This window comes from Metopolophium dirhodum, chromosome 3, assembly GCF_019925205.1.
Source record: "Metopolophium dirhodum isolate CAU chromosome 3, ASM1992520v1, whole genome shotgun sequence".
Taxonomy (NCBI): Eukaryota; Metazoa; Arthropoda; class Insecta; order Hemiptera; family Aphididae; genus Metopolophium; species Metopolophium dirhodum.
In genome coordinates, this window is record NC_083562.1 from 17,136,830 (window position 1) to 17,712,498 (window position 575,669).

Genomic DNA, 575,669 nt, shown 5'->3' on the forward strand with positions numbered 1-575,669 from the left:
AGTAATTAAATAAAAATAGTTTTATTGATCCCAATACTTAAAAATAATGTTTCAAATAAAATAATAAAAAGAATTTAAGAAATACCTATTAATTAATATGTATTATACCTAAATAACAAAATAACTAAATAAATTCGTGTTTCTTTTTAAACATTTTCACGCCTCCTCTAGTCCTCTCTTACGAAATTGTGTCACTTCTCCTTAGAGTAGCATAGGAGGTTATGAACACTTGAAATTGTGCATGTTAAAAAATCAGCCATATCCTCCTCCCCCCTTGGCCCTTGCATTAAAAACAAGAAAAATGCCTTAAAATATTTAACTTCAACCCATATAAATATTCTAATTTCATTTTTCAATTCGTTGATAATATATGAAACGAATTCTTTGCTTGGAAAGCAATGTCATAGAAAATTCTGAAAATGCAGTTTATATTTAAATCCGTAGCCTAATTATAAATAATAATTTCTGATGCATTGATGCTGAAGAGTGAGGGCGGTGGACAATCAGCCGTACCGAAATCTAACATCTTAAACACTTAATATAAACAATTGTTCACACACGCGTCATGGTATGAAAATAAAAAATATTTATAATTCATATTTATACCGATTTTCTACCGATTTATGCCGATCTTCTATATTAATAATAATTATAAATATATAGCAATAACAAATCATTTTTGAATAGCGGCCCACCAGGAAAGTTACCAGTATCCCGCCGGCTCAGTCCGCCCCTGGTTCATATTGTTACCAAAAAATCTATTATAAACACAGTTACTTTTTACCGATATTATAAGTTAAAATTTGGACGAAATTACATATTAAAACCAAGAAGAACGATTATAGTTATTTTGTTGTAATTTAAAAATAGTAGGTATTCGCGGATTTATGAAACTTTTAGAGTATATTATTATAATTTATATACACGATGACACTTTCAAATGTAATTTTTTGGCAAAAATGACTTTAACCTACTATATTGTAGGTACTAATGGTAAAATAAATTACTTTAATCTCAATATTATTTATTAGTTAACGATGTCCTTGCTCAGAATCGTTTTTCGTTTGTTCGTTTTGTATTTTAATAATTTATCCATGGATATATTATTATTACTAATAATTATAGTAGGTGTGTTTGTTCTATTTCATTAATTAATTTAATAGTATACCAATAAATTATATATTAATTAATAATTTTTGAAACATTGTGTTCGAAAAAATTAAAATAAATGTGATTTTAATTAGAGTTTTGTAATGTAACCTACCTATATGTAAAAAATAAATAAATTTAATAATAACTGTTGAACTTTTAGGGACATAAAAGGTAACACATTCGTGTATGTAGTATTACACTATTTATATATAGGTATATTTATATACCTATACGAGTATATGAGTAGATACATTATTCATTAGTGCGCACACGGCAGGATAGGCTGCAGTTGACCATTCCGTGAATATTACTTTTATGTGTACTTGGTTATACGTCCCTAATCCCTATGATATAGAATATAGATATTAGGTGAACAATAGAAGTTAAGTATGTGACACTAAATTAATAGTTACCTATAACTTATAATAACGTTGTATTTGGGAAAAAAAATTACCAGTTATTAATTCAAATTGTATCTTATGACTATTATCAGTTATAAGCTATAACATATATTTCTATAAATTAAACCAGAACATATATATATTAAGTACCTTATATAGGTAAGCTCCTATTAATTATAATTATTCTACGAACAAGGATTGGAAAAACGACGACGACGTTTATATCTCGCGTATTTTATACATTTCTGGTTCGGAACTAAAATATGCGCATACAACACTTGGATAGCACATTTTTCGTGACATTAAATATTTATTTTAAGTCTTAAAAGTAAATTTAAGCCCCAAAAGAATATGAAAACAAACTTACTTTAATTATCGACTCTTTCGTCGGAATCCGTGACGTGTGTGAACTGCGACGCCCATGAGGAAACGCTCCAGATTACAGAACTTAGAATATTGTAATTTATGAAAAATAAAATTATACGAAATGCAGTAAGATTTTTGCTCATATTTTCTTTGCCTATTGAAATTTTAGAATTTTTAATCGACTGTGTCTTCTGCAACGACTTTGAGATTTGCCATAGATAAATAAATAAATGATATAGATATTATACTAGGTACGTCAATATGATGAATCCACGGATATAATATAATGCTACTTTTTATATCAAAGACTTCCGTGTTAAGGACCAATTTGTTTATTGAAATTTGATATGACAATAAACCAAAATAGTTTATAATTTTGAATTTGAATTATAATAATATGATATAGGTATTATTTAAATTATTATTTTAGTTTATCAATTTAATTATTGATTAAGGTGGTGAATAGATATCAGAAGCACAAGAATTTTTTTATAAGAGTATATTGTATTTTATGAATTATTAAATAAAAATGTGATTACTGGATTTTAGAATTAACATAGAGCCATAAACGTATACAGCAAATTCATCAAATACCATAATACCAACAAGATTTCTAAAACTTTAAGTCTATAATTTTAGATTCTGAGCGGATCGATGACTGTATTAATTTTATAACGATGTGTTCTTTATTTTTTTAATATTTTCAATTATTTTTTCTTGTGGTCTGTGTAAATATATTTTTGGTGTTTTAAGGCTGCTGTCAGATCAATTTATGAGAATCCTTGCATTAAATTGTTAGGATTATTTGATATGAATAATTATTTTATAGAAGGTACTTATTTATAGGTAAGTCGATCAGAAACTATATTTACACTGAATATGTTAATAGTAAAAAGCTATTAAAATATCTATTATTTGTATTTATTTGTTAATAATAATTAAAACTTAAATATTAGCAGTAATCTTGTTCCTTTCACAAAATGTTTTTTAATTATTTTTAATTTACATTTACATTTATACGTTTGGCATTTATCCCAAAGTGATCTCTGAATTCAATGATGAATTTAATAGTTACATTCTCGGTTACATTAATTGGATTATAAATTAGAATAAACTACAGTTTCCAGCTTCTACTACAACATTATTTTATATTTTATTTTATGTTTTTAATTTTTTAAATGCAGTCTGCACCTTGTGTTGGTGATTTTACACGTAATATAAAAAAATGTACTAGTGATGAGTAGGTTAGGTTACCTACCTGATTGTTTAATCAAATTATTTACACGATTTCAATAAAAAAATATCTATGAAGTAAAACATCCGCATTTCTATAAACTATAAATTCATAATTGTATGAACTATACATGGCACATATATTTTTCGAAAAAATTATTTAAAAAAACAAGAATAATTCCTATTTTATGTCACGCGGCTACACGGGTTAAGTTTTATACATTTTATACATTGCGCTTTTGGGATTAAACTTATAAATGCTTCTACGTAACCCAGTTAACAGATTGTCCGTGGCAATAAATATTTAATTTAAGCCTAAAAAGTAAATGTAAAATAGTAATAATATGAAAACAAACTTACGCGTAAGCATCGACTCTTCCGGTGAAACCTAGCTAGAGTGCCGCCGTCGCCGAAGAAACTATCTTTATCCATCTTCATCTCGCTCTGAACTGAAACTTGAAAGTATCAAAATATATTATGAAAATAACCTGAATACCTGATCATAACGAAATGTGTGAGTTTGTGTTAAAACTTACATTATAATGTATACGGCTCATAACTGTCGGTCTATATCGATGGCTTATTACTTATTTGTTCACTGAAATTATTAAAATTGTTTATCGTCGCCGACGAATGTAGACAATTGACGATTGCCATAGATATTATAAAATATATTATTTACTATGATAAATCCATAGAACTTTATATTATACTAAGTATCTATACAGTCTATTGATAAATATTAAATCGTATGTACTTTTGCAGAAAGTACTTTGTGATCAGCAATGTACCTATTCTGGTTATCTATTTCAGTTATAGTTCGCATGCAAAATTTAACTGTGCGAAACTGGTCCGCATTTTATTATTCGAATGCATTATCCCACCAGTTCCTCTAGACACAGTGTTTGAGAAGTCATATTTTTTTGGTACCTAATTAAATTACAATATGAATTATTATAAGTTACCTATGTAGGTACTTGTCCAAAACTCGACTACCGGGATTTAAATAAAAAAATGTGATTTATAGGTAATCTATTAGCCCCCTTTAGACGTAAGCGATTTCGAGCGCGCTTGGAACGGACGCGCCTGGAGCGCGTTATTTATCACGTTCTTCGCGTGTGACGCGCCAAAACTGTGTTCCCAACAACTAGCACACGCCAATCATGTGTGCTTTACCTGTACTCTAGCACCTACGTACCATGCGCGTCCGTGTAAAGGCCAAAACTCAGCGTTTTCGCGCGTATTTAGAACGGCGCGTGGCGTGTGTGTATTTCACACAGTTTTAGCGGGAAGTATCTTACCAAACCATGTGATTTTCTTTTAGTCCTAGTTGTGTCGTTGTGTCGTTGTGTCGTTGAGTTTTGATTTAGGTGTTCTTTAGTGAAGTATTTTTAAATAAAAAATTATTTAAAATATATGTTAATTAATATAATATATTATATAAAAATAAATACCCGTTTTTAAAATTTTTTTTTTTATACATTCACTTATTTTAATAAAATTGTAGGTACTTAATCACTATGTTAAATGTAAAGCAAAAAAAAATTGCCATTGCGTCTATGGGTGTAGTTTCATATTTAAATTCATTGAATAAAAAAAAACGTTCCAAGTGGGTTAAGACTTGGAAACTAAACCGAAAAAAATCTAGTGATATTGTTTTATTACGTGAGCTCCGCCAAAATTATCCGGACGATTTTAAAAACTACCTAAGAATGGACGGTGAAGATTTTGATTTCCTGTTGAAGATAGTGGGCCCTATGATAAAAAAGCAAGACACAATTATGCGTGAGTCTATTAGTCCAGAAGAACGTTTGGTAGCAACACTGCGATTTTTGGCAACGGGGAGATCTTACGAAGATCTGAAGTTCAGTATGAGAATATCTGCTCCTAGTCTATCACACATTATTCCAGAGACATGTCTAGCAATTTACGAAAGTCTAAGAGCAGAATATATGAAGGTAAAACAAAATATATTTTAATAACAATTTAAAATAAAAAACTTGTTCAACTCAACTTAGTTGTATTTAAAAAAAAAATGCAATACCTTTCCACAAGATATCATTATAAAAAATAGTCCAAATTATTAAAGAACAAAATAATAAAATATTTAAAAATGAGTCACTTATATCAAATTAAAAAAAAATAATTGAAATACTGTTTTACAAGTTATAATAAAAAAAGTAAATAATGTAATAAAATTATAAAAATATAATTATAATAGAATTGTTACTCTTGAGGAGAACTGTTTAAAGATGAGCCACTAACATTTGACAATTGAGAATATACTGGAGCTGAACTATTATAAGATTGCATCGATAAAATATGGTGGTTTAAAGGAAGTGTAGGCCTTTGAAGATCATAATTTATATGTGGGACTATCGTTTCAGGTGTATTGTTTTGCTGCAAGTTGGAGAAATACAATTCATCATTTCGAATGTTTGTTCCTTCTGGTTCATAAACATCAGTTTCTGGAGTTAATGATCCCAATAATCCCTTAGATAAGACATTGTTAATCAAAAGATCAGCATAAATACTCTGTTTATTTTCCATCTTTTTTAATTTCGCCGCTACGTTAATTCCAATCGCATCATACTCATTTATTTCTGCACTTTGACTTAGTGCCTGGGTACACGCCTTCATAAATTCCACTTGGCGATCTGCAACGGTGCGTTTTTTTTAGTGGAACACAGTGTCTGTGCTGGCTGAGGAGCAGAGAAAAACTTCGAAGTTGTTGGCTGATCTATAATACTAGCTGTATCTATATTTGTAAGCTCCAACACTGATCCCTAAATAAATTATCAATTTAAAGAACCTGTCATATGTAAATACAGAGTATATAAAAAAATTTTAAGGTTTATTTGCAAATGAAATAACTTTTTGTTCACTTTTTTAATTTTTCTATTTTTAAATAAAAAAAAAACCAGAGCCGTCCCGAACAACAATCATGGGGGGTAGACCTACCAAACTTTTACGAAATTACGTAAAACAACGATTTGACCTCAAACGAATTTTGATATTTGTTTTTATTCAAAAGTTATAAGTCGTAAAAACTTGAAACATATATTCCAGTAGTTTTTTAAAGTGACATTGTCTTCATATAATTTTTTTTTTCAAAATATTTCAGCTATTTATAGGCATCTAAAATACTCGATATTTTTAATTTTTTTTTTTATAAATGACAGTAAAATTGTATTCGTTGGGTAAAAAGCTTCAAAATTAAATTTTTAAAACAAGACTCCTAATACATTGTCACAATAGTAGTTAAAAAATATTAAAAATACATAGTCACAATTTTTTTTAATAAGCATTGAAAGTTCGAATTTTGACAAAATACGTAAAAATCACGAAAATTTGCAATTTATTTTGAGTTAGATATTCATAAAAATTTTTCTTTTTAAATCTAAGGTTTAAAAATTCTATACAAGATTATTCATGACAAAAAAATTTCTACAGGAAAGTCAAATTAAATTTTTATGAGCATTTGAATTACAATATTAGATATTCACTCAATTTCTGTTGTACCGATATTCTTATTTTGTTGTTATATAAAACCGAATAATAGTAGACTTGAAATTTACACCAAATATTTATTTCATCAATTCCTAATATAATAGAAGTTTGAAAATATTAAAAATACATAGGCACGTTTTTATTTTTATAACCATTTAAAGTTCAAATTTTGACGAAATTTGTTTAATTGAAAATTTACAAATTTCTTGGTTATTAAAAATGTATAAAATGTTTAACTTTTATAGCTAAGGATTGAAAATTTGAAACAAGGTTCCACGTAAATAGTTAATTCTGCTGCAAAAAAATCTAAAAAAATATTCAAAGAAAGTTTATTTTAATAGTTATTTTAAGTTCAAATTTGGATGAAATTACTAATTAAATAACCAAAAAATAATAAAAAAAACTATATAAAAAATCACACAATAATATATTCATCGCTCCACTCAGAATCTAAAATACATTAAATAGAAAACATGAATTTAAAATATTTTATTACAAATTAAATTTTTTTCTCCTATAGTTTCCATCTAACACAGATGACTGGAGAAATATCGGCACCGGTTTTTAAAATCAGTGGCAATTCATAAACTGTGACGGCTCGATCGACGGAAAACATATTCGAATTGTACAACCCCCCATTACAGGAGCTAAATATTATAACTATAAAGGTTTTTATAGTATCGTATTGATGGCTATTGTTAACAGTAATTATGAATTTACGTACGTTGATGTCGTTAAAAATGGAAGAATATCGGATGGTGGCGTGATTGAAAGTACTTTATTTTTTGAATTATTAAATCAGGACAAATTACATCTCCCCAAAAACGAAGTTACTGTAAAAAATATGAATTTCGTATTTCTCGCTGATGAAGCTTTTTCGTTGAGTGAAAATATTCTAAAACCATACTCTCAAAGAGAATTTAACTATGAAAAACGGATCTTTAACTACCGATTTTTAAGAGCCAGGAATTGTGTGGAAAATGCATTTGGTTTGATTGCCGCAAGGTTTAGAGTATTGCAAAGCGCTATACATTTAGCCCCAGAAAAAGCCACTTACATAGTATTAGCCATATGCATTTTGCATAATTTTTTAAGAAAACGTGGGGGCTCCTACATTTCAAGTTCTACATTTGATAGGGAAGATAACAATCATATTTTACAAGACGGTGAATGGAGAGATACCAATAGTGAACTTGAAGGTTTACAACCTCCTCGTAATGCCTCCATTTCTAGGCTTGCCAAAATGAACCGTGAACAATATAAGGATTTTTTTAATAATGAGGGTTCAGTGGAATGGCAAGACAATATCCTGAAATCGGGAAGAGCCTAATTCTACGAAAGAAAATATTTTTTTGGTTTAAAATTATATTCATATGATATAGCAAGTTATTGATATCATTATTAATAATATTTGATACATGTAAATATGTATAATTTTTTTTTTAGTACCTACTTATAAAGATGTTTTCGTAAATATACAATTTTTTTATTATTATTATTAGCTTCTATATAGTGTACATATGATAGCTCAACAACTATAAAAATATAATTAGGTAATTAAGATATACATTACAATCTACAATTTATAAGGTATTAAAATTATTAAGTATAAATTTAAATAATGGCATTAGTATTTATTTTAATTTGGAAATATTAAATTTTTTTTTTAATTTAACTATTAAAATAGGAAGGAATCCATTAAATGAGAAAAAATTATAATATTATGTAAGTAAATAACATTTTTATTTTTTTGTTATAATACCTATGCTGTAAGGATAAATTTATCATTTTTTTAAGAATAATTTAAAAAATAAAATATTTCAAATACTTACTCCATCATCGTCGTCATTATTCTGTTCAAAATTTGTTTCCTCATTTGTTTCATCGTTACAACTATCAGAAACATTGATACATATGTTACCAATATTACATATGCTGTTTGATGGAGTTTCTTGGTCTATGGTGAATTTTAATAAATCATAATACCAGAGAGTCGGCTTATAAATTTGATCAGCTCCATTGCCAGAACGTTTTGAATTTAAAACTTTTTTCAGTTCTTTCCTGTAGGAACCTCGAAGTCCTTGGATTTTTTTCACCACGAAGTCACGGTTTGCTGCAGGATGGATTGTTTTGCATAAATCGACGAGCTCATCATACGCGGCACTTTTTAAGTTTTTGTTTAAGTATTCTTTGGATTTTATTTTCCAAAGACATGGGAATTCACGATACTTTTCTAAAAAAGTAGTCGTAAATTCTTTAGACCAATATCGCGTATCACTCATATTCAAAATTTTATAATTTTATATTTTAGTAACAAACTAATAGTTTTATATTCTAATAAAAATATTAATTAGAATATTAAAATATGGCTAGTCGTTAACAGAACTTTTAGTTGAAACAAAAATCGACAACATACGAAATGAAAGTGAGTGCTAGTTAAACACGCGCGTTCAAGCTAGTGTGTGTGTTCGATCTTGGTAGGTACAAGCTTCGACAAGTCTGTACAGGCAAGCGACAAGTCTGTACAGTATGTACGTCATGAAGTATTATGACCAAACTAATATTAATAAGTCCATAATAATAAGGTGCGTCGTCCTGGCACCCGTAAATCGTCAAAACCCTCCCTAACATATCTCATTTTTTTGTACCCGATTTGTACCCATTTGAACCCTCCATAAAAAAATTTGTACCCCTCTCCCTTTTACGCAAAATCAAATCTCCCTTCCGGGTGCTGTAACGACGTCGTCCTGGCACCCGGAACCACCAAATGTTAACCGATCGATTTCGGACCTATCTCATTTTTTTGTACCCGATTTGTACCCATTTGAACCCTCCATAAAAAAATTTGTACCCCTCTCCCTTTTACGAAAAATCAAATCTCCCGTCCGGGTGCTGTAACGACGTCGTCCTGGCACCCGGAACCACCAGAAGTCAACCGATCGATTTCGGACCTATCTCATTTTTTTGTACCCGATTTGTACCCATTTGAACCCTCCATAAAAAAATTTGTACCCCTCTCCCTTTTACGAAAAATCAAATCTCCCGTCCGGGTGCTGTAAAACGGTCATACTGGCACAATAAAGACTATTGGATGCGCAGTGCTTGGTGTTTTTAAAAATCTTTGTTTTTCGGTTTACCTAAATGTTCCTCCTTACACATGGATGGTAGTAGCTAGGTAATTACATTATATTACCATTGTATACGAGTATATAAGTATGTATATTGTTATTTGACAAAATCACTTTGTTGTATTTTACTGAAAGAAATGTTTAATTCTTAAGTTTAAAACAATATCACGTTTTGCTACAGCAATAATGGCTTAAAAAATAAATTACAATTTTTTAGTGATACCTATAAGTTATTTGGATCTATATAACTATTCTTAAAAACCTCTACTTAGTATTCTCTATTCTTAACGAATATTAATTAAAAATGTATATAATATATATTATTTTCATCATGGCAAAACGAGTGAATAACATAGTGTTTTTTTAAATCGCTGTAAAAACATAACTGATTATATTTACTGATATATATATTAACTGATATATTTTAAAAATATATTTTATATAGCAGTTTTGGTGGCGATAAGAATAACTGATAACTGATAAGGTGACACAAAAAAATTTTTACGATGTGTTGAAAAAACCGAATTTATGGTAACGGTAAGTAAAATTAAAAAAATACGGCCATCTCAGGGAGATTACCAGAATAAGTATTTTTTTTTACGAAAAATTATTGTATTGTAAGGACCAACATTTATAAAATCTTTTGCGATAAACTGGACCAATAATTTATTTATCACAAATAATTTAAATGATTTTAACTTAAAAAATAAAACATTTTAAATTTTAAACTATTCAAGTAATAGTTTTAGATGCACTTCTTAATGATGTATTTAAAACTAAAATCTGTGGTCAATATTTCTAAGTTTCAGGTTTAGAATAAATAATATATTGTTAATAATAACATGTATGAATTATTTATTTACAAATCTAAATTAGGTTAGAACAAGTGTAAAAGAACAATATTTAATTTACAATATACTAAAACTACCTAACATTATTATACAATTTTAATTTTTAATATTTGTTACAATCAAAACTTAATATCATGTACGGGGTACTAGGTTCGGAAAAAATACAATGGATCAAATGTGATAATGTACTGAAAATTCAAAATTGTAATATAATGATTATAAAATGATAAAGAAATTTACTTTATCATAGATTTTAACTTATGGATTAAATGTATAATATACTAAAATATCTACATTTTACATTCTACATTTTATAAATTTCCAAAATAATAAGAACCCGGTTGTTTATTTGATATCTTGAACTATAAAAATAAATTATATAAAAAAAACAGTTTGTAATAAAAAAACCTAACCAAATAGAATATAAATTTCTTTTTAAATTATTTTAATATGATATTATGTAAAACATAATTTTCAATTTGACTTGGGCTACTTATCAATAGGATAGGTTTTAGATTCTGAGTGAAACGATGAATTTATTGATTTTACAATGATGTGTTGTTTTTTTATTGTTTTTTTGTGTCTGTTATGTCATCACCTTTTAGGTCAAAAAAAAACGTACTGTGAACATACAAATGTATACTACTCACAAGGGCCGGATCTAGGGGGGGGGGAAGTCAGGGATTTATCCCCGGGCGTATAATTTTCGTGGGCGTATTTTTCAAGTCTTAAATTTGTAAATTGAAAATTAAACATGGACATTAAAACAAAAGTCAAAACCAGGTACAAAATAATAAAAGTAAAAACTAATAACATTGTTTTAATAATTAAAAAGGACAAAATAAATATGAAAATATAGGTACGCAATGCCGTGGAAATAGGAAATACCCGTCCGTAACTGTCAGCGGGAGTGTACGCGCCTTAGTCCATCATAGATTAATGTACTCTCTGATTAGTGACATAATAAAGTCTGGTAAAGATACTGTTGAAGAAAATCCAAGCACTTTTACTGACCTAAAAGGTGATGACATAACAGACACAAAAAAACAATAAAAAAACAACACATCATTGTAAAATCAATAAATTCATCGTTTCACTCAGAATCTAAAACCTATCCTATTGATAAGTAGCCCAAGTCAAATTGAAAATTATGTTTTACATAATATCATATTAAAATAATTTAAAAAGAAATTTATATTCTATTTGGTTAGGTTTTTTTATTACAAACTGTTTTTTTTTATATAATTTATTTTTATAGTTCAAGATATCAAATAAACAACCGGGTTCTTATTATTTTGGAAATTTATAAAATGTAGAATGTAAAATGTAGATATTTTAGTATATTATACATTTAATCCATAAGTTAAAATCTATGATAAAGTAAATTTCTTTATCATTTTATAATCATTATATTACAATTTTGAATTTTCAGTACATTATCACATTTGATCCATTGTATTTTTTCCGAACCTAGTACCCCGTACATGATATTAAGTTTTGATTGTAACAAATATTAAAAATTAAAATTGTATAATAATGTTAGGTAGTTTTAGTATATTGTAAATTAAATATTGTTCTTTTACACTTGTTCTAACCTAATTTAGATTTGTAAATAAATAATTCATACATGTTATTATTAACAATATATTATTTATTCTAAACCTGAAACTTAGAAATATTGACCACAGATTTTAGTTTTAAATACATCATTATGAAGTGCATCTAAAACTATTACTTGAATAGTTTAAAATTTAAAATGTTTTATTTTTTAAGTTAAAATCATTTAAATTATTTGTGATAAATAAATTATTGGTCCAGTTTATCGCAAAAGATTTTATAAATGTTGGTCCTTACAATACAATAATTTTTCGTAAAAAAAAATACTTATTCTGGTAATCTCCCTGAGATGGCCGTATTTTTTTAATTTTACTTACCGTTACCATAAATTCGGTTTTTTCAACACATCGTAAAAATTTTTTTGTGTCACCTTATCAGTTATCAGTTATTCTTATCGCCACCAAAACTGCTATATAAAATATATTTTTAAAATATATCAGTTAATATATATATCAGTAAATATAATCAGTTATGTTTTTACAGCGATTTAAAAAAACACTATGTTATTCACTCGTTTTGCCATGATGAAAATAATATATATTATATACATTTTTAATTAATATTCGTTAAGAATAGAGAATACTAAGTAGAGGTTTTTAAGAATAGTTATATAGATCCAAATAACTTATAGGTATCACTAAAAAATTGTAATTTATTTTTTAAGCCATTATTGCTGTAGCAAAACGTGATATTGTTTTAAACTTAAGAATTAAACATTTCTTTCAGTAAAATACAACAAAGTGATTTTGTCAAATAACAATATACATACTTATATACTCGTATACAATGGTAATATAATGTAATTACCTAGCTACTACCATCCATGTGTAAGGAGGAACATTTAGGTAAACCGAAAAACAAAGATTTTTAAAAACACCAAGCACTGCGCATCCAATAGTCTTTATTGTGCCAGTATGACCGTTTTACAGCACCCGGACGGGAGATTTGATTTTTCGTAAAAGGGAGAGGGGTACAAATTTTTTTATGGAGGGTTCAAATGGGTACAAATCGGGTACAAAAAAATGAGATAGGTCCGAAATCGATCGGTTGACTTCTGGTGGTTCCGGGTGCCAGGACGACGTCGTTACAGCACCCGGACGGGAGATTTGATTTTTCGTAAAAGGGAGAGGGGTACAAATTTTTTTATGGAGGGTTCAAATGGGTACAAATCGGGTACAAAAAAATGAGATAGGTCCGAAATCGATCGGTTAACATTTGGTGGTTCCGGGTGCCAGGACGACGTCGTTACAGCACCCGGAAGGGAGATTTGATTTTGCGTAAAAGGGAGAGGGGTACAAATTTTTTTATGGAGGGTTCAAATGGGTACAAATCGGGTACAAAAAAATGAGATATGTTAGGGAGGGTTTTGAAGATTTACGGGTGCCAGGACGACGCACCTATAATAATAAAACTCCTAAATAAATCACGTATCCATAATTTATACTCAGAATCGCAGGCATAATAACTTCCATACTCATTTTCTACCTAATGAAATTTATATATATTTTTTTCATCCTTGATTGACAATAGAACATTAAAGATATCTACCAGGCACTCAGAAAAAAAAATCCCAAAATATTAAAAAAATAATTTCTGAAAAAATTTCTAACACTATAAGAACAAATAAATGTGGAATTGTGAAAATACAAAAACAAAAATTATTATATATACTTACTCGTTATTAGTTATTACTCACATAGCATCGTAATATTAATTTAATACTAATTCGATATTGAAAACTCAGTTTTAAAGTTTAAATTAATGTTAACATATGACCAATTGTAGTATAATTTAATATTTATTAAAGATCGGATAAAGATGAAATGCCGTGTGAAAATCCAATGAAAAATTGAAATAAGCATTCAATCAGCATTAAGAATTTTTTCTTAATTGAATGCTATTTAAATACTCAATAAACATAAGTCAAATTGTATTTGAACATTAATTTAATGATAGTTAAAAGTTTATCCCAAATAATTCAACCTGTATAGAATGTTATCTTAATTTAAATGATCAAACTTTAAAAGTAGAGCGCGGATTTACGTGCATTAAAAACCAACCAAATATGCGCTAAAAAATCCTAATTATGCATAAATATATGCACTAAAAACTCCCGTTTAACAAAATATTTTTATGGACCAAACCTAATTAGAACTAAATTCATTTAATTATATATTTAATTGAATTCTTTATAATACAAATTGTATTTATGTTGACCATCAGACAACTTTGTAATATGGAAGTTTCACTGCATTAATATTTTACAATTTAAATTATTAAATTACTCAAAAAATTGTATGATTGTGTAATTGCATATGTATTTTTATTATTTTAATTAGGTATAATATATGAATTACATTGATATATTAGTTTCTTTTCTTTTTATATTAAATGGTGCTTGAATGAGTGCATATTTTATAAATTGTTCGATCTCTTCATTAATGGTTTCACTTTGAAATTTTTTCAAACACTTGACTGAATCTGTATAATATCAAATAAAACATTTTTTATTACTAAATAGACACATGATTCATAACAAATTGTACTTAAATATATAACAATCATTATATATAAAAAATAATCAACATCGGAAAAAATTTAGGATATAATATACACATATATTATAAAAATAAAATGTAATGATAACAATGCTAAAAAATAATTTTTAAAAATTACTAAATATTTTGTGTAATAAATTGGAAGTTTAAATATAAATTTTAAAATATAGGTTATATGTATACTTATACAGTGGAACCTTGATAATAATCATCAATAGTTTTTATTTTTTTATAATAGTCTATTATGTTCAAGAGAAACGTAATTTATCTTGACTTACTTAGGTTTTCAAATTATTAAGGTTTTAGAAAATAAAATTCAAATTAAAAGAAGCTTTTAAATAGTACTTATATTTTTTTGTTATTGATGTTCATTACTATATTATTATAAAAATATATGTGTAATACAAATGTTCAAATATGTCAAATATATATAAATGTATTATAATAATATGTAGACAAAACAAAAATTTATAGTAAATAGTATAATAGTTTATTTTAATAACAAGTATTTTTTGCAAAGATAATGTGGGATAAAATATTTTAAGAAACACAATCAGTGATAAAATTATCAACCCATATAACAGCCTCTCGGTGTGGCTATCTGATCATTGATAAACTTTGGATTTTCTTTAGTTTTTTATTTAATTTATCAAGGTTTTTGGAAGAACTGAACATCAAATATTTTGAATTTCCAATGGTTCTATATAGTATTTATATTATGTTATTCGTATACTTAACGAGTCTCGCACAATACAAAATGGTGTTTATAAAAAACAAATGGTCACATATATTATATTGATGCACAGCGATAAAATATACTTCACATACGAATATTATTATAAATATAATATAATATGTGTATAGGATTAAATCATTTTTTTTAATACCGAAGATATTACTATTAAGATATCTTGAGTACCTACTTATAATATTTGATTACCTTAATCATGTTTAGTGAAAATATGATTATAATATTATGATATTTAAATTAAATTAATACATTTAATGATATAAAACTATATAAATATATTCATGAAACTTACTAAATATGACTTTCGATATTGCAAGATTGGAAAAACATTTCTTTTTATTTCCTCTGCCATGGAAAGAGTACAACTTTAAAAGGCTGTCCGTAAATAGAAATTGCATTATTCGTTTGACAAAAATCTTTACCGTTTTTCCACCAAGTCCTATCAGCTTCTTTTTCTAGATCAAATCAAGAAAAATATAAACACATTTATAAGGGTACACTCAGTGCCGCAACTACCGGGGGTGTAGGGGGTGCATTGCACCCCCAGCAGAGAATTTAGAGGGCCCCAAAGGGGCCCTCTTTAAATAATTGAAAAAGACTTAAAATTATTACATAGTAAATTAGAAAATAATATAGATAATAATATGTGTCTAATATCTATACTCTATAAATAAAATATATATTATGTTCTGTTGCAACAATCATGTTACCAGTTAAAGCAGAATCAGTAATAATTTATTTTTAATAAACCACCTTTGACTATCGAATATCGATTAGGAAATATAGTTGCTTTTGAAAACTATACTATTAAATAACAATCTAATAAATTAATAGACCCATATACGGGCCGTCATCTGTCAAAATATGTGCTGCCCAATAAATAATTAATAACTATTATTAATATTATTTATTATTCATTACTATTATAATAAAAGTATAAAACCTCAACTTGGCCGAAACCCTCGACTCAACTCTCGGACCACAACCGGATCAGAAAATAAAAACGCTTAACTTTCTTAAGCTAACTAATTTAATTAACAAAATATAATTGTATCTATGAACCCTATGTATATTATCTAAATTGTTATTAAGAATTGTGAACTAATGGCCTTTGCTGCCGAGTTGTTTTTAAGATCAATAAAAAAAAAAAAAAAAAAGGTATAAAACAACTATAATAATTTTTCAAATAATGAAATGGTTATCAACATTTTAATCATAATCCCATGGGTGTATCAATGCAATTTACGTATTTACGTACATTTTAAAATAATTTACGTTAATTAAAAAAAAAAGCATTATTTAAAATATTAAAATTAAAATATTGAGTTATAAGTTATAACAACGGTTTCCAATTTTTTCCGATTTCGGTTTTGAATTTAATACCAGTATCCAATTTTTTGCGGTTTCGGTTTTAAATTATAATACCGGTATCCAATTTTTTCCGATTTCGGTTTTGACTTTAATACCGGTATCCAATTTTTTTCGGTATCGGTTTTAGATTATAATACCGGTATCCAATTTTTTTCGGTTTCGTTTTCGATTTTGATTTCGGTTTCGGTTTTTTAACGGTTTATACCAATTTCTGAAACCGGTTTTGAAATCAGTTTCAAGCCCTGTATTGTATCACCAATTGTCAACATTCGTCGGCAACGATTAACGATTTTAATAATTTCAGTGAACAAAAAAATTAAAATGAGCCACCAATAGACGGACAGTCTGTTAAGCAGTATATAATATTATAATGTAGGTACCAAAGTTATAACACAAACTCGCACATTTCGTTGCGTTCAGCCGTTCGAACTGATCAGGTTAATTTCATAAGATATTTCGATACTTCAAGTTTCAGTTCGGAGCGAGATGAAGACGGATGAAGATAGCTGATTCTTCGGTGGCGTTACGTACTGCACGTCTGTATTCTTGGTGCACTCTAGCTAGGTTTCACCGAAAGAGTCGATGTTTACACGTGAGTTTGTTTTGTAAGGCCATTTTCGTTTCACTACGCCAAGCTTAATACGTATCTTTTTTTTGTATATTATACTATAGGTACACTCCGAGTACACCTTACCTACTAGGTACCTTAGATTTGCTCAATAAGTAATAATAACTATTGCATTCATCATTGAATGATTATTCAGAAGCCAGTTGAGGATAAATGCCAAAAGTATAAATGTAATTACTAATTAAGAATAATTAAAAAATAATTTGTGAAAGGAACACGATTACTGCTATTATTAAAGTCTTAATTATTATTTTCGAATAAATACAAATAATGAATATTTTAATAGCTTTTAACTATTAACATTCAATGTAAATAGTTTTTGATCGACTAATATGTAAGTACCTACAACCTACTATAAAAGAGTATTACAACTACTAAATATTACCTACTATAAAACAGTATTCGTAGAAAATTTTAGACTTGGAAATTTACAAATCTAGTTGGTACTATAGTAGGTTCTGTAAATTTGATGTTCTTAGGTACCTTTTAGGTACCTCTTTATGATAACTCTAAAAACCGGTAATCCCCTTTTTATTTACCTGATGATTCATAAAAAAAAATATTTTTTTTATAAAATATGTTTGTACTTTTAATATCTTATAATATTATAATTTAAATTCAAAATTATAAACTATTTTGGTTATCGTCATATTATCACATTTCAATAAACAAATTGTTCGTAAACACGTAACTCTTTGATATACAATGTTGTATTATATTATATCTATGGATTCATCATATTGACGTAATAATAATATAATAACTATCGTAACAATATTAATTAAGTGTAACATACTTAACTTCTACTATTCAACTAATATCTATATCATATAGGGACGTATAACCAGTGGCGTTGTCAAGGGGGGGGGGGGTGTTTACCCCTCTTCCCACTATTGACATTTTCCACCCTAATAAATGTATTATGTATACGAAAAATGTAAAAACTTGGTTATTTTATAATTAACCCCCTTACCCCCATTTAAAAATCCCGGTTACGTACTACGCCACTGGTATAATCTTGTACACCTAATAAAAATGTTCACGTAATGGTCAACTTTCTATGATCCTGATTCCTGACTCGTATAGGTACCTATATCATTTATAAATAGTGTAATACATATTAATATATTATATACCTACATATATTATGCGTTACCTATATTATGTCCCTAAAAATTCAACAATTATTATTATTTTTATTTATTTTTTACATAAAGGTTACATTACAAAACTCTAATTGTATACACATTTATTTTTATTTTCTTGAACACAATATTTCAAAAAAATATTAATTAATATATAATTAATTGCTATAGTATTTATAAATTATTTAAATAAAATAAACACACCTATCATAATTAGAAATAGGTATAAACCCATGTATATGTATAACCTATTAAAATACAAACTAACAAACATTAAAGAGTACCTACAATATTGTTTTCGGTAGTCGAGTTATAGTAGACAACTGACTTGTGAAGAAATGTTATTTTCGTTAGTTGGGTATAATTGTAAATTTTTTTTAAAAGCTAATTGATGTAATTACCACATAATTAATATTTAATTACTAATAATATATACTTATAACAGTATAAGTATAAATATATATCGTTAAAAAAAAATTAAAAATCAAGTAGGTTAATTAAATTAAAAAAACCAATCTATGTGCAAAGTTTAAAATATATAGGTACCATTTATCTTATTAAACTTATTTTTTAATATTTATACTATCATTTTTTCAAACGTTGTATACACCAAGTTCTGTACATACAAAAAATACATTTTTTCACAAACTTCCTAACATACCTACTGTATCATTTATCACGCCTCTGTAATTGTATACGTAGTACTGAGCACGGGCCAACTAGAATTTATTATTACGATTGGATATAATGTTTCTAGAAAAAAATATAGACTCATCGATCCTAGAGGATAGTATTGGAAAATTCTATAGTATTTATTGATGATGCCAAATTTAAAATTGGCCCAATGTATTTATTGCACTTGTGAAGACATTAAATTAAACGGATTACTGTAGAAACTGGAAACCATCTTTCAATTACGACCTATTGTTGAAAATAAATAACAGTAAATTGTATAATAAACTAAAACGACTATGGAAATTGTATCGAGAAAATTGATTCAGCTATAAATATAAATATTTTTATGTTAAAATTTATACTATAAGAAATCAAAATATATTTTTTCCTTTATCACTCACATTTTTGTCCACGGGGCACGGACACACCTAGTAAAATATTGTTTGTACAGTCAGGTTTAATTCAACCTCTGTGTCCTATAAACCAGTGAGTGTATAGTTATTTTCTTCTTGGAGAGAACCAGAAAACAATTGGTACGTTAAACCTCAGACTTAAAAAAACGCAGTTCCTCCTTATTTGATATTATCTCACATTTAAGCCAGGTCTACTTATATGAGCCAATGGAAAATGAGCTATGTTTGTACTGTAATCGTGGTTTGAATTTATTGATTTTTCAAACGCAAGTTGCTGCCCATTTTTCAAAAGGTGTCATCAAATCATTTTCATTTTAGAAAAAACAAAATTTTATTTTATTTTATTTGTTATATTTTTAAAAGTATTAAGTAGGTATTTAAGTTATAAATTAAATGCATTTTAAACTATAAAACAATTTGCAGATTTTTGTGAGTTTATCAAAATAAATCGAAAAAAATAAATGTTTAAAAAGTAGAAAATGTCAAATATCTATAAGACGTTCAAATATATAATGTATAAAAATCATTGTCAAGCTATACTGCAGAGGTCATATTATTATATTACAAGACGCAACCATAGGTGCATTATTTGAAAATATGGTTAAATAGTGAAATAGTAGGACAGTAGGTATGTAGGTGTAGGTACAGAACATTTATACAGTAGGCATGTACACAACGCATTTATATGATTAATTGATATTTACAAAGACAAATAGTTTCATTTTATGTTCTATGTCGCAATTAATCCAAAATAGAATAACATATTTATGTAATTTGTAGCTGTATACACTCACGACCCAAAAAATTGTCGCAAGGTAATATTATGTATAATTATTTTGAAATTTATTATCAGTGAATTAATATCAAACTAAAGTCTAAGGTAACAATCCAGTGTTTTTAGAATTTTAAATACAGTATGAAGTTGTTAATATTATACACGTTAATTTCTTTGGGTTATAGTAGCATATCAGAGACCAATAAGACAGATATGATTATCAAAATTAAAAAGATTTCTAATCAACATTTTTGGATCGAGAATTTTATGACTCAAAAGATACTAATTGAAAATGAAGTTGTGACTTTAAAAGAAGCTCTAAAAGTAATAACTGATTCTAGTATTGAGTATTTTACTGAATTAGACATAAATGTTGTGTTAAAAGCGGCAAAAGCTCTTTCCACAGCTCAGAAATGTAAATATTCAGACTTAATTATCCATACATTTCGTATTTTTTTTAAAATATTTTCATCATGTCTAAAACTGTCCATTGATAATTTAAAAAATGATGATGTACCGTTGTCAAATACAATAAAAACCTCTTTATATAATATTATAAAACTCACAATTGAACTCAAAACATATACCACAAGATTTATATTTAATATATACCATTTGATGAATTTAATTCCGACTTTAAAGTCTACTGATCACACATTAACAAAATCTTTATTATCCATTAATTTAAATTTAGATCGCATTAAAAGCTATATAGATCAACATCAAGATGAAGCAAATGAATTGGATTTATTACATTTTGTCCAGAAAGTAATTGCTCAAATGATAAATTTAGTTGAACGTTTTAGGTGTAAACATTGTTATATTGAAAATTATTATGATGATTTAATTTCATTAATAAATAATAAAATGACTTGTGAAAAACTAAACGATACAGATAATGGCAGAGTTGGTCATTCAATTGAAGAATCAATCGATAATTTAAAAAAGTTTTTTAACGATCCAAGTTATTTGATTAATGATATTCTGTTTTCTGTGTATATGTACGATCAAAAATACATGTTATTAGAAGATATACTCGAAATTGATATAGACACATCGTTCATTATTCCCGATTTAATTGTTGAATGGAAGAATGCTACCAAATGGCCAACATTAAACAATGTATTAAAGGAAGTTAAATGTACTTACAGTCTTCAAAATATATTTGAATATCAAGTATTATTAATTGAAGTAATAAAAAGTATTTTTTACATAAAATATATGAAAAAAGAGCTAATAACCTCAACTGTAGACATTGAAAAATCATTAAATGAATTTGATGCATTCATTGATAAAATTATACCCAAAAATTATCCAACAGACCTGTATGGTTCAATTAAAAAATTAAGAAATTCACTATATAACTACCTAGAGTTGTCCAAAACTACTTCAGTGTTACCTTTTTCCATTTTTTCCGTCCAACAATTACGTAAAATTTTGATTAACACAGCATGGGTCCACAATGAAAATTGTGAAAAATCTAACATAAATACAACTATAGAAAGTCTACCGATGAATGAACTAGTGTCAAGAATTGTTAAACTGGATAACTTCAAAGTATTTATTCAAATTTTTGAAGAGCTCTCCTATGAATCAAACACTCTAAGTGATTATGATATACAAACAGTAAGTAATTTAAAACCTATTGAAGAGAGTGATAATATACCAGCATATTGCAAACATTTTTCATTGCTCCGAGAAAAATTACTGTTATTTCAAATATTAATTGTTGGATTTCAGCAAGCTTGTGATAGTCAAGAAGAAGTTGATGATTCAGATGTCAAAAGAGCAAAGACGTTTATTTTTGAAATTCTAATGCATTTATTCCAAACCTATACAAATGACGAGAAATTTAAAAAGATTATTTTACCTTTAACGATTTATTTTAAATATAATGATGAAACAAACGTGAATTTAAAAATATTGCTTCAAGTTTTATTTTTGAATATTAATATTATAGAACATTTTGAATTAAATCATTGTGACGTAGTAGAGTACAGTATTGATGTGTATTATAATAAAATAAAGTTGGTTTTTGGACATTTTACTTATGTTTTTTTAGAACAAGAGAGATGTAAATTGGATAAGTTATTTTGGGATAATAAAAATGAAATAATGAAAAATATGATAAAACCAAATACAAATTATTATCATATAAAGGATGAACGAAGAGATATTCATTTAATGGCCGTTGATCAATTTATACCAACTGTAGATTTTATTAGTAATAGTATCAGTGATAATCCCGATCAAGATGTTTCCGATCGCGTTTTTCTCTGGGACGGGTCAATGGAAAGTGTTGAATCTGTTTATTCAACTATAACACGATGTGTAATTGATTATCAGTATTTAGTCAGACATCAGTGTTCCATAATTAAATGGTTTGTGTCACTAGTTGTCAAATATTTTTTTGAAATTAATCAAATATATATTAATTTAATAATGCAAAATATATATACACCGGCAATTGAATTTGAAAATAAAAAAACTAAAAAATATCTAACAGAATTTGAAGAAATTCCTTTTTCCAAGTCCATAAACATTTATCCAAACTATATTTTGAATTTTTTAGAAAAACCATTCGACGATTTCATGAACAAAAATACTGAAAGGTCAATGTTAGTCGGGGATATTGATCGGTTAACATTAAGTCAACCATCAAACGAAGAAAATTCAATCTCGTTAGAAGAGTTGAAAAATATGAATAAAATAATTAACAATAACATCCTTTTTTTACAAAATGTATTACAAAACTTAAATGATACTAAATATATTTCTACAGACATGCAATTTTCAACATGTATATATGTATGAAATTGTTCGTTACTGATGAGATATATTATGTAATTTATTGTCATAATAGTAAGCTATAACTACTATTCAAACATGAATAGTTTTCATTATTTTTAAGCTTTTAAATAAAGAATTGTTTGTACATATACATTTTTAATTTAATAACATATTATAGTCATTGATAAATCAAAATAATCTGTACTTTTTATTCTTTGTTTTTCTTATTTGTTATTGTTACTATATGATTTAAATATATAAATGTGAAAATGAGATCTTTGATGCTAATGATCTAGAGAACCACTCATCTGAAAGTCATGCGGTGTTCAATGATAGAGTACCTATATCGCAGGGCAGGTTTTAATCTTTGTTTTATGGACCCAACTCCACGAAATATTGAGAGATAAAATAGAAAAAACCGGTAACACTATCTGTCCAGTAAATGTACTGAATGTATTAATTTTACAATGATGGGTGTTTTTTAATTTTTTTTTTTTGTTTTTGTTTACACAATAAGTACTCGAAATAATGCTTAGATTTTCAACTTCATTTTCTAGACTTGACAACATTCTCAAAATATTTTGACTCGTTTTGAGTTGTTTTACGGGCATTATCAATTTTCAATTTTTTTAGTTTTTTCTTTAAATATCAATAAAATTGTATTCGTTGAATCAAAAAATTTAATACAATATTACACATTGTTACAATATCAGTTTTAAAATATTTATATAAACAAGATTGTAATTTTATAAGCATTTAAGATTTAAATTTCGACAAGATTTATCATACCTAATATTAAAAATTTACAAATTATTTTGCAGTTAAAAAAATATAAAATATTCATCACACCGTTTTTTTATTTAAGAATTTAAAATTTAAAACAAGGTTCTACGTAAGTAGTTCATACTGTAACCAAAAGATCTAAAAAAAAATATAAACACAGTTTTTTTATAATTATTTAAAGTACTAGTCTGGACGAAATAAGATATTTAATAAAAGAAGATAACAGTTTTAGTTTTGTGTAATATTGTTATAACTTAAAAATATTATTCGTGGGAACTTGAAACTTTGAAACTTTCAAAGTAAATTATTATTATATACGAATAAAATTAATTCAACTTATCGTCTAGGTACCGTATTAATAATAATATAATATAAATTAAGTATAATAATCCTTGGCTGACAAATCGTCTCCGCTCAGAATCGTTTTTCATATACAATGATATTATTATATCATTGAATTCAAATTCAAATTTAACACCATCCATTACGGTGACCTACTTGTAACCTACTGTACAGCAGAGCGACATCCACTTACCTGGTTGTTTCTTTTTTGTATTTCCCAAGCTTATGTACTACTATTTTCCATTTTGACCTTTCAAAGTACCAACTAGATTCACGTCCCCACCAGAAAAGATACTGAAGTTGAAAATCGAAGCATTATTTCAACAAATTATAGTTTATACATCAACAAAAAAATCACACACAACCACACACCATTGTAAAATTAATACATTTATCGCTCCGCTCAAAGTATAAAATGTATAAATAATGTATGTATTATACTATACAATTGTAATATGGTTGTGACTTATTTCAGTATTTAATTTGTTTTCTGGATAAATGAAAACAATAATAAAACATTATTTGTAGATAATAAAAGTTCTATTTTTAAAAATGAACATTTAAATTATTATAACAATGAGAAAGTGTATTCATATTTTTTAATAATATTTTATTTTTATTTTATTATTAAGATAAAATATATTATAATTTAGGTAGTAAGTAATTACTAATAACTAACGTGTAATAAGTTATATACTAAAATATATCTTGTAATTTATCAATTAAATTATTATCATTAATGACTTTTAAAATATCTTTTATATTTTGAATGGTTTTATGCAACAAATTTAAAAGCGTATTTATTGAATATGGAGTACTTTTTGTTTTATAATATTCTTCAGGATACTCTTTTGTTGACATACTAAGTATTTTAAGCTGTTGACGAATTCTAACATTACATTCTTTCTTAATTTGTGCACCTTGGTTTTTTAATGCCATCAAGTATGGATATAAAGAAATCTGTATATATGATTTTATAAACTCTGGGAACGGAAGATTTTCAAATAGTCTTACTTCATTTAAGATGGTTTTTAAATTACCATTATCATTATGAAAACCGATTTCATTCATTTTTAAAATAATCACATATAATTGTTTAAAAACACTTGTAATAATCCATTTAATTTCAAACATTTGAAACCTAACTAATTGCTGATAATCTACCATTGCATTAGATTTCATAGAAATGTTATTATATACTTCATTAATAGACTTTTTGAAACCATCCCATATGACATAATTTATAATATCATCACTACCATATATTATAGTGATGGTACTACAAATAGATTTGGTCTCGTGAATGAATTCTTTAACACTTGTTGAATAAACTGCTTTTTGGTTCTCATTAACCTGATGTGTACTTATTCTCTCACTTAAATTCTTCGATAGTTCATTTTTGTATCCAAGCAATAAGAATGAATAATATGGTCGACTTTCCTTGCCATGATGAATATGTTTACTCTTAACTTCACGTAATATTCCCCGATTAAATTTCAACAACAAACAGTTATTTAATTCATAATATTCAAGTAAGTTTGAAGCTAAAATCATATTTTGTCTTAAATTAAAAATATTAACATTAGTTACATTATCATTCTCCAATTTGGCAAAATTGATTATTAATGGAAATAAAATTTGATTGAGTCGATCATTATATAAAAACGTCTTATAAAACCACAATATATTTTTGTGCATACTCTCAATTATGAGTAGATCACTTGGTTTTATAACATTTAACACTAAGTCAACATTAAGTTGCAGAATATTATCAAGCCATTCTTGAAATGTGACAAAATTATAACGAAGTTGTTCAAAGCTCTTATTACATACTATTCCATTACTGCTATATTCAGTTTTTTCAACGGAAATTCCATGGTATAAATAATAATCTCCGAGACTATATGATTCATTTGAGAACAGTTCAAAAATCTGAACGAAATGGGCAAAAAATTGAAGTTTTGTAATATCTTCTAAAAATTCCGACATCACTACATTATCTATTTTTTCAACTATATCACTTGATTCACCCCATGATTTGATAACCGGGGTTTTAACTAATTGTATCACAGTATTATCCAAAAAAACTTTGCCTTTAGTATGCTTACCTTGGTGAATATCATTATAAATTGAATTTCTTACTCTTATAATGGAACTATATAGATTTGTTGGATAATTATTTGGTATTATTTTATCTATGAATTTATCAAACTCTTGAAGTAATAATTTAACTTCTTCAGAATTATTACCATTGTAATTTTTTATATGGATATTGATAAATTGTATATAATAAATATATTTAATTACCTCAATTAGTAATATTTGATAATCGAATATTATTTTAATATCATCGGTATTTCTAACTTTATTATAAATATTTATTAGTTGATCCCAATCATCAGAGTCTTGCCATTTTACTTGAAGAGTAGGAAAAAATGAATATTTTCCTTTGATGCTGAATATAATATCTTTGAACAATAAATAGTTCAGATCATAAATATTATATTTTTCTTCAATAGGAATAATGTTAGTATCATCTTCATAATTTATGGATACATACCTAAAAAAATTTCGGAAATTGTGATTCGTAGAGGTATTTATTAAAAAATTGTAGACTTCCTCATATACATTATAATTTTTTGAATTCAATAAATCTTTTATGTTTCTATCTAAATGTTCATAAAACGTATATACATTCTGAGTATAACAATGTTTACTGCTATATCGTTCAACCAAATTTATCATTTGAGCAAGTACTATTTTTATATTAATTTCGGAGTTTGTATCTGATTTATCATATTTTTCATCGTCTTTTTCTTTTAAGAACGCATCTGGTTTATATTTTGTTACATATGTTATCGTATGATATAAAAATAAATTTATGGAAATTAAGGATTTTAATAAAGTGTCATCGGTAGATCTTAAGTTTGGATGTATCTTCTTAAATTGCATTAAATCAATTATCATTTTTACAATATAAATTTTTAATGTAGAGACAATTCTAATAATACTTGCTACACATTGCAGTCTATTTTTAGTAAAATTTGAATGTTCGTCTTTGTATTTATTAACATCAGTTAGGTTATAACATACAGTTACACAGTCCAAAAAATGAGTAAATGTACTAATAATTAAATCAGAATACTTACACTTTAAATCCATATATATAGACGTAATAATTTGAATCTTAATACTGTTCAATTTATCGACCTTATCTAAGTTATTACCATCATCAGATAATGTGGATAATATAGTGTTATATAGTTCATATAGTTCATCGTAATTCACAGTTTTTAATTCATTATCTATAATAATTTGTCCGGATAATATATTTTTCTTCCAGAAAGGACTAGTACAAAAATGTTTTATTGCAGATATATTTTTTTTATTAATAAAAATTGATTTAAATTCTTTAGTCTCACTGTAAACACCCCAAAAAATAAAATAAATTAAAAACTTCATCTTGTACGTTAAATATTTTTTTATAACTATCTGAATAATATTATATATTGCCGATTTTAATTAATATAACGTTTTATAATGATGAATCCTCAATATTAAGTTGTGTATTAAACTTGTCAATAATAAAAAATATAAAATATGGTTGACTCATTCTCTCTCTCATTCGTTGTCTCGTTATCTCTTTATTATAACCTACTTATAACCATTTGGTTTATTTAGTACAATACTTCGAATACACCTGTTGTCAGATATTTACAGTACCTATATATTATATAACAGTTGTTTTAGGTTAAATATTTGACAAATACCGAATACTATACCTGTTTTAACTTTTAGTTAACTCGATCTTAATGTTCAACTATTAACGTTCAAAAACATATTCGACGTAAAATGATTTTAATTTAAATGAGAGCGGAACTCAACTTAATTTAAATAGAACTATCTTTCTTTAATAATAAAATAAATTTCTTATTCGATAGCTTATACCTATTCAAATCAATGTAAAAAAAAAACTTTTGCGGTTACAATTTTTAAATAAGTAGGTACTTTTACAGTCTCTCTAAAATGAAAAAAAAAACTTAACTTAAACCTCGATTTCTTGTGTTAAATTAACAAAATTGTTTTAATACTATAACTTTTTTTTATATATTAATTTAACAAACAAATCTGAATTCTTTCAGTACACACTATACCAGTGGTCGGCAACCGGCGGCCCGCTTTAAATTCTACGACAACGACATTTAATCGAATATTATATCAAAAAAATCATATTGTATAAAATATTATAATTGAACGTTTCTATCAGTCATATTATATAATGGTAGATATACCTTGACAGTTACCGATAAGATACCTAGAGTAGATACGACGAGTGTATTTGGATTATAATATTAATTTTCTATTCTGTTCAGTATAGTAAAACGTTGCGTTTTTCAACTAGGTACTCGCCAATCCATTTAATATTGATTATGAAGATGTTGATGTTGAGCTTCAAATGGAAATAATAGATTTGCAGTCACAAGATATCTTAAAAGACTCATTCAAAGCATCTCCTTTACTTTTTTTCGTTGAACTTCCGGCATCATTTTCAAAAATTAAAAATATAGCTGCAAAATACTTCAGTATGTTTGGATCCACTTACGTGTGTGCGCATTTTGTGCCTTTTTTCATATGAAAAAAATTAAAAATCTATACCGTTCACGTTTAATTAATGACCATCTCCACCATGTACTTCGAGCCAGCACAAGAAACTTTAATGTGGAAATTTAAAAAATAATAAACAATATCCAACAACAAAAATCAAATTAAGCCTAAAGAAGTTGCAATTTCCATACTTTTATATTATAATTATTATTATATTATTAAAAATTGTAATTTTTATGCTCTATTATTTTAAAGTTTTAAACAGTTATTATTTTCTTTTTACCTTCTTCAAAAGGTTGCTGACCACTGCACTATACTATATTAATAACTATCAGGCACATCATTAGAATTTTTTTTCAGGGTGTTCTGAGTGGTTCAGATACATTTTGTACATGAACAATGCCACAACAGACTGTTTTTTTCATAAGCTACAGTGATTACTTAGATAAATAATTTAATTTATTTTAACACAACATAGGTAGAGTAGCACTGCACGTACTATGGTTTTAAATTTATATTCTAAGTTATAAATGGATATTATATAATATGAACTTTTGATTAATTAACAATGTTTAAATAATACTACCTATATGGCTATATAATGTTTTTTTCATATAAATAAGGAAATATTTTAACACAGACGTTTAACAACTACATTCACAATGAAGTACAATTTTGACAATTTTATTTTAAATATTACTACCGTTAATGTAAATTTTGAAAACAGTTAACAAATAAGTAATAACATGATTTATTAACATAATTTCAAATTAACTCTGTGAATACCTAATTTATCCAAAAGGTATTAATTGTTGACTTTAATAAACAAAAAATCAAATAAATAAATATAAGTCTTGTAAATATATTATAACTTATAAGTGTAACATAAGTCGTAAATGTATCCATATATAATACACAATATATTATATTCTGTATTCTGGAACACAGTTGTTAAATTATTATTTAAATCTATAATCTATTAGAATGTTAGTTTAACAATTAATATAATACTTACTAGAAAAAATACTTTTTAAGAGAATTCAAATAAAGATACCTGTTTTGAAAAGTATGTAAAATACGCGTATTCAAGTGATTTAAAAGTATTTGAATACTTTTGCTCAAGTAGGTACTTAAAGAGAATTTATCATAGCTGATCTGAGTTCCAAAAATTGAACTTTAGATTTATAGTTTTTTTTAAAAATACTTGAAATCCTAACTTCATCAATATTAGTCTTATCGACTTGAAGTCTTCAAGATTCAACGCAGCCAAGCCTTGAAATCAAATTTATATTCTCAAAAAAGTATCGACATTAAGATTGACAAAAGAAAATTTCCCGCCAAATTAATTTTTGAATAATTTAAATTTTGAACACATTTTTGAATTTATCATGTATTAAAAAACTAAAAACCCAACCGACTGTACCAACATTCCCTACTAATTATACGAATGGCAATACCAATATAAAAATTAATTTATGTAGGTATTCTATAAAAAATATCTTTTTCCATATTCAAATATTATTGAAATATTCAAAAAAACTTCAAAATCAATATTTAATATTCAATATTTATAGAGGCAACTGCCTTTTAAGAAACCAAAAAAAATTTTTTAAAAAATTTAACTTTAGGAATACAAATTACAAAGTACAAACTAAAATGCCCAGAATATTAAATAGAAAAAACTATTTAAAATATTTATTTCATTAAACAAGGATTATTCAAGAGGTACCAGATTGTCAATGTTTAAAATATTTGGCTAGAGGTTAAATCCTAAAAAAAAAATTTAAGAGGGTGTTGGCGCCCGCAGGCAAATGCATTTTAGGAAACCAAAAAAAAATTTTTAATAAATTTAACTTTATGATTACACATTACAAAATACAAACTAAAATGCCCAGATTCATAAACAAAAAAAACTATTTAAAATATTTATTTCATTAAACAAGGATTATTCAAGAGGTACCAGATTGTCAATGTTTAAAATATTTGGCTAGAGGTTAAATCCTAAAAAAAAAATTGAAGAAGGGGGTTGGTGCCTGCAGGCAAAAGCATTTTAGGAAATCAAAAAAAAATTTTGAAAAAAATTAACTGTATGATTACACCTTACAGAGTACAAACTAAAATGCCCAGATTCTTAAACAAAAAAAAACTATTTAAAATATTTAGTTCATTAAAGATGAGGATTATTCAAAGGTACCAAGTTATCGATTTTCAAGTCAATCCAAAATATTCAAGTAGAGTAACATACACAAAAAAAAAAAAATTGAAGGAAGGTGTTGGCACCCGCAAGCAAATGCATTTTAGAAAACAAAAAAAAAAAATTTGGAAAAAAATTAACAGGAGAAAAATACATTTCAAAGTTCAATTTAAAATGCCCAGAATCTTAAACAGAAAAAACTATTTAAAGTATTTAGTTCTTTCGGGATTATTCAAAGGTACCAGATTTTCAATGTTTAAAAAATTTGGCTAGAGGTTAAATCGTAAAAAAAAATTGAAGGAGGGTGTTGGCGCCCGCAGGCAAATGCATTTTAGGAAACCAAAAAAAAATTTTTGAAAAAATTTAACAGATGAAAAATACAGTTTATTAAAGAATGATTATTCATAGGGCACCAACTTATCAATTTTCAAGTCAATACAAAATAATCAACCAGAGTTACATTACTAAAAAGAAAAATTTGAAAGAGGGTATGGGGGCAAATGCATTTTAAAAAAGAAAAAAAAATTAAATAAATTATATTGTGGGAATACACATTACAAACTTCAAACTAAAATGCCCAGAATCGTAAACAGAAAAAAATATTCAAAATATTTAGTTCATTAAATAATGATTATTCAAGTTTACCAGATAGTCAATGTTTAAAAAATTTGGCTAGAGGTTAAATCATAAAAAAAAAATTGAAAAGGGTGTTGGTGGCCGCAGGCAAATGCATTTTAGGAAACTAAAAAAAATTTTTAATAAATTTAACTTTATGATGACACATTACAAAATACAAACTAAAATGCCCAGATTCATAAACAAAAAAACTATTTAAAATATTTATTTCATTAAACGAGGATTATTCAAGAGGTACCAGATTGTCAATGTTTAAAATATTTGGCTAGAGGTTAAATCCTAAAAAGAAATTGAAGGAGGGTGCTGGCGCCCGCAGGCAAATGCATTTTAGGAAACCAAAAATAAATTTTTAATAAATTTAATTTTATGATTACACATTACAAAATACAAACTAAAATGCCAAGAATCATAAACAGAAAAAATTATTCAAAATATTTAGTTCATTAAAGAATGATTATTCATAGGGCACCAAGTTATCAATTTTTAAGTCAATACAAAATATTCAACTAGAGTTACAAAACTAAAAAAAAATTGAAGTAGGGTGTTGGCGCCGGCTTGTCAGTGTTTAAAATATGTATATAGAAAGATCTAGATAGGAATTAAATAACAGAAAAACTTCTCTGAAGACTTACAAATTTGAAAATATCCATACTAAAAATCAATTGAATTAAATTTATGAAAAAAAATTGAAAGGGGAACGTGGGCTACCACAGGCAAACGCATTTTAAGAAGCAGATAAAAAATTTAAAAAAGTATTGTATGGCACCAAGTTGTTAATGTTTTAAAAAAAGATGTATATAAAAGAATCAAAAAAGTTAAATAGATAAAAAAATAAATTGAATGGGGAACGTGAGAGAACCTAGCCTGTCTCTTTTCAAATTATATATTATGTACACAGGTACTCAGCGTACTCCCAGGTATAGTCGGTTAATCTTGAAAAATATTTATACAAAAAAATCTACTACAGTTCAATGTAGTGAAAAAAAAATTGTTTAAGAAATCTGGGTGAAATAACACTAAAAGAATACGCTGGAAACTAAATACTGCAATACACATTAACTACAATCCAAAAACTAGTTGTTGTTTACATTATAATAATGCGAACAGTTATTATGATCAGAGGTGTATCACGGTAATATATGTATTAGAAAATGTATAAAAATGAATGTAAATTATAAAGGATGCAAAGAAATTAAATGAGAAAAGGTCCTGCACGGACTCTACTATATGATTGTCATTTATCATTTAAAATATTTAGTTGATTATTCATGGGGCACCAGATTGTCAATGTTTAAAAAATTTGGCTAGAGTAAAAATCATAAAAAAAAAAAAAATTGAAGGGAGGTGTTGGCGCCCGCAGGCAAATAGATTTTAGAAAACAAAAAAAAAATTTGGAAAAAATTTGACTATGAATACACATTACAAAGTTCAAATTAAAATGTCCCGAAACTTAAACAGAAAAAACTATTTAAAATATTTAGTTCATTAAAGAATGATCATTCATGGGGCACCAGATTGTCAATGTTTAAAAAATTTGGCTAGAGTAAAAATCATAAAAAAAAAAAAATTGAAGGGAGGTGTTGGCGCCCGCAGGCAAATAGATTTTAGAAAACAAAAAAAAAATTTGGAAAAAAATTTAGAAAAAAACTATTCAAAATATTTAGTTCATTAAAGAATGATTATTCATGGGGCACCAAGTTATCACTTTTCAAGTCACTACAAAATATTCAACTAGAGTAACAGTACTAAAAAAAAAAAATTGAAGGGAGGTGTTGGCACCCGCAGGCAAATAGATTTTAGAAAACAAAAAAAAAATTGGAAAAGATTTGACTATGAATACATATTACAAAGTTCAAATTAAAATGTCCCGAAACTTAAACAGAAAAAACCTATTTAAAATATTTAGTTCATTAAAGAATGATCATTCATGGGGCACCAGATTGTCAATGTTTAAAAAATTTGGCTAGAGTAAAAATCATAAAAAAAAAAAAATTGAAGGGAGGTGTTGGCGCCCGCAGGCAAATAGATTTGAAAAAACAAAAAGAAATTTGAAAAAAAATTTAGAAAAAAATTATTCAAAATATTTAGTTCATTAAAGAATGATTATTCATGGGGCACCAAGTTATCAATTTTCAAGTCAATACAAAATATTCAACTAGAGTAACAGTACTAAAAAAAAAAAATTGAAGGGAGGTGTTGGCACCCGCAGGCAAATAAATTTTAAAAAACAAAAAAAAAAATTTGAAAAAATATTTAGAAAAAAACTATTCAAAATATTTAGTTCATTAAAGAATGATTATACATGGGGCACCAAGTTATCAATTTTCAAGTCAATACAAAATATTCAACTAGAGTAACAGTACTAAAAACAAAAAATTGAAGGGAGGTGTTGGCGCCCGCAGGCAAATAGATTTTAGAAAACAAAAAAAAAAATTTGGAAAAAAATTGACTATGAATACACATTACAAAGTTCAAATTAAAATGTCCCGAAACTTAAACAGAAAAAACTATTTAAAATATTTAGTTCATTAAAGAATGATTATTCATGGGGCACCAGATTGTCAATGTTTAAAAAATTTGGCTAGAGTAAAAATCATAAAAAAAAAAAATTGAAGGTAGGTGTTGGCGCCCGCAGGCAAATAGATTTTAGAAAACAAAAAAAAATTTGAAAAAAAATTTAGAAAAAAATTATTCAAAATATTTAGTTCATTAAAGAATGATTATTCATGGGGCACCAAGTTATCACTTTTCAAGTCACTACAAAATATTCAACTAGAGTAACAGTACTAAAAAAAAAAAATTGAAGGGAGGTGTTGGCACCCGCAGGCAAATAGATTTTAGAAAACAAAAAAAAAATTGGAAAAGATTTGACTATGAATACATATTACAAAGTTCAAATTAAAATGTCCCGAAACTTAAATAGTTAAATAGATAAAAAAATAAATTGAATGGGGAACGTGACAGAACCTAGCCTGTCTCTTTTCAAATTATATATTATGTACACAGGTACTCAGCGTACTCCCAGGTATAGTCGGTTAATCTTGAAAAATATTTATACAAAAAAACTCTACTACAGTTCAATGTAGTGAAAAAAAAATTGTTTGAGAAATCTGGGTGAAATAACACTAAAAGAATACACTGGAAACTAAATACTGCAATACACATTAACTACAATCCAAAAACTAGTTGTTGTTTACATTATAATAATGCGAACAGTTATTATGATCAGTGGTGTATCACGGTAATATATGTATTAGAAAATGTATAAAAATGAATGTAAATTATAAAGGATGCAAAGAAATTAAATGAGAAAAGGTCCTGCACGGACTCTACTATATGATTGTCATTTATCATTTAAAATATTTAGTTGATTATTCATGGGGCACCAAGTTATCACTTTTCAAGTCAATACAAAATATTCAACTAGAGTAACAGTACTAAAAAAAAAAAATTGAAGGGAGGTGTTGGCACCCGCAGGCAAATAAATTTTAAAAAACAAAAAAAAAAATTTGAAAAAATATTTAGAAAAAAACTATTCAAAATATTTAGTTCATTAAAGAATGATTATACATGGGGCACCAAGTTATAAATTTTCAAGTCAATACAAAATATTCAACTAGAGTAACAGTACTAAAAACAAAAAATTGAAGGGAGGTGTTGGCGCCCGCAGGCAAATAGATTTTAGAAAACAAAAAAAAAAATTTGGAAAAAAATTGACTATGAATACACATTACAAAGTTCAAATTAAAATGTCCCGAAACTTAAACAGAAAAAACTATTTAAAATATTTAGTTCATAAAAGAATGATTATTCATGGGGCACCAGATTGTCAATGTTTAAAAAATTTGGCTAGAGTAAAAATCATAAAAAAAAAAAATTGAAGGTAGGTGTTGGCGCCTGCAGGCAAATAGATTTTAGAAAACAAAAAAAAATTTGAAAAAAAATTTAGAAAAAAATTATTCAAAATATTTAGTTCATTAAAGAATGATTATTCATGGGGCACCAAGTTATCAATTTTCAAGTCAATACAAAATATTCAACTAGAGTAACAGTACTAAAAAAAAAAAATTGAAGGGATGTGTTGGCACCCGCAGGCAAATAGATTTTAGAAAACAAAAAAAAAATTTGGAAAAAAATTGACTATGAATACACATTACAAAGTTCAAATTAAAATGTCCCGAAACTTAAACAGAAAAAACCTATTTAAAATATTTAGTTCATTAAAGAATGATCATTCATGGGGCACCAGATTGTCAATGTTTAAAAAATTTGGCTAGAGTAAAAATCATAAAAAAAAAAAAATTGAAGGGAGGTGTTGGCGCCCGCAGGCAAATAGATTTGAAAAAACAAAAAGAAATTTGAAAAAAAATTTAGAAAAAAATTATTCAAAATATTTAGTTCATTAAAGAATGATTATTCATGGGGCACCAAGTTATCAATTTTCAAGTCAATACAAAATATTCAACTAGAGTAACAGTACTAAAAACAAAAAATTGAAGGGAGGTGTTGGCGCCCGCAGGCAAATAGATTTTAGAAAACAAAAAAAAAAATTTGGAAAAAAATTGACTATGAATACACATTACAAAGTTCAAATTAAAATGTCCCGAAACTTAAACAGAAAAAACTATTTAAAATATTTAGTTCATTAAAGAATGATTATTCATGGGGCACCAGATTGTCAATGTTTAAAAAATTTGGCTAGAGTAAAAATCATAAAAAAAAAAAATTGAAGGTAGGTGTTGGCGCCCGCAGGCAAATAGATTTTAGAAAACAAAAAAAAATTTGAAAAAAAATTTAGAAAAAAATTATTCAAAATATTTAGTTCATTAAAGAATGATTATTCATGGGGCACCAAGTTATCACTTTTCAAGTCACTACAAAATATTCAACTAGAGTAACAGTACTAAAAAAAAAAAAATTGAAGGGAGGTGTTGGCACCCGCAGGCAAATAGATTTTAGAAAACAAAAAAAAAATTGGAAAAGATTTGACTATGAATACATATTACAAAGTTCAAATTAAAATGTCCCGAAACTTAAATAGTTAAATAGATAAAAAAATAAATTGAATGGGGAACGTGACAGAACCTAGCCTGTCTCTTTTCAAATTATATATTATGTACACAGGTACTCAGCGTACTCCCAGGTATAGTCGGTTAATCTTGAAAAATATTTATACAAAAAAACTCTACTACAGTTCAATGTAGTGAAAAAAAAATTGTTTGAGAAATCTGGGTGAAATAACACTAAAAGAATACACTGGAAACTAAATACTGCAATACACATTAACTACAATCCAAAAACTAGTTGTTGTTTACATTATAATAATGCGAACAGTTATTATGATCAGTGGTGTATCACGGTAATATATGTATTAGAAAATGTATAAAAATGAATGTAAATTATAAAGGATGCAAAGAAATTAAATGAGAAAAGGTCCTGCACGGACTCTACTATATGATTGTCATTTATCATTTAAAATATTTAGTTGATTATTCATGGGGCACCAAGTTATCACTTTTCAAGTCAATACAAAATATTCAACTAGAGTAACAGTACTAAAAAAAAAAAATTGAAGGGAGGTGTTGGCACCCGCAGGCAAATAAATTTTAAAAAACAAAAAAAAAAATTTGAAAAAATATTTAGAAAAAAACTATTCAAAATATTTAGTTCATTAAAGAATGATTATACATGGGGCACCAAGTTATAAATTTTCAAGTCAATACAAAATATTCAACTAGAGTAACAGTACTAAAAACAAAAAATTGAAGGGAGGTGTTGGCGCCCGCAGGCAAATAGATTTTAGAAAACAAAAAAAAAAATTTGGAAAAAAATTGACTATGAATACACATTACAAAGTTCAAATTAAAATGTCCCGAAACTTAAACAGAAAAAACTATTTAAAATATTTAGTTCATAAAAGAATGATTATTCATGGGGCACCAGATTGTCAATGTTTAAAAAATTTGGCTAGAGTAAAAATCATAAAAAAAAAAAATTGAAGGTAGGTGTTGGCGCCTGCAGGCAAATAGATTTTAGAAAACAAAAAAAAATTTGAAAAAAAATTTAGAAAAAAATTATTCAAAATATTTAGTTCATTAAAGAATGATTATTCATGGGGCACCAAGTTATCAATTTTCAAGTCAATACAAAATATTCAACTAGAGTAACAGTACTAAAAAAAAAAAATTGAAGGGATGTGTTGGCACCCGCAGGCAAATAGATTTTAGAAAACAAAAAAAAAATTTGGAAAAAAATTGACTATGAATACACATTACAAAGTTCAAATTAAAATGTCCCGAAACTTAAACAGAAAAAACCTATTTAAAATATTTAGTTCATTAAAGAATGATCATTCATGGGGCACCAGATTGTCAATGTTTAAAAAATTTGGCTAGAGTAAAAATCATAAAAAAAAAAAAATTGAAGGGAGGTGTTGGCGCCCGCAGGCAAATAGATTTGAAAAAACAAAAAGAAATTTGAAAAAAAATTTAGAAAAAAATTATTCAAAATATTTAGTTCATTAAAGAATGATTATTCATGGGGCACCAAGTTATCAATTTTCAAGTCAATACAAAATATTCAACTAGAGTAACAGTACTAAAAAAAAAAAATTGAAGGGAGGTGTTGGCACCCGCAGGCAAATAAATTTTAAAAAACAAAAAAAAAAATTTGAAAAAATATTTAGAAAAAAACTATTCAAAATATTTAGTTCATTAAAGAATGATTATACATGGGGCACCAAGTTATCAATTTTCAAGTCAATACAAAATATTCAACTAGAGTAACAGTACTAAAAACAAAAAATTGAAGGGAGGTGTTGGCGCCCGCAGGCAAATAGATTTTAGAAAACAAAAAAAAAAATTTGGAAAAAAATTGACTATGAATACACATTACAAAGTTCAAATTAAAATGTCCCGAAACTTAAACAGAAAAAACTATTTAAAATATTTAGTTCATTAAAGAATGATTATTCATGGGGCACCAGATTGTCAATGTTTAAAAAATTTGGCTAGAGTAAAAATCATAAAAAAAAAAAATTGAAGGTAGGTGTTGGCGCCCGCAGGCAAATAGATTTTAGAAAACAAAAAAAAATTTGAAAAAAAATTTAGAAAAAAATTATTCAAAATATTTAGTTCATTAAAGAATGATTATTCATGGGGCACCAAGTTATCACTTTTCAAGTCACTACAAAATATTCAACTAGAGTAACAGTACTAAAAAAAAAAAATTGAAGGGAGGTGTTGGCACCCGCAGGCAAATAGATTTTAGAAAACAAAAAAAAAATTGGAAAAGATTTGACTATGAATACATATTACAAAGTTCAAATTAAAATGTCCCGAAACTTAAATAGTTAAATAGATAAAAAAATAAATTGAATGGGGAACGTGACAGAACCTAGCCTGTCTCTTTTCAAATTATATATTATGTACACAGGTACTCAGCGTACTCCCAGGTATAGTCGGTTAATCTTGAAAAATATTTATACAAAAAAACTCTACTACAGTTCAATGTAGTGAAAAAAAAATTGTTTGAGAAATCTGGGTGAAATAACACTAAAAGAATACACTGGAAACTAAATACTGCAATACACATTAACTACAATCCAAAAACTAGTTGTTGTTTACATTATAATAATGCGAACAGTTATTATGATCAGTGGTGTATCACGGTAATATATGTATTAGAAAATGTATAAAAATGAATGTAAATTATAAAGGATGCAAAGAAATTAAATGAGAAAAGGTCCTGCACGGACTCTACTATATGATTGTCATTTATCATTTAAAATATTTAGTTGATTATTCATGGGGCACCAAGTTATCACTTTTCAAGTCAATACAAAATATTCAACTAGAGTAACAGTACTAAAAAAAAAAAATTGAAGGGAGGTGTTGGCACCCGCAGGCAAATAAATTTTAAAAAACAAAAAAAAAAATTTGAAAAAATATTTAGAAAAAAACTATTCAAAATATTTAGTTCATTAAAGAATGATTATACATGGGGCACCAAGTTATAAATTTTCAAGTCAATACAAAATATTCAACTAGAGTAACAGTACTAAAAACAAAAAATTGAAGGGAGGTGTTGGCGCCCGCAGGCAAATAGATTTTAGAAAACAAAAAAAAAAATTTGGAAAAAAATTGACTATGAATACACATTACAAAGTTCAAATTAAAATGTCCCGAAACTTAAACAGAAAAAACTATTTAAAATATTTAGTTCATAAAAGAATGATTATTCATGGGGCACCAGATTGTCAATGTTTAAAAAATTTGGCTAGAGTAAAAATCATAAAAAAAAAAAATTGAAGGTAGGTGTTGGCGCCTGCAGGCAAATAGATTTTAGAAAACAAAAAAAAATTTGAAAAAAAATTTAGAAAAAAATTATTCAAAATATTTAGTTCATTAAAGAATGATTATTCATGGGGCACCAAGTTATCAATTTTCAAGTCAATACAAAATATTCAACTAGAGTAACAGTACTAAAAAAAAAAAATTGAAGGGATGTGTTGGCACCCGCAGGCAAATAGATTTTAGAAAACAAAAAAAAAATTTGGAAAAAAATTGACTATGAATACACATTACAAAGTTCAAATTAAAATGTCCCGAAACTTAAACAGAAAAAACCTATTTAAAATATTTAGTTCATTAAAGAATGATCATTCATGGGGCACCAGATTGTCAATGTTTAAAAAATTTGGCTAGAGTAAAAATCATAAAAAAAAAAAAATTGAAGGGAGGTGTTGGCGCCCGCAGGCAAATAGATTTGAAAAAACAAAAAGAAATTTGAAAAAAAATTTAGAAAAAAATTATTCAAAATATTTAGTTCATTAAAGAATGATTATTCATGGGGCACCAAGTTATCAATTTTCAAGTCAATACAAAATATTCAACTAGTTACAGTACTAAAAAAAAAAATTGAAGGGAGGTGTTGGCACCCGCAAGCAAATAGATTTTAGAAAACAAAAAAAAAATTTGAAAAAAAATTTAGAAAAAACTATTCAAAATATTAAGTTCATTAAAGAATGATTATTCATGGGGCACCAAGTTATCAATTTTCAAGTCAATACAAAATATTCAACTAGAGTTACAGTACTAAAAAAAAAAAATTGAAGGGAGGTGTTGGCGCCCGCAGGCAAATAGATTTGAAAAAACAAAAAAAAATTTGAAAAAAAATATAGAAAAAAATTATTCAAAATATTTAGTTCATTAAAGAATGATTATTCATGGGGCACCATGTTATCAATTTTCAAGTTAATACAAAATATTCAACTAGAGTTACAGTACTAAAAAAAAAAAATTGAAGGGAGGTGTTGGCACCCCCAGGCAAATAGATTTTAGAAAACAAAAAAAAAATTTGGAAAAAATTTGACTATGAATACACATTACAAAGTTCAAATTAAAACGTCCCGAAACTTAAACAGAAAAAACTATTTAAAATATTTAGTTCATTAAAGAATGATTATTCATGGGGCACCAGATTGTCAATGTTTAAAAAATTTGGCTAGAGTAAAAAACATAAAAAAAAAAAAATTGAAGGGAGGTGTTGGCAGTTGGCACCCGCAGGCAAATAGATTTTAGAAAACAAAAAAAAAATTGGAAAAGATTTGACTATGAATACATATTACAAAGTTCAAATTAAAATGTCCCGAAACTTAAATAGTTAAATAGATAAAAAAATGAATTGAATGGGGAACGTGACAGAACCTAGCCTGTCTCTTTTCAAATTATATATTATGTACACAGGTACTCAGCGTACTCCCAGGTATAGTCGGTTAATCTTGAAAAATATTTATACAAAAAAAACTCTACTACAGTTCAATGTAGTGAAAAAAAAATTGTTTGAGAAATCTGGGTGAAATAACACTAAAAGAATACACTGGAAACTAAATACTGCAATACACATTAACTACAATCCAAAAACTAGTTGTTGTTTACATTATAATAATGCGAACAGTTATTATGATCAGTGGTGTATCACGGTAATATATGTATTAGAAAATGTATAAAAATGAATGTAAATTATAAAGGATGCAAAGAAATTAAATGAGAAAAGGTCCTGCACGGACTCTACTATATGATTGTCATTTATCATTTAAAATATTTAGTTGATTATTCATGGGGCACCAAGTTATCACTTTTCAAGTCAATACAAAATATTCAACTAGAGTAACAGTACTAAAAAAAAAAAATTGAAGGGAGGTGTTGGCACCCGCAGGCAAATAAATTTTAAAAAACAAAAAAAAAAATTTGAAAAAATATTTAGAAAAAAACTATTCAAAATATTTAGTTCATTAAAGAATGATTATACATGGGGCACCAAGTTATCAATTTTCAAGTCAATACAAAATATTCAACTAGAGTAACAGTACTAAAAACAAAAAATTGAAGGGAGGTGTTGGCGCCCGCAGGCAAATAGATTTTAGAAAACAAAAAAAAAAATTTGGAAAAAAATTGACTATGAATACACATTACAAAGTTCAAATTAAAATGTCCCGAAACTTAAACAGAAAAAACTATTTAAAATATTTAGTTCATTAAAGAATGATTATTCATGGGGCACCAGATTGTCAATGTTTAAAAAATTTGGCTAGAGTAAAAATCATAAAAAAAAAAAATTGAAGGTAGGTGTTGGCGCCCGCAGGCAAATAGATTTTAGAAAACAAAAAAAAATTTGAAAAAAAATTTAGAAAAAAATTATTCAAAATATTTAGTTCATTAAAGAATGATTATTCATGGGGCACCAGATTGTCAATGTTTAAAAAATTTGGCTAGAGTAAAAATCATAAAAAAAAAAAAAATTGAAGGGAGGTGTTGGCGCCCGCAGGCAAATAGATTTTAAAAAACAAAAAAAAAAATTTGGAAAGAATTTGACTGTATGAATACACATTACAAAGTTCAAACTAAAATGTCCCGAAACTTAAACAGAAGAAACTATCAAAATATTTAGTTCATTAAAGAATTATTCAACGGGTACCAGATTGTCAATGTTTGAGAAATCTGTGTGAAATAACACTAAACAAAAGAATACGCTGGAAGCTAAATACTGCAATACATATTAACTACAATCCAAAAACTAGGTATTGTTTACATTATAATAATATGAACAGTTATTATGATCAGAGGTGTATCACCGTAATATATGTATTTGAAAATGTATAAAAACGAATGTAATGTATTTATAAAGGATGCAAAAAAATTAAATCAGAAAAAGGTCCTGCACGGACTCTATTATGTGATTGTAATTGATGAAGGACATAAAATAATGTTTAATTTAAAATAATATTGTGTTTGGTGGGTCTACAGTCAATATTAAATTACAAACTATAAAGTCTAATTGCCAATAAAAACATAGTCAGATATCTGTTTTAGTCTTTGTAAATATGTGCGGAAAAAAATTAGATTTAGTACAATGTAAAAAAATGTGGAAAGAAAACCCTGAGAATTCTTTGACAGTAGGATAATAAAACACAATAATATATTAAATTAAAACTATTGATTTTATACATTTTCTATTTACAAAAGCTCATAAGTATTGAAAACCTTATAAAATCCTAAAAAAATTATATTTTGTTTTATTTTAAAATACATTTTATAATTTGTTGTGTTAAAAAAATCATTATTTAATGTTGGCTGTATTTAAGTTTTTAATAACTATACTGGTACAACTCTAGCTGACAGTCTTTAAGACCGTGTTAAAAACTATAATAATTAGTTAACGTCTAATTTACTGTCCTATCCTAACCTAACCTAACATAACCAAATTAATAATATTTAAATATTTTCTTTCATTGTTATGTTTACAATATCGAATACCTTTATAGTTAGTAGGAAAAGATCATCGCAAAGCTCACGACCAGTGATTGTAGTCGTCTATCATTACCATAGCTTCAACTAACCTTAGGTTTACCAAACTAGCCTTCTTATGACTAATTACATTAGGACACTTTGAATAAAAAGTTCCTGAGTTGCAGGTTGCCGAACTTATAAGTGAGTGATTATCAAGTTGATCCTTAGATTGTTGACACCTTAGTTCCCCTCGAAGACCGCTGGTTAGACTATTACCATATACTATTATGTCCTATCCATTATGTTATATCTATATTATCTATGATGGAGCCATACCCAGCTCACTCGTGTAAACAATTTGAAGCACATAAAAGCGATTAATTAGAATAAAAGAAAAGGAAATACTATGGCATACCGTAAAAGTTAGAAGAGCTAAAATGATAGGACATCTACTACGCCATGAGAGTCTAACAAAAACCGTCATAGAAGGCGACGTTGAAGGCCATATAGGAAGAGGAAGACCAAGGATGGAGTATATGAAGCAATTAATGAGTGACATGGGGAAGAATAGTTATAAAAAACTAAAGGAATTGAGTAATGATAGGGAAGCATGGAGAACTGCAGCAAACCAATCTAAGGATTGAAGACTAAAAAAAAAAAAAAAAAGCGATTAACGAGTCTCTATTAATGATAATATGAAATCCCAGACCTGTCCCCCATACTCTGATATTAAGAGCCCAGCCCACCTTCATATTCTCTATGCAAAAAGTAAATTTAAGACAAATTTGTAAATCAATGCACAGTCTCTCTATTGTACTAATATTTGTGATTTCATTAATTTTCAGTATTTTGTATAATTAATAATAATTAGTAAACCTAACCTACTGAGGCAACCTTGAGGCATTTCATTTTAGGAAATTAATTAAATCCTCAAACATAACTCTTAATTCAAGAGTTTGTAACTAATACAATCATAATATAATATGAGTATAGTACATTTCGTAATATTTTTTTTCATAATATTTACTGTTAGTGAAATATTAAGTTTGTATTTCTAATATAATATATGTTATGATATTTATGGACGACACTTTCACCATGGCCCCTCGATATAGTAATGTGGCGACCCGGCACATCTCTTTTAGATAAATGATTAAATATTTAATCAAGTCTTCCAATTTACTAAACATTTATGTTTTGTAGATAATTTGAAGAAAAATTTAAAATTGAAGAGAGACTGTGTGAATTAACAAAATTTGTGGTATGAAATGTTTATTTGAACACCTGTTATAATGTATTATATTGAACTTAAGTTAATTTTTTTTAATGTACTATAGTAAACATTTGAACGTTTATTACAATATACGTATATTATACATAGATATCAAGTATGTTTTTTTTTAGTTTTTTTTTTGATAGTTACCTACCTACTACAATACAAGACACTTTATTTTTATATTTTGAAGCAATATTATATGTTTTGGATTATTTAGATCTATATAAACTAAATTTCAGACCCATAGTTTAGTATTTAAAGTTTGTATGATCAAAGTCGTGGAACCAAATTTTATCAGACTCTACTAGAATGTTGTAGTTAAATTAAACTATAATATAGGTATGTGGAATAACAGTACCCAACCTTCTATTATAATTTGTTATGAATATAATATTTTAAGTAATAACTCAAATTTAGCACTTTTACGGTACTTAATACATTTTCCTAATATTTTAACAGAAATTATGGAGCTAAAAATATAGAAATACCTATATTATGTCACGGTCCATAGTTGATAGTTTTGTTTCATTTATAATAATAAAGCGTTTTAATATATATAGGGGAGATCCCTATTATTACAACACCGTTACCAATATGCGTTTTTTTCTGGTTAGTTAATATTTTAATTGCATGTTTTCATGATTTCTTCGTATTTATGCTTATTTTCTTAAAATGTTTTTATATTTTCGGTTCATCTGTTACCTACCTACCTTTTTGTAAACCAATTTGAATTATTATTTATTAATTTAAAAAAAATTTAATAAAAACGTTTTCATTCAGTATTTTTTTGAATATTTTATTATTTTTAATATTTTTGAATATTTCAGTGCATATATTTGCCTGTTTTTAGTGCATACATGCAGGCAAATATTTAACACTTAAGAGAATGTCAGATTTTTAGCGCACCATTTATTTCTCTCTCCGACCCACGCACAATCATTTTAGTGTTTTCTTAATCGTACATTTGGTATGCTACGCGTGGGTCAAAGATGGAAAACAAATAGTGCGCTGACATCCCAACCAGCAACAAGTTTACACGAGTGAGCTGGGTATGGCTCCATCATAGATAATAAAGATATGGATAGGACATAATGGTCTTATCAGCGGTCTTCGTACTTCGAGGTGAACAATTGAGGCCAAATAAAGTATACTCATATCGAGTATCGACTATCAATATAAAGGAGCCTCAATTGCCTTCCCCTCCGGGAACGCCGCCTCAAATGTATTTAACATAGGCGTGGACTATCCATGGTGTCAAAAATCAGAGGATCAACTTGATAATCAAACACTTAAGTTCGGCAACCTAGCTGCAGCAACTCAGGATCTTTTTATTCAAAGTGTCCTAATGAGTCATAAGAAGGTTAGTTAGGTAAACCTATGGTTAGTTGAAGCTAGTGGCCTTTGCAATTCAAGATCTTTTCCTACGTATTCGGCATTGTTAACATAACTATTCTACCTTTACACTTTTTCTTCCCCCGTCTCTCACAGCTATATACAGATTCAGTCTTCTCGCCCCTCATTTCCCACCTAAATTAACTAACTTCTATAGCCACTCTCACTATCTCTTATCATACAGTGACCCAACCCCCTAAACCTATTCTCTCTTGTTTTCACTACAATATGTACACTAACCTACACTACCCTTAATTAATTAATTTCTTATTCTATCCTCTTTTGTACCTTAACACCTAACTTATTATTCTCATATCTGCTACCCTCACTCCACTTACCTACCCTAACCTTACATTTCTTTTTCATCTTTCCCTTTCATACACCAAACATTCTGAAATCCTGTGACCCATTTCCTTATCTTCGCCATATTACACACTACCTAATTCCTATTCACCCAGTCTCTAGTTACCTACAAGTAATCGTACTTGATTATCGGTGAAAATATTTAAATATCATTGAGCGAATTCCCTACTCGAAAGAATTACTTAAAAAAATATCATACCTCCCAATTTTCTAATTTTTAACACGACTTTATTGATAGCCGGAATAGTGTTATACCAGTATAATTACAATACAAATATTGAAAAATTTCGGGCAATACATCCTTTGATCAATTAACAATAATAAAAAAAAAACCTACTGAGATATAAGAAAATATATTCCCCGTGACGGAATCAAAATCTGCTACGAAACTTAGTCTTCGAAGCACTGAAACGTTCACACATTTCAATCTGCTTATGATATAATATTATTCCCAGTTTGAAAATTTTCACTGACGAATACCATTACTGAAATAACACGCATCTTATGCAGTAAAATGTTCTACAATATTCTAATGACCTATGCGTTACAGTCTACAGATATTATATAAACCTACCAATAAATACCTAATATTAATTTTTATTACACAGAGTTTGTATTTTTAAATGTTGTATTCAAGGATTTATTAGTTTTATTTTTATACCTAACAAAAATTACAATTATTCACAAGTCAGTTATCAACTAGAACTCGACTACGAGTAACACAGCGTTTGGATTGTTCGGACTAGGTACTTGTCCAATACTCGACTACCAGAATTTAAATTAATGAATGTGATATACCTAGGTAACCTATCAATCGATTCTAAAACAGAAACTTAACCTAGGTACAAATAATATCATAATATCAAATAGTGAAATGTGAAAATTTGAAGAAAATTTCCTATAGGTATATCCCGTAAAACCCCCAAAATAAAACGTACGTTTGAGGTGTTCTCTTAAAACCCAAATGTTTAATACCCGTATCCCGTATGCGTAGAAAATGTATGTTTCACATTTAACGAAAACTAAAACTATCGTGACGGAACGGAATTACAAAGAACGTATAAGACAAAAATAATCGTCACCAAGTGGTAGGTATAATCTGCTATGTACTTATAAATCATATTAAATAACATTAATCATTATGTACCTATTTTCTTATTTTATTAGGTAGGTATAAAAACCTACCTTATTCCTACTTATAAAAGCATTGCCTAATCATTGATTTCAAATTTTAAAAATTATTCTACTATAACAATAAATTAACAGTTGTAGGCAAAGTATTATAATTTAAGGTATTTTTCATAATATCCTTATTTTTGTACACCTATAACAACTGGATTTTAAAAACTACTCTACGCCTAGCGGGTATATAAGTTTGTCTGACATTGTCTGACAATAAATATTTATATTAGGTCTACCGCGTCAACAGAGTAGTAGGACAAAACTTACGTAATTATTTATTCTTCCGGCGAAACGCGTTCCCTTTGAGTGTATAATATTGGTAGTGTCAGAGCTGTGCGTCTCCGCCAAGCAAAATGCAGCGCGCGTCTTCATATCTCCGATCCAAAAGTTCAGTCTGGAAGTATTGAGATTAATGACATTTATAAAAATAGGCACCTAGCTTAATAACCAGAATGGAACGAAATATGTGAGTACGTATTGGAATCGCTGTTCGTCTCAAACGATTGTCATTTGCACTCCTTAGAGTGGTGCGCCCCTTAGGTTAAGAGCCCTTGAAATAGTGCATATTAAAAAATCAGCCATATCCTCCCCCCCCACCCCTTGACCAAATCATTTGATTCATTTAGCTACTTTTTGAATTAAGAACGATACATTGAACGTACAAAACTGTACCTACCTACATAATAGTTATCAACCTATAACCCATCAATAATATTATATTTTTTATTGTGTACACTAATCGATTGGTATATACAAAAAAACGTTAAGTTATAAATAGGACGTGGATTTAAATGCATTAAAAATAAGAAAAATGCCTTAAAAATACGATTTAATGCATTTATATTACAAAGCTTAATAAAATGGACAGAAAAATTAAGAGTCCAATTTAAACGAATATAAAATAGAATTTAGATAAGACGTGTATAGGTAGTGTATTCATTATATTTTGAGTTTCATTATAGCACATCAGTCAATCAGATGCTATTTAATATTTTAAAATAAAAATATTCGACAGTAATTCCATATTGGCAAGTGTTGTTTTCTATAACTGAAGACTGAAGTTATCGTATCGAACATAATGGGTACGTAAAAAAATAGAAATATAAGAAAAAAAATTACCTTTATCCTATAAAAATGTTCTAATTTCATTTTTCAATTCGTTGATAATATATGAAACAAATTCTTTGCTTGGAAAGCAATGTTTTAGAAAATTTAGAAAATGTAGTTTATATTTAAATATTATAAATAATAATTTCTGATGCATTGATGCTGAAGAGTAAGGGGGTGGACAATCAGCCGAACCGAAATCTAACATCTTAAACACTTAATATAAACAATTTTTCATACACGCGTCATGGTATGAAAATAAAAAAAATATTTATAATTCATATTTATACCGATTTTCTACCGAAAAAATAAATTACTTTAATCTCAATATTATTGATTAGTTAACGATATCTTTGCTCAGAATCGTTTTTCGTTTGTTCGTTTTGTATTTTAATAATTTATACGTGGATATATTATTATTACTAATAATTATAGTAGTTGTGTTTGTTTTATTTCATTAATTTATTTAGTACTATACCAATAAATTATATATTAATTAATAATTTTTAAAACATTGTGTTCAAAAAAATAAAAAAAAATGTGATTTTAATTAGAGTCTTGTAATGTACCTACCTATATTTAAAAAATAAATAAATATAATAATAACTGTTGAACTTTTAGGGACATAATAGGTAACACATTCGTGTATGTAGTATTACACTATTTATATACCTATACGAGTATATGAGTAGGTATATTATTCATAAGTGCGCACACGTCAGGATAGGCAGTTGACCATTCCGTGAATATACTTTTATGTCATTATGTGTACATGGTTATACATCCCTAATCCCTATGATATAGAATATAGATATTAGGTGAACAATAGAAGTTAAGTATGTGACACTAAATTAATAGTTACCTATAACTTATAACGTATTGTATTTGGAAAAAAAATTACCAGTTATTAATTAAAATTCTATCTTATGACTATTATCAGTTATAAGTCATAACATATATTTCTATAAATGAAACCAAAATATTTATACATTTATATTAAGTACCCTGTATAGAGGTATGCACCTATTAATTATAATTATTCTACAAACAGCTAGGGACTGGAAAAACGACGACGACGTTTATATCTCGCGTATTTTATACATTTCTAGTCCGGAACTAAAATATGCGCCTACAACACTTGGATAGCACATTTTTCGTGACATTAAATATTTGTTTTAAGTCTTAAAAGTAAAATTAAGCCCCAAAAGAATATAAAAACAAACTTACTTTAATTATCGATTCCTTCGGCGGAATCCGTGTCGTGTGTGAACTGCGACGCCCATGAGGAAACGCTCCAGAATACAGCCAGAACTTGGAATATTGTGATTTATGAAAAATAAAATTATACGAAACGCAGTAAGATTTTTGCTCATATCTTCTTTGCTTATTGAAATTTTAGAATTTTTAATAGACTGTGTCTTCTGCAACGACTTTGAGATTTGCCATAGATTAAATAAATGATAGATGTTATACTAGGTACGTCAATATGATGAATCCACGGATATAATATAATGCAACTTTTTATATCAAAGAGTTCTGTGTTAAGGAACAATTTGTTCATTGAAATTTGATATGACAATAAACCAAAATAGTTTATAATTTTGAATTTGAATTATAATAATATGATATAGGTATTATTTAAATTATTATTTTCGTTTATCAATTTAATTATTGTTTAAGGTGGTGAATAGATATCAGAAGCACAAGAATATTTTTATAAGAACATATTGTATTTTATAAATTATTAAATAAAAATGTAATTACTGGATTTTAGAGTGAACATAAAGCCATAAACGTATACAGTAAATTCATCAAATACTATAATACCAACTATATTTTTACTAATTTTAAACTATATTTAGGTATTTAGTAAATAATAATAGGTATACGAAATTGTGTTTTCGAAGAGCAATTTATTGTTTGTATTAATACCTACACCATAATAGGGAACTAAAATGTTGTAAATTATGTACTAATGTATTTTTAGTGTTTTAAGGCTGCTGTAAGATCAATTTATGAGAATCCTTGCATTAAATTGTTAGGATTATTTGATATGAATAATTATTTTATTACATATAGGTTTATTACATATAGGTAAGTGGATCAGAAACTATATTTACACTGAATGTTAATAGTAAAAAGCTAATAAAATAATATCTATTATTTGTATTTATTTGTTAATAATAATTAAGACTTAAATATTAGCAGTAATCTTGTTCCTTTCACAAAATGTTTTTTAATTATTTTTAATTTAATTTACATTTATCCCAAAGTGATCTCTGAATAATCATTCAATGATGAATTTAATAGTTACATTATCGGTTACATTAATTGGATTATAAATTAAAATAAACTACAGTTTCCAGCTTCTACTACAACATTATTTTATATTTTATTTTATGTTTTTAATTTTTTAAATGCAGTCTGCACCTTGAAATTAATAATTATAGTAAAATATATAATTGCAAGACATTTAATACCTATATCTATAGCCATCTAGGGTATAAACTACACTAAAAAAGGTGTAAGTATGCTAATAAAATATATGAGGTGTATAATGTATTTATGTATATAAAAATATAAAATATAAAGATTAATAATATTATATTGTTTTAAATACTTCGCGCAAACCTAAGGTGATACCCGGCGTATAGTATAACATGCAAAAAGGTGCGTATTAAACTTGGCGTGGTGAAACGAAGACGGTCTCGCGTATTTTATACATTGGGCTATTGGGATTAAACTATTTAAACTTATAAATGCTTCTACGTCATCTAGTTAACAGATTGTCCCTGGCAATAAATATTTAATTTAAGTCTAAAAAGTAAATGTAAAATAGTAGGTAATAATATGAAAACAAACTTACTCGTAAACATCTACTCTTCCGGTGAAACGTAGCTAGAGTGCCGCCATCGCCGAAGAAACAGCTATCTTCATCCATCTTTATCTAATCATCTCACTCCGATGAGCTGAAACTTGAAAGTATCGAAATATTTTATGAAAATAACCTGATCAAACGAAATTTGCGAATTTATAATAATTTATAATACAATAGTATTGCTGAAATTATTAGAATTGTTAACCGTCGCCGACGAATTTCGACAATTGACGATTGCCATAGATATCATAAAATATATTATTTACTATGATAAATCCAAAGAACTTATATATTATTATATAAGTACTCAGTAAACCTATACGGTATATTTATAAATCGTATGTTTTTTTACAGAAATCTTTGTGATCTGCAATGCACCTATTCTGGTTTTCTTTTTCAATTATAGTTCGCATGCCAAATTTAACTATACAAACTGGTCCGCAAGTTTATAGACATTCTAATACATTCTCCCGCCAGTGCCAATAGACAAAGTGTTTGAGAAGTTATATTTTTTTGGTACCTAATTAATTTACAATATGAATTATTATAAGTTACCTATGTAGGTACTTGTCCAAAACTCGACTACTTGCAAATCATTGGTTTTTATGGTATAGCATTACGAAGTTCACGATTTTCGGTGTTTTACACACCTGTACAACGCTTAAAGTTTACCAAGCTTAATTACATACTTATATTACAAATTAATTTTTTTTTTAATCTAGGTAAATCAACGTTTTAAAATTGATGATGCAAAAATAATTCTGACACCCACCCATGGTGGTTTTACATAACAAGTCGAGGGATGTTTTTGATTTTAATTGTTCGAGCAAGCGCAGTGTGGTACACCGGGTACATATGAAAATACCAAAAATTTCAATTAGTTATAATACATATAACTTAAAAATAAGACTGACCGCCAAGTTCAGACTTCCCTGTCGTTTTCAGTTAAAAACTAATGATTTCCGGCAATTATTTTTTGCAATATCGTTCTTAATTCGTTGTTAATTGTAATATATACATATGCCTATTTTAAAAATATTATTCGTGGGTAATTGAAACGTCTAAAATATATTATCATATACAAATACGATAATAAACAAATAATAATAATTCAACTACGGTAATAATAATATTTAATAATATCAATATAAATATAGAATACAATATCCTAGGCTGACAAATCGTCTCCACTTAAAATCGTTTTTCGTATACTATGATATTATATCATTGAATTCAAATTTAACACAATCCATAACAGTCACCCACTTGTAACCTACTGTTCAGCAGAGTCACTTCCAATTTTTTTTTTAGATTCTGAGGGAAGCGATGAATGTATTGATTTTACAATGATGTGTGTTTTTTTTTTTATTTTTTTTTGTGTCTGTCATCACCTTTTAGGACAGTAAAAGTGCTTGAATTTTCTTTAACAGTAACTTTTCTGATAGGAAAGTGAATCTAGTTGGTACTATGGGGGATCAAAAGTAAAATTTTCCCAGTAGTTTTCAAAAGCGACGTGAAAAACAAAGGAAAAACGGGAATTTTTTACGCAAAGTCCGTTTTCGAGAAAATCATTGGTTTTGGGTGCAACTCTAAAACAAATGACCGTAGGTACATTAAATTTTGACTGAATGCTTATATTAGCATTTTCTATACACCATGACATTTTCAAATATTTTGACTTATTTTGAGCTATTTACGGACATTTTCAGTTTCCATTTTATTTTAGTTTTTTTTTCTATAAATATCAATAAAATGTTATTTGTTGGTTAAAAAAGCTTGAAAATTTAAAAGAAGGTTCCTAGGTTATTGTTTCAAAGGCAGATGAAAAAAATTAAAAATCCTTAGTCACGGTTTTTATTTATAAGCATTTAAAGTTCAAATATTGACAAAATACTGAAAAATCACGAAAATTATCAAATTATTTTGAGTTCTAAGATTCGAAAATGTAATACAAGATTATCCATAAGTATAGGAATATTTAATATATGTATATATTTTAAGTTTAACGTAAAAAACTATTAATTATATAATTATAATTTATAATTCACATTTATCATTCATCTAATAATTATCAAATCACGTTCTAAAAAAGTGAATAATTATTTTTATAATGTAAGTATATTATTATTTGTATATTTTACTACATTACTTGTTTATAATAAAGCGTAGTTTTCTTTTAGGTGCATAACTTAATATTGGTAAATTAATTAATACATTTTGACCGCTTTTAAGTTTTAAACAAACAATAAAATTCTTCATAATCATATGGAAGATAATTGGTTTACTAAACTTTTGTTGTACAATGGAAACGGAATCTGGATTAATACATCGAGACATGAGCTCAACGTATAATTTATTTTTAGAAATGTTACGGATATTTGTATATTTAATTTGTAGTTATCATATGGTGTACAATATGGGAGAAAATTACATAATAATAAACTTCAATATACTTAAATATTGGTGTATCATCATACGTGCAAGAATGTCGGAGACACGGAGTATGAACGATTATCTTACTACTACCTAGTACCTACCTATTAGTTAAATAAATATACCACTATAATAGCCACTAGGTATTTATAAATGTATTATGTCAGTTAAGCATTAATAATAATATAAAAAGTATTCAAGTATTTGAAACCTTAAAATCTAATAAAAAAAAAAACAAATAATAATAATATTTGGTTTCAGATTAATCAACGGTATCATCGAGTTCGACCGGAAATTGTTTTTATTTCATTCATTACTGGTTGCTGAATTGCCTACATTGAGTAAAACTTTTTGGATTGCTTTTGTAGCCATATTTTCTATTTATTTTATAGTACGTCAATTATATTTAATACTTAATGATGGTATGTTCATTTTGCAAGTTTATTGTTTTATTCACCAGACATAATTATTTTTATAGTAATGGCCACATCATATTTTCATCTCATTAATTTGGGACGTAGGTTTTGTATTTTGAATAGACTGTGGAAACTCTTACCACCTGGAATAGTAGCTTTGCAAGGGGGATGGAGTAGCTCTGAAATAACAGTGTTAGTGGAATGTATACGATTATCGCATGTTGAACTTTTTGGACTGCTTAGGTTGTTGAGTTTGGGTTATGGTCCAGTGACCCGATTTCTCAAATTTTCGTGAATTTAACAAATTTCTTAAAAAATCTAAATTTAAACATTTTAAACGCTTATAATAAAAATTGTTATTATATATTTTCAAAATTTTTAATCTCTGTTAGACTAATTTGTGATAAACTTTATATTAAATTTTCAAGTTTTTTTTACTCACAAACAAAAATGTATCATACATTTGTCTTATAAAAACCAAAAAAAAATTGGAATCAAAAATTTGGATTGTTTAAAAATGGCTCAAAAAGAGACAAAATATCTTGAAAATGTCATCATGTTTTTAAAATGCATAATATTAAACATTTGTTGAAAATGTCAAGTCTCTATGGTTATTCGTTTTTTAATCACAAAAATATTCATATTTTGAGAATTGTTTCTACCATAATATAAGTGTTCAGACAAAACAACTCATTATAATACTGACATCACTTATAAGTTATACTTGTTGTAAAAATACATATTTACAGATCGTATAACAAATATTGGAATACAATAAAAAAAAAAATGACGATCATATTATAATAATATCATTGATTATAAATACTAGTATTTATAATCAATGATAATATGTATTACATTATTTTACTTTAAATGCACTAATAAATTATACTCCTATGTTTGTTAAATACCTATAATAATAGAATATATTATATTATAATGATAATACTTACAGAAAGGGGGCCAATATAGGCAATTATTTTATGTACGGTTCCGAAATATTCCTTCCTGCGAAGCAGTGGCGGATTAACCTTCTCAGCGCCCTGAGGCACGCTCAGTGTTTACCACCCCCCTTTTTCTAATACTATCCAAAGATCGTAATTTTAATGGGCTAACATCGAAGAGTGATGGGTAATTGGGTATAGCCGTCCCGGGAGTGAGAAATGGTTCAAAGGTATTATGGTTGAATAATTATTAATTAACACTTTAATTTAAATATTGTATTACATATAATCTTACAAGTTACAATATATAAATAAATAGTACGAATGATTTAATGCAGTTCTTTTCGAGCTTTTAATTGGGAAAAATCTTTTAGCAAGTGGTCAAAGTCTAGTTCGTTTGTGATGCGGTTCTTAATACACAGTATGGACAAAGCGTTGAGTTTTTCTTCCAATAAATTAATTTTTATTTTTTTAAGCGCGGAAAATTACCTTTCAGTGGTGCAGTTGGATACTGCCATGGAAAGAAACAGATAGGTATACCCTTTGGCCTTTAGTAATAAAAATTAAAAGTATACAGTAAGTTGAATCTCAATTTGACAAATATTATACTGAAATTAAATTATATTATATTATAAATGAGTTAATATTTTTAAAATTAATCGTTTTCCTGTTTATGAATCTTAACATCTTAAATGATTTTTTAACTAAAGTATTAATATGTAATTATATACTACAATTATCAATTTTATAATAAAAGTCATAACTAATAACATTATCTAGACGAAAAAAAGTAATAGGTAACACCGCAATTATTTATTTAGTGGGAGGTACAGGGGCGTAATTAAGGGGTGGATGAGGGGGATAGATCCCCCCCCCCAGAGCCTTCATAATATTATATATTATAATATACTCACCAATATACTTGAAAATTTAATATTTTGTGTGTAAAAAAATGTATATACCCCCCAGGACAAATTCCTAATATTACGCCATTGGGGAGGTAATTTCGACGACTATTATACAAGTAACAAATTTTTTTAGATTTTACTGTAAAATTAGAGTATCATTTAATAGTCAATCATATTATATAGCATTATAGCCCTCCCCAAAAATTATTTCTATATACGCCACTGGAGTGAATTGACTTATTATAAAATTTAAAGTTAAGATTATCATCTAAGCAATAGCATAAGGTTTTATATTCTATTTTAATTTTAAAGCGAGTTATGAGTATATTTATTATTTTATGATGTACAATTATATATAAGTATTTGCTTTGGAGATTTTGGATTTTATTCAACAGTAAAGTTGGATATAGCTTTGGGGATTTATTTCCGGGTAATTTTTTTTAGATTCTGAGCGAAGCGATGAATGTATTGATTCTACAATGATGTGTGTTTTTTTTTTTTATTTTTTTTATTTTTTATTTTTTTTTTTATTTTTGTGTCTGTCATCACCTTTTAGGACAGTAAAAGTGCTCGGATTTTCTTCAATAGTAACTTTTCTGATAGGAAAGTGAATCTAGTTGGTACTTTGGGGGGTCAAAAGTAAAAATTTCCCAGTAGTTTTCACAAGCGACGTGAAAAACAAAAGAAAAATTAAGGAAAAACGGGAATTTTTACGCAAAATCTGTTTTCGAGAAAATCGATTTTGTTTTTTGGTGTAACTCTAAAACAAATGACCGTAGGGACATGAAATTTTGAATGAATGTTTATATTAGCATTTTCTATGCACCATAAAATTTACAAAATATTTTGACTCTTTTTGAGCTGTTTACCATTGCCATTGTCAGTTTTCAATTTTTTTAGTTTTTTTTTCTATAAATATCAATAAAATTTTATCTGTTGAGTAAAAAAGCTTGAAAATTTAATAGAAGGCTCCTAGGTTATTGTTTCAAAGGCAGATGAAAAAAATTAAAAATCCTTAGTCACAGTTTTTAATTATAAGCATTTAAAGTTCAAATTTTGACAAAATACGGAAAAATCACGAAAAATAGCAAATTATTTTGATGAAAATTCATAAAAATTTTTCTTTTTAAATCTAAGATTTGAAAATGTAATACAAGATTATCCATAAGTTTGTCTACCTTTATCAAAAAAAAAATGTCTACAAGAAAGTCAAATTAAATTTTTATGAGCGTCTGAAATTTATATTTTTACAACATTTGATATTTACTCGATTTCTCATGTAACAATTTTCTTATTTTATTGTAATTAAAAAACGAATGACTGTAGATACTTGAAAATGTCACTGAATGTTTATATTAGCATTTTCTATACACCATAAAATGTTGAAAATATTTTGACTCTTTTTGAGCTGTTTACGGACATTGTCAGTTTTCAATTTTTTTAGTTTTTTTTTCTATAAATATCAATAGAATTTTATTTGTTGGGTAAAAAAGCGTGAAAATTTAATATAAGGCTCCTGATATATCGTTCTAATAGCAGTTGAAAAATATTAAAAATACATAGGCACAATTTTTTTTTATAAGCATTTAAAGTTCAAATTTTGACAACATTTATCAAATTTATAATTTATTAATTATTTTGTGGTTAAAAATGTATAAAATGTTTAACTTTTATGGCTAAAGATTGAAAATTTAAAACAAGGCTCCGAGTAAATAGGTTATATATAAATTACTTTATTCACAATAATATCATCAAATATACTTGGTAAAATCATAGGCTGACTGACCGTTTTCGCTCAGAATCGTTTTTCTTATACAATGATATTATATCATTGAATTCAAATTTAACACCATCTATTACAGTGACCCACTTGTAACCTACTGTACAGCAGATCGACATCCACTTATCCACTTTTTTTTTTTTGAGAATAAAAATAATATATCTTAAAAAAATTGCCGCCCTAGGCACGAGCCTCACGAGCCAAGTGGTTAATCCGCCACTGACTGCGAAGATCATAGATAATTTAAGAATATTCTTATATTATCTATGGCAAAGATCCATTATTATCTTAGTCCGTGGTGTGAAGAGACATTCGTTGAGTAACCAGCTGCATATACATTTATTTATTATCTATATCTGTATACACAGATATAGATTATAAATAAATTGGTAACTTGTGATATCAGCTGTCCCCAAAAATACGCCATGTTGGTTGAGGGCATCGTATAGTGTTATCACCTGATAAACCAAATTTATTATTGTATAATATATCTATATATGCGTATACTTAAAATTAAAATACCATAGCCCACGACTGCTCACAACTTCTATATTGAAAAAATGACGTCATCCGGCCCGCTCTTTAGTGTAGTATATAGTTAGCAATCTCACACACTTCACACCATTTTATGAACCTCTGTTGACCACTGTGAACCACCAGCTAACCTAACCACCACTATAATACTGATAATACCGGTGGTTTTTGAGGTTATGGTAGAAGTGATAATGAAAAATTATTCGTTCTCTTCGCAGACCACAGGACATTAGGATTTTAGGATTCAGAAGTTCAGATTTTCCATTTTCTGACAGTTTTTCACCAAACCTAACCTTTAGAAAGTAACTAATAAACTACAAGGCACTAAGTATGGATAACAAAGTGAACGACTTTGTCAACAAAATGGGAGCGGCTAAAGGTCTGGGTTTGGGCATGAAACTCGTCGCCGGTGTTGGACTTGTTGGCTACGGTCTGGCCAATTCCATGTTCACAGGTAACATAATAATATTACGTTTTTCATTTACTGGATTACCAGATATGATTTTTATTAAAAGATTAATTTACATTTATGCACGATTTCGATTGTTTGTAATAGTTTATAGGTGTGATGTCAGTATTTGTCGTTCAGCAATTATAACCATAGTTCTTGATTTCTGGCTATATAATACTATAAGTTCAAACTTATTATCTATACCAGAAACACCATATTATACTCATTAATCTTATAATAATAAATATTATTACTTAATTATAATTTATAACAATGTATACATTTATGACTTATGTACTTATTAGGTATTATACATTCTTTTTTCTCAATCTAAAGCTATTTTTTTTTAACATAAATATGTTTTTGTGGGGAATAAAACTTTATTTCCAACGTATTTTTATAACGCTTATATCATATATTATTGTTAGTATGTTAACCCTTCACATAAGACCTCAGCACGCTATTTTATATTAATTGCCTAATTTATATCGCCACACTATTAGAAACGTGTGCTACCTATGTTATACATATTTAATAGGGCACGTAACATAGGTATTATATGCATTTTTAAAAACCATTCAATCATTCATAAATAGTGTTTGAAGTATGAAATATTTCACTATATGGTGTAATATTTCACAAAAACGTGAAACATTGAAATTTTTTTAACACAATATTCAGTGTTCTAAATTCTAATGTAAGAATTCAGTAGGTATACAATGTACATGTATACTATTGTATACCTACTTGTATCGTTTAAACATTAAAATATTTAAAAATTTTGAATACTATTTTAAATGTATAATACCAAAGGTTAGGTATACATTTAGGTACCATACAATTATGAAGGTGATTTGTGACGGTTATATGTAAATAAAAAACTTATTTAAAAATAAAACAAATTTTTTTAAAATACTGAAATATTTCTTTTTTTTAAATTTCATGAAATTTTCAAACATTATTCATAAATAATAATAACAATATTATGTTTTAAAAATGAATAAATATTTATAAATATATAATACTCTCAATTGTACAAATTCAAGTTGCACTCTATATACAAAGTGTACGTTTTATGGTACCTCTACTACCATGATAATAAGTAAAAAATGTAGTAATTCACTTCTTATAGGTACATAGTATTTTTCATTTATTCTAACTTATGGGTTAAAATTAAAAATCTTTGATATTAGATTATCCAGGTATATATTATTATAATATTACTATTTACTATAGAATTGATATAATAATTAATATAATTAACCCCATAATTAACAAAACTTAATATACGTACTTAATTCATTTTTATAGATTAAGTTGGTCTTGTTTCTTGTGGATTATTTCTGTAGATCTGCTTGACATATACCTATTTGTTCTAGATATAAAAATTGATTTTTACCTATGGCTATATTATTTTTATAGTTGAAGGTGGTCATCGTGCCATTATGTTCAATCGTATTGGAGGCATACAAAGAGAAGTCTACCCTGAAGGATTACATTTTCGTCTCCCATGGTTCCAATACCCAGTCATCTTTGACATTAGGTCAAGACCAAGAAAAATCTCTTCACCTACAGGTTCCAAAGATTTACAAATGGTAACATTGTAATTATAATATACTGGTGATATTGTTTTATATTAATTAGGGTTTTAAATTTATTAGGTGAACATTTCACTTCGTGTATTATCCCGACCAGACGCCATTAAGCTACCAGATATGTACCAACATTTAGGTATTGATTATGATGAAAAAGTTCTTCCTTCGATTTGTAATGAAGTTTTAAAATCAGTGGTTGCCAAGTACAATGCATCACAACTAATTACACAAAGACAACAGGTATTAAATAGCTACAATGATATTTTTATTAGGTATATTATGTTAATTTTACTTCAGACTATATTCTGTCTAGCAAAAAAACACACTAGCCTGACCAAAATTAATCCAATCTACGCAACATCCAGCTATAACACTCTCACTGATACCAGCTGCTAGTCATGATCGTAACGCTGCCAATGGTGGTGATGATAAGTAGCTGGGTTGCTTTAGAGGGGGAATGGAGCCTTAGTGAGTGTGTGGCTGTCAGTCTTTAGGTTTACTCTTAGTGACATTTTCTTTTGCTGGACAGATTCTAGAAATATATTTTATTTTTATATTTAAAATTCTATTTGATTATTTTTTTAGTTATAATATTGTTTCCAAATTTAATCAAATATAATTTATTAATTTAATAATTTATAATGATACCTACAAATTACAATAATATAAATTTTTTATATAAAAATTCCTTTTAATATACCCTACGGCCTACCCTCACTATAAAAATGAAGGTTGTAACAAAATTTTGTGACTTGTGAACAATTTGAATAATAAATATATTTATTATTCAAACCCTAGACTTGTAATCAAAGCCATTTGTTATTTATAACATCCTACCTACCAGATTTCTATATAAACACTACAGCAAGTGTATTATTTTAGAATTTTTCATTTATATCCTTATAATTATTAATTTACAAATCAACACAATATTTTCTTGTCAGACTTTGTAAGATACATTTTAGAAAAATAGAAATATATTATCATTGATTATAAATACTACCTATAGATCACTCATTGGCTCGTATTTTGCGTCGCAAAAGTCTATAGTATTTATAATTAATGATATTATGTATATTTATTATTTACTATTAAATTAATAATTAAGTTACAAATAATTTTATTAAATGTTTAAATTAGATTTATTTGTCAATAAAACTAAGTAGATATTATTGTTATTTCAAATTATTGAATTATGAATTGTTTTTACATGGAATACATTTTTTATTTTAGCTCATAATATTTGGGCATTACAAGATTTTTAACTAATATTTTTTTTTATAGGTGTCTCTGCTCATTAGAAAACAACTTGTTGATCGGGCTCGTGATTTCAATATAATTTTAGATGATGTTTCTATTACTGAACTGAGTTTTGGTAAAGAGTATACTGCAGCTGTTGAGGCAAAACAAGTAGCACATCAAGAAGCGCAGCGTGCCGTGTTCTTTGTTGAAAGAGCCAAGCAAGAGCGTCAACAAAAGATTTTACAAGCTGAGGGAGAAGCAGAAGCAGCTAAAATGATATCCTTTTACTATTATACATTTATAGTACCGTCATGTTTATAATGTGGTTTTGCCTTAACTGAAATGTCTACTTAGGAGAAGCTGTTGGCAGAAATCCTGGTTACTTAAAACTTCGTAAGATCAGAGCAGCACAAAATATTTCCAGAACGGTATGATGAGACTACTAATTCTAAGAACATATTTAACTAATAATATTAACTTGTTATTTAGATTGCCACTTCACAAAACAAAGTTTTCCTCAGTGGAAACGGTCTTATGTTGAATATAAGCGATCCCTCATTTGATGAACAAAGCGACAAATTGAAAAGTAAGAAGTAGACTGGGTACATTTATATCTCCTGTAGTACGAAATTATTATGTTAACTGCTTTAATATATTCCATACACAATTTTGTATAGTTTCATCTATAATTCAGATATATGGTTTTGTTTAATTAATTTTTTTTATGTGTAACATGTACTTCGTTAGAAGTGTATAAATTTAAAACTTAAATAAAAATAGTATATTGAAGACATTTGTTGGGTGACGTTTTTTACTTTTTTGTGATTATTCTAGGCGGATCATATAACATAGTATCAAATTATGAGACCAAAATTAGAGTTCAATCCAATGAAACTGTTGGCAGTATTGCAAACAAAACTGTAACCAACTTCTTAAATTAAACCAAATAAATTATAAAAAAGATGAATTTTATTATCCCTCTATTATATTTTGTACTTTTAAATTTTAATATATCTCTATACAAAGACAAATAAGAAATTCAATATATTTTAACTACATGGTAATATATTATTTAGTTTGGACTTAATGTTATAGATGTATTATACCTAATTAGTCTTTACCACTCAAAATATTATATTAAAATTACCCGTACCAATTGAAATTGAAATTTAATCATGAATATTTTTGTAGTAATACAGTCTTATTTTAATTTAACTCATAAAAGTCTTTATTATTTTAAGATGAAGCTTAACAGTTCGACATTCTTAAGTTTTGTTACATTGACACATGTTTCATTCACACTGATACACTTGACTTTATACCAACTATGTTTAAATTGCAAATGAAAATTTCAAATAGATGTTTGATACAATGTGAAATAAATCAATACAAACTTTTAAAACAGTATTATCACAAGGTTTATTCTATTATTAAAAAAAAATATATATATAGCTCAAATCTGAAATGATAATATTATTACAGGCGAAAAATATACAAATTAATAATTATTATTATCCATCACAGTAAATAGTAATAATAGGTACAAACGTATATAACAATAATGCTAAAAAAAACAATTTGATGAGCTAAATATATAAAAGGACACGCGTTAAGTCTGCTGGTATATGTATAATATAAAAATGTGCTTAAATAATAATAATAGTAATAATAAAAATAAAAAAAAAAATGGTAAATTAAGTAGGAACCAATAAAAATCAACAATAAGTAGGTATATTTAGGTACAGCGTTTAAAAATCGCATGCTTAATTTACATTGGATGAGAATTTTGGTCCCCCAAATAAAATGGTAATTTGACTGTCCGTCCAAAAATGAGTTTTTGAATGTAAGTGTACAAATATATCATACATATTATTACAATTGTATTATAAAATATAAGTTTATTATTGTTTAAAAGCGAACGAGCGATAAACCGCACCGTTCCAGGTCCAATCATATTATTTATAACGCAGGATGCTGCGATATCGACCGATTAAGACCAATATAACATCAACGTAGTAATCGTAGACGACATCGGGAGCAAGCAGAGAGAGAGTGAGAGAGAATGAGTGAAACTCGCTAAATGCGAATAGGTACCTACTAAGTTGTCGTTCACACAAGATAATATACTTAATATTAATATATAGATAGATAGGTACGCGCAACAATAACTGCGCTGTGGCGATTTCCTTCTTTCGGAAAATTGTTGTCGCCCTGTTCAGTGTACACACTGTCGCAGACTATCGCGACGAGTAGATGCAATTAGCAAGGTTTCAACCGTCGTGCGCGCTCGCTAGTTTGGCAACGAGTGAGAACGTTCGGAATCGTTGTTGTTGTTGTTGTTGTTCGACCGCCAACCGCTGGTGGTCGACCACGGCAATCATACGGACGTGGCGGTGGACTTGTATGGCGAATTTGTGACGGACGCTGTTCCAGAACTGGCGGCCACCATCGCGACGCTTCCACTCATGACGGCGGCGGCATTTGTGGTCCCGGCGTTGGCGGCCGTCGTCAGCTTGCCATCCATGTTGAAGCAGTACAGAAGAGCGGCGCCCACCGAGCTCCGGCGCGTCGGCATCGGCGTCGACATTGTCCACCGGTTGATCCGGGGATCGTACCGCTCCGTCGAGTGCAGGCTCGAGTTGCTGTCGTTGCCGCCGAGCACTAGCAGCCCGCCGTCCAGTTCAACCATGTCATGGGTAGCCCTGTAATGTACGACAACCCCGCCGATTAATATACCTGTTGTTATTTGTTGCTGTTGCTATGCCGACACTTTATATAGGTGGTAGAAAAAACTGATCAAACGGTATAATTTACTGGTGTATTAGGTGCACATTATAATTATTCCATAATTCGTCAAATGTGAATGATTCAGTACCCTACGTCTTGTGCATTAGAAAAAATACATGGTAGCCACCTCAACCCGGAACACACAGCATCGGGTAGTAAAATTCTATGTTTTATGGCTAGCCATTTGTATGACATATTGACATCCCACGCGAGCGTTAAAAGAATAGGTTTAACCTATTTAGAATTAAAGATTTTAAATTTAAAACGGACGATATCGGTAGATACCTAGCATTCTATATTGACAAGGTTATTTTTCAAGAAAAAATGTCTCAGCACTGCGCTTTTCTGTTCATCGTTACTCTTACTCGACCGGTGCAATGGTAACAATATTAATATTAAAATAATTTTTAACTACAAATTAAATTTTTATCACGGTTTTGTTTGGATTTTATAAACCTAGGTATATAAAGTAATATAATAATATTGTAATATTATCTATCGCTCAGGGCCTCAAATACATAGGACACACTTATTAAACACCTACATTACAGGGGATTTCAGGGGACACACTTATTAATTTAACTGTTACTTTTGGGCTTTGATAGATTTCTATAGCAAAAAAAACCTGTGGGGGTTAAAACACCCAAAATCCCTTTTATATCACTACAGTGGCGGATCCAGGGGGAGGGCAAAGGGGACATCCTTTAGTTTTTCTTTGTTTTACACTGTATTTAGCCAATTTTGAAACTTTCTGTACTTTTACCCCCAACTTCCAAGACTGCATTTAAAAGAGCTAGAAACTGATGAATTGAGGAAATACTGTCTTGGATATTGAATTACCTGCGACACTGCATGGTGGCTATGGGCTCCCAAGCATTCCGCCTGACGTTCAATCTTTCGCCACTTGACATGCACATTGTCCCGTCGTTGCCCCCCACACAATAAAGCATATCGTCCAACGTGGCTACGGCACAGCTGCTACGCCTGCTGCTCATGGCTGGCACAGTCATCCACTTGCTCATTCTCGGATCGTACCTTTCAACGGTTGACTGGTAGTTGGTCGAGTCAAAGCCTCCCAAAGCGTACAGACAGTTGTCTAGATGGTAAACACAAAAGGTATAGGTATATATTAGACAAATATCTATTTGTTTAGATATTCCGATTGACCTAATTAAATAAAAAAAGTAGATATGGGAATCTTCGAGATGTTTGACAAAACCATTAACCAAGTGCCCAATAATGTCATACCTATTGAATTATAGAAGTTATAATACTTAAATATATAATGCTTAGACACTTTGTTGGGAATTTGAGAAAAGTAAATTTTGGGACTTTTACTTGTTCTAACAATAGTTAACTAATAGATTAATCAATTTGTATTATAACTATATGATATTATTGTCGAGATAATCGGGTGGTTGGTTTATCGGGTTAAAATTCGACGGGTTAGGTAAGACTGCACACTACCAGCCATTGGATCTTAGTCATCTTATGAAGTAAATACATAATGCGTATAAATGTTTCTTATATCCTTAACCTATTTGTCTTACCGACGACGGATACGCGGCAATATCGTCGACGGGTGGTCATACTAGGACATGACGACCAAACGCCGGTCAGTGGGTCGTATCGTTCCACACTGCTCAGGCAGGAGGCACCATCAAAACCACCGCACACGTACAGCAATCCGTGGTTGGCGCTAATGCCTAGACAGCTCCTCTTCGTGCCTAGTGACGTGACCGCCGACCACCTGTTGCAATTCGGGTCGTAGCACTCGGCAGAAGACAGGTCCACTATGCCATCGTATCTAAATATTATATACACATATTATTATGATTTTGAACTCAACCGAGGTTATTCGGAACTCCGAAGGCGGGAAGTACATAATCAAAATCGATTTCCCGTGGAAACCAGGCTGCAGAAACGGTTAAGTAAAATGTGCATAGGTGTAATAAAAACTATTGTCCTGCAGTATCCTTTATAATGTATAAGGATTATGGAGAAAAAATCTCAGTTAACAGAAAATTAAATATAATATAATTGTAATCGTATACCTAATTGTTTTAATAATATAATTTAGATTTTAGATAATGGATAGATTTTTTTAATTACATTTTTATTTTTATTATTATTGTCTATAATACATTATATGTAAATTATATGTACCTACCTAAACGTTAACATATTATATATTATATAGGTATACCGTATACAATAATATCCTAATATGAACTATGTACAATATCATAAATCATAATATATATTTTATTTATGTTAAATACATTTTTTATTTATTCTTCAAATCTCACTCAATGTATAATTATTAATTATAGTATACAATTAATATATATATAATATGATATAAATACATTTTTTTATATGGGAAAAGTGAAGAAACATACGCATAACATTATGTCCATCCAAAATATCTCAGACCCCATTATATTCATGCATATTATAAACCTGGTCACGCCATACGCATTTCAGCTTTTGTAACCGAATATAGCTTATAGTACCTACTACCTCAGTACCTGTATGGCTGTATACAAGCATTAGATATAGATAGATATAATAATAAATATACAATTATTGAGAGGTTATACCCTCCGATAGCGTAGATCAATTTTCCCAGCGATACGATACCCGCACGACTTCGACATTTGGACATGGGCGCAATCGGTAGCCAACGGTCGTGCCTAGGGTTGTAACACTCGCCAGCGCTGTGTATAGTGAACAAGCTACCGCCTCCTATTAACATTCAACAATAAAATATAATACTATTCGATTATAGAATAACGCATTGAACAAAAATAATTGGGTATATAAAATATTTTAAATATTTCTTCGTCGAATGCTCACCAATGGCGAATATGTATGGCATCAGGCCGTCCGGGCTCCGTTGTTCGGTCTGCTTGCTAGCAAAATCGGACCTCTGGTCCGGCAACAGATGGTACTTCATGGCACCCAACAACAGGTCCTTGCAACTAGGCTCGCTGCGCACCAGCGGTTCCGTTTCGACTACGTTCAACAGGAACATCTTTGACATTTGGGCTAGTCGCACGTGGCCCAAAAGCTGCAATACGAGGGACGTTATAGGCGTTTTATATTTTTATCACCAGCGACAATCCCCCTAATATAATATAGGTATAACATAAACTACTAAATGTCTAATGGTCAATTATAATAAATAATCATTTGTCTCTTTATTGCTGCAGCAGAACACCGCTGTGTCATCAAATTGCGTATAGATAGTCGTAGTGCATACGATTAGTTTAATACAATATAAATTATAGAGCGTGATTCACCTGCAAGCATACTGATACTAATAACCCCCATTTTACTCAAACATTAGTTCCCGAGTAAATATATAGGATGTATTTACCAAGGAATTGTAATTTGTAATTAATAGGCCTTAAAAATGGTTTTACAAAACTATTTAAATTGATGAAATATTTAATATAATAGGTAGGTAAGTACTTACTTCACTCAGACAATTTTTACAAAATATAAAATGTTGATCGATTAATATTAATAACTATAATTTTCAAATCATTATGGCACCCATATTTTTCATACCTATTACTGTGGGCCTATATTATCCTTGGTATACAAAATTAAATAATTCGAAAACTATTTGTTCAAATTTATAATTGGATACATCAAAATGTCCAATAAATGCATATACCCTAATAATTTAATGGAAAAAAGAAGATTCTCATTTGAAAAAAAGAAATTTTATATCGCTACAAACACTCTTTAAATAGTATACCAAATCTGAATATTTGAAAATAATACCATAAACTATACGAACAAATTTTAAAAAAAAATTGAAAAAATGGGGGTGAGCATGCTTGGCGAATAGCGTATATATTAAAACAGTTGTGTTTCTATCAAAGTCGTTTGAGTTTGTTATAGTACCTGAGCGATGTACTGTGATCGTTCGGAGGGATTGTGTTTGATCCAATCCATGACAGCCACAAAAACCTGCTCTTCGGAAACAACGTTCAATTTGTCGTTGGATACTAAATCTTCGACCTGAAAATTACACAAGTGGTAGGTACGTTTTATACCGCAGTTTTTTTCGTTCGATTTCCATGCGTCTAAATCTTTAACGTTTTATTTAGCCGGGTGACACTATATTATTATATTATTCATCCGAGCGATCGAGTTTTGCAAATACTTATTGCCATACTCCTGAAGTTAACCTTTTACTCTGATCTAATTTGTTTCACCACAGTCGTTCTCCTCATGCGTTGTTTTTAATCAATTTTCCAATCACGTGTTACACTTTTATATATACCTATCACATATAGACATAGGTATTAGTTATTACAATAAACACTATATAGTATATACTGCATATTATAAACTATTATACGCGTCCCCGGAGGCACCTGGCTGATTCTGTCTACTAATTCAATATAAGTTCGTGTACCTATAGTATTTTATTCAATCTCCTTCGCGGTGGAACTTTATCCTATATTTTATCTCTGCGTACTATTGATTTTCTATTATATGTACCAGGTACCTATACAATATTGTCTCGCTCTATGTGTATTACATTAATAAGATCTCTGCCTCGGGGAAAACAGCAACATACGCCGTATATAATAAACAGACGTGGAGAGAGTCTTGACGAATAAACGACATCATTTCGTTTCACGTGACGTCAGTGTCAAACGAATGATGTCATACAGAAAAATATTATTTATGCTACTTAAAATGTATATCTGTGCCGTAAGGAAATCCAACCAACATTTAACTCTTTTGCATACAGAATGTAGCCATTGTAGCCGTAATAAATTAGTATAATATTATACGAACTAATATTTTAAAAATAAACTAATGCCTAATTCCCTAATTATGATATTATTCTAACAACAAAGCATATACTTAGCATATATATAATATATATTTTATAATTGGCATATACTCGTATCTTGGTTAGGTAGGTATATTATAATTTTAATGATTTTCTTGATTAAAAATAATTTCACGCGGAGTGGGTACGATATAAATAATAGTTATAATAATAATAATATTCCGTGGAAGGGTAGTCACAAGTTAACGTTCGCACGGGGTGAAAATTCTCATTAGTCTATACCACGCGCTGTCAAGGACCTGCCGCCGACGGTCTGTGACGCCATACATAAACCCTCCTTCACCCAGGTCTGTGAGATTTCACCCGCTCACTACACGTTTCTACCCTTGTCCGTCTGGTGTGACAGACCGCCAGCCCACCCTGCAAAGGACGGCCGAGCGTCGACGACCTTTGGCGGCCCGCCGCAGCAGTCCTAGCAGGTTTTATTAATATCTTCGATACGTAAACAAGAGACGCTACTACTGTACAGCAGGTCAATTACCTCGGAAAACGATAGAAAAAGAAATTCTTCAGTTTTCACCACTTCTTCGAAATTCTGCAATGCATAGCGGTGTGACCGGGTCCTCAGCTCGTTGCACGAGTGCGTCTCTAAATCAAGCAAACAATGTATAATTTATGAATTAATTATTATTCCTTATGACAATATACGAGTTTTATTTATATTTATTCAAATCTACGATCTACCCTATCATAGACCCCCTCTTACTAACATTATATAATAATATATTAACTAACAGTGTACAGTGGCGCAGCCAGAAAATAATTTCAGAGGAGGGAGGTTATGTATTGTTACAATGTATAAGATAACACGCTTCAACGCTTGCTATATATTAGTCTATTATATTGCTTACCTATACAGTTATACTTTATGAAAAAACGTAAGTTATAAAATGTGTAACAATGATGTCATAGGAAGGATGATGTCATAAGAAATAAAAAAAATAAATGCTATATTATATAAAAAAAAAATTAACACATTTAAGGACCTATGTTGAGTCTTTAGTTTGAAGTTTTCACCTTTTCTATTCAATTACTACTAGCACTGGATTAATATTGATATCCCGGTGTACCTATATTGAGGATCGCCAAACCGTTTAGTCTTACTTGACCAATATTTCGGAAGATGAAGGTAAGTTTAAAGTCGACGCAAAGTGGAAAATACCTTTCTCCAGTAGCTCTTGTGACTAATATGAACTCAACTGATACTCAACGGCTGTCTATGGGAGAACTCAGAACAATAGTTTCGTGGTGGCTGAAAGGTTTTATCAAGTGACTGACGCATTTTACTGGTTGTTGTGAAAGCTGAAAATATGGGTATGAACCACGTGGTTATAAATACGGGGAACCTATTTTGATTTTCGATTTATTATTTACAAGCAGTGATAAATTATCACTAATTTAACTATTATTAACATTTTTCATTAGTCATATATATTAAATATTAAGCAGCTCTTGCAGGCGAGAAAAATAAAAGATTTCGAGGAGTAGATTTATGTACCCTAAACCCTCCCCCTGGTTGCACCACTGGCAGTGACTGTATACATCGAAAAAAGTTTACATTTTAATTTATAGCTTATACAGATCTATAGTAGGAATACTAAGGCACTATGGACTAAGGATATAGATAGGCCGCTCTATAAAGTTAATTTACCTTTCGGTCCGTAACTGGTTAATCTACTATAGGCTTCCAGATGGCTTAGAGCCAATCGTCTCTAGAAAATGGAAGTTCACTACGACGACGACTTATACGATGGGAGAAGACTTAGTGATAATAATTTATTATTGAAGAAGACATTATTTGAATCTTGTTAATAGCTTAACCTAACCTGCGATTAAGTCGCAAGGAATTTATGAGTTGTCTGCTCCGATCTGTATCACGAGACGAGTGCTCAACGCTCAGTTAATAGATCAATGATCATGACGTTCGACATTTTATATAATATATTATATTAACCACGAGTATACCTATAAATAATTTACGTTTTATACTTGTACAACGAACTGTCCAATACTCCTTCGTAATCGGTATTGATTATTGTAGTGAATAAATAAATATTTATTACGAGACATGACGGCCTTAGATTATACCAGCTATTTAGTCATATAAATGTATGTATAGTTATACTCGTGTTTAAACTTAAACATAGCTAGGCGAAACTACGGCCATGGTCTGACCTAATATTGACTGGATAATATAGTTATTGTAGTATTGACTATATTGACTTAATACAATTTAAAATGTATATTTTTTTATATTTTTATTTACAATTAAATTTTATTAAATAATACAATAAGTAAATTGGATAAATATTAGAGTTTTTGACATAGGGTTCACATGACGAGAGAAAATATTCATTGATATTACTCTACAGCTATATACAATAAGTAAAAATGACATTAACTAGGTTAACTTAGAGTTTATAGACCATTAAAGTTTTTAAATTTTTTGTTTATTTATTTACTTTTTTTTTAGGTTGGGATAAGAGATCTCTGGACCATTTCCTTTTCATTCTACCTGTTGTATCAGGTAGCTCGATAGAGGATGATGCAATGAGGGAGTTTGAATGATGTTGTAGTATTTTATGAAATCGTATGCATAGTTCGATTAAAAACTTATTTTGTTTTCATAATTATCATTTAGCCGGTCCTAATAACATTTTCTAGTTTCGCTTATGACTTTAAAGATTATTTAATTCGTATTTGTTTATACGTTTTAATTATATCAATATCACAGTATACGTGGTACTTAATTGCCTACATTTTAATCGGTATGTCGTGTGTGAGTACACTTACCGGCAAACTGCCTGATCCCCAAACAATTAGTCGGGTGTAACTGTTTCATCAGGAACGTGCAGCACGCGTCTCGGACAGAGTTTATCTGGAGCAATGACGACGCGGGTAACAGTACCTGTGGAAAAAAACGACACCGTATAATATAACATTGCCGTATACTGATATACCAATGAAAATCCCGTGTAGTGGAAAATTTGTCGATAATAAAACACGCGGCGTCAGTGGTGGTGTCCTTGAACGTACAGTCACACCACCACTATGCTGTGACATCACTACTAGGTATATATAATATATTTAAAATATAAATGTACACATAGTAGGTATGACGTTTAACGTCAGTCCTTAAGCACGTAACGTCTGACCTAGTTATGACCGTGGTTGTGTGTTAAGGGCAAACAAAAGTTCATAATCAAATGCCAACGACGACAGACTAAGCTACATGGTGTGTAATAGACCGAATAAGGTCAACATACTAATTTTGACTAATTTGGTATCCCGACGGGATTTTTTACGATCCATTCCACGAAAGTAACACTTTAAATGGACAACTATTTACATCGGTTAGATTGATTCGAAAATAAAATGCATTTAAAATCTCAAACTTTAAATAGACGTTAACTGCAAAATACGATAAGTCATATTAAAAATGTTTGGTTTTCATCGGTGTACACTGTACCTATATCTATATATAAATATAACTTATAAATAGGCTGATGTGAACCATTAAAAAAAAATAAGGTACCTACGAGAAAAGAGACAGAAATATTGGATTGTTTTGGGAGAAAAAGAAAACTTGCGTCGTCCTTTCTCGAGATTGATGATAGCATTAAGGTTGGCGTGTGCGAGTATTTATTTATTAACTTTCGGTTTTCTTTCTATTCTCGTTTTCTTTGTATTCCCGAGGGGTTGTTTCAAGTATATAGTATTTTGTATATGCCTTTCCGAATGCCATTTAATCTTATTTTTGAGATGATAATCTATACTCCTATGTAAGTACGAATACGTAGGATCATAACTGACTTATGTGTGTCGTTTCTAGTTAAAGGTTTGTTAGTAATATTTTTGATGTTGCAGGAAAGCCAGAGTGCGCGGCCTTTTAATTTAATATGACAGATTTCATATATTATTATGTTGTACTGATTTTTGATTGTTATTATTGTGATCAATTTATAAGTGTCTGCACTCATTATTTTGAAAAGTTAGAACTTAAAAATAATTTGTTTACGTAATTCGATATCACTGAAAAACAAAATGTTTGAAAATACAATATTTTGTGGGTTGTTAACATTTTGAGTGATAACGTCAGACATTTTTATTTTGTATTCAGAAACAGAATATTTTTTCAGTTATTTAGATTCTTAAAAATCGAATTTCGAACGAGTTCTAACCTAGTTAATTATTTATAGGTAACTATGTAAGTTTTTAAAATTTGACGAGAGGAGTAATCCTGTAAAATGGGGGTCCATTACTTCGCTTATCTAAAATGTAAATACTATAACCTAGCTTATAATTAATTAATTAGTTTTTTGAAATTTGATTTTTTATGTATCGAAGTACTCCTAAAAATATTCTGCGTTTTTGCAATGAAATTAAAAATTATAACGATAAAAAAATGTAAAACATAGTTTTATTTCTAAAATGTTCTTTTGCAATAACATCATATATTTTTGAAAAAATTCAAATTTTTGAAATAATGAATATGGTGATATGGTGTAGAACATCTTGTATAGTAAGTACCTATACATTTCAGCAACAACACTTACCCAAAATATCATTGTTGCTATTTTTAATAGATAATATTACAACACGATACACAAAAACACAATTCACTCTTTATGAAGTATTTAGCACCAAGAACAAATTACTAAGTCCGTTCCAAAATACAAAATAGGTAGATTTACAAAACATAATTTCTAAAACTATTCCGTATAGTTAAATTTCGCTTTTTTCTTTCACTTTTCATAATAATTAAAAGTACTTAGACAATAAAATTAATTCTTGAAATTATGTTAACTATTTAGGTACGGACTACCTATAATATATTTTTATTACGTATTTCTGGGAAAATAATTGCCATATATAAACTATAGTTTCCAACTAATTGTTAATCTTAAAATAGAATATTAAAATATAAATTTATTTGGTTTAACATTAAAAACAATTAAAACTCAATGTGCATTTTATATAAATTATTATTTTGAAATTATATATAATCAATTAGGTTAGGTAGGTATGCGTTTATTTTATAGTTTTACTTTTAAATATAAGTTTATAACTTAAGAGGACGCTACCCATACATTTGTTGTCTCCGTTTTACACATGCAATACATAGCAATTTGTCGTTCACTAGTTTCAATAGCGTGCTGTTAGTTTTGATACTAGAGCGAATTGACATATTATAAAACTTTTAGATAAGAACATTATCTGTGCTTAAGCGTTGGCGATTTTTAAAATTTTCTATTTTCAAGCGAGATATGGATATGTGAAATATCAAAAATTAAAAATGCTCATATCTCGCTTGAAAATTAAAATAGCGAATAAAATCCAACGCTTAAGAACAGATAATATTATTATCTAAAAATTTGATAATAGGTAAAATCACTCTAATATCAAAAATAAATGCACACTATTGAAACTAGTGAACGAAAATTTGCTAAGTCGTACGTGTGTAAGACGGAGACAACAAATGCATGGGTGGCATCCTCTTAAAGATTATAACTAATAGGGTTAAAATGGGGGGACGCAGGAGGACTCAGTTCCCCTACCTCTGATAGCGTTAAAGAGGAATGAGTATGCTTACACAATCATAATCACATTACACATAAAATTATATTATATGAAACGCTTAAAACTATATGGATACAGTAATCCCCCCCTGGCATTTTTCTCTACTTTAACCCTGGACTTATTAGTTAAATGTATGAAAAACATTAATTGGATAATGGACATATTAATTTATTTATCACAGCATATTACATATATTAATAAACATATTTTATAACTTTCAAAATTTACTCTATTTTGATTTTTGAATTTGAACTTGGACTTGGTAGTTGGTACACTATTACGATAAGAAAATAGTATTATGAATTTATGAACAAATTGGTTATCGTAATAACCGTTATTACTCGTTTGCTATTAGGTATGTATACCAACCTGAACATTTTCGTCTGTTATGTGTACTTGACCAGTATATGTATATTCGATTAGAAGTTGTAGAGCACCCAAGTCTACGTCATGTAGTTCGACTTCGGATTGTAATTTTTCAGCCATGTCGTCTATTAAAAAGAGAAAATGTTTTAATGAAAAAAAGAAAAACTTATCACACTCACCGTTGAACATTGCGTAAAAATAAGGACTGGAGGAGGCTAACACCAATCGGTGAGCTTTTGTCACGCTGTTACCGACTCGAAGAGAAACGTCGCAGAGCTGTGAATTATATTGAAAAAAATTACTACACCTGATAACATAATGTAATTCAAAACGATTATCGTATATTTTTGTACTAAGTTGTCGTACTTGGATGTTGACTCGCATCTTGTTGATAACGGAAAACGACGACATAGGATGGTCGGGATCGTGGTGCAGGTAACAGGACATCGGTTCCGGTGATTCACAAGTCAGAGGTTCCTCAATGACGGTATCTTCGTGTTCTGAAAAACGATTATTACGTAGATTAATAAAAATATTTTAATACGGTGAAAAGAGTAAATTTACATGGGCTATTATATACATTATAATAATAATCAATGTATAATCAATGCAATTGTAAATTTAACTTATTTAATTATTACTCTATCACGTAACCATTTAATATAATATACATACATACGGTTTTATTATATTTAACCACACATTATAAGCGTTTCTCAAATAAATAATATCCTAAAATATTGTTTTCGTATATAGTTAACACACCAGGCATGATGGCGGCATTGGCGCCACCACGACTATCACAGGCGCCGCCGAAAGAATTCTGTCAATAATTCGAGATTTTGGGGTAACGCATATCATGTGAACATTATAATGAAAACATTTTTACGTTGTAATCTATTTTATATAATGTTATACGCGTATTCCTGGCGTTTATTCGATGGGCGTAACTGATTTTTTTTTTATATAGATTCTGAGCGAAGCGATTGTATTTTTTAAAACTGTTTTTGTCTATAACCACTTTCATGGGCTTACTGAAGATATAAAAATAATATTCCACTCAATATAAATTAGTAGATGCATTGATTAAAAAAATAACCTAAGTAACTATTACATATGAATCCAGTGATGTGTTGTCAAAATCTAAATTATAATCTTAACCAACTGATCAACAACTTAACTAGATGTATATATTTATTTTTTGGCTCGTCTAATGTATGATAATAATAATAAAAATAACAATTTATTATTATGATCATAGAATTTTACAATACTCTCATCCGTATAGTTATAATAGTATAATACAAGTTCTGAATTGTAGTCGTCGCTAAAAGTTCAATCGAAAATTGGCTAATAACCGAAGTTAAATCTACGTTAAAATTTGCATAATTTAAAACTTTGTTCGAAGGAAATGCCTGACAAGGGATAACTATAGTCTATAGATGAGTCTGTGACGAGCTTAAGTCTATACAGTAACTGACAATGATAAATATTCATGGCTGATGACAGTAAATGCGCGTGCTTAAGTCAATAATAATATTTATATGCCGGATTATTTATTGTAATTGTAATTTACAAGAAACTAGGTATCTATATTATTATATAATGTTCAGCAACATTTTATCGAACACATAATTTCAGTTTAATGTTACGCCTTGAAATAACAAGGGTAATAGTTGTTATGATAGTGAATAGTAAATACGTCATTATAATTACAATACTAGACTTCATACTACAGTCGAAAAGCTTTTTATTTTATTATTACTGTAAGTATATAATAATATAATATTATATACTATTATTATGTATAGTATATAGTTACTAAATTATTATAAATATAATTTCATTTTTTGTATCTGCCGTATATGCTCGCATGTTAAGTCTACGAAATATTTAGTAATTCATGGTTTGGCAATTATTATGTAGGTACCTATATATTTCATGTAGGACTTAATTAAGACTTAACATATTATCATCTACTATGTCCGTAAACTCTATTAAGCAAACGGGCAACAGAAAAAAAAGAAAACTGTAGTATAACGTCTATATACTATATTGCATATTATACCTACTGCGATATATTATTATTACATTGTAAATGATGACTTTTCTAACGATTGGCATGTATACGCACAGCAGTCGCGTGTCTTGGGTCAATTGACGACGACCCGACCGACCGGTTTAATCAGACTTGACGAGCGCCCACAAACGCATGACTATTGGAGAGCCCCTGGCCGGCGGCAGTGGTTAGAGCTACGCGTACACGTCAAACTCTAAACGACAAGCTGATGGATTATGTGGATGGGTTTGACGGAGTTTCCCGTCAAACTCGATCGAATAATAACTGAACGCAATAGGCAACGAATTTTTTTTTATTTCCATCGTTATACAATATTCCCAAGGATTCGTCTTGCCAGTCTATCTATTTATAATAATATAAAAAAATATAAATGCGTACGTAATATTGTACACTGTGACTTATATTATTATATTATAAAAAAGTTCACCATGTATATAGGCTCGTTATATCGTGTGAGTACCTGTAAACAGGGTTGGTACTGCGGCAGGGAAGTGCACGATAAAGGTTCTTTTGAAAATAATGTTACATATTTACATTTATGCGAATCCCTACTTCGGAGTTATACAAGGTGATTTTTTATGCATGCTCGCCCTATTTGTATGCTTAAATTATATACATATATTCAAATTCTGACTTTTAACATTTTTAAATGAAAACCATATTTTCCAATACTTGAGATTCCTTGCACCACTTAAGTGAAAATACACATATCAAATAGGCACCCCCCTCCCTTTTTCACTTTTAATTATTCAGCAGATATTTTTTTGAGGATTTTGATATACCTAAATCAAAATTCAATCTAATAGTTTTTGAGTTATGTATAACTTTGTGTACTAAGGATAATATATTAATGGTCATGGGTTAAGTAGATTTGGGTACTTAGATAATTAGAAAATATTATTAATCACTATTGAGTATTGATAATTGATCTATCAATATTCAAGATATGTAAAATGTTATTTGTAAAAATTATCTGAGTGTAACGAATATTACATCTAATATTACATATAGCTTATATTTTTTTAAGACCATATTTAAGGACTATTGTCCTTAATATAACATTTTAATAACCTAGAAACTACTAATTAGAATTTGATTTAGATAGCCGAAGTGCCTTCGCTGGTTGGTTCTTCCCTCAAGATACTCAAGCTACTACGTATATTATAATTTTAACAAAAACATCACTTATGCTTATTGTACTTTTTTTTATGTACAGATTGTATAAACTCTAGATTAAAAAAAAAAAAGATATATACATCAACATTTTCAAGAAAACCACTATCTAAATAACTTGTAGTAAAAAAGAAGGGTTCAAATTAAAAAAAGCTTCTATCACCACAGGATACTCTTTAAGAAGTAGAAAAAATATCAAGAATTTGAAAATACGGTCTACAAGTAAATTTAAAAATTCTAAAAAACCAAAATTTGAATATATGTATTATGAAAGGATAAAATAGGGGTCAGCATGATTAAAAAATCACCCTGTATAAATAAGCTATACAATTGTTGTGTTCAGTGTTTGCTATTAAAGTTTTATCGAAATGTTTTTTGTCATATCCGACTTTTCCTTGTGAAATTTTCATCTATAAATTAAATACCTATATATATTTTTCTTGTAAGTTTTAACTATTTAACTGATGTCTGATAATATAAATTTATTTTTTGAATGCACTATTTATACATTCCGTGAATTAGTCAAATGACGCATGGACACTACCTACGTCATCTGAACTCTTTTACGGTAATGTCTTAATAAAAAATTATATTTTATTCATATGAATTGTTTGTTGGTGTACATTATTCGCCCGTTCCTTAATTATACAAGAACAACCTTTATTGACTTAGTATTTCCTAATAGAACATATATTATTGTTACCTAATACCTATTACCTATTATTATTACTAAATACTAATGATCCGAACAATTTCATCTTTTCGATGTACCTACACCACCCATACCTAATAATATGGTATAGTATAGGTACTAAACGGCGACGGTAAACAACTTTATCGATTGATTTCACTGGGCCAATATCAATTGCGCCGAAATGATCTTTTTACCTGTAAGAAATCTATCGATTGCGCCGCGTATTAACTTCGCCAAACTTTTTTACAAGTTGATTCCGGCTGCTATCGACACTTCCCCAATTTTTTACATGATGATTCCGCTGACTATAAATCCGCTGAATATTTGTAAATTATTTATTTTATTAATAATAAAACTAAATGTAAAGGCTTTAATTTACATTTATGTTAATGTTGTTCTATGGTTATATGCGTTATAAGTTTTAACATGTTTATTATATACTATAATAAATATTTTATTTCATTAGTTTAATGGGTACAAACTACACGCTATTACTGTAATTTGCTGTTAATTTATAACAGAATAAAGTTGTTGAAGTTGTTAAATGGATAATAGGTAGGTATCCATATATTTGAGTTGTATTATTTTGTTTTTATATTTTATTGTATTGTATTATGAATGACCAATTTATTAAATGTTGTAACACATTTTATATTGTATATTTTATTATTTTAAAATTTTTAGATACATCTGACATCGATAAATCAAATTATTACTATTCAAATAAATTTTGTAAAAATAATAATCACTATAGGTACCTATTTGCGTTATATTATTTTGTTATTTTTTAGAATTTTGCATTGTATTTCATTGTTTTTTATATTTATCCTATTTGCGTATTGTACAAAAGGTTGATTAATACAATCAATTGATGTAAAACACTTTTTTTTGTGTAAATATGTACAATAGTAGCTACTCATATAGGTTAGGTTAGGTTAGGTTAGGTTACTAACGATTACTTGTCTTTTGAAAATGAAAAAATATGGTTGTTATTATTGATTCTTTTAATAATAATATATTGATTATCTAATTATTATTTATTAATAAAACCGAACAGCTTTTCTACCTATATATTTTATTATTATACACCAACTATTACTTATTGCAGCTGTAGCAGCATATTATTATATACGACGGTAATAGGTAATTGGTAAGAAATAATAATAATAGGTAAATAGGTAGGTATAGGGCCTATTCAAATTAGCCGTATAACCGTTAATTTGTTTAATTTGATTTATTGTATTGAGCCAAACTTTATACTATATTCGTATATATAATATATATATCATAACAATATAATACGATGTGCATTTGATAACAGCGCTAGATATTATGAAACAAAAGTTAATTAATTTGAGAAATTATGACTGCAGTACGTCAGTACTTCACAGACGCCGCACAATAGTCGCGTGCGTCCGGATGCATCATTTGGATACAGGGTTTTTTTCCCAACCAAGCTATCACATTTAAGTGTTTTTTCAACTTTTAAGTTTTAATTACATATAGCACCTATTAATTTTATATTTTTTATAATTTTTATAGTTTTATGTCTCTCTCTTTTATTTAAAATAACTTAAATTATTGTTAAATTTTAATTATTGGACTTTGTGAATGATTAGAAACATAATTTTTTAGCATTTTAATACGCATTAATGATTAACCTACGATATAAGATCGTTTAATGTGTATTTATTTGATTATTTAAAGTTAAATCTGGCAAATGACGATATATATAAATTCTATTTGTATCGAACTATAAATATCTCACAATATGTATATTTTATAAATTAAATTGTAATTTTTCAAGTTCAAGTTGATTTATTTATTAAAATGTTCGGAAAAATATAATATGTGAATACTACAATACACATGCATAATAAATAATAATATATACAATATATAAAATATTAATATTCATACTATAATTATGTAAAATTAAAACCTATATAGAAAATAGAACATTAGGACTATGTTTTTAAGTTTGAAAAAAATACGAATATATTCCGAGAGGACAGAGATATTGAACCAGCAGTCAGCAAAAAAAAACACACTATATGTACAACGATCGTGTATTGTACACATTATTATAAAGAATAATTAATATTACTATTGCCGCGTTATTAATTTGTTTTATGCGAGATGAAACTAAAACATCGTCTATACTATTATTATTAATACCTGTCTGGGCGCCTAGCTGGCTATCATAAATTAAGATAGATTAATAGTGAAAGAGAATAACGATACCTATTGCAATAAGAATGCCGTATGGAAGTGATAACTATATTATAAATTAGTAATTACTAATTACACATGTAAAAATAACTAATTGTTATCTACTTATATAATAAATTGTAATGAAAAATAGATAGATAATAGTAGGTATAAAACGATCGGCAAAAAACATATTGCTTAATTTATTAAGTATACGAAATGTTGGCAATTATTATCATAAATCATAATAATACGATTTTATATTATAATATAACATAACATAATAATATGCGCATCGTAACTTGGAAGTACTAATGGTACCTCCGTACCGTCGATGTAAAAATAATCGATGAGAAATCAAATATTCTATTTTCTCCCTGCAAGGGCAACAACTGCATTATTTCGAATACTTTTCAGTTTCTAAATTAACCATATAATATTATTATCATCATATTAATATACGCTCTAGGCACATCAATCAAGGACGAGCTCACGTGGGGAAATGAGGGTGTAATTTTTTTATAACCAATATATGATAAAGCAATGAAAGTATTATTATCGCTATATAACATGGTCTGAGAATAGTCAAAAATGTATATTGCCTACCCCCATTTCAAAAATGCTGTACACGCCACTGATGCCAATCAAACGACTCGGCGTTGAAAATATATAATATATGCAACAGGTAATACACATTATAAAAAATAGTTAGGTTAGGTCTATCTTATAGTTCTATCTATACAGTTCAATATAACACAATTAATATTATAGGTACTATTATTATTATTACTATGTATTATTAGGACGTAAACATAATATTAAACGTCGGAATTCGATTTGTGTGGTCGCGTCTTTAATATGGTAATTAATTCTTCTTGAACGTAATATACTGATATACAGCTGTCTGTTTATATAAGTACATACTTGTCATAAAAGTATGGATAATTTACCGTTGACTGATATTACACTTATTTTACTACAATAAATAGGTATTGTGCAAAACGGGTGAGATAGGTCTCGTATTATATTTATCTCAGTCACGTAGGTACATATACTCATATAGTAACGCTGCGGTTTTAAGGAGAAAAGTACCTTTTTATTGGTATTAGGTATACTCGTCGATATAATGTATACTGTATATTAATATATTATACATAATATAAACGGTATTATATACGACATTTAAAATAATTATAATAATAAAATAAAACCGTCAAAGATATAATAATGGTGTTTTTTTCAACATCGTTTCAATCATTTGTATATTATGCGAAGGTCGTAAGTAATATGCCTCAGTAGCGCAACCAAGATTTTTTAAAGGGGTCCACAAAATTATATTTAATTACTGTTTTTCTGTTCCTTCCCTGAGTACATACATACAGTACATATTATATCAATTGTATTGCTTAATAAACACAATTATTTAATATAAAAGACATCAATAAGATTTATGACAATATGTTAGGGAATCTTTAAAAAATAAAAATAAATGCTATATGATATTAGACCCCCCCCTCATCCCTGTCCATTCCCCTGTGTACGCCATAGATATGCCTTTACGTATAATCACAATAATGTAGAGTTGAATTCTATTGGTCACGATGCCGAGGGTATTATCTTTAACAAAAAAAAAAATTCTATTAAATTAGTATATTATGTAGACCAAACGAAATAATCAGACATCTGTATATTGTAGTACCTACCTATGATAAAATGGTCTTGTATTGTTAGCTATAGAGTATAAAAATATATTTTTACGGTTTATAGTAGTTATTGTAATTACCTTCTAATGGTTTTTAAGTACGCCGCCGTCACAGGAACAATACGCAAATGTTTTTATCAGTGCATAATCGCATTCCGTGGATATTCCAAAAAATGTAATATTGTAATCACCCGCAATTCGGTCGTTTCAACCATGATTATATAGGTTATTTAATCCGCGTGGTTTCGACGAATTATATTGGCCGTGCTGCGTTCTACAAACGTAGTGTAGACGTGCCAAATTACGTACACATGAAGTGTTGGTGTAATGTACACAACATTATCACACGCCTTGCCGAAAATCAATCCGTCGACAAGTATAGGTTAGGTACCTCTCCCGGCAATTTTCTGCAAATCCATGAAACGCGCTAGTTACATACTATATATAGTGCCTACGCTATCTTTTATTATCGTCGTGTGATTTTTCTTCACCGTCAAAGTTCTCGTGATAGTTTTATTAATACACTACGCTCTTCAACTTCCGGGAAATTTCTGTGAACAATATAATAAATATATCGTCTCAACGCCATATTACGACATTGGCGTATTCCAACGAACAAAACAATTAAAAAAATTGTATTATATTTAAATCTGCCGCGGTGATGACGACTGCTGCAGCAGTATCAAACTAAAAACGACATATGGTGTTTAGTGAAACTCGCTGTTCGAATCGTCTCGTCAGTCGTCTCTATATAGTATGTAATGCAATGGCGGATCCAGGGGATGCAAATGGGTAGTTTTCCTTTGTTTTACACTGTGTTTAGCCAATTTTGGAATTTTTTGTACTTAAGCCCCCCCCCCCTCCCCCCAAATTATAAGCCCTGAATCCGCCACTGATGTAATGCACTTAAAAGTGTAAACGTGTTAAGTGCTTTGATAATTTGTTTTTTCATATTCTATACGTATCGGGTGATGGGCACGATGGTTAATTCCGTGTTTGGACTTGACACTAGGTACAGTTTGCGCAGCTATATTAGGTGTAGGTAAAATATAGGTACGCGAGATTTATTAAACATTCTTAAATAGAGAAACTTTGTATACACAACAGGTACACAAAGGCGTTACACAATAATAAACGAAACAATACAATTATATTATCAGGATTAGGCACGTGATATTTATCAAATCTACTATAATATAATCGGAATATGGCACTGCTCCAAAACTTGAAGGTACATACCACGGACTAAGATATCTTAGTCCGTGGTACATACACACTATTAGCGTTCACATAGATGAAACCGCGAATATTACAAAATAAAACAAAAACATAGAGCAATATAATTTTGACCTCGCCAGAGGTTATAGTATTATGATTAATTTTCATTTTGCATATTTTTTTAACGTTTGTTTTGTATTTCAAAAACATTTTTATTCCAGTCAACTTTTGCAGAAGAACGTAAAATGACGGCCACTTTTTTGAACTATTTTAAAATGAAGTAATTTATCTTCTACTTGTGCCATAAGCCGGGGTAACGCACAACGCACCGCGCGGTCCCGTCTATAATCAATCATATTATGTATACAATTAAAATATGAGTACTATGTACCTATACGCTATTTTAGATTGAAACGTATTTATTCGAAAATAAATATGTTTTTTTTTTTTTTTTGGGGGGGGGGGGGGGGGTTTGGTTAGGTCATATAACTCCTCGTTTGATTAAACGAAAAGAACAAGAAGATAATTTAATTTTTATGAAGTTCATACCAACAAAAAAAATATATTGATTATCTCAATCGTATTCGTAGCAAAAGATGTATGTTTAAAAGAAAATGTAAATATAAATATTATGCTAAACATATACATTCAGAGACATTCGGGCTGGTAAATATTGATTTAGTCAATTTTTTATTCAGGACTGTGGCACTTGAGTATAATCTAAAAAAGTGATTGAATAATATGAGGATTTAATTTAAATTATTCTTGCGGTAGAATTTTCTAGAAAATAAAAATTTTTCCAGGTTAATCCAGTTATGTGCTATTTATTACAATATTATTATTACCTATGTAGGTTTATACTTGATATAGGCATGGAAGTAATTAGTTTTATTTATGCAAAATATTATGATTTTATTTTATTGTTGGTTTAGATAGTGAGCATAATAAATTAATGTGTATGTAATATGTATGATGATCAAAGTAATGACTTAGGTAGGTAACTGAAGTAGGTAATGTGATGGTACTTTTAAATTACACTTATAGGTTTATGCACTGTAAAGGCGCAATATAAAAATTAATTTTCATCGACCAATGTTTTAAATGTGTGTACATTTTTAATAATAGACAATATCATTATCGTTGCTAACGACAAACAAACAAAATAAAAATGGTTTGAAGGGTTAAAGTTACAAGCGAGAAATGTTTACATGAATAATTTTTTACACGGTTTTTCATTTATAGTTTCAAAATTCAATTTAATTTAATTTAGGTAAATGTTACATGACATACACATTTTATGCCATTAGTTGATAGCGTTATATCTTTGTATCAATTAAAAGTTAAACCGCTAAAAACCTAATACCTATAGTACTGTAATATTTCGAGGGTAAATTATTTAATCTACATTGTATATATACGACTCTACGAAGGACTCTTCGATAGTAGTAACATTAAAATGTTTTCAATCCTAATAATTCAACCAATGCGGGAAGTTACGACCACCCCATCCCCACATAAATTTAAAGAAAACAAAATGAAAAAGAGAAAACATCAATTTACAACGATATAAAATATTATGACATTTTTTTCAAAAACCACCCTGAAACATTTACCAGCGTTGACTTCTCTTTAACCAGGGTTTTTCTCTCACGATACTGCGTTTTATAATGATTAATTATTATATAATTATTATTATTGTTTTCACGACATAATTCCGTCCATTGTCATGGATTATACAAAACAAGACGTCAAAATGTGTAATAATTCGAATGTATTTTTAAAAACCATATATTATGCACGTGCGTAGCTGTACTGCTGTAGTGTGGTGCAAATGTTCTTATTTTTATCTATTCGTACTACAATAAATTCAATGACACACACTGCGTAGATTTAAGTAGATATTTATAAAACAAATCAAGTGTTTCATATAAATTCTGTTTCATAACGCAGTTATATTCATTACAATGAATTATGTGAATAGGTATAATGTTAGGTATTATTGGAAATAGTTCAATTTCAAAGTATATATACGTTTTTTTCTTTTGGTACAGCTGCTAGGAAGATAGGAAGAAAGTCAATGATGCACATATTATATTAATGCTCACTATAAAATACAAAAACTTCATTGTTACTTTAGTTTAAAAATAACAATGAATAATACTAGTTATTAAATATTAGTTCTATGTGATGTTTACACACGTTATGTATAATATTATATTATGTCATTATAATAAATTTACCGTACGAAATCAAATTGTAACTATACATGCGTCTGGGGAGTTTACTATAATAAATAATAATACATGTTTATTGTTTATTGTGTCACGTTTATAATTTTAATATATTATGTAAATTTAAATTTTCGACAACAAATTATTTTTCTGAGAGTTAAAGTTTAACTTTAAATTGTGTTTTTTATACAGTGCGACAACTAAGAAAAAAACAACATAAGTTATATAACATAATTATTGAACACTATAATCAAATTAAACTATATAATAATACATTAATAATTTCCAAAATTCGATGATTTTCACACATTTTTCGAGTATTGATTTCTAGTTTTCATGATGAATTTCAACGAATATCAAATATATAATGGATATGCCCCACAAGTCGCAAACATATAAAAAGTAATATATTAATAAACTGCAGTTGCCCTTGCACATAGTATTCTCAAACGACAAACAGTTGTAGACCGTGTTTTTAAGTTCTTGAGATTTTTTTATTATCTCCTTAAGGAATATCTTGTGAGGATACAAGTTTCTGCAGTTTTTGAAATGAGAACCCGTTTTTTACTGTATTTTGTTAGCGGGTAATACCTATTGAAAATAGTAAAAATTTGAGCATTTGTAGGTTCTAAAATCAAATTTCGAAAGAGTAGTTTTTGATTTATTTGACCTTATACACTAATATGATAGTAAATAGGTGTATGATAATGGGTTTGGAAGATATGGAGGCATGGTGATTTAAAAACTACCAAAGTTTAATGAATACTAGATCTATAATATTACATATTTTTAAATTTGTGTAAGACCAAAGTATTATCCTAAGTATAAATATTTTAATAACTGAGAAACTACTCGTTCAAATTTTGAGTAAGGAACATCAAATTTCTTGAAAATAATTTACTAAATAACTTACAGAAAAAAGGGGAAAAAATATGGTCTCTAAGTATATTTAAAAATTCTAAAAATTAGAATTTTAATAAATTCACTGTAGAAACATGTGAGTGAGCATGCTTGGTGAATCACCCTGTATATCTATACAGTACGCCAATACATACATACTATTATATACAAATATACGATGTGTTACATTAATAATACCATCTCACATTAATTTTGTACACGGTATTTCAATTTCACAAAAAAAAAATTTCACACTATCATATAAATATACTTTTATTTGATGAGAAATTGGTGGTGACAAATTGCACGAGGACTTGGAACGAAAATACATTTGATCGCTATGTTATATTATATTATATTTATCATCATGCATTTCTACGCCCCATTGTTAATTAACTATATTTATTGATTATGTTTTGTAGATGGCGATATCAATTACTAAATAATATCATATAAAATATAAATCATACTTTATGATATACCTACGTTTATATTATGACGTGTACAACACGTGTATAGGTACGTATACCTGTTCAACTTCGAAATAATCCGTTTTTTTTTCCATACGATTACATATCACCAAGGTTTGTACACGTCGCCATGAGTTAATATACAGTATGGTGTCAGGTTATAAATTAATGGTAAATGGTAATACACTGCGACTACTGTCTTAATACGAAACAAACGTTTTTCTCACAAAACAATTCGTCTTTATCTAATACTCTTTTATGTAGACAACGATTCTACTTTTTTTATACCTATAGTCTATAGGTATATTTTGATAAACGATTCGTAAATTACTACTTCATTAAAAATATCTATATTCTACGATATTCTACAAATACATTAAATTCACGAAAACCAAGCCCGAATTAAGGGGGGGGGCAAGGGTGGCACGGTCCCGGGGCCCATTGATTTTGGGGGCCTATCTTTATCCCCAAAATATATTTTTTTAACGCGTCCAATAGTTTTCAAAAAAAAAAAATACATAAAGCTCTTGTAAATTAGGTATTTCAGTTAAAAGTATAAATGCAGATTACTATACTAAACTTTAGAGGACCATAGTTAATAACCTAGCGAACCAAAACTGATTATTTGACTATCAAAATGTTCAGAAAAGCTTTACCGGAATCCATCAAAAAACATAGTGGTTACCATTTGAAAAAATAAAGTCGATTTTATTATTGGTACAACTGTGTGTTGATTTTGAAAATGTTATAAAAAAATTGCCTGTTAAAAATAAAGAAACACGCGTCTTTTTTTATTTTAACGAAACTCTATATCATCGATCGATAATTGTTAAAAAAAGACCCACATACAATGACATAGGATACACTCTGTATGACTGTATATTTTTTGTATAGTAAAAAAAGTCGTTAATATGTAATGATACAATTATTTTGAAGTTAAAGTTGAAAGGGGGCCGACTAAGTGCATGGTGTCCCTGGGCCCAATTGATCCTTAATCCGGGCTTGACGAAAACCCCAGGCTTTGCACCCGATTTTTTCGGGTTTCGCCGTTTTGGGCGTCGGGTGCTGGTGCTTGGTGATCGGATGCTATATTCACAAAATGGAACTAATATTCACATGTAATTAGTAAAATTGTATAGATTATTTTTAGAACTTTTAATATATATTATCATTGATTATAAAATACTAGTATTTATAATCAATGATATTATGCATCAGCTCATATGGATATGTTTTTAACACGATAATATGGTAGAATATATTTTATATAATATGTTTGTATTAGCATCTATTCTATTTGATTTCATCTAAATCACCGTTAAGTATTTTACATTTTATGACAGGAAACGGATGAAAATGACACAGTTCATTTGCATATACATTACGGTTTACACAAGGAATTGGAGATAATTCACAATCATGGTGGCAAGCCAGCATTTACGATTTACTCTCACCGAATTTAAATCACTGTTACCTTTGAAATCTGCAGTAAATAGTAAGTGTGTAATATAATATGTAAACTTAGCATGTATTATTTGTAAATATATTTAAGAGAAACGACATTTTAACAAATATTTTACGATGTTTTAGATTCTGAGCGAAGCGATGAATGTATTGATTTTACAATGATGTGTTTTTTTTTTGTGTCTGTCATCACCGTTTGGGACAGTAACACAGTTTCGATTTTCTTCAACAGTATCTTGTTCGGTGGAAAGTGAATCTAGTTGGTGCATTCGGGAGGTCAAAATTTGAAATTCTCAATAGTTTTCAAAAGGGCCGGGAAAAACAAAACAAATATTAAGGAAAAACGGTAATTTTTACGCAAAGCCTCCTGATATATTGTTACAATAGCAGTTAAAAATATTTAAAATACATAGGCACAAATTTTTTTTTTAAGCATTTATGTTCAAACTTTGACAAAATTTATCAAATTAAAAATTAAAAAATGATTTTGTAGTTAATAATTTATAAAATGTTTAACTTTTATAGCTAAGGATTGAAAATTTAAAACAAGGTTTCACGTAAATAGGTAAATAAGGTACTTTATTCACAATAATTTCATAAAATATACTTGGTAATATATTATAGGCCGACTGATCGTTTTCGCTCGGAATCGTTTTTCTTATACAATAATATTATATCATTAAATTCAAATTTAACACTATCCATTCCAGTGACCCACTTGTAACCTACTGTTAGTACTGTACGGCAAAGCAACACCCACTTGTTCACCTTTTTTTTGTTGTTATGAGATTGTTATTAGATTAATCTGTATATTACTTTGGAAATAGGTATACGACATTTGACTTTTGAATATATTATGATAATATGTAATAACTAATACTGTAATGTATTTATGTATATAAAACCGAATATTTAGCCTACATATACCTAATATATCTACTCAATATCACACTCATTGTTAACAAAATTATAATATATTATGAATTCGATGACGTTGCAACACACTATACCTATATACGACCAGATATTAAATAAACGCTCGAAGATTATGTGACTAAATAATATAGACTGGAGCAGTGGAGCACTTCTAATATTATTAATATCGTATTTACTGCAATGGTGCATAGCATTTCAACTTCTGAAAGTACTTTTTACGTTCTCGAGTAAGCCAAATTAAATTTTTGACTGTATATTCAGCAAAAAAGTTATATCGCTCGGAATTAAAATGTGAAATATTAATGAAGATCGCCTTGTGTAATGACTTCCGAGAAATATAAACGTCCCAAAGAGACGTTGCTACCTACCGTGTAATTTAATAAACGCTCCCCTGTGATGGGGAATCAGGTAGATGTAAAATATTAAATAAGTAATAACGTCCGTAAAATATTATATCACTATTAAGTATTATGTTTTAAATATGTTGTTATGTTTTATTATAAATTATAATGTCTATGTAGGTATCGAGAACCCAATTTATAATTCAATTTATTTTTTCGTACATATTTGCTTGAGACTTCTTTAACAGGAATTCGATAAGGTACTACTTCTTCGGTTGAGTGCTGAGTTAACACGGCCTATAGTCAACACTCAACCGCATAATACTTAAATAGGATTCGGTCGGAGGCCTGTCTAGTGCAGCAGCCATTGTTTCTTAGACGTGGTAATGGCACACGTAGCACAGGGTGAAGCACTATAAAAGCGACGGTTTAGGATTTAAAAAAACTTTTCGGATTACAGTTTTCAAAACAGATATGATCTCAAAACTCAATATATACCATTATATTATATTGTACGACTGCAGTGGTCGAAACTATTTTCACAAATCGAATAAACTTGTTCCCCAAAAATAAAAATATTATTTACCATATATCTAATATATTAATACTGCACGAATGCGTTATTATACGATGCGAAATAAAATTTGGTATCCGACCCTGATATAGTGATATTAGTTTCTATTATACGATATTGAGTTCTCTTTCTTTTGCATTAAATTGTGTATTGTTTGCGGCTCGGCTTAGACTTTCGTTCAAAATCATGTTTTTTATAACCATAAATTTCACAAAACGGAGACGATACCCAAACATTTACATTGGCGACACGATTAAATGGTCTCCAACGAGTCGCTTTTATATTGTAGTACTTTTATTATTCGATCGATAACATACAAGAGCTTTATATTATATAGTTGTCGTTAATACGGCGAAACTAAAAACGCGTGGGGGGTTTAATACTGCTTAAACTTTAAATTATTTATTGATTATGATACTTATTATAATAAGTATATTCTTCGTTTAAATATCCAATTTCATCCGAATAATAACTCAAAACGAGTCAAAATATTTTATGATGTATAGAAAATGTTTATATAAATATTCGGAGAAAATCTAATATTTTTGATTTTCATAAAAAAAAAAATCAAACTTATTTTGCGTTAAAATTTCCGTTGTCCCTTAATTTTTTTTTTTTGCTTTTTCCTGACGCTTTTAAAAACTACTGTTAATTTTCAATTTTAATCCCTCAAAAGTACCAATTCTATATTCACTTTCCCACCAATAAAGATAATTAATTTGAAAATGAAAGAATTTTATCGATTAGGTATGTATCGTGTACACGGACAAAAAAACACACATCAATGTAAAAATAAAATCAATAGGTACAATCGTCACACCGCCCGGAATCTAAAACAAAATAACTAATTAGTAGGTATAAAAATGAATTTAGCTCAAAAAAATTTAGTTTTAAGCCCGGTTTGAGAAGCTTATAACGATATTAGGGTCGTAAAATATCGCCAAACGCGGGTTGTAGTATTCATGTCGGTAAAAAGTATAGGTAAATACCTATAGGTACCTAAATAGGTATCCTTCAAACCATTATAATAACCTATATAATATGCGTGATCGAACTTTAACAAAACTCTCTATCCAGCGTACCAAGAGTAATATACGTACCTAATATATATGTTATAATACCATTTATTATAGTGTTTAATAATGCGCTTCTATACAACATCATTATATTGTATAGGTACTGCACGCCTTGAAAGGTTGCGTGTATGTTGTGTATTTCCAACTGCCGTATTGGTATATTATACAATGATTTATTTTTCAATTATCGCCATTATATGCCTATCTCACGATTTAATAGGTAACGATTTATCGTTATGGTCCGCTGTATGTAATATTTTTTGTATGCATCTAATACATGATTATACATAATATAATTTAGAGAAACTCGTTGTATATTAAACCACCTAATCTATATTATGGCGATTATAAGTAAAAATATGAAATAAAAATAAAAATAAAAATATATATTATGCAGCCGTTGCCCGTTGATCATCATAATAATATAATTTATACTAAGCCATTTTGAATATGTTATAACGTGCACGACAACTTTGCGTGTATGCTTTTTCCAATCAGAATTGAAAAAAATGCTTTCTTTGACCTAACTTATAGTCGAAGAACAAGAGCGTATTGCGCATAACTTCCAACTAATAATACGTTAAGACGTTTAATCATCTTTAACATTTGGGAGTAAGTTCAAGTATCTACAGTCATTCGTTTTGAAGTTACACAAAAAAAAAAAACAAAATTATATTGGTTAAATACTGGTATTGCGTACAAATTATTGTTTTTCCTTAATTATGTTTTTGTTTTTTTCCGGTTATTTTGAAAAAGTAGAAGCAATTTTTTACTTTCCCGCCAAAGTACCAACTAAGTCCAATTTGTTATACCAGAAAACACCTTCAAAATTGAAAATCAAAGAATTTTTATTGCCCCAAAAGGTGATAACATCCAGACAGAAAAATAACTCTCATCACAATATCAATATATTTATCGGTCCACTCTGCAGGATCCAAAATATATAATATAAATATTAAACACTTAGGGATGAGAATATAATCCGGAATATGTATCTGATATTATTATTTATTGTCATATTTTTATCAAGCTGTATTCACTGAATCAGTAGTACCTAAAGTATAAAATAATTAACTATATAGTTAATGTACTTATATCAATGATTTTGATACAACATATTCAATATTGTAATGATTCATGATGTGAAATTAAAAATCCGGTATTAGAATGAAATTAGTAATTAAATAATTTATCCTTACACTTAATGGTAGGTACCTACCAAAAAAAAAATATTATTTTCATATAAACTTCATAATCATGTTGGCATTCTTAAAAAGTTGTTATATTCAAAAATGTGCTCTATCATAAATTTACTTACAGTTTTTATAATTATAATTTATATTAAAATCATTTGTTTAGAAATAAAAATAATTTTTAAATTCCAATAATCCGGATAATCCTCGAAATCTATGTTCAATAAATTATTCGGATTACAGATCCCTGAAGTAGTAATCCCCATAAAAAATAAAAACAAAAAATTATCGTTCATTGTTAATTGTTACAATAATTGCAATCGTAGTTGATTGCGTGTTATATTATAAGGATAGAATTCGACGTAATAATAAGCTTGTTATGACTGTCATGAATATTTAATATAAGTCACTTATACCTATTACCTACCTCGGGCTACCTACCTATGCTGCAGGTGTAGACAACTATCTGTTTACAAATATAAATACATAAATATAATTTTAATATATTATTATTAATTAGTTTTACTATAGCTGATGGAATTTCAATATTTTAGCACGTGCTGCAGAACTGAACAATTAATTTCGTTTCATAAAAACTTGGAGCTTAAAAGTACTATGTTGTGTCTTTCGTCGTTGTAAATTGTAATAATAATATACACGTTTTTAATCTTTAAATTGTTGTTAACGCACGTGACATTTACCAATATAATAATAAATATTGCTGCTCGGATTTCAAACCAAACAATAATATCTACTGCCTAATACCTATACATTATTATACATATCACGTACCAATACATGATTATAAAATGTATGTGCAGACTGCAGACAATGAGATTTTTATGCTGCAGATGTCAGATAACCATACGTATCGATCAAGTACCTATCTGGTAATAAATAAAAAAAAAATTAACTTATTCCAATTGGCGATCGACTATTTTATTTATTTTTTATTTTTACTACAACTTCTTATAATCGCAAATACGTCTATATTCGTACGTTAAACTACATTAAACGACGTAGGTATTATATTGATGTTCCCAGAGTAAAATATAATTCCTTCTCACTGTATCTTTTATCTCGATTCTACGAACATGTAACAATCTTGTTACCCATGGGCCACAGTAGTTTGATATATAGTAACTCGTATTATTGAGGTGCGTTCTATACCCTCTCAGACGTTCACAACATGCGCCATTATGACTTTTTCAATTCTATATTATTTCTGCATTCTGCTCATATACTAATGGTTTTTCGTTAAAAAATACTCGTGGGATACACTGATACAGCTATAAAAGTTAAACATCTAATATATAGCTCATATAAGTTACAATCCATGAATATTACCTCTGCAGTCTGCTCTCAAGCAAACATCCCAATTCTGAGAAAACGCCCATAAATATTATGTATCTGTATTGCGCCCAGCACTTTTGGGGATTTCCACTTTACCACCCGGCACTTTTAGGGATCCCCACTTTACCGCCCACTGGACAGAAAAAGGACGCTTTCCAACGTTTCAGCCGTTATTGAAAACCATACTTTCGGTGCAGGTGTGACAAAAAAGTATTTTATTCTCCTATACCTACCCTATTCAGCTTTAAAAACTATAATAATAATAATATATTGTATTATTTGTTTTTCGTGGTTACGAGTAATAAATAAAAATAGACCTGTTCAAAAGCAGAAAACAACACTTTCAATAAAACATGACAACTTCAACTTGAATCGTACGAACATTTATAGAAGATGTAAAAACACAATAAACAATAGCTTCAAAATAAATAAAAAAAAACTAAAATCGCACAAGACGTTTTTTTCAACTCTGTACATTCAACACCCACATAATACTTTGTTAACATAATATTATAAATTATAATATCTTTATTTGGTCTTAAACATTTATAAAAAAAATTACCCTTAGTAATTAGTACCTATGTATAGGTATATACATATTACATACTATATATACATACAGTCATTCAGGCAGTACGCATATAGGGATAACCCATATTATGTGTATATCATACAATAGCTACACTTACACATAATATAAAATATACCTAAACCCTGCGCAGTGTTTTTAAGTTAATACGGTTTAATCCTAAAAGTTGAACAACACATAATTTGCGAGCATATAAATTACTAATAAGTAATAAATATACCTAAACTATATACGGGTGTGTATTAAAAATATAAAAAATTAAAAATCATAAAACAACAAATTATATAAATCATCCATTCATCTTTGACCCGTAATAAGCCATAATAATTATGTTTCTATTATGAAATTCCATAGGTATATGTTATATTTAGTCTCATGATGTAAACTTATATATTATTACTGTTGTAAATACTGTAAGCCAATAATAACCTTGTGGTAATTGTTGAGGCTCTAATAAATTTAAAAAAAAAAATTATTTTATAATACATCCATATTATGATAACGGCATGTTTGGCTGTTAAATGCAAAACGGTGTTTGTGTACAAGCAATTATTTTGATAATATTCAAATGTTTCACGTTAAAACTTAAAATGCGTCGTATATTAAATTATCAACGCCTACGCGTCATATTAATTATTATTATTTAATAACAAAAAGTTGATTATATAGGTTCCATTATATTATTATACTATATTCTATTATATTACATCATAGTATATCATACTATATAATAATGAAAAATTATTATTCGTTTAAATATCATACGTATACCTAACCCAAGTCCAGCTATCCTGTTTCATGACTAGTAGTCTGTTTCATGCGCCCGATTGTGTTTAACTGTTTGAGATCCTCGATCTCGTTCACACAAACAGCGAAAACGGTACCTTTACAAAGATACAGCTTACCCAGTGTCTAGTTTAAATCATCGCCACCTATCATAGTGCACGCTGCAACAAGAAGCAGGTCAAATAATACTGGAAAATACGTCTTAGCATGTGTAGCTTTCAATAGATCCATCGTTTGGATTTCCTTCTTCAGCCGCCGCTGTGTAAGCGCATAATATTATATTGTGGGTTAGGTGGGTATGCCTATTTTTGATGGGAAAAACAAACTCAATAAAGGGGACTGTTGGTGTAGGTACCGTGTCAACGCCCTGCAGCGAGTGTGGTATATACTTCAGTATATACTACAGTCAAAACTTCCGGTCGGCGCAGGTCACGAAAATATTATATAGTATTTTTTTTCTCTTACAACATCGAGCATAAAATAATTTAATAATATATAGCTAGAATCAGTGCCATAGATAGAAGAGGACGCTAAGGGATGAACGTGCCCCCGAAATCGGTTTTTTTTGTTTTTAAATTTTTAAATTAGTGCAGGCATAAAAAAGTCGCTATTTACGTGAACCTGATTAAAATTAATTTGTTATAGGTAACGAACGTTAACAAGTAAAATATTATTGTGTCAACGGGTACAGTGATAGAGAGAGAGCGCGGAGGAAGGTCAGTGTCAAGGCCGGACACACGACGATCTATTATATTCGTATTTGTTTTTTGTTTTATCATTTATTTTAACTCTACCAGTCTACCGGTGATAATTTCTATGCATACAGTGTTTTTTTGTGTTGATTTACATCTCCAGTATATCACGTTTAAAGAAATAGTGTGGTAATGTGAAAATAGGATGTGTATGCAATATCATTGATTTTATAATATACTGTATATATGTATTTATTTCCTTTTTACTTATATATGATTTAGTATTTGAATATATTGCGTACACACAAATAAGTACATTTATATATAAGGATTAAATTATATAGTAAATTAACTTACCCTAATTCGACTGCAGACTTGCTAGGTATTCGATGAATGAAGGAAGACGAAATAGGTTTTAATATTGATTTACTTATAATTTAATGTTTATCAAGAACACAACTGATATATTAGAGGTATAGAAAAGAGCACATTTATTATTTAAGACACAAAAATATTATACCAAACATATATTATATATCTCATTACGTATGACTGTCACCAAGGGCGTACGCAGGGAGAGTGCTTTTGTGTGGATCGGACCGATGGTCGATGGGTGTCGTCCGAGCCGATAAATAAGTTTATTTAACAAAAGGGTATAATTATATATTGCCACATATTATAATATAAATATCCGGGTGACTGTGTATACAATATTATAATATATAATATGTCAAGGGTTATGACGATGAACTAGAGAATAGTCTATTTATGAAAAGTGGCTATCAATACAATAGTAATTGTGATTTATAATATAACACATAATATGGAGGTAGCAATCGGTCAGGGCTATCTTCATACTATTTTATACGAAAGGTAAATTGTGTCTACGTTTTTTTCACCCTCGATTTAGCGTTATGCCTACTTCTTGTAGGACTGTATATAATATATCATATATGAGTTGTATAATTATATTAAAAAGTTCTTTATTTATATAAAAAAAAAAACTTAACTTCATATATATTGCATTAAACATGTATTAATTACCTACCTAAATTAAATGTTAATAGTAAACAAAAATGTTGATAAACCGTAAACAAATAACAAGTAGGTAATAATTATTATTATATTTGTTTTTATGTATACTGAGTACTGACTACTGGCATACTGTATAGATGTAGGTATTCATGTATGGTTACGATTAAATGGGATACAAAAACGTTTAAATTTTAAAAAAGTACGATGTATTTATTTTAAAATAAGTACCTACCTAATAGCGTTACTTAAATATAATAAAAAAAAAATAGAAAACTCGGAAATGTTGACACTCTCATCAGTCACTTCGTCAGACGCAGGTGCTTTAATTATTATGGTATTACATTTTAAAACAATATGACACATTCAAAAAACAATTCTGAAAGCGCCGAATGCTTGCTTTGGTAATTCTAAGGCTTATAAAAGTTCTTTTTACCTTCACTTTAAGAAACACGAAAAATTACCTCTTCCAGGAATAGACTTACCTCATATTCCCAAAAAACATGTCCGTAATAGATAAAATTATTGAAAAAAACGCATAATATATTCCTCGCTTTATATAGGTATAGGTAGTTCATTTCACGTTGAAAAAAATCGCTTCTAAAATATTAAAAATAGTAGGTACCTATACAGAAGTGTGTAAAAAAAAAGTTTACTAAAATAGGTAACGCTGAGGGTGTACAAATGATACAAAATAAAAATAGCGATGAAACTTAAAAAAATTTAGTTGCGCTTTGACGATGTGCTTTTTTAGTATATTATATTCCTCGGTAAAAGAAAAAAATCGATAAAAAGTGAAAAAAAAACGAAAGTTTGAAAATATAGTATTTTATATAACTGTATACGACGGAAAACTAAATGTAGTATTTTATTATTATCTATACAACACCGTACGACACTATATACAACTACAAAATGAATTCCCCTGCATGTGCGTGTTAGTCCGGCGGTATCCAACCCTTATTATACAAGCCACTATAGGTGAAATAACTTAATATCCAATTGGAAGTATACTGACCGAAGTTAGTAGACACAAGACAGGACCCTGTTCTGCTGTCCAATATGTCTTCTACGTTGTTTAAAACTATTGTATTTTAATTTTATTTATTGTTTATTTAATAATGTTTTAATTATTACGAAATATTACGAATATTTCATTAAATTGGCAATAGTATCTAATTTATTAGTAATGTAGTTGAAGTGAAAGTAATTAATTTGATTATATTTGATCAAGCTAAAGTAAATTACAATTTTTTGTGTACAATATAATATTGGCAAAATATGACTAAAGAAAAAAAACTTTAAACTTAGATTTTATTGGTGGGTCATGGGTAAGTAGTAAGAACAATAATTTGATATGATGCATGATTTATTTGTTTCTTGCCATACCTGAAATAGTTTTAACTTCGTGATACCACAATAATAACATTATAATATAACTAAATAAAATTCGTCAGACACTCATCGGCCATCATGACCGACACATAATAGTTAAAAACATACCATTATACATGAATACGCCCTCAGTCTAAATGTCCAATCGATACCGCAAATACACAATATAATAATAATATTTATGGTTAAGCTGAAAGCATGATAGAGAACTGTCGTCTATCGAACGCGATAATGCGTACTTGCGACAATTCAGCACCGTATATAGTGTACCGTAGCCAGATTTATTTAATTATTTTTAAGTAAGCAATACAAATTTATTTTTGAACATTAAATAACAACCAAAATTGGTTTATTAGAGAAAACCCAAAAAATAGCTTTGCACCAGAAATTAGAATTCAATTTTGAAATCTAAACGCCTTTCTTTTTTAGCGTTAAATGAATCACTATTTTATCATTATTTATCTCAATGTCCCTAATTCCTACGGATAATATATTATTTAAGTAGTATATACCTACCAAACAATTTAATCAATTGAAGTCGATTTTAATGTAATTTCTCAAAAATGTCTTTATGCGCTATTCAGACTGGAGTAAGTAGCTTTTTTCAGCTTAAGCAGTATTTGTCACATGCAAAATTGTGTATAATATTTTCAATTATGTTATAAGGTTTTAACATTAGGAAATATATTTCCAGTGCAACATATTAATGTATCCAGTGGATTAGTTGGCGCTGTTTTTTCATCTTTCATTTTAATTGTATTTATAAAAAATCATAATCCAGCTTAACGTCGTCAAATGTAGTACTGTCTTTAAAATGTAACAAGCGAAGCAGTGAAGTTAAAAGTTTGAATATGGTTCAAACCTTTCATTAAAATAGAAATTAGTTCATATAAATTTGGATAAAATAAAAACATAACCCAGAAATGAGTGCAACAATAAATTATTATTATTAAGAATATTATAATATAATGAGGTTTGTTGATTTTGAGGTCCCAATATTCTTAGATCTGTAGGAAACGTACCATTTCTGTAATTTTACTGGAATAATAAAAAAATTGATTTAAGTTCAACTTAGTTTTTAACTTTTTAAGACAACTTACGTAAAAATGTTATCTATTAAGTATAATAATGGTCGATATGATAATGTAGATATCAAAATTGTACTATTAATAATGTAATTATAATGTAAATATAAATTTTAATTTAAATTTAAAAAAGGATTTCAGTTGAGGGTGGGGGGAGGGGCTCTGCGCTCGGCCCCTGGCTACTGGCACTGTTACAATTATATAACAAAATTAAATATCAAGCCACATAAGTTTTCCATTTTACTATTTTACTATTTCATATTTTTTTTCTTTTCTTATAAAGTTATAAAACATAATAGATTTGAAACTTGGCAACGAAAACGCCGTCTGCCCGTCTAATATGTTACACAGTCCAGGCACGTATACGACTGTATAATATTATATAGATATGTTGATTGTGTGTATTTATTAATGTAATAATGTATATCGTATATGTACGGAGTATAGGTATGTTACATTTTGCACGAATACCTATTACTCGTATATTCCGACTCATTGTTCAGTTTGTGTGAAATACTAAAAAGTCAATTGCGAAAGATAATGTATGTACCTATAATATTATGCGTATAGTATGTGGCTAATATAACTACCCCTGACAAAGTCCTAAACATTGATACACAATATCTGTTGGATTACCATATATGGCGGTTCAATAGACAAAAATAAAATTGTTTGTAAGTATATTTTATGTATCTACTATATGTGTACCTATATAATATGTATAATATAAAATTAGTATCAATAGTCATAAAGTGCGTGTAAAATGAAAAAGATACTGCCACCATCACGCCCAATAAACTTTGATCGCGTGATCGCTGCCTAATTTATACATTTATATTTTATATAGGTACCTTTATATAGTAGCAAAAATAATGTTCGCAATTATTATATAGAAAAATATACACCCCTGTGGTCTGCAGTCTGATTTTAACCATTTCAGAAACGATGTTTATTTAAGAAGGTGTTCTAAATATAAATTTACATTGATGAGTTAAATATTTTCAGAAAAAGAAGTTTTGCCAATAGTTCCAATGTGGTTGTACCTACCTAGTTTTCTAATATAAATGATCAGTGATCGCTATTCGAGATATTATTACGAATCTGAAATCAAGATGAATAATACGCACAACAATTTTTTATAAGACGTTGATATACCACAAACGGTATATATAGTATATAAATCAAACAAAAAAAAATTGCAAAAAAAATTATGGACATTATTAAAAGTTAGACGTGTTTCAGTGCTGTTTGTAAAACGAATCCTTAGCAATTTTTTAACCCGTAGTTTCGATAATTTGGCTAAGCTTGTTCAAAAGCCTGTGCACGTGTGATTTGGTGTTATTGAAAGATAGTGTAAGATATACAATATTACATAAATCTATCATACACGATTTCAATAAGAAGTAATTTATAATGACAAGATATTATTCTATTTAGTTGTTATATTGTATGTTTATGATTTATTTGTAATTAAATTGTACACAACTTACCTATTACCTATATAAGATTATATAATTATAATTATTAATGTGTCATTATTAGTCAATGTGATTTACGCGTTAAAATACGTAATGGAAAAACACACAGACCTTATAGGTATACTCATACTTATAGCCCAAGGAATACGAGGAAAATGTAATTTAAAAAAGATCCAACGAGGATTTCAAATCTAAGAGAGTGCTTTTAGCGGTGTTATATCTATTATATCATATACACCATGCCTGCTAGTGGCAAGGAGACAATATAAGGTATTTATGAATTCTCGTAGAGATGTAAACAACCATATTCGCAAGGTAGGAATGTACAATTGTACAATAATAATAAATAATCATAAATCCATGTTTATGAACTGGAAATCTTTTTAAGTTAATCCTATTAATAGATTCAAAGTGTTTTACGATTGCCTCAGAAACTTTTTAAAGCTCTTTGACAACCAAACTTGTATTTGTATTTGTTCCAGTCAAGTTAGAACGGAAAATAATGTTTTACAAAAATGTTACATAATACGTAGTTATCTATTAATTCTATACACGCGTAACAATCAAATTATTTCTATTATTAAATATCTTAATTAGATAAGACGTGTCAGTGTAAATGCGACAAAGAAAGTGCTAAGAAATTATATGCTGGTAAGTGTATAAAATATATAGGTCACGTAAAAAAGAAAATAAATATAAACATAATATTCACAGCAGTGATTTACGCGGATTTCTACGGGTTTTCAGACGACGAGAGAGATGCTCGAGGGATTCAACAATATCGCGATTCGCTGTCTAAAATTGAATACCTACCCACCTAGGGCTCTCATTATTGTTGTTGTTTAAATCATGCTGTCTCGACAATAATAATAATATGTTCTCGTGATGAGTGAGGCAAAGGCCATCCAATAATCGAGTGTCCGTCAACACAATATTATAATTTATAATAATCGAAAGACGACACTGTGCGTAGGTACTTCATCATGTATAACGAATAGTATAAACTATTATACACATCAGTGCCGCATTACCGCGCATCGAAATAGCTGCAAATAGTTTCCACCTATAGCTATGACCGACTTCCGACGATCACCTGTTGTCATCTCCGTTGTTTATCGTGGTTCCGTGTGATGTATAGTTCCATATATTATATATATATATATATAATATATATATCAATATAATAAGTTCAATGAAAAACAGAACCGTAAAATAACGTTTTTGCAGAAGCGGCGGATAGTATGAGAGACGCCGACAATTCGGCACGGACCACATTTTCGGCGATTCGTCATGTCCGCAATTTTTTTCTTGAAGAAGTGACTTAATAAAAACGCGCTTATAAAAGAATAAAAAAACTAAAAAGAAACTGTGAAAACCCGCAACTCGTAGCGTTTATAATAATTATTCTTCGCTATTATTTGACAATGTCATCGGAAAAGTAGATAACCCATTTACATATGTACAATTTTTTGTATACGGAATAACAGCACAAAAACGGCCAATACGGATAATGTTTGCATTATAGCCATACTAATCATAGCGTATTTTAATTAACCTTTATTAAGCAAGATAACTAAATTTATATTTGACAGGCATTATAAGGATTTTTAGTCACCGGGATGGGTTTTAGCTATACGAGTTTGGTATTTTAAATGTTGGAAGCTTATTTTATTTAACTACTTAAATATTTAATAGAGATAACATGAAGAAACCCAAAAATGAAAAGGAAGATAATAATTAAAATAACAATTTGAAATTAATTATATTATTTATGTATTGTCTTAAACATAAATAATATGTAGGTATTGTATATTTGTACATAAATGATGACTGGTTGCAATGAAAATATAATTAATTTCATTCAATTAATTATTATTTATTAATTATTATCGATCATTCATTTTTCCTTTTTTATATGAAATATTTTTTCAAGGTAAAATCAATTAATTAGGTTTTAATTGTCATTGCATAAAGGAATGAATAAACTCGTAAGGTATTAGTGTATTGTGTATTACTATAAAATTAAAAAGTCAGAATGAATGAATGATATTATTATTTAAAAAAAAAATAATAATATATCGAGTATCGACGACAGAAGTCAATGTCCGGAAGTATATATATACATTAATATACTTACCTACATCACTGTTTAAAGAATAGTAATTAAAATAAATAAATATATTTAAAAAAAAAATATTATCCAAGTGAAACATTGAATTCAAAATAACAGAACAAAGCCGCCCCCTTTTTACTTCTTATAACGATTGACAACAGATTTAAATTGTGACTTCTATACTGGAATTTATTGTTTCAGAATAAAAAAAAAGGGATAGAAAAGTTATACAGTGAACAATGGAACGTATACTTCTTATTTTACAACTGATCAATCTAAAAATATCTGCCTATCAAATTTTTATTTTAACGTTTAATCATTCTAATGTTATAAAAGAAAAATATTTTCAAAGTACTCAGAGTACTTAAATATATAATATACTGTATATCATACACGTATAGTACTGTATCCCCGTAATCCCGTTCCCTTACAGTAAAGTTCTCACTGGTGAAAAATGAAAAGGGGCACGTGCGTAAGTGTTCCTACATATAGTACCTATATATAAATGCGTAATACGATGAATGTATATTAATATATTATAGTATAAATAGTACGAATCCTGAAACATTAGTTTTGTCATCGAAACCAAATCAGAAAAATAAAACGTGTCCCGTGTTCGTGCTCGACGTGGTATCCGGTCATCTCGCAGAAACAATGATCCACATTGTTACACGCACGATAAATGAATAAAACCATGTGCACTCCAGAATGCAGTATACAATGTAAATTGCACATTAACTATAAAGTTGTATAACGGTCGATGCAGCTGTGCTCGTGCACGACAGTAATATATTTACGAGATAATATAATATCATGTAGGTATCTATATTCTATATTGTGCGATGGATTTATAAACATATGTTATATCATGTAGGTATCATTATTATATACCTAATTGGAATATTTCAAACGTCATATAATAGATATAGATACGTCATTGTCCCAAGTTAAGCAGTTCGTTTCTTTCTTAAATTTGGTTTTGGTTTTAATTAAAATACTATTGTATGAGATCAATAAATATTATATACATACGATGCAAGACAAACAACATTTAATCTGGCAATTCCGAATCGGAAATTACGAAGGTCATAAAATCCCACATTTCCGGCCGATTGGTCCTCGGGACTTTAATTTCCGACGTCCCGAATACAGCTAATACTTTATATGCTTTCCTCTAAATTATACTAATCAATGTTTCAGAAATATCTTTATAAATAAAAATCTGTGCACAGTATATTTTACAATTGCATAACCGACGACGGTGCTGAATTGTATCGGTAATGATAATAATTAATATTTCTACCTAATCTTATTATGTCACTATATTTAATATGGTGACAAATTAGTAGGTATATAGTATTTTTTCTATGGCGTTCAACATATATATGTATGAAACTATATTAGAATTTTATAATTATAAATACACTCAATTACGTGTCAATAGAAATAGAACAGCACCAATAAAAGTCGACCAGCTGCAGGAGTAAATTAAATTCGGAAAGGTATAATATTATATAGGTACATAATACCTATGCATTAAGAAATTACCCAAGCGAAAAATAAATGTTTGAATATGTAATACTCGAAGAATATAAAAATATAAAAATTCCTTCTGATTGTACATCTAGAGAATTGGAGGAACCACTATATTCAAAATGCCAAGTTTTGTCTTTTTAGGGAAATAGCTATTATAGTATTTGAATTTTATATACTTAACCTATATAATATTTAGGTAAACTATACTCAACAAATATATTAAAGCACCCGATACCAATGCAATTTTGTTCACAAAAATACGCTTCCCGGGAATAATTATCCTTCTCTGTAAAGTCCACCAAATGTGATAATTTTTTTTAAAACTAATTTAGGGTAATATTTCACAGGTCACATCGAACTCTGTTTTTAAATATTTTAATCCAAACATTATAATATGTCTTCAAAAATAATAACATTTTAAGTATTGTTTTACAAATTATATTATAGCCTACCATTTTTTGAAATAAAACAAAAAATTGGAGTTCGATGTAGGAAGTCTTGTTCTTTCAGATAAAAAAATAGTTATCAAAATCCGACACTTATACATACAAGGCCTGAGAATTATTCCCGCGAAGTAATTTTTTTTAAATATAATTTACCCTATCAACCACCCCCCTCCCCTTCCACATAAAAAGGTATCTTGAAGTAGATTAGTGAAAAAGTATTATAATTAAGGTGGCAATCAAAATATAAAATTTTATTTTCAAATTTTATAGAATTGCGTACAATTTGAAAATCTGGCATCGGGACGCTTAATATAGGTTGGTACATTATTACACATCAAATATCAATATTTATATTATTATACTGTACTGTAGTAGTATAGTCTAATATATAGGTAAAAAAAATAGATGCTAAGTTATTAAGAACACAAATTTGTTCTTAAGTGATTTAGGTGTCTTGCAAAAAAATTACCTAAGTACGATACTGCCAATAAAGTTATTGATAAGTATTAAAATCAATTAAATTTTCACAAATGTGAATAAAACCTTATTATATAGGTAGTTTCTGCTGTACATTATACGTAATAATAGTTAGTTTAACTTAATGAATATACAAGTTGTTATTCATAAATCATTTCCATGAGGTAATAACCATCAAATAATAACCTGTAGGTGAAGTCGTGTAGGTACCTACTATAATATCTCAAACAATAATAATATGACCGATAGGCACCGCCTGAAATCTAAAAATCGAGGCCAATAGTAAATGAACCGATAGAGTAATAATGTTGCAGTGAATAGTTACGTGTTTTACATGTATACTACAAAACCATATAATCATTACATTTTTTATAAGTACCTACCTAAACTTCAAATAATTAAATAGGTAGTCTACGTCTTTACAGAAAATTTAAGAAATAAAATGATCATCTCAGGGCCGGATTGGTATGTATCGGCCCATCGAGATTTTCACTTCTAAGCGGCCTATTTACATATTCAGAAGTTCAAAATTATGTCTATAATTATTACGAGCTTATAGGTGGCCCAATCGTATTTTAAACATGAATTTATTTTCACTCACACTCACACGACCGGCCCACCGAGATTTTCTCGGTAGCTCGCCTAACCAATCCGGCCCTGGATCATCTTTTAACTAAATTAAATACCGTAGGTGGTAGGTATATGTTTAAAATCATGATAGGTACTATTATTTAAAAATATATTCTATTTCGTTTTGATATTAATGATAGAAATGATTTGCTAATTATTTTCTTTAAATTTATTATAAGTACCCGTGTGAAGTAAAACCATTCTTATTTCTCCACAAGCCATTGAGCTTGGTGTCTTTTATTCTTTAGAAAGTAAAGAAGAAGTCAGATATGACATATTATTGTATTTTATTGATGATAAAATTACTGAATAAGAGTGAAATAAAATGTATTATTTTTTAAAACGTTATATTACAATAAAGAGTATCATTTACAAATAAGTGTATTTTAGCTTTCCAATCTTTTGAATTGACGAGGAAACCTTCACCAACCATGTGTAAGACGTAAGGTGCGGTTGGTACATCGTATAGGATATCTATCATGTAGCTATTTAATAATGGGAGCCGTTTGCAAAATGTTTTCTTTATGACTTTATTTACTGAGAACTCTCCTCCAAAAAATAACCATGTAAGGACTATGAAGTAAGTGCAATTTTTTTTAAATATTAGTGCGATTGCATTAAGCAGATTTGATGCGCCAAATGTAAGGTTATTATTTAACAATTTATTTCATTGAGCCAAGTCATAAATTAGAATCGTAACAAAAATTATGATAATTTAATAAATTATATCTTGGGTTTTCTTTAAATATAATTTCAATAGAAGACCATTTTGTGCATGTACACATGCCTCCACCGGCAGCACACTAATCGAGTCTCGAGACAGAAGAAAAGTATAATATAAATTATAATACATTTAATAATCGGAGCGGTAGCCAAGTTACAAGTCCGTATTACAAATAACGAAACGGGTAACGAGTTATTGCATTATATTATATTCCTTCCCCTGGTTTCTGTAGGAATTCACAATAGAATCAAAGCAATTTATTAACTGACACCTTATTTGAAAAAGTTTATGTCATAGGTGCGTCTACGTATATATTTTACCACTGCAGCGTACAAAGTATAAACCGAAAAAACGGTCAAAAATTAAAAACCAAAATAAATATTATGTATAATTCTAAACACAAATGATTATATTATTGTCTATTGACAGTTTAAAAAAACCTCTAAAGAAACCGAATAATTGTACTTACATACCTGTCACAATTAACGATTGAAATTAAACAATACAATTTCTATTTTCTTTTACCCACGTCTAATAATGAACATTAAAATTGAAATTTGTAATTAATTTCATTGATATTTTAATTACTATGCGTTGTAAATATTATATTATATATTATTGATTCGCGGCTTCGCTCGCATAATCGCATAACAGTAGTTTTGTTATGATGAGTGATGACGGGTAAGTAAGGTAGAAATAAAAGTAACGTGGGTATATAATATATTAATATATAATATACACTATATACTATATAGTGGATGTACATTGTACAATGTATATATGTGTATAGTTCATGTATAAATATAAGTAGTATAGCCAGTATAGGTACTTAGGCACAATGTACATATAATGTCAGAATGAATGTTTGTCTATTGCTTTTCTACATGTCAAACCTTAGTTAAAAAAAATTAAGAATTACAATTTTTCTTTTTTTTTTTTTTGATTATGTAATTATTGCAAGATCTTAACTCAACACAGCTCTATAAACAACGTTTTAGTATTTTCTTTCCTTTGCAAAAACAACCCCCACGAAGTAAATCTTTAGTTAAGTCTTATAATATTTATCTGATGAAGTAAAGAAAGTAGAGTTAATACTTAATTCTATGGTAAATTTGATCTAGTACCTATCGTAAAAGTATGTGAAAAATTACGTTGTGACTTCTGTATTCAAATTAAACGATGTCATCTGAAACCATGAAATTAGATTTTCTAAGTTTATTTAAAAAAATGTCTCGATTTATTACATTTGTACAGAAGTATAGTTTCTAGGAATTTCTCTGGATCATAACTCATAAGCAATGGAATGGACATTTTACCACCAGACCAACTATTTCTTCCTCCCACTTAAACCCATTCAACTAGATATACCTGTATAGTATACAATTCAAGATGACAAGATCTCAAAGAGCTACACGCTAAAACAGAAATAGCTTCACGAGGAATATCGTAAAATAAATAATAATAATTCTCAAACAGATAACACAACTTCAAAAAAATGATGAAAAAGTGGTTATAAAAACAAAGTAACAACTTTTCGTCAAATAACTACTCAATTTAACAGAATTTTTGTAAAATAAAAAAAAACAACTTTGTTAACTTAACATATTAATGGTTTGAAAAATAGCAAAATTTGATCTAAAAACTAAAACTAAGCCACCCTTTAGGGTTGGAATTTCAAAAAATGCGATGTCATAGATTGTGTCAAAGACTCAAAGAGTATTAATACCAAGTTTCAAGTAAATTCGACCATAAAAAAATTATTTCTTATACTGACTCTGCCACCCCCTTCCCCCTCTGAGATTGAATTTATAAAAGAACCTTTCTTAAACGACCCACACAATATTATTTTAAAAACAAAATGCGTGTCTTTTCTTATGGTTCCAGTTTTCTCCATACCAAATTTTATCATAATCGTTCATCCGTTTAGCCGAGAAAACGTAAGAGACAAGCAGAGTTACTTTCGCATTTATAGCGTTAATAATTAGGTAGTACCTATGTACCCAGTAACCATACATATGGATTTATAACGTATCTACTATGAAAAATTTATTACTATAACAGTATAATACGAATAAGAAATAAGAAATATTGAATAATTATATTATGTATATTATATATATTACATACATTATGTTTATGGTATAGTGTATACTGTATATTAATTTTATGTTATACACACAAAATTACACTAAATACCTACACAAATAATAAACTTAATAATTTATATAGAAAAACGTAAGAAAAGCTGTAGCACTCACTTTGGCCAGTTGAAGACGTCATCCACGCGGCGGATGAGGTGGCCATGTCAAATGAAAAATACGACGGAAGTGAACTGGAAAATCGCCACCAGCTGAAAATTCTCGAAAATGTGTGTGGAGGGTGTGTACGACGGTTGCTAGGCAGGTCTAGGCGCGTCCGAAAATCTCGTTCTGTCTGGACGACTACTCTCGGTGGTGGCACTTCTACCACAAAAATTACTAAAAAAATTAAAGAAATAACCCTTTTTCCGCTATGGCGCCTAACTATATACAAGAACGCTGTTACTTCAATGCACACATGTACTGAACCAACAGTCAAACGGTCCGGACGACGGCCACGCGCTCACAAGTCACAACAGGCCGCGCACACGAGCTCGGTGGCGGTAGACGTCGGCCGCCGCCGCGTCCCTTGACCCGTGTTCGATTGAGCGCCGAGCCGATCGCATCCGACCGAGGCCGAACACCGATATTTCCCCCTTCCGACGTCTCAAACCAACACAACGCAAAACTTTTACCCGTTCAATCGCGAATTTCCTGCACGGCCCGTGTTGACGTGTTGTTATTAGGTACCTATCCATTGTAATAACTTTCATTTTAAAGTGCTATAGCAGACCAGTTTGTCGCCTTCAAATGTTGCCGACCGAAGAAAATGTCTACTTGACAAACCCTCCAGCCCCCCGACATCAATGCGCATCTTTAGATTAATTAGATTAAGAAATTAAATCATTACAGTTTTGAAAGAAAATACAAATTTTGAGTTTCTTAAAGTGAAGACAGTGGCCAGTAGAACGGATAATTTTGTCATAATCTATGGATGAAATATACAGGGGCATATTTAGGATTTGTAAGCCCCTAGGCTCATCCTGTGGTGTGGGCGGCGTGTGCATGGCATGGAGGGGAGTTCCAAAAAGGAAAGCGTGTGATCTGTGAGTGCTGCAGCCTATGTAGCACGTGCGTAAATTCGGCCCTGGAAATATCTACTTAGTGTCGGCCTGGCCATAACCGCTAGGCCATGAACGCGTCCGGGGGTGCTATATTTTTGTTGAGGGGTCCCGATAGTACTATAGATATTGAATACTATGATATATTATATGATTAAAAATTATAATACTATTATAGTATTATCATTTTATCAAAAATTACTGATTTAAATAAAATCAATTACACAACTTAAATCGCATTAAAAAATATCAAGTTGTATAATATAAAAAGGTATTACAGAATAGTATATGTACTCAGAAATTAAAATATTTTGTACATTTTGGTTAAATTTATCATTAGGGCTAGGATAGTATAGGATTTAACATTTTTTTATGATATACAGGCTAAAGCTTTTTAAGCACAAAATGTGATTTGTCATCTACGAGTTCAAATAAATAGTTTTTATTTTGCATTTGTTGTACTTTTTTGAGTTTCAGGTCACTTTTATAGCATTTTGGGGTCATTTTTTAAATTTTAAAGTAATTTTTTATACTTTATTGAAATCTAGGTAATATTTTTATTTATTTTCATTTACACTCGTAACAGAAGTAATTTCGAAATTCAATATCATCACATTTAAAGGTAATCTGTAGAATGAAAAAAATTATAATTTTAATTTTAAAGTATTTTATTATTTTATTAATTTAAGACCATTTCAAACATTAAACAACAGTACCTATTAAAATCATCAAAATCATTTATTTAAAATAATGTATTTAATTTTTGGGTAATATAATTTTAAATAATTCTGTACGAAATAGTAATTAATAATTTATTGATATTTACTATACATTTTTATAATATTTTAAGATCATTTTTAGGTGTTTTTTTAGGTTTTTTAGGTCATTAAAATCCTAGCCCCATTCATAATTTTAAATAATACCAATGATGATACCCATTTACATTTTAGATTCTGAGCAAAGCGATGAATGTATTGATTCTACAATGATGTGTGTTTTTTTTTTTGTTTATTTTTTTATTTTTTTTATTTTTTTTTTTATTTTTGTGTCTGTCATCACCTTTTAGGACAGTAAAAGTGCTTGGATTTTCTTCAATAGTAACTTTTCTGATAGGAAAGTGAATCTAGTTGGTACTTTGGGGGGTCAAAAGTAAAAATTTCCCAGTAGTTTTCACAAGCGACGTGAAAAACAAAAGAAAAATTAAGGAAAAACGGGAATTTTTACGCAAAATCTGTTTTCGAGAAAATCGATTTTGGTTTTTGGTGTAACTCTAAAACAAATGACCGTAGGGACATGAAATTTCGACTGAATGTTTATATTAGCATTTCCTATATACCATAAAATTTACAAAATATTTTGACTCTTTTTGAGCTGTTTACGGCCATTGTCAGTTTTCAATTTTTTTAGTTTTTTTTTCTATAAATATCAATAAAATTTTATCTGTTGAGTAAAAAAGCTTGAAAATTTAATAGAAGGCTCCTAGGTTATTGTTTCAAAGGCAGATGAAAAAAATTAAAAATCCTTAGTCACAGTTTTTAATTATAAGCATTTAAAGTTCAAATTTTGACAAAATACGGAAAAATCACGAAAAATAGCAAATTATTTTGATGAAAATTCATACAAATTTTTCTTTTTAAATCTAAGATTTGAAAATGTAATACAAGATTATCCATAAGTTTGTCTACCTTTATCAAAAAAAAAATGTCTACAAGAAAGTCAAATTAAATTTTTATGAGCGTCTGAAATTTATATTTTTACAACATTTGATATTTACTCAATTTCTCATGTAACAATTTTCTTATTTTATTGTAATTAAAAAACGAATGACTGTAGATACTTGAAAATTTCACTGAATGTTTATATTAGCATTTTCTATACACCATAAAATGTTGAAAATATTTTGACTCTTTTTGAGCTGTTTACGGACATTGTCAGTTTTCAATATTTTTAGTTTTTTTTCTATAAATATCAATAAATTTTTATTTATTGGGTAAAAAAGCGTGAAAATTGAATATAAGGCTCCTGATATATCGTTCTAATAGCAGTTAAAAAATATTAAAAATACATAGGCACAATTTTTTTTTATAAGCATTTAAAGTTCAAATTTTGACAACATTTATCAAATTTATAATTTATTAATTATTTTGTAGTTAAAAATTTATAAATTTTTAACTTTTATGGCTAAGGATTGAAAATTTAAAACAAGGCTCCACGTAAATAGGTTATATACTTATATATAAATTACTTTATTCACAATAATATCATCAAATATACTTGGTAAAATCATAGGCTGACTGACCGTTTTCGCTCAGAATCGTTTTTCTTATACAATGATATTATATCATTGAATTCAAATTTAACACCATCCATTACAGTGACCCACTTGTAACCTACCGTACAGCAGAGCGACATCCACTTATCCACCTTTTTTCCATAAATATATAATATATTCAAATAATCATTGAATAATATATAAATTAACATAAAACACTATAGTTAATGACCAAAACATCAATATATTTATATAATTTAAACATTTATCCATTTGTGATGAGTAATTTGGAGTAGTCATAAATTCATAATAAATAATAATATATAAAAAAATAATTGACAACTATGCATAACATAACATAACTTAATAATAATTGGCACATATTTTATACTATTAATCAAAATATTTAATTTCATTAAAATGTTTATTTAAACAGTAACATAGATCCAAAATTTAAACAACATTTTTTTTATAGTACTTATAAGATTTTAATTTATAATTTATAAAATAATAAATTACTTTTTGAATCTGAAAATTAATTAAAAATATATGAGTTACATGAGTATTTTTCTGAGTGATAACAATATGGTGAACTTAACTGCCCAATGTGGCAATGTGTCTTTCAAGTTTCAATTTAAAAACACTGATATATCATCTCGTTCATTAAAACATTTGGTGGAGGAAACCAACCATGGATTATATGGAAGACATTAAATAGGTTAAGAACTGGAGTAGCTAAAACAAAAGCAATCGTGATGAAATGGGGATACCAGAAAAAACTGGACATACTATGCGAATGTGGCGAAGACCAATCAGATGACCACATATTACAATGTATCCTAGCCCCGCCAGGATGCACGACCGACGACTTAGCTTTAGCCAACGTAAAAGCAATATCAATTGCCACTCACTGGCTAAAACAAAATATTTATACATTTATTTTATATTTTAACCTACTTATTTTTAGAAAACTTTATGTTTTTATTTATTAATGTAATAGCATATAGCCACAGAACCGGACAAGATAAGAAGAAGAAACATTTGGTCAAGAGTGGCGAAGAACCTATGGGTTATGGCACTTGTTTTATAAATTTCAAAGGGATTCCACACTACCGTTTTTTGGAGCTAATGACCTATATGCGTTCCATTATACTGACTTGAATTGTACACTGGTAATCATTTTGAAAACATATTTATATTTATTATAAAGTCCATTTTCAATCCTTCAAGTTAAAACTATATAAAAAATTATTAAAACTGTATTTTTTTCCATTCAAATTTTTTAAACATATGATTTTTTTTTTAATTTTAATAAATTAAAAATGTGGCTTGTAAGATTCAACATTAACTAATTAGACAAATTAATTACGATTTTAACATGGCACATGCATGTGAGTGCAGAATACTGTAGCTTGTTGTCGAGGATTCAAGATAGACTTCATAATAAATTAAAATAATATGTTTTCAAAACTATTATTATCGGAGTAAAACTCAAGTTAGTACGCTGGAACGCGTACATGCATATTTTTCTCCAAAACACGATAGTGTGGAATCCCCTTAATGGCACACAAAAATATTTTTATTTGATTGTTAAATCTTGCATTTAATCAAAAACAATAGTTAAAACAATTCTTTATTATTTCTGAATAATATATAGTTGGGTAGGTACTTAATATAAAATGTTAAAAGTTTAGAACACACTTCTACATATTTTGTATGTAAAGGTACATTTTACATTCATTCAGTGTGAAAGCCTATTTTGTATGATAAATGCATCAAATCAAAATAGAGGAATACATTGATGAATGGATCTAGTGGCTAGTGATGCTTGTTTTTCATTAAAGCTAATAAAATACATGCCCGATATTAACAGAGTATGATAAATAGGAACACAGAATAAAAATAAATATGATGTAGTGGGTAGGGAAGTTCAGGTGTCTTTTAAAAATGTTGATGTCCTTTATGTTTGCAGCAGCGAATAGACAAGCCAAAAAAGTTAACGAGCTAATTTTCAGCTAATAATAATTATATTTATAATTTATTATTATTCATATTTCATTATTTAGAGTTTGGGGTATTCAAATTTTTTCAGTTGTTCCAATTTGTACGCATCCTACCAAGTTCTACTCGGTAGCTCGCCGGACAAATTCACGACAGTATGTTTGTAATCCTTGATCATCCTAACATATTTTTTATAGGTACCTTTCAACATAATATTACTGACAAGCACAATGTTCTTAAAACGTTCATTACATTTCCTAGCAAAAAAAGGTTTGCCACCCCTGCAATAGAACATAGTTTTAATATTTAAAATGAAAAATTCTAGTTTTCAATATTTTTGAATTTTGTTCTTTTATTTTTTTTTGTGTTTTGAAGAGTGAAGTTTTTATTATGAAAACCCGTTTTTGTTTTGGTTTTTGTTTTGGTTTTATTTTCAGTTTTTTCCTCGGTTGTCTAAAAAAACATAAAAATGGGAAATTAGTTAAACAATTATTAAGGAAAGTAAATTCCTGAAATGAGATTATCAGACAAATTGTTATTGTAAAATAACCCTTTTAAATAAAACTGTTATTGCCTGTTTATTGTGATTAACATTTTCTATAATATCCATATCTAATGTTTCTAATATAATACATTCTTTGGGATTAATAATTTCAAGTTTTTTTTCTTCAGAAGACAATTTAATTTTTTTCACATTATATATTTCTGGATTATGCTCAATGTTGTTGTTGGCTGCTTTACTGTTAGACTAAAAATATTTGTAATCAATAAATGATAAGGAAAATGTTAGAATAATTAAATTTTTCTATTTATTAACTTCATACAATAGTAATTATATTACCTTATTAGCAGATTTTTTTTTAACATAATTATTAATGTCCACATCAAATCTTTTTAATTTTACTACAGGATTCCAACATATCCTATTATTAGACAAATTGATTGTAGTATCTTCTGTGTTACATTCATGGTTAACCACTTTACTATCAATCTAAAAATTTTAAATAAGAATCATATTTTTGTAATTTGAAGACTAAATTTATGTGACTAAATCTTTTGTAAAAATACATTTAGTTACCTTATCTTTAGATGTCTGCCCAACACGGTGTTTTATAATTTGTTCATCAAATCTTACTAGTTGTACTGTACATTGTTTAAGGTCTTTTAGTGAAATTTGAGATACATAATTTGAATTTATAGGACATGTGGGATTTAAATTATTTTCCTGTTGATTGCTTCGTGTTTCAACTAACTCATTTTTAAAATTGAATGGATCTTTATAAGTATGTTTACTAATGGATTCATTATATTCCTGAAAAAATTAAAACTTCAATAAAATTTAAAATAATATCTAGTAAAAATAGTACATAAAAATAATCAATAATAATATAATAATACTAAAAATATTAAATCAATTTTTATCATCCTAAAAAAAACTCAATAATTATTGATATTTCAGACATAAGTTAAATTTTCAAATTCATATTTACCTTCTTTAAAAAATATTGGTTTTCAATATTTGTGTCCAGCTTTTCTAATGAAACACTGCATTTTTGTTGTAATTTATTTGTTGCGTGTTCAACTAAATTATCAGTATTATGGGAATCTTTAGAGAATATATTTGAATCATTTTCAGTTGTTTTAAACAATATACCATTAATCAATAATGATTTAATTGTATTATTTAATGATTCAATAATTTTATCATTGAACAAATATTGAGAATCTGATAAAAGTGAACAGGTGTTAACTAATATTTTTTCACATAATTCACTAAAGCTAATTAGGTGTTGTTCAATATTTTTTGTTTGTAATTTTTGATATCCATTTAACAATGCTCCAATTTTTGAATTTAATAAATCACTTAAATTGAAGATTCTAATTTGATTAATATCTTCTTGAGTAAAATTTTCATTACATATTGCTGAATTTATTACAAATTTCCGTATATGTTGTGTGTTTATAGATTCTTCACCATTTAACAAAAGCCTAGTACCGCTAAAATCATTATTAAATCATACATTTTATAATATTGAACAAAATAATCAATTTGAAAATTTTAATATTGGATATATTTTATTATTTTAAATCTTATATTATAAATATTTTTATATGCCATATAAATACATTAGATTATTGTTATTCAAAATGTACAAATATTTATAATTGAAGTTTGTATCAATACAACAAAATTATAAATAGAAAAGGTAAATGCATATAATATGACATAAATACTAACTATAAATGCACAAATATAACATTTAAAAAAATCAAAAATCAAAATTTTAAAACTGAAAAAAAATTAAAAATTAAAGTTTTTTCTGTGTGCTTTGAGGTTTTTTATTAAGTTTCTACATATTTTAATTAAGGTTTCAATGGATACCTTTGCAGGAAAGTATGGTTCAGCTGTTAACATATAATTCCAAGTACTTTAACTTTCCAAGTACTATTGGTAAGTCCTTGCCCCATATACAAATATGAAATAGGTATTTCTCTATATTATACACTTAGTATAGTGTTTAATATTAGATATAAAAAGTCTAAATTAATACCATATGTTAATTTAATTAATGAGTATGTTTAAAATAATATGTTAATATGTTTAAAAAAGACAAAAATATTTTTGGAATAGTTTAGGAAAAAAAAAAAGTAGGTCAGCGCATTTTGGTGGTGGATGTTTGTCCATCGTCCCTTCGGGCCTCGGACAGGAAAGCGTAATTTTACTGTATTCGATAAAAAACGAATCTGAGCGGACGAGGGAATCTTTTTTATTTAATTTTATTCGTTTCTATGGTGATAAACAAAGCGTTTTAAGAACAGCTTAAGAACGATTTATATAAATAGGTAATTTATGTAATTATAATTAGGAAATACCATAAAAATGAAAAAAAATATAAAAGAAAAGAAAAAGCTCATAAGTTGCTCAAATGTTTTGAACATTTTACCATGTCTAGGTAAGGCTAATATAAGTAAACAACCCAATTTTTAACCGAATTACAACAAAAAAATTCCCAAAATAAACAGAATAAAAAAGGTGGATAAGTGGATGTCGCTCTGCTGTACGGTAGGTTACAAGTGGGTCACTGTAATGGATGGTGTTAAATTTGAATTCAATGATAAAATATCATTATATAAGAAAAACGATTCTGAGCGAAAACGGTCAGTCAGCCTATGATTTTACCAAGTATATTTGATGATATTATTGTGAATAAAGTAATTTATAAATAACCTATTTACGTGGAGCCTTGTTTTAAATTTTCAATCCTTAGCCATAAAAGTTAAAAATAATTAATAAATTATAAATTTGATAAATGTTGTCAAAATTTGAACTTTAAATGCTTATAAAAAAAAATTGTGCCTATGTATTTTTAATATTTTTCAACTGCTATTAGAACGATATATCAGGAGCCTTATATTAAATTTTCACGCTTTTTTACCCAACAAATAAAAATTGATTGATATTTATAGAAAAAAAACTAAGAAAATTGAAAACTGACAATGTCCGTAAACAGCTCAAAAAGAGTCAAAATATTTTCAACATTTTATGGTGTATAGAAAATGCTAATATAAACATTCAGTGAAATTTTCAAGTATCTACAGTCATTCGTTTTTTAATTACAATAAAATAAGAAAATTGTTACATGAGAAATCGAGTAAATATCAAATGTTGTAAAAATATAAATTTCAGATGATCATAAAAATTTAATTTAAGTTTCTTCTAGACATTTTTTTTTTGATAATGGTAGACAAACTTATGAGTAATCTTATGCTACAATTTCAAATCTTAGATTTAAAAAGAAATTTTTTTATGAATTCTCAACTCAAAATAATTTGCTATTTTTCGTGATTTTTCCGTATTTTGTCAAAATTTGAACTTTAAATGCTTATAAATAAAAACTGTGACTAAGAATTTTTTTCATCTGCCTTTGAAACAATAACCTAGGAGCCTTCTATTAAATTTTCAAGCTTTTTTACTCAACAGATAAAATTTTATTGATGTTTATAGAAAAAAAAAACTAAAAAAACTGAAAACTGACAATGGCTGTAAACAACTCAAAAAGAGTCAAAATATTTTGTAAATTTTATGGTATATAGAAAATGCTAATATAAACATTCAGTCAAAATTTCATGTCCCTGCGGTCATTTGTTTTAGAGTTACACCAAAAACCAAAATCGATTTTCTCGAAAACAGATTTTGCGTAAAAATTCCCGTTTTTCCTTAATTTTTCGTTAGTTTTTCACGTCGCTTGTGAAAACTACTGGGAAATTTTTACCAACTAGATTCACTTTTCTATCAGAAAAGTTACTATTGAAGAAAATCCAAGCACTTTTACTGTCCTAAAAGGTGATGACAGACACAAAAATAAAAAAAATTTAAAAAAAAAACACACATCATTGTAAAATCAACATTCATCGCTTCGCTCAGAATCTAAAAGAAATAAACATCATTGTAAACCATTACATTCCTCGCTCCGCACAGAATGTAAAACAGAGACCTATTAAAATTTATTATTATAATAACTTATAATTGGTTTATAGATAATAGCATTGATTATTAATACTGTGAGCAATCTATAGTACAGGATGTAGAGAAGATATCTTCTCTACATTGTGCTATAGTATTTATAATCAATGATAATAGATCACTGTTCTGAAACAATATTATAAAATATTTAATTGATAAGATATAAATATTTTATCAACTTACAGTTCCAGTGAAAAACATTTTAAGACTGCAGCTGCTTGGGATCTAAGACTCCATAAGACACTTGAAGAACATCCTAAACAATGTTTTAATTTTTTTAAACGTTTTGGGTTTATGTAGTAATTGTCCACACATCTCTAGAAAATAAAATTGTTAATATTTTGTGCATACAAACATTTATAATAATAAAAATAAATTTTTTTGTTGATTGAGTCGGCTTAGTGTAGGGTTAGGAACCTTGAAAATCTAAGTATTAACTGGGAAAATTATCAGTATCTATTTGAATATCAAAAGAATTTTTTTTTGTTTGTGCATAATATTAAATTACCTTATTTTTATTAATATAAACAAATATCTATTTGTTGCTTTATGAATTATTATTTAAATTACTGTATAACCCACATAGCTGGGTTATAAATTATTATTATAAATTATTTCCATACTATATTTAACATAGAATATTGTGCCTATTGGGATATATTTTAATATACTTATAAGTTATAATACATAATATATTTTATCAAACATTTCAAGGAGTGTATCGATAGGTATTGTATTCATTTTGAACATTCAAGACGGTACATATGCAGTATACTAGTGATACATACAGACCTGTATCAGACTCAGACTTCTCATAAAAATAAATATCTATGTTTGTTATTCATTATTATTATATAATAAAATTAATTTATTTCATTTACTCTTTGACCTGTTTAGGTAGCTTTAGTTTTCCTTTAATGTGTATTCATGCAATTCTGATCAAGTCATTTTGAAATTGGGTGATACTTCCTACAGTTTCTACTTTAAAATTATGCACTGAGCAACTATCAGTCAAAATATATTATATATCCTTTTAACATTTACTTAGTCACAATGGCGAACAAGCAGTGGAACATGAATAATAAATTAAGTTTTCTTTCCAACACATAAGTTTCAATCAGTCCATACTCAGGAAAAAATTGATGATGAATTCTATGTAATGATAATCTATTGATTGTGGAATAGAATTTTTAGATATAAATAATTTTAAAATTAGAATTTTGAACTACAGTATTCTGTTCATTGACGCAACTACTTGGCTTAGCCTCCCCCCCCTGACTAAAATTTAGACCCCCATAAATATCTCTTATTGATTTAGATATAAGCCCCCTATGGATTATTCTAAATATATAGTTTTGTTAACCCCCCCCCCAGAATTTTAACTCTAGTTGCGCCTATGATTTTGTTTACACTAGGTCCGATGGAATTATCGGGACCAAAGTTATAAGCCCTAGTGTTAAAATGCATCATTCTTCTAAATTATAATTTATGTTGATTTTTATAATTTTAAAGGCTTATTAAATTTGTTTTTGATAGGTTAAAAAGTATAGCTAGTTGTTGGATTGAAAAAGAAAATAGAAAATTTATGACCTATTAAAATAATTTACCTTGCACATATTGCTGTTACATATTTTGCATGTTTTAAGTTTGGTTTTGAGCGAGCACAATATACATCCATTTTTTGAATCTGATAATTTTTCAAAACAATTCTGTAAAAATAAATATATTTTTAAATAGTTTTAATTAATTTACTCTGAATATTATTATTTCAAAAAACGTTCCAGAAATTTGCAACTTAAAAATACATTTTATAAAGTTCTATGTTTGTCGTTTGATGTGAACTTTTAAAATACTCAATCATGACAATAAACTTACTAAATAAATAATGATTGTTGATTTTTAAATGTGAACATATTTTAAATAACATACTTGTTATTAATGAACAATAATTATGGGTGGTTAATTCAATTCACTGAACAAACACTTACTTTACAACAAAGACATAAAAACTTTTTATGGAGCATAATTTTTTTATTCATGATGATGTTCTGTTTCAAGTCTGAATTACAAATAGAACACCAAATAATACTGTTTAATACATCTTGAGCATCTGATGGATAGGACAAAAATTATAAACCATATTATTCAATTACACAATACTCTAATTATTTGAATACTTACGTTTATAATGATTGCTTCTGTAATTTATTTCCAGGTTTTCGGGAAGAATAGCATTATTCATTTTGATTCACACTTCATAAACCTTTTTCTGAATTTGATATAATCTGGGACCAAAAAAAAAGTTATAATAAATGGCAGGTACCTATTCATTTTTATTTTAAATACATATTCTAGTATCGTAAACCAAAATTTTATTTCACAATGAAAATAAACCCTTATAACCACCATTTCAAACTAGCAAACAAAAAATATAGGTTCATATAGTGAGCCATTTTACAAGGATTTACAAGGCACATATAAAGACAATATTTAATATTCTCAACTATGGTGCTAATTTATAGATATTTCGACAGTCTTTGTCAAGAAAGAAGCCACATAATTACCGCATACTTAAAACATTACTAAAACACTGTACATTATAGTTTTGTATTTGTATTTACTTTTTTGGTATACTAATATAATTAGGTATACTGTTTATTAATATGAGATTAGAGTATCTATTAATGTTTTTTTTATTTTAGACAAACACAATCTATTGAATTTAAATCTATGGATGTCATGTAAGCTGTAAGCATAGACCTTGATATACCTTATGAGTATAAGCACAGAACAATAGTATAAGGTCTATGTATGTAAGGCTGAAATTAGGTATTTATAAGTACCTAGATATTATATGGTGCTAAATCTCGGCTAAGGAATTAGTTATAACAATGTTGCAGTTTTCTATGCGACTACTACTACTGAATACTGATTAAAATGTAACAATAAAAATTAAGAACAATAATGACTACTAATAAGTAATAGGTAATATTTTAAGAATAATATGAAAATAATAAAAAGTAACTTGACAACGAACAAATAATTAATGCCAGTGAAACTCTGTGAAAGTATAATAATATAATAATATATCTCGTAACTCGTACAATCCCGTCACCCGTCACCTGCCAGTTATCACTTCTGATAAGACAGTAAACACCAGATATATCTTGTAGTAGTAGTTCGTGTAGGAAACTATTCACAAAAACAACAACAGAGTTATCTCGATTCCACAATTCTTAATTTATATTTTACACAGTTTTTTAATATGTTAATATTAAATAATATCGTCAATAAAAATAAACAGTTAATAATTATTAACAATATCCATCTAATATCTATGCGTGCCACGTGAGCATAATGCATATTATTGCGTATTTTAAAATGCAAATTCCGATTTGCAGTCTTAATTTTGAGTAACACAATGTACCTAGGGCCTCTGACCTTAAGAGGTACTTACCTACTTGGGTAAAAATGTAAAGTTGGTTGTAGATACCTATTTTTACCGAAGAACTCTGAACGGCATGTAATGAACTTGTTGACAATATCTGTACACCGAGTATGGTCCTCGTGCAAAGGAAGGCGGGGACAGCCTGTAAGCTACCTAGGTAATGCGAATGATTGGAAACTAGCAACATACATAACTTACTTTCGTCGAAAGTAAAGCGACAATAGAAACTATGTGAACTTTTGTATTAGTGGTAAGCCAATGTTCCAAAGCTGGAAACAACTGCAAACTTGAATAAACTGTCATGTCAAACGTCCAGACCGTGACGGTCAGAAATATGGCCCGCCATAGATATTTAGTCTACTTGATCATATGGCTGTGCATTCTTTTTCCAGGTGACATTTTAACAGTACGTCTGTAGATGATTATGCATTTAATCTTAAAACTGTCTTAACTGTTTTAGTGTTGTATTTCAAGATTTCTGATCGCCCTGTACCTGATAATAAGACTGTGAACACATCTGAAAACTCTGCACAGAAGTATAAAAAAACAGTGTCCAGAATCGATTACAGTGAACTTACTAAAGTTTGCAATCCTCCCCACATGATCGAACCTGGTGATGAAGGAGATATTGGTATTTATATATAACCAAACAATGTTTATTACACATTACTTCATTTTACTATTCTACTATCTATTTTTAAAGGCTTTCTAAACAACAGTCTTACAATCCAAGGAGTAATAATACTGACTAGACATGGAGATCGTGGGCCAATGAATCATGTTCGAAACATGGCTGATATAGACTGCAGCATGGAACCTGATCAGGAGTATAATGATTATACCAAATTCTTGCAAAACATATTCTTCAACATGTCATTACAGTTTTTAGGTCCTTTTCATGGGTACCCATTATATCCACCACAAAACAATTGTTCCATAAGTCAACTAACTCCAATTGGTGTATCCCAAATGCTGAAGCTTGGACGAACGTTGCGTTCTGTATACCACCCTTTGCTTAGTGTTTCTAATTCTGATGACATAATAATATATAGCACTAAGTATAGACGTACATTCCAAAGTGCATTGGCGTTCATGTATGCAGTTCTGTCACCAGATGTATTGTCCAAAGTCACGTTCAAGGAGAGTGATAGTTATAGTTATTGTTTTGATCATTGTGCCTGTTTCAATGTTAATAGTTTACAAATGAAAATAAAACAGTCATCTGCAAGACGATTAAAGGGCCGTAGAGTAGTAGAAAAAATGCTCAAACGCATACATAATGTAGTACATCTGATGTCTAGTAGTGTACGGGTAGACCCTTACTTACTTAGGGATTCTATTATGACATATGTGTGCCATGGTGCACCACTTCCTTGCTTTCAGAATGATTGTATAACACGTGACAATGTAGAGCAGCTTTTCAACTACATTGACTGGGACTTGGAACGTTATGCTAAACATGGGCTGTTGCGAAAATATGGACTACTAAAGTCTTATGGTTTTGCACTGAATATTGCTATGAACTTGTTGAAGATGGTATCCGAAAGTAAACCTCGTCTGGTCCTATACTCAGGTCACGACTTGACTGCTCAATACCTTTTAGCGGCATTTGGAGTTCTTAATGCCCAAACTATGTCGCCGCACTATGCTTCCCGTCTAGTATTTGAGGTATATCGAAACAACACGGTTGATACTACATACCCCGGTAGAGACTTTTACTTTAGAGTAATTTTCAATGGCAAAGATGTGACCCGATCAGTGGCCTTTTGTAAAACCCGTGCTGGCAGCTGGACTAGTTCATCAATTTACCTCTGCCCAATTGAGTCTGCTATTAGGTTCATACATGATGATTATTTTACCATTTTCAATGCTTCCAACTACAAGGAAGCATGTGGCACCCGTTCTTGAATTGTAAGCCTTCTTTTTCTAGAGTCACTAAACCGAATTCATATAGGTAATTATTGTGACATAAAATTGTTTTTTTCTTGTTGATGTAAAACTATAAATATCACTTATATTATTTTCTGTTTTACTATTATACCACTGATCATTAATAATTTCACTACCTACATCTGATTTTACATAGGTAGAGTACCTATTTGAAAACATATATTATTAAACTGTAAAATTAATTATCAGGACATAATTATATAGTATATTGTATAGTGTTATAGTTATGGCAACAAATTACTAGGTGATTATAACATAATGAAATCTACCTACATTAAAATATTACATACATATATTATGTTAGAATTATAATTATTTCTAGTCAGTAGTTGCATATTGTCTTTCCGTTCATTTTTTGATAACAAAAATGTACCAAATTATTATTAATTATTCATACTTTTTGGTTGGTTATAAGATAATAAAATAGTTTTGAGATTTGTATCGAAAAAACATTAGTTTTTTCAGTTTATTTAACAGAAATGATAAGCAATACTAGTAAAAATATATGTATAATGTATACATACATATATATATATATTATTTAAATTATTTTTTTGTATAGATAGTAAATTAATAGTTTATTATACTGTACACTCATTACTCATTAGTCATAAATCATAATTATAATGATATATACATTTCAATATAATTGAATGTTATTGGTTAAATTTTGTTACTGAATGATTTTTATAAATATCATCAAGATTAGTTCTGTGCTTGAGGTCTTGAGGAGTTCATAAGTTCCAAACAGCCTAACATTCATTTTTATTGATTAAAATGCTATTAAAGTAATTTATGTTATTTTACAATCAGTAATACAGTAGGTTGAATTATTTTTGCCAAAAACATTGCGTTTTAAAATGTCATGTTTGTATAAAACATTGTAATATACTTTAAAAGTAATCATCTTTAATTTTACTCACGAATAATATTTTAAAATTACAATAAAATAACTAAAATCGTTATTCTTTGTTTAATTTCGTCCAAATATAAACTTATAATACTATAAAAAAAAAATTGTGTTAATATAATTTTTAGAATTTTTGCTTACAGTATGAGTGTATGACCTATTCATGAGATACCTTGTTTTACATTTTCAATTCTTAGCTATATAAAGGTGAATAAGTCGGTATCGCTCTGCTGTACAGTGGTTGTCGAGTAAATTATTGTAATGGATGTGTTGTATTTGAATTCAATGATTAACCATTGCATACGAAAAATTATTCTGAGTGAAGACGTTGTGTATCGTAGCTACTAGGACCTAGCATACATGTATAAATAATAAAATGTAATAATTAAAAAAAAATTAATAAAAATCGAAAATATCTCACGAGTCATGACTAGGTATAAATAACGTAAATTTCCGCTAAAATTATTTGTTTGTTAAAGGTAGAACAATTCGTGGGGAATCTTCTATTATAATTTTTATTCTTAGCTGGGTATAAAAAGAAAAACATTTATGAATTTCTGACTGAAAAATAACTTACAACATTTTAAAAATATCTCATGGTTATAAATAGCTTAGGAGAGTCCAAATTGTTTGACAAATTTACCATGGAAAATAGTTATTTTAATATTTGGTGAAAATTTCAAGTGTCTAGGATTATTTGTTTTTGAATTGCAACAAAATTCGTTAATTTACCGGTAAAAATCCAATATCGTAAAGATTTTAACTCACACTCGTAAAAAATTTAAGTTATTTTCCAGTTAACTTTTTTTTTGTTTAGTATAGACAAATTTGCGTGGAGTCTTCTACTAAAATGTCCAATGTTAAATGTAAAATGTTAGCAATGGAAAGATAAACTTTTATGAATTTCTAACTGAATATTATGAAAAATATATATTTTGAACTTTAAATGCATATAAAAAATAATTGTGCCTATGTACTTTTATAATAAATTTGAATTTCCATTAAAAAAAACTTATGAGGAATCTTGCATTAAATTTTCAAGATTTTTTTACTAAGAGAAAAAGTTTTTATAAAGAATAATATTAAAAAATTCTCAAAACTATAAATAGCTTCAAAAAGAGTAAAAAATATTTCGAAAATGTTACCATATATGGTAAATAATAATATAATTATTTGGTGAAAATTGCAAGTGTCTACGGTTATTAGTTTTTGAGTTTCACTAAAAATTTAACCAATTTTTTAAAAAATTGGTTTTGCAAAAATTTAGCATTCTTATCACTTTTTGTTTTTCCCAACGCTTTTTAAAACTACTTGGGATTTCAAACTCTTAAAAGTACAAATTAGATTCACTTCTCTGATAGAAAATATGCTTAAGTTGAAAATTAAAGCATTATTTCGATTATTTATCATGTATACGTAACCTAACCTAACCTAGGTGTACCGTATACAGTCACAAAAAAAAACATAATTGTAAAATAAATACATTCACTCCACTTGGAGTTTAAAATAAATTAGTGAACATAAATAATCGAGTATCATTACTACAGTTAATATGTTTTGCTAATGGCCATTGTTGTCGAAGCTGAAATAAAGAATTTCAAGACCAAAAAAAAAAAATATATATATAATCGTGCTTTCACATCTTAAAAATATGTTAGATATTGTAAGTACAAATATTATTTTATTAATTATACATTTATACCTAATTCTATACATAAACATGTTTTAAATATTTGTGTGGGTTCATGTAGGATATGCACGAGAACAAATACATCGTCAAACGCCTTATATTAGTTAAGAGGATGTCAGCGCACTATTTGTTTTCTCTCTCTGGCCCACGGGCAACATAGACAAAACCACAAAACACATTAACGGAGAATCATTTTTTCTAAGTTTTTATGTAATCCATTACAAAGGGACGGAGTGGCCGAGCAGTCGACCCGAGTTCGATTCCTAGGCCATGGGCGGCATTTTTCTTCGGACAAGTCACGGTGTCCGGAGAACAATTAGTGTCGCCATCCCCCACCCGGGCATGACAGATACCTATGGGTGCCCAATCAAAAATTCTGCCAAACTAAACACATACGTGTTCCTCCCCCTACCGACTTAATAACCTACGGTAAAAACTAAAAAATAGCTAATGGCCTCAGCTACCGGGCTCAAGATCAATAAAAAAAAAAAATAATATTATTAAAAAGAGAATAATATTTTTGAGGGAATGACATATCGATCTTATATTTCATTGTTATTAGACTTTGTATTCGACTTTCAAAATAAACAATAAAATGTTGTAAATTTAAATTATGTTTAAATTGTTTAAGATAATATTTAGACAAACCGATATGTCATTCCCTCAAAAATATTATTCTCTATCTTTTTTGCAATGGGTGATTTTACTCTAAGATTAGTTTAAAACATAGAAAAAATGATTCTGCGTAAATGTGTTTTGTCTATGTTGCACGTGGGCTAGAAAGAGAAAACTAATAGTGCGCTGACATCCTCTTAAGCAACGAGTTAATTTTCAGCTATTTGTAAAATAAGAAACGTCTGGCAACCGAGCAGTTACCCGTAGCCAAGTCCGGATTAAGGATCAATTGGGCCCCGGGAGGCCGGGACACCATACACTTAGCGGGCCCCCTTTCAACTTTAACTTCAAAATTAGTTACAATTTTATTTTTATTTTGTCCAATCTAATAAGTTCAGATGTTTATTTGAGGTATTTTAAAATGTTTGTAACTTCTCGACTTTTCTGGTATAAAAAATGCTCTGATCATAAACTTTGATGCCCGATGTATGTTATTGGAAGCAAATTGTACTTTTAGAGGTCAAAATTGAAAATGCTCAGTGTTTTAAAAATAATTAGAGAAAAAACAATTAAAATTTGTTACAATTGCTTAGTAACCAGCTTGGTTATACCGTCCTCGCTTGGATTGTATATTTGATTAATTAAAATTTTTTTTCTAAAAAATTATTTAGGTCAAAAGCTTAAAAAGGAAATACGTAAGTTTTTATTATAGCTAAAGTATTAACATAAGCATTATGGTTATTTTTTTTATAAGCATTTAAAGTTCAAATTACGTCAAAACCACAGTTAATTTGTAGTTCAAAACTTATAAAATATGTTTTATTTAAGACTAGATAATTTAATACAAGGTCCATCATGCAAGTAGTTCATACTTTTACCGAAAAATTACAGATAATTTTAGGAAAATTGGTATGCTAATACAATGTTTTTTTCAAAAATGAATTCATTCTGGTAAGACGTATATGCAATTTACGTCTTGCTTACTATAGTTGACAGTTGAAATTTGATAAATATTTATTTTTTTTAAGTAATAATAATACGGGCAATGGGGGGGGGGGAGGGTCAGCCCGTTAGCCAACCCTCCCCTGCGGACACCACTGGATGAGCGGGTAGACGCAGTAGTACCTACTTACTTTTACGTAAACACAATGGTCAATGACCAATGTGGGGTTCATAGAACAATAGTTATATTAACTATTAACAATAGTATGATTTTGTATTGATTATAAAATGTGTGCGTCTTTTTTTAATTCCCTTTTGGCCTTTTCCGAACCGACATTTTTGTGTTTTGGGGAACCGAACAGGAATAGGAATCGTAAAAATCATCAAGGTTTCAGTCCCTGGGGGGCTAAGTCTCACAAAAAATACCTATAAAAAATACAAATACAATATACAATATATTAATCATGATAAAATTCTAAGCTCAACACCAGTGCCACAACTAGGTTTTGTGGGGCCCTGATGCGAAATATTTATTATATAAATATTTTATAAGTAATAACAATGGTTATGATTTATTAACATAATTTCAAATTAACTCTGTGAATACCTAATTTATCCAAAAGGTATTATTTGTTGACTATAATTACCAAAAAATCAAATAAATAAATATAAGTCTTGTAAATATATTATAACTTATAAGTGTAACATAAGTCGTAAATGTATCCATATATAATACACTATATATTATATTCTGTATTCTGGAACACAGTTGTTAAATTATTATTTAAATCTATAATCTATTAGAATGTTAGTTTAACAATTAATATAATACTTACTAGAAAAAATACTTTTTAAGAGTATTCAAATACAGATACCAGTTTTGAAAAGTATGTAAAATACGCGTATTCAAGTGATTAAAAAGTATTTGAATACTTTTGCTCAAGTAGGTACTTATTGAGAATTTATCATAGCTGAACTCAAATGCATTTTAGGAAACCAAAAAAAAATTTCAATACATTTTACAGAAGAAAAATACATTTCAAAGTTCAAACTAAAATGCACAGAATATTAAACAGAAAAAACTATTTAAAATATTTAATTCATTAAACAAGGATTATTCAAGAGGTACCAAATTGTCAATGTTTAAAATATTTGGCTAGAGGTTAAATCCTAAAAAAAAAATTGAAGGAGGTTGTTGGCGCCCGCAGGCAAATGCATTTTAGGAAACCAAAAAAAAATTTCAATACATTTTACAGAAGAAAAATACATTTCAAAGTTCAAACTAAAATGCACAGAATATTAAACAGAAAAAACTATTTAAAATATTTAATTCATTAAACAAGGATTATTCAAGAGGTACCAAATTGTCAATGTTTAAATTATTTGGCTAGAGGTTAAATCCTAAAAAAAAAAATGAAAGAGGGTGTTGGCGCCCGCAGGCAAATGCATTTTAGGAAACCAAAAAAAAATTTTGAACAAATTAAGTGTATGATTACACATTAGAAAGTACAAACTAAAATGCCCAGAATCTTAAAGAAAAAAAACTATTCAAAATATTTAGTTCATTAAAGATAAGGATTATTCAAGAGGTACCAAATTGTCAATGTTTAAAAAATTTGGCTAGAGGTTAAATCATAAAAAAAAAATTGAAGGAGGTTGTTGGCGCCCGCAGGCAAATGCATTTTAGGAAACCAAAAAAAAATTTCAATACATTTTACAGAAGAAAAATACATTTCAAAGTTCAAACTAAAATGCACAGAATATTAAACAGAAAAAACTATTTAAAATATTTAATTCATTAAACAAGGATTATTCAAGAGGTACCAAATTGTCAATGTTTAAAATATTTGGCTAGAGGTTAAATCCTAAAAAAAAAAATGAAGGAGGGTGTTGGCGCCCGCAGGCAAATGCATTTTAGGAAACCAAAAAAAAATTTTGAAAAAATTTAACTGTAGGAATACACATTACAATGTACAAACTAAAATACCCAGAATCTTAAACAGAAAAAACTATTCAAAATATTTAGTTTATTAAAGATTGATTATTCATAGGGCACCAAGTTATCAATTTTCAAGTCAATACAAAATATTCAACTAGAGTGACATTACTAAAAAAAAAAAACAATTTAAAATATTTAGTTCATTGAAGATAAGGATTATTCAAGGGTACCCGATAGTCAATGTTTAAAATATTTGGCTAGAGGTTAAATCCTAAAAAAAAAAATGAAGGAGGGTGTTGGCGCCCGCAGGCAAATGCTTTTTAGGAAACCAAAAAAAAATTTTGAACAAATTAAGTGTATGATTACACATTAGAAAGTACAAACTAAAATGCCCAGAATCTTAAAGAAAAAAAACTATTCAAAATATTTAGTTCATTAAAGATAAGGATTATTCAAGGGTACTCTATAGTCAATGTTTAAAATATTTGGCTAGAGGTTAAATCCCAAAAAAAAAAAATGATGGAGAGTGTTGGCGCCCGCAGGCAAATGCATTTTAGGAATCCAAAAAAAAATTTTAATTACATTTAACTGTATGACTACACATTACAAAGTACAAACTAAAATTCCCAGATTCTTAAACAAAAAAAACAATTTAAAATATTTAGTTCATTAAAGATAAGGATTATTCAAGAGGTACCAAATTGTCAATGTTTAAAATATTTGGCTAGAGGTTAAATCCCAAAAAAAAAAAATGATGGAGGGTGTTGGCGCCTGCAGGCAAATGCATTTTAGGAAACCAAAAAAAAATTTTGAAAAAAACTTAATTGTAGGAATACACATTACAATGTACAAACTAAAATACCCAGAATCTTAAACAGAAAAAACTATTCAAAATATTTAGTTCATTAAAGATAAGGATTATTCAAGGGTATTCTATAGTCAATGTTTAAAATATTTGGCAAGAGGTTAAATCCCAAAAAAAAAAATGATGGAGGGTGTTGGCGCCCGCAGGCAAATGCATTTTAGGAAACCAAAAAAAAATGTCAATACATTTTACAGAAGAAAAATACATTTCAAAGTTCAAACTAAAATGCACAGAATATTAAACAGAAAAAACTATTTAAAATATTTAATTCATTAAACAAGGATTATTCAAGAGGTACCAAATTGTCAATGTTTAAAATATTTGGCTAGAGGTTAAATCCTAAAAAAAAAATTGAAGGAGGTTGTTGGCGCCCGCAGGCAAATGCATTTTAGGAAACCAAAAAAAAATTTCAATACATTTTACAGAAGAAAAATACATTTCAAAGTTCAAACTAAAATGCACAGAATATTAAACAGAAAAAACTATTTAAAATATTTAATTCATTAAACAAGGATTATTCAAGAGGTACCAAATTGTCAATGTTTAAATTATTTGGCTAGAGGTTAAATCCTAAAAAAAAAAATGAAAGAGGGTGTTGGCGCCCGCAGGCAAATGCATTTTAGGAAACCAAAAAAAAATTTTGAACAAATTAAGTGTATGATTACACATTAGAAAGTACAAACTAAAATGCCCAGAATCTTAAAGAAAAAAAACTATTCAAAATATTTAGTTCATTAAAGATAAGGATTATTCAAGGGTACTCTATAGTCAATGTTTAAAATATTTGGCAAGAGGTTAAATCCCAAAAAAAAAATGATGGAGGGTGTTGGCGCCCGCAGGCAAATGCATTTTAGGAAACCAAAAAAAAATTTTAATTACATTTAACTGTATGACTACACATTACAAAGTACAAACTAAAATGCCCAGATTCTTAAACAAAAAAAACAATTTAAAATATTTAGTTCATTAAAGATAAGGATTATTCAAGGGTACCCGATAGTCAATGTTTAAAAAATTTGGCTAGAGGTTAAATCATAAAAAAAAAATTGAAGGAGGTTGTTGGCGCCCGCAGGCAAATGCATTTTAGGAAACCAAAAAAAAATTTCAATACATTTTACAGAAGAAAAATACATTTCAAAGTTCAAACTAAAATGCACAGAATATTAAACAGAAAAAACTATTTAAAATATTTAATTCATTAAACAAGGATTATTCAAGAGGTACCAAATTGTCAATGTTTAAAATATTTGGCTAGAGGTTAAATCCTAAAAAAAAAAATGAAGGAGGGTGTTGGCGCCCGCAGGCAAATGCATTTTAGGAAACCAAAAAAAAATTTTGAAAAAATTTAACTGTAGGAATACACATTACAATGTACAAACTAAAATACCCAGAATCTTAAACAGAAAAAACTATTCAAAATATTTAGTTTATTAAAGATTGATTATTCATAGGGCACCAAGTTATCAATTTTCAAGTCAATACAAAATATTCAACTAGAGTGACATTACTAAAAAAAAAAAACAATTTAAAATATTTAGTTCATTGAAGATAAGGATTATTCAAGGGTACCCGATAGTCAATGTTTAAAATATTTGGCTAGAGGTTAAATCCTAAAAAAAAAAATGAAGGAGGGTGTTGGCGCCCGCAGGCAAATGCTTTTTAGGAAACCAAAAAAAAATTTTGAACAAATTAAGTGTATGATTACACATTAGAAAGTACAAACTAAAATGCCCAGAATCTTAAAGAAAAAAAACTATTCAAAATATTTAGTTCATTAAAGATAAGGATTATTCAAGGGTACTCTATAGTCAATGTTTAAAATATTTGGCTAGAGGTTAAATCCCAAAAAAAAAAATGATGGAGGGTGTTGGCGCCCGCAGGCAAATGCATTTTAGTAAACCAAAAAAAAATTTTAAAAAAATTTGACTGTAGGAATACACATTACAATGTACAAACTAAAATACCCAGAATCTTAAACAGAAAAAACTATTCAAAATATTTAGTTCATTAAAGATAAGGATTATTCAAGGGTACTCTATAGTCAATGTTTAAAATATTTGGCTAGAGGTTAAATCCCAAAAAAAAAAAAATGATGGAGAGTGTTGGCGCCCGCAGGCAAATGCATTTTAGGAATCCAAAAAAAAATTTTAATTACATTTAACTGTATGACTACACATTACAAAGTACAAACTAAAATTCCCAGATTCTTAAACAAAAAAAACAATTTAAAATATTTAGTTCATTAAAGATAAGGATTATTCAAGAGGTACCAAATTGTCAATGTTTAAAATATTTGGCTAGAGGTTAAATCCCAAAAAAAAAAAATGATGGAGGGTGTTGGCGCCTGCAGGCAAATGCAGTTTAGGAAACCAAAAAAAAATTTTGAAAAAAACTTAATTGTAGGAATACACATTACAATGTACAAACTAAAATACCCAGAATCTTAAACAGAAAAAACTATTCAAAATATTTAGTTCATTAAAGATAAGGATTATTCAAGGGTATTCTATAGTCAATGTTTAAAATATTTGGCAAGAGGTTAAATCCCAAAAAAAAAAATGATGGAGGGTGTTGGTGCCCGCAGGCAAATGCATTTTAGGAAACCAAAAAAAAATTTTAATTACATTTAACTGTGTGACTACACATTACAAAGTACAAACTAAAATGCCCAGAATCCTAAACAGAAAAAACTATTCAAAATATTTAGTTTATTAAAGATTGATAATTCATAGGGCACCAAGTTATCAATTTTCAAGTCAATACAAAATATTCAACTAGAGTGACATTACTAAAAAAAGAAAATTGAAGGAGGGTGTTGGCGCCCGCAGGCAAATGCTTTTTAGGAAACCAAAAAAAAATTTTGAACAAATTTAAGTGTATGATTACACATTTCAAAGTACAAACTAAAATGCCCAGATTCTTAAACAAAAAAAATAATTTAAAATATTTAGTTCATTAATGATAAGGGTTATTCAAGGGTACTCTTTAGTCAATGTTTAAAATATTTGGCTAGAGGTTAAATCCCAAAAAAAAAAAAATGATGGAGGGTGTTGGCGCCCGCAGGCAAATGCATTTTAGGAAACCAAAAAAAAATTTTAATTACATTTAACTGTATGACTACACATTACAAAGTACAAACTAAAATGCCCAGATTCTTAAACAAAAAAAACAATTTAAAATATTTAGTTCATTAAAGATAAGGATTATTCAAGGGTACCCGATAGTCAATGTTTAAAAAATTTGGCTAGAGGTTAAATCATAAAAAAAAAATTGAAGGAGGTTGTTGGCGCCCGCAGGCAAATGCATTTTAGGAAACCAAAAAAAAATTTCAATACATTTTACAGAAGAAAAATACATTTCAAAGTTCAAACTAAAATGCACAGAATATTAAACAGAAAAAACTATTTAAAATATTTAATTCATTAAACAAGGATTATTCAAGAGGTACCAAATTGTCAATGTTTAAAATATTTGGCTAGAGGTTAAATCCTAAAAAAAAAAATGAAGGAGGGTGTTGGCGCCCGCAAGCAAATGCATTTTAGGAAACCAAAAAAAAATTTTGAAAAAATTTAACTGTAGGAATACACATTACAATGTACAAACTAAAATACCCAGAATCTTAAACAGAAAAAACTATTCAAAATATTTAGTTTATTAAAGATTGATTATTCATAGGGCACCAAGTTATCAATTTTCAAGTCAATACAAAATATTCAACTAGAGTGACATTACTAAAAAAAAAAAACAATTTAAAATATTTAGTTCATTGAAGATAAGGATTATTCAAGGGTACCCGATAGTCAATGTTTAAAATATTTGGCTAGAGGTTAAATCCTAAAAAAAAAAATGAAGGAGGGTGTTGGCGCCCGCAGGCAAATGCTTTTTAGGAAACCAAAAAAAAATTTTGAACAAATTAAGTGTATGATTACACATTAGAAAGTACAAACTAAAATGCCCAGAATCTTAAAGAAAAAAAACTATTCAAAATATTTAGTTCATTAAAGATAAGGATTATTCAAGGGTACTCTATAGTCAATGTTTAAAATATTTGGCTAGAGGTTAAATCCCAAAAAAAAAAATGATGGAGGGTGTTGGCGCCCGCAGGCAAATGCATTTTAGTAAACCAAAAAAAAATTTTGAAAAAATTTGACTGTAGGAATACACATTACAATGTACAAACTAAAATACCCAGAATCTTAAACAGAAAAAACTATTCAAAATATTTAGTTCATTAAAGATAAGGATTATTCAAGGGTACTCTATAGTCAATGTTTAAAATATTTAGCTAGAGGTTAAATCCCAAAAAAAAAAAATGATGGAGAGTGTTGGCGCCCGCAGGCAAATGCATTTTAGGAATCCAAAAAAAAATTTTAATTACATTTAACTGTATGACTACACATTACAAAGTACAAACTAAAATTCCCAGATTCTTAAACAAAAAAAACAATTTAAAATATTTAGTTCATTAAAGATAAGGATTATTCAAGAGGTACCAAATTGTCAATGTTTAAAATATTTGGCTAGAGGTTAAATCCCAAAAAAAAAAAATGATGGAGGGTGTTGGCGCCTGCAGGCAAATGCATTTTAGGAAACCAAAAAAAAATTTTGAAAAAAACTTAATTGTAGGAATACACATTACAATGTACAAACTAAAATACCCAGAATCTTAAACAGAAAAAACTATTCAAAATATTTAGTTCATTAAAGATAAGGATTATTCAAGGGTACTCTATAGTCAATGTTTAAAATATTTGGCAAGAGGTTAAATCCCAAAAAAAAAATGATGGAGGGTGTTGGCGCCCGCAGGCAAATGCATTTTAGGAAACCAAAAAAAAATTTTAATTACATTTAACTGTGTGACTACACATTACAAAGTACAAACTAAAATGCCCAGAATCCTAAACAGAAAAAACTATTCAAAATATTTAGTTTATTAAAGATTGATAATTCATAGGGCACCAAGTTATCAATTTTCAAGTCAATACAAAATATTCAACTAGAGTGACATTACTAAAAAAAGAAAATTGAAGGAGGGTGTTGGCGCCCGCAGGCAAATGCTTTTTAGGAAACCAAAAAAAAATTTTGAACAAATTTAAGTGTATGATTACACATTTCAAAGTACAAACTAAAATGCCCAGATTCTTAAACAAAAAAAACAATTTAAAATATTTAGTTCATTAATGATAAGGGTTATTCAAGGGTACTCTTTAGTCAATGTTTAAAATATTTGGCTAGAGGTTAAATCCCAAAAAAAAAAAAATGATGGAGGGTGTTGGCGCTTGCAGGCAAATGCTTTTTAGGAAACCAAAAAAAAATTTTGAACAAATTTAAGTGTATGATTACACATTACAAAGTACAGACTAAAATGCCCAGGTTCTTAAACAAAAAAAACTATTTAAAATATTTAATTCATTAAACAAGGATTATTCAAGAGGTACCAAATTGTCAATGTTTAAAATATTTGGCTAGAGGTTAAATCCTAAAAAAAAAAAAATGAAGGAGGGTGTTGGCGCCCGCAGGCAAATGCATTTTAGGAAACCAAAAAAAAATTTAATTACATTTAACTGTGTGATTACACATTAGAAAGTACAAACTAAAATGCCCAGAATCTTAAAGAAAAAAAACTATTCAAAATATTTAGTTCATTAAAGATAAGGATTATTCAAGGGTACTCTATAGTCAATGTTTAAAATATTTGGCTAGAGGTTAAATCCCAAAAAAAAAAATGATGGAGGGTGTTGGCGCCCGCAGGCAAATGCATTTTAGTAAACCAAAAAAAAATTTTAATTACATTTAACTGTGTGACTACACATTACAAAGTACAAACTAAAATGCCCAGAATCCTAAACAGAAAAAACTATTCAAAATATTTAGTTTATTAAAGATTGATAATTCATAGGGCACCAAGTTATCAATTTTCAAGTCAATACAAAATATTCAACTAGAGTGACATTACTAAAAAAAGAAAATTGAAGGAGGGTGTTGGCGCCCGCAGGCAAATGCTTTTTAGGAAACCAAAAAAAAATTTTGAACAAATTTAAGTGTATGATTACACATTTCAAAGTACAAACTAAAATGCCCAGATTCTTAAACAAAAAAAACAATTTAAAATATTTAGTTCATTAATGATAAGGGTTATTCAAGGGTACTCTTTAGTCAATGTTTAAAATATTTGGCTAGAGGTTAAATCCCAAAAAAAAAAAAATGATGGAGGGTGTTGGCGCCCGCAGGCAAATGCATTTTAGGAAACCAAAAAAAAATTTTAATTACATTTAACTGTATGACTACACATTACAAAGTACAAACTAAAATGCCCAGATTCTTAAACAAAAAAAACAATTTAAAATATTTAGTTCATTAAAGATAAGGATTATTCAAGGGTACCCGATAGTCAATGTTTAAAAAATTTGGCTAGAGGTTAAATCATAAAAAAAAAATTGAAGGAGGTTGTTGGCGCCCGCAGGCAAATGCATTTTAGGAAACCAAAAAAAAATTTCAATACATTTTACAGAAGAAAAATACATTTCAAAGTTCAAACTAAAATGCACAGAATATTAAACAGAAAAAACTATTTAAAATATTTAATTCATTAAACAAGGATTATTCAAGAGGTACCAAATTGTCAATGTTTAAAATATTTGGCTAGAGGTTAAATCCTAAAAAAAAAAATGAAGGAGGGTGTTGGCGCCCGCAAGCAAATGCATTTTAGGAAACCAAAAAAAAATTTTGAAAAAATTTAACTGTAGGAATACACATTACAATGTACAAACTAAAATACCCAGAATCTTAAACAGAAAAAACTATTCAAAATATTTAGTTTATTAAAGATTGATTATTCATAGGGCACCAAGTTATCAATTTTCAAGTCAATACAAAATATTCAACTAGAGTGACATTACTAAAAAAAAAAAACAATTTAAAATATTTAGTTCATTGAAGATAAGGATTATTCAAGGGTACCCGATAGTCAATGTTTAAAATATTTGGCTAGAGGTTAAATCCTAAAAAAAAAAATGAAGGAGGGTGTTGGCGCCCGCAGGCAAATGCTTTTTAGGAAACCAAAAAAAAATTTTGAACAAATTAAGTGTATGATTACACATTAGAAAGTACAAACTAAAATGCCCAGAATCTTAAAGAAAAAAAACTATTCAAAATATTTAGTTCATTAAAGATAAGGATTATTCAAGGGTACTCTATAGTCAATGTTTAAAATATTTGGCTAGAGGTTAAATCCCAAAAAAAAAAATGATGGAGGGTGTTGGCGCCCGCAGGCAAATGCATTTTAGTAAACCAAAAAAAAATTTTGAAAAAATTTGACTGTAGGAATACACATTACAATGTACAAACTAAAATACCCAGAATCTTAAACAGAAAAAACTATTCAAAATATTTAGTTCATTAAAGATAAGGATTATTCAAGGGTACTCTATAGTCAATGTTTAAAATATTTGGCTAGAGGTTAAATCCCAAAAAAAAAAAATGATGGAGAGTGTTGGCGCCCGCAGGCAAATGCATTTTAGGAATCCAAAAAAAAATTTTAATTACATTTAACTGTATGACTACACATTACAAAGTACAAACTAAAATTCCCAGATTCTTAAACAAAAAAAACTATTTAAAATATTTAGTTCATTAAAGATAAGGATTATTCAAGAGGTACCAAATTGTCAATGTTTAAAATATTTGGCTAGAGGTTAAATCCCAAAAAAAAAAAATGATGGAGGGTGTTGGCGCCTGCAGGCAAATGCATTTTAGGAAACCAAAAAAAAATTTTGAAAAAAACTTAATTGTAGGAATACACATTACAATGTACAAACTAAAATACCCAGAATCTTAAACAGAAAAAACTATTCAAAATATTTAGTTCATTAAAGATAAGGATTATTCAAGGGTACTCTATAGTCAATGTTTAAAATATTTGGCAAGAGGTTAAATCCCAAAAAAAAAATGATGGAGGGTGTTGGCGCCCGCAGGCAAATGCATTTTAGGAAACCAAAAAAAAATTTTAATTACATTTAACTGTGTGACTACACATTACAAAGTACAAACTAAAATGCCCAGAATCCTAAACAGAAAAAACTATTCAAAATATTTAGTTTATTAAAGATTGATAATTCATAGGGCACCAAGTTATCAATTTTCAAGTCAATACAAAATATTCAACTAGAGTGACATTACTAAAAAAAGAAAATTGAAGGAGGGTGTTGGCGCCCGCAGGCAAATGCTTTTTAGGAAACCAAAAAAAAATTTTGAACAAATTTAAGTGTATGATTACACATTTCAAAGTACAAACTAAAATGCCCAGATTCTTAAACAAAAAAAACAATTTAAAATATTTAGTTCATTAATGATAAGGGTTATTCAAGGGTACTCTTTAGTCAATGTTTAAAATATTTGGCTAGAGGTTAAATCCCAAAAAAAAAAAAATGATGGAGGGTGTTGGCGCTTGCAGGCAAATGCTTTTTAGGAAACCAAAAAAAAATTTTGAACAAATTTAAGTGTATGATTACACATTACAAAGTACAGACTAAAATGCCCAGGTTCTTAAACAAAAAAAACTATTTAAAATATTTAATTCATTAAACAAGGATTATTCAAGAGGTACCAAATTGTCAATGTTTAAAATATTTGGCTAGAGGTTAAATCCTAAAAAAAAAAAAATGAAGGAGGGTGTTGGCGCCCGCAGGCAAATGCATTTTAGGAAACCAAAAAAAAATTTAATTACATTTAACTGTGTGATTACACATTAGAAAGTACAAACTAAAATGCCCAGAATCTTAAAGAAAAAAAACTATTCAAAATATTTAGTTCATTAAAGATAAGGATTATTCAAGGGTACTCTATAGTCAATGTTTAAAATATTTGGCTAGAGGTTAAATCCCAAAAAAAAAAATGATGGAGGGTGTTGGCGCCCGCAGGCAAATGCATTTTAGTAAACCAAAAAAAAATTTTAATTACATTTAACTGTGTGACTACACATTACAAAGTACAAACTAAAATGCCCAGAATCCTAAACAGAAAAAACTATTCAAAATATTTAGTATATTAAAGATTGATAATTCATAGGGCACCAAGTTATCAATTTTCAAGTCAATACAAAATATTCAACTAGAGTGACATTACTAAAAAAAGAAAATTGAAGGAGGGTGTTGGCGCCCGCAGGCAAATGCTTTTTAGGAAACCAAAAAAAAATTTTGAACAAATTTAAGTGTATGATTACACATTTCAAAGTACAAACTAAAATGCCCAGATTCTTAAACAAAAAAAACAATTTAAAATATTTAGTTCATTAATGATAAGGGTTATTCAAGGGTACTCTTTAGTCAATGTTTAAAATATTTGGCTAGAGGTTAAATCCCAAAAAAAAAAAAATGATGGAGGGTGTTGGCGCCCGCAGGCAAATGCATTTTAGGAAACCAAAAAAAAATTTTAATTACATTTAACTGTATGACTACACATTACAAAGTACAAACTAAAATGCCCAGATTCTTAAACAAAAAAAACAATTTAAAATATTTAGTTCATTAAAGATAAGGATTATTCAAGGGTACCCGATAGTCAATGTTTAAAAAATTTGGCTAGAGGTTAAATCATAAAAAAAAAATTGAAGGAGGTTGTTGGCGCCCGCAGGCAAATGCATTTTAGGAAACCAAAAAAAAATTTCAATACATTTTACAGAAGAAAAATACATTTCAAAGTTCAAACTAAAATGCACAGAATATTAAACAGAAAAAACTATTTAAAATATTTAATTCATTAAACAAGGATTATTCAAGAGGTACCAAATTGTCAATGTTTAAAATATTTGGCTAGAGGTTAAATCCTAAAAAAAAAAATGAAGGAGGGTGTTGGCGCCCGCAAGCAAATGCATTTTAGGAAACCAAAAAAAAATTTTGAAAAAATTTAACTGTAGGAATACACATTACAATGTACAAACTAAAATACCCAGAATCTTAAACAGAAAAAACTATTCAAAATATTTAGTTTATTAAAGATTGATTATTCATAGGGCACCAAGTTATCAATTTTCAAGTCAATACAAAATATTCAACTAGAGTGACATTACTAAAAAAAAAAAACAATTTAAAATATTTAGTTCATTGAAGATAAGGATTATTCAAGGGTACCCGATAGTCAATGTTTAAAATATTTGGCTAGAGGTTAAATCCTAAAAAAAAAAATGAAGGAGGGTGTTGGCGCCCGCAGGCAAATGCTTTTTAGGAAACCAAAAAAAAATTTTGAACAAATTAAGTGTATGATTACACATTAGAAAGTACAAACTAAAATGCCCAGAATCTTAAAGAAAAAAAACTATTCAAAATATTTAGTTCATTAAAGATAAGGATTATTCAAGGGTACTCTATAGTCAATGTTTAAAATATTTGGCTAGAGGTTAAATCCCAAAAAAAAAAATGATGGAGGGTGTTGGCGCCCGCAGGCAAATGCATTTTAGTAAACCAAAAAAAAATTTTGAAAAAATTTGACTGTAGGAATACACATTACAATGTACAAACTAAAATACCCAGAATCTTAAACAGAAAAAACTATTCAAAATATTTAGTTCATTAAAGATAAGGATTATTCAAGGGTACTCTATAGTCAATGTTTAAAATATTTGGCTAGAGGTTAAATCCCAAAAAAAAAAAATGATGGAGAGTGTTGGCGCCCGCAGGCAAATGCATTTTAGGAATCCAAAAAAAAATTTTAATTACATTTAACTGTATGACTACACATTACAAAGTACAAACTAAAATTCCCAGATTCTTAAACAAAAAAAACAATTTAAAATATTTAGTTCATTAAAGATAAGGATTATTCAAGAGGTACCAAATTGTCAATGTTTAAAATATTTGGCTAGAGGTTAAATCCCAAAAAAAAAAAATGATGGAGGGTGTTGGCGCCTGCAGGCAAATGCATTTTAGGAAACCAAAAAAAAATTTTGAAAAAAACTTAATTGTAGGAATACACATTACAATGTACAAACTAAAATACCCAGAATCTTAAACAGAAAAAACTATTCAAAATATTTAGTTCATTAAAGATAAGGATTATTCAAGGGTACTCTATAGTCAATGTTTAAAATATTTGGCAAGAGGTTAAATCCCAAAAAAAAAATGATGGAGGGTGTTGGCGCCCGCAGGCAAATGCATTTTAGGAAACCAAAAAAAAATTTTAATTACATTTAACTGTGTGACTACACATTACAAAGTACAAACTAAAATGCCCAGAATCCTAAACAGAAAAAACTATTCAAAATATTTAGTTTATTAAAGATTGATAATTCATAGGGCACCAAGTTATCAATTTTCAAGTCAATACAAAATATTCAACTAGAGTGACATTACTAAAAAAAGAAAATTGAAGGAGGGTGTTGGCGCCCGCAGGCAAATGCTTTTTAGGAAACCAAAAAAAAATTTTGAACAAATTTAAGTGTATGATTACACATTTCAAAGTACAAACTAAAATGCCCAGATTCTTAAACAAAAAAAACAATTTAAAATATTTAGTTCATTAATGATAAGGGTTATTCAAGGGTACTCTTTAGTCAATGTTTAAAATATTTGGCTAGAGGTTAAATCCCAAAAAAAAAAAAATGATGGAGGGTGTTGGCGCTTGCAGGCAAATGCTTTTTAGGAAACCAAAAAAAAATTTTGAACAAATTTAAGTGTATGATTACACATTACAAAGTACAGACTAAAATGCCCAGGTTCTTAAACAAAAAAAACTATTTAAAATATTTAATTCATTAAACAAGGATTATTCAAGAGGTACCAAATTGTCAATGTTTAAAATATTTGGCTAGAGGTTAAATCCTAAAAAAAAAAAAATGAAGGAGGGTGTTGGCGCCCGCAGGCAAATGCATTTTAGGAAACCAAAAAAAAATTTAATTACATTTAACTGTGTGATTACACATTAGAAAGTACAAACTAAAATGCCCAGAATCTTAAACAGAAAAAACTATTCAAAATATTTAGTTCATTAAAGATAAGGATTATTCAAGGGTACTCTATAGTCAATGTTTAAAATATTTGGCTAGAGGTTAAATCCCAAAAAAAAAAATGATGGAGGGTGTTGGCGCCCGCAGGCAAATACATTTTAGGAAACCAAAAAAAAATTTTAATTACATTTAACTGTGTGACTACACATTACAAAGTACAAACTAAAATGCCCAGAATCCTAAACAGAAAAAACTATTCAAAATATTTAGTTCATTAAAGAATGATTATTCATAGGGCACCAAGTTATCAATTTTCAAGTCAATACAAAATATTCAACTAGAGTGAGGTACATTTTACAGAAGAAAAATACATTTCAAAGTTCAAACTAAAATGCCCAGAATATTAAACAGAAAAAACTATTTAATATATTTAGTTCATTAAAGATAAGGATTATTCAAGGGTACCAGATTGTCAAAGTTTAAAATATTTCGCTAGAGGTTAAATCACCAAAATAAATATGAAGGAGGGTGTCGACGCCGGCTTATCAGTGTTTAAAAAATCTATATAGAAAGATCTAGATAGGAATTAAATAACAGAAAAAAATTCTCTGAAGACTCACAAATTTGACAATATTCATATTAAAAATCAATTTAATTAAATTTATGAAAAAAATTGAAAGGGAACGTGGGCTGCCGCAGGCAAACGCATTTTCAGAAGCAGATAAAAAATTTAAAAAAAATCATATGGTACCAGGTTGTTAATGTTTTAAAAAAAGATATATATAACAGAATCAAAAAAAGTTAAATATATAAAAAAATTAATTGAATGGGGAACGTGAGAGAATCTACTCTGTCTCTTTTCAAATTATATATTATGTACACAGGTACTCAGCGTACTCCCAGGTATAGCCGGTTAATCTTGAAAAATATTTATACAAAAAAATCTACTAGAGTTAAATGAATTGAAAAAAAAATTGTTTGAGAAATCTGTGTGAAATAACACTAAACAAAAGAATACGCTGGAAGCTAAATACTGCAATACATATTAACTACAATCCAAAAACTAGGTATTGTTTACATTATAATAATACGAACAGTTATTATGATCAGAGGTGTATCACCGTAATATATGTATTAGAAAATGTATAAAAACGAATGTAATGTATTTATAAAGGATGCAAAAAAATTAAATCAGAAAAAGGTCCTGCACGGACTCTATTATGTGATTGTAATTGATGAAGGACATAAAATAATGTTTAATTTAAAATAATATTGTGTTTGGTGGGTCTACAGTCAATATTAAATTACAAACTATAAAGTCTAATTGCCAATAAAAACATAGTCAGATATCTGTTTTAGTCTTTGTAAATATGTGCGGAAAAAAATTAGATTTAGTACAATGTAAAAAAATGTGGAAAGAAAACCCTGAGAATTCTTTGACAGTAGGATAATAAAACACAATAATATATTAAATTAAAACTATTGATTTTATACATTTTCTATTTACAAAAGCTCATAAGTATTGAAAACCTTATAAAATCCTAAAAAAATTATATTTTGTTTTATTTTAAAATACATTTTATAATTTGTTGTGTTAAAAAAATCATTATTTAATGTTGGCTGTATTTAAGTTTTTAATAACTATACTGGTACAACTCTAGCTGACAGTCTTTAAGACCATGTTAAACACTATAATAATTAGTTAACGTCTAATTTACTGTCCTATCCTAACCTAACCTAACATAACCAAATTAATAATATTTAAATATTTTCTTTCATTGTTATGTTTACAATATCGAATACCTTTATAGTTAGTAGGAAAAGATCATCGCAAAGCTCACGACCAGTGATTGTAGTCGTCTATCATTACCATAGCTTCAACTAACCTTAGGTTTACCAAACTAGCCTTCTTATGACTAATTACATTAGGACACTTTGAATAAAAAGTTCCTGAGTTGCAGGTTGCCGAACTTATAAGTGATTGATTATCAAGTTGATCCTTAGATTGTTGACACCTTAGTTCCCCTCGAAGACCGCTGGTAAGACTATTACCATATACTATTATGTCCTATCCATTATGTTATATCTATATTATCTATGATGGAGCCATACCCAGCTCACTCGTGTAAACAATTTGAAGCACATAAAAGCGATTAATTAGAATAAAAGAAAAGGAAATACTATGGCATACCGTAAAAGTTAGAAGAGCTAAAATGATAGGACATCTACTACGCCATGAGAGTCTAACAAAAACCGTCATAGAAGGCGACGTTGAAGGCCATATAGGAAGAGGAAGACCAAGGATGGAGTATATGAAGCAATTAATGAGTGACATGGGGAAGAATAGTAATAAAAAACTGCAGCAAACCAATCTAAGGATTGAAGACTAAAAAAAAAAAAAAAGCGATTAACGAGTCTCTATTAATGATAATATGAAATCCCAGACCTGTCCCCCATACTCTGATATTAAGAGCCCAGCCCACCTTCTTATTATCTATGCAAAAAGTAAATTTAAGACAAATTTGTAAATCAATGCACAGTCTCTCTATTGTACTAATATTTGTGATTTCATTAATTTTCAGTATTTTGTATAATTAGTAATAATTAGTAAACCTAACCTACTGAGGCAACCTTGAGGCATTTCCTTTTAGGAAATTAATTAAATCCTCAAACATAACTCTTAATTCAAGAGTTTGTAACTAATACAATCATAATATAATATGAGTATAGTACATTATGTAATATTTTTTTATAATATTTACTGTTAGTGAAATATTAAGTTTGTATTTCTAATATAATATATGTTATGATATTTATGGACGACACTTGCACCATGGCCCCTCGATATAGTAATGTGGCGACCCGGCACATCTCTTTTAGATAAATGATTAATAACTTAATCAAGTCTTCCAATTTACTAAACATTTATGTTTTGTAGATAATTTGAAGAAAAATTTAAAATTGAAGAGAGACTGTGTGAATTAACAAAATTTGTGGTATGAAATGTTTATTTGAACACCTGTTATAATGTATTATATTGAACTTAAGTTAATTTTTATAATGTACTATAGTAAACATTTGAACGTTTATTACAATATACGTATATTATACATAGATTTCAAGTATGATTTTTTTTAGTTTTTTTTTTGATAGTTACCTACTTACTACAATACTAGACACTTTATTTTTATATTTTGAAGCAATATTATATGTTTTGGATTATTTAGATCTATATAAACTAAATTTCAGACCCATAGTTTAGTATTTAAAGTTTGTATGATCAAAGTCGTGGAACCAAATTTTATCAGACTCTACTAGAATGTTGTAGTTAAATTAAACTATAATATAGGTATGTGGAATAACAGTACCTAACCTTCTATTATAATTTGTTATGAATATAATATTTTAAGTAATAACTCAAATTTAGCACTTTTACGGTACTTAATACATTTTCCTAATATTTTAACAGAAATTATGGAGCTAAAAATATAGAAATACCTATATTATGTCACGGTCCATAGTTGATAGTTTTGTTTCATTTATAATAATAATGCTTTTTAATATACTTTTTCATAAATTAATATTTATTACAGTTGGCTTTTATGATTTGTTTGAACTATTAGTACGTATTTTTTTGGGGAGATCCCTATTATTACAACACCGTTACCAATATGCGTTTTTTTCTGGTTAGTTAATATAATTGCATGTTTTCATGATTTCTTCGTATTTATGCTTATTTTCTTAAAATGTTTTTATATTTTCGGTTCATCTGTTACCTACCTACCTTTTTGTAAACCAATTTGAATTATTATTTATTAATTTAAAAAAATTTTAATAAAAACGTTTTCATTCAGTATTTTTTTGAATATTTTATTATTTTTAATATTTTTGAATATTTCAGTGCATATATTTGCCTGTTTTTAGTGCATACATGCAGGCAAATATTTAACACTTAAGAGGATGTCAGATTTTTAGCTCACCATTTATTTCTCTCTCCGACCCACGCACAATCATTTTAGTGTTTTCTTAATCGTACATTTGGTATGCTACGCGTGGGTCAAAGATGGAAAACAAATAGTGCGCTGACATCCCAACCAGCAACAAGTTTACACGAGTGAGCTGGGTATTGCTCCATCATAGATAATTAAGATATGGATAGGACATAATGGTCTTATCAGCGGTCTTCGTCCTTCGAGGGGAACAATTGAGGCCAAATAAAGTATACTCATATCGAGTATCGACTATCAATATAAAGGAGCCTCAATTGCCTTCCCCTCCGGGAACGCGGCCTCAAATGTATTTAACATAGGCGTGGACTATCCATGGTGTCAAAAATCAGAGGATCAACTTGATAATCAAACACTTAAGTTCGGCAACCTAGCTGCAGCAACTCAGGATCTTTTTATTCAAAGTGTCCTAATGAGTCATAAGAAGGTTAGTTAGGTAAACCTATGGTTAGTTGAAGCTAGTGGCCTTTGCAATTCAAGATCTTTTCCTACGTATTCGGCATTGTTAATATAACGATTCTACCTTTACACATTTTCTTCCCCCGTCTCTCAAAGCTATATACAGGTTCAGCCACTCTCATTCCACACCTCCATATGATCGGTATTCTGTCTATCCATCTCTTCTTCAGTCTTCTCGCCCATCATTTCTCCGTTAAATTAACTTCTATAGCCACTCTCACTATCTCTTATCATACAGTGACCGAACCACCTAAACCTATTATCTCTTGTTTTCACTACAATATGTACACTACCCTACACTACCCTTAATTAATTAATTTCTTATTCTATCCTCTTTTGTACCTTAACACCTAACTTATTATACTCATATCTTCTACTCTCACTCCACTTACCTACCCTAACCTTACATCTCTTTTTCATCTTTCCCTTTCATACACCAAACATTCTGAAATCCTGTTGACCCATTTCCTTATCTTCGCCATATCACACACTTCCTAATTCCTATTCACTCAGTCTCTAGTTACCTACAAGTCGTCGTACTTGATTATCGGTGAAAATATTTAAATATCATTGAGTGAATTCCCTACTCGAAAGAATTGCTTAAAAAAATATCATACCTCACCAATTTTCTAATTTTGAACACGACTTTATTGATAGCCCGAATAGTGTTATACCAGTATAGTTACAATACAAATATTGAACATTTTCAGGCAATACATCCCCTGATCAATTAACTATAATAAAAAAAAACCTACTGAGAAATAAGAAAATACATACCCCATGACGGAATCTAGAACTCGACTACGAGTAAGACAGCGTTTGGATTGTTCGGACTGCCATATAATGTATTATTATTATACATTGCGACTTAGGTAGGCAGTAGTAAACGTATATGCTTTTACGTTACTTAGTTAACAGATTTTCCGCGACAATACATATTTAATTCAAGTCTAAAAAGTAAATGTAAGCGATTCTAAAACAGAAACTTAACCTGGGTACAAATAATATCACAATATCAAATAGTGAAATGTGAAAATTTGAAGAAAATTTCCTATAGGTATATCCCGTAAAACCCCCAAAATAAAACGTACGTTTGAGGTGTTCTCTTAAAACCCAAATGTTTAATGCCCGTATCCCGTATGCATAGAAAATGTATGTTTCACATTTAACGAAAACTAAAACTATCGTGACGGAACTGAATTACGAAGAACGTATAAAACAAAAATAATCGTCACGAAGTGATAGGTATAATCTGCTATGTACTTACAAATCATATTAAATAACATTAATCATTATGTATTTTCTTATTTTGTTATGTAGGTATAAAAACCTACTTTCCTACTTATAAAAGCATTAGCTAATCATTGATTTCAAATTTTAAAAATTATTCTACTATATCAATAAATTAACAGTTGTAGGCAAAGTACTATAATTTAAGGTATTTTTCATAATATCCTAATTTTTGTACACCTATAACAACTGGATTTTAAAAACTAATCTACGTCTAGCGGGTATATAAGTTTGTCTGACAATAAATATTTACATTAGGTCTACCGCGTCAACAGAGTAGTCAAACAAAACTTACGTAATTATTCATTCTTCCGGCGAAACGCGTTCCCTTTGAGTGTATAATATTGTCTAGTGTCAAAGCTGTGCGTCTCCGCCAAGGAAAATGCAGCGCGCGTCTTCATATCTCCGATCCAAAAGTTCAGTCTGGAAGTATTGAGATTAATGACATTTATAAAAATAGGCACCTAGCTTAATAACCAGAATGGAACGAAATATGTGAGTACGTATTGGACTCGCTGTTCGTCTCAAGCGATTGTCATTTGCCATAGATTATTTATAATTATAACCTAACCGTCCCAATCATAGAAAATATATATATGGTCCTAACCGATGGATGATGGATATTTTTACATTATCTTCAAAAAAACATTTATTTGTTTCTACTAGACGCAAATGCGGTAAATTGAAATCAAATTTTTAATATAGATAACGGTTACCATTTATTTATTACTTGGTTTATAAACAAATTCTAATTGATATAAAATAGTAATTATATAAAAATAGTTTTATTGATCCCAATATTTAAAAATAATGTTTCAAATAAAATAATAAAAAAAATTTAAGAAATACCTATTAATTAATTTGTATTACCTAAATAACAAAATAACTAAATAAATTCGTGTTTTTTTTAAACATTTTCACGCCCTCCCCCCTTTTACGAAATTGTGTCACTCCTCCTTAGAGTGGTGCACCCATTAGGTTAAGAGCCCTTGAAATAGTGCATGTTAAAAAATCAGCCATATCATCCCCCCCCCCCAACCCTTGACAAAATCATTTGACTCATTTAGCTACTTTTTGAATTAAGAACGATACATTGAACGTACAAAACTGTACCTACCTACATAATAGTTATCAACCTATTAACCCATCAATAATATTATATTTTTTATTGTGTACGCTAATCGATTGGTATATACAAAATAACGTTAAGTTATAAATAGGATGTGGATTTAAATGCATTAAAAATAAGAAAAATGCCTTAAAAATACGATTTAATGCACTTATATTACAAAGCTTAATAAAATAGCCAGAAAAATTAAAAGTCCAATTTAAACGAGTCAATCAGATTCTATTTAATATTTTAAAATAAAAAAATTCGACAGTAATTCCATATTGGCAAGTGTTGTTTTCTATAACTGAAGACTGAAGTTATAGTATCGAACATAATGGGTACGTAAAAAAATAGAAATATAAGAAAAAAATTACCTTTATTTAATTGTATTTAATTTTTTTCTAATAAGTTTTTATAAAATTAACTTTATCCCATATAAATGTTCTAATTTCATTTTTAAATTCGTTGATAATATATGAAACGAATTCTTTGCTTGGAAAGCAATGTTTTAGAAAATTCAGAAAATGCAGTTTATATTTAAATATTAAAAATAATAATATCTGATGCATTGATGCTGAAGAGTGAGGGGTGGACAATCAGCCGAACCGAAATCTAACATCTTAAACACTTAACATAAACAATTTTTCACACACGCGTCATGGTATGAAAATAAAAAAATATTTATAATTCATATTTATACCGATTTTCTACCGAAAAAAAAATTACTTTAATCTCAATATTATTTATTAGTTAACGATATCTTTGCTTAGAATCGTTTTTCGTTTGTTCGTTTTGTATTTTAATAATTTATACGTGGATATATCATTATTACTAATAATTATAGTAGTTGTGTTTGTTTTATTTCATTAATTTATTTAGTACTATACCAATAAATTATATATTAATTAATAATTTTTAAAACATTGTGTTCAAAAAAATAAAAAATAAATGTGATTTTAATTAGAGTCTTGTAATGTACCTACCTATATTTAAAAAATAAATAAATATAATAATAACTGTTAAATTTTTAGGGACATAATAGGTAACACATTCGTGTATGTAGTACCTATTACACTATTTATATAGGTATATTTATATACCTATACGAGTATATGAGTAGGTATATTATTCATAAGTGCGCACACGTCAGGATAGGCCGTTGACCATTCCGTGAATATACTTTTATGTGTACATGGTTATACATCCCTAATTCCTATGATATAGAATATAGATATTAAGTGAACAATAGAAGTTAAGTATATGACACTAAATTAATAGTTACCTATAACTTATAACGTTGTATTTGGAAAAAAAAATTACCAGTTATTAATTAAAATTGTATCTTATGACTATTATCAGTTATAAGTCATAACTCATAACATATATTTCTATAAATTAAACCAAAATATTTATATATTTATATTAAGTACCTTGTATAGATATGCACCTATTAATTAAAATTATTCTACAAACAGGGACTGGAAAAACGACGACGACGTTTATTATATCTCGCGTATTTTATACATTTCTAGTCTGGAACTAAAATATGCGCCTACAACACTTGGATAGCACATTTTTTGTGACATTAAATATTTGTTTTAAGTCTTAAAAGTAAATTTAAGCCCCAAAAGAATATAAAAACAAACTTACTTTAATTATCGATTCCTTCGGTGGAATCCGTGACGTGTGTGAACTGCGACGCCCATGAGGAAACGCTCCAGAATACAGCCAGAACTTAGTATATTGTGATTTATGAAAAATAAAATTATACGAAACGCAGTAAGTTTTTTGCTCATATCTTCTTTGCTTATTGAAATTTTAGAATTTTTAATCGACTGTGTCTTCTGCAACGACTTTGAGATTTGCCATAGATTAAATAAATAAATGATAGATATTATACTAGGTACGTCAATATGATGAATCCACGGATATAATATAATGCAACTTTTTATATCAAAGAGTTCTGTGTTAAGGAACAATTTGTAAAGAGTTTGTGTTAAGACTGTCTATCTTGATCACAACTAATTTAATTTAGAGTGTATTGTTATATTATATTATAATGAAATTAATAATTATAGTAAAATATATAATTGCAAGACATTTAATACCTATATCTATAGCCATCTAGAGTATAAACTACACTAAAATAGGTGTAAAATAAAAATGCTAATAAAATATATGAGGTGTATTATGTATTTATGTATATAAAAATATAAAATATAAAGATTAATAACATTATATTGTTTTAAATACTTCGCGCAAACCTAAGGTGATACCCGGCGTATAGTATAACATGCAAAAAGGTGCGTATTAAACTTGGCGTGGTGAAACGAAGACGTCTCGCGTATTTTATACATTGCGCTATTGGGATTAAACTTATAAATGTTTCTACGTCACCTAGTTAACAGATTGTCCGTGGCAATAAATATTTAATTTAAGTCTAAAAAGTAAATGTAAAATAGTAGGTAATAATATGAAAACAAACTTACTCGTAAACATCTACTCTTCCGGTGAAATGTAGCTAGATGGCCGCCATCGCCGAAGAAACAGCTATCTTCATCCATCTTCATCTAATCATCTCACTCCGATGAGCTGAAACTTGAAAGTATCGAAATATTTTATGAAAATAACCTGATCAAACGAAATTTGCGAGTTTGTGTTACAACTTATCCGGTTTAACGAACTATCCGTTTATATTTGTGGCCTATTATTTTTTTATTCACTGAAATCAAAATATACAATATATTATATTTATAATACAATAGTATTGCTGAAATTATTAGAATTGTTAACCGTCGCCGACGAATTTCAACAATTGACGATTGCCATAGATATTATAAAATATATTATTTACTCAGATAAATCCAAAGAACTTATATATTATTATATAAGTACTCAGTATACCTATACGGTATATTTATAAATCGTATGTTTTTTTACAGAAATCTTTGTGATCTGCAATGCACCTATTCTGGTTTTCTTTTTCAATTATAGTTCGCATGCCAAATTTAACTATACAAACTGGTCCGCAAGTTTATAGACATTCTAATACATTCTCCCGCCAGTGCCAATAGACAAAGTGTTTGAGAAGTTATATTTTTTTGGTACCTAATTAATTTACAATATGAATTATTATAAGTTACCTATGTAGGTACTTGTCCAAAACTCGACTACTTGCAAATCATTGGTTTTTATGGTATAGCATTACGAAGTTCACGATTTTCGGTGTTTTACACACCTGTACAACGCTTAAAGTTTACCAAGCTTAATTACATACTTATATTACAAATTAATTTTTTTTTTAATCTAGGTAAATCAACGTTTTAAAATTGATGATGCAAAAATAATTCTGACACCCACCCATGGTGGTTTTACATAACAAGTCGAGGGATGTTTTTGATTTTAATTGTTCGAGCAAGCGCAGTGTGGTACACCGGGTACTTATGAAAATACCAAAAATTTCAATTAGTTATGATACATATAACTTAAAAATAAGACGGACCGCCAAGTTCAGACTTCCCTGTCGTTTTCAGTTAAAAACTAATGATTTCCGGCAATTATTTTTTGCAATATCGTTCTTAATTCGTTGTTACTTGTAATATATACATATTATGCCTATTTTAAAAATATTATTCGTGGGTAATTGAAACGTCTAAAATATATTATCATATACAAATACGATAATAAACAAATAATAATAATTCAACTTAACCGGCTACGGTATTAATAATATTTAATAATATCAATATAAATATAGAATACAATATCCTAGGCTGACAAATCGTCTCCACTTAAAATCGTTTTTCGTATACTATGATATTATATCATTGAATTCAAATTTAACACTATCCATAATAGTCACCCACTTGTAACCTACTGTTCAGCAGAGTCACTTCCAATTTTTTTTTTAGATTCTGAGGGAAGCGATGAATGTATTGATTTTACAATGTGTTTTATTTTTTTTTTGTGTCTTTCATCACCTTTTAGGACAGTAAAAGTGCTTGAATTTTCTTTAACAGTGACTTTTCTGATAGGAAAGTGAATCTAGTTGGTACTATGGGGGGTCAAAAGTTAAAATTTCCCAGTAGTTTTCAAAAGCGACGTGAAAATCAAAGGAAAAACGGGAATTTTTTACGCAAAGTCCGTTTTCGAGAAAATCAATTTTGGTTTTTGGTGCAACTCTAAAACAAATGACCGTATGTACATTACATTTTGACTGATTGCTTATATTAGCATTTTCTATACACCATAACATTTTCCAAATATTTTGACTTATTTTGAGCTGTTTACGGACATTTTCAGTTTCCATTTTATTTTAGTTTTTTTATCTATAAATATCAATAAAATGTTATTTGTTGGTTAAAAAAAGGCAGATAAAAAAAATTAAAAATCCTTAGTCACGGTTTTTATTTATAAGCATTTAAAGTTCAAATATTGACAAAATACTGAAAAATCACGAAAATTATCAAATTATTTTGAGTTGAGAATTCATAAAAATTTTTCTTTTTCAATCTAAGATTGTCCATAAGTTTACCTACCTATATCAAAAAAAAAATGTCTACAAGAAAGTCAAATTAAATTTTTATGAACGTTTGAAATTCATATTTTTACAACATTTGATATTCACTCGATTTCTCATGTAACGATTTTCTTATTTTGTTGTAATTAAAAAACGTATGACTGTAGATACTTGAAAATTTCACTGAATGTTTATATTAGCATTTTCTATACACGATAAAATTTTGAAAATAATTTGATTCTTTTTGAGCTGTTTTCGGACATAGTCAGTTTTTAATTATTTTAGTTTTTTTTTCTATAAATATCAATAAAATTTTATTTGTCGGGTAAAAAAGCGTGAAAATTTAATATGAGGCTGCTGATATATCGTTTTAATAGCAGTTAAAAAATATTAAAAATACATAGTCTCAATTTTTATTTATAAGCATTTAAAGTTCAAATTTTGACAACATTTATCAAATTTATAATTTGATAATTATTTTGTTGTTAAAAATTTATAAAATGTTCAACTTTTGTAGCTAGGTTATATATAAATTACTTTATTCACTATGATATCATCAAATATACTTGGTAATATCATAGGGTGACGGACCGTTTTCGCTCAGAATCGTTTTTCTTATACAAAGGTATTATATATTTATATCATTGAATTCAAATTTAACACCAGCCATTACAGTGACCCACTTGTAACCTACTGTACAGCAGAGCGACATTCACTTACCCACCTTTTTTTAATTGACCTCCCTTTTTATTTAATTCCTGATTAACGAGTTTTGGATAAGAGTTTTTAACACGACGTATTTACTTATTATTTTTGTCTTTTAGTTTATCTAATTTTGTATGATTAAAATATGTTTCCTTTATACCCAAATAATTTTTAAGTACCTACAAATAATATAGAACTCAATTTTATTTTAACAATAAATACTTTTATTAATACAGTGTTGACTTTGTAGATGGGTAGTAATAAATTAACTGTACATTCAGGATTACATGCATTCAGGTGAATAATTATAAGATTGCAATGATAGATGTAAGATGTAAGATGTTAGATGTAAGATGTAAGATGTATTGTTGATTCATCAATACGATGCTGGGTGGACTTGATGACTTCCCATGTTCAGCGACCGGCGTCGACCCGTCTTGTGGCACAGCGGAAACTTCGTACAGCTGACTGTTCGACAAAGACACTGTAATATTATTTGAAAAATATTATTTCTACTTAATCGTAATAACTGGGTATAATGAGTTTAATATTATATTATATTATAATAAATATTAAGTACCTATATTATTAGCTTCTAATAATTGGGACGTCATTTTTGTAGATATTGATCCGGACAAAATGATGCTGGCCCAGCGCTAGGCCACGGTTTATGGCGTACCTATCCGATGAAATTGTTGGAGACTCTTTCAAACTGGGCAATCTGATAAACGGTGACGTGATCGTTACTTCGCAGCCATCATAGGGTAGACCAGAATACACAAAAATGTAGGTCATCGGGCTGTCGGCTGTATGTATGATAAAGTCCTGGAAGTGGGAATTACAATAGCCCCTAAAATGCTGTTACACCTCAACCTTAATAAAAACAAAGAATGATTAAAAAATGGCAACGGAATTGGCCTACAAATCTGAAAATAAGTTTATGGACAGATAACTTTTCAACGTAATATTATGACCGATCCAATAATAACTTTCCATAGGTAGGTACATCAGACCTATGTGCGACGGCTGCTCACCAACGTATCGACATCCACCAGATAACTTTGGTAAGTTTTCAAACTATACCGCTCATTCTTGCGGAATGCTAAAGAAAATTAATTTATTAGATAAATATTATACTATAACAATTTTTAAATATAGACGTTTTCAACTCAGTTATGCAGATGGATGTCGACCGGTTTGGGAGCGACGTCTGATACGCCATTGTTCTAATGAATTCAAACATAAATAATATATTATTATAATATTTTTATATGTATATAGGTACGGTTAGGTATATTAAATTAATTAAGTAGATTAATATAGTCTATTAATTATTTTTTTACTATGCTTTTATTGTATTAAAATATACACAATGACTTATAACTTACATTATTGAACCGGACATACAGCAACGTCGAGTTGAGGTACCTGTCCATAAACACATTTTCATCAACAAAATATAATATAAAATATAAAGTAAAGAAATGCATAAAGAAAAAACTGTATTTATTCATACAATTTTGAAATCAAAATCAAAAACGTGCACAAACGTTTGGCACCTTAAAAATTTCAATTTTCCAAAAAGAGGGTGTCTCGTTTCAATAGCCCCCCACTTTGTTTTTTGGATAGCGCTGGGAGTTTTTGTGCACAAACGTTGGGACCTGGTGCACATTTCTGCACAAACGATGCACAAACGATGCACAAACATTTGGCACATTCAAAAATCCAAATATTCAATGTGGGGGGGGGCTACCGTTTCAATGGCCACCCCCATTTTGTTTTAGGGATAGAGCTTTCAGTTTTTGTGCACAAACGATTGGTTTTGGTGCACATTTCTGCACAAACGATGCACAAACGTTTGGCGTGGTCAGAAGTTAAATTTCGAAAGTGGGGGGGGGGGGGGGGCATTGAAATGGACCTACTCAAAATTATTTGCTAATTTTCGTGAGTTTTCAGTATTTTGTCAACATTTGAACTTTAAATGCTTATAAATAAAAACTGTGACTAAGGATTTTTAATTTTTTTCATCTGCCTTTGAAACAATAACTTACAACCAACAGATAAAATTTTATTGATATTTATAGAAAAAAAAACTAAAAAAATTGAAAATAACAATGTCCGTAAGCAGCTCAAAAAGAGTCAAAATTTTATGGTGTATAGAAAATGCTAATATAAACATTCAGTCAAAATTTAATGTACCTGGTCATTTGTTTTAGAGTTACACCAAAAACTAAAATCGATTTTCTCGAAAACAGATCTTGCGTAAAAATTCCCGTTTTTCCTTAATTTTTCTTTTGTTTTTCACATCGCTTTTGAAAACTACTGGGAAATTTTTACTTTTGACCCCCCAAAGTACCAACTAGATTCACTTTTCTATCAGAAAAGTTACTGTTGAAGAAAATCCAAGCACTTTTACTGTCCTAAAAGGTGATGACAGACACAAAAATAAAAAAAAAACACACATCATTGTAAAATCAATACATTCATCGCTTCGCTCAGAATCTAAAATAAATAAAAAATAAAAAATGAAAAAAAAAACACAAATCATTATAAAATCAATACATTTGCCGCTCCGCTAGAATCTAAAAATGTCAATTATTTAATTGTTTGATTTTTTGTTTTTCGAATAATATCAAAATAATAAAACATATCTAAAATAATATCAATATATTATAGAAGGTATATTTTCCATTTTTTTTCGAATAATAACTTATTTAATTTTTTTTTCTTGTTGATGGGCCCCTCATTTAAACATAAAATCTAGCAAGGGAATGCAATGCATACCTTGCTTACCCTATTGTTGCGGCACTGCTCAACACAATCAACAAAGCCCACTTAGCCCCCTGGCTACGCCACTGATAATACTGCAAGCTGGTAGGTATATCGAAAAAATCAATTAGGTACATACAACAGTAGAACAAAGGGGTTTTCGCAAATACCATTCGACAATGAACAATCTAACTCAAATTTTCCAAAATGCACAACGCAATTGAGGAAAAACAAACACATCCATTCGATATTTCAATATTTGACTGCAGTCAACAGAACGCATAGGTAGGTAGGTAGGTCATTTATCAAAGTAAACAATAAATAATAATAATAATGGTTACAATTTGGGATACAATATAATAATTATATAATTATCGAATTTAATGAAGTTGGTATAAAAGTATTAAAATTTAATTTTCGATTATGATTTATGGATATTGGATTCTACATATTAAACATATTACCTATTCATTTTTTATCATACATACAATATACACATGAATAATAAACTCTACTGTCTATACTCAAGTTATGATTCGTTCCAATTGTTAGTGCAATGGTGCAAAATGTCGTAATTTTTTGTCAAATCAGTGTTCCGATAATTTTATTAAATAATAAATAAGAATTTATTCTTAGTAAAACAAGAAGTTTCTTTCAGGTGGTTATTTGTATGTACAATTATTAACAAAATGACTAGCGTTTTTCAGGAAACACTAAATCTTTGCATGTCTGCTTCTAAATTAGTTGGATTAATTAATTATTGTTGTATCATGGAATCTGGATTATTTTATCGGAACACAAAATTAACGTATTATTTATTTCTAGAATTGATACGAATGTTTGTATATTTAATTTGTTCATATCATATAATATCCAACATGAGAAATATTAACATAATGGTTCAGTTCAATGTTATTAAATATTAGGCCATCGTCATAACAGCCAGAATATCGGAGAAATGGATAATAAAGTATGAATAATTAAAATTTATATATTAAAATATATGCAGGCACGTAGCTAGGATTACACAATTAAGGTGGCCTAATTAGTAATTGTCACCAACATTTTTCTTGAGTCAAAATGTACTTCCCCCCCTCCCATTTAATTAGGCACTAATGAATTTATAAGTATGTTTATACTGTTGTTAATATAATTTTAAATTCTGGATGCTCCGATGAATCTATTTTTCATTCATATTTGAGATTATGAAGTAACATAAGTCTTTCAATATTAAATATAATATTATAGTAACAAAAGTTCAATAGGTATAATCATAGCATTATTTGTTATACCTAGTTGGTTACAGTAGGAAATCGGCAATTGTATTTATATTTATGGATTATAATTTATAAATAGGTATCTACCTAGTACCTACTGCTGGACTTAGTATAGAAGCACTAATCATTTCTTGAGTTTCTTTAAATTTCAAAAAGTTTGGTTTTAAACTCGAGTTACTATACTGTTAGAGTTAAAGAACTGTCCATTTTGATTAATTAGGTAACTATTTCTTAAAGAACTGTATACACTGTTTGCTCTACCATCAGTGTTTCCATATGTGTAAAGGGGATTCCTTTTAATGTTTTTATTTTGTTCCACATTATGGTTGGAGAAATTTTGCTGTCTAAACTATAGATGTAAAATTTTCCCATGATTTTTTTTATTAAAATTTAATGAGATAACTGATGATTAGTGTTGTTTTTTGAATTGTATAGAATCTTGAGGGTTTAAGCAGTTTTTTTGCTTGTAGATTGTTTGATGGTTTAAATTATAATTATAATACTCTAAACTAGGATTATTAAGCAACATACCGAAAAACAGTGTATAAACTATAAATAGCTTTATAAAAAATGTACAGACTATACTAAATAATAAAATACTCAATACTAAATACTAAATACTCAATTCCTTGCAGAAAATAATATTTTATAATTGCAACAAAATAATTATGATGAACATTCAATTTATTTCATGTTTACAATACAGTATGTTATTTATCTAAGACCCACTAATCAAAACTAAATATTACTGAATAGTTATCAGCCGTAAACATTCAAATTTATTGTAGGTACAAACCTATAAATATATATATAAGATTAATTTTATTATATAATTTCAGGTTTATTAATGGAATCATCGAATTTGACTTCAAACTGTTTTTATTTAATTCATCGTTCTCTATTGAATTATATTCAATAAGTAAAAAAATTTAGAATATTATTTTTGCTTTATTTGTTTTGTTTTTATTTGTATTCAATATTGTTTTTTTTTTACGTAATAATAGTAAACAAATTAAAGAATTATCTCAATGTCTAACAATCTTGTTTCATTCACCAGATATTATTCTTTTTATAGTATTGGTTACATCACTTTATTATCTCAGTAACCTGGGATACCGATTTTGTGAATTGAATAGATTATGGGGTATTGTCCGAGTTGCGGTCGCAATAGACGAATTGCGGTCTTAATAATATTGAAGGTAAAATTAACGTCTTAATTGCGGTCAGTATCCGGTTATCAAGCTTCTGACCACTCCAAACGTTTGTGCATCGTTTGTGCATCGTTTGTGCAGAAATGTGCACCAAGTCCAATCGTTTGTGTATAAAAACTGAAAGCTCTATCCCTAAAACAAAATGGGGGGCCATTGAAACGGTAGCCCCCCCCCCCACATTGAATATTTGGATTTTTGAATGTGCCAAACGTTTGTGCATCGTTTGTGCAGAAATGTGCACCAGATCCCGACGTTTGTGCACAAAAACTCCCAGCGCTATCCAAAAAACAAAGTGAGGGGTATTAACACGAGGGTCCCCCTTTTTTGAAATTTTAAATATTTGTCATATTAATAAATGTTGTTTACGTACCTAATAGGTTTAATAGAATTTTACTATTGCCATGTAAACGTATGACAAATAAAATCTTCAAATATTTGTAATTTATCAAGAAAGCATTATCTTGTTCTAATGTTTTTGATTTCAAAATTGTATGAATAAATACAGTTTTTTCTTTATGCATTTCTTTACTTTATATTTTATATTCAAAATTTGTATTTTGACCGTTTTATTTTTGTATTTAGCATAATAATATGTAACTATGTCAATATTTAAAACATAATAATTATCAATCATATTTTTTTACCGCAACTAGGATTTTTACCTATTTTGATATTTAACCTGTTTTGATCCCGACCGCAACTCGGATTTTTTTTTTTACCTGTTATAATCTCGACCGCAACTCGGTATCAACCGATTATGGAAATGCTTACCTTTTGGGTTAATCGCTTTGCCTGGTGGATGATTGACCCATTCAGAGATAACAATATTAGTAGAACGTATACGATGTTGCATGCTGAACTTTCTGAGTTGCTTAAATTGTTTAGTCTGGGTTACGGACCGATTTTATTGGTATATTTTACATTTACATTCAGCAATGCTTTAATACTCGAAACATTTCTTCTTACAATCTATAACGATTCAAAAGAATATAGTATTCTTCCATATATATTCTGCCTACAGCACATTTTCCACATGATTTCAATCATCTACGTCACCTCGTGGGTCCCTGTAAAGGTTTGTAACTTTTTTCAAAGAACTTAACAATTAACTACAGAACTATCATTATATTATTATGTTTAACTTAAATTCAAATTAGATTTTAAAAATATTATTCGTTATCTATGTTTATTTATATTTAACATAAACAATATATTATATTATTTCAGAAAAAGAAAAATTATTTCATATTTGCGGTTGATCCGAATTTCTGAAATGACTGTCCTACCAAGTGAATACTAAAATAAAATTTAACTAAATTATAATTTATAATATTTATTTAGATTATATTAATTATACATGTTTATTCGATTACCTACCTAACTTGTATAACTGTTTGTTTTATAATTACCTACTATACGAACATTTTTGGATCAATCATTGTTCACTAAATAGATTAAAATGTTCATGCAACAGATATCAGTTTATGAACCAATTGAAATCACAGCCTTTGGATTCTTCAATTTCGATTTAAAATTAATGATGTCAGTAAGTACCTTTATGTGATAAATAGGTAGTTAAAAATTATTTGTATATAGGTATACAATTAAAACATAGTGGGCAAGTCGGTTACTGTACATTATAATTTATAGGTGTCGTGTGAGGGTCAGTGGCGTAGACAAGGGGGGGGGGACATGGGGGTCGGATTACCCCTATTGGCTTTTTATTACCTTAGTAAACAGTTTTGATAGGGTGGCCAGGTGGGGAATTTTCCAATTTTTCCCTCCCATTTAGCAATGTCGTTTTTTTTTTTTTTTGATCCCCCCTTTCAGAAATCATGTCTACGCCACTGCGGGGGTCACTGACCACTGTAATATAGGTACTCCGTACTTGTAAACTAAAAACAATTCTGAGCTTAGGTGGTCTGTCGGCCACGAATAATATTTTTAAATTATAACAAAATAACTTCAACTGTTAGTTTAATACCTACCTAATACCGTACAAATTTGAACTTAAAATATCTCTAAAATAAAACATCATTAGGTATGTAATTTTTTTAGATTTTTTGATTACAATATAAATTACAAATACTTATGAAAAACCTTGTTTTAAATTTTCAACCCTTAACTTCAAAATAATTTGCAAATTCTCATCAATTTTGCCAACATTTTAACTTTAAATGCTTAAAAAAATCTTACATACTATCATCTTTAATGTTTTTTAACTACTATTATTACCTTCATTTTATGAAGAAGTTTGTTTTAAATCTTGGAATTTTTTGACCAAAAAAATTATTTAACTACCAAAATACTTGTATAAAAAAAACTAAATACATCAAAAATGTATAAATTGCATCAAAAGTCAAAATATTCTGAAAATGTTATCATTATAACATTTATAAATACAACCTTATATATTTCTACCTATTATTAACTAAATTTGTATTTTGTACTTGATAAGATAAAAAATGTAGTTATCCTTGGTTTCTTATCTAATGCTAAAAATCGATTTTATCTTTTCCTACCTAGGTACTTATTACAAGTTTAGGTGATTAAGTCCTAAGTCAGGAAAACTGTATGGTAACAAAGTTAATATATCTGATTTATCTCACATGATTACATAATAAGTATACACATATATATTGTTACAGATTTTAGTATTATTGATTACTGGGGTTTCTACTATGCTGCAAATGAAAAACCACCCATTGATGTTGTACTTGAAGAACGCATTGCAATAGATACGATAGACTGGGATATCGGGATGGGTAGTATCGAAAATGCGTGTATCTTAAATACGTACCTATCTTGTACTACGATACTTTTCTGAAAAGTATCGAGTACCGATTTATTGACTTTATCGTGATTCTTCTTTAGTCTATCTATTTAAAAAAAAAATTTTTAATTTTTAACAGGCGATAGTTAGGCGTGTCCGCGAAGTTGGTCCTTCGACTATGTTCAAACATGTTGAAAATTATGCTCAGAGTTAGCAAGTAATTTGTAAGCATTTGTAAGGCTATTTTTAGAATTTTCAAGTGCCTATCGTGCCCATCCCTGACGACACTGGTTAATGTATTAAAAATCGATTTTGATCGGATTTTAAATCAGATTCAATATGTTAGCATGAACATAGTTTTAGTTGAAATATGCAAGAGGCAATAGCCTATGGCTTATAAGGACCTCGACCTGTACATTAATTTATCAAAATATTCAAAACATAAAATAAATGTCTTTTATTTAACAAAATCAAAGTCCAATATATTATTTAATGTATATATAATATAAATATAATACTTATATCACACCATGTAGCTAAAACAAATACATGTATAAATAAAATTATTACAATATTAATTTTGTATAGGATAACAATATTTAAATAATTAACATAACATTACATATAAATAGGTGCAGTAGTATACAGTTAACCACATTGTACTGATTACTGAGATGAGTGAATAAAAAAGATAACTAAAAACAACGGATAGGAGTTTTAAATTTATTAAATAATTAACTAGCAGTTCCTGTTATTCATTTATCATATTTCTTAATTTTAATGTATTCTTACGTCCTACCTACCTATTAGTTGTGTAATTTTTATAATATATTATCAAACAACGGTATGGACGTATGGCGGTGTGACACTGATAATTCAATTAAAATAGGTAAGTAAACATTGAAAAATATAATATAATGTGATTATGAGTATAGTAACTATATAATAATATATTTAAAGTTTGAGATCATGAACCCCAAACAGCCAAATATAAGATTTCCAGGGAGGGTATGGCCAACTCCACCTTGCTACTAATAATGGTGATGATTTTTATTATTTTAACACCTATAATTTAAATTTTATATTTTATAGACCAATACATTTTCTTTAAAATGGCAAAGTATCTATAAATATAAAAATAATTTTAAAAGTTGAAGCGAGGAGAGTTGTGCGCCACAATTCGTGAGGTTACTGGTAATTCTAAAGTACTTAATTAAGTATAAACAATTTTTAATATTTTTATTTTGTGAATTTATTCATGCTTATGAATAAAAATAACTACCTATTGTTCAGTGTTAAATATATTTTATTTTTAATGTTTTCGTAACAACTATTCTTCTTCAATTATTGGACTTGAACTTGATTTAAATAATTTTATTATGTATTAATGTACATGTCACTATAATAAAGTATTAATATATGTACTTAGAGTAGTGACATGAGTTATACATGGATAATCTAAAGCTCATTTAAGTAATTTGAGCATAATCTATAAATAAATTTATTAAATGAAATTTATACATAATATAAAGTCAACATTTATAATTTCCATCAAGACCACTAAACAAACAATTAACCTAAAATCAGTTTCATAACTAATAAGATAATGTAAACCAAAATGTTTTTATCCATTATGTATAAACATTAAATACCATTCCTGAAAAATCCTCAAACTGTGTTTTTGATTAATTAGAGGGAAATCAAATTTTTAAAACAAAAATATATTTTCAGAAATAACTTTATAGGTATATCATTGATCATAAAATTTATACTAATATAATACTATTTTATAATCAAGCACAATGCTTTAACAGAATACAGATGAACACAATTTGTGTAGTTTCTTTTATAAACAATTTTAATATACTAAAAGCAAAATATGTCAAAAGTACATAAATGATTACATTATCTCATACACAAAATACAATAATAAAAACAAATATAATCGTTTTAATAACATTGATAATAGTTGTTACACTATGAACAAGACTATATTTTACACGCACATAAGATACAGTATTTCTTACTCGACAATTTCATCTCCAAACAGTAATACTTAAATTTACTTTTAATTTCCTCTGCACCCATTACATTGGAACCTTTATTTTTGAATATTACATACAATATAGTATATACTAATAATAATCATTTTGGTATAATATAATGTTATACTACTCATACTATCGCAGTATGTGTTAAATGTGTATATTTTAGGATAGTCTTTGACTGACTTGCTTGTAGGCTTGTAGATGTAGATTACCTAGTTTTATAAATATTAACTAAGTGTCTAAGTATAATAATAATGACTTTAATTATATAATAAATAGAATTAACGCCAATAAATAATAATAATAATAATAATAATAATATTGGTTGAATTGTCTGACAGACAGCTTAAAAATTATGAACTAAAAAAACAAATGCTTAACTAATAAATTGTAATATAAGTATATAAAAAAGAAAATTAATAGGAAGGCAAACAAGAAGAGGGATGTGATGAGAGAATAGGCTTATGAAAAAAAAAAAATTGTTGGAATACAATAAATATATCACGTAATAAATAAATGTGGCTTATGCTCTTCAAAGACTTATGTGCGCAGATTGTTCAATAGTAAATGGAGCAAATTTTCGGGTAGTAGGCGACTATGTCAACATAACTAGAATTGCGATACGTTGAGATCTTCAACCTGAAAAAATAAATAAACAGCATGTAAAAATATTATATCACGTGCGGCAAACGAATTACGTTTGGCTGGTCGGTTGTCTATAGTATATAGAAAAACAATTTTATCAAATGTTTGACGTGCAACGGACGTCATTGAATAGTACCTATTAATAGATTTGCATTCAAGACATTTAAAATTGTTTTGTTACTTCTTTATATTACCGGACCATTGAAAGGTTATCAAAATGTCGTATTATAAAAGAAATCATTTTTATAAAGATATATTATCAGTGTGATAAACTAATAATAAATAACAAAATATATTATTTATTATTAAAATCGTATTATGACACCTAATTGATTTACTTTTTTTTTATATAAATATAAAGTTTTGATATTATTAGAATATTACTAAGTATTGTTTACTTTTGAAAAGGGATGTTTCAAATGGTAATTGTATATTTGTATGGTGTGTCATATTCTTCGAGTATTAGGTAGGCGTACATTTTTTTTCATGTATATGTATAATATTTTCCGGATAAAATGTCTTTGTAAAGCACTGTGATCATGCGAATAAACTAAACGGTAAGGCAGATATTGATTGAAAATACTTTACTATGAAGTAAAATTTCAGCTCTGCAGTAGTTATATAGTTATTTATAATTATTCATTTTTATAGAATTTGATATTACGTCAATTTGTATAGATACGTATTAAAATATTGAATAATACAGATTATGTAGGTACCTAGTTAAATTTTTACCAAAATATTTTGTTTGTACAATCAAATACTTTTGATTTTGTATAAAAACATGTATTAATAATAAACGAATTATATTAATAATAACAATAACTTTAAAGGAAGGATACACCATTTCACTGGAATTTTAATTGGATTTCGTGTAATCGTGTTATGTATAAACCGAAATTGCTTCAATTATTGTTTGTAATAAATATGCGTTTTTTTGATTATTGGGTTTCAGAATTTTTTTTTACTCCACTGTCAAATAACTATACATGGATAAGAAGTACCTGTACGTTCAATAAATTAAAACTCACCATATAATATAATATTGACAATAAATATCACTCGTAACGATCATCGGTATCTTCGTAGAACACAGCCTCGTTAGGACTATAATACGTAGTCATCACATAAACAGCAGCCTCGTATGTTGCCATCATAATGGCCGTGTTAGGTATTTGTCTGACCAGCTGTGTGGTCAGACCGCGGTATAGTCCCCTTAGGCCCTCCTCGCCGTAAACCGTTAATAGAGTCTGGAAGAAGCTTCGATACTTGGTACCTTCTTCCCGGAGCCTGGTCCTAGCGACCTCTGTATAAACACATGAAAAACAAAACCATTAATATCGAACACGGTAAACGATACGTAAGTACCAAATTTTTTGATTATTTTTTGTATTTATAGATAAACATGAAATTTATAACTTGTTATAAAGTTATAAAAAACAAAATTGAATTTGTAATATTAATAAATTATCTAATTGATATCATGCTTCTTGCTTTTAATAAAAGGAAATAAAAATATTTTCTTGTGTTCGTTGCATTTTGAGAAAGATTACATTAAACTATTTATGCTAACTAGATATACCGTATGGCGTATACCTAAAGTTAATGTATTACCGTGAGGATAGGCGATGGACGAAGCAACAGTCTTAGAAATGGCACCAGCCATCATGAATTCAAGGAAATCTTTGGAGGTTTTGGTATTATCTTCAGACTCATTAAGTCCAACACGGGCTGCTATCAGTCTCGCTTTGATTGCTTCGTAGATGACAAAGTGCACAACAGTTTCAGATATTCCAAAGTACGAAGCTGTAATACCTTTATAGAAACCTTTTATGCCCTGTGAACATACACAATAGCAATTTATTTTTATTAATATACATAATATTTTTTAATATTAACAGGGTGGATTACAGTCAATTAATATTTACCCCAGTCCTATATATTCGCCTGATACATTGACCAGCGGTGAGTCTTTTTCCATTTTTGTTCAAGTCCAACTGTAGTCTAGTTTTGACCAGCCAAATAGGATTAGTTGCTGAACAAGAAGCAAAACCTAAAAATTAAAATCATTTGTAAACCCCGAATTATATTTATAATTAATTAATTATTGTAATACATCATTAATAAACGATGTAAATAAGTACTTAAATATAATCCTATGACCTATAAACGACCAAACCACAATGATTGATGTTTCTCAATGTGTATAAAACTTTTAACTGAAATGATATAGATTATAGAACAATATTACTATGAATACTACGAAATATAAGGATCTCATAGCTGATGGAATGACAGATACTTTAATGTATAAAATAACCTTATTAACCTCGAATGTCTACGCAAAAACGGGATTTTGCATAGAAGCCAAGGTAATGCAATTTCTCAATAAGACTTATTTATCTATGGTCACGAGCCAGACAAACGTAAATAAAACTATATAACGTATTTACTCTCAAGCTTCTATTTTATAAATATAGTAGTATATTTTTACCATTATACTGTAGATAATAATATACATATATATATATTTATATCATATTATTATGATTAACCGATTACGTAGCTATTTTCACCAAAAGTTGAATTACACAGCGATTCTACACCTAACACCACGAAACACAATAACAACCAATATTCAACCATTGATTTTTCGAACGTAATAACAAATAACTATTATCACTACCTAGTACCCATTCCATAGTAATAATTAAAGTTAAATTTAAAATCAATATCTTATTGCAATATTGGATCGATTTTTGACTGTAGATTCGAGTATTTTTTGTATTTTTAATTATAGTTGTAAAACAACGTGGCTACATGTTTTATTATGTTCACAACATAGAGACCAGAGGGGGGTTTTATTTCAAATATGAACTATTGATATTGCAAAAAGATTAAAAAAAAAAATGACGCCAAAACATAAAACACTGCGTTTTGGCGGGACGTGAAAAATCAACTGTAACCGGTTAAACGCACTAACGTGAGTAACATGATCAACAATTAACACTAATGTAATTTGTTTTTAACGAGTTGTACCAGGAGCCACCAAAACACATAAACAAGACCATATTTAATTCAAACAAATTTAATCTTACATGTGAAAATAAAAACAAATAAATGCTATCATCAGGTACAATATGCATATTATCATTGCTATTGCATTTCGGTATAAACATAAAAAAACGCACGACACAAAATTATTATTAAGGTAGCCTGAAAATATCAACAAATATTTTAACGACATTTAATCAAGAATTTATCGAATATAGATAAAAAAATAATGCTAATACATTATTGTAATTAATAATGAAGTATTCAAACATTAATGGGTATAAAATAAATATTCTATACAACTCGTGGAAAAATAAAAAATAAAAATTGTTTTCCATTTACAAAATCTAAGAGTAATATTAAAAAGGTGGGTAAGAGGATGTCGCTCTGCTGTACAGTAGGTTACAAGTAGGTCACTGTAATGGATGGTGTTAAATTTGAATTCAATGATATAATATCATCGTATAAGAAAAAAGATTCTGAGCGAAAACGGTCAGTCAGCCTATGATATTACTAAGTATATTTGATGATATTATTTTGAATAAAGTAATTTATATATTTACTTATTTACGTGGAACCTTGTTTTAAATTTTCAATCCTTAGCTACAAAAGCAACATTTTATAAATTTTTAACTACAAAATAATTATTAAATTATAAATTTGATAAATGTTGTCAAAATTTGAACTTTAAATGCTTATAAATAAAAATTGAGGCTATGTATTTTTAATATTTTTTAACTGCTATTAGAACGATATATCAGCAACCGTATATTAAATTTTCACGCTTTTTTACCCAACAAATAAAATTTTATTGATATTTATATAAAAAAAAACTAAAATAATTGAAAACTGACTATGTCCGTAAACAGCTCAAAAAGAGTCAAAATATTTTCAAAATTTTATCGTGTATAGAAAATGCTAATATAAACATTCAGTGAAATTTTCAAGTATCTACAGTCATACGTTTTTTAATTACAACAAAATAAGAAAATCGTTACACGAGAATCGTTACAAGTGAATATCAAATGTTGTAAAAATATGAATTTCAATGCTCATAAAAATTTAATTTGACTTTTTTGTAGACATTTTTTTTTTGATAAAGGTAGATAAACGTATGGATAATCTTGTATTACATTTTCAAATCTTAGATTGAAAAAGAAAATTTTTTATGAATTCTCAACTCAAAATAATTTGCTAATTTTCGTGATTTTTTCGTATTTTGTCAATATTTGAACTTAAAATGCTTACAAACAAAAACTGTGACTAAGGATTTTTAATATTTTTCAAATGTCATTGTAATAATATAGTAGGAGCCTTCTATTAAATTTTCAAGCTTTTTTACCCAACAAATAAAATGTTATTGATATTTGTAGAAAAAAAAACTAAAAAAATGGAAACTGAAAATGTTCGTAAACAGCTCAAAATTAGTCAAAATATTTGGAAAATGTTATGGTGTGTAGAAAATGTTAATATAAACATTCAGTCAAAATGTCATGTACCTACGGTCATTTGTTTTAGAGTTACACCAAAAACCAAAAGCGATTTTCTCAAAAACAGATTTTGCGTAAAAATTCCCGTTTTCCCTTAATTTTCCACGTCGCGTTTGAAAACTACTGAGAAATTTTTACTTTAGACCCCCCAAAGTACCAACTTGATTCACTTTCCTATCAGAAAAAGTACCGTTGAAGAAAATCCAAGCACTTTTACTGTCCTAAAAGGTGATGACAGACACAAAAAAAAAATAAAACACATTGTAAAATCAATACATTCATCGCTTCGCTCAGAATCTAAAATAAAATATAATTTATTATATATTTTCATTACAATATAAAATATATATTAAGAAAACATACCCACATCATATTATTTTTTTTTTTTTTTTTTTTTTTTATTGGGTAACCCGCGGCAACATAGGCCATTGGGTGTGGGGAGGGCACTGTAGGTTTTTTATATTGGGTAGGTTTGGTAGGTTTTATATTGGGTAGGTTGGTACACGTGTGTGTTGTGTTTGGCAGAATTTCTAATGGGGCACCCGTAGGTTTCTGCCGTGCCCCGGGGTGGGGGGATGGCGGCACTTGTTCTCCGGACACCGTGACTTGCACGGAGAAAAATGCCGCCCAGTGGTCGAGGATCGAACTCGGACCGGCTGTGCCGAATCCGTCGCGTTAGACCACTCGGCCACCTCGTCCCCCATCATATTATTATTACCTCCGTTTTAACTAACACATAAATATTGAAAATGTTACGTTAAGAAGAATCCGTTTACTCTGTTATTTGAATTATTTGAGTAAAATGTCTATTATAAATTTTAAAGGTAATATATAGGGTACGTCGAAAGGTGTTTTTTGATACTTAAGTTTTTAGGCAAGTTATAAATACAATTTTAATTTTAAAATGCCCATACCCTGCTTTTAAAAAAAATAGTTAACTATTAATTTGTTTAATAATAATTATTTAAAATAATATAATTGAAATTAAATACAAGTTTTAATACCTAGTTTAGATACTAATTCAGTACAGTATATAATACTTCTTCAAATTATGCAATTGATTGTCATTGAAGAATTCTGTACCAACTATATATTTTATCATATTATAATATTGAGTATTGAGTATTTGCTGCGCAATAATATGCTATCATATTACATTATTACATAGTCATGTTTTGGTTTAATTTGTTTACTTGTAATTTATTTTTATAAAAAAACATCCAACCTGTTACGTTTATGTTCAATTTTTTAATATCTTGACCATTTAAAGAAAGATGTAATTTTTTTGCAATTGCATTCAAAATTTAGATGAACGCCAATTAGAATACTATTTATTATTATCCGAAGAGCAATAAATTAATAAACAATTAAATGCTATTTTAATTTAAATTATCTGACAATACATATAAATACATAATATGTAAAGAAAATTGCAAGTATAATATTACAATACATACATTTATTTATTTTTATTTATTATGTAAAAATTACAATCTTTATTCTTAAATGCATTATTTATGTATAATAATTTTTGAAAATCGGTAAGCACTAAGTACCTAGTATGCTACAGTCGTCTTATAAGAAGCAAGTAGTTGAACCTTCAAAATGTCCGATTTAACACTAAATGATTCCACAGAAAAGAAATAAAAACGTTTACAAAAATGTTTTTTAGTTTTAAATAAAAACTATCACAGTTGTCTCAACAACTTATGTAATACGCATACGGTATAAGTGTATAACAACCATTCACTTCTATCTGATTTGACAAAACTAGTAGTTTTTTATTATAAAAATGAACAGTCATACCAACACAATATGCACGGCGACAATTATAGAACGTGACTATAATTAATAATAAATTGTTAGTCGTCGAATTTGTTCATATTTTGATAATATTCATCAGTCATCTTTTACTATTAACGATATTATAATTAGGTTTTCCACAGATTGGCTACAAGTAATATTGTAATATTGTTATAATATTATTATTCTTAAATTATTTTAAACATAAGAATATGTTAGTATTTTACGCATAATGCAATAATGCCTATTAACTATAGTGTCGTTTTAGCCATTGCACACTTTAACTTGTAACTACTTAGTATAATAATATAATAATAAACTATTATACCTTATAAGAATCTATCAGTACTGTTCAGACTAAAAATGTATGTACCTATTCATGGAATGGGAGGAAGATATCCCAAATGTCCAATGTAGTTGTATTACAAATTCACGTTTTACAGACATTTATACTTGTACTTAAGGCAGAAGGTTATATAACGATTGAAAAAACGATCACAATATTAATATAGACAAATAACGTTTGAATATTTTAAACACACAACAGTTGTTCCAAGCCTGTTTGCTCTACAGTATTTTAATATTCCTTGAAACATGTAAATTGGATACACGTATTATAATATACTACTAAAACGGGTTTTAACTGTTTTTAAAATCTTTTTTTTCAAATACATATTTGTTACAAACCTACTCTCACAGGGTATCCATATTATCGTAAACGTAGTGATTTTGGCAGTCAGTCATTTACGGACATAAAATGCAAACGGTGACTACTGTCGGCACAAGCGAACGATTTTAAATATCCAATGAGTCTGAGCAGCGTGAAACAAAACAATCGTAAATAATTTTCTCAATAATATTATCCTCTCTACTCCGCGGGAGATTATACCAAAAACACGATAGACACGTGTAGTTGACGAGTCATGTTCCGCGGAACAACGTGAATAATTCTGTAAATAATAATAAATAATTAATTTTGTTACATGTTTACTGAGCGCGCTCGACCCACCCCGCGCGTCCACATCACGGCGTGTCGGTATTCATTGCGGGCTGCGGGAAAAAATTTCATACCGAAACACACTAGGCACACAGCCGTGATACTCAACTCGCACGCGGCCTACGTGATTAAAGTAACGTGTACGTTTTTATTTACGCGGAAAAAATGTATTATAAAAATACGATACTCTCACCGGTCGGCGGCGCGGGTTCGAGGACGATGCGAATCAGAAGCGGTGATGCGGTGGCGTGGGGGGGGGGATACGATCGCCGCCACCGCTACTAGAACCACCATACGATAAACGATGCGCGCGCACGCACCGTAATGCGCACACGACAATAACAACAACAACAACAACACACAAACGACGGCAGACGATGGAAACGAGGCCAAACGCCACAGTCGCGTTTGAAAAATAAACAAAACACTGAACATATGATTTTTTTTCATATCGTTCGCGCCGCCGCCATCGATCCGCTCGTGTACGGTATAAACGGATGACGCGATGGTCCTGCGACAATTTATAATGCCGATCGACTACCCCAACGGCGGCTGTTTTGTTTACAAATAGTCGAATCCCGTTCGCCGATATTATAACAATATTATGAAATCACGATTCATGACAATAGAATATACTATTGCAGTCGATAAAATAAACAAAAACACCTCCGTGGCCAGAAATCTGTGGGGATCAAAGAATTCACGAAACAGTAATACAAATGTACCGAAATAGATTGAAAATCGTTTTACCTACACGCTGCGAGCGAACGAGGTCCGTAAAATAAAAAGCAAACCGACTGGATTAACTTGTTTCACCGTCGAATCTAAACGCGTATTAACTCTACACGGTGTTTTTGTCCATTCGGTTGTTGACAAATTTTATGATAGTTCAACGTTCATAACAATTTATAATATGATATCAAATATTGAAATATGTAAACATGTAATATGTATCAACATTTATTCCAAAAGGTCTACAATAAAAACAAACAATGAAATGCATTGTAGCTATAAATATAATTTACAACGCAAATAAAATAAAATTATAATTTAATTTATAAAAAAAACTATATTAATTGTTAAATAAAAACAGGAAAGTAAAATATACTCTTTAAATGAATGTTTGTAATGATGTACTTCATATATTTCATTTTTTATCAGTAATAAGTAATAACTAACAACTAATAAGCTATAAATTCTCGTTATTTTTTTGATTAAACGAATTTAATTATAATTGTTCATAGGTTATATTTTATGCTTTATGGCGATATAGCTCAACAATTTAATAATTACAAAGTAAAAACTCTTGATTTTAAAAGATAATAATATAATTTATATAGATTGGAAACACAGTGAATACAGTAAATACAGTGAATATTGTATAGTGTATACGTATTAATAATATTTTGTTAAAATAATTCTACAGAGTATATAATTCAGTGTTCGGTAAAATACTGATGAAAAGTAATAAAATGACGTTATTCCTTACATTAAATATTTTTATTTAAATTATGTTGGTGTTACTCAACATTATTTTTATCACGTTACTTTAAAAACTTATTAAACTACTTTAAAAAATAATTACAAAATCCGTTCATACCGAATAATGAGTAATAGAAGCATTGTTAATGACTTAATGTTATACATGAACAAAATGTATAAGTATTAATTCCTGGAATCTTTAATAATATTATTGATTATTATTTATTATAAAAAATTTCAAAATCGCAAATAAATTTTATTGATTTTTAAATTTTCTCAAATATCTTAGCCCTTAGTTTTTATCATACATTCTAAATTCATAACTTATAATAATAACGTGGAAGATACCACGTTACTCCATAAAAATTACTTTTAAAAGTAATAAAATAATATAATGAAATTACTACAGCGTTACTGCAAAAGTTATTTCGTTTTAGTAATTTGTAATTTGTGTTACTAAGTTACTACCCAACACTGAACTATATATAATATTTAAAGTAAAACTAGGTCTACTATTATTAGTTGTTTAATAATTAGAACAAAAAAATCTTGCCAATTGTCGCATTGGGAATTCATACCGAGAAATTAAAGATTTTATTCCATTTTCAGGTAGGAGCAAAATATTCATAGGTATAAAGACAAACAGTGCGTGCATAGATGTTGTATAATATACTATTTAAAAATAAAAACAGTAAAAACTGAGTAATTCAAATTTATTTCTGCGTAAAAACGTATAATTCCATACAATGAACTAAGTAAACTTATATATACTATAGTTCAAATGGTATTTTTTTTAAATCCTAGTGGTTTACATTATTATCAATATATTTTTTCAGAACACGTTATAAATACATCACAAACAAAAAAGATTGTTACCTGCAAAAGACGCCGATAGTACATGTACTATCGGTGTGTCCGGGTTAAGTACGGTGTTGAAAAACTTTTTGGATTGTGCGTAGGCCCCGAAATATATGGCTCTGGACGGAGCGACGCCCACGATGTTGGGCACCAGTCCTTTGAACAGAGCCTTGGGGCCTTCGGTTTTTACTATGTGCCTAAAAAAGACAGAAAAATGCCAACTGGATAAATAAAGAAAGAAAATACGAATGTATTTTAATGACGAGTAAATAATTGTTTGTTTACCACTGGGCACTAAGTAAGTACCTAACTCCGAAACTTGTAAACAGGTCAATAACAAATATAAGAAAATTTTATTTTTACTATGTACATAGTACGTAGTAGGTACATGCTACACTTGGGAATAACACCAACAACTAAACACTTACAATATTTACGTTATATGCGCATTCAATTTATTCTTTAATAGTTTAATTCATTACTAGTCTATAGTACTCAATAGATATTTTAATACTATTGTATATTATATTATAATATAAGGTACACCGTATACAGTATTAAGTTTAATTGTAGTGTTCATGTTGCTGAAATGAAAGATCGAGGTTTGGATCGACAACCTAGCACTCTACAGTATCGATGTAAAATGGAAGGTACAATATTATAAATTATCGATATTTTATGTAACTAATTAATTACGCAAACATGATACGAGTTGGGATTAGATATTTATAACAAACGTGAACTGTAAAATTGTTTTTTTTTTTCAAATATATTAATCAATAATCATCAAACTATAATATTATCGAAATGATAATAATTTGAATCTAAATGTAAAATAGATTATCACTATTTTTGATATATTTAATGTTACGTTTAAATATAGGTATAATATTATATTATAAATGCATGTGTACTAATCGGGTTAATTTTAATAATATATTTAACACAATATAAAGATAAGAACATACAATATAATTTTAATTTAATTAAATGTACTAATGTAGGTATAGATAATCTTAACTATTATGAAGTTTATTTATTTTGATTATTATTTATTAGTATAAAATTAATTATACGAGTACATTCATATTTTTTACTAACATGTAATACGTAAATGAAAATATAATATTTTGTTATTCGCATTTTAAAACGATTTTAATAATTGATACTATTCAAATGTTCAAATTATGATCGAACACATGTAATTAAATAATAATTTTGTTTTATGAATTTAAGTAGACACAATTACACATATTATAACATAATATATTGTTAACATTGCTAAAAAATAAAAAAAACTTGAATAAATATATGTATTAACAGTTGTGCATAGTTCAATACAATTACATTCAATTATTACTAATCTTCAATAATTATGTATTTATGTTAATCAAATGTTAGACAATTTAATAATTAATAGTACTTGTAAGTTGTAAAACTAGTGGCTTATGTTTTTTTTTAATTCCACTGTTTCCGTCATCACAAACGTAATTCACACTCATACGCTAATATATTATGTATATTAAATAATAATATATAATCATAATTAGTTACCTAAATTAAAATAAATTATTTCTTTTACCTTACGAATAAATATTTAAATAGAGGCGAAAATATACTTAAAAATGGGAATTCGATTTTAACTACATGAATTAGATGTATCCCACGAGTAATTTTAAATAGAAAATAGAAAAATTAAAACCACATAAGATCATAGGGCCTAGGTGATAAAACTGTTAGTCTGTAGTGACCTATACAGCTGATGCACACCATACCGATCGAGCAATTATATTACATGGCTTAAAAAAAAATAGAACAGACATGGAGATGTCAATAACCTTCCAAAATCATAACAATTAACAACCGGTAAACCGGCTGAATATTATATAATTATTATATAAGTCCTTGTACGACAGGGGTCAGGGTAGAAGCGACAAGTGGGGCTTTCTCCACGGCGATTTTGGCTTACGTGCTATTCATTGCGTATCAACTCTTGTTTTTGTTTACACCGTTGTTTGTTGAGCAGAAACCAAAATCCCATTCCAAGTACAAAAATAGGCAGACAGTCAAAGATAAAAGAAAAATATAAATCTACCTACCTAATAAAGGTCACGACGAATATCCGAAGGACAACCGGTTGTTACTCGCGTTGGTATACATGTATAATAATATAGACAGTTGTAGACACAGGATAGCGTCGTCGTACTAGTGTACTACGCAGCAAACACATGCTGAACAGTGTACGATATTATTTATTGTTCCCTCACGTAGTCACGTCTGCCGCCTGCGCAGAAGTGAGAGACCCGACAGGCTATTTGGTATCTGGCGATTGGGAAGAGTTAAACCACTGGAAGTATTATATACATCAATATATTCTGTATTTCTTTATCGTGGTTATAAACTGTGTTGCTGTTTAAATTCAACGTTTGGCATGAAAAAAAATGCAGTCTTATTTCATAAGATGTTTTTATTATTTTATAATAATTATTGTGCTTAATTCAACTATAACCAAATATAATATTATATAAATATAACATTGTTATTTTTTCAAAATGTACGTTATTTAAAATCAAGAATATTTAATTACAGTATGACTGTATATTTAACACTATTCTAAGATAAAACATCCAACTAATAGAAACTTACTCACCAAAAAAGATAAAAAAAAAAACACAGTTCTTGGAAATCATTTTAATAAGTCATTTGATTTTATTAGTAATATATATAATTGTAATTGATATATAGACATTATATAGTCAAGACTCAAGGCTAATAATTAAAACATTAATATGTACCTTCAAGTTTTTTAAAAATATTTTATTGGTCATTGATATATTATAATATTATTAATTATAAAATAACCTCTTCTTCAAATATAATTATTGTATTTACCTACTTTCCTATTTTATCTATTAATCAATGGAAATAAAACCATGTTTGGTACGTAGAATCATAAAAAATTATAAGAAATACTGATTTTAGACTATAATCTTTTATATAATTTTCATGATTATTAAACTATTATTTTTATTTAGGTACATCATACTCGTACATATACATATCTATAGTAGAATATTATAAATGTATTATAAGGATTATATAGTTATAAGTAGTTTTTTTATCATTGACTAAACCAATAATAGTATAATTAATTTCAATATAAACATTGACTCTTTAAATTATTTATTATTAAGTATGATAAAAAATAAAAACCTATAGGTAATAAAGTACTAAACACTTAGATAGTATAGGTATTGTAGCTGAATAATATGTGTTATCTAATATTGGTATCTTTATGTACTAGGTATTTGTAAATATTTAAGTATTGTCAACCAAGAATGTAAATTGTTTTTTTTAGATTTGATAAGTTTGGCACTAATAATATGAAATCTATTGGCTCACAGAAGGTAATGCCATGTTGGTTGGACTTAGTCCATAGACAAACACCAAACAATATTGGAGCTTTTTTTTCTTCAAAATTTGAATGAACGATGACAAGCTTTTAAGTATACTCTGTGCAGGTGGTAACTGGCAATAGTTTGTACTGCTGTATGCATCTTATCTTGGAAATGTCACCAACAACATACTTGTTAAAATATCATCTAATATTATATGGTTGTTTAATTTAAAGGTTATCATATTTTTTGGTAATATTAATGTTATGACTTATGGACGATAATAATCATAATTGAAAATCAGACCGAGCATAATTGATGTATCAAATTATTTTGTTCCTTAACTAATAATTTTAAAACTTAATTTTAATATATTAATTATGGTTTATGTAGTTATATGGATAATATTAATATTGCGTTCATTAGTTATTGTTTATCAGCTTTCATACAACTTAAAAAAATATATTCAGATTGTAAATTTAACTATATACTTACTTAGCTACTTATCAGTTATATATTTTATTTCATTTTAGGTACATATCATTTTTAAATTGAATAGTAAATAAACTTAGTATGACAATTGTAAATCGATAAAATTATTCTTTGTTCAATGCTAATAAAAAGCACAACTCAGGAAAAACAAGTTTCAATAACATATGCTAGGCCTAGCCACAGGTATGTTTCTGATTTTGTAAACACAATAAAATTATAGTAAACAAGTTCTCTATTTAGAACTATACTATTAACCATAAGCTTGATTATTCAAATATTATCAATACTGGCAATACTCAATGATATAGACTAAAAGTGATATAAAATTACAACTTCCATTAAATGTACACAGGAATTTGTATAGGCTTAAGAACTAAAGTTCTTAGTTGACCTAATTTAAAATTATTTTAGCCTTCAGTGTATTGGACCTAAAAAAAATTTATTGCATTTTGATTGTAAACAAAACAATTTAAGTTCATTGTACTCCAATTTGTTCAGATTGTACATGCAATCAGTTTTGTCAATGACATTTTTCTTTTGCAAAATTATAAAAATGATGTGGAGCCCACTAAGTACCTATAACGTAGCCATAGATAACTGTATTTAAGCATTTCTTAATTATTAATTTCAATAAGTATATCTCAAAGTATACTGAATAGTAAATAGGTACCTACCTTAATTGAGATTAGTTATATTAGGGATTAATACATTATATACATCAATACTCCCCATGCCAACATTTTAAAAAACTTATAATAAACGCCATTGCTTGTCATAAGGTTTAAGTGAGATATATCATTTTTCAAAGACTTTGTATCATTTGATTTTATAAGAAAAAAAAATAGTGACGTCCTATCCAGTTTCTAAATTAAATTTGTACAGGAGGAATTTAATATTCATTAATTGGGTGATCAATTAAACTGGTAGCTACGATTAGGTAATTTAATAATGATTGTTTACTACAGAGCAAACAAATATATTCAACATTCTTACCTGAGACACTGTAAGAGTCCCATTGATTTGGTATTCTGGCTGCCTACACCACATTGAGAAAATGTTAGTATTTGTGTGCTGGAGTGTCGGCCACCAGCGCTGCTCAAGGTGTTATATCGTCGTCGCTGCAGCGACGAGATTGTCTTACATGTCATGCGACTACCGCCACTGTCTTCAGATGCAATTCTAGGCACATAATCATAGCGTGTAGCACCAAAGCTAGAAGATGACTGCAACCTAGTCTTGACCACTTCCAATGGACATGTAACCACAGCACCAGTCGTACCAGCCAACCTGGAATAAATATTGAAATAGTAAAAACCACATCATGCTCATCGCAAAAACGGTGACAACTTGTTGCAGGTGGTCTGAAAATATTTACCCTCCAGATACGAGATGGATGACCGTGTCACGAGAGTACTGCGACTGTGACATACTGACTTCCCTTTACGTCGACATGGAATCTAAACGCATCGGTCACCGAAGTTAAAGCTGATCAAAGAGAAGTTAAATTGGATTTAAAATTCACCGGGCCGTACGATATATTATGATGTTGACACACACACGGATTTGAACGAAAATAATTCAATGGACGCCGACAATTCGAACAACAAACGACACGGTTACAACGCGTAACAAACACGAGATCGTTGAACGGTCAGCAGACGACTGAAAACGGAGAGACGATCTACCGAGCAGGCGTACAGCATGTCAGCGTATAGTGCATTCGTTTTTAACATACATACTACATTATGAAATAATGTGCTCGTCCCGGCGGCGGCGCTATGGTTGCCCTATCAAGTGTCCGTAGTTCAAGACGTTGTCAGCTGTTACGCACAACCAGTGTGACCACGGAAAAATTTACAAATCTTTCTCCTCAGTTTCCCGTTTTGTATCTGTTTATTTCCTGTCCGAAAATTTTAACAAATGACATTCAACCACGGTCTAAGATATATATTTATAAGACACACGGGCATATACTAAATTTAGTATATTAGTACTTTAATATATTATCATTTTTATCAGTAATCCGTGTATAAGACGTATATCTTACTATTTTGGTCCGTAAATTTTGTCAACTGTTTACTCGTTTCCGAAAAATTATAGTACTTACTAGTTACTAGGTACCTACATTTTAGCACGTAAGACGTTACAGGACAGTCAACAGAACGTTAGTGTGAAATTATTTTATTTCAAATTTTACTCTTATCAGATAAACGTACTTATCATGGCTAAATCACGATTAACGATAGTATTTAAGCCGTGGACTAAATCATGAACTAAAACATGAAGAATATAATATAATATAATAGAATAGAATAGAATTTTGATTTTTTGATTTTAGCTTCTCCGAAAATTGAAATACAAAAATTTTTAAATACACTTTTTTAATATGACTTTTTCTGGAATTTGGGGGATAATATCAAAAATGTGGGAAAGTCGATTTTAAGTAGACTTGACGACGAATTCAAATCTGTTTTCAGAATTCTTATCGCTTCAATAGATCAATTGAAATGTTTGGCAAAAAACACGTCTAAAATACTATGTCGCGCGTGTGTTAGACAAAAACAGAAAATCACGGTATCGAATGGTAATACTCGGCCGGCCCTGCCCGATGGCCGCTGCTGGACAAAACAAGACGAGAAAAAAGCGCATGAATAAAATATGACCACTGGCTGCGCTGCAGTTGCATCATTAGTTTCTTATAGACATCTAACATAGGGACTTAAGATGTTTAATTGATTTTTGCAATAAATATGCAGTATTTTTAAAAGTGAACTATTATATATTTTGTAGGTTTTTGAGTTTCGCATTCATGCATAATGCATGTGTACACTTTAATGATTATTATTATTTAGGTTAAAATGTTTAATATAATTGATAGTAATAATAAAGCATTTTAATATGTAATTATGAATTATAATAACAATATTATATGTTTATGAACTAACTATATAACTATATTCATAGATTAGTTAAATAATATAAATTGTTAATTAATTAATAATAATTATACTCAAATTTTAAATAAATGCATATCTATGAATGCGTAATTTTAAAACCTACAACATTATTTATAATATGTCATACTTAAAAATATTGTAAATTTATTGCGAAATTCTATTAAAACATCATAAATCCCTAAGTTGAAATAGCTACGGGATAAATTATTATAAGTAGGTACTAAGCTACATTTAATTTAGTAGAGTTAAAATGTTATAATCATCAATCAAACTGCTTCTTATAATATAAAAAGGCAAATATGGATGATTTATGTACATCTATCAAAATAATTTCTTATAAATCTTAAAAATAAATAATTTACAATAGAACGATTATTACTCGTATTGAAATTAAAATATTAATAATTAATATCATTCGAATAGTTAAAAAAAGCAAATCCTAGAACAATATTTAATATTATGATATTTTTATTTTTATTTTCATAATATTATACATATACATAATATTATTATGTATAGATTAATTGTATTCAAACTTTTATTTATAAATGAATATATTATTATTATTTTGCTATTTTGTGCAATACGTTTTGCGCCCGAAACGCGTTGAAATGCAACTAAACATGCATAGTGTCTAATTACAAATCGTAAGAAAGTAAGATTTATAACTTGTACATACACTATGATTATACTATTATAGGTGTATTATACACTATAATTTATTATAATATTATAAAAAACATATTTTACACAAGTAAAAACTACTTAATTTTCTCAAGTTTTACTCTATTACAAATTATTTTTTCTTTTTCGTTCGCAGGTGCATATATTAATGTAAATTTGACATAAATTGAAATCTTTATCTGTGTATAGGTTATTTTTCTAATTTTATAAATATTTCACTGACATATATTTTATTTTATAGTAGTGGAGTCGAAAAAGTGCACTTTTATTCTTATAGTCTTATATTATTATTTCGATAGTAATGTTATCAATGAAATATAAGTTTAACATATTTACACTGGTGACTGGTCAATAACGATCAACAGTGTATCTAGATTCTGAAGGAGCGATAAATATATTGGTTTTACAATGATGAGTGTTTTTTATTTTCCTTTATATATCAATGCCTTTTGGAGCTAAAAGATTGCTTCAATCTTCAAATCTTCAACTTTGAGGGTAGTTTCTGATTGAAAATTGGATCTAGCTGTCAGTAGTTTGGGTATAGTTATATAATTATTAAATTCTCGTACTTTTCCTTGTAATCAGGAAAACTAAAAACCGTATCTGCAAGTAAAATCCTCAAAATTGAATACAAGGTTTTTCGGAAATTGTCTTACAGATTACAGTGACCTACGGTGGTGGTGCTAGGGGGAGTAATACTGGGCATGTGCCCAGGGCCTCGCTATAGTGAGGAGCCCCGCATTTAAAATTAGAGGCCTTAAATTAGGACTCCAAAAACTTTATTTGCCACCAGTAAATCTTCCACCGTTGTTGGTAATCTAAAAGTATTAAAAAATATATTCTGCTAAATAAATTTTAGTCAGAGTGTCAGACTCTCTTTCTCTTTCTCTCACGCACACACACAAACACACACACACACACACATATATATGATAAGTTCATATGCTTTATATTGTAGGTACTTACCTATAGTAATATTGAGTAACTAATATGAATGTGTTCAATTTTATTTTAATTATATTGTTTAAATTTTAAATGAGGAATACCTTCTTTTCAAGTTGCCTAGAATTTAAAATCTTAATAAATGCTATAGTAGCTAAAATTAATGATCATTGATATAGAAGTAAAAAGATGACATATCTTTAAGTTTATCAGAGCGAGATGAATAGTATATATATTCTGTATTAACGATGTTGTCTATTTGTGTGTATGAGTCAAGGAAGTTTTATTGTATTATATTTTATATTTATATATTATTATATATTTACTTTCCTTGAGTTAGATTCGACAATAAAACAAACGAGAAAGTAAATTTTATATATTTATTTCAATTACCGTGTATTGTATACTACTATTGTTAAATATTGTCGAAAATTCATATAATATGTGTGTCGGTATTATTGTTACGCAACTTGAAAACAAAACTTCAATTGTTTTGTTAATTTAATAATATTTTAAAATTAATCAAATTGTTATACATATTAAACATATAAAAATGTTTAAGTAGTAAGTACGTGTTATTACGTAGGTACCTACTGACACATAAAATGAATGACTTGAGGTTTTTTTAGAATATTTAATGCTATATATTTTGTAAAAATGAAACCTCTAATATTCTATATTATATTAAGAAAAACCATCAAAACTCAACATTTATTAGTTTATATTTTACCTAGTATTCACCTTCTCGTAATTATATAACCCTTTTTTCCAATATATCAGTATAATATAAAATATAAAAGTTAAATAAACTAAATTAATTTAACTATAAATATTAGTCTTATGATATAAACAAAATGTAAATCTATACAAATATTCGCATTTCATGTGGAAATATTATATAATATACTTGTACAACAATGTTGTATCTTGTATGGTTGTTATAATTTTATATAATATGTAGGTATATTACCATAAATTGTAATTTGTAACTAAAATCTATACAAAACTTGAACATCATCACAAATTAAATTTTTAAAGACGACATTTTTTAGCATAATTTATAGTTGACATTTCATTGACAAATAAGTAGGTATAACGCCAGTATAGGTACTGAAATAGTGGTGTGAACTGTAATTTTTGCGATTAACTATATACTATATAGTATTTAAAATTTTTACACATCAAGAAAGGCCAATTAGTTAGGATAATTATTATTTATTACTTATTAATTATTAGTATTTATACAATTTTTATTTTTTATAATATCTGTGGTTTTCAGTTTTGGTTTCGGCAGGGGTGTTATTTGGGAGTGAATAGGAATATGCATTCACCCAACCCTAGATTTTAAAGAAATTTTGATCTGGCTATAGCCGTGGTTGTCGAGTTTACATGGCGAGAATGATCACAGAGATGTAATATTCTATGGCTTTGTACGGAATTGGTAGTATTGGGAAGACAGATTAACACTGGGAGCGCTGTCGACGCCTATCGTACTGATGGTTAGGCGGGTTCCCCCCTACGCGGAGTCGGGAGATTGTATGTATTTTCCCGAAATTTTGCATATATTTCCTTTAAGTGAAGTGTATTTGAATGTATTTGATAATATTAGTAGAAATTGTACTTACCAACGTATACAGTTAACTATAAAAGCGTATAAAGTTTCGATACCAAAATTCATTTATTATAAAAAGTAAAATAATCAATATAAAACTATATTTATACACCCCGAATCGGAAGGTACAAATTGTTTCCACCAGAGCCTGTTCAACCTGTTTCCCCAATCTATAGGACAATAGGCAATAGTCAGGGACTCCTAACCCATCTTAATAATTTAACCGTATAGATCGGTTGACATTTTAGTACATCACCATACTTACGAGTTACGATCTATTAGTTGATAGGTATACGCAAAAGCCAACATATTTTAATATATATTATAAGTATATTATGAATTATTAATAATACCTGTATTCTAATAATAATCAATGTACCTTAAATTAAACTAAAAGTTAAAAAAAATACTAAAAATAAATTTTTTTAAATTTTTTCTAAACAAAAATTGTTTTTATTTAACTAATAGGTATATTGTCTATTGATTGATACGGTGGGACACGTATACCATAATTAGTCAGTAATCAGTAGTAGGTATTGCTATATAAATATTTAATTTGTATATAGGTACAGGTAAAATGTGTATCAATAATAGATAGAATCTATATAAAGATATTCAATGTATAAAAGTTTATATCTAATATTTGTAATAATTTAAAAAAAATACTGGTATAGGTATGATACCTAAAGTATGTGTTATTATAATAATAATACAATTATAGTTGTATTTTCTTTCTTCGGTTTGTCACTTAATCGAAATTAAACGGCAAACTCGGTAAGTGAAAAACGTTCATCCGTGCCTCCAATACAATATAATAATTTACTTAGAAGTAATTTACTTTTCAAAAACTTGCTTTGCTTTACCTACTCCAGAACAGTGTTAACATACATTTGTTTGATTTGGAGTACTAATAAGAATAAAAAAAATATTTAATAATATAACTTAACTAAGAATAAAAAACAAAATAATAATCAAAATTCTAGCGCGCACCGACAGCGACGGACCGGTCTCAGATGAACCTCAAACGGGGCGGCGCTACAGCGGCGGCGGCGGCGGCGAGTCATGTGCGTAGACTGCGGGCTGTCGACAGTCGTTCGCCGCGGGTCCACGCGAGTTCGTCTTTGTATCTCTCGTCGGTCGTTTGTGCCGTTTTTTATTTTCACGGGGTCACGTGCGTATTTCGTTTCCGAAGTTTGTTCGCAATCGTTATCACTCCATCGGGGATTAACGTTGTGCATGTGAGACCGCGTTAGTTTGTGCGGCATTCGCGTTAATTTCCCGCGCCGACGGGAACGAGCGCCTCCGCACCGGCAGCCATGGAGGACTCGTGTCCCGTGAACAACGTTGCGCAACAGGCCGAGGCGCAGCGTTTCCGGAAACAGTCAAAGAAAATCGGGCGGAAACTGTCCCGCCGGTTGTCGCTTATCACCAAAGTTCCCAACATATTTAACGTTAAGTTCGCTGGCTCCGAAAGTCCGTCTACGCCTCGCAAAATCGTCGATGGCGTCTCTACGGCCGCCGCCGACGGTACCATCCTGCAAGCGCACGAGATCACCGTTATCGCTCCCGATAAGACTCAACGATTGGTGAGTACTTGTCTGAGATACTACATGCCCTACACGTTTCGTCCCTGGATTTTCTTTTCAGCATATTTTATTTGGTGTGCGCAGATTTTAAAATATCTAATTAACAATTATTAATACTGTTGTCCAAAACCCACCCTTAGGCTTAGTTTCAGGTGCCATAAAATTCGTATTTCGTATGTATACCTAAGAATTAGTTTTTAACTGCCCAGAACTATCATTACAACGACGCCTACTTATTGTATCTTTTAAAATCTTACAATATCCCATTCAATAGGTATTCTAAATATTTTGTCATTCCTATATTCCTCATTTCTCATCCTTCAATATTATAGGTACAGGATTTATTATTTAGTTTCTGTATATATATATATTTTTCAATTTATAACCACTTAATTACTCATTGAGACTAATTTTAAGACTCAATCTTAGTATAAAAATATAAAATAAATTTATAATTTTTCAAAACTATATGACAGCGCTTCAAAAGCATTAGTAATGTTTTTTTTTTAAAATAGCATTGTTCAATTAATATTCAATAATTAAATCCTATTCGTAATAATTTATAGTTTTAATAATACATTAGTATGTCAAAATATTTCAAAATATTTTATATTGTATTCAATTTTATGAATAGGCTTACCATTTTTAATTTTTTAATATACATATAAGTACCTATTAATTTATTATTAATACCCATTTCATATTTTCGGAAATGTGTTTATGTAGCTACGACTTTTACCAATGCCCTTAATTGGTCAATCATCTCTCATCTACTATATACTTATATCCATACAATTATAGTGAAATATTTTGGGCCTTTGCAGTGATTTAGTAATCTCATATAATACAACATTGGAATGAATTCATAAACAATATAAATAATATTAAAGCGATGTATTTATATATATATACTATTATGTACAACCTATAATATTATGTACAGTCTATAATATTTTAAAATTCGAAAATGTATTGATATCGCAATAAAAAAACCTTCATCCTGCTTCTGTATAAAAATATGGCGATGATCTCTTTATTTTCTTCACGCAATAATAATTCTCCTTATCACCAAATACGGTTGTCCCGGTTTTGTATACACTAGAGGCGTGAAGCAATGATTACGCGACATGTGAAGTTTTTTTCAACAGTGAACAAACCACAATATTATACCATAGTCCTATATTATAATCATTTTTTTGTATTCAATCAATGTTATAATATATGTATCAAATACTTATACTTACAACAAACAATTAATTAGGGACGTTATAACAATATTTAATGTATTGTATATTTGTATATAGTACTATATACATTATACATATATAATATTACAAAATTGTTTTTGATTAATTAGTTACAAAACATTAATTCTAACGCAGCTATGGTAAACATGATGATTTTTTTCCTAAATAGTTAAATAGCTAGAATGGTATAAAACAGTGTGGTTGAAGATATGTATCTATGTGTAATAGTTTTATATTCTATTTTATACTTCTAAGTTTAGGTAATATCCATTACATATTCCCAACATATTAAATATCGTACATTTTTTTCGGTTCGTGTTTTTGGTGGGTGTTCAGAAAAAAACAATACAAACTGCATTTAAAATTACATGGTAAAATTATGCTAGAAATAAATAAATATTTATTTCAAAGATTTAATAATACGAAACAGTATAAAATATGTATAATGCAATATTACAATTCGTTACATTTAAATTTAAATTTAGGACTATATCCTTTAATATGTAATATGCCTTACATTTTATATATATATGTTTTAAATCCTTATACTTGATAGTTGGTACTTACTACTTATAGGTTTATGATTTATAGGCATTATAATAATAGTACGTATATTACAGTCTACCAAGTAATTTCTTATTCAAAAAAACTAGTATCAAAATCTAAACATTTCTAATATTTATTAATATTTTAACAGATTAAGTTTATTATGATACAACTGTAAAATATTAAAAAAAAAATGCCAGGTGATAAACTAACATGATATACAGGAATAAACTTTGGAATTATGTGCGCGATGTGCGTGTGTTATGATATGTAAAATCTACACGGAGTTAACGAACAGAAATAAGTAAACGTACCTACCTATATTTTAAATGCATTCATTACTATGCATGATTTGGGTTCGCTTTCTCCAAAAAAAAAGCAGATGCAACATTGACATCAGTTAAAGACCCGAGGTCTTTAAAATACCATTAGATACGAAGCGAAAGTTTTTGGTGCACTATTTATTTGCATTAGCTGATACTTTTAACAAATCTATAATAATTATAAATAAAAATAGAACGCATGCATAAACTTGAGAAAGATTTTGTTTATTTCATATTTTAAATATAATATAATATATACCTAAGTATATTATGTAATATTTTATTCAAATATATTACTTCTCAGATCTTAGTTTGATTATTTTCTTCAAATCAACTTTATAGAAAAATACTTGTACTATACTTAATAGTTAACAATATTATGTTAATATAGTTGTCCGCGTGAACGCGAGGTGTAGTTGTATAGAAACTACGAGATTAAGTTACGTAACATAAATTTAAAATGTTTGAATAATTATTTACAATATTTTCCAACTATGTCTGTACAGTGTACAAATTATCTAGTGAACACTTTTCTGTATTCAATTTCATAACAGATACTATTTATTTATTACTAAAATAATTTTTATTAGAATTCCAGTTCAAGGGGGTTTGATTGAAAAGAAAATTATATTTTATTATCTTTCTTTCTTTTGTTCTGTCATGACTCATCTCATCAGGTGTCAGTGACAAGCTTCTTTTTTATTGCTTACCAACGCAAAATTATTGTGCCAGAATAACTTTTTATTTGTGTTTTCATGCAAATTTTCTTCTAAAACAGATCGCCCACCATAAATGTCCTTATCTGAAATAAAATATAGATAGAAAAAACTGACACTACATTGTGAGTTTCATTTAAACTTAAATAGTGAGTGTGGGAGTTAGCTGTTACATTTTCGGGTTGGCGGATTTTCAATGATCATTGACTATTGAGCGTGGGTCTTAACTATGTCATTTCTCCAAACAGTGACCGTTTTTAATTTAATGCCCAACAATAAAATAATATATATAGGAAAATAATGAATTATAGGTTAGGTTTATAATAATTATATGAATTATATTGAACTTATTAAATCTTTTAAGTTGTGATACCTTTTAAAATGTTCACTTAATTTTCTTTAAAAAAAAATTAAAATGTTAAAATCAAGGCATTAAATTATGTGAATTAAAAAATATTTAATTTGTATAATAAATGAACACGTTTTTTCCAAAAATTCTTTTTGTCAAAAATTGAATATTACAATTTTATGAATTAGTCGAAATTAAATCCCTAATTTAATATAATGAAAATAACGCTCGAAAAATTTCACTGCCCAAGCGGAGAAAAAATCACACGAGTTTAAATTAAGTACATATAGATATAGACACTTCAACACTTTGTATGGTTTGCTTGTTAAGCTTAGTTGGTTCGACCGATGAAATAAAACAATAATCAAAGTACCTACCAAGTACCAACTATAGTACCGATATAATAAACTGCATATAATATAATGTATAAGTATAAATAATGTATAAATGTTTAATACTATTATAAAATGTATTTTAAATATGGAAAACAATACTTAGTTTCTTATTATTATTTTTTATTGAATGTTCGAATGTTACATATTAAATTATTTTATTTTTATTGTTTTTAAGAGGTTGTTTATTATGAATTTATTCTATCGTTATTTATTCTATTATATATTAATTTGTCGTTAATTTAACTTTTTAGACAAGGAATACTATAACTACATAAGCGCAACTAGGGTTAAAATTCTGGGGGGAGCTACAGCCCACCCAACAAAATTATTAGTTTGATATAACCCATAATGGGTTTATATCTCAATCAATAAGGGATATTTTGGAAGGCTGAATCCTGGTCAGGAGGGCTAAGCCCTCCTTAGTTGCGCCACTGCAGATACTATACGTATTGAATGTAAAATACAAAATATATACTTAATCACTTGATTTTAAATTCTATGAATAAAATTAAAATTGTTTAAATCTAGATTTCCAGACTTATTTATAGTAATAAAATATTATGTATGGATTAAAATTTGGTAAAAATGATCGAATATGGGAGCCACAAGGCAGGAAATATTTGGAGATGCTGATTTAACTGGTATAGTTGAATGTACTTTATTTATACTTACCTGTAGCCATACACAATATTACACACTTTTCATTATTAAATGTGAAGTACACATAGACATAAAAGATATAACCGTAAATCAAAAGACGCATGTATGTATAAAAGTAAATGTTGTAAAGTCGTATTGTTCTTGTTCTAGAATATGGTTTCACTGTTAACTTAAAAATTAATTTTAGAAATAATTTAAAATTACTAGAGAATCTATTGTTGTAATTCTAAGTATTTTAGGTTAGGTTATAGTATAAAGCTAACAATGATGTGTTGGTTTTTACATGTTCTTTATGGATTTGCTAGCCCGAAGACCAGGTTATAAGCTCTAACAATATGGTTTCTAGGCCGCATTTGTGTTTATAAGAGGAATAGATAAACTGGTCGGATCAATTGTACCTATACCTATATTAAAAACTAGTGTGCCACGACATAGAAAATTAGCTTGGAGAAGAGGTACTTTTGTCCATACTGTGTGTTTAATACATTAGTATGGAACGGAAGCTTAGATAACCCAACAGCATACGACTTGACATCTTAAACGATAGTTTATTTATAACATATACTTATAAATAGGTATTCTAATTTTATATTAATTAAACACCATATAATTTCTAAAGTAATCTCAACTAAAATTAATTTTCCGAATGCATCGGTTGGTGAATTATTGATTTAAAATGTATGCGGTATGTAGGTATACTATGTGTATGTAGCACTATAGTCAAGTGAAGATAGGCGACTAATACGCTGGTATCTCTTCTTTTTTCTTTTTTTATATATTACATCGAAATGAATAATTTTTGTAATTTTAGAAGAAACGGCAGTACACAATTCAATTGTCTTCTCATCGTTATATAATATAATATAATATTAAGTATACCTATTGGTACATTGTCGCAGTGAAATAATTTATACGTTATACTGTGTTGTAGTGGGTCAGTGGTGGAACACGAATATATTTTCAACCCAGCCACTGTGTAATGCACTAAGCACGCCGTAATGATTGTGGTGGTCGGTGGTGTCGTATAATGTTAAACCGGGTGTTAAACACTTGAAACGTTCATTGTGGTTCACATTATTATTATTGATATTTTTAGTTGATAAAACTCTTACATGACAATATGTGTAGTTAATATAGTTGTTTTCCCTAGCATTCTTAAAATTTTTGAAAATCATGTATTTATCTTGAGTAATTTTATAATTAATAAGAAATAATGTAGGGTGTAATATTTAAAAAGAAATATTTTAACACTACCTATATAATATGATGTATTAATATGTTTATATAAGTAATTATTAACTTAACCTTACCTAACCTATAGCATATTCAGGTAGGTAATGAAATAGTAAGGTACGATAATTGTCTTGAACTTCAAATTTTTAAAAATTAACCAAGACTAAGGCACCTAAATAGCAATAATACAAGTGACGTATACTATACAAATTTTAAATTCCTCAATAGGCATAAAAACCTGTGTTATTTTGTATTGTAAAAATATATAGGTCATTTCAAATAACTATTTTTTTTCCTTCCAAAATCAAGCCTTACATATTAATTGTGTTTAGAGCTAAATAAGGAAATAACGGACTCTATTTATTTATTTACGATATCACAATAGCTTATATATTCATTGTAGTTCAGCTATTGTTTAATCAACTTTAAGTTATTTGGATGTCAATGCGCACGTTTCGGGATAGTATGAAAGAATTGCCCGAGGGAACCGGTTGTGGTTTTTGTTTTTGTTTTGTATTTATTTTCGCGAAGAAAGTAAACTATAATTTTATTATTATAAGTCAAATATAATGTTATACGTTATATTGACTAAAAAAATGTCGTAAATAATGTGATAAGATTATAAAATAATATTTGTTAACCTTATATTTAATTTTTACATTTTCTAGTTGAACTTAATTTCACTTTATTTTGCAATATTATATAGGCAGTAAAACTAAACCTTAAACTACTTGATGTTTAATGACAGAAAAAACATGTTTATTTAATTTCGTTTTATATTAAACTCTGTATTAACAATTCTCACGGACTATATATTAATTAAATTACAAATATCCATGTAAGAACACAAATTATTAATATAATATTGTTGTTATTACAAAATTTAAACTCGTATTCACTACTGAATTTTTTTTATCGTGAAAGATTTAATAAATGTTTCTGAACTTTTTATCATAAAAGTTTAAGTATTATTTACTAACAATCATATAATGTAAGCACTATACACACGGTACACCATAATATGTTATAAATAAATAATAAACGTAAATAATATATTAAAAAAAGTCTTAAATTTGCATATAATTTAATTGCTTTTATATTTTTAAAATTAAAAATCAAGTTATCATCAACCTGTATACAATTAATTTTTCAATAATATTTACCTTAATATGTTTTTTTTTATGTCATAATATGTTTTATTTTGTTTCATTAAAATTTTGATTCAGAAAAATTATGTTTAACTGTTAACCGTTTGCACACTTTGGCTATTATACCTATAGCATTGGCTCATGCGTTACGCTTTCTGCAACTAGTTACTACTGTGTTTCACTAATCAGTAATCACTAGTAGACGTTAGTAACTTTATGCTAGTATAGGTTTAGTTCAAACAATAGTGCAAAATGTTCACTGTAAATCAATGATCAGCTAAAATTAAAATTGCTGATTCGTCAAAATCCATGCATTTATAGACAGGTCATGGGAACCAATAAGCATTTAAAATTTCACCAAAAGCCAATAACACGGTTAGTGCACTTGAGTGTTGATAACTAGTCTATACTTTTCAAATTCATGATAGCGATGTCCAGACTTACTACAAGTTTTAATAAAATATTTTCATTTTTTTTTTTAAATTAATCTATCAATGAACAATATCTATTTACTTTATTTTAATTTGTAAAATTATGTTTTCAATAATACTTTGTAACAGTTTTTTTAAACTTTAAACAATCCATAGTTACACAATAATGTATAAGTTTATGGTTGGCATATAACACATAATATCCAAACACTTAATCGGTAAGTTGTTCGTTAACGCGTTAATTAAAAGAGTATAATACCAGTTACAAAGTAAGAGTGTTATTTACTACAAGGATTGCCTGAGGTCTATTACTCATCTTGTTATAATAATTAATACACGTAACATCCAATTCAGATTAATTAATTTGAATTTTTTAATTCAAATTATTCTTACTTCCACTTCCAAATTTAAAAATACCACTAAAACCGTATAGTATACGTAGTTTATATTCTTAGATCTGACAAACAATTAAATTATTGTTTTATTTCTACGTAACACGATCAATTTTTCGAATCGATGACGTCATTGATATTTAATTTGGCAACCTACAAGAACAATTTAATTGTCTATTCATCTCTTTGGATTGGTCTAATTTACATCCGGCAATGACCTCCAAACCGGACTGGGAATACTTCCATCATGGCATATTATTTAGTACGCTCCATGTTCACATTGTTTAATAGGTAGTGAAATCGGACCCGTTGTAATGAGAACGGATAAAGAATGGGTAAAGGTAGAATATTTCTCCATCTACTATACGGATAGCTTTAAGTTCCATAAAATGATACAAATGCCAATTATGGTCATTACTCATTACGCCCGTGGTCGGCTTCTGTTTTACTGCAATTTATACAAATCGTTAAATTTCCTCACGCAAGTTTGTTTTTCCTAACATCTTAATGCATAGGTATTTATAATTAACAATAAATTAATGGATTTATGAAAATTTAAATATACATTTTACAGATACCGATACTGGTCTATTGTTGCCTTATAATATATTTATTTTTAATTAATTTTAAAATTACAAAAAATTAACTACTTTCCCGCGTATAATAATTTCAAATGCTGTGGTTTGTTATAAGACAAAATATTTTATAATATCTATACAATGTACATGTAGGTAGGGTACCTACTCAAAATTATTCATATAACAGCTGAACTACAGCTGTTCTATCAGCTATTCATTTCATGTGAAAAAACACGACGCGGTTCACATAAACATTAGAATATTTAGAACTTTTGAACTGCACGAAAACGACCACTAATGCGCGCGACGGTAGTTTCTTTCCCCTATTTTAAAACATCCCACATTTTCTCCATTTTTGGAGTGAGCTCCAGTGATAGGGTTCAAAAAGTTGTACTCATGGTTAACTTAACCACGATGATAACCTACCCCTTGAATATTACCATACGATTTCCGGCCTCCGAAAATATTATTCGTAGGTCGCGGCGGGGTGTTATTCGCAGTCCAGTATAATGGTTATAATACATTATTAGAAAAATAACTAAAATAGTGCAATGCATAAATTATGATTGTTTATTTAAATTAAAATTTAATTTTTAAAAAACTACGTATTCATCTATAAAAACCAAAAAATAATGCATATAATTGTATATGAATGCTCTCATATTATCGTACTCATCACTATTTATTCAATGACATTCGAAATATTTTATTAATAATTTATTTTTAATTAAAAATAACAATACAAGACTTGCTCACACATATTATGTGGCCGAAGGATAACACAAATAACATTAACACCTATACTATTTGAAGTTTGAACCCTGTCCGTACTTTATTTATAATTAATTGATTGCATACGTCTTTTAATTTTCAATACGTAGGTACCTATTAAGTAGGTAGTATATACCTATGTGGTTATGTACATTTAGTACATATATTTATAGCATCGCACATGTAGTGCGTATGAGTAAACTATAATTTCTTCCCTGCAATATTCTTGTGGTTGGAATTTAATTATGCGATTTTCGAATTAATTGCGTGGCATAAATAATTAGAAATGTACACTTTTGAACAATACAATTATAAAAGTGTGCGGTTTCCGTGAAACTCGAGTTGATGAAGTGTAAATAATATTTAAAGGTGTGTTTCAGAGAAAAGTTTATGTTATAAGTAGGTATACTAGGCAGGTACTTACAATATAATAATTTAAGAGGATATCAGCGTACTATTTGTATTTTCTCTCTGACCCATGAGCAACATACCTATAGCAAAACCAATCTTTTGTTGTTAGCTAATTTTGGAGTGAATTGACATTACATCAAACTTAAAATTAAAAGCATTATATGCGTTTGTACGGTTGTTTTTTTTACGATATTTCAATTTTCGTGCAAGTTATGAGTTACAATTAAAAAAAGTTCACATAATCGCAGAAAAATTTAAATACCGTAAAAAGTTAACGTACAAACGTCAAACATAGGCGTAGGTATAATTAAATTGTTATATTGGTTTGAAGTCATTTAAATCAAAGGTTTATTTTACTAATAGAGACATTGGTAAATAATTTTAATATAAAACATTAATAATTGTTTATATATTTCATTAAGGGGATTGAGCACACGTATTTTTCATACGTTTTAGACCAATAAGTGGAGGTAAATTACACATACTTCGGAATGTCCGATTTAAATTTTTATACATGTATGAACTCATTGACAAAATATCTGGGCTTCCTATTACCTACCTATATTTAATGATAAATTATAATATTAACATATATGATAATACTACATTATTGATATTAATTTAATTAAAATTAATTATTACAGTTATTAATTTTCTTGTACTTTTTACTAATAGCACATTTTGACTATTGTGTGGTATATGTATAGGTAGTTAAGTAATTAATTTGTATTAAGACTTATTTAAAAATTAAATGTTATTACTTATTAAATACATATATCTAGGTATGTAGATTGAAATCCCTTATTTTTGATTTAATGTGACTTATTTTAAACACTGTAAACGAAACCAAATAATATAATACTGTGAATAATAAACTAAATGTTAAATGTTAGAATTGTTTATATTTGTCATAGGTAAGATTTAGTGAAATATTTTTTATAGAATTACTCAATTAATATTCGTGGTAATTAATGTTTAATGATAAAATTTAGTCATACCATCCATATGTAAATAACTGCAGCATACATTAATCCTTACCTGAATCTATGCGATTATTACCGTACCTTATCATATTTTGAATGACATGCAATTTTTTTAATTAAAAGAAAAATGGGTGACCTACCGTATTTTAGGTGATTGACCTTAATGAAGAAGAACTCAATAATAAAATGATTCAAGGAGTGTCTATTAATACCTATTGCTCGTTATAAAAACAAACACAATATTATCCATGTGGGTTTTACACTTTTTGAAAGATTTACTTCATTAATATTAATAGACAACATCATTTTTGAAAACAATTTTACTAATTTCATGATTAAAATTGGTTCAAATTAATTTAATTATTGTCTATCTAATATATTATGCTATTCCAAATTTTGTTCAAAAGTTAGTTATTACCTAGTAAAATTAGCAATTATACGGTGCTAATATAATAGTATAGTATAATAAAATTATATAATAAATTATAGTGGAATAAACATTTTCAACAATCTGAATTTTCGTTTCAAATTTTATTGTGTGAACCTACTTCCGTAGTCGTTTACACTAAACATTTAGTTATTTTACTTCAAATATAAATATTTATTATAAAAAGAAGGTATTTCGTTTTTATTCGAATGGATTTAGGTGTTTGTTTTTTCCCCACAACATCCAGTTGACATTGACTCTGAGAGTTTTCACTTTGATCACTCTCCGCTGCCAAACCCGTTTGGGCTATATGCGCGACCACAGGTTTTAAAACCTACTATTGAACACCGGCGACGTGACAAAACGTTCATATAGGTTAACGATTTAATAATTTTAATTTATCTAGTTTTATCATAGGAAAAAATGTGCAAATTGTACACACATAGGTACAACCTAATTCGATGTTGGTTCAGGGGCGGATCTGAAGCTTGTTGAAAGGAGCGGGGGGGGGGTGAGTAGGAAAATGTATGAGTGATGTATAAAGTACAATAAATACTTGACCGCCACAATGCCCCCCTCCTCCCATAATTCCTCCATTGTGACGGTTGCAGTTGCAGTTGTGCAGTACAAATTGCGGTTGAAGAGATTTTATCCCAAAAATTATGTTGCATTTTGTGAGTCGTTTTTTCTTGACATGTGTAGATATTATATTTAATATATTTAGTAAATACACTAATACCTATATATTACATATAAGGCGCCCCGATCGTTGACACCACTGGGGGCATGCAAATTGCGCTTTATATATAGGTACACATGTATAGTATAATATATAAATATATGTATATTAAGCACAATATTGTATGCCGTTTATATGTACTATGTTTATACTTATATTGAACAGGCGTCATTGTGCTATGAAAATTAGGCAAAACGTATTGTTTGACCAGTAGCGACAAAAGAGCCGGCGTGCACAATGTCCATGAAGGCCGAATACGCGGACGTGCAATGTAGATACTGGTTTATGCGATAGCAAGGGGAGTTTGTGTGAGGGGGGGGGGGGAAGCGATAGGAGAAATTATCGACGGAAAAAAATTAAAAAAAATATATAAAAAATGAACACGTGTTATCACATGTCTACCTATATATTCTAAAGATAATGTTTATATTATTTATATCTACAACTGATATTAGAAAATAATTTCTGTGTATAAAACCGAGATGTTTATACTGCAAAACAGTAAATATTAATATTTATTGAGCAACTTTAAAACTATTAAAAATATTTTATTATATTTGTGGTCATTCATAAACTATTATAATATACTCATATAATATATCTAGGTATTATTTTTGTATTACATTTTAACATTGGTCAAAAACAGCCGTTTGCCATTTTCTATTATACTAAAATGCGGTTTGGTGTTACGGATGATTGAAATCATCCACAAAACGAAATGTTTCAGTAAATAATTTGTATGTTTTGGGATATGAGTGATATGACTATATGGGGTATTGCTAAAATTCCTATTGATAGTGTAAAACAACTACATAAAATGGTTATTATCATTATTGGGTATTTCTATTGATATCACATTAAACGTTCTGTTTAATTTTTAGTCCATTGTTCATTTTTGGTATTTGAATCTAATTAATCGTTACAATACTACCTACTGGTAATATAATCCACAATATTTCCATAACGATTATTAATATTTAAGAACCTGCCTTCTACTATTACTCTACTTCCTAAAACGAATGTATATATAATATACAAATATTTTAGTATTTATACAAATCATAATTCATAATGACTCCTATTTATTTTTTCATATTATACTAATTATATTTGATTCCTAGATAAATTCTTTAGTTTTTATAATGTAAGAACACATGGTAAGTAAATTATATATAATATATATGTAACAAATTTTCAAACATATTTCGGAAACATTTTAGCAGTATACAAAGTAATGTTTTGAATTTTAATATATTACTTGTATGTGAGTGTGTGTGATTTTTGAGGAAAACAATTCGATGGCGAAAATGTCAAAAAAGAGGTCTAAGGTAATGCTGTTATTAGTTGCATACGTAGTTTTCAAAATTATATCTACTGTTTGCCCACTTATACGTTTTTGTTAGTACCTAAGTATATTGAGTATTGACATAATATGTATTACTGTATTAGAGTAAATGTATACAAAGCCCATAGAAATTTCAACTGTTCTTATCGTCTATTTTTTTTATAGAATATTTAATTATATGTTAATTATTTACATGACCTCAATAATTTAGTATTATATTATAGTGTATATTGAAGATATCAATGTAGTAGCGATTATTTTATCCCCTTATTATAAAGTTTTACAAAAGCCATCATTAGTTAACTATATCAATACAATCTAGAAAATGACCTAGTTTTCTTTACTTACCCATTTTGATAATAGTACATATTAACTATTTTAATTCATATAAGTTACAAGTTAGATAAAAATAAAATATTTATATATTATTATTAATATTCATTGTTTAGTATCAATCTAACATATGTAGCATAAAAACTCAAAATAATGGTTTACATTTTTAAAAACTAAATTATTAAAAATATAATAGGTTTTTACTTTTCATAAAGCGGTTCTCTTAATGGTTATCAAACGTACAAACCATTAACAAAATGTATACAAAAAATATAAATGTCTCTGTGAATTAAAGTTGTTAAATACGTTTAAGTCTTTTAGCTTTAAGAAATTATTAATAGATAGCTTACATGCTTACAAGGTAAAATGTAATGTAATCATGTACCAATGACCAATTGTATCTACCATATTATTTTTCTTATTGATACTGATTATTAGTCTTGTCCCTTAGCCCTTAGGTATACTACGAACGTATTTTAAAATGATACAAATATAATTGTATCTATAATCATATATTAAAAAAAAATAAAAAAATATAGGTAAGTATATTATATTTTTATATTATTATTTCATGAAATTGATTAATTGTAGTATTGAACAACTATCCATTGAGGATAATATTGTAATGGTGTTTATACTTTAATATAATATTATGTATTTTCAATGATATCTACATAGATAATAATATTTTTGTTTTTAAAAACATATAACACTTATGTAAATAAAATACCCCAAAATTAAATTATTATTTAATTAAAATATTTATTCTAATACAAGTATGGATTATTCTTGGAAAAGTAGTGAAGATTACCTTATTTTATCTCCACGAATACAAAAAAAAAAACGTTTGCACTATTTGCATTTTAGTATTTTACTGAAAATTACGAATACAATATAATACGTTACTGTAGTGTTTAGAGTTTTTATACCAAACACGGAGTGCGCATAATTGTGTTACATTATTTGTTTGCAATCGTGTAAATATAATTTGTGGTTCCGGGGACACGGACCGTCCTTGTGCCACAACTAACGTCTCATAATAATCAAATACCGTATAATATGACACATTATACCCATATTTGAGCCCCCCTCCCCCTATCTCCACGGGTACGACCTCCGATCGCTGCATGGTAGTAGGACACCGGTTCATTGGATGTGCAAAACCGAAGATTCTGAGATCAAAGTTCACTGTGTGTTGATTATGTTGCTTAACGTATATATATTTTTGACTTGAACACGCGTCAATGCAACAACAACAAAAAACTTACTATTATATAGTATTACCATCATACACTGATACACGTGTGCGTGTATAGGTGGGCACACACGTGTTTTTTACCAGTTATTACGAAATTACATTTTTTTTCTTATTTTTATGTAACAAGTAATTTACGGGATCACCGACATATTCTTCAATTATAAGTTCCAAGCCGACGGGTTCACGCCCAACGACAACTTACTCCTCTCATAATATTATAGTTATACACACATATAACTATGTACGAGTAAGCCGGTCTCGTTTCTGCAGAAACTGTCAAGACTCGCGGGTTGTTGTTTTATTTCCATTGTTCTCACACTACCGGGTAACACAATATAAAAGGATGTGTCAATACGGTTCGGAAGAGGATCGGCTCTATTGTGGCGAGCTACATTATAATGTAGATAAAAATGCATTTTTGAAAAAAAATTTAAACCTAGTAATAATAATTGGTTGACCTCAAATAACCCATTTATGTTCATTAAACCCATCCCGTTTGTTCGCGCCTCTTGTTTGGATTGTATATAATTCTATATTGTATATTATATAGATACCTACCTACCTATACACGTTGGCGGTACCTCGGCCGCGTCACGCACGCCAAGAACTATATGTATGTTTTATAAATTATAAGACGTGTATTTATCCCAAATATTATATTATGTTAAAGCCTAAAGGAAAAAGATTTAGTTTGTAAGTATAATGTATATAATTCGTGTGAATTTAATCCTACACCATAATATTATGTTATCGATCTAAGTTAGTTTTTAATATACCAATTATATATCATTAAGTAAACACATATTATAATTTATAATGCTTTTATTATTTTAAATTAAACTTAAATAGATAATAGTGCTAATTTGATTTTCAATTTGTGTTTTTGGCAAGGAAATGAATTGAATTTAAAAGTCTAAACTAGATGCCCGTAATACACTGATTGGAGCAATCCGAGTTTAAAATGCGTGAATGACATAGCATAGATATTATATAAACATACTAAGTAGCTAAATAAATATTAGCATTCAATTAATAATACAGGACGGAAATCTTAGTTGATATAAATATTACTACATTTTTTTTTTACAAAAATTTTTTTCTTGAAGTTACAATTTTTTATATATTAATATATTATTGTGATATTATTTTTACAAACCAGTTAGACAACTATACGAAATATAATAATATGTATTGTTACATATTATTATGTTTTTTTTTTTTTACTGATCCTCAAGCCCGGCATCTATGGCCATTAGCTGTTTGTAGGGTTGTATTGTGGTGGTGGTAGGGTTTGGAACGGTGAGTTTTTACACGTGAGTGTTTGTGCTTAGCAGAATTAAGAGCCCTAGAAGGTCTTAATCCGGGCTTGAATTTATCACAAAATTAAAGATATATACTATATAAATATTATTTTAATTTAAAATAAGTTGTCCAACCAGAAATCTCCTTTTAAATTGAATATTTAGCATTATTTCTTCTAGAAAACGGTCACCACTCATCAGACACAAAAGTGGTAAATATTGTGGTAAATTCAAAAGGGTAATATATAAAGTAGAATATAAGCTTATGATAATAATTAATAATTTTAGTGACGCCACCCCCCCTCCCCAAAAAAAGCCTACAGTTCTCTACATAACAAATTATAATAATACAGATATATAATTTAACTGTTATTACCAAATTTAATGCAAAATATTATGACCATGATTATGACTGAACTGTACATATTTTAATTTAAACATTTACCTGTTTGGCTGTAAGTTGGTATAACAATTAATATTAAAACATTCAAATTGAATTCTATTTCATCATTAGTTAAATGGTTTTTAATTTAAATGATAAATACCTACTTAAGAATGTATTGGTGGTTTAATTACAATTAAAAATACATTCATTATAAGTAATTTATAACGAAAAATGTCTAATTTAATCCTTCAAGTATAAAACATTTAAATCTATAGTCACTAAACTAAGCCGGTTTTATAAATTTTTTAAATAAAACTAAAGTTATCTTAATATAAAAATAATACTTGATAATTTCTAAAGTGTTTTCATGTCTATGCATGTCGTGGTTAAGTTTACTAAAACCATCAAAAATAATAATTCGGTATCTTGTTTGATCTTACATTTTTATTTACAACACTATAGAAGTATTGAAATTAATAGGAATTTTATAAAACAATTTCTGACCAACTATAAAACGATAGAGGTCATAAATAAAGATGTGCGCGTGAAAATATCCAATCTTTATTTTCTATATTCATAGAGTATGCGTGACAAGACTAAAACATTTGCTTTCTGAAATGTATTTAGGTTTAGGCAGTCATATGCACTTACTTAATGGATGGTTTCCAACACACAACAATCGTACATAATAAAAACATTAAAAACTATAATTATTTTAGGTACAGGATCATAATGTATTGTAATGTGTAGTATAGTATTGTAATTTGTAATATAATGAAACATATTTTCTAGGAAATAACTAGGTAAATTAAACTTCTCTAATTTTATTTAATTTTTAAGTTGAACTATTAATCTTTATTTTAAATATTTTTTATGTACAAAAATAATTTATAATTTTTATTGAAATAAAATTATTTTTATTACCTATATAGAAAATTACCAACAAACTATTTTTGAAGAAAACGTATACTTACGTCAAATTAAAAATTAAAACTGTATAGATTCTGTCAATGTCTAACTATTAGGCTCTAAGCGCTCTTATATGAACTACAAAAATATACGACACTATATTTTTTTGGAACCACTAGCTTTTTATACTAAAAATTATTTACGTCGTATATTTTCTAATTTTCTACGACAGTCATATTTTCCAATGCTATTTTAAGATAATATTTAAATAGGGAGAAAAAAAATAAAGGTTTACTTTCTATTTGTAAGAATTGATGTTATTTTTCCGACTCCAAGGCTATGAATCTTATTGTATTATGTATTATCTACCCGCTAACCTTTGCCATACTACGATATTATTATTGTAACAAAAATATGATTTCATCATGATTTCAAGGACATATTTTGTAAAAAATCTTTGTTTGTCGTTTTTTGGTGCTGCATATTGTATGCATTGTTTGTTAGATAGATGTTTTCACATTAGAGTTTTCCGTTAAACACACGTGTTTCTGAAATAATCATCAAATTTAGATATGGAGTTAATTGATGAATATAAATTGGTTTTAATGCTTTTATAATAATTTAGATACCTATAGATAAACGATATGCCATACTGCATAATTGTAAGTTATATATTGTGATATCGTGTTTATATATTTTGTGGATAGTATATAAGTGCTATATGAATTTTTCAAATTTTAGACAAACTATTACTTGAACGATATTATATATTGATGTCAACATTTTTATAAATTTTTCAAAAACAATAAAATTGTAGTAAACCTAGAAATTAAACTCATAGGTTAGGTTAGGTTATTTTATAATATTATAATGTTATATATACCTATATAGCAAACATTTATGCGTGTTATGCGCTTATAGCTAGCCACCCCTGATATATATTATGTCCTGTATTCCTTTACGGCTGTATCCTGACCATGGTGAGGATTAAGGGATGTTAGATATGTACAGATTACAGTTCTCTTGCCTTCTATTCGATTTTCGTTAAGACTTTTGTCTGATATTGTTTGGTTTACTATAGGTATACCTACATGACAAGTATTATCGTAAATATTTTGTACTGTCAGCAGTTTTAAATATCTATAGGGAGTCTACCTTGCTGTATTGTATTGATACAAATATATATACAACGTACACCGTATACTTTACAGCGTCTTATACTAACAAAAATATAGGTAGGTTCTAAAAAAATTTAGTATGTGCATGTATTATGTACGTATTCTCCTTAATACTTGTTATTATTTAGTCACTGTAGGTACTTATGTATTATATATAGGTATTTATAAAATTAATCGTAATAAAATTTAATTTATTTAAAATGTATGTATTTTAATTCGTCTAAATAAAAAAACTTTATTTGTAACATCTCTTAATAAAATACTTTTTGATGAATCTTAGCTCATATAACATATAGAATAGAAAATGTTGAAAACGGCTTTACTGCGTTTTATAGCAAATTAACTTTTTATTTAATGTGAATAATGGTACCTATAGTAATATTGTAAGATATGACGTATGATATTATTTATATTCAATGCTAAAAACCTATGTCTCGTGCTGAGTCGTGCAGTATTCAAATAAAAAAAAAAGTGCTTCTCGAAAATAGTCAAACAGTATTAGGTTTTGAACACTTATAAATTATAATACAAAGGGATGTCTGCAAAATATTATTCTGGTTATAAAAGATTAATCATTTTGTTCTATATATATTATATACATATATCCATCCCCATTCTGAGTACACTTATATTTAATTTATCTTTTACTAATTACCTTTTGGCTTTTAAATTTTTCAGTATTTCCATTATTTTACAGTTTTTTAGCCTTATATGTACTGTTATGGTATTATGGTACCTATGGCTATTTATTTTCATTGCAATACATTTGTCCATGTACCGTGGTCTACGCTTGGCTAAGAAGAGGGATTTTGATGATAATATTATTGTCCTGGAAACCCGTTGAACTATAGTAGGTATAGTGAACTTCCCACTAATGATAGTAACTTCAGCGTGGGTATAGGAAACGATCATCATTACTTCAAAACTGGATGACTGTATCGTGGAACGAAATAAATGGGCGAACAATCTAATTACGGAGCTATAATATTTTGCTTGCAGATCGGCGTAAAACAAATTGTTTGCATTCGTTTTCCATTGCGTTTGTGTGACCTACACCGCTCGCAGTAACATCACAGTACGTCGCGTTCATTTTTTTCCACTACTTATTATAATATATGCTATTTCACTAGTACTATAATTATTGTTATACGTAGGTATTGTATCGTACTATGGTCTACCAGTCATCGTCTGTTCGTGTGCAAGCGAATAACGCGTGCGAGTTCGTCTGCTGCATTAATTCGTAGTTTTCATTTCCAAATGGTATAATACGTGCCCAACGTGCTAAATGTGATCCGTGAAATTGATTTTCTCTCTAATGTAAACTGACATTAGTGGACAGCTCGTATGTGTGTGTGTAATGAGATCGTTCATTATACTTTGATTAGATATTTAATAAACGTACAATTGTGCATATTATGCATTGTTCGATACGTGTAAGATTCATTTATCCATTAGTCATTACCGATGGTTGTCTTTATTTCTAATCTGTAATTTATAATACAGCGCTGATTATATTTTTAGCCAACATACGATAATAGAGAACTTTTCATTTGTTTCGCGTACTCTAGACAAGAGGTTCCCAAACTTTTTTGTCTCCTAGACCACGTGCTATTTTTTCTCTTTTTCGAAGACCCCTCAATATTGAATTTTTAAATTTCATCAACAAATCAATCGGTTCTTGACAGCTAACTTGGTGCCACTCACATGAATAGGATTTACTGTGGAGTGAAAAATTTACATAACAGTAACATTCTAAATAAATATACAAACAATCAATAATTTTAATCGGAGAGATGAGCCAGGTGCTTAAACAGTTAATTTTCAATATTTGACTTAAAATTGGCCAGGTTTAACATAATATCTCCTCTAGTGCTCTACCAACGATATCCAATCTGTTTCTTTTTTTGTAAAAGATTGGTGACCGTGCTAAAATCATTTTCCGTGAGGTATGACGTTGGACTAGAGTCTAGAGTCTAGACTGTCTAAGTGAAGACGACTCCATATACTATTATGTTTGATCTTCTGTCTCTTATAGAGTTTTAATGTACTTACCTATATCTTTATGTCTCTAAGACAATTAGTTATCAGTTTTATTTTCGGAACTAATTAATAACTTATATTGTTGGAGTGAAAACTAAACATGTGCATAATGTATTAACATAATATTCAGTGTTCATTCATGAAATAATTGATGACACATAATTTCGTAACCTCGTGTAATTAATTCATTGTACAAATTGATTTATATGAATTATATACCTACCCACTCGTTGATTTGATATGAATCAATTGCATATTTTATTACTTGTCAGATTTGCTTAACATCAGTATTGTTAAAAATGATTTCAAGTATTAATTATAAAGTTAAGACACGTGCAAATATATATTATCTTGGTATTCATTTAATAATAACCAAATGTCTATTGATTTCCAATGCCATTTATAAATCTCAAAATGTTCTCTCATAAAATAAAATTACTCAATTGGCCTATATTTGCATTATAACATAAGTTATAACAATAAATTTGTATAAGTTAATGGTTATTTTCAAATATTATAATGATTTCATCAATTGTACTTGGGTAAAATGACTAAATAATTATCAGTTAAAAAATTATTCATAGACATCACAAAAAGTGCTTCAAACTCACTAAAATTATTAAATAATTAAATCCTAATACTATTTAATATACTTTATATACATTGCAACTTAACGTTATTTCATTACATAAATTTAATACGTGATTTTCGTTTTAATTTAGTATTTGTCAGTTTATCACTACAACTTTTCTTTATGTACCTACAACGGAACGGAAAACACAATAAAGATAAATTAACAAAAAAGTATTAAATTTATCATTATTCATTATCAATTACTTATTTTACAAAAAATACAAGTGATGTTGCGGATTTATAAATAATATTAAAATAATAGAATAAAGTTCATTAAATTAAATTTATAACATTTCAGACAAGCTATGCATTTATAAAACTTCATAAGTTATAATTTAAAATGTAATAATCTCTAAATATTATCAAAATAACTTAATAATTTGACATTTTTTGAGAACTAATATACGTACGAATAATGTGATTTGAAGAGATATTCATTAATATTGCTCTAATATTGATAGCATTTCTTTTAAATTTGAGTAATTTATTACATATTATTTTAAAATGCCTGAATTATACAGTTTTAGCTATTTACATAAAATTGCTTGTTATAAACAAATTAAATTATTTTAATGCAAATTACTATTTCAAAAATAGTATTACTTAATAATAATATATTATTTAAATGTATAGTATTTAAAATATTTAATAAATATCTTGATACATAATACATTTTGAATAAATAATAATTAAAATTACCTAAATTAAAATAATTGCAGTATAGAAATATATAATTTGTTATTGAATATTGATACAATATATAGGTAGTAATTTGTTTTTTGATTATTCAAATACCATATTTTCATTATATTTCCACTTAAAAGTTAAAATTAATTGATTTTACAATTTTTACAAGTTTTTAATGTTGGTACTTAAAGTTTACCAATCGCACTAACTCGAGAAAATGTTATGCATTCACATTTTAAGCATGAACAACAATAGAAATGTACTAGCCATAAATACAATTGGCGAATAATTTAAACAAAAGAAATACAAAAGGTCATGAATCATGATGATTGTTAAATAGAAATGTACCTATTTAAAAAACATGAATGGTAGCAATTAAATACTCAGTTGATTGGCCTTTCGTTTATTTTGGACAATTTTAGTTTTGTTAACTTGTAGTTAACTTGAAAGATTGAAAGTGTGAGATTTGTAACGTATATATTTATGTAATTTACAGTTAACACCCTTTTTATAATTTACAAGGTATCTATAAATATTAAAAATACTGTCAGTATAAGTCTTATTTTGTGACTGGTAAAAATTGAACAATGGTTAAAAATTAGTAATGATCAAAACAAGACCAAAACTCAGTATTGGTCTTGGTCTTGGTCTTGTGCAAGACTCTTGCAAGACTCTTGCTATTTTTACAAAATATATATAAAAAAAAAACTAAATACTTGTTATAGCTGTGTGTAGGTTTTTTACTATGAATCTCTAAGATGAAACTTAAGTCCAATATATTATATAGTATAATATTAAAATTCAAACATTAACATAAAACAAGTCAAACAATTTAATTTTTATTATACTCGTTTTAAACTTTGCATTTTAAGTTATGCTTATTTTATTTTACTTGTATTTTTATTTGATGAATCAATTTACCAGCATAATTAACTTTGTAAGTTCCTAGTACATTTATAATAAATATCAATAGTGTCCAGTACAGTAGTACTAAATGTTTAAGCTTCTTTTAATATAATATATTGGCATTAAACCATCATATCGATTTTGGGAAAATAAAATCATTTTTCAGTAATTGCTAATTAGTATGAAACAACTATTTTGTAATATTAATTCCAATTATTTCTAATCTTTTTTCAATAATTCCGAATTTGCAATTTCCTCGAACGCTGGTTAAATTTAATAACAATAGGTACAAATAATTTTTTATTATTTTCGTTATAAATTTTAGTTAATGAAATCTAGATACATTAATGTGCTTTCGGTGGAAAAAAAATTTGCAAGACTGCAAGAGGCTTGTGATGGTCTCGTATTGGTCTTGGTCTTGTAGCTTCGATATTGGTTTGGTCTTGTTCTTGCAAGCCTAATCTTGGTCTTGGTCTTGGTCTTGCGGTCTCGCTGCATGACCAAGACCAATTTTGATCATCACTATTAAAAGTATACTTTATTAACGGTATCAACACATTTTAAGGAAATAAGCACCTTTTTAACATATCTATTTTATTAATATGGTCGTTTTTAGAAACTGGCACTTTTGATCTTAAAATTTAGCCTAAACTAAACGTAGGTGTACTATATGCAGTGCCTATATGTATATAATATAGCATAAGGTCAAACACATAATAATATAATATATTAATAAAAGTAATTTTTTCTATTTCTTTTTTTCACCTTATAGGGTAAATACTTAATACTGTGTTAAAGGACCCGCTGCCATAAATTGCTTTCTTTCTTCGTTGGTGTATAAATCACCCGAGTAAATTAACAGAAAAACGAAGTGAAAGCCTTGTGAGACTTGCCATCCGTGCGCACATATGCACATAACATTATAGTAACCTCCCCTCCTCTTTGTATAATATAATGTATCTCAACAACTGGTATAGGCATCATAATATAGCTGTTTAAACGCACACATATAAGTATATATAATATATTTATGTATGGTACACAAATACTTATAGTTATAACTATGCAGTATACGCATTATTCTACTAAGTGATGTGTTGTTATCATCTATACACCTATACTATCATTATTCATTACTATCAGTCATATATATAGTTCCTATATGGAACACTGGCAAATAAACATGTTGCTTATAAGTTATAAGTTATTATAGATTTGTAAAAGTACCCCCAATGCATATTTTATTCTCCTAAATATTGTACATTATACAACAAATATTCGGCCATATACCTACGTCCTACATAACCAAACACGATTGATATAAATATGTTGTATAATATCACAGAATAATTTATTAGAATATTTATTTAAATATTTTTTTGATTTCCAAGTATGTTTAATCTAGGTATTTGCTTAACATATAAACAGTACCTATTGTTTTCATCAAGAACATATTTTGCAGACCTCATATTATTATTATTATTATTGTGTCTAAAACCTTTGATAATGTATAATAGTTGTATTAATGACTAATGAGTAATGTTTATAATGACGTCGTCAGCATAATGTGTCGAAGCCAAATTCAATGATAATTTATGCATTTTTCGGTCAGTGGAATGGGCACCTTATACGAATCCGATAATCTAAAATGTATTAAATTCGATCGGACATGTAAAGTACCTACTCATTTCACAAAATAAACTTGGCAGTCGTACAGAGACAAGTTTTAACTATAAATTAGGTAGGTAACACAATACTTTTTTATGTTGACATTTGTACCAGTCGAAAGAAGTTTTCGTTAATGAAAGTGCTCGGAATGCAGACGTGCCCTACAACCACTTATGGGTTATACGCGCATGAGATAATATAATGAGTCACATTATATTGTGCATGTACATTTAATATTACATATTTCAGACCCCTCTAGTATATAGACAGCCTCAAAAACAAAATAAAAACCATAACATATGCTATAGCGTGTGCTGTTTTAAATACTAAATTATGATATTGCGCAGGTCGTAATACGAGTTGTGCATTATATCTATGCGACTTTAATACAACATAATAATACGCATCATGTACGATCTAACTAATATATTTTGTTCAAGAATTGCATACGAAATGTTACAGCATGATTCGTGTGTTTCGTGCCTTTTTTCCCGTAGATACATGTTTCCCACCGCCGCCGCTGTTGTATCAGGAAAACTGAAGACTTACGTAGGTAACCTAGACGTAACTACTTTATAGTTTATACAATAATACTACCTACTATACAGGGTGTAACGATTATTGGAACAATATACACACACATTATTTGGAAAAATATTAACTTTTTATTAACAAGTTACAGATTTTCGTGTTTAAAAAATTATCTTTATGAGGATCAAAAAATCTATAAAAGAGTTAATGCTTTTTGAGATGTTGACTGATGAGTGTTTACATCTGTTAAATGAATGGCCCAGTATATAAATATGTTCACACATATAGACATGTTACACCTGTGTATAGCGCTTGCCAGAGGCGCAAACTAATTTGAATTATGGGGGGGGGGGGAGGTGGGGCAAAAATATTCAATACCCATTCATCTATAAAGCCACCTCGCCTTATATACTGCACATTGTTACGAGGAAATATATTTTGTGGAAATGGTTTCCTTTTATTGGTCAAAGTGGTTGTCAAGTATAGAAGAATGCAACTCTCCTGCGCGTCGGTCATTGTCGTGTTTTTTGTGTGATAGAATGTATTGATAGAACAGTATTTATTTATTTACCATCTATCTTTTCATACTTAATCGTTGGATTTCAAAATATTGTACTCAAATAATTTACCGCATACAAATTAGACAAAAATGAAAAGCTTTCAAAATTAAAAAATTAACTTATGTCGACATAAACAATTAAATATTATTGATACTATTTGAAATCAATCAAACAACAAATAATTAATACAATAATACCTAAAGTTTGACATCATCTGTGACCTAAACTTCGATTTAAGATATTAGTCGTAACTTATGAATTATACCTTTCATAGATATGGAGGATTTGGTGGTAAATCTATCTTCCAAGGTATATCTTATCAGTTATCAAATAAGTACATAGATTCTTCCTGTTATCATAATATTATTATCATTTTCCGTCCAAGATATTACTGGCGGTTTCAAAACTTACTGTCAGGCGTAAAAATATGGGGCATTTAAAGTGCATATAGAAATATACAATATTTTCAAGATAGACAATCTAATCCCCGATACAATCTCGGGGGGGGGAGTTGTAACAGTTGTTCGCCACTTCTTTGTTAACAATGTCAGGAGTGGGGGTGTTACTACACTTATAATACCCCTCCTCTCCATACGCGTCTGTTCGTTATTACTTTATAATGATTTAATATACAACAGAATAATATGATATTTTTATATGCATATTATATTATCATTATATATAGGCGGATTATGCAACCGGCTTAGCTGCCTGGCGCCACCACGTCTCCGGGCAAAACGCTGCACATACTATAGTAAGGTACCAACTATATACCTTCTATACGCTCACACATGTCACAGTGTCACACACGAATCCGATCTGACAAGACGGTTCGTTATTGTAACACAAGCGACTGACAGTTGTAATAATAACAATAACAATATGACCTGCCATATTATAACATACCTACATTGGTATTGTTTGAAATAAAACGGTGGGACGATTGTCATCGCCACGGGTAATGGAGCGTTATAATTAATAATTATATATGTGATGTTACTGCGGTCAGCGGAAACAACATCTCTAATAACTTGTCTCAAAATCGATCTTAAAACACAACACTGTAAACTCGTCAATATGTCATATACTTGCATGATAAATTAGATTCAATAAGGCCGGCTCAAGCGATAAAGTGCTCTAGGCAAAATCATATTTTGCGGCCCCTAAAATAATAATATTATCAATGTTACGAAAATTCCGCCCCCTACTAAAGTGTCACTATAAGCTTAGGGTCTATGTCGTGTACCCCTTGAGCCGGGCATGGATCCAATATTTCAATAAACTACTATTTCACGAGAAAAAAATTTACTTATTTAAAAAAAAATTTACTATCATATTTTGTATATGTACGTTATAACTTATACGTATAAACTATAAAGTATAAACAGCGTAGGTTAGGTTAGGTACTTACAACTTGAAACTATCACAATTCGTGATACTAAAAAATGTATTCAATATATTTTTATTGATACTATTTATGAAGTCAATACAAGTTCCTAATGATAGGGTTCTTGTAATTATTAGTTTTACGAAATCAAAAAATAATATTTTCATCGATATTTTTTAGGATTCGGGATTAGAAAGAAAAACGTGTCATTATTTAAAGATATTGAAAATTAAATTAATATTTTTAATTTCAAAGTGACAATTGCCAACTGTATAGTACATAGTATGTGTTAATCAAGATAAAACAATAAACCAAGAAAACTATTAAAATAATTTCCACCAGAATATTCAGATATTTATTAAAATATAATTACATATTTCTAGTATTTTTTACCATCATTTGGTGTGATCATTTTTGTGATTAAATGTAAGTTCCAAAAATTACTTATCAAATAAGTAAGAATTATTTGTCATTAGCGTATAAACGTTCAATGTTGGTTGAATTATAATAGGTAGGTACATTATGTTAATATTTCATTAAAAAAAAAGTTATATTATATTTGTACTTAGTGAGTATTTAAATTAGACAATCACAGTTTAATTAACCTAAGCGTATATTATGAGTACCATTTATTAATATTATGTATTAAGTTTTTAGTTCAAAAGGCGTGTTTAATTTCTGACTGATTTATATATTATATATATTACATATATTATTATATTTTATATATTGTGTATTTTGTGACAGTACAGTGTGTCTTCGGTTTAGAAAAATTGAGAGATTTGATTTTATGATATTGTTCATTATAAAATTAGTTAAAATCCTACATTATTAATTATAACGTTTACATTATTATTATTCCATGGCTTTCGCAGACGACGTAAGAGCGTGTATGTAGAGTAGGTAGGTGATAATCACTATACTGTGGTTTCTACTTACCAATATATAACCATATACATTACCTATTTACATTCTACTTGTAATGTAAGCTAGGTCTCTACATCACTAGTCAGTAGTCACTACCACCACGCCATTGCAGTGGCAGGTCTACTAAAGACAGCCTAAACGCCCTAAACTACTTTAAGTTATAGAGACACTGCGACAAAGTTTACCCGAAGAACGCTCCGAAAATTACACCTATATGGCTATATGATTATAATTTATCGCATTCATTATTTAAAAAATACCACAATCGTACAATTCGTACTTTAAATTAAGTTCAATTGATTCATAATAAAAGCATGTACACAATGTAACATTTTAGTATATTATTTTGTAGAACAAAAAATAACTGCCCAAGGCAATATGCGGAGAGAGCCGTAGCCGTTTGGAATTATAAATGTTGGTAGGTAGTTTCCAGTTTTACTATAATATTATACCTACATTTCGCTGTCACTGGAAATATAACAGCAACCTACGCGGTATACCTAAGCTATACAGTTGACGATAATTTCTCTGTAGGAACTTAAACTATTACATCCATTACATTTTAAAGACTTTAAAATTGCTTTAAACATAGTTCATTTCCATCTTGTTCCAATACGATAATAATGTTAAATACTTGTTTTTACTCGCATAGGCGCATTGTCACGTATAATTGTCGGTCTTACGTGTTCAAACAATGTTTCTAATAAAAAATCTATTAAAATATTTATAAAATTCAATTAGTGAGACAAATTGTTATGTAAAACATATTCAGTTATAAATTAAAAATTTACCTTAATCATAAATCTTATATAAGATTAATAAATGCCTATACAGAGGGATTATTTTAACAGTTATACTTTTTATATCTCAAGTTTTTTTTGTCATGGAATGCCACTGCATACATTTTTAATTTTATGTTTCAGAGAAAAATGTTTTTTTGTAATTTTTAAGGTAAACAATTTCGAACGAATGGCTTTTAGTTATAAGTATTAAAGTTCTAATAAGCGGAGTAGTAGACAAAAATATTGCGTGGTATCCTTGTGTCATTCCATTTCGCTCATCTAAACTTTAAATACTTAATGTGTCCAACAGTACATAAAATCTACCTAGGTAAGTATTAATTTTACAATTTTATATCTAGGTTCAGCATAAATAGCGTATATAATTTTGATAATATATTTTATATTATTACTAAAGCATGACTTTGGAAAAGGATAAATTAGGTTATATAACTTATAATTAGTAAAATGTATTCTTTAATTTTTAATATATTTAGGGAAAATAAAAAGTTATGAATACACATAGGTACCTATTTTAAAATAATATAGTTATTTTATTGTAATTATTGTTTTTAACTATTTTGTCGTGAATCATGCATTATAATTTATGTTATATATGGGGGACGAAGTGGCCGAGCGGACTAACATTAAATTATTGATATATCTATAAAGAAATACCGATTGACTTCACATAATTACTACACATACCTAAATATAGTGATTTAGTTTTTTTTATATCGCATAAATGGATAATATATTATGTATTTGTAATAATATAGATTGTATATTATGTAATAGAAATTGTATCTTTGGTTTCGTAATAATTTATTTTAACCACGAAACTTGAAATATAACATGCATTATTACGAATGTTATATATTTAAATTTTTATATTAAATAAATATTTATGTTCCTAAATATGGTTTTTATTTTTATAATTAATGATGCCTCGTATAATCCATTCATTTTTGGGTATAATTTACCCAAAAACTTTCATTCGAATTTTTATTTAGTTGTTTAATGTTTTGAATGAAATCAATTTCTATATAAATTTACAGTAAAAAAAGTTCTGATCTTAAAAAAATTAGTTTGTATATGACTAAAGAACACTCCTTAAATGCCTTAAAAAAATCCAAATAAACCCATCATTAAATGATAAAAGGGGATGATTGTCCCTGGTGATATGTTTGTTTATGAGTTGTGAAGAAAATATAAGCAATAGCTTTTGGTACTTCGTTAGGGTGCTCCTGCCACTATATACACAGTATAGGTACAACGTACACAGGACCTGTATAATGTTCCATTCCTATAGAGTTTATCCGGCGGTGTATAATTATTATATTTATTATCATATTTTGTTTACGTGTTTTGAATATTCAAGTAGTTATCCGACAGATTTGTTTTTTTAGACTGTTGTTATTAAAAAAAATCATCAAAAAGCCGCCGACGCGCCTATACCTTCATAATAATGGATTCCATAATGTAACACAGGGTGGTCTCATTAACATTAGCCACGCAGTATCCCCACTTGACTGTTAACAGAATAAAATGTTGTTTAGTCGAACATATTAGATCCCATTTATTAAAATAACTTTATAAAGTTTATATTACATTATAAATCAAAGCTGTACGCAACATAATATACATTATAATTATACTTGAAATTTAATATCGTCGATCGGTCTTCAATCTTCATATGATATAATAATTAATTACTACTATCTGTGTAAAATAATGTAATGTAATGTTACATATATTACGAAACAATTAATTCGAACATCAAAATAATTACATTTTATATTACTCGTATTTATACTTAATGTAAGATATTATGTAAAGTTGAGTATTCAGAGCGATCGCCATCATAATATTATGATACAATTATGATAGCTATCGTAAGCTGCAGAACTGCAGAAGTATAACAAATAATACAAAAATATCGTTTTCAGGCTAATCCTTTGTAACAATAAAACCACCACCCTGTATACATACAAGTATTAACCTTGATAAAATACCATGATAATAGATACTATATTATACATCATATTATATTGTATATAGTCTATATAGGTATATTTTTTTGTTAAGTACGATTTGATGTTCGCACGACACCCGAAAAACACGACCAGATATTTTATTTAGTTGCACGTAATATTATAATAGGCGCCAGTCCGGCCGTCTAGTCAGTTGTAATCACTTCGCACGCCGACTCGCGACTATTGCCGCCGCCGCCTCCTCCATCACACGCATTATACGGCATACCTATGTAGGCTATATAGGTAGTATGCGAGTGTAATATTATTATCTTGAGAGAGTCTATCGGTGTTTATAACTTTTAATATTATTTTTACTACGACCTCTGCTCAACGATTTGTTTTCCATACTATTACGTAACACCGCGTTCGGGGCGCATCGAATGCACAGAGGGGCGGACACGGCGATCGCGGCTTTGGATGTACGAACTCGCACATCATTGTATACACGCCCAAATCTGTCACAAACGCGTGTTGTATTATTGTTATATAATACATTTATTATTATTACAATCGAAAGAATAGTGACGGTACTTACAGAAATACGGCATACCGTAGTTTCTGTATAGTCCCGTGCGGTGTACACCCCTGAGAATTTATTTTTATTTCCCACCTCGGGTATTCGACTTAATATGCATGTAGGTTCCAACATATATACATTACACACGGTCCCAATGGATTTCATTATACCTAGACTGTACAAGTGATTATTCTATATGCATTATAGCTGACAAGATGTTGTCGCAGTAATTTAGCAATAATAAACGTATTATTCGGTAACAGCTGTAATATATATTTTATTAAGATATGCTTTATATTTTTAACTGAACATTATTTACTGTACTTAAAATTCAAAATAGAATACTATAGTTTATATTATTGCTAGTAAATATTCTGTTGGTAAAAACGATGTATGTATTTTACGATAATATTATAGTTTTTTTATTTCGCCAACCGGTCAGTGACTTGGTAGGTTCAGAACAACCAACACGTAATTAATATCAGCATGTTTAATGGAAAGTTATACTATACATAAGATACTGATACTTATTTTATCCATATCTTTTATTTCAAACGTGTGATAAATGTCCGATCACCAAATTTCACCTTTATATTTTTATGTTCGTCAACAAAAAGTTAGCCTAAGTTTAGTTCTTAAAGTATGAACTCATTTGTTAATTTTTTTACTGACATTTTTACATGTTTAGTTTTATGCATTTCTCACTTTCTATAATAAATGTTGTATTTTACTAAAACTATTACATATCATTATATAATATATCTCTGCGTTGAAGTGAACAATATAAAAATATTAAGTACACTTGTGCCCTATAGGACATTAATTTTATGATTCATATATATTATTATTTTATTGCACATTAATTTGGTGAAATTTAAAACTGTTCGTTTAAAGGTATATAGCTACTAAGTTGTATACTTAAACGTATTTATAGTTAACTCAGTTAGGCGTCTTCTTGGAGGAACTAACATGGGCATGGCCCACCCCTGCAGAGTGTGAATTTAACATTTTAGTATTAAAAATAAGAATAGTCGTCCAACACATTAGTTGTTCCATACCTATACCTGCCTTTTACAAAATCTTTTCGTTATAATTTAGGTGGGCCCCAGAGCAAAATAAAGGTGGAACCCAGTTGGAATTTTTTGATTAAACGACGGTTAAATCTGCCACTGACCCACCCTGCGTGTAGGTTAGTCAGAGTGTGAAAATGTAGCCGGTGCTATATGGGATTTCAACTCACGACTCTATAATATTATTCAACGTTAAACACTAACGTAGTAATCACTAATCTACCATTAGATGATACAATCATCACAAGCTCTCCTGAGTCCTGTCCTAATCACCCAATAGATGTGTTCTCATTATGGACATATATATACATATATATACCAATAATATATCCAATTCGTTATATTCCAATAAAAATTGATTTTCCCTTGACTTAACGCAACGATTTCGTGATAGCACCATATACACATATATTATACACGGAAAATATTTAAAATATTTTTCTAGGGCTGTAATTAAAAAAAAGTCTGTATTATTGCATCCGTTTCCATGTTTACGATCTCCGTTTATTTTATCCACGTCGGGTCTTTAGATTTAATGTTTTATGTGTATGATATGAATGCCACGGCCATTGCGGAGAATTGTGTATGAATAGACCCCCCTCCCCCCGAACCGAAATTGAATATCCCGGATAACCTAACGACTTTAGATATATATGCTGCATCTACGGGGCGGCCCTTACAGATGATTGTATATAAAGGATCACATCACAGAACAACACTGCTTTTTGATTTTTTGTAGAATCAAAATATACTGCAAAGTGATTCATCATTCATCAAACATGCTCACCCCCATCTTTTCATTTAATCATGAATTTATTCATGAATTTATTCAAATTCTGACTTTAGATTCTGAGCAGAGCGATGTATGTATTGGTTTTACAATGTGATTTTTGTTGTCTGTCATCAGTCATTAGTAATGTCTCATTACCTTATGGAGCAGTAAAAATGCTTCGATTTTCGACTTTGTAGTTTTTGATGTAGTTGGTACTTGTAGAGAAGGGGAGGCAAAAAATTCAAAATAATCGCAAAAAAATATTAAAGGTGAACTATGTATATATAAAATACTTATAATCATAAACTATTTACTTAGTAGAACTCATGTTTTACTAATGGCTGACAGGGACTTTACTCATCATCGGTTTTTGGATGTAATTATTTATCATTGAATTCAAATTTAACACAGGTGCATTTTAGTCACGTACTCAATATTACGAGGCACAGCAAAGCGGTTACTTACTTGTCCTTTTTTAAAGTATTATATATGGGCCAATACTTAGGACACAAATTTAAATAACTCCAAACTACTCGTCCACGTTTCGATTTAGATACATCTATATTTTCAATAAAGTCTTCTGCTTAACAACTTACTGGAATACTGATAATCTTTGAAAAAAGAAGTAGGTTTTGTGACAGGATACTTATTATATGGTATAAAAATGTAAATTATAGAAATTATACTCCTTAAGTATGTGATATATTATGAAGTTTGGTGTTTGTAGTTATATTAATTATTATTAGTATGTATACCTACGTAGACTATTTTATTCGTACACTACTATACACTATAATAATAATCGTATATTTTACGTAAATTAAGAATCTATTTGCGGTAGTATTCTGTACCTAGAAATTAATTACCGATGCAAAATACATTTTATTTAAATTCATAATATACAAATCAATATTAAATTATTATACAAAGTGTAACAGAAAGACTTGACGATAAAAAAAAAATTATGCTACTTAATTGTATGACAAAAATTGTTAAAATTATATGATTAGTAAATAATTTGAGAAATATACTCATATCAGAAAATTCCCAAAAAAAATATTTTGAAAAAGTTATTACGTTTCAAATTCATTTAATCAAAAAATATTGATATTTTAAAAATTCCTAAAAATTAAACAATTTGACTTCGATCAATGTTTTTACTATCAACATTGTTCTTATGATCAGATTCATAAATTGGCGAATTTGAATATATCTAAAAAAAATTAAATCAAATTTTAAATTTTTATTTTCTGGTAAAAAATAAAAATAATTTTTTGTATAATATATGTGTAACGCAAGTGACTATGAATTATATATAAAAAAAAAAAATTTTAAATATCGATTGGAACAAACGTTATTCTAAAAGTCAGTTGTATCTGTTACACCCTGTATATAACGACTAATTCGCAATGATATTATATCATCATTGAACGAATTATTAAAAAAAAATAAGAAGTAAATAAATGCATGCTTGAGGCATAGAAGAGTTATGGGATACAGTTGTTGACAGATATATTATTTTTGTTATTATTTGTTAGATTTTTTTTTTTTTAGTTTTGTGTCAGAACAGTATAGGTACTTAAAAAGTATTTGTGGTAAAATTTTTAATTTAATTTTTCTTAAAATGGTAATATATTAAATAAATAAGGAGAAAAACATGAGGTTTAAGTTCGTGACGATAATATTATGTAGGCACTGATGAACAATTGCACTGTAAAATTGTTTATAAAATTAATCTCACAGGTGTGCAATAATCATGTGGATATTTATATTAGATATTGTTGGATGTGTAATGTACCTACCTATAACCTACCTACCGACGACTATTTATTATATGATCATAGTGCATTGTACGCATAACAGTTTATACGTTCATAGTGTGAATCGCGAGGTAATTGATTTTTAAAAATATATTGTGTACCTAACACAATATGATATTTTATGCAGTATGGGAGGTCGAAGAGGTCTCAGAGTTTCATGATGTAAATGGTTTTATGAATAATTCCCGTTATCTTCGATTCGATAATTTTTTAATACGTTTACTTAGATAATCTCCCTGTAGTCGCTGATAAAATGAGTAACTACGGATTACGGAGTTGATTAAATTCCGTGTCTATTCGAAATCGTCCATTATTACTACACTGAATTGCGGTATTCCGGAAGTACAAGTATTATATATTCTTTTACAGAAATAATTGCATGTTTCGTTGAATTATAAATGTTTAATGTATATGTAGCCGTGTAGGTATACATTAATTGGAAAGAAAGTTAAAAGATAGGCAATACCTATCCTGTCGAAAGCTTTTTTACTTTTATCTTTAAATTATTGTTTTATATTTTATTTTAGGAACCCTTGTTTTAAAAGATCATTTCAAAGAAAAATATTTTACGAAACGTTTATTTTATTTTAATAGAGTATAAATATATTTGAATTCATCAGATGTATAATATAATCTCTTCAAAACAATCTTCAATAACAATTAACAATAGACGTAACTGTAAACATATTCTTTTATCGACAACAATTTCAGAATATTATCTTTAAAAAATTGGTCGTTCTAAGAAGTATAAACCATAAACGCATAATAATGCTAAACCTGAAGCATAGAATTATATTATGTGCAAATTTACAATATAGGTTTCGTTATATTATTTAAAGTTATTTAAACCTGTACCTACATTAGTTTTGAATATTTTTTTAACTGTGTTTGAATAATCCTTGCTAAAATGCAAGTAAGCCCAAATGGAAATTAATTTTGTTGTTGTTGTGTATACATTAAATTCTGAAGCTGATACAATTTTACTATAGGTATTTTCGATTACATCATTCGATTTATTAAATTTTTTTTTATTATGTAGTACCTATATATTAGTACAAAAATTGATATTTACCTTCAAATCCTAAAAATGGAACAATGATAATGATATACATATTGTGCTGAACATCTATTAAATTAAATTTATCAAAATTGGTGTCTGGTAAACATAATATAATATTATAACGGTTACGATATTTATAATGAATCATTTTGGTTGCTACTTTCGATTAGTGTGTAATTTGCTATATAGGTGATAGACGATAGGCCATTATGATAATAACACCCAACAACTTAATGACACACATCTGTCCAAGTTGGAGGTATGGTGTAAGTTTTTTTTATTGTGCAATCGTAGCAATTGTTAAATAATTGCAAATCGAAATTCTGAATATATTGTTTACTGCAGTTAAAAGATTGAATATGATATGCAGAATCGATTGTAACAATTATTACATAACAAACTCTAATAAGCGTTTAAGTTTCCATTTGAGTATACCATACTACCAAATATTGAAATATCCATAAATTGGTATCGTTTATTGATATTCGACAGAGGCTTAATAATAGGTATCTTCAATGTTTTATTTGGTTCAACTCGAATATAGTTTTTTACCAACAGTAGTCAGTACTCAGTAGTAGGTAATATGCCATATTTCCACTGGCCAACAGTTTCCACACAATGTTTATAAAATAACTATACCTATTAATTGTTGCGATCATATATATTTTTTAAATCTCTATGAGCGGGTTTATAGGAAATGTGTTTGGTCGATCCAGTTTAAAATTTCACATTGGTGAACATCTCGGAGAAACTGTATTTTATACTCGTGTTTTATACATAAATCAGTTAACGTGCGATCGAAAAGAAACAAGTCATAGACAACAACGATACTATAATATTATGCCAATAGAGCATTTATTATTGTTAATTGGACTATATTCTATTGACTACCTGGATACGATTATAATTTATAATGGTATATACCGCACGGTTACAAGTTACCAGCTGCTACCAGTGCTACCTACTGGCTATACTACCTACCATTAAATGTATATTATATATATACGTGTTACACTTACGGATCCCGAGGAAATCTTTCTGGGAGAGCGCGTGGCGTACAGAAAAGTTTTTTGTTTACTCAACCGCAGGCCAACATAAATATTATATTATACTATTGACCGTATGGGTACCTCACATCTATAATATTCTACACTGCGTATTTTCATTTTTCGTACAATAACATACGCGCCAAGTTATCTTCCCGGTTTACGCGAAACGGGTTTGTAAAGTACATATATATATATAAATAATAAAATATATATAATACGTAAGAAATAAACGTCTCTACGCGTAACGGTTTACGGTCGGCGATCTGCTTCTGCCGCGGCCGTCGTCGTCGTCGTCGATGGTCATAGTTTGCGTGCGCCCGGAGGCTGCGATTACCTAGTGTACGCGATCTCTAGTTTACGACCTTAAATGCAGTAATACGATTTTTATTATTGACCGCGTGTGTGAAAATTTCACCCACGGCCTTACGCAAGGTCACAAATAACCGTTATACGGCGGGTGTAATTTTTTTTCGATTCCACGCGAACCGTTTATATATTATATTATTATTAGGCACACATGATGTAGGTACAGCGGTAGTTTATATACATACATACGGGAAACATCATTATATGATAATTCGATTAATAGTATACGATCGTTAGCGTTCCACGGTTAGTGTTTAATAATATATTATGAGTTATTATGACGCTATCAAGTGCGGCACACGCATTATGAAATGCGCGTGCTCGCAGACGAGTCAAACAGACGTGTTAAACGCAGCATATAACTGAAATACGGCCAGAATAAAAAAAAATTCCGAAACGGTGTATAAATGTCCGGCGAATTAATTGCAAATTAGTGCAAGACAGTTCTAAGCAATTTGAAAACAAATGAAATATATTATTTACGTTAGATTGTGGCTTATCCAACTACCGCACACTCGCCTACACACGTCAGCCTAGGCGCTATAGCTATGATGTTATTATACGCTTTATTATAGCATAATTATATATTATTTGCTATCAACTAGCTAAATTAGGGAGAGCTTTACGGATCATCCATGTGTGAGTATCTCACAAAATATCTTTTTTCACCTAAAATATGCATACCCAGTTATATAATATATTTACTATCACTATGCGTAATACCTGTGTATTTTATACGATGGATGCCGTCGCCGACTCGTTTCGTAAATGTTCACATTTGAATTTGGATTAAAAAAAACTTGTAAATTACATCTCTATGCCCTTGCATGTGATTTCCATAAAATAGTATTACTGCAGTGGTATCGTTTATTTTGTTTTTATATCGTGAGACTTGTATAATATTATGCTGTTTGTTGCTCTAACAATTAAATATTAAAATAATGTTTTGGCACTTCTATATATAGGCGTTACCTATCTGCCAACTTGCTGTCGTCCATCAATCGTATTTTAACAAACAAGACAATCACCATATGATATAACGGGCGTAGAGCTATGATTATTTCATGGTCAACGAGCACGCAATTACTAAAATTAATAGTAAACTATGTAATTAAATTTGACACTTTCATTTTCATATAAAATATCACTAAAAGAGTCAAAACAACACGTAACAGATTGTTTTGATAGTGCCTAAAAAATAACCATAATATAATAAACACCAGTAGATACAAATTATATTTCTGTACAAATTGACCATATACCTATAACGTTATAAAGACACAGAATATTAATGATCGTCATAGTAGGTGTGTATACTGTATAGGTACTCGTTTACTAAAATATGGGAAATAATACAAATTAAGCAAGTTTAGTAGTTTTTTAACATACACTTTTTAACTATAAACTTGGATAGGTAAATAGTATGAACGTTAAAAAACAATTTAAAATTATTTAAGGTCATTATAATATGGTATATCACTATATTATACAGTCATCTGGATATCTAGCTAACAACGTTTTTCAATTAAAAAGTTGAGTGGTTTTATATATTTTGTATTACTTATTAGATTTACAACCCTACAATAATACACATAGAAGTATAAGGATATTTCCTGAAAATTTAAAAATGCTAATTTAGACAATAACTTGTTCTAGTTTGTGTTCTCGCTTAACTATCCTAACTAAATATATAAAAATTATTTCTTTGAAAGTTGATCTATACAATTTAAATTTATCATATATATATACACTAAAAATAATAAATAAATATAATATTTTCGATAATTACTACAGTGACTCATCCCCTAATTTCAACATTTATGATATGTTTTATTTATGTTTAAGGGTACTGGCTCGTCTTATATTTGTTTTTATTGAACGTATTGACATTTGATATCCATAGCGCTGACCTTGGTTTTGATGATAACTAGAGTTGACGTACAATTTATTTAAAAGTTGGACCAGTTGTCGTATAATGTTTGCCATTTATTTCTACTTTTTAATACTATTAATAATTGATTTTTGATTTAAACTATTTCACGCAGGACTTAAATAAAATGTACAAAATTCTAAATAGATTATCTCTTTTGTGTTTCAGATGACGGGATCTAGTGATCAGACGATTAAGCAATTGCTGGCCGGTTTGGTATTCGAATTCAGCCTGGAACAGCCTGGTTATTATCTGGGCGGGTCACTAGCTGAAATTGACGAAAACTCCACTATTGATTTTCTAGTAGGAGACATTGTAATTGTTCAAGAAGACCAATTCCATTCAGACCAAAAGCACGGTAAATAATACAATATTGTTGTTTACGTATGTTCGCCCTTCATCGTTTGTACCATTTTACTTGTTTGACGGTTGTGTTGTATTAGTTGCCTATGCGAGTCGCCTGTCGTTTCATCGTGTGAAGAAAATATATAATTATATGATATTATGTGAATTATATACATACATATAATTTAAAATTAACGAATTTTATTAAGTAAACATTTATTGAATTGTTCACTATTTAAAGTGTGGGTCAGTAAAATGTAATAATAATTTTAAATAGATATATTTTATACTCGGACACTCGTATATACTATACCGTAGAGAAGTTACTTACTTGAAGGCTCTTTAGTTATGGAATAATATGATGCATTTCACTAATTAGTAATTTTCAAAGAAATTTTTTTTTTAAATCAGTATTATATCATATTAATCCTTAATTAATCGACAAATTCAATGAGTTTAAAATTATAAATATAATATTTATCAACTTTTATCAACGGTAAGTCATAGAATTTTTTTGTCTACGCAGTGTAAAGTTATAACTTATAAGCTATACTATATATTATATATATTACTCTAATTATTTTTATTTTTTTTTTATTGCAATCAATTGGTTTTATTTTAGTGTCATATATTTTTTTAAATGTAATCAATATAATATTATAGTTTCTACTATTTGTATGAGTGCCTAGAATACGGCTGTACTTACTTACTTACTAATTTAAAGTGGTGGATTTGTGGATTTAATATTATGTCTAAGCCCCACCGTCCACCACATAAAAATAATAAATCTTTGCAGGACACCACCCCTGTGAAAAGGCATGCCATGTAAGGTTAATAATAACAAATGGTAAAAATTTAAAAGCTTAGAGGTGAAGTGAATTAATGAGTAGATTTATATAATTATAAGTAGGTGTAATAATATATTATATAGTAGCCGAAAGAGAATGTATAAGAACCAATTTAGATGAGACGGGCCTGCATAAATGTATGGTTATATGAAGAACAAGTTAAAATTGATTATTAAGAATATTATTTCAAGGCTCTAAATTTAAATACCTACGTATTTTATTACCTTAGTAATGAATGAAATAGATCAAATATTGAATAGACAAGTGTTCTTATAAATGCACAATAACTATATTATATAATATTATTGAACAATTAAGTTTCAGCGTATGTATTTTATTTTTATTAGAAAACGATGGAAGATATTGTCTTACTGAAAAATTCATTTACGATGAGATGGCATATATTACATGCCTGAAATCCGCCAAAGAACTATATGGAGAGCCGTTGCGTAGAATGGACATCTTATCCATAGAAGAATATGATTTAATATTTGACAAATTGTTGAAAGTAGCTGATAAATGTAGCCAAGTTGTCAAAGAAGTAAGTCAATTTTCGTACAGTATTAATACATTAGTGTTTCGCAGTAACCAAAAATTAATTTATAATATGTCTTTCAAAAGTCAGTATTTGCAATTAATATTTTATTTTTATAATTCATTGAATAAACATAGTATTCATTTTACTATTAATTGTTTCAAATGTATAGTATCTACCTACCTACGTAATGTTCAGTCTTGATTGGGATTGTTTTTCAAATGTTATGAACTTATGAATGATTTCTCATTTCTTTCTCATTAATTTATCATGATAAATCACTATATTGTATATTTGTATTGTGTCTATGTTATGTGTAAAGATGAATGAAGTATGACGACTGACGAGTGCTCGACACTATTTTTTAAATATTGCTAGCAATTACTTTTTTCTCATTTAGTATTTGACTTGTTGGAATTTTTTATTTAAATATTTTATGCTTATACATATCACAACCTACGCTCATTTGCTTATTGTAGTATCATTATGTTTACTGCATGCCTCCATTCATTTACTATTTAATTTTATACTTCAATGAATTAAGGTTCATTATAAAATATTACATTCCACAATGGATACTCAGCATATTTTTTATGATCTCATTCATTAATAAATAATCACAAATACACAAAAGAAAATAATATTATAAACTTATATTTAATTCATAATATATAACAGAACCCTTCAAAAATGGAAAAAAATAGGTAGATCTTTACAATAATTATTATAATTCATTTTTATTTTTATTTTTATTTTATTTTTTTTTATTTGGATGAAGGCTTCGACTACTAGGTCATTAGCCTGTGGTTCTGTAGGGGAGGGTACTGTAGATTTGTTTACACGTGTGTGTTTGTTTTGGCAGAATTTTTAATTTGGGCACCCGTAGGTATCTGCCATGCCCGGGTGGGGGATGGCGGCACTTGCTCTCCGGACACCGTGACTTGCCCGAAGAAAAATGCCGTTTGCGACCGAGGTATCGAACTCGGGTCGGCTGCGTCGCAGCCTACGCCTTAGTCCGCTCGGCCACTCCGTCCCCCTCATTTTTATTATATTATAACATAAAACATGTCTCAAAAATTGATAAACACGGTTAAAAAGATATATATTATACATTATTTGATAGATTAAACTGATGATGTATACAAAAGAAAAGATTGTTATTTAATTTATATTTATGTATATTATAAAGCATGATTTGTAGCTATCCGACCGAGCCATTCATTCATGTTCAACACCGACATGTACATTTAGTAGCCTACACAATGCTCCTAGTGCTAGATGTCTCGTTAACGTTATTAGTAGATTTTAATTATTGGTACTAATAAAAAAGGCCAAAGTGAACCGGTGTTGATCAGCTTTTATTTTTAGTATGCCACATTTTAATGTTTCATATTGACAGAATTTTTTATTCAACCGATTGGTCATATATCGGTAGTAGGTATATGCTTATTAGTTAGTATGCTATTGATAAACAGGTCCTACTGTACCGATTTATGAAATCGGGAGGTGTTTATAATCCGAAATATTCCAATTAATATAAAATATATTACAATTCTATAAGTGCAACTAGAGCCCAAACTTTGAAAATCATATATTTAGAAACAGTAAAAATTAAAAAGATATCATTTGTTAATCATTCATGTTTTTAATGTACTAATAATCTTGATGGCTGTTAGGAAATTTAATTAAATATTGATGATAAATAAAACAAGAGAAAGACAAACACATCCTGGGGATTTCTATCCTGTATTTCTGTTTTCGTGAAAGAAAAAGAACCTTGCTTGCATACTTTTAAGTTATAACCAATTTAGGAGAAAGTATGCAGGTGTCGGATCACACACATAATACACGGATTATGCGTGTAATATTATATCAAGGAATACACCCCCTAGCCGTGTAGTGACGTTCATATTCTATCGTCATATAAAAATAAAAACTTAGGTATTCTCTAAAATAAATTAACTTGTGACACACCAGTTTTTAATTATAAAATTGTAATTCTTGTTTTTTAAAATGAAATACAATTATTATGTCCACTTACTTCTTATATTTTTTTTGAAAGCCTATTTTACGAATGTCTTGATGATTATTTAACACGAGGATAAAGATTTATTTTTAATTTCTTTCAGAATTTGTATTGTGTAAATTATTATTAAGGTACTACAATACATAGGTATTTTCTATTATTATAAATATTTAAATAATTAAAATTATTATTATAATTTTTTTATAATTTTTTAATGATAATTAATATGATATTATATTATGTACTTAACCGAAAGTGTTGTCATTTCTTTTTTAGATACAATCTGATATGGAAAATTGGGATCCAGTATTTGCACAAATAGGTAAGTGTAATAAATTATGAAAAAATTATATATATTATTATACTAACAATATAATTTTAAGTTGATATTATTGATATTCAAATATGTTTTGTTATTGTGTAGTCTACTAATAAGGATTAATTAAATGTAGAGTGAAATATTATTCTACATTTTATGGAGCCTCATAGTTGGATCCCTAACTGAGGTAATCACATGTATATAGCATACCAGTTAACTGTTAGTTAACTGCAGTTGGGTCCTGGATTATTTTAGCTTTTAGGTAATACACTAGTTGAACCCCAGATTATTTTATGTAAGTAACACAAATTACAAAAATACAATACACACGAAAAAAAATTGTAATTTTGACTTACCAAAAGTATCAACAATACACCACATTTCCTACCAGAAATGATAATATTGGAGTTAAAAATTAAAGCATTTATTCTCATTATAAAATCAATATAGATTCATCGTTTCGCTCAGAATCTAAAAAACTAAACATAGGTATTAAAATGTTATATAGGTACTCAAACGTCTCAAACACAAGTTAAACATAAAAGTTTAACTAAAAATCTTCGTTATTGAACTAAATATTATAAAGTTGGTAGACTGTATAAGTACTTTAAAAATGCAAGCTAATTTTACTTTTGATTGAATTCACTTTAAATTTTAAATTACAACAATAAATTGACTGCAATGCGTGGGTAAAACGGGATAATATATAAAAATTAAACTTTTAAAATAATTTTTAAATTACTATAAATAGCTCAAAAAGAGGCGAAATAATTAAATAAAATGTTGGTGTTTTTTAAAATGCAATATAAACATTCAATGAAAATTATTATTTTTCTTAATTTTTTTTTCTTGACGCGTTTGAAAACTACTGAAAATATTTAATTTTAACCTCATCTCGAATGAACCAACAAGATTCACTTTTCCACCTTCATTGCTCCGCTTAGAATCTAAAATACGATTAAAAAAATCACTTTGATGTAAATAAAAATTAATTTAACCGTTTCCTCCATTATTGTAGTATAATTAAAGCATTTCATTTTGTGTCACGTATAAATCTACTGAAAAAATAATTCTATTTGATTTCGTATAATTAATGTTTTATACAATTGTACAAAGAACACACTAAAGTGATTTTTTTAAATCATGTTTAATATTATATAATAAATATTTTTTATAATTTTTTCGCTTGTATTGTATATTTGTATCAACTACTTACATAACATTTTGTATAATAAATTCTAATAATTAAACATTTTATTGGCAAAAAACATTTTTACGCATATCTTCGGGCAAAAATAGATCATAGACAGTCCGAAGTCTGTTAAAATGGGAAGGAAAACATTAGTATTAAATACTATTAACCGAAAAATAATTACGGGACCCAACTAGTATAGGTAACTATGAATTTTAATTTCGGGACTCAACTCGGATGCTGCCTCATTTTCGTAAGTAAATGTCGATTTAAATCAGAAAAAATTGACAGTTACATAGAGATAATTTATTTTAAGTTCAAAATAAATTATTTAGTGGCAATTTTATGACCTCCTGTAGAGAGTTTAATTTTAGTGTAGGAAAAAACTAATTTAAATACACATATATTCTAACCATCACAAATACATAAATTCAAATACTTTATCTAAATATTATAAGAACTATAAAATATGAGTTACTTTTGATTTAAACTATTTAAAGAAATAAAAACTGAGACAAAAAAGAGTCAAGGTTAACTGTTGAGTGGAGAAACGTTAAATAGATATGTATAACAATATTATGTAAAATATAGGTACCTTCTATTATAATGAGTGTTATAACTTATAAGAATCAATGATAAGATAAGTATTACTCATAAAGTGTCACAGAGATGATTCATATAATTTAGTGTTTCATAACAATCATAACTTTCTTGAATAATCCAATACGGTGAAACGGAATTGCGGAACTGTAAGACTCAAACGTATTATTTTTTTTCGAAAGGGCCGGGCACGCGGGTGATTCTTAATATTTAAGTCATCGCAATGGAATGTTCTTCGTATATCCGATGTGATTGAGATTTAACCAGTGTTAGTAGAGGAAGACGTGTTTTTGAACATGGTGGTTGTAGTGAGTCACATCTATGTAATAGTTAACGAGTATTGCATTTGCACATTTGCACATTCGCGTACCAAACTTTGACTATCATTTTGTATTCCGCGTCATAAACTCCTACGTCTACAAAAACAATCATAAAATATATCAATGATGATCTGAAATTTTAATGGTATTTCTGAAAACACGTGATTATTATCACAGTAATATATATTATATACGAATGTAATATAATATATAATAGGCAATTGCTAATAGTTGTATATACTTGCATTTTATGATAACGATGACACGGTTAAACGTGTCAACACTGCAGGCACCTCCAAGGGTTATACTAAACAATAATAAAAAGTAATAATAGTTATGTTTCTATCGGATTACCGTAACGAACATCGCCACATACTCGCGGGCCCGTGAGACATGTGTATGTGTACACGATAATGATTATGCAATAATAATTGTGCTTGCAATCCACGCGACCCTTTAGAAAGGCAAACTATAGCTACAGGCCATTCGCACACCAACCCGCAAGTTTATTTCCAGTTATTCTGCTTCGATATTTTATTGATATTTATTACTTTTTTTTCTGATTTTTATTATTCGTTATCAGTTTTTTACGATATGTATAATAGCATTCATAATAATATGTATAAACATAATAACTAATAATATTACTATTATTACTGCGCCGTAATGTAATGGCACGGGGAAAAATATATGCACATTGTATTAACGATAAGGAACTTTCGCCGCCTTCCTCATTACCAGAAACAATGGCTTTCGGGAGCCCCAGGGCTGTGCGGCGGATGGAAAGTGAAATCATCGCGGTTGCGCGAGCGCAGGATTGGGCCAATATAATATAATATATATATGATAATAATATCGTGAACGGTAAAACCGGTTGTGCACTTTTGATATTATGCTTTTTTATTATTATTTTGTATAACGGGATGGAAACATCATCTGCCGCCGAAGTCCATACGTTATAATATTATATATCGTGTAGGTAGGTACATCACTATTATTGTTGACTACAACACGATTGTAAACTGATACGACTTAATGATAGTAATACAATATTTCCAAAAAAAAAATTATTCGTACCGACTACCGACCATTGTTAGTACATGGTCGCGAGTGAAAGCTCCGCGATATATCCATATAAAATATAATATGTATAGGTAGTATATACACGTGTACAGCATAATAATATATACAGTCGCCGGGGGTGGAGGAAGTACTTATTTGAAAATATAATAACATAATATATTTATTATTATTACATCGTTATAACACTATTTCCGATTAACGTTAGGCACCTATTATTTAATTTTCGAATATTTTTTGCTTCTTCGATTTTATTAACGCCATAAACACCGGCCGTCGAGCCTCTGCAAAATTACGTACTGCTACGTATGTACAAGTGCCGATACAGCTGCATACCCCGAGGACACGAAAACGCGTTTACCTGTAATTTTTTGGAACGCATTCGCTTTCTTTCTTTCTTTAAGGTGTCGTCGCTGCCATATAACTCCTTGCCTTACGATTAGCTTTATGTCGACCGCTATATAATAATAATTATTGACCACCGGCCGCAGCTTCATTATGATTATATTATAACCGTACAGTCATGTGCCTATGGTCCGGGCGAACGTGCGGAGAAAAGTGCTTTCCAACGAGAGTGTAAAAATTATTATACTGCTGCATCTATATAAGTATACATATTACCTATGTTTTAATGTAATTTCGCATAACGCACCTACCTAGGTGTACACGTGCAATAATATCACAGAAAACGACGCTCGTGACGGGTTCGGATTATTAATGCCCAGACAGTGATATATAGAATTTTGCACGAGTAATAATAACTTCACGTACATTTTCACTCGGTATACATTTATTCTGTACAATTATATACTTTGTTCATACGTCATACGTATTATTGATGTATTATATCAGACAACCGTTATAACATGGTTATAGGTAGGTTAGGTTACACACGTAAATATATACGTTCTAATGTGTCCACTGATCAACCTGTGCAGCAGTAGTTTCAACTTTAAACTTTAAAGAGTCAGTCGAGATTCAACGAGATGGACTTGTTCGATAAAAATTGTATTATACGCTTTCCATTTCGTATGGTACTTCAACTTTTTATAAGAGTTCACGTGAAATCTAGAAATGACCTCGATGACCACGGGGTAACGATTTCATTATAGGAAGTCGTGTGTGTGTGTTCTTGACATTGGACCGTTTATTACTATTATTTATTGCAAAATAAGGTTTTTAAACAAGTTCATTAGACCAATGAATAGTATTTTTCTAATTGTATACACGATACGTAATATTATTACCATACACTTAATTATTCTATTTTCAATGGCAATATCCAAGCTTTCGATTTTAATCATTATAGGACAGGTGAACTTACCTTTAAGAGTCATACAGTTTTTGAATATTTTTTTTTTACCCTTCTCGAATAAAATTGTTGTAATTCGACGAATCGGTGTTTATTTAAAAAATATAATAATATATTGTTTGAGCCTGGTGTTATTATAAATTATCAGTTCATTGTGATTTTCTTACAAAATATTAATTTTTAATGGTTGAGTTAGCATATATTATTTATTACATTATAAATATATATATATACACATATTTCTTTAATATTGTTATATATTCGTAAAACCATTTGTTACGTAAATATTTTCAATGAAATAATGCAATGTGCCGCAACTCGCAAATATTATTTAAAACGCCATATTTTCACCAAGAGCTTGCGAAAATATTTCCCAAGAAGTATCCACCGTTCACGTGACGTTAACTGTTATACATCAATCAAGCATAACACTACAAATTGTAACCAAATAAAGTACACAAACATTTTGTCAACTCGATCTATAAGCATGCCATACTTAAACGCACTATAATAAGTAAATAAGTAATATTTATGTTTGTTAATATTGCTATATGTTTAAACTATATTATAATACCTAATATTATAACATTTTAATAGATAGAAAATAGGGATTGTTGTATCGAGTTAATTTGAGTGTAATGTGGGTCTCATAAAAATAGTGTTCAAACAAGTTGAACGAAGTCTTGCTGTTTGTGAAATCTAAAGGAGTAGCCCGAGTACTTCAATAGTCTTACTGTAGCTGTGGTAGGGAATTGTCCGCAATATGCACTGTTGTATTCTCGTCGAAGGTATACGAATGTATTCGATAATACGCGAGTATATACCATTCGCGTTGAAGATTTCTTCGTGATCGTTTGAAAATAAGCTAGATGCAAATAAGAAATTATCAACGGTCGTTTCTGGGATCAGAATGAAATTCAACTTTTAAAAATATAAATCACAAAAATGTCTCTTGTGATCTATTGCGTTTCGTGATTCAATATCTTTTCTCACGTAATCACCCTCGCAGTAATTTATATATTGGTATAGTATTAAACTATAGTGTAATAGCATCTACCGACACAATAAAAGCAACAGTAATAATAATAATATCATGTTTAAAACATTGGCGCCAATCATTGGGGTCGGGCGGAATAATTGTCTCAATATCAATATATTATATACCTAATAATATATTATGTAGGTCTTTCGGCGGCTGTTTACCGATATCGCCGCGACGATGACACACGTCCATAGTATAATATATTAAGTATTATTATAATACACGCACGACCTATACGCGCGTATCATCACACAGACACATAATATGTATATATATATATTTATACGTATAATGCGTCTTTCACTTTTCTCTCGTGTCTAGCCATGCGTATCGGCTCCGAGTCCGAATGTGTGCGATCGGAAACCGACGTCGTGTCCAGTGTGTATTTATATACGTATATAAAGTGTAGGTATATACTTGTAGTATACGGCCGGAATTATATTTTCTTCAGACGCATCCGCGACATGTTATACCTATAGTATTATTATTTACCTACTCTAAAATATTATTCTAGCGCCTGCAGGTACGCGATATAAGCTCGTTGTATAATAGACATAATATGTATACGGTATACCGCCCATATAAGTGGGGAGGGGGTATCTATAGCTGGATTTTATAAGTTAGATTTAACAACTGAAAGTCTAAGACTTTAAGCTTTAGGGAACGTTATAGTGACATTTGTTGCATCCATCTTACAAGTGCGTAACATAGCAAATTGTACGCTCAGCAGATCACGTTTTTCTTCCTACTTATAAGTTTAAAAATTTGAGTGAATTGACCTCTTATACAATTTAAAGGTAAGATTATTATCTAGGCAATGGAATAGGTATATTTAAATTTTAAAGCTAGTTATGAGTGTTTTAAGATGTACAAACAATTTACAACACTCAACAAATGTTTACATCATATATTCTAAAAATGTGACTAAAAAAAAATTACGGAATGGGGAGCTAAGCAAAATTCCAAGGGGGATATAGCCCCCTTAGACCCCCCCCCCCCATTCTACGCATATGCGTCCCCTTAACGAGTCATACTTTTGATTTTTCATTTGCTCAGATTGACAACTGCGGTGCACGTAAAACAAAAATAATTTCGAATCGAATTCCACTCTAGTTTAATAGATAAATAATCGTGTGCGAAAAGATTTAAATTAAATTCAAATGAATATAATAACTTAATTTTTTGTTTACTATTAGCACGTTAAATGTATTCATTGACTTGCCAATAGACTCGAGAATAATATTTGACCAAGCGTAGTAGAGAGTGGAGTTTCCGTGCTGTAGATCGAACTGTATTAATTTATAGGTACGTATTATACACTTAAACGACTACTGCAGTTAGTGTCAGGGTTTGTTCAATAAATATACATGTAATATGTATATTGTATATATACTTTTTTAAACCTTTAACATAAATTACATTACCTATATATTGCCTATTGGCAAACCAATGCAGCTGATTATTATTATTATTATTATTATTATTATATTGTCATAGATATATATGCACATCCCCTCTCGCGGGCTCCGCGCAAGGTTAATGTCGCAGTCACCGCCGTCATATAATAATAATATAATGATATATAAAATGAATGGCTTTCACTGGGTGCGGTCGTTCAACTCGACGTATTAATTTTTTTTTTTTATCTTTAAAACGCACTTTACATTATTATAATAATAATATGGCCTATACGGACATACGGTACGGGTTATATTAATTACGCTAAACGTGTATTGCAGTTTTGCGCCAGAGTGTTATTGTGTCAACGAGTAGCCGTTTCGTAACACGCTTGTAGCATATAGCCACCTCGCGCGCCGACAGAAGTTTCGTCGCGCATCATAATAGTCATATAATCGCATAATATTAAATTAACATATTGTGCAGCTTTACGAGTGCACAGCCGCGTAGGTTACGCGCGGTGATTTTGTACTTTTCGTCTTTCACTCGTCGGTCGCCGGCCAAATCGCACGCTTTTTTTTTTTTGACCCACGAGATTTCTCAGTCGTCATTTCGACACACCTATTGGTCACCTAAATAGGTTATTATAATATATACCAACCTACCTGTCACCGACCACCACGAATTCAACAGTACGGAGGGTAAAAACTGTACTAGAGTAATGAACTCGAACAATATTATTAACAACATTTTGTGTGTTCATTTTTATAAATTTGCGAGTTGTGCACCATCTGAAATAATAAGCCTTATAAAAGTATAAATTATACCAGCTATCGCGTATGGGAATGCGAAAAATTACATCGTAGCTGCTAGTGTATTATGCATATTATATGTGGTTCTTTTGTAATAATAATTACCAATATATGATATAAAAAAAGTAAATATATTATATTATCAGGCCGGCCCACACACTACGCGTTGTGAATATTTTTTATATAGTTTATATTATTTTATAATATTTATTACGAGAAGTTAAAAATGTTATGGGAAATACTCGTAATAGTTAGATAATGGGCACCAATTAATTTACACTATGACCGCCATTGTTCAATTATGTATTTTGATATCGGTTAATATTATGATCGTATAATATTACAATCATAAGGAGATTGTGTATAATATTGTTTTTAAATATTTTATAGGTATTGAATTAATGTTATTTGAAAATATTTCATGTAAGACTACACGCTCGGAATCAAGTTTTAAAATAAGCCGAAATTATGGAAATTGTTAACCAGCGCCGCCTTATGTTAAACGGACAATGGCTAGGACGATTTGCAATGTTAATTTTTACGATTCGTAACCTGGCAAAAAACAAACCTATTAAACGTACTAACAAAATGTGTGTTTTACTTTAACTGAGAAGCAATAAACAGCGACTTAAAATTTAAAAACCAATTGCGATCTAATTGAAAAAAAAAACATGAGAGTAGATACTTATAATATAGTTTAAAAAAATCCTCCTCGTGTTATATTATCATGTAAAACACACGTATTGATTTTGCATGTCTAAATAATAAATATCATTGATGAATATACCTAGACAATACCTAGTATGAAAATATAAATTAATATTTTTAACCCATTAATTCCGCGATAATTTGTATTTCCATTAGGATTGATTTACGGATTCAGGTGGTCATTTTCCGCCTACCATTAATTTGTATACGATGTATTTTTTTATTTTTTGAGTACACGACAAATGCATTATTATACTATTATCATAATATTATTGTACACTATAATAATATAATGCAGTACTTTCACTCGATCGGAGACACTTAAAAAAAGGGTAGGTATATAATATAATTCAATCATCGATCATTATCGAGATATTTGTGTGACTATATCTATATGTGATCATTGTGTATGACTGCACTGACCTCCCCTCCACTTCGTCGCCAGGGGAGGGGATGTGTGTATATATGTAATATTGCATTTGTGTGGTGTGTCTCTTTCTCTACGAGCTGCATAAAAACGTTGTTAGGGCGGCTCGCGACCTCAAGGTAGCCACTGTGGTTCATGCTTTATTTATGATTAGAAATCACTTTTTATCGTGTAACACGGGATGCCAATCTCCATGCGTATCTGTGTGAGATTATGCGTACATATATTATATATTTATGTGTGTGTGTATGTGTGTGCTGTGTATGTGGCAGGCCCTAAACATGTTACGAAACACACTTGATAGATCGGTTCATTGATATTCGTTGTCGGCCCCTTATAATGTTTATGGAAGGAAATCAAGTACCTATGTATTGCTTTCTCGTTATATCAATCCATTACGGTAATGTACGATTTTTGATTGTAAAATTGTTTTTTGTCTTGCAATCGTCTTGGCATCTTCTAAAAAAATTTCAGTAAACGATTGATTTGTAATAATGTAAAGCTAATGGGCATAATATAAATGTTTAATATATTACATTATATTAAAATAAATTCGTTATAGAATTATGCTTAGTTACCTACTTATCTATTTGGTCGACACTCTGTACACTATCAAAATGTATAAATAATGAATAGGTACCTACGCTATTTAGGTTAATATTACTATACAATGTATGCTATTATAGGTATAGGATTGCTAAATGTTACCGAAGACCGAAAGACCTTAAATTATTTACATTTTCTTGCATCCTGTTTTATAAATAATTGAAACTTTAAAACGTTCTAAAACGGCTGATGATTATTGAGCCTTAGTTTTTTTTTCATCATTACATTTAACGATATTGTATGTGGGAAATTTATAAAATGTCCAACGAGAGTCAATTTGAAAGTACGTAAATAATTGGTTAAAATTGTATGATTTTTTACAATAATTTAGAATTTAGACTTCCTTTGAGCTGTTTACGGACATTTTCAGTTTCTAATTTTTTCTTTTTTTTTTCTATAAATATCAATAAAATGTTATTCATCGGTCAGAATGCTTGGAAATTTATTAAAATAGGCTCCTAATATATTTTTACAGTAGCAGTTGAAAAATATTAAAAATACAGTCACCATTTTTTTTTTAAGTATTTAAAGTTCGAGTTTTGATAAAATACATAAATATCACATTAATGTGCAAATTATTTAGCGTTAAAAATACATAAAAATTTTTCTTTTCAAATCAAAATATTGAAAATTTAATACAAGATTCTTTATCAAACAAAAAAATATCTACCAAAAAGTCAAATTAAATTTTTATGAGCGTTCTAAGTTTAAATTATTACGACATTGGATTTTCTTATTTTGTTGTATTTCAAAAACAATTAACTATAGATACTTGAAATGTAGTTTTTTAATTTCATATGCATCGCTAAAGATTTCTTTAAAATATCTTAGTTTTAAATTTCAAACCGCTTTTTCTCAAAATTATACATTTTGAGTTGTTTCTTGTTTCAGAAGTGCGATTTGATCTATTTTTAGAATGCATAAAATAATTTTATTTCTAGACCACTTTTTTTTTTTTAATCACAAAATCCACTAAAAACTTACTGCTCACCGCTGATTTATATAGTAATCTGATGGGCATTATTTTTTATTCTAAATACTGTTATGAACCTAGTTCTATTTTAATTATGAGGTGTTCAACGTAGTAGGTACCCATAATTTTGAAAATGTCTATGTAGGTGTACCTACCTAAATTAAATAAATGTTAAACAATAGCTATAAAATGTAATAGTTTTTTTATTTTTACTTTTAAACATTCATAATTAAAACTAATAAGCCAATGCAATAGTATAATAATTACAATAACAATAGTCGATTACCTATGTGATAATCACGTTGTGTCATTATCATTAAAATTATAGATACGCCTATTACGAATTGGATTGTCATAAAAAAAACCTCATCATATTGTATATTATATAATATAGTATACCTATACGGACACTTGTTGATTGTATACCCAGTTGATATCACGATAAGCTTGTACAATAATCATTTGACACATATATTATATAGGTTACTGCATATTATGTGCAGAAGCAGCGCGGCAGTTATGGGTGGGAACGTTCAGAAGGAAAAAAGTTTTCGAAGGTATCAAATGACATTAATGTTGAAATAATATTATATAGTTAATTTTAACAATATTATTATTATTTGAAAAGCATTAAAAGTATTAATAATTTAACAAAACATAATTTTAAATAACATAGCCACCAAATAAGTTGGCATTTTTACATGCATTTGTTAATCTTTCGCCTACATAATATAAGACATGTTTATAATCAAATAATCACTTATCACCAATCTGTTAGTTATTAAGTAAGCAATACTTGTGTGTGGAGACCAAATTAAAAAAGTAATTATTGAGTTGTGCACACTCCCTCCATTACAAATTCGTGGGTGAGCCACTGACGTAATTCCTTATAGTTTATAGGGTTGGTCGGATAATCACACAAAAATCCGTCCGATGTGGCGATATCGTTATATCATTACGGTTATATTACAGTGTTCCAGTCGTGTGTATACAATTATATCCGTACGATATGACTATAAGGTCTACAACACCGGTGCAATAACAATAAAAATAACAACAAATAACAATAATAATAACAACATTAATAAGTACCTAATAACTACAAAGATAATAGCATGGTGTTATTTCACGAGCCGATATCATATTGTACTCGTACAATAATGTAACATGCGCGCGTGTAAGCGTCGGCCGAGGGGTCCTATCCCAACCGGTGGCACTCATCGCGGAGAGTGAGAGCAAGAATCGCCGCCGCTTTTGAGATGATCGTAGGATAGAGCGGACGACCGACGAATGGACGGACAGGCGCACGCGAGTTACACGACGACCGCACATTTCAAATTTTTTTTTAGACACGTTTTGTTCGCCAGCGCACGTGGTCGTGTCTATTATTATTGTGTACGAGACGCCGGCCGCCGTCGCGTTCGCTTGTTTGCTTTTTGTTGTGTCAAGTTCGAAATTTCGCGTCGTATTCCGCGCGTATCGAAGTTCTTCCCACTGACAGTCGTACTATATATTATATCCAAAAGAATTATAGTACGCAATACAATCATATTTATTATACTATAAAATATAGCCAATATACATATGGCCAGAATCTTTTTTTTTGTATACATAACTATATATCGTAGTGTTGTGCGTCTTATCGTCTTATACGAGTGATAATGTCTTGCGATTGATTAAAAAATAAATTGTCTGTGTGAGTGTGTGTGTGTGTGTGCCGGTGTCTGTGTATGTGTGTATGTGCTGATCTTATTTTTTTACCGTATAAACCTTTTGAGTGACCGACTACTATATTGTCGATACTATTGACGAACAATGGATTGCATGCCGTTGGGATTAAAACAAAAATCGTTTCCAAAATGTTAGTATACGGTTTCACATTGTGGCATGATATTAATGTACCTTTTTATTTTACTAAATAATTGGAATAATTATCACCTATTTACATACTTTTAAATGATATAATATATCACCTACTACTTATATAAGTGTATATAACTACTAACTAGTACTGTATAAGTATAAGTATAAGTATAAGGCGTAGTAATAAGACAATTAAGACTAATAACGAACGTAAACAGTGGGATTAACCATATTCAGCGGCCAGTTTTGCCGGTTCAATACTCCTTAAAGTTTTTTTTTATTTTATCCATACACCATTTATTTGGCCATAGAACATTATCTCTATGCTATCCCCCTCCTCTCTTACACCCTCGCCCCTACAATTATGCTGATTACAGAGTAATTACAACGGATACATTGATAGATGTGGATTAAAAACTGGGAACGATAAGCTACTACAAAAGTATAAAGTTAACTCCTGCACTGACAGTGCAAAGTTCACGAAGATTGAATACTGAACAAATGTCAAATTCGTTTTTAAAATTTAAGTCGTAATTATCATGATAAACATATTAAAAACCGAATGACTTAAATAGGTAAAAAAAAACAAAAATTAGCACAATATTAAAAAAACATTTTATGCTGCAAATGCCAATATGGACACGATAAGTATTTTACCTTGTTGGCTGGTAGAAAGGAAAAGATTGTTATAGTTTCACGTTATGTTCGAGAATTATCGATACCCGCGTTGTCTTAATTCACAGCGCATAAACACGTTCTATTCAAGTTCAGGTATTTTATCTATAAAAATTATTTCTCAAATTACTATGTTTAGGTACCTATTTAATCACACTTATAATTTGTAAAATATCTTTGAAAATGAACATGTAATATACATTTTTTTTCCAATTATGATTATTTTTGATTATGTTGAGCTTTTTGAGACATTACAAAATTGTGTGCTCAAGTAAAAAGCTTAGTTTTTTTTTAATTTTTTGCCATAATGTGTTGACACTATAGGCAATGAACTATTTATTTTACTTCTAAATTATTATATTTATTATTGTTGTAATTTATTAAAATAAACAATTTCTTTTTTTCTTTTTATTAAATATTAAATTTTGGTGGCATTATACATTTATACCTAATATTGAAATAGTTTTATGTCTAAAAAGTATATTTTAGTTAAGACTAGGTTATTCGCATTCATTCATCTTTTATAGAATGTAAAGCCGAAGGGTGGTATATCGAACATTTGAACGGCCATATCATGGGCGGTACTATCTAAATCAACCCCTCCACTGATTCTTACACCCCAAAAAATGTTTGAAGTATATATTTGTACTTCAAACAAATATTAAAATAAAACTATATTTGAAGAATAAATAACTATTTTAATGTTTAGTAATACAATATCAATATAATTATAATGATAAATAAGTTATAACACTCAAAACAGATTTCAATAATAATAATATTACCTAATAGGTTAGTTAAATATATTATGTATTGCTATATGTTACAATTATTGAAGTAATACCTATTACAAGAATTGAAGAATGTGAAAATCAGTTATAATATTATTTATAAGTATAAAAATCACATTCACTATTCGCATGTAATAATTGTTATAGTTCATCAATTTTTTTATATTATTTTTGAACGTATAAACTATAAAGGTTCGGCGACAACATTACAATGGCTATTATCTTTGTGTAAGGTGTATACATTTTTTTTTATAAATAAGTAAATATACTTATAAGTATGTTAGATTATTGATTACATTGTTGATACACTGTATAACATTTCAAAAATTTGTTTGGTTATATTCATTATTAAATTAGTTTGTCTGAGTGAGATCGTCCGTTAGGTCTAATGGCTTCGTATAGGTTTGTAGAATTTTTTCCCTACTTCATAAAACGTAGTAGATTGACAAGTGAATATGTATTAGACAGTTGAAACCACTCAACAAAAAGTCCAATTTTGTAATTTGCTTCGATATTGGTATTTGGTATATTATACAAATAGTTACTTCTTATTGCTTAGTCAGGATTGATTTCCTGAAGTGGGGAAAGCACTCCTTTCCTTGTAGCTATAGATTGTAATCATAATAAAATATTAAATAATTTACATAATGGATAAAAAATAATTATTTGAACACTTTGAAATTGAATTGATATATAGAATTTGAGTTGTTGTTTATACTCATAATAAATAGTCGTGGTCATAGTTTTCAGTTAATTAAATGTAGTTGTATATCATTTAAAATAGAAAGCTTTTATAAACAATCAAATATGATTTACCGCTATCCTAATGTATCGATATTGGCAAATTTCTATTGTAGTATACATGGAAAGTCAATTTTGTCTCGTCAGAGTTCAAATCGTGTCAGCTGGAAAGGTAACAGGACCGCCGTCCAACCGAATTCACCCAGTGAACAACAGGATAAGGATAATGTTACCGGCATAGTAGAAAGGCGTGTGGACGGTGTGTTATAAAATTTGATGAAGAGAACAGGGTGCAATGTGAAATTATTTTAGTCTCTCCGATATTTTTAATAAAATATATCGTATTATCAAATATCAATACATATTCATGCATATACTATATGAGTACCCAGTAATATATAGTAGGTACCTAGGTATAATTGTATAAATAAGGCATATATTTTCCTAGACAATACTTTCGAATTGTCCTTGACCTTATGTATACGAACCTATTCCTTGTAATTGATGTACATACGTGTAGGATCTAAACTATATTTAATTTCATGGAATAACATCCGTTATGTTTTGTCGAAGTACAATAACCGATACAGATGAGTCACGTATCATAATTTCCAACACGATTAGTATATAACCTACCTACACGACTGCTCCTACTAGTGAGATCGTCAGTACTACCTATATACGACCCATTCGCGTGTAATCGGAATCAAAAAACACTATAACGTGCACCGCGTCCGTGTGTAATCATCGGTCAACTTAAAAATTTCAATACTCGATGCCCAAAGGTTCATTAGTCTTTCTCCGTGTCCTAGTTGAGAAGATAACATGACCGAATTAGGCTTACGAGGGTTATCGAACGTTATCCCTACATCGTCTCGTGACTCGTATTCCGTGTACAATGTACATGTTTCAATGCGTCTCGCTCTCAACTTTGTTGTTTATTTCTCGACTATTGTTTTTAGGTTCAGTTTGTTAATGAACTTCTCAGAGATGTTCGTTCCATATTGTGTAATTTAGGCCTGTAATATTGTAATATTTAATAGCATTTACCGTAGTTATATGAAATATGACATATTATTATTACACATCAGTACTTATAAAAACATAATATTTACATAAATAAGTAATAACTAATAAAAATGTATTGATAAATTATAATAATTTCTTAATGCTCACGTAATACGTCGTAGATAGTATCATTCTATTCGCTATATAGTCACTAGTCATATTATATTATTCAAATAAGTTAAATGTATAAGATTACTTCATGTTTGTTAAAACATTTTTATAAGGGCTACTGACTACTGCGAAATCACTATCTTCTCCGAGTACATTATACATCAATTATATACACATAAATACTAGGTATATAACATTTTAAACAGCATTTGTAGTGTTATTGTGAACATCACAACTTTGATTAGTTCGTCATAAAACAGAAATTATCTCCGTACATGATATTGTTTGAATATTCATATTACAAGTGACATGAAATCGGTCAAGAACGAATTATTCTTTTCTACTAATTTGAATAAACCAATAAATAATAACATACAATAAATATGAAATCCGCAAATGATAATGATTCAAATTCTCATAGTTATAACTTTTTTATTCTTATAATGTGATAATATATAGAAAACAACTGCCAACGGCCATAAAACGAAATATCAAATATAATATATATTATATTTAAGCAAAATCATCAGAATATTATAACTTATTATAAACTTATTGAAGTCGAAAACGCGAAATTTCCAGAGATTAGTCACAATTACAAACATAAATATTATGTTATAAACTTATAACTTATTAACGTATGTTATATGTACCAGGGATGAGAAGCTGGTAGACAGATTACCCTTCATAATTCATATCCGATCCATACTGAGTCTTAAGATTTATATTTTTAGAATTTTTATAAGATAATATTGGAAAAAAGAAAAAAAAGTTGTTCGACGGAAAATCCGGCTTGCGGAACTTTTAAACTTTAGTAAGTTTGAGTTACTCGTCGCTGATATATTTTATTGATGCAGTGTCCATCCGTTAATTTTAATGTTGTAAAGTATACTTTTCTAGTGTGTATATACTACCCATGTCGCATGTGAGTATGTGTGCGTCAATGACTGTACTATTTTCGGGCCCAAATCTCTATCAAAATAAATAATAATATACCCTGATTGTCATTATACCGTTGTCATGACGTGGTGATGGGACTGCGGCTGAGCATCATGACGTAGCTGGCGTATACTGTTTTTCGGGTCGCGCGCGCGAAAGAGAAAGTGCAGACTGCCGCCGCCGGGACGGTGAACGAGGAATAATATTATTACACCGCAAATACACGTCTCGCCAGGGGGAGGGGCGATGTGCAGTATGATAATAAAAGTATAATAATAAATAATAATATTATGTATAACATAATAATATCATGATCGTTGGAAATTCATGGGTCTGCGCGCAACAACGGTGCCGTTAAATAGCGAGAGGGGGACGACTCCGTGACTTGAACGGCGACTGACGCACGCGCGTGCAGCAGACGAATAGGCGTCACAGCGGCTGCGCTCGGCCTCACGAAATGCGCCCACGCCGTTGTCATCCCCTTGACGACCATACCACCGCGGCACCGCCCAATAGTCGCAAAAGTCTGTGAATATCGAGGGTGATACATAAGGTATATTACATTAACGCCTAGCGAAATGCGCAGATAGGAGGCAGCAAAAGGCTCGCTTCAAATGCTTATTATTTATTGATAGGTAGTTTATTTAATTGTTAATAATTGATATAATATTCGACATTTGTACAAAACAAAAAAAAAATAATAAAAATATTAGTCAGATTTTGAAAACAAAAACGCTTAAAAAAAATCAAAAATCGATAGTTCACTGACAAATATTAGGTTGAAAAATTAAATTTAAAATTAATGCTATTTAAAATGTCATAATTTGTAGGTATATATTATGTAATATTATATTAGGTATATTTTTAATTTTTCGAATATTAATTTCGAACAAAACTACAAAAGTTTATACTTTTTGAAATAAGTGTATTCATTGTTAAAGAAAACACCATGCATAGGTATATTGTAAATATTTCCAGGATAATACAAAAAAAATTCTACAATTATTTGCTATATTTTATACTCCGACATCATTTAATAATTTAATGTATATCATCTGTTCAAAAAGTACTTATAACATGATAATAAAAAGCTAAAATCAATGATAAAAAACGTTGAATGGTTTGGTCTTTGTTAATATATATAAAAGGAATCTGGAATATTACAACATGTATAAAATAAACGCTTTTACCAGTTGGTAGTTGCTATGCGGTGATATCATTCGTTCTATTGATGAACGAGTAAAAAAATATCAAACGCTTAGGAAAATTGTTTTTGGAATTTCTTGCAATTAAGAAGACATGTTCATGACCGCAATGTGTCATTCCTGCCGAAAGATAGGCCATCACATTTTTTTTTATTAGGTACCTATGTTTTATATTGGATACAATAATTAATTAACGACCACGTTTATCGGTGTTGATACTATAAACCCTGTGTTAAAACACACATAATATAGGTAGTAGGTACCTAAATAGTTTAGGTATATTATTATTCTTTGAATCCATTTGTTAAATTTGAGTACAACATTGTTTTATTTGATTATTTCAAGTATAAAACCATAAAGAGAAGTATTTGATTTTACGTAAAATTATCCAATTTAAAATATAAAAACCATCTCTAATACACACATTTAATATAAATGTAATTTTAATAATTTTTCTTATTGACCCTTCCCTTTCAGAAATCATGACTTTGATCTGCTAAGTGCAAATTATTATTATTACTATTTTTTTTATTGATATTTAAATGAATACATTATATACATTTCTTGCCCCCCTCCCAGTTTTATCCATAGCCCTACCCCATTTTTAGTCATATATTAATTATTAGGGTTTGTACTGCTGATAAAAAAAATTTAGCCCCTGCAGAAAAATGTCCCTAGTGTCATAAACCCTAATAGAACTTGACATTTACAAAAATTGAAAACAATTCTTTCTGAAATTCTAACATTTGTGCCCAACTGTTCTTCGAAGTCTATAATTTCTAAATCATAATTTATGCTGCGTAGTAGTCTCAAATAAAAAAGTATACAAAAGTATAATACTAATAAATTGCGTCCCATGTTTGCCTTGAGAACGTCCAAATTACGTCCTGACCACCTAGTGATCACAAACTTATATTTATATTAAACAACGTTAAGCACTCATTTAAACAACCGTACAACAACTCAATTGAATAAAGAACAGGCATTGACAAATTTTAAATGAGAACAAATTAGCACAATCGAATTTAGAAAAAAGTTATCTTTTAAATGTTTATCATAATTGTTTTTATTTTTAACAATTAAAAAACTACAAAATAAAATATCAAGCAAAATAATATTTTTAAATTTTATTGAAGTTGTGATAACATTAATTTCTTTTTGTAAAATACTTAAAAAAGTGCATATAAACTTTATTCATTTAAATGGTTCTATACTAATGATTCTAGTAAGTAATAAAATATAACTAATTAATATAACTACTAATGTTATGTAGACAATGCCGTGATTCGTAACTATTACAGCATGTATTATAATATATTTATTTCTGTGCTTGCAACAGGTTAATAAATTAATAACTAAACTATAAACAATATACGATATATCTATTATATATATATATATAATTATAAAAATAACTTTTATTTTCAATGAATAAGTTCAATGTGATCAAGTATCAGTAATCAGTATAGATATACTGTAATTTATATAGTATAAGTGTTTGCTACATACAATAAAATTCTAGATTTAGCCAATCGCTTACAAATTAAATTAAGCGTGTGTGTACTTGTTTGCTTTCCTGACAATTCCGCAGAATAATGGTGAATTACTAGGTATAATACATTTGAATGCTGATGGTGCAATTATAGGGTCGCTGGTGGTGATGACCCCAATGAGATTTTAGTCCCCCCCCCCCCCCAATTTACATTTAAAATGTATTTTTGATCCATTAGTATTTAAAAAAAAACACAATTGTATGGATTTTTATAAAGATACATGCTGCAGTTGTATTATTCTTAAGTTACCTTAAAAAAAATGTATGATTAAGCTGAGATACTAAGCTACATATATTGAATATATCATGCTACAATTAATCACTATATTATATATGTCTATATTTATGCTCAGTTATGCAAGACATTTTAGTCCGGAAATTATGTGTACCTATAGGCTATGGGTCGTTTATGAGCAAAATAAATATAGCTACAGCTAATATTAGGTACGAGTATGACGTGAAAAAATACTCTATGATTAAATTTTAAAAGGATTATATCTATATAATTTAAAACTCATAAATTTCAATAAATTTACATTCATTACATTTGTCGGTATTTATAATATTTGCCAATAAGAAACTTAATAGTATACTATAGTTAATGAATTAAAATGTATTTTATACGTTTATATAATGTGATTAATAAACATAAAGCTAAATAAAATGAATCATTTATAATGATTGTAATTTCAATCATGGTGAATTATAATATTTTCCGTAGTCAAATTGCATTTATTTTCACAATAATAACACAATTATCCTAATCTTTTAGTATCGACAAATTCAATAAATGTATAATTATTATCAACGTTTTTTTCGCTAACTCTGGGTATTGTATAGTTACTATAGTGTATCAGATATATCGTAGGAGGTACTTGTGTAAAAATATGTATATTGTATACACTATATAGAATATCAAATATCTACAAAACCAAAACCTTTCTAATAATTTTTAATCATATATAATATCAACAATTGCTTGTGAGTTGTGGTTTATCAGTAAACTGAAATATTATCTGTTTGATTTTAGGTAGTTTGTTCAGTACCAATTTCTGGGATAATTACAATGATTATCAAGACGTACACCGACACGCTAAGGAGTAAGTACATACAACGATCTCTAATATTTAAGTGCAAATTAGTGAATATATAAATGTGAAGTAGGTAACGAGGAATTTGCTTGACGAACATAGATAGTGGATATCTTAAAATTTGAAATTAAATTGTTACAATTTAAATGTATACTTTGCTAGATCTATTAAAGTAGTATGGAGTGTGGAAGAAGTTCATGCAGTGCAGTATTACCATTAGGTAGCACCCATTCTTTAGAAAAATGTAGAAAATGGATTTGATGGGGAAAAGTGACATACGCAATGTCGTAAATTCATCCTAATAACGCGCTATCATTTTATAAACAATTTCAAAGTTAATCAATAACATGGGTGTGCCAACTCCACGGTAAAAAAAATGGGTTTTGTGGGTAAAGGATGGACTCAAAAAGTCTCAAAAATCTTGGCGTATCATTTGGTAATTGGTATAAATATTGGTATTTTAGAATTTACAGCGGCATGGGGGGGGGGGGGGGTACGTTAAGATAGATACATATTTAAAAATGTATATGTATTAAATAAAAATATATCTATGCATGTATTAGAAAATATTGAACATAGATATAGGTATATAATATATATTAAATTGTTCGATTGTTAAATATTATTTATTTATTTGCAGGTTACTGCGCGAAAAGTCTGCGTTGGACGAGGACTTCGTGGCATTTTGCGTGCAGAGGAAAGGAGCGGCCAAAAACTCTTTGAGGCACATAATCGATCTTCCGGTAAGTGCTCCCTCATAAAAAATACCAAAGTACACATAACATTTAAGGGACCATACAAATATGACCACGCATTTTTACACGCATGGTTCAATATATTTATATACTGTCGACGAGATAATATGTTTTTTATCAAATAAATGGTATTATTGGTTACTATAACAAAATATCAAAATATGTTAATATAATATCGAAATACCTGATCAGCGTTATAAATTAATACATTCGTATATTACGTAATAACAATAGATTTACCTATAATATTATATGATACCGTTAAACCACATTCAAAAATGCAAAAATGATTTATCGTAAATACAATTGAAAATACATTCATCGTTCCGCTCAGAATCTAAAAAGTATATTATTATTACCTCAGTTTCAAAATATAGTAATAGCAATGAATGATGAGCGTGAGTATAAAATTAATTTACTTTAAAGTTTATACTTCAGCAAAAATGAGTTTGATTGCCGAAATACAATAATATTATCATAAAGTTACGAATATTGTTATTTATAAATTTATAATATTATTATGATTTTTACTCGTGATTTGCGTTTTTCGATTGTGTGAAAAATCGAATAAATCCGATGTCAGGAAGGTTTATAATATGAAAATATACCTTTTATGAATTACTTACAATAATTATATAATAGTATCATGTGCGTTTATTTAATGCGTGTGCATATTATATATTATTATTATTTATTATATTATACTTATAGCATATCATCTAACCATACATGCGATTGTAACGCCGGCATTCCACATTTCCACGCATAATATTATTGAGGACGATTTTGACGACTACGTCCGTCGGTTGGACAATATAATACCATGGTGGTAGCTGCGTATTACTTACTTATTGTTACGCAAACGGATTCTTTGCCGTAACGAGCGTGAAGTTCACCTCTCTTCCTTCCACTCCATGATTTCTGCACTAAACTTTTACACACAAACCGTCCGAGGACTCCTGGACAAACAAGTCCTTGCGGCGCCTCCTTGCGACAGGTCTGAAATAGCGCGTCAAACCGCTGTAGCTCGAATAGGTTATCCGTCGATTAATATTTATGTAATATTCAAAATAAATGTATTATTTAGGTATATTAATATTAATATTACCTATCATAATATTTATAGTAATAATAACATTTTAACACACGCATCAATTGGCCGACGATCTTAGGCGTATCTAGTGGTTTTACAATAATGTTTATTTTTTTTATCCCGTAAACATAATTTCTACCAAAAAACGTACTTCGATTTCAACATATAGTATCTTATTTTTTAGCAAATTGGATCAAGATGGTACTTTAAACAGGTCATTTTTCGATTTTCTCAATAATTTTTTAACTCAACGTAATAAAATAAGAAAGCAAATTTTTTTATGAAATATTTTTATTATTATTCTCTTGAATAAATAATTTGTTAATTCCTTATTCCAGTACATATATTATCATAAAACACAAGCTACTTATAGTCTAAAGAATTTATTAAAATTATTTTTTAACTATTAATATTACAGCATATTCAAAAAGATTAATAATTTGATTAATTATTATAAATTATAACTCTTTCACTTATGAGATATACAATTTTGGATTAGATAAAACTTACAAATTAAGCATTCCAAATTTAATAATTACATGGCATTGTATACCTACACTACATTACTACATACTTCCATTTTGCTGTGTGAGCTATCATTTAATATTTTACTTAGTTGGATGAGCTTGTATAAGATTAGGTATGTTATAATAATTATTAATGAAAACCTTTATTTGAACAATTTTCTATACATAAAATTGGTCGTTCATCGAAAAAATTATCAAATAATATGTTTTTTGTTATAAAATTAATAAAATTAATATATAAATATCTAATATTGTAATTGTTATTCATATTACTTTTTTTTATAAACTTTTTTTTGATGATCAAATATATATAACAAATGATTCGATTAAAATGGTTAATTAATAATTACTATACCATAATTCACGAAAAATATAAGATACTGTAGGTAACCAATATGAAGATATATACAAATAGCAAATACTGAATTCACGTTATATTATTTGCAAGTTATATCCAACTCAATAAAATTATAATTTTTTTTATACATAAAAGAGTAAACAACCAATTCAAAGAGTCAATATTTAATTGACTTTTTTCATGAACTTCCCGGTACAATCTGTACATTTAACATCTATCTTACTAATAGTAATAATAATCTCTAGTTTAATAGTAAATCGACATCAAACTCAAATATCTATTTATCAAGAGCGATCCATACATATATATCCCAGAAATCATAACATTCGTCACTTTCATCACTTTCGTCACTATCGTCACTTTCGTCACTTTCATCACTTTCATCACTTTCGTCACTTTCATCACTTTCGTCAGAATCATCAGTTGTGGAATCAGGTACAGTTGTTCTTTGAGGTTTATTTGTGATACGTATGGTGGTCGGAGATTTGGTAGAAACGTCTTTAGAACCATCGGTTGTAGAACTAGACACAGTTGTTGTTTGAGGCTTATTTTTGATACTAGTGGTAGTCGGAGATTTAGTAGAAACATCTTTAGAACCATGGGTTGTAGAAGTAGGCACAGTTGTTGTTTGAGGCTTGTTTGTGATACGTGTGGTGATCGGAGATTTGGTAGAAACGTCTTTAGAACCATGGGTTGTGGAAGCAGGTACAGTTGTTGTTTGAGGCTTATTTGTAATACGTGTGGTGGTTGGAGATTTGGTTGAAACGTCTTTAGAACCATCGGTTGTAGAAGTAGGCACAGTTGTTGTTTGAGGCTTGTTTGTGATACGTGTGGTGATCGGAGATTTGGTAGAAACGTCTTTAGAACCATGGGTTGTGGAAGCAGGTACAGTTGTTGTTTGAGGCTTATTTGTAATACGTGTGGTGGTTGGAGATTTGGTAGAAACGTCTTTAGAACCATCGGTTGTAGAAGTAGGCACAGTTGTTGTTTGAGGCTTGTTTGTGATACGTGTGGTGATCGGAGATTTGGTAGAAACGTCTTTAGAACCATGGGTTGTGGAAGCAGGTACAGTTGTTGTTTGAGGCTTATTTGTAATACGTGTGGTGGTTGGAGATTTGGTTGAAACGTCTTTAGAATCATCGGTTGTAGAAGTAGGCACAGTTGTTGTTTGAGGCTTGTTTGTGATACGTGTGGTGATCGGAGATTTGGTAGAAACGTCTTTAGAACCATGGGTTGTGGAAGCAGGTAGAGTTGTTGTTTGAGGCTTATTTGTAATACGTGTGGTGGTTGGAGATTTGGTAGAAACGTCTTTAGAACCATGGGTTGTGGAAGCAGGTACAGTTGTTGTTTGAGGCTTATTTGTAATACGTGTGGTGGTTGGAGATTTGGTTGAAACGTCTTTAGAACCATTGGTTGTAGAACTAGGCACAATTGTTGTTTGAGGCTTATTTGTGATACGTGTGGTGGTCGGAGATTTGGTAGAAACGTCTTTAGAACCATCGGTTGTAGAAGCAGGTAGAGTTGTTGTTTGAGGCTTGTTTGTGATACGTGTGGTGATCGGAGATTTGGTAGAAACGTCTTTAGAACCATGGGTTGTGGAAGCAGGTACAGTTGTTGTTTGAGGCTTATTTGTAATACGTATGGTGGTCGGAGATTTAGTAGAAACGTCTTTAGAACCATCGGTTGTAGAAGCAGGTAGAGTTGTTGTTTGAGCCTTGTTTGTGATACGTGTGGTGATCGGAGATTTGGTAGAAACGTCTTTAGAACCATCAGTTGTAGAAGCAGATACAGTTGTTGTTTGAGGCTTATTCGTAATACTTGTGGTAGTCGGAGATTTAGTAGAAACGTCTTTAGAACCATGGGTTGTGGAAGCAGGTACAGTTGTTGTTTGAGGCTTATTTGTGATACGTGTGGTGGTTGGAGATTTGGTAGAAACGTCTTTAGAACCATCGGTTGTAGAACTAGGCACAATTGTTGTTTGAGGCTTATTTGTGATACTTGTGGTAGTCGGAGATTTAGTAGAAACGTCTTTAGAACCATGGGTTGTAGAAGTAGGTATAGTTGTTGTTTGAGGCTTATTTGTGATACGTGTGGTGGTCGGAGATTTGGTAGAAACGTCTTTTGAACCATCGGTTGTAGAACTAGGCACAGTTGTTGGTTCAGTCTTACAATTGCAAGGGCCAAATAATGTAGTATATGCAACGCATATATAATAAGGAACTGTAGATGTAGGTACAGTTGTAAAAGACACATCTGTTACGCTTGGTGATTCCGTTGATAGTTTAGTTACTGATGTGAAATCATTGTTTCTTGAACGCTTAATGACATATCCTGACGTCAACGTAGTGATAGTCAATATAAATGTAACCAAATGGATAGTATTCATTTCTGTTAACAAAAATAATATTAATTTAACTACATTATAGTAACAGTTTGTTCAAAACTGATAAGTGATAAATCAAAATTTAAATTTTATTTTAAAAAATATCTTTAAATCAAGTTCCATAGGTAGTTAAAATTAATTGCTTGAATAAAATATAACGCGTTTGATCATACGTGTTTGATCATATCCCAACAAATATTAAATATTTAATAATTTTTTTAAAAAATTTTACTTACCTATTATTAAATGAAAATTGAAAAAATGTAGGTAGAAGTATTTGTTAGCTTAGATTTTTCCAACTAGTTCACGAACAGAAAAAGCACTACATCCACTACTGTAATGTACACTTCTTAAATAGCTACCAATGTTTTTTTTCCTTATCAATAGAAAATAAAATATTTTCTTAGTCAAAGTACCTGTATTGATTGTTCTTGGTATTGTTCAACGATATTTGTATAATTGTAAGTGTACAAAATAATAGGTATAAATATTGTATATAATAAATACTTTTACTATTCTAATTTAATTTGGCCTGTTGCTATAAAACTATAAACGTTATCGTAGATCTTGAATTTAATGTAATTTATGCAACTGTGTAAAATACCTATATTGCCTATACTTTATACATTAATAATGTATACTGTATAGATTTAATAACCAAACAATAGTCAATGATGCATACTTTAACACAGGCTGTACAACTTGTCATAATTGTACGAATAATTTGAATAAAAATGCCCTACAAACTTTCGTATATTTTTTAATGTCAAAAATAATAATGAAGTGTTTATCTTACTAATGGCATGGTCTCGTCGTCTCGAATATCTTAATATGTTATATAAACTATAAAGTGTATATATGTCACGTACGAAATAATCGGTTGCTAAATTCTAAATATCAGTGGTAGTCAAATTATTTTGTGGCCGATTATTTGACATACCTACCCTACATGGTACAGTTACCGATCTATATACATATATGGATATTTATAAGTAATTTAAAATATTGAAAAAAGGGGTTGAAATCTATTCCCCTCATCAACCCCACTATTTGACCACCACTGATAAGTATTATATAGTAACTAATGTGATGACTGTAACGCCAGAAATATATACATAGATAGTGTTCGTAAAATGGTAAAATGATCATTCTCTATCACCTATGTAGTAATCTTGAAACTTTTTAAAATTTTATGTATGACTAGACATATATTACATTGTTGCTGAATGCTGATACAGCCAATCATATAATATTGAAAATACTTTGATCTGTTAATAATTAATTTACACAAAAACAGTAAATTCGAATTAAAGTGTGTTTGCACATACGCTGTCCATATTTAATTTACCTACCTATAAATGAAGTATATTTAAATTAAATTAAAAAAATAATAGAATAAGAATAATATATTCATATATATAATACTTAGTGCATTAGTTAGATTATTTATTTTTTAATTATTGTGTAACTATTAGTATGGTAATATTATATACTTAATAGTAATATATAAAACATTGATTAAAATTTATAAAATTCGAGATAAAAATAAAAAACATAAATTTTTTTAAAAATATATTTAGTACTTTTACTATACGTATGCCCTTTTTAAAATAAATGAATTGTTTTCTTTATTTGATTTATATTTAGTATTTGTAATTTTCAATAAAAATGTTAATGTTATTTAACATCCAAAAAACACGTAAATATTTTATATGTTTATATATAAACGAGTATGTAAACTAATATTATCGTACATTTCTAGTTCATTATAGTAACAATAAAAATTGTATTATTATTGCGTACGTGGGAAAAAATATATATTTGCTACAACAACTCTTGAAACGTTTAACCAAACCATAATCCATCGCTAAGTGGATTGTTACAGTAAACAAAATCCGACCATAAAAAATGCTTTCATACTTCCAAATTCCAATAGTTCTCAGGCCTTATTGGGTTTAGGTCGGTCGATAATTTTTTTTATTGAAATTATCTATAACCTACCTATCATTCAAGTATTTAGTATAGTGGAATATTGAAATTTAATTATGATACATTTAAATTTGATATTCAAAAGTAATAGATAGTACATAGGTACATGCTGAACAAATTACCAATATACTGTTATACATTTTATGTGGATTTGTCTGTTTATTTTGTCTTCGCCGACTTTTTGGTACTTATAATATTTAAAAATCATGTACCATAATAAGGCTCTATTAACCGGTTGATTCCATGATATATTTTAGTTTTTTTTTAGTTTTTCTTGATTATACCTACATACAGGTTAAATTAAATTAAACACATTGTGCATATTATTTGTACATAATTATGTTATGTTCTGATTATAATTAGTTCTGACTTTGACTTAATAAGTCATACAAGTAATTAAATAGTTCGTAAAAGTGATTTAATAATTCAGTAGACAGTGTTTCTAATACACTGTGTACCTATTTGTAACATCACACAATTATTATAGTTGGTTTAAGTTTTATTTTTTGATTTCAATGATGGCAATCATGGTTGATGGTAATATAATTTATAAACCGTTGATCACATTAAGGGGAAGTCACTTTAATTATAAACAAGTAAAGCTAATATTATAGTTATGACTGCTATTCTGTGACAGGTCAAATTTTGTGCATCAACTTTTTGTAACATTGTTAGATTTAAGCTGTTAATGTATTTACCATCAAATACGTTTGGCTTATTATTTTTATATTACTAGTTTATTTTACAGCTGAAAACATAGATGAATTATATTTAAATAATTTGAAGCTCCAACTGAGAATATGGTAACTAATTAGTAATTATACTATTACCACAACTACATTTATTCCGTGCATAATCACGCGATGACCTATAATATTAATAATACAAAATATAAGTGCAAAAAATTCTTAAAAACGTCAAAGCTATAATACATATAATATTTTATATTCGTATGCTAATATTTGAATTCGCTGAATTTATTATCGTTAAAGTTAATAAATAATAGTTAATTATTCAATATGAAACCATGTTTCGTAGACTTTTGCGTATATCAGATTATCAGAAGTCAGAACTAATTACATGACGTATTATAGTTACACTATATGACGTGGTTTTTTTATATATATAGGTAATACATAAAAATACGGCTCAGCCTATTTTCATATAAGTCAAATTAAAATCTGCATGTACATGAAATAATAATTAAATGACTAAATGAGATGTCAAAAAGAAATACTAACACGAAAAAACCGGTGAACTATTGCTTTTTCTACATAGAAAGTTTTTGAGTGTACCTACCTCGTCATTGCATAAGTCAATGCAATGGAAGTAGGTAGTTAATACTATTATTTAGATTCACGGGTAAACTTAATAATATTTTTTAGTCTTAAGTCTTTTCTTTTTTACTTGAATGTAATTCGGTAGGTTTTAGAAATGTTATATAAGTAACTTTTTGTCTAATTATTCAATTTTGTCAAAATTAGAATAAAAAAAATGTTAGTTATGTATTTTCAATATCTTTAATTGTTCGTACAATAACTTAATAGCGATTTAAATAGAATATCATGCATATGTATAATATAATGTAACTTAAATAGTTTTTAATAATTTTAACAACAATTTATGTATTACATTTTCAAGCTTTTTGACCGACTGAAATTTGTTTTTATTGGTATTTATAGAAACAAAATTTAAAATTATAAATGTCTATATGAATAACTCAAAAAGATACAAAATATTTAAATATGTCTCAAATGATAATAAGTATAGATAATGCTGATATAAACATTTGTTGACATTTTTAATACAGTAAAATAAGAAAATCGTAAAACTTGTCAACATTTTATTTACAGACGCTTATAAAAATTATTTATGGAACACGGAATCACGCTCAACTTTTTTTCTAATTCCAATAATAACAATATTCTGTTTAGCTAATTTTTAACTACATAATCATTTGTATCCTGACTAAAATATCTGCCATATAATAATCCTAACAATCCTAATAATAATATAACAATCCTAACTCGTTCTTTTTTTGTATACCTACTGACATAATATTAATATAACGTAGTGAGATAGGGAAACTACACATACCCACATTTGATAGTTCACGTGAAATTTCTCGCCATGTAATAAAAAAATTAAAATGATGTGTCATTAAAACTAAACACTGCAGCTATTATTTAAACGAAAATTTAAAAAGTTGTATGACATAAAATATTAAAACCATTTCTTGTATATATTATATACAACCTTGTTATATTATATTATTAAAGTATACACATTACACCTATAGGTACACTATACTTATTATCGGATAAATAATATAATATAATATTATTAGATACTGTGACAGCAGCCGTATGTTTGAATTTATTTGAACCCAAATAAACAAAATAATATGTTCGAGTATATTAAACCGTCTGTATATAATATGTACAGGCTTACAGCCATATTGGTATAATATATTGAGTTTTTCAAGGTCTTTTGGTCGTATTCTCAAAAGTCATTTACCCGTTATCGGCATCGGCGCCATAAATAATGTATAATATATAAATGCGATTGATATTGGTGAGGCTAATACTATAGAAATTCGAGAACGCGTAACCGACACTTGGAAATAAATAACAAAACTCGGAACGATGTAAAACATAATAACGCTTCGTAGAGAAAATAAAACGAAAGAGTAAGAACACACATAAGGCACACACACACACACACACACACACACACACACACACACAAATCGTATTTAATAAGAGTCGACCTGTCCGATGAGCTAATATAATATATATATATTATTATGTATAGTACCTAAATACATACGCGTGTGCGGTGTGCCCTATAATTTTCTGATCGTAAAATACGTTGCCGACCGCACGACGAGAAGGAAACGCTATAGAAACACTGCATAGTGCATAGTTTAAGTGAAGAGACAGGCGGTGACGAAGGATATGTCTGTGGAAAATGATCCCGTCTTCTCGTTTGAGCTGTCCGAATATTTTGGTTATTTCTCTTTCAAACCATATAATCGTCTCGTAAATCGTACACGTAAATACGTAATACGCGATAAGGTTATCCAACGGCAATGCACTCTCCCGACATATGATATCCTTGATCATGTTGACTTTGTATGAATTTATTACGATGGCTTTTTTGACTAATTAGTAATTTTTATCTGGGTTTCCCACATCAATACATCTAACACTTTCCCTTCATACTTGCTCATATTATGTAGTACTAATATTACTATGGAATGCACTATCAGATACTTACAACATTTTTTTCTCAAACTCTTATCTTAAATCGGCGTGGTATTATACTATCATACCTATATTATACGTAACGATCCAATACGCGACCTACACGGCATGTAACCTTAGAAATATTTACGATTTTTAGAAAAACCATTTGAATCTGAAAATTGGACAATAATTACCGTAGAACATAATATTATTATGTTTAAAATTTAGGAACATAATAATTAATAATTACATGACATAAAATATACTATAAAATATGTAGCTATTATTTATAAAAGATTTAAAATAGTCATCATAATGATAATTAGGTATACCTAAATTATAATTAAAATTGACAAATTAAAAAATAACAAAAAATAACATTTTTTTTTTTTTTATTGAGTTAACACTTAAGGAATCAACATCTTTGGTAGTTACTCGTCAGCCTGAAGGTTATTTAGTAGGTTTATTTTTTAACTGTAGGGAAAGGTACGGTTGGCTAGAACACGTATATTATAATATGTGTGGCGAGGATTTGTCACTAAAGCCTGGGTGGTCAGTGGTCACCCATCCGGGAACTAGTGACAGCGCCTGATATACTTGACTTCAGAACACGCGTGTTACTGAAGCAAACCACTGCGCGACACCAGACCACTAAAAATTACAGTAATGTGCAAGAAATCCATTATTTTTCAATTTGATCAATATTTGATATACAAGTATATGAATAATTATGACCATGGTTTAAATATTACCTATTTAAAAAAGAAAAACTCGTAATAGGTTTGATGATAATAACACCCGTCGATGTACACGCATTGGTGAGGGAAAGACTACTTTCATCCCCCACACCCACCCTACCCTCTGTAAAAATAAAAAATTTCAAATCCCCTTAGTATTTTATGTATAAATTTAATAAAAGAAATAGTATTATTATTTATTTATGATAATATTATGATAAGGGACTGAAATAACATTTTGTATTAAAACTATTATGTATGATAAATAATTATACATGAAATATAGTTTTAACACCCCCTACCTCCTATAACATGAGTCATTACCCAAAAGACAAATCTGTAAACTATCTGGGGAATTTTCCTTCCTCTACAGTCTACACGGCGTATATAGGCAAAATTGAATTAAAAATATTGCAATGTCGTATTGTCGTCTATTCATTGTTGCATGTTTGGTTGCGTCTCGTAAACTCTGAGGCACTATGCTATTCCACGAAAATAAAATTTTAGATACTTATATAATGTTATTATAACCACATCAATCAACTATATAATACTTTATAGTAAATTTAGTATGTTTTACTACGAGTATAATAATAATATACAGACTGCAACGTTATTTTTGAATTTACCCTCGTTTCATAAATTATAAGCCATTCTGAAAATATTATGTAAGTACTAAAGCTGAGTAATTTGAGTTACTTGTAGGACTTATGCACAAATTGTTGAGCGTCAGTAATATTGTTATTATATTGTATTGTAGCCTCGCTAAAACAGAAAATATTTGGACAACGTCGTTCGCAAGGTCGTCCTCTACGACGAAAGACAAATCGGTTTATAACGCCTATTCTAATTCTCTCACTATATACATTTTATATATAATATGTATATGTTTATATGATAATAATATTATGATGTATATATAAAATATGATTTACACTTGCGAGCAAATGTTTAATTATCTTCAAGAACCTAGTTTTCCCTCCCCTTCGCGGCAGAAGTGCATTTCACCAGCATGTACAATGTGTGGTTAAGTGAAAACGTTCAATAACGTACATTACAAAAACGTTCACTTTTTAAAATTATTATAACATAAAATGCGGGCAAATGAATATATGTTGGTAATTGGCCATGCTCAAGTATCACCTATACATAAATAACAGTATAATAATATTATGTCCTTCACCGATTCGATAGCATTAGCAATATTATAATATTATGGATAACATTCTACAATTCTATGAGGTGCATAACGGCTGTACCAAAGGCATCCATAATAATGTCACACGTAGTACTTACGTGGAATAACATTTCGGCGATATAATAAATAGGACGTTCCAGGCGTGGACAGCAAAACAGTATATTATCGAAAATAAAATAAATTAAATATACAATCGAGACTCCATCTTTGCCGGAATGGTGTCAGGTTTACTTAAATTTTTCTACACGCGGTGTACCTTACAAACATATTCGCTCGTCGAAAATGGCAAACGGCATATATTACATACGTCATGTATGCCTATATGATGTATTATGTATATATTTACGTTTGATATAACATTATGTAGGTACTGTTTTGAGTATAGTATGTTATTGTTACAGTGTAGTATAGTGAAATATAACGCAACTTGCGACAGACGACCAGCAGGCAGTGTATGCTGCTCGTCCGCGGCGAAAAACATGTATCTATATAGGTATATAGGCACGCATGCGAGAGATACTTATCGTAAAACAATAACGCGTAAACGCTGCACGTCCTATATAGTATTATACACATAGGTATACATATAATCATTTATGATATAAGTAGGTAGGTACGCGATATTCATATGATAATATAATAATATATTGATGCAACGATGCATAAAAAGGCCCCACGCGCCGCGACGGGCGTGTGTTTTCGATATATTTAGGGCACGATTTAAATTTTTCCGCAAGTCTGCTGCGATATGCGAACCCATCATGAAGTAAACCGAATGCTTAATATTAATATAACGTATATACGATACATATTATATATTATATACGATATAATATATCAGATACCTATATAGCTTTAGATGCCGGTGGTGGGCGTCCTAGAGTTTTGAATCGTTTTGGGGATGCATTGTTGCGGCGACTGTGTCCAGTGTGAAACAATCGCGCATTATGTTCTATATTATAATATTTACATATTGTATGCGCTTCAGCATATTGTTACCAGTGTATTGTAAACATATATATATATCGTATTGCGTGCACCTATAATTCATTACCCAAAATATAACAGTCTCGACGTTATATTCACTGCATGTTATAATATAATATTATTATAATACTTATATATTTCATACCTCTTATTTATGGGTCATTTTGGTAAATTTTCGTTTAAACCGATAATTTTCAATAAAAGCCTATTGTAACAATATCGTGCGTATACAACATGGTGGTACAGTGGAGATAAGGAAGGTTGGATGAATTGGAAAACAGAAAGAAAATGTGTTGTCTTTTTGAAGGATACGCTATAGTATGCAGCCCTATTATTTGGGGCCGAACAGTATAATAACTATAGTGCATAATAATATTTCCATAGATTTTACCATTTATGGGTAGACTTACTAATCATACCTAGGTGGCTAGGTACGTATGTCTATTATTATAAAATTATATTATACTTATATGCATATTTATAAGCTTACGGAATTGTAAATATTTGTGTGTGCCAATAATAACAAAACCAAATCGGCGGCGGCCAAACGGGCCACCGTCCAGCGGAGCGGATAAAATATTATCGGACATTTACCGTTATAATAATACCTACGCCGTCGCCGCCACCGCCGTATGTCCACCTACACGCGACCTATCGGGGGCAAAACGGGATGTGCCTGTATAGACGGCGACGATGACGAGTTCGCCTCTCGGAAATCGCGTGACACCGCACCGCCGCGGTTCGAGTCCAAATAGATATTATATATACCTAGGTATAGTGATTGGTGTACATTATATTTTTTAGTTTTCTCACTTCTCGACCGCAGCTATAGCCGAGACCATTCTTCGGTTTCATTTACACCGTTATAGGTACTTGTTTAATTTCGAATTATATTTTTTCTACACACATTTTTCCCCTCTATAATTATTACATTACCATCATTATTATATGTCCGTGGTCGTCACGTGGTCGTTGTCGTGTTTTGTTTGCAGTCCACCCAAGAGACAGACGAAATCTCAAATATTTCTCCGTTCTTATAAGCTGTATAATATATTTTATGGGCACCGTGTAATTCGGAAAACGTTATGTGTGTATATATAGTAAAAAATAAAAATGTACATTCATATACGTGTAAGTGTGTGTGTGTGTGTGTGTGTGTGTGTGTGTGTGTGTGTCGTGTGTGTGTGTTGATGTAATTGAAAAGACGTGTGCCGTCCTCCGTATAAACCGACTGTGACTAAAAAAAATGTAAAAAATAATAAAATACAAACTATCTGCTTTGAAAAATACCGTTGAAACGTTATTATTTTGACACCCAGTCGTCGTCACTCGTCGTGGTCGTTGGTGTTTTTTACTTTCGTCTGCTCGCGTATTATAGATGTAATATAAACTGTACATGTTATTATATTTTGTAAAACGGTTTGGATTTTATAATATATACAATATACATATTACTCTGCGGTGGTACCAGTATTATACAACATATAAATATTATGAATCTAAAGAACGTCCAGCAAGTTGTTTTTTATCCAACTGACTACTGAAGACATTTTTTATACTAAATGTAACACGAACAATTTTTTTTCGATTCAACGAACTCTGCTCATCTGCATACGCACTTACTGCGGTCTGATATATATAGGAAATTAACCATTCGGATTAATTACAAAAAAAAATTACTACCTATTTGGATTAATCTTGGTTACCTACCAACTTGTACCAAATTAATTTTACGTGATAATTTCCACGTTATATAATTAAACTCGTAAGCATAATATCGACAAAACAAATTAATATTAATTCACGCTGAAATGCCTTCACTGGTTGATTCTTCCTTCAAGCCAATCAATCCACCACATTATATAGAAAGAACATCTCTTATGAAAATGTATCAACTTATATCTAAAGATCATTAGGTCAAAATTAATTATTAATTGGTAAACTGTAAACGTTGCATTTAGTCATTTAGCTATTATGTTTGTATGTTCCTATTATTAATAACTTTGCCATCTACCGGATCTACTATGATTTTACTTGTTTTAAAATGTATACAACTACAGTACCGTTTTACAGTAATAAATTCAAAATAGTAATATAATTATGTGTATGTAAGTACCTATATAATGTATTAATATATTGGCGATTACCTGTATTTATGTATAATGTATGAAGTTACTGAATATATATATTAACACGAGTTTTCACGTAAATCGAACCGATAAATCTCTCTACACGGCACACGAGTCGCTGACCGACTTTTGACACTTTTTTTTCTTCTTTTGCCAGAACATTATATAATATTATATTATAGTAATGAAAAAACTGTCGGTCAAACCGAAACGGCACTGCATTATAATACATATTAGATTATGTATGTGTGTGTGTTTGTGCAACACTCGCCGAGTTTTATAATAATGGAGTGAGACAGAGATATATTATGTATAACAGTACAAAGGTATTATAGTGACAACAACGACGAAAACTACGATAATCACATTATACACGCGTATACTTACATCAAGATCTTAACATATTAAAATTCTTTGTAGATTTTGTAATAATAGTAGGTTTATGTACTGCCTGCCCACCAACCTACAACCAGTGCAACCATACCGGACCTAAAAAAAGTAAAAACAGGACAGTGTTTGTTTATTTTCGGATCATTTTTTGTATTTGCGATGTACCAAACACGACAGAATACACGACATGAGTGTTGCGACCGATGGCGAGTTGGGCAAAGTTTCTTGGTTAGCACCCACTGCTTGATCCGACATTGATCAATTTGCTGCTATTTCTACTAGAAAAAGTATCTCCAGACAAAAAATAAATAAATTAAAAAACAAAGTTTTTGATTTTAAAATTAAAAACATTAACTTATACTTATACTTTTATTATACTTAAACACTTAACTAATTAATTTGAAAAAAGTTCCATCGCCAATAATATAGACCCTACACTCTATATAATTATAGTCTTCTAAGAGCGATCGTTTATCATATTATGTGTATTATTAATCGATATCTGCAGTTTGCGATCAAAATGGATTTTGTCTTTTTTAAAACTATCTAATGTATGTATCTGAAAGTATATTAAAGTTCATTAAAATTTGTAGGCTGATTACTTTGTTAATTTTTTTCTAATAGTATACGTGTATTAACTTATACGAGTATGTTATAGGCGTTCAGCCTATATAGGATATACTTGTAGATATTGTACATTTTTAAAGCACCATCTCCGCGTATTTTGTATACATACCAATTTCTAATACTGCAACTCAACATGCTCGAAGACGGAATCATAATATATTAAGCATTCTGGTTATTATTATTTGTGTATAAACGCGTATAGTGTTCTGTATTTATATTAATTTCATACTTAAGTAAATTTAGGGTTTGGCAATCAAACTACTATATAAGTTATATTTTTTCTCCATACAAACACCACGCTGCCAAAAAGTGTGGAGGAAGAAAAAAACGACACTTAAAGCCACCGCTCGTTCACAAATGTACCTTTAGGTATTTACATTTTTTTCACATTAAGTAGGTATAATATATTTGAATACAAACATTATAATAAACACATTAAATGGACACTTTCAAGAAGAATACACGAGATTGTATATATCTACTAATAGTTTAACCTAGGACAAGGAAAATTATTTTATCAAAACGAAAACACATAATATAATAATAATATATGTATAATGGGCTTGTAGCAAATGGAATAATATGATTTTGAAAGTAGAACGTTATGATAAGGATTTAATTTTATTCATACGCGTGAACCTTATACGGCTTAACTTAATTGGTAGGTAGATTTACTGTTTTGTCATCTTCTTGTTTTTTACACGATATAATTGAATTATTGAATATACATCATTGGGTTTACACGAAAGTAACATTAACTGTAGGACATAAACTGAGAATTTTCGAAAATCCGTTAAAAATGTGTTTATCGCTCCAAGTTCTTTAATAGTAGGTATAGGCAGGTATATAAATATTTTTTTTTCTTTAACGAACAAATTATTTCTCTCAATAAGCATAAAATATATTTTAGTTATATATAATATATGTATTTTTAAAGTCTTAAATTATAATATGATTAATTTAATTGTAATATATACAATTAAATAATAATCTATTATATAATAATATATATGAAGTTTATACGCGAATTAAAACATTTTAAAATTATTAATTATTATTAAAAATAAAGCTACCTATAAAATATATTTAAACTATACCTACTGGAATTACTGTATGGTATACGCATATATATATATATATGGTTACTGATAAATTATAATAGTATCTCGGTTTACCACGCAGTCACATTTGTAATTTTTTCAGGAATTTTTACAACACGCTTAATATGTAGACACTGTAATCTATATGAAATATGAAATGTTTTCAAACCTTTGCTATAGAAAACCATACCACAATACCGACAATATAATATTACATAAATGATAAATCTATATAGTGTAATGACTGTGAATTTAATAACAAATTACAACGGGTGTATCAAAAACAAAACTTTAACATTTTTTTTTTATATAAGTCGTTGTCGTACGATTAGCGTTAAGATCGTGAAATTTTTTAAAGAGTTTGGATATTATATTATTATGCACTACAGGGTTCTTAACAATATGTATTTACTTTTTATGTTTTATCAGTTATTTTTTTTATCACACGATCTATATGATAATTATTTACAATAGTTTATTAATAATATTATTTAATAATTTAACCTATAGGTGTAATCACATATGATTCTACAACGACTGGAATATTAACTATATTTTTAGTCTCGAGTTATATCACACACTATTGTATATACATTATACTTACAAGTTGCATAATTTATAATTAAATAAATATGATGCATAATTAAGCTTGAAACCATTATGCCAAATCAGAAACGCTAATCGTCAAACATTGTTCGCGTTAATGTTAAACACTAACGCGCAATAATAAAAATATTATTGTTATTATTACTACCTATTATGATTATTGATTATCATTATATGACGGCTAAGTACTTTCTCTGTAAATCCGTATGTGAATAAATTTAAACAAAAACCATTGTTAGGTACGTTTCAAAATCCATTACTATCGATGATTGATTATCTATTATTCACTTTTTATAATTTATTTGTATATGGTATTTTCACTTTTATTGACGAACTTCGGTGCAGAATTGTTGAATCGTTTTATTTAATGTTTTTATATTCTTATATATTTTAATAACGGATAAAATTAGAAATTGTCTCGGATAATTCAAATGTGCAAAATATATATATATTATTTTTATACGACATATTATTATTATGAAAATCTTTATATATTATTCTACTGTCTTTATAAAGTCGTTAGTCGTTACTATATAAGATGAATGTGGACACGTGGTAAGATGATTAGAACCATTTCCGTAGAGAACATTATTATGTGAGAACTTGTATAATTGAAAATTATTACTGTATGATTATATATTATTATCATTATTTTTATAAGACTTGTTAGAAAATATTAAATGTTTTCTATGTCACAAAAGTCTGGTCTCACTTAATTGTACACTAACAGAAAGTAAAACACAAATAAGATTTTTTGTACAATAATTATTATTGTGACATTAAATTTCCACCCTTTTTTTCTAAACCACAGTACCTACCTATAATTATTACTATTATATATATATTTTTTTTTTCAACCGCGGTACCTATATAATAATATGGTTATTTCAAGAATTAATTTTTTTTATACTATACTAACATTGTTTTAGTCGTTTTAAAATGAAATAGAGTGAAAAAAACGTAGGATAAAAAAAATAATTGAGGATTAGATTAATGAACGACTACTATCGCACACGACCACACTAATTCGAACATTGACGGTGATTGCAGACAACACACTCGTTGGTCAACGGGAACGAAAATTTACGAAAACTCGCGTACCCTGAACGTTAATCTAATTATTATTTATCACCGTACAATATTGTGTTGACTATTATATAAATTAGATAATTTGTGCGCGTTGGTACTTACATCGCGGGGTGAAAATAAAAACGCGCGTGTCGGGCTCACGTATGACGAATATTAATATCGAGTACACGGTAAATAGTTGCGCAAACAGAAAAAATTATGAATATATCGAAATATTTGTGTGTATATTCAAAATAATATTAATACTTACACGTACCGTAAATATATTATATTATTTTATGACACTATAATGTACAATGCACGCGTGTAAACAAAAGCATATCCATGGATCGTGTATAATATTATTATTGTACTTATTACATTTTCCTGGCGCGTGCAGCAATGGGCTCAGATCGCAACTCTGTTTTCTCGGGAAATATTTCCAACATCACGCGATTGCCAGCCGCCATCGCACGTACATATTATAACGTATATAATACTGACTATTCGATAGCACGTGCAGAAGTTCACTTTTCCGTGGCGCGCGCGTCCATTGTTGTCGGAAATAGCCTGTCGCCTTTATGAATTGGCAATATCTCTGACGGTCGACGGACTACATAATATATATAGGTACGCGTATGTGTGTAGTGTATTATATTATATAGGTATTGGCGTGTATATACACTTATAATATATATACATATACATATCCATATAAATATATAGACGATCGAGCAATCGCGCATGTGAACCAAAAGATGACAACTATATATGCAGCTAATATGTATAGTATACATACCTAAGGTAATACATATTATACATGAAATATAAAGTTCCGTATATATATGCTGACGAGTGTTACCCGTGTGACTCTGAAGAAGATATCGCTACGACCTATATATATATACACGATTTTAAAATATAATATGTTGCCATTAACTAGACAGAGAAAGAGAGATTATATAATTGGATAAAAAAACAACGCGTGAAGAACGCTAGGGAATGTTGAAAATTATCGTATTTCCAGCAAACACGTACCTACCTATACCTATAACCTAGAACCTACCTACTCTAAATCTAAACTTGTTTGGAAAATATTTTTATTTACAAGATTTCGAAATCACTCTATACACTTAATATGTTTTTTGAAAAAAAACCAAATACCTATACTAACTACATAACATAAATACTTCACTAGTCTCTGCGTTTAAATGAAATTTATAATTGTTTCAATTATGTACCTACTTAAAACATTTACGGACATCGCCTGTCTCAACTTACACTTAGTACACTTTCGATGTACAATATAAAATTATATTGTATTATGTGTAAAATGAATAAGTCATTTTTTTTTCACTAGCACGTTTAATAATTATACTATATGTATATCTATTCACGAATTGTAGTACCTATGCATATTATATAATTAAAATGATCTTCCGAGTTCTGGCCATAATACTATATTGTCTATTCAATATAATATAATATTGTGACTAGGTGAAATCAAAATACTTTTCTAATAACACAGTCCTTACAAATCAAAAATATTATAAATAATAAATATGTTGAAGATTTAATCGAATCGAAGTCCGCTGCAGCTCGAAATTAACTCAGAAGTCACGACCAATTCGTTTACGCTATCTTTAATAAGGAAAACTAGTAGATTAAATTCATAAAAAAAAATGGTTATAATATCATATACACATAAATACGTAATACACCAATTACCAGCAGTGTATAACGCATATAATATCAAGAGTATTTTTTTACCAATGATGCATGGATAATATATTGTATATACCATCGCAGTTCTTTTCACGGCTAACTGTTTTAAGTATATATATATATTTTTTTTTTAATTTAATGCGAATTAGTTGCATATTTAAATATTTATTATATATATTATATTCATATGGTTTCGAAACATTAAACAACCACAAAATTGGATGAAAACTAACATGTGAAAAATATGAGTATAAAATTAAAATTAAGTACTTATAAGTTATAATAATAATAATATTAATAGTAATAATTAGGTCAGGTTATACTCATTATAGTACATTATAATATTAATTGTCCATTATAATATGGTTTAGCCCGTGCGAAATCGCCGTTAAAGGTGTTAGAAGAAGAGTTACAAATCAAAAAGATTTTAAAACGGTGCATCTAGGGTTGGCTACTGGGTACGTTTAGTACGTACACCTCCCTTCAACTGCTATTAAGTATTTTGATAAAAAGTTTTATTTGTACATTACATTATTATTAAATCTTACTTTGATCATAATATATTTATCTGGAGCCAGAGAAATTTTTATTTTGCACATATAGGTAACTATTATTTAAACCAGATAAATATAAATTTTGTGTTAACATTATATTATACTATTTGAATCAAATTAAGCGTTAAAATATATCGTCATAATATACTCAATACTCATGTCGACATAATATTATTGTATACTGAGTGGAGTATAGACTATAGAAGTATAGACTATAGGTATAGGTTTTGTATGACTCGATAACACAATTACAATTTAATGATAACTATAAAAATTATCACTCACTGCTAGTGTGTATGGTGATTTTTTTGAACCGAAACGTTTCTCTTCACACAAATTCACAATACCTGTCATGTATTATGTACGATACGTATAATACATTCGACTCTCGTAAATTCAAAATTGGTGGGACTTATGAACAATTTTGAATTTTTTTTTTTGAACTTTTGAATTACTGAGTTAAAAAAAATGTCGTACTTACGATAATAATTCGATAGTTATCAGAAATAATAAGCTAAATTATTCACAATTGTAAGGTAAATTATTTACGATAAGATTAGAAGAAATACATTTTAGTGAATATACTTTGAATTGCCGAGCGTTGAACTTCAAATTGTCGCGTGTTTTGACGGCTTGTTTTCCCTAACATTTTACTACGTATTACTATGTGGCGAGTACACTTAACTCTTAAATGCATTGTTTTTATTCGAATCACTGCGATACTTTTAAGGGAACGAGCAATGACTTCGAATTATCGAAAGTTTCAAATTATCAAAGGTTTGGATTATCGAAAGTCGACTGTATAATATAAATTATATTATTGCCGCGGTGGCGTCGGCGATGATTTTCCGCGGGCACGCGCGCGCCGCCCATCACATGGACTGCAGTACGTGTGGCCGCGTCATCGACGAAGTATCCGATTTTTGTGTCCTATTGTGTGCGTCGTGTACTACCTATATAATATAAATATAAATTAATAATAATAATAATAATAATAATAATATAATAATGAAACATTTTCTCCTACGTGGAGCTGAAAAAGAAAAATAACCGCCAAGATGGTCTCTTCATATATTAACTACGTGAACACTTGTAACTGTATAAGATTATTGTATAATTATATGCATTGTTATTGTTGTTTTTATTATTATTATTATTATTATTATTGTTATACTGACGTATAACACGCGTTATATGCATAATATAATGAACAAAATCAAATTATCGCCAATCATAAATTTTGGATACTCTGTGCAGCATATTATTATGACCGCGGGCAATGTTCAAATAATACTATACAAAGCGAAAAACACACTGGTAAGCGACTGTGCTAATATTCATAATATTATAATTTATAATATAGTACAATGAAAACTTTTAGTCAAACCCAAACATAATCGTTAATTTGTTGAAAAGGATTGGTCATAAAGTATTGGCAACGGCGAATATTATGCTTCATAATATAATATAAGTAATAAGTATATATATTGTACATAATATATTTTAAACCCGTGCAGGATATCAAGTTTTTGTTGTGAAAGATATAATTACAATATTATATCTAGGTACACATTATTATAAAATATAATATGTTCCTTTTACCTATGTATGCCTATATAGGTATAATAATTTTTTTTTGTATTACAAAAACCTCTATCCACGTTACGCAATATTTTTAAATAAATTTCCACATAAAAATCGTACACCCAGGTACACTTCACAGTATTATTACGATAATATAAACACACGTCGCATCGAGTAAACATATACTTGATAAACTGCAATTATATGTATACGATTTACGACGCATATATTATAACTCGTATATAATCAGGCTATTATAATGTTCTATATAATATATTTATAAACCCTAAAGAGGCGTTCAGTGCCAGAACACTAACTGTAGGAAAAGTTCTACTTGAAGACCAGAGAAGATTTTTATCGTGTTAAATGTTTTAGTATGAAATATAATGCAGAAAAGAAACGAAATTGTACAGTGTATTTGCGGCCATATAATATGCGAGTCGTAAAAGTGTAAAACCGACAAATTGAAGCCCTACAAGCTGTAATGTGCATTGTATTTCGCATTCCGTATTGACGTTTTCAGAATATTCGTTGTCAGACACTTTTGTATTCACAAAACTTGTCAAAGGCATATTATTATAATATTATATTCTATCTTGGTCGCGACTCGCGGAAGCACATAATCAACTGGGAATAATATAAATATAAATATATTATGAAGATAGGTATAGAAACGTAGGGTAATAAGTTTAAGATAAACATTAAATAGGTAACTATATGGAAATATATGAGTATTCTATTTTTATGCCCACATTTTTATGGACTCAAAGTTCTGTTGTATACGACGAAGTTGATATTATATTATTATTTATTGTGAAACCATTGCATACTTTCATATCTTAATGACCCCTCCTGAATGTAAAAAAATAATTTATTGTATGTAGAGTAAAGTAGAGGGCAACTATGACCATTTATAGCTATTGTAGGGATTATGGTTGGTAGGGTTGAAACGGTTAGTTAGCAATACGTGTATATGTTCAGGCAAGGTTTTTGCCACTACGAACCAAGGTGGTCACCCATCCGGGAACTATACTCTTAGATCACGTTGCGTGACTGATAGCATCCACCGCGCCATGCCAAGCCACAATATATAATATATTTTGTTCTTTCCATAATGTACCTACCATACACACATATTACATACACACCATACACACCTCACATATTTGACAATATTGAAAAACTATGTTAATTTATTTCCTGATCGTTTACTAGTAAACGCGAGCATATGAATGATCAATAACAGTGCACTGCAGGGGTTGGTCTTCATACGTACATGTTACATAACCTACCCTATGAAGAAATTGTAAAATATTATTCATTAGCGTTTTTTAATGTTTTGCTCTTAATTTTGATTTATTTTTGACCCGTTTCATTCCCCCAAAATGTCACTTTATATCATTGGTATCATAAGATCAATAAAAAAAAAGTACTGCTGCCATTTTATTATTGGTGATTTAATGATTTTCTTTGTTTTTCAATTTTGATTTTATTTCCACACCCATTAACTTAATACGAACGTTATATTGAAATATATAATACACTATATCATATAAACACAAAAACATATATCTTAATAATATATACAGTTTATTAGTATATCTATACCAGAATACCTACATGCATAGCACACGTCGAACACGATGTTCAATGCCAAATCGATTTTAATACATCCAGTCACGGTGTGCGGTTATATACACGAAGAGTGCGCCAATATTTAAATGCAAAGTAAAACTCGCGCGCGTTATATTTACGCATACACACACACACACGCATTCTGTAATACCTCATACCCCTCATAATATATGCAATGACGGTCGTCGAGTTTATAGGCATATTACAGTTAGCACGTCTGTCGTGGTTTACGCAATCGCATTGGCGAAGAGACTAAAATTATTATTATTTTACGATGAGAGAACAATACATAGCACTATAATAATTGTGAACACATTATATAATACGCATATCCAATATGTTCTTAAAAAAAATTGTATCTGCAAGAACCGTATTATGATCATTGTTTAGGAATTATATTATGTACTCACCCGTTTGAGAAATGTTTATACGTGAATCGTTATTTCAGTGTATACACGCAAATATTTTTTCGGGAATAGATTTTATTGTAAATATTTTTTGGTATGACCTTAACACATTATACATATTTGGAACTAAAATGTGTAGTGTGTGTGTGTGCTGACGTGCAAGCGTGCAGCTGCAGTAAAGAATTGAATGAAAATGCATATGTGTATCGTGTATGTACCTATACTATAATCGTGTGCACTATCATTAAGTCATCATCCTGTCCAAACCGCTTAACGATGTACATTCTTAAACATATAGCTATAATATTATAATATTACCTACCTATTTTATACATACGCGTAATATTCTTGCTCTGATTTTAAACAGAACTCGTTTTCTTTGATAAAGGACATAATGTTATTTTGTATTGATTATACACCGTAAATATATACATAACACATTTTATTATATTTTATGCAATTTTTATAATACCTATTGCCTATTCCAAACAACGGGGAGATCGCCTTAAGACCGGAAAACCTGATACCTATATCATAATAGTTATTCAGGTACCTACTCGTGACTCGTCTATAAACGTTTAAAATTCGTCAACGTGTACCTATATAATAATTGCATCGAGGGCCAGTCATATTGTTACTATAGGTACATCGTATGTTAAACAATCATTGACAATAGCAGACAGAAATGAATTACAATGTCGGTAATATATACAAATCGTATACGGCACATAACTTAATCCATTACAATTTACAATTAAGATCTGATGAGACACAAACTAGGATTCTCGGATCGAATAGCAAATTATTAATGTTTGTAGGTAGTCATAGTCTGTCCATACGCGTTTAAGTTCACATTATTATACAGGATATTAGGATAATTTGCTAAGCCCCAATTTTCACTTTAACAATGAAATTGTTCAAATTCTGATTTTGTATAGGTACCATTATTAATGAGTGTCCTGTGGTGATACAAATTTCTTTGATTAAAGATAAAAACCAACTATTTTTACTGTTAATTATTGATTCTTGGTAAAGCTTCAAAAAATAGGTTATAACTTATTATAGCTTACAAAAATATTAAATACTAATACTACATATGAATAAATACATTGATTTTCCTAGATTGAGTTATACATATTAATATATTTGAGAAATAAGATGATTTTATTGATGTTGTCTTCAATCAATTATTAAGCTCAGAGCTTCAAAAATGTCTGGAATTCCTAGGTTACTTCTAATTTCCGTGTGTAATTCTGATAATACGCAAAGATATTAAATAAATAAAAAACTACTAGTTCAAAGTTCGATTTAGATGGGTACAACAACGATGAACATTTTCAAAACAATCATCTGATTCTGATTAATAATTAATTTACAAGAAAAAAGGGAGATTCTCATTTGATAAAACGAAATTAGTGTCGCCTCTTTCCCAGTGTTAGATTTAACAGTTATTTTATCAGAAAATGCCAACGGGACTCCCACATATTATAGTGTGGTTCTGTCGTTTCTGGTTTTGGTTCTGGGGCCCTCCTAAATTACAGTGAAAAGATTATATAAAAGGTGTATGTCACGACTCACTGATAAATTTTGCACGAAGCCCCTCTTTTCCGACGCTAATATCTATCTTAAGATCCTCTTAAGCGCACTGTTTATTTTCTCTCTCTGGCTCACGTGCATTGCGTTTTATCTATATTGTGCGTGGGTTTAAGAGAGAAAATAAATATTATTGCACTGATATCTTCTTAAATGATCATCTGCACTAGCCACTCCTTAAATGGTATAACCAATTTAAGCATTTGAATATACGATCCTTAAATATAGTTACCTGAAAATTCCAAAAATTAGAATTTGAATGTTTTTATTATTTAAGGAAAAATATTGGAGTGAGCACGTTTGGTAAATCTTTGTACATTATTACACGTTTGGTTGACTTGAAACTCGAAATGAGTGGTAAGCGTTATTAGCGTTATTAGCATTGGTAAATTTCAGTGGACGATTTCATTTCGTAGTGCACGCTATTTCACAGATTAGGTATACGAAGTAATAATAGTAATATTACTGTGTTCACTGTGGAAACCCACTGATCTCAGATTACTATATTATATATATTATATCGACGGTGTAATAATCGTTCCCTCAGGTGCATTATGTATCACACACACAAACTATTGCATGTATTATGTATAATTATTTATTATAATGTTACGCTTGACTTTCGGAATAGTATGACGAACGGATGAGGCGATAGCTGACTACCTCGCGCCATAGGATCTCGAGTCTCGACCACACCACAATACAGCGTCACAGCCTGCAATGTCGCGTTATAAGTAGTGTATAAAATAATAATAATAAAGTTGTAGGTAGTATAACAAAGACGTGACGTAAAACCGGTAACAAATAATAATAATAGTAATAATAATATTTAATATTTATAGCGTCCATAGTAATTTATCATTCCGTCGGACTCAACAGAGCTGCAGTGCACGCGGCGAGATTAGACTACAATACTCGATACGCAATCACAAAAATTAGGAATCATTTATGTATCGGTTATTCGAGTATGTGATACGGTTTATTCGTTTATGCCGCCGCCGTATATGTGCTGATGTTATGTGACATTATGTATTCACGAGCGATTACAGTATAGTATATAACACTATAACATTAGGTTTTTGTAGGTATACCTAGGTATTATACGAACACAAACTCACATATTTATTAATATATGCCGAAGGCAACAGGCGTTTTTAAACAGTTCTTTGCACGTCCCTTCTCTACCACGCCGTCAATATATATAAATATGGTATTTTGAGTGCTATATATTAAATAACGCGATATACAGTGTGGTTCATAAAACACGCTCACTTCCATATTTTCCTTTAATAATGACTTTATTCAAATTTTAATTATATTCAAAGACCTGGTTTTAAAATTCTTGAATCTTTTTGTACTAAGGAGTGTTATGTGGCGTTGCAAGCTTCTGTTTTTAAAATAAGAATCCCCTCTACCCCATTTTGTACTTTAAATTATTTAGTCGATAATTTTTTTGAAGATTTTAGTATACCTAATTCAAAATTCGAACGAGTAGTTGCTCAGTTTAAATGTTTATACTAAATATAATAGTCCTTACAAACGTTTTAAAAGTGCGTGTTTTAAAACTTAAATCAAGTGTTCTGTGATGGCGTAGCTCCTATGTAATATATTTATAAAATAGTATTATAAAATGTCTATCTACGAGACAAGTATCAAATATTGTATATTATTGTAGGTATTCGTAATTTACTAATGTATGCGGCTGTTCAACGATATATTATTGAAAAATCAACAACACTAAATGTAGAGGTAGGACCCGATATATACAATCATTTTTTTTTCTGTAGGTATAGTAAATAGGTCCATTTTCTCGAAGCAAACTACATGGGTATAATTCAGTTTAGTGGTGCACTGATGCTCAAACGCTGTATATAATGCACGCATATTCGTGATGTCGTTGAATATAGGTGTTGGGTGCTCGCAGGGAAGGGAAAAATCCTTTAAACAAAATATTATAAAACTCGACGGACCGTTGTTGGACAACGTTACAGAAATTAGCATAATTAATCGAATATGTCATAAAAATCATACGACCCGTTGGCGGCCACTGCACAGTGCACACCGGTGTTTAATATTATTACTTTCGCGTATCAAATTCGTTATTATATTATTTTTATATTTTTTCTAAACTCATTTTTATAGAACTGGAAACTACTAGTCTTAACTCTTAAGTCAAGGTCAGGTTTTTTCCAAAACTAGAATTTTGTATATATATATACAATATCTTAAATATATTCGATACAGTGCACCACAGGCTGATGTCGTGCATGCATGTCGTGGTACACGTAGAAGCATAGAAACAAACGACAGGTTTCGTATAAATTAGGCACTATAATTATAATATACTGATTGAAATGTCGTGAATATAATATTATAATATTAGTGTATTAAGTACCAAATGTATTTCCTTCATTTTTCTATAACCCATTACCAAAATGTTAGGATATTTTTTTTTATAGTTATATCATATCAACTTGAGTTTACTGTGACCAGTCATTGATAAAAACTAAAACCGTATTCGAAAAAAAAAATCTGCATACGTTTTATTACATAATATAATATGCTTCTCATATATGTTATATTATGTAGGTATATTATAAAATCTTTCGGTCAAGAGAACTTACGATGGCGACGACCATGTCATTGTGTATACACTGCTGCAGAACGATATAAAGACCATATATTATTGCGTATACACTATACGGATATTCATCTATATATGCATTTTATTTAACCATGGTTTTATTATAAATTAAAATATATTTTATTCTTTTGCCCTTCAAACCATCTCCTATGAGCATTTTAAATGTTTTATGGGTAACAATTTAAGCATATAATATAGTATCAAGTTCAGATTTTGAATATGTTTACATATTTTGTAAAATAGAAGCAATAATTAAAAAATCTGATATATTTTTTAGAGTTAATTTAGAGAAATCAGTATGCACTCAAAGTAAAACACCCCAAGCGCAGTATCTCAATAAATAATTTCAAAAACATTTCCATATTTTTTTCCTGTAAAAAAGTTTAGTTATTGACGACTGCAGACGTGGAAAAATAGTATGGGACACCCTGTACATATAAATATAAAATAATAAACGTACCACAGTGTATATTATGTATGTATGTGTATATATATTATATATATGTTACCGGAGCAGAAAACGAGGCTCATTATTACCAGAAAGGTAATAGGAAAAAAAACGAAAATAATAATATATAACAACATGGCCTGCGCTGGAGTGGGTGGATTTGAGCCTACTAAATTACGGGTTACCGCCGAGTAGGAATGTCTCGCGTGTTCCTCCACGACGTGTACATATATATATATATAAAATATATATTAATATATAGGCGTACAGTACTCTACAGTATACACGCGCGCGCGTAAACCAGCAGGAAGATATATAATAAAGTATACTTATAATATGTTATGTCGCTGTTGTTGAAGTCACCGTCGTTGTGGATATTGTACTTACGTATTATACAGAGACATTTCGAAAATTCGTGTACATTCGGTGCTGTATACCTAAATAGTGTAGTACACAATGTATATAAGTATGCAGTTATGTTTTTATACTTGTATGATTGTTGTAATTAAGCCTTGTGTTGAGCAGCCCTGCACACAGCAGCCGGGCAGTGTCTATAGAGAGAGAGTAATTTTTTTAGTAATCTTTTAGTGTATTATAATAGTAAAAAATATATTAAAATATAATAATATACTCTTTGAATAACATGAAAAATGTAATACAGTCACCGATGACCGATGTTCGATAACGACACATGAAGCCGCGGGCTGCGCGCCGTGATGTCTGTGAAAATGTATATTTTCGTTTTTTAACTTTTTTTTATATCATATAATACGCCACCGAAGTTTTTAAAAAAATATAGGTAATTATACTATATTTTCTTAGACATAAAGTAATTTTAATTGTGTAAGAATTTCTAGTTAAACAAAAACATAATATTCGACCGATGATTTAACAGAAATCGAAAGTTATAAACGTACATAATAATATAATATTTCGGAAACACGAAGAATTCTTAAACTCTGAAAACTAACGGGAGACTGATATTAAAGAGTAAAGATGAATGATGATGCATTGATGTGGCTTATAATATTTTAATAATCCATTACAAGCGTAGTCTGCAGTATAAATAGAATCGAATCTATTACCGCTGTAGGTAGGTATATTGTATTATTATATATTTATATGTAGGTATATGTATATGCATTGTATGTATAAAAGGAAAACAAGTAAATCAATTTGAAACGAAGTTATTATACCTACGTTCCCAACAAAAACTGTAATTTATTGTTGGTTGGTCATATTTTCCGTTTTTTAAAAGTCAAAACACACCAAGAAATGAAAAAAAAACATATTTCCATATTGTTAGAATGTGTTTTACTTTATTATTTTATACAGAAAAATTTTGTGATCAAAAATCAATTCAAATGATTTACCAGTATGGTTTTCAAAACTGATTTTATATAAAGTGAATACTTTTAACATTATTACATCGAGCATCTAAAATCTGGATTTAAAATAATAATAAAAAAACTTAATTATTGTGACAAATTTACAAATTACTAATAACTATATTGTAAATATACAACAGCGCATATTAAATGAACGTTTCCGCAGTCTTATCGTCGCTATATCGAAGCACAAGAATTAGACAAGTTGTTTACGTGTATAATTGTATTTATATTTTATTGTACTATACAATTTATATATATGTATTTGCAAAAAAGACGCGAATAATTTCGTAACACTCAACCGGTTTCGGCCAATGGTTTGGGCGGGTGGACAGGGAAAAGGGAAGAGAATTAAAAAAAATAAATAAAAGAAGAATAAACCACATTCCAACCGGTCACTTTGGATACTTCAGATCGTTAGTCAAACATTTTTTTTAATTTTTTTTTTTTAAGGGAGGGATATATTATGATAAATGTTAAATGAATTATTAAGCCCCGGGTAGAAGTTATAATATTATATACTTATATAATATGTACTTTATATTATTTAGGTAGAATATATATTGTTTGGTCACGATTAAAAAGTTATTAAAAACTACCTAAGACAATTCCAATTAATACTTTAAGTAACTGTAACTATTATACCTATATATTTAGCTAACCCCGTTGCGAGGATAATAATACTGAACATTTTAGTTCAGGTGATATAAACGCCGTACTATGTTGAGATTGGGGAGCTAGGCACGTGGATAATGTAATATAGGCGAAACTATAGGTGTAATAATAATAATCCTTATACTTTTGCCTACTGAAACGATGATGATAATAATATATACGCGTTATACAGTTTATAAAACGTTATACCTCAGGGCTCACACTTAACATTGTTACACAATTATGGATTATGAACACTGTTTTTCCTGTTTTCGATTAATTACCACGTACCTAACTAATATGACATGCAACAACATTTTGCGCGATTCCTTCAAGTAAAATGTGACATATATACAATTTGTTTAGTCGACTACTATAATAAATGTTACGAGTAGATTTGGGATGCAACATGTACCTACATCATAAACATAATGTACATTTATACCTATATGACTAAAAATATATGTTATATTATATTAAAATATATTAGCATCCTTTCCTATAGGTAAATGCGTGCAGGTCTGTACCAGGGTAACGGAATGCTGCGTATTGGCATAAGCGATTTTTAATTGTCCACCACCGTCGTCCACAAAGTCATAAGTAGTAATAATCATAATAGTATATATATATATATAAACACCAATACCTCGCCCATGTGATGCAGACCCATTGGAATGTCCCACGACGAGTGTTGAGTGTGAGTAGTATAAGTAGTATATATTATTATGGTGTATACAGACAGCCGCCACTGCAGCGGCCGCTCGGTGGTGAGTCATAACATAAGATATGTCGGCGGCAGCATCGGTGTACATTATATACAACTCGACTCGAAAGTAGGATGGTAAAGTGATGCAGTCGAAGAGGAGAGTATAATATTATAGAGGTAGTCAAAATTCTAAAAACCCAAACAATGGTTTCAAAACACTAAACTTGTATATTGTATACATAGCCATTAATTACGACGAGTTATAGAACTATACAGTTTACGTGGAAGACCCTCAAATGTACAAAATGGCTTATAGTGGTTTTTCCAAAAGTTTAGTTATGAGAAGAATTCTATCAGAGCGGAATAATAAATAACTGTGAGGCAGCCATGGTTGAAATATACAGGTTATTGCATATCGACTCGGATTGTTATCATCAGAAACAAAATGGCTGCGTAAAGGGATATCACAGTTATACATTTTTCGTATCATCAAAAATACGCTGACAATAGCTAACAAATTTAAAACCCCGCGCATATATTCTTGATCATTATTGGCTCCTTTTACGCTGCCATTTTTATTTTTATCATCAAATATTTGATTGAAAAGGGGTATATATGCGATAACCTTGCATATTTCAACCATGGAGGCAGCCACCATCATGAAAAGATTTGGTTGATTTGAATAAAAAAACCCTATACTTTAATTGCTTTTAGGCAGACCAACTCTATGTGAGTGGAGAAAAGAAGATTTGGATGGAAGGTTGTTACACCAAGGTCACGTATAATATCGAACTCAGATAAATATGTATCGTCGATGGAGTCATCAAAATGTTCTGTAAAACTAATCCTGTTAAAATGTTGAGACATTCCTACTAGGCTCTTAAAAGTAAATCATAATCATATTAACAATCTATTCAAATCTTCTTGTAATACAGTTATTTACGCTTGGAATTGAATAATAGTGTTTAAGATCATCAGCAAAGAGTTAAAAAGTACAACAATTAAAACAACTATCGATTATTGATATCAATTAAAAATAATAATTATATTTGCTGTAATAATGCTGTGGAAAGAACAGTGGTGTCACAATATTGTTGTCATATCTTCTCTTATCTGAAGAAAAAGATCCTGCATTCGCCACTGACCTACGCAAAATGCGCACACTGATTTTGTACAATAAAAAAAGACAATGAAAAAAGTAGTAATAATATAGCTGTATAATTGCAGCGCACGTCGTTTCCACTGGGAAACGTGTGTCAGTCGACCGAGAGAGAGTCATTAATAATAGAGCTCTAAACGTGTAATTCTGGTGCCGTGTATTATACATGTATATAATATAAAATAAATGGTATACGTCTTAATTAAATGTCAACGTTGGAAATAGGTTTACTTGGACCTCTTTTTAATCGGTTTCCACGACGCGTCGTTCCATATCGAGATATAATATTATTATTTTGCCTCATATTGAATATTCCCAGATATATTATTATAATATAACGCGGCATATTTTTAGAAACAGGGCTTTGTTCGACCCGAACGGTCGTTGAATATCTCACAGGACTACCAGTGTTTACCTAACGATGTAGCTACTCGTATATCTGGTGTGCATTGTCGCTTATATATATATATAAGTGTGCAGCAGCGTTGTTATAATGTTACGTGCTGCACCATCACTAGTGGCGGCAGAGACAATTAAAACGATCAAAAAACCGTTTCACCCCCCCCCCCCCCCCACGCCAACGCCTGGGCTAACCCATAGCCTATTACACTTAAGGATAGCCGTATAGGTTAGGTACAGCTGTATGTAGGTATTCGGTAGTAAATACGATTTTGGTTTGGTTTTATTATTATTATTTTATTTTTTAATTTACTCCCGAGAAACCGGTTGTTTATGCGGTGTATACGCGTATATACGTATATCCGACGGGGTTGTGCCGCGGATAACGACGACGTCGGCGATAATAAAATATTAGAATTATTATTAAACCCTCGTCGGGCGTCTTCCACCTGCAGAGGAGGAGATGTGACGCTCGGGCCGAGACAGGTGCTCCGTAGTAAATAGGTACATAATAATATTATTATGTATACATGTATATACGTAAATATATATATATACATAGAGAGAGTTCTTCTCCGGGACCACCACCAAACACGTGCCACCGCCCCCCTCACCATCACAACCCCGCACAGCGAACAGCCCAATCGACGGATCCTTCTCTGCGTGCCGCGGCTTCGTTTTACTGAACCGTATTAATTTATCCGTATATCTTAAGACACAGGCAAAGGTATACAGACAATAATACAGAAAAAAAAATATATATATACGTATAATAGTATATAATATTATGAATTATTATCGTGTAATATTTTACCCTTATTGTAGCCGGAGCGAATTCAGAATTTTACTGCAGACAACGAAACGCGTACAGATATAATATTATATGTTATAACTTATAACTTGTAATCAATAACACTATCAGACATTTATACATGCATACCTGTTATAACATAATATTATACATTATATTGGGTGTAATAATTGGAAGAATAATAATTGTTGTACGTTAATCTATTGAATACAGCATTACCTGAGGCGGCCATATTGCGGCGTGAACAGAAAAATGACGCGCTTCGGCGGTGGTGAAGAGGGAGTAGGTACATCGAATCATCGAATAATATTATTATATTATATTATTTATATAATATAATATATAATACAGTGTTAGCCACCGTGTTTATCCAGTTTTCTTGTGATGGCTTTATCGGAAAATACAGTGGATTTCCTTGTATGGTAATCAAATACCTAGCATAGTGTGCATGGCCCGTCATATTATTATAACCGCGTATTCGCGCGTGTAGATATACTATAATGATTGGTCACCCAACAAAAAACTGTTGGTAAATCGCCAAAGAATCCGCGAAACTTATAATGATTGCGAATTGGCAATGTGATCTGATGTTTATTATACGACGGCTATAATTGTACGCAGAACAGCTTAATTTGCATGAAGTGTTACGATCGTTTTTAAAGAAAAAAATACATATTTTAGGTTCTCCATAATGACGCATGTAATTTTATGATTAATTTATGGCAACATAATATAATGCAAATAATTTATAATTATATTTTATTATGACACGACTGATTATCCTGCTGCAGTTGGTGCAAATTTGCCGAGAGATAACTGTAATGGAAGCTCACATTCTATAGGTACGAATTGCATGAGAAACAAACGATCAAAAATATAAAAGGTTAATAATTAATACATTATACATTAGTATATAATATTATATTTTATAAATCAGCTAATTAAAAATACGTTATCGCGTGATGTACGAAGTACAGACAAGTATTATTATAATTATAAGTATAGACTATAGAGAAAAGGGTTTCTGCGGAATATGTAGGCAGGTAATAACCAATAAATACCTATACTACATAATGTTAACTATATTATTATAAGCTTGTGGTGTTGGTGGAAAACGTTAAAATTATTAGTTCTTAACCCCACAATAATGAACTGGCGTATTTATTAGATTTTGTTTTTGTAATCAAGTAAAAATCATAGTCATGTACACAGTTATTATAGATAAATCAAAATACATTTATTAATATAATAACATATTTATGAAAATTATGTATTTTTACGTCCATTATTGATTATTAAGCTGATAATATCACGAAAATCATACATTAAAAACTCCGTTGCTAACTCCTTGTTAATTGTTATATTATATTATATCTTACTAGTTATTTTATCCCACTTTAGTTATACTATTGTTTGCTATTCATAATTCATACGAACAGCCAATTATATACCTACTATAAGAAATGTTTACGTGTCATAATTCTAAATAAATATCTAATCACCATAATCGCATACTAAGATATTATAATGCTTCATGTCTCATGCGGTATTATGATATATTGATAAACGATATTACTAAACCTGCCTAAATATAATAAAAATTATAAAATTATTTAAGGTAAATCAATTTTGTCCAATCCGTATATGTGTTCAAAATAGAAATAATTCATACGTATTGTAAGACGTTATCAAATTATAAGCTTCAGCTTACAAGGCATAAAGTAGAATTATGAATCTGTATCATTATAATATTATACACAATACATAATATACGACATACTACATAGAACGTTATTTCATTGTGTTTAATAATAAAACTTATAAGTTCGACTCGTGCACTGAAAATGAACGAATTAAATAATAATAAATATCAGGATAACTGTACAATATATACACTGCGCATTATATAATAAACATACATTTCAAAAGGAGGATAGTCAAAAAAAAAAATAATAAAAAAATAATAAAAGATAAAAAGGAACATTTACTTGAGAGGTATACTTTATAGAAAAAAAAAAAAGAAGACATAATAATATATTCATGCATACAGCTTAACATTGAACTATTTTGTTCGTATATTAAAAACGAATTCGATGTGAACACTTCAAGGACCTGGAAGTGTTGCGACGACGACCGTGACCAAATAGAACCGACCTTTTGGACTTTGTTGGTGGTAATAATCCTCCTTTGTTGGTACTGTGGCACCGTGCGGTCGTTAGATTTGTACCGTTAACCCGTGTTGTGTGTACCTCTATCCCCCCTCCAAACCCCCAACCACTGTGTACTTGCGAGTCCCCTTTTTAGCGATTATTTTATTATACATATATATTTATGCCACCACGGCAGAACATTACGCCACATTAAATATTCGCCTGTTATGAACAGCCTCGGGGCCTGTAATGATCTCCTCTTCTTCTACATACAAGTTACAACGGTGGCGAGACAACGAAGCTAAGAAAGAAATAATACGAGCGAGAGAGAAAAATCGACCAGTATATATATAGTATAATATGTACAATGTCTCGGGGAAAGTCGTGCTGGCGCGTCAGCGTGTTTAAATAGGTGAATACACATATATATACATACAGTCATAGCTGGAAGCCGAACCGCCGCTGCAGTTGTCAATACATATTTTATGTGTACATATGTATAATATGTCCTATAATATCTCTATGATTTCACCGAGCGAATCGAAAATAAAAACAGGCTTTTTAAACTGTACATGACCTCGGCCGGAGCGCTAATTACCACCACCCTCCCCTGTGATAGTATATATGCTTAACCTATATTCCTATAGGGTATATTTAACACTATGTCTACAGTCGTGTATATGAGGACCCTGCGCAGTATTGTGGTGTCCGATTCCCACGAGACAACAAAACCCTTTTCGACCAATGTGCATTTTTTATTTTACTTCTCGCCTTCGACGGTTGACAGGTGTACGCACATCTATTCTCGTCAGTTTGCAGTAGGTACACGACAAGGAGCATCTGTCGCGCATGTGTCCGCGGACAGCAACCACCCGGGGATATTGTTCAATATTTTTTTTTTTTAAACCCGTAATCGTATCCGACGGAATAGCGTTGTTTACAACATAATAGTATTAATATATAATATAATCTTATCGTGTAATACTGTAACCTCTTGTAACAGTGTTGCGTTACGCACGTATACCCTTGCCTGGAAATGCGTTCGTCTTAGGGATGACTATGCTGCATCGTAATTTACACTTAATAACTTTATATGTTTTGTCACCACCCGTAATAACATATCTTTCTAATGCCAACATTGCATCGATCCTGCAGAGGACGCCTTAGACAACAGTAGATTATTATTCGGTATATAGGATCTATGTAATAATATTGTCGGGTACACGGCTTAGATCTACAGCCGTGGTCGGGAATAACGGAATACAAATAGTATATTCAACTATATATGACTGATGAATGATGGCGGTTGCGGCGGGGTAATGTGTAGTCGCATCGTTGAATCTGAAGAATCTGTTAAAAGCGATTAAAAGGGTATGGGCATATTTTACTAAGTGTATGTTAATTATATGATATTATTGTATGTATAATGTATGGCGTATAGGTAAGCTTAAATATTAGTTACATCGTTGGTGTGTAGTAGTTTTTATAGTAGTCCTATACGCGCGATTACCCGTAGTATAATGTCATTGAGTAAAGCACTAAAGCGTGCAGCGTATTAATATATTATATTGTATGCAGTCGGTATAATATACATTATGCAGACATGCAGTGTATAATGCACTTCCGATGGAAAGTCAACCAATTCACTCTTGCGGAACACAACCACCTTGGGCGTGTCGCGCGCGTTCTTGTAAATTTCTTCTCGTTCCAAACATATATTATAATATCAAAACGAATTAATTAGGAAACATTATCCACACGACAAGAGTTATGCAATTTTTCGCGAAAACAATCAGCACGACACGTATATAATATATTATGCATGGTAGGTTAATACATGCCAGAGTCAATAAATTTAAATCATTATAGATACGGACGATATAGTACCTATATAAGATTATAATATATAGATTATAAGTAGGTATTAAGTTTATGTTTATATATTATTTTATAGTATTACTATATCTATATTATTACATTGACAGCAGATCAATATGATATTTTTCCCCGATAGTCAATAGATAATGATAATTTGACAGCTTGATGATTTATTATTGTGACTATTATGTATATTGTATACATATTTATATCTAATTATATATAATATTATGTACAATAGTGAAGTAGTGGATGTCCACATTGCTATCGACGAACAACAGATTTATTATTCATTTGAAAAAATTAAAAATCTTCAAGGTTTTTAATTATATATTCAATATCTGATTAAAAACTTAAGTATAAGAAATGAATACATTTCAAATTTAATAGTTAATACACAAGGAAATAATAATAACAAAAATTTATTATAATATTTAACATTAATTATACAGAAATCTTTGTAAATATAATCCGTTTATAAAACGATACACGTGTGCAAGCGCTAATAGGATTGTTTTCAATGCATTATAAATACATTTTAATAAAATATGATATCTTTCATGATAGCTTCATCCTAAAATCTAATATTACAAACACTAAAATATGTAATGAATAATGAATGGTCTAAAAAATGAGCTTCCATTATGAATGAGTTCCCTAAAGTTGGCGGACAAATAATTTATGTATTTATCAACGAGGTATCGAATTTTTCATAATTAGTGATACTGGTGAAACTTAAGCCTGTTATAGGACTATTTTGTGTATAATTAGCATAGTAAAGTAGGTACCTAAGCCAAGTACTTAATCCCATTTGGCTTTTTATTCGTAGAACACTAATTGAAAAACTTGTACAGTTGAAAATCAATTATTTAGAACTATAGGACATATAGGTATTGGTAGTTATTATAATATATAGTGGAAATTAAATTGCTCGAAATTTCTCCGATCATTTTGCGGACCTAATTGAATCCCAGTATGATATAATATTATAATACATGAAATGTAGGTCTTATTAAAACAACGCCCTCATGGCCTCGTTTATAATTTGTCATCATGATCATGTCGATAGTGGTTCATTTAAATTATTCTTTATCGGCACGTATAGTGTACCACGTCAGGAAGATTGTGTCTCATGTAGTCATGATCATACATATTTTCCACGTGGTAGTTTTGCATGGTCATCACAATAATATAGTAATGTACCACACTACAACCTATACCCATGTACAATATTATGATACATTCTACATTTCTACAACTATTCAAGACGGCAGCGGCAAGAGGTCCGTTTAACGACCGCAATCGAGATAAAACGGTTGCAAACCATCTTAATGGGCTTTTAGTTTGTAGTAGGTTTTAATTGAATCGCGGTTGGTTAATGAACCCATTATAATGTATATTGAAATATAGTTATAGGTAACTAGGCATGCAGCCTGTTCACCGCGGAAGGTAACAGGCACCACATAACAATAAATGTGTTAATAATTGTAATAATGGTGTTCCGGCCACAATTGTCGTATAATTATATAAAAAAAAATGAAGAAACGAAGCGATCGAATAGAAGTACTTAATTATTTCAGTTTTGCGTCTTGGAAAATTTGCCAATTCGACCAATTACTGTGATGATATATATCATGGTGATACACTAATACTGATTACTGATATATGCATAATATAATAAATTAATATGCAATATAAGATATTAATATAAATGCCATATAATTTATATTATAGTTCTTGTATAGTCATATAGAGCTAACCTACACGGATATATACGCGCGACGAAGGTAGGTAGGTACTCGTGAGTCGTGGTACAGTTTCGTTTGCGCGTGATAATAATGAGTTGTCCGGCTTTACCCGAATCAATGATTTTTTACATCTCGGAAATTTGATCAAACCGCAACATAACCGATGTTGAAAGAAATTAAATTTTTTTTTAAGAATGTCATTGACCTGCCGCCGCCGACGTGCGTATACATCATATTATAGTATTGTGTGCAATGTGTGCGTACAATGCATGCGGGGAGAGAATAGTATTTAGGTACCAAACTACCAAATATACACACTGCTGCTGTAAAAACGTGCGCGAATTTTAAACCCGGGCTTAAAATAAATAAATATGTTCATCGTCTGACGACTGACGGCGACAAGTACCTACTCGCGAACTTGAGCACGCGATATATAAAATCACATTTATAAAAACGTGTTTATTATACCCGTTGTCCGGTCCCGGTGTGGTTATCGCCTCAAGGCATACAAATATATTATAATTATTATCTATACGATATATTATACGCACATACTCTATAACATAATAATATGAAAAAAAATCATATACGCAGCAATATCTCCCGAGTCCGTTTTGTGATGGTGGTTGTGGAGGGGAGGGCAAACGTTACCCGGGGCGACCTTGGGGAGGTGCGTGGTCCAGGGCCAAAGGGGTTGATCGGCGGCTGCTGCAGTGACGGAGAAGCTCATCGGAAAATTCCCGGGCGCCGGTGAACCGTGTGCGTGCCTCCTATAATATATTATAGTGACGGTCGGTGCAGCGGTGATGGTGGGGACGGCGGTGTCGGAGAGGGGAGGGCCGCCGCCGCCGCCGCCGCCGTAAATTGACGGGGCGGGCCGGAGCGGGTGAGAGGCACGCACAAACACGCAAATACACAGACAAACACACACACGCACACACATAATATATACATACATAGTACATACATATGAACGCAGCCGTCGGCACGGCGCGACGAGCAGCTACGCGGCTTCGGGATTTTTAATGGTTTGTCTGGGCAGCCGGATCAGTGTGTTGCCGCGAACTGGTTGCGTGAGGACGTTCGTTGTCGCCGGTCGTTCCGATTTTATATTTATTATTTTCGTCGAGTTTCCGCTGCCAACTTATTATAATATTATTTTTTTCTCGCCCATTGTGTGTGTGGTTCGCGCGCGTCCGCCGTCTCTCCGAGCCCGTTTTTCACGTGGTATTAAACATATATATTTTTTATTCGTACCGCCACAATACGTGCTGGGTGTTGTGGATTTTCGATCTTATTGTGCCGTGTGCGTGCGTACCTATGTGTTAGTGCGTTTAACACAAACTTCGCGAATATATTTCATAGGTATTGTGTAACCGACCCTGCGGTGTGCGATGCGCGTGTGCGTACGATAGACGTCCGTACTTGCGCTTATACAATCGTTGCTTTTTCGGGACCGGGTTTGATGTGCCGTGCCTCCAGCAATGTTCGGTTCCATCATCAATCGCTTTCAGACGTTCTCGCCGACCACGTCGCCGGTGACCTCGCCGAAGATGTCCCGACGCAAGTACAAGAGCCCAGCGCACCGGCGCAGTCTCAAGGACGAGTACAGGGACGTGCAGTCCGAGCCCGAGGACGCTTGTTGCGCAGGGACATCGTCAGCTACCGTCGGCTATCGCCGTGGCCTGATACTGCAACACAAATTATTACAGCAGGACGCCGGAAGTCCGTCGCCGTCGTCGTCGTCGTCATCGGCGAAAAAGAACCGCAGCAGGAAACAGTTGCTGTTGATAAAATCAAAGTCCACGGCCCGGTTGGACATATCCGCCCCAACGGCCGCTCCCATGCTCGGCAACTATCACCAAGGGTCAAAGTCCATGGGAAGGCTGGATGGTCTAAGACAGGTTCGTTTGTTCATGATTTCTATTCAATAGGTTTCGTTTTTATAACATATTTACGTACATTTTTTTTCATTATAAAAGAATATATTTACTATTTGTATAGGGTATAATATAAGTAACTTATATACAATAAGTAAAAGTTTTGTTAGAATAAGCAGATGTGTTATGCTTGAGCAAGAGGAATGTTCAGTAGGTAACAAATCTTTTTCAAAAAATTGTTCGTCATCGCCTACCTTTGGCAATACTTCAGGTGAAAACCGAAAACAACCCTTTATTGCACACATAATATCCAGCCTTTATTTCCGGTGTTTAATATAATATAACACTATGTATTATAATATAGTATATTATAGATACAGACAATGAGATAGTCAATTTCGATTCATCTATTTATCACGCGCGGTGCATTACGTAAGGCGGGCATATTATCAATTTGTTAGAGTCGCCGTCGTCATCGTTCCACGTGCGGTTTTCAATAATTGCGTCTTATGGGAGGTAGGAATACTTAGGTAGGAGAACGCGCGGTGCGTTGTTTACAGACTACCACTGTACCACTATAACTACTATAGTACTATATACGTAACATAAATGCCTACTGGGCACTGGCAAACGAAACGAAAGCTATAATTGACTTAAACGCGCGCGCAGCAGAGATTCAGCGATACAGATAATATTATTATGCGGATAATAGTTTTTATACATTTTGTCCAAACAACCGCCGCTGCGGCGTATCTATATTTTGAAAGTGTAACGAATATACCCGTTTTTGTATAATATGTGCGTGTTTATAACGCGGATTCGATCGACAATAACAATGACTATTGACACGAAAATTGGACGACAACCACGGTGGAGGCGCGTTACGCAATGGCAACGACTCGTCGCTCGACTCCAATCGTATAAATCATCTAGTTTTTGTACATTATAGTTGATATTAGGTATTAGATACAAGACCTTCTACGAATCGACTTTCGGTCGATGTCCAGTCTGCTGCAGTGTCTTCTGTCCAGCAGCTGCAGTTGTACTTATGTATCATAATATTATTTTTTATTTGCATATATTGACGAGATGTATATATTATAATAATTAATAAGTATACAGTTGTGATGACGTAAAATTATTATGTGCATTGTGCACGTTGTTGCTTTCGTGAACATTTTCCAGTGCCGTGTGCGAGGAGACCCTTCGTCGGAAACGGCCATGGTATTATATATAAATATTGTATAGTCACTACACCACATCGCTCGTTAGTCGTTAGGATATCGTTTGTTCTTCCAGTTACCGGTAATACACATATTACTATGTACGTGCGATCGGTGGGAATGGATTTTTTGTTATTATTATTATTACCACCATCGTTTTACTCGCGGGAAACAAAAGGTACCCCGAACGACCGCGACCGTCGCGGACCAGGGAAACATAATATTGTATATGTGCTCGCGCGTCAGGTAGAGAGAAGTTGGTTTTTTTTTTATTAATTTTTTACGTGAAGCAGTAAGAAAAAACACACGCATACACACACACGTACAACTTGTATTTTATATAGACGAAGACGTAATTTGTCTGCCGCGCGTTGTTTCTGTATAGTCAATCGACGTCGTCGTCGTCTGGTGCTGCTGCATCTTGGGTTGTCGTGTTGCTCTATACAGTGTATACAGTGAATACACACACACACACACACACACACACACACGTGACACGAGTGTGTTTTGAAACGGTGAAAAAAAATAATATGACATTCCATCTATACCCGATACCGCGCCCGAGGTAATTGGTCGGGTGTTAAAAATATTATTGTATACCTATAATATATATAATATACTTACGCCAGATTGTCGTGTATATCATTGACGAAAGAAAAAATTATAAAAAAAAACGAGTAAAATACCGTTTGATGATAACACGCGTCTCAAACTTACGTATTTCGCGCGTTATCGTCTGAGAAAGGTCGTCGAACGCCACCATAAAAATAAATATAATATGTATAGGTACACCTACAACTCTAGTAAGTTGCCGCAACAGTTTGTTGGCAACGACTACGTCATGTTCATTGCTGCACTATCGCCGTTGAAAGATGTATTCCCGCAGTATACAATGTACATGCACAAACGACCCACGTCGCCGTACCCTTAAATCAGTGGCGATAGCGAATTTTATTGCTACCACGCCGTCGTAAATATGTTATATTGCTCAATAAGGTAACCCCCCCCCCCCCCAGTCAACCGATCGTTAATTGTACCGAGACCGCATTCAGAGCAATAATAAACCTGCAAGTGCCCGTAATAACGTTGTACAGTGCTACTCTCGAAATTTAACGTATATACCGAAAAATGACATCAAACGTAAACGACCAGCAGTAACTTGAATATAAAACGGATGATCGAAAATCGAGAATCTGGACTTATCGACCAGAGTAGCTAGATATCACGAGCACGTTTTAATAACAACGACGATATATTATACTGTGAATGCATACCTAATGAGTTATGAGTATAGCAAAATCGAAGTTTATTACATGTGTAATAAATATATAAATACGCGCCTCGAGAGGACGACACGCGAGATGTTATTATCTCCGTCTCTCACTCGCATACGTGGAACGTCATAGTAAAAACGAGTTCACCGAGATCTGTCGTAAATGATTGGAAAGTGATTTTGTAGATAAAACACATATTATAAAAATGAACAAAAATTGTATTTTTGAGGGTGTTCATATTATTTCTTGAAATTTCTATTAGTTGATAGCAGCACTTATAATGTATCTCAGCTTAAAACTATAAGAACAATATTTAATAGGCACTAATAAATAAAACTTGAAGGTATATACTATATACTATTAACAAAGTAATATAATATATTGATTGTGGTTTTTAGCTACTATATACTGTATACTATTAACTCGGTAATATAATATATTGATTGTGGTTTTTAGCTCTATATAATACATTTTTAATAATTAACGACATTGTACATCTTGTAATGTGTTCTGGTATAAAAGTTATTTTTCAACAATTCGCATAAAATAAAACCATTGCAACGACATTTCTTTTAATTACCCATCGATATTTTAATCGTACCGCGAAAAGATTAAAATAAATTATTATTTCGTGTTTACGACCAATTGTTTGGTTTAAGTTATATCTACATGAAACATTTAGAGAATATCATTAATTTTCATACGCGTTGCATCTTTGACGTCGTGGTATTGTGAAAAAAGCGAAAACTTATATGAGGGAAATTTAAAAACAAATTTTAGAATCAACGATGACGATATAACCGCGATGGCCGGCGGAGAAAAAATCGGAAATTCCGGTTTTCGAAACTTCCCGCTGCTGGTGCGTCCGTCCTGGTTTTACGCGTGCATGTAACTCGACCGCGAATGAACGCGTGTTAATTAAGAGTTTGTTTTTTTTCTACTAATGCCAGACTATAATATCATGCTATTACCTGCCACCATACAATTTTCCTCATATTATAATGATATTATTATTATGAATAATATTATTATGTTTATGCGTTTTCGATAATTTCATATTTTGGCAAAAAAAAAAGTGAAACCTTAATAAAAAAAAATTTAAAACAATATAGCATGTCGCCGCCTAGACATTCTTTGACGCACGATGCGATAAATACGCATGTTTTACAGAAACAAAAGACCGCTTTCTGCTTATACCTATGTATAATAACTAATAAGTAAATACCTGTATAATATAATATTATAATGTTATAATGTACTATATTTGATACCTACTGCAGCGTTTCGTTTTCACGGATCACTTACCTATCTTTCTCCGTCAGTGTGATACGTTCGCGAACGAGCATAATATAACTTTTAAAGTTTTCGTATTACGTAGCTTCAGCTTAAGTGCGTATTGTAACAATTGGACACGGGTATGGTAATTCGAGCCGTGAAAGTATGACAATAATACTATACACGCTCTTCCTCAAACTGCGTATTGTATATTATTTCTCGGATACTGGGAAGTCTAAAACGATAGGTGCGCAAAATATTAATGTTGTTGCTTCGTCTGCGTCACTCGATAGTATTCGATGATTCTATTATAATAGGATGTAAGACACAATTTTTTTATATTATTTTTTCGAAATTCGATGAACCGACGATAATAATATTATCTAATATATTTATTTAGCTGCACAAAGTCAGTTTCAAAGAAATGTCGATTTTTATCCAAACCACAACTGCATGTGTTTGAAATTACTTTTTATTTAAAAAAAAAAAAAAACAATAATGCGTGTGAGTATACTTTGCAGGTGGTGACGTATATACTATTTATATATGTTTTTACGCGGATAAAAGATGAAAAATAAAAAAATATACAAACGATATCATCTTATCTGTACACATCGGCGGCGGCACGTGTAATTTTTATGTTCACGACGCGCCTCCATCGTCGTCGGAATTCGCCTATCTGCAGGATTTATACATGCGTGTGTAGTGTGGCCACATAATACATATATACATTTATATATATACATATATATGTGTGTCACACGACATTATAAAAACTGTAACGACTCGACTTTTGCGACTTAACCCGTTCGCGACACCCACACGCGTCACACGTTAAATTCTGGTCCGCAAGCGGGTCAATCGGGCACGGACTATACGCGATTCGCTATTCACCGTGTATACAATAATATAATATGCGAGGACCGAACGTCGCCCCGGTCCTAAAATTTTTATATTACACTCCACATATTATATACCTACGTGTATGAAGTCGTAATATAATAACGCTCGGCATAATATGTATTATAATGTGCTGTGCCGTCTATTCCTGAGCAATAATAATAGTAATAATAATAATGTAACGGCGAAAAAGCCACTCCGAGCACGCGGACTAGGTGCGGCCCGACAAAAAAAAAAAAAAACGCACACAATATAATAATACAATAATATATAAATATCGTTTCCGTCGCGCATTATTTTAAGGACCAGGCCAGGACGACGGCCATCCCGTCATTGTGTTTCACGTGTGTCATCGTGTTGTCGTCGTGTGTACAATATTAATATTATGTACGCGCACATAACACGTATATAATAATATAATATAGGCGTGTGTGTGTGCGTATATTTGCAAATACCGTAGTTTTATAGGACTTGCCGTCGCTGTAAACATATCTGCAGTGCGTGTGCGTACCACATATCATAATACTGTATGCTGTTATGCTTTGTACTTTTGTGTAGGTATCTGGTATGTAATATACTATATAGGTACTATACCACTGTTATTGGGTCGTGTCCGACGAGCGCGCGTGCTCTGGGCGCCGCCGCGCGTTTTGTGAAGAATATTGCGCACGTGACCTGCGAACACTACCGAAACGCGCGTGTTCCGATAATAATATTAACATTATGTAGGTTAACACCGCTGTCGAAGAATCCGAAATAAACGCAAATAAAATAATATATTACGCGTGGGCATTGTCACTCGTTCCTGTGCGTGTAGTTAACGAAAAGTACTTAAAATAATATTATTACCCTATACGTATAAGTATAATATTATGATGATATGCGTAATATGAATATCTCGAGTAACAGCACAACGCGTGCGCGATATCGTTGAAATATCTATTCTATGTGCGATCGAATATTGCGTGTTGTGATCTAACCGGTGGCGATTTCGTGTCCGTTTCGTCGCTGAGTCGTGGTCGTCGGTCGCCGTCAGTAGCGGTCAATAAAACGTGCCTAGATCGTCGTCATCGCTGGTCCCGCAACGGCATAGCATACCGACGTGGCGCTGTTGTGTCGGACTGCTGTCAGGCACCGGTCCGACGACGATATTTATAAGGCTGCCATGATCATGCGGCGCCGTACGCGACTTGTACGTTTCGCGGTAGCTATGCTCGGCGACACGCCGCCACGCCATCAGGAACGCGACGACCAATCCACGTCGTGCCTGAGGCCTGACCAATGCCACGGCCACCCGGTCCGAGTGCAACAGTTGTGCGGGGTTCCTAGTTGTGTACGTCAGGCCACCGCGTCCCGGGAGTTGATACATGATCCAACAGCGATGGCCAGACGACAGTGTGCGGTGCCGTTCCGATGTTGCGGCACCACCCGTTGACGTTCCGCAGGTACTCTGAGCCCGCGTCCCTTACAAAAAACCTTTTTTTTGAGTAATGACTAATGAAGTACATCATGTAAATGAGAACGCGTATGCATCAGTTTCGCAATTAGAAATTTAACGTACCTCATGTACCCTAACGTTTATACGGCTCGCTTTGTATATGACTTAATGTTGTGCGACTGTACGAGTATTGTCTGAGTATCAAAATATACTTTAACATATTTACAAAAACTTGGATCCGTTCATTTTTTACGAAGTGCTATGGGTAAAGATTAATGAGAATCTGACTATAAGTCATAAAGATATTTACTATATTACTCGATCAAAATGATCTGTAAATTAAATCGTTATTATACGTTTCCTGCGTTGCAAAGTATAGCCGTATAGGTATAATATATCGTATTTTTCGTAAAACTTACACGAATTAAGGTGGGCCCAGTTATTCATAACCGATTCGGTAGATCACACTCTATAACGAAAGTTGGTATAATGTGCTGTATACTGTATAGGCTTTAGGTAACATCTGTGCTCATCTCGCTGCTGTTGTGTATCCGTTCGTGATGGTCGCAAACCGAATGTACAATACGCGCGCACATTGTCGTGAATGAATACAGTTTCGTAATTCGATATTTCGTCATATATTATCATCATTGTATTAAAAATACAATAAATTATGCACTATTATGTGTGTCGTTTACTTTATGCATGCACATGTATATATATAGTATACGATCTGTATAGAAATCGTTTTTTAATACGCACACACTGTATTGTATACATAAAACACTTGGCCGACACGAGCAAGGAACATTATCGTCAGCCCAAACCGAAATTCAACGACGGAATAAGTCTTATAAATATTATTTTATATTATAATAGGTGATCGTTTGAAGCGCACCCAGCGCGACCATTTAAATATATATGCACGGCGTTCTAATCGGCGTGAGAACCTGCACGAGTGTAATATACATAATAATATTATATTATTCTACTGTATATCATACTCTGGCACAGATCATGGGAAAACGTTAATTATTTTCGTTGTGTATTATTCAAAGCTGCACAAGTGTTATTGTTACCATAGAATCCGGTGCGTCAGGATTCGCGCCCCCATGATCGATGGGCTAAGGTTGCGCAGAAAGACAAATAATGACAAAACATATTATTTCGATGTTCTCATGTGATTTTTCTGTCATATATGCGCACAGACGGGTTGTCGATAGGGACAGCCGGGTGTACCTACAATAAAATAAAAAAATTAAAGTCTTTTGTGTATTATTTCTTTTAATGTCTGTTTATTTTTCCATTACTGGTGGTATTTATTTATTTTTTTTACCTCGTTTCGCATTATAAGAACGTCTTGTGGTGTAATGTAATATACTTACATTATAATATTATATGAGTAAATACCTACATAAACGTAGGAAAACGAGTTTCGAGTGCTTCCCCTCTGTAAGGGATGATAGAGTTCAACAGTTGTATTATTTATGTGTATAATATATATTATGCACGTATGGGACACGGGCGAGGTGTGGCGATGGTGATGATGCGTATAATTAATACTACGTGAAATACGCTCCGAAAAAATCCACCTTGGTCGTCGTAATATTATGCTGTAGTGTTCTTCATACACGCACTTACTGCTAAGCTGCAGTAGGCCGTATATGTATAATATACTGTCTACCTACTACTATAAAAAAAAATATAGCTGTTCGTTTATATTATAAAAATAATATTATTTTACACACATGCGCGTGTAGGAATCAGTGCCCCGGGCTCGTGTGTGTAATATATTACGTTCTATTGTAATTATTATTATACGTCTCTCTCTGGATTGATATCGCGGTCGGAAAGTGTTAGGACGAGATGAGATGCATCTAGCTTACGGGCGAGGGAGAAACATAACTCGAACAAACGAAACCCTTATCCTGAAAAAAACGAATCACGATCGATATTATTATTACACGGTCGTCGCTGATTTATGGGCGGAATTTCGAAATTGATAAACGCCGCGCCAGTGTACCTATAGATATTATACTATATTGTATATCACATCATCGGCTAAAATATTGTACCTATATTAATACCTTTTCTATATATTATTATAATTTATAACTCGGGACGTTACCGCATAAATATAACACGCAACGGCTAATGAGAAGGCCAAGTTTTTTTTTTAATTTTTGCTTGACAAAATAAATCGTGGGAAACACCTTATTCCTTATCTACATAACCATTGCTGTTTCTTATAACAAATTTATGTGTGATACAACGAAGGTACTTAAATATTATTTTTATATATTATACTGCTAACCGACGTATTGCGCTTGGCTGCTATATATACATTGCAGGTGACGGCCGCGGTTTCCAATTAAACGATTATCGTATACGGGAAAAAAAAGTTAAGTATTACTTGGGAACTGATTTTCATGTATATATTTAATTTGGTCGTCGATTACAAGTGCAGCGCGCACAACAGGTTTTTCGAAACCGATGTCGCCGGCCGCGTTGGAAGTGTGACGTGTTAGGCGGCCGTTTCTTCAATATAATAATAATCGTCTGTCCGAGTGGTTTTTATTTCACCGAACCGGAAACGAAAGGAAACGCTCTCAGAATAAGTGTGTGCAGTATATAATATGTATATTTACTATGTTGTCTGGAAATCTTAGTACTCGTATAAAAAAAAACGCTCTAGTCCAGCATGTGTTATCGAAACGCACATTGTACGGGCGGCGGTTATATCTTATTATTCCGTCCACAAGCACGTTATTTTTTTCGTGCTAACGGGGACGGTTTTAAACGGACGATTCAGAGAACATGACATATTTAGTGTACCTTTTAAAGTGCGCAGAACAACGCTCGTAAACCGTTCTGGTAATAAAGTTAATTAAGAAAAAATATCTCGTTACCATTATGATAACAATATATTATACATTTATGCTGTATAATCTTATATTGTGTACTTATATTCACATTATATTAAAATAATGATTTTACTGCAGCAGTGTCCCAATCGGTTATCGTAAATTGATATATTATAATATGTATACAGTGTATAATATCATGTTCTAAACTACCCACCATGACCGGAACACGTGTACTTAAATACTCTTGCACATGCGTATATCGTTGTCGTATATAAACATCATTTAGTGTATATGTATAAATGTATAATATAACATACTAGGTATAATATTGTGTGCGTCTTACTTTCGATTTCCAGCAAACATCTGGTATGCCGATGCCACAGCCGCCGCCGCCGACATCGGACTCGTATAAAACACAATTATAGTTTCGACCCGAGCCCCGCTTCCTCTCTCAGTCACGACCAATATAATACGTATGTGTATATATATTTCACGTGGACGACGTATCTTGCCCGACAATTGAAATTTGCCCTTGACTGAGGTCTGAGCTCGGTCCGAGCAACGTTTATTGTACATACCTATATATACATATTAATATATGCGCGCGCGTGCGGTTTCGCGTGCCGCAAATATAATAATATTATGTTTTCTCGTACTTGACAAATGATTTTGTCACAAATCTGTATAATACAGTATTAATAATATATTCGGAGAATAATTAGCACTGCGCGTATACAAGACAGACGGGACAGTATGTGGTATAGTAGGAGGTAACCTATACCTAAATTAACAACGCCGTATATAAATGTATAATTACAATAATAATTTGCACGGCTCATTTACATCATATATTTTTAAATCCGAGAGGAGCACTTCACGCGTCCCTTCCCCCGTCACAAGCGATAAACAAAATCCGTGTCTGCAGCATGAGCAACAGTAAAAAAAATTACTTTAACAAATTCTTTATCCCTTTCTGGAATCGCCGCGTATTACACTGTATAATATGTACTGTGTGCAGGTACATAATATAATATATTGCACTCACTTGTCGTGATGGTCTTGGGCGCTTGTAAGACGAGAAGCAGAACGACTGCAATGCGGTTTTATCAGATTTCATTATATGCACGCCAATATTGATAACGGAGGTGATTTTACATAACACAACTCTTTGGAAATCGTGTGTGCACATGTAGTAGTATAATATATATTATGCTGTATCGGAAGAAGAGAAAAAACCGTTTATCGGCTGGACAAATCAAGCGAGTTAGAGAGCGGCTGTGGCTGCGAAATTTTAAGGCCTTTTTTTTAATCTCCTTCCCTCTCTCACTCACTCGCTCTCCGTCTCTCATTTCCACGTTTAGCCGGCGGCCGGGGAAGAGCGCATGGACGGTATCGGTCCAGTGAAAGTGTGGATGCAGCGCACACGTGTACGGACGCATCGTCGCCTTTTTCGTCATTCGAGTGCTGCAGGTGGGAAAATTGGATAGCGCCTTACGTCACCCGCACAAAGGACTTGGATATAAAAAAAAAGAAACCAATAATTTACTGCAGTGGAACGTGTATAAATTATAATTGTGATCGATATTATAGTTAATAATAACGTTATTAATTTACCCGTCGACGACAATGCGATGAACACGCGAGCTCAAGGTCAGCATCAGTATATTCTTTCATTATTGTTGCACACACATCACACGTCATATAATACGCATTACGCGGTGGCTACGTGGTGTTTTCCTATGATTGACGGGTATATAAATTTATTTTTCGTCGATTTTTTTTTTTAAAAATATTTTCCTCTGTCTCGGACCGGTCGATCTTCGGTGTTCGGAGACGTCGAGAGAGGTGACCTATGTGTACAACAATGCCTATAATAATCAGAAATCTAATTAATCGCGATGTATAGGTTAGTATATGGTATATGTATGTGGTATACTATACATATACGGTCAATATTACTATCGATATTCGTTGTTAGTTGTTATATAATACGCACCGAAAAACGATGGAGACTACCCATAGAGAAATATACGTTGCGCCCGCAACCGACCGGTATTTAATTATACGTCGTGTTTCAATAAAATAACACTGTTTTCACTTGCCGTCAACACGACGGAAGCCAATCGTATTATTTGCGCGATATTTGACTATACAATATAACGTTACAGTAATATTATTATTTATTAGTACACTCGCTGATATATTTCTCCGATAATTTAACATTGTATTTTACGGATTCTCCTCTCATCGTGTCTGCTTTTTAATAACGTATATTACATAATTTGTAAATATGAAAATATCATATAGACGACGAGTGTATAGTGTATACTGAATAAGAGAAAATTTATTATACGAACCAACTACGGCGCACAAGGTATACTTAACGTGTATTATTGCCGTCATATTGTCTATGTCTACTTTAGTGATGCTTATTAGTTATTCTTATTACTTATTAGTTATTACATATCTACGTTTGTATAATACCCCTGTGGCCCTGTGAATTTATAATATTGATTCTATAATTAATTTTGAGAACTTGAAGTTGACGTGTATCCACATTGAAAATCGTGTAATTGCAGTGTAGTCATTAAGTAAAAATTCAAATTTTATATTCCTATAATATTAAATATTACAGGTAAATAACTATATAATATTAGTTTATTATTGACGATTTGAATTATTTTATTTTCCAGTATCCAACAATGCTGAGTTATCTAGAATCTAGATTCGAGTAATCGAAAGTGTATATTGTATTACTGAGTACACATAATAATATAATTAAACATTCATACGTCGAAATATACTTCCTGGAATTTTTTATATTTTTATTTCAGATAACTTGAAATCCGATAATACCTACTTAATATTCCAAGAAATATTTACATTATATTATGTGGAATTAAATTAAAATATGTATTTCAACAACGATCAAGAGAAATTCGATAACATGTATTGAAGAATACCTGCAACGCCCTCGTCGACTAGCGTATTTCATATATAGAATATAGATGGCTTAGATTTTTTCCTATACGTTTTTCCTATATAATTATATATTATACACATGATGCGGTCTGCACGTATATAATACGATGTTTGCGGTGATCTGTGTAAAGCCTGTAATTTACACGTGTGTGTGTCGTGTGTGAGTATACTTGTCATTCGACTATTCGAGTCGTCGTCGTAAACCGCTCCGGACGACATGTGCAATAAAGGAAAACGCGGGCAAGTCGTCTGAAAGTCTACTGATCTCTGCTGTTGCCACCGTACACTGTCCGCGCGCATTTCTCGAAACTCTTCGAAAAAGGACTTGCCTGCGTCTTTACTCTATACATTATATATATATATATGTATATGTATATATATAATTATTGCATTAAATGTCACTTTCTCTCCACGGCAGTCTGTCCGTGTCAAAAGAGCAGTTGTAGTACATAAGTAGGTACATAATATATATATTATACGATACATCGCTGCATCACTGACCACAATATCATTTTTTTTAGCCGTATCACGTGTAGGACGTAGGTATTATACTTAAATATAATAATAATAGTGTCATGTATACAATGCACACGCGTTATACACACCTCGCGTAAACACGCTACCTCTCTTCCACCGTCACCGTTAACAATAAATACACACACGAACAAGATATTCGGGTCACTACTCACTAGCCTCATTCAGACCCCTTTACCCTCCCTCTAACCACCCACCCCTGACCTTATTGAACCACCCCACAATGTCTGCCATGTGTTTCGTCTTGTTAATCGTGCCGCACATACACATCATTGATGTACCTATAATCTATATCAATATAATACGCATGTGCGTGGTTCGGTTAATTAAGTAATTTGTACGGAAAAAACCGTCGGCGGTAACGCGCGCGTGAAAGTCCTCGTCGCGCGATATTCCAAAACGCCGCCACCGAGTGAGAGTATAAAATATTATTATTATAGTAGCAGCGCTCGTATTATGGTTTGCCGGTATCTATCGGCGTATTTTATATTATACAGCTATATAGTATATTATGGCGGTTTCAAATACGTGTAATATATATTACAAACACACGCACGCATATAAACTTATAACATATCCGATAAAACTCGTTTTAGCCGTAGCAACCGTCTCTTTTCTGTACCTTTATAATATGTGTATAGTGACAGTGATAGTGGTGTCGCAGTGGTGGTCGCGTTCAGTAAGTGGTGATGGCGGTGGGGATGAGAATTATTGATATTATTATACTATAAATGTATAATATCATATGCATAGTTTTGTACATAACATGAAACTGCTTTAATACGAATATAATAATATAGTGCAACTGTGTACCGAGATTTAAAGATGAACACACGATTTCCAGTTGTATAGATAATAACTAAAAAGTTATAAGTTTTATGATATTGCATGCGATCTATATTGTTTTTTACGCTGCTCAGGACGTTGAGAAAATTAGGCAAAGTAATGTTAAGGAGTACTAATTATAAATGTTTTTTTAAAACACTATATTCATCCATTTTCGCAATTTTATAAGATTTGAAAATTAAAATTTATATTTTAATTGCAATACTTTTCCACTAATCTACTACCCGATACCCGATCTTTTGTCTGAAAAAAGAAGTCATTCTATAGTCTGCATCGAACTCCGATTTTTCATTTTATTTCAAATAGTGGTACCTATAATCTAATTTTAAAAAAACACTTCAAAATTGTATTATTTCTGAAGAAATACTATAAAGCTTGAGATTAAAATATTGAAAAACTGAGTTCGGTAAAGAATATTACCCTTTATTAGTTAAAGAAAAAATTATCAAATTTGGTTGATTCTATAGAACAGGATCATTATTACTGTAGAGCGTATTTTTGTGTACAAAATTACATTGGCACCGAGTCCCTTTAAGGAAAAATAGGGGTAAGCATGTTTGGCGAATCACCTTATATTATAACTTATCATTTATTTATCAAAGAGCTGCTAGACAATCACACTTATTTAGTGAAAATTCAAAATTATAGATCGACCCTTCCCACGAGAGTTCGGATTGCCATACGTCTATTCCAGTTCGCGGCTATAAACAAAAATAATATCCCAGAGCATAATAATCATACGTAGAATAAAATTTAAACCATCGATAATCGTGTCAAGTTTAACGACAATTCACTTGTATGATGCAGTGACCAACAATATTGTACAATATGTAAAATCTCCCATACGATTGGCGTGAGAGGTCATCGTGGTTTCTTATCTTAGTGCTCACGTAATAGTGTAATACACTGCATAAAAAGTCTTACACAAATCAATCATAATTTATAAGTTATTGGAGAGTGATTTGAGTACGACCTAATAAAACAGCCAAACAGGACAATATTTTCGAAGGTTTCTTGTCAATAAATAAGATATTTCTTATATAATATATTACCCAGGTATATATTTTCTATTATTATAGAATCATATGTCTTGTCCTTTTAGTCAAGTTGAAGTCAATTTTTAAATTGTTTGAAAAAAGCTACTTAACAAACAACCACCTGTTGAAATATCGTTTTATTTCATTTATATTATGAATATATTATAATAAAGTTGTTTTAATTGTAATAAAGATCGATTTCCACCCCTTTCCTCACCACGACTTGTTGCTGATCAACAGCACTCGCGTGAAAATACAAAAATCACGTGGGCGTCGGGTATCCGGTAAGGGGTATCGCTTGATATACCATTATCGAAACTTCGTCGTCGTCGTTGGCGGCGCGGTGATTACGAGGCGGTTGTCTATCACCGCGACGTGACTTATCGTACACGAGTCGTTGTGAATTGTACGGAGAATGTGCTCACTGATCAGTGCCTCAATATACATAGGTGGACTGTTACTTACCTACCTATATAGTATACATAATATATTTGAGTACACATATATACGACTTATATATTATATTATTATTGTTACCCATTATCATATCTGCAGCTATCCATCTGCATAGTATATAATATAATAATATGCCGCAGCAGCCACGCATGTCATTTATTACGATTGTTGTACGTTATTAATGAACGGCTACGATCGTAGACAATTATATTGTCCGCGTACCCCCTCCCCCCCCCCCTCCCGCCCAAAGCAATGACCAGAGGGAAGTGGAGCGGAGACGGATTAGACTTGAAAAAAAATCGTGCTCGCCGCGCTTTACCACACCAGAGTCCTTAGTACCTAGTCTTATATGCGCGTAAACGATCCGATACAAATACCTCGCCCACACGATTTATTGTCAATGGCGGCACAGAGGTACGCGTGCGTATTCCTGTATAATATAATAATAATAATAATAATCATAATATATACACGTATACACAATAATATTATAATATTATATGGATTGTACCTACCCGTGTATAGTATATTATATTGTGTATTGTAAGTATATTATAACAGGATAAACGGCCGACGACCGCAAACAATATCGATCGCTGCGTATCGTCATTGTTGATAAATATATTACAATAATAACGATTATTACGATTATATTATTCTAATGTATTGTAGGTATATCCGTATAGGTATATTGCCGTTGCCGTTTAGTATGAGACTGCCTTACGTACAGCGTTGTGATGATAGTATACAAATTATAATATACAATATAGGTACAGTTAAACCTCTAAATATTGGACATTCTCGGTTACAGAAATTTGTCTGTGACCTTTCAAACTATCCAGTTTGTTGAAAGTGTATAGTTTATTCCCCAAAAAAGTCCGCTATTTAGAGGCGTCCGTTAGGGGAGGTTTAACTGTGTATTACTATACCTATATTCTGCTACTGTCTATAATATGTATATAATATTATGAACACATTATAATATTTATATATTATATTGTAACCGTGTTGTTTATACTAATCGTGTGCGTTATTTTTATGGCTTCTGTGCTCGCCAATAACGTGGGTAATATCGATAATATATTAATATAATAATATCATGCACTGTGTACGGAAAACTTTATAAAAATTTAAAAAAATATTATCCTTGGCATGGATATACTATACCCGCGGTCGACCTCGACATTTAAATGCAATAATAAATACTATATTATAAAGTTGCTGCAGTGTTCTCGGAATATTATCGTTTTATCCAATTATAATATAATTGTTATTATTTCATTTTTCCCAATTATTATATCGTGCGCTGTTCTCCACTTTCTGCTGTAGTGTTGTTGTTGTGTTGCCTTGCATTCGACATATAGTATACTTATTTTATAAACTATGCGCCAAGCGATAGGTGGCCGTAATATTTTTCTTTTTATTATCATTAATATTTTCATTTATATTTTTTTTACATCAAATTAGCGAAAAGATAATTTGAATGTTTGGCATTGGGGCCCGCGCGAAACAATGCCGCAAAATAATATAGAACGTTATATGTAATACGCTCGTAAACCGGTTTTTAATTCATAGATTCGTATTAAATTATAAGAAAGTGCTCGTGTGTGTGTGTTTTTTTTAAGGACAACATATTTTACAACCTTATTAACGAGTATTAAAAAAATAATAGCTAATTTGTTAGTAATTTATCCTTGTCTGGGGCGTATTGTTTAAAAAACAGTTTGCAAACCACGAACGCGAATCTGAATCATTTGAACACTTTTATAGTGATACCTATAGGTAGCTATTTTATGTTATTATTGTTCCGATTACGCGAAGCGCAAATACCATGTTTGACGCTTATAAGTTACGGGTAGTAGGTATCTACTAATAAACTATAAAAGTATGTAGTGCGTTTAAATGTAAACGAGTGGATGTAACTTTATATTTTCGTATACGATTTTTGGAGAATTATTTCAACGAAACCAATAATATAAATCTAGGTATATATTATATTATTATATACTTTAGTAAGTTGGTACCACTCGCCCCGTTCGCAAATCTACTATAAACATGAAGCGATACCGGCGTGCTGAAAAAAACAAGCGGTATAATAATATTATTATCACATTACGCCATTATGCACACATATTACGTGTAAATAAAATATATTTTTAAATAACGCAGGCAGGCACTAGGCGTGTGATTGCAGTGAGCACGACTGACTAGGTCGGACCTCCAACAGGAGTGTGCAACAATTGGCATGAACTTCGTTCCTTCCCACTCGCGGGGGTACGATCGAATTTTACCGAGATAGGTTTGAACACTCAGCCGTTCGGACTTTAAATGTCTCCTAAGGACTTCTACCGTCATCGTATATATCTAACGGACAATTACCCAACGCAAAATCAAAATCGTAGAGTATCTCGAATCTTGATTAGTTGCCAAATTTTAAGGGGGGAATAATTTAATTATTTTTTAAAAATATTGTCTAAGGAATAAATGATAATGTATAGTATAAATTATAAGTAGGTAATATATTATAAATTATTTTATAACAGTATATTAAAACGTAAGACACTGTATAAGTGGTATAACTTCTTCGTTGACACGAAAATATTGTCCTGTTGGAATTTGTTTATAATATCATGTGTTTAAACAATAATAATAACTTCGACGCCAACATTTTGATTTGTATGGGATGGAAGTTCGCTGTATTAGAGAAACGAAGACAACGTTCGTCCTCTTAACGCGATTCGAACGAGTTCGCTTCTTCTCCGACCGCAGTCCGACCGATGGGAGCGATTGCGGCGGCGTCGATTGCCGATGAACAAAAATACTCGTAATATGCATACGAACATCGACATCGTCGATCAGCATCAGCGATATTATATTATTCAAATATAAGATAGGTATTATATTACATTATACCCACGGACCAGTACCCTATGGAATGAGTTTTCGTAAGTTGACGAGTTATTTTTTATCGAGCATGTTTACATCAAAACGCAATTGGAATTCATTTCAATGCCTATATTACAATAATATAATGTGAGATGCTGAGGACCTGAGGTATTTATAGTTCGTCTATATTATACATAGTATAGGTGTATTATAATATATGTTATAGTAATATACCTAGTACACACATTATATACCTATAACGACCCATATTATATTTTTTTACTTCACGAAAACATACACAAACGTTATTACCTATACTATTATTTTATACATATTATAATATTATATTGTGTATAATATTATAAATATACGCGCGACACGCGGCGATTGAAGGTGTATATGTGTGTGTGAAATAGCGGCGGCCGACCGGTTTCGCTGGTTCGGGACAAACATTTTTTAACATAACCTACATACCGGGTGCAGGAGGCTGGGGCGGTGGACTCGCGCCAGGCGGCCTTGCGCGTTTTTCTTTCCTCGTCGTCGTCGTCGTGTATTTAGCATAATCGCGACCGGCCCCGAAACTGCGGGGTTATCCTGCGCGGCCCCAGTGATCCGCCTCCTCCCCGAGTGTATTCGCACTGGATTATCGTATATAATAATGTTATGTTCCAATAAGGTATAAGAATAATATTATATAGGTGTGCGCACGTCGATTTTTGCTATTTATACATTACATTAAAATACGATCACCTCGGTGACATTTGACCCAAACGCTGCGGCGGCGGCGGCGGCCCAGATTTTCTCGTATACAATATATTAGTATCATTTTTTTTCGTTACTTTTTATATTTGATATTATTATATACGTCAGAACGCTTTACAATTCGGTCGCTTATAATGTACGTACTGCACGCGCGCACAACAAAATTTGACCTAGAAAATTCGGTATTGTTGTGTGTGTACAATGAGGTTTTTTTATTATTTTAATTAACGCGCTCTTCTTTGCGGTACGACTTCTTATGCGTTATCATAATTAATAATAATAATAATAACAGCCCGCTGAGCGGCGGCAGTTTTCACTTTATACATTATACACACATACACCGCCTCAGAGCACATTATAATATTATACGAGCGTGCGCGCGCGCGATCCGGCGTCAACGAGCAATTATGCCGCCGACGCGGTCTCGCGCACCATCGCATCGTTTTATTATTGTTATATTATTATACTTTACTGACGAGAAGACGGTTTGCAGCTATGTAGGTACTGTATTGGTTCGATTTTGGCTAAGCAATATACTCGTTTATATTATATTAACTATTTACTTGTAAATTTCTTTCTATCTACCTGCAGTGGCCGAAGTGGCTTAGAATAAGTTGAGATGAACATTTGTGCTCCAATACCTAATATTAAAGTACCAACAATTTTGCTTGGTCTCAATTACAATGTAACTACATAAATGTACTTCTATTGAAATTATAAAAAATAAATTATTTACAAGGAAAAAATAATTTTTGTTCTATTCTTCTAAGTTTGAAGTATAAAAATCAGTATGATTAGAATATACATTTAATATAAGGGGGGATATTGTTATTTTAGAAATATTTTGATGAATATGAAATTGGTAAAGAAAAAGGAGTATAACATCTCTGTCTACCAAGGGTGAATCCAGGGGAGAGCACCGGGGGGAAAGTCTCCGCCTCCCAGTTTACAAAAAATATATTATACATTTTTATTAATTATTAAAAACCAGCATCGTAAAAATGTTTTTAATTTAAGTGCCCCTTCTGTTCAGAGATTCTGGATCAACCCTTGCCGTCTACGACTATATTATAACTGCCTACTTGCCGTATTAATATTGAAATATCTGCAGTACCTACAGAAATATTGTACTACTTAATACACTTAGTACTCACCAAACAACGTGTGACTGTGCGAGTGTTAATAATTAATAGTTAACCTTAATTTTAATTCATTAATAACTATAGCAAAACCAACGCTAGAAAGTATACCAAAAATAATAACATACATATTAATATAAACCACTGCTGCGAAAATTACGGTCCAGTTCTGACTTCTAATATTATAATATGTATTATACTATTACACATATTTTATGAATATATTTTAACTTTTAAACAATAATAAATTATTATTATCAAAATTGTTATTATTATTGGTGGGATACGTGACATATAATGCCAGTTAATTTTTTTTTATAAATGGTATTGTAATAATTGTTATATTATATTGTTCGCGATAAACGTAATCGTATTTATTGTACGTATTGTATATTTTACAATCGCGGCCGCGCATGTATAATGCATATGCATTCCGCGATATATTATTATTGTTGTTATTATATTGTTTGAATAATAATCCTTGTATACGCACTTGGTTATTATATCGTTAATTATTGTCGACGCGTAGGTATACTATTGTACTACGTACAAATAAAAATTAAGATCCTCGATAACATTACGAATAATACGAATGGTTTATTGAATTATTACGCCCGTCTCAAATCTCAATACCACCTATATTATGGTTATATTATAAATTATAATAATATGTATTTATGTGCACTTTACAGAATCAGGGCTGACCTTAGGTATTTCGCCGCCTGGTGCGCTTACACGTACCTTAAGCCGGCCCTATATACAGAATGTATCAAATTTTTAAATAATATTTTTAATATAACTGCGTTATCATATAATTAATAATATAGATTAAAATGAAATAGTTACCTATTGGTTATCACATAGTTCATCATATTTGTCAATACTGTCTGTTACAGCCTGTAATCTGTATAGAACTATATTATAGACACATACTATATTATTACATTTATATAATATGATGGCAATCGCGTTTAATATTTTGCGTACTGCATATAATAATATTATGTACGTATGTTGGCGTGTGTGTGGTTTTAATAAAATATCCGTTGCGAACAACGACGACCGCGAAGCACCACGCACGACCACTGTTTCGCACATTTCGACAAACCCGTTTACGTTTTAATTTTAAAAAAAAATCTTAATGTAATCAATTTTAAAGTATTATAATTAGTATGCGCAAGTCGGCGTGTACGTACAACAACCAATCGCGTATATGTGTGTGTTTAGTGTGTATACCTAGTACCTACCTACCTATATATATAAATGTATACACTTATTATAATGGTTTCCCATTCTCTGCACTCTGCAGTGTATCCATACAGCAACGTCCGATATTATAATATCACTATATTATGTACATTGTACAGATATATCTGTGGCTGTAATACATTAAAAATTTTTTTTTTAATGTATATTGCTTTGGGAATTGGACGACGATGTCGTTTTTGCGAAGTCAACGACTAATCCGACGATCGTTGTTTGGTGGGGGGGGGGGGTCAGTATGCGGGAGTGCGTTTAATATAGTATAATATACATTATTTAATTTATTTATTCCTAGGAAAATCAAAATTACGTTTTATAGCTTGGAAATCCGTATAAATTAGTCGCATTTATAATGATTGTCATTCAAATATCTAGAGGCGTAATGTATGGGTCTTACTCAACTGCATTTAACTCGTATGTCTATGCTGCATTTATAGTTATAATACTACGACTTATGATATAAATAATAAATAATAATATTTACAACGCAGTGCCGCGTAGAGTACTTTCTAAAATATGATGAAGACCGCGTATTATCCACGTATTAAGTATTAACACGAGTACGCGACGTATTTTGTCAGCTGAATACTTCGACTACGGTCGGAGAAGCCTCATCATAATAGTATAACACGTGTATTCAACTATAATTATACATCAGCATATAACCCTTATCTACATAATAATCGTCTATATGAATAAGATGAATCATCTTTTATCTTATCTAGAAGATAAATACATAATGTGTAACTTGTGATAAATAATAATTGTGTTATCTTGACTAATTTGTATGGATAAATTAAATATGTTAAATATATATATATACATACATATACGATACACATATACTTCAAATTAAATATACAAATATATCCAAGTAAGGATTAATGTAGTGCATTTAGAATCTTGATCGATAAGCTATTACATTTTTATTCGTTCAGTTCCGGGGCGTTGATTGCTGCTGCCGTTCGGAAAACAGAATGTCCTGGGGACTTTTTTCGGATCGACTACTACAGTGACCGTTGGAATTGTTATATAAAGAGAGTTATGTTAAGGCTTAAGAGAGCTTTGAACCGACAGAAACCGTCGAACGGAACTCGTAAAAGCTTAGGTTTATGTCCAAGACACTGGAAACATACAACGACTATATAGGTCCTCATTGTACGTGACGAGTATAGGCTGACGGATAACTGTGCTGACGATCTATGTACCATTTGGGTCGTTAAATGCATTTCTGGGTCCCGCTGCGGTCGTAGCCTCCGCGACTATGTGATTACTGATTAGTTAGATCCTTCAGGATTCTTCTTAGTCTTATGATTTCTAGATCAACGTTCTTAATAAATAATACTTAAATATTAATATAATGAATATAATCCACAATGTTATTTAATAATTACTTTCAATAATTTAATACTTATAAATTACAATATTGGTCTCGATGAAGTGATAAGGGTTAAAATATATTTGTACCGTTTTAATACAGAATAATCATGCTTTTCGTATTCGGCGTGTATCATGTTACGTTATCCTGCCATATATTTTGGATTGTATGTCTTGACGGACATCAGCCCCGCGCCAACTTTGTAGAATATAAAAACAATAAATGAAACAATACAACTATACAAGACAGCTATTGACTCACTGTGTGTCGCGAAAGTCTGTTTTGTTGTGGCTGTCGACGACGACGGCAACAATACTGCCCTGTTATTATTATTTATATTTAAGTACGAATATAATATTATTACGATATTAATTACAAATTAGTAGGTACCTAATATCTACTAATATATGACATAGTGTTTTTTGTTAATGTAATATCTACTTGATTTTGGTTATTTTTTTTTAATATGATAACAATTATTCATAAATTATAAATTTATGTTACTCGAATAAATTATAAAATTCCATGTTATATTATTTATTACTCATTAAAAACTATAAATATTAATAAAGCAATGTAAACGATAGTAATAATAATACGAGAGTATAATTTATTATTCGAAAGCTAATAATACATTAAATATCACGATCAATAACAATTGCGTCAATATAATTAAATTGCAGTATTAAAAGATGTTTAGTTATCTTTGTGGACCACTACAAATTGTACGTGTATCACTGCTATACAAAGTTTACTAATTACTATAACTACTTCTACTAATAACTAATATATAGTACCTATATACCTAGTAAATAATATCAGTACCCATCGGATTGCGTTAGCTTCTTAAATATATTATAATTATTTTTAGGAGCCACACGATGATCATTCGACCTCGATTTTGATACACGTATATTATCATATAATATATTATAATTTCTACCTTATAATTGACCGGTGCAAAAATATAGAAGCGTAAAAATCGAGTTTTTACAACCGCCGCGCCGCCGCATAAGCGCGAATATTATAATTGAGGCGCCAGTGTACAAATTGGGTTTGCCGTTCATACCCATAGATAGCCATTGATATAGGCACCTCGTAATTTATCTGTATACCTATTATTTTATGGATACAGTTTTATTAGAAAAGTTTAGGCCCAAACCGTCCGTCGCCTTCGTCGTCGTCGTATTTAAAATAATATCGTGTAGTATACATAATAATAATATTTAGCTGTATAATATAGATCCTAGGTCGCGCCCATCGGCTACCGGATATCCGTTTCGGTGGTACTACATGCTGACTGTGGTATACAGCACGGTGCAACAGAGCTCAAATCCTGCGCCCTTCGTCATCTCCGGTTCCGCGCAACACGTACAGCGTCGGCGATTCGGAAATTATTTATTTTTTACTTTATTATTAATTACATATTGTATTAGTACCTTCCTATAATACCTATCGCTAAAACATCCAAACACCATTGCACGCAGTCAATTATACAGTGCTTGAATTGGAGGGGGATGAACTGTCGAGTTCGGTTCTTTTTTAAAAAAATTATTAGCCTACCCCTACTAACTGTACACTAATCAAAAAGAATTTTAAATATTCGGGTATACGCGAACTTTTTAATATTTTTTCACCCAACTCCTATTTTTTTTTTTTTCAAATTCGAACACTGAATTACATTACTATTATAATTATTGGGTGGGGTGCGGCGTTGGAGATGCAGGGATGAGTACCTACTCATTTTATTGTCACCTATTATTTCGCTACTGTTTACCAGTTCACCGTTTCCGTTGCCCGTTGTCGTCATTGTCGTCGTCGTTCACTGCGGTCTGCGCGTACGTGACAATCGACGTGACCCGTTAGGTTAGGTTATGTTCGGTTGAGGCGGTGAGGGGGAATTCGTAAGGGCGGTTGAACGGACGGACGTGTAGCGGGTCAATTGTTCTGCGTAGTGGCGGTGCAGTTTAATCGCGTCAGAGGTTTCCAGAGCTCGTGCTGTATCAGAATACCTACTGCAGAGTGCAGATGTTGATAATATGAGTAGGTAGTTAACCTGTACATTATATACCTATCATACATTAATAATATAATAATATATTATAATTTATAAGTAGTTACGTGTAACATTCGATATTCTCGCACGAATAGTTGTACGACAGCTAAAGTATTATATTATATACGCTTGACGATCATTAATACTTTATAGACATCTAATAATAATAATATATATTATAGCGTTTCTGGACTCGGCAACACTGTGTATGTGGTTAAGAAAAGGAAAGTTATAGGTATTCATTTTTTTTATATCGTAAAGTTCAAGGAGATCTAGTGAAAATATGTTTAGAAAAAACATAAAATTACGAAAAGTCCAAAGTTTTAAACACGTCTTCAATGTAATTTACGTGGTGGAGGGAAGAAGGTCATCGATTCATACATTCCCATTCCGATTACGCGATTACATATTAAGTAGGTATGTACATCACATTTCCACACAATAACACAAATTTATAACAAATTTATAATAAATTACTAATAATAACTAATATTCTTGACATTTTCTTGTACACAAAAGGCCATTGTTATATACTAGACCATGGTTATTACAACTTACAAGGGCGTATTATGAGGCGGGACAATGTGGCGATCGCATTCCCTGGGCCCTTTTTTTTTTTATATATATATTAATTGAGCTTTATTCTGTACATTAAAATACAGTTCATATAATATAATGTGTACATCTGACGTGTAAAGTTGAATATTGAAATTGGAATAACATTTTTATTGATGGTATATTGTATTGAAAACTACACCTATAAGTATTATTATGATAAATTATAATTTTTATATTAAATATTTTACTCCCTGGGTTATTGGCGACTATCATTTTGTTATAGATATATATATTTACGTAAGAGTATTATCTATTTATGCTGCTAAATATACCAATATAATACGTATAATATAACTTAGGTAATTTACTTATATATACGTACATTAGTGTATGCGTGACTGCGGACGTGCGATTGCGACCAGCCGTAAAATTACATAAGAAAATTATACGATTGCCGAAAATATATCGTTTCTAGGTTGCTGTACCGAAACGCGCAGTGTATAATACACCTGCTACTCTATAATATAGTGAACTGGCCGGGTACTAGCAAGGTGTTTTAATACACACCTAGGTTATATATATACACCTTACCGTCTATGTAGTTTAACCCATTAAACGGTCCATTAGATTCAATAAATAAATGTTTAGAAATTACGTCGGATTACAAACCATAGGTACCGATTATTAATCGTATACGCAAGTATTTAGGAGTATAGTTAACTACTTCTACTGATATTATATCCATCGATATCGGTGAATAAAAGTATAATTTTAATTTATCGTTTGATATTATGTATAATTATAAATTATAATTTGGTTTATCGCCCTAACGAGTAGCCAGTAGGGTATAGACGAGCAACGAATGTTTATATACACAAAATCCTATAGTGTTATAATTACTGTCCTACCTCTACGCCCTATGTAATAATTATTGGTATCTCAAAAAACATCGTTTCCACCAATAATTAATAAAATAATTAATAAAATAAAATTTATCATTGAGTATATATATTGTACCAGTGGCGTAGCCATGATTATGAAATAAGGGAGGGGATATAAATATAAATTAAACCAAGTTTTTTTAGTTTTATATTACATTTATTATGGGGGGGATGCCAAGGAGGGGGGGGGGGTAAACATCCAAAAACCAACCTGGCTACGCGACTGTATTGCACAATATATACTCAATCAAATTTATTCCTATAGGATTTAATCCTTATTATGTATAATGTATATGATATATCCTAATTAGCGATGTTGATCTGCGGAACGCTATGACGACGAATTATTTTTTTACCGGCTGCACTTTATTAATATTATACGTCGACTTGGTATTTCGTATAAAAAGTTGCAAGATTTATGAAGCAAAGTGCCAAACACGTCGTGTATCGCTATTACCCGAGTTTTATCATATATGCCTATACTTATAATAAACTGAAACACGAATTTATTTAATATATAAATCGGATGCAGCCGACAATAACGTATTCGAAAAGAAAACGACTAAATCGTCCTGTAGCACGTGTTCTGGAAAAGTTAAAAGAGAAACAAGTATGTTCTGGGTTCTGGCCGCGTGTAATTGGATAAAAAAAAAATATATATATATATACGTGTATATATTATTATTTATTGTATATGTGACCGAAACGCGGAGACTAGCGTTCGACTGCTGCAGATAGCAGATGTGCAGCATCGCGCGTATATACATCTCGTCAATTATTCCATTTTATCGGCAATAAAATACGTATTGTATACATACGGATTATTGCGGGCGGGCATGCCGGTCGTAGTTGATAAGATGTACACGTAATGAGCGTACAGTAAATCTGCTGGAATCGAAACGAACACATAAAAACAACAAACAAAAAAAGACTGTTATTCACTCACTGAGCTTGCTAGCTTACACAATACCACTGTATGCCGCGAAAAGTGTTTATTTTGTGGTAGCAGACGACGACAATAATGACATTGTTGTTGTTATTATTTAAATTATTATTATTTAGTTTTTAATTTTGATATTATAATATATTGTTTATCTACTTAGTACTTATAAGTATACGACTGTATTATTATGATAATATGGCTGCAGGCGCATACCGACGCACATCTGTAATTTATTATCCTGATTTGCGATATATGAACGCGAATATATCGGTAACTCCAGGCTGCAAGTCTGCAGCGATTGTAAACATAGTCAGATTTATGATTTTCAGGCCCTGGTATATAAATTATGCAAGGGGAACCCTATTAAAAATATAAGAGCTAGTTATAACTTATTTTAAGCTTTAATTTTATTTAAGCTAGGTGACCACTCCAATATATTATAATATATCCTAATTATTTTAGGGACAATACGTGTGAATGATGATTATTAAATAAATTATTATTCAAAATTTGAAAGCCAGGAAAATAGAACTTGCGCCTATACAGTTATAGAAATCTATAGTCGATTTTAAATTTTAAAGAATTTATCATAAAACTAAATCATGTGCTTTGAACTGTTGAAATAACAGCCAGTGTGCGTAGAATCCATTACACGAGGTTTAACACTAATCGTTTACTAAAAACACCATTAGGAGTTATATATTTAACAGAGAAAAGATGTTGAATACTGAATAGTTAGATATTACATTATCCACAAGCTTATAATTAAAATAACATCAGTAAATTGTTGAATTAAATATATAATTACTATATTATTGGATGCATGCGTACCTATTATGCGATATACATAATATTAATGGCCGTGTTTGTAATTACCGATATAAATTAATAAATTATTGTGTACAACTATATCCTTATACAGTGTGTGAAACCATCGCGATATTACTATTTATTTTTTGTAATGAATCTTAAAGATGGGGAAAAACAAACTCGTCAATCGATTGCGAAATATTTTGTAATTTTTAAGTGGTGATAACTACGTATGATCTTCTATGACTATAAACACAACGTACGTATAAACACTCGCAGATCGCAGGCGTATTATAGCTGCAGCTCCAGCTGTACGAGTATAAATATATATTCTGCATATTATTCGTCTTTAATTATTATTACTTATTAGCTACGAAATCATCAGGTGAATCCGTTGGTTATACCGAGCAGCAGCAGTTAACAGCAACTGTGGTGGCGGTGGTCTAATATAAATATATAATATACAATACAATTATTATTTGGCCTTGGGCCCCAAAATTATCTTAATCTGGGCTTGTTTACTGTGAAATAAACGGTAAGCATCCTGAACATTATTGCATTCGAACCGTTTTCCCACATTTTCTAGACAATTGACGCCTTATTCATAATATTTAGGTACATTACAGCTATAGCCTATGTAGGTATACATAAATATTATAATATCCCATTCTCATATGGCCATTAAAAAAGTAAGTATCATACGCGTCTCGCGAGTAGATCGACGAATTTGAATTCGTCGACGACGGCGCGGCGGCCGCCAGAGACTGTACAAATATAATAATAACAATATTACACTAATGGTATATTATAATATAGAGATACATCGTGTACATCATATTACATTATAATTTATAATAATATTATTATATACACCACGCTGCACTACGGGTCTACACAACGAGCATATTATTATAATATTGTATCCGCCACGTTAGAGAGAAAAGAAAAAACAGGGTAATTTGAAACCATTGTTGGTACGAATGTTCAAACAATGAACTTTTTCGTGGTGCACATTATACATACGAAGGCGGAGGCGCGTACTGCTACAACACACATAATACTACGTATTATAATGGGACGAGCGTCGGTTATTAGATATCCCAGTGGCGTGCCATCATTATTGTACATACACACACACTCACACACGACGATCACGTAATCCTCAGGGTGTATTGTTGTTCGATTCCGTAAACCAGTACATAAATATTGTATGTATAGTGCCTATATAGGTACCTATCGTCGACGGGTAAGCCCTACACATATAATATCCGCCGCCCCATCGTCCGTCGACGCCATCACCACAAATGATTTTGCGGTTTTGACGAGACGACCTTAAAACGCATTTCATTCGGTTCGGTGGTGAAAATATACGGAAAACAAAAGAACAAACAATCGACTTTCCGCCGTATCGACGGCTCTTACAGAGTATATTATATAACATAATATTTATATTGAATATACCTACCAGCGGGAAGATTATTATTATTTTTTTTTATAACAGTGCTGATGTTGCAATCGTCGTAAGAATGTAAAATGCAGCCAATTTTTACGTATATAACATTGTGAGGCGTGTGTATACGTGTCCTTTAATGTTAATTATCGTCGTCGACCCGGAAAATGTAATCAAATCACACGATACAAAATAATTTATCATCATGATATAACCCATCTGCTATACCGTGGCTCCAAAACTATAAATATCATCTCGTATTCTCGTATGTATGATAAATAACACGTTATCACTAGCTCGTCAGTCATTAGGTTTATATGTATATTAACAAGTACCTATACATTAAACAAGTCCTAAGTCTGACTGTAGATAATATTACGTAGTATACAGTTATATGATGTGCATTTGTATATATAAATATAACAAACTCAACATTTTCCGTCTGCTGCTGTGTATATACAGAAATCATCAGCACAGGCCACAGACACACCATCATCATCTCTTCCACCTCCTAATTTTTCTTCTATAGGCGGCAGATAGATACTTTTTCTTTCACGATTCCGATGCCCGGCGGTGGTCTTCAGAAGCTCGAATTCATCAAAAATGTACAGGACACGTAACATAGCAGACTGCAACGGTGACTATACTATATAATATTATATAGGTATAAAATGAAACGATTTCTTGTCTCTCTGTCTCTCTCTCTAGTTGTTTCTTTCTTTCGGCTTAACGGTTATCGGAATTATCTCGTCGTCTTATTTTTGTACATAATAATATATAATATAATATATAGGTGTATACGTGTTCTAACGTTCATATAATATATAGCGTATATAACCGTATATAGGTACGCATTATGTTTATATATATCATCGCAATGATTATCCAACGCGACATCGCCACGCAATTTTGTTATTTATCATTGCTCAGTTTTTTCTTTCGTGCAATTTATTTTCTCTCCTTGCTTTTGCGGTTTAAACGGGGGGAAAAAAAGCATGTTTACTTTAATTTCTTTTCATTTTAAACGCGCGCTTTGTCGGCCGCCCAACGGGACGCATGCAGCAGTCCGTATGCAGCGGCCGCTTTCGACCGGAACGGCCGAACGAAATCGCGACGCGGCGGTCAAGGGAAAAAGAGATAGAGGAGAACGGAAAATGGGAAAAAAAAAATTACTCGATGGTTAGTCGTGGCTAAACGACGGTGGCGGAGACGGCGCTGAAACTGCACACTGTCTTTCCGGTCTGGTTGGCAACGGTCGAGATGTATGTGGGTTACTTGGGCGCGCGGAAAGCGAGTGCCGCCACCGCCGCACAATAATATTATAATAATATGTTATCGTAACATATTATACGCTGGCGCGCGATTTAAAAATTATTTTTCCAATAATAAACATTTCCACGCGATATTCAATATAATATTCATGTAAACGTGCAGCAGTTAATGATATCGAATTTCCGAATACACCAGAAGAAATCGAACATTTGGCCAAACTATTTACGCACCTATACGTATTGTCGTGTGTGCGTGTGTGTCATGTGACGTGTGTGTCGCACTTGTCTGCAAATGTTACGTGATGACATCGATATGCGTCGTTGTATAATGTATTGATAAAAAAAAAAAAACAGCCGGACATTTCGATGACGGTATAATGTGTATATTATATTATTATAGACAGAGAATAATATAAAAGGCTTTGGATAGACTTATTTAAAATCTAATTATGTAAAAATTTTAAAAAAAAGTTCTATACAATATAATTATCGTATACGGTATACAATAAAACCTATTTACTTACAGCGTAGAATATTATAACCTAAACTATTATTATAATTATAAAACGTTTATAAAATATAAAAATGAATTATAATTAGAGTTTTATTCATTGCATTATTATAAAATGCGAAAACAAACTCAGTTCCCTAACCTAAAAAGTTGTGTGATTAGTGAGAACTGTAAGGTACTACTTATACAATTTCCATTATTTTGACCACAATACATTACTTCAATATTTTAAAATGAACAATAATTTCAAACGTATTTATAAATGTGATATGCATGTAATAAATTAATTTTTTTATAAGGTACGACAGTTGCAGAATATACAAACCAAAGTCAGACGGAAAATACTATTATTACTTAAATTACATTTTTGAAACGGTTCGAAAAAAATTGAAATTAATTATTATTCAGATTGTCTAGAACAATTTTTCAGAGCAATGGGTTTAATTTATGATGTTAATAATATATTTTATATACCTAATACCAATTATAAAAATAATTAAATACATTTTTTTATAGGGCTCTTATTGTTTAGATAATTATAATTTACATATTATATACTTTTATAATTTAATAAAAACAAATAAGTACGTTTATTTATAAAACTTGAAAACATTAAATCGGCCATAGTTTGAAAAAGAATATTATAGTCCCGTTGGTGTTTTTTTTAACCAATATTTATTATAGAAAATATATGTATAATATATTTATATTATATAATATATCCTTAGGTCTTCTGGCTTTCTAAATTCTCATCAAGTAACCTATGCTTTTTTCGATTACTGTATAAAATAATATATATTGTGTATATCCAACTGCAGTTCGAGTTCGTAGTTCGTATTGTGACTTTCGTCAATATCGCTCGTATTTCGCATTCCGTACGTCTTTATCAGCAGCGGATATCGTGCACGTGCGTGCGTTTGCAGCACACTCGCGAAGATCTACCACGCGCGCGTGCGGACTATAATATTATAATATATTATATAATATGCAACAAAATAAGAAGTAAAATAAAACAACTCGTCCGCGTGTAGTAATATATATGGAGTATTAAGAAACGACATTATGGCCTATGGGGTGGCATCGATTGCGGTGATGTATATAATAATCTCTATATAGCTAATACAGATACGATGTACTGTATATAAATATATTATAAATTATAATATTATATTGGCACGATAACGGTAACGTTTGTGTATATCGGTTTTATCGTCTGGCCGGTGGTTTGTATGTATACAACAACAACAATGCACACGATAATATAATGTAGTTACTACACACGGCAATAAAACATAATATTGTGCCAGAACCAAAAGAAATATCAACAATCCAGCCATCAAAGTAATAAATGCACACATACAGCAAGCCGAAAAAGAAAATATAAAAATAAACAATATTTTAGAAAGAAAACCGTACATTTTTCCCCCTTGGAACACAACATTCAATGTTAACCTTACTTTAACTCAATTCAAAAAAGAAAACACAATGCCATCCATATATAAAAACATGCTCAACAACATATTGCAAGAACACCCAAACAGTGTACACATATACACTGATGCATCCAAAACAAATGACGGTGTTGGTCTCGCTATGATAATAAACAATCAAACAATAGCATACAAACTTCCACCTCAAGCATCAATATTCACAGCAGAAGCGATGGCAATATACAAAGCTGTAAAATATTTCCACACTGAATATTCAAACCACCAAACAAAATGTATAATACTTAGCGACTCACTCAGCAATTTAATTGCCATCACAAATACTCGAAACCAAACAGATATCACTAAGCTAATACAAGAAGAAACTTTTCTTGCAGAAAATAAAAATATTTACATCCAGTTTGTATGGATTCCGGGCCACATTGGCATTCCAGGAAATGAAATGGCTGACCAAGAAGCCCATAATGCAATCACCTCCAAATTAACTGCAACCATAAAGTCCATCACATTTGCAGATGCAAAAAACGAAATTAAACTACACACAAACAACAAATGGCATTCCTACTGGCGAAAACTCAACACCAAACTCAATAAAATAAAAAACAATATAAATCTATGGATAAATCTTGAACTCAGTAGAAAAGAAGAAACCATAATAAACCGTCTCCGAATTGGTCACACACACCTAACTCACAGCTATTTGATGACCAAAGACGATCCTCCACTATGCGACGCGTGCAATGTACTTTTAACGGTCAACCACGTCATCACAGAATGTCAAAAATACAACATGTATCGAAATCAATACCACATATCAGAACAAATTTGTCAAGCACTAGGACCAAACCCACAAGACGTTAAAAACTTAATCTTATTCTTAAAAAAAACAGAATTGTACAATTTAATTTAATGTAACCATGTAAATGCTAAAATACTAACAATGTAATCTAAAATTCGTGTACTAATGGCCTAGTTGTCGATGTATATTTCAGATCAATAAAAAAAAAAAAAAAAAAAAACATAATATATAATAAATAATAAATAATAATCAATTTAAAAGGTTCATCGGAAAAAATTATATCATATATTATTATATACAATAAATACTATTACATGGACACCGGCTATATTTGCCTGGTTTTTCTTTGTTCAGGGGTCAACACATTTTTATGAACACTACAGGTAGGTCGGTCAGCTACCTGACTCCTGTGACGAGGGTCATGACAGGTGTTTTTCTTTTGACTTTTTTTTTAATAATAATACATATCTCTCTTAAAGATTAATTGGTTTTTTTCCCCTTTTATTTTTTTTATGTGTCGATTGAGATTTGCGACGTACCTTCGCACAAGTTGCACAACAACACGTCGTGTGGTTGCATTAGGTATAGATAGATCACGCTGCAGTCATCACAATGATGTATAACAATAATTGCCGTTGTCGTGCCGTAATGTCATTGGGTTGTGATTCAATCGCACGCAGTAGGCCAGGCGAGGTGATAAATTATGCGATATATATCATATATGTATTCAATGTTTTATTATAATTTTCATAATATATATTATGTCCGTGTAGACTATAGACCTACACTAATTGACATCAAACCTCGGTGTGCTCAGAGAGATGACCACGCTCCCGATAAACCAGTTTCGTGTAATTTACTGACTTTTGAGATTTCGTTTCGTAAGACTACAATATAATGTATAAACGAATCGACGAGAGCTGCTGTTGCAATACCACGAAATGGAAGGGCCGCATTCCTAAGTTGTTCGACGGCAAAAACTATAAACACAAAAATACCCCACATATACAATACTTTTATATGTATACCTATATTTTGTACAGCATTTGTACGTTTGATCGCCGTCTTGTTTACATAAATTATATTATATAGGTATATACCGGTCGATTCGGAATGTTAATCTCGGAAAAAATAGCTGAGAGCGTGTCTATGAGTTTATAACTACGGCGATATGTAAAAAACAAATCTAAAAAAAAAAAAACAGCTACTGTTCTCTATAATATGTAACCGTAACGGTAAAAAGAGATGTGCAGGCCACTATAACACGAATAGCACTGTAGCTGCACATGAGTACAATCACAGAGGGACATCGGGTGGTGACGTTCGAAAAACACAAAAATCGTACAGTTTGAAGTGTTTGGACGAAATACCTAATATGTGTACATTGTACACGAAATCATATATAATAGTATTAACATTCTAGCACGACTGCGTTATATTTGTTTTATTCTGGTGTATATAAATTATAATATGTGTGTAATGTCTTCTGTTTGTTTTAAGTTTCCGTTACGCGAGGAGGCTGTGTCGCGAGTCACGATGCCATATATATACGCAAATATATATATATACTGTACTTACCTAGGTATATTATGTATTATAAGTTATAACTATTAACTGAAGTCTGATATTATGTCAACACCATCCGCGCCCATAACGGACACCACTGTGGTCGTCTATTTCTGTCCGGTCGAGTACGAGTCGTGCGTTAAAATTCGGAAATTGAATACGCACAGCTAGGGACGTGATGTTTTAATAACTCTGCCGGGTGGTGCGGCGCGGGAGGTACAATATATTATATTTATCTGGTATTTATCTCGGCGTGTTTACATTTTTTTCGAAAACTGATCGACGCCGGAAACGGACGAGACAAGAAGTCGAGAACGATCGACAATGATACAATGTGAATCTTGATTTTCTTCTCTCTATTTCTATTTTTTCATTCTTGGCCAGCTGCAACGGTTTTGAACACGTGTAAGGCATTACCATGAAGAGCGTTTCATTTTTTTTAAGTGCGCGCCTTTAACGTTCCCAATGATGTGCATCACAAAAACATGATATACATTAATCTCTCTTATGCATTATAAAATATTATTTATTCATACAACACCCGAGATGAGTTCCATAATCCATATCGTTGAGTTTGGAGATTTCATGTTTGTCAGCTGTTGTTTCGACTTACAGCTAGCATAGTAGTACAATATACGCATATGCTATGAACGACTGTTATTCACGCGACGGTTGTATAGATTTTTGTTTATCTAAACTGCCAATTGAAAATTCGATGATACTTCGTTTATTTGAGTTGTAAACAATGCATTATTTGAATAGCTGCAGTATATATTATTACAATAGTATAGACAATGACCGTGGTATATAGATGTCCTACGACGACACGCCTACTACAGGGTCATCAATGAAAACAATTGAATAACCGACAATTATTTTTGTGCGTGTAGGAAGTATGGTAGTATACAGAATATTAACCAAATGTCCCACATCGAGTCTGATTTGTTATACCTAAGTCGGAAACATGGAGTCAAAATGTGTATGTCGAATTCGTCGGCTAAAAGTCCAAAAACCATTGTCACTTGTGTCAGTGACGTAAACATAAACCTATATAATATAATATAGCCTATAGCTATAGACATTATTCAAGTACGTGTTGGAGAACCCATCCTATTATTATGCGTATCTATGCATTAACCGGTCGTTTTTAGGAGTGTCGTTTATTCACAGTGTGTGATGCGGATAAGTACCATTTCGAAAAATGCTCTTAAATGGCCTACTAAAAAGAACTCGGTGACCTGTTTTTTTTCTGTATTTAAAATATACATTACAATAAATCATACATAATACCACGGAATATTAACACGCACCTAATTAAATATTTACAAACAATTAAAAGATGAGGGAAACTTTTTTTGACATGACTTGCGCGCACACACGTGGGTATACCTACACAACGCCGCGCTGCAATAATAATATTAAAATTGTCAGAATGCTGGACGTTGCAGACATGGACAGTATATTTTAGACAATTTTGTATCTAGATATTATATGAAGATACATTTTACAAATTGTTGAGCGCGCGATGACAAATTTTAAAAGAAATACTCATATTGAATATTATAATAGATACCTCCTACTACATAGTTATTATAACATTTCTAAAAACAAAAACGGCATTTTGGACATCTGCATGGTTTTTCCGAGTATCTGTTCCCCCGAACTCGCCGAGTGGCACCGACATCCAGTACACATTTATAATATTATAGGTGAAACCCACGCGTAACCGGACCAAATGGAAAGTGTATTAAACGCTTTGTATCGAATAATATGTGAAAATAAATCGGCGCTGGCACTCATGCAGATAATATAATAACATATTATATTGCGAGCAGATGACCCGGAAGGACCGTGCGAAATCGGGTTACCACGTACGGTAGCGGCGGGCGGCGCGATGGCGACATGGCGCGGAGGGCGTGAACGATTGACGCGGGCGCGCTACAACAGCTATAGCGGTCGGGTCGGCGGCGGAACAGGGGCCGCCACTGCCGGGCGCCTACGCGACTTAGACGCGGTCGGGACCGGACTGCCGGCGACCTTGAACCCTGCACCGGTCCTAGTCGATGTCGCCTCTATACGTTGTAATAATAATAATATTATTATTATTTTCATCAACGTTGGGACCCCCCAACTAGGACTTTCGTGTACCTAGTACCTAGTATGTATAACCATATTATTTCCTATTATATTGACTAGATATAATATATTAATATAATAATATCATAATTAGGGCACGGATCGCATAGTTCTCTGAATGTCACAAAACGGTTTTCCAAGGAAACAAAAATTTGTTTTATCCATCTAAGGACTTAAAAATGAAACTTTTATTTTGTATTTTTTAAACTTCGAGTACATTTCTTATATAAACTATAATAATGGATTTTTCTTGCGGAATATAATGGTCGAAACAATTAAATAATATGTTAATAATATTAATATACCTATATGTTTATATAATAAGATATTCCGGTGTGCATGCGTATAACGATAAGCTTTTTCAAAAGTAGGTATCGTTTTGTCCGTTTTGTAATAATAGTGTCACATACGACTGTAAAAGAAAAAAAGGCGCTAATGTCAAACGACTGGCTGAAGCTGCATTAGGAAAAACTAAATAATGTGTACTAATTAAACCTATATAAAATAAATGTTATAATATTATACATTTTTAAAACACGAATATTTGTTTGTTTTTTTTTTATGGCCTCAGCGTTTCAGAGTTTGCCTCGAGCAGTGTAGTACTATGGTAGTACGCGTTCGCCGTAATATATATTATTATTATCATAATACATAATAATATTATAATCTCGGCGGCCGTCGTCGTTTAGTGAGTGGTATATATTATGATAATCTAATGTTGTCTCGTGTAGTAGTATATAATACGTGTGACATGTCTTCTTCTCTATACGGTTCTGTATATACGTTCTGCATTCTGTATATAATATATAAATAGGTATAGCTGAGAAAAAAAACAAGCTTGGAATGTCCAGATAGAGAGACGATGGCTATCGCGCGCGCTTGACACGGAATTATTATTATTTTGGAGTTGCCTGCCTAGCGAAATTATGGTAAAAGTAGGTAGGTACTTGTATCTCGGCGTAAACCGTGTGAGTGTGTGTGTATCGTACTACATCATAAGTATACGTAATATATATATATATTTATTTATTTATAGTGGTCCTATTCAATCCTCCTTTGACGGGGGGAAAACACGAGAATATATTATGGTAGGCTATGTATAATATATTTTATTTACACAATATTGGCAAAAAAATTATTTGAAGGTATTTTTGTTAAATTGAATACAGCAATAGTGGTATCGCATGCAATATGCCAGTTGCTAATAATATAATATAATATAGAAATATATGTAGTTGCGTGCACTGTACACATATGTACAAAAACAGGCATGCAAATTGAACGTGAACTCGTGCATCATATTCTACATAATATAAATATAATAATAACGTATAATATGTGCACTGTGAATATAAATTGAGGTTAACCTGCGCAATGATGCTAATAATTTCATGATTCATTCGAATTTACGGTAAAACGTTACACATGATCAAAAATGTGATTCTAGTCTGTATTATTATTACCTGGCGTAATTTAATGGGCCATGTATTTTTTCTACCTGTACTGATATTTATTATTTTTATTCATCAATCGCCAGCCATTACTCCATAATATACAACATCCCTTTCGCACGATACGTGTCATGGTGCATATTAAATGAATATATTATGTAGTGTATAAATTGGATCATATAGGCATATACAATTAAGTTCTGTACAATAATGTTCTACAAAAAAATTCTATAAATTTAAATTAAAAAATAAATTCATTATTGTTATTATTATACATTTAATACATAAAATAGAACTTTATAAAAAAATGTATTCAATTGTTTAAATACATAATATATCATTATTATTACATAAAATATATTATTAGACGCAATTGTTCTTGGAAAGTTCTTCCAAACAATAATTTGGATCATTTTATAACCATTGGTTAATTGCAATAGGTACCTAATTAAGCGATTACAATAATTTCCATGTGACTTCCGGTTGTATATTATCCTGCAATGTTTGTACCTAATATATGAATCCATTTATGAAAAATTCGTCACGGTCGTAACGTTTACAAACGCGTTGATTCAATATTAATTGAATGCTCATTTAAAATACCTATTGAAGAAATGTTGAAAATGTGACCTTACAGTTTTCACTTATCAGTGATGACACAACTTTTCCGGTTAGGCAAATCCTATTATAATTATAATATTTTATATAACTTTCTTAGTTCTATTTTACATAACTCCGATGACACTTGTATAGAAGTTGTATTATATTTCTCTGTGTGTTTACTGTATACATATTTTATTATACCGTGGATGTTATATAGGTACTCACATATGCGAAAGTCTGCACGAAAAAAAGCGACCGCGAACAGTATATTTTCATGTCCCCGACATTGTCAACATTATATAAAATATGTGTGTAAATAATATACGCATCGTTAAATTTTCTTTTCCAGTTTTTATTTCGATCCGTCGGTAATTGCTACTGCATGCCTATATGTTCCTGTTCAACACGTCTCGTATACAATATACATAATAAAGAGCAATCATAATAACACGGATAATATTATACACAATCCGCCGTCATAAATTAAACGAAATACTTTAGCGAGAGGATTTGCGAAATGCGATGAGCGCGCGGTCAAATACGTGGGAAAATCTCGAGCACGCATTGCTCCGGAAAATTCAGGCCAACGAAGCGCGTTCCAAAAGACTTTACATGGGCACTCGTATTGTCGTATGTGTGTTGGTTTCTTCAAAGTCCGGTGATCCGAACCATTATGTACAATATAATATAATATTGTATGCTCTACGCTCGTCTGTATAGTGTGTATATTATTATTATATCGCGTGTCTTATAGAGTTTTATAGACGCGCACGCGTAGTCGACCATCGTTCAAGCGCTTTTATACCTATAAACATTATATTCTACCTACGATCGTGTGAATAAAAACGAAACATCCGTGACGAATGGCTGTAGTATGCGCGTGCGTGTGTCCATTCCGTGGAGGTGACAATAATATATACGCATTACGCACGACGCACGTTGTACCCACGAAATTCGCGGGGATTTCAGGCAACGACCTAGCAATCTATCATCCGCGACTACCGTTTTTAATATAATACTGTAATATACGATATATTATAATAATATCATCGCGTTGTCGTCGTATATGTTCTGTACACGTGCCCACTATATATTATTATAATATATATCATATACGATATTCCTACCTATATACCGTGGTCATTACATCATATTACGATGTGTGCAGGGGAGTTGGATTGGAACACGTGTGTGTATATGCGTGGCAAGGATTCATCAATAAAAACCCTGGTGGTCACCCATCCGGTAACTAGTAACACCGGCCGGTGCTTGCACTCAGAACACATTTTGTGATTGAATGCAACCACTGCGCCACATATATATGCACTACACTATAGTTATTATTTACGTGCCTCATTAGGGAGCAAATATACTGCAAACGTCGTTAATTTATTTTTATAAAAAACAATACTCAACGACAGATCTTATACCTAACGTTGTGTATTTTTACTTTTTAGTAATATTTTCTCAGCATATTTAATTAAGTATATTAGAATATAATATTAGATTTGTATAAAATAAAATCACCATTGGAATCACGACAACTGGTCATACACGCCTAAAACTAGCACGGTTGAGTAACAATATGATGCACACGCGACCTTTGCGCGCGAATAATTGGATTTTCTTTCATAGAGACTATATTATTATACAATGTACACATATTTTTATACATTATCTAAACAGTAAACATTCTAAACACACGTTCTCGTACGACAGACTGTCTATTGGTTTATCCGTATTGGTATAGGTACATATTATTACAACTTACAGTGTTATACTTTTAACCGTACACATGTATCTGCGGCTTGATACTACGCACGTGGGGGTGTAAACAACTGCCAAGAAATACCGGATTTCCGTTTTGTCCAAATTTAATACATATATTATATATACTTATACTATATTCCGCCAAGAACTAATTTCGTTACGCCTATTTTATGTTGGTCCGTCACTCCGTTCATTTATAATTGGTACACTCGCATATAACCCCACAGTGCATATTATATACTATACCTATTGTAATATGTAAATCATGTTAAAATAATTGTAGGTTTCGAGTGTTTCTTTGAGATTCGAGCAAATTTCCGTATTACCCATACGGACGACGTAAGAATTCGAAAAACTTATCATAAGTATTCGTGTAGGTATGCAAATGGAATGTATGTTTCTCACGTACACACGATATAGGCACCTATCTATAATATCAGTGGCGTGGGGATTGAAATTTTTACTATGGGTGCTAAACAACATTTATATTTTATATATGTATCATGTAGGTATATTATAGGTGTATTACAAACTAAACCTATTATAATAGGTAGATCAGTACCTACCTATAAAATAATATATAAATATATAATATGGACATTTCACCAACCAAGTGACCCCCTTTGAGGGTCCAAACAGACGACCGAATATATATACATGATATTGCTGAGAATTATATTATTTAATCTCGTTTACGTCTGAACATCGTTTACATACGCCGTACACATTAATTGAAGTATTGAACACGAAGTATTAATAAAATAAAAATAATACTTATTACGCTTTTCATATATAAAACAAAAAAAGTGGTTCGTTAGTAAAATTATGTACGAGTATAGTTTTTTGACACGTTTCGTCTGTGTTTGGTCGCAGCGCGCACGCGAACGGCGTTGCTATAACTGTTCGACTGGAAGGCACGGCGCGCGGCGGTCCCCGTATGAAATGGCCTGGGATCACTGCGTTTTCTTAGACTAACCGACGACGCGGAGGTTATCACGCTTACCCGCCTGCAAGTAAACCGAATACAATTATAATTATTTAATATTTTCTACGGGTTAGTCAATTAATGGAATCATCAGACGGAGCGTCGTATTTACGTGGAGAAATAAGGTTAGTGGTGGCCACCACCATTTTCCAACCGACGGAAAATATCGCGGATACCCGATGGCGATAAATAACGTAAACCATATTATAATCTGGTCTGCGGCCACGGTATGTGTTTGGTGACCGCGGTACAAGTCGTAAATACTCTGTATAATACTCGCAAACGGGTGACCGCGATAATTTTCGTCGTCGGTCCGCGAATCTGCCTTTTTCTAGACATCCGTATGTCGCGCGTACGTCCAGTTCGGTCACATCGTTTTCGTCCATGAGTGAGTGAGTGAGTGTTAATTTAGTGTGTATGATGCGTCGCTTGAGATGTGGTCCACGGAGTTTCTATATATCTATTCACAGAATAATAAAATATTAGTACAGTGCTATAATTAATATTCGGTACCGACAATATTTAACGACGCGTCGACGTTGTCGCGAGCGGCCGTTACAGACAGTGACGTTTTTCGCCGGCCGGTCAGTTCGTTCAGTTCACCGGCTCTGACATATTTCCAAACAGACGATCAACTTCTGCCGGCCGGTCACTGTGTTCCTCCATAATGCGTGGTCGAAAAATATGCCGTTGCCGGCGAACTGGGCGAACTGACCGTCCGGCGAAAAACGACACTGTCTGTTTACCACAATCCAACTAAAAGCTCCTAGTAAAACTGCCAGTTTAAACCTTTTGTTCATCATTGCCAAATGCTGGATACATAATGTAAAAACAAAAATCAATTTTCTTACATAAATATTTTTAAAAACACCGTTTTGATATTATTTTGTTGTAGCTGCATGGAACCGGCTTAATATGTAATATAGTTTTACGTTTTTAATCGTAGGAGTCTTGGGTTTTTTCTCGACGTGCAAGTGTAATTTTGGTGGAGTTGTTCTGGTAGGTAAATATTGATTATATAGGCTCCAATGAATCGTTTTTCTTACACTTCGCCATTTCTTCAGCCTTGTGTAACTATTTCAGCAAAAATTAGATTCAAACCACGCGCAGTCCGCGGGAATGTATACTGGGTCTTATCATAACATTTTATTTAGCTCTGTAAAACTGGGTCGTTATATTATGTAGGTACACGCGTCTTTAACGCGCCAGCACCCGGCAATTATCACTTAATATATATTATTATCGTTTACACTAGTCCCGATTAATAAGAACGGTCTGGCCCATATCGTATAGTGTATCATCATAATTATAGCCGACACTCGCTGCAACAGCAGCTTCTCAACTGCGCAGATCCTCAACCGCGAAATCCCGAAACCTATCTGCTGGCAGCTGTGAATTTGACCGCGGTGATGTTATATAGATAAAACATATTGCACGCGTGTTCAAGGCCGTTGAATGATGAAAATATGGAATACAGTTTTTGGTATTATACATATGAGCATTATAATTTATAACACTAAAAATATTTATATTATTATGGTGCAGTATAACCTGTATACACCCTGTGCGAGTACGACCTTATGGCTTATATGGAGTTTTAGTAATATTGAGACGTCGCGAGTTACGGGAAAACGCTCGACAGCCGCTGTATATAGCGAACATATTGCACAGGTCGGCGCCACCGCGAGTTTGGAATTCGATTATAATATTGCGGCTGTCCTATCGGGTTACGTTGACATAGACACTGTTTACTGTTATTTTAATATACTTGGGCGCGTCGACAGTTGCCGAGGAAGAGGACGACGACGCGCGCCGTTTCCGCGTTTGTATATTTTTCGTCCATTAGGTACCTATCTGGTGTATTATGAGACATACCCCGGTTAGGCGATATAATATACATGACATATTATTATTTTAATATTGATCGTGTGAATATAATATTATTCCGCGTGCGTGTGCGCTAAATATGTCGACGTAAACGTGTTGGTTTTTTTTCACAAGAGTAAAAGACCATATATGTGCGGATTCCAAATGCAAAATTGACTCCCCGCGCTCGTTCCATTCCACGATTAGGTACTTGATAATGTACAGGGTGGCCGACCGGTACTTACCGTATGTACTTGTCCTGCGTCAGCTTAACGAGAAGACATTATGGTGACGGGCCTGCACTCGTGTGTACCTAATAGTCATACGCACACTGTAAGGTTTTGTGCCGATGTATAATATTATTGTCTCGCGGCTTATCCGATATTGTTGCAGCAGTTAGCAGTATATATGGTATGACGTCAAACCGAAATCGCTTCGCTTACGTCAGAATAATTACACAATCCCGCAATATTAAGACGCTGCCATTATTGTTTGTTATTTGCTTACATTCTTATGTGGGTAGGTATAATACGCTGCAGGAGTATATAATATTATGTACAATACCGTCTGGGCATATAATAAACTCGCGTTTCAACGTTTAAATGACTATACCATGCGGTCGTTTCGTTGTACATATTACTGTAATGTTACTATAACGGGCCACTAGATTCGCGAATGATAAAAGAATCTTAAACATCGTAAGTTTCGTTATCACGTCAAAAAACATGTAACGATCTGATTACACCAGTGTCGTTTTAGAACTACGTAAAATATTGCTTACTCGTACAACTGTTAAGAAGTCCGTGTGTTTCACTCGCAGTGTATGATAATTCGCGTACACAACTCACTCACTCGTGGCTCGTATTATATACATAATACTATAATGGCGGGTACTACCGTACACACGTCTTTAACGTTATAAAATATTATATTATATATGTTTGATGATAATTATTATTCTCGTATCACGTCTAACTGTCATTTTTCTCGTTTGTTTCAGGTGAGTTATACGAAAACTACTACATGTCCAGTATATTATAAGAGTAATAATATTATTATAGCTGTAAGAAAAAGAAAGAGTCGAACCCGGTACAGTATATAATACAAATGATTTTATATATTTTATTATAAAGCGGGATGCGCACCTATGTATCGACTGAGTGCTAGAAGTGATGTATAATATTATAATGTATATTATATAGGTAGGTATAGATGTATTATACATTAGTTGCGTGAAGTGTGCGCTGAGGTGTTTACACACACGCATAATATACTTTAATGCGGGTATATGTATATAGGGATTGATGATGATCATGAGAGCGGTCGAGAATCAGGAAAATGTTAAGTACACCGAACCGGTGGAGGAGGGGGGGTGAAGGATTAATCTTCTCATAATATATGCCTTCGTATGCACATAATATAATGATATATACATAAGTCATAATATAATATATAAATGCTCACACTCACGCCATATTATGTACATGGCCGCGCGGCGTACTGTATATACTATAATATACGCACCGTTCAATCGGAGCGGACGATGCGCGTGAGTTAAACGGGCTTAGGCCGGCGAGCAGAATAGATATTATTATCCATCGCTAAGTTAATAATATTATTATTAAACAATCGGATTCTACAATGTATACAGTATACACTGCACAGCAGTCGGTGTGAATATTGTAATAATAATACTATATAATCCCAATAATCCCATTAATAACGACCGTTGGTCATCGTTAGCCAAGGTCGTTGGCCGACAACTTCAATGTTACGCAACGGACCCCGCGGTGGCTATTTTCGAAAAGAAAATGAAATAACAAAAAAAAATTATCCCGAGCCCACATAGTACACACAATTATATAGGTATTATAGGTATTACATTACTATTATTGTGACAGGAATTTGACACGCACGCGTAAATTAAAACGCGTTTACGGTGAAATTTCCGACACGGCAGATGATGCGGGGGTTTCGTTGTGACAATCGGATTTCCGTATGAATTAGCCAGGCAGAGAGAAAGCGCATAGTTCTAACGTATATTATACAGGTACGCGGTGCTTAACGTTCGAAGGTCACAAGGTATTGGTACTGGTACATATTATAATATTGATATATTATTATATAGGTACCTCGTTCCTATACTTAGTGTATCAAATTTAATAGATTGGCTGCAATAAGAATAAAGATACATAATACTATATATATATAAATATTATTACCTTGGTATATAATATCAGTGGCGTAACCAGGATTTATTTTTCAAAGGGAGGGAGGTCCAAAAAATGTATTTAATTACTGGTTTTTTGTTCCTTTCCTGGGTATATACAAACATTTTATCAAGCAATAAAAACAATTATTGGGTGCCAATATAATAATAATATAATATATTGAACCACACGTGGACTGATACCGTAAACCCCTGATGCAACTCACAATCTCCGTCATAAATTTATATCTCTGCCAATATTTTTCCTTGAGGCAATCAACATTTTTTAGCAACATTTTACTAAATATTACTTACGAACACAGTGTATCAGTTTTAGTTCAATCATGGTTGAAATATATGTTTCAACCATAAGTTAAATCACATTTTTAAATGGGTATACGAATAGGTATCATAATATATTATAGTCAATAGATATACGAATTTTGATGGATTATAAAGTATAACATAAAAAAAATATTTTGTATTTAACTTTTTTTATAAAATTATGACGGGGGCCAATTGTCCGCATGCTGTGTTTTTTCGCGGGGATCAATATTGTCCTAAATCCATAACCAATTACTGTATCATTTGAGCTCCTCTCCGATGTTATGTGTCGTACATCTAAATATACGCTTTACAGCATTACGGCGATGGTAGCTGGGAAATTGGTATAAGTGATACCGCGTGTTTCCACTACCGCGTAAAAATTATCCCCTTTTAAGGTCCCTAGAAAATATAGGGCGAACCTATGCTCTATTTTTAAAATTTTAAAAATATTTGATCGAATTGCCTATAGGTAAATTGTAAGGCCACTTCAAAAACCCTGCACAAATGTCATGTAAATTCCGTGCATGTTTATTAGTGACAGAGGATTTTAGGGGGTGTATGTATATAGAATTCGTATTCTCCATAAAATCGTAGAAAATTACATGTACCTACATACGGTATAATATTATTATATACGCGCAGTATCACTTGCAACCATTTTTCACCACTTAAAGCACAGATCATGCGATTAGTGCCACGATGAGTTACCGGTTTGACGCGACCACCATCTTAACCACATGGGTTATAACCGTATATATATTATATATAATATATGTGTACCTATTTTGTATATACATTTTATATACAATATATTATATATATATACACGTTTATAATATTATATCCTCATCGTGCGCATTTATGATAATAATAAAAATAATATTGTATATACGTGCGGTCATGTAAAAATTACAGATAGTGTTGCGCGTACAATATGTATAGAGCGGCATAGAGGTTTACGCGCGTCTGTATAATGTTATTCATAAGCGGTCTCGGTCATTTGATTACTGACAGGATTTGATACGGCTTTTATAAACGAGCCGAAGCTAATAATTATTATATATGCGCTGCTAAAGGTCGAAACCGCATGGTTGTCAGCCGCAGCAGCTATGATGTGGGTGTATGTGTGTGTGTGTGTGTGTGTGTGTGTGTGTGTGTATCCTTCACTCGCGATGACCGACTATTATATACGTAAGTACGTATATTATGTTATTTTGTAGATGATCTGCTAATTAGTTTTCACCGCTATAAGACCGCGAAACGTTCCGGAAAACAGTTTTCCACAAATGTCGCTGGATTAGCCGTGAAGGATATAATATATACAGTCTATCCCTTGAAAAGTGAAATCCACAGAAGGCGTAGGATTGATTTTACTATATAATTTACCATATAAGACGTTTTGCCGCAACAAATTCCATTTAAACAGTTATGAATCTGCCATTCTGGATTTAAAAAAATTAAAAAGATTTTTACGCAAGAGTTTCCATTTAAAAGTATTCAACAATAAAAATGTTTAAGTTTTAATATACTAAGTGCATTAGTACAACGTATATAATTACCAGACGTATTGATTTTTTTCTACTGGACGCTTGTAAAAAGTTCTAACTTATATGAATGTAGAAATAATACCACTCAAATCAATATATTATCTGGTTCATGCGTGTTCTACTATAAACACATAATAGGATTCAGTGGAGGCTTAATCGTGACATCTACAACCAAAAGATCGTGATCCCTAAATACATTTTAAAGAAAAAGCAGAAAATATTAATATATTTATCGTAATAATATTTAATATAATATAATTAAAATTAAGTTAGGTTAGGTTAATTATGTTAATTATTATATTTTTTAGCTTAACATTTTTTAACTAATATAATATATAACTAACTATAATCAAATTATAACAAGTAATTATTTAAAATTATCTGTACTATTAATACATTTTTTGGTATGGTGTTCATATAAATTTCCTTAATTTGAATATTGTGTATAATATACTGTAGGTATAGTGTATTTTTATTTTATATAATAATGATAGTTTTACCATTCAAATTTTTCATAAAAACTCTTTCAGATATGTGCATTTTTTTAAGAACTTTTTATTAACTTATTAAAAAAAAATATAAAGTAGAACAGACATTCTTTGCTCTAAAAAATGTTCATCCGAAAATTTAAAAAAAAAGAGTCAATCTTTGGACTAGAATTTTTCATTCGATTCGAATGGTCACGTGCAGCTCTATTATGTATATAATATGTATGCCTGTAGTGTTAATCGCCGAAAGTCAAATTATTGTTGCAGGCAGTTTACTTTTCGCGTGACTTCTATAATAATAATTATACACCAGTGAATTTACACGATCGTTGATACTATATAAATATATAATATACAACCGTGTCGATGCAATACTTAACGGATTGCTGGTTGTTTATAATGCTTACCCCTGCACAGTCATATGAAATGCTTTTTTTTTATAAAGATAATCGTGATCTGTTTTGACTGAGCTGCGGTTTAAGCAAAAACATCGTATATAGGTACCTAAACTACTGCAGGTGTCCCGAACAATTATATTATTATTCACAACGATTGTGGTGGCTAGCTGGTGAGTGGGCACATGTATAAATTATAGGGTATAATATAATATTTTATATCATTATGTTGTAAAAATAAGTGATTTTACAGTAATTTCTGCAGCATTATCATCCTTTTATTGAAATGAAACTTTTCAATACAATATTACAATGCGTTAATACGTGTAAAAATTGCCCATGCAACAATACTGTTCCGAGGAATTTGCATTTTATGTGCAATGCGTATAAGATACTGAAGATTGGAAAATAGCACCGCGTGTAGAATTGTATATAATATACTATATATATATTTATTCAGTAAGCACTATGCATGTTATAAACTGAATTCAGGCCACGTAGTTTTCTCACCAGCCCCATTGAAATTTCAAAAAAAATGTTTGGCAAATATATCTTGTACTATACTTATGACTTATCCAAATATGGTTTTTGTCGCAATATGTTCTGTTTTCGTGACGACGTTGGGTTATCTTAACCGAGAACAAGGATAGGACGTGGAGCAAAGAAAAAGAAAATATGTACTCTGTCTGTACGACGAAAACTCTAGACCGCGAACGACGACTGCACTCTATATGGGACGCTCGAGTGGTAGAAAATATTTTTTTTACTTTTCAGCCATCACGAATATCGTACATAATATTATATTATATTAATATTATTTAGTAGCTATACAACATTACATTTTATGAATAAATAATGATAACACACCGCGGACGAGTGACAGAATCCGCTGGATGGATATAGTGGATGGGCACCTGCAGCGCACCAGACCAGACAACCCACCCGCGGCGACCGCCAACCGTTCGAATTTTTTTTTCCATCCTTTCAATATACTCATAAGAACGTAATTTTTCGCCAGTCATTTTCATGACGTTATATGTTTTATGGTTTTCGCGTGGTATCACCTGTTGCAGAAGCGCCCGAAAGACGATCCCGCCCGGTCCGGATTATTATGCCTTCTATACATGAATACGTACAGACCCTGACAAAAAAATGTATCGCCGGGACGAAGGCCGAACATGACCATGCGTTTCTTGATCGATTTCGATCAGATGCGAATTCGCAACTGCACTGGCCAGTGGTAGCACGGCACTCCCGCTTAGGATCTTTGAGGTCTCCATTTGGATTTTAGGGCGAGGGAAGAATGTGGTGACTTGCGGATGAAAGCAGATTTATTATGCCGATACTGCGTTACCATATTATTGTTATAATTATTAAATTTTATTCGACGATATGTTGATACGAGTATAATTATTATACTTATTAGTTATTACTTATAGAAACAATGGTGATAATATCGTTGGCTCGTCGTCGTCGTGTATTTCAGACCGCCTTGACCGGCACGGAGTAGGCCGTGTTTGTGAACATCGTGGCCATGTGAAACTATGTAAAAAAGAGTAATAATATTATACACCATATTGTAATATATATTATACTTCACACAACTTTAGAGGAGTTGGAGTTGGCGCTATATTTCATTATCATCGTGTCACGTACGATGTTTTCCCCCGCGGGTTTGGTTTATTATGTTTGATATTTGGTCGGTCTGCAAGTTGGAATATTTCAACTTTACGGTAACCGTCTAACCTGAACTATAATATATTAGGTGAATAAGATGAATTTGCCAATCAGGGACGACTGATGAGTTAACATGGTTACGGAAATATGGCTACTCATTTTAAAGTTTCCAAAAAATTATTCATTTTGAATGCTTAATTTCTATGTAATATCCTCAATTATAGAACTATTTTTTTTAAATATTCTATTGACGTTGATCGTGCGTATGACTCGACATCATACATGCACAATTTTTATTTTTATATCTACCTATACTAATATCTTTGCGTGTGCGCCAGCATAATGCAAAATATTGTGTCGGATCGAAAGTCCACCGCGGCCTTAACACATAATAATATAATATATTATTCCGTCGTGTTTATTATCGTTGTGCTGTATGACGGCGACGGCGTTTGTTCACATCTCCGCGCCAAAGGACAAGTTCTAGCACGAATGTATATTATACGCGCATGATATAATATATACATATTATACAGGTGGATTGGCATTAAACAAAATAATATGAAAGATTTGTGTGCGTGTGCGTATATTGCGCAACTCCAAAGACAATGCATATAGTATGACATTGACGTGTGTGTACGAAAAACACAAGAAACGTGCGCCAAGTTACGCCGACGGGGGCCGCGAGCACGAGAAAAATGTATTTCCGTCTGGAAATGGAATTGCGCCGCTTGTGCTGTCGTTGCCGCAACGACGCGTGCCGCAGCGCGTGTTTGGTTGCGTCCGGCGTTCGACAGCCAGGGGCATCGTCGAAAACGATATCGTTTTTATCGGTGTTTGCGGCGGCGGTTGCGGTCTCGTCTCCGACCCTAACTTACAAACAACAATACTGTTTTGCCCGTTCGGAACGGCATCCCAACGGTCGACGAAACGTACAAAAGTTTAGCGGAACGCCACGAAAACGGCCACACCTGACTACGTCGAGTTCCGTGCTCGAATTCGACATTCATTCGTATTTGGCGTTCGCCGTAACGACTAACGAGTATGCAGCCGAGTGCCAACAACCGGAATTTTGGCGCCGCGAAATATTTCACGTCACAACAAGACACGGTGTTATTATTGTTTCCGCGCGGTCGATTGTTTTTTTTATTCGGCGATTAAACGCTTTCTAGGCGTCGATATAAAGGCGCAGTGGCCGTTACATCATAACCCACTGTTGTTGTTGGTGTTTTATTTCGTCCGATTAATTGTCATTACTACAATATTTGCGCCTGGAACGGAAACTATAATAATAAAAACGACCCGTGACAACAACGCAACGCCATTGTCGTTTATGCACGGTGTGCTCCACCCGCCGAACTTCTGCGAAAAGAGCGCGCTCAATCGACCAACACGCGCCGATTATTATATATTTTATTATTAATATTAATAATAATAACGATTCCACGAAAATTTACGGCGGCCGTTGATGCTGAATACCGGACGTTCCCGACTTCGGACGCCGCCGTATAACATTATAACCGTCAGATCGTCGTATGATTGTTATTATGATTATTACGGATAATTTTTATAGTATATTACAATGGTGCAGTACTATTACAATATAATGATTACACAGATTAAATGTAATTAATTTATTGTTTTTGTGATGTTTTTACCGAGAGACGGGAAAGTCGAGGGGCAGTAAAAGAAAAGTTTTTTAAACGCTGCAGTAAATTTTTTAAATTATAAACAAATAATAAATACTTTAAAAACGCTTATGTTTGTTTTTCATATTAATTATGATAATATATTATATACGCTGTGGAAGGTTGTACGAAAAGTCAGAGTGAACTAAACATCGTTTATCAATATATTTTACAGTCACATGGGCGTGAAACACGACAATATGACAATAATGTACTCCTACTATGGACAATCTACGTATAACTCACTGTCTGCTCATCTCTCGTCTACACACGTTTGGATTTTATGTACTTTACAAATCGCACAACACTCAGTACGGCGTATCTTGTCCAGTTAATTTTTTTTAAATAAATTATTTTGCTCCTTAGCGTTTAGTCTTTCAACGAAGTTATGTTTACATAGCAAAACGATTTTCTCTAACAATTAACTTAATCGGTCGTTAGCCCGTTTAGTCAAAACCATATACCTATCAAGTATAGTATCATGTATTCATGTACAATCTCATGTCGACATCTACCTATTCGATATTTACATTTTAAATGCATTTTGTGGACTTAAAACCATATATAGTTGTAATGTTGTAAACTTGTATATTATAATAATAATATAATACGTATGTTAATTTAATTAAGGCGCGCACGCCGCACATGCCATCTGTAATAACAGCGTTCTTACATTATTTACGTCATAGCATAATAATATAATACTTATAGTAAACAATTCAAATCAATTTTTATTTTTTAAACGTACCGTATTGAGAATTTGATTGTTATTCGTTCTTCGGCGTGGTGCCGTATGTTTTTTTACAACACACCCGATGCATTATTTTTCGAATAACATTTTACGTCTAATTGTATACAATTATAAATACGTGTAGCATAAACTGTCGAAGCAGTCGTTGTTAAAACGTGTAACGTATACATAATTTATGTCCGTTCGCAGTTAACGTATTAAATTCTTTGATAATTTTATATGTTCGAATCGACGGAGAAAAAGGTTTTCTCGAGGAAAAAAAAAGTAATAATAAGTGTTATTATTATTATTTTTTTTATGCGTTTTGTGACTAGAAATGCGTGCGTACTTAAAAGTTAAAACGCATTGGAGTACTCGAGTTCGGGATTACAATTTACAAGAGGCTCTACGCGTTTAACGACTTAAATCCACTGGCTTACACACACGTGCAGTATAATAATATTCTGTGCAGCAATACTACACACACATTTACATGTAGGTATATATCGAAACGAAACAATAGCCACGTAACACGTTATAATATACATGTGCGCGTGTATTGTATAATATACTATATTATATTGTATGTATGCACTGTACTGCGGGTTGCCTCAGCGTGTGTAGTGGAGTAGACAATAATAATATTCTCTAGAAAACGAATACAAAAAGATCGCGGAACGCGGAAACACACATCACAATAATAATAATAATAAAATCGATGGCATTATACAAAACAGTAAGTGTCCGAAAAATCATGCCGAGGCCGCACTACCGAGTACACGGAAGACGGGACTAACCGTTCATCTCAAAATTCGTAAAAGAATAAAAATGTGCGTCGTGGTCGCCATCATCCTGCAACTCACGATATATTGTGCGTTTATACACTATACATATTATTATATATGGCTCGGGGCACCTCGATTGATATTCGCGCGTACCTATATCCCATACGGCTATACATATTATATTATATCGCTGTTGTTGATGTTGTTGTTGTCGTCTACGATACGTTTTTGATTGCATACCTGACCTTGGCATTGATAAATGAACAATACTGCACACGTTATTTACCATGTGCGACGTGCGCGTGTGTATTTGCGATTCAACAGAGATTCGCTAATCACTAATAGGTAATATTCGTAAATACCTAATTACAGGGAAACTCGCGACAGCTCCAGTTGGCTTTGTAGGCTTATAATATGATAATTGTAAGCTTATATTATATTATAATTTATAACTGTTAAAAATATTGTATTTGCAACGACTAAATAAAAACACCGTATTGCATTGACGGAATAAGTACCAGTACTACGGAGTTTAGATCAAATCTACCTACAGAATACGCTCGTTGGGGTCATGTCCGATATCGTCAGCTCTACTGTCTAGCACAAATATTGTCAAATATTATATCATTATTCATTATCTTTGTCGAACAGTGTCCAAAAACAGTCAATTTGCAAAGCCAAACCATTTGAAACATAAAACCTGTATATCCATCGGTTGTTGGGTTGACGTTTGAAATAGGTACGACTGTTATTTTATCGAAACACAGTCGTGACATGGAAGTGGTTTGAAAGACTAGTCAAAATATTTATTATAAATCTCTTGTAAAAATTGTTGGGTCCATAGCCCGTGGGATGTAAGAGGACTCGCTCAAAGTCTTACCAAACTACGGCGCAAAGGTGCCCTAGTATCGTGGCTCTGCAGAGACAATTACATATTGTTCCTGTATGTATACCTACATATATTAATATATACTTTATAAATACTATCCATACTACGATGCGCGACGGACATCAATATAATAGTATTATAAATTATAATACAATCAAACCACGAAGGAATAAACGCGCGTGTGTCGACGACAATGACGCAGCGCGCACTGCACGGAGATCATAATATATTATATTGTTACAAATTTACAATGCTGTGTACAAGTACCTATCTACGAATTATTATAATAACAATATACCTAATAATATAATATAATCTACACCGCGACGGTACCGTACGTGTGCGGCGGGCCCACCGACGAAAAAGAAATAGAACGTGGTCAACGAGGCTGTTTTTTTTTACCCTTATCTGGACGGCAGATGACCGAACACGTTTTCCACTGTACTAACCCCCGGTGGGACGTCCGGACGATCATTTAATAAAGATGACTTTTCGGAAAGGTCTTTTACATAGCAATAGTGCAGTACATATATTATACTGCACATCCTATTTAGAGCATATACGGAGGTGGTGGCGGCACCGTGTATGCTGCAGTATGCACGAGGAGTATACATATATATACCTAAGTGTAATAAGTGTATACCTACTGCGCAGCTGCTAGGATGTAGGTTGATATAATAATATCAAGTCGGTGAATAGAGAAATCGTTGGAAATCGACTACAACACCCTAACCTCTCAGTTGTACACTCGCGTTTTGGTCAACGGGCCTTTGTCCGAGGGAGTATAATATGCATAAAAAAGTAACCCAATGCTGAATGCACTATCGTGATTCGTGGCTATATGATTATACCTATATACAACTATAAACACGCGATGTGTGTTTCGTGTGTAAAGTACGGCAACCGGCTCCGCGATAAACCCGTACAATAGTATACTTAATACATATATTTAGGCTATACTTGCCGCACTGACGCACAGCAGAGATCCGACTGAAAAACACCTTATACGCATAATATAACAATATAGGTTACACACATCACTGTAGCGGTGTTTGTCTGTATGACGACGGTTAAAAACAAAGAGCTCGTCCGGAGCATCATAATTCACCGATTACCATCGACCGGTGAGTGACTGAGTGAGCAGGCGGGCGGGTGAGTGCGTGTGTGCAGTGCGCGTGTTGTCTTGTCGAAAAGATAACAATCGTTATTCAAACCGATTAATTCGATATATCGGAATTTGACCCAGACCTTGACAGGAGTCAACAGCTTCGGACGTGGGTGGTTCGACGGCGCGTTTTATAAATGATCTGACGGCGGCGGCTGTGGCGTCGGCGGGACGCAGTCGCGGCGTACACAATATTATTATTTGTCTTCCCGCTGCGCAAGCGCACCAAATACCACTTCGCCCGGATGCTGCAGCTCGCACCTCGGAAGGATATTATAGTCGTGAAAAATAATATATTATTATATGATATAGTGCAGGATAATACACACCGCACAGCGTGTATATATTATATTATATTATAATATATGGGTACCTCCCGGCTCCCGACAGTAGATATAGGTATATGGTACAGGTATAACATAATATGTATATAGTTCGACGTTGTCCGTTTTATTGTATTATTGTCGTTTGTCCACGCGGTCAACGTTGTTGGTTTAAGCCGGCCTGAAATTTGTCACACGACCCGAACCGTGAAGAATTCGAACACAATATTATATATTATACATATTATACTTTGCACCCGCGGTGTGGTGTGCGGTGGTAACAGAACAAATCGCGGCCATAACGAATCGACAAACTAAATTTAACGACGTAATCGATTACTTTTCTGTATATTATAATAAAAATAATGTTATATTATAGTTTGTACGTGTAATAATAATAATAATAATATGGCCAACATGAGTGCCCGAAGGGCCGCTCTGCTGGCCGTAGGTATGCACTTCTCTGCAGCAGAGCATTCCACGCACACGGTGTAAATAAGTGTGATACTATATAAACGCACGCGCGCAAGACAGTAAAAAAAATTTCCATGACTGCTATAATATTATCAACGAACAGCATAAATTACTCGCTTATCTAATGCGGAGATTTGAAAAATACATTATATGAAAAATGTATATAAAAAAAATTATGCCTACATATTATGTATGAAGCTCGTTGTTTGTACAAAAACGCGTGCAGACGATAACGAACAATATATTATATTCTATAATATAATAGTATATACACATGGTATTGTACATTTTTCAGGACTAATGCGCGATTGCCACAGTCTCCAAAATGAGTAATATCCGAGAACGAAATGACGATGCTGCGTTTCGACGCATGCGTAAAGAAAGGCCGAGTAGTGTTCGTTGACGTTGTTTGATTTTTTTTCTTTATCAATGAATCAACCGAGACTTTATCGTCGTTTAATTATCGCGAAATGGATGAAACGTTTTTTTTTCTTCTTTTTTCATCTCTCGTATTCAATCCTTTGATGTTCGCGCGACCGCGTACAGTGCAGCATAATATATACACACCATCGTCTAACAGTCATCACATCACATCTCCTTGACTGCCCACGGTATCCTATCGACGCTGCACGGGCAACGTTGGAGTTAAACATGGTAAGTCCGCGGGGGTGGTTCACCAGACGCCTGTAGTGGTCGGTGCGGTTACGAATCCCACTCGCGGACTGTGTGCAGCGTTGTTTGTTTTTTGCCTTTACGGTGACTTTCGGTACCGCCGCCGTACCGGTACGTTTATCCCGCGGCTGATATCATTCGGCAAACGAACAAAAACGCATGCTATGATAATAATATTATTATTTTTATTAATATGGGAAGAATTCTACACATCGACGCCAACAAAATTAAAACGAAATCCGATATTTATTTACCTACACCACCAGACCTATATTATGTGAACGAGAAAAAACAAAATTAAATATGAAGATATTACCAACCTATACTACATGTAATAAACAACAACGTCAGTATAAAATATCACGCGAGGTGTGTACGTGCAGCGATATCGCGTATATTATGCCGTCTATTATATAGAAATAAATTCGTCAACATGAATCGCGATAAACGTATCATGGCTAATGGCTATACGGCTTTATGGGTAACATTCGTTTTAAGTTTTAACACATGTCCGTCATATTATTAGAGTGCGTTCGCGTCGGAATGGTTTTAATGGCCGGTCGGCAACTCGTTGGCATGTGAATTTACGCGTCTATAATAATACAAGAGCGGCGTTGGGTCGTAAAAATCGTCCGTAAATATTTTCCCGGTTGCGTAATAAATAACAATATTATAATATCATCATCACAGATAATGATATTAAACTATATCGGTGATAATATCGTGTTTCCACGGCCTAGAGCAGCACTATAATAATAATAATAATACCAGCTAATAATAGTCGATGATACGAAAATAATATTCCATTTGACGGGAAGTCGGATTATGCGAGGGACGAAGAGGAATGAAGATAAAATACACACACATAATTATAGTGCCGCACTGATATGTATATTTAATCAATGTTTTTAAGTTTGATGATTCTGCCAGTTCATCGTAGTTACAATACGGGAAAATGTTGATTTATCGAAATCGCCATTACAACGACGGTGACAAATCTGTATTTGTGTGTCTTGGATTTTAATAGTAGTATATAATTATCATTAAACAGAATACATAAAATGTAGCTCCGTAAAAAAAAATGTATTCAAAATATTTATTTGTATAATATACCACTATAACATAACATAATATATTACCATAATAAATTAGACGCAATTGTTTGAGAAAATTTTTCAAGCAATCCAAATAATAATTTGGATTATCTTCTAACCATTTGTTAATTGCAATACCTAATTAAGCGATTACAAACATAATTACTAATTACTAATTTCCATCTGACTTTCGATCGTATATTATCCTATTATCCTGTAATGTTTGTATATGAACATGAATCTATTTATGACCAACACTTAACGTTTATCAATGCGTTGATTCAATTAATTTAATGTTCATTTAAAATACCTATTGAACAAATGTTAAAAATGTTATCTTACATGTTTTCATTTAACAGCGGTAACTCAACTTTTCCGATTAGGTAAATACGGTTAGGTAAATATGATTAATTATAATATTATAATATTTTATAGAACGATTATAACCATAACAATATAATATAATTCGGCATATTTTACATGACAATTAATTTTAATTAATCGATATAATAGAACCGATACCCACCTACTGAATATATACAATATGTATTATATATTTATATCTATATAATATTGTATAATAATTTTACCGTTCGATAATTTTTGAATGAGAGCTTTTTCGATTTATATCCTGGCAATTTATACATTTGCACTTATAATATTTGCTGGCTCCTTGTTGCAGGGTACCTACATTATTATAATATACTATATACATACATACACATGCATATTGCACAAATGAAACACCGATGCAATTTATTATTCATAATTTATACCGGCATTATTATTGCATAGTAATATTATTTATATACGCGTGCAGCACACACTAAACGCGACGCGTGGTCGTGTCTCCGCGGATTTATAATATAAACGTATAATAATAAAAATAAAGATAATATAATACATCGGCATAGGTATATTATGTGTATTACACTTGTGTATATATCGGAACCGGGTGAAAGACCGCCTTTATGCTCACTTTTTTTCTCTCTTCCGATTTTCCCGTTGCAGCCGATAATTTATTCGTGTTTTACGTGCCGAGGCACAAAACACTACAGACTAATATAATATATAACTTAAACGAGAGGTGGACGGACAGACGGACGCTTTCGTAATAAGACCGGCCGTTCGGCCGTAGGCCCAATCACAGTTATAACCTATACGACGGCGACCGCATACCGACTTTGCGGTACCGCGTGATTTATCGCACGAAAAGCTGCCAAACTGTTTGTTACACGAGTTGCGACCGTATTATAATAATATTATACCCTACGACCCGCGCTGTTATCTGTTACAATGCTGACTTTAGCGAGCCCTTGTCCCAAATCCAAACCTAAACGCTCTATGTCTCTATATGTCTTTATACACGACATATTATTGTCCGCGGTTACAGTAATGGCGTAACACAGTGTATCATGTCTGACAATAATATAGCGATATTTTATCTGCAGTAAAGGCGCATCAAATGATTCGTCGAAAATTCATAATTATTCCGGACATATCGTTCGTCAACCGTTTTCGAATTTAACCACTCGAAGTACTTAAACGTATCTGAAATTCGTTTTTCGTTTACCCTCTTATTTACATATTTTGTAGGTCTTTCGTGAACTATACTATACGTTTAGCGGTTGCCGTCGTAACAATTAATGTATTCCTAGTCTCAGCTGTCGTAATTTTATGAGTTCCTACGAGAGTACCTATATAGTATAATCATTTATCACAAACTACTTACTAACTATATGAAATATAGCCTGCGCCTTGTGGTATTATAGGTACTTCACCTTTGCCGGAGTGGCCGGATGGAAAACATGACATATACATTTTATATATATATTATATGTGAACCTGGAATCTTTTATTCACGAGCACGAACGATTGACAAAACATTTATTGAACACCTTTATATATTTACAATATACCTAATATATTATAGCACAAATGTTTGTATGTGGGAAAGGGGAATCGAAAAACACTTTCAATCCTTGACATTTTTACTTTCGATTTCTTTTATCAATTTTTTTTGAGGATTTAAGCCCTAGAATGGTTATGGCGGAGGACGCTACACGGCCATTTGTTGTCTCCGTCTTACAAGTGCGTTACATATCACTATCGAATTTACGCTCAGCAGATCACGTTTAGCTCCGTTAGTTTAAAAACTAGAGTGAATCGACCTATTATAAAACTCGATGTTAAAATCATTATCTGTGCTTGTATATGGATTTATTTGCAAAAGTTCAATTTTTTAGCAAGTTATGCGTTAGTGTAAATTAAAAATGCCCATAACTCACTTATAAACTGAGTTATCGTAAAATACCCATATACAAACACAGATAATATTCTTACAATCAAGTTTCATATTAGGTCGATTCACTCTAGTTTTTAAACCATCGAAGTTAAACGTGATCTGCTTAGCGTAAATTTGCTATGTTACGCACTTGTAAGACGGAGACAACAAATATCCGTGTAGCGTCCTCTTAACGGATTTTAGTAGGTACACGATTGAGCCATTGAGAATGAACACACTTATTGCTCATATTGCGGTATAAGTACCTATACCCACCGATAAATGATTGTTTATATAATGATATATTTTAGAATAAGGTTTACCAACATCCGTTGTACTGACTTTCCGTATTGGTTTATGGCTAGGTATAATATAATGTTTGTGCATTACACATTTAATCACGCGGTACACGCTACTATAATATATGTGTACATCTGCGTAGTATAATAATTATAGTTTGTTATAATAGGTATACATAATTCGTTTTGTTTATGACGTGCTGCGGCGATTATCGCGGGCGTACAGTTGCGTACCTACCGCGGCGGCTTCTGTACATCGGTGGTCCGGGTAAATATTGATAATAAGTAATAACGTGTTCACGAGCGGTAGCGAAAGTCGTCACCACGAGCGTGTATAATACGTACAGTATACATTATACATATATACTATCTGATACAGTTGTCAGTCGGTCATTATTACAACCACAGTGTAAACCGGCGTCCGTTGTTTGTTTTCTTAATTTATTTTTTAAACGTTTCCCGTTGTCAAAAAATTCCGCGCGACCTTCGGGTGAAAACCGTATTGGACATGAAACTGTGAAAGTAGCCCGCGCCTACAATGATGGCCCGCATAGCGGTTTAATATTATATTGTATATTATACGGGATACGGATACCTATATTATAACACCGTCCTAACCTAACACAGGCGCATACTCACATTTATTATAGGCATAGTATTTTAATATGTGCACGTATAAATGGGCAATTAATAATATACCTAATGACTAATATATACATTACACGTAAGTCTAGAGTTTTATTTTTTACATTAAAAGCGTACAAAATCCAAAAGCTCAATCTACGTGTTATATTGTGTCAGCGGTGGTGGTGTATAGTAAAATAATATAATATTACGTTACGAAAAATAGCTGGTAATGCTACATATTACTACCGTCCTACCTCATACTACAGAAAATATGATATTATAAGCTCCAAGGCGGTACGATTTGTTTTAGTAACACGGGATATAAAAACAAAAAATATACAACGTTTATAATTTTATTCAGACAAGTGTAGAAATCGACATTGAATTGAGATACATTATCATATAGTGACGTTCGTCAATTTGGCACCGGGAAATTATGCCAGGGCTATATAAGTAATTTCAAAAAATTGCTAGGAATTTAATAGATTTTACTATTCTATATTTAGAATTTGCTAGTAACTCATTCAAGTGTAAATCAAAATAAAATATGCCGGTGTCAACTTGACACAGCACTGGCACATTATTCGATCGGCTTGAAAGTGGTATCAAACAATTTCTAGGACATAATACAAATTATTGTGTCACGCATACTACTGAGTTCGTCCAGTGATGGCTCCGAGTATAATAATAATATAATATGATATAATACATTTTACGGATACACAATAATAAGACCCGTATTCTATAATTGTACGCGTATAATGTTAATGTATTGCATGAAATTGTTTTTAACCGCTGGCGAAATCGTGTTTCGAGCCACCGTAGTCGAATAACACTGGACGGACATGCGATGCAAGTATGCAACTGACATTTTATTCCACCCGGAAGGCCGGAACGCGTCGACGTTGGAATCGTCAAAACAGTCATAACAAATATAACACAACCACTTGTTTATGAGAGCGCCCGGATATTAGTTCGACAAATATTCGGACAGCCTAAGTATTTCATAATTATTAGTATTGAATAATTGCACCGCGCATTCACGAGAGTATTCGATTCAAGCGATCGTATTGGCGCGCACAATACAAATTACAAAACGCCGTTTAATTACGATTTCTGACCTTAACGACCGCCGCTGCCGCATCATGATAAATTGTATCTACATATGTCATATTATAATAATATTATACTATGCACATAATGTGGCTGGTGGCTATTACAGAAATATATGATTAGTTTTAAATGGTAAAAAATAGCGACATTGTGTATTGCCTAATAAAAGTGCCTGTATAGCTTTATCATCACGCACGCATTATACGGTTATGTATAGTGTGCACATGATAATATAAAATAATATGCGCAATGCGCACACTGCATATAGGTATTGTATACAGAGTGATTCACCAAGATTACTTATACCTATTTTCTCTTTATTTTCCACTATAATAGATACTCTTAGTGGTATAAAAATCCAAGTATTTCAAACTACTTATAACTCTTATTGTATTTACTTATTTAATTAAGTTCCAAAAAATTAGAATTTGAATAAACTCATTATTAAATTGAAAAATGGTGGTTAGCATTTTTGGTAAATCACTCTGTATAATACATGTTAATAATGTACCATATATTATAATATTAATTACTATCATTATCTCAATGGTCAACGCACAAGAACAAGACGTACAACATTTAGATAATTGGTATTACTGCACTAGTATATTATAGTATAGACAAACCATTTGACAGTTTTGTTAAATATTTGAGTAAGAATTATTAATAATATACTTCTCAATATTCAAATAGCATTTAAAAAAATGTATTCCACATACCTATTTGTATTTTATATCTTAATTTTTTCTAATAATTCTCAAAAATAAACAGACTTGTTGTTTCTTAAAAGTTATGCATAATTGCTAACAAAAGTTATACATAACAATGCGTTGAAGTATATGAAATAATAATTCTAATTTCAGTTGTAATTTTAAACAGCCATTATTTAAATATATTTTAATAATTTTAGCAGATATAATTAACTGTTTTGAATAAAATTGGAAAATGTATAGGTAAATAGGCCAATATATTATACTTGCTTTAAGTATTTGTACGTTGTACCTATACTTGAAAATTTTTCCTAATCGAATAATAATTAAAAAACTAACATTTTTAAAGTACTATAGTCGTGTTGTAAGTGTTAGGTATTAAGGTATATGTGAATGTGAGGTATAAACATTATATGCCAAGTGACAAGTGACTAGTTTAACATTGCAATTTTCGAACATTACGATGGGTGTGTAATGTGTATATATTTTATTTATACGTTTAGCTATTTGACGTCTTGTTGTTGCAATGTAATAATACTAATGATATTGTAATATTGTATTCGACTGGCGTTACAATAATAATATGTTTGAATCTACGCACCACGCGCATCCTGTGCTAATTCAAGAATTCTTAATACCTGCATAATATACTTTATATATATATTCGCGATGAAAACCTAAAAAAAACGTAATAATATAAATGAATAATGATTAATATGAATACTTCTGCTGGTGCAGTTATAGCTGCGGAAAACACTATGCAAAATATTTCGGTATTAATGTGTCGATTTTTTCGATAAATATATCGTGCATACTATTAAATCAATGATAATAGTATTATACTTATAACAATTATTTCGCTTGCCTCTTGCTGTCCTCTGGTTTACTGCAGGCCGCGCTCGAGAATTTTTTTACGTTGGTATATCGTATATATACGCGGTTAAACACGTACCTATAATATTATTATTATTATGCATGCGATCCGAACAATAATAATCGTTCATATTGATTTAAACAACGTGCACAAAAAACCGGTTGCTACGACCATTTTTTAGGGATAGAAAAACTAAATTTATTACGAGCCCATTCGATTGTCGTAAAACCACGAGTTTCCTACGTGTTCCATCGTCAAGTTTAATCGGTAACTGAAAATTCACGGATGATAAAAACTCTATAACATACCTATATAATATAACGTACCTACATATTATTATAATATGTACAATATCCCTACGGTTTAGTTTTTGTAATATTTTAAACTAGTATTTTTTTCTAAGACCGTGCACCAAAATACGTCACGCGTTTATTATTCTTGATGATTTTATTAACATTCGTGAACAAACGGTTTTTTTTTTGCACATGTATAGCAAAATCTATATACAATACGCAATAAGTATATGTAGCCATGTAGGCGTATGAGTAGTCTTACGTGAGCGTTTTCTTGAAAGAACAAAACGTTTTGATCTCAAATTCCAACCTTTTTTTTGAAGTATTATTACTTCGGATATCCGTGTGCCTTACTGCCTTGTGTTGATTTACCAACATGCAGGTAAACATTATTGTGCTGTATACAAGAACATATTATTCTAACGATTTTGTTTATTATGTTATTGTCAATTCGTGTTTGATAAATTGTAGGGATTTCTAAAATCCGCAAAAAAAAAAACACGAATTTCCAAAATAAAGATTGGGATCACTGGGGATAAACTACAAATCCTTGTATCCGAAATCTTCGAACAATGTAATTCGGTCGTACTATAATAAATCAATTGTGGAAAATCGTCGTTTTCCATTGATATAGATTATTGAGTCATAAAGGTTTATTATAAAGACAAGATTATGTACTTACATTTTTTTGTACTACATCCGTGCGAGTTTTTACAAAGGAACTTACTTATATAGGTATATATACATATAGATCAAAGAAAAAATACAATTTTATTAGAAAATCGGTTCTTCTTAATAGGATTTGTCGAGTCACAATCAAATTCAGTGTGTATTCGTTGAGTGTACCAAGCACCTAACTATGTGTGGGGTCTATTCTCGAATATACAACCCACAGCATCTATATTATACATTCGAGATAATGAAGAAGATATTCTATCGACAAAATAAGCCGCCTTTTCGAATTTCACCAATAAATTAACTGTGTTTTTGACGGTTTTAAAATATAACGGAACAAACCCCATTACCCCAATGATTTAAACTATTATTGTACTTGTATAATATATGAATAGAGGGGTCTCTACCGTAAATTCAGGTGAAAGCTAATAAAAATAATACCTAAATGAAATCTAGATACTCGTTTACGAATACAAACATATAAAAATATATGAGTTAAAATTGTCAAAATAATTTTAGAATACTGCAAATTAAATTATTATGTCCATACATAAAAAAAATTAATAATGAAATACAATTATTTTGTATTTTGTTTAAATCAACCCGTGTATGAGGTACAGCTGGTCAAAGAATTACATAAGTATATTCATATTCAAATGTTTTTTAACCTAATATACCTAGTCATCTAAGAATTTTACCAGAAGTTTTATATTTTTACCAGAATGACAAACATTTATGGTTAATCAATATTATAAATTATAATTATTATTATATTTAAAATTATTAATACATATTAAGTACCTATATTACTTTTACATTATCGTCGTTTGACCCCGTCTTGAATTTATTTAAAATAATGTTTGATAATACAATTGTGTTAATATATTATGTTAATCTTTACTAAAATTATTTTAATTAATCAATCATATTATTATGACAAGATGACATCATAATACATTATGTTAAACTAATTTAATAACACGAAAAACGCACTTCGGCTACAATATAGTTATAATAAATGAAATCGTAATATTTTTTCAATGTAATTTAAAAAAGCAATCATTATAGAACCTCGTATTATAATCTCGGAAGAAAAAATTATACCCGCTGAAAACTTAACTAAACCTACACAAGATTACAAGACGCATCTGTATATATATATGGTACGATGATGGTCCTCTACAACTGTGGTGATGAAACATATCGATTGCCAGTGAAGTTTGTTATGAATACATTATAATAGTTCTCGAAAGAAGAAAACTAAAAAAAAACAAAATTAAACCGGACGTCAGCGTTTCTGACACTTTCCATGATGATAATAGTTTATTTGTTTAACTAGCCACTTGAACATTTCATTCAAAAGTCATTATGCATCGTAAGGGGTTCCTATGATTAACGCGTTTGTATACGTGTCTATATGTACCAATATATAGGTGCATTATACATTGCCTCGTATTTATTCATGCAGCCACACAGTTTAATTTTATTCAAGACTAGGAACAGCCACGACTCATAAAAAAACAAACGAAGGGGTGGGTATATGATTTATCGAATTTTTTATATAGATACCCCGCCCGCCACTTGACCGCGTCACCATCGCACACTCGCACGTATTTCCTGCGTCATATTATTATTAATCGAGCCATGAGTCCGTATAATATATATTATATTAATCACGTTCGTATCGGATTATGTTTACTCGAAAAAATACGAGGAAAACTACGGCGGCATCATATTTTATATCTACCTAGCGATATAATAATGTGTTTGACGACGATGGGGAGTAAAGAATAACGTTATTAGGAGCCACGTGTGTTTTATATCGTTGTTTTTGTAAATTGTGCCTCAGTCTTCGCTCGCGAGTCGCCAGTAATTAAATTGAAAAGTTCGTAAACAATATTATATGGATTAAAATGTATAACACTTAAGTAATAACCACAGTTACCACATCACCAGCAACGTAAATCTGACGACTTCACAAATGGCATCGGCCCCGCTGTATAGGGTTTAGGGTTTCTACGTTTTTTTGAGTATACATATACCTACAACCTACATATATAGTTTCACGAAAAACTGAGCCTAAAATATATGATTCGCTTTTGTGGAACACGTACATGCGTTTTTTTATTTAAATAATATTTTGTTTTGGTTTATACGCGTATACATAAATCTTATGTTCAACTTACGAACGTAGGTATACAACACGTTCAGAGAGAACGGCTTCTACTCTAACGTTCAAGAAGTCATAAACGGTTTTACAAGGGAAAATGAAAACAATTAAGCAGTCTCGGGTGACAGACATCGTTCTTGTTCTTTACGCAATAAAAACCTCTTCAAACACAACGACTTATAAAGGTCTTCGGACCACTACAACTATACTGCAGGGTCCACGAGATCATAATCGAGTAACCAACATTTACGAGTTTTAATTTCACGAGACTAACTAAATACCTTGTTCATTACGATTTAATTACATTATAAATACTAAGGTACCTATTAATTATTATGATTAAAATGCATGACGTTATTTCGCTCTGGATACCATATTCGTTATTTATATAATAATATGTACAGTATATGCATTATGCACTATACACATTGTTATACGCATAGCCTAGATTTTTAAATCCACATATTATTTGAAATTATCGAAGTATGATACCTATTAGCTATACATGTAGTAACTACATTTAGTAGAATATCGTCGATATAATACGTAATTATTTATATTATATTTTTTTAACCCAAGTCGTACTGCAGAAATTATTAACTTTTTTTTTTAATAATATGCAATATTAAAAATTTAAATAACGTATATTTTATCAAATTAGAATGTTGTGAATCATAATATTAATAATGATGGGTGTACATAATATATCATACGCTATACCACCAGCCTGTAGCACGTTTTATATAATATTGTTATTTATTTTTTGTTGGTGTAAAAAAATCGTAAAATTGTGGTACGTTTTCTTGGGCGCGCTAAATCATCGTCGTTACGACCGCCGGCCGGACCACAGCAGTTGCAGTTTAAAACGAAAAAGCAAAAGCGATTTTCATCTCACTCGCGCACCCATACTAGTTATATACCGTGTAGTAATAATTATACACGTATATTAACCATATACCTAACATACACAAACAAACAAACACTCACACACACTCAACGAAACGCACACGTATTACACGCACGCTGAAATATAGCATACATAACAATAATAATAAAACGAGCATACGCAGGTCTATAATAATATAATATATTATAAAATATCGTGTAACAAGCAAAGGATCGAGGAGATCAGCGAAGGACGGCGGCGACACGGGGTTCGACGAGGAGCGGCCAGTCGATCGTCAATCATCTGCCGCTGCCGCCGTAAAACCACCTATATATATATTATATTATTAGGTATATTATATTATACACCTAATACCGACTCGCGTGCTGCTTATACGTATACCGCGCCCATTAGTCGTACTATAATATAGGTATATAATATTATTTTTGCAACGCGTTTTTTTTTTTTTTATTATTTATTCCTCTCCGTTCGATTTTGTTTCCACGTCGTCTTTTCAGCGTTTATTATTATTATTATTATTATTGCGCATGCGAATCAGACGTGCGTAATAAATTCGCTGGCAAATTCGAAATATCTTTTAGACAACGGTCGAGCGGTTTGTGGTTGCCGCTGCCATTCATCGTGCGGGACTATCTAAACGGTTTGTTTGTTTCACGCGCACAATCGGACGCGTTTGCGTGCGGTGTGCGTATATTATAATACTGCAAGTAGGTGCAGATGCACACGGTCGCAGCCTCTCGGCCGTCTCTGCCGATCGCAATCGTCGCGTTTCCCGTGCCGGTGGCCGCTTATTCGCATTCATGAATAATATGATAATATTAATTAACGGCAGCCGCGTGCGAGTAAAATATAAATGCGAGAAAAATTGTCGACGGCGTGTGTGTCTGTCGCCGCCCGGATACACATTATAATATTATATGCGCATACACACACATACATACATAGTTTTATATAGCTAGTATAGGTACCTAATGCCACTAATATAATAATGTATAAAACCCGTTGCCTTGCGATGCCGCAGTGGAAAAAGATAATATTTTTCAAAGTTCAATAGTCGCCACCTCACCTGCCATTATTATATTATATTATAAAAATATAAACTATTCAGATAATTCTAATCCTTAGTCCATCCACTGCAGCATATCTCATATTGGTTAGGTACTTTTGTAAAGACGAAGCTGCAGCTGAATAGTGTTACCGAGGTAGTATATCACATATTCTCAAAATAGATATTATCTATATATTCGTTTTGTTTTTGGTGATATAGGTAATAATATGGTTATTGGTTGATAAATTATAAAAATGAGGTTGCAGTGTCAACGAGAAAAAACATGCAGTTTACGAAAAAACCATCCTTATGGCCCTAAACAGTCCAACTAAAACATATTATAATCATTATAATCATTAGTCACTCATATGAAGTCTTCGTAATTATATAGGTTAGCCAGGTTGTTTAGTACCTATAGGTACATCACATAATCACATGGATACAGTCTATATATTATAATGTATAAAATTTCGACAAATATAACATATATATTATAATTTCTAATATGTTTTAATTAGACAGACGTAAAATAATAGCTGTATTTCTAGTTGTCACAATATTTTTTCACCGCAATAAAAAATTAAAAACTCCTTTTCTCGTCAATGTGAATACCGTTTGTTTATATACTTATAAATTATAATCTATATAGTTTAACGTTGTACTTGCGTAATATTATATTTCAGAATATGAATTCAGGTTGAGCGACTGCAGCTGCTATATCATATATACCTATAGGTACCTGTACCATTATATATTTTTATCAAAGTTTCTTTATTAATGGTTGCATTGACTCTATACGTTACGAAAACTGGTTATTGGTTATATACCCGCCATATTAAGTAATTATTACAAGCGTAATGAGATTAATAGCTATGAACAGCCGAACAGATAAATGTCGTATTGAGTAGTTTGAGTACTTTAAAGTTCGAATGTGTAGATAGTTGTAGTGCCATAGTGGTTATACCTATACTATAAACCAAAACGTCTAAAAAGTATTCTAATTTATCGCCCGTCAAAAATTGAATATGTATAAAACGATATAAAATATAAATATATAATATTAATCCGAAACACTTAAATATGTGTATATGTGTAAAAAGTAAAAATCGTAATCAAAAGCTTGTTGTAATCAATTTACATATTATATTTAAGACGATAAAGCATATAGTGCAATAATTATTACATTCATTCATAATACTGTAGTAAATTAATTTTTTAAAATTTACCTAAGTAATGTGATGTATTGACGTATTGTAACATTTTTTTTTTCAAAAAAATCTGAACGGTAAAATATACCTTATATGTTTTGATTATATTATATTAAAACAAAATTAATTTAAAAAATACCCATTTTTATCGACACAAAAATATTAATCATCGACGATAACAACGAAAATAATATTGAATCCATAATGTGGCGTTGTAACTAGAATCTACATATAGTTTTACATATTTAAAAGAAAAACAAATGATTAACGTGGTATGCGTGATAACATGATTCAGGTAGGATAGTTGTTTTTTAATTGTTTTAAATTATTGTTTTCGTTCTGCTGGTTCTATAGTAAGATATGACTAAGTATAAAATGTACAAATTTTTAAATATTATACTGTAAACACCTAAAGATATAGCCATGGAGATACGAAGTAAATATTGACTACATATTTATTTACTAAGAATTTGTAGAAAAAGTTTTAATGATTAACGAAAAAACAATTTAAAAAAATAAATTAATGCAACATTCTTCCATTCATCAGCAGTACCAAAATTGTAGCCAGTAAATTGTATAATATATATTCATGATTCATCAATCATCACCATCACGCGCATATATTATATTGCCGTCAGATTTTATTGCGTTTATTACAAACAACAACCCCACGTGAATAAAAACTGCAAACTCGATTCTTATAATAATAATTGTTTACTTAAAAAAAAAACATGCGTAAACATATAATATGAGCGGCACGCCTTTTACCGAATACCTACAGACATCCTCGGATACTTGGATCGCACGAAACGACCTTAACGACCTTCGCGTATCGGTACCTTTACATTATATACATATATATATGTTCGAGTATAAATACGATGTACAGCAATAACCAACCGATTGACACGAAAAAAAATATGTATATGCCAAAATATTTGTCCGTCTCCTGTTCCTTAAAAACTGTCCACGCACCATACGCCCTAACATATCTGTATATGTATCTTCAATACCAGTGATTTGCATATTATATGTATATATGTATATTATAAACTCTCTATATATATATGTGTGTGTGTATGTAGGCTATTGTACATATACTTGTAATGCGCGGTGGCGGCGGTTGCCCCGGTCGGAATTTAACCCTGAGCTTCCTCCTCGTCGTGCGTGCAGTCCGATGGTCCGACGTACACCTATCAGCTGCAGTATAAAGTATATACCTATATATAATAATAATAATGACGGACAACGTGAGCGTAATGGACTTTATACATACATCTATATACGTTTGTGTATAATATACATCAGTCGTATGTGATGTGTATACGTATAATTTTTGTCGAGGCCCCTTGTTATTAATATTACTTCTTGGACCAGTTTTCGCCCGAGTTCGGATCTGGTTTACACGCGCCTACCCGTTACACAGACACAGACATACAGACACAGACACACACAATTCTGTCGGAGCACCGGGAGAAAAACCAGTGAAGTACGACAGTACAATTCAGGTATATGTATAATGCGTGTTATTTGTTTGCGGCGTAATTCCAGTCGGTATTTCATATATTTTCAATGCATTACAGGTTTAGTTGTATATAATATTATACATTTAGTCTGTCCGGAGGATTACATGGTTGTCGTCATCGGATAGAAAAAAAAAACCATAAAAAATAAAAATAATTACGTTTCTCGAGGGTAGGTAATGTATATAATGGTACGGGATAACGTAATAATATTTGATACTATACCGAAAAAAGGATTGTGAGACAGACATAGTGAGGGTTAAACAGTAATATATATTATACAATATATAGGAACACCATTATATACTTATAGTACATCATACCGTAGTAACATGAGTATTTGTGATTATCGCCGAAGAGACTTTAAATGCGTTGGAGTCGTCTTCGTCGTCGTCGTCGTCGTCCTCGTCGTCGTCGTCGTCGTCCTCGTCGTCCTCCTCCTCCTCTTTATATATCTAGACATATAATAATATTAAATAAATCTACCGGTAGGTAGGTTGTATAGGTATAATAATAATAGCGGTCGGCGACCAGTGTCCAGACGTCTGAATATCTCGAGGCACCACCAGACCCCATGTACATGATATATTTCTTTTCTTCCGACTATGTATGTCCCATCCCTCCTGCCACCACATGAGTAATTTTCAGTTTTATCCGTTTTGGGCATCGTCGCTGTTTCCGATATATTTGCTGGTACGACACACCTTTGGCGTCAGTGCTGGGTGCCGTCCGTCATGATCGTCGCCACAGAACGCTTCGCTTCATCGAAAGACCTTGTAGATTTTATGACAAAACCGTGTTCATATTGTATAGAAGAAACCACCACCGTTTACGGATCATTTGGTAACACTTTTTTTCTTTCAAGACAAAGCAAAATTGGTTTTAAAAAGGTTCTTGTGTATAAGCATAAATATTATCGCACGCCTTCCTTCACTAATATAATATATAATATATTTTTACAAATTATTTTCTCAAGAATATAGAGGTTTCTATAAATCGGTGTATAGTTATCCATATTATTTATATAATCCACAAAATCACAACCAAAAATGATATACCTAGTATATGTTTCAATTGTCTAAGCTATTAGGAGGTACTGCACTTACTTTGTGAAGATTCAGCTTCAATATATAATAAATAATACGTAACACTATAATAAAATGCAAAGAATGAAAAACTTTGTGCTATATATTACAATAATTATAACACAGATTTGTTATTGGACTTCAACAATAACAACAACAGTAATAAAATATAACCCACTCTCAACCATACAAATTACACTAAACGTTACTCGTAAAAAACTTACTCTATTAAGTCTGGCTTTTTTCTAATTTGGTTATATTGTAAGATAAAATACGGTTGACATTGTCTCGTGGTAGTATCCAGACCCTTTTAAATAATTTAATAATTTGGACTTATTATACATAATTTCTTCTAACGTAATTACCTTGAAAAAAATATATCTTAAGAATTGAATTATTTTTTATAAATCTCGTACAATTTGAAGGACACTAATAATTTAATTGATTTCGAAATAAATATAAAATGTACATTGTAAACATCCAAAAATCTCATCTCAATAATACCCTCTATATTATGTTATAATCGTCATTAATTCTATGAACAAATAATATTGAATAACGATATTGTGTTTCATATTGCTTCGGGGATAAGCTATGAATCAATGAAATTATTAAAAATTATTTTTTTAAATAGCAAGGATTACCTTGAACTAAATCCAAGTAAATACTACGATCAAAATAATAATATTCTAAAATAGTAATTATATATTACAACCATTACAGGTAATGTATTAAATATTAATATAACTTATAAGAACCTACCTCAGTTACGACAAATATAATCAATGGTTAAATTATACGTACATATGAGCCAAAAAATGGTATTTCTAATAATTAAATTTAAAATTTTGTTTTTCTATTTTATTTATTTGTCAATTAATTAATTTAGTACACGATAGTCGATGATGATTTAAAATTAAATGCATAATTTCTTACCCTGACAAAATAAAAAAACTAACTACCAACTACCAAGGATCAAGCAAACGATAAATATAGATATATATATAATTTTTTTTTTCTATAGTCTGTTTTCGTCATTATTATCTCTGTCAATCGGTTCGATGGCTGTATTATTCTGTGGTTACGAATGCGTCTGGAATGCAAATGATGCATTTGGACGAGAGCCGCATCACCAAAATAATGAAATAATATATACAACCCTCCTTGACTCTATAATTTACAGCCGACTATTATAATATCGTGTGGCACATGGATCGACGTGTTGGTTACAATAATATATGCTCTTGGAATATTGATAATCCTCACTATATAATACCGAACATAAATTTGTGTATAAATGAGAATCTCTGACGTATGCCAGTCGTAACCGAAACCGCTGAAGGTGAATATTATAAACAACAAGTGGTGGTTAATAGACATTTTATAAGTAGGTACATATAAATATATAAAATGCATAATTGTATACCACAATTATATTATGCACTATACACGGTTCAAGTTAGGTAGCTTCGATCGTATATTCGTACTCAACGTCTTGTCGGCGCACTGCTGATGTACATACTACATGCCAATATTATGTAGCTACCACTTTCATGACGGCATAGGTATATAGTATTATATAATATAAACATTGTACACACTAATATCGTCTAATAAGTGTAATTTCGTTAAACTATACATACAAAGACGTTTTAACAAAATAGTTTCTGACCGATTTGGAAACCAATTTAAACAAATAAACCATTTAGACCACGAAAGAACTAGGACTATTAAAAACGTATCACGGCCGAATATAGGAAGAGCCGAAGAGGTGAACTCCCCTGCAGCAGCGCGATGGGGGTACCTCTAGACCGCCAGACGGTCATTAAAAAGTTATATACCAGTGACCAATTACACTGTCATTAGATTTCAACCAATGCGGCTTACAAACAGTGATAAAAAAAAAATGAAAAAACGTAGATGTCATGTTCACAAGTGACCGTGAACTCGAGAGCTATCAAAGGGCACGAGATTATATTATTATAGTGTTTCTCGACCGCTGGTATCACTATCGTCGCGGTAGTTCTCCCTGCTATATAAGCATCGCGGAGACCGTAAAAAAAGTTTTGAATCCGCGCCTGTCTTAAAATTGATATTTATTTCAATTCACGCAAATATACTTAAATCTAATCTAGTTGAGTAAACAGTAAACACGCACACGCGTTTTCTAATTCGGTTTAATGCCGTCGGATCGGCTAGCCACGCGTGTAATATTCTTATGGCTATATAGTTTTATTCTCCAAGTATCGCCAATGACGCCAAACCGGTTCGGCTGCTGCGCGCGATGATAATATTTTACGTACTGTTTCGTGTATAATATGTATAATTATATTATATACTCGCAATCTAGGTTTGGCCAAAACACATTTTTTGCTTTTACCCACACTCGTCTTGGGACGGACGAAAATTCTAACGCACGAGGTGTGTGAGGTTAAACATGCATTATTACAATATTATGTTCGTATTATATTAATATAATGCGTGTACTGTAGGAAGTATCTACTATGCTTTTGGGATAATCTCAATTTCCGAAACACTTAAATATGTATATTATACCGTACGTAAATACTGGTTTTGCAGATTTTGGGTTTAAAGACAGATATAAAAGGTCTCACAAAGAATCGTAAATTATCTCATACAAAAAAATAAATCAAAATGTAGCAAAAATTGAGGCTCTCAAATTTAGAGGCCAAGGGACTAAGCACTTAAGTACTCGCTTAAATCAGGCTCTGACCGTAAGTAATTCTATTTTGAAGTTGCAATCATCATTACGACTTTTTACCTCGAGAATTACAGAAAGCGGTTTAGGTCGACGAATGTAATGAATAGAACCATAAAAACAATTAAAATACCGCGAATACCCGCTTCGAAGTCATTCTGAAACTATTTTGCATATTAAACGCGAATACATACGTATACAAATAGTCGCATTTATTATTTGAAAATATCTTTAATGATATTTACATAAAATCGTTTTATTTTCCATTTAGATTAGAACTGGGCAGAGGTTATTGAGCTAGTTATTGGTTTTTCTTTCTTTTTTTTTTTGTTACCCTCACATGACATCGCCAGCAGCAGATTACCTGCAGGCAAAGCATTGATGGTTTTTCTGTATAAACGTACTAATGGTAATGATCATAGTTGACCCATTGTATTCCTATATGTGTCCTGTATACTGCAAAAGCTCATTTTCTTTTCGATTTTTAGTGTACCATTAGTAAATATCTTTTCCGTCTATTGAGCAAATTGTTTTCAAAACGACCTCGACAGTATATTCTCAAGCCAGTTTATGTTTTAATCGTGCGATGTTTATTTCCTGTGTGCGGTGTTGGCAACAAATTTATAATATTTCAAAAATTAGTTACACGTGATTAATGTAGAAGGGCCGGGAATTGTGCAACGGCAATTACATTACAGTTATAGTATAAATAACATAATATTATAATACTATAACATAATATATGGGTGTACACATACATACACCTGTTGGTGGTCACTTGTATATTATGACGAAAGACGATTTCGGTACAGAGCTTATTAATATATATATATATCATTATTAACATTCAAGGGCGTATTACCAGTGAAAAAAACTGAATGCACGTAGCCGTAAACACTTATTAACTGTTCGAGACAGTACGAAATGTGGACCAAATCAAACGGTGTAAATTCAATCGTCCACGCACACGTCGTGGTATATATATAATAATATTATATATTATGTGTGCATGTATATACATATACAATTTTATCACCGGCGTATGGGTACATGTACAGTTTTTCTAATATTATAATTGAATACTTCATTACGAACGCCTACGCTGCAGTAATAGCACCACTACCACCGCAGCAGCAGCAGCAGCAGATAGGACGTATTTATATATTATATAGTATACGCAACATCAGTCCACATTCCGCGCGCCCAGAGCCGATAGGTATATAATAATATAATAATAATATTATTATTATATAGCAGGTAGCAGCCATAGTTCCCTCCGCGAGAGGTGTGCCTCGTCTCGCGTTGTATACGATGGCCCCCCGAGCTACGACCCGCCGCTATACGAGTATATACTATATGTCTATATACTTGTCTTCTCCAGAATAATTAAAAATTCGACCTGCCAGCCATCAAGGACGTGTATTTTAGCGATTAAATCCATAATATATAATATATATATATTTGTGTGTGTGTTGCGTATGAAATACCCGTCTATATAATGTACATATGTATAATAATGCTGTGGGCTCGAGACGCGGATAAGTTATTAACCCACTGTCAGATTCGCTGCAAAGCATCAATATGACGTGCTCAGTTAGGTTCGATTTTTATTCGCAACGTGCGTGCAATTCGTAAAATCTATTTAATTCGCGAATATTGTTCGACAAATCGCTGCTGGCCGGACAGGCTGCACACGATTTATCTAATAGATTTCCATCGCCCGACATGTCTTCCGGGCCCACGCCGATGATAATATAGACTATGAATGTATCCCACTCGCTCAATAACGAGATCGTTTCCCCCTATACAATGTTACATTTTGCGATTAGCCCAAAAGCTTCGTGCAGTATAATAATAATAATAATAATAATAATAATACTCATGTGTATACTATAGCCATCATATAATATATCTACGTAGATGTTATAATATTATAATATTGTCGACCGATAAATCGCGGCCAGATATATTTGCCCCAAGGGATGTTTGCACAAGACTTTTGACCGGTATCGGCGCGCGTCTCCTACAGCATTAAGTAATGTATACCTATTTACGTATACACACATATGGCTGGATTAAATGCACATTTCTTTATTTTTACGATAGTTATCTATCGTACCGATACCGCTATTATATATACAGTGTGTGTGTGTGTGTGTGTGTGTGTGCGTGCGTGTGTGTGGCGACTTCCACTCGTTTATTATTACGTTTTGATTTTACCCGTCGTCGTCGTCGTCGCCGCCGTCGCATATATTTGCATTGCAGGAACCAGTAATCTTTGGAAACCCGTAATTATCGGCTCGCTATGTAATATATAATACGAGACTCGTCACTCGTATATGTATAAAAAAAAAGTGTGCACGTATAAGTTTGTGTGTAGTAGGTCGGACGTGTGTGAGCGCGCGCGCGCAGCAAATCGTCGGGGAAAAAATAAACTCGCGGCCCACGGGGTAAACATTATATGATGAACGGAGCTAATAGATTCGGCTAATACATTTCAAAAACCGTGAGATTATATTATTAATATTATACATTAATATTATAATATTATATCTCCTGGATCGACTGCAGGTTCCGTCGGGGAGAGATTCGCCGCGGCGTTGTTGACCGCTGTGTTTAGTCTTCGGCGGTGCGTCGTTGAATAATTTCGTGCGTACGAAGATTAGCTGCGGTATTCTCGTAATATTCGGGCCAAGTTCATTGAAAACGCGCGCGCACACACGATATTCCGTCCACAAATCACGTATACGTTTTATAACCGTACACAAAATATTATAATTTATTTTGTGTTTTTTGTAAACAAAACGCCTTCAGTATACATATTATAATATTATACAGATATATTCATTTCATTCGAGTCGTTCGACAATGAGTAGTCCATTGTCATAATATATTATCAACATCTTCCACCCACCGTCGTGTTGTATTCTTTATTATTGGTATAGGCGTAGATACGAGTCCGTATATTATTACACATTTACACCTAATACTTATAATATAATAAAGGTACGCTCGATATTTTCGTCGACTTAATATTGTTTGCACAATACTACGATAATTAATTTAAGCTCGAGCGTGTACTTTGTTCTTATGAATTATTACTTATTACACTTTTTTTATACACCCGCCTGTGATAATTTTTTTTTCAAACAATCGTATAGTATTCAACTAGAAATATTATTGAAGGATACACTATTAAAAAAAAATAATTATATAATAATATTTCTGTTGAGATAAAACGGTTAGCAAACAACATAATAATTATTAAATAAATTTATTACCTACCGGGGAATATCTAATAACAGTAAACACTATTACACATTAAATATTATAGCTCATTGTGTATGCTTCTTGTATATCTATTGGACAGTATATTTTATGACTAGATGATTTTGTTGGCAAACTTCAAACCTATGGTGTACATGTACATTTCGGTTCTCTGCTTATCTAACTCTATAAACATAAAAAAAGTGAAAAATAAATATATAGGTGGCACCGGTTTGCAAACAACTGATGAATTTCTAAGTTGATTGCAGTATGATAATCAATAGACTTCGAAATAAATTATTTTAACTAAATCGCAAAGTAACCTACCACCTGCATATTGTATATAATATACCTATATAAATCATAAGTATATTATATTATTTAGATACGGATATATGCTTTTTATTAGGTATATTCCTTCAAGAAAGTAATAAAAATCAGTGGCAATGTTGTATATTCTATATAACACCAAACTAATATAATATTTAATATTATATAAAACTCAGTCTGTGGCGTATAGTTGCAGGATATATTACAGAGGATGAGATGCGCGTGATTTTAGTCGCATACAATTAATTCCAACGCACCTATTCTTCGACACAAATACACAACAGTAAGCGAATACTAGATAAGTCATATGATACTTACTTAGAAAAAAAATTTAATTAAACGAAAAATCGTGTACGGCGTAATTCAATCCGCGTCGCCGATATTAAAATATATTATAACGCATTAACACTATCGTTACAGTAGGTACAATATTCAAACACAACCTACAACATAAATATTATATAGTATCTTGCCGTGCGTGTGCGAATATGAGTCATTTGGAGTGAATCGCCGTGTAACGCGTTTTTTCCTCTTATACTTTACCCATAATACTATACCTATAATACTGTCCTGCAGAAATCCAGACGGTCTTATTCCGCAGCAGAAGAATAAAAACGTGTCTTGAGCAGTCGAGCGCGGTGTGCAAAAACTGCAACTTAACGACAACAACAATATTATAATGATATATAATACGTCGTATGTAATTTGTGTCCATGAGTTTTACCTGTAAATACCGTGATTTTCCGTATTTTTTTCGGCACACCTTATCAAAAATATGCTTATAAAATGTCTAATTTATTTGTAACATTCTATCGTTATTCAACGTAGTGTATTAAAAACAGCAAGATTTCGGTAACTTTGAACTTAAATTTAGTGAATACAAATTACACTATATAAAAGCACTTTAAAGTTTAAATAGAAATTTGTTATTACGCCCTACTGCAATATCTAGAAAAAACGGATTAAATTGTTTACAATATTACTTTTAAATTAAGTTTTACATCTTACAGCATCTTGCATTTGTTTAAGTGAAAAAATGCATGTAAGGTGTTATAGTGTGCATATTAACCCCCTGTTAACTTTGGCCATATATCTTCGAATATAAGAATTTTAAAAGTCAACTGGCAATTATACTCAAATTGAGTTCTACCATTTAATATTTATCCGGTGAACAAAGTGTGGGAGGAGGGGGCTAACTTCACACTCGTACATCATCACATCGTCGAAGCGGTCTTGGTCTTAAACATATTTTACATACAGGCGTGCTTTTATATGTAATAAATTGTTACACACACTTTGGCCGAATTCTAACTGTAAACGATTATTAGGTATAATCAACGTTGCTGTCGTTATTATTATAAGCAGTGTTCGCAACTATATACACGGATTGTTTTGCATCAAGCCGCGTTGTTGTGTGTCCGGGAATCTTGTAGAGGGAGGGTGAATATTAAAAAAAAATAATACCAACCCGGCACCAACTTGTTTCCTCTACCTCGCAAAAAAAAACTAGATTACTCCGCCGCCGCCCGAAGGCTTTCCGAAGATAGGAATATATCTATATGATAATATTATTATACGGAGCCCCCTTGGTAATCGGTCAATTTTATGAGTTGCATAATAACAGTTGACGGCGATGACGATGTTTTTATTATTACCTACCATTATTAGTATTATTACTATTATTATGCACGTACAAAGCGGTACGCAAAACTGATGATTTTCGCGCATTCGTCTTGGTCATAATATGCGTGCGTGTTGTATAAATGTACACACACACGCACAATAATATATATTATTATAATAGACGATATTATGTTTATGTTTTGATGTGTAATAAAAATTGCGTCGAAATACAAGATGCGTTTCCTAGCCTGGCCGATAGATGGCGCCAGCGCCGAGGACACTGCTCGGTACAACGAGGAAGCGGCTGGAGTGTGCTGGACTGCGTTGCCGGCCAGTTCAAGTTCGAGTGCCATCCGTCTCGTGTCGTTCGTTATTCGCGTCGTTTGTACGTCGCGATTTTTTCGGAGTGTATGTGTGTGTGTATTAATTTGTTTTTCATCCCGAGTGCGTATAATTATTATATATCATTCTTAATATTATTGTCACCGTAACGATGTAATCGTTTATCAGTGTATTGCTGCTGTGCTGTGGTAATTAAAAAACATTGTCAAGGGTCATTCAACGACAATGTATTTCGAATGGTTTTCGTAACGAATTCGGTATGTTTTTAGTTTTGCGTAAATTAATCTTAGATTAGTATATCTCTTTCTCTCTATACATATTATACCTATAATTTTATCATATTTCTTATGAGTGTCTTTTGTTTTTTATGTCTTCGTTCTTGACTAATCGTTTATAAATTTAATTTAACCGATAAACTCGCACACTAGCTCTTGGGTATCATAGGTAAACAATAAATTGTGTATATTATTATACCGTGAGAATTGAATTCTAGGAAATACATGAAACTAACATATTTTGTTTTTGACCATTACACCATCGCCTTGACCGTTGTAAATGATTTCCAAATAACATCGCTCCGAGTCATCTATTCCTCGAACATACCTGCCAGGTGGGACCATAATAATTAGCTAATATTAAAAACATATCAGCATTTCGAATTTCAACAGTGCACAATCAGCAATTACTGCGACAACTTAAAATATGTTTATCGATCTTTACCTCCGATAATCGCCATTCGTCGAATACCATATAGGTATTACCATATCATAATGGTTGTTTTATGATTGGGTCTAATTGAGCATTTAGGCAATCGCTGTATTTGATTTTAATCTTTTTATCAATTCGAACCAAAGTATGGCACCACCAAAGAATTTATTGATTATAAGTTTTAACCTTTTTAGACCACACAAATTGTCGGATAAAGTACGATACATGATTTGTGACAACGCGATACTATTATACCAACATTATTTGCAATAGGTACTTCAACTTTCATTTTTTATTTAAATAAACTAATTTATTCATTTATATTTACACTGATATATTCCTATGTAAAAGATTCTTTATAGTATACTCTATAGTAGTCAAACCTACCCATTACCTATATTATTTGCTTTTTGCACCCGTATAAAATTCGATATCTAGCCCAAGTATTGCTCTTGTATTTGTATATTGTCGAAAGTGATTTTTTAGCCTGTTAAGTGGGCGAATCGTCAGCCATTTTAAATTAAAAAATTAGGTATCATTTTATAATTATATAGGTAGGTATATATTATGTACAATATGATATTAAAATAGAGGTATCTAGTCATTTGGTGTAAAAAAATTTACAACATAAATATTATTTGTAAATTGATCATTTATAACTTATAAGTTATAACTAATAATAATACCAAAACAAAGATTATATATTTTAGCATACCAATTAGATATAAGTACCAAACTAATTAGTAACTATTCAAGTCGAGAGGAGGGGTGTTATTCATTAACAAAACAAACATTTACCGATGTGCCAGTAAACCATACAGATTCTTTGTCGTCTACAGTTAGCTGGAAAATGGTTAGGGCGGGTTAGGGTCTTTTCTTTGTAGCTGGTTCCAAGATTTAAAACACTTGTTTTTCGAAGGACACGCCGTACAAGCTGACGAGGGTTAAAATATTTCACAACAACCTTTTTTTTATGAGTTCATCAATAAAATCCAACTACCTACCCAATGTTTTTTTTTAATATACAATTTTAGTTAACATCTGAATTGTGGTAGACATAATACTCAATATATACCTCGATATTTACTCTGTACATAGTACATCTAAACCGCTATGTTATTTAGTAATCCGAAGTTGAAAAGACACTTCAAGGATAATATCACAAAATAAATTGGTATGTCCGATAATAAGTAATTATATGCTTACATAAGACTAAATTTGAAACCTAATCAGACGCCAAATAATTTGAAAATGAAATAATAATGAGTAATGAGTAATTTAATATAATATAATTTAATTATTTTAAAATGATTTTATAGTGTTTGAAATCCGCTTACACTTGCAGAAGATAGGTACACTGAAAATTAGTCCCAATTCACACACTCACACGGTCTGCCAGTCATATGTTTCAAATAAAAACTTCCTGTTCGTGTATGTGATAACTGATAATAATATTTATACATATGTTTGTGTTAAGATGCGTAGCTGCCGGCATAAAAACCGGTACATGACAAAGTATTTTGGCGATTAAACAAAATGTTGTTACATAATAACCTGCACGTTTGGCAATCGGTCGATTCTACTTTCCACCGGAGACCATTCAGAAAAGCCTGAAGCCACATTAAAAATGGAATATTATATTTTACAATTCGGTTAAAATGAATGAAAATACAATAGTTACATATTATGTATTACCCAAATCTACCATCGTCTCAATGAACCTTGACCTCGTCCTAGTGTCAGAATTTACAACCAAATTTAAATCATTTACTATTTGTCCGGTGATCATCAGCGCAATGTAAACAATACGCATATTTTTTTAATGAGACAACCGGAAAGTGATTAACGAACATGTTACAAAATCTCTTGAGTTTTTAACACGTGTTTTTGTGCAAATTCACAGTAAAACATTTACACCTTATATAGGTAGTGAATTAACCGACCTTGAAATTTCTGTTTGAAAATTGATTACACGTTTATGTTGTTATATTATACAATATTTAGGCTTATTAACTACTGATCTGTGTAAAAAAACAAATACTCTAGAATCTAGATAAATCCACTACCTATCTACTTTATTTTGAGTACACAAACGTTTTCATAAAAAATATTAGAGAATCTCAAATAACCTCTCAAAACACTATCAACGTGTATTTCTTGACTATAAAATGTTATTATTTCTTACGAATATTTTAATGAATAGCCCACGGTAACATTTACATAACAGGTCGCAAGAAAATTCACTTCCGAAATGATTTTGTTCACCGGACGCCCATCATGACGCAATTAAATAATTTAGATACGCATTGATTTTTTTGGAATTTCCTAAACAAGTTATTAAAAAAATTATTGGATGAAGATATCCAAACACAAACTAAAAAAAGCCCACGCACGTTTTTAACCAAATTACATGCGTACAATTTGTACGATGTCGGGTGTGTCATCTGTTCGAAGAAAAATGCTAGTGCAGTAGTGCACATTTAGTGACGTCAATAATAACGACTGTTGAAGTCTCTACCGACCGGTTTCCATAATCATACTCCGACTCTATAATGGAAAAACGAGCAGTCGAAACTGTAACACAAATAATAAACTTGCGACAACACTTTAAAAGCAAATAGAAATTATTTGAAACAAAAAATTACGATAATAGATAATGTATAATATAATATTATGTAAATTTACCAACATAAAGATATTATTCGTGCATACATTAAATACAAATTTAATTATTTATTCAAATATATGTAATATAATATGTAGGCACTATAAGTACTGTTTATGTAGGTACCTAAGTAATAATTTTAAATACTAAAATAAAATGTTGGCTTAACGTTATTATATATCAACAATCGTCTATAATAGTAGTATAGAGAAGTTCTACAAATGATAATACTACATAGTTATACATTTTTAACTTTATAAGTATCTAACAATAAACTAATAATATTAACACAATAATAAAGTACCTAAATAACATTGTCAAAGGAAAGAAAAGTCAACTCATACACATGACTGATTCGCAATAATAAAAATTCTTGGGAAATAAAAATGTGCCCATATATCGCGAACTATTTACGTGTCGGAACAAAGAATACATCGGAATTTTCTTTATTGTCAATGACAGCTCACCTGCGACCTGCAACAATTCAGTACAACAATTCGTTGATGTAACAAAATCGAACAGAGTACATAAAACGATATTCCTGCCATCAGAACAAGTTTTAGAATATAGATAAATTGATGACAATATGTCAATATTCAATAGCCAATATATTGTTGTAAATTAAATCTTAAAATCTTAACTAGACACTAAAAGCTCAACTCTCTTCATCCCCATTTCAGAAAAGAAAATATTCATTATTTGCATAATAATGTTACCGAATAAGTATTTTATTTAGAAAATACTACTGATAACTGATATAACGCGTATTGCGGTTGACCACGGGTTTTTGTATATGCATTTGTATTATAATATATGAAATGTACCTATACTTTGTTTCCTTTTTATCTTGAAATTAAAGTAATTTAAACTGAAAATTCGATTTAAACCGCACGACAAGTGTAGGTAGTGTAATTGATTTCAACTAGACCTCAAGTAGGGACACACGGACGTAATAACTACTGCGGTTAGTATACCTATATGCCTAATGCGAAAACGCAGTCGGTTACGGTTGTTTATAATTAAGCAAACAACAAACAGCCCGATCAGCGTTCGTTTTTATTACATCGTCATATTTCCCGCAGCAGCGTAAGTAACTTGTATTACCTACCTTTCCTATAGGTATTCGTATTTCGTTTGTAAAATATTTACAGATGGGTTGGTCTGCAGCGAACTATAATAATATTATTATCGTCTTCATTTTGACGTGATGAGCCCTTTTTCATCGCGCGCGTCATCACTTTCCGTCCGTGTACGAGGAGTTCCGGACGACCGGCGACAACGTCGTCAGGATACTTGCAGTGTATATAATACATATATTACCTATACGGAAAGCCGGACACGCCCAGACAAATTTTACGCTCCATTAACGGCGGCGGCAAACGACGATGATCGTTGTCGTAATAATAATATGTAATAATATCGCGCGGGTGTGTGTGTGCGTTTGTGCGAGAAAACGTCATAATATCAACGACCTCGTTTGCTATGTAATATTATTATAGATGAGAGATGTGAGAACTGAAATCGAAAACCTATTGCGTAATATATAGACGCGCATACTTTATACAGGAATAATTAACGACGAAAACGGCTTCAGGGTAAAAACGTACTCATCCATTGTTCAGGCGCGACGCGGGGGAGTTTTTTCTCTCCAAAGGGTATTGCGTAAATCCCTATTCGTGCTCACTGCCATCGGTGTATACTGCACATAATATATAATATAGGTATATCGGTATAATAATATTATACCGTGTGTGTGTGATATACGTGGGACATAATATAAAAACGACAAAGAACCGACAACTGGAAATAAATCATAATTCATATTACATTATAATATATATACGTATATTTTATGATGAATAGAATATATAGTTGTAGTTTATTAAAAAAATAATGTATACGTCGTACATTAATATACGATTTTCTTGTACAGCATTATTATGATGATAATTTTTATTTTCCACATATATTCTTAACAGTATTGTAAATTTTGATCTTATTGTAGGTTCGTTTACATAATAAAAAAATATATTGAAACTGCTGATAACATTTTTTTTCATATAAAAAGCACGTCATATAATTATCCATAGTACACTTGTTTGTATCGTTATGTGTGCAGTGTAAACATAATAGATCGGTCAAAGAAACACCGCCACGGAACCCGGGTCGGTCGTATACATGATAATATTCGGACATTATATATATAGTAATGTGCGAGATAAAAGTTGTTTGATAAATCGCGCGCTCCTACGAAATTATAAAGTAAATAAATTATTGTGCTTAGGGCGAATTAAATTTTAATTCAAACTCAATTATTATATAACGCGCGTAGGTTCGTACAAATGGATATTAATATATTATACATCAATGAGAAACGTGGTTATATAATAAATCCGACTTATATTTTTAAACTCAAAGTCCTCTCTGAAACGATATAAGTTATATTATATCGATGTATAATCTCATCTATAGCCCGCGTGGTGTCCCTTTTGCAACAGCCAGGATCGCTTGGGCTAGAATGACGTCGGTGGTCGGATATTATTATTTTTTTTTTATGATGTCTGGGCAATACGATTTATTATCTTAACGTTCATATTTTTTTTTATATTCTGTATTAACTGTTATTATATACCTATCAAAAACATAAAAAATGTACGACTGGGATATAATATTATATATATACCGATACCTATAATAATTTTATTGTGTATTATATGATGGTGTTGTACTGTTGTCTTAACGTGACGAGCGGTCGCATTGAAGAACAGACTTTCCGGCGACAGGAAGTTTATAACCCCGCGTGCGCAGGATTTATACACGCGAGGAACTGCGAAAACGAAAACTCCTCTACCGCAGCATCCATATATCCAACGTAGACGCGACGACGTTGCACGTTCCTTGTGTGTATTTTATAGGACTACATCCGTTTCGCAAACATGGAGACGACTGGTTCCTTTTATGCCGGTGCAGCAGCAGTCTTACCCCGCACACACACACTCGACAATGCACACTCGCATTATACATAGGTACACGGCACACACAAACACACTGTCCGGCCTGCCGTGTTCATGTCCTTTTTACGAGCAGCGTCGCGTTGTAATTAACAGGAAACGCGGGCGAATCGCAAAAAAAAAGAAAAGAAAATAGGAATAGAAATAGAAATATACCTACGTATAACAATATAAACGTGCCAGTTGGGTATACTACCTATAATATATATATATACGATGTTGACCTTGGAGGGTAAATCACGTACCCGAAATATATCTATATATTTGAGTACTTATGTACAGTACGTCAGTATGTATATACTATATATGTATATGTAATTATTCGGGCGTACAGCCAGCAGGTGCCTATATAATAATAACGATAATAATAATAATAATCGCCGCCGATACATGTACCTGTATATTATAATCCTTTCGTGATGCGTGCACGCCCGCCGAATAACAAAAAAATATATATAAACACCATTGCACAGCTCTTCCCGACGTTGTCTGAATATTATTATATATACGCAGACGTTTGAAGTTTTTATTCGTTTAACAGTCAATTTATGGCCATTTATGAATACGTAAAATTACTATTATGTACGCGCGCGGTGTGATATCCCGTCTGTTTTGCGAACGTAACTCGTTTCAATACATTTTGAATTCTTTATTTTAGAGACTCGTCTTAAACGTACATTTACCTGCAATCATAATATTCCAATCGATAATAATTTTGTTATCTTTGTTATAATATTACCAGGGCTTACGTTATGTAGCATGTTTTGCTAAATATTATTACACAGATAATAATAGTGAATTTTACATAAGCTATACATTTAAAATATAAAATATTAGAGATTTATAGTGCTGGGTAGGCTCCTAGTTGTGGGATTATTTTGAATATTCTTGTATTAAAATTATTAATTTTTTTATTACAATATACAAAATATGATATAATAGATTTTTAAATTTCTAATAAGTCATAAATAATATTTATAAGAGAAAAAACTAAAACAATACATTTTATCGAACATTAATATTATATAGTATGTGCCTTTTAGTGATATAATGTCCTAGCAGCCCTGATTATTAAAATGCCGATAAGTATTGGGACAACTACTTCATTGATACAATAATTAAAAAAATCAAAACGTTTATACATTTTTTTAATAATACTACTTTATTCGTTTATTACCTAATTATGTATTTTGGTAATTTAATTATTGTTTAATTTCATGGAAATAATCATGGCTTATGTATAAATTTAATGTATCTTTCTAATATTATATATTCGATACCACATTAAACGCGGTTGGTTGTCATAATAGCGGTAGGTATTATAGGTACCGCGCTTTTCAATTCGATTTATTTTAAAACTCGATTTATTAGTAGGCGCGAAGTTTAATAACCATACAGCTATTATAATTATTACACCATTAGTAAATTATGCATGTAACGTCAGTGTGTGTGTGTTGTATAATAAATACTGTCGAATTGAAAAACACCGACTGGATATATTAATGCGATAATGTTTAGACACGGCCGGTCAGGTTTGGATCGTTCTATCCGCATATTTTTCACTTGTATCATAACATACGATTTATTCGTCGTGTCGAGGTTCACGGCGTATTGCAATGGGAGTTTTTTGATTAAAAATACCGCATTCGTAAACTATTCTCGACGAGTAAAGCATATATTATGCATAACAATTTCAAAATATAATGCTTTACCTGTATTTCGGTAAGACGTAAATAGTTGCTGCGACACTGCGCGGGGGCCTCGGTGTCTCTGCGACAACCGAGACGCCACGTCCACACGACGCCTGTGATGATTATTGTAACTACACCATATTACAATAAATATAGGTACAGTTACCGGGTTACGGTGTTCGAATTAGTCGTCTATTCATATCATCACATTATACGTATACTACAGGTATATAAATTAGATAGCCGGTACATACCTATATATTCATCCGGCAAGCAGGATCCGTAACACACTCACACAAGCGTGCTCACAATAACAGCAACTAGCGCGTTCATTAATTTACATGACGTATAGGAATCCGCGCGCATTTTCGACACACGGGTGACCCCATTTATTATACGTCGCGGCGCCGCCGATAGCCTCGTTTTCGCGCCGTGTCGATTTCGGGGAACGCGCGCGTAACGGTGCGGTCACCCCCTGTGCGCGACAGTGTCGTCTTAAACCATCAAAATAATAAGAGTATCTAAGTACCTTATATTATCATGTTGAGAGGGCTCGAGCCGAGACGCTCGTTGCTCGTACAAACTTAACGGCCGCTGCTCGAATTAAAACGGTTCGGACGGGGCCCCATGTATGTGTATTATAACATTAAGTGTGTACTGTGTACAGATGATGATGATTTTAATGATAATAATAAACGTTGTTTACGTGTATATACATACATTCCGCGAGTGCATCCCGTTGCGGAACGCCACTGAAATAAGCGTAGCGCGAACGGAAAAATCTCGACACAAACTGGTTCGCGACCCACAGGTGTTTCGTGGCAGTACGTGCGTATATATAATATAATATATATATAGGCATGGATATATAATACTGGAAACCGTTATATACCTCTGCATATTGTATGTATTTACAGTATGCAAATATGCGACCTTTCAACGTCATCCCCCAGTCGGCCAAGGCGGCGGTGGCGGGCGGCATTATAGTTATATAAAATTACTTCCAGAAACGAAATCGTTTTTGATAATCTCCCAATCAGTATGGTGACGATCTACGGTGAAGGAGAGCTTATTATAACATTTTGTCGTCTCCCCCATAATCAACGATTCATTTGTTTTTTCTCCGATGATATATTGGGTTCCGGTCTACCAGTTTATATATATATTATACTGTCCATAAGAAAACGCCTCCGTGGTTAATTACACAGCCGGGACGACGCGATAATATCCGATGCAACGATCATACGTATAAAGTCTTCTATACTTCATCACCGAGCAGGATATTATCAACCGATACATGTGATACGCGTCATTACTTATTAACTATATAATAAATAATATATATAATGCAGACTGCAGTGGCGCATACTGTTGTGACATCTAGATCACGGCCCACCCCGAAAAGTCATTTTCGAATTAAATCGTTAACAATGACTAATAAATAATAATACAAAATGGAATAATGGCTACATTATTTTGTTACTCGGGGCGGAGGATCAATGCTTTTAAATATAGCCGTAACTGATATAGGTTTTCTTTAAACGTCTATGGTTTTCGTTTTATCTGGTGTGCATCCCTCGGCACACCTCCCCGACCTTCGTCCCCTTTAGCTGTAATTATCTACTGTAGTCTGCAACTCTCCTTTCGATCGATAATTATTTAGAGTAGCTAACAACTTTTTTCCTAACGTTCCATTAAATAATCAGATAACACGTGTACATATTTTGATATATTATGTGGGTACGAATACAAATCAATGCGATACCGTATGCGGTAGACAGACACCAACATCGCAGTATATTTAAATTATTGAATAATAAATAATAATACCTATCTATATCTACCTTATATTGGTTTTTTCATAACTGATAAAACTTGGATAACCCTCAAAGTAATATTTAACTTACAGGTGTGTAGGTAAAGAATTTAAATTGTTTTATTTAAATGAGTTGTTTAAATGTTTATTTTAAGTACATTATGATCGTTTTATTACATTATATAGCCCATATTGGTACGTGCATCACAATTCAAACTGCACAGTGTACATATATAGACGTAATAAAACAAAAAAGTAAAATTTTAAATTATATTTCACTTTAAGTATTACTAAACTATTTATGTGCAAGTACTAAAATGTAACGTATTTATCGGAGTACCTAGTACCTAGGTACTAATTACAATTAAATCAACACATTAATTTTTATTTAATCGTGTGAACAAATTTGATTAATGCATGATTATCAATAATTAATTTTATAAACAACCGTAAACAACTTAAATACAAAATTATTATGGTTTTGTGACAAAATTATATGTAGGTATATATCTACTTTTTGTTCAAATAAAAATTATAACTTATAACCTCTATAATTAGGTGTATTGTTTACAGTACCTATATACAGTACTATACCCAACAAAGTATTACAGCGTTAAGCATATTCCTTAGTCCATATTATGGATTTCATAATATAAATTACTGTGATTATATTTAGTATGAATATATTTCTTGAAAAAATTTAATACACGAAAGGTATTAAACTTCACGATATAAACGTTGTCATTACATATATCCATATTATCCAAGTCAATTATAAGCAAAATAATATACTTTGAAGGTTATTATAGTTATACATATGTATATCACCAAATTGCATTGTTTGTGGGCGTCCACTTAACGATGTATCTTAATGCACTGTTTGCATATTTTATAAAACGATTTAAGTACATAAATATATAGATTGGTGTAACAAAATCAAGTCTATAGTCACAGACTATAAACAAAACGGTGTTTAAAATGGGTATACGGTTTTTTTATTGAATAGTTGTCGGAATGATGAAAGAGGATGCACTAAAATAACAAAGGTGATACCTTTTTTCAAACTCGATCGCTGTATTTTCCTCTGAAATCCGTTAATTGCGATAATTACAAGTAGTTTTTCCCGATGTTTACTAGGAGGAGAGTCGAAGAGGATCACCTTGAAAAATTACTAGAAATTTTACGGTGTCGATTACAAAAATATGTTTTAAAAAAAGTTATATGTTCATCATACAGGTACGGTTCAAGGGCAATGATATATATATAATATTGCATGTGGTGTACTGAGTATAATATACTCCACGGATTTTGCTATACATCGTAAATACGGGAAGATATAAAGTTAGTCGGAGTTCAGACTAGGTATACAGAAAAACAACCCTCACTGTAGTTGCAACTCGTAAAAAACGATAAAACGGAATTTATACTATAATAACTATGTATACCTATATGTATAATGTAACAACAGTGATAAGGCCTTAAGTGTTTCTAGTATGTTGGGTTAGTAATAATAATGTAAGCGGTGTGTCGAACGATGGCGATACGCGAATGCCGAGCCAGGAGGTTAAATGAAAATCTTTCGACAGGATGTACCTACACAAAAACCTAGGGACCATTCGAGTGTCACGTTTCTCGACGCGCCCGCCGTGTCCCAGCAGGAAGCTTGTCGGATGTATCGTGTTACTATATATGTGTATAAAATATATGTATATAGTGTCCATTTGTATATTTTTCGTTTACAGAGAGGTTAGGTATCTCGCAGATTTCCGAGAACGCTCGTGCGAGAATTCTACAGGTTTTTCGGGTATATAATATGTATGTACATTATATTATGCGCGATAATATCGGCACATAAACGATGAGTTCCCGGTGGGGTATAAAATAAACGTGCATGTAATATGCACTAACTCGCAACTAACCGTTTAAAATCAGATAAATGTTCATTTTCTGTAACTACAAAATTGTGTTTATATATATTATATTCGAATTATTCATGAAACTCGTAAGTTTACAAAGAAAAAAAAGACCAAATGAGTAACCGCGTGCAATACATTATGGGGCGGGGAAGTAATGGTAATGCAGTTCCCACCTACAACTCCATAGCAGTTCACAAGGAAAAACATGTAACTCTTTATACTTTAGTTATAATGTATTCATTATTACATTATGAAAATTATATTGGTTTTAAATATTGATAGCAATAATATAAATTGACACCGATATTATGCAATATTATACCATGTTAAAATGTTCGATTGATTTTATGTTATTCGTCAGAAATAAATACCTATATGAGATTAAATAACTTTAATTCTGAATAAAATAATAATTTAATGTCAAGTATGGTTCTTGAACAGAAAAACGGCATACTTCAATATAATATAAAAATTTTAACCAAACAAACAATTTGAAACGAGAAACAGACCATGCATTCTTATTGGAAAATGTACCTATCACAATAGCGGGGATGGTTGATATCAGATTTTAACAGAAATATTAGTTTTAATCATTTATTAGTCCTTACTTTCACTTGTATGTCGAAATAAAAAGGATTTTTGACTATCTTCATAATGTTGAGTTTAAACTTTAGAGGAATATTCAGTACATAATTAAAGGTTTGTGTAACTACCCAAATTTTTATTTTGGTACACCACATAACCATCTGCAGGGCCCAATACAATCATGTCATCGTTTGAGACTTAAAATAATTAGGACATATTAACATCTATTTTCATAATACGAGTAATAGTCAATACATATTTGTAGTCGTACTTGTACATATTATATGACATACGCCATATACTTTCATAGGCGCGTTTGTAATCTTATTATTTACATCGCATGTATGATGTATCTACTTATAAACCTACTACCGAAGTACCGATTACGATGTAAGTACATATAACTGAATACGGTTCTTCCTCAATAATACGACGACAGTCGTTAACCTGCCAGTAAGGCGTAGGTACTGCTGAGTACGCTATAGCTACAACTAACTGGCAGTATATATTAACAGCGGTTTAATATTATATCGAGCTTGCCACAGACATTCAAAGTAGACAAACACCATCCGTCTAATCGTATGAATTTTATCACATTGTGTTAAAATTACTCGCGTCCGTTTGTGAATTATACCTACTAGTTTATAGGGTGCCCAGTACGGAAGATTTATTAGTTATTACGCGTATATGTGAAAATGGCGCGCGCACTACAAACACTGTACGTATACTATAATAGTATAATGTGGCTGCAACTATAGAGTGCCTATAACAACAGTTCAACATACATAGAATAAATTGTAAATTGTGTGATTTATCAACGAAAAAAAAAATAGCATTATTATAATAAATAATGCGGACGATTTAACCTTCAGAAGTAATTACGATACCTAGTTCTTGTTTTGCAATATGCAAATGCCTGTGCAGTTTATTATAATGTTTCTCCCCACGTGTTTCACCGTTTTCTTTTGCCGTTTTACACGTCTCCTTATTATATAATTTCCAATTTCCACCATCAATGGTGACGATATAGCCGATACCGGTCTCGATGACGTGTTATAATAATAATACTATACGCTCGTAGTTCACGGTCGATATATTATGATGTATCATATAGGGAGTTGGGTTGTCTATGATCACCTACATTATACGTATTATGTACCTACATATATATTAATATAATATGGCACTAAGGTCACCGTCATTTAATACATTTACGTTTTTGTTCAATACAGGTACAGAGACTGACTCAATACGAAACGTATTTCCAAAGTTTATTGGACGAGACCAGACCGGAACATGGAAGAGGCGCCGAATACCACGATCTATGCATGGCGAACAGCGCCGCCAAACAAGTGAGTTTTTATTATTATTATTTCGAGTATTTTTTCCTCTCATTCTTTTCATTCAATCGCCCTCGTCCGTAGGCGTAATCCCAACTACGTTTTCGTCGAATGTCGTACAACCGCCAATGACTCGGTCTCGCTGATAAACAAACTGCATCGGTTATTGTCCACACCGCACATATTATAATCCGTATATTCATACGTACAGGGGAGACCCACTTTCTTCGGTCCGTTCAGCATGGCACAAAGAACCATATCACTTTTTCTCTCGCCTACTGTATATTATAAATAATAATAATAAAAAATTTATATATATATCTTTTTCGATCGTGTACATAATTGCCGCTCATTGTGTGGACCTTTGAACCGATATATAATAATATACGCTCGCGTTTCTTTGATAAAAACGACCCACTTGTACCTATTTCATTTTTTCGATATCCACCACAATGGGAGCTGTCTGAGCGTTCAAAACGGATCTGCAGTACACCGCGTATAAAATATAATGTATCGTTTATTTTTAAAATTTCCATTGATGAATAGCGGTGGTGTTCGCTTTTGTATAATAGTATCTACGATACCTAAATAAGTATACGCGTGTGTATACATATATATTATATTATATTGTGTGTGTGTGCATGTACGTGTATGTATTCCTACGGTTTCGCCATCGCTCCAATTTAAACAATATAATATAATTAATTATCATTAAAACGCTACTCGCTCGCCAAACGATCGTAGTTGTATACGACTTTATATAGGTGTGAATGACACCGATCGCCGCGGCCAAAACCACACCCAAAACCGATACGATAAATCGCACTAGACCGGCTATAATATATAATATACTTATGCACACACACACTAATAATATATTAATATATAATATACGTGTAGTACCTTCGACCTACCTATGTAACGGATTTGTACGGGGGCTAAATGTGCCAAGGAGAGACACACCGGTGCGCGTACCGGTCCAGTGAAATGGTAGAATGACCATATTGGTCTTGTGCCCCCGCGAGTGTTTCACCACTTTGCAATTCATATCTGCGAAGAGGCGTTGAGATTAGACTGCAGCGCGAATATACGCATAATTTTAATGAATTAGCGATTTTTAGAAAATTACTCTTTTAAACACTTTTTTCCCGATTAAAAAACGATTTGCAATCCTGTTTTGTCGTTTGCCGACACTTGTATTAAGATGGCATGCCACGCGGGTATATATTATACGTTTGTTATAAGATAATATTATAATATTGTTCACTATATATACGTGTATATATTATACATCTACATAAATGCCGTATAATTTATTACGCTGTTAGAAGTTATAAGGAACGTTTAACTTGCGGTGACAGCTATATTTGTCGTCGACATAAAAGCTATCGTTTGCCACATTGTAGATATATACGAAATATTAATATTATGTATTTAATTGTAATCTTTTATTCCGCATCCGTCCGATTTATATTTATCGACACTACGAAATCGCCAAGAAAACACCGCAAGACCGTGTACTATTTCCAATATTATATTACTTTCAGAGTGTATATAATATATACAAATCATAAGTTATATATATAAATTATATTCCTCATATAATATAACACACGCGCGTGTTATTATAATCTTCGTTTATAACATTTATCTTCTTACGCGAAATATCTATGACAAACAGTATTAATATCTCGCGTGCGGTTATTTTTTACTTACTATTATTTGCATACAATGAATTGCATGTATAAAAAATGTATAATATCAAGTGCGTGTATTACAGCGATAAAACTCGAACACAGTTGTCAGGTTGTCGCGACGCTCTCCAATTTCTATGTCAACTTAAAACGAAAATATTACAAAGTATATGCACAATAATAATATAAAATATAAATATAATATGTTTCTTTAAAGTGCGACGCGTACGCGGCGTGAATGGAAAATTGTTATCAACACAGGCTATTGTAGCTGACGTTTTTTTCGGCAATAGATATATTATGCCCGTTGGCTTTTAGTTAACTTAAAAAATCGTCAAGCGGACACCCGTACTATATAATATTATTAGTCTATTAATTGTATTATTTACACTTTTGAATCGCTCTAACAACATTTATGTATCTACATATTATGAAAGTTTGCTCCCGGCAATAAAATATGATGTATATATCGGTATAGTATATACTGCTCTATTGAACCTAACTGTAACTATATCGCAATTGAACTACGTACATTTTGTTAATTTCACTTCTAATTAAATTGGGATTAAAAAAAACTAATGTTTATACACTGAATCAAATATCCTATTTTCAATAAAAATGTAATAAATATAAAAATGCAAATAATGTCGTTATTTATAAATAAATATATATATTTTTTACAGACAGTAAAACGTGTTCACGAGCAAAGCGATTTGGAGCGAATTCAAGATGTTTTCCCAAACGATTTCCTCAGATTATACGACAAAGAAGCCCTCACAATGGTAAGCTTGACAATTTTGCAATACAAACAATCGAAATAAGATATTATATATTTATATGTACTTATTATAGAATAATATAACATTTTCGTCAACAACTTTCTATTTGCTGTTAAATATTTAAACTAATGACGTTATCAATTTTATAACTGTGTAATGTTTGTATCTGATAAAACGTTTTAACTACCTACCGTCATCGTGTCATATATGTACGGGTTTTCTACTTTATATTATTATAACTCATATTTATTTGGAAGTTTTTTTTAGTTTACTTAGATAATTTTAATGATTTTTTCTTATTGTTTAGAAGATGAAAGGATTAATTCGGAAGAGAGGAGGAACTGGTACAGCTGCTCTAAGGAGAGCTCTATCGTCGAAATCGCTGCGATCGGAGTCGCCTCCTTCGACTCCCAACAAAATCCAAAACGATAGCCCGAGGAAGTTCATAATGGAAACTCCCGTCCAATTCGTTAATGTAAATAAAAACAATAAATTATTATGATATAAAATACATGTATTATATTATTACAGTCGTATGTTTATATAATAATATAGTCTATAACATACATAAATGCAATACTAAATAGTGTTATCCTATTGTATAGGGCGTGCACTGTCAGGAACGTCATTTATTTTTATTCAATGACCTCTTGCTGGTGGCCAAAGCGAAATCCGGTAGTAACTTTAAACTTAAAGACAAGGTCAGGATATCGGAGATTTGGCTCAACGAATCACCGGCGGTGATAGACGAAGTTGCCGAAATTCCCAAGTCTTCGGACACGTCTTTCGTCATCGGATGGCCGACCACAAACTATGTGGCAGTGTTCAGGTTAGTACCCATTTTCGAATGCATCATATTATAGCTGGTCTCTTCGTCGGGTGTCCACGATTTTTTTACTGTTGTGTTTACTTGGGATGTGGTCCCTCAGCGGGGGACGTACTCGGGTCTTTATCATTAGCGCAAGAGGGTCTTTGAACCGACCACATTGTACGACAACGGTCCAAAATATATGTAATCTGTTCTCTTCTATAAGCGCATCGACATATAATAGTCATAATAATAATAATAATATGCTCATCACCAGAACTCACTGGGACAAACGGTATTGTATATCGGAAAAGGAGGTTCGCTAACGGTACATATACATAATATAGTAAAGAGTATACACACGTATAGGTTGCCGACATAAACGCAGCTCTTAATTAGACAAAAAAACGGCCTATTGTTATACCCACGGGTATAATATTATTATTGTATGCTTATAGCTATATGATCATTATACGATGAACAATAATTTTTATTATTAAATTGTGTATAGGTCACGGGTGACGTCATAATAAAATATCAAGTAGGTGCCTATATATACCTACCTTATACCTATATACTATATACATCCATATAGTATATAGTATAGTACCTAATACCTATACATGTAAATTATACTTAATGCGATAGTAAATTCAATAATGTTACGGTACATACATTTCATATACTATGAGTTTAAATTTCGTTTGAAACAATATAATGTAATATATAATAGGTTGTCTCCCATCAAAAATCTGCAAACAAAAATGTATGTACCTATAAATATACACAAATACCTAAATTATGTTTTCATACACTGATATTTATAACAAATACGTCTTTGTTTTCATTGATTAAGGGCGATAATTTGTCTAAACCACCATACGTTTCCAGAATGCTAGTCGTTATACCGGAAGGTTATCTTTAGATAACTATAGTTATTACATGATGGTGAGAAATTAAAATAAATTCTTCGCTCAAATTTTTGATAGTATCTCAGTTACTACACTTTTGTCATTGGTTCACTGTGTTTAGGGTAGGGGTAGAAACATCCCTATTCCTTACACCTCTTTTACTATAATATTCCACATTTCCTCTATAGCTAATGGAACTATATCTGGCGGTTCAACAAAAATAACCTATCCTACTATATACGAGCAATCATCAAGAGTTAGCACAGTTTCGTGTTGTTTCCAATTAAATTGTAAAAAATTAAGTCGTAATTGGAATCTGATTAAAAAATAAAATCTTAAATTATTCTTAAAAAATTCTTTTCAGACATCGTAAACTCTGTCGAATCAACAACAACAAAATTAACACATAATATAAAATTATCGCCCGTGTCGTTTGCATTTCTTGCGTGTTTAATTATACTAAGGTCACGTCCTTGACAATTGGTCGCAATATATAATAATAATGATATATAAACATGTGAAATTTTCACAGGGAACAAGAGTATAGGTCGAGCTTTTGAGGTGTACATCACTCATACATGTTTTTTTTAATTGTTCAAAAAAATAATAACAGGAAACGAATAAAAATAATCGTTGTAATTATTATGTTTAGAAAATTTCATCGCGTAGGTATTCTACGGCATGTTGTACCATAATATTATTTACGTTTGACATTTTGCAACCGCGTATACTTATATATATTAACTATTTCTGTAAATATTACATGTATAATATGTATAAGTAATATTAATTGTTTTCATACTCGGGTCGGCGACGCATTGATAAGCCGACGGTGTATATTATGGGTACTCTTATCTAGTGTTGTATCATATATTAAAAATATAATAATAATTTTCTCCGATCGTGGGAAATCAATATCGTGTATTCGTGTTGCCGTCAATACGGAACTAAAATGACCGTTTGCTCGAACGAGTTAAAAGCGGTCATTTGTCACTATAACTCGCCCAAGCTTATCGACGTCGATCTATGTCTGCGCAGGAATATTAATAATGGCAGGTACACACACACTAGACTGGTTGTCACTGATATTTGGCAAAATAAAATTAGGCGACCATGTAGTACGTATATAATACTTTAATGTTAAATTCGTATTTCATTATGGTTTACCAATAACTTATCAGTTATAACAAATAATAATTCAAAAAAATCAATTTTTTTATACGCATAAACTATATTATTATTTATTATAAGTATTATAGCAGAGGTCAATAAATAAATGATCTCAACGTTTCATTCTTCATAAATCATCCTAGTATACTATATGTATATATTATATTATATTAAAATACTCCATTACTAAATCTTAATATGCAGTCAAACAATCAATTATTCGATTCTTTATTATATATTCATTTTAACGTGTTTCTATTAATAATACATTAATATAATTAGAACACTTATTACTATAGTATGTACCTACATAGTAATTAGTAAAATTTAACACCGTACATATATATGTATATTATTTTTTATTAAAATGTTGTTTTTATAAATTATCAAAAACAAAATTATATGATAGCCCCTCCTCATATATCGTTATCTATGCTTCGTTTTCTATATTATTCACATATTGTTTGCTCAGACAATATAGGTATTATACTAGTAGGTATCTAGTTAATACGCTCAGTGTTCAGAATACGTTCAAAGAAGTTTAACGTGTTTCAATGTATGATTACAATTTTACGAAAAATTATGATAATTAAATCACATCATCAAACTAATGTACTATATAGAGACAAGATAAAAATTATGATTAGGTACATAAAAAAGTTTTTTGCTTTATTTGCTTTTAATTTAAGATACGATGAAAAACTTCGTTTTAAACTTTTACTACCTGGTGTGGAAAGTGGATGGAATAGTAATGGTAGTTTTAAATACAAAAATAGTTGTGAAGAAAATAATTCGTAAGTACATTTTTGTTCATCAAATAACTAATAATTATAATATTTTAAACAAATCATGTATATATTACTAGGCACATTATGTTATAGTAGGTCACCTATTACAATAAATTAATGTTTTAAAATTTTTTATTAAAACAAATAAATTGCCTACTTATTAGAAATAATATAATAAGCGTTATGATTTATGTCGAAAGAATGTATAATTGCTTTTTTAAAAAAAGTGGAATAATTTGATAAAAATATGCATACGCATTCATTTGTATTGAATTTAATTGGCAGTTGATATAATTTGATACGATAATAATTTATTTATTCTTTAGGTAATTAATAAAGTTATTTTTAAAGCATGCTGAATTTGAGTAAACCGATTTTACATAAATTATTAATTTATGTGAAGATTTTAAATGATTTTAAATAAAAAACAATTAAAACATATTTCGGAATTTGGAAACTTAAATTATTTATTGTCTGCGCTCATAAAATGTTTAATCTCCAGGCATTTTTATGCTTTTATCTAACTGAAATAACGTCTGTTAGATATGTATAATGTATATAATATGTGGTTTTCAAGTAATATATTATTATTTAATAGCAATGAAGACAATATCTTAAGCGCCAGGCGCCTATAAAATTCCCGGAACTCACGTCGGTGCTGCTTATCAAGTTAGGATAAAAATAACAAATATTTGTCGGATTATATGCTTTATTATATAATACGAGTACCTCACATCAATGGAATCGGTCTATGAAACTATATAGCTTATAAGTACAGAATATATATATATATAATACCTATATGTAATATGTATAATATATATTATGAATCATGGATCGTTGTCTTGTACGCTCATATAATAAACACCGCTTACACGTGTTATTGTATACAATATATATGTAATGTGTATTCTCGTCGCATCTAGTAATGTAACGATGATACTAATTTTGTATTGTTCTATGTATTTGAATTAGCACTCAAGCCACCAGGGATTTGTGGTGGTCGAAATTGGCAGAAGAATCGCAAGAAGAAATTCGCAAGGACCCCCCGACTACCAACGTCCAAGTGTTTTACCAAGATCTCAACACTGGCATAGAATACGTGAGTGTCTGTTACCTATGTCCTATAAGTAGCATAATATATATTTATAAAACAATATTATACACCCGAGATTTCGTCCGTGTGCATTACCTTAATACGGTAAACCGGGGTTCACAATTTACAGTGTCGTATATAGAGTTAATATATTAAACTTGTAGATAACGTGTTAATGTGTTATCAACATTATTTTTTACCTATAAATCATATTGAGTATAGAGAACATGACCACGGTGTAGTTCACAAACGGATGGAACAACGTTCAAATGATTTTGTCATGGAGAGGGATGAGGCTGATTTCTTAACATGCACTTAATCATTAAAACATAATTTAAAGATTATAGATCGATTTTTTTTATCTATTGATTAAAAACGTAAGCAAAAATGTTAACAATTGTACCGTCTACCTAAATTAGTAAATCATTTTTTTTTTTGTTAGTTCATCAAATATTTTACTTGGGGTTATTTTTACAACCCCGCGATAAACAGCCATTATGTTTACTAATATTTTATTTTAGCTAAAAGCCAATTTTATAAGTACTTACAGTATTTATCTTCACGACTTCTCCAGAGTTTATTGTTTTAATAATCATAAAAAAAAAATTTTGTAATCAAAAATTGTGAATAAATAAATATTCATATTTTATAAAATTAAAAAAAATATTTTCTTTATAAAAATAGCAATCACGTCTTATAATATTATTAATTATTATAAACATTAAAAAAAAGGTCGTGGGGGATATTCCCTACCCCCTTTGACCGGAGCGGTAGGAGCTACTTGGTATCTTAAATATATTTATTATATTATAATATGTTTTTGTGTATATATAGTGCAAGACGTTTGCCATCGGACCGGACGAGAGCGCCAAAGACTGCGTAAAAATTGCATTGGATCACTTGGAGATGAGAGATGCGGACCCGAGCCAGTACCAGCTGTGGGCCAAGACACCACGTGAAGAGCCGCCGTATCCACTGTTTGGTCACGAGAAACCGTATTCCGTCAAGTTGAGTTGCCTGCGGGACGGACTTAGCGCCGAGGAAGGGTTTGACTTGGACCACTGCAACAACGTGCACGACCCGTTGGCCAGGTGTCATTTCATTTTGAGGTAAAAGTCGGAAATATGTACATAACTCACATAACTGACCGAATATTATATTATAATAGTTTTATTATTTAGTATTGTATTACTGCACTACCTGTTACATCTGCCCGACTGACCATAAAACTATCCATCTCATATCTGTACCATTATCTATATATTATTTTTACCTACGCCTATATTATTTTATTATCGTCACTATAGATTACGTAACATGAGAAATCCCTCGATTTTAAAAATAAACAAATATTCACTGGCTACACTTATCACATATTATCATTTAATAATTTTACCGGCCGTGATAGCAATACAGCATAATGGTTGAGTCGTCGAACAAAGTACGCTCTTATGTGTGCCCGTGCAGAGTACATCATACACACGTGTGTGAAATGTGTTATAGTTATTCAAAATTATAACGCAAGTGTATTATTGTTATTTATTTTGTCGTACAACATTAGTTTTTTTTGTGCTACCTACGGTTTTCATTTATTTATTTTTTATTATTTCATTTTAATCTCGGTTTAAGTGACAATATTTTTCTCCGTATTTGATGATAAAACAATGTTAACGATCTGTACCCAACGCAGGTGAAAATATTTGCTTTTTTCTTCTAATGACCGTGTATTCAGTATATAATAAAAATCAATATTGATAAGATATTAAGATGACTTTTGTTTACTGACGTTTATTGACGAGGTTAATGTCTACCTAATATCTAAATAAAAACTTAATGCACTACCTAATTATTAGCTGCAATAGTCATGTTTTTTCCTTCCGTCGAACTAAACTAAAAAATAATAAATGTCACGGTATAAAAATGTTTTATAAATTGTTATGTCTGGTATTTTTCAGGAGTGTAAAAGCTCAAGAAAACGAAACGAATAAAAAGACGCCAAAAAAGTCTTCTAGTCGTATGAAAATTGGCCAGGTGTTTAAAAAAACTCCAACCAAAGAGAATGGAGGCAATTTGTTCGGTGTACCACTGAATAGAATTTGCGACGGAGAAAACCTTCCTAAGCCAGTGATGGTTAGTATATAATATATTTACAAACCGATAGTGGTGTGTTTTAAATATTTATTAGGAGTTCGAGTTGAGTGCAATTTAAGTGTACTTAATTGGATTGCTGACGAAACGTTTATAATACAAATGTTCTCACACTATTAACTTAAAATATATTAATTGTGAGATTATGGTACTTTGTACTTAAAATGTGTTTTATTTTATCTTAACATAGAATAATTTTATAACTACAAATCATATTTTGTTGCTAGCAACTTTACATCAAATAATATATCAATTTAGGAAGTTTAATTTTTCATAATTTAAATATAAGTTTTAAAAAATATGCATTCAAAGATTACTTTTGACTTTCGAATATAATAATGTACCTAACTAACTAAATATTTTAACTATCAATCCTTAATTGTTTTTTTTTTTCATTTAATTCACAATAACAAGATTAAATAACAATAAACAATAAAACTATTTTTACCAATTGTTCAAATCTAATAAACAGAATTTAAACCGGTTGTTATAGCTATAATATAATTTAATATAGTATTATATCGATAAATGAGTGGTTCAATATAAATATTAATGTAATATAATTTGTTCAATATAATATTATATAATCCTGTGTATAGTAGTTTTTTTTGTTAAATGCAATAATACCTCGTGAAGTACCTGTACTTAATAATTATAATGCAACGTTATTATGATCGATACAATTGAATTACATTTTTTTAAATGTTTTACAGGGCATGTTACACCAAATTTTCTCCAAAGGACCGTTCACCCAGGGTATATTTAGAAAGTCTGCAAACGCCCGTTTAGTCCGCGAACTCCGCGAGAAAATGGACGTTTGTGAGGACGTTTGTCTGGAGAACGTTCCTGTGCTGGTCACTGCGGCCTTGTTCAAAGACATGCTGCGCTCGTTGCCCGACCCTTTACTGTGCACCAGCCTGTTTCCGAAATGGCGATCAGCTCTGGACTGTTCCAATCTACCCACAAAACTTTTTAGAATCAAAACGTGAGTGTGAAATATTGATGTAATGGAACTATATATAATATGATGACCACGCCTGCCGTCGTCTTGTAACCAAAAGGGTGGAATGATTTATAATGATTTTTTTTCTCCCCTGCAGGATTATCGATCAGTTGCCCAAACCCAACTATCATCTGCTGTGCCACTTCCTGTGCGTACTCTACCACATATCTCGGCGATCCACCCACAACCTCATGTCGGCCGCCAACCTGGGCGTGTGTGTTGGACCGTCGCTGCTGTGGTCCGATTCGCCGGCCATGTGTCCAACCGAAGACTTGCGCACCGTGCCTGCACTGGTCGAAATACTCATCACCCACTGCGAGCTACTGTGCGGGCCACACGTGCCGAACCTTTTGGGTGACCCACGGGATTCTGGCACCGAAGAATCTGACTGTAAGTGTGCTGCAAATATTCCAATAACTATTAATTACTGATCACGGGAGGCACTTCGGGGGCGTGTGTTTGACCCATTTCTTTATTTAAATAATTTATGCTGGCTCCACATACTCCTATTATACCTGCCTACTTAAGATTTTAATTTAATATCGATATCATGTTTTCTCTTTCATCGAGTTTCCAAAAGCCGACGAATAATGAAACCAACACCAAAACTTATTTTTAATAATTTTGTTTTATTACTAAATTAATTTACCTAAAACAAAAATAACTTAAGTATAGACCGTTAAGGTAGTTTACCAGCTGTTGTATAATTTCTAACCAATAACCATGATTTAAAATATCATTATGTATCTTAGTAAAGAAGTTAAAATTTAAAATAATAATAAAATATAGATTAAAAAAATCCCAATATTTTATTATAGGTCAGCATTATTTAAAATAATTAATGGTGTACACATATTATAACAAAATACTTACACGGCATCGACACAAACATTTAATATTAAGATAAAACACATAACTAACAAATATAATGTAAATATATAATTCTGTAAAAACCACTTATCCCATAACTATGTAATCTTAGTTTATAACTCAATTATCTATCGATTAATAATAATGTAATCACATCCACAGACTAATGACCTAGTTGTTGATGCCTTTATTCTCAGGTAAATAAAAAAAGTTAAAAAAAATACTTACAGTCCTGTATCTATCTATCAGGTTTTGTAAAAACGTTAGTATTAAAATGCTGACATTAAATATGAAATATAGATATACTTCATTGAAATAAAATACGTAATATGGTTAGAAGTTACATCCATCTAGAATACTGTCCCGAGTAAATATAGTGTTACAAAGCAGTGGAAAACTTTTTATTTTAAATATAATTGTATTGTGTCTGATTTACAGCCATGAGGCGGGACGACAGTTCTATAGACAGCCTGGAAGTGAGCCCACCCCCCAGGAAGGATCAGATATCATTAAGCCGGGACTCTGGACTGACGATGTCTGACTCACAGCTGTACACGCCTGACGAGGAGGAGAGTGGGTCAACCAGCTCCAGCGGATATGACCCGGCATTTGACCAGGCGCACTCGGCGAAAACCGCCGTGTCTGCCACTGCCGTACCGTCGATGCCGGGCGAGTACGTGCGCGTATACCCGGGTTGGGAGGAGCGAAAAAACGCCAACTTCCAGCGGCAGGCTTGGTTCCGGCAGCGATCCAAGCGTTTAACAGCCGCGGCCAGCAAGGAGGCGGTCCGTCGGAGCGCTTCCGAAGAGTCCGTATTGGATGGTAGCGTGCCACCACCCACACCACCCCGTCGCAGCAAGCCCGTTCAAATGTCCGGCAACAACAACAACAACAACAACAACAACAACAACCGGATATCCATGGCCCCACAACAGGACCAATACCGGAAAATGACCGCTGCCGACTACTACGATGTAGTGGTCAAGTCGGAAGTGGTTGTCGAGTCGTTGCACCCGAATAATTACAACACGGAACTGACCATCAAACCCGTACTGCAGCCAGTGACGTACCGCAAGGACGAGTCGCAGACGGCCGCGCCAGTGGTCGTCGTCCGGAGGTCGGCCGAGGTGGTAGACCGTAGACGATATATTCAGCAACAGCAGCACCATCAACAGCAACACCAACAACAGCAACCGCACCACCAGCAACAGTTGACGGCGGCGACTACTGGCACTGCCAACACCACCACAACCGCCACCACCACCACCACCGCCTCCACCATCACCACAAATGCCTCCGCCACTACACCGGCGGAAAACTGTTGCGACGGTGAAAACGAAGAGGACTCGAGCACGCTGTCCGACGAAGACTGTACGCCGCACGTGTCCCGGAGCAACAGCCGCGGAAATGAGGTGGCCACCGACTCGCTTAAGCTCAGGCAGCATCAGCCGCCGGTCGCGCACTCGGACGGCACTGTCCGGCTCCGCGGCCGGTTGAAGCGCAAGGAGGAGAAGGCCGCCGTAGCCGCGGCCAGGTCCCGGTCCTTGCCACCGCCTCCGCCGTATCGGCCACCGCCACCGGCCAACCGCCGTGCGCCTATCACCTCGTATTACCTGGGCGAGTGCAGTCAGGCACAGCAGCAGCGATTCGTCGTCACCAGGACGTACGCAGACGAGGAGTCTTACGTCTGATGTACTGCACGAGTTCATGTTTTCGGCCCTCCCTTTTTGAATTAATATTTGATGATAATATGTACGTCTTAGGGTGTCTCCACCCCTCCACCCTGCCATCCCTCTCCAGAGTTGCAGTATTTGTCAGCCAATGCGTTTTGTATATATAATTATTATTATTATTATTATTATTATTATTATTAATTATTATTTTTACTTTTATTATTATAATATATACACTTGACAATATAAAGTATAAAACTACTTAAGTTACCTGTCAACTTGAAAACAAAGATGGGCGCTTGGATGCTATTGCTGTTTCTTTTTTTTTACAATAAAATGTTCCTGATTGATATACATTATTATTATTATATTTTAAGTCCATATACGAGCTTGAGTATTTTTTTTACATTGTCTAGTACTGAAAGTACATTAATTTTAATTTCTTTTTTTTATATACATATACATTATACGTATGATAAATGGAATGTTTTCAAAGTGCTCATTGAAATGATCAAATAATCTTATGTTAAGAATTTCACAAGTACAAAGTTCGTATCCACACACGAAATACCAATGTTGTTAAACTATACTACAACACATAATATTAATACCTTCAAAATGTCAAAATTAAAAATTCTATACTTATAACTATAATTAAGTAGATTATAATAACATTCTGAAGCACTGTGATTTAAGTTATGTACAGTACCGTATTATTTTAAAGTTATAATTTATATTTCGATTTAATAATTTATCTTACCGTATAAGACTAAAAAAAATGTATTCATGCACACTATACCGAAGTAACAATTAATTTTTTATGAAAACCTATTATACATTTTATTTAAAATTAGTAAATAAAACTACTAAATTTGTGCATCCGTTAAGACACAAATATTTTATTTTTTACTCTGCGTAATTATATATTATATATATAATTATGACAAATTTTAAAAACTATATTTTATGATGTAACATTGAAATGTTAAATCGTTAAGTTTTGTAAGTGTTTATTTATTTTTGTTTGTACATTTTCATTGGTTTTTATTAAACATTTTTTATGTTTACTTGAAATGATTGATAATCTATTATTATATTAATTATTTTGTAAAAAAAGCACTTTATTTTCCAATGTCCATTTAAAATGAAAATAATAAATTACATGTAATTTTGTTTAATCATTGTTTATTGGTAAAATTTAAAAATTTTTCAAAATAAAATCAAAAATATAATATTTAATGATTGAATTACAATATTACGTATAATATATACCTCACAAAAATGTATACCTATATTTACATGTTACAAGAGAAAATGGATTTATTAATGATTTTATTTATTTTAAATTTATGGATGATTAAACAGTAATATTATACTAATTTTAGCTATAATTATTGGCATTTGGCAGTGTCTTATTCATTATTTCATATATATTTGACTTCTGAATGCTGTTTGATTTGCGAAGTATAATAATACATTATACACTTATAAATTAATGAAATCATTAAGTAATATCCATACGGTAAGAAAAAATAGAAAAATAAAACTTTTTACTTTTGTAAATACATATTAAAATGTTGTATACATCCATAGTGTGGTACCTTATTTATTTCAAATAATATAGTCCTGTTACATGCTGTATAATATATATGAGCTGGTGGCTTGGCTGCTACCAGTCGTGGAATGCGACTGGGGAGTAAGGTAACGGCCACAGCTTCTAGCTCCCGGGTTCATAGTAGTTAAAAACCTGGGTGAATGTAAGTTCCCACACGAGATATAGCAGCTAAAAATTACCCCTGGATATCCTACGTAAGTTCCCACACGAAAAAAGTTACACTTGTACGTAAGTTCCCACACGAAAAAAAAAAATTTACCAAACATCAAGGCTGGGCAAAGAAAAGTAACTTAACTTAATTTATAGTTAAAATTTTCTTATTTTCAAAATAAAAAATTTCAGACACATAATAATGTTTATATAAATTGCTTATAATTTTAACTTTTAATTCGTTAATGCTCAGCCTTGCCAAACCCAAACTTCCTTCCCACTTTATTCAGACTTAGGACTGACAACTTAAACGTAGTTGGTGTGAAATTTTAACCACACCAATTTCGTTTAAGTTGTCATTCCTAAGTCTCGATAACTTAACTTACGTACGGGTGTAATTTTTTCCGTGTGGGAACTTGCGTACGGGCGTATTTTTTTTCGTGAGGGAACTTACATATGTACTCGCTTACCTGCTATGTTTCGTGTGGGAACTACCAAACCCCAAAAACCTTGCCACACATACACGTGTTTGATACATACCGTAACAACCGTAAAAACTACCTAACGTACCAACCTCACCCCTAGTCCCTACCACAGTTCATAACCCCTACAACAGCTAATACCTTAGTCGCCGGGCTTAAGTTTAATAAAAAAATAGTATATATATGTATGATATATATAAATACTAATAACCCTATAATTAAACGAAAAACATATACTTTTTCAAGACCCAATACCTAAATTCATATTAGAGCTATACGAGGCCCCTTTTCCCCCCACTTTACAACATGATACATAATAATAGTATTACTATGTGCCAGTTGTACCGTCTCTGATTAAAATCAACCGGAGTTTAATCGGCCGAATTTGCCCGGTTTAATATCTGTTATCAGCTGATTAAGCTTAATCGAAGTTTAACCGTAGACGGTACAACTGGCCCTAAATAACTTTGCCGACCATTGACGGTCATGATCGTGCAACGTCGACATGTCAAATAGGTGGAGGATGCACGGATTCGGGACGCGGGTTCCTTTTCTCGTGGCGCGGAGTTATGCCAGTTATATCTTCCATTAGTGGTTGAAAACCTAAGCTACTAACACCCTCCCAATATCATGGTAAATATAAATAAACATCCATATGACCATATTATGCAGGGCTTGAAACCGATTGAAAAAATTTCGATTTCAGTTTCGATTTTGGATACCGGTTTCTAATTTTTTCGATTTCGGTTTCAATTTTTTAATACCGGTATTACGAAATTTCGGTTTCGGTTTCGACTTTGGATACCGGTATTAGGAAATTTCGGTTTCGGTTTCAATTTTTCAATATCGATATTAGGAAATTTTGGTTTTGATTTCGGTTTTGTATGCTGGTTTCTACATTTTTAAAAACGGATTTAAAGCAGACTTTAAGTTAGAATTATAAATAGTTTTATTATACTTAAATAGTTAAATACTTAATATGATTTTTTAATTTTTGATAAAAATAAGAGCAATATTTCAATAGGAGTGATTTTGTAATTTTATTCTACAAATTACAAGCTTTAAGGAACCTAGAACAAAATTATTTCAATAGTTTAAAGTGTTTAAACTTTAAAGATAGTACCTACATGTATCACTAGACTATAAGTATAAAAGTAAACCGATAAGGAACTACACTATAATGAACAACAAACACGCAGACTGCTCTACTGCAAACACAGTACGAAAATTTCAAAATATTCGATATCGAAATATATACACTATACAGTGTAGGGGCACTAGAGAAAAATTAAAAATACAGTTATTTTTAATAACTAAATAATTCTTAAACAATATTATATATTTTAAATTTATTTTTATATTAGTGTTATTATTATTGTCCCTGCTCCCCACGGCCTACAGACTGCGGTAGCGGTGATGGTCGTACGATCACTCACACAAATTAAAACCAGTGCAATATTCAGTTTTTACTGGTATTGTACCTCTATAAATAATTGGTTCTAGCAGTAATTATTATATGATTTTCTTATTATTTATATTTTATAGTTTGATTATAAATAGTATTATACTATTCAGTATTTAATAGCTTATATTGAAGGGAGGTGTTAGCGCCCGCAGGCAAATAGATTTTAAAAAACAAAAAAAAAAATTTGGAAAAAAATTTAGAAAAAAACTATTCAAAATATTTAGTTCATTAAAGAATGATTATTCATGGGGCACCAAGTTATAAATTTTCAAGTCAATACAAAATATTCAACTAGAGTTACAGTACTAAAAAAAAAAAATTGAAGGGAGGTGTTGGCGCCCGCAGGCGAATAGATTTTAAAAAACAAAAAAAAAAATTTGGAAAAAAATTTAGAAAAAAACTATTCAAAATATTTAGTTCATTAAAGAATGATTATTCATGGGGCACCAAGTTATCAATTTTCAAGTCAATACAAAATATTCAACTAGTTACAGTACTAAAAAAAAAAATTGAAGGGAGGTGTTGGCGCCCGCAGGCAAATAGATTTTAAAAAACAAAAAAAAAAATTTGAAAAAAACTATTCAAAATATTTAGTTCATTAAAGAATGATTATTCATGGGGCACCAAGTTATCAATTTTCAAGTCAATACAAAATATTCAACTAGAGTAACAGTACTAAAAAAAAAAAATTGAAGGGAGGTGTTGGCACCCGCAGGCAAATAGATTTTAGAAAACAAAAAAAAAATTTGGAAAAAATTTGACTATGAATACACATTACAAAGTTCAAATTAAAATGTCCCGAAACTTAAACAGAAAAAACTATTTAAAATATTTAGTTCATTAAAGAATGATTATTCATGGGGCACCAGATTGTCAATGTTTAAAAAATTTGGCTAGAGTAAAAATCATAAAAAAAAAAAAAATTGAAGGGAGGTGTTGGCGCCCGCAGGCAAATAGATTTTAAAAAACAAAAAAAAAAATTTGGAAAAAAATTTAGAAAAAAACTATTCAAAATATTTAGTTCATTAAAGAATGATTATTCATGGGGCACCAAGTTATCAATTTTCAAGTCAATACAAAATATTCAACTAGTTACAGTACTAAAAAAAAAAATTGAAGGGAGGTGTTGGCGCCCGCAGGCAAATAGATTTTAAAAAACAAAAAAAAAAATTTGAAAAAAACTATTCAAAATATTTAGTTCATTAAAGAATGATTATTCATGGGGCACCAAGTTATCAATTTTCAAGTCAATACAAAATATTCAACTAGAGTAACAGTACTAAAAAAAAAAAATTGAAGGGAGGTGTTGGCACCCGCAGGCAAATAGATTTTAGAAAACAAAAAAAAAATTTGGAAAAAATTTGACTATGAATACACATTACAAAGTTCAAATTAAAATGTCCCGAAACTTAAACAGAAAAAACTATTTAAAATATTTAGTTCATTAAAGAATGATTATTCATGGGGCACCAGATTGTCAATGTTTAAAAAATTTGGCTAGAGTAAAAATCATAAAAAAAAAAAAATTGAAGGGAGGTGTTGGCGCCCGCAGGCAAATAGATTTTAAAAAACAAAAAAAAAAATTTGGAAAAAAATTTAGAAAAAAACTATTCAAAATATTTAGTTCATTAAAGAATGATTATTCATGGGGCACCAAGTTATAAATTTTCAAGTCAATACAAAATATTCAACTAGAGTTACAGTACTAAAAAAAAAAAATTGAAGGGAGGTGTTGGCGCCCGCAGGCGAATAGATTTTAAAAAACAAAAAAAAAAATTTGGAAAAAAATTTAGAAAAAAACTATTCAAAATATTTAGTTCATTAAAGAATGATTATTCATGGGGCACCAAGTTATCAATTTTCAAGTCAATACAAAATATTCAACTAGTTACAGTACTAAAAAAAAAAATTGAAGGGAGGTGTTGGCGCCCGCAGGCAAATAGATTTTAAAAAACAAAAAAAAAAATTTGAAAAAAACTATTCAAAATATTTAGTTCATTAAAGAATGATTATTCATGGGGCACCAAGTTATCAATTTTCAAGTCAATACAAAATATTCAACTAGAGTAACAGTACTAAAAAAAAAAAATTGAAGGGAGGTGTTGGCACCCGCAGGCAAATAGATTTTAGAAAACAAAAAAAAAATTTGGAAAAAATTTGACTATGAATACACATTACAAAGTTCAAATTAAAATGTCCCGAAACTTAAACAGAAAAAACTATTTAAAATATTTAGTTCATTAAAGAATGATTATTCATGGGGCACCAGATTGTCAATGTTTAAAAAATTTGGCTAGAGTAAAAATCATAAAAAAAAAAAAAATTGAAGGGAGGTGTTGGCGCCCGCAGGCAAATAGATTTTAAAAAACAAAAAAAAAAATTTGGAAAAAAATTTAGAAAAAAACTATTCAAAATATTTAGTTCATTAAAGAATGATTATTCATGGGGCACCAAGTTATCAATTTTCAAGTCAATACAAAATATTCAACTAGTTACAGTACTAAAAAAAAAAATTGAAGGGAGGTGTTGGCGCCCGCAGGCAAATAGATTTTAGAAAACAAAAAAAAAAATTGAAAAAAAATTTAGAAAAAACTATTCAAAATATTAAGTTCATTAAAGAATGATTATTCATGGGGCACCAAGTTATCAATTTTCAAGTCAATACAAAATATTCAACTAGAGTTACAGTACTAAAAAAAAAAAATTGAAGGGAGGTGTTGGCGCCCGCAGGCAAATAGATTTTAAAAAACAAAAAAAAAAATTTGGAAAGAATTTGACTGTATGAATACACATTACAAAGTTCAAACTAAAATGTCCCGAAACTTAAACAGAAGAAACTATCAAAATATTTAGTTCATTAAAGAATTATTCAACGGGTACCAGATTGTCAATGTTTGAGAAATCTGTGTGAAATAACACTAAACAAAAGAATACGCTGGAAGCTAAATACTGCAATACATATTAACTAAAATCCAAAAACTAGGTATTGTTTACATTATAATAAAATGAACAGTTATTATGATCAGAGGTGTATCACCGTAATATATGTATTAGAAAATGTATAAAAACGAATGTAATGTATTTATAAAGGATGCAAAAAAATTAAATCAGAAAAAGGTCCTGCACGGACTCTATTATGTGATTGTAATTTATGAAGGACATAAAATAATGTTTAATTTAAAATAATATTGTGTTTGGTGGGTCTACAGTCAATATTAAATTACAAACTATAAAGTCTAATTGCAAATAAAAACATAGTCAGATATCTGTTTTAGTCTTTGTAAATATGTGCGGAAAAAAATTAGATTTAGTACAATGTAAAAAAATGTGGAAAGAAAACCCTGAGAATTCTTTGACAGTAGGATAATAAAACACAATACTATATATTAAATTAAAACTATTGATTTTATACATTTTCTATTTACAAAAGCTCATAAGTATTGAAAACCTTATAAAATCCTAAAAAAATTATATTTTGTTATATTTTAAAATACATTTTATAATTTGTTGTGTTAAAAAAATCATTATTTAATGTTGGCTGTATTTAAGTTTTTAATAACTATACTGGTACAACTCTAGTTGACAGTCTTTAAGACCGTGTTAAAAACTATAATAATTAGTTAACGTCTAATTTACTGTCCTATCCTAACCTAACCTAACATAACCAAATTAATAATATTTAAATATTTTCTTTCATTGTTATGTTTAAAATATCGAATACCTTTATAGTTAGTAGGAAAAGATCATCGCAAAGCTCACGACCAGTGATTGTAGTCGTCTATCATTACCATAGCTTCAACTAACCTTAGGTTTAACAAACTAGCCTTCTTATGACTAATTACATTAGGACACTTTGAATAAAAAATGCCTGAGTTGCAGGTTGCCGAACTTATAAGTGATTGATTATCAAGTTGATCCTTAGATTGTTGACACCTTAGTTCCCCTCGAAGACCGCTGGTAAGACTATTACCATTTACTATTATGTCCTATCCATTATGTTATATCTATATTATCTATGATGGAGCCATACCCAGCTCACTCGTGTAAACAATTTGAAGCACATAAAAGCGATTAATTAGAATAAAAGAAAAGGAAATACTATGGCATACCGTAAAAGTTAGAAGAGCTAAAATGATAGGACATCTACTACGCCATGAGAGTCTAACAAAAACCGTCATAGAAGGCGACGTTGAAGGCCATATAGGAAGAGGAAGACCAAGGATGGAGTATATGAAGCAATTAATGAGTGACATGGGGAAGAATAGTTATAAAAAACTGCAGCAAACCAATCTAAGGATTGAAGACTAAAAAAGCGATTAACGAGTCTCTATTAATGATAATATGAAATCCCAGACCTGTCCCCCATACTCTGATATTAAGAGCCCAGCCCACCTTCATATTCTCTATGCAAAAAGTAAATTTAAGACAAATTTGTAAATCAATGCACAGTCTCTCTATTGTACTAATATTTGTGATTTCATTAATTTTCAGTATTTTGTATAATTAGTAATAATTAGTAAACCTAACCTACTGAGGCAACCTTGAGGCATTTCTTTTTAGGAAATTAATTAAATCCTCAAACATAACTCTTAATTCAAGAGTTTGTAACTAATACAATCATAATATAATATGAGTATAGTACATTTCGTAATATTTTTTTTCATAATATTTACTGTTAGTGAAATATTAAGTTTGTATTTCTAATATAATATATGTTATGATATTTATGGACGACACTTTCACCGTGGCCCCTCGATATAGTAATGTGGCGACCCGGCACATCTCTTTTAGATAAATGATTAAATACTTAATCAAGTCTTCCAATTTACTAAACATTTATGTTTTGTAGATAATTTGAAGAAAAATTTAAAATTGAAGAGAGACTGTGTGAATTAACAAAATTTGTGGTATGAAATGTTTATTTGAACACCTGTTATAATGTATTATATTGAACTTAAGTTAATTTTTTTTAATGTACTATAGTAAACATTTGAACGTTTATTACAATATACGTATATTATACATAGATTTCAAGTATGTTTTTTTTTAGTTTTTTTTTTTGATAGTTACCTACCTACTACAATACAAGACACTTTATTTTTATATTTTGAAGCAATATTATATGTTTTGGATTATTTAGATCTATATAAACTAAATTTCAGACCCATAGTTTAGTATTTAAAATTTTGTATGATCAAAGTCGTGGAACCAAATTTTATTAGACTCTACTAGAATGTTGTAGTTAAATTAAACTATAATATAGGTATGTGGAATAACAGTACCTAACCTTCTATTATAATTTGTTATGAATATAATATTTTAAGTAATAACTCAAATTTAGCACTTTTACGGTACTTAATACATTTTCCTAATATTTTAACAGAAATTATGGAGCTAAAAATATAGAAATACCTATATTATGTCACGGTCCATAGTTGATAGTTTTGTTTCATTTATAATAATAATGCTTTTTAATATACTTTTTCATAAATTAATATTTATTACAGTTGGCTTTTATGATTTGTTTGAACTATTAGTACGTATTTTTTTGGGGAGATCCCTATTATTACAACACCGTTACCAATATGCGTTTTTTTCTGGTTAGTTAATATTTTAATTGCATGTTTTCATGATTTCTTCGTATTTATGCTTATTTCCTTAAAATGTTTTTATATTTTCGGTTCATCTGTTACCTAACTACCTTTTTGTAAACCAATTTGAATTATTATTTATTAATTTAAAAAAATTTTAATAAAAACGTTTTCATTCAGTATTTTTTTGAATATTTTATTATTTTTAATATTTTTGAATATTTCAGTGCATATATTTGCCTGTTTTTAGTGCATACATGCAGGCAAATATTTAACACTTAAGAGGATGTCAGATTTTTAGCGCACCATTTATTTCTCTCTCCGACCCACGCACAATCATTTTAGTGTTTTCTTAATCGTACATTTGGTATGCTACGCGTGGGTCAAAGATGGAAAACAAATAGTGCGCTGACATCCCAACCAGCAACAAGCTTACACGAGTGAGCTGGGTATAGCTCCATCATAGATAATAAAGATATGGATAGGACATAATGGTCTTATCAGCGGTCTTCGTCCTTCGAGGGGAACAATTGAGGCCAAATAAAGTATACTCATATCGAGTATCGACTATCAATATAAAGGAGCCTCAATTGCCTTCCCCTCCGGGAACGCGGCCTCAAATGTATTTAACATAGGCGTGGACTATCCATGGTGTCAAAAATCAGAGGATCAACTTGATAATCAAACACTTAAGTTCGGCAACCTAGCTGCAGCAACTCAGGATCTTTTTATTCAAAGTGTCCTAATGAGTCATAAGAAGGTTAGTTAGGTAAACCTATGGTTAGTTGAAGCTAGTGGCCTTTGCAATTCAAGATCTTTTCCTACGTATTCGGCATTGTTAACATAACTATTCTACCTTTACACTTTTTCTTCCCCCGTCTCTCACAGCTATATACAGGTTCAGCCACTCTCATTCCACACCTCCATATGATCGGTATTCTGTCTATCCATCTCTTCTTCAGTCTTCTCGCCCCTCATTTCCCACCTAAATTAACTAACTTCTATAGCCACTCTCACTATCTCTTATCATACATTGACCGAACCACTTAAACCTATTCTCTCTTGTTTTCACTACAATATGTACACTAACCTACAATACCCTTAATTAATTAATTACTTATTCTATCCTCTTTTGTACCTTAACACCTAACTTATTATTCTCATATCTGCTACCCTCACTCCACTTACCTACCCTAACCTTACATTTCTTTTTCATCTTTCCCTTTCATACACCAAACATTCTGAAATCCTGTTGACCCATTTCCTTATCTTCGCCATATTACACACTACCTAATTCCTATTCACCCAGTCTCTAGTTACCTACAAGTAATCGTACTTGATTATCGGTGAAAATATTTAAATATCATTGAGCGAATTCCCTACTCGAAAGAATTACTTAAAAAAATATCATACCTCCCAATTTTCTAATTTTTAACACGACTTTATTGATAGCCGGAATAGTGTTATACCAGTATAATTACAATACAAATATTGAAAAATTTCGGGCAATACATCCTTTGATCAATTAACAATAATAAAAAAAAAACCTACTGAGATATAAGAAAATACATACCCCGTGACGGAATCAAAATCTGCTACGAAACTTAGTCTTCGAAGCACTGAAACGTTCACACATTTCAATCTGCTTATGATATAATATTATTCCCAGTTTGAAAATTTTCACTGACGAATACCATTACTGAAATAACACGCATCTTATGCAGTAAAATGTTCTACAATATTCTAATGACCTATGCGTTACAGTCTACAGATATTATATAAACCTACCAATAAATACCTAATATTAATTTTTATTACACAGAGTTTGTATTTTTAAATGTTGTATTCAAGGATTTATTAGTTTTATTTTTATACCTAACAAAAATTACAATTATTCACAAGTCAGTTATCAACTAGAACTCGACTACGAGTAACACAGCGTTTGGATTGTTCGGACTAGGTACTTGTCCAATACTCGACTACCAGAATTTAAATTAATGAATGTGATATACCTAGGTAACCTATCAATCGATTCTAAAACAGAAACTTAACCTAGGTACAAATAATATCATAATATCAAATAGTGAAATGTGAAAATTTGAAGAAAATTTCCTATAGGTATATCCCGTAAAACCCCCAAAATAAAACGTACGTTTGAGGTGTTCTCTTAAAACCCAAATGTTTAATACCCGTATCCCGTATTCGTAGAAAATGTATGTTTCACATTTAACGAAAACTAAAACTATCGTGACGGAACGGAATTACAAAGAACGTATAAGACAAAAATAATCGTCAGCAAGTGGTAGGTATAATCTGCTATGTACTTATAAATCATATTAAATAACATTAATCATTATGTACCTATTTTCTTATTTTATTAGGTAGGTATAAAAACCTACCTTATTCCTACTTATAAAAGCATTGCCTAATCATTGATTTCAAATTTTAAAAATTTTCTACTTTAACAATAAATTAACAGTTGTAGGCAAAGTATTATAATTTAAGGTATTTTTCATAATATCCTTATTTTTGTACACCTATAACAACTGGATTTTAAAAACTACTCTACGCCTAGCGAGTATATAAGTTTGTCTGACAATAAATATTTACATTAAGTCTACCGCGTCAACAGAGTAGAAGGACAAAACTTACGTAATTATTTATTCTTCCGGCGAAACGCGTTCCCTTCGAGTGTATAATATTGTCTAGTGTCAGAGCTGTGCATCTCCGCCAAGGAAAATGCATATCTTCGATCCAAAAGTTCAGTCTGGAAGTATTGAGATTAATGACATTTATAAAAATAGGCACCTAGATCATAACCAGAATGGAACGAAATATGTGAGTACGTATTGGAATCGCTGTTCGTCTCAGACGATTGTCATTTGCCATAGATTATTTATAATTATAACCTAACCGTCCTAATCATAGAAAATATATATATGGTCCTAAACGATGGATGATGGATATTTTTACATTATATTCAAAAAAACATTTATTAGTTTCTATGCGGTAAATTGAATTCAAATTTACAATATAGATAACGGTTTTTTTACTTGGTAACCATTTATTTATTACTTGTTTTATTAACAAATTCTAATTGATATAAAATAGTAATTAAATAAAAATAGTTTTATTGATCCCAATACTTAAAAATAATGTTTCAAATAAAATAATAAAAAGAATTTAAGAAATACCTATTAATTAATATGTATTATACCTAAATAACAAAATAACTAAATAAATTCGTGTTTCTTTTTAAACATTTTCACGCCTCCTCTCTTACGAAATTGTGTCACTTCTCCTTAGAGTAGCATAGGAGGTTATGAACACTTGAAATTGTGCATGTTAAAAAATCAGCCATATCCTCCTCCCCCCTTGGCCCTTGCATTAAAAACAAGAAAAATGCCTTAAAATATTTAACTTCAACCCATATAAATATTCTAATTTCATTTTTCAATTCGTTGATAATATATGAAACGAATTCTTTGCTTGGAAAGCAATGTCATAGAAAATTCTGAAAATGCAGTTTATATTTAAATCCGTAGCCTAATTATAAATAATAATTTCTGATGCATTGATGCTGAAGAGTGAGGGCGGTGGACAATCAGCCGTACCGAAATCTAACATCTTAAACACTTAATATAAACAATTGTTCACACACGCGTCATGGTATGAAAATAAAAAATATTTATAATTCATATTTATACCGATTTTCTACCGATTTATGCCGATCTTCTATATTAATAATAATTATAAATATATAGCAATAACAAATCATTTTTGAATAGCGGCCCACCAGGAAAGTTACCAGTATCCCGCCGGCTCAGTCCGCCCCTGGTTCATATTGTAACCAAAAAATCTATTATAAACACAGTTACTTTTTACCGATATTATAAGTTAAAATTTGGACGAAATTACATATTAAAACCAAGAAGAACGATTATAGTTATTTTGTTGTAATTTAAAAATAGTAGGTATTCGCGGATTTATGAAACTTTTAGAGTATATTATTATAATTTATATACACGATGACACTTTCAAATGTAATTTTTTGGCAAAAATGACTTTAACCTACTATATTGTAGGTACTAATGGTAAAATAAATTACTTTAATCTCAATATTATTTATTAGTTAACGATGTCCTTGCTCAGAATCGTTTTTCGTTTGTTCGTTTTGTATTTTAATAATTTATCCATGGATATATTATTATTACTAATAATTATAGTAGGTGTGTTTGTTCTATTTCATTAATTAATTTAATAGTATACCAATAAATTATATATTAATTAATAATTTTTGAAACATTGTGTTCGAAAAAATTAAAATAAATGTGATTTTAATTAGAGTTTTGTAATGTAACCTACCTATATGTAAAAAATAAATAAATTTAATAATAACTGTTGAACTTTTAGGGACATAAAAGGTAACACATTCGTGTATGTAGTATTACACTATTTATATATAGGTATATTTATATACCTATACGAGTATATGAGTAGATACATTATTCATTAGTGCGCACACGGCAGGATAGGCTGCAGTTGACCATTCCGTGAATATTACTTTTATGTGTACTTGGTTATATGTCCCTAATCCCTATGATTTAGAATATAGATATTAGGTGAACAATAGAAGTTAAGTATGTGACACTAAATTAATAGTTACCTATAACTTATAATAACGTTGTATTTGGGAAAAAAAATTACCAGTTATTAATTCAAATTGTATCTTATGACTATTATCAGTTATAAGCTATAACATATATTTCTATAAATTAAACCAGAACATATATATATTAAGTACCTTATATAGGTAAGCTCCTATTAATTATAATTATTCTACGAACAAGGATTGGAAAAACGACGACGACGTTTATATCTCGCGTATTTTATACATTTCTGGTTCGGAACTAAAATATGCGCATACAACACTTGGATAGCACATTTTTCGTGACATTAAATATTTATTTTAAGTCTTAAAAGTAAATTTAAGCCCCAAAAGAATATAAAAACAAACTTACTTTAATTATCGACTCTTTCGTCGGAATCCGTGACGTGTGTGAACTGCGACGCCCATGAGGAAACCCGAAACGCTCCAGATTACAGAACTTAGAATATTGTAATTTATGAAAAATAAAATTATACGAAACGCAGTAAGATTTTTGCTCATATTTTCTTTGCCTATTGAAATTTTAGAATTTTTAATCGACTGTGTCTTCTGCAACGACTTTGAGATTTGCCATAGATAAATAAATAAATGATATAGATATTATACTAGGTACGTCAATATGATGAATCCACGGATATAATATAATGCTACTTTTTATATCAAAGACTTCCGTGTTAAGGACCAATTTGTTTATTGAAATTTGATATGACAATAAACCAAAATAGTTTATAATTTTGAATTTGAATTATAATAATATGATATAGGTATTATTTAAATTATTATTTTAGTTTATCAATTTAATATTTGATTAAGGTGGTGAATAGATATCAGAAGCACAAGAATTTTTTTATAAGAGTATATTGTATTTTATGAATTATTAAATAAAAATGTGATTACTGGATTTTAGAATTAACATAAAGCCATAAACGTATACAGCAAATTCATCAAATACCATAATACCAACTAGATTTCTAAAACTTTAAGTCTATAATTTTAGATTCTGAGCGGATCGATGACTGTATTAATTTTATAACGATGTGTTCTTTATTTTTTTAATATTTTCAATTATTTTTTCTTGTGGTCTGTGTAAATATATTTTTGGTGTTTTAAGGCTGCTGTCAGATCAATTTATGAGAATCCTTGCATTAAATTGTTAGGATTATTTGATATGAATAATTATTTTATAGAAGGTACTTATTTATAGGTAAGTCGATCAGAAACTATATTTACACTGAATATGTTAATAGTAAAAAGCTATTAAAATATCTATTATTTGTATTTATTTGTTAATAATAATTAAAACTTAAATATTAGCAGTAATCTTGTTCCTTTCACAAAATGTTTTTTAATTATTTTTAATTTACATTTACATTTATACGTTTGGCATTTATCCCAAAGTGATCTCTGAATTCAATGATGAATTTAATAGTTACATTCTCGGTTACATTAATTGGATTATAAATTAGAATAAACTACAGTTTCCAGCTTCTACTACAACATTATTTTATATTTTATTTTATGTTTTTAATTTTTTAAATGCAGTCTGCACCTTGTGTTGGTGATTTTACACGTAATATAAAAAAATGTATACTAGTGATGAGTAGGTTAGGTTACCTACCTGATTGTTTAATCAAATTATTTACACGATTTCAATAAAAAAATATCTATGAAGTAAAACATCCGCATTTCTATTAACTATAAATTCATAATTGTATGAACTATACATGGCACATATATTTTTCGAAAAAATTATTTAAAAAAACAAGAATAATTCCTATTTTATGTCACGCGGCCACACGGGTTAGGTTTTATACATTTTATACATTGCGCTTTTGGGATTAAACTTATAAATGCTTCTACGTAACCCAGTTAACAGATTGTCCGTGGCAATAAATATTTAATTTAAGCCTAAAAAGGTGGGCAAGTGGATGTCGCTCTGCTGTACTGTAGGTTACAAGTGGGTCACTGTATAATGGATGGTATTAAATTTGAATTCAATGATATATCATTGTATAAGAAAAACGATTCTGAGTGGAGACGATATGTCAGTCTAGGTATAAGACATATTATACACTTATCTATGGTATTAAAAAAAAAATTGACCTATAATAAATTCCAAATTAATCATATCACAATATCCATTAGGTACATATAACGCGTTATACATCAACAACAAACCGTGATACTATCATCATAATATATCGATGAAAATATTACAAATTAGAAGTTTCAAGTGCCCACGAATAATATTATACAATCACAACAAAATAACTAAAATAGTTATTCTAGGTTTTTATGTAATTTCGTCCAAATTTGAACTTAAAATGACTATACAAATAAACTGTGCTTGTGTATTTTTTAGATTTTTTGGTAACCGAATTATCTATTTACATGGAATCTTGTTTTAAATTTTCAATCCTTAGCTATAAAAACTGAACATTTTATAATTTATTAATTACAATGGTTGATAATTTTCGAGATTTTGATAAATTCTGTCCAAATTTGATCTTTAAATGCTTATAAAAAAAAACTGTGCCTATGTATTTTCAATATTTTTCAACTGCTATTGTAAAAATATATCAGGAGTCTTGTATTAAATTTTTACACTTTTTGGCCCAACAGATAAAACTTTATTGATATTTATAGAAAAAAAAACTAAAAAAATTGAAAACTGAAAATGCCCGTAAACAGCTCAAAAAGTGTCAAAATATTTTCAAAATTGTATGGTGTATAGGAAATGCTAATATAAACATTCAGTGAAATTTTCATGTATCTACAGTTATTCGTTTTTGAATTACAAGAAAATAAGGAAATCGGTACATGAGAAATCGAGTGAATATCTAATGTTGTAAAAATATGAATTTAAAACGCTCATAAAAATTTAATTTGACTTTCTTGTAGAAATTTTTTTTTTGATAAAGTTAGACAAACTTATGAGGAATCTTGTATTAGATTTTAAAATCTTAGATTTAAAAAGAAAATTTTTTATGAATTTCTAACTCAAAATAATTTGCAAATTTTCGTGATTTTTCCGTATTTTTTCAAGATTTGAACTTTAAACGTGTATAAAAAAAAACTGTGACTAAGGATTTTTAATTTTTTTCATCTGCCTTTGAAACAATAACCTAGGAGCCTTCTATTAAATTTTCAAGCTTTTTTACCCAACAAATAAAATTTTATTGATATTTATAGAAAAAAAATTTAAAAAAACTGAAAACTGACAATGTCCGTAAACAGTTCAAAAAAAGTCAAATTATTTTCAAAATTGTATTGTGTATAGAAAATGCAAATATAAACAACCAGTGAAAATTTCATGCATCTACGGTCATTTGTTTTAGAGTTACACCAATAACCAAAATCGATTTTGTTAAAAATCGATTTTGCGTAAAAATTCCCGTTTTTCCTTAATTTTTCTTTTGTTTTTCACATCGCTTTTGAAAACTACTGGGAAATTAAAATTTTGACCTCCCCAATGCACCAACGATATTCACTTTCCCATCGAACAAGATACTGAAGTCGAAAATCGAAGCATTATTTCGACTACTTATCGTGTACACAGACACAAAAATAAAAAAATAAAAAAAAAAATAAAAAAAAAAACACACATCATTGTAAAATCAATACATTCATCGTTTCACTCAGAATCTAAAAGTAAATGTAAAATAGTAATAATATGAAAACAAACTTACGCGTAAGCATCGACTCTTCCGGTGAAACCTAGCTAGAGTGCCGCCGTCGCCGAAGAAACTATCTTTATCCATCTTCATCTCGCTCTGAACTGAAACTTGAAAGTATCAAAATATATTATGAAAATAACCTGAATACCTGATCATAACGAAATGTGTGAGTTTGTGTTAAAACTTACATTATAATGTATACGGCTCATAACTGTCGGTCTATATCGATGGCTTATTAGTGTCAACACGCCCTTATCGACGACCAACATTTTATCATTAAGAATTTATTGTGTATGTGACTCTACCTCACGGTTTAAGATAGACCTTAAACCGTGCTCTACCTTCGTAATAGATCTCAACCGGCCGTGAGTCATGATCGATGGAACGTTGTATAAATTTATATTATTTAATAAAACATACTTTAAACATATTTAATTAATTAGAATTAAGAACACAGTATAATATATAATTCTATTACGTGCCTACTACCTAGGTATACAGGAGGTTTAGTATTTCTTCACGAATACTAAAACACTAATTTTGGGTGGTGTTTGTAGCCTCGCGTGCGCGTACCACTTAAACCAGTTGGATAACAATTAATATTATATTGTCCTCTGACCAATTCAGTATAAATGTATAATGTTCTTCTCTGTCGATGTGTTGGGCAATGGCGTACCCCGGGGAGGGGGGGGGGGTACCACCCCGGTTTGGTATTATGGTAAACGGTCAATTGCAGGTCCCCGCATAAAAATGTCGTATGCGAACAATCGGTCGACGTCATAATTTTATACACGGACAATATTGGTGCCAGGTCAATATTTTTTGAATAGGTGTAACGAATATGTGTGGCTACGATTTGTTTGTAATATTTTATGTTTTTATTATTATTAACTATTATTCACTATTAGTAAAATATTGTGTATACAAGAATTTACAGGCAAAATTGCTGGCTGTTCTGAATAATGATATCATAGATATATTATATCCCAATTTCGCGGGTTGTCCATCCAATAAAGTATAACACTATACTAGCATTACAATACTAACTATTTTTAGCAAACTGTAATAAAATATTTCCCTTGATAAATAATAATCTTTTATTGCTGACCGACCGATTTACCTTCATCAGTTATCGCTGTACATCCGTCTAGTTTGTACCTATGGAGTGTTTAATAGAATATTTTAAAACCAGCCACGGGAAAATAAAATTGGGATACCAAAATTGTTTGTATATGTTTTCCAAGTGATCAGTGTCACGGGAATTTGAACTGTATTATATGAGAACGTTTAATGCTAAAAAAATATTTTGTTTTTAACCTTTTAAGCCGGGGACCCATTGTCCGTGTATAAAATGATGACGGGGGCAAATCGTCCGCATGCCGCGTTTTTTTCGCGGACACCAATAAATTGTCCGGGGACCTATTTACCTAGAACCCGGTATTATATCCCTCCCCTCACTGTCCCATAAATGCCTTTTTTTTTATTGGTACAATCCCTGTTGGGTGATTTTATGGGTGATTGCTGATTAATCAAAAATATAAAAAAAAAAAATGATTTTGCGTGAATGTGTTTTGTGGTTTTGTCTATTTTGGTCAAACAGACTGTGAAATGTAAATTGCGGCATTGCGCGGACCGAGGTCTTAGATGGACCGTGGAGGTAACCACGATTAAAGATAGTACTATCTTAAATCGTGCTGATAACTTTACTGATAGTAGTGTTCGATTTGAGGTTATGTTAATTTATTCTGTAAAATAATATTGTGATATTTTGTAAGGCATGTTTTTGTTTTGAAGTTCTTGCATTTGTAGATACTATAGATTGTCTTAAATATTTTATTACACGCTTAGTACATTGGTACTTATTCTAATTAAAATATTTAATATTATGAAAGATAATATTATGTCTGTCGAAAAGTTTACGGATGCAGAAAAGTGTCTGATATATGGAGATACATATTCAAATGTATATAATGAAATAATTGTTTCAGGTACCTATAAATATTATTATAGCATATCTACATTATTTTCATAAAACATAGCATTTTAATTGATTTTCATTGGCCTAAATTTGTTTTCAGAGGATATAACATCAAATGAAATGAAAAATGTTCTTAAGGGCAACTATGTTGAAGTTTTAGAGAATGATTTGTTTTTGGATCTGTACAACGAGTTTGAACATTTGAACAAGTCTAATTTCAGTTCAAATATTGTAAAACATTTAAGTGATTTCTTACATTTGAATCCACTAAAGTAGGTGCATATAAATTAATAAGTTAAGTAATGAATTCTATAAATATTCTAGTTATATTGTTCTTACGTTTGTAATGCATCATATTTTCTTAAGAAGCACCAAAATGTATTTGAATCACGGGGTAAATCCTAATTTAAAGTGTGTACATCCATCATTAAAAATGAATAAGTGTTTATTATTCAGATAAGATATTAAATTATACACTTTTTCTACAAAAGTCACTAAGGATAATCCCTGATATTTTCTACTGAACCCCGTAGTTCTGTTTAACACTATTGTAAGTAGTTACTGATTAGCCGAGTTCAATAAGAGCCTAGATGTGAATTATACTTAACATTGTAACAAATATGCCTTTTAGTCCTTTCCTTACAATGAACCCTATTCTTAACATTTTTTTGTTGTAGTGAGGATGAAAGGCAGTAATATACTTACAAATATGTAGTAATTAGTAACGTATTATAGTTAATAATATATTTCACATATTACATTTTCATCAGTACCAAATAATAAATTATTCAGTATTTTATTTTAGCTTCTAGTTTCCAGTGTTAAAAAGTTAAACATAAACCATAAGTATTATTCAAATAATTAAATTTAACATTCCGATATATATCATAAAAGTACATGATTGTAATTGATTACTTCCTCAAATTTAGCAACTAAAATTCAAAACTATATAATTGATATACTTTTTTCATGTATAATATACAGTGGTTTATTATAGGGTATATTTTTGTTTCAGAAACAATACAATTTTTACAATTGGCGTTGCTTGTTATCAGTTCTTCTTACAAGCAAATTGGACTGGACCTTTGGCATCAAAATTGTATGTTTTATTAGGGATCGACTATAAGCTTCCTACTTGACTATTCTTTATAAATATCCACGAGAAATTATAAATATCAGTTCTCTAGGAAAATTGTTCTGTGGAAAAATAAATGTTTGTATAGTAACTTTGTTAATTTATACAGATATAAATTGATCTCTATACTTTGCCCAATAAAATAACACACTGTAGACCTATAAAAATCTATTTGTTCAGCGCATCCCCCCACGTCACCCAACCTGACCATTCATTTCCATCAAAACTGGTCCATTGAAGATCGGGTGGCGACGGTTGGAATAGCTGCACGTGCATGTTACCTGGAGGGGGAAATGAGCAATTAGCGAGCGTTCTGCCTAAATGTATTAGTCTACATGAGCAGAATCGAAATTGTTCTCTCGTTGGACACAGTATGGAATGAGAATGAGAATAAAAATCCCTTAGCTCTAGGAGAAACTTTCCCCAAAAGAGTACACTCTTTTTCTTAATTTTTTTAGTTATATGTATATTAAATTACATACTAGATTAAATAAGTTAGAATTAAAAATACTCATTAAAGATATATATATATTTCAAATTGATTTTCTCTTATATTATAGCCTACTATATATATAATTAAATAAGTGCATGCAACATCTATTCTCACGCTAAGTTCTAATGCCATATCTAAAGAAAAATAGTTTGAAAAAATTGGAAATAACATTCAAAGTTCACCACATACAGATATTGATATAATAATCTTTAATAAATATTACTTTCCAATCACTATAATAATATAATTATTTTCTTGAGGATTTATTTTTTTCATATGCTGGTATTTTAATTTCACAATTTCTCCTGAACATATAGTTTCTTCCGGAAAAGATATACATTTTATGAGTTCTGGGCTTACAAAAATAAGTTAATTAAAGGTTCATTACAGAATTAACTCCATATCCCAGATTGTAACTAGTTGGATTACACTTTTTGATATTTGTATTATTTAATGTTATTTTCAGAGATTTAAAGAGTTGGGGTCCAAGCACTGCAGTAATAGAAAGCTTAGTGAATGATTTAGATTGTGTATCTAGAAAAGTATTGTATCCTGAGCTCTTAGTATTTTCATATGCTGTTTTTAGTAACGATCAGATCAATAATTTTGTAAGAAAATTCAGCAGTAATTTGACAATTATTATAATATATTTTATTTGATTTTTTACCACATTTTTTATTTGATTTTTAGACACGATTTTGGTGGCAAATACGAATGCTTTCTACTCTTCAATCATTATTAAATGAATTATCAAATGATATAAAAAACATGTTTGAACTGGCTTTTAAACAAATGGAAAACACTGTTTTGGAAACTGATGAAGAAGCTTTATTTAGGATAGAGCAATGTAAAATTTATCTTTCTCATTATGGAAATATTACGAAAGCCACTAACTGTTTGAACACTGCAATGAACTTATTGGGTTTAGAACATTCACTTGTCGGTGAGTTGAAATATTATAATTACTTAATTCTATTTTGAGAATTAAATGGTTTTAGGTGCAATGGGAAAGAGAACTAAATTTCAAGTAAAAGAACTTGCCCAGTTAACCCTAAATGTGAATTCACATAAGGAAGAAAAGAATACCAATCTATTGACCTCACATGGATGTTGTGATTTACCTAAAGTAAGTATCTGCAATCTAGTATAAGAATATAATGACACAATTATTTTAAATCGTGTTTAAATATTTTTATTTTATATAGGATTGTGTGCTTGATGATGAAAATCGTTTACCAGATATCAAGTTTTCTAATGAAAGCGCTGGTAAATTTCCCAAATTGAACAGTCTTCAACAAGCAGCCATCTTAAATACACTGTAAATACTAAATTTAATCTTATGTATTATTATTATCCAAAAATTTTAAACAAAGACTTATTTCTTAAAGTGTAATGGAACAAAAGTGTAAGCCCAAAGATGATCTACAATTCGAAGAATTGCAGCCATATATAAGGGTAAATTTTTTATGATTGATTTCTTAAAATAACAGTAAAATATTTGTTTAATACTATAGTGTTTGGTGTCACAACAATCTGTGTGGAGTATTCACGTTTCAACTTTGCTCCAACGATCTTTGCTGGAAAGGGATAGTAGGAAATCAGTAGAACGAGCAATGCAGCAAATTGAGGTAAATGTACTTAAAACAACTGTAGTTAACATTGTAAATTTAATTTAGTTTTTTTTTTTAGTGTTTAGTTAGCAGTTTGGAAGTGTCAAGTCCACTTAATGTTGATAGATTATATCTATTTCATTGTTCTTTTGTTTCACCTTCTTGGCAACTTAAAGCATACTTGGGGAATATAATGCTCTCCATTGGTGCAATCCAAAGTGCATTAGATTGGTTTTTAGCTCTTGACATGTGGGAGGAATGTGTTGCTTGTTATAATACCCAAGGCCATAGACATAAAGTAAAACTAATTTTAATAATTTAGAATTTTGATATTGATCAATATAATTTATAACAGACTGCGGAAATTCTTAAAAACGAGTTAAAATCATCAAATCTTACTGTAGCTAAACATATTTTAATATTATGTCTACTTGGAGATGCTACTGATGATATATCTCTTTACGAGGAAGCATGGAAAATTTCAGATTATCGAAGTAGTCGAGCACAAAAACACTGGGCATTTTATTATTATACAAGAAAAGAAGTAAGATATATTTTTATTTAAAATGTTTAACTGTGAAAATAATTATTCATATCTAAGACAAAATTTTATTTTTTATATTTACATATAGTATAAAGAGAGTATAGATCACTTCAAAAATTCTCTCAAGATAAATTCTTTACAAGAAAACTTGTGGTTTCGACTTGGTTTTGCATGTATGGTTGAAGAAAGATGGTCAGAAGCTGCAGAAGCTTATAGAAGGTACTGCGACATTGAGAATGACGTGAGTAAATGAAATAGTTAGTTCTAAACTTTCAAATAAATGTCCTAAAATATTTTTAGAAAAATTGAAACTAGTCAATTTGTAAATCTAATTTTTAGAAACATTCTAAAAATAATTAGTTAAGTTGAGTAGTTTAATTTTTGGAATTTTTTAAAATATGAATGTATTTTAAGATTAAATTAATTTTAAACAATAACTTTTTCAAAATATTTTTTTGGGAATTTCTTATTTTTTATTAATTTATTTATTGTCCCTATAATTTTTATAATTTTTCTCAAAGGTACGTTTAACTATTTTTTTTTATTTGTCAGTTCTTTCTGTTACACTATATAACATAATATGTCAACACATATTTTTACCACATTTGCACTAGCAGAATAGTTAAAGCTAAATATTTTTCTATGCTTCTAAGTGGTTACATTATTTTTTACTACATTTGGGGAAACCAGCAATTCAAGCTTTTTTGTTAAGGTTTTTGGTTGTAGTAATACACAAAATATTTAAGTAATAAATTGTAAACATTTTAATCTTTTAATCAAAAACTTTTTGGTAGTTGATTAATATATTTTTATTTTGAAATTAAGTGTTTTGAAGCTTGGAACAATTTGGCAAAATGTTACATTAAAAATGGTCAGAAATCAAGAGCCTATTATGCACTAAAAGAAGCTGTGAAATGTAATTATGAAAGTTGGATGGTTTGGGATAATTTGATGGTAGTCAGTGTGGATTGCGGTTGTTTTGAAGAGGTATCACTTTTAATTTCTATAACTAAAATAATAATTATAGAACACATACTGAAACAAGTATAATTCTTATTACCATAGGCAATCAAATGCTATCATAGATTATTAGATTTAAAAAGTAAGCACGTAGATTTGGAGGTTTTGAGAATTCTAGTGCAAGCCGTACAGAATAATGTTAAAGATGAAAACGATAGGCCAGCATCAGAGCATAGGAAATGTTTACTACAACTTTTTGGAAGACTTACATCACAAGTGCGTTAGATTATATTTAAATTTCTTATTACACTGTATTTTTATTAATTACAATTATATTTAGGTACAAAATGATGGTGAAATTTGGAAATTGTATGCACATCTAGAAGAAGCTATACCAAAACCGAATAAGGAAACAGCTGATAAAGTTTTACACCATTTACAATGCGCCCATCGTTTCACCACACAGGGCAACAAGTGGACACAAGAAAAAAATTCTTGTTTGTTTGTCTCAAGATTATCATTAGAGCTAGCTGAAGGTATGTTACTAAATATATATTTTGTTTTAAATAAATTTTATTCAATATTGTATTTATGTATTTGAATTTGCAGCATACATTAGCTGTAGTAACCAAACAGAAAATCATGACCAAAAAAAACGGTTTCTATCATCTGCAAAGATAATGCTAGTGTCAGTGGTCTCGCAAATTGAAGTGTGTTAAATCATTTTTGTACGTTTATTTTTATTTTGTTTTAAATTTTTATATTTTGCAGAAAGAAAAAGATCTAATGGAAAGTGCAGACATAAGAGAAGAATTTGAAAAAGTAAAAAATAATTTAAACGAAATCAAACTTCAACTTTCAGCAGAAGTGTAGATATTTTTGATAATTATTATTTGTTTTCCTTATTATAAAAGTTGCTGTAACAATATTCTATTTGATATGTAATAACACAAAGCTGTAATACAAAATTGAAAATATTCTGAAAAAGATTTGATTATTCCATAAGTTTTATATAAGCAGATTCAAACTCAATAAAAGTATTAAAAATCCCAAACTAAATAATCAATGTTTTTCTGTAAAATATTGAGCCTAATATAATAAAAAATTGAATACAATATTATTAGGGTAATATGAACATAATATCCTTTTTACTGTAATCCAACCTGCACAGAGTATATATAGTATCTCTTAAACTAATAGTAAGTGCAGAAATAAACTATTGTAATCAAATAAATAACAAAATGCTCAGATCAACTTCAATATAATTATAACATATTGGTTTTTGACAAATATTTTATTTTAGATTAACACTATTCACATAAAAACTTGAATTTTGCTTATTTGCGGATCAAGTGCTTGAACCAATCAGGGTCTAAAACATACTTTTTATCATTCCACAAAAAATGTGTGGGCACATAATTGTTCGTATCATTGTATATGAACATTTTACTAAATTCAACAGCTGTTCTAGATGATACAAGTCCTATTGAGCCGTGTTGCTCATTGGCTGGATGGTACACTCTACCATTTTCAACATCCATCCAAAGCTTATCGGGTTGAAATAAAACTGTCAACTTTGGACCAGCATGGTTATGACAAAATAACATATTGCCATCATTACCTTTGATTACCTGATTGAACACAATTGGATGGTCATCACATCTAACAAAATTCCGTTCTCTACCACATAATGATATCCATGGGAAGTGTTCTTTATATCGATCAGTTGTGTTTAATTTTAATCGTTTGAAAAAAAAAACCAAAAAATCTATTTCTGAAAATAAAAAAATGTATTGAAATATTTTAAAACAAAATATCTTGAAATTGTAAATTGAAAAAAAGCAATTAAGTTTTCATTTTCAATATAAAACATGTTTAAACAAACAACAAAATATTTACCTTTATAAGCTGATGTGAAATTTTTCATTTTGCTATCATCCAGAAAAAGCTAAAAATTACATATATTTTGATATTAATTAATTTATTTAATAACAATTTGTTATATTTGTTTACTATATAAGGTTGAATTAAGTATTTAAAAAAATGTAAGTTTTCAATGTTTAATAACTAATAAGACATTTTAAGGTGGCTGATATTTTAATAGATATAATCAATGCATTTCTTCCAAAGGTTATGTTATGTAAAAAAATCATACAAATAACGAAGTGTTTAGAAAAAAATGTTGTACGATAATATAAGAATTAATTGATTGGTTTCATTTAACATATTAGTTTTAGATTCTAAAATATTACAAGGAATGGTGAAACTTATATCTAGAAAGTTTCACTATGAGGTGGGAATTTTTTTGGAAATAAATAACCTATTGTTTTTAAAGCATAACAATTTTGTATAAAAACAACTATTTTGTACTAAATATTTTCTTACATATTTCAGTTAACCTATTAACACAAATTTATCTACTAACCATTCCTTGGTGATCTATATAATAGAAATATTCTCTTATTTTGTTCTCTGGCGATTGTCCTTGTACATATTGTACTGTAGAGTATGTTTTATTTTCGGATTTAATCTGAAATTTACTTTTAAAAATGTTGAAATTCTTCAAAAAGCAGTGACTTTTTATACATTCTGAAAACATAGTTTTTGTTGTATACATAGGTACTTGGTTTTTAAGGACTGCTGTAGCACCGTGGATAAACAATCTTTATTAACAAAAAACAAAGTATTATATTATAATATAATTTTGTGTTATAAACAGGATATTAAGAATATTCTATACTTTCAATAATTCTATCTTTTATAAATTGATATATTTTATACAATAATTGTTCAATACAAAACCAGTGATAACAATTTACTTAAAAATTAAAATGTATAATAACTCTATTAGAATTTTTTTTTTCATTTGAGCGTACAAACACAGACAAATGCTTGTGCCTCAAATCTGGGATTCTCAAATGGTTTAATTATCTAAATAGGTTAATTTGTATTCTAAGCGTAATTGTTAGTCATATATTAGATAATGAACATTTCAATGTTTGTTATGTCCCATTCTACAAACCTTGTGTCCCCTACTAGTAATTATGACGTTATCCAATACAATAATTATACTTATAAGTCATAACTTATAATAAAACTAATATACATAAGTCATGCTATAGCTTAAGTAAAGTCCACAGGCACGAACTGTTTTTTTTTTTTGGAAGTCACTAATTACTATGAAAAATATGTCATTTTCATTTTTCACTATTTTTAAATTTCACATTATTATAATCAGTATGTTATCAGTATTCGGTACTCTCTATCCGTGGTTCTAAGATAATAATTTATTATCTACAAAAATATTTTTGAGTTGAGAGATAAGACGATTGCGGATTGGGTATATTTTATTCTGTAATTATTATTTTCATGCATATTTTGAAGTCATAACACTAGTATCGAGATTTGAGTTTTCTTTTTACATTTCCGTTTTAATATTATTAATTTATAGTTGAATTTATAACAATCGCAGATATGAGTTTAGTTGGAGTTACTAGATCTTTACTGCTTTTGGGACGGTGTGCTCCGTCAGTCAAACAGAATGCATCAAAAATTATTGTTAAGAAATTAGAATTAGACCAGAACCTATTAATGGTGAGTAATTTTTTATCTACTTTACATAAATAATATTTGTATTGATTTTTTTTATAGTATTTTCATAAAGATGAAGTTTATTATGCTCATGATCCAGAACAACAGTGTAAGACGGGTGATGTCGTGCTCATCCAAGAATTATCAGAAAAACTAACAACCCACATTACTCATCAAGTGCTCAAAGTGGTGTATCCTTTAGGTGATGTTACAGATCCTATATCTAATAAAAAAGTAGCAGCGCTTCGAAGTGGAACAGTTTGTTACAGGTTTGTCAAAACAATGGTTGTGTAGGTACTTCTTATATGAATGAATTCCTATATTTTTTTATAAATTTGTTTATCATTAGAATATCTCTTGTTAGATGCTTCTTAATTCTGTTACAATTATAATGGTCTTATAAGATATCTGACATTACCATGTGTAACTATGTTACACTGTAATTTGTAATTACCTATGTTTACACTGTTGTATTATTTTATAAGTAACTAGTAAGGTAAATTAATATAAACTTACAGCGCTGAAATTAATTTAAAATTTAAAGTTAAACAAGTAAAATAGCTGTGATAATATTAATAGGTACTTATTACATTCTTCAACTCACTATGCTCATTACTAGTAGTAAAAATAAGACGATTTATAATAAGTTTATTTTTATAGATGTCAAAATAAATAATTGTTATTACCTAAATAATAGAATAAATACTCATTTATAATTATTAATTAAACTCTTATATTGTACTTATTAGTTACTATCCTAGAATAAATTAAAACAAATAGGTATAAAAAAATGTTAAATATATTATCTAAATTGTAAAATTTTTAAAATTTGAATTTTAAATGTCCTAAAAGTAAAATTATAGAATATGTGTTTTATATTTTTAAATTTCTATTTTTTAGGGACGATTTAGAAGAAATTGATAATCTGTATGGTCTAACCAAGAAACGATTCAATTATGTTAACGCACCCAATAGAGGATGGCAAGAGGACAAAAAAGATTTTTCTCACAAAAAAAGCTACATCAAATACCATGAATCTGAAGAAGAACAGCCATATTCAGTTCCAAGATAAATGTTTAATTAATATATTTAACATTTTTGTTTGTATGTAGGAAACATAGTTTATTAATAATATTGAAATATAATGTATCAATTTTTCAAAGTTTTATATTGATGTCTATTAAGAAAATATGCATTTCATTTGACTTTATAAAACTATAAAACAAAAAGTCTTCCATGTAATAATTTTTATTTTTTAAAACAACCCTACAGCAGTGTATTAAACGTATTACTTAATAGTTATTATACAGTATTTGAGTTAAGAAACACAGTCGGAGGTTTAATTATGCTCAGGGGCATGGCATTACTACTCCGCAGGTTTACAGATATTTGACTTGGCGGGGGTAACAAATGAGTGTTGCCTGACTGCTACCAACAAAAACTAGTTGTTTCTTGACTTAAACAGAGTATAGTTATTATTATAATTTAATATTGATATATCATAATATATTATGTAATATACAATATAAAATAGTATTGTGCATTAGACAAAATTTGACCAGAAAAATCTTTTTAATTCTGAAATCAACATGCTCTAAATTGGATTTATATATTAATTAGTGCAGATGCACATTTATTTATTTTTCCTTTTATTCATAATATGAATAATTTATATGAGAAAAACTAATTTTATTTTATCATATAGATTGGTTATGTTACCAATTTTTGTATTTCATATTACCAAAATTCGACTGAAAATATTTATTTTTTTGTTTTATTTTACTGGTCAGATATGCGCCAATGCTGTATTTCTATTTTTGTATCTCAACTACCATCAACATATGTGTAAAACATTTTTTGTGCAATAGTTCTGCTTGATAATTTCCTTTCCAAATTTCCAATGATAAATCTATTTTCCTTCTACTATGTGTACAAGCGTAATTCTTTGTAAGACAGAAAAAAATACTTGCATATTAATATATATATAACACATAACATATACGTAGATACAATGATAGAATTAAATTATTTTTAAAACGCTCAAACTAAGATTATCTGTGGCAAGGCCGAGATAAATGTAAATTTGATTAAAAAACTGTTACAATGCATTTTGGATTTGCAAACTATTTTCTTTGCCTTAGATTTATTTTTGAATGAATTTTTATGTTTTACTATACTGAACATAAAGCATAAAATATTTATTTATTATTTAAGTAATGTATGCCCACATGGAGCTAAACTACAGTTAATATGATATTAAACATGTATGATATAGGTACATGATGTGAAATGTAGGTAATTAATTTACACTAAAAAACATTTGATTATTTTAATGTTGTCTTATTATCAACAAAAAAATTTAAATCTTCCAAAGCATTACAGACATTTTACATACCTATGATACATAGGGATAGAGCTGCTTAGCTTAGAACAAAAATGTTTCCTTGTGTTTTTGTGTAGACTATAGAAACTACGAAAAACGAGTGTTAAATTGTTGTACATTAAATGAGATAATTTGTAATAAATCTGGTCTTATATGGTCATTTAAAAGTTTAAACATAATATAGCTACAATCATTTGCGGATACAAGGGGGTTATTGGGATTTGGAGCTTTGTAATAATAAATATAGGTACCTATGCAATAAGGAAATTTCTTTATTATAAAATTCGGTTATTATTATTTGTGTTAAAAAGGATATAAAAAATATAGGACCAGGAATCAGATGGTGAGAAGCGGCAGAGGACAGGAACAGATGGCAAGATTTGTATTTAGCGACATGGTCTTAATGGCCGAAACCTAGAAGAAGAAGAAGATATTATTATTATTTTATAATATGTATGTATGATGAATACCATCGATTTCCTATGGAGCGATTTTCTTATTTTGTTATAATTCAAACACGAATACCAAAGCGACCTCAAAATAACCATAGATTATATTATATATGTCTGTGGTATGGTTGTAGCCTAGTAATCTGAGACCGTGGTTGTAGCATAGATTGTTTATAGAATATATTGTGATGTAGGTACCTCAGTACCTGTAGTACTAGTCTATTGCTAATTTTCAAAATTTTCAGTGAATTTACTGTACAATAAATATGGAATAAGCAGCAGATCAGTATGGTACCTACCTACTTAGTAATAATTTAATAATATTGTACCTTATTCTGACTAAAGATAAATTAATGTCGTACTAAATATAATTGTTTTATTTATTTTAACTACTGTTCCAACTTCCAAGGTAACAATAGTATTGTACTGTCAGTCATCAATCAACTGTTCAATGTAAATTGGTAATAACAACGAATTGTTTTTAAATTAGTCCATGTTAAAGAATAATTATGATTTATGACTATTTAAAATCAAATTAAATCCAATCTATATCTATAAAAACACAAACTTAAAATTTTGTACTTACCTAACTAAACCGGTATTGTATTTTTATCAACACTTATAATACACAATTTGTATTTTTTCAACAACAAACACATAAGACAAAACAATTTAAACCAGATATTTGTATTTATTTTTAACCATTACATATATTATATAAGAAATAAGTTTAAATTTGAGATTATGTTTGGATATCGTGCAGGTAATAATAATTGTAAGTCATCCCTGTATCTTATTTGAATTGAGACAGATATTGCGGGTAGTCGTCCGAATAACCAAATGAGTGGGAATACGGAGTTGCGTAACCGATAGAAACACCTGCAAATCAAAAAGTATTTATTATTAAAAATATAATATCCATTTACGATTTACCTATATGTATTAGGTGTGCATGCGTTCTTCTTGAGTATTTATTATTTTGACTATTTAAAGTAATTCATTACCTAAACCACTTCTGTATCCGTATCCATAAGGCGAGTACCGTGGATAACCACCGAAACCAAACGAAAACGGCAAATGGCCATACGATGTTTCTGCAGTTTTCATGTCCTCATTTGTCGCCACTCCGGCTGGTTGTGCAGCGGGCATTGCGAATGCGACATTCAGCACTGCCAAGCACATCAGGATCTGGAATATAGAATAAAAACCATGTATTATTTAATACCCTTTTAGATAATGGTTATTGTTCATTTAAATAATTCGATTTTTAAAAAAATATTTAGGTAAGTGGAACCATGTACCTAACTAATAGTTATTATTTATACCTAACTTATTAGAATTATTACTCAATACTCATCGAACATTATATTATTGTTGACCACATTATTAAGAGGATGTCAACGCAATATCTGTTTTCTGTCTTAGACCTCATGATAGTAAAACGCTTTCGCCTAAAATCGTTGTTTATGATTTTTGAGTAATCTTAGAGTAATATACCTACTAATATAAGTAATATAACCATTAATTACAACAATTATAGAGAGTATTATTTTTGAAGGTACCCATGACACATCAGCCTTTTATTTTATTACTATTTTAATTTTAATTTTATTATTACCTATTATTATTCGAATGCCAATTTGACTTTCAATATAAATAGACATTTTTGTAAATTTAAATTATGTTTAAATTGTTTTGAGACAATATTTAGACCAATCGATGTGTCATACCCTCAAAAATATTGTTCTCTATCGTTATTAAAATTGGTGACTTTACTATAAGATTACTTAAAAATATGAAAAAAATGATTTTGCTTAAATGCGTTTTATCTATGTTGCGCGTAGATATAAAGTGCGCTGACATCATCTTTAAGTTATTATTTCTTAACTTTTGAATTTACCAACTTATTTGACAGTTGAATTGAATTTAAAACATATTTTTTTTAATCCAACATTTGAATTGGAGTGAATAGATCTATTATCAAATTATTCAAATTTTGGGACAAGTTAAGAGCATATTATTGTTATATATTTTTTTGTAAATAAAGAAAATTAATAATATTGCAAATATGATGATGAAGTTGATTCTAATAACATAAAATGGTAGAGACTATAGTATTGATACCTAACTGATTTAGTAAGACTGACACAACACATCGGTATGACGTCCTATTAAAATTATTGTATTATTCAAATCAAAATGATTTGTTTTATATAACTATTTATTGTTTGAATGCTACCTATGAATCAAAAAATAAATTTATTTTATTTTATTATTGTTTTAAGGTTTTGTTTTTTTCCCAATAGTAGATATACCATATACCCCATATTAAAATGATACCTTCTTTTGGAACATATTGCATAACAACTAAAAATTCTAAGATATATTAACTATCAAGAACACAACAAAGTAAAATCAAGTAATTAAGTAGTTATTTTAAATTGTCAACTGTTATTAAACACATGAATTTACAAACAAAAATAAATATGTATATTTATATTATATTATATATAAATATATAATTCTGTTTTTGATATTTGATAATGATTAATAGATAAGTATAATTTATAATATGGTAAGGCTTTACTACTTAGTTCTTCATCTAGATACTAAATTATTTTGAATTGTGAAATACTGTTACTCACATTTGTTGAAAATAAAGATGATATACTTATATACCACCACAAAAACACGTGAAATATATTATATTTTTAATTACTTGATATTTAAAAATTTAAGAAATCCAATTCATACAGATATGTAATAATATAAAATACGACTAAAATACCTAATAAAATATAAATTTGAATATGTACAAGAAAATTTAACTTACCATAGTAAATGTAGCAGCCATTTTTCTTGATTTTTGTTAAGAATTATAAAGAATTTTGAACTTGTCTGTTAACTCAACACAACTTAACTAATTTTCATTTGACTCTACTCGTCCTTTTATTCTAATTTTCCACCAATAATAGTTTTTTCAAACAATAGACTAGTATAGTCATTAATGATCAATGCAACATAAATACGCTATTGAAACTCGAACAAGGATAACCACAAGTATATTCTTCCCTGTGGCTAAACTAATAGTAATTTAATGGAACATTCGTCGTTAGAACAATAGTTTGTTTATAGTATTATTATTTTTATTATTTGTAAATTTTACAAACTTCTAATATGTATAATATATTATAATTCATAGTAATTTGATTAAAATATAACTATGAAATATAGAAATTTATGTGAGTACATTTATTTTAATTTATTTATACTAAGGTGGAAGTACATCCTTTGAAATGAATAACTAATAATATAGGTACTAAGCATTTTTAACTTTCTGGTTTCTATATGACTAAACTGTTTACATATTTTATAATACCTACTTCAATTGCCTATTGGCTATTGATAATATATATAAAAAGCCAAAATGTATTACCTACCTATTTATTTTCACATTTAATAATCTCTTAAGAGGATATTGTAAGCGCACTAATTGTTTTCTCTATCTGGCCCACACGGCCACGTACAACATAGACAAAACGCATTAACGCAGAATCATTTTTTCTATGTTTTTATGTAATCTGAGTAAAATCACACATTACAAAAAACATAGGGAATAATATTTTTTTGGTAATAACATATCGATTTTATATTTTATTGTTATTTGACTTTGTATTCGACTTTCAAAATCAACAAAAAAACGTTGTAAATTTAAATTATGTTTAAATTGTTTTGAGGCAATAGTTAGACAAATCAATATGTAATTCTCTCAAAAATATTATTCTCTATATTTTTTGTTATGGGTGTTTTACTCTAAGATTAGTTAAAAACATAGAAAAAATGATTCTGCGTAAATGCGTTTTGTCTATGTTGCGCGTGGGCTAGAGAGAGAAAACAAATTGTGCGCTGACATCCTCTTAACGATTATTAACAATACTTATTTGTATTATTTGTATTTATTGTAATTTGTACCAAATAGCAATAAATCTAATACTGTCAATTAACAACAATCATATAATTAATTAAAAATACAATCTTATGAAGTCATAAATTTAAAACTTATTGTAATTTACGTGTTAAAATGAAAAAATTAAATTGTACAATTTATTTAAAAATGTCCGTTTTTGGTGGGAAATGAAGTGAGTATTGTTAAATAAATTTAGTGCCAATAATGAATTATTTTATAAAATATATGGTTCTTAACAAAGTTTGTTTAGTTTTTGCCCATAAATAATTAACATTGATCTCAATATTATTATATTAAAGATTTTGTTAAAAATAGGTACCTACCAACTAAGAAATTAAAAATAGGAAAAAATCCAACTTTCTTAGATTTATCTTCCCTAAAATAAATACATTTAAATGTGCATTAATTCATGACATTCGTGTAGTTTTTGTATTATCGTATCGCAGAATACTAACTACAACTTGCGATTTATGTTGTACTGGAGAATTTATTTTTTAAATAACTTAAGTCTTATTTTGAATAAAAAGTTTTGTAAAACATTATAATAAATAATAATAACAAATGTCTATAGATATAACAAAACTTTTATCTAAATCTTATGATTAATATGTTGCTTTTAACTTTTGTACTTAAGTTTTACCTTTTTTATTTACATTTTATTATGATTAGAGCGCACATTTGTTCATTTGTACGCGTTTGCATATTTATTCTGGTTTATGGTATGATATTCTAGCACAGAATTTGTTTCATGACCATAATAACAATAAAAACTGCATGTTTCGACAATTAACTCATTGTTTTTCATTTTAATGACTTATATTTTACGATTTTAATTGCATATTTCTGTTTTTTTCTTCTTTTTCTTTAAACATTTTTCAATTAATTACTATAGTGATAATGACAAAAGAAACACACTTGGGAACACGAATTGTTTTCTTATACCATATTATGCTTCATTTTTAGATTCTGAGTGGAACGATGAATGTATTGATTTAGCGATATTGTGTCATCACTTTTTAGGACAGTAAAACTGCTTCGATTTTCTTCAAAAGTATCTTGTTTGATGGGAAAGAGAATCTGGTACATTCAGGAGGTCAAATTTTAAAATTCCCAGTAGTTTTCACAAGCGACGTGAAAAATAAAAGAAAAATTAAGAAAAAACGGGAATTTTTACGCAAAATCTGTTTTCGAAAAGATTTTGGTTTTTTGTGTAACTCTAAAACAAATGACCGTAGGGACATGAAATTTTGACTGATTGTTCATATCAGCATTTTATATACACCATAATATTTACAAAATATTTTGATTTGTTTTGAACTGTTTAGGAATATTTTCTGTTTCCAATTTTATTAGTCTTTTTTCTATGAATGTCAATGCAACTTTATTGGTTGGGCAAAAAGCTTGAAAATTTAATACAAGGCTCCTAGGTTATTGTTTCAAAGGCAGATGAAAAAATTTAAAAATTATTAGTCACAGTTTTTATTTATAAGCATTTAAAGTTCAAATATTGACAAAATACCGAAAAATCACGGAAATTAGCAAGTTTTTGAGTTGAAAATGCATAAAAATTTTTCTTTTTAATCTAATATTTGATAATGTAATACAAGATTCCTCATAAGTCTGTCCCAGCGGGTCTTACTACGGCAAAGATGAGTGAGTGACAGTCTATAGCCGTCGGTCGCAATGTCATTTATACGTGAGTTAGAACTTTACTTAGAACTTTAACGTCCGGTTCGTGCTTAACTATTACGTGGGTCAACGCGGGTGGGTCTCACAATAAGTTGATAAGCACGACAAGCGTAACGCGGTAATATTATTATGTATCACGTGAATCGCAAAACTGCAACAAGCTACATCGATAAGAATTTATTCTGTATTTTTAAAATATTTTATTTATAATTCAAACATTGAAACATAGTAACGTGTTTTCAAACGTTGTGAGGATACGATTTTATTATTATTATTTTGAACAAGACGTAATGATAAGTATACATTTATTAGTTTTTTAATTAAAATATAAAGAAACCCGAATTCGCGGAAGTGCATAATTGACGATGGCCAAGCAAAATGCCGCGATTTATGGCGTACTTGAGAAGATTGAGTTCGTTGTTGGAGACTTTTTCAAACTGGTAAATCAGATAAAGGGTGACGTTATAGTCACATCGCCACCATGGGGCGGTCCAGAATACAACTGCAAAATGGATGTTATCGAAAATGTGTTTATGGACAAGGTACCTCAAATCGACGTTGCTGTATGTCCGGTCCAATAATGTAAGTTATAAGTCATTGTGTATTTAATACAATAAAAGCATAGTAAAAAAAATAATTAATAGACTATATTAATATAGTACTTACTTAATTAATTTAATATACCTAACCGTACCTATATACATATAACAATATTATAATAATGTATTATTTATGTTTGAATTCATTAGAACAATGGCGTATCAGACGTCGCTCCCAAACCGGTCGACATCCATCTGCATAACTGAGTTGAAAACGTCTATATTTAAAAATTGTTATAGTATAATATTTATCTAATAAATTAATTTTCTTTAGCATTCCGCAAGAATGAGCGGTATAGTTTGAAAATTTACCAAAGTTATCTGGTGGATGTCGATACGTTGGTGAGCAGCCGTCGCACATCGGTCTGATGTACCTATGGAAAGTTATTATTGGATCGGTCATAATATTACGTTGAGAAGTTATCTGTCCATAAACTTATTTTCAGATTTGAAGGCAAACTCCATTGCCATTTTTTAATCATTCTTTGTTTTTATTAAGGTTTAGGCGTAACAGTATTTTAGGGGCTATTGTAATTCCCACTTCCGGGATTGTATCATACATACAGTCGACAGCCCGATGACCTACATTTTTGTGTATTCTAGTCTACCCTATGATGGCCGCGAAGTAACGATCACGTCACCGTTTATCAGATTGCCCAGTTTGAAAGAGTCTCCAACAATTTCATCGGATAGGTACGGCATAAATCGTGGCATAGCGCTGGGCCAACATAATTTTGTCCGGATTTTCGTGAACTTCGTAAGGCTATACCATAAAAACCAATGATTTCCCGGTAGTTGAGTTTTGGACAAGTACCTACATAGGTAACTTATAATAATTCATATTGTAAATTAATTAGGTACCAAAAAAATATAACTTCTCAAACACTGTGTCTATTGGCACTGGCGGGAGAATGTATTAGAATGTCTATAAACTTGCAGACATGTTTGTATAGTTAAATTTGGCATGCGAACTATAATTGAAATAGAAAACCAGAATAGGTGCATTGCAGATCACAAAGATTTCTGTAAAAGAATATACGATTTATAAATATACTGAGTACTTATATAATATTATATAAGTTCTTTGGATTTATCATAGTAAATAATATATTTTATAATATCTATGGCAATCGTCAATTGTCGAAATTCGTCGGCGACGGTTAACAATTCTAATAATTTCAGCAATACTATTGTATTATAAATATAATATCGAGTACCTATAATATATTGTATATTTTGATTTCAGTGAATAAAAAAATAATAGGCCACAAATATAAACGGACAGTTCGTTAAACCGGATAAGTTGTAACACAAACTCGCAAATTTCGTTTGATCAGGTTATTTTCATAAAATATTTCGATACTTTCAAGTTTCAGCTCATTGGAGTGAGATGATTAGATGAAGATGGATGAAGATAGCTGTTTCTTCGGCGATGGCGGCACTCTAGCTACGTTTCACCGGAAGAGTAGATGTTTACGAGTAAGTTTGTTTTCATATTATTACCTAACCTACCTTATTACCTTTTTCAAAACGTATTATGCTTAAAAAAAATTGCACAGTTGTCGTATCAGTCAGTTGCTAGATCAACCCGTGTGACATCAAATAGGAATTATTCTTGTTTTTTTAAATAGTTTTTTCGAAAAATATATGTAACATGCATAGCTCATACAATTATGAATTTATAGTTAATGGAAATGCGGATGTTTATACTTCATAGATATTTTTTTAGTTAATAATCGTGTAAATAATTTGATTAAACAATCAGGTACCTACTCATCACTAGTATCAATTTTATTACGTGTAAAATCACCAACACAAGGTGCAGACTGCATTAAAAAAATTAAAAACATAAAATAATGTTGTAAAGCTGGAAACTGTAGTTTATTTTAATTTATAATCCAATTAATGTAACCGAGAATGTAACTATTAAATTCATCATTGAATGATTATTGAGAGATCATTTTGGGATAAATGTAAATTAAATTAAAAATAATTAAAAAAACATTTTGTGAAAGGAACAAGATTACTGCTAATATTTAAGTCTTAATTATTATTAAAAAATAAATACAAATAATAGATATTTTAATAGCTTTTTACTATTAATATTCAGTGTAAATATAGTTTCTGATCGACTTACCTATATGTAATAAAATAATTATTCATATCAAATAATCCTAACAATTTCATGCAAGGATTCTCATAAATTGATCTTACAGCAGCCTTAAAACACCAAAAATACATTTGTACATCATTTACAAAATTTTAGTTCCCTTTTATGGTGTAGGTATTAATACAAACAATAAATTGCTTCTCGAAAACACAATTTCTTATACCTATTATTATTTACTAAATACCTACAATTAAATTAAACTAAAAATAAACATATGATTACATACTGAGTGCCTATAATATTATATTATATAAGAAAATTGAATCTTTATTACGAATACTTATTGTTTACACAGACCACAAGAAAAAATAATGAAAAATATTAAAAAAAAAAACACACACATCATTGTAAAATTAATACAGTCATCGATCCGCTCAGAATCTAAAATTATAGACTTGGAGTTTTAGAAATATAGTTGGTATTATAGTATTAGATGAATTTACTGTATACGTTTATGGCTTTATGTTAACTCTAAAATCCAGTAATCACATTTTTATTTGATAATTCATAAAATACAATATGCTCTTATAAAAATATTCTTGTGCTTCTGATATCTATTCACCACCTTAATCAATAATTAAATTAATAAACGAAAATAATAATTTAAATAATACTTATATCATATTATTATAATTCAAATTCAAAATTATAAACTATTTTGGTTTATTGTCATATCAAATTTCAATGAACAAATTGTTCCTTAACACAGAACTCTTTGATATAAAAAGTTGCATTATATTATATCCGTGGATTCATCATATTGACGTACCTAGTATGATATCTATCATTTATTTATTTAATCTATGGCAAATCTCAAAGTCGTTGCAGAAGACACAGTCGATTAAAAATTCTAAAATTTCAATAAGCAAAGAAGATATGAGCAAAAAACTTACTGCGTTTCGTGCAATTTTATTTTTCATAAATTACAATATTCTAAGTCCTGGCTGTATTCTGGAGCGTTTCCTCATGGGCGTCGCAGTTCACACACGTCACGGATTCCGTCGAAGGAGTCGATAATTAAAGTAAGTTTGTTTTTATATTCTTTTGGGGCTTAAATTTTTCTTTTAAGACTTAAAACAAATATTTAATGTCACAAAAAATGTGCTATCCAAGTGTTGTAGGCGCATATTTTAGTTCCGGACTAGAAATGTATAAAATACGCGAGATATAAACGTCGTCGTCGTTTTTCCAGTCCCTGTTTGTAGAATAATTTTAATTAATAGGTGCATACCTATACAGGGTACTTAATATAAATATATAAATATTTTGGTTTAATTTATAGAAATATATGTTATGACTTATAACTGATAATAGTCATAAGATACAATTTTAATTAATAACTGGTAATTTTTTTTTTCCAAATACAACGTTATATTTATAGGTAACTATTAATTTAGTGTCATATACTTAACTTCTATTGTTCACTTAATATCTATATTCTATATCTTAGGGATTAGGGATGTATAACCATGTACACATAAAAGTATATTCACGGAATGGTCAACTGCCTATCCTGACGTGTGCGCACTTATGAATAATATACCTACTCATATACTCGTATAGGTATATAAATATACCTATATAAATAGTGTAATACTACATACACGAATGTGTTACCTATTATGTCCCTAAAAGTTTAACAGTTATTATTATATTTATTTATTTTTTAAATATAGGTAGGTACATCACAAGACTCTAATTAAAATCACATTTTTTTTTTATTTTTTTGAACACAATGTTTCAACAATTATTAATTAATATATAATTTATTGGTATAGTACTAAATAAATTAATGAAATAAAACAAACACAACTACTATAATTATTAGTAATAATAATATATCCACGTATAAATTATTAAAATACAAAACGAACAAACGAAAACCGATTCTGAGCAAAGATATCGTTAACTAATAAATAATATTGAGATTAAAGTAATTTATTTTTTCGGTAGAAAATCGGTATAAATATGAATTATAAATATTTTTTTATTTTCATACCATGACGCGTGTGTGAAAAATTGTTTATATTAAGTGTTTAAGATGTTAGATTTCGGTTCGGCTGATTGTCCATCCCCTCACTCTTCAGCATGAATGCATCAGAAATTATTATTTATAATATTTAAATATAAACTGCATTTTCTGAATTTTCTAAAACATTGCTGCCCAAGCAAAGAATTCGTTTCATATATTATCAACGAATTGAAAAATGAAATTAAAACATTTATATGGGATAAAGTCAATTTTATAAAAACTTATTAGAAAAAAATTAAATAAAGGTAATTTTTTTTCTTATATTTCTATTTTTTACGTACCCATTATGTTCGATACTATAACTTATAGTATCCAATATGGAATTACTGTCGAAGTTTTTTATTTTAAAATATTAAATAGCATCTGATTGACTGATGTGCTGTAATGAAACTCAAAATATAACGAATACACTACCTATACACTTATCTAAATTCTATTTTATATTCGTTTAAATTGGACTTTTAATTTTTCTGGCTATTTTATTAAGCTTTGTAATATAAGTGCATTAAATCGTATTTTTAAGGCATTTTTCTTATTTTTAATGCATTTAAATCCACGTCCTAGTTATAACTTAACGTTATTTTGTATATACCAATCGATTAGTGTACACAATAAAAAATATAATATTATTGATGGGTTAATAGGTTGATAACTATTATGTAGGTAGGTACAGTTTTGTACGCTCAATGTATCGTTCTTAATTCAAAAAGTAGCTAAATGAGTCAAATGATTTTGTCATATTAATTAATAGGTATTTCTTAATTTTTTTTTATTATTTTATTTGAAACATTATTTTTAAATATTGGGATCAATAAAACTATTTTTATATAATTACTATTTTATATCAATTAGAATTTGTTTATAAACCAAGTAATAAATAAATGGTTACCAAGTAAAAAAACCGTTATCTATATTATAAATTTGAATTCAATTTATCGCATTTGCGTCTAGTAGAAACAAATAAATGTTTTTTTGAAGATAATGTAAAAATATCCATCATCCATCGGTTAGGACCATATATATATTTTCTATGATTGGGACGGTTAGGTTATAATTATAAATAATCTATGGCAAATGACAATCGTTTGAGACGAACAGCGATTCCAATACGTACTCACATATTTCGTTAGGTGCTATTAAGCATATTAAGCTAGGTGCCTATTTTTATAAATGTCACTAATCTCAATACTTCCAGACTGAACTTTTGGATCGGAGATATGAAGACGCGCGCTGCATTTTCCTTGGCGGAGACGCACAGATTTGACACTAGACAATATTATACACTCAAAGGGAACGCGTTTCGCCGGAAGAATAAATAATTACGTAAGTTTTGTCCTACTACTCTGTTGACGCGGTAGACCTAATGTAAATATTTATTGTCAGAAAACTTATATACCCGCTAGACGTAGAGTAGTTTTTAAAATCCAGTTGTTATAGGTGTACAAAAATTAAGATATTATGAAAAATACCTTAAATTATAATACTTTGCCTACAACTGTTAATTTATTGTTATAGTAGAATAATTTTTAAAATTTGAAATCAATGATTAGGCAATGCTTTTATAAGTAGGAAAGTAGGTTTTTATACCTACATAACAAAATAAGAAAATACATAATGATTAATGTTATTTAATATGATTTGTAAGTACATAGCAGATTATACCTATCACTTGGTGACGATTATTTTTGTTTTATACGTTCTTCGTAATTCAGTTCCGTCAAGATAGTTTTAGTTTTCGTTAAATGTGAAACATACATTTTCTATGTATACGGGATACGGGCATTAAACATTTGGGTTTTAAGAGAACACCTCAAACATACGTTTTATTTTGGGGGTTTTACGGGATATACCTATAGGAAATTTTCTTCAAATTTTCACATTTCACTATTTCATATTGTGATATTATTTGTACCCAGGTTAAGTTTCTGTTTTAGAATCGCTTATATTTACTTTTTAGACTTGAGTTAAATATTTATTGTCGCGGAAAATCTGTTAACTAAGTAACGTAGAAGCATATACGTTTACTACTGCCTACCTAAGGCGCAATGTATAATAATAATAAATTATATGGCAGTCCGAACAATCCAAACGCTGTCTTACTCGTAGTCGAGTTCTAGATCCCGTCACGGGGTATATATTTTCTTATTTCTCAGTAGGTTTTTTTTTTATTATAGTTAATTGATCAAAGGATGTGTTGCCCGAAATTTTTCAATATTTGTATTGTAATTATACTGGTATAACACTATTCCGGCTATCAATAAATTCGTGTTAAAAATTAAAAAATTGGGAGGTATGATATTTTTTTAAGTAATTCTTTCGAGTAGGGAATTCGCTCAATGATATTTAAATATTTTCACCGATAATCAAGTACGATTACTTGTAGGTAACTAGAGACTGGGTGAATAGGAATTAGGTAGTGTGTAATATGGCGAAGATAAGGAAATGGGTCAACAGGATTTCAGAATGTTTGGTGTATGAAAGGGAAAGATGAAAAAGAAATGTAAGGTTAGGGTAGGTAAGTGGAGTGAGGGTAGCAGATATGAGAATAATAAGTTAGGTGTTAAGGTACAAAAGAGGATAGAATAAGAAATTAATTAATTAAGGGTAGTGTAGGTTAGTGTACATATTGTAGTGAAAACAAGAGAGAATAGGTTTAAGTGGTTCGGTCACTGTATGATAAGAGATAGTGAGAGTGGCTATAGAAGTTAGTTAATTTAGGTGGGAAATGAGGGGCGAGAAGACTGAAGAAGAGATGGATAGACAGAATACCGATCATATGGAGGTGTGGAATGAGAGTGGCTGAACCTGTATATAGCGGTGAGAGACGGGGGAAGAAAAAGTGTAAAGGTAGAATAGTTATGTTAACAATGCCGAATACGTAGGAAAAGATCTTGAATTGCAAAGGCCACTAGCTTCAACTAACCATAGGTTTACCTAACTAACCTTCTTATGACTCATTAGGACACTTTGAATAAAAAGATCCTGAGTTGCTGCAGCTAGGTTGCCGAACTTAAGTGTTTGATTATCAAGTTGATCCTCTGATTTTTGACACCATGGATAGTCCACGCCTATGTTAAATACATTTGAGGCCGCGTTCCCGGAGGGGAAGGCAATTGAGGCTCCTTTATATTGATAGTCGATACTCGATATGAGTATACTTTATTTGGCCTCAATTGTTCCCCTCGAAGGACGAAGACCGCTGATAAGACCATTATGTCCTATCCATATCTTTATTATCTATGATGGAGCCATACCCAGCTCACTCGTGTAAGCTTGTTGCTGGTTGGGATGTCAGCGCACTATTTGTTTTCCATCTTTGACCCACGCGTAGCATACCAAATGTACGATTAAGAAAACACTAAAATGATTGTGCGTGGGTCGGAGAGAGAAATAAATGGTGCGCTAAAAATCTGACATCCTCTTAAGTGTTAAATATTTGCCTGCATGTATGCACTAAAAACAGGCAAATATATGCACTGAAATATTCAAAAATATTAAAAATAATAAAATATTCAAAAAAATACTGAATGAAAACGTTTTTATTAAAATTTTTTTAAATTAATAAATAATAATTCAAATTGGTTTACAAAAAGGTAGGTAGGTAACAGATGAACCGAAAATATATAAACATTTTAAGAAAATAAGCATAAATACGAAGAAATCATGAATACATGCAATTATATTAACTAACCAGAAAAAAACGCATATTGGTAACGGTGTTGTAATAATAGGGATCTCCCCAAAAAAATACGTACTAATAGTTCAAACAAATCATAAAAGCCAACTGTAATAACTATTAATTTATGAAAAAGTATATTAAAAAGCATTATTATTATAAATGAAACAAAACTATCAACTATGGACCGTGACATAATATAGGTATTTCTATATTTTTAGCTCCATAATTTCTGTTAAAATATTAGGAAAATGTATTAAGTACCGTAAAAGTGCTAAATTTGAGTTATTACTTAAAATATTATATTCATAACAAATTATAATAGAAGGTTAGGTACTGTTATTCCACATACCTATATTATAGTTTAATTTAACTACAACATTCTAGTAGAGTCTGATAAAATTTGGTTCCATGACTTTGATCATACAAACTTTAAATACTAAACTATGGGTCTGAAATTTAGTTTATATAGATGTTCAAAATATAAAAATAAAGTGTCTTGTATTGTAGTAGGTGGGTAACTTTCAAAAAAAAAAACTAAAAATAATCATACTTGAAATCTATGTATAATATACGTATATTGTAATAAACGTTCAAATGTTTACTATAGTACATTATAAAAAATTAACTTCAAAGTTCAATATAATACATTATAACAGGTGTTCAAATAAACATTTCATACCACAAATTTTGTTAATTCACACAGTCTCTCTTCAATTTTAAATTTTTCTCCAAATTATCTACAAAACATAAATGTTTAGTAAATTGGAAGACTTGATTAAGTATTTAATCATTTATCTAAAAGAGATGTGCCGGGTCGCCACATTACTATATCGAGGGACCATGGTGCAAGTGTCGTCCATAAATATCATAACATATATTATATTAGAAATACAAACTTAATATTTCACTAACAGTAAATATTATAAAAAAATATTACGTAATGTACTATACTCATATTATATTATGATTGTATTAGTTACAAACTCTTGAATTAAGAGTTATGTTTGAGGATTTAATTAATTTCCAAAAGAAAATGCCTCAAGGTTGCCTCAGTAGGTTAGGTTTACTAATTATTACTAATTATACAAAATACTGAAAATTAATGAAATCACAAATATTAGTACAATAGAGAGACTGTGCATTGATTTACAAATTTGTCTTAAATTTACTTTTTGCATAGAGAATATGAAGGTGGGCTGGGCTCTTAATATCAGAGTATGGGGGACAGGTCTGGGATTTCATATTATCATTAATAGAGACTCGTTAATCGCTTTTTTTTTTTTTTTAGTCTTCAATCCTTAGATTGGTTTGCTGCAGTTCTCCATGCTTCCCTATCATTACTCAATTCCTTTAGTTTTTTATAACTATTCTTCCCCATGTCACTCATTAATTGCTTCATATACTCCATCCTTGGTCTTCCTCTTCCTATATGGCCTTCAACGTCGCCTTCTATGACAGTTTTTGTTAGACTCTCATGGCGTAGTAGATGTCCTATCATTTTAGCTCTTCTAACTTTTACGGTATGCCATAGTATTTCCTTTTCTTTTATTCTAATTAATCGCTTTTATGTGCTTCAAATTGTTTACACGAGTGAGCTGGGTATGGCTCCATCATAGATAATATAGATATAACATAATGGATAGGACATAATAGTATATGGTAATAGTCTTACCAGCGGTCTTCGAGGGGAACTAAGGTGTCAACAATCTAAGGATCAACTTGATAATCAATCACTTATAAGTTCGGCAACCTGCAACTCAGGAACTTTTTATTTAAAGTGTCCTAATGTAATTAGTCATATAAGAAGGCTAGTTTGGTAAACCTATGGTTAGTTGAAGCTTTGGTAATGATAGACGACTACAATCACTGGTCGTGAGCTTTGCGATGATCTTTTCCTACTAACTATAAAGGTATTCGATATTGTAAAGATAACAATGAAAGAAAATATTTAAATATTATTAATTTGGTTATGTTAGGTTAGGTTAGGATAGGACAGTAAATTAGACGTTAACTAATTATTATAGTTTTTAACACGGTCTTAAAGACTGTCAACTAGAGTTGTACCAGTATAGTTATTAAAAACTTAAATACAGCCAACATTAAATAATGATTTTTTTAACACAACAAATTATAAAATGTATTTTAAAATATAACAAAATATAATTTTTTTAGGATTTTATAAGGTTTTCAATACTTATGAGCTTTTGTAAATAGAAAATGTATAAAATCAATAGTTTTAATTTAATATAATATAGTATTGTGTTTTATTATCCTACTGTCAAAGAATTCTCAGGGTTTTCTTTCCACATTTTTTTACATTGTACTAAATCTAATTTTTTTCTGCACATATTTACAAAGACTAAAACAGATATCTGACTATATTTTTATTTGCATTTAGACTTTATAGTTTGTTATTTAATATTGCCTGTATAGACCCAGCCAAATACAATATTATTTTAAATTAAACATTATTTTATGTCCTTCATAAATTACAATCACATAATAGAGTCCGTGCAGGACCTTTTTCTGATTTAATTTTTTTGCATCCTTTATAAATAAATTACATTCGTTTTTATACATTTTCTAATACATATATTACGGTGATACACCTCTGATCATAATAACTGTTCGTATTATTATAATGTAAACAATACCTAGTTTTTGGATTGTAGTTAATATGTATTGCAGTATTTAGCTTCCAGCGTATTCTTTTGTTTAGTGTTATTTCACACAGATTTCTCAAACAATTTTTTTTTCAATTCATTTAACTCTAGTAGATTTTTTTGTATAAATATTTTTCAAGATTAACCGGCTATACCTGGGAGTACGCTGAGTACCCGTGTACTCCTAAAGCGTGTTCCTAAAGTAAAATTTTTTCCACATTTTTTTTTTTTTTTTCTAAAATCTATTTGCCTGCGGGCGCCAACACCTCCCTTCAATTTTTTTTTTTTATGTTTTTAACTCTAGCCAAATTTTTTAAACATTGACAATCTGGTGCCCCATGAATAATCATTCTTTAATGAACTAAATATTTTGAATAGTTTTTTCTGTTTAAGTTTCGGGACATTTTAGTTTGAACTTCGAAATGTGTGTTACTACTGTAAATTTTTTTCAAAATATTTTTTATTGTTTTCTAAAATCAATTTCCCTGCGGGCGCCAACACCTCCCTTCAATTTTTTTTTTTAGTACTGTAACTCTAGTTGAATATTTTGTAATCACTTGAAAATTGATAACTTGGTGCCCCATGAATAATCATTTTTTTATGAACTTAATATTTTGAATAGTTTTTTCTAAATTTTTTTCCATATTTTTTTTTTGTTTTCTAAAATCTATTTGCCTGCGGGCGCTAACCCCTCCCTTCAATTTTTTTTTTAGGTTTTTAACTCTAGTTGAATATTTTGTATTGACTTGAAAATTGATAACTATTGGTGCCCCATGAATTATCATTCTTTCATGAACTTAATATTTTGAATAGTTTTTTCTAAATTATTTTCCAATTTTTTTTTTTGTTTTCTAAAATCTATTTGCCTGCGGGCGCCAACACCTCCCTTCAATTTTTTTTTTTTAGTTCTGTAACTGTAGTTCAATTTTTTGTATTCACTTGAAAATTGATAACTTGGTGCCCCATGACTAATCATTCTTTAATTAACTAAATATTTTGAATAGTTTTTTCTAAATTTTTTTCCAAATTTCTTTTTGTTTTCTAAAATCGATTTGCCTGTGGGCGCCAACACCTCCCTTCAATTTTTTTTTTATGATTTTAACTCTAGCCAAATTTTTTAAACATTGACATTCTGGTACACTTTGAATAATTCTTTAATGAACTAAATATTTTGAATAGTTTTTTCTGTTTAAGATTCTGGGCATTTTATTTTGTAATTTATAATGTGTATTCATACGTTAAATTTTTTTGTATTGACTTGAAAATTGATAACTTGGTGCCCCATGAATAATCATTCTTTAATGAACTAAATATTTTGAATAGTTTTTTCTGTTTATGTTTCGGGACATTTTAGTTTGAACTTCGTTATGTGTGTTTCTACTGAAAACTTTTTTCCAAATTTCTTTTTTGTTTTCTAAAATCGATTTGCCTGCGGGCGCCAACACCTCCCTTCAATTTTTTTTTTTTAGTACTGTAACACTAGTTGAATATTTTGTATTGACTTGAAAATTGATAACTATTGGTGCCCCATGAATTATCATTCTTTAATGAACTTAATATTTTGAATAGTTTTTTCTAAATTTTTTTCCATATTTTTTTTTTGTTTTCTAAAATCTATTTGCCTGCGGGCGCCAACACCTCCCTTCAATTTTCTTTTTTTTATATTATTAACTCAAGCCAAATTTTTAAACATTGACAATCTGGTGCCCCATGAATAATCATTCTTTAATGAACTAAATATTTTAAATAGTTTTTTCTGTTTATGTTTCGGGACATTTTAGTTTGAACTTCATTATGTGTGTTTCTAATGTAAACTTTTTTCCAAATTTCATTTTTGTTTTCTAAAATCAATTTGCCTGCGGGCGCCAACACCTCCCTTCAATTTTTTTTTTTAGTACTGTAACTCTAGTTGAATATTTTGTAATCACTTGAAAATTGATAACTTGGTGCCCCATGAATAATCATTTTTTTATGAACTTAATATTTTAAATAGTTTTTTCTAAATTTTTTTCCATATTTTTTTTTTGTTTTCTAAAATCTATTTGCCTGCGGGCGCTAACCCCTCCCTTCAATTTTTTTTTTTTAGTACTGTTACTCTAGTTCAATATTTTGTATTGACTTGAAAATTGATAACTTGGTGCCCCATGAATAATCATTCTTTAATGAACTTAATATTTCGAATAGTTTTTTTTAAATTTTTTTAGCCAAATTTTTTTTTTGTTTTCTAAAATCTATTTGCCTGCGGGCGCCAACACCTCCCTTCAATTTTTTTTTCTTAGTACTGTTACTCTAGTTCAATATTTTGTATTGACTTGAAAATTGATAACTTGGTGCCCCATGAATAATCATTTTTTAATGAACTTAATATTTTGAATAGTTTTTTCTAATTTTTTTTCCAAATTTTTTTTTTGTTTTCTAAAATCTATTTGCCTGCGGGCGCCAACGCCTCCCTTCAATTTTTTTTTTTTAGTACTGTAACTTTAGTTCAATATTTTGTATTGACTTGAAAATTGATAACTTGGTGCCCCATGAATAATCATTCTTTAATGAACTTAATATTTTGAATAGTTTTTTCTAAATTTTTTTCCAAATTTTTTTTTTGTTTTCTAAAATCTATTTGCCTGCTGGCGCCAACCCCTCCCTTCAAATTTTTTTTTTTAGTACTGTAACTCTAGTTGATTATTTTGTATTGACTTGAAAATTGATAACTTGGTGCCCCATGAATTCTTTAATGAACTAAATATTTTGAATAGTTTTTTCTGTTTATGTTTCGGGACATTTTAGTTTGAACTTCATTATGTGTGTTTCTACTGTAAACTTTTTTCCAAATTTCTTTTATGTTTTCTAAAATCAATTTGCCTGCGGGCGCCACACCTCCCTTCAATTTTTTTTTTATGATTTTAACTCGAGCCAATTTTTTTAAACATTGTCAATCTGGTCCCCTATGAATAATCATTCTTTAATGAACTAAATATGTTGAATAGTTTTTTCTGTTTATGTTTCGGGACATTTTAGTTTGAACTTCGTTATGTGTGTTTCTACTGAAAACTTTTTTCCAATTTTTTTTTTTGTTTTCTAAAATCTATTTGCCAGCGTGCGCCAACACCTCCCTTCAATTTTTTTTTTTAGGTTTTTAACTCTAGTTGAATATTTTGTATTGACTTGAAAATTGATAACTATTGGTGCCCCATGAATTATCATTCTTTAATGAACTTAATATTTTGAATAGTTTTTTCTAAATTATTTTCCAATTTTTTTTTTTGTTTTCTAAAATCTATTTGCCTGCGGGCGCCAACACCTCCCTTCAATTTTTTTTTTTTTAGTTCTGTAACTGTAGTTCAATTTTTTGTATTCACTTGAAAATTGATAACTTGGTGCCCCATGACTAATCATTCTTTACTTAACTAAATATTTTGAATAGTTTTTTCTAAATTTTTTTCCAAATTTCTTTTTTGTTATGATTTTAACTCTAGCCAAATTTTTTAAACATTGACAATCTGGTACCTTTTGAATAATTCTTTAATGAACTAAATGTTTTGAATAGTTTTTTCTGTTTAAGATTCTGGGCATTTTATTTTGTACTTTATAATGTGTATTCATACTTTAAATTTTTTTGTATTGACTTGAAAATAGATAACTTGGTGCCCCATGAATAATCATTCTTTAATGAACTAAATATTTTGAATAGTTTTTCCTTTTTATGTTTCGGGACATTTTAGTTTGAACTTCGTTATGTGTGTTTTTACTGTAAATTTTTTTCCAAATTTCTTTTTTGTTTTCTAAAATCGATTTGCCTGTGGGCGCCAACACCTCCCTTCAATTTTTTTTTTATGATTTTAACTCTAGCCAAATTTTTTAAACATTGTCAATCTGGTGCCCCATGAATAATCATTCTTTAATGAACTAAATATTTTAAATAGTTTTTTCTGTTTATGTTTCGGGACATTTTAGTTTGAACTTCATTATGTGTGTTTCTACTGTAAACTTTTTTCCAAATTTTATTTTTGTTTTCTAAAATCAATTTGCCTGCGGGCGCCAACACCTCCCTTTAATTTTTTTTTTTAGGTTTTTAACTCTAGTTGAACATTTTGTATTGACTTGAAAATTGATAACTATTGGTGCCCCATGAATTATCATTCTTTAATGAACTTAATATTTTGAATAGTTTTTTCTAAATTATTTTCCAATTTTTTTTTTTGTTTTCTAAAATCTATTTGCCTGCGGGCGCCAACACTTCCCTTCAATTTTTTTTTTTTTAGTACTGTTACTCTAGTTCAATATTTTGTATTGACTTGAAAATTGATAACTTGGTGCCCCATGAATAATCATTCTTTAATGAACTTAATATTTTGAATAGTTTTTTCTAAATTTTTTTCCATATTTTTTTTTTGTTTTCTAAAATCTATTTGCCTGCGGGCGCCAACACCTCCCTTCAATTTTCTTTTTTTTATGTTATTAACTCAAGCCAAATTTTTAAACATTGACAATCTGGTGCCCCATGAATAATCATTCTTTAATGAACTAAATATTTTAAATAGTTTTTTCTGTTTATGTTTCGGGACATTTTAGTTTGAACTTCATTATGTGTGTTCCTAATGTAAACTTTTTTCCAAATTTCATTTTTGTTTTCTAAAATCAATTTGCCTGCGGGCGCCAACACCTCCCTTCAATTTTTTTTTTTAGTACTGTAACTCTAGTTGAATATTTTGTAATCACTTGAAAATTGATAACTTGGTGCCCCATGAATAATCATTTTTTTATGAACTTAATATTTTGAATAGTTTTTTCTAAATTTTTTTCCATATTTTTTTTTTGTTTTCTAAAATCTATTTGCCTGCGGGCGCTAACCCCTCCCTTCAATTTTTTTTTTTTTATGTTATTAACTCAAGCCAAATTTTTAAACATTGACAATCTGGTGCCCCATGAATAATCATTCTTTAATGAACTAAATATTTTAAATAGTTTTTTTCTGTTTATGTTTCGGGACATTTTAGTTTGAACTTCATTATGTGTGTTCCTAATGTAAACTTTTTTCCAAATTTCATTTTTGTTTTCTAAAATCAATTTGCCTGCGGGCGCCAACACCTCCCTTCAATTTTTTTTTTTAGTACTGTAACTCTAGTTGAATATTTTGTAATCACTTGAAAATTGATAACTTGGTGCCCCATGAATAATCATTTTTTTATGAACTTAATATTTTGAATAGTTTTTTCTAAATTTTTTTCCATATTTTTTTTTTGTTTTCTAAAATCTATTTGCCTGCGGGCGCTAACCCCTCCCTTCAATTTTTTTTTTTTAGTACTGTTACTCTAGTTCAATATTTTGTATTGACTTGAAAATTGATAACTTGGTGCCCCATGAATAATCATTCTTTAATGAACTTAATATTTCGAATAGTTTTTTTTAAATTTTTTTAGCCAAATTTTTTTTTTGTTTTCTAAAATCTATTTGCCTGCGGGCGCCAACACCTCCCTTCAATTTTTTTTTCTTAGTACTGTTACTCTAGTTCAATACTTTGTATTGACTTGAAAATTGATAACTTGGTGCCCCATGAATAATCATTTTTTAATGAACTTAATATTTTGAATAGTTTTTTCTAAATTTTTTTCCAAATTTTTTTTTTGTTTTCTAAAATCTATTTGCCTGCTGGCGCCAACCCCTCCCTTCAAATTTTTTTTTTTAGTACTGTAACTCTAGTTGATTATTTTGTATTGACTTGAAAATTGATAACTTGGTGCCCCATGACTAATCATTCTTTACTTAACTAAATATTTTGAATAGTTTTTTCTAAATTTTTTTCCAAATTTCTTTTTGTTTTCTAAAATCGATTTGCCTGTGGGCGCCAACACCTCCCTTCAATTTTTTTTTTTATGATTTTAACTCTAGCCAAATTTTTTAAACATTGACATTCTGGTACACTTTGAATAATTCTTTAATGAACTAAATATTTTGAATAGTTTTTTCTGTTTAAGATTCTGGGCATTTTATTTTGTAATTTATAATGTGTATTCATACGTTAAATTTTTTTGTATTGACTTGAAAATTGATAACTTGGTGCCCCATGAATAATCATTCTTTAATGAACTAAATATTTTGAATAGTTTTTTCTGTTTATGTTTCGGGACATTTTAGTTTGAACTTCGTTATGTGTGTTTCTACTGAAAACTTTTTTCCAAATTTCTTTTTTGTTTTCTAAAATCGATTTGCCTGCGGGCGCCAACACCTCCCTTCAATTTTTTTTTTTTAGTACTGTAACACTAGTTGAATATTTTGTATTGACTTGAAAATTGATAACTATTGGTGCCCCATGAATTATCATTCTTTAATGAACTTAATATTTTGAATAGTTTTTTCTAAATTTTTTTCCATATTTTTTTTTTGTTTTCTAAAATCTATTTGCCTGCGGGCGCCAACACCTCCCTTCAATTTTCTTTTTTTTATGTTATTAACTCAAGCCAAATTTTTAAACATTGACAATCTGGTGCCCCATGAATAATCATTCTTTAATGAACTAAATATTTTAAATAGTTTTTTCTGTTTATGTTTCGGGACATTTTAGTTTGAACTTCATTATGTGTGTTTCTAATGTAAACTTTTTTCCAAATTTCATTTTTGTTTTCTAAAATCAATTTGCCTGCGGGCGCCAACACCTCCCTTCAATTTTTTTTTTTAGTACTGTAACTCTAGTTGAATATTTTGTAATCACTTGAAAATTGATAACTTGGTGCCCCATGAATAATCATTTTTTTATGAACTTAATATTTTAAATAGTTTTTTCTAAATTTTTTTCCATATTTTTTTTTTGTTTTCTAAAATCTATTTGCCTGCGGGCGCTAACCCCTCCCTTCAATTTTTTTTTTTTAGTACTGTTACTCTAGTTCAATATTTTGTATTGACTTGAAAATTGATAACTTGGTGCCCCATGAATAATCATTCTTTAATGAACTTAATATTTCGAATAGTTTTTTTTAAATTTTTTTAGCCAAATTTTTTTTTTGTTTTCTAAAATCTATTTGCCTGCGGGCGCCAACACCTCCCTTCAATTTTTTTTTCTTAGTACTGTTACTCTAGTTCAATATTTTGTATTGACTTGAAAATTGATAACTTGGTGCCCCATGAATAATCATTTTTTAATGAACTTAATATTTTGAATAGTTTTTTCTAATTTTTTTTCCAAATTTTTTTTTTGTTTTCTAAAATCTATTTGCCTGCGGGCGCCAACGCCTCCCTTCAATTTTTTTTTTTTAGTACTGTAACTTTAGTTCAATATTTTGTATTGACTTGAAAATTGATAACTTGGTGCCCCATGAATAATCATTCTTTAATGAACTTAATATTTTGAATAGTTTTTTCTAAATTTTTTTCCAAATTTTTTTTTTGTTTTCTAAAATCTATTTGCCTGCTGGCGCCAACCCCTCCCTTCAAATTTTTTTTTTTAGTACTGTAACTCTAGTTGATTATTTTGTATTGACTTGAAAATTGATAACTTGGTGCCCCATGAATTCTTTAATGAACTAAATATTTTGAATAGTTTTTTCTGTTTATGTTTCGGGACATTTTAGTTTGAACTTCATTATGTGTGTTTCTACTGTAAACTTTTTTCCAAATTTCTTTTATGTTTTCTAAAATCAATTTGCCTGCGGGCGCCACACCTCCCTTCAATTTTTTTTTTATGATTTTAACTCGAGCCAATTTTTTTAAACATTGTCAATCTGGTCCCCTATGAATAATCATTCTTTAATGAACTAAATATGTTGAATAGTTTTTTCTGTTTATGTTTCGGGACATTTTAGTTTGAACTTCGTTATGTGTGTTTCTACTGAAAACTTTTTTCCAATTTTTTTTTTTGTTTTCTAAAATCTATTTGCCAGCGTGCGCCAACACCTCCCTTCAATTTTTTTTTTTAGGTTTTTAACTCTAGTTGAATATTTTGTATTGACTTGAAAATTGATAACTATTGGTGCCCCATGAATTATCATTCTTTAATGAACTTAATATTTTGAATAGTTTTTTCTAAATTATTTTCCAATTTTTTTTTTTTGTTTTCTAAAATCTATTTGCCTGCGGGCGCCAACACCTCCCTTCAATTTTTTTTTTTTAGTTCTGTAACTGTAGTTCAATTTTTTGTATTCACTTGAAAATTGATAACTTGGTGCCCCATGACTAATCATTCTTTACTTAACTAAATATTTTGAATAGTTTTTTCTAAATTTTTTTCCAAATTTCTTTTTTGTTATGATTTTAACTCTAGCCAAATTTTTTAAACATTGACAATCTGGTACCTTTTGAATAATTCTTTAATGAACTAAATGTTTTGAATAGTTTTTTCTGTTTAAGATTCTGGGCATTTTATTTTGTACTTTATAATGTGTATTCATACTTTAAATTTTTTTGTATTGACTTGAAAATAGATAACTTGGTGCCCCATGAATAATCATTCTTTAATGAACTAAATATTTTGAATAGTTTTTCCTTTTTATGTTTCGGGACATTTTAGTTTGAACTTCGTTATGTGTGTTTTTACTGTAAATTTTTTTCCAAATTTCTTTTTTGTTTTCTAAAATCGATTTGCCTGTGGGCGCCAACACCTCTCTCAATTTTTTTTTTATGATTTTAACTCTAGCCAAATTTTTTAAACATTGTCAATCTGGTGCGCCATGAATAATCTTTCTTTAATTAACTAAATATTTTGAATAGTTTTTTCTGTTTAAGATTTGGGGCATTTGAGTTTGAACTTCGTTATGTGTGTTTTTACTGTAAATTTTTTTCCAAATTTCTTTTTTGTTTCCTAAAATCGATTTGCCTGCGGGCGCCAACACCTCCCTTCAATTTTTTTTTTTATGATTTTAACTCTAGCCAAATTTTTTAAACATTGACAATCTGGTACCCTTTGAATAATTCTTTAATGAACTAAATATTTTGAATAGTTTTTTCTGTTTAAGATTCTGGGCATTTTATTTTGTACTTTATAATGTGTATTTATACGTTAATTTTTTTTGTATTGACTTGAAAATTTATAACTTGGTGCCCCATGAATAATCATTCTTTAATGAACTTAATATTTCGAATAGTTTTAGATTCTGAGCGTAGCGATGAATGTATTGATTCTACAATGATGTGTGTTTTTTTTTTTATTTTTTTTTTTTTTTTTAATTTTTTTTTTATTTTTGTGTCTGTTATCAACTTTTAGGACAGTAAAAGTGCTTGGATTTTCTTCAATAGTAACTTTTCTGATAGGAAAGTGAATCTTGTTGGTACTTTGGGGGTTTAAAGTTAAAATTTCCCAGTAGTTTTCACAAGCGACGTGAAAAACAAAAGAATAATTAAGGAAAAACGGGAATTTTTACGCAAAATCTGTTTTCGAGAAAATCGATTTTGGTTTTTGGTGTAACTCTAAAACAAATGATTGTAGGGACATGAAATTTTGACTGAATGTTTATATTAGCATTTTCTATACACCATAAAATTTAATATTTAATTTAAACTTTTTTTTCTTTTTTAAAATGCATTTGCCTCCAGTCTCTTCAAATTTTTTTTTTTAAGTTATTTAACTTTGGTTGAATATTTTGTATTGACTTGAAAATCGATAACTTGGTGCCCCATGAATAATCATTCTTTAATGAACTAAATATTTTAAATAGTTTTTTTTGTTTAATATATTGTAATCGTACAGTTAAATTTATTCAACATTTTTTTTTGGTTTCCTAAAATGCATTGGCCTGCGGGAGCCAACACCCTCCTTCAATTTTTTTTTTGTAATGTAATTCTACTTGAATATTTTGTATTGACTTGAAAATTGATAACTTAGTGCCCTATGAATAATCATTCCTTAGTGAACTAAATATTTTGAATAGTATTTTCTGTTTAAGATTCTAGGCATATTAGTTTGTACTTTGTAATGTGTATTGCTACAGTTAAATTTTTTCAAACTTTTTTTTTGGTTTCCTAAAATGCATTTGCCCGCGGGTGCCAACACCCTTCTCCAATTTTTTTTTTTATGATTTAACCTCTAGCCAAATTTTTTAAACATTGACAATCTGGTACCCTTTGAATAATCCTTCTTGGATGAACTAAATATTTTGAATAGTTTTTTCTGTTTAAGATGCTAGGCATTTTAGTTTGTACTTTGTAATGTGTATTCCTACAGTTAAATTTTTTCAAACTTTTTTTTGGTTTCTTAAAATGCATTTGCCCGCGGGTGCCAACACCCTTCTCCAATTTTTTTTTATGATTTAACCTCTAGCCAAATTTTTTAAACATTGACAATCTGGTACCCTTGAATAATACTTATCTTTAATGAACTAAATATTTTAAATAGTTTTTTCTGTTTAATATTCTGGGTATTTTAGATTGTACTTTGTAATGTGTATTCCTACAGTTAAATTTTTTCAAACTTTTTTTTGGTTTCCTAAAATTTATTTGCCTGTGGGCGCCAATACCCTCCTTCAATTTTTTTTTTAGTTATTTAACTCTAGTTGAATATTTTGTAATGTCTTGAAAATTGATAACTTGGTGCCCTGTGAATAATCATTCTTTAATGAACTAAATATTTTAATAGGTTTTTCTGTTTAAGATTCTAGGCATTTTAGTTTGAAGTTTGTAATATGTATTCCCAGAATATATTTTATTTAAATTTTTTTTTCTTTTAGATTCTGAGCGAAGCGATGAATGTTTTGATTTTACAATGATGTGTGTTTTTTTTTTTTTTTTTTTTTTATTTTATTTTTTATTTTTATGTCTGTCATCACCTTTTAGGACAGTAAAAGTGCTTGGATTTTCTTCAATAGTAACTTTTCTGATAGGAAAGTGAATTTTGTTGGTTTTATCTAAATCTTATGATTAATATGTTGCTTTTAACTTTTGTACTTAAGTTTTACCTTTTTTATTTACATTTTATTATGATTAGAGCGCACATTTGTTCATTTGTACGCGTTTGCATATTTATTCTGGTTTATGGTATGATATTCTAGCACAGAATTTGTTTCATGACCATAATAACAATAAAAACTGCATGTTTCGACAATTAACTCATTGTTTTTCATTTTAATGACTTATATTTTACGATTTTAATTGCATATTTCTGTTTTTTTCTTCTTTTTCTTTAAACATTTTTCAATTAATTACTATAGTGATAATGACAAAAGAAACACACTTGGGAACACGAATTGTTTTCTTATACCATATTATGCTTCATTTTTAGATTCTGAGTGGAACGATGAATGCATTGATTTAGCGATATTGTGTCATCACTTTTTAGGACAGTAAAACTGCTTCGATTTTCTTCAAAAGTATCTTGTTTGATGGGAAAGAGAATCTGGTACATTCAGGAGGTCAAATTTTAAAATTCCCAGTAGTTTTCACAAGCGACGTGAAAAATAAAAGAAAAATTAAGAAAAAACGGGAATTTTTACGCAAAATCTGTTTTCGAAAAGATTTTGGTTTTTGGTGTAACTCTAAAACAAATGACCGTAGGGACATGAAATTTTGACTGAATGCTTATATTATCATTTTCTATACACCATAACATTTTCCAAATATTTTGACTTATTTTGAGCTGTTTACGGACATTTTCCGATGAAAAAAATTAAAAGTTCAAATTTTGACAAAATACGGTAAAATCACGAAAATTAGCAAATTATTTTGAGTTGAAAATTCATAAAAATTTTTCTTTTTAAATCTAAGATTTGAAAATGTAATATAAGATTACTCATAAGTTTGTCTACCTTTATCAAAAAAAAAATGTCTAGAAGAAACTTAAATTAAATTTTTATGAACGTCTGAAATTTATATTTTTACATTTGATTTTTACTCGATTTCTCATGTAACAATTTTCTTATTTTATTGTAATTAAAAAACGAATGACTGTAGATACTTGAAAATTTCACTGAATGTTTATATTAGCATTTTCTATACACCATAAAATTTTCGTTTTCGCTCAGAATTGTTTTTCTTATACAATGATATTATATCATTGTATTCAAATTTTACACCATCCATTACATTGACCCACTTGTAACCTACTGTACAGCAGAGCGACATCCACTTATCCACACTTTATTAAAATGCATATGCCTCCAGTCTTCTTTTAAGTTTTGTAACTCTGGTTGAATATTTTGTATTGACTTGAAAATTGATAACTTGGTGCCCTATGATTTATGAATAATCATTCTTTAATGAACTTAATATTTTAAATAGTTTTTTTTGTTTAAGGATCTTGGCATTTTTGTTTGTACTTTGTAATGTGCGATCATACATTACTAACCACTGTGTGACGGGGAGTTATAAGACCATTCCCTCGGGGGTTTTTACACCTTTTGCCATATGTCGCGAGGCGGCTCCTTCACGCCTTTGGGTGACGCGGAAACATCCTTCCGACGGGTTACGTCAGGGTGCCCTAGCGCCAGGCTGACGGTCCCCCGCCGGCTGCTCTCGTTCGAGATAGATCGGTGGGTTTCGTATAACCGCGTCGGCGAGCGTCGTCGGCTAACCTAACCTATGATGTGTAATCATACAGTTCAATTTCTTCAAAATTTTTTCGGTTTCCTAAAATGCATTTGCCTGCGGGCGCCAACACCCTCCTTCAATTTTTTTTTTATGATTTTACCTCGAGCCAAATTTTTTAACCATTGACAATCTGGTACCTTTGAATAATCCTTCATAATCAACTAAATATTTTAAATAGTTTTTCTGTTTAAGATTCTGGACATTTTAGTTTGAAATTTGTAATGTGCATTCCTACGGAAATGTTTTCCAAATTTTTTTTTTTGTTTTTTAAATGCATTTGCCTGCGGGTGCCAACACCCTCCTTCAATTTTTTTCTTAGTAATTTAACTCTAGGTGAATATTTTGCATTGATTTGAAAATTGATAACTTGGTGTCCTGTGAATAATCTATCTTTAATGAACTAAATATTTTGCATAGTTTTTTCTGTTTAAGATTCTAGGCATTTTAGTTTGAAATTTGTTATGTGTATTCCTACAATAAATTTAATCAAAATTTTATTTTGGTTTTCTAATATGCATTTTTTTTTTATGATTTAACCTCTATTCAATTTTTTTAAACACTGACAATCTGGTACCTTTGAATAATCCTTCTTAATGAACTAAATATTTTAAATTGTTTTTTTTGTTTAAGAATCTGGGCAATTTAGTTTGTACTTTGTAATGTGTAATCATACCGTTAAATTTAATCAAAATTTTTTTTTTGGATTCCTAAAATGCATTTGACTGCGGTCGCCAACACCCTCCTTCAATTTTATTTTTATGATTTAACCTCTAGCCAAATTTTTTAAACATTGACAATTTGGTACCTTTGAATAATAATTCTTAATGAACTAAATATTTTAAATAGTTTTTCTGTTTAAGATTCTAGGCATTTTAGTTTGAAATTTGTAATGTGTATTCCTACGGAAATATTTTCCAAATTTTTTTTTTGTTTTTTAAATGCATTTGCCTGCGGGTGCCAACACCCTCCTTCAATTTTTTTCTTAGTAATTTAACTCTAGGTGAATATTTTGCATTGATTTGAAAATTGATAACTTGGTGTCCTGTGAATAATCTATCTTTAATGAACTAAATATTTTGCATAGTTTTTTCTGTTTAAGATTCTAGGCATTTTAGTTTGAAATTTGTTATGTGTATTCCTACAATAAATTTAATCAAAATTTTATTTTGGTTTTCTAAAATGCATTTTTTTTTTATGATTTAACCTCTAGCCAATTTTTTTAAACACTGACAATCTGGTACCTTTGAATAATCCTTCTTAATGAACTAAATATTTTAAATTGTTTTTTTTTGTTTAAGAATCTGGGCAATTTAGTTTGTACTTTGTAATGTGTAATCATACCGTTAAATTTAATCAAAATTTTTTTTTGGTTTTCTAATATGCATTTTTTTTTTATGATTTAACCTCTATTCAATTTTTTTAAACACTGACAATCTGGTACCTTTGAATAATCCTTCTTAATGAACTAAATATTTTAAATTGTTTTTTTTGTTTAAGAATCTGGGCAATTTAGTTTGTACTTTGTAATGTGTAATCATACCGTTAAATTTAATCAAAATTTTTTTTTTGGATTCCTAAAATGCATTTGCCTGCGGTCGCCAACACCCTCCTTCAATTTTATTTTTATGATTTTACCTCGAGCCAAATTTTTTAACCATTGACAATCTGGTACCTTTGAATAATCCTTCATAATCAACTAAATATTTTAAATAGTTTTTCTGTTTAAGATTCTGGACATTTTAGTTTGAAATTTGTAATGTGCATTCCTACGGAAATGTTTTCCAAATTTTTTTTTTTGTTTTTTAAATGCATTTGCCTGCGGGTGCCAACACCCTCCTTCAATTTTTTTCTTAGTAATTTAACTCTAGGTGAATATTTTGCATTGATTTGAAAATTGATAACTTGGTGTCCTGTGAATAATCTATCTTTAATGAACTAAATATTTTGCATAGTTTTTTCTGTTTAAGATTCTAGGCATTTTAGTTTGAAATTTGTTATGTGTATTCCTACAATAAATTTAATCAAAATTTTATTTTGGTTTTCTAAAATGCATTTTTTTTTTATGATTTAACCTCTAGCCAATTTTTTTAAACACTGACAATCTGGTACCTTTGAATAATCCTTCTTAATGAACTAAATATTTTAAATTGTTTTTTTTGTTTAAGAATCTGGGCAATTTAGTTTGTACTTTGTAATGTGTAATCATACCGTTAAATTTAATCAAAATTTTTTTTTGGTTTTCTAATATGCATTTTTTTTTTATGATTTAACCTCTATTCAATTTTTTTAAACACTGACAATCTGGTACCTTTGAATAATCCTTCTTAATGAACTAAATATTTTAAATTGTTTTTTTTGTTTAAGAATCTGGGCAATTTAGTTTGTACTTTGTAATGTGTAATCATACCGTTAAATTTAATCAAAATTTTTTTTTTGGATTCCTAAAATGCATTTGCCTGCGGTCGCCAACACCCTCCTTCAATTTTATTTTTATGATTTAACCTCTAGCCAAATTTTTTAAACATTGACAATTTGGTACCTTTGAATAATAATTCTTAATGAACTAAATATTTTAAATAGTTTTTCTGTTTAAGATTCTAGGCATTTTAGTTTGAAATTTGTAATGTGTATTCCTACGGAAATATTTTCCAAATTTTTTTTTTGTTTTTTAAATGCATTTGCCTGCGGGTGCCAACACCCTCCTTCAATTTTTTTCTTAGTAATTTAACTCTAGGTGAATATTTTGCATTGATTTGAAAATTGATAACTTGGTGTCCTGTGAATAATCTATCTTTAATGAACTAAATATTTTGCATAGTTTTTTCTGTTTAAGATTCTAGGCATTTTAGTTTGAAATTTGTTATGTGTATTCCTACAATAAATTTAATCAAAATTTTATTTTGGTTTTCTAAAATGCATTTTTTTTTTATGATTTAACCTCTAGCCAATTTTTTTAAACACTGACAATCTGGTACCTTTGAATAATCCTTCTTAATGAACTAAATATTTTAAATTGTTTTTTTTGTTTAAGAATCTGGGCAATTTAGTTTGTACTTTGTAATGTGTAATCATACCGTTAAATTTAATCAAAATTTTTTTTTGGTTTTCTAATATGCATTTTTTTTTTATGATTTAACCTCTATTCAATTTTTTTAAACACTGACAATCTGGTACCTTTGAATAATCCTTCTTAATGAACTAAATATTTTAAATTGTTTTTTTTGTTTAAGAATCTGGGCAATTTAGTTTGTACTTTGTAATGTGTAATCATACCGTTAAATTTAATCAAAATTTTTTTTTTGGATTCCTAAAATGCATTTGCCTGCGGTCGCCAACACCCTCCTTCAATTTTATTTTTATGATTTAACCTCTAGCCAAATTTTTTAAACATTGACAATTTGGTACCTTTGAATAATAATTCTTAATGAACTAAATATTTTAAATAGTTTTTCTGTTTAAGATTCTAGGCATTTTAGTTTGAAATTTGTAATGTGTATTCCTACGGAAATATTTTCCAAATTTTTTTTTTGTTTTTTAAATGCATTTGCCTGCGGGTGCCAACACCCTCCTTCAATTTTTTTCTTAGTAATTTAACTCTAGGTGAATATTTTGCATTGATTTGAAAATTGATAACTTGGTGTCCTGTGAATAATCTATCTTTAATGAACTAAATATTTTGCATAGTTTTTTCTGTTTAAGATTCTAGGCATTTTAGTTTGAAATTTGTTATGTGTATTCCTACAATAAATTTAATCAAAATTTTATTTTGGTTTTCTAAAATGCATTTTTTTTTTATGATTTAACCTCTAGCCAATTTTTTTAAACACTGACAATCTGGTACCTTTGAATAATCCTTCTTAATGAACTAAATATTTTAAATTGTTTTTTTTGTTTAAGAATCTGGGCAATTTAGTTTGTACTTTGTAATGTGTAATCATACCGTTAAATTTAATCAAAATTTTTTTTTTGGTTTTCTAATATGCATTTTTTTTTTATGATTTAACCTCTATTCAATTTTTTTAAACACTGACAATCTGGTACCTTTGAATAATCCTTCTTAATGAACTAAATATTTTAAATTGTTTTTTTTGTTTAAGAATCTGGGCAATTTAGTTTGTACTTTGGAATGTGTAATCATACCGTTAAATTTAATCAAAATTTTTTTTTTGGATTCCTAAAATGCATTTGACTGCGGTCGCCAACACCCTCCTTCAATTTTATTTTTATGATTTAACCTCTAGCCAAATTTTTTAAACATTGACAATTTGGTACCTTTGAATAATCATTCTTAATGAACTAAATATTTTAAATAGTTTTTCTGTTTAAGATTCTAGGCATTTTAGTTTGAAATTTGTAATGTGTATTCCTACGGAAATATTTTCCAAATTTTTTTTTTGTATTCTAGAATGCATTCGCCCGCATGCGCCAAAACCCTCCTTCAATTTTTTTTTTATGATTTAACCTCTAGGCAAATTTTTAAACATTGACAATCTGGTACCCTTGAATAATCCTTATCTTTAATGAACTAAATATCTTAAATAGTTTTTTTTGTTTAAGAATCTGGGCATTTTAGTTTGTACTTTATAATGTGTTATCATACATTCATTACCATCTGTGTGACGGGGAGTTATAAGACCATTCCCTCGGGGGTTGTTACACCTTTAGCCATTTATCGCGAGGGCGGCTCCTTCACGCCTATGTGACACGGGCACATCACTCCGGTGGGGGAGACCAGGGCACCCTGGAGCCAGACTGTTTGTCCCCCGTCGGCTACTCTCTTACAGTGTAGATCGGTGGGTTTCGTTTGAACCGTGTCGGCGAGCGCTGGATTCGACCCAATCAAATAGCTCCCCTTCTACTAAGGCGTTACTCCCACAGCTCCCGCGAGGCCATCCACATAAGTCGTGAACTCGTGGCCGGCGAGCACGAGCACGCGAGGTACACGCTCGCGTCGGCCGGAAGCACGCCACCAAACTCGACAGGCACTTATACCGTTCGGGCGTTAGCAATGTTGGGTTTTCAGTAGGCTGTCCTCGTCGCCCGCGGGATGAGATTTAAGGATCCGTTATCCAGAGTACTCACAACGACTCTTTTCCCCAAGCATCGGCATCGGAACAGTTCTTACGCTGCCGCGGTGCGACCTTTTCGGAGTTGTACGGTTTTCTTTTGCCGGATGCCGTGTCCGTACCGATAGCTCGGGTTTGGGTGCTTGTCGGTGGGTGTCCCCCAGCCGGACTTCCATCTTGCACGCGTTCGTTCACGAGTTGGCCGGGCCCGTGAACTCTCAGTCAGGTTCGTGCTAGAAGCACCAGCGCGCCGGCAGAGGTCCGCGTCTGCTTCGCCCGTCGTACGCTGGCGCCTCACGCTCAAGCCCACTGGTTTGTCGCAGGTGGTATGGTACCCCCACTCGGGTAGTTTGTTCCCGTGCGGAGAAGGAAGGTGCCCTCCATCACCACGGTCGTCCTTATTCGGGGACCCACGTCGAGGTCTTTTGACGTGCTTATCAGGACTGCCCTTCCTCAGTGCGTTGATACGCCTGGAACACTATTGGAACGGCTATTGGTTTTTCCGTGAGTCCGCGCTCTGCGATTCGGTCTGCTCCGATCGCTTGCACCTTGAGCGCGGAGCTTTTTCGTGGTTGACGGGCGGGCAGTCGTATGTGTAAGTAGATGCTCTGCGATCCGTGAGGACCTGCGCTTGGCAAGCTGCCCATCTCTGGGGTATACTGTTGGAGTAGCTGGTCTGCTAAAAACTTCCTAGCCAGTCCTCTTTTCCTTCATTTGATGACCCTTTCCCGTCACCACCGGTAAGTCTCTGAGACCACCTCCAGGTGCTTCCTACCCCGGGAAGCTCGGTTTGGAGATGCGCCCTCTACTGGCGTTGAGATCGGGACGGGGTCCTTAGGTGACCCGGGGGTGCGAAGACGCCTTCCGGCCATTCGTCATCCACCCAGTCCTGCGCCCAGGCAGAACATCGTCAGCCGCGGTCTCAATCCCGCGGCTCTTTTTCGCTTCTCACGATTCTGCACAATCATGAGTAAGCATTTCGTGAGGGCTCTCGAGGGTGCAGCCTTGTTTGGGTGCCCCCCACCCGCCTTCCTACCCATTTCAGACCTTTTGTGACTTAGCGTGCTCTAAACCACCGGGTTGCCACCCTGGAAGGTACAGGTGGCCCAGGGAACTCGGAGGTCCTTGGTCATTTCGCTAGCACCAAGCATGACCTGCCCCGAGCCCTTGTGATTACAGTTCAGTTAACTCGAAGCTCTAGGGCTAGCTTCGTTAAGACCGTACCCCGCCTGCCCCTTTCCCGGACCAGATTAGTCAGCCAGTTTCTCAACGTGACTCATCTTAGCACGGTCGGTAGCAGGTGTGTACTTGTACTGGTCAGTCTACCCGCCTGACTCGTCGTGACCCGGTTGGGCCGTCCTTGCCAGGCGGTTGGATGTGCCAGTAAGTCTTCACGGGGTTACCTCGATGCCCTTTCAGCAACTAGGTCGGGCCGCTCCAGAGGCCCACCAGCCCCTCCCCCGACCGGCGGGCGCTTCACCCGTGAGGGCGCGGGAACACCGGCCCGGTGTAACCAGCGGTCCCCCGAACCTACCCTCGCTCTGCCGCCTTCAGAGTTCTGGTGGCCTCGTGTTGTTTGTGACGGTCGGTTTCCGCGCAGCAACGGGGGATCCGAGCCCACCGTCGCCGTCGTCACCGCAGTTTCTTTTGCCGTTCTTACGGCGACGGCGGGTCTTAGCACCCGTTTCCTCGCTTCTGCCTAACGTTACTATGATGTTACCTGCCCGTAGTTCAGGTATGTGGTCCCTGGCTCCGCCCACTCATCGGTGGTTTCAGTCTTACGGGAGCAAATTGTGCTTGATTTGACGACAAACTGCGTTTGCCGGCCCAGCGGGCTAGTGCGTTCAAGGTTTGGCCGCTTGGCGGCGCCGTACTGTCGAGGTTGGTTCCGGTGCACAACGTCGGAGTCCTCCCTCTAAAGCAGGGTCATTTGCGAGCTGTTGACTGAATCCAGATCACCGCCTATCCGCGGCCGGGTCGCTGGTACGCCTTCCCATCCACTCGGTTTGATCTCTCCCGCCAGGGACGCATCTTTGCACATACCTAATGCGAACCATCTATTCGTCAAGGTACTCATGAAGGATGTTCGGAGAAGTAATCACCCGACGCGTCACCTTAAGCATATAGGAGCTAGCGACGGCCTTCTGTGATTCTCATCTCACGCACTTCAAGCGAGACGTTCGTCGGAGAAGCCGTGATCGGATCTCGTGTCACCTGTTGATTCACTTAATCAACCGTAAATGGGACGGTTGCTCGGTGTTAGCAAACTTTTCAAAGTCAGTATCCGCCGGCGACGTGGAGCCCCGGCCTTCGGCAAGCGCCACGGTCTATCAACCCCGCGACGCCCAGCGAAACTCACAGGCTCACCTCCTTTGCTGTGGTTTCGCTAGATTGTGTAATCATACAGTTAAATTTATTCAAAATCTTTTATTGGTTTCCTAAAATGCATTTGCCTGCGGGCGCCAACACCTTCCTTCAATTTTTTTTTTATGATTTAACCTCTAGCCAAATTTTTTAAACATTGACAATCTGGTACCTTTGAATAATCCTTCTTAATGAACTAAATATTTTAAATAGTTTTTTTTGTTTAAGAATCTGGGCATTTTAGTTTGTACTTTGTAATGTGTAATAATACAGTTAAATTTATTCAAATTTTTTTTTTGGTTTCCTAAAATGTATTTGCCTGCGGGCGTCAACACCCTCCTTTAATTTTTTTTTTATGATTTAACCTCGAGCTAAATTTTTTAAACATTGACAATCTGGTACCTTTGAATAATCTTTATTTTATGAAATATACCCTCCTTCAATTTTTTTTGCACTTATGGCATGGTAACGTTTCGTTGGCAGTGTCTAATAAGCCATGATCCCTTAAAAATGCAGTGGCATTTTCTTCACTACAGGTACAGGCGATGGTCGAATAGAACTCTTTTAATTGCATGATGATATGCACTTATACACGCTTAGGTTACTGATCGATGGCTGTTTGGTTACTAACAAACTTATTAAATACACTACCACACTGTGGTATATCAGTGATTTTGTATTTTAGTATAAATATAGGCGGAATAGATACAAATAAATACAAAACTATATCGTAGGTATACATTATATTACATCAAATTATATTTGGGTCAATTTTATCTTTTAATTTTTTTTTATTGTTGCTCAGATATGCGGTCTACATACATGTTTGTAGACCGCGTCCCGTTGGTAGACCGCATATCCGAGCAGCACCTAAAATTGTATTGAAACTTATGGAAAAATGCCCGTAAACAGTTCAAGATGAGAAAATATTTTGAAAATTTTATCAAGTTTAGGAATTGATAAAATAAACATATGGTGTAAATTTCAAATATCTACAGTTATTGTTTAATTAATTACAACAAAATTATAAAATCGCTACATGAGAAATCGAAAGAATATACAATGTTGTAAAAATTTGATTTTTAAACACTCAAAAAATTTAATTTGACTTACCAGTAGACATTTTTTTTCCTTTAAAGGTAGACAAACTTATGGGGACTCGTATAGAGCTAATAGCTATTTAGCTATAGCAGCATGATTAATAAGTTGTTATTCTTAAACTGTATGGTAATATTATTCTATTATTATTTTTGTTTATTCTTATTAGATATTTATATAATATTATTATTTTACTGTGTATTAGTCATAGTGTAATTTTAACTACAATGTACCACTGAGACTCTGCCCGTTTCATTCAATTATTTAATTATTTGAATAGACATTATTATTATTATTATTATTATTAAATTAATTGATTGTTCATGAAATTCGGCTTTAATGTGGTCAATTAAATATTGTTAAAATCACTAATGATTATAATCTTAGTTATCAATGAACATGTAATGAATATATGAATTAATATTCGTCACTACCAATGAGGTGATTTTATATATTTTAAGTATTTCATTATTCAACTTAATGTTATAAAAACAGATATTATTTAAAAAGTAATTTATTTAATATTATTAAATCACCAATGATTATAATCTAAGTTAGCAATGAACAAGTAATGAATACATGTAATAAAATTCGTCACTACTGATTAGGTGATTTAATAAATAATATGTAGTACCTACATTGATCAACTTCATGTAGAAACCCCAATATTGTAAAATAGATATTTAATTAATTATTACTAAAATCACTAATCATTATACCCCATTCCAAACGAAACACCCACTTTTACCTAACAAATACTGTTTTGCCAGTGGCCGGCGCCATCGTGTTTCATATTTAAAAGATAGAGTACCTATATTATCATCTTTTTTTTTTCTTGGGGCTTTATTATTTAAACGACCCAAAAGTCTTTATAAATAACAATCGTATATGTATTACATACTAGATATAAATTATATATACTTTACTCATTGATGGGAGTCACTTTCAATGAAGTGGCTCTTGTCTTAATCTAAAATCTTAAACTAAGTCAAGTTGTATGGTTTCAGATGTTGATTTCCTTGGAGTTATCTAATAATTTTATGGGCAATGAATTGACATAATGAACTAGCATTATTTTGTGTTTGCGAGCAAACCTTTGGATTTCGTCTGCTATTTTAGACAGCATCATATAACGGTGAGTCTTAGTTATCAATGAATAAATAATGAAAATATCAAAAACTCTTTGTCACTACTGATAAGGTTAGATTTTATATATTGGTTCCTCTGGCTTATTTCAACTACTGCATTTTTTAAATAAAAATATATATATTTGTATTATATTTTGATGCTCTTAATAATTCAGTGTTAAAAGCCACCAAAAATCTATATAAATTTTGGTACCTTACTAAATTTTATTCTTGATTGCCGTTAGAAAAGTTTCTGTTAGGCTTTCAACCAATTCATCCATATCCAATATTTGGGAAGTACTCCCTGAATGTGATTTATTCTTTTCAAAAATAAACTTTTCCTTGTGGTTTATTTTCGATAACTATTGAAGATACTACACCATTGGCACCCCCCCCCCCCCCCCAAAAAAAAAGTCGTAAATTATATTTGTTATTTCACAGAAAAGTTTCTGTTAGGCTCTCAATCAATTCATCCATATCCAATATTTAGGAAGTACTCCCTAAATGTGATTTATTCTTTTCAAAAATAAACTTTCATCAATCTCTACAGTTTATCTCCGGTTCACCTATTTTTCCTTGTGGTTTATTTTCGATAACTATTGCAGATACTACACATAATGTTCCATTTTATAACTGTATTTTCATTTAAATTGGATTGTTGTTCACACCAGTTTATATTTGTCATTTTATGACCAACCATATATAAATCGCACTGCAGTCGTAAATTATATTTGTAATTTCACTAACCAATTACCATTACGGATAATATTTACCTTTTAAATTACATTTCCAAATATCTCTTTACTGAAATATAACTTTGCTAAGAGATTGTTTGAACAAATTCGTACACTTTGCAACATTTGTGGTCTTGAAAATGTCAGACAGCTTCCTTCTCTTATAATAACAAATTTTAATAAATCATGTTCTCATAAAAAAATATTTGTTAGCTAGGCGCAAGAACTGTAATACTGTATAGTAAATAATATTGCTGACGAGTGACGACTACTATGGCCAATAGGTAGGTAACCTAACAAACGACTTTCGACTGACAAAATAAATAGTTAATGATCTTATGATAAGATACGTAGATAGTAAATTTTACATTGAAAACCAAATTAAATTTTATACTACAATGATACAAATTATAATGTGGGAATGTAAATTTATAAAAAGATTCACAATTTTATTTAACCAACAGTACCTATAAAAATATATTATTTAGTAGATGAATGAACAAAAATGCATAGGTACACAGAAGATTACAAAACAAATTACGTACACTAATTTTAAATAATCTAAGCAGTACTAATTTTATTTTTTTTTTTGGAACTTGTGTAATGAGTACACCCAATTGCTGAGAAAAATTGAAGATTTATTCTAAATAAATATACTGGTAGAAGTATGTGACATTGTTACATAACCTGTACCTTTTTCTAGTTTATAACCGACGACGCCGACATAACCTGTACCAATTATCAGTAGGAATACCTCAAATTCACATTTACTACTCTCTAAGAGCTGTAAAATTTAAAATATTACACAGTATAAGTTCAATTTATTTTTTATTTTTTTGTAAAGTTTCAAAAACAAATTACATCATTGTAAACAATAATTACAAATAATAAAACAAGTGTAACAATCAACATGCATAACAAGTTAACATCATAATTTATTTAATAGGAAAATTCAGACTTTGATAGTTACCAAATGAGGAATATTAATTATGAAAGCACATTAGTACTTTAGTAAAAAATTACAAAATAATAAGGTTAAACTAAAAATAATAGTAATAATAATAATAATAATAATAATAATAATAATAATAAAATTAATACAAACAAAAATCATAAATTACAAATGAATTGCAGATTAACAGTGTAGCCACAAACCACAGAAAACTTAAAAAAAGAGAATTTCTTGGTACGTGGCAGCACGTTTAAAATCTAGAAATGTCGGACGGTATTTCAATAAGCCTTAGGATTCCCTTCTGTTTGTTCTGTGATAGAAGGTTCAATGCTTTTATCGTGAACATTACTGTAAATATTTAAAATTCATTGTTGATAAATTACTCTATATTAATTTGTAACCATTTTAATATGTTATAGAATGCCAATGAACTGAAAATTGTACATATTTTCACTTATTCTAAATTAAATATTTCTTCTAAAACTACCTTAGAGTTTACTAATATATTTGATGTGCTTTTTAATTCATTTGAATTAAATTGAATTCAATTAAATTTTCACGCTTTTTGGCCCAATAAGTAAAATTTTATTATATTTATAAAAAAAAATTTAAATTTGAAATTGTCTTTAAACAGCTCAAAACAAGTCAAAGTATTTTCGAAATTTGATGGTGTTAAGAAACTGAAAATACAGAGTGTGGCAGTCAAATCTGACGATTTGAAAAAATAAAAAAAAATAGAAAAACAATTTTTTATTAATTTTTTGCCAAATAAATAAAAATTACACAAGTGGAATTTTATGTTATTTATTTAAAAACTTCATTTTTTAAAGATTGTTTCAGGCAAATGCCTTCCTTGGTTAGCCACGCATTACTACTACGGGGTGCGGCAGTCAAACCCGAAGATTTTAACATGAACTGGTGTGCGTGGCAAAAGTGGTAGAGATTTCAGGTATGTTCTTATCGCTTTTAAATATCCAGAATTTAGTAATCATTGGTCGAGTAAACAGCGTGCGTTCGCAGTAAAAGCGTAGGTATTACAAAAGTAATGATATATATAGTAGTAATGTGTTGCTAACCAAGCTTACCAAGGAAGGCATTTGCCTGGCATAATCTTTAAAAAATGAAGTTTTTAAATATATAACATAAAATTCCACTTGTGTAATTTGTATTTGTTTAGCGAAAAATTAATAAAAAATTGTTTTTAATCGTTGGATTTGACTGCCGCTCCCTGTATAAACATTCAGTTAAATTTTCATTTATCTACAGTTATTCGTTTTTGAATTACAACAAAATAAGAAAATCGCTACACGAAAATTCGAGTGAATATCCAATGTTGTAAAAATTTTAACTTCAAACGCTGATAAAAATTTAATTTGACTTTCTGGAAGAGACTTTTTTTTATAAAATTAGATACACTTATGAAGTTATGAGGAATCTTGTACTCCATTTTTAAATCTTAGATTTAAAAAGAAACATTTATTTGAATTTCTAACACTAAATAATTTGCACATTTTCGTGATTTTATCGTATTTTCTCAAGATATATAAACTTGAAATGCTTATAAAAAAAAAAATGTGGCTGTATATTTTTAATATTTTTGAACTACTATTGGAACAATGTATTAGGAGCCTAATATGAAATTTTCATCCTTTTTTACCCAACAAAAAAAATGTTATTGATATTCATAGAAAAAAAAAAACTAAAAATGTCCATAAACAGTTCAAAAGAAATCAAAATATTTTGAAAATTTTAACGTGTATAGAAAAGACTAATATAAAAAACCAGTGAAAATGTCAAGTACAGTGATTTGTTATATAGTTAACACCAAAAACCAAAATCGGTTTTGTCTAAAATTCGATTTTGCCGAAAAATTCCCGGTTTTTCTTCATTTTTTTTTCTCTCATTGTTTTTAAAAAATTACTGGGAATTTTTACCTCCCAGTGCACCAACGAGATTAACTTTCCCATCGAACACGATACTGAAGTTGAAAATCGGAATGTTATTTCGACTACTAATCATGCACACACATAAATAAAAAAAAAATGAAAATAAAACATACATTATTTATTTATTTATTTACGGAACAAATCCATTTACAATAGTAATATAATATCCTACTAATATTATAAATGCGAAAGTTTGTAAGTATGTCTGTTACTCTTTCACGTGAAAGCTCCTGAATGGATTTTAATGAAACTTTACAATAATGTAGCTTATACATCAGAATAACACATTCACTGCTGTTTTTGGTGAATGTCAACATTTTGAATGAATATTAAAAATTTGCCAACAGTCACCGGTGAATGTCAACATTCGCAACGATTATCGGTGAGTGTTTACATTCACAATTGAGTTTTGGTGAATGTTAGACATGTTTAGTTAAAATTGGAGTATAGACGTTATCGTGTCATACGTTAAGATAGTAAATGTTTATAGATATGATATTGTTCACACAATATTTAATCGAACGGTGTTTAATGATCTATATAATATTATCATAGACATTTAGGCATTTAACGTTACGGTATCTGTCTGTCTGCCTGTACCCACTACCTATCACTCTCTCTCTCTCACGCACACTAAGCTTTTGCTTAATCGCCTAATTGGCGATACGTCAGTCATCGTACCTAATTTAGTAGAGATGAAAAATACGTTTATATCGAAAAGTGTCGACCTATTTCATTTACCTTGCTTACACGAACGAAAAGGTAGACTGTTGTGACTGTTTGAATTTGTGATACGTTCGAGTTACCTACTAATTGTTCACGTGTATAATGGAGAACATACGAGAAGTTGGTTAGGTTGTAATCATCATTTAGTTATTTTGTTCCTTTTTTTGTGTAGCTATGTATGAATAAATAAGATTAGATTGGTGTCAGCCACCAATTTATATTAAATTAAAATATTATTATTATTTAAATACCTATATATCAAGATTCTATAGGGTCAAGGCTCAAAATTACTTCTAAATTCTAATAATCATTAGTTGAGCAGAATATTTTTGTAAACCGATAACTGCTTATTATAATGTTATGTGCAATAATCTGTAATATAACCACAATTAATTGGAAATATTTAAACACTTATCCAAAAGCTCAAAATGTTTTATAAATATATCAATTATATGACTTTTTTTTATCTTTTTAGAATCCATAAAAAAACAAGTAAAATTCAAAAGTGCAAGTGATCATGAAATAGAAGAACCGTTAAAAATATATTTGGCTCAAGCACCCTTCGCAGGTAAACGTTCAAAAACTCTTAAAATATAATTAATTTATGATTAATATGTAACACTTTTTTTTCTAAAACTAAATAAATTTTCTTTTTATCAATTGTCATGTTTTTTTATTTAGTTTTGTATAGGTGTGAAAGCGTGTGTGGGTGTTTTTACTTTCATACATTATTAGTATACTTATATTTTGCTTATTAAATAAATAACTATTGCTATTTTTACGAGGATCATTGTGGTCAAAACAATTTAAGCGGAACAATTGATCACTGAACGTCTGAACCATAATATTAAAAACTAAATAAAATGGTTGAGTAATATGAATAAATCAAAATATAATATTAATATATAGCTGCAGTATATCACAATAGTGTTAGGTAAATATAAGTCAATATTGACTAAATATCAATTAAAAACATTGATTAATTATTGGTAAAAAAATATTGACTAAAAATTAGTTAACAATATTAATAAATAAATAATGTTTATTCAATAATTATATTTTTCAATGTTTATAAATAAATATTGGGTTAACACTAATTAAATAATAGTTTGTTACTTGGTACCATATGTGTACTAATTTTCAGAATCATTGAATGTTTTATTACGTTCTGCCCTATAAAGGGTTAAAGAATGATTATTCAAAAGGGCACCAAGATATAAATTTTCAAGTCAATACAAAATATTCAACTAGAGTTACAGAGCTAAAAAAAAAAAATTGAAGGGAGGTGTTGGCACCCGCAGGCAAATAGATTATAGAAAACAAAATAAAATTTGGAAAAAATTTACAGTAGAAACACACATTACGAAGTTCAAACTAAAATGTCCCGAAAAATAAACAGAAAAAACTATTCAAAATATTTAGTTCATTAAAGAAATTATTCAAAGGGTACCACATTGTCAATGTTTACAAAATTTGGCTAGAGTTAAAATCATAAAAAAAAAAATTGAAGGGAGGTGTTGGCGCCCGCTGGCAAATAGATTTTAGAAAACAAAAAAAAAAATTAGGAAAAAAATTTACAGTAGAAACACAAATTACGAAATTCAAACTAAAATGCCCAGAAACATAAACAGAAAAAACTATTCATAATATTTAGTTCATTAAATAATGATTATTCATGGGGCACCAAGTTATCAATTTTCAAGTCAATACAAAAAAATTTAACGTATGAATACACATTATAAAGTACAAAATAAAATGCCCAGAATCTTAAACAGAAAAAACTATTCAAAATATTTAGTTCATTAAAGAATTATTCAAAGGGTACCAGATTGTCAATGTTTAAAAAATTTGGCTAGAGTTAAAATCATAAAAAAAAAATTGAAGAGAGGTGTTGGCGCCCACAGACAAATCGATTTTAGAAAACAAAAAGAAATTTGGAAAAAAATTTAGAAAAAACTATTCAAAATATTTAGTTAATTAAAGAATGATTATTCATGGGGCACCAAGTTATCAATTTTCAAGTGAATACAAAATATTCAACTAGAGTTACAGTACTAAAAAACAAAATTGAAGGGAGGTGTTGGCCCCCGCAGGCAAATTGATTTTAGAAAACAAAAAAGAAATTTGGAAAAAAATTTACAGTAAAAACACACATAACGAAGTTCAAACTAAAATATCCCGAAACATAAACAGAAAAAACTATTCAAAATATTTAGTTCATTAAAGAATGATTATTCATGGGGCACCAAGTTATCTATTTTCAAGTCAATACAAAAAAATTTAACGTAAAAACACACATTATAAAGTACGAAATAAAATGCCCAGAATCTTAAACAGAAAAAACTATTCAAAACATTTAGTTCATTAAAGAATTATTCAAAAGGTACCAGATTGTCAATGTTTAAAAAATTTGGCTAGAGTTAAAATCATAACAAAAAAAAAAAATGGAAAAAAATTTAGAAAAAACTATTCAAAATATTAAGTTCATTAAAGAATGATTATTCATGGGGCACCAAGTATTAATTTTCAAGTCAATACAAAATATTGAACTACAGTTACAGAACTAAAAAAAAAAAATTGAAGGGAGGTGTTATTGGCGCCCGCAGGCAAATTGATTTTAGAAAACAAAAAAGAAATTTGGAAAAAAATTTACAGTAAAAACACACATAACGAAGTTCAAACTAAAATATCCCGAAACATAAACAGAAAAAACTATTCAAAATATTTAGTTCATTTAAGAATGATTATTCATGGGGCACCAAGTTATCTAATTTCAAGTCAATACAAAAAAATTTAACGTAAAAACACACATTATAAAGTACGAAATAAAATGCCCAGAATCTTAAACAGAAAAAACTATTCAAAACATTTAGTTCATTAAAGAATTATTCAAAAGGTACCAGATTGTCAATGTTTAAAAAATTTGGCTAGAGTTAAAATCATAACAAAAAAAAAAAATGGAAAAAAATTTAGAAAAAACTATTCAAAATATTAAGTTCATTAAAGAATGATTATTCATGGGGCACCAAGTTATCAATTTTCAAGTCAATACAAAATATTGAACTAGAGTAACAGTACTAAAAAAAAAAAATTGAAGGGAGGTGTTGGCGCCCGCAAGCAAATAGATTTTAGAAAACAAAAAAAAAAAAAATGGAAAAAAATTTAGAAAAAACTATTCAAAATATTAAGTTCATTAATGAATGATTATTCTTGGGGCACCAAGTATTAATTTTCAAGTCAATACAAAATATTGAACTACAGTTACAGAACTAAAAAAAAAAAATTGAAGGGAGGTGTTGGCGCCCGCAGGCAAATAGATTTTAGAAAACAAAAATGAAATTTGGAAAAAAATTTACAGTAAAAACAAACATAACGAAGTTCAAACTAAAATGCCCCAAATCTTAAACAGAAAAAACTATTCAAAATATTTAGTTCATTAAAGAATTATTCAACGGTACCAGACTGTCAATGATTAAAAATAATGTGGCTAGAGTTAAAATTATAAAAAAAAATTGAAGGAAGGTGTTGGTGCCCGCCGGCAAATGCAATTTAGAATACAAAAAAAATTTATATAAATTATATTGTGGGAATACACATTACAAACATAAAACAAATATCTCCAAAATCTTAAACAGAAAAAATTATTCAAAATATTTAGTTTATTAATGAAGGATTATTCATGGGGCACCAAGTTATCAATTTTCAAGTCAATACAAAATATTCAACTAGTGTTACAGTACTAAAAAAAAAAAATTGAAGGGAGGTGTTGGCGCCCGCAGGCAAATCGATTTTAGAAAACAAAAAAGAAATTTGGAAAAAAGTTTTCAGAGGAAACACACATAACGAAGTTCAAACTAAAATGTCCCGAAACATAAACAGAAACAACTATTCAAAATATTTAGTTCATTAAAGAATGATTATTCATAGGGGACCAGATTGACAATGTTTAAAAAAATTGGCTAGAGTTAAAATCATAAAAAAAAAATTGAAGGGAGGTGTGGCGCCCGCAGGCAAATTGATTTTAGATAACATAAAAGAAATTTGAAAAAAAATTTACAGTAGAAACACACATAATGAAGTTCAAACTAAAATGTCACGAAACATAAACAGAAAATACTATTCAAAATATTTAGTTCATTAAAGAATTCATGGGGCACCAAGTTATCGATTTTCAAGTCAATACAAAATAATCAACTAGAGTTACAGTACTAAAAAAAAAAATTTGAAGGGAGGGGTTGGCGCCCGCAGGCAAATAGATTTTAGAAAACAAAAAAAAAATTTGGTTAAAAAAATTTAAAAAAAACTATTCGAAATATTAAGTTCATTAAAGAATGATTATTCATGGGGCACCAAGTTATCAATTTTCAAGTCAATACAAAATATTGAACTAAAGTTACAGTACTAAAAAAAAAAATTGAAGGGAGGGGTTAGCGCCCGCAGGCAAATAGATTTTAGAAAACAAAAAAAAAAATTTGGAAAAAAATTTAGAAAAAACTATTCAAAATATTAAGTTCATTAAAGAATGATTATTCATGGGGCACCAAGTTATCAATTTTCAAGTCAATACAAAATATTCAACTAGAGTTACAGTACTAAAAAAAAAAAATTGAAGGGAGGTGTTGGCGCCCGCAGGCAAATTGATTTTAGAAAACAAAAATGAAATTTGGAAAAAAGTTTACAGTAGAAACACACATAATGAAGTTCAAACTAAAATGTCCCGAAACATAAACAGAAAAAACTATTTAAAATATTTAGTTCATTAAAGAATGATTATTCATGGGGCACCAGATTGTCAATGTTTAAAAATTTGGCTAGAGTTAATAACATAAAAAAAAAAAAATTGAAGGGAGGTGTTGGCGCCCACAGACAAATCGATTTTAGAAAACAAAAAGAAATTTGGAAAAAAATTTAGAAAAAACTATTCAAAATATTTAGTTAATTAAAGAATGATTATTCATGGGGCACCAAGTTATCAATTTTCAAGTGAATACAAAATATTCAACTAGAGTTACAGTACTAAAAAACAAAATTGAAGGGAGGTGTTGGCCCCCGCAGGCAAATTGATTTTAGAAAACAAAAAAGAAATTTGGAAAAAAATTTACAGTAAAAACACACATAACGAAGTTCAAACTAAAATATCCCGAAACATAAACAGAAAAAACTATTCAAAATATTTAGTTCATTAAAGAATGATTATTCATGGGGCACCAAGTTATCTATTTTCAAGTCAATACAAAAAAATTTAACGTAAAAACACACATTATAAAGTACGAAATAAAATGCCCAGAATCTTAAACAGAAAAAACTATTCAAAACATTTAGTTCATTAAAGAATTATTCAAAAGGTACCAGATTGTCAATGTTTAAAAAATTTGGCTAGAGTTAAAATCATAACAAAAAAAAAAAAATGGAAAAAAATTTAGAAAAAACTATTCAAAATATTAAGTTCATTAAAGAATGATTATTCATGGGGCACCAAGTATTAATTTTCAAGTCAATACAAAATATTGAACTACAGTTACAGAACTAAAAAAAAAAAATTGAAGGGAGGTGTTATTGGCGCCCGCAGGCAAATTGATTTTAGAAAACAAAAAAGAAATTTGGAAAAAAATTTACAGTAAAAACACACATAACGAAGTTCAAACTAAAATATCCCGAAACATAAACAGAAAAAACTATTCAAAATATTTAGTTCATTTAAGAATGATTATTCATGGGGCACCAAGTTATCTAATTTCAAGTCAATACAAAAAAATTTAACGTAAAAACACACATTATAAAGTACGAAATAAAATGCCCAGAATCTTAAACAGAAAAAACTATTCAAAACATTTAGTTCATTAAAGAATTATTCAAAAGGTACCAGATTGTCAATGTTTAAAAAATTTGGCTAGAGTTAAAATCATAACAAAAAAAAAAAATGGAAAAAAATTTAGAAAAAACTATTCAAAATATTAAGTTCATTAAAGAATGATTATTCATGGGGCACCAAGTTATCAATTTTCAAGTCAATACAAAATATTGAACTAGAGTAACAGTACTAAAAAAAAAAAATTGAAGGGAGGTGTTGGCGCCCGCAAGCAAATAGATTTTAGAAAACAAAAAAAAAAAAAAATGGAAAAAAATTTAGAAAAAACTATTCAAAATATTAAGTTCATTAATGAATGATTATTCTTGGGGCACCAAGTATTAATTTTCAAGTCAATACAAAATATTGAACTACAGTTACAGAACTAAAAAAAAAAAATTGAAGGGAGGTGTTGGCGCCCGCAGGCAAATAGATTTTAGAAAACAAAAATGAAATTTGGAAAAAAATTTACAGTAAAAACAAACATAACGAAGTTCAAACTAAAATGCCCCAAATCTTAAACAGAAAAAACTATTCAAAATATTTAGTTCATTAAAGAATTATTCAACGGTACCAGACTGTCAATGATTAAAAATAATGTGGCTAGAGTTAAAATTATAAAAAAAAATTGAAGGAAGGTGTTGGTGCCCGCCGGCAAATGCAATTTAGAATACAAAAAAAATTTATATAAATTATATTGTGGGAATACACATTACAAACATAAAACAAATATCTCCAAAATCTTAAACAGAAAAAATTATTCAAAATATTTAGTTTATTAATGAAGGATTATTCATGGGGCACCAAGTTATCAATTTTCAAGTCAATACAAAATATTCAACTAGTGTTACAGTACTAAAAAAAAAAAATTGAAGGGAGGTGTTGGCGCCCGCAGGCAAATCGATTTTAGAAAACAAAAAAGAAATTTGGAAAAAAGTTTTCAGAGGAAACACACATAACGAAGTTCAAACTAAAATGTCCCGAAACATAAACAGAAACAACTATTCAAAATATTTAGTTCATTAAAGAATGATTATTCATAGGGGACCAGATTGACAATGTTTAAAAAAATTGGCTAGAGTTAAAATCATAAAAAAAAAATTGAAGGGAGGTGTGGCGCCCGCAGGCAAATTGATTTTAGATAACATAAAAGAAATTTGAAAAAAAATTTACAGTAGAAACACACATAATGAAGTTCAAACTAAAATGTCACGAAACATAAACAGAAAATACTATTCAAAATATTTAGTTCATTAAAGAATTCATGGGGCACCAAGTTATCGATTTTCAAGTCAATACAAAATAATCAACTAGAGTTACAGTACTAAAAAAAAAAATTTGAAGGGAGGGGTTGGCGCCCGCAGGCAAATAGATTTTAGAAAACAAAAAAAAAATTTGGTTAAAAAAATTTAAAAAAAACTATTCGAAATATTAAGTTCATTAAAGAATGATTATTCATGGGGCACCAAGTTATCAATTTTCAAGTCAATACAAAATATTGAACTAAAGTTACAGTACTAAAAAAAAAAATTGAAGGGAGGGGTTAGCGCCCGCAGGCAAATAGATTTTAGAAAACAAAAAAAAAAATTTGGAAAAAAATTTAGAAAAAACTATTCAAAATATTAAGTTCATTAAAGAATGATTATTCATGGGGCACCAAGTTATCAATTTTCAAGTCAATACAAAATATTCAACTAGAGTTACAGTACTAAAAAAAAAAAATTGAAGGGAGGTGTTGGCGCCCGCAGGCAAATTGATTTTAGAAAACAAAAATGAAATTTGGAAAAAAGTTTACAGTAGAAACACACATAATGAAGTTCAAACTAAAATGTCCCGAAACATAAACAGAAAAAACTATTTAAAATATTTAGTTCATTAAAGAATGATTATTCATGGGGCACCAGATTGTCAATGTTTAAAAATTTGGCTAGAGTTAATAACATAAAAAAAAAAAATTGAAGGGAGGTGTTGGCGCCCGCAGGCAAATAGATTTTAGAAAACAAAAAAAAAAATTGGAAAATAATTTAGAAAAAACTATTCAAAATATTAAGTTCATTAAAGAATGATTATTCATGGGGCACCAAGTTATCAATTTTCAAGTCAATACAAAATATTGAACTAGAGTAACAGTACTAAAAAAAAAAAAATTGAAGGGAGGTGTTGGCGCCCGCAGGCAAATAGATTTTAGAAAACAAAAAAAAAAAAAATGGAAAAAAATTTAGAAAAAACTATTCAAAATATTAAGTTCATTAATGAATGATTATTCTTGGGGCACCAAGTATTAATTTTCAAGTCAATACAAAATATTGAACTACAGTTACAGAACTAAAAAAAAAAAATTGAAGGGAGGTGTTGGCGCCCGCAGGCAAATAGATTTTAGAAAACAAAAATTAACTTTGGAAAAAAATTTACAGTAAAAACAAACATAACGAAGTTCAAACTAAAATGCCCCAAATCTTAAACAGAAAAAACTATTCAAAATATTTAGTTCATTAAAGAATTATTCAACGGTACCAGACTGTCAATGATTAAAAATAATGTGGCTAGAGTTAAAATTATAAAAAAAAATTGAAGGAAGGTGTTGGTGCCCGCCGGCAAATGCAATTTAGAATACAAAAAAAATTTATATAAATTATATTGTGGGAATACACATTACAAACATAAAACAAATATCTCCAAAATCTTAAACAGAAAAAATTATTCAAAATATTTAGTTTATTAACGAAGGATTATTCATGGGGCACCAAGTTATCAATTTTCAAGTCAATACAAAATATTGAACTAGAATAACAGTACTAAAAAAAAAAAATTGAAGGGAGGTGTTGGCGCCCGCAGGCAAATAGATTTTAGAAAACAAAAAAAAAATATGGAAAAAAATTTAGAAAAAACTATTCAAAATATTAAGTTCATTAAAGAATGATTATTCATGGGGCACCAAGTTATCAATTTTCAAGTCAATACAAAATATTGAACTAGAGTAACAGTACTAAAAAAAAAAAATTGAAGGGAGGTGTTGGCGCCCGCAGGCAAATAGATTTTAGAAAACAAAAAAAAAAAAAATGGAAAAAAATTTAGAAAAAACTATTCAAAATATTAAGTTCATTAATGAATGATTATTCTTGGGGCACCAAGTATTAATTTTCAAGTCAATACAAAATATTGAACTACAGTTACAGAACTAAAAAAAAAAAATTGAAGGGAGGTGTTGGCGCCCGCAGGCAAATAGATTTTAGAAAACAAAAATTAACTTTGGAAAAAAATTTACAGTAAAAACAAACATAACGAAGTTCAAACTAAAATGCCCCAAATCTTAAACAGAAAAAACTATTCAAAATATTTAGTTCATTAAAGAATTATTCAACGGTACCAGACTGTCAATGATTAAAAATAATGTGGCTAGAGTTAAAATTATAAAAAAAAATTGAAGGAAGGTGTTGGTGCCCGCCGGCAAATGCAATTTAGAATACAAAAAAAATTTATATAAATTATATTGTGGGAATACACATTACAAACATAAAACAAATATCTCCAAAATCTTAAACAGAAAAAATTATTCAAAATATTTAGTTTATTAACGAAGGATTATTCATGGGGCACCAAGTTATCAATTTTCAAGTCAATACAAAATATTCAACTAGTGTTACAGTACTAAAAAAAAAAAATTGAAGGGAGGTGTTGGCGCCCGCAGGCAAATCGATTTTAGAAAACAAAAAAGAAATTTGGAAAAAAGTTTTCAGTAGAAACACACATAACGAAGTTCAAACTAAAATGTCCCGAAACATAAACAGAAACAACTATTCAAAATATTTAGTTCATTAAAGAATGATTATTCATAGGGGACCAGATTGACAATGTTTAAAAAAATTGGCTAGAGTTAAAATCATAAAAAAAAAATTGAAGGGAGGTGTGGCGCCCGCAGGCAAATTGATTTTAGATAACATAAAAGAAATTTGAAAAAAAATTTACAGTAGAAACACACATAATGAAGTTCAAACTAAAATGTCACGAAACATAAACAGAAAAAACTATTCAAAATATTTAGTTCATTAAAGAATTCATGGGGCACCAAGTTATCAATTTTCAAGTCAATACAAAATAATCAACTAGAGTTACAGTACTAAAAAAAAAAATTTGAAGGGAAGGGTTGGCGCCCGCAGGCAAATAGATTTTAGAAAACAAAAAAAAAAATTTGGAAAAAAATTTAGAAAAAACTATTCAAAATATTAAGTTCATTAAAAAATGATTATTCATGGGGCACCAAGTTATCAGTTTTCAAGTCAATACAAAATATTGAACTAGAGTAACAGTACTAAAAAAAAAAATATTGAAGGGAGGTGTTGGCGCCCGCAGGCAAATAGATTTTAGAAAACAAAAAAAAAATTTGGTTAAAAAAATTTAAAAAAAACTATTCGAAATATTAAGTTCATTAAAGAATGATTATTCATGGGGCACCAAGTTATCAACTTTCAAGTCAATACAAAATATTGAACTAAAGTTACAGTACTAAAAAAAAAAATTGAAGGGAGGGGTTAGCGCCCGCAGGCAAATAGATTTTAGAAAACAAAAAAAAAAATTTGGAAAAAAATTTAGAAAAAACTATTCAAAATATTAAGTTCATTAAAGAATGATTATTCATGGGGCACCAAGTTATCAATTTTCAAGTCAATACAAAATATTGAACTAGAGTAACAGTACTAAAAAAAAAAAATTGAAGGGAGGTGTTGGCGCCCGCAGGCAAATAGATTTTAGAAAACAAAAAAAAAAATGTGGAAAAATTTTTACTTTAGGAACACGCTTTAGGAGTACACGGGTACTCAGCGTACTCCCAGGTATAGCCGGTTAATCTTGAAAAATATTTATACAAAAAAATCTACTAGAGTTAAATGAATTGAAAAAAAAATTATTTGAGAAATCTGTGTAAAATAACACTAAACAAAAGAATACGCTGGAAGCTAAATACTGCAATACATATTAACTACAATCCAAAAACTAGGTATTGTTTACATTATAATAATACGAACAGTTATTATGATCAGAGGTGTATCACCGTAATATATGTATTAGAAAATGTATAAAAACGAATGTAATTTATTTATAAAGGATGCAAAAAAATTAAATCAGAAAAAGGTCCTGCACGGACTCTATTATGTGATTGTAATTTATGAAGGACATAAAATAATGTTTAATTTAAAATAATATTGTATTTGGCTGGGTCTATACAGGCAATATTAAATAACAAACTATAAAGTCTAAATGCAAATAAAAATATAGTCAGATATCTGTTTTAGTCTTTGTAAATATGTGCAGAAAAAAATTAGATTTAGTACAATGTAAAAAAATGTGGAAAGAAAACCCTGAGAATTCTTTGACAGTAGGATAATAAAACACAATACTATATTATATTAAATTAAAACTATTGATTTTATACATTTTCTATTTACAAAAGCTCATAAGTATTGAAAAACTTATAAAATCCTAAAAAAATTATATTTTGTTATATTTTAAAATACATTTTATAATTTGTTGTGTTAAAAAAATCATTATTTAATGTTGGCTGTATTTAAGTTTTTAATAACTATACTGGTACAACTCTAGTTGACAGTCTTTAAGACCGTGTTAAAAACTATAATAATTAGTTAACGTCTAATTTACTGTCCTATCCTAACCTAACCTAACATAACCAAATTAATAATATTTAAATATTTTCTTTCATTGTTATCTTTACAATATCGAATACCTTTATAGTTAGTAGGAAAAGATCATCGCAAAGCTCACGACCAGTGATTGTAGTCGTCTATCATTACCATAGCTTCAACTAACCTTAGGTTTACCAAACTAGCCTTCTTATATGACTAATTACATTAGGACACTTTGAATAAAAAGTTCCTGAGTTGCAGGTTGCCGAACTTATAAGTGATTGATTATCAAGTTGATCCTTAGATTGTTGACACCTTAGTTCCCCTCGAAGACCGCTGGTAAGACTATTACCATATACTATTATGTCCTATCCATTATGTTATATCTATATTATCTATGATGGAGCCATACCCAGCTCACTCGTGTAAACAATTTGAAGCACATAAAAGCGATTAATTAGAATAAAAGAAAAGGAAATACTATGGCATACCGTAAAAGTTAGAAGAGCTAAAATTATAGGACATCTACTACGCCATGAGAGTCTAACAAAAACCGTCATAGAAGGCGACGTTGAAGGCCATATAGGAAGAGGAAGACCAAGGATGGAGTATATGAAGCAATTAATGAGTGACATGGGGAAGAATAGTTATAAAAAACTAAAGGAATTGAGTAATGATAGGGAAGCATGGAGAACTGCAGCAAACCAATCTAAGGATTGAAGACTAAAAAAAAGCGATTAACGAGTCTCTATTAATGATAATATGAAATCCCAGACCTGTCCCCCATACTCTGATATTAAGAGCCCAGCCCACCTTCATATTCTCTATGCAAAAAGTAAATTTAAGATAAATTTGTAAATCAATGCACAGTCTCTCTATTGTACTAATATTTGTGATTTCATTAATTTTCAGTATTTTGTATAATTAGTAATAATTAGTAAACCCAACCTACTGAGGCAACCTTGAGGCATTTCCTTTTAGGAAATTAATTAAATCCTCAAACATAACTCTTAATTCAAGAGTTTGTAACTAATACAATCATAATATAATATGAGTATAGTACATAACGTAATATTTTTTTATAATATTTACTGTTAGTGAAATATTAAGTTTGTATTTCTAATATAATATATGTTATGATATTTATGGACGACACTTGCACCATGGTCCCTCGATATAGTAATGTGGCGACCCGGCACATCTCTTTTAGATAAATGATTAAATACTTAATCAAGTCTTCCAAATTACTAAACATTTATGTTTTGTAGATAATTTGATGAAAAATTTAAAATTGAAGAGAGACTGTGTGAATTAACAAAATTTGTGGTATGAAATGTTTATTTGAACACCCGTTATAATGTATTATATTGAACTTAAGTTAATTTTTATAATGTACTATAGTAAACATTTGAACGTTTATTACAATATACGTATATTATACATAGATTTCAAGTATGATTTTTTTTAGTTTTTTTTTTTGATAGTTACCTACCTACTACAATACTAGACACTTTCTTTTTATATTTTGAAGCAATATTATATGTTTTGGATTATTTAGATCTATATAAACTAAATTTCAGACCCATAGTTTAGTATTTAAAGTTTGTATGATCAAAGTCGTGGAACCAAATTTTATCAGACTCTACTAGAATGTTGTAGTTAAATTAAACTATAATATAGGTATGTGGAATAACAGTACCTAACCTTCTATTATAATTTGTTATGAATATAATATTTTAAGTAATAACTCAAATTTAGCACTTTTACGGTACTTAATACATTTTCCTAATATTTTAACAGAAATTATGGAGCTAAAACTATAGAAATACCTATATTATGTCACGGTCCATAGTTGATAGTTTTGTTTCATTTATAATAATAATGCTTTTTAATATACTTTTTCATAAATTAATAGTTATTACAGTTGGCTTTTATGATTTGTTTGAACTATTAGTACGTATTTTTTTGGGGAGATCCCTATTATTACAACACCGTTACCAATATGCGTTTTTTTCTGGTTAGTTAATATAATTGCATGTATTCATGATTTCTTCGTATTTATGCTTATTTTCTTAAAATGTTTATATATTTTCGGTTCATCTGTTACCTACCTACCTTTTTGTAAACCAATTTGAATTATTATTTATTAATTTAAAAAAATTTTAATAAAAACGTTTTCATTCAGTATTTTTTTGAATATTTTATTATTTTTAATATTTTTGAATATTTCAGTGCATATATTTGCCTGTTTTTAGTGCATACATGCAGGCAAATATTTAACACTTAAGAGGATGTCAGATTTTTAGCGCACCATTTATTTCTCTCTCCGACCCACGCACAATCATTTAAGTGTTTTCTTAATCGTACATTTGGTATGCTACGCGTGGGTCAAAGATGGAAAACAAATAGTGCGCTGACATCCCAACCAGCAACAAGCTTACACGAGTGAGCTGGGTATGGCTCCATCATAGATAATAAAGATATGGATAGGACATAATGGTCTTATCAGCGGTCTTCGTCCTTCGAGGGGAACAATTGAGGCCAAATAAAGTATACTCATATCGAGTATCGACTATCAATATAAAGGAGCCTCAATTGCCTTCCCCTCCGGGAACGCGGCCTCAAATGTATTTAACATAGGCGTGGACTATCCTTGGTGTCAAAAATCAGAGGATCAACTTGATAATCAAACACTTAAGTTCGGCAACCTAGCTGCAGCAACTCAGGATCTTTTTATTCAAAGTGTCCTAATGAGTCATAAGAAGGTTAGTTAGGTAAACCTATGGTTAGTTGAAGCTAGTGGCCTTTGCAATTCAAGATATTTTCCTACGTATTCGGCATTGTTAACATAACTATTCTACCTTTACACTTTTTCTTCCCCCGTCTCTCACAGCTATATACAGGTTCAGCCACTCTCATTCCACACCTCCATATGATCGGTATTCTGTCTATCCATCTCTTCTTCAGTCTTCTCGCCCCTCATTTCCCACCTAAATTAACTAACTTCTATAACCACTCTCACTATCTCTTATCATACAGCGACCGAACCACCTAAACCTATTCTCTCTTGTTTTCACTACAATATGTACACTAACCTACACTACCCTTAATTAATTAATTTCTTATTCTATCCTCTTTTGTACCTTAACACCTAACTTATTATTCTCATGTCTGCTACCCTCACTCCACTTACCTACCCTAACCTTACATTTCTTTTTCATCTTTCCCTTTCATACACCAAACATTCTGAAATCCTGTTGACCCATTTCCTTATCTTCGCCATATCACATACTTCCTAATTCCCATTCACTCAGTCTCTAGTTACCTACAAGTCATCGTACTTGATTATCGGTGAAAATATTTAAATATCATTGAGTTAATTCCCTACTAGAAAGAATTGCTTAAAAAAATATCATACCTCACCAATTTTCTAATTTTGAACACGACTTTATTGATAGCCCGAATAGTGTTATACCAGTATAGTTACAATACAAATATTGAAAAATTTCGGGCAATACATACTTTGATCAATTAACAATAATAAAAAAAAAAACCTACTGAGAAATAAGAAAATACATACCCCGTGACGGAATCAAAATCTGCTACGAAACTGAGTCTTCGAAGCACTGAAACGTTCACACATTTCAATCTGCTTATGATATAATATTATTCCCAGTTTGATAACTTTCACTGACGAATACCATTTCTGAAATAACACGCATCTTATGCAGTAAAATGTTCTACAATATTCTAATGACCTATGCGTTACAGTCTACAGATATTATATAAACCTACCAATAAATACCTAATATTAATTTTTATTACACAGAGTTTGTATTTTTAAATGTTGTATTCAAGGATTTATTAGTTTTATTTTTATACCTAACAAAAATTACATTTATTCACAAGTCAGTTATCAACTAGAACTCGACTACGAGAAAGACAGCGTTTGGATTGTTCGGACTGGCGTATAATTTATTATTATTATACATTGCGCCTTTGGTAGGTAGTAGTAAACGTATATGCTTCTAGTTAACAGATTTTCGTGACAATAAAAATTTAATTCAAGTCTAAAAAGTAAGTAAATGTAAGCCCCAAAATAATATGAAAATAAACTTATGCATAAACATCGACTTTTTCAGTGAAACCTAGCTGTACTGCAGCACACGCTGTCGTCGAAGAAACAGCTATCTTCATCCGTCTCTATCTCTCTCTACATCTCGCTAATCGAAACTTATCTAGTATACAATACTAGTATCTTTATGATCTGTAATATATTCTAGTGTTCGATGAAAAAGATTGAAATAAGATAAAAATACATATTTTTTTGGTTTTGAATATGAAAGCTGTGAGACGATTGATATGAATTTTGTGAGAAATCTAGAGGTACTAGAAAACTGAGACGAGTGTGTTGAATGAAATAAATTAAAAAATTGAAAAACACAACAATCGCTTAAAAATTAATTTAATTCAAATAATGAGATGAACCTTATTAGACCATTTAAATTTTCCAGAACGAGCCCCCAGTTGTTGGTCGCATGCTAGTTTTTACTAGACCACAAGTTTATAGACATTCTATAATGCATTCTCCTACCGGTGGCCCTAGACACTGTTGGGGAAATAATATTTCTTTAGTAATTAAATTACGATACGAATAATAAGTTACGTAGGTACTTGTCCAATACTCGACTACCAGAATTTAAATTAATGAATGTGATATACCTAGGTAACCTATCAATCGATTCTAAAACAGAAACTTAACCTAGGTACAAATAATATCATAATATCAAATAGTGAAATGTGAACATTTGAAGAAAATTTCCTATAGGTATATCCCGTAAAACCCCCAAAATAAAACGTACGTTTGAGGTGTTCTCTTAAAACCCAAATGTTTAATACCCGTATCCCGTATGCGTAGAAAATGTATGTTTCACATTTAACGAAAACTAAAACTATCGTGACGGAACGGAATTACGAAGAACGTATAAGACAAAAATAATCGTCACCAAGTGGTAGGTATAATCTGCTATGTACTTACAAATCATATTAAATAACATTAATCATTATGTACCTATTTTCTTATTTTATTAGGTAGGTATAAAAACCTACCTTATTCCTACTTATAAAAGCATTGCCTAATCATTGATTTCAAATTTTAAAAATTATTCTACTATAACAATAAATTAACAGTTGTAGGCAAAGTATTATAATTTAAGGTATTTTTCATAATATCTTAATTTTTGTACAGTGTACACCTATAACAACTGGATTTTAAAAACTACTCTACGCCTAGCGAGTATAAGTTTGTCTGACAATAAATATTTACATTAAGTCTACCGTCCTAATCATAGAAAATATATATATGGTCCTAACCGATGGATGATGTATATTTTTACATTATCTTCAAAAAAACATTTATTAGTTTCTATGCGGTAAATTGAACTCAAATTTACAATATAGATAACGGTTTTTTTACTTGGTAACCATTTATTTATTACTTGGTTTATTAACAAATTCTAATTGATATAAAATAGTAATTAAATAAAAAATAGTTTTATTGATCCCAATACTTAAAAATAATGTTTCAAATAAAATAATAAAAAGAATTTAAGAAATACCTATTTAATACATAAATAACAAAATAACTAAATAAATTCGTATTTTTTTTAAAACATTTTCACGCCTCCTCTCTTACGAAATTGGGTCACTTCTCCTTAGAGTAGCATAGGAGGTTATGAACACTTGAAATTGTGCATGTTAAAAAATCAGCCATATCCTCCTCCCCCCCCCCCCTTGACAAAATCATTTGACTCATTTAGCTACTTTTTGAATTAAGAACGTTACATTGAACATACAAAACGGTATACCTACCTACATAATAGTTATCAACCTAAAACGTTAAGTTATAAATAGGACGTAGATTTAAATGCATTAAAAACAAGAAAAATGCCTTAAAATATTTGACTTCAACCCATATAAATGTTCTAATTTCATTTTTCAATTCGTTGATAATATATGAAACGAATTCTTTGCTTGGGCAGCAATGTTTTAGAAAATTCAGAAAATGCAGTTTATATTTAAATATTATAAATAATAATTTCTGATGCATTCATGCTGAAGAGTGAGGGGGTGGACAATCAGCCGAACCGAAATCTAACATCTTAAACACTTAATATAAACAATTTTTCACACACGCGTCATGGTATGAAAATAAAAAATATTTATAATTCATATTTATACCGATTTATGCCGATCTTCTATATTAATAATAATTATAAATATATAGCAATAACAAATCATTTTTGAATAGCGGCCCACCTGAAAGTTCCCAGTATCCCGCCGGCACAGTCCGCCCCTGGTTCATATTGTAACCAAAAAATCTATTATAAACACAGTTACTTTTTATCGATATTATAAGTTAAAATTTGGACGAAATTACATATTAAAACCAAGAAGAACGATTATAGTTATTTTGTTGTAATTTAAAAATAGTAGGTATTCGCGGATTTATGAAACTTTTAGAGTATATTATTATAATTTATATACACGATGACACTTTCAAATGTAATTTTTTGGGCAAAAATGACTTTAACCTACTATATTGTAGGTACTAATGCCTAATAGTAAAAGAAATTACTTTAATCTCAGTATAAGTTATTAGTTAACGATATCTTTGCTCAGAATCGTTTTTCGTTTGTTCGTTTTGTATTTTAATAATTTATCCATGGATATGTTATTATTACTAATAATTATAGTAGGTGTGTTTGTTCTATTTCATTAATTATTTTAATACTATACCAATAAATTATATATAAATTAATAATTTTTGAAGCATTGTGTTCGAAAAAATTTAAATAAATGTGATTTTAATTAGAGTCTTAATTTAATTTGAGTCTAACCTACCTATATGTAAAAAATAAATAAATTTAATAATAACTGTTTAACTTTTAGGGACATAAAAGGTAACAGATTCGTGTATGTAGTATTACACTATTTATATATAGGTATATTACGAGTATACGAGTATATGAGTAGATACATTATTCATAAGTGCGCACACGTCAGGATAGGCTGCAGTTGACCATTCCGTGAATATTACTTTTATGTGTACTTGGTTATACGTCCCTAATCCCTATGATTTAGAATATATAGATATTAGGTGAACAATAGAAGTTAAGTATGTGACACTAAATTAATAGTTACCTATAACTTATAATAACGTTGTATTTGGAACAAAAAATTACCAGTTATTAATTAAAATTGTATCTTATGAGTTTATGACTATTATCAGTTATAAGCTATAACATATATTTCTATAAATTAAACCAAAACATATATATATTAAGTACCTTATATAGGTAAGCTCCTATTAATTATAATTATTCTACGAACAGGGACTGGAAAAACGACGACGACGTTTATATCTCGCGTATTTTATACATTTCTGGTTCGGAACTAAAATATGCGCATACAACACTTGGATAGCACATTTTTCGTGACATTAAATATTTATTTTAAGTCTTAAAAGTAAATTTAAGCCCCAAAAGAATATAAAAACAAACTTACTTTAATTATCGACTGTTTTGGCGGAATCCGTGACGTGTGTGAACTGCGACGCCCATGAGGAAACGCTCCAGATTACAGAACTTAGAATATTGTAATTTATGAAAAATAAAATTATACGAAACGCAGTAAGTTTTTTGCTCATGTTTTCTTTGCTTATTGAAATTTTAGAATTTTTAATCGACTGTGTCTCCTGCAACGATTTTGAGATTTGCCATAGATAAATAAATAAAATGATATTGATATTATACTAGGTATGATGAATCCACGGATATAATATAATGCAACTTTTTATATCAAAGAATTCCGTGTTAAGGACCAATTTGTTTATTGAAATTTGATATGACAATAAAACCAAAATAGTTTATAATTTTGAATTTGAATTATAATAATAATATGATATAGGTATTATTTAAATTATTATTTTAGTTTATCAATTTAATTATTGATTAAGGTGGTGAATAGATATCAGAAGCACAAGAATTTTTTTATAAGAGTATATTGTATTTTATGAATTATTAAATAAAAATGTGATTACTGGATTTTAGAGTTAACATAAAGCCATAAACGTATACAGTAAATTCATCAAATACCATAATACCAACTAGATTTCTAAAACTCTAAGTCTATAATTTTAGATTCTGGGCGGATCGATGACTGTATTAATTTTATAATGATGTGTTCTTTATTTTTTTAATATTTTCAATTATTTTTTCTTGTGGTCTGTGTAAATATATTTTTGGTGTTTTAAGGCTGCTGTATGATCAATTTATGAGAATCCTTGCATTTAATTATTAGGATTATTTGATATGAATAATTATTTTATAGAAGGTACTTATTTATAGGTAAGTCGATCAGAAACTATATTTACACTGAATAATGTTAATAGTAAAGAGCTATTAAAATATCTATTATTTGTATTTATTTGTTAATAATAATTAAAACTTAAATATTAGCAGTAATCTTGTTCCTTTCACAAAATGTTTTTTAATTATTTTTACGAAGACGGTCTCGCGTATTTTATACATTGCGCTTTTGGGATTAAACTTATAAATGCTTCTACGTAACCCAGTTAACAGATTGTCCGTGGCAATAAATATTTAATTTAAGCCTAAAAAGTAAATGTAAAATAGTAATAATATGAAAACAAACTTACGCGTAAGCATCGACTCTTCCGGTGAAACCTAGCTAGAGTGCCGCCGCTGCCGAAGAAACTTCTTTATCCATTTTCATCTCGCTCTGAACTGAAACTTGAAAGTATCAAAATATATTATGAAAATAACCTGAATACCTGATCATAACGAAATGTGTGAGTTTGTGTTAAAACTTACATTATAATGTATACGGCTCATAACTGTCGGTCTATATCGATGGCTTATTACTTATTTGTTCACTGAAATTATTAAAATTGTTTATCGTCGCCGACGAATGTCGACAATTGACGATTGCCATAGATATTATAAAATATATTATTTACTATGATAAATCCATAGAACTTTATATTATACTAAGTATCTATACAGTATATTGATAAATATTAAATCGTATGAACTTTTACAGAAAGTAAGTACTTTGTGATCAGCAATGTACCTATTCTGGTTATCTATTTCAGTTATAGTTCGCATGCCAAATTTAACTGTGCGAAACTGGTCCGCAAGTTTATAGACATTTTATTATTCGAATGCATTATAATCCCACCAGTTCCTCTAGACACAGTGTTTGAGAAGTTATATTTTTTTGGTACCTTATTAAATTACAATATGAATTATTATAAGTTACCTATGTAGGTACTTGTACAAAACTCGACTACCGGGATTTAAATAAAAAAATGTGATTTATAGGTAATCTATTGGCTATTGATCTATTATAAAATAGAAATTTAACCTACCAATAATATCACGTTTTAACAAAATCAATTTTAGTTTTTGGTGTAACTTTAAGTCAAATGATCGTAGATAGCTAAGGTACATGCAATTTCCCCTGATTGTTTATAATAGCATTTTCTATACACCACCAAAATATTTTGACTTGTTTTGCTGTTTGTGGGCATTTTCAGTTTCCATTTTTTTTAGTTTTATTTTCTATAAATGTCAATAAAGTTTTAGTAGTGGGGTCAAAAAGCATGAACATTTAATAAAAGGCTCCTGATATATTGTTACAATAACAGGTGAAATTTTTTAAAATAAATAGGCACAATTTATGAACTTTAAAATTGAAAAATGATATTTCAACTTTTATAGCTAAGGTTTGAAAATTGAAAACAAAGTTTCACGTAAATAGATTATTCTGTAACCAAAAAATCTAAAAAATTTTTTTAGAAGAAACACAATTTTTCTTATACCTAGTTATTTTATATTTTTATGATCAAATTGGACGAAATCAGATATTTAAACAAAGAAGAACGATTTTAGTTCGTGCTATACCTATTTTAAAAATATTATTCGTGGGTAATTGAAACGACTAAAATATATTATTATATACAAATATGACAATAAACAAATAATAATAATTCAACTTAACCGTATCTATTCATACGTTGCAGATCACAAAGATTTCTGTAAAAGAACACACAATTTATCAATTGACCTTATAGGTACTGAGTATATAAGTTTAATGGATTTATCATAATATACCTAATATATTTTGTATCATCTATGATAATCGCCAATAATTATCGACATTCGTCGGAAACGGTTAACAATTCTATGATAATTTCGGTGAACAAAAAAAATAAAATGAGCCAACAATAGACGGACAGTTTGTTAAGCAGTAGGTATATATAATATTAAAATATAAGTTTATACCACGAACCCGCACATTTGAGTGCGTTCGGGTTGTTTTCATAAAATAGATACTTTCAAGTTTCAGTTCGGAGTACTTTTTAAACTTGAATTATATATTTATTGCCACCGACAATCTTTTTACTGGATGACGTATCGTCATCTGGTATATGGTGATGGAATCACTAGAAAAAATTATGTAAATCAAAATTTAAAAAACAACAAAATACCTAGGTACTCAATTTGATGCTTCTAACGCAAAGACCATACTGTGTCATCCTCTGACTTCCGTCGCAAGATACCTAGATTGCATTGCTATACACAACCCAGACAGCCATGCCGGAACATATAATGCTTTCATAAAATTCTATCTAGTTTAAAAGTTAAATATTTAAAATGTAATATTATTTTAATTTTTTAACATATTTATAAGACTAATATTGTTTTTTGAAACATTAGTTTAGTTTTATAATTGTGTTTTATTTTTAATATTACAGTGAAAATTTTACAGGCATATTCAAGTAATATTATATGCATAAATTCAAATAATGTTTTTCGTCATACATTTCCAAAAAGTTTTGGTTACTTTTATTTTCAAATATTGTTGTTAAGGGGGGATCACACGGCGCGTAGTGTGGAGCGTGATATATACCGCGCACAGTAAAACCGCCGCTCCGTTAGATTGGATGAAACGAGCCGCACCAATTTTCCTTTGGCACGGGATACAGAGACCGACAATTGTCGGGAAGAGACGTGCTGCGCATAAAAACTTTGCCGCACCACCCCGCGCAACACAAAACACACAACGCGTCAACTGTACCACTCTATACCACTCCACACTCCATCTTAAACTTAATTGTAATGAGCCCAGTGGCGTAATTAGGAATTTGGTTTGGGGGGGGGGGGGATATACGTTTTTAGATCAATACTTTTATCAATACTATTATCAATACTTTGATCAAAATGTTAGCAGTAATAAAAAAGTTTTGGGAGGGGATCTATCGCCCTAATCCCCCCCTAATTACGCCCCTGAATGAGCCACTATATAGGCTACCTATAATATGTGTATCAATAGATATTAGAAGAATACGGTTAGGATTAGCAACATTATTTTCATTGGCCATCGAAAAGGTTTGGTGGTTTTCAGTGCATTTGTGCGGGCACATAACACTATTAGAACATTTAGAACACTATATAGAATAATTGACGTGTAGCCCGTGTCGCCACGCCGAAAATACGTCGGTCGACAATGAAATCGTTATTACTTATTAGTTATTACTTATTAGGTATTCGCATAATACGTTTCGTGTATTGACAATAACTAAATATTTTATAAGCTACAAGTATACTGTCATACACACTGGTTCGTTCACCAACGAGAATTACCACCACCAGGAGAAATAAACGTAAATAAAATTATAGTTAAAAATAAGTTCATTAATTTGAAGAAAAAAAAAATTTTTCATTTTTCAATCACTTTGTATATTGAAGGAACACGCTGAATACATCCGAAAATATGTTACGTTAAAATGCTGTAACAACAATAATATTATAGTTTATTATTATGGTATGGTAAATATTGTTATGGACGTTCGGAGATATTTTTATTTCGTAGAAAAAATAAATACACACACTAAAAATATACAAATTAAAAATCAATTATATCATTAGATTCTTGAGACATTACCTGATCGCCTACAATATATTTTAGACGGTGACGGGGAGCTAGAGGCTTTGGCTAGGCTTGTCGTTTATGTCAAGGGGGGGAATAGCAATATTGCATACCTACTGTAAATATTATCTATAATATTCATCACATTATTTGATGAATTTATCAAGTCATCAAGATTCATCATATTATTATTATAATTTATAATTTATAAACAATAGTCTAACGCTGCGGCCTGCGGTTAACGCGTTTATTTATTACTGATAACGAAAACATTTTATTTTGGTATTATTTTGTCGCCAACATAAACCATGTCTTTGCTTTCGTATACTGCGTTTAAGATTATCAGCTTTGGCGCACGAAGACTGTGCCGCCGCCCGCCGATAACACCGCTGCGGCGCTGCCTAACCGTCATCCTAGACGATCGCGTTTTGTGATTGGCCGACAGTGTCATTGGCCGACAGTGGCCCTCACCGGTGTCGCCGCCGAGTGGTATATGTTATTATAATGTTTTTCCATGCGTTTTGCATTTTTGCGTTTGCCGTATTGACTTTTGACTTTTGATTTATAGTGTCTATACTCGCGTAACTTCTAGGTCCTATAACAGTTTGTTGATACTCATTAGCCTAGCCAATACGCACTTGTTTTGCGACTTTCAAGTAAGTATACCTTAGACATTGATTATTATTATAAAACAGAAAGCGGTTTGCCATGGTGTACGGGGCACGCTGTCCACACGGACAGACCGCTTTGTGTTTGACTGAGACTTAAAGGACATCACAACACTACATACAAGTCTGCTTAGGTTTAAAGTATATCGTTATATAAGAACTATGGTGTGGGTCTCACACTTCAACACTAATTATTCAATGAGATACATGCGTTTGAAAATATTATACGTGTAACGTACAACCGTCGTATATGGCGGCGTATATGTTTTACGTGTAAAAGTGTGTAGATTAACACAACAATTTCAATCGTTTAACATTTTTTTAGATTTTTGGATTTTTGGACTGCATTGTAATAAACCAATAAACTAAAAATAAAAAATTAAGTGTTGTGATGTCCTTTCTATAATAGAATATATTATGTGAATACCTAGGTACCTACACTTTAAATGTTGTAAGCTAAAATGTATATACTATATATTTTTTGACAAGAGTCCAGATATTTAAATTATTTAATTTCAATTGTAAGTTAAACTGTAATTTGTTCAATTTTCAGACATTAATTAATTTTTCTTTCTGTTGATGTAAATTATATTAATAGAGTAGAGGTACTTATATACTTCCAACATTTTAAAAGTATTTGTGTAGTACGTTTACTATTGCTATAATATATATCTTAAATATTATGTGTTATTATTATTATTAGTATAATATTATTTAAACAGTACCAATTGTGTAGCTATTTAAACCTTAATCACCTATAAACTGCTATACATATTGTAAATTATAATACACTATCTGTGAAGTATATATTAATATATTATTATGAAGTACCTAGTACTGCATGGATGATAGTTCCTATAAATTGACGACACCATTGTCGTCAAGCATAATTAATGTATCAAAATAAACTAAATTAAGGATGGGCAGTGGATGAGTTTAAAGGTTTAGGTACCCACCAATCACAAAACAATATAAATTATATAATATTATTTATTTATTAAATCAAAAGCAGATATAAGTAGGTCCTAGGTATAAATAAATTAAATAAGTAGGTATCTAATATATACATTTATATATTAACATAGGTATGTATTTAAGTTAAATACTTGTATAATGTATACCTAATAGGTATGTCCTTAGTTAAATCTTATTAAATAAAATTTAGGTATATACTACACATCTACACTGGTACATATATAAGTCATTGAACATTATTACTATTGTTACAGTAGATCTAGGTAGGTATTCTATAGAAATAGTTATTATAAAATAAATTATGGTAGGCATTAGACAATCAGATCTTTAGTCTATTATAGATTTAACAAATTAGTTGAAATTCAGAATTTTACTGTTGAAAATTACAGGGTTTTAAAAATGCAATCCAGAAGAAAAATTCAAAAAGAGTTAGATTCTTTACAGTGTATTAAAATATGTACTGACAATAACAATGATTTCATCGAAAGAGAAGATAGCCTATTTGTGAATTCGCTTTATATCCCTTCAACTAGCACAGAAAAAAATTCTCAATCTATACAGGAAACTTCCATTTCTTCATTTCATAATGTTCCAAATATTGTAGAAATCAATATCAATGAAAACTGCAATTTATCTAATGCAGATCAGTCTAATAATAATTCAATAAAAATACCTTCTAGTTATACTAAAGAAAGTACTAATAGTATAAGTGGTAGTAGTATTAAAGATGATTTATGTAAATGGATAATTGAGTGCAATGTTCCCCAAAGCACTGCAAGTAAATTATTGTATTTGATGAAACAAAGGGAAATAATTAATACCAATGAGCTGCCTTGGGATACTCGGACATTGTTAGCTACTCCACGGTTAATATCAAGTATTCGTATTGTTGAACCTGGTCAATATTAACATTTTGGACTACCTAGCATCAGGAATAATTCGACATGCATCCTCTAATATGACGGAAATTAAAATTATAATTGGTATCGATGGATTACCCATAGCTAAAAGTAGCAATAGTCAGTTGTGGCCCATTTTGGCATATATAAGTAATGATACAACTAAAACAGTTTTTCCTGTAGGTATTTACCATGGCTATACTAAACCTAAGGACAGCAATGATTTTCTTGTTGATTTTATATCAGAAGCTAAAGAACTTGTTACCAATGGTATTAGTTTGAATAACTGTAATATGAAAGTATCATTTGGTGCTTTTATATGTGATAACCCTGCTAAGGCGTTTATACTAAAATTAAAGGGTTATTCTGGATTTTCATCTTGCACTCGTTGTATTCAAGTTGGAGAACATTATCTAAATCGTGTCTGTTATCCATATTGCAATTTTTCTACTAAAAGAACTCATGAATCATATGCAAGTAAAGCATTCGAAGAACACCATATTGGGAATACCCTATCAAGGCTCATTGAAGTTCCAGGTTTAGATATTGTTACCATGTTTCCTCTTGATTACATGCATCTGGGGGTTGTCAAAAAACTTATTTTACTTTGGTTACATACTGGGCCAGTACAAACACGTATTCAAGGCCGTAATATAAACATATTAAGTAATTCATTACTGAACATTAAACAATTCATTCCTATTGATTTTCCACGGAAAACTAGATTGATACAGGATGTTGGGAGATATAAAGCCAGTGAATTGAGATCTTTTATTGTGTATGTCGGTCCTATTGTGCTCAAAAATGTTATTATTGATAATTCATATACTAATTTTATGGCATTACATGTGGCAATGACAATATTGTTAAGTCCTGATTATAGTTGTTATTTGAACTATGCCAAAGAACTACTTCACTATTTTGTTAGAACGTTTGAAAATATTTATGGCCGGCAGCATATTTCACATAATGTTCATGGACTTCTACATCTCCCTGATGATTATATTCATTTTGGTCCTCTTGATAATGCCTCTGCATTTCCATTTGAAAATTATATGAAAGAGTTAAAGAGTAAAGTCCGAAAACATGAAAAACCTTTGGAGCAATTGGTTAATAGATATGAAGAAATGTATAAGCTACCTGCCTCACTAGTAGTTAAACAAAAATTCCCAGTTATGTCTAAACAACATAAAAGTGGACCATTAGTTGATAATATTAAAGGATTAGAATTCAAAAAACTAACTTTTGATAAATTTAAAATTAATACTTCAGTCACTAAAGAGAGTTATGTATTAACTAATAATAAAAAAGTCGTTAAATGTTTGAATTTTGTTAAAACCAATCAAGGCAGTATCAAATTAGTAGGAAAAGCTTTTGAGTTAATGATTCCTCTATATAAAAACCCTGTTGATTCTACAATTTTTGATATTTATATTGTAAAAAACCTTAGTAATAAATTGTCGTGTTGGGACTATTTAGATATATAAAAAAAAATAATGTTAATTGAACATGAAAATAATTTAATTGCTATGCCAATTATTCATACCTACTTAATTAAATACAATTATGTATAAAATTGTAAATATTATTAATTATTTAAGAATTCTGTATATTATAACCTATAATACATAATACTAATATTATACCTAGTGATCATTAATTTCAATTTGTATTGTTAAGTATTTGAAATATTATGTAGTTCCTATATATTATTAATCATGTATAATTTCAAATATCACTATATAATATTTATATGTAATGCAATTGTAGATAAATTAAATAACTAGTTAAGATAAATAGGATGTAGTTGGTTTAATATAATTGTTAGTATTTAGAAAGTATGTTTTGGAGGTAATTCATATTTCTTAATAAAATATTGAATTTAGATTTCTTATAATCATAATGTGGGTTGTTGTCCACTTTTTAAATGAGGACACGGTGGAATCTGTTCCTGAAACATGGTACCGAAAAAAAGATAAAACATGTGCTTGGCCAATTGTATCAAAGAAGTCAAAAAAAATGTATCGAAAAAAAAGATTATCCAGATGAAAAAAACTATCAGTGGTTACCTGCAAGGATGCTTGGTCGAAAGTATGGTAAGTAATAATTAAAAAATATATGTTTTTAAGGTGGCCACCGAAACTTAAATTTGTTTCTTTTTGTATTTTAGGATCTTTAGAAGAAGCACGGATGAAAACAAACCGGGCACAATTCTACTCAGATTTGTCTGCAAATGAAGATTTAAATGCTCAACGCCTGTTAAAATCAAAAAGTATAATGGAAAGTCCCCCTTCGTTAAGACTAAGTAAATTTGATTTTTAAGTTTAGTCTTCTAGCTAATCTCTAGGTGTTTTATTTAAATTTACTTTAGTTTGTACTTAATAAATAATATTATGTTTTTGTATGTACCTACCTAATTTTAATTTTTTAATTTTCTAGAAAAAATTTAAATAACTGTTGAAAACACTGGTGGTTTTGATGATGAATCAGATATTGAAGATGGTCATGATTCTGATAAAGACCCTGACTATCATAAATCAATCATTTTAAATGGTATGTATATATTTTGGCTCGTATTTTTCTATATAATTTGTGTGTTTTATCATAATATTTATTTCAAACAAGTACACATATATTTATTTGTTAACAGTTCCATCAGTATCACAAACAATGACTAATCGTAATGACAAGTATGTTATGAATTCTCCAATTGGGAAAATTTTGATTGAAGAAACTAGTCCATCTATTATGTCTTCTATGCTTCCAAAACAACCATTTATTGAATATATAAATTTGCCATCACCTCAACGTTCAAACACTACACCATCATCAAATCCTAAAAAAAGAGTTTTATTTTCAACTGTTGGGTCCAAAGGTAAAATCTGAATTAAAGATTGTATTTCCTAAATGATTTTTAATTTGTCTTTTGCTTATTAGGGTGAGATAATCGTTCATCTAAGTATAATACAATTCGTATGGTATGTCTTATGCAGGTATGTGTATTATTATGTTGTATACAATGTATCAATGAAGTATATTTAAGAATCAGAAAATCAGACCTTATTTATATTTGTATTACAATAATTCTTATTTTATTTGTAATAATAGCTAGGCAGTGGCACACATTACACTATATAAGTTTTACTGATTTGTATAATTTTACAATAATTATTTTAAACAAGTACACATATATTTATTTGTTAACAGTTCCATCAGTATCACAAGCAATGACTAATCGTAATGACAAGTATGTTATGAATTCTCCAATTGGGAAAATTTTGATTGAAGAAACTAGTCCATCTATTATGTCTTCTATGCCTCCAAAACAACCATTTATTGAATATATAAATTTGCCATCACCTGCTGTATCTCGACGTTCAAACCCTACACCATTAACTCGTCCTATAAAAAGAGTTTTATTTCCAACTGTTGAGTCCAAAGGTAAAATATAAATTAAATCTGTATTTCCTAAATGATTTTTAATTTGTTTTTTGCTTAATTATAGGGTCAAATCGTTCATCTAAATATAATACAGAATATGACTGTGGCATGACTGATATAGGTATGTATTATAATTATCTTCTATATTGAATGTATCAATTAGTCATCGTTATAATAATAAAACTTCATTCATATTTTATTTGTAAATTGTAATGGTAGCTAGGCAGTGGCATACATTCAAATATACGTCATGTATGTGTTTATAATTATGACATGTTTTTCATATTATGAGTGCGTAGATCGGTTGGTGGATAGGTATTGTGGTCTAACTGATCTTGTATTTTTCATACATTTAAATTTTTTTATAAATATTATTAATTTCTTGGCAAATAAAAATATGTTTTCAATATTTAAATTTTTTCTACTTATACACCAGCTACGGCAATGGTAAATAAGTAGATTATTATAAATTAATTCGTCTATTTTCTAGCATTCAAAAATGTTGTTGTCAGTTCCTTAACTAAAGTTAAGCATGAAATTTCTGCGATACATTCAACTGTGAATTCAAGCTATATGGTGTTGGAAGGATTTATTAATAACTTTGGACAATCAAGAGCTACAGAAATAGCTATGCAGTATGAGAATGGATGTAGTTTAGACGATTTCTTCCCAATTACTAATGAAGAAGATTTACAGTTACTTAACAATATAATTAAGTCTGATAAACAATTTCGATTAAATATGGTAAATGTATAAACTATTATTTGTTGAAGCAGCTGTAAAAATGTTAGTTCAATTTTATTTAAGTTTCCAAGTTATCATTACTCGTGGGTACAAAAGATGTTGGTGATAGCGTGAGACGACTTATGGGACGTATGTTTATTGATGATGTTTTAACCGAGTATTCTCTTCTGGGAAAAAAGAAGAAAATAAACTTCTCAGAATTGCCTGTTTATCAACTATTCATAGGTGAGTACTTAACTTAAAATGATTTCTTTATTAATAATAATACTTTTCATACTTTTAGGTACTATAGCCTGTAGTTAGTATCATAGTTTAAAATTGGCCTTATTTATTAGGTTATTACTTATTAGGTTAATGATGATATAAATAAGCTACACCCCAAAATACATAATATGCTAAAACTCTTGTTTAAAATTGGCACTATTAATATAATATTAATGAGCTTTTAATTCAAGTCTAGTATTATGAACATAATTTATAAAATATTTATGTTTTAAAATACACTACTAATAAATTGAAAATTAGACCAACATAATTATTAATTATTTACCTTAAAATAAGATTATATTATTATTGATTGTTTAAATACAGAGTAAATGTCAGATAATTTTTATAAGCTACCATAATAAGCCTTATATTCTTGAAAATTAGTTATGTTATGTTACGGTATTAAATAGAGCTTGGATATGAAGGCAGTTTAAACAATAAAAGCACTTAAAATGTGAGAGGCAAAAAGAAAAGTATTTGTGGTAAAATGATTAAACGGACATATATTTATTAATCTATATTGATAGGTAGTACCTGTAGGTAGTTTCATCTTTCTTAAGGTCCCCTGCAGTGGTAGTGGTGTCGTTAAATTCTATTGTCTTGGGTTTACCGCCGCGGTGAGCGGTGAAATGTGTCCTGCAGCAATTCACCGCCACCACTGCAGTGTGTGGAGACCTTTAAACTTTAAATTAACTTGCCACACTCAATAAAGTATTAGGTAATATCAAGAAGTATTGCTAATAGTATAACACATTAAAATAATTTTAAACATAACATCGACAATGTGTAATCATCACAATAAAGTGTTATCAATTTGTACAGTTTGTACTTATATAAAAACTGTCAGACCTATTAAAATTTAAAAATTTCAAAAAGGCATTTATAAGTAAAAAAGCAAAAAAAAAAAAAATTCATCCATTATTAGAAATTAAATTAAACACATTTTGATATAAAAATTATTTTTCTATTATCATAAACAAAGGTATTTGCATTCCAGTCCGAGCCCTAGTAATAAATATTATAATGTTACTTTTTGTGGTGGACATTTTATTTGTATTAACTTTATGTATGTTTTATTTGTTTTAGATGCATTAAGAATCCATCAAAAATACAAAGATAAGATCAATAAAGATTTTAATGACCCATTTGCAAACTGGCTTAATCACTCTAAATTTAGGCTTCTGAACAAAGCAGTTGAAAAAAATAACAAACTATAAATTGTGTTCTTTAATAAATATGAATTAATAAATAATAAACAATATATAAGGTACTATAATTGCATTAAAACTTTATTTTATTTAAAATCTGCATTCCATTCTATATTAAACATATAGCTTTATTGTAACATTTAAAAGGCGGACAAAAAAGGACGACAAAAAATTATTATAACATTCCAGTGATATTAGTAACACTACGTTGAAATTTTATTAGAACATTACACGTTATATATTTCAAATGTTTTTGAAACTTCTCTAAACTTTATTTTGTCTGGGAAGATGTTTTAATTTTCTGAATTATGTAGGTATCCTAGCTGGGCCCTATCTAGTTGATGTTATGAACTGTGAATAAATTATTGCTTGTCAATGGATGGTTTTATAGAATGACACACTGGTAATGTAAACTGTATTTTATAAAATGCTGGTAATTTAACACTGTTGACGTTTTCAACTGATTTGATTGAAGAAATCCATGATGTATAATTCAAAGGATATGCAGTCATTTTCCAAGGGCTTAATATTTTATTTCTGAGAATCACTTGATCAAAAATTCCCTAGAAAATATAATTAGTATTATTTTACATACAATATTTTAATTCAGTAATTATACTCAGTTGGTAGTTAAAATAAATATAATACAATCTGATTCAGTGATTGTAAATATTACCACTTTTGTTTCTAAAAAGGTAATGTAACCAGTCGCCAGTCTGTATACAATTTATCAAATATTAACTTCTATGGTAACTGGTAAGCATTATATTATACTATAATACTATAGTATACTATTATAAATTATACTATTTCAGTCTATGACCATGAATAAAATAATTTATTGTCAGCTATTATTACCTTCCTATCTTCAATAAAGTCTCCAAAATTAATCCTTCCCTGATTCTCAATTAAAATGCTTAGGTTTTGAAGAGTACGGTTAATGTTTAAGCTTATTGTAGTATTAGCTTTCAACCGATTCATAGTACCCATGTTTCTAAAACTATAACTGCAATGTAACTCTACTTGATCCAGGTAATGATTGCTCAATCTCTAACCGTGTTCACAGTTAGGTTTACTGGATTTTCAACATTTTTTTGATCATCTGTTAATGTTGTTTCATACATTACTAAACCAAAGTTAATATCTAAGTCCTCAAACGGTAAAGGAACATCACTGATCACTGGTTTAATACGTTGAGCAACCTTTTCAAATATGCCGATGTGAATCCAAAATTTGTACCTCCGTGAAACATATAAAAGCTAAACGAAGCATTCATTGCCAACATTACTTTCATTTGTTTTACAACATCGATGGGGTTTACTATAGATTCTGATTCTTGCCAATGTGTTAACCAACCGGGATATAACTCTGAGTTCACTAGTGGACCTACTTTTTGAACCTTTCTCATGAAGTCAAAACATTGGGAAGCTAGAACAAACATATAAAAATAAACTATAATTCAAATCTGCAATAAATTTAATATTTTATAAAATTGGCACGTCTCTCTATTTTTTCACACACCAAATCAAATACTTTGACTTTTTGTAAATACTAACCGTTTGATGAAATTCCAAAATCTACAGTTGCATTAACTTCTGGAATAACGCCACAGTCAAAGTATGACTGACCACATCCATCAATTGTAAAAAGCACAACCTTATTTTCTATATAACTCCTAAATAAATCACGTATCCATAATTTATACTCAGAATCGCAGGTATAATAACTTCCATACTCATTTTCTACCTAATGAAATTTATATATATTTTTTTCATCCTTGATTGACAATAGAACATTAAAGATATCTACCAGGCAATCAGAAAAAAAATTCCCAAAATATTAAAAAAATAATTTCTGAAAAAATTTCTAACACTGTATAAGAACAAAAAAAAAAAATGTGGAATTGTGAAAATACAAAAACAAAAATTATTATATATACTTACTCGTTATTAGTTATTACTTGTTAAATTCCTGTTCGGTTTTTAATGGGGTATTAAAATATAATTTTGATCTGAAAAATCATATTATGATTCAAGTTATTAACTTTGCTTATTAAAACTGCTTAGTACTGCTTACTTTCAACTTTTATTACTATTTTGTCACTAAGTCAATAACGTTCCGAAAAATGCAAAAACTAGGATTTACCACATTGTGACTAAAGGGATAAGTATTGACTGTTTTATAACACTAATACCTTAAAATGATCTTTAACATTAATTTAAATATCATATTAGGATTAATTTAATTATACCTTAACGGAACAAGTACCGGTTTTTCAAATTTTCCTCAATTCTATACAATTTGAAAATTATATTTTAACCACTAATCTATTGTCGGAATTTATAAATAACTGTACTATTTTAATTTATAATATACAGACTATTATCACAGATTATATTAAAATTAAAAATTTAATTTAAAAAAAAGCGGTTAAGTGGATGTCGCTCTGCTGTACAGTAAGTTACAAGTGAGTCACTGTAATGAATGGTGTTCAATTTGAATTCAATGATATAATATCATTGTATAAGAAAAACGATTCTGAGCGAAGACGGTCAAGTCAGCCTATGATATTAGTATAATACTAAGTATATATATTTGATGATATTTTTGTGAATAAAGTAATTTATTTATTATAACCTTTTTACGTGGAACCTTGTTTTAAATTTTCAATCCTTAGCTATAAAAGTTGAAAATTGTATACATTTTTAACTACCAAAATAATAATTAAATTTCGTCAAAATTTGAACTTAAAATACTTATAAAAAAAATTGTGCCTATTTATTTTTAATATTTTTCAACTGCCATTGTAACATTATATCGGGAGCCTTGTATTAAATTTTCAGGCATTTTTACCGAACAAATAAAATTTTATTGACAATTACAAAAAAAAAAAGGGTAAGTGAATGTCGCTCGGCTGTACAGTAGGTTACAAGTAGAATTAATATTATAATATTATAATTTTTTATTCGTTGCTACGGCGATAAACAAATCGTTAGAAATTAAAATCCCATTTTAAGCGGTTTTTCGTAATTTGTCCGTAGTTTTTCCCGTGGCATTAAATAATTATTGAGGAAATCGAAAAATGACCTCTCTAAAGTACCATCTTGATCCAATTTGCTAAAAGAAAATGTACAATATGTCGAAATCGAAGCACTCTATCTGGTAAAAATGTTGTATACAGTATATAAAAAAAATAAATAAATAAACACCATTGTAAAACTACTAGCTAGTGAAATTTTTATGTATCTACAGTTATTTGTTCTTGAATAATAACAAAATCAATAAAGTCTCCAAAATTAATCCTTCCCTGATTCTCAATTTTTATGTATCTACAGTTATTTGTTCTTGAATAATAACAAAATCGCTACATGTGAAATCAAATGAATATCCAATCTTGTAAAAATATGAACTTCGAACGCTCATAAAAATTTAATTTGATTTGCTTGTATACATTTTTTCATTAGCCTTTGAATCAATATAGTTTTCTATTAAATTTCCAAGCTTTTTTAACCAACAAATAAAATTGTAATGGTATTTATAGAAAAAAAAAGTGGAAACTGAAAATGTCTGTTAACAGCTCAAAATATTTGGAAAATGTTATGGTGTATAGGAAATGCTTTGAAAGAAAATTCAGTAAAAATTTCATGTATCACGGTAATTTGCTTTTGAGATGCACCAAAAACGAAAATTTCATAATTTTTGCGTAAAAATTCCAGTTTTTCCTTAATTTTTCTTTTGTTTTTCACATCGCTTGTGAAAACTACTCGGAAATTTTTACTTTTAACTTTAATTTTAATTTTTACTTTTGACCACTCCAAAGTACCAACTAGATTCACTTTCGGAATTTCCTATCAGAAAAGATACTTTTGAAGAAAATCTAAGCATTTTTACTGTCTAAAACAACCATTACATTTTTGCTGTCTGCTAATCTAAAACAAGAATAATTCCTATTTTACATCACACTGGTTGATCTAGCAACTGACGGCTACCTAGGTAAGACAACTGTGCAATTTTTTGAAGCATAATCCGTTTTGAAATCTTCCAGAAAAGAGTTTGTTTTAACTTTTAAGACTGTCTGTCTTGATAACAACTAATTTAATTTAAAGTGTATTGTTATATTATATATTATAATGAAATTTATAATTATACTAAAATATATAATTACAAGACATTTAATACCTATAGCCATCTAGGGTATAAACTACACTAAAACAGGTGCAAGTATGCTAATAAAATATATGAGGTGTATAATATATTCAACATTATATTGTTTTAAATACTTCGCGCAAACCTAAGGTGATACCCGGCGTATAGTATAACATGCAAAAGTTGCGTATTAAACTTGGCGTGGTGAAACGAAGACGGTCTCGCGTATTTTATGCATTGCGCTTTTGGGATTAAACTTATAAATACTTCTATACGTCACATGGTTAACAGATTTTCCGTGGAAATAAATATTTAATTTAAGTCTAAAAAGTAAATGTAAAATAGTAGGTAATAATATGAAAACAAACTTACACGTAAGCATCGACTCTTCCGGTGAAACCTAGCTAGAGTGCCGCCATCGCCGAAGAAACAGCTATCTTCATCTAATCATCTCACTCTGATAGACCGATGAGCTGAAACTTGAAAGTATCGAAATATTTTATGAAAACAACCTGATCATAACGAAATTTGCGAGTTTGTGTTAAAACTTACATCAAAATATATAGGTACTGTTTAACAAACAGTCCGTTTATATTGGTGGCTTATTATTTTTTAGTTCACTGAAATTAAATATTTATAATACAATAGTATTTGCTGAAATTATTAGAATTGTTAACCGTCGCCGACGAATTTCGACAATTATTGACGATTGCCATATATATTATAAAATATATTATTTACTATGATAAATCCATAGAACTTATATATTATAGTATTATACTCAGTACCTATACGGGATATTTATAAAAATTTTACTGTATGAATACACATTACGAAATACAACCTAAAATGCTCAGAATCTTAAACAGAAAAAACTATTCAAAATATTTAGTTCATTAAAGAAGGATTAGGATTAATTATTAATGATTAATTCATAGGGCACCAGGTTATCAATATTCAAGTCAATACAAAATATTCAACTAAAGTTACATAACTAACAAAAAAAATTGAAGGAGGGTGTTGGAGCCTGCAGGCAAATGCATTTTATAAAACCAAAAAAAAATTTGGAAAAAATTATTCAAAATATTTAGTTCATTAAAGAATTAATCAAAGGGTACCAGATTGCCAATGTTTAAAAAATTTGGCTAGAGTTAAAATCATAAAAAAAAAATTGAAGGGAGGTGTTGGCGCCCGCAGGCAAATAGATTTTACTGTATGAATACTCATTAGTCATTACATAGTACAAACTAAAATGCCCAGAATTTTAAGGAAAAAAACTATTCGAAATATTTAGTTCATTAAAGAAGGATTATTCGTATGGCACCAGGTTATCAATGTTTAAAAAATTCTGCTAGAGTTAAAATTATAAAAAAAAATTGAAGGAAAGTGATGGCGCCCGCCGGCAAATGCATTTTAGAATACAAAAAAAAATTTATATAAATTATATTGTGGGAATACACATTACGAAGTTCAAACTAAAATGTCCCGAAACTTAAACAGAAAAAACTATTCAAAATATTTAGTTCAATAAAGAATTATTCAAAGGGTACCAGATTGTCAATGTTTAAAAAATTTGGCTAGAGTTAAAATTGTTGTGAACCCCTGTCTGTATGCTATACGCAGTATAAGATATAGTAATAGTATAATATAGAAAAGTGTGTAAGCATATTAATATGTGAACAGGCAGAGTCACACGGGCTAAGGGAATTCGCTGTGTGGACAGTTTTGAGCCCGAGCGAGCCCCTACCGTGTCTCGCTGTCTGTATAAGAGTTAGTGTAGTACTGTCAGACCATCGAGCAGAACCTCTGTTAATCTTTTAAGTCTAATTATTTAAATCTAAGTATTCTGTACAACTGATTATATTAATAAAGTATTAGTGATAACTCATACACCACGTATTTCTTATTAGCGAACAAACTCGGTTTTGGAGACGTCCATAACATTTTTGGTGGCAGCGGTGGGATCCGTAGATTCTAGTTCGTTAAACAATAAGTTAGTAAATGTCGTGTGATTTCGAGTTAAAGTAAATGTATGCTTTTAATATAATTAAGTGAAGAAGAAAATCTGGAGAAGAAAATCTAAAGAAGAAAACCTGAAGAAGAGAATCCGAAGTGTCCAGAAAATCCAAAACATCAAGGTGTACAGGAACTCAGTGTACAAGACAAGGAGAGGGAACACGCAGTAGCGCCGCCCGAACGAATGGTTAGTAGCGCACGCACGCACGCGAACGCGAACCCGTAATACGAGCATTAACGCCGCCGCGTCCGTTGTACGTGTTACCGCTGAAACCGAAGGTCAATTTATTGATACACACAAAAACAACTTATAATATATCATAAATTTATATTATAAGAAATATTGATTTGTACATTTGATTACGTGAAATATACAAAATTGAAAAAAATTGCAAAAACAAAAAAAGTTGCAATATCAATTAAATCCGGTCTTTAATCATAATACACGCGCCGCCACCGCCGTGTCGATAGTACCGCCGAATCAGACGACACTCACTTACGCACGCACGCATCCACCGTGCGTACTAACGAAACCGAACGTCTGTGCCGCCGCCGTGTGTATAAATACATATATATAATAATATAGTGCCGGCAGAATATAGTCGCCGTAACGTCGTGTTTGTAAACAAATACTGCCGTCTAGTATCAAGCCGTGTGGGCCGCCGCCGTCGTATTACGTATATATAATATATATATATCGTATTATCATATACGTTAATATTACGCACGCTCTCAGTTTTCGTCAATATTTCGCACGGGTCGTCGCTATAGTAGTATATATTATTTATATAAATATACTACACGAGTGCGCCGTGTTCATAGACACGTGAAATAAAATTATACTATACTAGTATTATCATAGAAACCCACTACAGGGTGTAGTGGTCCCCGCGCCAGCAGTTTCGGGGCTAGCGAACTTCGATTCCACAAGCGCAGTCGAAGAGGAAAGTCGTCGTTAACAGTCAAGGAATTCGATTCAAGCCAAGCCGAACACCCGTGCAGACCATCCAGAGCATCCCGTAGAAGCAAAAAAAAAAAAAATCAGTAAATATAAAAAAAAAAAAACCATGGCAAGGATCATTGTAACTGTGATACTGTGAGTAAAAAAATAAACAAATTTATATTTAAAAAGAAAAAAAAAAACTGTAACCGTATCTTGATTAAGTGATAGGTCATCAGTACTGCACTCCGTATTAACTGATAAGTACGTTTTCTTTTTTTTTTAAATGTATGATTCAGAATCATAAATCCGTAGTATTGTATTAATATAATATTAATATCGTAGTTAACCTTAGCAGTGTTGTATAATTGCATGTTAATACACACACTTATGCAAGTCAAATTAGCAATTTATTAAGTATCAGTCAAGTAGCTAAGTAGTTAATGAGTGGAAAAGCGGAAAACGATTCGGATAGGTCAACCCCAAATTCAGATAACGAATCGAGTAATCCAATAGTACCGCCAAGTCCTACCCCTCGTGTAAGTTTACCAATACGATTCTCAAATCCAGAAAATCCGACATCCGAACGTTCTATTGGGAATATCAGTACTGATAACATCTTCATCAGAACTAGCGTATTAATAGACCATAATTCAGAGTTAATACATAACGTCTCAGTAACTTTAGGGGAAGTAGATACCGTTTTGGAGGAAACAAAATATCGACTCAACCTTAATATCCTAGACCAATCCATTGAAGAAAATCTTTTAGATCAGAATATAACCTCCCCTCCTCTTAACTCTAGTGACCAAACCATGAATCCAGGTACTCAGGAAACAGCTCAAACACAGGATGGTACCAATAATAACCAGCAAAGCGGCATGGTAAATTCTGAAGGACCATCAAATGCAGACACTCAAACGATAACAAATCCTCAAGTAATCGAAGAAAATCCAGATCCATCCGGTGTACGATATTCATTCGGATCAAGAGGAGAGACATTAGGACTGGAGGCCGCTCTAAAACTCTTGCCAGGCTCGTTCAGTGGAGACAAGCAGGAGGAATTGGAGATATTCTTGGAAAAATGCGAGTTAGACTGACAGGGAAAGCCCGTCAGGCAGTCAAGTTTAAGGAAATAAGACATTGGACTGAACTAAAGGAAGAGTTGAAATCTGCATTGGAACCGCAGAGGACGACCACTTATCTATTCTCAGAATTGTATTCAACCAGACAGAAAATCGGAGAAGACGTAACTAACTACGCAAATAGGATTGAGCAACTCCAAACACTTATCATAGAGCAAGAGACGAGTGGGCACAGTTGGGAGGTAGCTCAAACGCTAGGAGCAAGTATCAAGAGGCAAAGCATTCAAGTATTCGTAGAGGGACTAGGACCTCTAAAAGACTTCATCAAGGCCAGAAATCCATTAACTTTACACAAGGCCATACAAGCAGCAAGGGAAGAAGAACGGGTCAGGAACTCACAAGAAGCGACAAAGAAGCTATATGGAGCGCCAAACCAACCCTCGAAGAAACCCACATGTTTCCACTGTAGTAAAGTTGGTCATATGGCAAAGGATTGCAGAAGCAAACTGACAACGACAAACTCAAGACCTTCTTCCACAACGGCACAAATTAGAAGCATTGAATGCAACTATTGTAAAAAGCCAGGACACCTGTTGAAAGATTGTCGTAAAAGGAATTATATAAACTCCAAAAAGGAAGGCAACCAGCAGGAAAACCAGCAGCAACCGGCCGCAAGCGGTGGGCGCCCGGTAAGCGAGTTAAAAAAACACCGGCAACGCCAAATCCACTACTTCAAAGCAGAATTAGATCAAGATCATCTAACCCGCTATCGAACAGACCATCAGCAAAAAATCAAAGCTACTTCTAGACTCTGGGAGTGAGCTTAATCTAATAAAAATATCTTCTCTCGCGGATCAGACAATCGTGTATGAAGACGTTATATATCACCTGAAGGGCATTAATGACCAGATAGTACACACGCTGGGACAAACACAACTTGAACTATATATCGAGGATAAAATTATAGTTGCAATGTTCCAAGTAATCCATTCTGCATTCCCGATCCCCAATGATGGTATCCTTGGACGGCCATTTATGGTGGAAAATTAATTATCAGACTAATGAAGTTATCATTCCTGACGGGGCTGAAATAGTGCTACAACCCCGCACTGAAACCCTTGTAGGAATAGAAGCAGGGAATCGCGCAGAAGACGAAATCATCATGATCGAATGTCAAGAAATCACGAAATCAGTCACTTGCAGCAACGCCGTAACCAAAGTACAAAACAAAAGGGTGTTAGCCACATTCATCAACCCTACTGAAGAAGCAATTAGGTTAAAGACGCCAAATTTAAAGGAACTGGTCCACGAGCAGTTCAGGGAAGCTTTGATCCATTCGGTACAAGTCACGGATCGACAGGAAGAACCTCATGCAATCAGTAGTCGACTGAAACAACTGGAAGGAGCACTTAGAACCGATCATCTGAATTCTGAAGAAAAGGAATCTTTAGTGGCCATCTGTCAAGACTACTCAGACATATTCTTTTTAGAAGGAGATCGAGTATCAGCAACTACAGCGGTGACGCACAGGATTAAAACCTCAGAAGCGGTTTCACCAATTCACGTGAAGCCCTACCGGTTACCACAAAGGCATAGACAGGAAATCACGGACCAGATGGAGGCCCTCGAACGGGAAGGTGTGATTACAGCTAGTGAATCACCTTGGAACGCTCCACTCTTAGTAGTCCCGAAGAAACCTGACGTCAATGGCCAGGTTAAATACCGTGTCTGTGTGGATTTTCGCCGACTGAATGAGGTCACGATAGGAGATGCTTTCCCACTTCCAAATATTGTGGATATTTTGGACCAACTAGGCAGGTCAAAATATTACAGTACCTTGGATTTAGCCCATGGGTACCACCAAATTTTGATGGATCCCTCCGACCGTAGCAAAACGGCGTTCTCTACAGACCGGGGACATTTCGAATTTGAACGAATGCCATTTGGTTTGAAGGGAGCTCCAGGGACCTTCCAGAGGCTCATGAATAAAGTTTTGATCGGTATAAATGGAATCAAAGCATTCGTATATCTAGATGATATCATCATCTATGCAAAAGATCTAAATGATCATTCACAGAAAATCACCGAGATTTTTCAGAGACTCCGCCAATATAATCTCAAACTTCAACCACTGAAGTGCGAATTTCTCCGAAAAGAAGTTAATTATCTCGGACATCAAATCACTGACGAAGGAGTCAAGCCAGATCCTCAGAAAATAAGTTGTGTGAAACAATTTCCAATTCCGAGAAATGTGAAAGAGGTTAAGTCTTTTCTAGGACTATCAGGTTACTACAGAAGATTCATCAGAAACTACGGGCAGATCGCTAAGCCACTGACCTCATTGTTAAAAAAGGACGTTCCTTATAGATGGAGCGATTTATGTCAGGAATCATTTGAAACATTGAAGAACCTCCTCACTCAAGCTCCGATTCTACAATACCCAGATTTCCAGAAGCCATTTAATCTAACGTGTGATGCAAGCAACTACGCCATAGGCTGTATTCTGTCTCAAGGACCTATTGGAAAGGATTTACCAATAGCTTTCGCACCAAGGACACTAAACAAGGCTGAAATCAACTACAACACTACGGAAAAAGAACTAACTAGTATTGTATGGGGAATAAAAGTATTTAGGCCGTACCTTTTTGGACAGAATTTTAACGTAATAACGGACCATCGTGCATTGGTTTGGTTATTCAATATTACAGACCCGGGATCACGTTTAACTCGATGGCGTTTGAAGCTTGAAGAGTACCAGTATACCATTCATTACAAACCAGGAGTGAATAATACCAATGCAGACGCACTGAGTCGTATTCAAATAGTAACTACGAGAGCTCAAACCTCGTTGGGATATCATAACCAGTCAGAACCTCCAGAAACTCAAGGAACCTCTTTACAATTAGTAGATAACGAACACCTAGACTTAGAATCGAAGGGCGAAGGTGATGTTGGTTATCAAGCATTTCTGAAAGCAGATGAAACTAAGCTGGGTCCTACGAAGAACATTGCCGAGCTAACAGGAGATCTGTTTTCCGTAGATGTTGGAATCTCATTAGCTCATTGTGAATCGGCAGATTTTAAATCGAGAAAAGGAATTGCATTCGAATTCCGAAACCGATTTGGAAAAGTTAATAAACTCTGTCGACAAAAATGCCAAATAACAGAGATTGCAACAATCAATATGAACAATCATCAGGTGTTTTATATAATCACAAAAGAATTTTTCTGGCAAAGAACAAGTTATGAAATTCTTTTTCAAAGTCTGCAGAACCTCAAGTCAATCTGTGTCAAGTATAAAGTTACACAGCTCGCTTGTCCACGTCTAGGTTGCGACCTAGATGGACTGAAGTGGGAAGTCGTACGAAATATATTAAGGTATATCTTCCGTGACTCTCCTGTGTATATTCAGATATACACCCGCGATGAGTTAACGGCAGATAGCAAACTGCAGATCATCCGGGAATTTCATGAAAATCCTCTTGGTGGACATCAAGGTGTAACGCGCACATACAACAAAATTGCACAACAATACCAATGGCAGGGCATGAGAGCACAAATCCGGAAATACATAAAGAAATGTCCTGTATGTCAGATCAACAAAACTCCAAACCAGACCATCAAGAAACCTATGGTGATAACAACTACTGCTTCGAAACCATTCGAAAAAGTATTCATGGACATCGTAGGGCCTCTCAACAAGTCTTACCACGGGAATTCGTATATATTAACTCTGATTGATGATTTTTCAAAGTTCACTTGGGCGTGTGCCATGAAGGATCATGAAGCAAACACCGTCGCACAGCATTTTGTTACTCAATTTGGATGTCTGCATGGACAACCAGAATCTCTAGTGACGGACTGTGGTTTTTTAAAGAAGTATGCAAACTCTTGAAGATCTCTCAAACATCAACTACTCCGTATCATCCTCAGAGTAATGGTAGCTTAGAGAGAAGTCATAGAACCCTTGGTGAATATTTGCGGAACTACTCTGGAAAAAATCCGCAAAACTGGGATGTATATGTTCCTTATGCCATGTACTGTCATAATTCTTCAGTACACACCTCCACAGGGTTTCAACCACATGAAGTCGTGTATGGATTGTTGCCACACAACGCCTGGATTGTTCTTCTATTTTGTTTATATTTTGCTGCAATTTTTGATCATCTGATAGTAGTTCATGCATGGTAGAATTAACATTATTCATGACTGAAGAGACTATGCGTTCCTGTGATAGATGAACATGTTTATCCTCGGAATGTGCTAGATCCTCAATGTTTTTGTAAAAGAATTCTGCATCTTGATCAGAGCAAACTCCAAAAAGAATGTTTGCTAGCCTTCCTACTGCATTAATCAACCCGCGGGGTTGTCGATTTGGATGTTCAGAAGTTCTGTGGTTTGACCCAAGGATTCGTATGACAGAATTGAAATTTGATTCAATTTCTTGCATCAACGGAAACGTGGATTGTATGAAATCCGTACACGCACTAGTTAAGATCGAGTCATCTCTTTTTTTCAGTTGAATACAAACGTCTCCCGTTTGATCATGGAATTTCTGGAGTATTTGGTACTTCATGTAATAAGTTGTCAGATTTACGTAAGTGATGAAATCCCAATTTGTGTAAGATATGCGAAGGGGTCCCATTGCTTCAAAGTATAAGCCTGATGAGTTCTGGAATGAAGTAACTTGAAAACGTCCGCTCTGAGAGTTTGAAAGTCCACAACATAACAGTGAGATTCTGAAACACAATTTAGATTTCATTCATGAAATTTCTTCAATAGATTTTTGTGCAATTTTACATGTTTATTTTTTTTTAATATGGTCACATTCGAAGAGTCTGTATTAGTTTCCACCACTGTGAATGGTCCTAACCACTTAGGTGCTAATTTTCCTTTACTTGCTTTTTCTTGCACTATGACTTTATCACCTACATTGATTTGCAATGGTACTGCTGTACGATCATATCGCTCCTGCGATTTGTGTTTTGATTTCATTTGTTGATCTGTTACCATCTGATGCGTTTCTTGCATAAGACGTTTCATTTCATATTAGTAGTCTTGATAGTTATACTGAGGTTCTGGCTTACGACTTAGAGAATTTGGTATTGATAACGCGAATACACATTTCAAAGTACAAACTAAAATGTCCCGAAACTTAAACAGAAAAAACTATTCAAAATATTTAGTTCAATAAAGAAGGATAGTATGGCACCAGGTTATCAATGTTTAAAATATTCGGCAAAAGTTAAATTATAAAAAAAAATTGAAGAAAGGTGGTGGCACCCGCCAGCAAATGCATTTTAGAATACAAAAAAGAAATTTGAAAAAAATTTACAGTAGAAACACACATAACGAAGTTCAAACTAAAATGTCCCGAAACTTAAACAGAAAAAACTACTCAAAATATTTAGTTCATTGAAGAATGATTATTCATGGGTCACCAAGTTATCAATTTTCATATCAATACAAAATATTCAACTCGAGTTACACTACTAAAAAAAAAAAATTGAAGGGAGGTGTTGGCACCCGCAAGCAAATTGAATTAAGAAAACAAAAAAGAAATTTGAAAAAAATTTACAGTAGAAACACACATAACGAAGTTCAAACTAAAATGTCCCGAAACTTAAACAGAAAAAACTATTCAAAATATTTAGTTCATTAAAGAATGATTATTCATGGGGCACCAGATTGACAATGTTTAAAAAAATTGGCTAGAGTTAAAATCATAGAAAAAAAAAATTTGAAGGAAGGTGGTGGCGCCCGCCAGCAAATGCATTTTTGAATACAAAAAAAAATTATATAAATTATATTGTGGGAATACACATTACAAACATAAAACTAAAATCTCCAAAATCTTAAACAGAAAAAACTATTCAAAATATTTAGTTCATTAAAGAATGATTATTCATGGGTCACCAAGTTATCAATTTTCATATCAATACAAAATATTCAACTCGAGTTACACTACTAAAAAAAAAAAAATTGAAGGGAGGTGTTGGCGCCCGCAGGCAAATAGATTTTAAAAAACAAAAAAGAAATATGAAAAAAATTTACAGTAGAAACACACATAACGAAGTTCAAACTAAAATGTCCCGAAACTTAAACAGAAAAAACTATTCAAAATATTTAGTTCATTAAAGAATGATTATTCATGGGGCACCAGATTGACAATGTTAAAAAAAATTCGCTAGAGTTAAGATCATAAAAAAAAAAATTTGAAGGAAGGTGGTGGCGCCCGCCAGCAAATGCATTTTTGAATACAAAAAAAATGTATATAAATTATATTGTGGGAATACACATTACAAACATAAAACTAAAATCTCCAAAATCTTAAACAGAAAAAATTATTCAAAATATTTAGTTTATTAAAGAATGATTATTCATGGGGCACCAGATTGTCAATGTTTAAAAATTTGGATAGAGTTAAAAACATAAAAAAAAAAAATTGAAGTGAGGTGTTGGCGCCCGCAGGCAAATAGATTTTAGAAAACAAAAAAAAAAATTTGACTGTATGATACATATTACAAAGTTCAAACTAAAATGTCCCGAAACCTTAACAGAAAAAACTATTCAAAATATTTAGTTCATTGAAGAATGATTATTCATGGGGCACCAGATTGTCAATGTTTAAAAATTTGGATAGAGTTAAAAACATAAAAAAAAAAAATTGAAGTGAGGTGTTGGCGCCCGCAGGCAAATAGATTTTAGAAAACAAATAAAAAATTTGGAAAAAAATTTAGAAAAAACTATTCAAAATATTAAGTTCATTAAAGAATGATAATTCATGGGGCACCAAGTTATCAATTTTCAAGTCAATACAAAATATTCAACTAGTTACAGTACTAAAAAAAAAAAAATTGAAGGGAGGGGTTGGCGCCGACAGGCAAATTGAATTTAGATAACAAAAAAGAAATTTGACTGTATGAATACACATTTCAAAGTTCAAACTAAAATGTCCCGAAACTTAAACAGAAAAAACTATTCAAAATATTTAGTTCAATAAAGGAGGATAGTATGGCACCAGGTTATCAATGTTTAAAATATTCGGCAAAAGTTAAATTATAAAAAAAAATTGAAGGAACGTGGTGGCACCCGCCAGCAAATGCATTTTAGAATACAAAAAAAATTTATATAAATTATATTGTGGGAATACACATTACAAGCATAAAACTAAAATCTCCAAAATCTTAAACAGAAAAAACTATTGAAAATATTTAGTTCATTAAAGAATGATTATTCATGGGTCACCAAGTTATCAATTTTCATATCAATACAAAATATTCAACTCGAGTTACACTACTAAAAAAAAAAAAATTGAAGGAAGGTGGTGGCGCCCGCCAGCAAATGCATTTTAGAATACAAAAAAAAATGTATATAAATTATATTGTGGGAATACACATTACAAACATAAAACTAAAATCTCCAAAATCTTAAACAGAAAAAATTATTCAAAATATTTAGTTTATTAAAGAATGATTATTCATGGGGCACCAAGTTATCAATTTTCAAGTCAATACAAAATATTCAACTAGAGTTACAGTACTAAAAAAAAAAAAAATTGAAGGGAGGTGTTGGCGCCCGCAGGCAAATAGATTTTAAAAAACAAAAAAAAAATTTGGAAAAAAATTTAGAAAAAACTATTCAAAATATTTAGTTTATTAAAGAATGATTATTCATGGGGCACCAAGTTATCAATTTTCATATCAAAAAAAAATATTCAACTCGAGTTACACTACTAAAAAAAAAAAATTGAAGGGAGGTGTTAGCGCCCGCAGGCAAATAGATTTTAGAAAACAAAAAAAAAAATTTGACTGTATGATACATATTACAAAGTTCAAACTAAAATGTCCCGAAACCTTAACAGAAAAAACTATTCAAAATATTTAGTTCATTAAAGAATGATTATTCATGGGGCACCAGATTGTCAATGTTTAAAAATTTGGATAGAGTTAAAAACATAAAAAAAAAAAATTGAAAGGAGGTGTTGGCGCCCGCAGGCAAATAGATTTTAGAAAACAAAAAAAAAAATTTGGAAAAAAATTTAGAAAAAACTATTCAAAATATTAAGTTCATTAAAGAATGATAATTCATGGGGCACCAAGGTATCAATTTTCAAGTCAATACAAAATATTCAACTAGTTACAGTACTAAAAAAAAAAAAATTGAAGAGAGGGGTTGGCGCCCGCAGGCAAATTGAATTTAGATAACAAAAAAGAAATTTGACTGTATGAATACACATTTCAAAGTTCAAACTAAAATGTCCCGAAACTTAAACAGAAAAAACTATTCAAAATATTTAGTTCAATAAAGAAGGATAGTATGGCACCAGGTTATCAATGTTTAAAATATTCGGCAAAAGTTAAATTATAAAAAAAAATTGAAGGAATGTGGTGGCACCCGCCAGCAAATGCATTTTAGAATACAAAATAAATTTATATAAATTATATTGTGGGAATACACATTACAAACATAAAACTAAAATCTCCAAAATCTTAAACAGAAAAAACTATTCAAAATATTTAGTTCATTAAAGAATGATTATTCATGGGTCACCAAGTTATCAATTTTCATATCAATACAAAATATTCAACTCGAGTTACACTACTAAAAAAAAAAAAATTGAAGGGAGGTGTTGGCACCCGCAAGCAAATTGAATTTAGAAAACAAAAAAGAAATTTGAAAAAAATTTACAGTAGAAACACACATAACGAAGTTCAAACTTAAATGTCCCGAAACTTAAACAGAAAAAACTATTCAAAATATTTAGTTCATTAAAGAATGATTATTCATGGGGCACCAGATTGACAATGTTTAAAAAAATTGGCTAGAGTTAAAATCATAAAAAAAAAAATTTGAAGGAAGGTGGTGGCGCCCGCCAACAAATGCATTTTTGAATACAAAAAAAATTTATATAAATTATATTGTGGGAACACACATTACAAACATAAAACTAAAATCTCCAAAATCTTAAACAGAAAAAATTATTCAAAATATTTAGTTTATTAAAGAATGATTATTCATGGGGCACCAAGTTATCAATTTTCAAGTCAATACAAAATATTCAACTAGAGTTACAGTACTAAAAAAAAAAAAAAATTGAAGGGAGGTGTTGGCGCCCGCAGGCAAATAGATTTTAGAAAACAAAAATAAACTTTGGAAAAAATTTGACTGTATGAATAAACATTTCAAGGTTCAAACTAAAATGTCCCGAAAACTTAACAGAAAATACTATGTAAAATATTTAGTTCATTAAAGAATGATTATTCATGGGGCACCAGATTGTCAATGTTTAAAAATTTGGCTAGAGTTAAAAACATAAAAAAAAAAAATTGAAGAGAGGTGTTGGCGCCCGCAGGCAAATTGATTTTAAAAAAAATTAAGAAAAAACTATTCAAAATATTTAGATCATTAAAGAATGATTATTCATGGGGCACCAGATTGTCAATGTTTAAAAAATTTGGCTAGAATTAAAAACATAAAAAAAAAAAATTGAAGGGAGGTGTTGGCGCCCGCAGGCAAATAGATTTTAGAAAACAAAAAAAAAAAATTGGAAAAAATTTAGAAAAAACTATTCAAAATATTAAGTTCATTAAAGAATGGTAATTCATGGGGCACCAAGTTATCAATTTTCAAGTCAATACAAAATATTCAACTAGTTACAGTACTAAAAAAAAAAAATTGAAAGGAGGTGTTGGCGCCCGCAGGCAAATAGATTTTAAAAAACAAAAAAGAAATTTGGAAAAAAATTTAGAAAAAACTATTCAAAATATTTAGTTTAATTAAAGAATGATTATTCATGGGGCACCAAGTTATCAATTTTCATATCAAAACAAAATTTTCAACTAGAGTAACACTACTAAAAAAAAAAAATTGAAGGGAGGTGTTGGCGCCCGCAGGCAAATAGATTTTAGAAAACAAAAAAAAAAATTGGAAAAAATTTGACTGTATGATACACATTACAAAGTTCAAACTAAAACGTCCCGAAACTTAAACAGAAAAAACTATTCAAAATATTTAGATCATTAAAGAATGATTATTCATGGGGCACCAGATTGTCAATGTTTAAAAAATTTGGCTAGAATTAAAAACATAAAAAAAAAAAATTGAAGGGAGGTGTTGGCGCCCGCAGGCAAATAGATTTTAGAAAACAAAAAAAAAATTTGGAAAAAAATTTAGAAAAAACTATTCAAAATATTTAGTTTAATTAAAGAATGATTATTCATGGGGCACCAAGTTATCAATTTTCATATCAAAACAAAATTTTCAACTAGAGTAACACTACTAAAAAAAAAAAATTGAAGGGAGGTGTTGGCGCCCGCAGGCAAATAGATTTTAGAAAACAAAAAAAAAAATTGGAAAAAATTTGACTGTATGATACACATTACAAAGTTCAAACTAAAACGTCCCGAAACTTAAACAGAAAAAACTATTTAAAATATTTAGTTCATTAAAGAATGATTATTCATGGGGCACCAGATTGTCAATGTTTAAAAATTTGGCTAGAGTTAAAAACATAAAAAAAAAAAATTGAAGAGAGGTGTTGGCGCCCGCAGGCAAATAGATTTTAAAAAAAATTAAGAAAAAACTATTCAAAATATTTAGATCATTAAAGAATGATTATTCATGGGGCACCAGATTGTCAAATGTTTAAAAAATTTGGCTAGAATTAAAAACATAAAAAAAAAAAATTGAAGGGAGGTGTTGGCGCCCGCAGGCAAATAGATTTTAGAAAACAAAAAAAAAAATTGGAAAAAAATTTAGATAAAACTATTCAAAATATTAAGTTCATTAAAGAATGATAATTCATGGGGCACCAAGTTATCAATTTTCATATCAATAAAAAATATTCAACTAGAGTTACACTACTAAAAAAAAAAAAATTGAAGGGAGGTGTTGGCGCCGACAGGCAAATTGAATTTAGATAACAAAAAAGAAATTTGACTGTATGAATACACATTTCAAAGTTCAAACTAAAATGTCCCGAAACTTAAACAGAAAAAACTATTCAAAATATTTAGTTCAATAAAGGAGGATAGTATGGCACCAGGTTATCAATGTTTAAAATATTCGGCAAAAGTTAAATTATAAAAAAAAATTGAAGGAACGTGGTGGCACCCGCCAGCAAATGCATTTTAGAATACAAAAAAAGTTTATATAAATTATATTGTGGGAATACACATTACAAGCATAAAACTAAAATCTCCAAAATCTTAAACAGAAAAAACTATTGAAAATATTTAGTTCATTAAAGAATGATTATTCATGGGTCACCAAGTTATCAATTTTCATATCAATACAAAATATTCAACTCGAGTTACACTACTAAAAAAAAAAAATTGAAGGAAGGTGGTGGCGCCCGCCAGCAAATGCATTTTAGAATACAAAAAAAAATGTATATAAATTATATTGTGGGAATACACATTACAAACATAAAACTAAAATCTCCAAAATCTTAAACAGAAAAAATTATTCAAAATATTTAGTTTATTAAAGAATGATTATTCATGGGGCACCAAGTTATCAATTTTCAAGTCAATACAAAATATTCAACTAGAGTTACAGTACTAAAAAAAAAAAAAATTGAAGGGAGGTGTTGGCGCCCGCAGGCAAATAGATTTTAAAAAACAAAAAAAAAATTTGGAAAAAAATTTAGAAAAAACTATTCAAAATATTTAGTTTATTAAAGAATGATTATTCATGGGGCACCAAGTTATCAATTTTCATATCAAAAAAAAATATTCAACTCGAGTTACACTACTAAAAAAAAAAAATTGAAGGGAGGTGTTAGCGCCCGCAGGCAAATAGATTTTAGAAAACAAAAAAAAAAATTTGACTGTATGATACATATTACAAAGTTCAAACTAAAATGTCCCGAAACCTTAACAGAAAAAACTATTCAAAATATTTAGTTCATTAAAGAATGATTATTCATGGGGCACCAGATTGTCAATGTTTAAAAATTTGGATAGAGTTAAAAACATAAAAAAAAAAAATTGAAAGGAGGTGTTGGCGCCCGCAGGCAAATAGATTTTAGAAAACAAAAAAAAAAATTTGGAAAAAAATTTAGAAAAAACTATTCAAAATATTAAGTTCATTAAAGAATGATAATTCATGGGGCACCAAGGTATCAATTTTCAAGTCAATACAAAATATTCAACTAGTTACAGTACTAAAAAAAAAAAAATTGAAGAGAGGGGTTGGCGCCCGCAGGCAAATTGAATTTAGATAACAAAAAAGAAATTTGACTGTATGAATACACATTTCAAAGTTCAAACTAAAATGTCCCGAAACTTAAACAGAAAAAACTATTCAAAATATTTAGTTCAATAAAGAAGGATAGTATGGCACCAGGTTATCAATGTTTAAAATATTCGGCAAAAGTTAAATTATAAAAAAAAATTGAAGGAATGTGGTGGCACCCGCCAGCAAATGCATTTTAGAATACAAAATAAATTTATATAAATTATATTGTGGGAATACACATTACAAACATAAAACTAAAATCTCCAAAATCTTAAACAGAAAAAACTATTCAAAATATTTAGTTCATTAAAGAATGATTATTCATGGGGCACCAGATTGACAATGTTTAAAAAAATTGGCTAGAGTTAAAATCATAAAAAAAAAAAATTGAAGGGAGGTGTTGGCGCCCGCAGGCAAATAGATTTTAGAAAACAAAAAAAAAAAATTGGAAAAAATTTAGAAAAAACTATTCAAAATATTAAGTTCATTAAAGAATGATTATTCATGGGGCACCAAGTTATCAATTTTCAAGTCAATACAAAATATTCAACTAGTTACAGTACTAAAAAAAAAAAATTGAAAGGAGGTGTTGGCGCCCGCAGGCAAATAGATTTTAAAAAACAAAAAAGAAATTTGGAAAAAAATTTAGAAAAAACTATTCAAAATATTTAGTTTAATTAAAGAATGATTATTCATGGGGCACCAAGTTATCAATTTTCATATCAAAACAAAATTTTCAACTAGAGTAACACTACTAAAAAAAAAAAATTGAAGGGAGGTGTTGGCGCCCGCAGGCAAATAGATTTTAGAAAACAAAAAAAAAAATTGGAAAAAATTTGACTGTATGATACACATTACAAAGTTCAAACTAAAACGTCCCGAAACTTAAACAGAAAAAACTATTTAAAATATTTAGTTCATTAAAGAATGATTATTCATGGGGCACCAGATTGTCAATGTTTAAAAATTTGGCTAGAGTTAAAAACATAAAAAAAAAAAATTGAAGAGAGGTGTTGGCGCCCGCAGGCAAATAGATTTTAAAAAAAATTAAGAAAAAACTATTCAAAATATTTAGATCATTAAAGAATGATTATTCATGGGGCACCAGATTGTCAATGTTTAAAAAATTTGGCTAGAATTAAAAACATAAAAAAAAAAAATTGAAGGGAGGTGTTGGCGCCCGCAGGCAAATAGATTTTAGAAAACAAAAAAAAAATTTGGAAAAAAATTTAGAAAAAACTATTCAAAATATTTAGTTTAATTAAAGAATGATTATTCATGGGGCACCAAGTTATCAATTTTCATATCAAAACAAAATTTTCAACTAGAGTAACACTACTAAAAAAAAAAAATTGAAGGGAGGTGTTGGCGCCCGCAGGCAAATAGATTTTAGAAAACAAAAAAAAAAATTGGAAAAAATTTGACTGTATGATACACATTACAAAGTTCAAACTAAAACGTCCCGAAACTTAAACAGAAAAAACTTTTTAAAATATTTAGTTCATTAAAGAATGATTATTCATGGGGCACCAGATTGTCAATGTTTAAAAATTTGGCTAGAGTTAAAAACATAAAAAAAAAAAATTGAAGAGAGGTGTTGGCGCCCGCAGGCAAATAGATTTTAAAAAAAATTAAGAAAAAACTATTCAAAATATTTAGATCATTAAAGAATGATTATTCATGGGGCACCAGATTGTCAATGTTTAAAAAATTTGGCTAGAATTAAAAACATAAAAAAAAAAAATTGAAGGGAGGTGTTGGCGCCCGCAGGCAAATAGATTTTAGAAAACAAAAAAAAAAATTGGAAAAAAATTTAGAAAAAACTATTCAAAATATTAAGTTCATTAAAGAATGATAATTCATGGGGCACCAAGTTATCAATTTTCATATCAATAAAAAATATTCAACTAGAGTTACACTACTAAAAAAAAAAAAATTGAAGGGAGGTGTTGGCGCCCGCAGGCAAATAGATTTTAGAAAACAAAAAAAAAAATTGGAAAAAATTTGACTGTATGATACACATTACAAAGTTCAAACTAAAACGTCCCGAAACTTAAACAGAAAAAACTATTTAAAATATTTAGTTCATTAAAGAATGATAATTTATGGGGCACCAAGTTATCAATTTTCAAGTCAATACAAAATATTCAACTAGAGTTACACTACTAAAAAAAAAAAATTGAAGGGAGGTGTTGGCGCCCGCAGGCAAATAGATTTTAGAAAACAAAAAAGAAATTTGGAAAAATTTTTACTTTAGGAACACGCTAGTACACCCAGGTATAGCCGGTTAATCTTGAAAAATATTTATACAAAAAAATCTACTAGAGTTAAATGAATTGAAAAAAAAATTGTTTGAGAAATCTGTGTGAAATAACACTAAACAAAAGAATACGCTGGAAGCTAAATACTGCAATACATATTAACTACAATCCAAAAACTAGGTATTGTTTACATTATAATAATACGAACAGTTATTATGATCAGAGGTGTATCATCGTAATATATGTATTAGAAAATGTATAAAAACGAATGTAATTTATTTATAAAGGATGCAATAAAATTAAATCAGAAAAAGGTCCTGCACGGTCTCTATTATGTGATTGTATTTATGAAGGACATAAAATAATGTTTAATTTAAAATAATATTGTATTTGGCTGGGTCTACAGTCAATATTAAATAACAAACTATAAAGTCTAAATGCAAATAAAAACATAGTCAGATATCTGTTTTAGTCTTTGTAAATATGTGCGGAAAAAAATTAGATTTAGTACAATGTAAAAAAATGTGGAAAGAAAACCCTGAGAATTCTTCGACAGTAGGATAATAAAACACAATACTATATTATATTAAATTAAAACTATTGATTTTATACATTTTCTATTTACAAAAGCTCATAAGTATTGAAAACCTTATAAAATCCTAAAAAAATTATATTTTGTTATATTTTAAAATACATTTTATAATTTGTTGAGTTAAAAAAATCATTATTTAATGTTGGCTGTATTTAAGTTTTTAATAACTATACTGGTACAACTCTAGTACAACTCTTTAAGACCGTGTTAAAAACTATAATAATTAGTTAACGTCTAATTTACTGTCCTATCCTAACCTAACCTAACATAACCAAATTAATAATATTTAAATATTTTCTTTCATTGTTATCTTTACAATATCGAATACCTTTATAGTTAGTAGGAAAAGATCATCGCAAAGCTCACGACCAGTGATTGTAGCCGTCTATCATTACCATAGCTTCAACTAACCTTAGGTTTACCAAACTAGCCTTCTTATATGACTAATTACATTAGGACACTTTGAATAAAAAGTTCCTGAGTTGCAGGTTGCCGAACTTATAAGTGATTGGTTATCAAGTTGATCCTTAGATTGTTGACACCTTAGTTCCCCTCGAAGACCGCTGGTAAGACTATTACCATATACTATTATGTCCTATCCATTATGTTATATCTATATTATCTATGATGGAGCCATACCCAGCTCACTCGTGTAAACAATTTGAAGCACATAAAAGCGATTAATTAGAATAAAAGAAAAGGAAATACTATGGCATACCGTAAAAGTTAGAAGAGCTAAAATGATAGGACATCTACTACGCCATGAGAGTCTAACAAAAACCGTCATAGAAGGCGACGTTGAAGGCCATATAGGAAGAGGAAGACCAAGGATGGAGTATATGAAGCAATTAATGAGTGACATGGGGAAGAATAGTTATAAAAAACTAAAGGAATTGAGTAATGATAGGGAAGCATGGAGAACTGCAGCAAACCAATCTAAGGATTGAAGACTAAAAAAAAGCGATTAACGAATCTCTATTAATGATAATATGAAATCCCAGACCTGTCCCCCATACTCTGATATTAAGAGCCCAGCCCACCTTCATATTCTCTATGCAAAAAGTAAATTTAAGACAAATTTGTAAATCAATGCACAGTCTCTCTATTGTACTAATATTTGTGATTTCATTAATTTTCAGTATTTTGTATAATTAGTAATAATTAGTAAACCTAACCTACTGAGGCAACCTTGAGGCATTTCCTTTTAGGAAATTAATTAAATCCTCAAACATAACTCTTAATTCAAGAGTTTGTAACTAATACAATCATAATATAATATGAGTATAGTACATTACGTAATATTTTTTTATAATATTTACTGTTAGTGAAATATTAAGTTTGTATTTCTAATATAATATATGTTATGATATTTATGGACGACACTTGCACCATGGTCCCTCGATATAGTAATGTGGCGACCCGGCACATCTCTTTTAGATAAATGATTAAATACTTAATCAAGTCTTCCAAATTACTAAACATTTATGTTTTGTAGATAATTTGATGAAAAATTTAAAATTGAAGAGAGACTGTGTGAATTAACAAAATTTGTGGTATGAAATGTTTATTTGAACACCTGTTATAATGTATTATATTGAACTTAAGTTAATTTTTTATAATGTACTATAGTAAACATTTGAACGTTTATTACAATATACGTATATTATACATAGATTTCAAGTATGATTATTTTTAGTTTTTTTTTTTGAAAGTTACCCACCTACTACAATACAAGACACTTTATTTTTATATTTTGAACATCTATATAAACTAAATTTCAGACCCATAGTTTAGTATTTAAAGTTTGTATGATCAAAGTCGTGGAACCAAATTTTATCAGACTCTACTAGAATGTTGTAGTTAAATTAAACTATAATATAGGTATGTGGAATAACAGTACCTAACCTTCTATTATAATTTCTTATGAATATAATATTTTAAGTAATAACTCAAATTTAGCACTTTTACGGTACTTAATACATTTTCCTAATATTTTAACAGAAATTATGGAGCTAAAAATATAGAAATACCTATATTATGTCACGGTCCATAGTTGATAGTTTTGTTTCATTTATAATAATAATGCTTTTTAATATACTTTTTCATAAATTAATATTTATTACAGTTGGCTTTTATGATTTATTTGAACTATTAGTACGTATTTTTTTGGGGAGATCCCTATTATTACAACACCGTTACCAATATGCGTTTTTTTCTGGTTAGTTAATATAATTCCATGTTTTCATGATTTCTTCGTATTTATGCTTATTTTCTTAAAATATTTTTATATTTTCGGTTCATCCGTTACCTACCTACCAAGTGTGTAAATAAAGAATTTTTTTTGTAAGCCAATTTGAATTATTATTTATTAATTTAAAAAAATTTTAATAAAAACGTTTTCATTCAGTATTTTTTTGAATATTTTATTATTTTTAATATTTTTGAATATTTCAGTGCATATATTTGCCTGTTTTTAGTGCATACATGCAGGCAAATATTTAACACTTAAGAGGATGTCAGATTTTTAGCGCACCATTTATTTCTCTCTCCGACCCACGCACAATCATTTTAGTGTTTTCTTAATCGTACATTTGGTATGCTACGCGTGGGTCAAAGATGGAAAACAAATAGTGCGCTGACATCCCAACCAGCAACAAGTTTACACGAGTGAGCTGGGTATGGCTCCATCATAGATAATAAAGATATGGATAGGACATAATGGTCTTATCAGCGGTCTTCGTCCTTCGAGGGGAACAACTGAGGCCAAATAAAGTATACTCATATCGAGTATCGACTATCAATATAAAGGAGCCTCAATTGCCTTCCCCTCCGGGAACGCCGCCTCAAATGTATTTAACATAGGCGTAGACTATCCATGGTGTCAAAAATCAGAGGATCAACTTGATAATCAAACACTTAAGTTCGGCAACCTAGCTGCAGCAACTCAGGATCTTTTTATTCAAAGTGTTCTAATGAGTCATAAGAAGGTTAGTTAGGTAAACCTATGGTTAGTTGAAGCTAGTGGCCTTTGCAATTCAAGATCTTTTCCTACGTATTCGGCATTGTTAACATAACTATTCTACCTTTACACTTTTTCTTCCCCCGTCTCTCACAGCTATATACAGGTTCAGCCACTCTCATTCCACACCTCCATATGATCGGTATTCTGTCTATCCATCTCTTCTTCAGTCTTCTCGCCCCTCATTTCCCACCTAAATTAACTAACTTCTATAACCACTCTCACTATCTCTTATCATACAGCGACCGAACCACCTAAACCTATTCTCTCTTGTTTTCACTACAATATGTACACTAACCTACACTACCCTTAATTAATTAATTTCTTATTCTATCCTCTTTTGTACCTTAACACCTAACTTATTATTCTCATGTCTGCTACCCTCACTCCACTTACCTACCCTAACCTTACATTTCTTTTTCATCTTTCCCTTTCATACACCAAACATTCTGAAATCCTGTTGACCCATTTCCTTATCTTCGCCATATCACATACTTCCTAATTCCCATTCACTCAGTCTCTAGTTACCTACAAGTCATCGTACTTGATTATCGGTGAAAATATTTAAATATCATTGAGTTAATTCCCTACTAGAAAGAATTGCTTAAAAAAATATCATACCTCACCAATTTTCTAATTTTGAACACGACTTTATTGATAGCCCGAATAGTGTTATACCAGTATAGTTACAATACAAATATTGAAAAATTTCGGGCAATACATACTTTGATCAATTAACAATAATAAAAAAAAAAACCTACTGAGAAATAAGAAAATACATACCCCGTGACGGAATCAAAATCTGCTACGAAACTGAGTCTTCGAAGCACTGAAACGTTCACACATTTCAATCTGCTTATGATATAATATTATTCCCAGTTTGATAACTTTCACTGACGAATACCATTTCTGAAATAACACGCATCTTATGCAGTAAAATGTTCTACAATATTCTAATGACCTATGCGTTACAGTCTACAGATATTATATAAACCTACCAATAAATACCTAATATTAATTTTTATTACACAGAGTTTGTATTTTTAAATGTTGTATTCAAGGATTTATTAGTTTTATTTTTATACCTAACAAAAATTACATTTATTCACAAGTCAGTTATCAACTAGAACTCGACTACGAGAAAGACAGCGTTTGGATTGTACGGACTGGCGTATAATTTATTATTATTATACATTGCGCCTTTGGTAGGTAGTAGTAAACGTATATGCTTCTAGTTAACAGATTTTCGTGACAATAAAAATTTAATTCAAGTCTAAAAAGTAAGTAAATGTAAGCCCCAAAATAATATGAAAATAAACTTATGCATAAACATCGACTTTTTCAGTGAAACCTAGCTGTACTGCAGCACACGCTGTCGTCGAAGAAACAGCTATCTTCATCCGTCTCTATCTCTCTCTACATCTCGCTAATCGAAACTTATCTAGTATACAATACTAGTATCTTTATGATCTGTAATATATTCTAGTGTTCGATGAAAAAGATTGAAATAAGATAAAAATACATATTTTTTTGGTTTTGAATATGAAAGCTGTGAGACGATTGATATGAATTTTGTGAGAAATCTAGAGGTACTAGAAAACTGAGACGAGTGTGTTGAATGAAATAAATTAAAAAATTGAAAAACACAACAATCGCTTAAAAATTAATTTAATTCAAATAATGAGATGAACCTTATTAGACCATTTAAATTTTCCAGAACGAGCCCCCAGTTGTTGGTCGCATGCTAGTTTTTACTAGACCACAAGTTTATAGACATTCTATAATGCATTCTCCTACCGGTGGCCCTAGACACTGTTGGGGAAATAATATTTCTTTAGTAATTAAATTACGATACGAATAATAAGTTACGTAGGTACTTGTCCAATACTCGACTACCAGAATTTAAATTAATGAATGTGATATACCTAGGTAACCTATCAATCGATTCTAAAACAGAAACTTAACCTAGGTACAAATAATATCATAATATCAAATAGTGAAATGTGAACATTTGAAGAAAATTTCCTATAGGTATATCCCGTAAAACCCCCAAAATAAAACGTACGTTTGAGGTGTTCTCTTAAAACCCAAATGTTTAATACCCGTATCCCGTATGCGTAGAAAATGTATGTTTCACATTTAACGAAAACTAAAACTATCGTGACGGAACGGAATTACGAAGAACGTATAAGACAAAAATAATCGTCACCAAGTGGTAGGTATAATCTGCTATGTACTTACAAATCATATTAAATAACATTAATCATTATGTACCTATTTTCTTATTTTATTAGGTAGGTATAAAAACCTACCTTATTCCTACTTATAAAAGCATTGCCTAATCATTGATTTCAAATTTTAAAAATTATTCTACTATAACAATAAATTAACAGTTGTAGGCAAAGTATTATAATTTAAGGTATTTTTCATAATATCTTAATTTTTGTACAGTGTACACCTATAACAACTGGATTTTAAAAACTACTCTACGCCTAGCGAGTATAAGTTTGTCTGACAATAAATATTTACATTAAGTCTACCGTCCTAATCATAGAAAATATATATATGGTCCTAACCGATGGATGATGTATATTTTTACATTATCTTCAAAAAAACATTTATTAGTTTCTATGCGGTAAATTGAACTCAAATTTACAATATAGATAACGGTTTTTTTACTTGGTAACCATTTATTTATTACTTGGTTTATTAACAAATTCTAATTGATATAAAATAGTAATTAAATAAAAAATAGTTTTATTGATCCCAATACTTAAAAATAATGTTTCAAATAAAATAATAAAAAGAATTTAAGAAATACCTATTTAATACATAAATAACAAAATAACTAAATAAATTCGTATTTTTTTTAAAACATTTTCACGCCTCCTCTCTTACGAAATTGGGTCACTTCTCCTTAGAGTAGCATAGGAGGTTATGAACACTTGAAATTGTGCATGTTAAAAAATCAGCCATATCCTCCTCCCCCCCCCCCTTGACAAAATCATTTGACTCATTTAGCTACTTTTTGAATTAAGAACGTTACATTGAACATACAAAACGGTATACCTACCTACATAATAGTTATCAACCTAAAACGTTAAGTTATAAATAGGACGTAGATTTAAATGCATTAAAAACAAGAAAAATGCCTTAAAATATTTGACTTCAACCCATATAAATGTTCTAATTTCATTTTTCAATTCGTTGATAATATATGAAACGAATTCTTTGCTTGGGCAGCAATGTTTTAGAAAATTCAGAAAATGCAGTTTATATTTAAATATTATAAATAATAATTTCTGATGCATTCATGCTGAAGAGTGAGGGGGTGGACAATCAGCCGAACCGAAATCTAACATCTTAAACACTTAATATAAACAATTTTTCACACACGCGTCATGGTATGAAAATAAAAAATATTTATAATTCATATTTATACCGATTTATGCCGATCTTCTATATTAATAATAATTATAAATATATAGCAATAACAAATCATTTTTGAATAGCGGCCCACCTGAAAGTTCCCAGTATCCCGCCGGCACAGTCCGCCCCTGGTTCATATTGTAACCAAAAAATCTATTATAAACACAGTTACTTTTTATCGATATTATAAGTTAAAATTTGGACGAAATTACATATTAAAACCAAGAAGAACGATTATAGTTATTTTGTTGTAATTTAAAAATAGTAGGTATTCGCGGATTTATGAAACTTTTAGAGTATATTATTATAATTTATATACACGATGACACTTTCAAATGTAATTTTTTGGGCAAAAATGACTTTAACCTACTATATTGTAGGTACTAATGCCTAATAGTAAAAGAAATTACTTTAATCTCAGTATAAGTTATTAGTTAACGATATCTTTGCTCAGAATCGTTTTTCGTTTGTTCGTTTTGTATTTTAATAATTTATCCATGGATATGTTATTATTACTAATAATTATAGTAGGTGTGTTTGTTCTATTTCATTAATTATTTTAATACTATACCAATAAATTATATATAAATTAATAATTTTTGAAGCATTGTGTTCGAAAAAATTTAAATAAATGTGATTTTAATTAGAGTCTTAATTTAATTTGAGTCTAACCTACCTATATGTAAAAAATAAATAAATTTAATAATAACTGTTTAACTTTTAGGGACATAAAAGGTAACAGATTCGTGTATGTAGTATTACACTATTTATATATAGGTATATTACGAGTATACGAGTATATGAGTAGATGCATTATTCATAAGTGCGCACACGTCAGGATAGGCTGCAGTTGACCATTCCGTGAATATTACTTTTATGTGTACTTGGTTATACGTCCCTAATCCCTATGATTTAGAATATATAGATATTAGGTGAACAATAGAAGTTAAGTATGTGACACTAAATTAATAGTTACCTATAACTTATAATAACGTTGTATTTGGAACAAAAAATTACCAGTTATTAATTAAAATTGTATCTTATGAGTTTATGACTATTATCAGTTATAAGCTATAACATATATTTCTATAAATTAAACCAAAACATATATATATTAAGTACCTTATATAGGTAAGCTCCTATTAATTATAATTATTCTACGAACAGGGACTGGAAAAACGACGACGACGTTTATATCTTGCGTATTTTATACATTTCTGGTTCGGAACTAAAATATGTGCATACAACACTTGGATAGCACATTTTTCGTGACATTAAATATTTATTTTAAGTCTTAAAAGTAAATTTAAGCCACAAAAGAATATAAAAACAAACTTACTTTAATTATCGACTCTTTTGGCGGAATCCGTGACGTGTGTGAACTGCGACGCCCATGAGGAAACGCTCCAGATTACAGAACTTAGAATATTGTAATTTATGAAAAATAAAATTGCATGAAACGCAGTAAGTTTTTTGCTCATGTTTTCTTTGCTTATTGAAATTTTAGAATTTTTAATCGACTGTGTCTCCTGCAACGATTTTGAGATTTGCTATAGATAAATAAATAAAATGATATTGATATTATACTAGGTACGCCAATATGATGAATCCACGGATATTATATAATGCGACTTTTTATATCAAAGAGTTCCGTGTTAAGGACCAATTTGTTTATTGAAATTTGATATGACAATAAAACAAAATTGGTTTTAAATTTTGAATTTGAATTATAATAATATGATATAGGTATTATTTAAATTATTATTTTAGTTTATCAATTTAATTATTGATTAAGGTGCACCATGGTGAATAGATATCAGAAGCACAAGAATTTTTTTATAAAAGTATATTGTATTTTATGAATTATTAAATAAAAATGTGATGACTGGATTTTAGAGTTAACATAAAGCCATAAACGTATACAGTAAATTCATCAAATACCATAATACCAACTAGATTTCTAAAACTCTAAGTATATAATTTAAGATTCTGAGCGGATCGATGACTGTATTAATTTTATAATGATGTGTTCTTTATTTTTTTAATATTTTCAATTATTTTTTCTTGTGGTCTGTGTAAATATATTTTTGGTGTTTTAAGGCTGCTGTAAGATCAATTTATGAGAATCCTTGCATTAAATTGTTAGGATTATTTGATATGAATAATTATTTTATAGAAGATACTTATTTATAGGTAAGTCGATCAGAAACTATATTTACACTGAATATGTTAATAGTAAAAAGCTATTAAAATATCTATTATTTGTATTTGTTTGTTAATAATAATTAAAACTTAAATATAAGTAGTTATCTTGTTCCTTTCATAAAATGTTTTTTAATTATTTTTACGAAGACGGTCTCGCGTATTTTATACATTGCGCTTTTGGGATTAAACTTATAAATGCTTCTACGTAACCCAGTTAACAGATTGTCCGTGGCAATAAATATTTAATTTAAGCCTAAAAAGTAAATGTAAAATAGTAATAATATGAAAACAAACTTACGCGTAAGCATCGACTCTTCCGGTGAAACCTAGCTAGAGTGCCGCCGCCGCCGAAGAAACTATCTTTATCCATCTTCATCTCGCTCTGAACTGAAACTTGAAAGTATCAAAATATATTATGAAAATAACCTGAATACCTGATCATAACGAAATGTGTGAGTTTGTGTTAAAACTTACATTATAATGTATACGGCTCATAACTGTCGGTCTACATCGATGGCTTATTACTTATTTGTTCACTGAAATTATTAAAATTGTTTATCGTCGCCGACGAATGTCGAAAATTGACGATTGCCATAGATATTATAAAATATATTATTTACTATGATAAATCCATAGAACTTTATATTATACTAAGTATCTATACAGTCTATTGATAAATATTAAATCGTATGTACTTTTACAGAAAGTAGGTACTTTGTGATCAGCAATGTACCTATTCTGGTTATCTATTTCAGTTATAGTTCGCATTCCAAATTTAACTGTGCGAAACTGGTCCGCAAGTTTATAGACATTTTATTATTCGAATGCATTATCCCACCAGTTACTCTAGACACAGTGTTTGAGAAGTTATATTTTTTTGGTACCTAATTAAATTACAATATGAATTATTATAAGTTACCTATGTAGGTACTTGTCCAAAACTCGACTACCGGGATTTAAATAAAAAAATGTGATTTATAGGTAATCTATTGGCTATTGATCTATTATAAAATAGAAATTTAACCTACCAATAATATCACGTTTTATCAAAATCCATTTTAGTTTTTGGTGTAACTTTAAGTCAAATGATCGTAGATAGCTCCCACATAGCATGCAAATATTAAATAAACATAAAATCAAAGTAGGCAAGTCAATGTTTAACCCTGAATAAGTATTGCCAACCAATTGGATATCAACTAAATTAATGTTAATTTAACACACTATAAATATGAAATGACATGGAACTCAATATGAAATAAGTATATATACTTTAAGGTTTAAAAAACCTTTAATCGTCAAGGTTCGTTAAGTACTCTTTAAACATTCCTTAATATTGTTTAATATTGAATAGATATTCTTTTAACACCAATATAACTTTTTTCACCTCCGATATATGTTTGTTGAATATTGAGCAGATTGTCGGTTTTTAACTAAAATATTCTAAAAAATAATTATATAGGTATATTTACAGCAATTTTTATACAATTAATTAATAGAATATTTACAGCAATTTTTATAAAATTAATTAATAGAATATTTAATAATTAAAATGTAAACTTAATAATTGCATAAAATTTCTTTATTATTTCAAAAATATTCAAAATATTTAATGTATTACATATTCAACATATATTGTTAAGCCCTATAACAATATAATAATAGTAAAACATAATGTACCTATACATTTATTTAGAATATAATATAATAGTATATATAGTTGAAATATGATATAACTAAAAGGCAAACCTAGCCTAGCTATACTATATTGTACATAATAATTACAAAATTAAATGATATTCATATTCAATGAAACATTTCTTTTTTCTTTTTTATGTTGAATGGTGCTTGAATGAGATAATACTTAATTTATTTTTCAATTTCATCGGTCGATGATTCATTATTCAATCGTTTAATTGATTTAACAGCATCTGGACAATAAAACAAATAACAATAATAATTATAAAAACAAAAATTAATAATTGCATTTTAATGGTAGAAGGCATATTATTATAATATATTAAACACATATTCATATTCCATCCATTAAACTCATATAGACCGGCATATATTACATTTATATGTATAATTATTATTTTAGATAATATAATATATCAAATATATAGGATTAAATTGCTTGAATCAAAGAAAAAGTATTAAATCATAGTTATAGCATTATTAAAATAGTTGTTTTGGAATTAAACATTTTGTATGTGAATTTTTGTAATTATTAAGTTCCATAAATAACTTATTGACTAAAATATATAATGAAAGTTATTAATTTAAAAAGGTAGCTGTTATATAAGACATTAAGAGTAAAACAAATTCTTAGTTATATTATATACTACCAGTTATTCATAATATTATAATATAATAGACAAAGAGAAGTAATAGAAGAATTTATGAGTGCATATTACGTAAAAATAAATAATATATTTACAACATATATAACTTACTAAATACCTATAACTTTTGAAATTGATAGATTTGCAAAACATTTTTTTTTATTTGCTCTGCCATTAAAATAATAGAAGGCTAAGATGTTGTCAGTGAACAAATATCCCATGATTCTTTTGACCATGACTTTGATACTTTTTCCGCCAAGTCCAGCTAACTGTTTAGTCTAAAATGTAATAAACAAAAAAAAAGGTGGATAAGTGGATGTCGCTCTGCTGTACGGTAGGTTACAAGTGGGTCACTGTAATGGATGGTGTTAAATTTGAATTCAATGATATAATATCATTGTATAAGAAAAACGATTCTGAGCGAAAACGGTCAGTCACCCTATGATATTACCAAGTATATTTGATGATATTATTGTGAATAAAGTAATTTATATATAACCTATTAACGTGGAGCCTTGTTTTAAATTTTCAATCCTTAGCCATAAAAGTTAAACATTTTATAAATTTTTAACCACAAAATAATTAATAAATTATAAATTTGATAAATGTTGTCAAAATTTGAACTTTAAATGCTTATAAAAAAAAATTGTGCAAATGTATTTTTAATATTTTTCAACTGCTATTAAAACGATATATCAGGAGTCTTGTATTAAATTTTTACACTTTTTGGCCCAACAGATAAAAATTTATTGATATTTATAGAAAAAAAAACTAAAAAAATTGAAAACTGACAATGTCCGTAAACAGCTCAAAAAGAGTCAAAATATTTTCAACATTTTATAGTGTATAGAAAATGCTAATATAAACATTCAGTGAAATTTTCAAGTATCTACAGTCATTCGTTTTTTAATTACAATAAAATAAAAAAAGGTGGGCAAGTGGATGTCGCTCTGCTGTACTGTAGGTTACAAGTGGGTCACTGTATAATGGATGGTATTAAATTTGAATTCAATGATATATCATTGTATAAGAAAAACGATTCTGAGTGGAGACGATATGTCAGTCTAGGTATAAGACATATTATACACTTATCTATGGTATTAAAAAAAAAATTGACCTATAATAAATTCCAAATTAATCATATCACAATATCCATTAGGTACATATAACGCGTTATACATCAACAACAAACCGTGATACTATCATCATAATATATCGATGAAAATATTACAAATTAGAAGTTTCAAGTGCCCACGAATAATATTATACAATCACAACAAAATAACTAAAATAGTTATTCTAGGTTTTTATGTAATTTCGTCCAAATTTGAACTTAAAATGACTATACAAATAAACTGTGCTTGTGTATTTTTTAGATTTTTTGGTAACCGAATTATCTATTTACATGGAATCTTGTTTTAAATTTTCAATCCTTAGCTATAAAAACTGAACATTTTATAATTTATTAATTACAATGGTTGATAATTTTCGAGATTTTGATAAATTCTGTCCAAATTTGATCTTTAAATGCTTATAAAAAAAAACTGTGCCTATGTATTTTCAATATTTTTCAACTGCTATTGTAAAAATATATCAGGAGTCTTGTATTAAATTTTTACACTTTTTGGCCCAACAGATAAAACTTTATTGATATTTATAGAAAAAAAAACTAAAAAAATTGAAAACTGAAAATGCCCGTAAACAGCTCAAAAAGTGTCAAAATATTTTCAAAATTGTATGGTGTATAGGAAATGCTAATATAAACATTCAGTGAAATTTTCATGTATCTACAGTTATTCGTTTTTGAATTACAAGAAAATAAGGAAATCGGTACATGAGAAATCGAGTGAATATCTAATGTTGTAAAAATATGAATTTAAAACGCTCATAAAAATTTAATTTGACTTTCTTGTAGAAATTTTTTTTTTGATAAAGTTAGACAAACTTATGAGGAATCTTGTATTAGATTTTAAAATCTTAGATTTAAAAAGAAAATTTTTTATGAATTTCTAACTCAAAATAATTTGCAAATTTTCGTGATTTTTCCGTATTTTTTCAAGATTTGAACTTTAAACGTGTATAAAAAAAAACTGTGACTAAGGATTTTTAATTTTTTTCATCTGCCTTTGAAACAATAACCTAGGAGCCTTCTATTAAATTTTCAAGCTTTTTTACCCAACAAATAAAATTTTATTGATATTTATAGAAAAAAAATTTAAAAAAACTGAAAACTGACAATGTCCGTAAACAGTTCAAAAAAAGTCAAATTATTTTCAAAATTGTATTGTGTATAGAAAATGCAAATATAAACAACCAGTGAAAATTTCATGCATCTACGGTCATTTGTTTTAGAGTTACACCAATAACCAAAATCGATTTTGTTAAAAATCGATTTTGCGTAAAAATTCCCGTTTTTCCTTAATTTTTCTTTTGTTTTTCACATCGCTTTTGAAAACTACTGGGAAATTAAAATTTTGACCTCCCCAATGCACCAACGATATTCACTTTCCCATCGAACAAGATACTGAAGTCGAAAATCGAAGCATTATTTCGACTACTTATCGTGTACACAGACACAAAAATAAAAAAATAAAAAAAAAAAATAAAAAAAAAAATAAAGAAATAAAGTTTAATGTCATAAAATATTAAACATTCCATATAGGTAGTACTATAAGTATGTATATTATTATAATATAGTGATTATATCTATAGTAAAAATATATTTACATGTTACCTAAGTTAAGGACCTACTAAAATAATGTAGAATAGGAATAATAAGATATTAATAACCATTTAATAATTTGAATTTGATAAAAAATATATAGATTTAATGTAATATGTATTTAATGTTACTAAGTCAAATCATTTTATTCTTTAGTAAAAACTTTTAATTTTAACCTTTAAAATCATTCAATAAATAAAAGCTATACATATTTCTGTAACACAGAAGTCAACTAACACAAGTCCATTTTTTCAAATATTGAGTCAGTTCTATTGTTGGAATATTCTTTCTGTGATCTGTTTAATTGTATTTTAACGTAAGTCCAATTAACAATAAATGTATAGATAGTAAGAAGTATATTAACTTAAGTCCTAAACTATGATAGAAGTATAGAAACATATGTCTAGAGTGATACATAAGAAAAGTAAAGCGAAATAATATTTTTGAAATATACAATTGTAAGTGCATTGCAATACAAACATATTTGTATTGTCTCTCCAGTAAAAATGTCATTTTTGTGACTTGCGTTACATGACTTCTGTGGTACAGATTTATTTAACGAGTATTTAATTACATAAAAATGATTTATCATAATTAAAACTAGGCATGAATGCATAATGAAAATATGTTTCACAATAGGTATATAGTTGTTATACGTTTTGTTAACATTAAAATACATTTGTAATCGATTTAGTCTAAATAATTGACTTGAAACATTGTTTCAAAAACCATTAATTTAAGAAAAAAATTGTCTATATTTTATGAAGTCCAATAAATTATAAATGAAATTACTTACCAATGATGCATGGTATTTCTTATCTGTTCTTTTATATTGTCTAATGTATCTTCTTCATCAATTGGTAATAAGCAGTCCAAATTAGAATATTCTAATGTAAGATCATTAGATTCAACATTATAATTGTGTGAAATCTGCCCTTCGACAACCAATGTCAATTTTTCATTGATGTTTCTAATGCTGTGTTTCAATACTAAAAGATTGTATAAAATGAGTTCCTTAAATTGATCTTCTGAAATTATATATTATACATCATAATTAAAACATTTAAAAATAAAACATTAGAAGGTTACTATTTTTACATACCTGAAGAATTTTTTTATTTATTTGGTTTTGGAGGCGTTTTTTGTTTATTTTCTAATACTGCAACATAATATAAGAAAATACAATAAGTAAGTAGGTAACATAATCCTAGTAAATTGTAATTATTGAACAGTTATAATTATATATTATAATTATATTATATTTTTAAACTAACAAGTAGTCAACGGTTGGCTTAAGTTATCTGGTCTAAATAATTGCTTGGATACCGCAGATCTCGCCGCAGATGCTTGTGCTATATTAGAAATACAAATTAATATGTAATGCTTTTCTTGTTATATAGGTATAGTACAATTTTGAAAAACACTATTAATAATTTTACCATATGTTTTTAATGGTGAATACTTCTGAACAGTAGAAGGAGAAATTTCTTGTGAAAGATCTATAAAAACAAAAATTAGTGTAAAACGTTTGTAAGACTATATATCAGCGTATTATATACTAGCCTTAAAATCATATTATTTATATATACTAACAATGGTATTTAGTCATCTTAATAAGAGGTGCTGATTTAATTTTTTTCTCTGTGTTTTGAGTGTAATTTAAAATATTTTTAATTTTTTATATGATAGAAAAATTGCATTTTAATAGAACTAATTATTAGGTATACATACGTGATTGAAAAATTTCAGGAGATGGATATACTTTTCTAGGAGATTCAGATAAATTTCTCTTTTTGTTTTTGTCTGCTCTTGCCAAATTATTAGGAGAAAGTACAAAATGTTTATTTCTTCTATAAGGTGACACATTTTTCACCATGCAGAAATTATCATCAACTGTAAACGGAAATATAATTAAAATTTTTTTTTTGTGAAACAGTTTGGACAACTATAATGAAATTATTCAAGTAACTAATATTCTACAAGTATATTACGTAATTCCCCCAAAAACATGATTAGAATAAAATAGTATTATATATCGATGGTGTTTTGTTAAAAGGGCGTATACCACCAAAAATGGAAAAATAGATATTGGAAAGAGTTTGAGCATACTAGGAAACGAGACTACTTACTAGGCTGTATGAAAAGATATGATGCAAAGAGACAGTATACTACTCATGAAAATAACCGTTTTAATATGTACAAATATTGTTTTTCTTTTAATGATACTACTAAAGTTGTTTGCAGAAAGTTTTTATTAAACACATTGAATATAACTGAAAAGTTATAAAGATTTACAAGGGACAATAAAGTTGGTATAAGTTTATCGAAGACTGACGACAGAGGTAAAAAATCAGCACTTAACAAAACCTCTGAAGAAGTTATAAAAAGTGTTAAGACATTTATAAATAAACTACCAGCTGTACCTTCCCACTATTGTAGGAGTTCCTCGACTAAAAAATACATTGGCAGTGAATTTCAGAGTTTAGCAAATGTTTATAGAATCTATGTTGAAGATTGTAAACTAAACAATAACATAACAACAGTTTCAAGTGCAATATTTCAAAAACTATGGAGGGATCAATATAATATTGGTATACATGTTCCTAAAAAAGACAAATGCACCAACTGTGAAGCTTACAATAACAGAGAAAATTTAACCGAAGATGAAAATATGATACAAAAAAATCATCTAAAAGAAAAGCAATATACCTATGATATATTTAAAAGCGATCAAGAAAGAAGTGGAAAACATGGATTTCTATGTTGCAGCTTTGATCTCCAAAAAGTATTGAATACACCTGCTGGTAATAGTATGTTATTATATTACTCTAGAAAATTAGCTTACTATAATTTAAGTGTATATGAAAGTAACTCAAAAGCAGGATTTTGTTATTTGTGGTCAGAGGTTGATGGTCTTAGGGGATCGAATGAAATAAGCAGTATTATATTTTCATATTTGAAATCTGTTGATGAGAGAAGTCCTATTATTCAGGACATAGCTTTGTACTGTGACAGTTGTCCTGGGCAAAATAAAAACCACAAAATGATTTCAATGCTACATTATTTTCTTGCAAGATGTTCAAACAATATCAAAACTATTACTATAAATTATTTACTTCCTGGTCATACCTATATGCCAGTAGACTCAATACGTGCATGCATTGAGAAAAACATTAAAAAAAAAATTATATGGGCCCCTTCTGAGTGGGCAACAGTAATTAGAAACTCTAGAATAAATGCTGGTCCCTACACAACAATTGTTTTAAGCCATACTGACTTTTTAGATTGGACTTCTGTGTGCAATTCAATTTTTAATAAACCAAAAATGAAGGATACTAATGATTGTCAAGTAAAATTCAAAGCAATAAGAAGTATTATTTTGGTACAAGATAATCCAAACAAAATTAAATTTAGTTATTCATTTGAAAATCAGATTTATAATATTATTGACTTGGAAGCAAACAAACAATTAAGATCATCTGATTTAACTTTATTAGCTAGTCCAAAACAACTATACACGAATAAATTGCCTTTAAATCGAGAAAAATACAAGGACTTAAGTAATTTATGCACCAAAAATGTTATTCCTATATGTTACCAACAAGAATATTTAAATCTACCATATAAATCAGCAATAAGAGATAATCTTCCAGAAACTGATGAAGATGAGTAGATGTAAAACTATAATGGATTTTAAATTTAGTTACCTAATACATTTTAAATCTAAATTGTATTATGAGTTAATTATTTTAATTTGTGATAAAATAATATATTTGTTCTTTTTATAATAATAATAGCAAAAGAAAATGCTTTTAGTTTGATAATAAGTTTACAGGATTTTGTATCATGATGTATTTTAATAGTTATGATTTATTTTTTTTAATTTGTAATAATATTATATTTCTTGTTTTTACAATATTATACTTATTTTTTTTTTTAAATATTAACTGTTTTTTACTTTGTTGTTTATAGGTATATAAATTTCTTTGATTTTTTAACAATATATTTTTGTGTTTTATAATAACATGTTTGCTTTCCAAACATTTTCAATTATAATACAAATAATAATATTATTATTATTATTATTAACTATTATTGTTAGGTAGGTATAATAAAAACAATGATTACTACTAGTTGTACAGAGGCTTTCAGAAAATCTGTAATGCTAAAAGGGCGAATACCACACAAAATAACTTTTGACAATAAGAAGTTCAAAATATTAAACTAGTATAAAGGGCGTGTACCACATGTATACATCTTTAAAGTACAGGCGTTCGAAAATCTATGTTGTAAAAGGGCGCATACCACGACTACTATCACTTTGAATGATGATAACTATAATTCACATATTATGTTTAAGCATTTGAATGATATGTTTTATCAAATTATCAACATGTCTTCTATATGAAGATATAACCGAGATCAACCTATTTTAACGGTATAATCTTTAAAAACACTATTTTGCTCGTCCTAAACAATTTCAATTATGTGGTATACGCCCTTTTGACAAAACACCATCGATATATAATATATTATAGGTAGGTACATACTAGATTCAAAAACTGGAGTTTTTGATGGTGATTTGACGAATGTTCGTATATTTTTTGATGGACTAATGAGCATATCATCAACACAAGCTGTAAAAAAATATGAGTCATTAGAAATGAATATAGAGAACATAAAATTAAATATACTATATTAATAAATCATTGAAAACTTACATTTCTTAGACAGAGAATTAATGTTATTTGTAGGTACTGGAATTATTATCACCTACAATAAAGATTTTTATCAATTTTGAAGTACAATACATTTTAGGTAGGTATAGTCATTATAATTATATATTTACTTACCAGAATCATAAGCTGGTAATTCATAATTATTGTCATCGCATCAGTTTCAATGTCTACAAAAATAAAATAAAAATAATACACATTTTATAAACATAAGTTAATAATTGTATAAAGTACTATTAATAATAAAATATTTTTTTCCAATATTAATTAAATTATTAAAGAAGGTATACTCTACATAATATAATCATCTTACCTGATTTGTCGGCGCCATATACCGTTTTTTTGTTATTACTGCAATTATTACCAGATTTTGATTTTTTTCCATTATTTGTATTTTTTATTTTAGAATAATTATCATCTTCAGAAGATGATAAATCCGAAGTGATCAATTATTTTTTGCATTTCGTTCGAGCAACAAGAAACGATTCTAAAATGTATATCAAAATAATTATAGGTTATATTATTATAAAATGTAGTTATTATTTTGTAAAAAAAATATAAGCTTACAAATATTTGTAGACATATAATATTGTAGTATTTGGTATACATTGGTTTTTAATAAAACGTTTCACATGGGTCTTAGGCCAAGCACATGTATCATCTTTAAACCATGTGCTAGGTACAACATCTACTCCATTATCTTTAAAGAAGTGAATAACCGACCACGTCATATTGAATATTGTAAACAAAAGTAAATGTCAATCAAACGATTATATTAAAATAAATTGCATTGAATTCCAAATTACCGACATCAGTACGTACTATTATAACAATTAACAATGTGAGTACACGAATAACAATTTATAGAGCAGGTACGTGATAATATTGAACCGTGATTCACTGGCGTCGATTATCGAAGCAGGTTAAGAAAACACGTTGAGCAATAAGCCGTTAAGGTTTAACAACAAAATGTTCTATGACGCCATGACACCCATGACGATGACAGAAAACTATAAAAGTAAACGAGCCGAGTAGCCGACCTCGCGTCCCGTACCCCACCTATATGGCAGTACCGTTTACGAATACGGGTAAACAAGGTTGTAACATCAAGTCGGTTATTAGCTCGTTTCCTAGGTTTAGAGACATCGCAGACTACATACTTTATATCGGCCGATAGTTTAGTCGGGTTGGGCTACTATCGCGCATATTGGGCCAACTAAACAGTTTGGTTGGTGGTGAGTACGCAAACTAGCTTGGCTAGTCGGCCGACTGCTCTGGAAAGATTTTTCTAGTTGTACTGAATTCTGCTGACGATAGTAGTCGATGTTTAGTATACCTTTCGTTTAAAAATGTTGTCAAGAAATGTTATTATTGCGTTAATACAACGAAGACGGATTATGAAGAGAATGAAGAAGAGAAACAGAGAATATTGGGTGCATCCAATCTATAGTAGTAGATTATTGCATGGAAAATTTCATACATTGCATTCCAAATTATTGAATTTCCCAGAAAAGTTTTTTGGCTACTATCGTATGAGCATAACAAGCTTCAATGAACTCGTCAAATTAATTGGACCAGCAATAGCGAAGGAGAATACACAGTTAAGACTCTCTATACCTGTGGAAGAAAGATTGAGTGTTACGATACGGTAAGATAAACCACAAAAATTATTAATTCTCTTTTATTATTTTATTAAAGTTAAAACCGCAAAACTAAGTATATTGAAAAAAAATAAAATAATATATATATAATATTATTACAATGTTCATAAGTCATATATTTCCGTATCATCTGAAAAATTAGAAAAATGAGAACGAACTGTATCATTAGAATTTTCTGACGATGGAGTATTTTGAATATCTTGAAACGTAGGCAAACTGTGTGGTGTGGTAAAACTGGACGTATAATTTGAATGCTGAGATAGTTGTGGTGGTGGCATGATGTTACTCCCTGGATGATATACAGGATAAGACAACGGTCGCTGTAAGACATTGTAGCTACTTGTTGATTGAGAACTTGTCTCAAAACGCCTTGCTAGTGTTATTTGTTTAAAAATGTTAAGAATACCAATTTTAGCATCGAGTTTTTCTTCTGCGTTTAATTTCTGGAGTGATGGGACAAGAGATAAAGCAAAATTTGTATCTTCATCAACCGGCTGATTTAATGCTTTTATTAATGCTTCGTCCAACTCGTCTGGTTTCGATACATTTATAGTCCTCTTTTTCCGATTAGGAATAGGTGTTGAAGTGGTAGGGCCAGTGTCGTTATTATCGTTGTCGTCTTCGTCTTCATGAGAATCATTTGGTTCCAGGTTACCTTCTGTTCGCCGATTTTCCATACAAGGAAGTAAAAATAATAATTTTTCAAAATACACATATTTACGCCTCTTGGTTGCAGCTTGTCCTGATTTTGTGTTTTTTTGGGCGTTTAATTCTCTACGAAAACAAGTTCGTAAATTAGCCCATTTTTTTTGCACTTCATGACCTGAATAATAATAATGAAAATATAATTATAAGTACAATATATATTGACCAAAAAAATTACATTTGAAAATTTCATTGTGTGTATAAAATATAACAAATTAACCAAAATCGTTATTATTGGTTTTAATATGTAATTTAGTCTACAATTGAATATAAAATATCTGTAAAAAAAAACTGAATTTATTAATTTATTAAATTTTTTGGTTACAGTATGAACTATTTATGAGGATCTTTGTTTTAAATTTTCAATCCTCAGTTATAAAAACTGAATAATTTATAATTTTTTAATTCTGATGATTGATAATAATGTTCGAGATACTTTAGACAAATTTTGTCAAATTTTGAACTTAAAATTTAATGTGAATTTCTTGTAGACATTTTTATTATAAAGGTAGACAAACTTATGAGGAATCTTGTATTACATTTTGAAAACTTAGATTTAAAAGTAAAAAAATTTTTATGAATTTAACACAAAATGATTTGCAAATTTTCGTCATTATATTACGTATTTTGTCAATATTTTAACTTATAACTTATATCTATAATGCTTTGATCAAAAAGTATTTGAAAGTATTTGAAATACAAAAAAGCGGGTAAGTAAGTGGATGTCGCTCTGCTGTACAGTAGTTAGTTATTGTAATGGAACTATTAAATTTGAATTCAATGATATAATAAATATTTAATTATAATTAATTCTTTCCAGATATTTGGCTACCGGAGCTAGTTTCAACTCGTTGTCTTTTGAGTATCTAATGGGAGCTTCTACAATACGAGATATAACTAAATCTACATGTGAGCAAATATGGAACATACTTCAACCGTTATTTATGGCAATCAAACAAGAAGATGACTGGATTAAAATTGCTGACCAATTTTATACTCGCACAAACTTTCCCAATATCATTGGAGCGATAGATGGCAAGCATATTAGGATGATACAACCAGAACATTCCGGAACATCATATTTTAATTACAAAAAATTCTTCTCTTGCGTTTTAATGGCTTGGACAGATGCAGATTATAAATTTGTTTACATAGATGTTGGTTCTTATGGAACAGCTAGTGATTCAGAAATATTTAAAACATCTGAAATGGGAAAACGGCTTTCTGAAAACCAGCTTAATATTCCCTCCGGGAGGCATTTGCCAAATGATGATGACGGAAATGTCATTCCATTCTCTGTCGTTGGTGATGAAGCGTTTGGACTTGGAAATCACATTTTAAGACCTTATGCAAAAAGAAATTTAAACTATACCAAGCGAATTTTTAACTATAGACATACAAGAGCTCGTCGTGTGGTTGAGTGTACATTTGGGATTCTTGCAAACAAATGGCGTATATTTCACCGCCCAATTGATGTGAATATCGATTTTTGTGTTCGTATTATAAAAGCCTGCTGTGTTCTTCATAATTATGTACGTATCAAAGATGGAGTAAAATTTACAGATACTCTCTACAATTGTCCCATGGATAACTTATCGATAATTAATGAAAACAACCGTGGGAGAAATAATATGGACAGTGTGCGACAGTACATGTCTTCATATTTTATTTCTCCAGAAGGCGCCATTTCATGTCAATATGACAAAGTGTAATAACTAATAAATAAAACTATACATTATCTAATTCTACTATAGTGTATACTCTTATAATTTTAAATGTAAGCCGATGTTGTATTATTTGTTAAAACTAGATTAAAATTAATAACATAAAAATAATCACTGCGACATCGTTATCGCAACGCTGTGTCGTGGAAACTTTGATATAAGTAGTAGGTAGTTATTTTTAAAAAACGCGTTTAATATATTTATACTTAACAAAATTTGGTATCTATTGTACGTATATTTATATCTATTATACTATTATTATACTTATACGTAATTATAATTATAATTTTAGAACATTATTAGTAGATTATTATTTTTCATTTGATAATGAATTTGATTGATGGCACTCATGCCATTGCTCTTACCTTGTTTTGTTTTTTCCTGGGCACCAAGCTCATTCCAATCGGGAATAACTACTTCACACACTTCTTCCCATAGCTTTTTCTTTAGATTTATATCAGAGTACTCTTTAAGTTGTTTTTTATATAGTGCTGGTCTCTTTTCAATTTCTTCTATCAAATTTTCGATAGACGTTTCCACGAGCATCGACATCGTGCGACAACGTACTACCTTCCCTCTCCAAAGCTCTGGCGAATCGGCCGAGTCGGCAGACTAAAAATCGGCAGAGTGCGCGCGTGAAATGATCGCCATACTGATTAAGCAGTCGGCCGATAGTTGACCAACAGTTCAGTTTGAAGGCAATCGTGTAGTCCATCAAACTTATTTATCGGCCGATTTTAAATCGTTATAATGTGCGCTCTTGCATACAACTTTGTACTGATTAAGAACCCGACTAAACTATTGGCCGATATAAAGTCTGTAGTCTGCGATGTCTCTTAGACTTCAGATCATAGGTAAACGTTAACACAATCAGCTGATCAGCGTCTTTGTTGTTGTTTAACGTTCCGTTTCCCGGGTTCGGGTTTTCGTGATTAGATCAGTACCAGATACCTACAACTTATTAGGTACCTATAATATTATTTAATACAATAATATAAAATATAATATTAATATTGTGTGGTTGTAATACATTTACCAACACAGATAATATAATATATGTATATAATATTATACATATATATTATGTGCTTACCAAAGTCCCAAATGGCAAATAGACGATATTAAATAATAACAACTCTTGAGATTTGTAAACTTGTAACTTTTAATGAAGTATACTCAATAGTCAGTATCTGCTTCAATATGAATGGTTTGAATAGGGAGTTAATTTATTTTTATGTATCAGACATAGAATAAGCTAACATGTATTCGTATATTTCATAGGTACATATTGAAATATAATTACTAATATCCCACATAACATGCCAACTTTTAATTAATGTCGTTATTTAAATGAATGTTAAGTTTTGATTGAGTAGTGATCGTTTTAAGATGAAATAAAGCTCGCATAAATCTTATTTGGACCAAAAAAATAGATCGAATGAACCTTTATCTACAATGTTGGTTGAGTGTCATAAAATAAATATCTATTTAACCTGTTAAAACCATTTCTTCAAGATTTATTTGACCTCGATATGATCATTTCTTAATTGGTATTGGATATTAATTGAACTTTGTATAATTGAATAAATATTATGTTAATTGAACCTTAATATATTTTATATTCTAGCTTAACTAAACCATTAAATATAGATTAAATGACATACATTTAATGTTTGTTTACCTTTAATTGAATGGTATAAATAGTTCAATCAGAATTATTATTACAAGTTTTATTTATATAATGAGGTTATAGCCTTATAGGTAGGTATAGAGAAGACTTAACTAGAGGTAAATAATGATGATTGCAAAATTAATTAAAATACTATATTTATCATATAACAAATGAAAAAGTGAATATTATCCACAGTTTATGTGTGACAATGCTTTGTGTAGAACAAGCAAAGTAAATAATAAAAAAATTGCCTGTGATACAAATCATGTGATTATAATATAATACTAAAAAAAACTTGCAAAATATTAAAATGTAAAATAAAAAAAATAAAAGTGTATCATATAACTTCATAACCATAAAAAAATATATGAAACCACATTATATTTAAACAAATATTATAAGTATAAAAATTAAATAGAATGTAAATCACTGGTTATGTAAATGATTATTAATACTATTAAATTATCATAATGTAACAAATGGAAAAGTGAATAACATCTACAATTGATTAAAACAATAGCAAAGTAAATAATAAAAAAATTGCAAGAAATACAAATCTTGTGATTATACAATATTAAAAAAATTTGCAAAATATTAAAATATAAAATTAACAAAATAAATGTGTATCATATAACTTCATAACCATAAAAAAAATCATATATGAAACCACATTATATTTAAACAAATTATTAGTGTAAAAATTAAATAGAATGTAAATAACTGGTTATGTAAATGATTTTATACTTAGCGTAGTTATTAATATAAAAAAGAATTTAACGTTTATGTTATACATTTGTTACGTAATTAATCTTTCAAATAGGTATAGTGTATATTATGATTGTTATTTATAACGTTTACCTAATACCTATTGTTTTTAAAATTTCATTTAAAATTATAATATCAGTATTAATAAGTATACAGAAATTATTATATTAAGAAATTCTGTACACTATAATAATATATTTAGGATTATTATAAAAATTATTTTCCTGCCTTATCTTTAATTTTAAATGGAGTTTGAATAAGAACGTACTTAATAACCTGATCAATTTCATTAGCTGCGTTATCAGCATTGGCAAATTTTTTGATTGTAAGGACAGAATCTAAAAAATTAAAATTCTAAAAATGAATTAATTAATACAAAATCAAAATTACTATATTGTTATTTAAGTTTAACTTACCAAAAATAATTTTATTTAGAAGCAATTTCTCAAATGGTCGTTTTTTGTTACCACGACCACTATATGAAAATTCACATAATATTTCTGGTATAAATAATATAGCCATTATTCTTTTTGCCATAATTTTTATTGACTTTCCTCCCACAGATGATAAACGTTTAATCTATGACAATAAAAATATATAACTTATTTAATAACAGTTCATACACGTATGAAATTCTTAAAAATCTTTACCATCTGATACCGATAATGTTTATTGTTAGACAAATCATTTTCTAATTCTTCCAACTGTTCCTGAGTTTTGATTGGTAATTTATTATCTATATCACCAGTGTCATATATACTCAAATCCTTAGTTTTTGTCAAGTTGTTTTCCTGCATTGATCTTAATTCGTACTTTATTGTTACCATAAAATTTAACAATTTTGCATACTGATCATCTATTTATAAAAAAAAAAAATTAAATAAGATAATAATATATATTGGTTTGCGCCTAATTAGTAACTTTGCTAAAGCGGTATCCCTAGTATTTAATTTTTATGGTGGGTGAGTGAATTGAGAATGCTTAATAATATATATTATAATTAAATCAATCATGATATATAATATATTAACCAATATATCGTCCCCGATCATGCAAAACATAATAAGTCCAAAACTCGATTCTTCTGGTTTATTATTATATAGAATTCAGTTCAAATGCTATACATATGCTATATTCAACTAAGTCCCAATATTATTTAAACATGTTAAATAAACAATTTAAAATTTAAACTAAGCCCATTTAAAATATAGTTTCCTAAATATGAAGAACACACTAGTCCATGTAAACTATATGCAAGACTCAATGTTGCGTACCAAGTCTCGTTAATAGGTAACGGGATTGTTGGCCACGCGATGAATATAAATTTACCGGTGATGGTGAACCTCATAGAGTTCTACTGTGTTTGACGAGAGGTGGTTGAAAGAATAACAACGCTGGTGTTTAGTGTAGAATAAATAAATAATAATTTTGAGGCTGATACGAATAATCACATTACATATATAAACGGTGTTAGTAATATGGCAATAATAATAATAATAAGAATAATAGCAAGTAGTAAAATACAATAATAAATAAGTTATAGCAAGTACAATAATAGATATAAGTACAGTTACAATAATATGGCGTATAGCTGACTCACGACAACCGTATGCGCGATGGCCTGGCAATAGCTCCAAAATGGTTGATGAGTTGAGATGTGTGAAGTGATGGTGATGGACAATGTTGACGTATGTAGATCGTATTTAGATTGGTGTGCACATAGGACGTGTATTACCAATAAATAGTCACTGCATCACACGTGACAAGGCGCATGATGACGCTGGCACCACAAGGATATAATAGAATCACTTTGTCGTTGAATATTGATATGTATATAATAGTACAATATACGACGGATTTATTCCCTTTGAGGACGTCGCGACGATGTGTGACAATGTGGCTGTCCGTGCGACGACTGGTTGGCCGTGGCCTAGAGTCACGGCTACGATATACGTGCGTTACGTTATATAACGCCGTCGTGCATAGGACTCTACGCAACATACTCCCCCCATTGAAAGGGTAGGTTGCTTTCAATTATTTTAGTCTTCCTCCATTTTTGTTGAACATCTCCCCTTTTCACGGTCCATCCAATACGCATTTTACCGGTTATATTGTCGTAATAATTATATAATGCAAATACACGAAAATAATATAAAATACAAATTAATAATAAAAATAATTCACCCACGTAAACAGGAAAATAATAGGAACAGAAGTAATCACTTATCAAGAGGAAGGATGGCTAGTTTGACTATTGGTCGTGTGAGGGTTCCATGTTCGGTACGCACTGTGGCTACACGGACCACACCATCTGCACCCGGGTGAACTTGTTGTATGCGACCAAGTTTCCAATGTATAGGTGGTTGATTCGGCATGTTTATCAATACCAAATCGTCAACCTTAACATTTGGCTGATTGTCTACCCATTTTGTGCGTCGTTGCAACGATGACAAGTACTCTGTTGACCATCTTTTCCAGAGTGATTGATACATTTGTCGTAGGAGTTCCCAACGATTGAGGCGATTTTGAGGTATGTCAATTACGTCCTTTTCTGGTATTTCAACCATTGGATGACCAATAAGAAAGTGACCTGGAGTTAGTGCACGATAATCATTAGGATCAGCAGACAATGGAGTTATCGGTCGAGAATTGAGTAGAGCTTCAATACGACTTGTTAATGTGACCATTTCTTCAAACGTTAACCGTTGAGTACCCACAACTCGTTTTAAGTGATATTTTGTGGATTTTACGGCCGCCTCCCACTGGCCACCAAAATGTGGGGCTGCAGGAGGGTTAAAATGCCACTTACATGAAATCGCATTCGTATATGTTGTCTTGGCGGTGGAGTCTAACATTATGTTACGTATTTTTTGGTCTGCTCCTTTAAAGTTCGTTCCACAGTCAGTGTAAATGTTTGATGGGGTACCACGTCGAGCGACAAAGCGTTGTAAAGCCGCCAAAAACGTATTAGTTGAAAGGTCAGAAACCACTTCAATGTGTACAGCTTTGATAGTCATACACACGAAGATAGAAAGGTAACACTTTATCGATCGTGAGTTCTTACGACGGCTCTCAGCTAGGATAAGTGGTCCAGCAAAGTCGATACCAACGTGCAAAAATGGTCGGCATAATGTTACTCGACTGGATGGGAGGTCGGCCATCATAGGATGAGTAACCGACGCCCTATGGCGAGCACACACAACGCATTTGAAGATAACGTACCGTATGGCAGATCGACTGGATATATTATCCAATAATAACTTGATAGTAACGATGACATTAATTGAGGTCCAGCGTGGAAGTGATTCAAGTGGAAATTACGAATAATGAGTGTATTCAACGTACTTGATTTTGGCAACAATATTGGGTTTTTTGTTTCTGGTGATACCAAAGCATTTCGGAGTCGTCCACCCACCCGTATAATGTTGTTTTTATCAATGAACGGCGCAAGTTGGGCAATTGAACGAGGAACTATCTTTGTAGTAGGTACTTGTAGGATCCTCAACAAACTTACGAAGTGTACTGATTGTGTCATACGAATGATCGGTAACATCACATTCGAAATTTCTTCATCGGAGATAGGGTCATATATATATTTGGGTGCGACGTATGGAACACGTTTCGTGCGCGTATGCCTTATAAACCGATACATGATGGCGGTTACGCGTTGCATACGTTTCAATGACGAAAAACGTGTGAACCATTCAACTTCCTTTTCCGGCACCACCATTAAGCACGCGTTTGTTGGATCCGAATAATCTGGCAAGTGTGATGGTTGAATTGGTTTGAACGATGTGATTGGCCATTCAGAGTCCGGGAATTTTAAAAACGGAGGCCCCTGCCAATATAAATGTTGGTCATGAACCTGTGATGGGAATAAACCTCTTGATACACAATCCGCTGGGTTTGACTCCGACACAACATGTCGCCACTGACAAGTCGGTAGAATTTCGGCAATTTTTGCAAGTCTGTTGGTTATGAATATTTTAAAACTCGACTGTGGTGATGTGAGCCATGATAACACTATGGATGAATCTGTCCAGGCTAATGTTTCTGAGATAACTATATTACCTTTAAATGTGTTGGTTAACCGGTGTAGCACTTGTGCTAATAATAGTGCACCGCACAGTTCCAAGCGTGGTATAGTCAACGTGGTCTTGGTGTTGCTAGTCTTGGAGGGTGAAATCTTTGATTTGGCAGTAATAAAATGTATTAGTACACGCCCATCCTGGTGAATAGTGCGCAAATAGACCACGGCGGCATAACCTTTCTCCGATGCATCTGAAAAACCAATAAGTTGCACGCTAGTGAGCTTCTCGGTGGGAATATGGTGACAAATTTTTATACCCGAGACCATGTGCAATTCAGACTCGTACTGTTTCCACAGGTCAATTAAGTGTGACGGTAATGGCTCGTCCCATTGAAGACCCGCTTGCCAGAGTAATTGCATGAAGCATTTGGCTCAAAATATGATGGGAGCAAGAGCACCAAGAGGATCATATAGTTTGGCGATCGTTGACAACACTGATCTTTTGGTATGAATATTAGATATTATGGATGACGTATGATAAGTAAAGGTATCGGCAGCTGGATTCCAATGTAATCCAAGTATTCTTACTCCCGCATCGTCTTTAGGATCAAAAGACAAACTATTAGCTTGATCTTCATTTAGAACTTTAGAGAGTAATTCTTTACAGTTTGACGACCATTTTTTTAACTCAAAACCACCTCGGCCGAGCATCTCGGTGATTTCGTCCTGTAGTTCAAGTAAATCTTTAACGGTATTGCGACCAGTCAGAATATCGTCAACGTAGGTTTGTGTTGACAAAACATTACTGGTTGTCGGATAAAGATGTCCATCGTTTTGCTCTAATTCGTGCAACACTCGAATCGCTTGGAACGGAGACGACGTGAGTCCATACGTAATCGTCGTAAGCTCATAGTCACGTAGGGGTTCTTGTGGTGTTGCACGCCAGAATATATGCTGGTATTGACAATCTTCTGTATGAATTCTAATTTGGCGGTACATTTTACAAATGTCCGCGGTGAATATATATTGGTTAAAACGAGAACGGTGTAACAATTCGGTGATATCTGTCTGTAACTTAGGTCCAACATGGAGCAAATCGTTCAATGACTTTCCCGAAGACGACTTGGCCGAAGCGTCAAAGACCACTCGAAGTTTCATTTTTGGTCCATATCGTTTCACCACGGCATGATGGGGAACATAATATTTTCCCGGTTTTGAACACATCTTCATGTGACCAAGGTTTTCATACTCAAGCATGAACAGGCGATAATGCTCATATACCTGCGGGTCTTTCAACAATTTACGTTCCAAATTATAGAACCGCGATATCGCCATGTCCCGAGAATCGCCAAGACACGATGGGTCGATACTGAATGGTAGTGCTAATGAGTATCTACCCGTACTATCGCGAGTTGTTGTACGAATAAAATGGTCTTCACACAGTTGGTCGGTAGTGAACGTACTATTCGTTGGTACTGGTTCTTCGACGGCCCAGAACTGCTGGATTAGATGGTCTATCGAAGGCTCCGGTGTCAACAATAAGGGAACCGGGGGTATACGCGAGTCCGCAGAAGATTGACCCACTATTATCCACCCTAAACGTGTTTCGAAAGCTGATGGACAATTTGACGTATGTAGTACCTGACAAGATTGTCCTAATATATACGGGTAAATATCTGCGCCCAGCAAGAAATCAATATGACCTGGTACGTCGAAATGAGGGTCGGCAAGCGTTAAATGTGAATAGGTAGTACGAATGTTACTAGGTAATAGTACGTTCGGCATCGGTCCAGTAATCCTAGACAAAATTACAGGTTCACAATAAATTTCTGGTGATGTCGAGTTACAGGGTACTAACGTGCGATTAGTTGAGCCCTTTGTTGTGGATACTGATGTTTGTGACAAACCAGCTACCACGGTCTTACAATACCTACGTTTAATGCCCAATCTTGACACGCACGCAGTAGTAATAACGGATATTTGTGACCCAGTATCAATAAGCGCACGAACAGGAGATAATTGTCCACAATTATCACGTATGCGGATAATAGCTGTACCTAATACTACGTTGGTTTTCGAGCTAGACGTCCCCACAAACGGCACACTATCGACCGTATTAGACACGGTTGGTGCGGATGTAGCTGAAGACGTGGATGTTGATTGATTGGTGCTAATACTGTTATTTGGAGGGCAGGAACCTTTTTGCCTTTGTGTTGCGTCCAAGTGTAATAACGAGTGGTGTTTGAGTGCACAATGACGGCAGGTATATGTAGACTCGCATTCAGACGTTTTGTGGGACGCACTCAAGCAGTTCGTACATAACCGGTTTGACTTCACAAGTCGAAAGCGTTGTTTCGCGTTCTGCTGTGTAAACTTCGGACACTGGTACACTGCGTGTCTGGCCTTACATATCACGCATGATCCTGCTTGAGAATTCGACGATGTAGTTAATGAGACTTTAGATTTAAACTGAGTTTTGTGTCCCTCATTAGGTCTTGACACTGGATTCGAATTTTGCAACACTTGACACCGAATTTGCACGAAATCAGCCAACATGTCGAACGTGGGTATTTCAGCGGCGTGATATTAAAATTCAAATGCTTGACGAGTAACGGGGTCCAATATACGAGCTGCAATATAAAACAAGAAATAACCTGGAAAATCGTCGACTTCGAGTGCTTTTAATGCTGCTATATTTTCCTGAAATGTAGTTAAAAATTGTTTTAACTCCGCGAGGGATTCGGTTTTTATAGGAGAAACCCGAAACAATGCATCCATATGTGCACCCAAAAGAACTCGTTTATTGTCGAAGCGATCGTTCAAGTTTTGCCATACGATTGGATAGTTGGCTTCAATCAGCGGAACCGATTTTATGGTTGCCGCCGCCGGACCTGATACAGCAGCTAATAAATGGTGGAATTTTTGAATCAGTGGTACGTTGTCATTATCATGCACTAACGACACGAATGTATCACGGAAGGATCGCCAATTTAGAATATTTCCATCGAACGACGGCAATTGTATCTTTGGTAACTGTATACTTCGTGTGGTAGGTGTCGAAACTGGATAACGATTATTTAAACCAAGTTCGGCGCTTATAGATTTTATATCATAATATTGTTCCAACGCAAGTTTCCCTATCGGATGATGTGTTATAGGGAACTCACTATCGCGGTCGAGTTCGATAAGCTGGTCTAAAATATAATCTTGATAGAGACGAACGTCGGTAATTAAAATTTCAAGATCATCTATTCTCGGTTGTAATACGGTAATATCAGAGTGTTCGTTCTTAATGCTATTAGCAAGACCCATCAAGATTGAAATTTGCTCCACGACTTGGTCTCGCTTAATAATATTTCGTTTTAACAAACGCTCGAATCGATCTCGATCTGCTGCACTCAAAGCCATAATGATAATTCAGCGTTGAATTATATAATTAAATCGACAAATTTTAATAATATTAATTCTTGATATGATTACGCAGGTAATAAGAAATAACAATTATGTTGTTTAGGTATCCCTTTTCTCCGACTATTGACCGTTACCAGGATCTTAGATTAGCTATCGTAATGGACGTTGTTAACACTGGTTGCAATTAGTACGCGACCAATTAGAAAAGACCGGTAGCAATTACGGAACAATTAAATCTTTACACACGCGCGGTGACCGACGAATTAACAAGGACAGTTCAAAGTCCAAAGATTAGACGCGGCGACAGCGACGAAGACGCACAACAATATTTATCATAAAACCAAAATAAACGTAAATTCGACGGTGTGTTTCGTTTTGCTATGATAAACTTGTTACTCTCAGGAATCGGTGCAGCATTGAACCTTGTACGTGACCGAAGGTATAACTGAGATAGGATATCCAGACCCAAAATATCACAACCAATGGATGTGGAACAATGACAGGAGTATACAGAGTGAGTGAAGTATTAACAAAATTTAAATGAATACCTAACTCTTCATGATTCTTACTAAATAAGTTTACCACAAGTAAAACACAAGTAGTTAAATCCTCATAAAGGCCACTATCCGGCTCGAAGGACCAAATGTTGCGTACCAAGTCTCGTTAATAGGTAACGGGATTGTTGGCCACGCGATGAATATAAATTTACCGGTGATGGTGAACCTCATAGAGTTCTACTGTGTTTGACGAGAGGTGGTTGAAAGAATAACAACGCTGGTGTTTAGTGTAGAATAAATAAATAATAATTTTGAGGCTGATACGAATAATCACATTACATATATAAACGGTGTTAGTAATATGGCAATAATAATAATAATAAGAATAATAGCAAGTAGTAAAATACAATAATAAATAAGTTATAGCAAGTACAATAATAGATATAAGTACAGTTACAATAATATGGCGTATAGCTGACTCACGACAACCGTATGCGCGATGGCCTGGCAATAGCTCCAAAATGGTTGATGAGTTGAGATGTGTGAAGTGATGGTGATGGACAATGTTGACGTATGTAGATCGTATTTAGATTGGTGTGCACATAGGACGTGTATTACCAATAAATAGTCACTGCATCACACGTGACAAGGCGCATGATGACGCTGGCACCACAAGGATATAATAGAATCACTTTGTCGTTGAATATTGATATGTATATAATAGTACAATATACGACGGATTTATTCCCTTTGAGGACGTCGCGACGATGTGTGACAATGTGGGTGTCCGTGCGACGACTGGTTGGCCGTGGCCTAGAGTCACGGCTACGATATACGTGCGTTACGTTATATAACGCCGTCGTGCATAGGACTCTACGCAACACTCACTAAATTGTTGTATTTTAATAACTATAATAAAAAATATAAATTTTACGTTGTCATATTATTTAAAACCATTCATAAACAACTACTTTGATTATAAGAAAACCAATTAAAACAAGCAAAAACAAAATTTAGTTAAATTAATAATTTTTGAAAAAATGGTACTTCCGTGGTATCTCGACTACTTTAGGTTCACAACCGTGTTATCTCGACTACCAAAATATTTACAAGACTACCTATTATATGATCAACCGTGTTATTTCGACTACCGCAATTTTTTAAATAGTAAAAATATATAAAATATATAGGTTAAATCTATTCTGAATAATAATATAAATCTATTTTAAAACACGATAAAATGGCATAAAAATGTGTATAGAAAAAATTGTAATAATATAATATAATAAATAAATAAAAAATGTAGTTAATAATTTTTTTGAGGAGGAAAGCAGGTTTTAATATCCATTAAAATCTTATTAAACGGTGGATCGTTACCAAGGTTTTGTCGCCAAACAAATTCAGTCAGGTATGAATCTAGATGATGGCGAGCTGTTCCCCTATGGTTTTTGTTTTGCCACTTTGCCGATCCACAAAGGCGTTCAATTGTTTGGGTGTATGCTTCTGTGGTTGGGTCAACAAAATTGTATGTATGATTGACAGTATAGTGATGGAAAACGGATGATTTTAATAATTCGGTGTTATATGCACGCCAACAATCTGAATAGATCTTGGTACCTTCCTGAATGTTGTTTTTGATCGCCGTAAGTAAAGTTCCTGTTTTTCTGTCAGGTACTTTTAATAAAAATGACTCTTTTGTCTCGCGACAAATTCCTCCGAATATCCACTGTTCGGGAAGTACCCTCCCAACATGATTTTTTCTTTTCGAAAACAAACTTTTATCAATTTCGACAATTTTCCCCGGTCCACCTATTTTCCTCTGTGGTTTATTTTCAATTGCCATTGCACATACTTCACGTAAGTAATCATTCCAGTCAATAACTGTATTTTCACTTATATAAATTAAGTTCTTATTCACACCACTTAATACTAGTCATTTCATTTGACCACCATATAAATCGCACAGCAGTCGTAAACGATATTCGTGATTTCACAAACCAATTACCATTACGTATATTTACCTTTTTTGGCATTTTTTAATATTAAATTTCCAAAAGATTTCTTTTCCAAAATACAATTTTTCCAAGTGATTATTTGGACAAATCCGTGCACTTGGCAACACTCATCCGCGTTCTTGGAGAAAATTAACAGCCTCCTTCTCGGACGATGGCAAATTAAAAAATTCATATTGACTAAACGATATATTTAACTAGACGTAGCTCTAATACGGAAAATAGGACGATTGTCGAATGACTGACGAAATAAAAACCATTGTACATCGAAGACAAAATTAAATTGTACATAACAATGATACAGTTTACAGTTCGGGAATAACCAAACAGAAAGTGGATAATGTCAACTAATCTGCTTATAGTAGGTAGGTACATTGTACATCGAAGAGAAAATTAAATATTGTACATTACAACGCAGGAATATATATTTATTAATAAATTACGGTCTACGGAGGTCGAGATAATCCGGATGATTCCAACAGGTAGTCTTGGGAATATTTGGGTAGTCGAGATAACACGGAAGTACCGAAAAAATTGCCAAAGCTGATTTTCAGAAATCTTGTATTTAGACTTAATGTGCTTTGCATGAACGGCGATGATAAATATTAACATTTATATAAAATAAAAACACTTATTATTTTTGCATATTATAAACATTACCTATAAAAACATTGATTAATTATTGATAAAAAAATATTGACTAAATATTAGTTAACAATATTAATTAAATAAATAATTTTGGTTCATTCAATATTTACTTAATAATATTAATTATTTAAAAATGTATTCTTAATAAATAAATAATGTTTATTCAATCATTATATTTTTTAATGTTTATAAATAAATAATGGGTTACCACTAATTAAATGATAGTTTGTTACTTGGTACCATATTATGTGTACTAATTTTCAAAATCATTGAATGTTTTATTACGTTCTGCCCTATAAAGGGTTAAAGAATGATTATTCATGGGGCACCAAGTTATCAATTTTCAAGTCAATACAAAAAATTTAACGAATGAATACACATTACAAAGTACAAAATAAAATGCCCAGAATCTTAAACAGAATAAACTATTCAAAATATTTAGGTCATTAAAGAATTCTTCAAAGGGTACCAAATTGACAATGTTCAAGTCAATACAAAAAATTCAACTAGTTATATAAATTTAAAAAAAAAAATTGAGGGAGGTGTTGGCGCCCGCAGCCAAATGCTTTTAAGAAAACATTGAATTTTACTATTTTGAGTTCGTTATAAGTTATAACAAACACAATTAAGGTGGTGGAGGTTTACGTTTATTTTACCCCGTACGGGATACACATATATATATATATAACAAAAAAGAATATAAAAAAAAGAAACAACGGACGGAGGTATGTCTATGACAAAATATATATAGGTATCTTTTGTTGGTCGTGGTACGTGCGCACGGCGGGTGGAAGGCTGTCGAAACGGGTCTTACACTAGCGAGTTTACGACGGCCGGTACTCGTTCTACGCGACTCGCCTTCCCGTCCCACCATGTGCCTTTGTGGCGCGGTGGAGGAGTTGGCGTTGTCGCGCTGTAGCCCGTAGTGGCGGTTGACGAAAAGTGTAGACTGGTCGCTGCAGTACGTCTGTACTTTGTACTGGTGGCCGCTGCGTACCGCGTCAAAATGCTATGCATTTGAAAGACAGTACAACAAATGTAGGCAGACCTATTAATAATTAAAAATTAATGAACTCAATATTTTAAATAGTTTTTTCTGTTTAAGTTTCGGGACATTTTAGTTTGAACTTCGTTATGTGTGTTTCTACTGTACATTTTTTTCCAAATTTTTTTTTTGTATTCTAAAATATATTTGCCTGCGGGCGCCAACATCTCCCTTCAATTTTTTTTCATGATTTTAACTCTAGCCAAATTTTTTAAACATTGACAATCTGCAGGTACCCTTTGAATAATTCTTTAATGAACTAAATATTTTGAATAGTTTTTTCTGTTTAAGTTTCGGGGCATTTTAGTTTGAACTTCGTAATGTGTGGTTCTACTGTAAATTTTTTTCCTAATTTTTTTTTTTTGTTTGCTTTAATCTATTTGCTAGCGGGCGCCAACACATCTGTTCAATATACAGGTAATAAGTATTACCGACGATCGTCGTTATCTGTACATTGAATGTAGATAGTATTTATTATGCCATCCCAGGTGGGGTAATAAAAGGCACGGGTCGCCAGTTCGTTCTCGACGACGCATCGGTGACAATGCCGGTCAATATATGCGACGTAAACTAATAATCACTCATTATAAACGTAATTAAAATAGTGTTTACTATCAATAAATTATTATCAATCATTTATACAGTCCACTAGTGTTTTTTTATATTTATTCAATTACAAACTGAGCCGAAACAACCTCCCATCAATTTTTTTTTTTATGATTTTAACTCTAGCCAAATTTTGTAAACATTGACAATGTGGTACCCTTTGAATAATTCTTTAATGAACTAAATATTTTGAATAGTTTTTTCTGTTTAAGATTTTGGAGATTTTAGTTTTATGTTTGTAATGTGTATTCCCACAATATAATTTATATAAATTTTTTTTTGTATTCTAAAATGCATTTGCTGGCGGGCGCCAACACCTTCCTTCAATTTTTTTTTATAGTTATGTAACTCTAGTTGAACGGCGCGGGCGCGGGCAAGTCTACCTCAAGCGAAACGCGAAAGCCAGAGGTAGTACAAGCCACGGTGTCCCATAATGGCACACAGACACCGGTACAAGTGTACCCCGTGTGATGGTTTGGCGGGGGAGTATGACGCGGTACGCAGCGGCCACCAGTACAAAGTACAGGTACCGCAGCGACCAGTCAATACTTTTTGTCAACCGCCACTACGGGCTACAGCGCGACAACGCCAACTCCTCCACCGCGCCACAAAGGCACATGGTGGGACGAGAAGGCGAGTCGCGTAGAACGAGTACCGGCCGTCGTAAACTCGCTAGTGTAAGACCCGTTTCGACAGCCTTCCACCCGCCGTGCGCACGTACCACGACCAACAAAAGATATCTATATATATTTTGTCATAGACATACCTCCGTCCGTTGTTTCTATTTTTTATATTCTTTTTTGTTATATATATATACGTGTATCCCGTACGGGGTAAAATAAACGCAAACCTCCACCACCTTAATTGTGTTTGTTATAACTTATAACGAACGAGTGTGCCATCCAATCCAACACACCCAACCAACGACCGGCTCACCGCGGATCACCCGACACCACCGTCGCAGCCGCGTCAAATTGGCTCCCCGCAGAGGAATCATCGCCTCAAGTCAGCGAAAAGGTAAAAGTTTTTCACGCTGACACATACCTTGGTAGATTGCTTATATTAAGTTAATATTAAGACTTTTAGCCAGGAGTGTGTTTGCCGGTTAGCTAGGATTCCCAGTGAACATTACGTAAGAATTATTTCTAGCACGTAACAGGGAATTCCGCGCAGCCGTGCATAACCGTGATACGGATTGGAAAGTAGTTATATAACAACCACCACCCCTCCGCAACGCCAATTTTTCGTCCCGCGACATTACCGTCGATAACAGCACAGCGCGCAGGCCAAAACCGGTTTCAGCCGAGTACGTCGACCCAGTTCTGCTATTCTTGGAACGCAACGGCGGTACCGTCAACAGCTGACCTATTAACGAAATCGCCAATAGAACACGTAAACAGCTCGCAAAATGTACGTAAAAAAAAAAAAAAAAGTCCCTAAACCACGTATACACACCAAACACAAGCTACCTCACCGACCAACAGCTTAACGACCGCATTTGTAATTTAATCGTACATAATGACTGGTAAAACGTTACAACAGTTATCGTCGGCGGAGCTGCGTAGCGAGTGCACGACCCGCGGACTCAGCGTGCCCGGGTCGAAGTCGGATGTGTATGTCAGGCTAGAGGAGCACCTTAGGGAAAGCGGACTAGTTCCCGAGAACGTGAGGTTTGAACCAGTGCAGCCCCCAATCATAGGATTAGGGGACGGTACTGGACAACAACCACACGTTCGATCAACGCTGTTAAGCACGGACGTCAGTCAGATCTTCGGACCATCGACTGGGGGTATCTCGACAAGCCCTTCGGCAAGTCAAGGACCAACGGACGATCGGCCAGAGGACTGCGGCAACCAGCTGGCCTTGCAACAGGGCCAGTCCGCACACCCATGAAATAACGACATTTTCAAAACCGCAGCGGAACAACTGCAAAAGTTAAAACTGACGTTGCCACAAACGAACGACACAACGTCGTTCGAGGCACGCCTAATGGCGCTCGAGGCAAGCATGACGCGGTTCTTTGCGGAATCGCGCTCGACCGCCACGCAGCAGCCACACGACTTTGCGGTCCCGCGGTACACCAACCACCCGTCACCCGTACACATAACAACTCGTACACACGATAGTTACCAGTCGGGTTTGTCGTATGAGCGCAACGAAGGTGGCGCTCAGCCGAGCGCCAGCCACATTGCCGCTACGAACAACCGACCGTTCTTCACGCGCGACAGTCAACACGACTATACGGGTCACACCACACGCGCGTCACAACACGCGTCATACGAAGCACACGCACATGAACGTTCGGTACTAATACCGTACGAGGACTTGCGTACAGCAAGAGCCTCGTTACCCGAGTTCACAGGAACTAGGGCCGAGGACCCCGTACGGTTTATAGACAATACCGAGTCGATTTTGACGCAAGCTCGTATACACCCATCGGGTTGGTGCAGGGCGGTCGAGCCGCAATTAAAAGGAACGGCGAGGACATGGTACAATTCTATCAGGGTACTCGACCTATCCTGGACAGAATTTAGGGAGGAATTTTATGAAAATTTCAATAACGCCGAAATTCAGTCTCGATTGCGCGCCGACATCATGTCAACACGTCGAACGCCCAGACAGTCGTTAACGGAATTTGTGCTGATTAAAAACCAGCTTGCGCACTGCGTAAATACCGGCCTATCCGAATCGGAGTTGGTAGGTATTATCGCCGGACTAACGCGTGACACTTTCCGTACACACATACGTCTACACCGGCCATTGACTTTCAGCGAGCTGCGACGCATCGCAGTCGTTTTGGACCCGGTAACGGACAACACCAACCCGCCCCCACAAAAATGGGCCCCTAAAACCAAAAAAGGGGTGGATACCCCACAAACAGCCCCCCGGTCAAAAAAAAATTTTTTACAAAAACAACTGATAATACACCACCGGGGCAGTGCAGATATTGTGGGGAACTCCATTGGAACAGTAAGTGTCCAAACAGACCGACCACGTCGGGAAACGGCGGGGGAGTCGACGAGGACTAGTCCCCCTCATCGACTCCTTCCTTCAATTTTTTTTTTTAGTTATGTAACTCTAGTTGAACGGCGCGGGCGCGGGCAAGTCTACCTCAAGCGAAACGCGAAAGCCAGAGGTAGTACAAGCCACGGTGTCCCATAATGGCACACAGACACCGGTACAAGTGTACCCCGTGTGATGGTTTGGCGGGGGAGTATGACTACGCGGTACGCAGCGGCCACCAGTACAAAGTACAGGTACCGCAGCGACCAGTCTACACTTTTTGTCAACCGCCACTACGGGCTACAGCGCGACAACACCAACTCCACCACCGCGCCACAAAGGCACAAGGTGGGACGGGAAGGCGAGTCGCGTAGAACGAGTACCGGCCGTCGTAAACTCGCTAGTGTAAAACCCCCGTTTTGACAGCCTTCCACGCGCCGTGCGCACGTACCACGACCACCAAAAGATACCTATATATATTTTGTCATAGACATACCTCCGTCCGTTGTTTCATTTTTTTTATATTCTTTTTTGTTATATATATATATATATACGTGTATCCCGTACGGGGTAAATAAACGCAATAAGTGGGTATAATAGCTGGGAGATCGTGTGATATATTTATCTATGTATATACATAAATATGAGCTTTTCAGTTTCCAATGTTTTTCTATAAATGTCAATAAAATACAATCGGTTGGGTGAAAAAGCTTGAAAACTGAATACAAGGCTCCTAGTATATTGTTACAATAGTAGTTGAAAAACATAAAAATACATAGCAACTATAACTTATTTTTATAAGTATTTAAATTTTTATTTAAATTTCATGTTCTAATTTGGACGAAATAATATATTTAAACGAAGAATAACGATTTTTGTTTTGTGTTGTATTTAAATAATATTATTCGAGGGACTTCGAATTTCTAAAGTTTATTATTATATAAAAATATGATAGTAAACAAATAATAATAATACATCTTAACCAACTACTGTATTAATAATAATTGATAACAATATAAATATAATATAAAATATCCTAGGCTGACATATCGTCTCCGCTCAGAATCCTTTTTCGTTTACATTTTTACAATGAAATTATATTACTATATAATTTTTTGTTTCCAATGTTATTCGTCTTTTTTTCTATGAATATCAATAAAACTTTATTTGTTGGGTAAAAAAACTTCAAAATTTAATACAAGGCTCTACTATATTGTTACAATGACACTTGAAAAATATTAAAATCCTTGGTCATAGTTTTTATTTATAAGCATTTAAAGTTCAAATTTTGACAAAATACCGAAAAATCGCAAGAATTAACAAATTATTTTGAGTTGAGAATTCATAAAAATTTTTCCTTTTAAATCTGAATATTTGAAAATGTAATACAAGATTCCTCATAAGTTTGTCTACTTTTATCAAAAACAAAATGTCTACGAACAAATCAAATTAAATTTTTATGAGCGTTTTAAATTCATATTTTTACAACATTTGATATTTACTCGGTTTCTCGTGTAACGATTTTCTTAATTTATTGTAATTAAAAAACGAATGACTGTAGATACTTGAAAATTTCACTAAATGTTTATATTAGAACTTTTTATACACTATACATTTTTGAAAATAATTTGACTCTTTTTGAGCTGTTTAAGGACATTGTCAGTTTTCAATTTTCTTAGTTTTTTTTTTCTGTAAATATCAATAAAATTAAAAATATTATTATTAATAAATAAAATAAAAATGATAAAATTTATAATACATTACTTTACCTTGTAAAACAAAATCACAAAATCTTAACGATGAAAATATAAAGTTGAAAAATGCGTCCGTTTACAAAGACATATAAACATAGCCTATAATATTACTAATACAGGTAATTTTATATACATTTATCTACATACAGATAAAGATAGGTAAATACATTTTACATTTATCTATATTAGATAAAGATAATTTAACTTTTATCTAGATAATATGGTAGATAAGCTAATTTTTATTATATTTAAACTAGCTGATCCCGTGTACTTCGTTTCCCTTAAAAAATGGCAACTCTTTAAATTGTGATAGTTCAAATCCTTTTGTATGTAACTCGCAACAGTAAGTGCAATTCAGCCACCCTGGTAGGAAATCCGACCACGTCAGCCGACAGCCCGATGACCTACATTTTTGTGTATTCTGGCTATTCTGGTCTACTCTATGATGGCCGCGAAGTAACGATCACGTCACCGTTTATCAGATTGCCCAGTTTGAAAGAGTCTCCAACAATTTCATCGGATAGGTACGCCATAAATCGTGGCATAGCGCTGGGCCAGAATCATTTTGTCCGGATCAATATCTACAAAAATGACGTCCCAATTATTAGAAGCTAATAATATAGGTACTTAATATTTATTATAATATAATATAATATTAAGCTCATTATACCCAGTACGATTAAGTAGAAATAATATTTTTCAAATAATATTAGTGTCTTTGTCGAACAGTCAGCTGTACGAAGTTTCCGCTGTGCCACAAAACAAGTCGACGCCGGTCGCTGAACATGGGAAGTCCTCAAGTCCACCCAGCATCGTATTGATGAATCAACAATACATCTTACATCTTACATCTAACATTGCAATCTTATAATTATTCACCTGAATGCATGTAATCCTGAATGTACAGTTAATTTATGTACACTGTATTAATAAAAGTATTTATTGTTAAAATAAAATTGAGTTCTATATTATTTGTAGGTACTTAAAAATTATTTGGGTATAAAGGAAACATATTTTAATCATACAAAATTAGATAAACTAAAAGACAAAAATAATAAGTAAATACGTATTGTTAAAAATAGTTTTTAATTAATATAGGTAAGACAGGTACCTATTATGTAGGTAGGTACTTATCCAAAACTCGTTTATCAGGAATTAAATAAAAAGGGAGGTCAATTAAAAAAAAGTGGGTAAGTGGATGTCACTCTGCTGTACAGTAGGTTACAAGTGGGTCACTGTAATGGATGGTGTTAAATTTGAATTCAATGATATAATATCATTGTATAAGAAAAACGATTCTGAGCGAAAACGGTCCGTCAGCCTATGATATTACCAAGTCGTATATTTGATGATATTATAGTGAATAAAGTTATTTATATATAACCTATTTACGTGGAACCTTGTTTTAAATTTTTAATCCTTAGCTACAAAAATTGAACATTTTATAAATTTTTAACTACAAAATAATTATTAAATTATAAATTTGATAAATGTTGTCAAAATTTGAACTTTAAATGCTTATAAATAAAAATTGAGCCTATGTATTTTTAATATTTTTTAACTGCTATTAGAACGATATATCAGCAGTCTTATATTAAATTTTCACGCTTTTTTACCAAACAAATAACATTTTATTGATATTTATAGAAAAAAAAACTAAAATAATTGAAAACTGACTATGTCCGTAAACAGCTCAAAAAGAGTCAAATTATTTTCAAAATTTTATCGTGTATAGAAAATGCTAATATAAACATTCAGTGAAATTTTCAAGTAGGTATCTACAGTCATACGTTTTTTAATTACAACAAAATAAGAAAATCGTTACATGAGAAATCGAGTGAATATCAAATGTTGTAAAAATATGAATTTCAAACGTTCATAAAAATTTAATTTGACTTTCTTGTAGACATTTTTTTTTTGATAAAAGTAGACAAACTTATGAGTAATCTTATATTACATTTTCAAATCTTAGATTTAAAAAGAAAAATTTTTATGAATTCTCAACTCAAAATAATTTGTTAATTTTCGTGATTTTTCAGTATTTTGTCAAAATTTGAACTTTTAATTTTTTTCATCGGAAAATGTCCGTAAACAGCTCAAAATAAGTCAAAATA

At 30.2% G+C, this 575,669-nt stretch overlaps 18 protein-coding genes, 2 long non-coding RNA genes and 2 pseudogenes across 29 annotated transcripts; 8 read left to right on the forward strand and 14 right to left on the reverse strand.

The window, feature by feature from the left end:
• Nucleotides 1-5,839: 5,839 nt before the first annotated feature.
• On the reverse strand, nt 5,840-8,905 carry LOC132940059 (uncharacterized). The gene is made up of 2 exons (XR_009664055.1): nt 8,495-8,905; nt 5,840-5,938 (listed from the first exon to the last, which is right to left on the reverse strand). It is a non-coding gene; the product is annotated as an uncharacterized LOC132940059 (long non-coding RNA).
• Nucleotides 8,906-14,651: 5,746 nt separating this feature from the next.
• On the reverse strand, nt 14,652-56,267 carry LOC132942203 (uncharacterized). The gene is made up of 6 exons (XR_009664234.1): nt 55,714-56,267; nt 51,900-52,008; nt 50,261-50,344; nt 48,194-48,320; nt 15,860-16,022; nt 14,652-14,739 (listed from the first exon to the last, which is right to left on the reverse strand). It is a non-coding gene; the product is annotated as an uncharacterized LOC132942203 (long non-coding RNA).
• On the forward strand, nt 54,145-55,055 carry LOC132942088 (uncharacterized; annotated as a pseudogene).
• A 2,814-nt stretch (nt 56,268-59,081) lies between the features above and the next one.
• Nucleotides 59,082-63,181, forward strand: LOC132940722 (prohibitin-2). Its single transcript, XM_061008434.1, has 7 exons — nt 59,082-59,380; nt 60,800-60,972; nt 61,039-61,212; nt 62,257-62,490; nt 62,565-62,642; nt 62,704-62,800; nt 63,049-63,181. Exons 1-7 carry the CDS (start codon nt 59,257-59,259, stop codon nt 63,153-63,155), a joined length of 987 nt encoding a protein of 328 aa, XP_060864417.1. The 5' UTR covers nt 59,082-59,256; the 3' UTR covers nt 63,156-63,181.
• Nucleotides 63,182-63,242: 61 nt separating this feature from the next.
• LOC132940721 (kelch-like protein 17) lies at nt 63,243-111,351 on the reverse strand. The gene is made up of 12 exons (XM_061008433.1): nt 110,687-111,351; nt 76,196-76,329; nt 76,009-76,105; nt 75,833-75,954; nt 72,677-72,791; nt 70,365-70,471; nt 68,920-69,036; nt 67,861-68,074; nt 67,605-67,749; nt 66,552-66,808; nt 65,842-66,097; nt 63,243-64,916 (listed from the first exon to the last, which is right to left on the reverse strand). The coding sequence occupies exons 1-12, from the start codon at nt 110,730-110,732 to the stop codon at nt 64,592-64,594; spliced, it is 1,935 nt and encodes a 644-aa protein (XP_060864416.1). The 5' UTR covers nt 110,733-111,351; the 3' UTR covers nt 63,243-64,591.
• Nucleotides 111,352-113,999: 2,648 nt separating this feature from the next.
• LOC132940520 (uncharacterized) lies at nt 114,000-123,553 on the reverse strand. Of its 3 annotated transcripts, none has more exons than XM_061008175.1 (10): nt 123,269-123,553; nt 122,607-122,710; nt 122,414-122,535; nt 122,033-122,134; nt 120,609-120,742; nt 117,391-117,898; nt 116,979-117,212; nt 116,742-116,891; nt 116,475-116,648; nt 114,000-116,353 (listed from the first exon to the last, which is right to left on the reverse strand). In XM_061008175.1, exons 2-10 carry the CDS (start codon nt 122,665-122,667, stop codon nt 116,222-116,224), a joined length of 1,617 nt encoding a protein of 538 aa, XP_060864158.1. In that variant the 5' UTR covers nt 122,668-122,710; nt 123,269-123,553; the 3' UTR covers nt 114,000-116,221. The 3 variants fall into 3 exon arrangements, with proteins under 3 accessions (XP_060864158.1, XP_060864161.1, XP_060864160.1); XM_061008178.1 differs by having other exon boundaries at nt 123,463-123,501; XM_061008177.1 differs by lacking the exon at nt 123,269-123,553 and having other exon boundaries at nt 122,607-123,154.
• Nucleotides 123,554-123,599: 46 nt separating this feature from the next.
• On the forward strand, nt 123,600-126,788 carry LOC132940521 (2-phosphoxylose phosphatase 1). 2 transcript variants are annotated; one of them, XM_061008180.1, is made up of 4 exons: nt 123,600-124,030; nt 124,122-124,265; nt 124,334-124,504; nt 124,577-126,788. In XM_061008180.1, exons 2-4 carry the CDS (start codon nt 124,175-124,177, stop codon nt 125,779-125,781), a joined length of 1,467 nt encoding a protein of 488 aa, XP_060864163.1. In that variant the 5' UTR covers nt 123,600-124,030; nt 124,122-124,174; the 3' UTR covers nt 125,782-126,788. The 2 variants fall into 2 exon arrangements, with proteins under 2 accessions (XP_060864163.1, XP_060864162.1); XM_061008179.1 differs by having other exon boundaries at nt 123,600-124,265.
• Nucleotides 126,789-160,787: 33,999 nt separating this feature from the next.
• Nucleotides 160,788-164,808, forward strand: LOC132940569 (uncharacterized; annotated as a pseudogene).
• A 1,735-nt stretch (nt 164,809-166,543) lies between these two features.
• On the reverse strand, nt 166,544-182,848 carry LOC132940725 (mitochondrial carrier protein Rim2). The gene is made up of 7 exons (XM_061008440.1): nt 182,483-182,848; nt 182,101-182,394; nt 177,239-177,417; nt 169,465-169,589; nt 169,151-169,373; nt 168,568-168,842; nt 166,544-167,530 (listed from the first exon to the last, which is right to left on the reverse strand). Exons 1-6 carry the CDS (start codon nt 182,533-182,535, stop codon nt 168,595-168,597), a joined length of 1,122 nt encoding a protein of 373 aa, XP_060864423.1. The 5' UTR covers nt 182,536-182,848; the 3' UTR covers nt 166,544-167,530; nt 168,568-168,594.
• Nucleotides 182,849-188,389: 5,541 nt separating this feature from the next.
• On the forward strand, nt 188,390-403,348 carry LOC132940078 (rho GTPase-activating protein 20-like). Of its 3 annotated transcripts, XM_061007491.1 has the most exons (16): nt 188,390-188,888; nt 227,853-228,042; nt 229,225-229,418; nt 231,715-231,760; nt 252,203-252,272; nt 252,904-253,006; nt 389,430-389,549; nt 391,915-392,013; nt 392,318-392,485; nt 392,616-392,839; nt 396,663-396,789; nt 397,618-397,892; nt 398,739-398,913; nt 399,645-399,916; nt 400,032-400,324; nt 401,243-403,348. In XM_061007491.1, exons 1-16 carry the CDS (start codon nt 188,619-188,621, stop codon nt 402,493-402,495), a joined length of 3,879 nt encoding a protein of 1,292 aa, XP_060863474.1. In that variant the 5' UTR covers nt 188,390-188,618; the 3' UTR covers nt 402,496-403,348. The 3 variants fall into 3 exon arrangements, with proteins under 3 accessions (XP_060863474.1, XP_060863476.1, XP_060863475.1); XM_061007493.1 differs by lacking the exons at nt 188,390-188,888; nt 227,853-228,042; nt 229,225-229,418; nt 231,715-231,760 and adding an exon at nt 244,028-244,088; XM_061007492.1 differs by lacking the exons at nt 188,390-188,888; nt 227,853-228,042; nt 229,225-229,418; ... (1 more) ...; nt 252,203-252,272; nt 252,904-253,006 and adding an exon at nt 293,987-294,845.
• On the reverse strand, nt 255,274-257,382 carry LOC132942089 (mucin-5AC-like). Its single transcript, XM_061010394.1, has 2 exons — nt 256,876-257,382; nt 255,274-256,440 (listed from the first exon to the last, which is right to left on the reverse strand). The coding sequence occupies exons 1-2, from the start codon at nt 257,380-257,382 to the stop codon at nt 255,274-255,276; spliced, it is 1,674 nt and encodes a 557-aa protein (XP_060866377.1).
• An 18,528-nt stretch (nt 403,349-421,876) lies between the features above and the next one.
• On the forward strand, nt 421,877-427,833 carry LOC132941161 (tetratricopeptide repeat protein 27). The gene is made up of 17 exons (XM_061009097.1): nt 421,877-422,114; nt 422,205-422,376; nt 423,120-423,203; nt 424,199-424,340; nt 424,423-424,675; nt 424,731-424,858; nt 424,938-425,050; nt 425,121-425,187; nt 425,247-425,360; nt 425,422-425,640; nt 425,698-425,886; nt 425,975-426,127; nt 426,712-426,873; nt 426,952-427,122; nt 427,187-427,382; nt 427,456-427,556; nt 427,618-427,833. The coding sequence occupies exons 1-17, from the start codon at nt 422,012-422,014 to the stop codon at nt 427,717-427,719; spliced, it is 2,469 nt and encodes an 822-aa protein (XP_060865080.1). The 5' UTR covers nt 421,877-422,011; the 3' UTR covers nt 427,720-427,833.
• Nucleotides 427,834-428,088: 255 nt separating this feature from the next.
• On the reverse strand, nt 428,089-430,087 carry LOC132941162 (UPF0598 protein CG30010). Of its 2 annotated transcripts, none has more exons than XM_061009098.1 (4): nt 429,869-430,087; nt 429,272-429,509; nt 428,746-428,794; nt 428,089-428,620 (listed from the first exon to the last, which is right to left on the reverse strand). In XM_061009098.1, exons 2-4 carry the CDS (start codon nt 429,461-429,463, stop codon nt 428,184-428,186), a joined length of 678 nt encoding a protein of 225 aa, XP_060865081.1. In that variant the 5' UTR covers nt 429,464-429,509; nt 429,869-430,087; the 3' UTR covers nt 428,089-428,183. The 2 variants fall into 2 exon arrangements, with proteins under 2 accessions (XP_060865081.1, XP_060865083.1); XM_061009100.1 differs by lacking the exon at nt 429,869-430,087 and adding an exon at nt 429,587-429,801.
• Nucleotides 430,088-430,151: 64 nt separating this feature from the next.
• Nucleotides 430,152-431,682, forward strand: LOC132941163 (small ribosomal subunit protein uS17m). Its single transcript, XM_061009101.1, has 3 exons — nt 430,152-430,440; nt 430,498-430,706; nt 431,338-431,682. Exons 1-3 carry the CDS (start codon nt 430,321-430,323, stop codon nt 431,507-431,509), a joined length of 501 nt encoding a protein of 166 aa, XP_060865084.1. The 5' UTR covers nt 430,152-430,320; the 3' UTR covers nt 431,510-431,682.
• A 68,876-nt stretch (nt 431,683-500,558) lies between these two features.
• LOC132941671 (uncharacterized) lies at nt 500,559-508,295 on the forward strand. The gene is made up of 11 exons (XM_061009814.1): nt 500,559-500,740; nt 504,513-504,722; nt 504,797-504,931; nt 505,066-505,179; nt 505,277-505,501; nt 505,564-505,619; nt 505,834-506,067; nt 506,132-506,188; nt 506,558-506,811; nt 506,874-507,036; nt 508,165-508,295. The coding sequence occupies exons 6-11, from the start codon at nt 505,607-505,609 to the stop codon at nt 508,293-508,295; spliced, it is 852 nt and encodes a 283-aa protein (XP_060865797.1). The 5' UTR covers nt 500,559-500,740; nt 504,513-504,722; nt 504,797-504,931; nt 505,066-505,179; nt 505,277-505,501; nt 505,564-505,606.
• A 94-nt stretch (nt 508,296-508,389) lies between these two features.
• LOC132940319 (beta-galactosidase-like) lies at nt 508,390-509,496 on the reverse strand. Its single transcript, XM_061007844.1, has 2 exons — nt 509,145-509,496; nt 508,390-508,849 (listed from the first exon to the last, which is right to left on the reverse strand). Exons 1-2 carry the CDS (start codon nt 509,274-509,276, stop codon nt 508,649-508,651), a joined length of 333 nt encoding a protein of 110 aa, XP_060863827.1. The 5' UTR covers nt 509,277-509,496; the 3' UTR covers nt 508,390-508,648.
• On the reverse strand, nt 509,330-510,436 carry LOC132940570 (uncharacterized). The gene is made up of 4 exons (XM_061008301.1): nt 510,432-510,436; nt 509,843-509,961; nt 509,590-509,714; nt 509,330-509,545 (listed from the first exon to the last, which is right to left on the reverse strand). The coding sequence occupies exons 1-4, from the start codon at nt 510,434-510,436 to the stop codon at nt 509,330-509,332; spliced, it is 465 nt and encodes a 154-aa protein (XP_060864284.1).
• A 31,370-nt stretch (nt 510,437-541,806) lies between these two features.
• LOC132941196 (uncharacterized) lies at nt 541,807-551,062 on the reverse strand. 4 transcript variants are annotated; one of them, XM_061009139.1, is made up of 12 exons: nt 550,590-551,062; nt 550,336-550,509; nt 550,140-550,192; nt 550,008-550,043; nt 549,833-549,923; nt 547,018-547,179; nt 546,726-546,785; nt 546,561-546,638; nt 546,389-546,445; nt 546,083-546,314; nt 542,676-542,842; nt 541,807-542,150 (listed from the first exon to the last, which is right to left on the reverse strand). In XM_061009139.1, the coding sequence occupies exons 3-9, from the start codon at nt 550,173-550,175 to the stop codon at nt 546,402-546,404; spliced, it is 507 nt and encodes a 168-aa protein (XP_060865122.1). In that variant the 5' UTR covers nt 550,176-550,192; nt 550,336-550,509; nt 550,590-551,062; the 3' UTR covers nt 541,807-542,150; nt 542,676-542,842; nt 546,083-546,314; nt 546,389-546,401. The 4 variants fall into 4 exon arrangements, with proteins under 4 accessions (XP_060865122.1, XP_060865121.1, XP_060865120.1 ...); XM_061009138.1 differs by having other exon boundaries at nt 541,809-542,150; nt 546,083-546,311; nt 549,837-549,923; nt 550,008-550,059; XM_061009137.1 differs by having other exon boundaries at nt 541,810-542,150; nt 542,683-542,842; nt 549,837-549,923; nt 550,008-550,059.
• A 5,566-nt stretch (nt 551,063-556,628) lies between these two features.
• On the reverse strand, nt 556,629-557,897 carry LOC132940571 (uncharacterized). Its single transcript, XM_061008302.1, has 4 exons — nt 557,879-557,897; nt 557,200-557,405; nt 556,966-557,128; nt 556,629-556,887 (listed from the first exon to the last, which is right to left on the reverse strand). Exons 1-4 carry the CDS (start codon nt 557,895-557,897, stop codon nt 556,766-556,768), a joined length of 510 nt encoding a protein of 169 aa, XP_060864285.1. The 3' UTR covers nt 556,629-556,765.
• Nucleotides 557,898-558,768: 871 nt separating this feature from the next.
• Nucleotides 558,769-559,710, reverse strand: LOC132940572 (uncharacterized). The gene has a single exon (XM_061008303.1). It carries the CDS (start codon nt 559,708-559,710, stop codon nt 558,769-558,771), a length of 942 nt encoding a protein of 313 aa, XP_060864286.1.
• LOC132940573 (uncharacterized) lies at nt 559,710-560,999 on the reverse strand. Its single transcript, XM_061008304.1, has one exon. The coding sequence runs from the start codon at nt 560,997-560,999 to the stop codon at nt 559,710-559,712; it is 1,290 nt and encodes a 429-aa protein (XP_060864287.1).
• Nucleotides 561,000-561,011: 12 nt separating this feature from the next.
• On the reverse strand, nt 561,012-563,135 carry LOC132940574 (uncharacterized). The gene has a single exon (XM_061008305.1). It carries the CDS (start codon nt 563,133-563,135, stop codon nt 561,012-561,014), a length of 2,124 nt encoding a protein of 707 aa, XP_060864288.1.
• Nucleotides 563,136-575,669: the final 12,534 nt, after the last annotated feature.

What these genes read in the sequence shown, in the direction of transcription:
- LOC132940722 (XM_061008434.1), top strand. Translation starts at nt 59,257, where the DNA reads ATGGATAACAAAGTGAACGACTTTGTCAACAAAATGGGAGCGGCTAAA. An exon ending in TAATTACACAAAGACAACAG is followed by an intron (nt 61,213 to 62,256) that starts GTATTAAATAGC and finishes TTTTTTTTATAG; the next exon opens with GTGTCTCTGCTCATTAGAAA. An exon ending in AAGCAGAAGCAGCTAAAATG is followed by an intron (nt 62,491 to 62,564) that starts ATATCCTTTTAC and finishes TGAAATGTCTAC; the next exon opens with TTAGGAGAAGCTGTTGGCAG.
- LOC132940721 (XM_061008433.1), bottom strand. Translation starts at nt 110,732, where the DNA reads ATGGCCACCTCATCCGCCGCGTGGATGACGTCTTCAACTGGCCAAA. An exon ending in TTGATCTACGCTATCGGAGG is followed by an intron (nt 66,809 to 67,604) that starts GTATAACCTCTC and finishes TATAATATTTAG; the next exon opens with ATACGATGGCATAGTGGACC. An exon ending in TTGCCGCGTATCCGTCGTCG is followed by an intron (nt 66,098 to 66,551) that starts GTAAGACAAATA and finishes TTTACCATCTAG; the next exon opens with ACAACTGTCTGTACGCTTTG.
- LOC132940520 (XM_061008175.1), bottom strand. Translation starts at nt 122,667, where the DNA reads ATGAATAATGCTATTCTTCCCGAAAACCTGGAAATAAATTACAGAAGC. An exon ending in AAATGTTTTTCACTGGAACT is followed by an intron (nt 117,899 to 120,608) that starts GTAAGTTGATAA and finishes TAATGATTTTAG; the next exon opens with CGGTACTAGGCTTTTGTTAA. An exon ending in AAAAAAAATCTGCTAATAAG is followed by an intron (nt 116,649 to 116,741) that starts GTAATATAATTA and finishes AAATATTTTTAG; the next exon opens with TCTAACAGTAAAGCAGCCAA.
- LOC132940521 (XM_061008179.1), top strand. Translation starts at nt 124,175, where the DNA reads ATGTCAAACGTCCAGACCGTGACGGTCAGAAATATGGCCCGCCATAGA. An exon ending in GCTGTGCATTCTTTTTCCAG is followed by an intron (nt 124,266 to 124,333) that starts GTGACATTTTAA and finishes TAACTGTTTTAG; the next exon opens with TGTTGTATTTCAAGATTTCT. An exon ending in TGGTGATGAAGGAGATATTG is followed by an intron (nt 124,505 to 124,576) that starts GTATTTATATAT and finishes CTATTTTTAAAG; the next exon opens with GCTTTCTAAACAACAGTCTT.
- LOC132940725 (XM_061008440.1), bottom strand. Translation starts at nt 182,535, where the DNA reads ATGTCACAGTCGCAGTACTCTCGTGACACGGTCATCCATCTCGTATCT. An exon ending in ATCCATCTCGTATCTGGAGG is followed by an intron (nt 182,395 to 182,482) that starts GTAAATATTTTC and finishes TATTTATTCCAG; the next exon opens with GTTGGCTGGTACGACTGGTG. An exon ending in GGCGAATATATAGGACTGGG is followed by an intron (nt 169,374 to 169,464) that starts GTAAATATTAAT and finishes GTATGTTCACAG; the next exon opens with GGCATAAAAGGTTTCTATAA.
- LOC132940078 (XM_061007491.1), top strand. Translation starts at nt 188,619, where the DNA reads ATGGAGGACTCGTGTCCCGTGAACAACGTTGCGCAACAGGCCGAGGCG. An exon ending in CGAACAGCGCCGCCAAACAA is followed by an intron (nt 389,550 to 391,914) that starts GTGAGTTTTTAT and finishes TATTTTTTACAG; the next exon opens with ACAGTAAAACGTGTTCACGA. An exon ending in ACAAAGAAGCCCTCACAATG is followed by an intron (nt 392,014 to 392,317) that starts GTAAGCTTGACA and finishes CTTATTGTTTAG; the next exon opens with AAGATGAAAGGATTAATTCG.
- LOC132942089 (XM_061010394.1), bottom strand. Translation starts at nt 257,382, where the DNA reads ATGAATACTATCCATTTGGTTACATTTATATTGACTATCACTACGTTG. An exon ending in ATAAGCCTCAAACAACAACT is followed by an intron (nt 256,441 to 256,875) that starts GTACCTGCTTCC and finishes ATCACAAATAAG; the next exon opens with CCTCAAACAACAATTGTGCC.
- LOC132941161 (XM_061009097.1), top strand. Translation starts at nt 422,012, where the DNA reads ATGAAAGATAATATTATGTCTGTCGAAAAGTTTACGGATGCAGAAAAG. An exon ending in TTACATTTGAATCCACTAAA is followed by an intron (nt 422,377 to 423,119) that starts GTAGGTGCATAT and finishes TTTTTGTTTCAG; the next exon opens with AAACAATACAATTTTTACAA. An exon ending in GATGTTGTGATTTACCTAAA is followed by an intron (nt 424,859 to 424,937) that starts GTAAGTATCTGC and finishes TATTTTATATAG; the next exon opens with GATTGTGTGCTTGATGATGA.
- LOC132941162 (XM_061009098.1), bottom strand. Translation starts at nt 429,463, where the DNA reads ATGTATACAACAAAAACTATGTTTTCAGAATGTATAAAAAGTCACTGC. An exon ending in ATATAGATCACCAAGGAATG is followed by an intron (nt 428,795 to 429,271) that starts GTTAGTAGATAA and finishes TGTAATTTTTAG; the next exon opens with CTTTTTCTGGATGATAGCAA. An exon ending in TTTCACATCAGCTTATAAAG is followed by an intron (nt 428,621 to 428,745) that starts GTAAATATTTTG and finishes TTTTATTTTCAG; the next exon opens with AAATAGATTTTTTGGTTTTT.
- LOC132941163 (XM_061009101.1), top strand. Translation starts at nt 430,321, where the DNA reads ATGAGTTTAGTTGGAGTTACTAGATCTTTACTGCTTTTGGGACGGTGT. An exon ending in TAGACCAGAACCTATTAATG is followed by an intron (nt 430,441 to 430,497) that starts GTGAGTAATTTT and finishes TTTTTTTTATAG; the next exon opens with TATTTTCATAAAGATGAAGT. An exon ending in AGTGGAACAGTTTGTTACAG is followed by an intron (nt 430,707 to 431,337) that starts GTTTGTCAAAAC and finishes TCTATTTTTTAG; the next exon opens with GGACGATTTAGAAGAAATTG.
- LOC132941671 (XM_061009814.1), top strand. An exon ending in TCCAACTGTTGAGTCCAAAG is followed by an intron (nt 506,068 to 506,131) that starts GTAAAATATAAA and finishes GCTTAATTATAG; the next exon opens with GGTCAAATCGTTCATCTAAA. An exon ending in CTGTGGCATGACTGATATAG is followed by an intron (nt 506,189 to 506,557) that starts GTATGTATTATA and finishes TCTATTTTCTAG; the next exon opens with CATTCAAAAATGTTGTTGTC.
- LOC132940319 (XM_061007844.1), bottom strand. Translation starts at nt 509,276, where the DNA reads ATGGGTACTATGAATCGGTTGAAAGCTAATACTACAATAAGCTTAAAC. An exon ending in ACTTTATTGAAGATAGGAAG is followed by an intron (nt 508,850 to 509,144) that starts GTAATAATAGCT and finishes TATATTTTCTAG; the next exon opens with GGAATTTTTGATCAAGTGAT.
- LOC132940570 (XM_061008301.1), bottom strand. An exon ending in TTTTGGAATTTCATCAAACG is followed by an intron (nt 509,715 to 509,842) that starts GTTAGTATTTAC and finishes TGTTTGTTCTAG; the next exon opens with CTTCCCAATGTTTTGACTTC. An exon ending in TAGTAAACCCCATCGATGTT is followed by an intron (nt 509,546 to 509,589) that starts GTAAAACAAATG and finishes TGCTTCGTTTAG; the next exon opens with CTTTTATATGTTTCACGGAG.
- LOC132941196 (XM_061009138.1), bottom strand. Translation starts at nt 550,175, where the DNA reads ATGACAATAATTATGAATTACCAGCTTATGATTCTG. An exon ending in ATTACCAGCTTATGATTCTG is followed by an intron (nt 550,060 to 550,139) that starts GTAAGTAAATAT and finishes TCTTTATTGTAG; the next exon opens with GTGATAATAATTCCAGTACC. An exon ending in TCCTGAAATTTTTCAATCAC is followed by an intron (nt 546,786 to 547,017) that starts GTATGTATACCT and finishes TTGTTTTTATAG; the next exon opens with ATCTTTCACAAGAAATTTCT.
- LOC132940571 (XM_061008302.1), bottom strand. An exon ending in AACATTATCGGTATCAGATG is followed by an intron (nt 557,129 to 557,199) that starts GTAAAGATTTTT and finishes TTATTGTCATAG; the next exon opens with ATTAAACGTTTATCATCTGT. An exon ending in TCTAAATAAAATTATTTTTG is followed by an intron (nt 556,888 to 556,965) that starts GTAAGTTAAACT and finishes TTAATTTTTTAG; the next exon opens with ATTCTGTCCTTACAATCAAA.
- LOC132940572 (XM_061008303.1), bottom strand. Translation starts at nt 559,710, where the DNA reads ATGGCCGACCTCCCATCCAGTCGAGTAACATTATGCCGACCATTTTTG.
- LOC132940573 (XM_061008304.1), bottom strand. Translation starts at nt 560,999, where the DNA reads ATGCAATTACTCTGGCAAGCGGGTCTTCAATGGGACGAGCCATTACCG.
- LOC132940574 (XM_061008305.1), bottom strand. Translation starts at nt 563,135, where the DNA reads ATGTTGGCTGATTTCGTGCAAATTCGGTGTCAAGTGTTGCAAAATTCG.